Raw genomic sequence first — 530,654 nt, 5'->3', positions numbered from 1 at the left:
AGCAGCAGCAGCAGCAATAGTTTGGAAAAAAGAAAGCAACAAAAATGAATTGCAATTAATTATTAGCACTCAATTTGATTAACTCTCAATATATTACCTTGACAGCAGACATTTGGCTATAGCCCTATAATGAAAACAATATGTAATTTGAGAGGATTCTGAAATGAGCATTGCTATGAATAACAAAAACAAAGTAGGTCGTGGTTTCTTTTTTCTTCCTCTGTGCTTCCAAATGTCAGGTCTTATAGCTCAGAATTATAAGAAACTGTCTTACTCCACATGGTGACTTGTCTTTGTTATGAAATCATGCTGGGTTGGCCAGTTAGATTGAGAAGAGACTCTTTTAGCTTTATTAGGTTATTATACTGTGTGCTTGTTGGATTTTCTGTCTCTTTTTAGTAGGTACAGCTACTTTTAAAATTTCTTGAACCTCTATTTACAGCTGTGTTTAGAGGCAGATGTGTGGCAGGATTGCTACTTGTTTTAGGTACCAGTTTGTCATTTAGATAACCAGTTTCCCAAAGGTCAGGAGATCATTCCTTCAGGGAGGGACCCCCCTAATCAGGCCCATTCAGTTCTTTAGTTTGCTGTATTCCTAATTATGATTTACCATTTGGGTCATATGTCTGTTAGAACTGCTAAATTCTTTAAAAATTCAGCTTTAGAATAAGGCTTATTTTTTTCCTGCAACTTTTTATGGTTCTAGTTATTTGGAAACAGATGTGATAAAGCAAAATGTCTCCCCAAAGTAGCACAACGTACAATGTAGATCCATCACCCCGGTGTGGAAGTGGCTTTGGCAGAGAGGTAATTCTTCAGTTGTCCAGTGTGGAATTTGTGTGTGAGAGAGAATCATCCCGAAGCTCTTGGCTCATTACTGAAAAGCAGACTGAGAGCTGAAGGAAAGTCTGTAGGGGATTTTATCCCGTGCCCTATGCTCTGACTTAATGTCTCTGCATGACTATTTGGGGAACTAAATTCATCCCCCTGACTCCCACTTACTTAGATACAGCTATCTTCTAACTCAACGATTCTCAACCTTCCTAATGCTGTGACCCTTTAATACAGTTCCTCATATTGTAGTGACCCCCCAACCATAAAATCATTTCATTGCTACTTCAAAACTAATTTTGCTACTGTTATGAGTCATAATGTAAATATCTGTGTTTTCCGGTTGTCTGACTCGATCCCTGTGAAAGGGTCATTTGATTTTCAAAGGCATCTCGATCCACATGTTGAGAATCAATCCATGCAAATCAGCCTTTTCCGTAGAGAGGAAAAGGTATTTATAAAATGATCATGTTTTTCGGCACTCATTGTTGCCTTAGAAGACTCTGGATTAGTGACAACTGCATCTTAAATATTCTTTTGATCACATTCAAGTGACATCGCAGGCGCAAAGTGCTATGCTGCTGCTGATCTGCCTTTTACCAGGAAAGTCCTGGATTGGTCATCTCTGAGTTTTAGCAAGTTGACTGTATTAGAGAAAGAGACCTCAGCTCCTGCACCCTTTCCCCAGTAATTGGATGTTACACAGAAATATTCCTTAGTAGAGTCCCAGTAACACAAAGCTGAACTAAAGGGAAATGGTGACACGGAGATGCTACAGTTCACAAGCAGTCATGAATGTCTGGAGATTTACTATGTTAGTCAAACACAATAACAAGTTGTATATGTATATATGCTCTTTCATAATACAGTTGGTTTATAGGGATAGTGTACTAGTTGGAGAAAGAATTTACAAGTGACAGAGATGGGTTTGATTAAAGACCTCAGTTCTTACTAGTTTTGAGGTTTGAGTATCAGAGCAAGAGAGCTAAGTGTTTAGTGGGAGGTAAAAGCATACTTTGTGCAAGATTAGTATATTTGAAAAGCTACTAGAGCATGGGAGATACCCTTGAAATTGGCAGCTTATTGCGATTGTTAATTTGTTTTTAATATATTGCTGTCCTGTTATGAGTAAAAGATGGCAGAAAGTTATTTTGGAAGGATCTCCGAGATTTAACATGTCTGTATCTAGAAGAGATGGTCAAAGTTTGATTGAGGAGACACATAGCAAGTGAATATGACCAATCCCATGCAAAATATAAAACAATGCAATAGCTGTAGAAGGAAGACACTTAGAGGAAATATGTATGCTACCCAGCTGAAAATTCTAGATTGTTTTTGTTCACTAGTCTAATCCCTTCTTAGAGAGCTCCTTCCCAGAAGTGTCCATAATAGGATACCTTCAATGAACTCTGAGATTGTCGCCCTTTCCCCTTCACCTCCTCCAGCAGCAGGATGTGAGCCACTGGCAAGGAGGGATGCCAATAAGGCGTCCGATAAGATAAGTCTTATAAAATATATAGATTTATGATAATTAAGACTGTGCTATCAGATGAGAAATCCTAGTCATTGGCCAAGCAGCATTGTACCTAATACAAGTCTCTCTGTGCATTAATTTGGGCCCTAACTCGGGCGGGTGGCTGGCGTAAAGCGCACACGCTGCGGTGGGACTCTGCGGCTTTTGGCGGAAAGATTTATTGTAACACTAGATGTTCTAGAGAACTTGCACTGGTAACTATGGTATACACAACAACAATAGGTAGGGCTATGCATGTGAATCACAAATTGCTTGAACACAATTCCATACCAAGATCTCACCGATATATACAACAAGCCACTTAACACTACATTTAACTACATCTTTAAGTTAGCTTCTTGTCTAGAAAATACACATATGTTAACATGACCATGGTGGGCCACTCCATGTCAATTTGGTGCCACCATTACTTTCCATTGCACTCAGTGAACACAATATTCATTTTGCAACCCCACAAATCATTATCTCCATTTCAGAATAGCCTGAGAGGAGAGGCACCATTTAGTTATTGACTAGACCAAATTGTCCTGTGGGCATGTCTGTGGGGGATAATTGTCCCGATCATTAATTGATGTAGGAGGGCTTAGTCACTGGTGGACAGTACCATTCTCTAGGCAGGTGGTCTTGGGCTGTGTAAAGAAGCTAACAGGATGAGTTTACAGCTCTTGAAGCAGCATTCCTTCTTGGTTTCTGTTGACTTTCCTTAGCTGTGAGTGAGTTTCTTGGTCAGTGGTAATGCTGTGTAGAACACCAAACCATACTTCCATGTTTGAAGACCAATTATTTCATTTTCACTTGGAAAATGATGCTCATTTTCTCATCTTCATTCTTGAGTTTGAAAAAGTCCATCTTCAGTGTGTAACTGAAGCTACCTTTAGTCCACTGAGTCTATATTTAAGAATCTTAGCCAGCTCCTTTTAGTAATTTTGTATTTTTCTCCTTCTTTCTATATATACCGGAATTCCATAAAATCAACTCTGGCAGCGTGGTGTGGCATACTGACTCACAGATATCGTATCCACCAGAGTGACATGAAAACTTACCAGAAACAAAGATTTCTAGGTCTGTTCTTCCACTTTTGGATTCACAAGGCACCAAACTTTAAGGACAGGCTGAGAATATGTAAGAAAGTAGAACTTCAAGTGCCAGCCATAAACTCAAACTAGGTGACCCCCTGGCATGAATCAAGGAATGCAGAATCACGACAGAAAGGCACTGGAACATCACTTGGGCATTTTGAGTTCAAGTTTTACAGTTCTCAAAATTTCTCTGCAAAATTTTCTGTATAAGAAAGCTGGTATGCAGCCTGATTGAGGAGAAAGGTGGACTTTATCCTGCCTCAACTTGGTATCCCAGATTTTGGTGACATTCCAAAGGAGGCCTTATCGTCTCTGAAGAGTGGATGGGGGATGAGATAGGAGGAGGTGAGGAGGCAGGAGAACTGGGGTTGGAATGTAAAATGAAAATTTATTTAACTTAAATAAAAAATGCATAAGAAAAAGAAAGCTGTTATGCTGTAATTATTTCACCACAACCTAACAATGTACTTCAAAGTTTTAATAAAAATAATCCCTTAGCAAATATTTGTTCCCTTTTTGTCCTTTTTTCCTACTTTTAATAAAAAAGATAGGATATTATCTTTTTTACTCCATTTGGGAAATGGAGCTAGTTTCTCACTCTTTCAAGAACATATATATATATATTATTATGTTATATATATAATATATATATATATATATATATATAATTTTCATAAAATCAAAGTATTTACCCCTATTCTAAAAAGCTTTAGACCTGGAGGAGAAAAAGTAAGTTTGGGAAAGGTGACAAATAGAAGCCCAGCAGATAACTATTAGGGTCAGAAGCCATGTGGCTGGAATGTCTTTCTTTAGAGATAATGCTTAAAAATGATTATGATAATGTCTATAGCACTGAAGACATTGCAAGCAGTATATTATGCAGATATATGTTCCAGTTTTCAATTGAAAATGATGTGCAATTTAACATTTAAATTATAATTAGTTCATTTACATAAATTACTCTGTGGAGTACTTGATACAAACATTTATGTCTATAGCTGAGAAACTCAGAAACAGAAAGCTTAAAGGTATTGCGCAAGGATGATGAAGAAGGTAGCTTAGGTCTGATTTCAGTGCAGAGTCTTGATAAATCATTCATTAAGACCATGTCTTTTCTTGATTGTGCTTCAGTTTATCAGGATAATTTGCTTTTGAATAAGTATTTTTACATGCATATTCTTTAAAGATTGCTGTGGGGGTTTTTTGTGCTTAGGAATCTTAATAAAAACATCCGGGTTTCTCTTTAGAAAATATAATATTAACTATGGCAAAATAGTTCTTAATTATAATGCCATGGTTTTGGACCATATAAATGATAGCTTAGAATTAAGAACAGAATTACTGTGCTTCCCATAGTCTCCTTGACAACAGGCTCAATGTTTTGAATATTGAATCACTTAGAATTTTATACAGATGTAAAGGTCTGGCACCTTGGCAACTCATTCCCATTTTATCCAGCTGGGATTTTTGCAGGCATTTTTCAAAATCCCATTAAACATTATTACAACATATTCTTTGCCATCTGATAATATAATTGTGTTTGGACTGTTTCTCTAGTTTTTGTCATCATCATCGTCATCTTTATCATTATCTTTATCATCTATTTACAATAAGTAAAAATAATTTCAAAGAGAATTTTGATTAATTTACTAAAAGGAAACCTCTTTTGGGAACTTCAGTATTAAAAACTTAGAATAAGAAATTCATAGATGGTTTGTCGTCTGCCTGAGGGATATGTGTCACTTGGGCATTTACCTTTCCCTGAACTGTTGCCCTCACTTTGAAATCAAAAGAAAGTCATGCCAGCATGGAGTATTCTGTACAGATTGCTTTCCTGCCTTTGGCGGAGCTCCTGCTTCTCGGTGAATCACTGCTCGGCACACAGTGTTACCATTGTGCCATCTGAAAGCAAAGCCTGCTGGGTGGTGGTGCAGCTACTCTACTAGGAAGGTCACAAGTTCACATTTGCTCTCTCTTCCAACTCACAAGCAGTGTTCCTACTAAGGAAGAGAGAACTATGTTATGTCTTTGTTTATGCAGGGTCAGCGTTCAATGGAACCTCGGCAGTCATGGCTCAAGGCCCTGAGGAGTCGTGAATTCAAGTCACGGCTTATGTCTGTGGCTGGTCCTTCTGACCGTCTCTTTCATCAGCTCTCCTCAAAGATAATAAAAATGAAATTGCCTGAGTACTTGGTGGAAGCCACTGAGAATGGGCAGATGGTGCTTCATGGGAGCCCAGAGTGAATACTTTTGCAGTTTGACTGTGCTATTTTCTTTATTAAACAGACGTTTATTGAGTATCTACCATATGTCCAGTACTGCTACAGGGATTGGGGTCAATGTGGCAAGTAAAACAGTAAAGATCTCTGTTCTCATAGTATATTTATTCTAGTGGGAGGGGTGCCAGGCAATGGTAAGTCCAGGAGTTTTAGAGAATGTTAGAACAGAGCTGTGACAGTGAGGAGGGGGAGAGGCTGATTCATGTAAGGGGGTTGGGGTGGCCTCTCTGAGGACAAGGCTTGAACAGATTCCTGAAGAAAATATGAAAGGGAATGTTAGAAATATCTAGGAAAATGCTGGCCAGGCAGGTATTGGGGGTGCCATTCGATGGGTAGCATGTATTTATAATGAAGTCTCATTTACTTAAGATGAGAGCCTACTGTAATGATTATGTATACATAAAATATACACAGACAGACAAACACACCATTTGAAAACATCACACTGAGGGGGGGAAAAAAGCCAAGACTTATGTTTAAAGTTATATGTATACAACAAAGGCATAAATTAACAGTTTTTTTCTGTCATAAATATTCTTCTAGCAGAGCCTCACAGGGTTAAAACAATATATCTCAGACATAATGTACTGTAACTGCTTTCTCACAACTGAAAATGTACAGAAAATGGTGTTTTGACTGTCTATCTTTAGTGCTCAGCTGTTGCTGTCACGATTCAGAAATTGGGATCTCTGCCTCAAGTGACACATTTTCTTAGCTGGGAAGAATCTGCTGGAATCTACAACTGTAATCAGAGGCTGTGATCAGGAATATAAATCACTTGTTATAAAGGGGGAGGGACTAATGTTTTTCTTTTTCTCCCTTGAATATACCCTATTCTGGGTTTGTTCACATTTGATAAAGATGACATTTCTTTGGCAGCATTGTGTGGCAGGCCGTGCCCATGTCTTTTAATGGATGCCAAACAAAGAAACCCCCACATGTGCTAGGAAATCTGGAAACTGAACCCAGAAATGGTGGTAGGTGGAAACAGGAAGGAAGAAGTAGAGAGCCCCTGGATATTACTTTGCTGGTTGGTAAGAAGTACCATCTAGCATTCCATTCTAAAAATTCACCCACATTTGAGAACTGAAGAATAAATGTAAAGCAATTAAAGTAGGGAAGGAATATTAATAATTTAGTTCCCCTGGTTCTAAAACAAGAAAAAAAAAGGTTGGTTGTTGTTAATGGAACACACAGACAGGAATTTCCAAACCCAGCTAAAGCTTATAGAGTCATTGTAGATTTTAGACTACAGCACTGTTTGTGGTAACTATGATCAAGACACAGAATTGTCTAACAGAAGTTCTTAGCATCCACATTAATGATGTCTTTAGAAGGTAAAGCAGGCTAGACATAGAATCAAAGAATACTACTGATATATCTAATGTTAAGATAGGAGAGAAAGAAAAAAAGAAAAAAGAAAGGAAAGAGAGAAATACAAAAGAACAATTTTTGTAACAATAACACATGAAGGCCAAGTAAGTTCTGAGTGTGAACAGTCAATGGAGGCAGGCTGAGGCAAGTAATCTCATAGCTTTCTTCCACGCTGACTTGAGACTGATGTAAGTACCCAGACAAAACAGTCTTTTATTTCATGATTAGAGTCAGTTTACTACATGGATAGAACTATACTTTATAGCACTAGGGATTAAACGTAGAGCCTTGCACACCCCAAGCAGGTGCTTCAGCCTAGCTTCAAGCCATGGAAACTAATTTTTGCCACATTCACATTGCTTTGTGTTGTCCTGAAATATGACATTTATGGGTATATTTAGGATTCTAATTTCAGGTTATGAAATGATTAGAATGGATGACTTTTGTACTGTAAGTTAGGTTTTAATGTAGGGCATATCCATGTTTCTTTTTATTTTTTCCTTTGTAATGAAATAATAGTAGATTAAAGGATAAGTTTTTAAATCCTCTGGCTCTATTTTACCAATGGAGTTCCCTTGGGTAATTCATTCATCCTTTCTGTAATTTGGTTTCTTAATCTGTAAGACACACATTATATGCTTCAGAGTTATGAAATGTGATAATGGAAACACAAGCACCTACAGCATATTAAACATTTGACCACATATTTGTTTCTTCAACTGCTTCTGTTTTGGCTTCTGCCCCTCTGTCTCACATTTGGAAAGTGCCTAAATGTATCCTTTCCTCGTGAACTTCAGAAAGAACCAGTCTTGCTGATCCCTTGGTTTTTAGACATCTAGTCTCTGGAACTGTAGGGTAATCAAACTCTTTTCTTTCTGTTGCTCAGTCAATAGTTCTACCAGGGAGCAGTGGGGTGGTGCTGTCACAAGTCCTGTAGATTGTGGAAGTAGCTTTGAAATTTGACTTGATTTGAAGTTCTTGGTGCCCAAAGGTCAGATTGCCATGAAGAGACTGGGGAAGTGTGAAGGCCAATGGCACTTCAGACAAGTTTTCAAATGGAAATGAGAAGCACGTTATTGGAAACCAGAGAAAGGATAATCCTTATTAAAAAGTGGTGAAGAACTTGGCATGGTTATGTTCCAAATTTTCTTCATGTAAAATATAATTTGTGAACGATGAACTAGGTATTTAGCTGGAATTTCTAAACAAAATGTTAGAAGTATATCCAAGTTTCTCCATACTGTTTATAGTGAAATGTGAGAGAGATAAATTACAGAGGAAATTGTTAAATAAAACAGATGCAGAACTTGAAAAATTAGAAACTTCTCAGCCTCTCTGTATTGTGTTATAACAACAACACAGTAAGTCGTGTCCTGTAGAGAAAATCAGAGATGTGACCGGAAGGGTATCTGTACCCTGGATCCGATCGACTACCACAAAAAGCCAGGCATTGAGATGCAGTTATACAAAATCTACCTGTGGGATACCCTCTGCCTGATTGATGGCTTGACCAATGCAAACTGCAAATCAGACAAGACTTGTAAGTTGCATATCAACAGAAACTCTTTCTGCTTGTACTGAGGGGAAAGGATAGCATAAAAAGGAGACTGCCAAACTTCTTATATTCTGTAAGCAGGAGAAAGGAGAATAGAAACATCTGGCAGCAGAGATGCATGATCTTTTAGAAAAGGGAAGAATGACCCAGAAGGTGGCTCACGAATCAGTGACATTACCACTTCCCTCACTTTCCAGAGGGCACAGGCTGGGAAAACAAAGCTGCTTCTTTGGTGTCAGAACTGTGACTGCCTAAAGCCCAAGTGCCTGGTACTATTGCTACAGGATGTTCAGAGAGCTATACATTGAGTTAAAGAAAAATAACAACAAAAATAATAAAGAATACTCATCTTAAAATCTGATGGAATTTGCCCTCTTGGTTTTGAACTAACTTGCAATCTATGAGCCTTTTTTTTTTTCCTTCCAGGATCTCACTTTGGAAAGAGGATTATCATTTTTATGACTGTCTCTATACTATATTCAGAAAACAGATAACTGCTTTTATAATTCATAGATGGAGAACAACTTTCTTCCAAGTTCCCGCACATAACTTATTTGGTTTATTTAAATGAGGCTTGACTTGGGACTTAAGCTGATGCTGGGGTGGTTAGATGTGAAAACGTTGGCATGGGATGATGTAGTTTGTTGTTTGCCAATGAGAAGGATATAAATTGGGGAGATCAAAGAACAGATTGTTACATCTTGAAGCACTTAGTCCTCAAATTCATGGGTTGTAGTCTGTCAAACTGTGGATCTTAAGTATCACCCAAATTCCATATGGTAAAAGTTCGTTCCCAGCATGATGCTGCAGGGAGTTGAGTCTTTGAAAAGACCTTAGAGGTTCCTGGATCAGTGGGGCTGTGTCCTCAAAGGACAATGGGGGACCCATAATTGCTTCATCTGTCTTTTACTATCTAATCACAAAGTGGATTTTTTTTTTGTCACTTACATATTCCTGCTATGCCACATTCCTGCCAGTTCAAAACAATGGGCCTAATCAATTCCTAATGAGTTTCTCTAAAACTCTCAGCACAAATTACTTTTCTATGCTGTTCAAATTACCCGAGCTTTAGTGTTTTTATTTACTATCTACTAACTACTCTATTGTCATTTGTTATAATATGACAAAAGTAAGACCACATCCTAACCCCCAAGATGGCCTACTTTCCAAAAAAGATTTTCACAAAGATTATAAAATTGAAATGACTTCACGATGGTTGGTCTTAATCTAATGTGACTGATGTCCTTATAGAAAGAGTTTATTTGGCAGCAGACATGTATAAAAGGAAGACAACAGGAAGAGACAGATGGAGAATCTGTAAACCAAAGAGAGAGATCTAAATACATCATTTCTTCATAATCTACAGAAGGAACCAACCCGCTAACATCTGCATTTGGACTTCTGACCCCAGAACCATAAAAGAATAAACTTCTGTGGACTAAGTTTACATTAAAGCCTGCAGGAGTAGCATGAATTTGAAGGTGGGGAGGGGTACATGTGAGTGGTTGGAAGGAGGAAAGGGAAAGGAGAAATGCTGCAATTAAATTATAATCTCAAAAATAAAAATAAAAGACCACATGACCATAGGATCTCTTGTTCCCTTTGGAGCTAGTGTTTGGGGTCCTTATGACACCTCACCCAGCAGCAGAGACAGGGGTTTTTGCTTATGAAAGTGGTACAGGCTCTCTTTTGTATTTCTTCCTGGTTGCCCTAGTGAACAATGATGTATTGCTTGACCATTTGTTGGTAGATTCCAGTAGATGTATGTGTGCTTATCATTTAAAAAATTATGTTTGTTATTATTATTATTGTGTTTGTGCTTGCAAGTGTGCATGTCATGATGTACATACAGAGGTCTGAAGATGACTTTCAGGAGTTGGTTCTGTCCTTTTACCTTGTTGAAGCAAGATCTCTCTTGTTTTCTTGCAGTTTTCTCCATTGGAGTGACTCTGGGTATCCAGGGTCAATCCAGGGCAGTTGACACCAAACTATGTGATTTTTTGTTTGTTTGTTTGTTTTTGTTGTTGTTTTGCATTTTGGGGGGATTTCTTTTTGTTTTATTGGCTTTTTTGTTTGTTTTGAGTTTTGAGGTTTTCTTTTCTGTTTTTGCAAGGACATTAAGTGAAATTAGATTGGAAGGGAGGTTGGAAGAATATGGAGGTTGAGAAAAGGGAAAGAATATGATCAGACTATACTGTATAAAAATTTTAAAATAATAATTTAAAAAAGTAAAAAAAGAAACTTTCTTCTTGTTTCTGGACAGAATGCATGTGGCAGTTAAATGATAGCTCTGACAAGACAGCTAGGGACACATTCCAGATTCCAGATCACATTTATAAGGAAAGATTCAAGCTAATTTGGAAGTGAGAAAAGGTCTAGAGCACTTAACAAAAGAGGCCACACAGGTAACATGTAGGCACAAGAGACTGGAGTAAGCAGCAGCTAGTAGAGATATGTAAACCCAGTGCGGTTATCTAGAACAACTACACACCTGCAGGAGTCACTAAATCAAATACACACTGATAGGAAGTGCTGACGAACACATGGAGCAACTGAATGCTCATACAGCGCCCATGGGAATGAAAAGTGATAGCTTAATTCAGAAAACAGGCTGACATTTTGTCATATCAACATACACCTACCATCTGACCAAAGAATACCACTTTGTATATGCTGTGTGTACCACACAACATCAAATGCAAATGTTCACACAGAACTTGTGCATGCATCTTTGTAGAAATTTTACTCATAATTTCCTCAAACAGAAAAAAGAGCCCAAATATCTTTGGTAGACAATGAATAAACAAATTATCGTGCATCAAGACAATAGAATCCTGTTAGGAAATAAAAATGAATGAACTATTAATAAATCTTGGCTCCATTTTGGAGACACTATGCCAAGCATTGGAAGCTTGTCTCAAGGGTTGAATCTGATTGCATTTGTATAACATTGCTGAAGAGAAAAAGCCTCAGTGATGGGGAACAGATCAGAGGAGCCAGGCATTAGAGATGTGAGGGAAACGTGCATGTAAAGCTGTAGGATGAAGCAGTTGGAGAGTGATAGAACTATTTTAGGTCCTGACTATAGCAACCACATGAATGCAGAGCCTCTTGAGATCTTTGCTATAAGGCTCAGCGTGCTCATGTCTAAAAGGCAAAAATCCTTTCATCTTTACATATGCTAATGAGCTGTTATAATCTGAAATTAAATTTGAGTTACTTCTAAATTCTAAGTTTGAATAGTCCTGGTAGCCAAGCTTCCTCTTCTTCATTATCAAATAGCATACCTTATTGTATTTGTAGAGTTTAAAGAAATATTAGCATGAGCAAGTTAAAAATGAACAGTCTCTAGAGATTAAGTTTATGTTGAAATTAAGTGAGGGTGTCTCGGTGTTACTCCCTATTGTTTAGTTTTCTATTTTTGTTTGTGGTGCTGTGGATGTAATGTAGGGCTTTGTGTATTCCAGGCAAGGCCTCTATGACTGAGCCAAAATCCCAGCCCCATAATTCCCCATTTGGTAAGCATTTCAAAGCTCACTAAATATCAATTAGAAAATACTGTTTTATGAAACAGCTTGAAAATATCAACAAATATGGTATGACCCTCTGAATGCTATCCTTTTCCTAAGAGAATTGCAGTGGCTTCAAATTTGTTGCATTTTCATCTGTGCTTTGCTCTTATTTTGATCTTTGGGGTATCACAGTGAGATGGACTTTTTTTTTTTTAAGAGATGTTGACTGGTTTATTATAAGGTCCGGCAGAGTAAGGAGACTAAGAGAAGAGGAACAGGGGTAAATGGCTGACCGCCATGGCTGGTCGCCATAGAGAGGCAGGGAGAGCACGTAGGTGAGAGTAGAGAGGAAGCAGAGTGAGTAAATGGGCAGGGATCTGTCATTTTAAAGGGGTCCTCTGTATCTGTGTGCAGACTTAGTTCCCATGGAACCTTGGGCTGACCAGGGTATTGCCTGTTCCACCAGGTAATACTTAAACTCTTTAACTATGTATACACCGAGCATATTATCACTTTTTCTTACCTAGTCATGAAGATGGCTGACAGGATAGGGCATAAGCAAAAGTTAAAAGCTAATGTTAGAGAAAAAGACCTTCCTACATATGCCTTTGCGTCTCTAAAAGTGAGGTGAGATCACTTTCATAGGCTGTTTGTTGGCAGGCTGGAATGGAATGGTCCTGTTGGCTGGAATGAGCCTAGATTCCTAAGTACTGCTCTAAAATACCTACCCTGGGAACACACTCTTTTTTTTTTTTTTTTTTTTGATATCTGACTCACCCTTGCTAACATAACTTGATGGTATGGTGATGTAGGAAACAAAGAGAAACTTCCTTAGGATTTTTCTTCTGTTATCTACCACCACGGAAAACATCTAGTATTGCAAGAAGACCTTAATTACTCTGTCGGCTCAGAAAGCACAGTGCAGAGAGCATTTGGCAAGTCTATACCACCGGGCACCACACAACCAGCAGAAAATACAACACATTGGGATTCTTCCTTTACACTGAAGTCAAAATGTGATAATAATAATTTAAAAAATTGTAGCAACTGGATAAAAAGGACTATAGGTACCAAAAGACAAAATGCAACTTAGGCAGTAGAAAATAAAATACCTGGGTAATATAGTAACTCCCTCAGATTGCTCATAAATTCTATCCCTACATTTACTATATTAATAATTTCCCAACCCCCAGTAACAAAAAAGCAACTAAAAGGATTCCTAGGTCTAATTTGTTACTGTTAAAATCATATTCTAAACAAGCCATTGCCCAACCACTATCTAAGAAGATGAAGCAAGGCCAACCAGATACCATATGACTAGGCCTGGAAGAAGAGTGTATCTTTGAGACAAGTATCACATGAACAAAAATACAAGAGCCACTTGCCCACAGTTTGAAGTAAAGTGGTCTCATGTAAAGACCAACTTTTAGGTCAGATTTAAGAATTTGGGGAAATGAAGGAGACAAAGTTTGTGGTGTGGTCTCTGGTAGGTTACCCACAATCCAGTGGATGGACCCACACCCATGGGTACATGAGCAGCACAAATTGGACTTGGTGGGTTATAAAACAAAAATGACAGAACAAGCAACTAGGAAGCAGGCTTTGGGAACAGTCGGAGGGGTGAGGAATAAATATGACCAGAATTTGTTGTATCATTGTAGTCAATTTTCAATAATTTAGTAAACAGTTCACACATTTAAACAAAAAAAATCATTACGATGGTAAACATTAGTTCTCTTAAACTTAAGAGAGATAGTTTCTCCCTTTTTAGTTTCACTGCTCCTCCCTCATTTTATTCTGTACTGGAAAGAGAAATCATTTCCTCATCCAATTAGTATTTATGAAATACTTGACATGTGGTAGGCATTCTTCCCAGACTGCGATTATAGGAATGAAAAAATATAGCCATTTCCTTCAAAAAACTTAAATTCTGGGAAGATTAGCAAGCAAATAGTGTGTACTATGTTACATACTGACAAATAGAGGAAAGTGAAGCATGGCAGTCATTGTAGTGTCAAATAAGATGACGGGGGAAGCATTTGGACACATACTATCTGGACAGATGCTAGGAGACAAAGAAGCAAATCATGTAGATATGTCATGGAAAGGGAAGCTAGCATGCCATGTTCAATGAACAAGGAGCCCAATTATCTGGGGCAGAGTGGAGTTGGAGGACAGAGGTGAGGCCAGTGAGGAACTGCCAGTGACAGGGCATAGGTATACATGGGGCCCTTGAGGCTGCTTTGGTTTTTCTTCTGGGTTGTGAGAAGCTATTGGCAGACACTGAACAGACAGTTGTTTCTCAATGATATGTCTCTAAGAATTGATTGTATAATTGTCCAATAATCTGTGATGTAACCTCCCATCTTGTTCCTCAGGATGCCAGTTGCATAAGTAAAAACTGATCTTTCTGAACATCGGTTTACTAATGATGAGTGATTAAATGTGAACCCACAGATAAAAAATGAAACCTTAATGTCATTTTATGAAATTAACATGCTATGGACACTTCAGACATGTAGTACTTGAGAAGATAAAATTCCTGTAATATGACCAGACCCACCTTGATCTGGTTATACATTACATCTTCTATTCTATTGTATCCTCACCAATCTCTTCAGTATCATTGATGCTATAGAGTGTGAAGGCCTAGGTTTACCTATTGGAATAGCTCCTTAATTATGCAATTTTGTGTCTTGATGCTCTGACTTGAAAATGGACAAGATAATGCACATCCAGCGAACAGATAATGTGTACCATCTATGGGATGTTCTAGAAATGAAGGATAATAAGCCACACTACCATATTTGGAGTTCAGTCAGTACATTGTAGTTTTTTCTTGTTTGGTGCTGGTTACCAAACTCAGGGCCATAAGCATGCAAAGCAAGGTCTTTACTCTACAGTGCATGTAAATCTTACATCCTTTCCCCCACTTGCATTATTTCATTTGGAAATGTTTATAATATAGCACAAAGAAACTAAGCTCTAGTGATAATGGATGCCAATGGTTTTGATGTCATCTGCTTATCATGAAAGGGAGGCACAGAGCTGTTCATATGATGGAACTTGAGTGGAACTGGAAGCTTCCTGCGATGCCATTTCAATGGTAGCTTCTTTATATGTATCAGTTAATTGTACTTTACCAAGATGAATAGAAGCTATTTTTGTATTCTGTTGTACATTATGTTTCTTTCAATCATGCTAGGATGATTCTCCAGCTCCATTTCTTAGCATTGAAATTGTAATTTGTACCAATACTGCTGTATAAAAGCATACTGACTGTTTATTGGTTAGAAGAGGCTACAGTCCTTTGTTGGCATTATTCCTTCTCATTACCTTGTCTTGGACTGAAGAAAAGGAATTGATGTGTCTTTAGTTGAATGGAGTCTAGCAGCAGTCCTCAGATGGTGTATTGTTTTGCCAAGGAGTAGCTAGACAGGGAAATAGATAAAGACTTAAAAGAAATTAAGTTTTAATATTGTTAGTTTCAACTCACTCTTTAAAAAGAAAACCGCTGAATATGTTCTTTTCTTTCAGATCTTCAGTTTGTAGTCATAAGTAAATTATAGCAGTGTATTTTGAATTCAGTATTGTGGTAAAATGGAGATACAGAAAGTTCAGTTTGTGTCTTTAAAAATTGGTTAGTTTTACAAAAGTCAGCTGAAAATGATACTCAAAGAAATTGTACTCAATGGTTACTTTTGAATGTCAAATTTTACACTGACATCAATTTAAGGGACGTATAAATTCTTGCTCTTAAAAGGGTGGTGGGTTTTTAAAACATTTAAAAATGTGTTATATTTATATTATACACACTTTTTTGTTGGTAGCAATTACTTGGTTTTCTTTGCAGCTTAGAAAAAACATGTTGTTAATATGTCCTCAATATTTATAAGAAATAATTATTTGTCTGTTAGTGACTAATTACTTTTATTCTTTAATCCATTGCTCTTACTGGATGTTGATACCAGAGATTTATTTATCTAATACTTAAACATACTATAGATGGAATTTTCAGGAGTTCACAAGGATACTGATGAGTTGGGATCACTTGTTTCTCCTTTTGAGGTACAAAGGGCTAAGAATTACATGTGGATGGTAAGGCTTCCATTTATTCATTAGAGCACAGGATGCCAGTGTTTGAAACTTTAACACCCCCCCACACACACACAACACACACACATCAAGGGCTTGTTCTCTAGCTTGTGGTGTTCATGTGGAAATGAAGTTCAAGGGAAGCAAATAAGGCCACTGGGGACATGGTCTTGGGACTCCAGCCACTCCTTTCTCTCCATTTATCTATAAACTCTGTAAACATAAAAACCACAAACCCCCACTAAAGAATTCAGACTTTCAAACAGTCTGATTATCTTTTAAATTTTTGCATTTTAGTGAACCCTCTTGGTGATCCTGGTTTCCTTTGGGGGTAGAGAGAGCTATCAGGTTTGGATATCTTTGAGCCAGTTGACAAGAGTGAAAGCAGGAGTGTAGAACACCATAAAGTGGCCACACAATCAGCACTTTCCTATCACAACCTCGATTTATACTTAACCATATAGGGCTATGAAATTTGCCATTATCTTTTCTGAGAAGAAATTCCAAAAATGTTTATTTATTTTGTTGGCTTTGAAAAATAAACACGAGCCAGACTGTGGTGGCACACGCCTTTTATCCCAGTACTCTTGAGCCAGAGACTGGTGTTTCTCTGTGAGTGTGAGGCCAGCCTGGTCTACAGAGTGAGTTCCAAGACAGCAAAGGCTACACAGAGAAACCCTGTCTTGAAAAAGATAAAAGAAAGAAACATAAATATGAGAAATAGCTTTAATGAGAAATATGATAAATATTAGAAATAGCTTTAAATGAGCTCAACTTGCTATTGTATTTTTTGCTAATAGGTCACTGTGAATCATGATAGAACCATATAATTGCATGTCCCAGTTTTAAGTTATATTATTTTGGGATGAAAGTCTCAGATTTGTTGCATAATTCAGCATATTACCAACAACCTGTCATCTCAAAACACTCAAAATATCTTCAGATACCAAGAAGTGTGCACTCAGGCCTACCTAGACAAAAGCACACTTGAAAATGAACTGAACAGTCCTCACAGTCAGGACACCTGAGCTGGGATTTAGTGGTGACATCAATTACTTGGATGAGTCCTTTCCGTCCCCTGGCTCTGTTTCCTTGTTCGAAGAAAGAGTTGCTAAACAAGGAACATCTGGTACAACCTAAAATTCCATGATTGTGCATTTGTTCACAGTGCATTTTAGTGAGGTGTTGAAATGTTGATGAGTTTTCTGAAATCAGTAGTTTAATCCCTAATCACTGCCTCAAAGCTTACAGTGGGATCCCTTGCTCCTACAACAGGGGCAATGGTCTGCTTTTATTTAGCCTTTCAATCTTTAGCATACTTTTAGTGTGTGACATAGATGAAGGATTTTATAGTCAGAAGACCTTACACATTAGTATATAAAATGAATATTTTTTACTGAAGTCCTGTTCTGCACCTTTCCTTCCTGTCACTTTTGCTGATCAGCCCTAGGCTGCTTTGCCACACTTATTTGAGATCAACCTGGCTCCGGTGACCATCGTTGTCAGTACAGATTGTACAACATTCAGAAACATATATACAATGATCCTCTTTACACTTCAATGTATAGAAGCAGTGCTTCCATTCCAGAAAAATAAATAAATAAATAATGCCAGGTTGAAATGGTCCACTTTCAATCTGCCCCCGGCTACATGACTGAGTTGTGCTCCTCAAAAACAATGTGAAACCTGACTCTCTGGTGCATGCAGCCACCTAAACACACCCATTGTGCACCTGTCTGCACACACACAAACTCATGCACAGTACCTAACGTGGGAGTCCATTAGCCATGGTACATGTGTTACCTGGCTGTTACCTCCACTTCAGATTAGGGGTGCTTTGGCCATCAGAAGAGGCTTGGCATGCAATACAGAGTAGCTTCAATGGGCAGATCCCAAACAATGGGCTTAAACAGAAGAATGAGGGCAATGTTTATTGGAATAAAAATTAGGTTTAAAATTCCTTGCGGGAATGAATCAAAGCCAATATTTCCCTGTTCAGTGACTTTTATTTTTTTTTTAACTGATGCTGTTTTGGATCTTCTAGAGAAGGAAGGGGGATAAAAACAACTTCAGCAAATCGGCTCTTTGATTCAGAAATGGAATCTGAAAAGCTGTTTTATTGAGGCTTTTTGGCAGTCTCTGACTTAATCAGTTTTGACTGTGACAAAGACAGTAGCCTCAAAAATTTGGTGCGAATCTGAGCAGTGGAGGGTGTTTTCAAGGGGGAAGACAGCTCAGTTGTTTAAAGAATCCTGGGCCAATAGCATTTGATAGGCGGAGTCACTGCTGTGTGCATTGCCGAGCAAGATAATTCTGAATGAAGACTTTCAACAGCACACGCTGGATGGACTCTGGTTCCGCCCTTTGTGCAGACAAAAGTGACTGGGTGGCCAGGCTTTGCTTACTGTCTGGGTTAATGCAGCTTCTTTGATAAGGTTTTCTTTTTTAAAAAATGCATGTGAAGGATTTATCAAGAGCTCATGAATATTTCATGGGTTGATATATTCAGCTGAATGAGTTCAGCGAGTCTCAGTGTGTAACTTGCAGACAAACCTCATCCACAAGGAGGCTAGTGACAGAGGAAGCACTTTGGCTCATTTTCAGAGGCAAAGGCAGCCTGATAAAGCTCCTTGTGACAGGCTGACTTGCCATTCTCTCAGTATGCTGCTCTTGTTCTGAACAGCTCCAGGATTGGAACCACCGCTTCCCAAATTATCCTGGGAAGAGTGTTGGGACTCACAAGCCCTTTAACCTGCAGCAGTATCTTTGCTATGTTGGAGGTTGTTGTCTTGGATGGTGAAAGCTAGTGCTCCGTACAAGACATGACAGCGAAAAATTCTTCCAAGGAACTTACTGCTTCTGAATCTGAGGTTTGCATCAAGACTTTCAAGGAGCAGATGCACTTGGAACTTGAGCTTCCAAAGCTACCGGGAAATAGACCTACATCTCCCAAAATTTCTCCACGCAGTTCTCCAAGGAATTCACCGTGCTTTTTCAGAAAGTTGCTGGTGAATAAAAGCATCCGGCAGCGACGTCGATTCACTGTGGCTCATACATGGTAAGAGGGGACTTAAAGGTATCCCCTATGCTCGGCACATTCTTGGGTTCTCAGCAGTGATTTAGAAAGGTTGAAAATGGAACATCTGAGTTTATTCTGAATCCATACCACAAGTGTGAGTTGAAGGGAGACAGGAGGTCAGCTAGGAGTACACAGACGAACAGTGTGCTTTAGAGGCATGGTGCTACCTGCTGTTTCCAGATAAAATAAGCCTCTGACTGTAGAGACCCTTTGAAATTACTGCTTATAAAAACCGTATGTCGGCAAATGGGGAAACAAGGGAGTTTTTAAAAGTAAGCTTTTTGTTCTGTCTCTGTTCTGTGGTAGAATATTTTTAGTAATATATTTTTGGTACAAGAAGAGAGACACTTTCATCTCAATTCTAATCTATTCCTTAAGATGTAAAAGCCTTAACATAATGTGTAATTTTGTCATGACCATGGGGTATAAACTTTACACTTACCAACTTTTATCTGTACACTACTCAAGAGCAGGAAAACTAAGTTCCCACTTACAAAGCTGCACTGATAAGCACTTTTATTTATGAATCCAAATTGTTTAAGCTAATACACACACACACACACACACACACACACACACACACACACACACACACACCATGTCATGTATAAGAATTTAATAACTCTCTGTGAAAATTGAATGGAACCCTTCACCTCTGGCATGTAGTCTTACACAGGCTATAAAAACACTAGGATGACCTCCTTAAACCAGAACAGGGAGGAAATGTCAGGAAAAGCACCCCCAACATCAAGTCACGTTGACCTGTAAAACCCAGGCCACTTCAGGTTTCTTTGAAGGAATGTGTCCTTTCAAATTAAGGTAGCCTTTCAAATTGGTATTTGTGCCTCAGTCTTATTTAATAAGGACCATGGCAATAAAAGCAGGAAGTGGTTTTTAAGGTAATCCCCACAGCGATTTTGTGCCTGCATGCTAGAGTGCCAACTAATGTAATAAGCTGAGGCTTCTGAATGCTTGGAAATTAATATCCACTCTGTTGTTTCCTCCTTGCCTGAGAGTGTGTGTGCTGGCTCTGTGTACAGTGTGTTGATTAATCATAGCCGTAGAAAGCTGTGGCTCACATTGATGAACAGCTAATGTTCGGCCAACATATACTTCACCCAGTTAAATACATTACAGTCATTCTTGCTTCGAACTGTGGGGTGGGATGCTTTATTGCAGAATTGTTTGGTCGTTTTGATGAATCCCATACTGTTATTTCATTGCACTCTGTTACTGGGAGAGCACACATGCTTAAGTTTTCAAAACCTACCCATAGTGCTAACATTTGTGGAACGAGGGTGTTCATGTAAAAGTATGTGCTGGTTTGAAGTCCACTCTCTGTCATTCTTTGCCCCTCCCCCAACACATGTGGCTTCAAAACTAATATTGCTAAGTGGTATAACAAAATACAGGAAGATGAGTATGTGTGTACTTCTCATTAAAAGGACATACGTAGGAAAATATCCAATTAATGAATAGATGCATATGTCTTACTAGTTAAGGGATCGTGAAATCATTGTTTTGATGTGAAAGACCTTTAGTCTTAGGTAGATGATTTTCAAAGACTGGAAACTCTTCTTAAAATTCTGGCAATATTTTCATTAATGTGGAGTTCTGGTTCTTGAGTATAATGATGTGACCTTTCTTTCTTCTTAGAATAGAATCTTGATCTGATAGAAGCATAGAGCTATAAATACTAGAGGTTTTTGTCTTTTCAGAAGAATGAAGTTTTTCAGAATGATTAAAGAGACAGTTTTACTCATGCATTATACAAATTTTCTCCCAGCAAGTTGCAAAAAGAACAATTTAATGATATGTGAGGTTACTTAGGCTAACAAAATGATCTTTTAGAGGAGTTAAAACAAAAATTCTCAAATTGCCATAAAAAACCCCAAGCCATTGGCATAATGTAATGCAATATAGGCACAAATAATTGATTAATCATCAGACCCTGAAACATTTCTAGGTATGACTGTGACTCCCGTTCACCCCCCCCTTTCCTCCCAATTCACATTCTCCTCTTTTTATGTCTCTTAGTGAAGTTGATTTTCAACTTGTTTTCAGCTCCTGACTAAATCTTCACGGATGCTAATTTCTTCTGTTGTATTTGTTGTAAGATGCCTGACATTTTTCAAGTTTGTTGTCATGAAACAGGCAAGGAAAGCCCCTTCTTGAAAAATAGACATGTGTCTTATATATCTGAATGACCTTCCCACAATCTTAAAAGCCCTGTGCTGTTTCATTTCCTCATTATATGAAATAGTTATGTGAGGTTCAAGCATGTGCCCCTTAGCCTTGCCTCTTTATCATGATGAAGTGTAACTAGCCCTTCCTGATCAGTCACTGGAAGTTTCCGGACCAGGTACTTAAGTTAGAAATCTTAAGATACACACTCAGAAGTCTCTAAAAACATGTTATTATCTTACAGCAGACAGTAGGCTTCTTTCAGGAGGGCTGGGTGGTTTTGATTCCAGCAACAAAATTAAAGTAATTTTCATGATGAAGCTAAACAATGCAGCTCACATCCTAACCCTCAGAACATTTGTCTGTTTTAAGTTATTTGGAGATTCCTACTTTGATGGGATGGACATGAAGTTCTGGCTTTGGAGACCTGAGCTGTGAAGTTGGACTAACAACAGATTTACTCCACATTTGTCTAATTCTGACTCTGGATTACTTTTAAAATATCTAAAGAAAAGTAGATATTCAATGTCTTAACATTGTTAATCATCACGTTTACACAATCCCAAATCTGGAAGAAATTTGAATAATTATCTTACTGCTTCCTCTTACCCTTGGGCAGAACCATATTGCTCCATCTTTGACATATGGACATCTGGCCTACTTTTAAGACTGAAAAGAAAAATTCAAATAGCCTCACTTAGTATAGAACTTTATCATTTTGTAGTACAGTTACTGGAAAGATACTTTCTCTGGCTCAATTAATTTAATTTTTATGTAGTGTATATCCTGTTTCCCCCTCATCAGGAATTTAGAAAAGTCTGGTAATAAAGTGCTTGAATGGGAGGATTATCAAGTGTTTCTTTGCATGTCGTTTTTATTTACCCAGCATATAAATGAACATATATAAGTAGCTATGAAGAAAAGCAGTTCTCGTTCAACCTGTATGTCTCTTCTACTGTATTTTAAATTCTTTACTATAATGTTCACATTATCCTATTTAAATTCTTCATTTGCATTCTTTTCAGAGTCACATGTTATACATATAAAGGTTTTTATTTTTCTCTTATTCTAAGTATTTTGTTTCATTATTCTCTACTTGATTCTGATATTCACCCTAAAGTTCCAGTTTTTTGAATTTTGATTCCCTAAATGGATGGATATCAGCATCATTGTTGGATGATTTTGAGTGTGAGTGTGTGTGTGTGTGTGTGTGTGTGTGTGTGTGTGTGTGTGTGTGTGTGTATTAGGGACTGCTCAGTCTTGCTAGGTACAGAATGTGACAGTATCATTCTCAGGTTAGTGCATTATTCATTTGGCCTCAGATCTGAGATAACAGTTTCTGAAGCACAGTGTTCCTGTGTAAAGTAGCTGACTATAAACCCTGCTCACTTTGGCCTGGCACTTGCTGCATACTGTCTAACTTTTCAACCTTCCCTTCTTGGCTGGTGTTTTCGCTCAGTCATCAGTTCTCCTTCAGGAAGAAGGATGCTGGTCTTTCATGAATCCTGGCCACCTCCTAAAATGCCTAGAATAGTAATGTATTGATGGGCCCCACCACCTATCTGCCCTTGCTTACAAGGAAGAGGAGTGTGCTTTTAGTTATTGATACTATGGGAAAATCTTGTGTCCCTCTTCTCTCAATTTAGTTTTCCTATCTATTGAAAGATTTTATCATTATCTTTGAGTTAAGGTTACTATTTCTAAGATGAACATCATGACCCAAATCGTTATATTCACACAATCCCAAATCTGGAAGGAATTTGAATAATTATTTAATCATTCAATAATAAATTTACTTCATCTTTCAACTGTCAGGCATACTTCAGCACTGAAGGAAGCCAAGGCAGGAACCTGGAGGCAGGAGCTGATTCAGAGGCCATGGAATAGTGTTGCTTACTGGCTTGCTCTCTGCAACTTTTTCAGACTGTTGTCTTGTACAACCCAGAACCACATGCTCAGTGTGATACTGCCTACAATGGGTAGGACACTCCCATGTTAATCACTAACTAAAAACATGATCCACAGGTTTGACCATGGGCCAGTCTGGTGGAAATGTTTCTTCAGTTAAAGTTCTCTCTTCCCAAATGACTCCAACTTGTGTCAAGTTGATCAAACAATAGCCAGACCACTTATTTTAACCAATTTTCATGAAATGTGTAATTCATGTCTAATACATAAATATGAAAACATTCAAAGTTAAGGTCTACACCCTAATGATAAAGCTGGAACAAATGGAGAGTAAAAGGGAAACAATATAATATTTGCCTGGGCTTTCTTTGAACTTCTAACATGCTTTCTGAAGAGTGCAGTTTAGCCCTACATTCTAAAATGAATCCATAGAATCTGTATAGAATATTTTTAATTTGGTTATTTCCTAGTAACACTGGAAACATTGAAGAAATATCTAAGTTTGAACATTTTGTTGATTGGAGAGGAATATTCACTAAGTGCCCTAGTCTGGGTATAGAAGACACAAACTTAGAAGGATTCCTTACTTTCAAAGTACTCATGTAGTGGCCAGAACATGAACATATTATACACCAGTAAATAATGAGTGGAGTGTGAGTAATGCCTTGGAAGTGTGCTGCTCATTGTCATGAGAATCCTCAGAAACCATTCTCTGTGTTAGAATTCATGTAGAGAATAGATGCCTTTAAAGTAGGGTCTTAATGAATAGGAGCTCTTTGGGAAAAGAATAAGCCAAAGGAGCCCTATTTTATCAGGCCAAGAAAGCATTAATAAGGAAACAAATAGTGAAGTACTTGTGTGTGTGAGGGCATAGTTAAGAAACTGCTGACATGACCACTCCATGGTATGATTAAGGTTTTTATTGTACATGGAAGAGAGGAAATACCCAGAGATATCTGAATGAGTCCAAAGCAGAGAGAAAGAGAAACACTGCACATGGCCAGGGCTGTTATCTGTGAGAGAAGGGAGAGCAGAAGGAGAGGGAAGGAAGAGAGAGATAGAGAGAGAGAGAGGGGGGTAGAAAATAGTGAGAATAGCAGGAGCATGGACAAAAACCTTGCTGTTGTAAAGAGAACAAACAAGGTATCTGGGAGGAGGCAAGAAGCCTAGGGAAGGAAGGAGGGCCAGGGTAGGCATGCATCAAATAATCCTAGCCAAGATGCATGGGAGGATAGTGTGTCTGGGAAACCCTATTAGCTCTATCCTAGTTCACCAGGAGGCCTTTGTGCTTTATGTACAAACTGCTGTCTTTCCAGAAATTGCCTTTGTCTAGAACTTGAATCAAATGCCAATGGAAAGTAATGTCTCTAAGCTTGAGTCTCTTTCTTTAATCAGAGCAAGCATTTTGTCAGCCAGTCTATAAGTGGAGTCCTCCTGTCCTTTCCCGGTCTCCAAGACTTCAATATATTAGGCTTTTAACGTGCCTATTGTAAAAACAGTATGAGAAGTGGTGAAGGTCCTATTCTAGAAGGGGACTTGGAGAATTGGGCTGTTGCCTGACTGCTGAAGCCTAAGTTGCCTCTGTGAAACCCCATTTGCTTTCTTCTTTCATTAATCTCTCTTGATTATCTCTCAGCTTTTCACACTAGGTTTTGTGGTGTTTCTGTAAGCCCACTGTCAGGCTACAACATTATGCCAAGAGATTTACATGGTTCTTGGGGAAAAACTTGAAAAGACTAAGCATATTTCATTCGGCGTACGCTGCCTGGCCTCCACTAACCATGGCTGCATGTCTTCTCCTCTCACCAGCTGAGCCGCCGTCCTATCTACAGACCAGCCAAGAATGGTTTCCAGCTTAAGTCTCTGCGCTTGGTTTTCTTCTGCCATGTAGATTAGTGCTGCAGCTGTGGACATGATTCTCCCTTATTTCCATTGTGCCATCTCCTTAAGATCTTCTCAAAAAGGCCTTGACACCCCACCCGCCTTCTAAAATTGTCCACTTCCCACTTTCTAGCTCCTCTTGGGCTTTATTTCTCTTCTTGACACTTGTCATTGCTTGAGCACACACAGCAGACTGTTTCTTTGTTATAGTGTTGCTTTTTCTTTTCATTGTCTGTCACCCTTTCTAAAATGAGTGGGGATACAGATTCTAGCATTTTCTGTAGCCCAGGAATTTATAAGGAAGGCAGACATTTTCTTCTTTCTTTTATGAGACAGGGTCTCATGTAGCCCACCTTGGCCTTGAGCTATGGCTGCGTAGCTAAGGATGACCTTAGATTTCTCCTCCTCCAACCTCTACTTCCAGGGTTTTGTATAACCATACTCATTGCATGCAGTCCTGGGATTCAACTTAGGACTTCTTGTGTACCAGGCAAACACTCTATAGCCCAAGAAAGGCTAATTAATTTTTCATGAAAGAATGCATAAGTACGGCCCCTGTTTCCTGCTTTTATTCAAAGATCATGTTTCCTTTAGCCTTGTATTGGGGGAAGGGATATAGGAATTTGGATGATAAGTATCCTACTAGCATCTTTACTCTGTTCACCTCTTAAATAGCTGTGGTCCCTTTCTGCCAACAGCATAACTCTGTCTTGCTTCTTGCTTTGTGCTTCGTGATGCTGAAGCTGCAGTTTTATTGTAGTGCCTCACTGTAGGGTCAATGTTCTACATATGAACCATTTAATAAAGCCAGTGGACACAAGTCACACAACTTAGCCTGTAGTGCTGTAAACCCATGCTTCTCTGTACAGGTGAGCAATCAATACTTATTTACTTAGCTAGTCTTCATGCACCAGACAGTACAATTTGTGCTGTATCTGAGGAATGCTAGAGAACTCAATCATTAGCTATCCTGAAGTGGGAATGGAGCCATCTTCTGTTGCAGAATGGTTCTTCCTGCAAGCCTGATCCCGCAGCTGCATTGCCCCAAATCAACACACAGACGCCATGTTGATTATGAAATTGTTGGCCGACTAGTGCTTCTTATTGGATATCTCTGTCTTAATTATTAACCCATTTCTATTAATCTATGCATTTCCATGTGGCCATGGCTTACTGGAGGATGCCTCACTTGCGTCCTCTCTCCCCCAGTTTCTCATTTTTACCTATACTTCCCAGAATCCTTCATATCTCCTAGACCTATCTATCTTGCTGCCCCATTGGCCGCAGTGTTTTATTCAACTGATAAGAGAAACATATGTACAGAAGGGATCCCCATCAATCTTCTGTGATCTTGTTATCCATGTGTTTACATCTTCTGTAATGAGAATTTTAATTACATACATGTTGCATTTAAGTAACATTCATGGCACTCAAGCAATAGCTACAGCAGTTTGAGTTCTTTGTAGGATCTCCCCAAGGACTGTGGAAATCAGAGCCCATGACTCGAGGGGTGAAGAACTTGCCAGTCCTTGTCCTCTGGAAAACACCTTACGAGGAGTGAGATTTTTGCACATAAATCTCTCTGTGCTTTCCTGACCTGGGGCTTGGGGACCTGTGTCACTTGTAATAATTTGTTTAGCACAGACATGCTTGAATACCACTATGTAAAAATTTAAAGTCATTTGTTGACCTTCTCAGGTAGCCTCTTTTGAGAACATGGTGTCTTCTCTTTGAAGGATGCTAAGAATGCTTTTTAGATCTCGTGAGAAAGGGAATGCCTATGACACTGAGTCCTTTCTTCCCAACTCACTTCTTACAGCTCAAACTTACCACAAATTATACAGACTGGAAACACAGGGAGAGATGATGTGTCTTCAAGAAGAGTTTTTTGCCCACTTTATTTCCTGGAAGGTCAGTGTGTCAGGAGCCATTTGGGGATTTCTTGAGATGGAGAACGAGAATGATCCATTTTATCCTGGTGCTATTTTGAGCAGACAACATAAAAGCATGGGTGGGACAGCCTTGGGGAGATTCTCAACCAGGTGCCATAATCTCCAAATACTTCAACCCCCACCCCGTTCTCAGTTAAAATAATAAGTGAGTGGAAAGAAACAGAAATCTATGTCGCTATGCTTGATAAAGGTATAGAAATGCCTAGATTAATTTGTAACATCAGGACCGTGTGCATCTCATACAAGCAGCAATGACAGTAGGAAAAGTGGAGAGGATGGAAGCATCAGTGGGACAAGGAGAGACCCCTGGGAGGAAAAAGTTTAAATTTCAAAAAATTGAAAGGGTGCATATGATGATCCCTCTACTACTCATTACAAAATAGGGTTAACATTCTAACAAGTTATGGACTCATTTGTGGCTCTAGTTTTGAAAGCTAAAGTATCGAAACAGTTACAGTGGAGGGTTAAATGTATTTGAAATAGTTTAGAACTTTCCCTAGTGATAAAGTTTTGTTTATGGTTTCTAAGAGGATGTTTACAGTATTCAAATTTCTCCCCTCCCTGCAGAAGGTCAGAGACTTTTTGCTAAGACTGTAAAGCTTGTAGGATTAGAATTGACATTATACGATGTCTCACGCTAAATGTGAGCTTTAGCACTGAAGACTTTTGATTTTACTTTTTACAGTGAGTCTTTGCTGCATGCTAATTCAGCTAGAGTCAAAGCAGCTAGTTTGAGTGTCATTATTTGTTCTGAAATTTTTGGCATATAGCCTTATGCTCAGGAAATTTGAGTTTTAATTTTAAGAATGTATCTGTATATTTAACATGATGGAGCATATATTGCATTAAAGCATGTGGCATAGTAGTAATTTGTGTACTATGTCACCCAGATTATGTTTCTGCTTAGTTATCTTACTCAATCTCTTAACATACACAAGCATGTATGTTATAGTGAGACTTGATTGGTAGAAAAGAAAATATTTTTTCCTTTAATTACATTTCTAAAATGAAAATATGATTACATTACTTACACCCTTCCCTGTCCCCTTCAACCCATCCCATGTCCTCTGTCACTACCTCTCAATTTGACAGTCTCTTTATTTGCATCAATATATGAAACTTAAACCTACTGTGTCCATTTTGTGTGGCTCATGCATATATGATTTCAGGGTTGACCAGTTTGCATTGAATAACAAATTAGGGGCTCATCCATAGGACTGGCTAATTCTCTCTTTCTCAGCAGACATTATTGTCTATAGTTCTTTGTCTACGGCAAGGATCTAGGATCTTTTCCCTCCTGCTTTAGCATGTGTATTGATAGTATCAATTTTTAGGACTTGTCTTGTTTAGGTGGCCATATTTTGAGGTCTCATGAGTGTAGCTTTCCAGTCCTTCTAGGAGACACAATTTCACAGCAGATTTTCCAGTCCTCTGTTTCTGACAACCTTTCAGGGCCCTCCCTCTTCAATGATGTTCCCCAATCCTTAGGTCCAGAAATTGTGTTGTAGATCTATCAGGTGCAGCTGGGCTCCATACAATCCATGATCTCTAAAGTATTTCTGAGCAAGGTGTGGTAGCACATGTCTATAATCCAAATCTTGGGAGGCTGAGGCAGGAGGATTACCATTAGTTCTAGGCCAGCCTTGGCTGAATAATGAATTTCAGGCCAGCTTAGGCTACAGAGTAAGACCCTGTTTCAACAAGCAAAAGCAAACAAATAAGTAAATAGCCTTTCCACATGCGGAATGTGTCCATTTGAGAGTTAAAATGCACAGGGGAGTTACAAAGAATTACTTTACAATATCCACACCGTGACCATTCAATATACTGAAAAATAAAATAACATTTATTTATTGTCAAATAATTGTAAAATATTAATGAACCAAACTAAATTACACTAAAATGAACTAATTATCTGAAGACCTAGAGTGAATTGCTTATATCCCAGACAGGAAATTGTATTGCTTTGATTTGCTCTGTCAATATATTTTCTAAAGCCATTCGTATCATTCACTGTGAGGCAGGGAGAGGACCACTTTGAAGTCATCTCATCTACTTCCTCCAGTAAGCTTGAGAGCCAAAAGGAGAAACAAGACCTAGGAAGATGCTTTCTCTATTTCAGGATTCTGCATCTAAAAAGCCAATATAGGACTCTGAACAAATGCTTGGGAAGAATTCCAGTGTCATCAAAAACTCATTTATTTCAAAATGTTTCCTGGCCACCCTTTCTATTCCTCTCCAAAATTAATACACGTAGACAGTTTGTCATAATATAGAGCATCAGAGAGTGCTCTGTGGCTGATTTGTGCCATAATTACCTCAGCACTTTATCCAGGAATCCTCTATTTCATCCCCAGATCTATTTTTGCCTCTTGAAGAGAGGTCAGAGAGGAGAGAAAAATATCCATGAGATCCAACACTTGCTTGCCAACTGTCCAAGACACCCCACTGGGATTTTACCATTGAAACCCACAAGTGCAGTTTAACTTCACGTGGATAAGTTTGGCCTTTGTGTTGCCCACAGCCTACAGATCCTGGGGTAAACTAATTTACGAAGCAGACTTGTTTCTTGAACATGCCCTTGTTTATCAGAATTACATGGAGACCAGCTGGTGAGAGTCACAGGGCATAACATTCATACTTCAACTCATCTTTCAACAAACACTAGGTCTGGGGCATCCCAATCCACCTAGCTTTTTTTTTTCTCTTTCCACGTCTGCAAAACTGGAAAAATGTTCTTTGTAGCTCATTAGGACTCTGAAAATTAAGTGAAGCAATGTGGGTAAAGTATTTGAGTGTTTGATGCAGTCATTTCATTAAGTCAGTTTTAATTAGCAATTTGTAGTGCATCTTAAACCCACTTTTCTTATCACTTAGATATTACTTATTTCCATGTAGTATTGCTTTATTGGAAGAGCCTGTATTGTTTTACCCCCAATAAAATATTTTTAATGTAAAATGTTACTATGTGTTCTGAGGCATAATCATCCTCACTGTTCACACAGATGACTATAAATAATCTCCCAATATTAAAACTCCAGCTGTCCTTTTTTTGAATCTGGTAGTTTTCTCTACTAGTGAACATAGATGTCTGGAAAGCACTGCTTCTTTAGACTGATGGCAGAAATTTCTGCTAAATTTTGAAAATGTTATTTCCAAGGCACAAGACTGTCTCTGAGGTTGTCTCCCCTAGTCTGTAGACTTTAACCTCCTAGTGATCTGTTTATACAAGACCATTTACCCCAAGAGGCCATGGGAAAGCATCAGATTGTGAATCAGAGCTCTAGACCTGCATGTTGGCGCCACCACTCACAAACTGCCTTCTATTTGTTTATGCCTTGAGTGGAGAGAAGTTGGTGAGTAACCTTCAGGAGTTACAACTTCCTAATCAACAAATTATTGAGGCAATTTAATTACTGTTTCCATTCTCAATGTGTTATTTACAATATTGTCGAGCATCATTGAGTAGGAGAAGAAAAGTACATTTACTGGACAGAAGATAATGATGAGCTCACACTAGAGCTTTCCACATGCTTGACTTCAGCATTGCAGGTATATGTGGGTTGTATGTACAGAACATTCAGCTCACAAACATTAGAACCTTAGATATTGCTCCAGGCCTCTTTTTTATAAAGATGGGTAGGGTTGTTTCTGTATGGACCCACCTAAGTGAGAGATGGTGTGGATACAAGGACTAGAATAAATTGTATGTTTGGATGTCATCTACCCTGTGGGTCTTTATATCACTTTCATGCTTCCTGCATAAAGAAAATAACAAGCTCATGTGACTAATAGGTACTGCAGTCAAAGCTGTATTTAACCTTTATCCAGATGACTTTACAACATTTAAATCAAATTGCTCTTTACTTCCTGGTCATTTCCAAGAATACTTAAGGAAGCAGAAATAAAGGTTACTATGTCTTTCTCTCTCTCTCTCTCTCTCAAGACTTCCTTCTCTCATTATCTTTGATCAGGTGAGGTATGTCTCCTACCAATTTAAAGGCAGGTAAAGGTCAGAACAAAGGGTTCATTTAAATGCACTAGTATGTCATTGGAAAGGGGCTGCTCAGATAACTGAAATCTGAGTGACAGTGAAAAATAAAATGGAACAAAAAAAAAACACTTTGGGGGCTTTTCAGAAAGTTGCCAAGCTTCTGATTCTATATCAATTAATAAAAGTATGACTTTTAGGAATCTATCTGGAAATTATGCATTAATTAAGCAACTGTTGCATATATATATATATATATATATATATATATATATATATATATATCAGATCTTAAAAATTTGAAGGTACTCCCTTCATAAGTACGATCCTTGCTTGGGATTTTAAAGGCTTTGAGAATTTGTATATTTCATTTATTATTTCCTTTATTCTTTCAGATTACAATATAATTACATAATTTTCATCTTTTCTTTTGTCCCCCAAAATCCTCCCATATACCTCTCCTTGCTCTCTTTCAAATTCATGGTCTCTATAAATACGCAAAACAAAATAGAAAACAACCTGCTCAGCTTGGATAATGCTACCTATATGTAAGTTTTCAGTGATAACCTTTTGGTATTTGATAACCAATCGGAGTGCTTTTCCCCAAGAGACTATTTCTCCCAGTCTCGGCATTGTTTAGTTGCCTGTAGTTCTTGTGTAGGATGATGCCTTATAGGCTTTTCTCATCCATGTAGGCATGTCTATTGTCCTTGTTTAACTCATGTTTAGGCTCATGGTTGTGAGACATTCTGGGTGTTGCTTCTGAATATTTCTAGGAGATACAGTCTCATAGCAAACTCCCTGATCCACTGGAGTTTACAGTCAGTTCACTCTTCTGGCCTGTTCCCTGAGCTATGGGTGCAGGAGTTGGTTTGCAAAAATATCATAGCCAATAAAAATGTAAAGTTTGTAGAGCCCCGTCCCAACAGATGCATCTAAAAGGCTTTCAGTTTTAAGATGACTAAAACCAGATTACTAATTGTGATCTGGTTTATACTTCTCTGCCACCTTTACCTTAAGTTGGAAGAAATGAATATTAAATATTAGTGTCTGCACAGTGGTCTAGTTTTTTTGTTTTTTTCAAAACATGACAGGTACTCAGGAAATCATAAAGTCTTCCAAAAAGTTTTATATTGACGATTACAAAGTGGATCAGAAATAGGTTAATAACTGATAGTTTATTAGGGAAAATACTAACGAAAGGGAACCAGTGCCCAGGTTTGCACCTGCATAGGATGGACCCAGAAATGCTTCCCAATCAGCTCAGCCTTCTTAAACCCTTGTTATGTAACTGTGACCATGTGGACATCGATACCTACAATCAGGTACTTTCTCCCTAGAGTTTTATGCTCAGTGTATTTTTGAAAATTGTCTCAACTTTAAAATATGTTACCTAAAATGTATTAGTCAATTGTACATTTTATGTCATTTTAAAATTATTTTGGATCTTACATGTATGTGGTGTGTGTGTGTAAGAGTATGTATGTGCACTATCTGTGTGCAGGTGCCTACGGTGACCAAAGAGGGCACTGGATCTCCTAGAGTTAGCATTACAGGCAGTTGTGAGAAGCCCAATGTGGGTAAAGTTGATAGCAACCAAACCACGGTCCTCTGCAATAAGTACTTTCAACTGCTGAAGCATCTCTCCAACCCAGATTTTATGTAATATTTGAAAATGCTTTTGTCAAATATTTAGTGCTTTGGGAGTGTTTCTCTCTATTTTATTTTGAGCATGTGAGTGCTTTTCTTGTCTGTATACCATGCGTGTGTCTGATTCCCGTGAGGTGAGAAGATACCATCAGACCCATTGGAAATAGAATTATGGATGGTTGTGAGCTGCCATAAAGGTGCTGGGAATTGAACCCAGGTCCTTTGCAAGAACAACTCTCCACCAAGACATCTCTCCAGTCCTGTTTCAAAAGTTTAGTGGGATTGCTGAATTTGTGCATATTTGACATTTTAAAGGGGTGTTTCATTTTCATTTCTTTAAGTTTGAGTCTGCTCCTGCTAGGGTAAATATTTTCTTGGGTGATTAATCACTCTGGAATCTGGAACACTAGCAGAGGGCCAGGTATTCTGCTACTGTGAGTAGATAGGAAATCTTTCCCAAGAAAGAGAACAAAAATAACAGTATGAAAACCATCCCACACTCAAAGGGGGGCAAGAGTAGAAGAATTATATCACATGTTTCTCCTATCATTTAGCTGTGTCCTCCATTTATAGACAGGGAAATTAGGCTTTTTGATGCTAGGGAATCAGGATACTAAGCAACAAACAGAGCTAGTCCATGTGTTGCAATTTAGAGTTACACATTTCTAGCAATGACTACTTCACTTTCTTTGTAATTAAACTCTAGCTCCAAACAGAAACATCCAGCATCATCACTTGTCCCTTGTTAAGAGCCTCCTTACAGCCAGGGCCTGGCATATTTGTTTCTATTTAAGCAGAGTAGATGGAAGATACATGGCTGCTGAGGCACAGTGCTGTGTCAGCAAACTCTTAGTCATTCATTCACCTGTGCACTCACTAAGTTAACCACCTACCTGCTCAGTGCCCAGGTTTCCTGGTTTTGCTCCTGTTTCTGAGCTTAGGCTCCTTTGTCAGGAGGAGGCCCACCAGCCACTACCCTCTGCATCTCATCTCCTAACTACACACTATTGTTTTGTTCCCCTGTATTGGAAAGTATCTGCTATGTGTTCACAGTAGCAGCCTACCTGTCTCTTGCTAGTACTCCAGACTCCAGGGTGATTAATTAGTCAAGATTGGAAGTCACCTAACAAGGTTAACCTTTGTCCCTGATGTCCCCATATCTCCAGTGTCCCATCCTGCCATTGGTTTCTCAGATCAGCTACGCCTGTGTTTTGTAAATCACCCTCCGAGACCCCATGTACTCCTCCATCTGTTACCTTCTTTCCCACCCCTCAGAAGTTCCCACCCTGCTCTCTTACTCCCCTCCCCTGCAGTCAGTACTTTAGAAATTTCTAAACATTTTTTCGTTCCTATGGTTACTGCAAGTGCCGATGTTTTTGTCTCTGCCCACTACTCTGGGCTCCACCACAGCTGAGGTATAGGGATCACCCCTTGGCTGAACGCTGCCCTGGCTTGTTTTCCAGGACACCATTATCTACACTAAACAGACTGGCTGCAGTTTCTGTTTTCTCATCTGACTTGCCCTCATCCCAAAGCTCTAAATGTTGGAACACCCTGAAGAATGTAAATCATTTTTTTTTTTAATTTTCTACACCATGACTTAGACACATGACCTAAACAGTATCTATATGCCGATGAACCCCAAAGTCCCGTCTCTTGCTAAGTCATTCCTCTGAATCTAGTACAGTAGATATTTGCACAGCTAGAACTCAGTACTTCTAAACCCATAGCATAGATTTTGCCCCTCATATCTTAACCCTGTTGCAATTTGACCTCAAGTTCCCATGTCAGTGAGTCTGTTTTTTTTTTTTTTTTTTTTTTTTTTTTTTTTTTTTTTTTCTAATTGCTAAGGTTAGGAATCCTGAAATGTCACATGATTCTGTGTTCAGTGTTATTTCACACTGAATATAAATCAATGAATCCCATTAATTCTACCTTTTCAACTTAGAATTTGATCATTTCCTTTTTAAAATGTTTTTCAAGATTTTTAAATTTTATTATGTGTATGTTTTGTTTTTTTCCCCTGCATATCTGTGCATGGCATGAGTGGTGGCCAGAAGAGGGCATTGGATCCCCTGGCACCAGAGTTACAAATGGTTATGAACTGCCCTGTAGGTGATAGGTATCAAACTCAGGTCCTCTGGAAGAGAAGCCAGTCCTCTTAACCTCTAAGCCATCTCCCCAGCCCCTGATCACTTATCACCAACTTCTATTTTGTCCCCATGTTATAAATCTCTTGCTAGTCCTCTGATTTTGAAATGTGCTTTTTGCAATGACTTCTCTATCCAGCGCTATACTACTCCTTCATGTATTGAAGAGTTGTGGCAACCCCCAACTTATTTCAGTGACCTGTGGCACAGTGAGGTTGGGTCTGCTTGTATATACCAGGACTGCATGACCTTGTTGGTCTCAACCTATTTTTCGATACTTTCTCTCTGATCCCCATGATCACTTCCCACCAACTTTCCTGTTACACCACTCACTCACACTTGTTAGCTTACCTCTCTTCAGGCAGTAGCACACAAGTCAAGCCATCTGCCTTGTCTTGTTATTGAGAAGCAGTTTCTCCCAGATACCTACGTGAACCTTTCTGTTCTGCTTTTCCTGATCATATTATGAAACATCTTTCTCACCCTAGTGTTCCAATTGTTCTTAACCCTGGTTTAACTTCTGAATAGCTTTAATCACCACCTAATGTATACAGCCACATATTTATGCGTGCATATTTCTATATTTACATCAATAATTGTATTCACATCCATCTCCACATCACTTATATATGGTGTAAATCGATTTCATTTGTTTCCCTCTCCTATACAACAGACTCCTGAAGATGGAGACTTTATTCGTTTTGTCCATTGTCCAGTGTCCAAAGGTAGAACATGAACTGCCACATGGTAAACACTTAATAGATGTTTGTTGAATGAATAAAGACATAAGTAAATTGCCAACTGTTTGTGTACCTTCGGTTTTTAAGTGCTGGGTTTCCAAGTTGAATGAGAGAAGAAATGAGAATTAAAGATACAGTGTGACAGACAAAATGGCAAATGTAACTATACCATCCCCAAAGTGGAGATTTTATGTATAAAATTATTATGTGTATGTAATGTAAGACACATACATACATACATACATACATACATACATACATACATACATGCATACGAGTGACAAGAAGGCATGGATAGTGAATTTATAGGATAAAGACTTCAGTTCACAGTCTGATCATGCTTCATGTAAGATGTGAGACCTCAGGCAAATGCTAAACCTCTTCCTCCCATGTTCTCACTATGCTCTAAGCATTACCACGCGTTTGTGAAATTCAGATAACTGACACAGAGCACAAAGCAGACATTGATTGGTTTTCTCCACACATCTAGAACTTCACTTACAGGTCAACCTCTGCAATCTACTTACTTCTTTATAATAACTTGACAACCTTCTGGATTCTCATTCATTAGCAGATAGATGTCTTACATATTTTCATTATGGGAATCTTTGCCATTGTGTTATTAAGTGTCCTCACCATCCATTAGAGATCAGCCCTGTCCCTCTCCCTTATTCAATAATACCATGCACTGGAAGAGCCTCAGAGTCCTTTACCTTATTTCTATGAATAGAAAACTGGGCCAGTCTTTTACATTGGAAGGCAGTAGTAAGTGAATATTTATTCTGAAACTGTAACTATGTCTCTTTGACTCACAGTGGAACAGTGTTTCAAGTCATGTACACGGTAGTAAAAACAATATTCACTGAGTAAATGTAAAAAGAAATACTCATTGAGTAAATGTAAAAAGAACTGTCCATTTAAAAACATTAATCAAAACCATGAATATCATTTTGTGGGCTACAGCCAGGTCATTGAAACAATAGCAGCAGCATGGATGTTCCTTACCATGGTGCAGATGTCATCTGAAGGGCATTGTGTGATAATAAATATCAGGTATCATTTCATTAAGTTAACCTCTTTGAAGACAGAAGCTATTTATTTTCCACATCTTGTGACAACTGGCAAGTAGATGCAGAACTGGAGTTCTTAAAGGTCTCAGTACTGGGATAGCTGTGTTTTCATTGCACCTGGGGTATGCTTATTTTGGGCCTGATGCTGCAATTCAGATATTGGCAGTTGGAGAGGGATCTAATAATATAACATCAGAAATTATAGGCTGTGAGGGAACCCACACACATCTATTTGTCAAACAATTGGGATATTTCTAAAATGTGAACAGATGTACAATAGAAATTAGCAAATTAAAAAACAACCTAATTTAAAAACAATTCTGATATTAACATAGTTAATTTAAATGTGATTTTTCCAGCTTATACTAGTTAAAATCTCTAAGATTTTGGTCAAGTCTGAGACTTGGAACTCACCATTGTTTTCTTCTTTGTATTTTAAAACAATGATAAATATCAAGTATTATGTCTTATCAATTTTTGCTTAGCTACTGCCGTCATCTAAACTCTTGTGCCAGAGATTTTTAGCCAAATTGTTACCAGTTGGGAACTCTTAAGGACTGTGTAGTTGTCAATAAAAAGCAATCTCCTGGAGAGCTTATGTGCTAAATATTTTCTGGATTTTTTTTTTTTGCAGTAGCACACATCAGGCATAGTTATTGTGTGTGGATGGGGATTTTCATTTTTAGCATGGTCTCTAGTAGTCTGGGCATTTACTGTTTCCATCTGGTCCTCATAAAAAAAAAAATTCACATTTGTAATTCAGCTCAGGCTCCTGCTCAGAGCAGCATTGTGATTCTATGCATGATTTCAGTTTACAGAGCAGATACTCTTCAACTTTGGACTTGCCTTTGGTTTTGCCTGCCTGCTTTCTTTCTTTCTTTCTTTCTTTCTTTCTTTCTTTCTTTCTTTCTTTCTTTCTTTCTTTCTTTCTTTCTTTCTTTCTTTCTTTCTGCCTGCCTGCCTGCCTGCCTGCCTGCCTTCCTTCCTTCCTTCCTTCCTTCCTTCCTTCCTTCCTTTCTTTCTTTCTTTCTTTCTTTCTTTCTTTCTTTCTTTCTTTCTCCCTTCCTTGCTTTCTTAAATCTAGGAATAAAATTTAATGGAAATGGTGCATTGATCTCCAAAAACAATCATAGCATGCACACCACAACAACAGGCACACTTCCCACTTGCTTCTGTACAGTTTAAAGCTGTAGGAGAAGCAACCACATTTGAGCAGTCATCATAGTTTCTCTGCACTTCACAATTTGTTCTCAGTGATCACACATGGAAGAATATTTTCAAGGATTTGAACATTTTCTTTGAAGTGGCCAAACAAGTGGGATCCTCTCTGCTGAGTTTGGTAGTGCCCCTGGGAGCAGTGCAATCCAAAGTTCATAGGTCCTAGGAAGTTCTTTGCTGTGTCACTAGAAGCGCAGCACATGGTTGTGCTTAGCAAGCATCAGTGAGCTCCTTATTTATGTCAGGTGTGTGTCAACAACTTCACAAATTCAGTTCAATGAGTTTAGATACGATCAGCATCCTAATTTAAGGATGAGGAAATTGAAAGAAGAAGGCAAAAAAACTACAGCTAGCAAACAGTGAACCCAGAATTTAAACCAAGTGTCTAGGCTTAGCTTCAGAATTGTTCAATTCTACAGCAATTTTGAACTGTTCTTTAGAACTGCACATTCTAGAACGCACCGCCCTCCCTGCACTAGGCATCATGTTTCCTTCATAGCTGCCCTTCCTTGAGTATTTGCTTACTTTAGAGTTTAATTAAGGGTGAGTGCAATAACAATGTGCAAATAGGCAGAAACACACTTTATGAATTAGAACAGTAGTCATTGTAAAGGGTGCTCTCTTTTCAGAGGTCTACAATGACCTAGGTTCCAAGGGAAGGGCCAAGTTTCTCTTGAGATGATGGTGTGGAATTTTTTTACTTTCAATCCTGAAAGAGCTGTCTTCATTTAATTTGTTGCTCTTCGGTGAAACAGGTATTTGAAAGACATAGTTAGAGTAAAATACAAACAATATGAATTCACCGCCTTAACAGTATGTAAGTACACAATCCTGTCGAAAAAGACATATACATTTATCTTGTGACTAATGCTGTTATAAAGGTGAATGTTCAAATATTTGGGATTTTTCAATTCTTTGGGGCATGTGTCTGGAAGTAGAATTGCTGGATCATATTACAATTCTACTTTTAATTTTGTGAGAAGTTGACATAACTGTTTTTCATAACAGCTGCACCAATGGACAATTGACAATTGACAATTGCACCAGGGCTCTGATTTCTCCATGTCCTTGACAATATGTGCTATTTCTCTCTCTCTTTCTCTCTCTCCCTCTCTCTCTCTCCCTCTCTCTCTCCTGTAATTGTTTTAATGAATACATGAGGGCATGTGGTTTTGACTTCCATTCCCATAAACATTAATGACATCATATACCTTCTCACATGTCTCTTAACATGTTTTTGTTGTTATTCAGTTGTGAGAGTTCTTTGTATATTGTAGATATTGACTATATTTACATATACAATTTGCAAATACCTTTCCAGTCTATAATTATATTTTATTCTATTAGTTATGTCTTTTGGCACACAGAGGTTTTAAACTTTGATATTGTGTTATTTTTCTATCACTGTGACCAGATTCCTGACAAAAAACCTTAAGGGGGAAGAATTTATTACATCTCACACTTTCAGAAATGTTGTTCACTACAGCTGGAACGGCCTGGCACCGAAGAACAGTTCATGTGATGGTGTCCAGGAAGCAGAGAAAAGAGGAATACAGGAAAGGGCCCAGGCAGGATAGAGATATCAAGAACATATCCTCAGTGGCCCAACTCTTACCTTTCTTCACTGTCAGTAATGTCATTGCTGTATACCTTTTAAGGCACCCGTTTGCTGAGTAAATCAGAGACCTCCAATCCAGCAGCCTGTGGAAACTCCTTAAGAGACACCCAGTGGTGTCCTGTATTAGCCTAGGTATTTGTCAGTCAGGTTGATGATTATGATTAACCGTCAAAGATGTATCCTAATTGATTTGTATTTATCTTTGAAGTCATAATCTACAAATCACTGTCAAGTCCAAAAGTCATGGAGCTGTTCCTCCATGTTTCCTTGTAAAGATTTTATAGTTTTAGCTGGATTTTTAAGCCATTTTGAAATGATTTTTTAAAAATAATAAACCATAAGGAAATTTAAGATAGTTAACTGGTAGATGTATAATTGTACTAAACTTGTAGAATGAAATGGGTATGTTTATTGTTGCATACAAATTACATTTGGGGGATTATTTGCTATGACAGTATATGTAGAAAACCTTCAACGTGCTTCAGACCTGTTTGCTACTTGGGTTTGACAACCCATCAAAGCCTGAATTCTTCTTTGCATAAATTTGTAGAATAAATTCACAGAAGTGTGTTTATGGAAACATCTGATGCCTAGAAACTATGGTTCAAATCCAAACCAAAATTGATTTAACAATTTTTTAATAAAACTCAAGTCAGCAATACAAACAGAAAAATTTAAAAAATGAAGCACCACAATGCAGTGCAATCCAAATCTTCATTTTCTTCCTGTGGATATCCAGCTTTCACAACATAATTTTTTGAACAGTTAGCTACAAGTATAAATGAAATTCAAACTACATGGCCAAAAGTCTGTAGTTCCTCTTTCACTTTGGTACAGACTGTAATAGATTTAAAGAGATCATTTCTAGAGTTCTGAACTTGGAGTGCCTTTGTGCCCCTGGGGACACTTGGCAACACCTGGAGTCAGTCTTGATTGTTTTATGTGGGGAGATGGGCAGAAGTGGTCCTAGATGTTAGTTGCCAGTGGGCTGAGGATGGGGATGCTGATGAAATGTCCACAGTGCACAGGGCAGCTCCTGTGCTGAAGTTTCCTGTGACCTTTGACCCAATAGTGTTAGGGCTGAGGAACAGTGGCCTTAAGGAGGTAGAATCAGAGTGATGCTGGAGGACTGAAATACCAAGAGGGTTGCACTTTTTCTTTAGTGGTTGTTTTAGTTTTGCTTCTTGAAGGCTTGGAAATGGTGGCTGCGCAGATCACTGCCCAAGGACCCAATCATACGCTCAAGTGTTTTTAAAGAGATCCTCAATTCCATTTACGTCTTAACAACAAAATAGTTCTTATCATTTATTTTTTGCTTTTAAGCATGTACTATGTTAGCCTCTTATTTCCCATGTATACTTTCATTTTTCATTTCTAGTCATGAAGCAGAAAAACAATTGTGATGAGCTTGTAGATCACATTGAATTTTATAATTGTCGTGGATGACAATTATGCCCACAGTCTGCTTGTCCCACTCCTATTTCTATTTCTCAGCTATTCAGGATAAAAAAAATCCCCCAACGAACAATATAAACAGGAAGAACATTATTTGACAACAGTGCATGAACTTATTTTTAGCTGGACCTTCATTTTCCAGCTCCTGCGCTGGGCAGGAGCACAGAGTCATTCTATACTGGTTGATCAAGGTCTAGGAAACTTTACTAAGCATATTGTGACTAAGCTGAGACTTGCATGGCTAAAGTTTTTAGCTATTAAAAACATAAACTAAGAAATAACATTTCTGTTTGGGACTGGAGAGGGGGTTCAGCTATTGCAAACATTTGCTTGCTCTTCCATAGGACCCAACATGGGCTTTAATACCCATATCGGGTGATTCATAGCTACCTACACCTCCAGGTCCAAGGATTCTAATGACCTTGTCTCTCCATTGAAGGTATCCCCACAACACACACACACACACACACACACACACACACACACACACACACACACACACACAAATCTTTTTAGATTATTTCCATCTGTAAGGATATTAAATGTAAACCAGAAGGTCTTAAGGTGAGAATAGGTTTGGCTTGCTCTAGAAATGGAAATGAGACCAGCAAGGCTGACCATCTGAGCTAGACTATAACAGCAATGCCTTATAACAGAGACCACAGCAGTGTTTCTTATTTCAGAAGGAAAAAGAGGAGCAGTGAAGAGAATTTCCTCTGGAATAGAGTACCTAAGAGATCACCCAGCCTTGAGATCCCCAGTTGGCAGCTGTGTTAATCTGAATTCTGCTAGTGACACAAGGCTTGGATAATCTGCTTCTAAAGAGGAAGGTTCATCTGGGCTCTCCATTTTAGAGACTTCAGTTCATGATTGACTGACTTCCTTGCTTTGATTCTGTGGTGGCATAGTGCATTATGGCAGGAGGATATGGTGTGGGAATCTATCACTTTTATGAGAAAAAGAAAAAGAGAAAGAAGGAAATAGAGCTCTTGAATTTCCTTCAAAGGCATGTCCCCTTTGACCCAAGACCACCCAGTAGTTACCCCCACAAAGCTTCAACCACATCTCAATACTGAGGAGCAAGCAATTAGTGTACGGCCTTTGGAATAGAGTCCAGATCCAAATTACAACAGTAGGTGTGTAAAGAATTGGCCTTTGTATTCAGGATTTACCCATATTATTATTGCTGACATTTCCATTCATTTATCCCTAATTACCAAGTCTTTTATGTATCCTATGCATCATTCTCAGGGTAGAGAAATCGAGATAATAAGAAAAAAAGTTTCCATCAAGGAGCTCCCAGTGTTTATAGAAGAGTAGTTGTCTGAACTCCTCTAGTTATTGACTGTGTGGCCACTGGTATGTTACTTAACCTCTCTGTATCTACAGAAGACAAGAGCAAGCAGGTAGAGGGAAACAGGACTTGGGGTGGGGCAAGGGGGCTAGAGGATAACTTTCTGGTATTGTAGAATAGATTTGGAGTTCCCATAGCTTACTCAAATGCTCCAGGCAAATTTATAAGGTTATTTTTAAATGAAAAAATGAATTTCAACAGATCCTGACCTCTCCACAGTATAGCAAGCCAGTATATCACAGTTTCTTTGCAACCAAAGAAACAATGGTTTGTATCTCTAATTATATTCTTTTTTGTTAAGCCCTTTATATGATTCTAAAAATGGGAGCCTGCCCAGATTCAGTTTGGGGGACTATGGAAGTAGACCATGCCCTCAGAGAAATTCAGGAGCTTAGTATGTATTTCTGCTTCATTTCCTGGCACTCTTCAAATGTTATGGGTGGATTTTCACTTTAGGCCATCAAGTAGACAGGCATTTATTGAGTGATCACTCATAAAAGACTTATACTTGACTATCAAAGATAAACAAAATGATTACCAGAAGGAAACATTTATTGATACAGAGAGATACAATTTCTCTGACATTTTCAGTAAGTGTGGAGAATATTCTGTGTGTACACTTGAAAATTTCATTTGAAAATTTTGCTCCTGGTCAATAGAGTATCTTGGCCTCTTGCAAGAACAGTAGGATTCATGTTAAGGCAGGTGTCTGGGAAGCATCACAGTGGATGTAAGGGAGATACAATTTCAAGTGCATGGTGTCATTTAAAGAACACTTAGAAAAAAGATGTTATTGAATAGGGTGACCAAGCAGTGGTACACTGAAGAGCTCCAAATGATGTCTGAGTTTGCTATCATTAAAGTCCTACTGGGACATTTGTCTTCCTGGCTTAGGTCTTCATGATGACCTCTACCACTCTGGTGGAAATGGAAAACCATTAGTCTGCCCTCACTAGATTGTGGTATTAGATATCATCCTCATCCTACTGTACTTTTCTGCCTTCATTCTGGATCATGGGTGATGTTTTTGAGTCCTTCAAAGACTCCATGTACGAATGAAGATGCGTAGGCTCATGGAGAGTTCATATCCTGGCATAATCTCTCTTTCTAGGGAAGAAAGAGTTTCTGGCTGAGACAGGAGAAATGTTGCCAAGGATAAGTTGGCATATGCTCAGTTCCAATTAGTATAATTCGTAAAAGTTGACAGGAGGAAGTTGTTACTGAAGGCTTCAGAAATAAAGGTTCAAGTCAATAGCTGGCCCTGTAGAGACCAAAGCAGTAGACAGATAAAGGAGAGGAAAATCCAGGTGGAGAATGGATAGGACCAATGTTCCATTGACTTTAGAGGAAGACAATTATAAGACACTGCTTCTGTCTTTAAATAGCCTGTAATCCACCTAAAGGAGGGAAGAAACATGCAAACACAAGCCAACATTAGACTAATTGCCAGTTATATAGTAATAGGAGTAATGAGGCATAGTATAAACTTGATAATGATACTTAGGAAATGAAGTCTTAGCAATAGTGCATCAGTATTGGATGGGGCTGGTTAGGCACTGTGTGAAGTTTTGCCTTCCAACATGATTTCCTGTATTCTTTTTCTAATTACTTCAAGAACACATTTCACCTATGTTTAACTGAAGACTTGAACTCGAGGGGAAACCCCACAAAAAGGAAAAGTGCTTGGTACAAGAAGACCTCAGTTATACATATTTTGATGGTGAACTATAAGGATTATGTGGGGCTGCGTTTATTTTTAATCTGTTGACCTGCCTATGTACTACTGCTCATGTTCTTGCCTATCTCTTGATTGTTGAATACTGAATAAGATGCTCCTCAAGTATCCTCCATTAACACAGACTATGTATATAGTTGCTTCTGCTCATAAAGAATCTTAGACAATAGAAACATGACCGTGGTTACAAATATAAACATTATTTTCAAAAATACTAATATATCTTTTACTGAAGCATTTTCGGAATGTCTGTACATCTACCAGAACCATACCTTGGAGTTGCACACACTTCAGAGGGACTCTCACTTACACCTCATCTAATCAGGTAGCCACAAAGCTGCATCATAACCTAACACTTGGTCATCAGTCTCTTTGTGACCATTTTCAAAGACAGGAGGCTCACTGCCCCCAAGGAAGCTACTTCACTACTGACTAATTTTTAATACTGGGGAAGTTCTCATATTAAAATAGAACCTGCCTCTGCAACTCCAAATCTGTTGTTCAGTTTCTTTCTAGGGAAGTTATCTCAACTAGGCAAACTCACAAATTTAGTCAACAAAATTTATCTCGCATGTGATTTATATGAGGAATTTTCTAGGTCACACAAAGTATGAATGTATTTGCCCTCTGTGGGAAGACACGTTCTTGATAAATGTTTTTGTATGTGCAGATGCTGGATAGATGAATGAATCACGATTCACCTTTTCGTCATAGTTGTGTGGCTTTTTCTAGGGAGATGTGACAAATGTATATTCAACTCAGGGAGACTACTAACAATAGACCAAAGGAAGTACACTCTGGTGGAGCTATGAATTTACAGGGTTACTTACAGAAACAGTGGTGTGGGGTCACTCACTCACGGCACATGGATGCCTGATAGCCCACTATACCACTCAAGAAGAGTCTCCTACCCAGCAGCTAGAACTGGTTGCATATTTTTAGGGTGGAGTGGGGCTTTGTGCATTTCTCGATCCCCTCATGCATTGCTTCGCTTCATGAACCCATCCCTCCTTCCACAAGGGTATATTAGTGGGCCATTTTGAAAGGTTCTCATGAATATAGTCACAGTTGCTCTGACTTCAAAATGGCAGCTTTCACATCCTGCATGGAAGACAGCATTCCATGGCAACCATTAGTGGGTAAACTTGAATGCAGGTGGATTCCTTAATAACTACAAAATATGAAATGGAGCCATATTTGTATCTTAATAATCTCAAGAATACTAATGTAAGTTAAACCTGAGGCACATCCAGTCCTTACATATTTTTCAAGGTATAAATGTGAATTATTAAACTGAAATTATTGTTTATAGACTAGATACATTTTAACATATTTTGTACATACATTGTAATACCTTACTCTAATATCTTGTGTATTGAATACACATTTTAAAGATCACATACAAGAAAGTGAAACTCATATCTTTCTTAGCTCCCATGGCCTCTCTTGTGAGCCAGCATTTTAATTGTCCGCTGTGACTTAGTTCTATCTGGAGTAAAGTTATTGCAATATGGTAGCATTTAAGATTTGGCTCGGGATCATATTAGAACTTACCAAATTAAAAAAAATAGGCTTTGAAACAACGTTGAGAAACTTCAAGTACTTTTAGGAAGGGCATGATGTAAGTAATGTCTGAAAAACAAGTAATTTAAAAGAAGGCTGTGTACTTTCAAAATAGAAGTACTATATGAAAACTTCCACCATAAAGTGGTAAAGGAGTACATGTTTAAAATAGTGCCACATAAGCCAATTCACTCTGTGGTAATCCTTTCTACTGCAGTTTGATTGAAAATAACTAGTTTCTAAAGAACCCAGTTATATAGAGGGAAATATTAAGCCACAGAAGGAAAAAATACTTTTCTCCCGCTTCTTCCTTACTTGTCTGCTAGGCCAGTCGTGACCACACAGAAATCTGAAATATGCACAGGTTCAAAGTCCACCCACCCAGTCACTCCTCACACTGTTGCTGTGTGAATGGGCTTCCTAGCCCTGTTTATGAAATCACTATCCTCTGAGTCTCCCAGGTCCCCAGCTTTTGACTCAACCATCTTTTCCCCAGGTACAATGAGTTGGTTACAAAGTGTTTTGATCCTCTGTAGAATCTTCCAAACAAATCAACCTGTCTGCTCAGGCACAATAAACTCTTGGGTCTTCTGCCCACTTTACAGGTTTATGCTTCTACCCCACTTCCAAGCTATGAGAAGTTTTATTGTGTAAAACCTCAGGGTTCGGATAGGTTTAATTATTTAATCTTTAATTTTGTTTTGAAGAATCTTATCAGATATTCATGTTTCCGAGTATAATCATTTAAGAAAGTTCTTTTGGGCCTTAATGATGAATAAATTGTTTTCTTTTCACTGCCCTTTTTAGGCTTACAACCCTTAAAGAATTTTAATACAACATCCAGTTACTATTGCCTTATAAACAAAGCATAAACACAGGTCTACTTCATCACTTTTACAAGGCTAGAAAATGACCTTAAAATATCAATGTCAATGCTTCCTCATGGGCCTAATACATTACATCAGGAGAGGCCGGGGTTGGACTTCTGAACACACTCTCTGTTTGATGTAGCCTGGCTTTAGTTGTGGATAAATGATAGCCTCACTCAGAGTACAGTTAGGACTTGATAATGTCCACAAACATTTTTCCGATCTAACATCATGTCTCCAGTCCTCCTCTTTTGTCCTGAAGTCCTAGTTAGCTGAGGTCTACAATCTACAGCAAAAAGTCAAAATTGAGCTCTCAAACTTGGAGTCAGATGACCTGAGCATACGTGCTGTCTCTACTGTGACAAAAGGGAACAGGTATTTGATTTCTTTCTTTTGTTTCTTGATATGTTAAATGGGGGGGGGGGTACTAACAGCACAAAGGATTAATATCACCAGTTTCCACATACAAAGTACCTCAGACCTTGGCGAATATACTACTACTACTACCTTTGCTATTATTGATGCTCATACAAATACTTAGCATATGCCTGGCAGATAATATGTGCTTATTAAGTATTAGCTGTTATTCTTTCTGAAAGGAACTCCATTCCAAATTGTGTAGCCCCTAATACAGACATTGGCTATACAGCAAAACAAATAGGCAAACATCCACTTAACATAATCCCATGTTACTCACTCCAATGAACAAAACAACCAAATAGGTTTGGCAAACAGCCTTTCTGGGAAGCCGGTATGTTCCACCTTGTGAAGCCATTGACATTACTATACAATGCATGGTAGAGAAAACTTACTTTTCCTTTTCACAGCTGCAAATCAAATTTGAATAATCTTTTTACCATGTGCTCAGTGTTACTGTGAAAATGCAGTCAAGTTCTTGGCCCTTACTTTACCTGTTCATTTGAAGGCATTTTGAATTTAGTATTGCAATCCCCCAAATTGAAAAATATGTGATCTGGTAGGAAGGCAGCTATGAATTACTGAATGCAATTGATGGCATGGGGTTTGAGTGACAGCATATTGAGATAAGTACAATTATATTATTAAAATTTACAATAATTAATATTTTTGCAACTATGCATTATTTTTCAAGTATTTTAGTTTTAAGATGTAAAGTTCATTGTTTCTTCTTTCTAGAAGCATGGAAACCCAATATTGACCTAGATGCAATATTCTTAAATTCTGCCTTTTCTTTATAACATGAAATACAAATCGTATATTACTGTCATAAGAGCCAACCTTAATTGGGTTCAATACAACACAATGAAATAAATTCCTTCCATCTAGCCACAGAATCTCAGACTAATTTAAATTCACTTAGGATACCATTAACAGCATATTACGTTAAATCTGTAATGTCCTCTTTCCAGTTCCTCCCCCAAGTGAGTATGATGGCAAGTATCTGCTCAACAAACAAAAACACCGTCAACCAGTTTTGTTTCTATTACTCACCATAAATATTAAGCCCAATTTCAGAAGATTTTTGAGACACTGAGAGACAGAGCCTAACATGCCACAACTGGTTTTCAGATTGGAATTTTAATGCCACAAGCTACATTGGGAGGTATGTAAATAGATAAGGAATTGGAAAATTGTAGGTGAAGGTATAGAATTCTTTATTCTTGGGCTAGTGGAAAGGAATTAATATTCCTTTTGTTTCGTTTTGTTTTTCAAGACAGGGTTTCTCTGTGGCTTTGGAGGCTGTCCTAGAACTAGTCTTGTAGACCAGGCTGGTCTTGAACTCACAGAGATACTCCTGCCTCTGCCTCAGAAGTGCTGGGATTAAAGGTGTGGGCCACCACAGCCTGGCTTAATACTTCTTTTAAAAAATTCCCTGGCAATTTATTTTAGAGCTAGATTGTGTAGTAGGTCAGACAGCAGGGAGATGTGATGAAGGAAGGAAGAAGATTGAATTGATGGACAATTTTTCTGGGAGGGTAATTCTTATTGGTCAGCATTTGGGGCCATACACCCACCACAAAATCAAATTCATATTTTTAAATAAAAACTCAATTAATAAATTAGAAAGAAAATGAAATATTCAAATGACTCATGTTTATTTTTATGAGTATATGGGTAGAATGTTTTCCCCTTCTATTATTACTGAGTTGGGCTGCAGCTTGCAAGTGAGTTAGAGAACAGTTGTTTTCATTTTTAATTATTGATCAGCTGCCTGTAAGGATCATTTTCTATTAATGCAGAGGTAGAATTGTGTGTTTTTTTTTTTCCCTTGCTCTTTAGTTCTTGATGAACCCCATATGGTTCTGGTGCTCAAAGCTCTTGAATAATTCAAGCCTATCATGAAAAAAAAATCATCAAATTTTGAGAACCTAGATGATGTTCTCAAAGGTTCCTCTTTTCTTCCCTTCTAACAGGAGGGGAAGGACCCTAGAGTACAAAATGGGCTACTGATTGAGGAAGACCTGATTTTTTTTCAAATTATAATCTAGACTCAAACTTTAAAATGTTTAGAAGCCAGTTGAATGACTTGTATATAGGAAAGAATGTTTCTCTATCTCTCATTAGACTCTAATAACCCTTGACATGACTCCTTAAAATTCTGTGGCTCAGTGTTGGAGAGATGATGACGCAGTGGTGAAGAACACTTGCTGCTCTTGCAGAAGACCCAGGTTCTGTTCCCAGCACCCACATGGTGTCTTACAACTGTCTGTAACTCCAGTTCCAGAGGATCTGACACACTCTTCTGGCCTCCAAGGCATACACATGGTAAACAGACATACATGCAGGTAAAACACCTATACACATAAAATAAAAGTAAATAAATCTAAAAGAATAATTTTGTGGCTCCCCCAATTGAATCCGGATGTGGGTGCTCAAAGGACCCTAGAGTACAAAATGGGCTACTGATTGAGGAAGACCTGATTTACATATCAGTGCTACCTTCACTGTCATTGGCCCTGTTACCTCTGGGAATAAGCTTATCATATTCCTGATTTTAGTCTCCACCTCAGCAAATATGGGGTTAAGTAGTGCCTACCCCAGAAAGCTGATCTGGGGACTGAAGTAATCCATGAACAGTGAGTGCTTGGCTTTATTGTTGCTGAAATTACTATTTAACAATCTCTTTTGAGCCGTACCTCTTCTAGCCATTGTGATAACGATGATGAGAGTGTTATAGTAGACAGAACACCACCGACAGTATGTGTGATGTTCTTGATGGAAAACCTGAATATTTCCAGTTATAGGGCACAAAGCACAGTCTTTTTTCATTGATAAGATTTTTGTAAAGATAAAGAAAACATCTTATAGTAATAAATTGCAAATGATTCTGTAAGGTGCTGCACGCTGTTGAAAATCCCTAGGATTCTGTACAGTTGTTTGGCAGCCAGCTCAAGAAGTTAAAGTAATTTTACAAATCAGCAAATCTAATATTTGCATGTTGCAAAAAATAAAAATTCTATTTCACTCAGGGCACAGTTTAAAGCAGAGCTTTGTAATGCCATGGCATCATTAATTTAATTCCTAATCAAAAGTTATTTTCTTTCTTTCCACCCTTTTCTTTCCTGCTTCCTTCGCTTTTATTTGTTATCAGCCACTGTGCTTTGTTGGAGATGTAAAAAGTAAACACAGTATCTCAGGCTCTAATGCGCTGGGTGGCCACTGATACCATGCCTTCCATCATGTCAACATTAAAGAGCTGAATTTCTTTTGTTCGACACTGCAGGTAAAAACTGTAAGGAAAGGTAGTAGACAGTGTGAGCAGTTGAGGAAAGGACACACTCTGTCAATAGTGTATCCGCCAAGCCATCTTGCACATCTACCATCTTTCTGGCCTGGTTCTGTTTTACCTTACCACACAGATGTGGGCTTCTTCCCTGTGCACTCCCCTAAGCTCCGAGAGAGTAATGGCTTTGCTGAACTAACTCTTCTGTCTGTTATGTAAGATGCTTCAATTTATTGAATGCATTTAAAGCCTTCTTCTTAAAAAAGGAAAGGAAGAAAGAAAAAGCTATGTGCTTCTGGGAAATAGTATACTTGAAAACACACTCAAGTTCCATTTGAAACTTAGCTTGGATGTGTTAGCAGCCAGCTGAGAGCAAGACTAAATCAGGAAAGAAGCCACAGAGAGGGCAGATGTGTCAGACAGTAGCCAAGAGACCCCAGGGAAACAGGAGAAGCTGTTCTTGCTTTGTCTCACCCTCCTTTCCTCTCCCCACCCATACCCTTTGTCCGCCACCCCCTATCATTTTGTCTCAAGGTTTCCATTCAAATCCTCTTGTTCATCTTGGATTTGCTTTTAGTGTTAGACTTTTGGATAATTAGCATTTCAAAGAGATATAGACAATGGGTGATGATTGTGAGTCACTCACTCAGATGAATGGCAGCTGGATTAACCTAGAGACACAGGTTCCAGCCCCACTCTAGGATCTGAACTTTCTATGAGCTGCTCATCCCAGGTTATGACTCTCCTTTGCCACCTGCCTTCTGTCTCCTAACCATCCCTCCTGTCTCTTTCTGTGTTTGGATGCCGGGTTTCCTCTTTCTTTCTTTCTTTCTTTCTTTCTTTCTTTCTTTCTTTCTTTCTTCCTTCCTTCCTTCCTTCCTTCCTTCCTTCTTTTTTTCCCATTTTTTATTTAATTATAAGCAAAATTGTTTTATATGTCAATCCCAGTTCCTTTTCCCTCCCCTCCTCCCCTGCCCCCCACTAACACCCTACCTATCCCATACCCTTTCTGCTCCCCAGAGAGGATGAGGCCTTCCATAGGGGGATCTTCAGAGTCTGTCATATTCTTTGGAGCAGGGCCTAGGCCCTCCCCCGTGTGTCTAGGCTAAGGGAGTATCCCTCTATGTGAAATGGGCTCCCAAAGTCTATTCCTATGCTAAGGATAAGTACTGATCTACTACAAGAGGCCCCATAGATTTCCAAGGCCTCCTCACTGACACCCACTTTCATAGGGTCTGGATCAGTCCTATGCTTGTTTCCCAGCTCCCCCTTGTTCAGGCCAGCTGTTTCTGTGGGTTTCACCAGCCTGGTCTTGACCCTTTTGCTCATCACTCCTCCTTCTCTGCAACTGGATTCCAGTTCAGTTCAGTGTTTAGCTGTGGGTATCTGCTTCTACTTCCATCAGCTGCTGGATGAAGGCTCTAGGATGGCATATAAGTTAGTCATCAATCTCATTATCAGGGGAGGGCATTTAAGGTAGCCTCTCCACTGTTGCTTAGATTGTTAGCTGGTGGTTTTCCCCTCTTATGTGAAGTAACTTTCTGTCTTATTTTATGTTCTTTAAAGACTTAACCTACATAGGTCATGGATTTTGAATTATGAGCTTAAAATACTAGTTGCAGTTATTTAACAAAGATCTAATATATTAATTTTCTCTTAAGAAAGCTGGAAATGCAATTATTTCGTATTCCAAAAGAGAAAAAGGGGTTTCATTTTTTTGCTACTGTTTCTCTCCATGTGTGCATTGTGTGTATGTGTGTGTGAGAGAGAGAATTTGTGTGTGTGTACATGTGTGTGTGTGCATGTGTGTATGTAAGTGTATGTGTGAACTGAGTATCTGTACATGAGTATAAGTGTGTGTGCATGTGAGTGTGTGTAGGAGTGTCTCTGTGTGTATGCATGTGTCTATGAGTGTGTGTGTGTGTGTGTGTGTGTGTGTGTGTGTGTGTGTGTATGTGTTGGATAAGAAAGGTAAAGGTAACCAGTTCCACCTTTGAACTCTAATTCAGAGCTTGTCAACAGGTGAAGAAGCATCAGCTCTAATCTAAGCTGTTACTTTAATGTTATTAAACAACAAATTGTATTTATACATAATATCATGACATATTGCTGGGTTTGGCTGGCCCTGTGCTGTGTGCCACCAAGTTTTGTGAGCTGATTTAACTGTAGAATCATACACCAAGTACTGAAAGAGCATAAAGGTGAAAAACCATCTAGCCACTTACTCTAAAGTCCTGCTTGAACCTCTCCCATCAATACTCTGAACTGGTTCTTTTTCCCTCTGTGTTCGTTCTTCTGTTCAGAATGTAACATGGCTAGATGCTTGCACTGTGTTGCTAATCCTGGAAAGAGACAGACTTTCCTTTTTATATCTGCCCCTGTTCAGCTCCCTGTGTTCTAGATTTTCCTATCTGTCTGTCAAATTCTGACCATACCATTCATCTTCTCCCAGGAAGTCCTGGACTGGACCAGCTTTGTCTTTTCTGTCAGTGATGTAGTGGGCAGAGGGGTTCTAAAATCTTCCCCTTTTCAGGCTGTCATCTCACCTGCCTTGCATGAGTCTTCTGCCCATAGAGGGTAGCTTTCTGATCTACTTGGGCCCTTTTTTAACATTTGAGCTCCAGTTAACAATTGTCTTTATCATTCGGTAAAAGATGGTGAGTAAGGGGGAAAAAGATGTTGCTGAAAAGGAAACATCTTCCTGTTCCCTTTATTTCATCTAAGTTGTGTGATAAATTGGAAAGATGACATCAACAAATTAAAAGGATTTATAGAACGTCTCTAGAAATTTCAAAAGATATAAAATTCAAATAGAGGATAATTGTGGAATCTCCAAGGATTCTAAAATGACATTAGAAAGGGGCATTGGAGTGGAATATAATCAGGGTATGCTGGCATGACTACAGCAAGATGTGTGCAGTGGGAAGAAGCCATTCACCTATTCAGAAATTACCTTCATTCTGCTTTCTCCCAATCAATGCACTGGGAGTTACAGTGCTGGATCAAAAAGCATGTTCCTAAATAGGCATTAATTGAATAATCACAGAATAATTTAATAATAAGCTGTGCAGTGCAATGCATGTTTTATAGGCAAACAATTAAGCTGTATTTCTGGAGTAAGGAATCAGAGATGGCGGCCAAGATGAAACGATATGACAGCTGCATAAAAGTGTGAGTATAGAGATGTGCTTTTCTTTTGTGTATGCTAAAGGTTGGCAGCCACTGGCATCTTTAAGCAGAAGTGCTCAGTACCCAGAAAGCATTTGAAATAGAGTGGATGGGATGAGCTCTGGGTGACACCAGAGATGGTAGAAAGAAGAAACTAAGTTGGAGGATCTGGGTGCTGCACAGTTTGGTGGTGCATTTCAGAAGAGGGAACAGATAGCTGGGTCTGTTCTATAGGGAGCCTCCTGGGCAGGGAGTAAGTAGGGGAGGTGCTGCTTTGAAAATGGTGGCGGTGTGCTGGGGAAAGACTGCAGTGGGGAAGGGCTAACAACAATGTCAGGTGGAAGACATGTAGGCAGCCATGGAATGAGGATGCCACAAATCTAGGTAGCTCGCTGCTCATATGTATATGTAAAAATGCCCCACTTGTGGTTCTGGTTTGCTACATCTTTTTATTCTTTTCTTTTCTGCCCCTGCCCACCCCTGAATGCTTAATGGAGTGTGTGAGTATCCCAAAAGTAATATCTTGCTCTGTTTTCTTGGGAGAAGTTACTGATGTTCCCCCAGAGTCCCACAGAATCCTATTTCTACTGCTGTTAGAGTGCTCTCTATAAAACGATTAATTATTTATGTGTGTCCTCATTTGCTGGATAAAACTGTTGACTCTCCACGGGCTATGAGAGTTGTTGTTTATTTTGCATAGAGCACCTAAGGCAGACTTTGGGAAACCGCGATATTGTTATTCACTCATTATGTACGTTAATAGATACTTAATTTTAAAATGTTTTTTCTACATGTTATCTTCCATGCTGCTTGGCTTCTTCCTGTGTCTTCAAGTAAAGATTTCATGATATGCAAAAAGCCAGTATGTATTTTGTTGATATCAGTTGCATGTCTCAAGCAAAAAGATCAGTAGCTTTTACATGGTAAGACTGAAGAATAGATTTAGTTTTTCAGTGTGATGCATACAAGACATTTGTTACTATTTCATTCTTAGTTTCAGAAGTTCCTCCAATGCAGGAGTGGCTCTATCTATCTGTCTATCTATCTATCTATCTATCTATCTATCTATCTATCTTCCTCTGTCTCTTTCACCACACATAAACATATGCCTTTGTGCTCTCTAAAGCCCGAGAAGATTGATTTAAATGTTTAGTTCACTTAGGTGTGATTAGAAAGTGTCATAGGTCAATGTCACTGAGCCTTCATTTCTTCATCTGAAAACCTAAAACCATTTTCCTTTTGTACTACTTAGTAGCTTTTTGTTGATGTGCTAAAACACTGACCAGACAAACCCTGAGGAAGAAAGGCTTTATCTCACCCAGCACATTATGGCTCATGATGAAGGGAAGACAGACAGGAACCAGGAGGCAGGAACTGAAGCAGAGACCATGGGAAAGCATAATTTAATGACTTCTCCATGCCTGATCAGCTGCTATTTTATACTCCCCAGAACTACCTGACCATGGCTGGTACTACCTATGGTGAGCTGGGCCCTCTCACATAATTCATTAATCAAGGAACATTGCACAGGCTTGCCTCCAAACCAGTGTGATGGCAGCATTTTCCCTCTCTAGGGCCCCTCTTCCCAGATGGCTCTAGCCTGTGTCAAGTTACCAAAAAGCTAGTAAGCCCACCTTGTCTTACAGTTTATGATAGGCATTGAAATCACAGCTACTAAGTGTTTGCCAATTTATATACAACTCAAAGTGATTATTTTGTGATTTTTAACCTTTGTTATACAGTAGTTAATAGGTATAAATGGTGGATGCTTTCTATGACTGTGTTAATGTTTTCTGAGCAATCAGGTTCTGATTCTGACTCTGCCCTCCTGTGAATGGAGGGTTGTGGGGAAATGGCTGGGATTCTAAAAACTTCTCTCCTTCTCCAAGCATCTAAGCTGGTATTTTTAGAGTAAGCCATGGAGTGAATCCTGCTGATATGGTATAGTGTTAGCAGCACCTTGCCTCAGAGTATTCCTGAGACTGTATGTCCATCCATTTCAGCTAAGCTGACTATTGTGGAGGAAGAGTGCTTTCGATTTCAGTTTGTGTCTAAGACCAATAGCTAATATATAAACCTCTTAGCAGAGGGCATCTAGGGCACTCAATCCCAGACTGTCATTGCCTGAGGATACAGTTTCTTCTTCTTCTTCTTCTTTTTTTTTTAGAGGAACATCAGAGTCTCTTACAATGATAATCAATTCTCTCCCCTTTCTAAGCTCACAGGGTACAGGAGTCTGGAGATACAAATGGATCTTTCTTCCTACTCCCAAAGAGAGGGGCTGGGAGGGGAGTAGGCTGACTGCTACAACTCGTGGCTGCTTTAAGAAATTAAAATGACAGGTGACACTTCTCTTTTATAAGCCAGGCATCAGGAAGAAAGTTCCTTGCTTTCGGTTTCTTTTTAATATTGAGAAATGCTGAGGTACAGAGTGTTGGAAAATAGAGTGGGTAAGAGATTTGATAAAAAGCTGAGAACAAAAGTAGCTGCATTTTTAATACACCACAAAAATACTCCTCTAGTGTTTGAAACATTTTTAGATATAGTTTTAATGGAGCAACTTTACAGGAAGTAACAATTTTGACAATTTTCTTGGGAAAGCCCAAGAAAAGAAGGAAGTTTTGGTGTGGATCTATTTATAGTGAAGCCTCCAGGAGATAATCTGTAGGGTCCATATGGGAAATTAATTCGGAAGCCAAGAGAACAATGACAAAAGAATATTGCAGAAGTCTACTCTTGCTCATTTGGTGATACTGTTTATCCCTTCTTGCTTTAATGTTCCTTTCTTCCTTTAATGCTTCCAACTCACCTTTCCTGAAAGTGGTGAGAATGGACTGAGTGTACCCTCAAATCATCTCTTGTTAGATACACTAACCCCTTCTCTAAAAATGACCCATGTGAGAGTATTGTAAACAGGAGGAATTGAATTGATGGTGGTATTTCCTACATGTACTTGGTGACCAAAATAGCTTAAAGATGAATGCTGGATTACTTCCTTAAAGAGGTTCTGGTTTCATGGTGTATCCTTGAAACAGCGTTTTGCATGAAGCCATGCAGTAGCTGATGCTAAACCCAACAGTCCGATGTTCCTATGGAGTCTCTGCTTGCTTCATCTGTCAAATCCTTCTCTTCAGTTATGTGCCTCCCGTGACATACCATGTATTTTATTTGTTATTTTGTCCCTCAAATCCAGTAAACAAGTCTCTTGTTTGGAAATTTATTTTATAAACATCAGAAAAATTATTGACAATCTGCATAAATTAATGAGCCAGCATATTAATGTATGCTAGACTTCATCATTTCCCTTGTTTAGATAAGTAAACAAATATTTTAATCCTTTAATGTTAAAAATACATTAAATTAAATCACAGTAGTATGACTTTATTATTTTTAGAAAAATATGCATAAGGAAAATATGCTACTGGGTTCTAAAAATGTTGTTATTTAAATTTAGGGGATGAGGAGGTGATTGAGTTTGCAAAGTACTTGCCATTCAAGCTGAGGACCTAAGGTCAGATATCTAGGCATGAAAAATGCTGAGCATGGCTGTTTGCTCAACGTAACTCTACTGCTGGGTTAGGGAGGTGGATAACAGGATTGCTAGACCTTGCTGATCAGTCAGCCTAGTAGAGAAGCACGATGCTTCAGGCTCAATGAGAGACCCTGCTTCAAAACAAAGATGGTGAGTAATTTAGGAAGACACTCAAAGTTAAACTCTAGCCTCCACAATGGCATACATATTCATACATATGTGCACATGTACATGAACTCAGACATTCAGAAATACCTTAGCATAGAGATATAAGTTTTGGTTCTCCAATCATTATAACATGCCTGCAAATAACTTTAGTATCTGTTTGAAGTAAAGATGGGGGGGGGGGGAGAAATCATCACTGGAAATTGATTAGTGACCCAACTTCTACTTATAGCAGTTTATTCTAAATGTTTAATTAATGCTGGGCATGGTGGCACACACCTTTAATCTCAGCACTTGGGAGACCAAAGCAGGTACTTCTCCATGAGTTCTAGGCCAGTCTTGTTTACATAGCGAGTCCCAGGCCAGACTTATCTATGTAGGATTTGCTTTTTTTTTGTTTTTATTAAAAAATACTGATAGTGAAGGTAGATGCACTTGCCTCCAATACAAAATAATTTTTGTCATGCAGTACCTAAAATCAATGACTATCTAATCCCTTTCTAATTTTTCAAATGTGTAAAGTAGGATGGGCTCAGATACAGAGAAGCAAACCAAGCTGTACTCGAACCATGGTTTAGTTCTGTACAGAAACATCGGTTATGAAAACTGTTTTCTTTGTGTGAATTCAGTTCTTACATGGAAGTGTAAAAGGTCTGATGCCATTCAGTGTATAAGGATCTAAATCCAACTTTCAGGAGGTCTCGTGAAGGAAACAGAGGGACAGGTCAATCAGTGTGCCTACTGTGTTGCTCTGTGCCTTCTGGGTGCTTTGGGAACAAAAAGATGAATAGGTTGGGCTTTTTGGAGCCCTCAGAAAAAGGAAAGAAAATGCCTGTGAATTTTTGATCAGTTGTGAAATAAAATAAAGTAGAATGTAGAAGGCAGTGATTGGATTTGTTTCCCTGGCTCCATCAATCTCTGTAGACTCTTTGAGCAAAACTGGTCGAGCGGCTTACATGACAGTTATTCAAGCAAATGGAAAATTTCCCAAGCTCCTGCTGGCTCAGAAACAGAGGGCTCTTTTAAAGCAGTACAGAACTCAGCAGTTTGGGTTTCATTGAACTGGTTTAGTGGTTTCAACTTACATAACTTCCATATGGAGCCTTGAAGGGGAGCATAGAATCCAAGCCTCTATTGTCCCACCTGAGAGCAGCTGACATTTCAAGGGTCTCTGGTGACTTGCCCACAATTTTGAAGATTTTTTTTTTCTTGTGAAAATTTGAAATTCTTACCAAACACCAACAAAACTATGAAAGTCAGATTTGTGAAAACTAATGTAAAATGGGTGTAAGAGCAGGAAATCCGGTTTAATCTCCTACTTAATGTGCAGTGGTATCTGGCACACTTCACCTACATATTAGCACGGAGCCTAGGCAGAATGCATACCAAGCAGGCAATAGAACAGCATTCTGTAGGGAACCATGGATGGCGCAAGAATCTTGTTTTCCTTTTGAAATAAACTCTGAGGCAAATAAGACAATTAGGTTGAGCATCGTAAACTACAGATAGCTAGGGCCAATGATTGCTAGAGACTAAAAGATGAAATTTTAAAAATTTTATTTTGTTTAAATATAATTCCATCATTTATCCCCTCCCTTACTTCCTTCCAGGCCCTCCTATGCCCCATCCCCAATGCTTCTTCTCATATTCATGACTTCTGTTTCTTTTCAATTATATGTGTTTGTGTATGTGTGTGTATGTACATGTGTGTGAAAGAGAGAGAGAATATAAATATGTAAATGAAAACTACTGCATCCACTTAGTATTGCCTGTGTGTATATTTTAGGGATGACCACTAGGTATTGAATAATTAGGAGGCTTGTCCTTGGGGAGACTAATTCTCCTTCTCTCAGCAGTCATTCACTGCCTGTGGCTCTTCATCTATCATAGGGCAATTTTGAAACTAAAAACTAACAGGAAAGTTGCCTCTCACTTTGTTATGAGACTGCATTGAACATCGCTGAGGATCTATCACATATAAACTTCCTGGTGGTCATTTTAAAATTTTCTCTACGCCCCCATGCCTAGTACTTATTCTCTTTAGTTCCTGAAGGTCATATGACTAAGAAGGGGTAGCTCCAAAATCAAAACCAGGTATTTCTTTTTATTTTGTGTTGTTTTGTTTTGAATATAGCACACTACATTTAAGTATCAATTTATCTTTCAGTTGTGTGGATTTACAAATAGCATGAATAGGTGGAACCATCTTCAAAATGTTGGTAGATTGTTTTTCAAAACAAATTATTGCAAAACTCTTTATATGTCTAAATATTTTGATTATTCCTTTGAGTAAGTTTCTACATAACTAGATATCCATCTTGTGATGAAAAAAAAGGTCTTAAAAGAGAAAAATAATCAAGTCTTTGGAGATTTCCCAGTGCTTTCATCTGTTGCCGTAGAACAGGTATGATTTGCTATTTGGATGGCTTTAGAGGGCTGATCACAAACTTAGTTGTTCAATATGCATGTGAAACATTGGCTGTCTTTATTAGATATTATTTCTTGTATTCATAATGAGAAGAGGAATTTTAGAAGACAACATAGTGAAAAGTCCTATGTCCAGCAAAGTTGCATTACATTTCTTTTAGATGTTATGATATGTAAATGAATAATGCATCTAATGAAAAAATGAGGTTTAACACTGAGGGAAAGATTCTATTTTTAGAACATTGAGTAAATACTTCCCTAAAACATTCTCTACTGCCCTGCCTTATTATTTCCTTAGTAAAAAATGTACTGTTTTTGGAATGCAGGAGCATTACCACAAACATGAGTTATTGAGTTATTCTGTTAATTGTTATTGATGTAATTTTATGAAATACATGCTAGGAACTGAATGTTATTAGCCTTGAAAACTAAAACTAACCTACTTAATTTGCTATAGATAATGATAAAATTTAAAAATTTTTATTGCATGTATGTCTGGAGTGTGCACATGTGTGGTGGGTGTGCATGCACATGGAAGCCAGAGGAGGTCACTGGGTATAATCCTCTGTTGTTCTCTGCCTTATTCCCTTGAGACTAGGTATCTCACTAAACCTAGAACTCTTGGTCCTTTGTTTTTGTGGTGTTGTTGCTGTTTTGGTTAGGCTGGCTGGTCAGCAAGCCCCATCAAGTCCAGCTGTTTGGTATCCCAGCCCAGCAGTGGGGGCATGGGTGTGCATGGCCACACCCAGCTTTTGACATGGATGCTGAGGATCTGAATACAGGTCCTCATGCTTAAGGACCATGCATTCTTAACTCAATGAACTTCTTTCTGGCTTCTTAATGACATCATTTTTTAAGTTTCCTATGAAGGTAATAAAGTAACCAGCCAATATGTGTGCACGTGGCCTATGTGTATTCCAGTTTCAGTGGCATGGCATGCCGAATCTTCTGCTAAGATCTTGGTCTTGCAGCAGAGCTTGTCAGGACTCATCATCTATTCAGGCTGATTCTTTTCTCCCTAGATCCTTTTTCTTTGTTGTTAAGTCTCAAAACACTATTAGATGGCTGTATATCATTTGCTACCATTTCATACCTAATCCAAGTCCTCTACCTACCCAGAGGTGACATGAATTTCCTAAAAGAAGTCTCCTTAACTCAGATTTAGAGATGTGGTCAAAGTCTGTAAAACACTCTGAAATGTCTCCTCCTAGTATGCATTACTGAAATTATTCTTAGCACCAGTTTCTCCTGACAATATATTTCCCTGACGTCTATCTCTTATTTTTAGCCCATAATGTAACCAGAAGTTCATGAAGCATTGATGAGGTGCCTACTTTTTTAGTGCTTGGCAGACAGAGATGGCTACAGCACTTGCTCCACCCCCAAGACACTCATATTAATGGAGGGGACAGAGACATGAGGATATAACATGTGTGAATTATTATTGGCGATACACGTGTAAGTCCTGATCAAAGGGACATTCTTGAAAAAACAACCTTTGAAGAGTAAATTAGAATCTGAATGAACATGACCAGCATTAGCATAAAAGAGCAGGGATGGAAACAGATAGTGTGTCTCATGAGTGTGCTTAGTTAGGTAATGTGGACTGTAGATATGAAGGAGATGGGAGGAGAGAGTCTCCATGTGTCTCAGGGGTACGCAGTGTCTGATGTGTGTGCGTACACACAGGCCAAAGAAGACCAGGAATTCTCATCTTCTGGCGCTTCTCTTGAGACAGTGTCTCTCACTGAACCTAGAACGCTTGTTTGTTTGTTTTTTTTCATTTGTTTGTTTGTTTGTTTTATTTTGTTTTTGTTTTGATCCTAAATGAGTTTTTGCCAGTGTCTTAGTTTAATTTCCTGTTGCTGTGAGAAAACATCCCAACAAAAGCAATTCAAGGGAAAGGGAGTTTATTTAGCTTAAAGTTCCTGGCTAGAGTCCATTTATCAGAAAGGTCACAAAGGATCTGCTCTTCTTTTCATTCCATCCAGGCTCAGCTCATGACAAGCAACTACCTGCTTTCCATGTAGATCTTCCCACTCAATTAACACAACTAAGATAATCCCTCACATGGATACTCACTAGCCAGTCTGTTCTAAATGAGTCCATCATTAAGACTCCCTTGACAGCTGATTTCAGTTCCTATAAGGTTGAGAATTGACATTAACTGGGGAACTTGCCTTGATTGGATCCTTGGCAAGACCCCTGGTGTGTCTCACAGGTAAACTGTTATCTCCACTGTAGTACATTTGAAAGGATTGCTCTGGGGACAGAAAGAGCAGTTAGGAGTGACTGTAGATAGTTAGGACTGGATATACTGAACACTTAGAACAGAGTGATGGTGGTGGAGATGGTATAGAACACAGGTCAGAGGAATATTGAATGAATTTTATATAGCATTAGAATCCTCAGTGAACCCCGAAGCGTAGAAAGAATTCCAGATTTTTGTGAGGCTATGAACATGATCTGCTTTTTTTTGTTTGTTTGTTTTTAAGAACAAACTTACCAGTCCAGAATTAGGCATGAGATTCAATATTTATTTGAAGTGAGCAAGGAAATCACCATGTTATAGATTTTTGAGAAGATGGCAAAAGATACAAATCTCATAAAAAATCTAGACAAGCAATCCATCTCAGTAGACACAAACTAAATGTTTTGCCATCTCAATTCCTCTTTGTCACACTTGAGTACCTTGGGTGTCTGTTCTAATGTGTTCTAACATGAAGAAATGTGGTATAGATGAGACAAAATCTGAGTTCAGAGAGATGGATATAGCCCAGATGCTCTTATACTTGATGATCAGTTGAGGAATCATGTCTTGTGGACACCTACTACAAATTCAGCCTTCTTATCTACATGAAATATTTTCATTAAGAAGATTCAAAATGACATGATCTTTGAACCTAAGAATAGGATAACGACTATAACTATTAATAATATGAATGAGGGGATATTTGGAACCTTTCTTTACCCACAAATTCATTGTAAATTTGTAATGTGAAAATGTTTATTATGCTTTCTTTTTTTAAACCTTGCTAAGTAAACTACCCCAACCCCATGCCCTTGTTCAGATGTGGTGAACTCTGAAACAATAAAAATCATGAAGCCAGTAATAAATCCATGCTTCTCTGGAATTTAACTACATTTTTACCTAATTTGAGGTATATATGAGGTAGAACAAAGCTAACAAAACTAAGAGTAGACAGGCTGTTTAAAACTGCTTTAAAGAATAACAGATACTAGCGTTGTGGTATTAATTCCTGTGATCACCCATCATTCCAGGAACAAATGGGACATGATTTAATGAAATAAGCCATTTATGAAACTTTTGTGCCTGGTTAGAGGGACTGAACACATCAACTGAACTCTCGGTAAGACAGTTTGAGAACATTTGAAGAAGCAGATAGAGAACAATAGTTAAATACATTCTACCCCTTGGTTGGCTACCCTGTCCTGCAAAAGGGAAATGTTGCTTGTTTCCTTAGCCATTGTGATCTTGTTAATACTGGTGACGGCCACCTGTGGGCGTAAACATGGCTTACTGGGCAGCTCCGCGACAGATGAGTCATTTTTCCCACAGAGCTCATAAATTCTGTTCTTTGGATCGTGACTGGTGCTGCCTTGGCTTCAAACTTGCTCCCAGTGTCCTCTTTTATTAGCCAAATCCCAGCAACTTGTCCCTCCAGGCAGAAAGCCCAGTGCTCTCTCAGTGTACCTTTTATACCACCCTCTGAACACAATGTGGAGGTGACTGCCACCATCACTTCCATTGGCTTTTGATCAGTAAACTTTCATTATCCAAGCATTGCTTTATTTATGAGTAAACTTGTACTTTCCAGCCACCCCCACACTCCAAGGCTTCTCTGGATGAGCTGTTTCCTGACAGCTAAGGGGCAATCAGCTCCACTCTCCTCCTACATAGCAATGAATAATCTTTGCAGTCAATAGCTCCTACCACTGTATCCTCTTATGACTTGAGGATGATCAAAATGAATCTCGGCCAGATGCTGTTTGATTTGGGAGAGTGGAATAATGTGTATATGATAATCAGTATGCTTTGAAATGATTATCTGGATGGTGGAGACATTACCTTTTGTGTTATTTATGTGACAGTTATAGAGGGAAGAACCCATGAAGTCTGTGGTTGCTGACTAATGAAAAGAGCAACGTGGCTCCCAGTTTCTTGACTTGACTTTATATCTGAGAAGGTGAGCCAGTGAGTAGACTCCATCAACGGTGGACTCAAGGAGCAGCAGTGGGCTGGTGCAAGGTCTTCTCAGTCACACTCTGGTGGGATTTTGTTTGTTTGCTGAAAATCAAATATTTTTGATTGAGAACTCCTTGAGACCACTCCCTTTACCTGCTATGACAAAGGACTTACGAGAAGATCATGTTAGCCCATCAGTGATGAGTTAAGTATAGAGGCTTTCCTTTCTAAGTCATGCCAGTTGTAGACTCCAACAAGTTAACAGTGGGTCTCTTGTTATCTGTGCTGACCAGTACAGTAGATTCTTTATAGTTTACATTTGAAGTGATCTAAAAATGGAGTGTCTGCTACCTATTGAAAGTAGGAGTATCATCCAAGAATCGGGGATTAGGTTCTACATCCAGTTCTACTGTGAACCTGAAGTCTGGCCATACAAAATTCATGTCATCCTTTGCCTCAATTTCCTCATGAGTGGAACTGAGGTGTTCCTCTTAATGACCACATTTGAATTTATTGCTGTTAGTATGAATGAAAAACTACCACTTCTGAGCATAATGACCATCAGTTCATTTGACCTCATGGGTTCTTGGCATTTCCAAAGCCTGATTGCCAGAGAGGCATAAGGGTGTGAGCTGTGAACCTATGTTAGTATAGCCAGCTCACAGCTTCAAAACAGGTAGTATGGCTTCAACGGCAGAATGCCCAACCCCCCACTCCCCCCCCCCCCGCCATACTATACCTCAAAATAAGAAGTGGGTAAAGAGGTTTTTTTTTGAGGAATGCTGGGACATATTTTTGACTGACTTCAATAAAAATCAGTGTGTTAAGAAGCACTTGTAAGATAATCATCAAAGAATATGAATCCTCACAACCCTTCAGTGACCATCTCAGCTCTTAGATTTGTAGGGCTTCCTTGGCACTCACTGCAAGGTGGTGAGAGTCCTTCTGCACAATGAAATCTGGAAGGCAGCAGTGTAGGTTGGGACATTGCTAGTACCAAGAGCTTTTTCCTCTGACATTTCTTGGGCTTAATGGCTATTATGTATCTCATCTAAAGTCTTCCTGCACCTTCGGTTTTATAGAACTAGAAGTCAAATCCTGAGTCACTTATTGCCTTAAAGATGGAACTTAGATCTAAAGTCCCCACATGGATGCTTAGTGTTAAAGAAAAGTCATGTGACCATCCTACATAAAGAAGTGGAATGACTAAGTATGATGGTGGCATACACCTCCATTCGTAGCACTTGGCAGGTGGAGACCAAGAGGTCACAAGTTTAAGGCAAACCTAGGCTGCATAGTAAGACTGTGTCAATAACCAAGGGCTGTGGGACTGACCATTAGTAGTTGAGACCTGGTCAGGCTCTGGGTTTTATCTCCAATACTTCAAGCAATAACAACAACAACTAAGAATATATGTTAGGATATTTTTTGCTGTATAGTCTGAAAAGGTAGTAGGGCTTTGCAGGGTAGGCAACGAAGACCTTGATTCTGTGATTCATTACAAAGACTTATGACACTGACATGGCCTCAAGGAATTAAAGAATGTAGTTTATACAAAGGTGCTTAAGTGAATAAAGTTTCCACATCTGCTATGTTCACTTTACAGCACACATCTAAGTCAGTATTAGAGATCTATTGCTTGTTGTTAAATGTGTCAGTAGCTCCAGTGATCTATTGTATACATGGCCAGTGGCAGGAATAAGGCTCTGCAAAGCACTGTTGGAACCATGACATCATTCAGTAGGAATAGAATTTGGAAAATTTAAAACATGAAATGTGTCTTCTATATTGGCTCTTTGAGTATCTCGTACATATCTAATATTAAGACAGAGTAATGGGCTGTGGTCATTTCTTTATGCATATTTAGGAATCATGCGCACGTGCGCGCGCGCGCGCATGCACACACACACACACACACACACACACACACACACACACACACACACACACACGCACGCGCACACACACACACACACACACACGCACACACACATTTTATTTAAATGTTCTCACCAACGTCCAAGATTCCTAACATCCTCCAGATTCTGGGAAGTGTGCTGATCCTATGAAGCTGTGCTCTTTTTTGAAGTGTTATCTTCAGACAATACAGTATATGCTCTTAACTGGACCAAGAAATATATAACATTGATTCCACTTGAGAGAAAACCCTTTGTTAAAAAAGATTGCTTCATTTTTTTTTCTTTGTCTCAAGTTCCCTGCCTAAAAAAATGATGAAAGCAGGTGGGCTGTACTGCATAGCTATGTCAGTCTGTGATGCTGGAGATCCATGAGGGGAGCATTACTGTTCCTATGGCAACTGATGCTGCTCTAGTCATGACCACACAAAGGACAATCTGAAAATCAAGGCGTGGAAAAGGAACAAGAGAAAGCAGTGTCAAGGAGGAGAATAGGAGATGCTGTGTATCGCTCCTACAATTGAGAGAAAAAGCACGAGATGGACAAGGAGATTCTCCAAGCCCAGAGGAGAGGTGGCCAATAGCACACAATGGGTGGCTACAAAGAAATGACCACTTTTCTGCCTTTGAAAGTTGTGTTTCCTGTAAAGCAGGTGTTCCTATCTTTTTGCCTTAGAGTCAGTTTTAAATCCTGAAGTCTGTCTTCAAAATGAAACTTGAAAAAAGCAAAGCAAGGAAAATGAAGTTTTGTGAGGCTATATCTATGCATTTGGTCTTAGAATTTTGAACAAGTTGCTTAGTCTAACTTTAAAATAGGAGAATGACAGCAATTTCAGTTGCTGGGTTAATGAATGTGAGAGCTGGAATAAAACTCTGCCCTGTGCAGTGAACCTTTCTACTTGGAGGGAAATGTGGATAAAACCATTCATTTTCACATTTGACAATGAGGAGGAAAAGGAAACAACAGATTTTTGTTCTGGCCTCCCCTTCCTGGTTAAGGAGCAAACAATTTGTTTATTTTGTTTGAAGACAGGATTGAGACAGAAAAAAAACTTATCACGTACACACAATTTATATCAATAGATCATAACTTCCAGCGTGAATAAGTAAAATACTATTAAACAATTATGTCTGAGTTTTTAAAAAGACCTTGATAGCTTTGCTATTATTTAGTCATTATCCAGTAAGGATGGGTCCCTAATGTAACATTCTATTTTTATCACCTCTTCATGCCATGCATAGAATATGAAATTCAATGTTTTTATAAAGTTGGACATTTTCTAGATCCATGCACAAACATCTTGGTGTATTCTGACACAGTGAACACTCCTCTTCAAGGACTCACCTCCTCCAGTGCCTGTTCTTTGCCCTAGAGCAGATGCTTTCATGGCTGCCAGAGGTGAGCTACACAAATGAAGGATGCTGAAGTCCTGTGGTGTTGACCTCCTAGGTGCAGATTGGGCTTCCATTGTAGATCTTTTTTCTAACATCAATCTCACTTCCTCCACATGAGCTGAGCCCTAAGCTACTCAACAAACATCGTGCACGCTGGACTTTCATTCAGCATCTGACTTTAGGAGAACACCTGGACATTTTCTTACAAGGACATGCTTATGTGGATGAATCAATTTTTCCTATTTGAAATATCCACAAAGTCAAATTTCCAACATAAGTATGACCTCAACCTACCTACACCACTCCTCAAGAATTTGTAAAGGAAGAAATATTAATCATCATGTTAGTTCACATTCTACACTCAGGGTTTTTGAGATGCTGCCTGTGATTAAAGGCTTATGAAGATGTACCAAATCCCATAAAACATTCATATAATTGCAAAGGTTGGAATTCAGAGCATTAAAAGGACTCAGGCAGGGTTGTGCTAGAGATTAGAACAGAGGAAGGCCTAATATTACTTCTTTGACTTTATGTGACAAAGTTCTTTGACTTTATGGTTCAAGGAGTCACCTCCCTTCTTCTCTCCTCCTTCCTCCCTTGTTCCTTTAACCCAATTTACTTCCTCATCTCTCTCAGCCACAGCTGTTTCCTAGAACTGTGCATTCCTGTCAGAGATGCAATGAGGAGTGTGGTATGCATAGTTCTAGCAATTCTGTCAGTGTGCAACTGTACTTCAAATGTGTCAAATTAGAAGGTACTTTCTAAGTCTCATGACACTAAGCAATTTTCCTGGATGTAGTGAGTATGAGCCAGGCTTTCTCTGAGTGTCCAGGAGGCTCTGGGAGGCAGCATGTTCACCCACAGGGCTACACATTGGTACTTCCCTCCCTAAAAACATAAGGAGTGCATTCAGTATTTCTTAGGCAAGAGATTCAGTGAAGTGCCATTGGGATATGGCAATCTAGAAATTTTTTTTCTATCATTTTTCAGTCCATTTAGCTTCTGCAGTATGAGAGGACAATATATTTCCTGCAAAATATGTCACCCAGTATATGGCCTGGATATTTTCTATTTTCACCTCATCTATTAGCAGATATTTAAATAGTTAAGTCTATTTTTTGTTTCTGTTTTTACAAATATCCTAATATTTTTCTATTGTGAGTTTGTGTAAATGCTCTAATGTAAGCATATTAAATGTTTGTTGGATAAACATCATGTTTCTCTTATCATATACACTAGGAAAGAAAGCAATCGAAGACTCTCTAAGTCTCATGGTGACCCTCCAAAGCAAAACTCATCACCTCTGCTTTCAGATCCTTAAATGTTAGGTTCTACAATATTAAATGTTGCTGGATTTGTCTGCTAAGTCTCAGCCATATTCCAGGATCTGTATGTACCTTAATTAAATAGTTACCAGAATATCCTAGTTGTGGTTTGAGTATTTATTATTGTATCCTTTTAGACATGAGCATCCTGAGGAAGTTATAGAGTAGTCTAACAAAGGTCACATGATAAGTGAATGTTAGACATGAGACTCAGGAACAGGCTGGTCTGAAGGAAATGGTGCTTTCTGCCAAGCCTGACAACCCTTGACTTGACCTTCCAGATGGTGGAAGCATATTCCTGAATTGCCATGGCACACCCCTCACCCCCCACACTAAATATTAACAAGAAACTGAGATTCCATGTAGATAGTGTGGCTTGACCATGTGAATTGACAAAGACAAGGGATTCTAAGGGACATGACATGGGGATTTCAGAGCTGAAGCTAGTAAGAATAGTTGCTCATAATAGACCCATTTTGTTGACTCCTGGGTTTTCATTAGTAAGCACTCAGATCTTCTGTCTTGAAAACAGAGGGTTGTGTTGGGTCCAGGTTTGAACCTTGTGAGCAGACTAAGTCTGCCACTTTCTAGCATCATCGTGTTGCTGATGCTTGTATTTTGATTTAAAAAGCACAAATGTGATCATAGTTTACCAGCTTGTAATGATAGGTCCATACATGCTAAAAGACCCAATGAATTAATTTCAACAGCAATGCAGGTTAATATATCTATTATGATTCTTTTAAATTCAGCTTCATTGACAGATAGTTGGAATATTAAATGAAAGCAGGTATTTGGTGTATCCCATATACACCAAATGTCCCTGTGTTTGGACAGCATGCAGAGAACCACTGCTATTTTCACAATGATGAACATGCGTATGACCTTGGAAAGTGTTCTGGTCTCCTGTGATATTTTAAAATAAGTTGTAAAGATCCATTGTCCAGCATATTCCTATTATTAACACCACCACACTGTGTACTTTAAGGGTTGTTAGGGAAGTATTATGATCTGTGTTTTGAGGCTGATTAGCTTCGCCTGGCTTTTCAATATTCATTTTTTCTCACACTTTGGTTTCTCTCAAAAACTGACTCTTTACTGTTTACATGTGACTGTGATCATGTAACCAGGATTGGTACACCTACCTTTCTCCTGTGGGCTACTACTGAATGATGGCTTTCTCATGCACACTCTCCTCTGACCTCCCCTTCCTATGTGGGTCTGAAAATGTGTGTTGTCAACATACAGTATCCACAGGTACCCCTCAATTGTCCCTTACACCAATATTCTCCCTCCCCTGACATTCCCTCCTAGGCTTCCTCTTTCAGTGTTGCTGTTTCCTTCATCCTAGCCCCTCAAATCTCCTTAGTCATTTTCATCTCTCTGTAGTATGGTGCTGATAAAACTGCCTTGGGATTTGAGACAATAGGAATTGATTTAGACTGGTGTTGTCATAGCTACCTTTGCAGAGATGGTATTAATTGAGCGGAGTTTTAAAGACTGTGAATGATTTAGGTGAGCATCAGTGATATCAGAGGTTTGACTATGCTTATTTAGATTTTGAAAAGAGATTGTAGTCTGGGAAGTAAGACAGTAAATTAAGTTTGTTTAATTGAATGACCTTAACTGCAAGTAGTTTAGCCACTGGCAGACTTGACTAATTTTTCAAATCTCTCTATTTGAAGGTAGTGTTTCATAGACAAGGGGAACCCATGGTGCTTAATTGCAGTGAAGATAGACTTTGTAAAGAGCACATTTCTATAATATGTATCAGGGGAACTACTTTTGGCTAGTACTTGCTCAATTTCTTTGAGTCTCGGTTATCTTTTCATTAGAAATAACTAACACCTGTTGTGAGGATAGCAAATGTAAAGGACTAGTTAAGAGCTAGTTAGGCCTGATAGCAATGATGAGCCTTACCTAAAGAAATATTACTCTGTCTCCCTGAGAAGCCCTGAATCTCTGCTTCTTCTCATACTCTGCTGTAGTGTCACCTGCCCAGGACTGGATCACTAGCTTAATCCTCTGGATGGGAATAAGTTGTTTTTAGCCTTTTCCCAACTCTTCCCTCACTGGCAACACATTCTTTCTCTGAATTGGGATTTGGGTAGGTGCCCCCCCAACCCTCTCAGCACCAGACAATTAGGCAGATAGTTTAACTCTTTAAAAGGTACCTTTTCACAGAAAGTGATGTGTTAGAAATCAGAACATTGACAGTAGATAAAATTTTGAGATATAAAATAAATCCACCCAGCAAACCCCCCAAAAAGTTCTTACTCTATTTATCAACATATCAGAAGCTATGCTGGATGGACAGGGAGTATTGGCTGTGCATTTGGTCCATACAAAGGTAACTATCAGAAACTCCCTTTTCAACATTCCAATTCCAACAATACTGCTGGCGTTGTCAGCATAAATGTGTGTAACTTCTGGTGGCAGCACCACAGGACAAGTAGATAGGGATAAAAGTACTTTGACTTCAACTTTTGCCCGTGATTCATTGGGTTTTAGTATTTGGATGTATTTTACCATTGTCTTTGTGGGTGGTACTTATTGCTGCTACTTTCTTAAATTATCATTGTAGTATACACAGACTGACTTTCGAGCTGGTGGTTCCTCTGATAACAGGAAACAGCTGGGGAAAGCAACATTTTTAAAATTGTAATTATTATTATGCATTTGTATTTTTTTCTCAGAAACTTGGCAGGTTGGGGGGGCTGATGTTACCAGGGGGAGAGAGAGCGAGCATGGTGTGTGTTGATGGAAAAATGGCAGAGAGAATTGCAATGGTCATTGCTTAGAAGATGAAGGAAGATGGTGATTAACTGCCATCTTGACATGGAAAAAGCAAGAGAACTCTTTTTCTCATGATAGAAAGAGTATTAGCTTTCTTTAGAGGAATAGAACTTATAGAATGAATCTATATATAGAGAGAACGTGGATTTATTTGAATGGTTTACAGAATGTGGTCCAACTAGTCCAACAAGGGTGTTTACCAACAGAAGCTCCAAGAATCCAATAGTTGTTCAGTCCACAGACTGGATGTCTCAGCTGTTTTTTAGTATGCAGAATCTTGAATAAGTAGGCTCTAATGCCAGTGAAGGAATGGACTTGCCAACAAAATCCAGAGCAAGCAGGCAAAGAGCGAAAACTTGGTTCTTCCACGTCCTTTATGTAGACTGCCACCTGAAGGTGTGGCCCAGATTAAAGACGGATCCTCCCAACTCAAAAGATCCAGATTAAAAGATCCAGTTGGTCTTCCCACTTCAAATGATTTAATTAAGAAAAAATCCTTCATTTGGGGGTGGGGGTGGTGCATACCTTTAATCCCAGCACTCAGGAGACAGAGGCAGGCAGATCTCTGTAAATTTGAGGACAGTCAGGTTTATAGAGTGAGTTCCAGGACAGCCTGGACTACAAAGAGAAACCCTGTCTTGAAAAATCAAAAGAAAAGAAAAAAATCCCTCACAGGTGTACCCAGCCACTTGGGTTTTAGTTAATTTCAGATGTAGTCAAGTTGATAAACTCGAATAGCCACACACACACACACACACACACACACACACAACACACACACACACAGAGAGAGAGAGAGAGAGAGAGAGAGAGAGAGAGAGAGAGAGAGAGAGAGAGAGAATGAATTGTTGTGGTGTACCTGCCCGGTTCCGAAATAACCTCAGAGCCCCCAAATAACACACGAGACACTATATTAATTATAAACTGTTGGCCAGTGACTAGGAGTTCTTATAGGCTAGCTCTGTCTTAAGTATTAACCCATAACTACTAATATATGTCCACATGGTCTTATCTTACTGAGAATGCCAGACTCATGTGTCCTCTCCTCCAGGGATCACATGGCAACCTCTCTGTTACTACATTTCCTAGAATCCTCCTTGTCTCCTAGTCCTGCCTATGTTGTTTCCTTATTGGCCAACAGTGTTTTATCAATCAAACAATAAGATAAACATATGTACAGACGATTTCCCCCATTAGATAATGACCACCGTGTACACCCTCACCCTTGAAGCCTGTGAATAGGATACTTTACTCTGTAGATGGGATGTAGCATGTGAACCTGGATGTGGGTGGTTTCTCCCGGATTTTCATCATTTGTCTATTTAGCACTTAAATTGTCTGGGGGGAATCAAGGAAACCAATGGTAGGAGGAGGGATAAGAGAAGGAGAGGGCAGCAGGGGAAGGGGGAATATATTTAACTATAGTATGAGCCTGTAAGAATGCTGAAGTTTGAGAAATTTTGAAAAGGTTGTCAGCATCTACACAGAATAAGGGGAAAATCTTTGCTAACTACACATCAGGCAGGGGGTTAGTTTTTAGAGTATGTAAAGAACTGCAAAGAAATATGCACTACCCTCCCTCAATATCACCTAATCAGTAAACATGAAGTATCTAGATATGCAACAAACTGGTAAATATACAAAACAGATAAAGACAGACATAGATTCCCCCCAAGGCTCTAGGAAGAACACAGCTGTTTTGACACTTTAATTTTTGCCCAGTGAAACCTGTATCAGATTTATGACCCTCTGGATCTGTAAGAAAATATTTTCTGTTGTTTTAACCATTACATCTGAGTTGCCCTGTTATAGTAGCATTCAAAACATAAGGAAACAGTGTTCAATTTTGTGAGACATCGAGAATAAGTAGGTTTTTGTTGTTCTGAATTCACATGTGTTCAGCTCTGGAGTAATTGGTAATAATATTTATATTACCCTCCCCTACCCAAGGGTATTCATGTGCGGAGCCCCCAGCTTGCTGTGCCATGAGCTGACCTGGAACTTGGACCCTTATTCAGTGGATGACTGTCTAGTGTATGTGTTTTCCTGGGAAGTTGTTAAATGCTAGAGTAGCTGCAAAGAGTAGGAGACATGTTTCCAACCCTTCTTAAGTTGTCACAGGGTATTCCTGATTCACTCTGCCAGACTCCCCCTTTTAGATGGTATATTTGGTAGGGACAAGGATCCCTTCTTCCATCATTTCTACCCACTCTCACTACAGAATGTCTAAATGTCTATCACAAACAACTTTTCAAAAGCAAAAGCCTTTCTGAAGCTAATACATACTTGAATGTTTTAGCACATATTCCATATATAAAGTGGAATCAGGAGAGGGCTTTTTGTTTTGTTTTGTTTTCTTGCATTGCGTTTGCGATAGTACTTATAGTAGAACCCTGGCGAATTTAAAACATTTTCTGGCCAAAATGGCAGTGAGCAAGGAAAAGAAAAAAAAAAAACCCAAATAGAATTCCAAGTCTAGACACACACTTGGAATCCAATCCTGACTTCAGAAACAGTTTTAAGAAAGTTGTTCTGTGAAAATTAAATCATAAATGACAGATCTGCCAAGATTGATTCTTTCACTACTATAGCATGCTTCCTGAATGTCAACATCGCTTATTTAATTCAGAAGGGACTACAGCCAGCAAATTATATCTGTGGTTTTCAGTCTGGCTTCATTTGTCACAGGGCTTGCAAGCTTTAGCATTAAATATTGCAGGGTTAATGGGCATATTCTTTTTCCAGTGTTTTTTTTTTTCTGACCTTATATGCATTATACAACAGACAAGAAGAAAAACAGGCAGGACTCAAATCTCAAGGAGTATTTACTTTCTATAAAAATGACCCTTCTATTTCAAATATGTAATATAAATATTTTTTAAAGTACATTCAAATGAAGTGGCACTGTCAACATGTCTTCCAGTGTGGTAGCCACCAGACACCTCTGTGATGACTGAGTACTTAGAATGTAGCTAGCTCAAACTGGATGTACAGGAAGAAAAATGCTAGACCCTATAGGTGTACAATAGATGTAGCATATCTGGATTCTCTATTAGTACAGAGGAAGAAATGTCTTAGGTGGGCATGGTGGTGCAGACCTTTATATCTAGACCTCAGGTGGATCTCTGTGAGTTTAATATCAGACTGGTCTACAAAGTGAGTTCCAGGCCAGCCAAGGCAATATAGTGAAACCCTGACACAAAAACAAATTGAAAAAAAGGTCTGAAAAAATGTCTCATGATAAATTTTATATTGCATATTTATTAAAATAAAAATATTTTAGATGTATTTACCACATAAATTATATTCTTAAGATAATTTTCTTCACTACTTTCTATTGTTTTAATAAGACCACTAGAAGATTTACAATTATATAATTGCTTTCATTCCTGGGGCTGAGCAGCTTTCTAGATGATTAAGTTGGCCATTGTGTTGTAGGAGAATACATAAAATTGTGTGAGGTTGCTTAAAAAGCAGATGCAAGTCTGCAAGTTTGGGCCTTTGTGAAGCTGCTCCATCCTGGTCCTTCTTTTCCTGCATTTCTTTTAAGGAGAGAATAATATGAGTAGCAGATATCAAGGAAAAGAGGAGAATAGCACTGTGTGCCAACAAAGGAAGTGAACAAGTTTGACAAAAAGGCACGGGCGGCACATCCTGTCATTGGTAACTAGGTTCTTTGTCCTTTTTATCAGGAGTGTCTAGAACCTATCCTTTGAAAATGAGACAGCATTTTTACCTCCAGATAAAGACGATATTGATCTTTCTTGAGTGAAAAGAATCCTCAAGGATATGAGAATGACAGGATTTAACCTTATCTAAGTGAAGACGGAAAACTGGGTAGGGTGGATCACATATCCCAACTCTGCCCTCCCTGTCTTTGTACTTGACAATGATCAGATTTATTGGGTGTCCTAGAATTTATCATTGTGTTACAGCTCTGTTCATGAAGCACGGAGAAGTGGTTGTGTCAGTGCTGTGTTTCTGGAAGGTGAGTTTGGATTCTATTCTTACTAAGTGTAAGACTCCAGTTTTAGTCCTACAGAGATAGTTCAATGGAAAAAAACAAAAACAAAAACTTGGCACTTTTCAAGAAGACCTAAGTTCCTTCTCAGTCCCCATAAAGGATGGCTCACAACCACGTGTAACTCAGTTCCGTAGGAGTTGGTGCTCACTACGGGCCTGTGCATACACTGCACCCCAACACACACACACACACACACACACACACACACACACACACACACACACACACACACACCAAATTCTCTCTCTCTTAAAATTTCTTCTTAGATTTATTTATTATTTATGCGTTATTTGCTTATATGTATGTGTACTACATGCATGTCTTGTTCCCATGGAAGTTAAAAGAGGGTTTAAGATTCCCCGGGACTAGAGATTTGAATGGTTGTGAACCACTATGTGGGCATTGAGAACTGATTCCAGGTCCCCTGCAAGAATAAAAATGTTCTTAACCACTGAGCAATCTCTTCAGCCCTAAAACAAATCTTTAAAAAGAATGTATAAAGCCTTATTAGTTTCATGCATGTAGACAGAGAGACAGATCACATGAAAGATGGATATGGGTGGAGAGTTGGCTAGTAATTTTCTACCTCTTCACCCAATTATAAGGTTTTTTTGTTTTACTTTGTTCCAAGGCTTAGCCAAAAAGCATGATGACGTAGTGTGGAGCTGGTACAAGCTAATGTTACCATCTGATTGTCTGAGACATGAAAGGAAAGCATGACCTGGGTGTTAGCGAAAAGGGAGAGCTTTGCAATACCCTTTGCTGCTTCTGTCTTAGAAGTTCTTAATTAGCTCCAGCTTGAGAGGGACACAATTAGAGGGTTCATATGGAAGCAATTTAAAAGTGATGATACTTAGTTCCCCCAGTGGGCCTTCACTTGCTTAGAAGCAGAGTGGGGAGGTTGCTTATTCATCTAGTTTTGCAAAATGTTGAATACTTTGGCATTTTAGCATTTGGTAGTTGTTAATATTCTATGCCCCAAGCCATGGGAGAGGGATAATTTTTGTCCAAGTTTAGAAATGTAAGTAAGCACTATAAAGCTTTCGTTAAAATAAACTGGAGATACTCTAGATTTTTTTAAAAACAAAATGCAGCTTTTCTACTTTATGGATAAAATTCTATGTGCTAATCAGGGACACCATAGAAGCTAACATTCTTACCTGAGAGTGTCATTCCATCCATTATCATCTTAGAGAATTTACTAGAATGACTTTAAAATACACTGCAAGAGACAGTTTGGGATTCTAGAGAATTCTCTTCTAAGCGCTGAAACTATTCCCAGATCGCTGAGGGAATTCCACCTGTCCTTCATGACCTGAGTTCGATTAGGAAGAAATAATGTCAGTGAAAGGGGGAATTATTTCAGTTTTCCAACAGAGGCCCCTAAAAGAGATGATGGTGAAATCAATGGCTCTTGGAGATTTTGTTTACCATGACAGGAATGGTTAGGCAGAGAACTGACAATGGTCTATACCGTATATTTAGACTGGACTTTCATCTTATGTAGAAAATAGAGTATTAGACAAACTCACTTTCAGTGCTTAGATTCTATGTGGTCAATAGGCAATTCATTACACGCTTTTTTGTAAACAGGCTGATTCAGTGTCTGTTCAGTTATCCATCACAAGACTGTATGGCATGTACTTGGGTATTTATTTAAAGCTGTTTGTATTATAATTATATATTATAATTTGTGGAGTATACATCATAAATTGTTATCTCTTTGCAACCCTTTCTTGGACATTGAAGAACATAATTTATCAATAGGAGTCTCATAATGTAGAAGAGCTGTTTGCTGAGAAGTGAATATAGAGAAAAGGCTGTCCCCATCCAAGGAGCTGGTAGCCCTGTTGGGGCAGCTCATCTCTATTCTGACCTTATTAAAACACTGATCAGCCAACATCTTGTACTGTTTGCTTGTGCACAGGTGCTTCAAGTAGATACCATTCATTTTGCATCCTAATGGGTTTGTGTGTAATGAGTGTTTAGAAGATAGCAAATTAAAACCGTCACAAAATTGTGAAAAATGAGTCTAGTGTCTTAATGAGAATGACAAAATGTTAGTCCAAGAAGAGAAGGCAGACAGTATCTCTTTAGGTGGTTCTAAATTCTGAGACTCATTTGGAATTTCCTAAAAGATTGGAAATATTTTGTTAGTTTCTGAACTCCATACTTGGGGATTCTGATACAAGTGGTCCAGAGGGGATGAGTGCTGGTATTTCTTTGTAACTCTCCATGAAGCCAGGAAAACACTAGTTTTTCTTTAACGTGTTTCTTAAGATGGTAGCATATTCTCAAAATCTCTAAGTTTCAGTGTTTACAAAGCTGTCTAAGTATTGCACTGATATCCTGGTCCTTGTAAACAGGTTGGCCATGCTTGCACAGACTCACAATCTAAATGTTGCAGGTTTCCAAAATCAGTTTTGTTGTTGTTGTTCTTTGAGACAGGGTGGCTCTATGTAGCCCTGGCTGTCCTGGAACTCACTTTGTAGGTCAGGCTGACTAAAAACTCAAACTCAGAGATCTGCCTTCCTCTGTCTCCTGAGTGCTAGGATTAAAGGCATGCACTGCCACCACCACCAGGCCACTTTTTCTAATAGTACAGTAAGTTGCTCTCTTAGAAACCAACACAATGGGGTTGGAGAAATGGCTCAGAGGTTAAGAGCATTGATTGTTCTTCCAGAGGTCCCAAGTTCAATTCCCAGCAACCTCATGGTGACTCGCAACCATCCATAATGAGATCTGGTGCCCTCTTCTGGCCTGCAGGCATATATGAAGTCAGAGCACTGTATACATAGTTTTTTTTTTTTTTTTAAGATTTTATTTATTTATTATGTATACAGTCTTGTGCCTGTATGCCAGAAGAGGGCACCAGATTTCATTCGAGGTGGTTGTGAGCCACCATGTGGTTGCTGGGAATTGAACTCAGGACCTCTGGAAGAACAGCCAGTGCTCTTAACCACTGAGCCATCTCTCCAGCCCATACATAGTTTTTTTTTAAAACAGCAAAAGTAACCAATGCCATGACTGACCTCCCTACTTTAGCATTCACCTTAACATTCTATGCATTCATTCAGCAGTAGGTGCCACAGTCATTGTTCTCCAAATGACGATTTAAGAAACAATCATTTTGAAGTTATAGAACTGTGACTTTAGTAAATGCAAGGCTAAGAGAAAATGCAAACTTGGGAGTTGACCAAAGCACAGAAGTCTGAATGTTGGATTCTTTATTTGTGGGGAGACCTAAAGTCACAGTCATTCACCACAGATAGGGCAGACAGACTGAAGAAAGGATTCCAGCGAAGTCCTTCTATGTGAACCAATTCATTTACTGGGATGGCTAACAGAAGCCTGGGGGAGGTGCTACTTGTAGGATCATGGGTGACTCAAAGACAGCTGCAGCACTGAAAAACTCTCATCCCGAGCTCAGGCTATGACTCATGAAAGCTTCACCACAGAAGCGTCCCAGTCTCCGATCAACGGTCAACTGTCCCTTCCTCTGTTCTCTAGCACCCACTCTGTGACCACATGCAGATGAACAAGAGGCTATGACATCTCAGAGGAGTTGGTGACCCTCTCCCCACTCCTTCTATGAGGGAACCTAAGCATTATTATTACTGTGACCTTAGAACTAGCAAACACTATTACTCTCTGCTTATTTGTTGGCATGATTGTTGATTACTGAATACCATAGGTCACCATGGCAACTCTGCTTTTTGAGAATATATGGCATGCTGCATCCAAAGAGCATAACTCCACTATACCACTGGGAAAGTCTTCATTTGAAGAGAAGGGTGATCAGGAGGCACCTGAGTCAAGAGTGAAAGGAAAACTATTCCTTACACAGAATGGTCAGGAGTTCCTTATAATGACTTCTGTTCAGCTGACAAAAGATAATTACACAGCTGATCAAAATTTAACTGCATGTGAAGGACTGGGTCATGTACCGAAGGAACCCACTTTGTAATCTAGCAAATATAATGAGTTAAAGTGACCTCTTGCAAACCTTGGAGATTAGCCAGAGAAAACTTGGTCCTTGATTTTGATTAAACTCTTAATTGTTCAGGAGCAATACTTTTATAAAAGATCTTGGAATCAGAATGCTATGAAAACTTTGATGAAAATAAATGGCTTCCAGTGTTTCTGATAGGGACAGTTCTCAAGTCATCTTTAACAGATACCGAGTTATAAAATTCAGTGTTTGGGGTGATTCAAATAATATATTGAGTTTGTTTAATCCAGATCAACCCCATGTCACATCCCATTACTTTGATTTTTTTCTATCAGAAGAAATCACTTTTTTTGTTTGTGAATTCAGAATGATTTATGAGACTGGAGTTCTGCTCAAGAAATGATTATTAAAATAATCAGTTGGGGAGATACATGAGTAAATATGTTTTTTTTTTAAAACAAAAACCTCTTGTTCTCAAAGGGAAGTTGCTACAGGTGAAACAAATGTTAAAACCACTAGTTCTGCCCTGACCTGGTACATACTTAGTACACATATTCAGAATGTACACAATGAATGTCAGAAGAACTCCTCCATGTGCAGTCAAAAATCTAGGATCTTAGGCTCTGGCAACAATGGCTGCACCAGAGAAAGGCATTTAGAGAGAATGAGACTTTCATTTTTAAAGAATTTAGATGATTTAAGCTGAGCTCTGAAAGTGTGGAGTGCAGAGCATATGACCTGTATGACCTGTAACTTTCACCTGATGTTTGCTTGCTTCGTTTTCACTTGTCTGTTTGAAGACAGGTTGTGCTATGTAACCTAGGCATGTGTCCTGGGCATGCAACTTAGGCATGTGTCAGACTGATCACATTCCTCCTGTTTCTACCTCCTCAAATACTGGAATTACAGGCATGTATATCCGACTTCTGGCATTTTTTTTTTTTTTTTTTTGAGAGTGATAGTCTGGGAGCATCTGGAATCTGTTTTCTGTACCATGGCTGTGACCTTGCACTTCCTGGGACACTGAGTTGTCTTTGTACTACTTAGTCTCCTGGTGTCTTCCTGACACAGAAAATGTTGAATCCTTAGGAAAGTTATTTAAGATCTTAACCCAATGGACCAACTCACTCACTTAGCCTTAGGCATAAAGAAAGTAAGGGGTCATCCAGGTGTTCATTTTAAGTTGGCTCAACTCTCCAGTAGTTCTTGGAGGACAGCCTTAATTTCTTTCCTTGTCTTCAGTTTGTTTTTGCCTGGGTGTCATTGCATCAGCTAGGTATTTGGCCCCTGAGATCCCAGAAGCCCTCTAGTTGTAGTTATCTAACCTAAAACACTACTATGGATAAATAATTTTTTTCAAGTCCTTTGGAGACATAGTTTGTATCAAAACTAGAACAATTCCTTACTTAAAAAAAAAACAAAAAAGAAAAAGTGGCACTGAGCAAAACAAACAATGAGGTGGGCTTTTTCCTTTTTGAAATGTTCATTTCTTAAATTTCAAAGTAGGAAATTTCTAAATGTATTTAAATAAATGAACTATAACTCTCCGAATCAGAAACCTTCAGAGAAGATGCTCTTACATTAAAGAAAGAATTCTAGCTGGTTTTATCAGAGTTTTCTGAAACAGGGAGTCTTTTACTCCTTAGTTTGAATAGCATTTGGGAACAATGAGAATTGACAATGGACCTTTGCTTTACTGGAAATTAGTCAGTGTTTTTCTCCTGAGAGTAATGAGCAGCCTGCAGACAAAAACCGAGTTCTAATCAAATGGAGTCAGATTTCCAGTTGTACATTTACTCGAATTTCTGGTTTCACTTAAAATTATTTCCCAGCTTTTTTTTGGTGAGAGACCCAGCTAAAACTGAATTCTCCCCACCTGGTGCTAAGGAAGCAAGGTTAATGAAGAACTACTTACAGGCATGGTTAGTGTGCCAGACAAAGCCATGGTTTGTGGGACACCAGGGGCTGAAGCAACACAAAGCAGAACAGTATCACTGAGAATGATCTGAAGCCAAGGAGATAGGCCACCCCACTGAGCTGTACAAAGGGGAGGTCATGGATGTGCACAAAATAAAGGGAGATGATTATTAGAGCAAGCCCAGAGCCTAGGATTCAAACACCAGGGTTTTGTTCATCCTTTGCACTTCTGTTTATGGTAGGGGGTTAATGTGAGTGAAATCCAAATGGTGGCCACATGCCATCCTCTTAGACAGTTTATTGGCACTGTTCTCACTGGCTCATTTGCTCTTTTTTTTTTTCTCCATTTTTTTATTTGAATTAGAAACAAAATTGTTTTACATGCCAATTCTAGTTTCCTCTCCCTCCCCTCCTCCCCTGCCCCCCCCCAACTAACACCCTACCTATCCCATACCCTTTCTGCTCCCCAGTGAGAGTGAGGCCTTCCATAGGGGGTCTTCAGAGTCTGTCATATCCTTTGGGCTAGGGCCTATGCCCTCCCCCATGTGTTTAGGCTGAGGGAGTATCCCTCTATGTGGAATGGGCTCTCAAAGTCCATTCCTATGCTAGGAATAAGTACTGATGATGTACTACAAGAGGCCCCAAAGATTTCTGAGGCCTCTTCACTGACAGCCACATACATGGGATCTGGATCAGTCCCATGCTGGTTTCCCAGCTATCAGTCTGAGGACCAAGAGTTCCCCCTTGTTCAGGTCAGCTGTTTCTGTGGGTTTTACCAGCCTGGTTTTGACCCCTTTGCTCTTCATGATAAAGGTGTTGGAGAGATTCAGAGATAATAGGAACATACCTAAATATACCTAAATATAATAAAAGCAATATCCAGCAAGCCAACAGCCAACATCAAACTAAATGGAGAAAAACTCAACGTGATTCCCCTAAAATCAGGAACAAGACAAGGCTGCCCACTCTCTCCACACCTCTTCAATATTGTCCTTGAAGTTCTAGCTAGAGCAATAAGACAACAAAAGGAGATCAAGGGGATACAAATTGGAAAGGAAGAAGTCAAACTTCACTACTTGCAGACAATATGGTAGTCTACATAAGTGAAGCGAAAAACTCTACCAGGGAACTCCTACAGCTGATAAATACCTTCAGCAAAGTGGCAGGATACAAGATTAACTAAAAAAAAAATCAGTAGCTCTACTATATACAGATGATAAATGCGCAGAGAAAGAAATCAGAGAAACATCTCCCTATACAATTGCCCATTTGCTCTTGCATTATTGTTTTCTTGCACTCTGGAGTCTACTGTTTTTCTATATATATGTGGGAGTATAAAAACCATATAGTCCCATCATGTTATTGAGTTTTTGGACTATGCCTTCTGCTCACCAATCCTTATTAGAATATCACACCATATATTTAATTAAGTGCATGAGTTGCATTTACTAAAAAAATACTCTGGGACTGTAGGATGGCTCAGCAGGTAGAAGGGATTGCTGCCAAGGCTGAGAACCTGAGTTCTGTTCACAGGACACACATGGAGGAAAAGAGCACTGATTCCTGCAAGCTGTCTTCTGATTGCCACACATAGGAGCAGTGGCACAAGTGTGCCTACACCAGTGCATACATCATACACCTGCCCACACCCTCCCCCTACACAAAATAAGAAATGTAACAGAAAAAAGCCGTTCTCCATGGAGAGATACTCTCTCAGCCTAGATACATGGGGGAGGGCCTAGGCCCTGCCCCCAGTGATATGACAGACCTTGATGATCCTCCATGGAAGGCCTCACCCTCCCTGGGGAGTGGATGGGGATGGGGAATGTGGGAGGATGGGAACGAGAGGGAACTGGGATCAATATGTAAAATAAGATGGTTTCTAAAGTAATTTTTTTTAAAAAATGAAAGAAAAAAAAAAAAAGCTGTTCCCTGAATACACTGCATCTCGTCAGTGTTTCTTGCCAAATCAGCAGTTAAGTATTTTTCCAGAGATTTTTCCAGTCTCTTTTCTAGAAACCCTAAAGTTTTTGTTTCTATTTTACAACTATGCAATGCAAATTTGGGAATAAAGTAAGAATTTTGATTATTTTAATTTTGCACTTTAAAAATGTGTTCTTTGAGAATTTCATGCAGTATATTTATCATATTCTTTTTCATCCCCCAACCCCTCCCAGGGCTTCCCTCCCTGTTCCTACCCACCCAACTCCATGGTATTTTTTCTTGCTCTTGGACACAGAAATAAAGACAAAAGCCACTAAACCCAGGGAGTCTGTTTTGTGTTGGCTAATTATTTCTGAATTAGCCTACCTTAAGTGGTGACCCATACACCCAGTGACTCCAGAGAAGAAAAGTTATTTTCTCTCTCCCAGTCATTTGGTTATTTTAAATAATAAATGTGAAATTACCTGGTAAGTTTATTATTAGTATCTAAAACATTCTTATCGGCTATTTTAAGGTTAAGGTTCAGCATTAGCCAGAAAGTCCATTTACAGACAATAATCTTTATAGACATTAAGGAAATCTTAGGGTCTCATTAATAGAAACAAAAGCAGAGATTTAAAACTATTTGTTCTTATTTACACCAACATTCCTCATACATGGAGCAATAGATTTATATAGGTCAGTGATTCTCAGTCTGTGGGCCATGAACCCTTTGGGGGTCACATATCAGATATCGTGAACATCAGACACATTAAGATCCATAACAGTAGCAAAATTACAATTATGAAGCAGCAACGAAAACAATTTTGTGATTAGGAGTCACCACAACATGAGGAATTGTATTTAAAGGGTTGCAGCTTTAGGAAGTTTTAGAACCACTGATTTAGAGGCTGTTATCATTTATCACTGAATACAAGAGTCCATTTATCTTATCCTGATTCTAAATGCATTATAGTGTGACAAAAATGTATGTCTGTCTTAGAATTGAGAAACTTATGGAGATAGTCATATGGAAATTATGCATGTATTTAGGAAAACATGTGACAGAAAAATGGCTTATCTTCTAAGAGTCGTAATCAAAGAGAAGGAAAACCAAACAAGATTGTCTGGGCTGTTATTACACAGTTTGTACACTGGTCTTCCTTTTTAGATTAGTCTCTTTGTGCCTTGATACCTGGAGCTCCTCTGTACCTCTTTGATAGTCTCTGTAGTGTGCTTCCAGAATTATTTAGTGATCTGATCTAACCTCTTTTACAGGAATAAGAAAAGTGCTAGCATGTCCTGGTCACCTAGTTGGTCAGGAGCAGAGTGACAACTGAATTCCATTCCCAGAATCTTAGTCCTGTGTGTTGTCCATTGTTCAGGCACTGCCTAAGAAAAGATTTTCACTGGGAGGAGTGGAAGGAGGAGAGGCTGCAGTTGGAAGGTATTGTATGAGAGAAGCATAAATACAAAGAAAAAAGAAAAGGTTTTTAAAAATTTTGTGAATACTTTCAAGAGCATCTACAGCTGTATAAAGCACATGTAGTAATTCCAGTACCAATGTCCACTTAGATTTCCCTGTAATTTAGTGCAGAAAGGGCTTCTGGTGTGTTTCTGTGACCTCTGTGTGTCTTTACCTCCTATGATCTTGATGTAAGGAATGCTTCATTCCCTTTCTGATATGTTAAATGGTTTCCTCCTGTGTTCTCTTAGGTTCACTTCTTCTTCCTTCTAGCAACAGAAATTAGTATCAAAAGTAGAAGTCGTTTGTATTATTTGTATGCCTAAGCAAAAAATATGTTTTTATCTGCATTTATTGTCAGTTTCTATGCTGAATGTTTTGAGAACTCATGCTATTCTTGGCGGTGAGATGAATCCCATCCCTTCACCAAGCCTCCATTACCTAACTATACATCAACCAAACATTTCTGAAACATGTAGATATAGTAGGACTGAGAAAGGCGATGTGAATTGGACACTTTTAATTATCTTTCCTTTGGTCCTAATGATCTCTACCTTAATGTGCTTTTAATCTACTCGGTTTCACTGTATAATTGTTTAAATTTACTCTTGTATCACTGGTTATATGAAAAGAAAAGGCTTGCCCTGGAGTGTTGTAAACATGTTGAACAGTAGTTAATGTATGGATTTCCTAAGTGTTCAAAGATAAAAATAAGTTTTCAACATAAGTAGGAAATGATAGGCCATCTTTCTATTGAGGAAACAAAGCTGATTTTGCCTTTGGATTTAACTACTACACGTTGACACTAGCTTCATTGACAAGGCAAAAGATGCAATGCATCAACGTTCAGAAAAATGTAAATCGAAATGGGAAGCTCTGGGCAGATTTGTATATCCTTCCAAAGCGGCAGAATATAACTATTCGTGGAAGTCCATGTGACTTTTTTCATTCTAAAAAGTAACTATTTCGTGCCAGCTTTTGGTTTTCGATGATTTTTGGTTTTCGATGATTTTTGGTTTTGTTTTGTTTTTTTGTTTTTTTTGTTTTTTTGCATTTCTTGTTCACTCTCCCCAGATAACTTACTGAAGGCAGGGTAACACAGGAAGCCCTTATTAGGGGCACATGGAGGTGCATTTCCTCACTAGACTTTCATTTTTTTTATTTTTATGTTCACTTTATTCTCAAGTTTGCATTACATAGTTATAAAATAGAAACAATAAAATGTGGGTTTCTAGAAAAGAAACTGCAAAAACAGTCTCTGGAAAAATATTTAGCCTCTGATTTGGCTAGAAACACTGAAGAGATGCAGTGTATTCAGGGAACAGCTTCTTTTCTGTGACATTTATTTATTTTGTATGGGGAGAGAGTGGGTAAGTGTCTGATGTGTACATTGGTGTAACACACGTGTGCCGCTGCTCCTGTGTGTGTAGGGGGTGGGGAAGTGTATGATGTGTGCACTGCTGTAGACACATGTGCCATTGCTCCTGTTTGGCAGTCAGAAGACAGCTTGCAGGAATGAGTTCTCTTTCCCCCTCGTGTGTCCTGTGGACAGAACTGAGGTCCTCAGCCTTGGCAGCAATACATGTGCTATATGTCTTGGATCAGAATCCTAATTATCTGTTTGCTTTCAGACATAATGTTTGACCTTAGGTCTTAGGTGTGGAATAGAGAGAATAATAAAAACTTCACAAAATTATTCTGAATATTTAGAGGGATTTTTCTTTTTTGGCTCAATATACAATGTGAGATACATTTTTAGCTGCTATTCCAGGTGGTGATATTTACATGGAAAACTTAGATTTCTAGACAGAGTAGGGAACATACGAGGTACAGGAACAAAAGCCAGTGGCTCAGAGGGAGGGCTTTTCTGATTCCCTGAAAAGTTAGGAGTGAAACTGCAACATGGTGGAAGAATAGCACAAAACATGAAAGCAGCTCAACTCTGGGAAAGCTTTCCCTGGGAGGGGCACAGTGCTTGCCACCATGCTGAGAGGCTAAGAGGCTCCATCTAGGAGAGAGGAGACTTCCCTGTATAGTCCTGTGGCAACTATTAAAATTAAACAATAGCTGCCACCAGTAGCCATTGAAGTAGTGATAAAGACGATGAGGTTTGAAATCCTTTTTTATATCATACATACACAGATATATACACACATATTTATATTCTTTTCAGAGACAATAGAGGGTCTCTCTATGTGACTATTCACTATATAGACCAGGCTCATCTTGAGTTCTCAGAATGCCACCTGCCTCTGCTGGAATTACATATAAGCCACCATACCTGGCTAATGACTTCATTTTTGTAGATTTATTTTATGTATATATTTTTCCTATATGTGTATATATGCTTGATATCCACAGAGGCCAGAAGAGGGCATCAGAACCCCAAGAACTGCAATAATGTTTGGCTGTGAACCATCATGTAAGTGCTAGGAATTGAACCCAGATCCTTTGTAAGAGACACAAGTGCTCTCAACTACCAAGCCGTCTCTTCAGCCCTAGACTTCATATTTTTAAATCCAAATCACACTCAACTCTCCCCTTAGAAGTCTAAGCTTTAAAAGTTCTGAATTTGAAATTGATCTTACAATTGAATTAAAGACTCACTTTCCTCTTATTAAATTAAATTGATTTCATATTTTATAACCAACTCAAATATTTGGGCTGAAGAACTATAATATATGCTTTCTTATATTAATAGTTAATGCACTGAGAAAACTCCCTGATGAAAACATAGAAGAATTCTTTTAAGTCTAATTTCTAATATAAAATACAGCTTACATAAAGCTGTTTTAATGTAAACTAAAAGGAGGCGTTGGATGTAAAGGAACACTGCAGTAGACTAATCCATCATCATAGAGAACAAAGATCCAGATAAGATCAGACAAACACATTTCCCACTGTTTTGGTCCATATTCTATTACCAGACACTAAGTAGATCGCTTTGGCTTTGTAGTAGATATGAGTATGTTTGACTGTCTTGTTAGCTATAAGTAAATTCCACCTTAAGGTGTATCTAAATCCCTCGAAATAAAAAAATTGTGTTGCTTTTTTAAAACTCTGAATGAAGCATTTTTTCAAATATATCAGAAATTAATAAAAATTTTGAATTCCATGCATTGGTGGCAGGAAAACCCTCACCCCACTGACAAACACAGGACAAAATGTCAAGCAGTCGGCTTGCTGACTCAGCTGTGGACTTTCTAGAACTAATTTCCAGGCAGAGGGTTTTCTGTGTGATGACTGCTGACTCCCTGCTCTGTTCTTACTTGATTTCTGTTAAATCATAAACTTTATCAGGAGTAAAGTTCTGGTGCCCGGTTCTAGTCACACCCAGCACAATTCTTACTGCTGTGTCTTTGGTATCCAATTAAAATATATTTTCCTCTGGACATCTTTCTGTTTCTTCCTGGTGAAATGATACCACTCATAATGTTTCCTCTATTCTGAAGTACATTTTGGGACTTATTTCTGTATGATAAAATTCTATTCAAACTTCAATGCACAACTCAATTTGTCACCATCTGATTCCATTATTTCCTTTTAAAAGTCTTTTATTTAATTAAAATATAATTCTATCATTCCCCAACCCCACTGATGCCATCCCCTTCCTTTCAAATTCATTCCCGATTATTCTTTAAGTATCCTTATTACACATGCATTTGAATAAACACAATGCTACTTGCTGAGTCCTTTTAGTGTTGTTTGTATGTGTATTTTTTTAGGGCACATCACTGAAGATTAGATAACCATTTAATAGGCACATCTCTGTGGTTAATAATTTTCTTGATTATCTAGTATTAATTCTTGGTATCATTTTGCCCCATTTTTCTTTTGGTATTTGGTATTTGTGCATTGTTCCTAGATGGTGCTTACTATCTATACTTCTTTCTTTTCAGGAGAATTTACACATTTATTGAGTACACATTATAGTTGCACATGAACAGTATGGAAATTTAATGCCTTATATTCCATGCTCTCCAAAAACTCAAGTCTAGGTTGAATGTGGCAGTTTATGCTTGTAATCCCATTACTTAGGATAGAAGCCAGCCTGGGATACACAGTTAAGTTTCAGATTTCTAGGACATCATGGGCTATTTAGCAAAATGTAGTCTCAAAAACAAGTTAAAAAAAAACCTAGAAAGACAAGAATGAAAGTCTAATGAAGAAGCACACCCCCACACACTGCTCTAAAATGGAATGGAATATAGCTTCCTTGAAGTTAATTTATTTTAATAATATTCTCTGAGCTCTAGCTCCTTGCCCATCCCATGGTGCTGGATACTGAGCCTGCCTAGAGTCCACAGTTACATCTCCATATGTGAGTTACCTGGCTTCCATCCCATAAATTGCATGGCTGCTTTGGGGAAAGCAGTGAGCACATAAAGACCAACCGTCTCTATAGGTTAGGCTAAAGCTATAAATAAACCCGCTTTCTATAAATTTCATATCATTTTCTCTCAATATGGGTAAGGCAGCTCTGTTCCTTTGTCTTTGGGCCCTGGTTATGAAAGTATTATCACTGATATAAGGTGGAGTTTCATGGAGTATAGAATGGTGACATCGAAGCACATTGATTATGGGGTAGCTGAAAAACCTGCATCAGAAAAAAAAATTTCTAGGAGGAAGTAAATACATAATTTCCATTGTCAACTTGACTAAATTTAGAGTTGGATCATCCTAGAGACAGGTGAAGCACACTGAGGTTCATCCATAAGGGAGTTTCCAGGAAAGACTAACTGAGGGTGATAGAACATGTAGGTAGATCCCATGGGCTGAGACTGGAAAAAATACAAAGAGGAAAGAATAGTGCCACCCAGACATGGGGAAGTCTCATTCCTGTGCTCCTTGATTTGCTGTGACGAGAGCCGCCATGTACCCTCTGCTGTCAAGAGGGACTGAACAATGAGAAACCGTGAGCCCAAAACAACCTGGCTTCTCTTAGACTGTCGGGAGAGTGGGAATTGGCCACGAGTGAACATTTTCCTCCTTTGGGATATTATTTCCTATATGTGTGATTATTAAGAATCAGACTAAGATAGCCAATATAAAACAAATTTGATGCTAATTTTGGATTTTTTAACCTTATAGGTCTTTTGTTTATAATTATGATTTGATTTTGTTTTATGGGATTTATCTGTGTGTGAATGTGTATACCTCTTCATCTGTGTCTTTCTTGTGCTTTTTCTTTGGTTCTTATCCTGTTCTGTTTGTGTATTTTGCCCTATTCTGGTTTTATTTTATTTTAGATAAATAAAATGAAAAATCTGTTTTCTAATGAGAGAGAGGGGGAGGGGTGGATTTGAGTGAGTGGGGAGGTGCTGAGGATCTGGGGAGTAGTTGGTAATGGGGAAAACTTGATCAGAATATATTGTATGAGAAAAACTATTTTAAAAAAGGAAAAGAATAAGAAGGTCTTATTTGAGTGAGTGGCAGTGGTGGCAGAGGTGGTGGTGCATGCCTTTATCCCCAGCATTCACTCCAGATGTAGAAGTAGGCAGATGTCTATGAGTTCAAGGCCAGCATGGTCAACAGAGTGAGTTCCCAGATATCCAGGCCTCTACAGAGAAACTATGTTTGGAGTTGGGGGCAGAAGAAGACTCATACTTAGGGGCTGGAGAGATTGCTCAGGGGTTAGGGTCACATGTTCCTTTTCCAGAAGTGCTGAGTTTGTTCCCCAGCACCCACACAGGGCAGGTTCTAACCACCTATAACTCCAGCTTCTGAGGATCTCACATCAGATTTATCTGGCAATTGCACAGAATTAAAAATACTTCTTTAAAAACCAGATTTGCCTTCTTTTGACCCTAAAACTATATGATACTTATTCCATACCATCTTACATTTGAGTGTGTGTGTGTGTGTGTGTGTGTGTGTGTGTGTGTGTGTGTACTTGTGTGCACTGTATGTTTTTGTGTTGGTTTGCACAGGGAAATATAAATCTACACATTTCACAAGTACACATTTGTTGCCCTTTATAGTACCACTTCATGTTTCTATATGACTGCCAAAATAAACAAATAAAATGATAAACTTAGAAGTTGAAATACAGTGTTTCTACATACTCATTTTAAATGATCTGTCTCATGTCTGTACAATACAACAAGATTGTTAATTCCTCTAGGGTCAGGTGCTTCCACCTACTCCTAATCAAGTCCACAGGTGTCACTTCAGTGCTGGGAAATGTGAGGGGTGGGGTTCAGCCTATTAGTTGAGATTTGTGAGGACTCTTGTTGCTGTTATTAAAGTCTGTAATTACACAGAGGAAACACTTTGAGGGTGGGAGAAGCAGACCTGCAAGCTGGAGTGGGAAAAAAATGGTTTTATCAGTATTCAAGAGATTGGCAGAGAGACAAATGGAGAGATTAGGAATGTTTGGGTAGTGTAAGGAAGGTGTATGGCAAAATGTGTTAATAAATCATTTGAAAATGCCTCCCCCAGAGTGCTGGGTAATCTCTGTGCATCTTAGCCAAGAAAGCCTAAATTTTTTTCCTACCTCTGAGGATGGTGGATATTTAAGGTGGGGAAAAGATGAACAGATTCACATATCCATAGAAACCATTTTCATAAAGTATAGATCAGCAAATGAATTAGGAGATGGGGAACAAAAAGAGATTGTCGTCACAGAAACATGGACATTCAGAGCCATGCTTCTGAAGAGATACCTTCTTGAATGAAGAATGAAGAAACTTGCCACACCTTACTGTATAATAGTTTCTAATGTCCCTAAAGAGTTAAAACATTTTTTGTAGACAAGTTTAAGTTTTGCTTTTGGTTCTACATCATTTTCTAATAATAAAATTAATTTTTTTAAAAAAAACATCATACAGGTGTGAAAACAACAATATGAAGTCAGTTTGCACACTTCATATCTATTATTTTTTCAAAAGGAGAATTGGAATACAAGACACTCAAATTCCATCACTTATTCAAAATCATTTGCTAAGTCTCTGCAGCTGGGCTTCTTAGGAGATGACAATGGGAGCCGGGCTATGAGCCAGCAAGATCCAGGCTGCATCCTTGAAGTGACCTAAGACATGTGGAATCATAGTTTGGTCCTGGAAGCCCTGAAACTTCTATGGAAGGTGTGAAAAATATAAATAAAGCCATCTCACCCAGAAACACCAGTCTAAATTATATTGCCTAAAAGTTTTGAGACTGAGAGGCAAGCAGGTATCCTTGGACAGGACTGGTCCTTGCAAAATTGGGGCTTATGGGAATCTGGGTGACAGGTACACATTTGGAGCAGTCTGACTGGGGTCAGAGGTCAGGCACAGAAATTTAGGACTGATTGTTCTGGATGAAGTAAAATCGTTTGGGTAACAGGAAAGGATGGACATCAACACCTGCCAGTATGCCTTGGGGCTGGTGGTGCTTGCCTGCTCCTTTTACCCTTAGGGATTAGTGCATAGGTGGAGGCCAATTTGGGCTACATAAAGTGATTTTGTCTACAAATTAAAAAAAAATGGTAGCCATTGTTACCAGAGGCAGGGGTAAACTCAAGGAGGCCTTTAGAGAAGATGGCTTGGGTCAGAGATTGAGGTGAACCCAGACAGCATTGGACAAAATTAGATGATTCCTGGTCAAAACCAAAATTTAACAAAACAACAACAGAAAAAAAATGAAAAGATCAGTCAAGTGGCATGCTTGTAATCCTAGGCTGAAGCAGGAGGATCACAGTTTGTATTTTTTTTAAAATAAATTAAAAAATAACTTGATTGAATTTTTAAGGTTTCATAACATAAGTAATTTTGATTAATTTAAAGCTGTCTAAGAAATGTATTCTGGATGTCTCAGAAGCTGGTTAGAACAAAATTCATGTCCTGATGGTTCTCATAAGAACTCAGCTTCTAAGAGTAAGACTCTTTGGGTTTAAATCTATATCTGTAGCTAACTTCTTAGGCAAAAGGTTCAATTTCTGCATCCTCAATTCTGCCATCCAAGAAAACCATAGAAAAACTCACCATTTAGTACTATGATAAGAAAGAAATGGTTCAATGTAGTGTTTCCCCTTATGTTGGGACTTCAGGAAATGAAAACAGGAACCTCTAGGCTCCTTTGCAAGTGCTCAGTCACCCTCTGTGTTCCAAGGAGGAGCTTAAAGAGGTACATTAGGTGTTGGGCTCCAAATGCCAAAGGGCCTGGCAAACCAAAGGATGCCACCAGTGGAAATCAAGCTTTCAATGGGGGCTGAGATGACAAACCACAATCATGACCTGACCCACTATAGAGATCATAAGACAGCCAAAAGTGGTGTTAATCTCTGTGAGAGTCAGATAGCAATTCAGTTGGTGATGAGACTCTCTGTTGGAGTCAGATGGTAACCACCATCTTTGAACAACCACTTTATAGGAGGAAAATGCAATATCCAGTTGTGAAAAAAAAAAAACGTTTATTGTGGTCAAATGACAAGCTCTATGGGTCAGAATGTCTATAGAGGTCAGATGACAGTACCCAATGTGAAGAAAGCTGAAATCTTCCAATGAGTTCCTTTACTAAATAGATCCAAAATAGAGTGGAACCATTTACACTTCAAGTTCATTTTTGGTCCCAGGACAACCTCCAGGTAGCTTTTCAGTTTCACCTTCATTCCAGGGACAGCATCCACAAGAGAAGTCAGATCTCAAGACCCAGAGCCATGTGTTGCAAACGAAGCCTCACAGGTTGAAACTCTACTTCTGTGCATAGTAAGGTGGTGGGAAATCCTACAGAAAGTCTTAGCACCTCAGAGTCCATAGGAAAAAACACACTGAAGAGAAGTCCTGTGTGTAGAAGACACCTGGATGCACAGGAAGTTCTCCCAATCAGGTGAGCTCACACGCACAATGGGGAATGGTTCCTTCTACATGCAAGTGCAACAACATCTTTGCAAGGTCAGAAAACTGCAAGGTGAATGGCAGACTCCAAGAACAAGATTGAGCTAGCATTGGACCCTGCCTGTCCAAAAGGAATATTTTCCCCACTAAACATATTTCTTCCCATCCAGAACTTTGTTTGTCAACTCCTAGGAAATCCATAAAGCTGTTTGTGAATAATAAAACTAAAATAGTGAATACTCAACATCTACCATAATAGCTAAGTATGGATTATTTTGCATTTTGAAAAGATGATCCCCTTTTTTTCCACTCAAGAACTCACAGATATCCTCCTGTCTCTGATGCTGGAGTGCTAAGATTAAAGGTGTGCTCCACAACACTAAAGTGAATCCTTTAATCTGTCTTTTGTTTAAGATAGTGTAAAGTCATTGATATTAAAATTTGCATACTGCCTGTTCAATTATACTGAATAACAGCAACAATACAAGTATTAAGATAGTGAAGGTATTTTAATAATAGGCCGGATTCTTTTTCAGTGTATGACAGTAATTTGTTGTGGTGTCAGTCAACCTCCTATGATTCAAGGAAGCAGTTCTATTTACTGCAGTTTGGCCGTAGTTGAGAAATAGCCAGAAGTAACCCTGCTTCACATAAATTGTTCCTGGAAATGAATGGTCACATGACCAGCAAAGGAACCAGTGTAACTAAATCCATCAACAGCATTTTCTTTACATTCTGTCGCTAAGACAATTTTGTGAGGTCACTTTGGTCCTTTGTCACTTATTTTATCCATTTGCAAATATTACAGATTCACACCTCTATAGAAAAAAAATACATCAAATATTGATAAGGAAATTAATATGAAAGAAGCAAAAAATGGTTGCCATGGAAACATATAACCAGAACTATTCACCTGAGAGACTCACTCATACAAGTGCTATACCATGGTCATGTTGTAATTTTACCATTCCTAAGAAGTTGAAATAATCTTTTGGAGAGCATGTAAGTTGTATTCATAGGAGTTTGGGGGTTATTCTTTACTCTTGCCTCCAGAAATATATTTAATGACCAAAAATTCAATTTGAAATATAGTATAGATTTGACAATTACAAATATGTGCTATTCCCCCCACCCACCCAAAGGGAGACTGGAATATAGGAAACCAAAGCCACTATATTTCTCATAACTTTTTTCCTGACTATGTGACTGGGCAGCAAGCATGGTGTGTGCCTACAAACACCCCGGGCACTTAGCTTAACAACTTGAACCTGAGAGACTCTGAACTCCCCTGAACAAAGGGCTGCACAGGGCCATGTCACCAAAGGGCTAGAACAATGGCAGTTCCCCAGAAGAAAGGGTGAGAATGACGTAGGTGAAAACATGTAGGACTCAGTGACAAACATGTGTCCTTGGACAGTACTGATATTTTATAGAAACAGGCTCTGTGGAGGTGATGAACAGAGACTAGGAGAAACTGGCATAACTTGGGTCTGTCTGATGACACAAATGTAATTACAAGAGATTCAGTCCTGGGTGGTGGGGGAGGGGAACAATCTAGGAAGAGGGGAAAGAAGTTATCGAAAACTGCCATTCTAGGATAGGAGTAGTTGTCTATGACTGCAATACTGTAGGCTATCAAGAGGCAGAGGCTCTGGGTTAAATATGGTGAAAAACACCATCCATTTTCCAGTCCAGCGCCTTAACCACACTGCCATTGTGACTCTCAACATATGTTATTCTCACCAACAATGACAGTATTTCTAAAACATTGGGAGACATAAGGGCAAGGACTGACTTGAGCTCAGTAGTCCTGAGTAGCTTATGCAACCAACGAGATCCCACGTATATACAAAATTTTAAATTGCAAATACAAAACAAAAGAGAACAAATAAAACACCAGGCTCAGTGAGTCTCAAATATAATCCAAACCTTAGGTAAGAGGTTCCAGATTTGGAACGGAGCCTGAACTAATGTGATACACCATGTATCAAAAAATAGATCAACCAACAACAACCAAACTCTGTTATCAATGCTAGGTGATCACATGGATCCTCAGTTTTTCATACCATAAGTAATATGGTTAAATATGTAGCTGTTCAGGATAGGGATTCTGCATATCTCAACTGTTCATTAGAACCAGAAACTCAAGTGCTCTGGATTGACATCAGATCTCAGAGAACAAAGCCCTTAGGAATAAAATCTGCACCTATAGCTATCTCGCAGGGACAGCTGTCTTCACTTTCTGCATCCTCCTCTCTCGTATGCAGGTCAAGCACAGTAAACTGCACTGAGACTGGGGTAGAGATGGAAACTTCAATGTAGAATCCTACTTCACAGTGGCTTTTTAGGAAATGACAGCATGGAAGTCCTGCATCCTTTTGGCTAGGTGACTCAAACACCCTCTGCTTTCCAAGTATCTATGGGAGGAGTTGAAGTAAATATTCCAGATGCTAGACTCTGCCCAAAAGGCAGATTAAATAAAAGTTGTCAAGGAGATGGAATATGCATTGTGCATCAATCCATTAGACATAAAAATTTACATCCTGGGTGTTTGCACAGAATTCAGTCCCTAAGAGCAAATCCATTGTCTTAAAACCTCAACTTGTAGCTCATTCCTTGGCCCCCATGTGTTGTTCTCTTTCTACACCTTCAACTCTCTCAAGGATGATCAAAGTAAAACTGGGTAATTCTTTACTACTGTGATATGGATGGAAAGATCCAAAGTGCAGCTTCCTCCTGTTGGACTTGATGACATTCCTGGGTCCTTTTCTGGGTTATTCAATCACCTTCTGCATACTAAGAACTTAGAGGAGGAAGAACTTAAACAAGACCTCTGGATTTGAGCTCCAAGGCACAGGGTATGGCCAATCAAAGGCTGGACTCTGAAGCCCTGCCCACTTCGTACTGAGTTTTCTATAAGAAGAAGACTCCAGATTCTAGAGCTGAGGACCTTTCTCCCAGGCCATCTTTGTCACAATCTGTGCAGGTCTGAAGCCTGGCCTCCAGCTCACAATCTGTAGCTGCTTGGGTCTTGCACCTAGTCTCTGTCTGTCTTCATATCTGACTACTCCTAAGGGCTTAAGTCTCAGAACTGAAAATCTATCTCAGCAACATGTTCTCCCAACCTGGAAGAGTTGAGGATACTGAGGAGCCCCCACAGGTTGTTCCAGAACCAAGTAAGGACCTGAGTGAAACTCTGGGGGATTTTCAGCCAGAGCCCTGCACTCTTCAGACTACCCCTGTGGAGACCAGTCAGCTTGAGTCAGTTCAGAGACAAGTGATGTGTATTAGGAATCAAATTGTGATGACATTTGGATTTTGTAGCACCCCAAGAAGAGCCTTCACGCGAAACTCAAGTGCCTACTCCAGAAATGTCATGTATTTCCATTTTAGAGAGCTAAGAGAGACCGTTGCTTTGCACCAGCATGTTGTATCTGCTGGTGAGACTAAATCCCCAGCAGGCTCTCAGCTGATAGAGTTCAACACCCAGGAGCCCTCCACCTCTGATTTCCAGGAGAGAGCAGTCCTTGAGAGCAAGGAGACTGTCTACAAAAAAGGCGGCCAGGTGAAGACCCTGAGTGGGAATGAGACTCTTGTGACTCACAGTACAGCTGTGTGTGGAAGACAGAGTCTCAGCCATGGTGATAATCAAGATGTTCACTCTGGAGCACACCCTGCACCTCTTGAAGGAGGCCATGTAAGACCTGCCATGAGGACCATCTAGTTACTTCTGTGTTTGACCAAACTATCAAGGAGAAGGATCAAGAGATGCCTGTGCCTAGGGACCAGACCTTCAACTGCAGTCAGATAACAACCAGAATGGGTGAGCAGTTTCCCTATGAGGGTCAGATGGCAGTAGATGATAGCCAGGCCTGCCATCCCAGTCAGGTGATGACTTCTTCTTCTGACCACACTTGTGGATATAATAAGAGGATCCTAAATAATCACCTGACCTTTCAGAATCACTTGCAAGCCCCTGGAGCATACCAGATTTTCTATAAACAGCAGAAGATAGACCCCAATAGTGCCCAGATAAACCACTATGGCCAGCTGGTATCCTCCCACAGTCAGAATGTCTACAGAGGTCAAGGGACAGTACCCAGTGTTGAAGAATGCCTCCATCCTCAGGTGATTTCCATTAGTAGTGGGAATTCTTCACTTCATTCAGGTGGTCCTTTGGCCCCAAGACAACCTTCAAAAAGTGTTTCAGTTTCTGTTTTTGTGCAGGGTCATCTTCAGCAAGACAATTCACATTTGGAGACCAAGACTCACATTAGGAAGCCCTATTTCTGTACTTAGGATGATTGTGAGAAATGCTTCTCACAGTCTTATCACCTTACAGACCATTTGAGAATACACACTGGGGAGAAGCCCTATGCATGTAATTGGCAGCAATGCAAGTGGAAATTTACCCAGCTAGATACCCTCCTCAGTCACAGGAGAAAGCACTTTGGTTTACGCCCCTACAGTTGCAAGATTTGCACTCAATCTTTTAGTAGATTTGACAACTTCAAGAAGCATTTGGAAAGGCACTCTGAAGCTTCATCCTGACTGGGAACCAAGAGTCAAACAATACCTTCTCTAATACAATTATATTTCTTGTTACCAGCAATTTTGAGAACCACTACTAGGCACTATTTTTATAAATGTTAAACTAATGAAATTATTAATATGAAGCAATTAACATATGGCCAAAGGATCAATTATTTTTCATATGTGAATCTTTTAAATTTCCATTTATTTAGAAATATATAATCAAAAATTTATTTGGGTTATTATTAGGTTCCACAAAGAACATCTAAAATACTCATATTAAGGTATTGTTGCAAGTGTTATACTACAGTGAAAAAGGTTCATATTTCTTCAAAAATTATTCTTGGGACTTTAGTTTTGTCAGCTATTTTAGGTTTAGGATACTACTTTCCTTGCTTTATTAGTCAACTTCTTATGAGCCAGAAAAAATTGAATTTTGTGCAGTGTGTCTGTGGTTGAAAACGGCTAGAAGAAACTGTGCTTCCCATGGATTGTTTCTGGAGGGTGAGGCTCACATAGTGAGCAAAAGGAAGCACCGCTGACTCCATAAACAGGTTTTTTTTTTCTTTTTGTCGCTCCCATCAGTCATTTCAGGTGAACTCTGCTTCTTATGAGAACCATTTTCATACATTTGTAATAGGTAAATGATATATTTGCTTTGTGTTATTTCCATAACCTCAGCTCTATTCTTTCTAAATTCCTTTTTATATTTACATTTAAGTGTGAGTTTCTGTGTGAGTGTGTGCATGTATTACTCAGTGGGTCTCCACATTTTCCCAACTGGTAAGATCCTTTCACTTTCCTGCAGTCTGTTAACATCCAAAACTACTAGATAGAATTATGAACTTCCCAGATGAGACACACTGTTTCTTTTCCCTTTTAGCTTTCAGTGATTTCTTTCTTGTGTGTATAGCAGGACTAGAGCATGAAGTGTCTGCCTAAGCCTAATCAAGCCCAAGGGAGTTTGTTCCCTTCAGGGCTTCAAGGTCTAGTGAGGGCTTAGACACTGAACCAGACTGGCAAATGATCCACAAATACATTCCTCCCTCTGGAGGAAAGGATTTTGTAAGTTCCAGTGAATATACATGAGTGCTCTTGTTACTACATACAGTTTGTAACTACGGTGGGGTTAGGATTTGTGGGTGCATGAGACAAATCTGAATGCTGCTGGGGTAAAGGGCTGTGTTCTTGGTCGTGGGATTGGTGAAAGGAGAAGTATGAAGTATGGCACAAGCCGTTGGAAGGCAGTCTTGGAGTGCTTACTAATCTACGATCATTTGAGCAGGAGTGTCTAAAGCTGTGCCTTACTGATAAAAAAGATGAAATGACAAAAATTCCAATAGAAGCAATCTCATAACTATCAACAAGAAAATGAGTTAGGACGAGATAATTAGAGATCATTGCCATGTGCATGGGTGTTCAGTGCTTATATCTGATAAATATCTTCAGCAATCCACACAATACACCTGTTGTAATTTCCTCTTACTGTTCCTAATTAGTTAAAATTTATCCTTGAGAGCAGAGTAACTTGCATTCATAGGATTTAGGGTTTATTCCTTACTCTTAATTCAAAAAAAAATTAATGATCACAAATCCACTTAAACCCAGTAAACCTGTAAAAAGTTTATGACAAAGATATTTTTCACAAGTCAAATGTTCTGCTTAAGGAATCCTTGGAATACAGGAATGCAAAGCAAATCAGGTATTTGTGATCATCATCTGAGTCATGTGACTGAATACCTAGAGATTGCAGTGGGAGCCAGGCAATATGCCCACACCCCATCACAAGCATTTAACAACTTGGGCCCGAGAGCCCTGAACCCCATGCAAGCAGGAAATGGGCTGTGCAGGGCCAGGGTACCAAGGGCTACCACAGTGTCAGTTCACCAGAGGAAAGAGCTGAAGTGGTGTTGATGAAAAATACAGGAAGCAATGGTCACTCAGGTGTCTTTAAACAGTGTAGGACTTTTAAACCTGGGCACTGTGGGGGTGGCTATTTTAAAACTGGTCCTTGTGCTGTTGATGAGCACAAATGGTGGGCACATGGCATAGACATGGAGCAACCCTACTTATGTTAGAGATCATACATGCCAATCAAAGAAATTCAGTCCTGGCATGGCCAAGCAGTCTTGGGCAGGGGACAAGGGACTGGATTTTTTTTTTTTAAAAAAAAGAGCCACAGTTTTCTCAGAGTAGTGGTTTATGGAAGGCAGAGGTAGAAAGACTAGAAGTCAGTTTGGGCCACAGAGGGTGACAGCCTCAAAATTCCAGGCATTCTCAGCTGGAATGAAAGTAGCTCTAGGCACAGGGGAGGATAAGGAGGAGGATTGCTTGAGTCCAGGAGCTTTTACCAACCTGGGGAACATCTCAAGTTCCTTTGTCCAAATAAAAAACAAATAAGCCGAAATGCAAATAAGTAAAAAAAGAATTAATAAATTAATGAATTAATAAAACAAAAGACCTGGTGGCTCTCCACTGTGATTCTAGGTTAAAGCAGGAGCATCCAGAATTTTCTTTAAGCCTGTCCTAAAGGAGTCCTTGTATCAAAAATCAGATCAACCAACAAATGAAAAATTATATTGTCAATGCTAATTGTTGAGAAGTTTAAATTATACCTCAATTTAAGGCAAGGGAAAGATATGGATTCTAGGTGAAAAGTGAACAGATTAACATTTACATAGGAAAAATTTACATTAAATATTGATGAGGAAGAAATAGGAAAAACAAAAAAGTTTGTCAGGGAAACACATAACCAGAGCCATGCACCTAAGAGATTCCTTCCTGGAAGTGAAGTATTCAAAACACCACATCATGGTGCACTTTTTATTCTAATGTTTCTAAGAATTTAAAAATTTTTTAGGTTTTTTTTTGACTTCTTGTTTTTTATAGGGGGGGATTTAGAGACAAAAGTTTCTCTTGTAATATCTTTGCCCTTGAACTTGCTCTGTAGACCAGACAGGGTTTGAACCGATAGAGATCTGACTGTGTCTGCCTCCTAATCGCTGACATTAAATGTGTGGACTACCACAGCCCAGCAAAATATATTTATGGAGCACAGGCAAGTTTTATTCATAGACTTTAGGGGTTATTCTTTACACTTGACTCTATAAATATATTTAATGACCAAAATTCAATTTAAAATATGGTATAGATTTGAAAATTTCAAGATGAAGTATGTTTATTCAATTGATATATGCTATTTTTCCCAAAGGGAGATTGGAATACAGGAATCCAAAACCTATAAATTTCTAATAATTGTTTTCTGACTCTGTGGCTGGACAGCATAGAGATTAAGGGGAAGCCATGGAGTATGCCTACACAACACCTCAGGCACTTAGCTTAACAGCTTAGAGTTGAGAGCCTCTGAACATCCATGGACAAAGGGAAAGGGCTGCACAGGGACATGTCACCAAAGGGCTAGCACAGTGTCAGTTACCCAGAGGAAAGGCTGAGGGCTGTATTGGTGAAAACATTTAGGAACCAGTGGACAAGGATGTGTCATTGGAATGTACTGATGTTTCATAGAAACAGGCTCTGTGTGTGGGAGGGTGATTAACAGAGTATTAGCATCAGGCATAACTTAGATCTGTCCGATGACAAACTTTTTCTCAAGACAGTCCTTGATGGGGTCAAACAGTCTTGGAAGATGGAAAAGAAGGCATCAGAAGCTGCCACTATGGGCAACAATATTGTAGGCAATCAAGAGGCAGAGGCAGAAGGTAGTCTGAGTTCAATATGGTAAAAAAAAAAACAGCCATTCTCACCAGCATCGTTAGTATCTCTAAATACAAGTAGGCTGAAGGGCAAGGATTGGTTCAAGCTGAGCAGCTGTGGCCAACCTTCGCAACACAATGAAGATCTCCTGTACAAACACCATTTTAAGCCAAAAATACAAAACCATCATGGGTAAATGAAGAAAATAAAACACCAGACACAATTAGACCCACCTACAAATGAAGACTTGGGCAAGAGGTTCGAGAACTGAAGGTGAGCCTGACCTAGGCAGGCAATCCACATATCAAAAAAACAGGTCTATGAACAACAACAATAAAAACTCTATCATCAATGCTAAAGTGATCATATGGATCCTCAGTTTTTCATATTGTAAGCAATGTGGTTAAACATACAGCTGTCCAGGAGAGGGAATCTGCATCTCAACTGTTCATTAGAACCAGAAAATCAACTATTCTGCTTTTACATCAGGTCTCAGAGAGCAAAGCCCTTTAAGAATAAAATCTGCACCTGTAGCTATCTCTGCAGGGACAGCTGTCTTCACTTTCTACATCCCCCACTCTCACATCCAGGCCAAGCACAGTAAACTGCACTGAGACTGGGGTAGGGATGGAAAGTTCAATGTTTTGTTTTACCTCACAGTGTCTTTTCAGGAAATGACAGCCTGGAAGTCCTGTGTCCTTGGCTAGGTGATTCAGACACACTAGAGGGTGCGGTAGTGTGGTAAAACATTCTTGGGAGGGTGGCCTGGATTTTAAAAATATGGCACTATTTTCTCAGAGTAGTGGTTTATGGGAGGAACACTAAGAGCCATGGGGAGGCAGAGGTAGAAAGACTGGAAGGAAGTTTGGGCCACAGAGGGTGACAGCCTTAAATCTCTGATCATTCTCAGCTGGAATGAAAGTAGCCCTAGGTACAAAGGAGGCTAAGGTGTAAAATTGCTTGAGTCCAGGGACTTTTCCAACCTGGGAAACATAACCAGGTCCTTTGTCTATGTATAATAAAACAAGTAAAAACTAAGTAAATAAGTAAACAAAATACAGTATCTGTTGGTTCTCCATTGTAATCCTAGGCTCAAGCAAGAGCTTCCAGAATTGGCTTTTAGCCAGGCCTAAAGAAAGAGTCCTCTTTGTATCAAAAATCAGATCAATCAACAACCAAAAAATTGTATTATCAATGATAAAGTGATCCAAAGAATTCTCAATATTTCACACCAGAAGTAATTTTGATTAAATTACAACTGCCAAGGAGCTGGGGTCTGTGAGGCTCCGAAGCTGATTAGATCTACAAATTATGTTCTGGGTGTTTACACAGGGACTCGACTCCTGAGAGCAAAATCCTTTGGTGTAATATCTGGATCTGTAGCTAATTCATTTGTCCCAGTGATGTTCAGGATCCCTACCTCACCAAAGAAGAGATCAGTAAATCCCCCCAATGGAGAAGAAGGGATGGAGAGAGTAATGATAAGGGGTTGGTTGGAAAGTATATGTGAGGCATAAAGGGCCAATAAATCCTGTGATGTTAGTCCCAGAGTGCTGACTATTCTACTTTCAGCTCAGGTGAGAAAGTCTACGTTATGCCTCAACATAGGACAAGGTGGGTATGGATTCCAGGGAAAAGGTAAACAGCTACACATTTACACAGGACATTTTTACATTAAATATTGATGAAGATCAGAAAAGGTTGTCATGGAAACAGATAACTAGAGCCATGCTTCTGAGAGACTCCTTCATAGAAGAGAAGAATTCAAAACACTACATTATGTTGTACTTTTTACTTTTATTTTTTTGTGAGAACTTAATAGTTTTTTAAGGTTTTTATTTTTTTTAATTTTTGTCATTTAGAGACAAGAGTTTCTCTGTGTAATAAATTGTCTGCCCTTAAACTTGCTCTGTAGCCCAGAATGGTTTTGAACTGCCAGAGATCTACCTGCCTCTGCCTCCTATGGGGTGGGATTGAAGGTATGTGCTACCACAGCCCAAAAAATACATTTGTGGAGGGGTGAGAGGTTGCATTTATAAGAATTTAGAGGGTATTCCTTAGTAATCATGTGGATCCTCAGTTTTTTGTAAGTAATTTGGCTAAATTTGCAGCACCTGTCAAAGACAGACCCTGCATATCAACTGCTCATTAGAACTAGAAACTCAACTGTTCTGGGTTTACATCAGACCTCAGAGAGGAAAGCTCTTAGGAATAAAATCTGCACCTGTAGCTATCTCTGCAGGGACAGCTGTCTTCACTTTCTGCATTCCCCCACTCTCACACACAGGCCAAGCACAGTAAACTGCACTGAGACTGGGGTAGGGATGGAAAGTTTAATGTTGAGTTTCACCTCACATTGGCATTTCAGGAAATGACAGCATGGAAGTCCATAACCTCGGCTTTTATGGAGTCCATGGGAGGATTTCAAATAAACATTCCAGTTGCTAGGCTCTGCCCAAAAGGCAGATTGAATTAAAGTTATCAAGGAGGTAGAATCTGCATTGTCCACCAACCCATAAGATATTGAAATTTACATCCTGGGTGTTTGCACAGGACCCAGCTCCTAAGAGCAAATCCATTGACTTAAAACCTCAACTTGTAGCTCATTCCTTTGTCTCCATGTCTTCTCTTTCTGCACCTTCAACTCTCTCAAGGATGATCAAAGTAAAACTGGGTAACTCCTTACTACTGTGATATGGATGGAAAAAATCCAAAGTTCAGCTTCCTCCTGTTGGACTTCATGACTTGAGGACATTCCTGAGTCCTTTTCTGGCTTATTCAATCGCCTTCTGCATTCTAAGAATTTGGGAGAAGGAGCTAAAGCAAGTCCTCTGGATTTGAGCTCCAAGACACAGGGCGTGACCAACGAAGGGCTGGACTCTGAAGCCCTGCCCACTTCGTACTGAGCTTTCTATAAGAAGACTCCAGATTCTAAAGCTGAGGACTTTTCTCCCAGGCTGCCTTCATCACGGTCCGTGCAGGTCTGCAGTCTGGCCTCCTGTTCCGTAGCTGCTTGGGTCTTGCACCTAGTCTCTGTCTGTATTCATATCTGCCTACTAGAGGCTTAAACTCTCAGAACTGAAAATCTATCTCAGCAACATGTTCTCCCAACCTGGAAGAGTTGAGAATACTGAGGAGCCCCCGCAGGTTGTTCCAGAACCAAGTAAGGACCTAAGTGAAACTCTGGGGGATTTTCAGCCAGAGCCCTGCACCCTTCAGACTACCCCTGTGGAGACCAGCCAGCTTGAGTCAGCTCGGAGCCAAGCAGTGCCTACCTGTGATGAAACAGCCATGACCTCTGAATCCGGTAGGAGAGCCTCCACCCAGAAGTTAAGGGCACAACCCGGAAAAGACATGGATTTCCAACTTGGAGAGCCAAGTGAGGCTGTTGCTTTGAACCAGCAAGCTGTGTCTGTTGACCAGACTAAAAAATCCCCAGCAGATTCTCAGCAACTGAAACTCAACACCCAGACCTCCCTCCCTGGTTCTCAGAGAGCAGTCCCTGACAGCCAGGAGTCAGTCATCAAAGAATGCAGCCACCTTCAGATCAAGGTTGGGAGGGAGTCTATTGTGATCCAGCATCATAGGACCAGCCATTCTGATAATCGAGATGCTCGGTCTGGTGGACAACGGGCATCTTCTAAAGAGAGCCATGTGAAGTCCCCCAGTGGTGACCAGACCATTAATGAGGAGGGCCAACAGATGCCTGACACTGGAGACCAGACCTTCGACTCCAGTCCGAGGGTTTCTGGAATGGGTGCAACATCTGTGTGCTGCAAGAGAATGATGCCATTTATCATGTATGTCCCGGACCCCACTCTGCATGGGTTGACCTTTGTAGATGACACTACTGGGTGTACGTACAAAATTCCAGATAATGCCTGTTGTATCCAAGGTAATCAGAAGAAAGCCCCTAAAGTAAAAAAGACTGTGTCTAAGCATCATGAGAGAGCCCACAGTAGTTCCCAGGGCAAATCCTCTGGCCAGCTGGTATCATCTGCTCGTGGAAATGTCTGCCCAGGTGAGAAGACCGCACCCAGTGATGATGGCAGCCAAGAAACTCAGGTGGTTTCGGGTGAATCTTCAGTTCTGTCGCCTTCTCCCTCGGCCCCAAGACAACCTCCAGAAGGCATTTCAGATTCCCCTGAATTCCAGAGAGAGGGTCCCCAGGAGAAGACAGACCCAGAGGACCAGAGCACTGTGCCCCAGAAGAAGCCCTGCATTTGAAGCCCTCCCTATTCCTGAACCTACCAAGATTGTGGGACATCATACACAAGCCTTATACCTCAGAGACCATAAGACATACACTGCGGAGCAGCCTTCAAATGAATATATTCCAGATTGGAAGACCTCAAGCAGCATTTGGGACTCCATTCCTAACCATTATCCTGCACAGCAGCATGACTGCCACAAAGAGTACCTTCTGTAACTAAAGTTTATTTCTTTTGCCTACAAAGTTGAGAAGTCTACTAGATGCTACTGTTTTTAAATGCTAATCTAATAAAAACCATTAATGTGAATGATTTGCCTAAGAGGTAAGGATCAATTATTTTGTGTAAGTGAATCTTTTTAACTTTTATATTTCAAGACAAGGATTTGTGTGTACCCCTGGCTGTCCTAGAATGCACATAGATGAGCCTGCTTGTGCCCCTGAATTGCTGGGATTAAGGGTATGAAATACCACTGTCTGTCCACTTCCCTCTTTCTTGGAGCATATAATCCTATTTTACAATGAAACTTGGGTTAGTGTCCTAAGTTAGTTTACCCTAAGGAACTCTGGAAGCACAAATATTAAACTATTGTTGCAAATACTTATTATACTATAGTGAAACAGAATCGATATTTCTCCACTTTTCTTTGGACCTTAATTTTGCCAGCCTTTTTAGGTTTAGGATAGTATATTGCTTGCTCTGGCAGTCAATTTCCTATAAGCGAGGAAACAATTGTATGTGTGCAGTGTGTCTGTGGTTGTAAAACAGGTAGAAAAAACTATGTTTTCCGTGGGTTGTTTCTGGAGGGGAAAACACACATGATGAGCAAAAGCCAGCACCCCTGACTCGATAAACCGCTCTTTCTTTGTTGTTCCCATCAGTCATTTCAGGTGAACTTTGATTTCTTATGGGAACTTGTTTCATACATTTGTAGTAATTAGTGTTACATGTGCTTTGTGTTTTTTCTATAACCTCTGCTTCCTTATAAATTTCCTTTTGTTTTTAAATTTTTATTTAAACTAAACAATCTTATTTCACATACAAATCCCAGTTCCTTCTCTAGTGTGACCACACCTCCCACCATCTCCCATCCCATCCCACATCTACTCCTCAGGGAGGGGAGTCTTCCCATTGGGGATCATCAAAGTCAATCACCTCATATGGGGCAGGGCCTAGGCCCTCCCCCCTTGTAACTAGGCTGAGAGAGGAGTATCCCTCCATGGGGAATGGGCTTCCAAAGCCCATTTACCCACTAGGGATAAATATGGGTTCTACTGTCAGTGGCCCCATAGACTGCCCAAGCCCCCACAGCTGACACCATGTCCAGAGGGCCTGGTTCAATCATAAGCAGGCTCCCCAGCTGTCAGTTTGGAGTCCATTAATTCCTGCTTGATAAGCTCAACTGTTTCTGTGGGTTTCCTCAGCATGGTCTTGACCTCTTTGCTATCACTCCTCCTTCTTTACAACTGGATTCCAGTAGTTTGGCTCAGTGCATAGTTGTGAATCTCTGCTTCTGCTTCCATGAGCTACTGGATGAAGGCTCTATGATAGCATCTAAATGAGTCTTTATATTTACAATTAAGTGTGAGTTTCTGTGTGAGTGTGTGCATGTATTAGTGTACTCGGCAAATCTCCACATTTCCCAACTGGTGGGATCCTTTCACTTTTCTGCAGTCTGTTAACATCAAAAATTATTAGATACAATTGTGAACTTCCAAGATGAGACAGTTTCTTTTCCCTTGTAGCTTTCAGTGACTTATGTGTGCAGCAGGACAAGAGCATGAAGTCTCTGCCTATGCATAATCATGTCCAAGACAGTTAGTTCCCTTCAGGGCTTCATGGTTTAGTGAGGGCTTAGTCACTGAACCAGAATGGTAAAATGTCTACACAAAATTCTCTGCCTTTGAGGAAAGTCTGATGGGATTTTTAGTGAGTATTATACATGAGTGCTCTTGTTACTATTTACACTTTGTAACTACAGGGGGATAGGTTTTGTAGGTTCATGAGACAAATGTGACAGTTGTTGGGGAAAGTGTTGGGTTCTTTATAATGGGGTGCTGGTGGGAAAAGCATGGAATATTCGACAGCCCATTGGATGGTAGGCCCAGAATGTTGGCTACTCAATTCATTAGAGCAGGAGAGTCTTTAATTTTTTTCCTTAAGTGTGCTGAAAGTGGATCTTTTTCTGTTTTTTTTATTTACTACTTACAAAATTAATTTTTTTCTATTTTTTATATATTTGAATTACAAACAAGATTGAATTACATGATCCAGTTCCCTTCTCCCTCCCTTCCTCCTCTACCACCCCCCAACTAAAATCCTACCTATCATATGTCCTTTCTTCTAATCTACACCTGACTCAAAATTTCTGCTTCCTCATGACCTCTACATCCTTCCTTTTCTTCCCTTCTCACTCTTCTAGCTTCCTCCCCCCTCTTCCCATGTTTCAATTTGCTCAGGGGATGGTGGTGACCCTTTCCCCTTCTCCAGGGGACAAAGTTTGTCTCTTTTAGGGTCTTCCTTGTTTACTAGTTTCTCTGGCAGTGTGGATTGTAGGATGGTAATCCCTTACTATATGTCTAAAATCCACATATGAGTGAGTACATATCATGTTTGTCTTTTTTGTGATTGGGTTACCTTGCTCAGAATGGTTTCTTCAAGTTCCATCCATTTTCCTGCAAATTTCATGATTCCACTGTTTTTTCTGCTGAGTAGTACTCCATTGTGTAAATGTACCACATTTTCTCCATCCATTCTTCAGTTGAGGGAATCTAGGCTGCTTCCAATTTCTGGCTATTACAAATAGTGCTGCTATGAACATCATTGAACAGATGTCTTTGTTGTATGAATGTGCTTCTTTTAGGTATATGCCTAGGAGTGGATTGCTGGATCTTGTGGTAGACTCATTCCTATTTTCCTGAGGAATCACCATACTGATTTCCAAAGTGGCTGTACAAGTTGGCACTCCCACCAGCAATAGAGGAGTGTTCCTCTTTTCTCCACATCCTCTCCATTATAAACTGTCATTGGTGTTTTTGATTTTAGCTATTCTGACAGGAGTAAGATGGTATCTCAGAGTTGTTTTGATTTGCATTTCTCTGATGCCTAGGGATGTTGAACACTTTCTTATGTGTCTTTCAGCCATTTTAGATTCCTCTATTGAGAATTGTCTATTTAGTTCTGTACCCCAATTTTTAATTGGATTGTTTGGTGTTTTGGAGACTAGCTTCTTGAGTTCTTTGTATATTTTGGAGATCAGCCCTCTGTCAGATGTGGGGTTGGTGAATATCTTTCCCAGTCTGTAGGCTGTCGTTTTGTCTTGCTGACTGTGTCCTTTGCCTTACAGAAGCTTCTCAGTTTCAGGAGGTCCCATTTATTAATTGTTGATCTCAGTGTCTGTGCTACTTCTTACAAAATTATAATTTCACATGTCAATCCCTTCTCCCTCTCACCAGTCCCTGGCACTGCACAGCCCCACTCCCTGATGCATGGCGTTCAGGGCTCTCAGGACCAAGGTCCCCCCACCCCTCACCAGTCCCTTCCCCCTCTGCTCCATATGGAGGGTAGGGCCCTCCATGGGGGCCCCCGAAATTCCACAACATCATCCTGGGCCAGGCCTAGGCTCTCCCCCATGTGTCCAGGCCAAGAGAGAGCATCCCTTCACGTGGGATGGGCTCTCAAAGTCCCTTGTTACACCAGGAAAAATTCTGATCCACTACCAGAGGCCCCATAGGGTGCTGAAAGTGGATCTTAACGCTAAGAAATTCAAGGACAGCTTTCTGTAGAAGCAATTTTCATAAATGATACCAATCAGCATATCAGTTGGAGGTAGTAAAAAGAAACATCGTTGTCATGTATTCATGGGCATTTGAAGCGTGCTTCCAAGAGATATCTTCAAAAAAACTATGATACTCCCTGTTAAAACTTAATTTTACTAAGTAGTTAAATACATTTTTGAGACCATGGTATGTTGCATGAATAGGGATTTAGCCATTATTCTTGAACGTATAAGAATATTTAATGATCATAAAATGTGTTTAAACCTGGTATAGGTCTAAATAGTCCATCAGGAAGACATTTTTCAAAAGTCAAATGTTCCACTTAAGAAATCCTTGTAATACAGGAAAGCAAAGCAAATTGGGTATTTGTGAACATCATCTGAGCCATGTGACTGGATAACCTAGAGATTGCAGGCGGAGCCAGGCAAGGAGCCTATACCCTATCACAGACGCTTAACACCCTGGTCCTGAGAGCCCTGAACGCCATGCATCAGGGAGTGGGGCTGTGCAGTGCCAGGGAACCAAGGGCTACCACAGTGTCAGTTTGCCAGAGGAAAGGGTTGAAGTGGTGTTGATGAAAAAATACAGTAAGCAATGATCACCTTGGTGTCTTTAAACTGTACAGGTCTTTAAACTTCGGCACTGTGGGGTTGGGTATTTTATGACTTGTCTTTGTTATGTTGATAGACAGACTATGGGCACCTGGCATATACTTGGAGAGGCCCTACATGTGTCAAGAGTTTACACATGTAAATTATAGGCACTTAACAGCTGGGTCTTAAGAGACCCGGTACTGCCATGGACAGGTAAAAGTAGTGTATGGCCAGGCCACCAGGGCTGTCACTATGTCAGTTCATCAGAGGAAAGGATGAGGGCCATGTTGGAGTAAACATTTAGGGACTAGCAGCAATCATTTGTTATGGACAGTACTATTTTATATAAATAGACCCTGTGGGGGTGATGAACAGACACTGAGCATCTGGCATAATATAACTTGGAACTCTCTAAGAAGACACATGTGATTTCAAGAGAATCAGTCCTTGATGGGGTCAAACATTCTTGGAAGACAGAAGGATGACGTCAAATTGTCATTATGGTTTACGGTAGTGTAGGCAATCAAGAAGCAGAGGTGGAAGGACTAGAAGGTAGTCTGGTTTTAATGTGTGGAAATATACCAGCAGTTCTCACCAGCAGGGATAGTGTTTCTAAGACAGAGGAGGCAGAAGGGCTGGGTGTGGCCAGCCTGTGTACACAATGAGATCCCAGGTATGAACAAAACTTTAATACCTAAATTACAAAATAATCAACAAAACAAAACAAAACACCAGGCTCAATAAGTGTTGCCTATAATGTAGGCTTAGATAAGAGGTTCCAGAATCGCAGGTGAGCCGAACCTAAAACAGGAGAACATGTTTAAAAAAATAAAATAAAAAAAAAACAACCAACAAGAAAAACTCATCAATGCTAAAGTCATAGTTATTCATACTATGAGTAACTTGTTTAAAGATGCAGCTATCAAGGACATTAGAAATAGAAACTTATCAGCCAGCGGTGGTACATGCCTTTAATTCAAACACTTTCAAGGCAGAGGTGGGTGTATCTCTGTGCTTTTGAGGTCAGCCTTGAATACAGAGTGAGTCCCTGAGCATCCAAGGTTACAGAGAGAAACCCGGTCTTGAAAAACCAAAGGTGGAAAAAGATTTAAACTTAAGTGCTCTGGATTTATATAAGATTTCAGAGAACAAAGCCCTTAGGAATAAAATCTGCACCTATAGCTATCTCTGCAGGGACAGCTGTCTTCACTTTCTGCATTCCCCCACTCTCCCATAAAGACCAAGCACAGTAAACTGCACTGAGACTGGGGTAGGGATGGAAAGTTCAATGTAGAATTTTACCTCACAGTGGCTTTTTAGGAAATTACAACATGGAAGTCCTTCATCCTTGGCTAGGTGAATCAAACACCCTCTGCTTTCCATGAGTCTGTGTCAGGAGTTGAAGTAAATATTCCACATGTTAGGCTCTGCCCAAAGGGCAGACTAAACAAAAGTTGTCAAGAAGATGGAATCTGCATTGCCCAACCCATGAGACATATAAATTCACATCCCTGTGGTTTTGAGCCCAACCTGGTCTAAAGAGTGATTACCAGGACATCCCATGTTATACAGAGAAATCCTGTCTCAAAAAAAAAAATAAATAAATAAAGCTAAAACTCAGGTGCTCTGTGTTGACATCTGATCTCAGAGAGCAAAGCCCTTAGGAATAAAATCTGCATCTGTAGCCATCTCTGCTGTCTTCACTTTCTGCATCCCCCCACTCTCACATGCAAGCCAAGCACAGTAAACTGCACTGAGACTTGGGTAGGGATGGAAAGTTCAGGGTAGAATTCTGCCTCACAGTGTCTCTTCAGAAAAAATGAAAACATGGAAGTCCTGCATCCTTGGTTCAGTGATTCAAACACCCTCTGCTTTCCATGAGTCTGTGTCAGGAGTTGAAGTAAATATTCCAAATGCTAGGTTCTGCCCAAAAAGCAGATTAAATAAAAGTTGTCGAGGAGGTAGAATATACATTGCCCATCAACCCATGAGACATTGAAATTCACATCCTGGGTGTTTGCACAGGATTCAGCCCTAAGAGCAAATCCATTGACTTAAAACCTCAACCTGTAGCTCATTCCTTGGCCCACATGTGTTGTTCTCTTTCTAAACCTTCAACTGTCTCAAGGATGATCAAAGTAAAACTGGGTAGCTCCTTACTACTGTGATATGGATGGAAAGATCCAAAGTTCAGCTTCTTCCTGTTGGACTTCATGACATTCCTGGGTCCTTTTCTGGGTTATTCAATAACCTTTTGTATTCTAAGAACTTCCAAGGCACAGGTTGTGGTCAACCAAGTGCTGACCTACTTCCTCCTGAGATTTCTATCAGAAGACTCCAAATTCTAGAGCTGAGGATCTTTCTTCCAGGCCACCTTCGTCAGAGTACATGTAGGTCTGAAGCCCTGGCCTCAAGTTCATACTCTAGAGCTTCTTGGGTCTTGTACCTAGCCTCTGTCTTATCTAACTGATCTGACTACTTCTGAGGACTTCAGAACCAAAATCCTGGTTCATGGACATATTATCCATTCCCCCAATGAATTGAGTAACTTCTCAGAACCATGTAAGGATCAGGGAAAAACTACAGGAAATTCTCATTCATGGCCCTGAGGTCCTAGGACTGCCCCTGTGGAGACTTCCCCTGTGTCACCTCAGAACCAAGTGGTGCCTACCAGGAATCAAACAGTTATGATGTCCAGTATTATAGCACCACTGGGATGGCCTCCACCCATAACTTAGCCACACACCCAAGAAAAGACATCCATTTCTAATTTGGAGAGTCAAGTGAGACTGTTGCTTTGAACTAGACTGGTGTGTCTGCTGATCAGACTAAATCCTTAGTAGGTGACCTCCCTCTCTTATTCCCAGAAGAGAACAGTCCCTGACAGTCAGGAGACAGTCCACAAAGAAGGCCCCCAGGTAAAGATTCTGAGTGGGAATGAGACTCTTGTGGTCCATAGTACAGCTGTGTGTAGAAGACAGAGGATTTGACCTGGTTATAATCAAGATGTTCTCTTTCGATGGCAGTTGGCATGTATTGAAGGGGATTACGTGAGGTCCTTCAGTGGTGAACAGATCTGAGATTAGGACCATCTAGTTACTTCTGTGTTTGACCAGACCATCAAGGATGAAGATCATGACATATCTGTGACTGGGGAACAGACCTTTGACTGCAGTCAGATGGTAAACAGAATGAGTGAGCAGTTTTCCTATAAGGGTCAGATCACAGCTCCCTTTTTAGCCAGGCCCACCATCCCACTCAGATGATAACTTCTTTTCCTGATCACACTTCTTGCTGGGATTAGGAAAGAACCCAATTGGTGACATGACCTCCTTTGGTGATTGGGCAAAAGTTCCTAAATAATCCTAGTTGTGTCTGGATCAGATGAGAGACCCCATTAGTACACAGATAAACCACTATAGCCAGCCGGTATCTTCCCATCCTCAGAATGTCTGCACAGGTCAGAGGTCAGCACCCAGTGGTGAAGAAGGATGAGATCCTCAGGTAGTTTTAGGCGGGTCCTCATTCTCCTTTTGCCCCACTACAACCTCCAGTAAGCACTTCAGTTTCCCCTCCAGAGACAGAGACCACAGGAGAAGACAGGCCTCAAGGCCAAGAGCCCTGTGTCCCAGAAGAATCCTCACAGTTTGAAGCCCTACTCCTGTACCTACCAAGATTGTGGGAAACCATACACAAAGTCTTTCCACCTCAGAGACCATATGAAGACACACACTGGGAGAAGTCTTATTGTGCATTAATTCAGGATACCCATGGATAGTGTCAGCAGACACAGGAGGAAGCACAATGGGGAGCTTTGCTTTCCAAGTGGAACAAAAGCTTTTCCAGATATTATTACCTCAAGCACTATGTGAGTATCCATCCTCAAGCTTCATGCAGCACTGGACCCTCACTGTCCACAAACATTATCTTCTCAATAATATTTTATTCTTCCTACCCACAACTTTGAGAACCCCTACTACATGCTATATAATGTGATGAACTAAGAAAAGTTCTAAATATGCAATAATTACCCTATGATCTAAGAATCAATTATTTTGCATAGGTGAGTCTTTTCAACTTACCCTTCCTTAAGAGAAATTACTCAAATTTTTCATAAAGAAATTTGGGTCAGTGTCATTAGTTTGTACTAAGAAAGTGTAAAAACACAAATATTAAGCTATTGTTGCAAGTATTTATTATACTACAATGAAACAGTCTCAATATTTCTCCAAAAACTTTCCTTTGGACTTGAATTTTGTCAGCCTTTTTATGTTTAGGATAGTATTTGCTTGTTTTGGCAGTCAATTTCCTATGAGTCAGGAAACAATTGAATTTTGTGCAGTGTGCTGTGTTTGAAAAATCAGGTAGTAGAAACTGTGTTTCCCATTGGTTGTTTCTGAAGGGGAAGCTCACAAGATGAGCAAAAGCAAGCACCCCTGACTCCATAAACAGCTCTTTCTTTGTTGTTCCCATCAGTCATTTCAGGTGAACTTTGCTTTCTTCTTATGGGAACTTGTTTCATGCATTTGTAATAGTTAAATGTTATATGTTTATTCATATACTCAGCTTAATTCTTTCTATATTCCTTTTTATATTTATATTTAAGTGTGAGTTTCTGTGTGAGTGTGTGCATGGATTAGTTTAGTCAGTGAATCTCCACATTTCTCAACTGGTAGGATCCTTTCACTTTACTGCAGTATGTTGATGCTCAAAACTACTAGATAGAATTATGAACTTCCCAGATGAGACACACTGCTTCTTTTCCCTTGTAGCTTTCAGTGATTTCTTTCTTGTGTGTGCAGCAGGACAAGAGCATGAAGTCTCTGCCTCAGCCTAATCATATCCAAGGGAGTTCATTCCTTTCAGGGAGTCAAGGTCTGGTGAGGGCTTAATCATTGAACCAGACTGGCAAATGGTCCACACATACATTTCTCCTTCTGGAGGAAAGGGTTTTGTAAATTTCAGTGGGTATACATGAGTGCTCTTGTTACTATATACAGTTTGTAACTGTAGGAGGGAAGCTTCTGGGGGTACAGGAGATAGGTCTGCAAGCTGCAGATAAAAAGCCTGTGTTCTTATCTGGAAACAGGGCTGGCAGTTTCTACTACAACAGATCCACCAGAAAGAAATGACATATAACTTCAGGAACTTTGGAGACATTACTTGGACTCCTGAAGAACTTCCACACTGAGTAGAACAGGTGGAAGAAAGAGAACAAGAGACATACTGCCTAGGTCACAGACACACATCACTGTTATCACATTAATTAGAGAGAGAGATCTAGGTATGTTAGTTACTTTTCTGTTGCTGTGATAAGACACCATGTCTTGGAAGGCCTCACCCTCCCTGGGGAGCAGAAGGGGGATGGGATGGGTGGTTGGTGGGGGCATGGGAGGATGAGAGGGAACTTCGATTGATATGTAAAATAAGATTGTTTCTAATTTAAATAAAAAATACAAACAATAAAAACAAACAAACAAACAAACAAAAAAGCCTATGTTCTTGATCGTGGGAATAGTGGAGGCAGAAGTAGGGAGTATGAGAAGGCCCCTGGGAAGGTAGTCCCAGAACTGATCAGGAGATTGTACAATTTTGCCTCACCTGTGCTCAGTGTGGATCTGTAGGGTAGGAAAAAAAGTAGATTTAGATTAGAAGGGTCAACCATAGTGATAAAAAGTGGGATGAATTTCTAAGTCCATAGTTTGTATTTCTCATGCCATGTTTATGTTCTTCAAGAAGTATCAAAAATGAAGATACATGTCTTTTTTCTTTGTATTTTCAGTTTTCCTTTGGTCTTTCCCAACCTATTTAAGATTTTCTTCTCAACTACAGATTATAGATAATGCGACTATTTCTGATTAAAACTGCCATGATTATTCTCAGGATTCAGGGGAGGCTTGTATTGAATGTCTCCAGTGTGGCAAAAAGAAGATCTGCTTGAACCCCAATGAGAACAATGAAATCTCCAACACCAAGTCCAGCCAGCAGATCCAGAGCTGATCAAAGGTGGGCTGATGGTCCAGAAGCCTGTGACTGTCCATTTCTAGGCTGGATGCTAGAAGCCCCCACCCCCGGCCCCTGCCCTTGGCCTGGTGGAAGGGCAGTCATATGTACATAGGCAGAAGGAAGCATGCTGCCAATGTTTGGGTACTGGAGAATGTAACTTAGATGAGGATTGGGATCCCAAGTCAACTTCTCAGGAGATTCTGTAAATCTAAGATTTACATGTAACACAGCCTGAACCTGAAGGTCAGGAAGACTGTGTTCAAAAACAAGAGGACTCTCATGGAACACATCCACAAATTTAAGGCAGCCAAGGCTGGCCAGAAACAGCTGGTTGGCTAAGCTAAGGCTCATAAGCCTAAGACCAAGGAAGCACAGCACAAAGACCTGGAGGAATGCCCCCAGGCCAAGAAGGAGAAGATCACAAAACTTCCAAAGGAAGAAGAAACCAAGACATAAAGTCTCTCTGTGTCTGTACATAGTGGCTTGCTGTGGCCTCACTCGCATCAGTCATTAAAGTAAAATTAGCCTTAAAAGGAAAACCTGCTTGCTAATTGAATCATTGTTGCATAGCTTCCCTTGGTGACTGGAGGGAAACCAGAGGTCTTGACTCTTCATCTTAGTTCACTGCCTGCAGAGGCTACATGGGAAATGTGTCCAATTTACCTATTGGTGTAAATGTCTCCACAGATACTCCACAGAGCACTTAATCAAAAGCATTGTGCACAGTTTTGTAGTATGCCCATAAAGCCCCAAGTAATACCGCTTAACAATTGCTAGTAATGAAAGAAACTTCAGAAAATGTGCCACAAACTGATTAAGGAAATGGAGAGAGTAATTCAGAGAACAGATTAAAGGAGTTAATTATGCACAGCTTGACTGAACAGAAACTAAAAGGAGAGCTAATGGGCTCTTTGATATTATTTGAAGACACTAAATGTCAAGGAGAAAAAAAAAGTTTTGTGTGATACAATGAAGTGCTATTAGAGGAATTAGACTGATTTGAGAATGGGAATGTTTAAATGAAGAATTGTGAATGTTTTAAAATGAATTTTATGAAACTGTGAAGTAGTCTTTCCAATATAAAATGTGATCCCTTCACAGGAGAAAAAAAAACAGAAAAATATACCAATTTTTGATTGTAATACTTGTTGGACAGTGTAAATGATATATTTCTTTATTGTTTTTATTAACTTCCAATTTGAACAGCCTTTGATTTCAACAAGAGCCCATTCTGTTCCCAAATGTTTCTGCAATATATGTCCCAGGAAATCACATGTCACTTTATATAACACAAGGCTAGAGAATGACTCTTTTATTGTTTTTCAAGACAGGGTTTCTCTGTGTAGTCCTGGGTGTCCTGGAACTTGATCTGTAGACCAGGCTGGCCTAAAACTCACAGAGATCCACCTGCCTCTGCCTCCTGAGTGCTGGAATTAAAGGCGTGCACCACCACCGCCCAGCTTTTCTTTAAACTTTTATACAATATAGTCTGATTAGTTTCCCCTCCCTCTTCTCCTCCCAGATTTTCCCTGCCTTTTTGCCCTTTCAACTTCATGCCTTCTTTCTCTCTTTAGGAAACATACAGGCCAATTAAAAACCAAGCAAACAAAAACAGAAGACAAAAAAATGAAATAAAACAGGAAAAAAATGAAGAAAGAACACACGAAACACAATACAATGACAAAAATCCGTAAAAATCCAAATTTGGAAACCAGACTATACAAGCAAAGACCAATAAGATTTTTAAAAAATGCCCAAACAAAGCAAAATAAGACCAAAAACATCTGGCAAAAAAGCCCCCAAATAACCATGATACTAACAATAGACCAAATATTATACTTGGAAAACTCAACAAGTAAGATGAACTTAAATCATTGCTTTGACAAAACCAACCGGTATCAGAACATAGGTACCAGTTCACAATGTAAATGTCAGATTCAGAGGTAAAGAGAAAGCTTAATAAAGCTGAGTGAGACTCAATAATATAACCATAGATCAAAACTGGCAAATATTCAGACACTATTGCTGAGATAGTCTTAAGTTACACTAAAAATGAGAGAAAAGCAAACATAATACTGAAAACAAATTGGAGGGGCTTGTCTCTGTCAAAGTGTCCATAGGTGTTAACGTTGGGATCTTGACTCAGAGACAATACTTACATCATAGCTCTATTGTTTGGGTACTCTGGATTTCTTAGCCAGTATTTGGGTGTTTTAAATTGTCAACATAGTAAGGACCATGTGTTACAGCTGCTGCATAGGATAGAACTTCTGAAACTTCCTTCCCTTCTTTGTGGGCTTCCTGATTCATTGTCATTACAAGTCTGTCCCAGCTGGTTTTATGTCACCTTGACACAAGCTAGAGTCATTTGGGAAGGGGGATTCTCAGTTGAGAAAATGTCTCCATAAAGTCAGGCTGTAGGCAAACCTGTCAGGCATTTTCTTTTTTAAAAATTATACATATATTTCTGCACTTTATTCTTTCAGTAAATGACAGTGGCTACCATCAACCATGCACTTTGACATGTCTTTCAGACATAGCTTTCAAAATTATGTATTATTTTTTAATATAAAGCCAAAATATTTTTCACTTACTCTCAAATTTGGAAGGAGAACTGCCCCTGCACCTCACCTATGGCATCACAGGGGAGAGCAGGTCCTGTGCCTCTCCTGAGCAAAACAGTAGAGTTGGCCCTAGTGGTATGGATGCAGGTGAGCCAACCCCAGGGGCCTGAGAACTGGCCCCACTCCTTGCTGCAGGCTGCAGTGGGTAAGCTAGTTGGGGCAGTGCTTGAGAGCTTGCCCTGTTGCTTTCGATAAGGGAATGTCGGCAGGCTGACCAACTCAGCTACCACCCAGGCCCAGAACCAAGGCTCTGAGTTGGCCCACTCTACCATCCACCTCATCTGTGATCTGCTGGAGCATGTGAAGGGGTCGGACCTGCAGATCAAAAACTTCAGGATCTCCATGACACAGGGAAACAATAGAATATCCAACAGGAGTCCCAGTGATGGCCCAGTATTGAGGGTATAGCCTGGACTGTATGGAGTGAAGGTATACTGTGTGACTAACTCTGTCACAGTACAGCTTCCATGCTGAGGCTTTTTTGTATGTTTGTTAGTTTGTTTTTGTTTTGTTTTGTTTTAAATTTTGTTTTGGGGGGAAAGTTGCAAGGGTAGAGGACAGCTATGAAGGGATAGAGAGATGGGTGGTATCAAGATGCATGATGTGAAACCCACAAAGAATTAATTTAAAAAAAGGAAATGCTGGGGACTCAGAATGTAGCTTAGTGATAGAGAACTTTCCTAAATAGCAACAGCAAGGTTCTGAGTGGTAGGGAAGGAAGAAAAGAAAGAGGGGTAAGAAAGAAAGGGAAGAAGGAAGAAAAGGAAGGAGGGAGGGAGAGAAAAAGAAACTTTCCAGTAAGGCATTTTCTTAGTTAGTGATCAATGTGGGAGTGCCCAGACCATTGTGGGTGATGCCAACCATGGGCAGGTAGTCTGGGTTCTATAAGAAAGCAGGCTGAGGAGGCAGCAGTGGCACATGCCTTTAATCCCAGCACTTGGGAGGCAGAGACAGGTAGATATCTGTGAGTTCAAGGCCAGCCTGGTCTACAGCATGAGTTCTAGGACCGCCAGCACTATACAGAGAAATCCTATTTCAAACAAACAAACAAGAAAGCAGGTTGCACTCTTCCATGGCCTAGGCTTTAGTTCCTGCCTCTAGGTCTCTGCCCTCCTTGAGTTCCTGTCCTGACTGCCTTGAATGAAAAACTGTGATTTGGAAGAGTAATGAAGTGAGCCCTGTCCTCTCCAAGCTGCTCTTGGCCATAGTGTTTATCACAGAAATAGAGATCCCTTAAAGCTTTCAGCAAGATCATTTCCTTCATGTGAGCAAAGCTTTTTAACCTATTAGTTCTTGGTTTTCCTCCACTAAAATTAGCCTTCAAGGGTAAGGAGTCTAATACCAGCACAAACTAACTGTGTAGCCAAATACAAAAACATTATTGCTGAAGACAAAGTGCATAGTCACATAAAATAGGCTGCAACCACATGGAACCACACAGCAAAGGAAGACAGCGTGACAGGGAGGCAAAGCTAAAAGCAAATCCAAATGTCCAAGTTCTCTTAAAATGTTAAAGAAGTGGCCATACAATTGTGAAGCTCTAACAGCCTAAAGAAATCATTAAAACTGTTAAAATGTTTTGGGGAAAAAAGACAAGTATCTCCCAAAGAGCAGATTGAAGTCCCTGCAAAATTTCTCAACAAAAATAGTAGAAATAGAATGCAATGTATTTTTAAAATGACAGAGTAGAATTTCTAATTTCCTGAAAGCAGTCCATCCAAAGGATAAATATAGTATTGTCTGACAAAGAAGAATGAAAGAAAGAAACAAAAGACCAAGAGAAAAAAAAAGAAAAGGAAAAAACCAGGAAACAAATTGCAAAAAGGACGTGGCACATCTTTACCTACTAATCATCACCTTAAATGTAGGTAGATTATATTCCCCAAGAAAAATGTATGGAGGAGATTAATGAAAAATATATCAATATTCAATTATCTGAAAATGAAGTGATGAAAAAATATACTCTATAAAAACAGAAATCAAGAAAGAGAAATGGTAACTATACTTAAATAAGATGAAATATTAGTTGACAAGTTATAAAGGGTTACAAAGAAAGTCAGTACATAATAATAAAGTATGTATCTCAGTGGTTGAACATTAGCCTATCATGTGCAAGTACATGCCTCTTAATTTGACCCTTTGCATCATTAATCCCCCTCTCTCTACATTAAAAACTCATACACAAATTTGGCAAGAAGACGTTCTAAGTACATACGCACCAGAATATCAGAATTCCCAAATTTTGTGTAATAAAGGAGAGACAGAATGTGATACTATAAGAGAAAGTGTGCTCATGGATGCTCATGTTCAACAATGGAAAGATTATCTAGACAGAAAATCAATAAAGAAACATGAATGTGAAATGTACTTTAGACTAAATGGGTCTAACAGCCATATAGAAACCTTCACTAACAACAACCTAATGGGCAGTCTTCTTAAATACACAGGAAACATTCTCCAGGGTATTAGATCAAAAGCAAATACTGGAAAATTTAGGGGGATTAAAGACATACTGAGTCCCTTTTGGAAATCACAATGGAATGAAATAGAAGACAATATATCAGACTGGGTCCAAAGAGAAAAGAGTGGCATATGCTTTTATTGCTCAGAGACATGTTTTTCTCGGGGAGTTTGAGTCCAGTCAAGTTTACCTAGTAGTCTAGGCCAGTCAGGCTACTTAGTGAGACTCCCCTGCCCCTCCCACTGTGTGTGTGTGTGTGTGTGTGTGTGTGTGTGTGTGTGTGTGTAAGCGCGTGCGAGCACATAACCAACATGCTACTCAAAAATCAATAACTAATAAATAAAAATATCTTGTAATGAAGATAGAAATATATGAGAACTTATGTATACTGTGAAGTTAGTCCTAAGAAGGAAGTTTATACTAAAAATTCATATTTCATAAAAAGAAACATATAGCAATATACTTCCAGAAACTAGGGAAAAAAGAAAAACGTAAGTTTCAAATTAATAGAAAGAAGAAAAAGGCAAAGATTGGAGCAGAAGTAAATGAGAAAAAAACAGAAAATTTAGTAATACTAAGCTCTTCTAATAAATAATGAACTTGACTACTGAGAAGAAAGAAAATTTCTGCAAATAAAGGAGGCCCGAAGTTGAAGAGAAGACATTGCAACTGACACTGCTGTGATACAAAGCCTCATAAGTAACTGCCATTTACCAACAAATTGGCTAACCAGACAGAAATGGAAAAACTCCTCAAACACACAAGCTACCAACACTAAATCATGAGGAAATGGAAAATCTGAGCAAATTTGTAACAAGGAAAGAGACAGAATTGGTAATAAAAATCCTCAAATGAAAGGAAAGCCCAGAGCTTCTCAGGAGTAAAGCTGAATTCTGTCAAATACTTAGGAAAGAGCTGTACAAATTCTTCTCAAACTCTTCTAAAGACTGAATTGGGCGGTAGCTTCTAAGCCAATTGTATGAGACTAGCATTACTCTGATACCAGAAGCCTATAAGGATAGAATGGTATAAGAAAAAAACTTATGGACCAATTGTTTTGAAGAATATAGATTCAAAAATCTACAACATCAGGCTCAATAAGTCTCACCTAAAATCCTAGCCTGAGGCAAGATTTTTCAGAGTTCAAGGTGAGCCTGACCTAAAGAGGGAGACCGTGTATCAAAAAATAGATCTAACAGAAAAACAGAAACATATAAAGAGCTATTCCTTAGATCAGTGATATATTCTAGGGATGTAAGGATGGTTCAACACATGCAAATCAATAAATGTGATACACCTCATTAAAAAACCCCAAGAGACTAAGGAAATCATGCTATCATTTCAGTAGACGAAGAAACAAACATTTGGCAGAATATAACAATTCTTTCAAGGTTAACTCCTTATTAGATTAGGTCTAGTGGAATTTACTTCAACAAAAAGAAACACTCACATGACAGTCTCCTAGGTAACATCGTTTTCAGTGGTAAAATCTGACATCATGTTTTTTGGTTTTGTTTTGTTTTGTTTTTTAGATTAAGGATAAGACAAAGATGTCCATCCCTACCATTTCTGTTTATCACAGCTCTGGAAATCCAAGCCTCAGAAGACAAAAGACAGCAAATGAAAATGGGAAAAGTTAAATTGTCTTTATTTGTAGGTAACATGATTGTTTATACACAGATAACCAGAAATGTGTAAAACCAATAGATCCAATAAGTTTCAAGATACTGCATTAACATTCATAGATCAGAAATGTAGTGTGTGTGTATGTGTGTTTTGGAAAGCAATAGAAAGTACTAGGGTAAAATACTTACATACTGAGGACTATAAAATGCCAATTAATGAAAACATGAATAAATGAAAAGCTGCCCCATGTTCAGTGACCATAAGAATAAATGTTAAAATACCTGTGCTATACAAGGGAATCTACACAATTAGCACAATGCATGTCAAAATTTCAATGTTGTTTTCTCACAGAAATGGAGAAAAAGGAGTCTTTAATGAACAGACAACCACAGATGATCTTGAATGAAAGAGCCATGAGCAAAAGAATGAGGCAGGAGGCACCACACTCTCTGATGCACACAAGGTGTTACTCAGTGATTATAACAAAACATATGCTACTGGTGTAAAGATAGAGAACCCACAGATAAACCCACCTATTTAGGGTTAGCTGATAGGTTTTGGCAAAAGTGCTAAGGACACATATAGCGCAGTCGGAAAACTTGGACGTTTACAAATGAATGAGTGTAGTGAGGCCTTTATCTCATGCCATATACAAAACTCAACTAAAAACATGTAGACTTCCAAATAAGAGTGAAAACTGCACCACTGCTGGGAGAAAGCAATGGTGAAAGGCTGTATAGCACTGGACTGAGGGATGATTTATTTTGCATGTGACACAAAAGTACAGGCAGCAAAACAAAACAAAAATGGACAAGTAGACTAGTACAGTGAGGCAGGCCTTTAATCCCAGCACTGAGGAGGTAGGGGTGAGGGCATCACTGTGAGCTCCAGACCAGTCTATTCTACATGAGTTCCAGGCCAGCCAGGCTTGAATAGTGTGCCCTCGTGCCTGTAACATTGGTCAGTGTGTTGTGTTTTCATCGATGCTAATAATACACTACCCATACCCAACTTATATGAGAATGAAATCAATCCACACAGAGAGTCACAAAATGTCAAAAGCACCTTAGGATGCTTTTGTGTCCTTAGCATCAAGGAATATAAGATTGTCTTAATAAGGTTTGAAAATCTCAAGGATGAATCACATGGAATGCAGCCCTGGCCAGATTGGATTTTGAACCTTTTCTCTTTGCTAAGTTTATAACCACAGGAATGTTAACTCCCCCTCCATCCTTTTTAAAAGCAGAGGAAATTATACTGCCAAAGCTACCTGTTCACCTATTACCTTTCATCTTCAATTCTTTCTCTCCTGACACCATCTGTATTGCTTGAAGTGGAGCTTTGTGGATCACACTCCCTTGTTAATTGACTCTCAGGCTTAGTCTAACAATGAGGCAGCAGTGGGGAACTGAAAGATGGGAGGTGGGAGAAGGACCACCTTCCTGGTTTCAGGTCCAAAGGAGGTTGGCAATCCTCCTTTCTGCTCTTTCAGACTCCAGTAGCTGGGCATAGCCCTTGAGGGTTTGGGGCACCAGTCACACATCTTCCTTTTTCCTCGGTTAAATGACTGCCAGCTTTTTTTCCATTCCTTTTCAATACCTGTATTCCTTCACTGTCATTTATTTTCCAACAAATTAGCCTGTATCATAAACTCCTCATACGTAAAACCCCTTGGCTTGAAATATTTAGCATGGACTTGGTATTTGCAACTTGTCCCTAAACAAAATATTCATTTCTAGGGTTTCTTTAGGCATCAAATAAAATAATGACCTTACTCTGGTGTCTGGCATGAAGCAATTGTGTAGAGAATATCGCCTGTCATGATCTGGAGCCCACTTGTGGAATTCAGTGTGTGGTTGTTCCTGTAGCCATGCAGAATTTCCTCAGAAAGGTGATGGGGATGGCTAACCTGAGAGAATGCAGGCAGAGGAACAGAAGATGTGGGGATTGGGTGTATGGCTGCTGGCCAGTTAGTGGTGTACAAATCTGTGCTGTATGACAGGTAAGAAGTTAAATCCCACCAGTGAGAGGTAGAGAGGAAGGATGTGAAAGTGTGTGTGTGTGTGTCTGTCTCTGTGTGTGTGTGTGTGTGTGTGTGTGTGTGTGTGTGTGTGTGTGTGTGTGTGTTTGTATTAAATGAGAAAAGCTCAATGACACATAAGTATGAAAATATCCTAATGAGACCTAAAAAAATAAAAACAAAATCCCATTCTTTCCTTGTCAGTTGATACATTCTATCTGGGAATGAAAACTTTCTGTGTGTAACTACTAATTTGCCATGTTTTCAAAAACATCATTTTGCTTGTTAAAATAACGTTTGCTTATTTCACAGGTCATTCAAAGTATCACGTAATGTCTATGCAGGGGAATTTTGCTAAAATACTCTTAATATGGCCGAATACATTTTATAAAGCCAATTATCAGAGGAGTAGACTTCAAGTGTAAGTGAAGCAACAAGTAAGAAAATAAAACTAAGAATTAGATCAGAGAAGCATAAGAGCATCCATCCCCGCTCCCATCCTGCCATTTGATATCTTCTTGTGTCTTCACAGCACTACACACCTGGGGATGCTCCGCATCTAGCTTTTGCTGTTGATTTTATGCTTTTTTTTTTTTCACATCTACTCTCTTCTGTCATAAGCCTGACTTAAATAACCCAAATCAGCGCCTACCTGTGGAAGTCACATAAAGATTTAGTGTCTGGGGAGTACAAGTTGTAAAAAATTAAGTGGTTTCCACCATTTCTTTTTGTTTGGTAGGGCTCCGCACACCAACCAGGTGCCCGCCCCAGCCCATTTCTATTTCCTTCACATCTGAAAGTGTCGTTCTGAATTTTGTCTTTTCCTGTTTACTTGACCTTGAAGGAATAGCAGGAACTTGCTATACCTCTTTTATCAGATTAAAATGAAAGGCAGTCTGTTGCATAAAATTAGTATTGAAGTAGGATAATTCATGGAAAGTACTCAAACCATCTTCAGTAAATTAACTGTTATCAATAACGCTCAATATTATGTATCCTTTAAATGTGTTTTCTAAGAACAAACTATTTTATTACTGAATAATGAACTTTATGGGAAATATTAGGAGCATTTGCTTTGCTTGAAATACTATACTACACACTGGTGAGTAAGATAGAAATGGAGTCTTTCTATACATCTCAGAATATAGTGGGTGATAAACAGAAGACAGTTATTGATTAATTACTATGATTATGTTTTACTTTTGAATCGTTTGTCATCGTGCATAGCAGTCACAATTTCCTCCCTAAGAAAGACATTATGGCCTTTAAAGTATTTCAGAATCACTCTTTGGCAGTCTTCTGCCACATCCCTCATCCGGTTCTTAGTCACTTAGTGACCACGAAGCACACAGTTTTCTAGATAGTGTCCTTGCCTGTAGTATTTTCTCCTCCACTCTCTTCCTGCACAGCCACATTAATCTTCTTTAAACACTGCTTTCATCTCATCACTGCCCTGTTTAGCAACTCTAAATAGCTCACATAATCCTCCTCTATCAAGTTCCAAAGAACCTGCTAACTTACACGACTACCCACCATTTGTCCCCAGCCTAAGAATTCCAAGGTCACAGCATCTGAGAGGAGGAAATCCATAGATTTTTATCCCCATTTTCATGGAAATGGCTAACTTATGAATGTGTAAAATATGCTAGGCATTATACTAATGTTTTATATAACTCATCTTGATTAAATCAATGTTCTTCTTAGAAATATTCCTATTTACAAATGAGGAGGAAGATTGTGAGTGATTAAGGACGCAAACATCTAAACTCAGTCTGTTTCCCTCCAGTTCCTGTTCCTTTTTAGTAACTCATCATCCTATGCTGTTCATTTGAACTCCAATGTCCTTCTCAGTCTATCAAAGCTGTACACGTTGATTACCCTATGACCTGACTTGATCAAGTCCCACCTCATAGAACTCTGTCTTCATTGATTTCCTTTACCTTTGAACTGATATTTTAGTCACTAATAGCACACTCACACTTGCATTATGGTCATGCATTCTATGCATGCCAGTATTTTCATAGTCATTTCCTAGGTATCTCATTGTATAACTTAATATTCCCTCAGATAAATTTTATCATTAGCAAGCATCAGGTGATTATGTACTAGATGGTTACTAATAGGATTATTTGGTGTCCTTAAGATTTGAGGTATTGATGAACATATCCACGGATGAATCAAGAAGCCTTAATTAAAACATTGCATTGTTTATAAGAGATACGAGAAATAAGACAGGATATTTAAGAAGATTTACTTTCAGTGTCAAGTTCAGAGACTTCTTGTGGATTCTCATTGAGGGGAACTTGGGTAAAAGACTGAATGATATTCTTAGCAGAATCATTACAGAGGTTTCTGTGAAGAGTGTCAGAAGAGTTCTGCATATAATGATGTGCAGTCTAGCCAGTGACATCATTGCAACAAACTTAAATTCAGTAAGAACAATTCTTCATGTGGGGCCAGGGCAGTCATGCTGAATTTGACCCTAGGAAACCTAAAGTGGAAGGGCTCAGAGACTAACACTCAATAGGAGGTTCTGTTCCAAATCACTATTCAAGTCAGGGAGCTGAGTGTGGTGCTAGCCTGAATCCAGGAAATCAGATGTGGGAGGTCTTGGATATTTTATAGTCTTTTTTTTTTTTAGGTATGTGGCCATCTAATTCTATTTAAGACTCTTTCTGGAATTTAGGAGTTTATGTTATGTCTGGGATAAAATGAGAAGGATTTTTTTTTCCTAATGGGAACTAGAGGGAACCCCAGCAAATCAGGCCGGGATTCTGTTCCCAGTTCTTGTTTTGGCTATGAACAGATGGACTAGTCATGAAACAGAAGAAATGAGTGGGTAATTTGCATAAGGTTAGGGGATGGTGGTGTGAGTGTGGGATCAGCTTGGTGGAGTTAGAGGTGTCCTGGGATATACCTCTTCTGAAGACTAGTGAGGGTAGAGTGGGAATATAGCAATGAGCTTTGTTTTTATTGTTTTTATTGGCTTATCAGTTGTCCTCTGTATGTACAACAGAATCTTCTGAGGTTACCTGTTACCAGAGCACCCCAGAAACTACTGAATAGATCCCTGATCTCAGGATCCTGGGCAAGTGCATGTTTAATAAACTCCAAGGGCCATTTTTTCTACAGACTAAATTTGATGAACCTCTGAATTATGGGCTAAATGGGGCCAAACACAAGTTTCAGATTTAAATGTCTGCTCTTAGGTTGACCTGGAGCTGGCATCAGACCCAGAGCAACTTTCATGAGTCTTGGAGGATTAGACACCATTAAATTTTTTATGAAATAGGATGATGAAGTGTCTTGGAACAAGTCATTGAATTTTTAAAACGGATTTTTATGAGAGAATGCAGACAGCTAAATTTGAAGTCCTCTTAATAATGGAAGCAGGTACAAATTTAATGAAGAGGGGGTTTAATATGAGCAAGCAGCATGTCCTGCCTTTTACACTCCTGTGGAGGGCATCTGGGAAGTTTTATTTTGGGGGAATGGAAATCTAATGTCACTGCATGTGGCTAGGGAAATAATACCTTGGCAGGGGAGGAAGGCAGCCAGATTAGGTTGCCATAATGAGGAAAGTGGCTGGATACTCAGACTCTAGAATGTTCTGCTGATTCTGGATACAACTAACCAGCATCCACATAGATAGGTGGTGTGCATTTTCCTTGGTATTGGTGGGATCTATGGCACCAAGGCAAGCTTTGTTTGGTTAGACTGAAAAGCAGGGTTGTTGATGGCAACTTTGTGCAGCTGCCTCTATGAGGAGGACCAGTTCAGCCCACGCTGCTGTTTGTTGTGTGATAGCCTCATTTGTTTATTGTTGTGATTTTAAATAGAGGGAGAAAAGAATTGGGGATAAGGCTTGAACCAAAGCAATCAGGCAACTTCAATAATGAAATGCTACCCAGGCTTTTGCATTAGGAAATCTATGCAATCCTGCTGCTAATGCTCTTCTCGCTATAGGGATTCATCCAGCCTATTTTATCAGCTCAGTGGGGTTTAATGCCTCTCTACTCTGACGGGTAAAAAGTGGAATTATCACCAAGGTAATGAAAACTACCCCTCCCATGCTTTGTGGGGTATTTTATTAAAAGCATGTTGCTTTGGTCTTATATACCAGTTGCGATGTGTGAATATAAAATGCCAGAATAGCTCTCAAGGGAAACATTTTCCTGTGTGCTAATTTAAAATTCCTCAAACAGCACGCAGTCAGGTGTGATGTTAATATTTTGTATCTTTGCTACCTGGGCATTTCATAAAGGCACTAGTTGGTTCAGTAAAGGATCAGCTACATTTCGGGGCTGACAGCCCTAGTCGGGGAATTTGTTCTGGTTTCCTTTCAAACCCTTTCTTTACCTTCCTGTGATTTCACACTTTCGGTAATCTCTTATGCCTTTAGGCCATAGAGAATTCTAATTAGTGCATCTACCATGAATGGGCCGGTAGCCCTTTTCCTGTTAATCACATTTTGCTTTGCACAAATTAACTAGTTGCTTGTGGCGTTTTTTTCACATTTTACTTCTGTTCTCTGAAAACTTTAACCCACTTTGTGGGTATATGGGTATGAACTCTGCCATCACTTCTCCCCATTAGCACTGTAGTCTTCAGTGCATCTCTATCCCAATTCTTCCAAAACTTTGGGGTTTGTGTTAAGCTCTAGGGCAGTTAATTCTCCCCACAGCATGTTGTCTGGTGAAGAAGATAGACTTGTAAAAGAACAATGCTGATTCCATATCACAAGGCTAATGACAGAGATGGTTGAAAAGGGATGTTAACTGATGAAAGTAATGTTCAATTTGGATTCATCAGATCTTGAGGGAAAGGCTCTCATGCCAAGGGAATTGAGCTGTAAACACAGGATTATGAAGTTTGGGAAGAGTTTGCAGAGCTTCAGCAATATGTTGGAGGCAGGCTGGTAGTTTAGTGGCCAGGAAGTAGGCTGAAGGTCAATAGCTCCAACTGATAGTGTGGTGCTTCTGTTGTGATGGATCTCTCATTTGTACAGGTGGACTTGAGTCTTGCCTACTAGCATTGGTTGGCAGGGACGAAGTGTTTACATGACATCTTGGAAAAATTGCTCTTTTTGCCACCCATTGGTGGTCAGGAGATCAGTTAAGAGTTTATGGTAGGAGTCTCCAGTGTGCCTGGGAGGAACTACAACTTGAGCTGACACTGCTATAGTGATTGCCCATTTGAGGCAGAGTAACAGGGAAGGGTCCAGTAAATCTGAGATTCGTAATGTAGGGGTCAGCTGGTGCATGTCTACACTGATAAAGTACATGTAAGAGAAGGTCCTGTTTTAAGGACAAGAAGTGACTTATAGAATGGTACATACCTGTGATATCTAAGCATATATCCAGTTAGACATTATTTAGTTAGTAAGGAGGCCCTTAGTTTGGAGGAAAGTTTAGACAGGAGATGGGGACTTAATATTAAACAGTCTGAATCATAGCATATGATGCTATTAATATACACTACACATGCCAATTTAATACAGAGGTAGCTTATTTAGTGATTGTTCTTGAATGATGTTTAGGTATTTCTATAACTGTCACTTATGTTGTAGATCTACTCTAGTATATCTGCATTGCTGTAATTTTTCAGCCTAAAAGAAATGGAAGCTTACCACAGTATCATTCCTTGGTGTCATCAGATAGAGCATTCAATGAGGTGAACTTAACAAAATCTGAGGCCATAGCATTCACTGAGGCTCTCTTCTCTCTTTTCTGGGACAGTGTAGTTAATATTCCTGCTCTCCTGATCACTTAATTTAGCCATGTGACTAGCTTTTAGTTCTTGAAGTAGTGAGAAAGAAGCTATGCTATGTTGAGGCACAAGGTTTATGATTTACATCAGCCTTGGAGATGTCAGCCCAAGCAGACCAGATTTTCTGAGTAAAGGTAGCAAGTAGAGCTCAGAGTGAGAGAAATAAAATTTGCTGTATTGAGCTACTGTCTTGATTACTTTGTCAACTTGACACAAGCTAGAGTTTTTGAGGAAACCTCAGTTGAGAAAATGCCTCCAACAAATTGGCCTATAGGCAAACCTTGGGGAATATTCTTGACTTATCATTGATATAAAAGGTCCCGCCTAGTGTGGGAGATGCTGGCTCTGGCCAGGTGTTCCCCACAGGTATAAAAAGGCAGCTACACATGAGCCTGGGAAGCAAGCCAGTATCATTCCTCAATGGCTTCTGTGTTAGTTCCTGCCTACAGCTTTCTGTCCTGACTTCCTGTCATGGCAAACTACAACTGTAAGTTGAAATAAACCCTTTCCCCCTCAAGTTGCTTTTGGTTGTGTTGTTTAATCACAGAAAACTAAGACAGTCAATGAGGTTGTGATTGCTTCTCTCAAAGAATGAACTAGTCAATCTAATGGGTACAAAGCTGACCAAACACAAGACATATCACCTAACTGTTACTAGTTAACTTACACAGCTTCTTTGACACCCAGTTTCTTCCTTTTGAGGACAGACATAACTTTATTATGTCTGTCAGGACTTGGTGGCCATTCTTAGAGAAAGTAATCAAAGTACTTTATGAATAACAGCCAATCTTTGCATCACAGCCCCCAGCTATCCTTTCAGACAGTTGGTCATTTTTAATGTATTGATTTTGTGATACCAATGGTGGTGATTCCGCTCATATTTGTATTGTACTTAATCTTCTTGGACACATTGTCTAAATATTTATCTGAGCAGTCACTGAAAGAGAAAAGCAAGCAAGTACCATGGACAGACCTGGGCAACCATGTCAGTACAGACCTCACAGGTAGTCCCTTTTTCAGTACACCATTATTGAGCAGCTGCACAGATAATACCTTATCAAAATCCTAACTCTCGTGTTGTCACTGATAATATAGGACTTTTAAGTGAGTGTCCATATAAAAGGATTGCTTAGTCTGTCACCTTGCTAAGACTGCATTTGAGAAAAATCATATGGTTTCTTGATCATTTGTAACCCATTGGATTGTTGATGCTGCTTTTTCTCTATCATGGAATATTCTGAAGTATGCCCTGTCTCAACCGTTGTTTTTGCTTCCAGTATAATCCTATACCATAGTGTCTATCACTGCTATTTCCACCCTCTATCTCATTTTCTGATTGTCTGCTTAAATCATCTCATTTAAAATTCTCTCAGTGGGGTTTGGAGAAATGACTCAGCAGGTAATAGCACTGGTTGCTCTTCCAGAACACCTGGATTCAATCCCAGGAACCAGCTGTAATTCCAGTTCCAGGGGATCTGATGCCCCCTTCTGGCCTCATTGCCACCAGGAATATATATAATAAAATAATATTAAAAAGTAAGAAGACAAAACTTTCCATTAACTCCACAAGACCATGGCCCATTGGATAAAATATATGGAAAACCTCATCTATTCTAATAGAAACTGAAAAATCCAAATTTACATAAGATAAAGGTTTTAATAAATTCTCAATGGATAGGGATGGAAAATGCAACTCAGAAACTAGAAAAAGGATTTGGTTCCAATAAATTCATGTTGAGAAACACATTTGGTTGGTATTTGGAAATGATGATGACTTGAGAACAATGACACTGGCTACTATAGAAAAGGGAACTAGACTGGGTATGGTAACATACGCTTGTAATCCCAGGGTGTAGGAAGCAGTGTCAGGAGGATTTAGGCAAGTTTGAAACCAACCTGGATTATGTAGAGAATTCCAAGCCATCCATGGCTATCTAGTGAGACCCTGTCTCAAATACATACATCCAGATAGAAGAGGCAGATTATTAATGAAGCAAATGCACATATAGAATAGAAAGGATTGCCTTTAGAATTAGGACAACAAAAGGGGCAAAGGGAAGTTCACATTTGTAAATGTCTGGTCAGGCAAGAAAGTCTATTTTTCTCCAGAAGGGTACATTTTGGAAATATATTTAGGTTCTGAACAGGTTTAAATAGATTTATAAATACACCACAATAGACTATGGACTACAGGGCAGGTCACAGGAAAAAGGCCATGGATGGCATGGCCTTTGAGGGGAGCTTTAGGTGACCCAGTATTCTGAGAGAAACTCATATAAAATGATTCAAGGGCCTGACCAAGTTTAGGCATTCCTTTGTTCTTGTTTTTATAGTGTAGTTTCTCATAGAAACAAATAGCCATGGGTTTGCTGGAATCAGAAACTATGAGACCAAATTCATGTGTATATATTGTGCACAGAGCCATTATGAAACACTAGTTCAGAAGAATTCTGAGATTTTGGGGCATCTCACTTTTTATACTTTTTCTTTTTCCGTGAAGGAACATAGAGACTGTTGGAATGCATTGGTCTAATAATGTTCAGAGTCCTGCCCCTCAGTTGAGGTGACATGTCACCATGTCTTTTCCCCTAGGTAGCCAGATTAATTGGGAAAAGGAAGAATGTGTGCACTGGGGCCGTGGTTCACCTTCTATTCTGGGGCCATCAGCACATCAGCCCCTGTTAGCACCCTATTGTGACCCCCTATACAACCTGTCTGGTGGTCTTTAAAAATGACAAAGTGTACTTGTTATGTGGGTAGATTTAACTGGCAATTAAAGAGGCATCCTAGGATTTTTTTTTCAAGAAAGTAACTGCAACTTCATGATTTTATTTTCCTAACATCTGTTCTATTCAAGCCAAGCCTACTGTGGTGATCTTCATGGAGACAATTCAGCAGTTTCCTAGCAACCAAGTTTCCTGTGGTTTCCTTGGTTATGAGCAATGACATAACTCTTATGGGCAACTTCAAAAGCACAGAAGAAATCCTTCCCAAAGAATGAGATTCCAAAAATTTCAGGTAGCTGCTTGCTGAGTGTCTAAAAAGAATGAAATGTCTCTTTGTGGGCATTAATAATACTAATAAATGGTCATATAGATATTTTAAAATAAAAGTATATGTTTGATTTTTACACACTTCTCCAGGTTTTTGAAATATACCTAGTTTTTTTCTTCCTGAAATGGTATCATTCTCCCTATCTTCTAATGAACTTCTATCTATAGCCAGGTAAAATGTAGACACTTGAAAATTGCAGGACAGATTATTCATGATGACAGAAGAGGTCTAATTGTTCAAGGAAAGGACTCCATAATATAATGATGTCTTTGCTAATCAAACATATTTTAGAAACTTCAATGGTACTGAGGAGGACTGCTGCTTGAGCCCATTAAGTAAGTAATAGAGGGCAGAATGAATGTTTACCAGAACAACTTAGAAAAAAAACATCAATATAGTTGTGACTTGGGGTTTATGGCACAGGTGCATCCCTTATATGAAATGCCGAGCACCAAAAAGATTTTGAAGTTTGGATTATCTAGATTTTGGAATATTTGCACATACATGGTGAGTTGTCTCTGGGATATCTTAATCTAAAGGCTAAATCCACTCATGTTTCTTATATACTTTGTATACATGATCCGTGGGCAATTAGATACACTATTTTTAGTAGACCTGTGCTTTTTCAGCAGCCTGTTATATGAGATTAGATGAGGAATTTTCTATTTATTCTTCATCCCAGAGCTTAAAATATATTAGATATGGGAGCATTTTGGACTTCCTCTGCCTATATTCAATGTACTAAAAATCATCTAAGAACTTGGTTTGAGGTGGCAGTTGTTAGATGGCTGAGAGAGTTGATGGAGAACACAGCTCACAGTGTGAAAGGGGGCATTTGGACAGATCATACTAGTGAAGGTCTAGTCGGCATCTTGGTTGTGTTAATGCACTGATTAAAAAAAAACTGGGGGAGAAACTTCAGCTTTTAGGTTACAAGCAATCATCTAGGGAAGAAGATCAAGGAGGGCAGGAGATCAAGGAGTGATCCTCGAGGCAGGAACCAAAGAGGAACATTGCTCAATTTGCTTTCTTATATAACTCAGACCCAACTGTACAGGGGTAGCACCTCCCACAGGGGGCTGGACCCTCCTACATCAGTCATTAATCGAGACAATGCCCCACAGACATTCCCACACACCAATTTGATGGAGGCACCTACTCAACTAAGATCCTTTCTTCCCAGGTGACTCTAGTCAGTACCAAGTTGACAAAAATTAACCATCAGAGAGGGCAAAGGTTCAACCCAGGGAATACTGATGGCCAAGTAGCAGCATGTGTAATCTAGGCAGAGAGACCAGAAGCCTATGGCCTTTAGCTGGACATAGAGTCTAGTAATGGGGAAGGAGAAGGAAAGAACATTTATTGAAGATGATTTGACAGCAGGCACTTTATAGACAGCCAACTTCACAGCAAGGTGGGTATTATCTTCTCCCTTTTTTATAATACTAAGCGGCTGAGGAAAAGATACTATATATTTAAAGATACTATAAATAAAACACTCTGGATGACATTATACCAACAAGGCAGCAGATTGAGATCTAGGAACTTTCTTTAGCTCTAAGACTGTCTATTTTTTTACGTGTAATACATTATATTTTTACTATTCTGTGAGATAGTTTGGGTCAGGATCTGGCTATCAAGATGGCTCCAGCTATCAAGATGACTGGCCCTTGGCATCTAAGAAGGCAAAGGTTTGTCCTCATCTGCTCATTTTAGGTTTCCAGGGAATAGACAACACTAAATTTAGATTGGCAGAAGTAAACACTTTCTTTCACCATTTGTAATAGAAACACCTGTTTATGCATTTGTTCAACTAACTATTGCCTCATCTTTGAAACTACATGCATAATAATGACTATGAAATTGAGCCGGGCATTGGTGGCACATGCTATTAATCACAGCACTCGGGAGGAAGAGGCAGGTGGATCTCTGTGAGTTCAGTGTCAGCTTGGTCTACAGAGCGAGTTCCAGGACAGGCTCCAAAGCTGCACAGAGAAACCCTGTCTCTAAAAGGAAGGAAGGAAAGAAAGAAGGATGGAAGGAAGGAAGGAAGGAAGGAAGGAAGGAAGGAAGGAAGGAAGGAAGGGAAGGAAGGAATTGAGAGACTTGAATTTTGACATATTTATATCTGCACCCAGTTGAACAGAAACAAAGCAGTTCACACTCATAATATAATGCTAAGTGATAAGAATTGGGAGCCCAGAAATCACTTAGATCTCTGGTGTTCATTTATTTATTCAATAAATTTGCAATTGGAATTCTCCTCTATGCCATGTACAATCCTAATTAGTACAGAAATTCCACTGAATAACACCCTTGACATTGTGGGAAACAGACAGAGCACACCCTATAATGATTTATAATGCTTTCACACCCTGGGAGTGAGAGATGACATGAAGTTAAACAAATGAAAAGGAAGAAGAGGGAGCTAGGGAAAACTTTCTAGGGAGAAAGATCGAAGAGTCAGTGATGGCTAAGAGATGTTTACACAGGGAAGACAGGTCAAGACAGAAGACAGAAAAAGCTAGAAGACTCTGAAACTCATCACAGCCTTGGGAGTTTGGAAGAATGATGTATCCAAGATTTAAGAAAGACAGTGGTTAATGAGATTTCAAGTTAATAAGCAAACTTCCTGTCATTGTTAAAAGAAGAGATGTCCAAAGCTCACTCACTCACCTAACAAGTTCCTGAAGTTGAATCCACATCTGACTTTGTTTAGTTGGACAACTGGATGGGAAGTAACTTCAGTAATAGCATTTGGCCATTAAGTCACTCTCAAGGATTATGTTATAGTTATGTAAGGCTGTCTGAGTGAAGGTGGTTTTCTATTGGTTGCACAATATCTCATAAAATCAGAAGCACTGAACCATGGGATTTGAAGACATCTCTTCACTCCCCTGGAGTTCAGTGGTAACATGAACATTTACAGGCCTGGCTATTACCCGACATGTGTAAGTCACAGCAGCACAGCATTTCCTCATACCCTCAGCCCAAGCTATCATGCTCTCTGTTCTAAGTTGGAAACTGAGGAGCATGGGGACAGGGTTTCCTAAGTCCCCAAAGGTCACAGAGTGTTGGGTAACAAAGTGATGTGGTATCTGAGTGTTTAGCTCAGAATGACAGAACTGAGGCTAAATGGCAAAGCAGGTTTTCCAAAGTCCAGTCTGCCAAAGCAGAGGTATCTAAAGCTTTGTCCAGTATCACTCCAGAATCAGGGTTTGGATTACTGCTCTTTACTCTGTGACATCATTAACTTTCTGGAACATTTAGCGTAAACTCCACAGTGAGAGGGAATGCGGTTCAATGGAATGTTTCTTTTGAACTAGCAGTCTTCTGTGTTTTCTATATTGCAGTCTTTAGCAAGTGACTTATCTAAGAATTAGTTTGCTTACCTGCAAAGTTTGGGTACTCATCCTTGTCAAACTACAGAGTAAAGAAAAGGGAGTGGTCTAGAGTGTCTAACACAGCAAGGAGAGTATACGAAATAATCTTATGGGCAATTTCTCCAGTGCTAGACAGGAAACCAAGTTGAGAGGAATTAGGTCACATGGTTAGTAGTGTCTAGGACACAAATCAGGCTTCCTGGTGAGTCTTTCTTTCATTGAAATGCATAGAAGACTTAGTAATATGAAAACTCACAGAAAATCAGTCAGTCAAATTTGACTGCTGTGTGGTATGTTGGAATAAAAATCCCAGTTGTTCATTTGCTTGGGTAGTTTCAAGGTTTTGAATAGTCTAACTTTATCAGGCTGGTATGAACACGTGGGACCAGACATCAATCTCTCTTGGATCAATACTTGAGAATGGGATTACTGGATGGCTTGGTAAATGTATGCTCAACTTCAGATGAAACTGCCAGATTGTTTTTTAAAGGTGTTTGAAGCATTTCATGCCTCACTCGTGAATGAGAATCTCAGTCACTTTGTGTCTCTATCAGTTTAGGATGGGCCATTTCACATAGTATCAAGTACTCATGCATTCCATTATGGTAGTTGTGTTGTTTTTTTCTTATTGCTAATGATGCTCAGGCAATTCTCATAGCTACCTTTCATATTTCTTCTTTGATTAATTGTTGCCCCAGAGCCCTGCACATTTTTTTTGTGTTTATTTTGTTCACTGAATCAAAAGGGCAGAGCTTTTTGCACTCTGGTGTGTAGTGGACTCTGTCTGGCTCTCTAGTCCCCCTGCAGTGGTACCTGTTAACAATAGAATACCCTGGGGTCTTTTCATTACTTAGACCATAGGCGGTCTCTTGTATTCTATGCCTTTTCTTTTCTCTATTCCTCTTTGCTGCTGCTTTATTGCAGATCAAACAGAATGCAATATTAATGTATTTTAGCTTGTTTTAAAGGCCTTTATCTGCACAATCTATTGGATCCCTTCCTGTTTACATTTTTGGGTTTTCTCTTGCTCTTGGGCTTTATTTTCCTGAATTTTTATTAACTTATTGACATTTTATATTTCAAATTGTTTGCTTCTTCACTTGGTTGTACTTTTAAAACAGTGGTCTTCTAGAATCCATTTGATTCTTCTGATAGTCAGGGGCTCATTAACCTGTGATGGTAACTGTATGATGATTCCTAATGCCTCTTCCTGTAATGACAGCAGCTGGTGGAGACGACTTATGGTTAACCGGAAGTGAGCTTCCAGAGTTGTTGAGAGTGAGATTCAGCCATGGTGGTTTCCTCTCACTGTGTTATGTTGATATTCAGCCAAGTTCAAGGGGATTCCAGGGTTCCCTTACTGTGTTTCTCCCTCATCTCTGGCACCAGGTCTTGCAATCTATACCTCTGTTGTTCTCCCTAAACCCATTAATGTCTCTAGGACATGTCTGGAGTCCTCCTCTCTACACTGTAGCTTAGCAACTGTCTTTAGGCAGTACCCTGATTTTTATCAAATTCACTGTTTCTTTACCTTCTCTAAGGAAGCAGTCAATTATTTCATTGATTTGGTCAAACTTTTTTATGATTTTAGGTGGGAGGGCTAATCTATTTCATCATTTGTTCATGGCTGGAAGCCTTCGCTTTGGAAAGAATTATCTTTAAAACCCACACATTAAGCATACAACCTGATTTTTCTTTCTCATCAGCCGTCCAAAATACCAAAGCTCCTGGTAGCTCTTCGAGAGGTTAATTTTGAAATGTTGCTCTCTAGGTCCTAAGAATAAGAACATTAACTTCGGCATTCAAGAAAAGACTTCCATATACTCTAGTGAGTGTGCCTACTTCTAAATGTTTATCTTAAGCTTTGATTAAGTTTTAAATTACAACATTAAAACATTTTTACTGAAGCATTTCCTTTTAACTTTCCCATCTGTTTTAGTTAGGGGTTCTATTGCTGTGATAAAACACCATGACTAAAAGCAGTTTGGGGAGGATAGTATTTATTTTCTCTTATAACTCAAGTTATACTCATACTGAGGGAAGTTGGGACAGTAACTCAGGATAGGAACCTGGAGACAAGACTTGAAGCAGTGGCTGTTACGATAAATCTTTCTGCCAAAAGCTGCCTGAGCCCCACTGCCACGTGTGAGCTTTATGCCAGCCGCCTGCCTGAGTTAGGCCCAAATGAATATACAGAAACTTGTATTAGGTACAATGCTGCTTGGCCAATGACTAGGATTCTCATCTGTTAGCTGAGCCTTAACTATCATAAACCTATATATTTTATAAGACTTATCTTATCGGATGCCTTATTGGCGTCCTTCCTTGCTGATGGGTCACATTGTGCAGCTGGAGCAGGCGCGGAGGGGAAAAGAAGGACACTTCCTGTTTCCTCGCTTAGATATGAGTCTCCTTGCTATGTCACTTCCTGTCTGGAACATCACTTCTCTACTATATTTCCCAGAATCCTCTTTGACTCCTAGTCCTGCCTAACTTGCCATTTCATTGGGCAAGCAGAACTTAATTAAACAATCAATAAGATAAACATACACAAAAGTACTTCCCCCATCAAGAGGCAATTGAGGGATGCTGCTTACTGGCTTGTTCACTGTGAATTGCTCATCCTGCTTTCTTTACCAACTCAGGACCACCTTTCCATTAATTAATACTTCTCTTGATGCATGGGATGGCCCCACCTATATCAATCATTAATCAAGAAAATGCTCTACAGGTCAATCTGGTGTAAAAATTTCTCAGTTGAGGTTGCCTCTTCCCAGATGACTCGAGCTTGTATAAGCTGATATAGAACAACAAAACTAGCTAGCATTTTAGCTATATTTCCACACTATGTTCTTAGCTTTTATTAAGCCATCCAAAAACATACAATACCTCTTGTTGAAACTCACACACACACACACACACACACACACACACACACACACACACACACACTCGGACACAAGGGATTGGGTCACCGTAGTTCATTTCTTCCAAGTCCCAAAACTAAGTCTATATCCTAGATTAATTTTGCTCTCTGGCTTTTTAAAAGTCTTAAAAGTGAGAAATCTTATTCCATTAGACACATTTTTAGTAGTTTGGACTCACATATATTTTTTCTTACCTTGCTGTCCTAATATCTCTTTCTTTATGCTAACACAATTTTAGAAAGTCAGTCTCATAGACAACAGAAAATAGAAGGATGGTCTCCAGAGACTGGAGGTGTGAGTGTGAGAGAAACACAAGGAAAAGGGAAACTGGGGAACAAATCATGCAAATTCCAGTTAGAGCACTAAAATGCATTTTTCATAGGATTTTAATAGCAAGGGTCTTTTAAAGCTAATATCCAAACACAATTTGTTTTTCTGATTTGACAATATTAGATAAAAAGTTAGTACTCAGAAAATTGATAAATTATACATTCACTTATGATTGCTTTTTCATTTTCTCCAACACTTCAGTGAGCAGAAGGCATATTAAAGCCATAATTCTATTCTTCATTGATGTAGATATCTTTCTCAGCTTCAATGGTCCCTCACCTACAGTGTCCCTCATGCAGACAACCCCCACCCACCCCCCACCCCACCCCCCACCCCCCCCACCCCCACCCCCACCCCCCACGACTCCTTATTTTACTCAAAGCCTTGCTTAAATGCCACCGCCTCTCAGGGGCCTTTGTTAGCCACCTTTCTTCATTAGAGCACCCTGTTTCTATTTTTCTCTTTTGGTTTTTAAAAAAGTTTTATTTCTCTTCTTGCCTGCGTATTGATATTCTGCCTGTGTGTATGTCTGTGTACTACATGCTTAGTACCTTAGAGGCCAAAAGAAGTCACTAGATCCCCGGGACTGGGATTGAGCTACAACGTGGGTACTGAAAACAAAACCTGGCACCTCTAGAAGAGCAACCAGTGTTCTTAACCTCTGAGCCCCTCTACTTTATTCTTTTCATCTGCTTTGGTTTTCTTCATAGCTTTCATTGTTCTGTGTTCATATTTTCATCCCCCCCCCCCCGAAACCTCAGAGTGAGCTGTGTTCTATTTGTCTTGGACTAGAGCCTGTGAATTTATCACAATGTCCATAAGTCCTGGTGCAGAGCTGGTGATGGCCTAAGTTTAACAAATATTTGCTGATGAATTAATAAGTAAATAAAATAGTATGTGACCAATCTGAATGTTAAAGTTAGGCTTGCATTGCTAGTGTCTGGCTAAAACCTCCCTCTGCTATCCAGTTGTGTTGGGGTTTGTCAAGTTCTAAATCTACTGTGATCTATGATCAGAGTAACCTCTGTGTAGAATTCAATTGCCTGTCCCTCCCCCAAAGCTTTATTGCTCAGTCAAGATGCCCAAACCCAATGATTTATTCAAATGTTAAGGTTTTCCCCAGGATTTTAATAATTAATTTAATAAGTATCAGTTGTCTTATATGCAAATACCATTTAGCATTTAGTGTTTGTTTTAAAGAAAATGTGTTTGCCTTGAAATGGCACTCTGACTTAAATGTGGGATTTCTATTCTAATATTTTCAGAGAAATACTATGAAAACATGGCTAGTCCCAAACAGACTCGATGTTGTGAATCAGAAGCTGCCATTCATGGAATGAATTCATGGGAAAAACTAAGACTGATTTTGCCACAAGACCATAAGACAAGCTGGGTTAGTGAGCCATGGTATTGTTGCACTATATGTCCTTGTTGTTTTGGGAATTACCATCAAAGCCTTTTGATCACATACTTTGGACCAAATGAAAATCTCTGGAGATATTGTAAAATTCTAATGGGCAGCTTCTGTTAAAATGGCTTCAAAGCATGTCTCTTTTTGTGCTTTTATAATTGACATCCATATTTATTTCATAAAACAGCACACGTCATTTGTAACTAGAATAAAACTGATACAGAAGGAACCTGTAGAGTTCACTCAGGGATGTTTCCTCAGTTTACAGGTGAGAAAACCCACATGTTTCTTGAAGTCCAAGAGTTTTCATGGTCTGTGGGCCAGAGAATGCAACACAGTTCCCCTTTCAGGAAATTGATTATATACAAGGTAGTATCCCATGGTTCTTTATGAAAATGATATATTCTACAGCTGACAAACCTGTTGGTGATAGAGTAAAACCACTAACCCCACAAAAGTATTTAGCATAGTTTTAGATCTGAAGAGTATTCATGTTTGTAAACTTGACCTTGTTAAGAGCTGTCATCTGCCGTGAAAGCCACCAAGGGCCTTCACCTAAAGATTAGTGTCATCAATATTGTTGAGCTTAAGAAATGCAAAAGAGATACCTTGTTACATAGAAGTATCACATGGCATCATCCCTATTTGCCTAACTTTTGAAAGCCCAAGGATCTGGGGTGTGCCTATGAAAAGGATGTTTCCAGTGTTTTTCCTCTCTTTCTTGAATGAGATAAAAATAGAAAGATTATGAGTTCAAAGTCAGCCTAAGCTATATAGCAAAATCCTGCTCCCAAAAGTGCAACAGAGAGATAGACACTGGCCTAAGAGATTCTCTCAGGGTGAAATGAATGCTTTCCTGATTACTGGCTGTGATACAGTAGACACTGATTCAACTTCGTAAAGTTGGAGAGGAGCCTGGTCATTCAGTGAAAACCAATGCAATGTGCATCTTACATTCAGTTTTTATTATGTAGTTCACAAGAAAACAAGCCAGCCAGTCTAAAGAATATGGTACAATAAAAATCACCTGGCCCAATCTCTCTCTCTCTCTGCCTTAAGTTAGACCTTTGGCCATGTACAAAGTCCCTATTCCTGTGCTATTGACATCATTTCATAATGCTCTGCTATCACTGTCTTGACTGCAGTCTCTATGGTGGGCACTGGATAAAAACTGAATTACTTTAAATAAACAAGATATTTCAATATGCCTTAATAATCATTGTTCCTGATCATTAAAAGATGGGGTAATTAATGCATCATTGTTAGAACACAGTGTCTTAAAAATTGTTTTAGCATGTCCTGGTGGAGATACATCTGAAACAGACCACAGATGTCCTGGGAGCATTTTAGAATGATTTTCATTTTTGAAATGTATCCCCTTACATATGGGAATCATTGTTGAGATAATAGTTCTGTAGGTGAACTTAAAGGCTGCATTAATATTGTAAGTTTGTTTTCTTTTGTTTAGACTCACAAGGGAAAAGCTAACTTTAAGACTTTCTCAGATTTGTCTGGTTGCAAAAGGATCAAGTCATTTCCTGTCAACATTTTTCAGTTGAGTATTAGGCTTAAAGTAAACTCCCAGCAATGCAGCAGGGCCTAATATCATAAAATCCATTGCTCTAGCAAAAGCATTGAAAGCCTTCAGAAATGTATAGCATGGGGAAAGGATGCTGACTTTTCAATCATTACCTAAGCTGTGGTTTTCTTGAAGGGTATAAACTGATAAGAGCTTGAAGGAATAAAAATATGTGTTCTTCTCCATATGGGAGAGTAAGAATGGGGTATTTCTAGGAACTGGATGATTTTTACCACCTCATTATCTATAACCAAGGCAACTTTGACTAGATGGAGAGAGAGCTATTGTGTACACTTCATTCCAGATGTCCACTGTTAGAGAAAGTAGAAGCGGGCAGATGAGGGACAGATGTGTTTGTTTGCTACTAAACAAACCATTGATGTGACTGTGTGATTAGATCCAGGACATGTCTGATGTGGTCCCTATGGTAAAAAGGTGAGAAGTCTCGGTAGTTTAAACCTAGATGCTGAACTCAAATCACTTGTAGTCTCATTTTGCTTACACAATAGTATCTGGATAAATTTGAGAACATTATTTGACTTCTCTGAGGCGTTGAAGATGGCAATCATGTCTACCTCATAAGGTTGTCAGGAAAATAATGAAAAGTATATAGAGTGAAGGAATTTAATAGTGGAAAACACTCAGTTCAGTGATCACCTGCTTCTATTAAAGCATCTAGGAGGAGGGGAGTTACTGCTGTCCTCACACAGCTTTAGCTGTGCTTCTCGCCTCTCTGACAAGAACTGATGGAGACTTCAGAGAAGTGTTTCCGTGGGTTGTGAACTTGAGGGTTGCATATCAGAGATTCTGCATATCTGACATTTACACTATGATTCATAACAGTAGCAAAATTACAGTTATGAAGTAGAAACAAAAATAATGTTATTATTAGGGTTACCACAGCATGAGGAACTGTATTGCAGCATTAACATTGTAGTAGAGGCTTCTGATACATGGATTTGATAGGTCACAAACTGATTGTGACAGCCAGTTTGAACGGACTAAAAGTTACCTTGAAGCAAATAAAAACCATGTAAGTTGTCATGAAGACTAAACCATCTGATAAATACCTTCAGATTATTTGCTTATAACAACATGATGAAATGGTACTTTTCTTTTTATCACAAATGCAAGCCAGAAAAAATTCTTACCATTAGGAAAAGCCATGATGCCTAAGGTTAATAAAAGCTTTTTTATGGAGCTAGTGAGATGGCTTTGCAGTTTAAGGGGCCTGAGTCTAAACCTAACAACATGAGTTCAAATCCCAGAACTCATGTGATGAAAAGAGAGAGCCAACTCCTACAAGCTGTCCTCTGAGTTGTGCTCATGCTTTGTGGCACACAAGCACCACGAGCGCACGCACACACACACACACAAACACACGTATGCACGTGCACATACAACACAAATTAATAAATGATATAAAATTTGAAGTAGATTTTACAATAATTGTCCTGTATATTTTAAAAATAATTGACACCCATTTCTCTTTAATTTTAATAAAATATGTAAACATTACATACCTTTTCATCATATTAAGCATTTTTAAGTATATCATTGACTGGCACAAGTACTTTTGACTTATTCTATAACTATCATCATAACTATCATCACAGCCCATTTTCAGGCTATTTTATTATCCTAACCCAAATTCTTCTTACTTCACTGTGCTTTCTCTCCATTGTTTTCTAAATGGCAACCACCATGCTTTACCATGCTCTGTTTCTAGGTAATTTGACTACTCTAGGTATTTCATAGCCATGCAGTTAATTCAAAATTTTTCCTTGGCATCTTGTTTATTTTGCTTGGTACCATGTTCTCAAAATTAGACTGTATTGTAGCATGAATTACAATGCCATTCCTTTTAAAAATGGAATAATAATCATTGTTTGCTCACCCATTCAGCTATTGATAGGAACTGCCTTGCTCTAGTTTCTGACTTTGGTGAATAATGCTTCTATAAACATGAGTACTTGTAGATACAGAACAGACTATTGTTTACATTCCATAATTTTCATTACAATAAAATGTCTCTCACATAGTTCAAGTTAGTTTGTGAGTTTTATGACATAGTATTTAGCTTTGCTTCATGATACTTAAACACCTGCGGTTACCATCTTTCAAAGAGGAAGAATCTGGTGCAGGGTCCAGTAGTTTCAGCTCATGAGGAAGTCTGTTTGCTTTAGGGCTGTGTTGAAGAATAACAGTATGGTGAGCATGTGGGTCAGAGGAAGATGCTTAGTTCATGGCAGCCATGAAACCAAAGGAGAGAGAAGACCCAGGGTCCCAAGCTCTTTCAAAGTCATACTCCCTCAGGGCTGGAAAGTTGGCTCAGAGAATAAGAGTGCCTCCATAATAATCATGAAGACTGGAATTTAGATCCCAGCACTCAAGTAATAGCTTAGAAATGTCCAACCTTCCAATCAACTGTTCTTGGTTCACTTCATTTTATTCTTTACATTTCAAGTGTTTCTTCACAGTTATGAATTTGAAGAAATTATTCAGTGGTCACCTGCTTCCTCAGACTGTAGTGAGGACAGAAGTGGGTCATTATTTTTCATCAGTATTATAGGGAGCATTGGAAAATGTCTACTGCATTAGTTAAATAAACACATAAAGATAGTTGTAAAAACATGCTATAGGTTAGCAGTTGAAGTGGATAATCAGATTTTCTGTCTGTCTACTACTACTCCATATAGGTTCTCATTTCATTTGCATAGTCAAAATGACAGTCACAGGCAATGAAGTAACATCTGAGTTTAGAGGATTTGCTACCAGGGAGGCTGTGTGCTGTTTATAAGGCATTTTCCCTTTGTCTATTCAATCTCCCACACTTTCTATCCTGTTCCTTTAGGACCATAATATAGCCTTATTATGTTTGACCATTTTTAAGTGTTCTGGAGTTATGATATGCTCCATATTTTTAAGGAACAACCCCCAAGACAGCTCTGTGGAGGAAATAGCATCTTTCCCACTTTACCAAAGAAAACAAACTCAGAGATGTGGTTAGTTGCCCTAAGATACCACTAGGAATAAATAAGAGAACAGGACTTCAAGTCAGGTCTCCCACTTTGCAATGTAGTAGAACTGCAGTTTACCTGTACATTCTGGCAGCTTCTGGAATGGCCACGGATCTTTACTGTCTTTTCTCACTCAATGTGGGGTTTTTGAGACACAATTTGTATTTAGAATTCTCTGGCCCTGAAAGGTGCTTTTCCCTATGGGTTTGAATCCAGTTTGAATCCAATGTGTGAATAGCATCCAAAAAGGTTAATCTGTTTACCCAACCAGAACAGTTTGTTCTGTAGAACAAACTAGGAGTTGCCTTGCTAGCCTGTTCCAGATGTCCTATGCTTTGAGCGGCTTTATTTGCATTTGGTATTTCAAAGCTGGTGATCAATTTACAATTATAATTGCCACCAAGATTTTCCTTTGACTAGCACTTTGTGAAGGAAAACATCAATTTACATTATCCCACAGAGTTGGAAAAATATCTAACGAATTATAAAACAAAAATAGATTTCATCAGGAAAAGTAAATACAAAATTGCTGTTGCTGCCCTGTTTTAATCACTTCCTAATCTGAGATCCTTCACACATATATTTAATATGCACTGCAGTAGTTCCTAATATGTTAATTCTTGGCATTAGATTATCCAGCTGCTCAGTTAAAAATGAAACAGATAACTATGAAATGTCTATCTTAGTGGCACTTGTAACTGGATTAACAGGGATCCCTGTTCCATAAGACAGCTCTTTTTTCTTCTTTAAAACACATAAACATGAGTTCATTTCCATGGGCTGTTATTGGAGCACTAATCAACAAGTTCTAGAGGTTCTTAAAATATCTTAGTTGGTTTTAAAAATAAGAAGAGCAAGACAAGAGAGGTCATAAATTATGCACTGATTATATGAACACTCACGGATAATAAACATTGGTTAAGAACTTGTTTAAAGCTGGATTCTGTGCTAATAGTGTGTGTGTGTGTGTGTGTGTGTGTGTGTGTGTGTGTGTGTGTGTGTGTATAATGCCATATAATATTTACAATGACCATTGAAAAGCAAAGCAAGCACTTCCATTATGGTGAACTGCTGTGATCTGAACACTCACGTCCCTCCAATATCACATCCCTAATCACTAAGGCCGTAGCACTAGGAGGTGGCATCCTTAGGAGGTGAATAAGTCAAGAGGCCAGGACCACCTCAATTTGATCAGTGCTCTTGTAAAGGAGACTCCATAGAGTCTCCCTGACCCTTCTAACATGTGAAAATATAGAAGACACCATTTTTGGTTAGAAAACATGTCCTTGACCTTGGTCTACCAAGCCTCTATGATTGGCATAAAAAATTTCTGTTGTTTGTGGGTTACTCTGTCTGTGTATGGTGTTTTATCATCGCTGCCTGCACAGACTGAGCTCTGCTGTCTTTCTCAAAGATGAAGAAACTGACCTTTAGATAGCTAAGTTGCCTAAGGTTCTACAGAAAGTGGAAGACAAACCTTCAAATAATAGAGTAGATTTCTCAGATAAAATGAAATCCCAGGATAGGCAGAGAGTAGCGATATATGAGTTATAAGTTGTACATTACTGGGCTAATAAAAATAAAATAATTGACCGGGTGTTGGTGACACATGCCATTAATCCCAGCACTCAGGAGGCAGAGGCAGGAGGATCTCTGTGAGTTCAAGGCCAGCCTGGTCTCCAGAGCGAGTGTTAGGATAGGCTCCAAAGCTACACAGAGAAACCCTGTCTTGGAAAAAAAATGATTATAAAGCTTATGTAAGCTTAAAATAAAAAAGAAAATCTTAGATTGAAAACAAAGATCTGCCATTGTGAACATACTGTATTATGTATCATAATTGTGCATGAACTTATTTATGAGCTAAATAAATGAATGGAAAACAAAGAAAATAAAGATCATGTCTTACCCCATTTTGGAAATACTTGTAGAGAGCACCCGATAGACAACACTATATTGAATTTTATCTGGCCTCAGCTTATCCAAAGTAAGCCATTGTTAGTTCAATTTACTCTGGAGAAGATTCTGTATCAAAAAATTCTTTAATCTCTTACATAACCACCTTTCTATCTATAATTTCCCTCCATTGAGTTTGTCTGATCATGGAGAATGAATGCAATAAGTATTAATAGCAAGGTATTAATGTTCAACCTACAAATTTTTTACTGTAAAGAAGTGTTGTCTGGTGTTGCTTAATTTTGGAACAACTAGAAAGTGCTTAAAACATACCCTTGCTCAGATTCTACAACAGATCAAATTTACCCAAATGTCTGAAGTTATTCTAAACATAAAAGTTTTAACAGCTATCAAGGAAATGTAAGTGTCGATTTAATACTGAAAGCCCCTATTGTCAAGAAATAGCATTAAATATAGATTGTTAGGTGATGCAAGGAGCCACCTTGTCACACAAATTAGGTGACACACAGTGACATTATTTTTGTGATTTCCTCCAATACTGAGGTCCAGAATTAGATTTTTTTAACCCTGCTAATCAGATCACAGGAAATCAGTAACATTTTCAAATTAATTATCAAGTTTTATATCAGATATATTAGAATGTCAAGTCTATGGGGACTTCTCATGGGGCAAAGCCACTATCTGAATACCCTTCTGCCTTTTTGACTAGCCAGACAGACAAATGTCATGGAATTTGAAAGGGAAGAGTATGCAGTACTGGTGTGTTTTTCTATTAACCCTGATAAAATAATCTCACCTCAGAAACTGGTCACCGTACTCACCTGAACAAATCCTGATGTTCTGCTTATTCAAGATTCTCTGTGCCAGGCATGGTGGCACACACTTCTAATCCTAGCACTCAGGAGGCAGAGGAAGGTGGAGCTCTGTGAATCTGAGGCCGGCCTGGTCTACAAAGTAAGTTCCAGGAGTTCCAAGACTGTTACACAGAGAAACCCTATCTTGAAAAAAAAAAGTGACTTGACTCTTGTTTTTCTATGACTCTAAACATAACTTTCCAACTTCCATCTCACAGTTTTAGCAGTAGCACCATTTTATTCCCTAGCTTCTACTCCTCTAACATAAGGCCTGCTTCTGCCTTAGCTCATGAACACACTCAAGTGAATTTGGGGTTTAGATAGATATTATGGTCATAATTATATCTCTTCTATGTTCTCTGGAAGTACAAGTTTTATCTTAAGTTTTATACATGTGTCCCCATTATACAAATTTACATATGTCCTTACATTGTCCTATAATGACTTACAGAAATGTCTCCATACTGTGCATTATGCAAATTAGATATCATGTAAAGTACTCCAGTCCACTATATGGAAACCAAAGTTAAGACCATGAGGTCTATAAAGACAGACCAAGGAGTGGTCCTGACTTGGGGTGGTTTATACTCCACCCAGAGGAAAGAAGTTGCTGAATCTTGCAGGTAGCAGGTTCAAGATGAAAGTAATCAGTATGAAGACAGATGTAGACAAAGTTAAGAAGAGAGTCCATAGAATTAGAGTGGACTTCTGACTGTGTCTGTTGGAGAGAGTTTGCAGTGGCAAGGGGCATATTTTAGCTCAGACTTGGAAAAATGAAATGATAGGACTTGCCCAACCATGAAGAAAATGAGCACCTGATGGAGAAGTGTGGGGTGGCTTGAAAAGATAGCAAATAATTCTGGTTGGCTGAACTGAGGGCAAGTATGGGGGCGAACTGGAGAGGGTGGCTAGGAATTAGACAAGAAGGCTGTGCTGAACTTCTCTTCCTAGAAAAGAAAAGCAGATCCTCCCATCTGTATTTAAGAGTTTCAAGGTTGAAAAATCTCTCGTTTTAATTTCCATCATTCTCCTGTCTGTGGCTTGGGGAATTTGGTGGAACACGGCTCTCAAAGGCAGGTCTAACTCTTGCATATAGCATTCTTTATTTTGCTGCAACTTTCCCTGGCATGTGTTAGCATTCTTTATGTTGTTAAAAGTGTCCTGGGGACTTATTGGTCGACTGTTCTGACTGTTTATTGAGAGATCTGCTGTTTCCATGCTTGAGTCAAGCAATTTGCTCATTGTAAAGCCTCACTTTCACCTTCCAGTTTGCCGTCCAATCTCCTACTCATCTTGCTGTCTCCATCACGTTATCACTTTCTTTCCTATCTACCCCTTCCATCCTTCCTTCCTTCTTTCCTTCCTTCCTTCCTTCCTTCCTTTTCCTACCACCTCTTCTACCCTTTTCCCTCTCTGTTTCCTTGCTACCTCTAAAGAAAACCTGACAATTAAGAACAATGTCTTTGGACTTCCGTTGCCTCAGGTATAATCATAGCTCTTCCTCTGACTTGAAGAAACTTCAGAGCTTATTGTTTCACCTTTCTCATCATCACATTGGAATAATAATAATAATAGTAATAATAACACTCCCTCACACGTTATGAGACTATCCATGCATTAATAAATGCAAAACACTTAAAACTGGGCTTGACACATGTTGCATTATTAGTAAATCTAGCTGTCATCATTTCTGTCATCATAACTGCTCCATTCTTTATATATATAAATGTTTTTGAGACAGAGTTTCTCTGTGAAACACTCCTGTATGTCCTGGAACTCACTCTATAGACTAGGTTGGCCTTGAACTCACAGAGATCCTGCCATCCTGCTCTATGTACCTCACATTCGAGCTCATGGGAGGTGGAGTCTTTTAAAGACATGGGAAGTAGAAACTTATGCCTGTTTTGCTAAATTTTAGACATAAAAGGTGTGCTTTCATATTTTAAGCATATTTTTTGTCTTGGAATAACATCAAATATACAACCTTGACACATAATTAACAGAATAAATTATGATGACAGGTGGTTAGCTTTCCACCACCAACATCCCCTTTACAGTGGATACTGTCTGTCCTGCAGCCTTGCCTTTGATCACTGCTATGGAGGAACTTTCATGTGATGAAATATTTTATGTGGATGAGGCCAGTAATTCTTGGGATTCTTTTTTGGGGATGTTTTCAGTTCTTTTTGTTTGTGCCATTCATCTATTTCTCATTCTTTTCCTTATTGGTAATATGCAGCCTACTACACCTCGGCATTTGAAAAGGTCAGTGGTTTCCTAACTCTGGTAAGCAGGCCTTTCTTGAAATTGGCAAAACTGAAATTCTGATACCTTTCTGTGAGCTGATCAGAAGGACAAAATAACATAGCCCTGCTCACATAAGTGGAGAATCAACAGGTTTGACAATTGAAATCCTTAGAGGTTTGAAAGGGAGTGTGAAATGTCACATTTCTGACACCATGATGAAGGGCAGCTCTCTCAGCACTTCTGTCTGTGCAACCTTCTTCCTAAGCAAGCATTTTCATCATGTAGACGTTTGAATTAGTTTTTCATTTGATTTTTTAGATAGATACTGGGACATAGGTGGAATGGCCCTTTCCCTCCCTCTAAATTTTATTCCCTCCTCCTCTCTTGACTATCTTTCTCTTAATCTTTACTTTTCCTTTAGAAAATATTTTTAAAGGAGCTTCTTTTAAAAATGTGACTTTAATGTCACCCTACTTCTGCTAAACTGGTTAAAAAAAAAAGCACTAATTTCTCATCACAGATACCCTTCCCCTTCTCCATCCAAAACCCACAGTCATAAAATAACAATACTGTTGTGTTTATTTGGCATCTAACAAACTATGAGTGTCTTTGAGCCAAGAACAAAATGCCCTTTGGGATATCTAGAAGGACTTACAATACAAGCAGTCATGAGAAATCCCCATAGATTCTCCTAGGTCTGTGTGTTTGCTTGTACAATAAGGGGAAAGACTTGGGCTCTCCCTGGATCCCTCTGAAGGCTGTATATAGCAATAATGATAACAGCAGCACAAAACTTCTATGAAACTCACAAAAGGGCAGCAGATGTCCCCATATACACAGTCATGATTGTGAAAATGCCTCTGAGATGTAAAAGGCAAAGCAAATGCAAGACATAATTTTCATTTGCAAATTAAAAGAAAACTGCCCTGCACCAAAGGAAGTCTGTGTGACACCATTAAGCTTTGGATTTTATCTGTCCAATTATGGTTTTGTCTCAGGAGAGGTGATGTGCTTCATAACTTCAGCTTGATGGAGCAGCATAATGGATAAATGTTGTTCCAGGAACCAAAAAATACGGTGCTTACTTATGTCACCGCTTGAAATAGAAAACGATCATTCAAAAGAACTAACAGATTGACAGTAATAAGAAACAGGATCTAAATTTATTATGATGAAATTTGAATAAAATATAAATGTTCTGCTGCTTGAAAGAATATGTGTACTTGCTTATGAATTTTATCCCATTGGACACCCTGAGAGCAGTGTATAGTCTCATCATTCTGTGATATCCAAATAGATGTGAGCGTGACGGAGCATGCTGTTGGAAGGGGCATTTCAGATCATCTAATCAGTTAATTATATGGAGAAACCAAAATTCAGAAAGGCTAAATGATTTTGGTATAATAATGTGACTTTTTGAATCCCGAACACTCTTTTAATATGTTCTTGCAATATTTTGTCTGTAACACTTTGAGTTCTTCTGAGACCTAACTTATTGAGGGCAAATACTTCTATTCATCAAGGTCTTTATGCATGCCCCAAATCAAATTTTGGTGAGTATTAATTTTTTACTAAGCCTCATGCTTTAGTTTACTTTTGTTACTATAAGAAAATACCTGATGTTGAATAATCGATAAGAAATACGTTTATTTGAGTCACTGCTTAGAGTGGTTTTTTTTTTTTTTTGGTATTGGGGGAAGCGTTGCTGTATCATATAATGGTAGTGGATATCACATGACTAAAGAGAGCAAGTTTTTAGCTTGTGTCTTACTTCCTCTTTTTACATGGCAACTGATGGGATCCTGGCATAGTGGCTTACGCCTGTAATCTTAGCAGTAAGGGAGCTGAGACAGAAAGATTGTCTGGAGTTTGAGGTTAGCTTGAACCACATAGTGAGTTCCAGGTTAGTCTACAGAGCAAAACCATTAACAACATCATAGGGTCTCATTATCATGACCTCATATAAATTTTAATTATCTCCCCCAAAATCTTATCACAAAAATACATGAATTTGAAGACTTTGGAATGGGCTCCCAAAGTCCACACCTATGCTAGGGATAAGTACTGAACTACTACAGGAGGTCCCGTAGATTTCCCAGGTTTCCTCACTGAAACTCATGTTCCTGGGGTCTGGATCAGCCCGATGCTGGTATTCCAGCTATCAGTCTGGGGAGCAAGAGTTCCCCGATGTTCAGGTCAGCTGTTTCTGTGGGTTTCGCCAGCCTGGTCTGGACCCCTTTGTTCTTCACTCATCTGCATCTGGATTCCAGTTCAGTTCAGTGATTAGTTGTGGGTGTCTGCTTCTACTTCCACCAGTCGCTGGATGAGGACTAAAGGATGGAATATAAGTCAGTCATCAATCTCATTATCAGGGGAGGGCATTTAAGGTATCCTCTCCTCTGTTGCTTAGATTGTTAGCTGGTGTCATCTTTGTAGATCTCCAGACATTTCCCTAGTGACTGATTTCTCTGTAAACCTAAAATGTCTCCCTCTATTATGGTATCTCCATTCTTGTTTTCTTCTATTCTCCCCCTGACTCAACCTTTCTGCTCCCTCGTGTCCTCTGCATCCCTCTTCTTCTCCCCTTCTCATTCTCCTAGCTCCCTCCCCCCTCTTCCCGTGCTTCCAATTTGCTCAGGGGATCTTGCTCCTTTCCCCTTCTCCAGGGGACCATGTATCTCTCTCCTTAGGGTCCTCCTAGCTTCTCTGGCAGTGTGAATTGTAGGTTGGTAATCCTTTATTCTACATCTAAAATCCACATATCAGTGAGTACATACCATGTTTGTCTTTTTGTGACTGGGTTACCTCACTCAGAATGGTTTCTTCTAGTTCCATCCATTTTCCTGTAAATTTCAAGATTCCATTTTTTCCCCCACTGAGTAGTACTCCATTGTGTCAATGTACCACATTTTCTCTATCCATTCTTCTGTTGAGGGTCATCTAGGCTGCTCTCAGTTTCTGGCTATTACAAATAATGCTGCTATGAACATCGTTGAACAGATGTCCTTATCTACTACAAGATCCAGTATACTCTTAATGGGTGTATTACTTCTGAGGTCATAAAAAAAAAAAAACAACTGTGTAGTTGTCTAAAGTGTCAAAGCCAAAAAAAAAGAAAGGGAAGGGAATCATCATGGTCTAAAGATTAAGAAGGATCTTTAGGTCCTAAACTCAATCTGAGACACTGTGAGGACATGAACAGGCAAAAACAGTTGACAAACTACAGACAGTTTGGAGCACTGTACCCTGCTAATTTCCTTGTTCTGATTATTGTACAATGAATACACAAAAGGGGAACTGAGAGAAAGGATAAGAGTGTATGCTGAATCTCTATTATTTTACAGATTTCCTAAGTTTAAAATTATTTCAAAATGTAATAATTTACAAAAAAAAGTTGTATTTCTGTGTCAGGACCATTTTTTTCCTGAGTTTAACTCTGAAGACAAGGTATCTTGTTTAAACTAATCTAAATCATTGCACTAAAGAAAATGTGGAATAAAGAGAAAAAATGGATATACTTCTGTAGTGTATTTATTCTAAAATTTCAACAAATTATAGAAATGTAATAAAATACTGAACTTTTGCTTATGGTTAATTTTATCAACTTAATCATTTTGAGTCCAAGATAAGCCTTAACTGATTTCAGAATTAGTCTTAAATGGTCTAGTGTTAGACTTAAATTTAGGTATTTAAATAAAATATATAACACAGAAAAAGAGTGTCCTCCACTATATCTAGAAGGTTGATTTGGGGTTATAGAAGAAAGAAGGATCATATAGCCCTCCCCATGAAGGAAACAGAATGTAGATTTTTAGGTACTATTCTTTGTCTCCAGGGGACTTTATTGGCTTGAGGCAACTGGCATCACAGAATTGAGATTTCATTCTGAACCCTCCTAATAACTAGTATTTTGATTACCCACCTGATAACCTCTCTTGGCTTTGCCTTTATGACATGATTATCATAGTCAGCACCAGATTTTTAGCTGAGGAATTTCTAAGCTTTTCAAGTGTAAGATTTTCAGGTAATGCTATGCCTGTGCTCTGGCATTCTAGCCAGACAGCTAAGCTTTGAAGCCATGGAATAGTTTGTTTGTTTGACCTCAACTGAACTTAATGGGCTTTGGTGCAAACTTATCTCTAATGATATGTGTTTAAAATTCTCACTAGTTTAAAATAAGTAGATTTTAGGCCTAATTATTAAATTCCCTTCACTTAAAATTTTGTGCAACCAAGGTGAAAGGTTTGTTTCCAAGGAAACAAACACACACCATTTTTATCACATAAAATGTTTTCTGCAAGAAAATCCCATAACCAGTCTCCAGGGAGACACTACATTATAAGATAGCTCTCACTGGAGATTTTTCTCAGAACAGTATTTTATTTTTGTTATACCCAAATCATGGTGGCTATATTTACATAATGACTTTGTATTTTAAAAAATTAACATCAGAGCCATGGCCATCACCTGAGTAGAGTTCTCAGATGGACAGTGTAAGACAATGTGATTTTCCTCTGTTAGTTAATTTCTATATTGGAGTCTCAACAGCATTCATTTGGGTTGTTCACTTGAGAGAAGACAACCTGTTCCAAGGACAGTATTTGTCACCCTGAAAGCTGAAAAAGAACTTCACCCTGCATTGGTATTTATCTCAAGTTGGAGGTGATTGCTTCCTGTTAAAAAAACAATTTTAAAGATGCTCAGATGCTCCAGTAGCCTAGCTTTGCGTACTCTTCTGGTTGAATTAAAACCAAAGAAATTGAACCAAATGTATTCTGTTCACAAAACTCTGAGGCTTTATTTTGATCTGTCTGATTATATTCTTGACCTTTCCCACAGGGGTGCTTGAATTCTGAGACACTATGCGATTTGTCTTGCAGCCTTAACCTAGATTCTAAGTGGTATACAAATGTTTCATGCTGTGATGAAAGAGTTAAGTAATTATACATTGAGAAGACACATTTTTGAAAGAAGATTGCAAAGTAACTATGAAATGATAGAGTGCAGTCAAAATAAAATCACAGCTCTGCCACTTACTGACTCGATGACAGCAAAACACTAAAATCTCTTTATAAAATGGGGCATGTCTATCCTATGAGGCAGTTAATAAAGATAGTATGTATTGAAAGCATACTTACTGGGGGCCAGTGAGATGGCTTAGTGGGTATGAGTGCTTGCCGCTAAGCATGTTGATCTGAGTTCAACCACAGAGTCCACAAGGTAGATGGAGAGAACTAGCTACCACAAGTTGTCCTCTGATCTTCATACACTTGCCATTAGTCCACATGCAGGAGTACCCCGCCACACACACACACACACACACACACTAAATATAAAAACTGATAGTATGGTCACTGGAAGGGTTTAGTTTCATGGCTATTTGATGCAGTCTTGCTATATAGCCTTCCTTGAACTCACTATGTAGCTCAGCCTGGCATCAAGCCTTCTGCCTCAACCTCTTGTCTATAGAGATTATCAAACCCTGGAGGGATTTCTTTAAATTATAGGAATCATTCCAGTAAGACTCTTACTATGTAAAAACAGTAACGATGAAATTTGATTTTTCTCTTCATTCAAGAGATGTATTACATTTCATTTGTTTTCACTGACGATTGCATGTATGGGGCCAGCTAATATGAAATGATTTTAAAATATTATCTTGTTAGAGTAACCCTATTGCCTGAAAATCAAAAGTGACTTTTTTTATAAATGCACTTTTCTCAGCCTAATTCTACCTCTAAAGGTCCTTGAATTTTTGTCTTCAGAAGTGAATTATGTAGCTACATAGATGCTCAACTCAACCTGCTTGGCCCATTTTCTGATAATTTTAAATTAAAATATAATCATAGCATTTCACTCACTCAAACTGTTTTCATTAATAACAATTATATATAACATAACAATAACATAAATATATATGTGTGTGTTTGTGCACATATACATACATATATATAGATACACATATATTGCACATATACACATATATGCACATATACAGGCACATAAATGAATAAATGCAACTTGATGAGTCCCTTCCGTGTTGCTTATGCATATGTGATTTCAAAGCTAAACATTTGGGGCTCATCCAAATGATGAGGGAAAACTCTTTCTCCCTCTCTCACCAGTAATTAGTTGCCTGTAGTTTTTTCTAGGGGTGGGCCCTGTGAGATTTCCCCCTCCCATGTAAGCATGTCTACTGGACTGTACTCAGGTCTTGTTTAGACTGCTATTGGGTTGAGGAGGTCATCATTTCTAAGAGACAATCTTGAAACAAAATTTCTGGTACTCTGGTTCTTAAAAATCTTTCTGCCCCCTCTTCTACAGTGTTCCCTGAGCCTTGGGTATGGCAGTTGTATTGTAGATCTTTCAGCTGAGACAAGGCACCCCACAAACAGTTATTCTCTGTAACTGTGACCAGTTGTGGCTTTTTCTAGTGGCTTCTATCTAATGCACAGAGCAGCTTCTTTGATGAGGGGTAAGAGCTACACTTAGCTATGGGTGTAAGTATAAATATTTAAAACATAGTTATGTATTATACTAATTTAGTAAAGTGGCAATAATAGGTTCTCCTCTAAGATCCATGATCCCACCAGCCACAGATAGTTCACAAGGTTTAAAGTAGCAAGCATGACTTCCCTTCTGTTGAGTGGCCCTTAAGTCCACCTAGACAGCTATTAGTTACCACCAAAATGTAAGTGTTGCACCTTTAGGGATATCTTGTCATGCTGGTTGTTGTTATGACATCAAAGCTTGATAGGACTATTGATTAACTTACAAGTATAGGCTGATAGCCAAAGAAGGTGAGAGAATTGATTGATTCGCAAAATAGAAACTGGCCCTATACAGAAGATCTGGAAGATCCTACTTAAAAAGGCAAAAAAGAGACACAAAAAGCATAATAGCATAGAGGACATAGCAAGTACTGATAAGATATGACTCCGTTATAAAAAAAAATCTTCAAGCAATTTTCATTCATTCATTCATTCATTCATATGACAGCTACTCATTGAGTGTTCACTGCTAAGGACAAGGCTAGATAATATCCATATGCATGATCTCATTTGGAAATTAGCTGAAGAACATGATGAACACCATGTGTCATATGCTGAAGGGCATTTTTCAGATCCCTTTAAGGACTGACCTGAACTTACTCTCATAGCTGCTTTCAAATGGCAGCAACTATGGGCTGTTGTCTAGGACCATGCTCCCTCCTCCAAATAGTTGTCGTCCAACCACTAGTTGATGCATCTTATATTTGTCTTAGTTTAGGATATCACTGAAAGATCATGATATCCTCAGTGCCACAGTAAACTCAGTGGAAGCCTCTGTGCTACAGAGTCACAGTTCACCTTTTTCTCTAATTTTCTTACCTCTTAGATGCAATTTCCCTGCTAAATATTATACTCTAAGCCCTTTGTTTACAAATGTTAATGACCTGCTCTATTTTCTAGAAACTCTGTTTTATTTTGTGTGTACATATGCATATGTGAATGTCATCATAAAGGTAAGAGGACAGCCTTAGGTGTTACCACTTAAGCACTGTCCGCATTTATATGAGGCATAATCTCTTCCCTGGACTCATACTCACTAAATAGGCTATGCTAGGTAGTCAGAAAACCCCAAGGATCATATCTCTACCTTCCCAGCACTGGGGTTACAAGTACATGGCCAGCTTTTGTGTGCAGGTTCTAATGACTGAAATCATGGCCTTTTGCTTGCAAGGCAAACAGTGCACTGATGAAGCAATCCCTCTAGGTCCTGAAAATCTATTTTAATAATGAGGACTCTAAAGCTAAAGGCATTTTATTTCATCCAAGCCCAACAAAGGCAATTCTTGGTGGCATCCAGACACTGTCTGTAAATGCCATACATGTTATGACAGTTCAGCAATTCGAAGTAGGGTGCAAGTTTAGATAGGGCCCTACAAGGTCATTTTATCAACTCAGTCCCTGACTGAAAACTTGAGGTTCTCAGCATTTGATGAAATGGTTATAAAGAACTAAATCTGGAGATAGGATAATGGGCCTAATTGTTATCATTAACACAAGATGGGAGGAAGTAGTGAGAAGATGGAGATTGGCATTGTCACCAATTGGAAGCAGACATTTCCACCATTTGTCTTATGGGAACCTTGCTAATGAGTCACTTTCACTGACTTATTTAACCTTATTATTCTCCATATGTAACAGAAACCGGATGAGTAAAATAAGGCATTACCACCCCCCAAAAAGTCACAAAATTACTTATGAAAAAATATGTTTCTATTTTTACAAAGTGACATAAAAAAACAGACAACTGAATCAAGAATTGTGCAGGGCTGAGGAGATAACTCAGTGAGGGTGGTGGGTTTAAGGGTACTTGATGTATGACCATAAAGATCCAAGTTCACTCCCCAGTACTCACTAAGTACAAGCTGAGAATGGATATTCACCAGCCTGTAGCTAACATGTTTTGTAGAAAGCAGAGACAGGAGGATTCCTGCCCAGAAAGCCTTGCTGAACTGAAGAGCCTGCATTTTGTAAGAGATGTTGTCTTGAGGGAATAATGTAGAGTGATGAGAGTATCCAAAGTCCTCTTTTGGCTTCCACAAGCACGTGTGTATATGTACAAAACACAAGTGCATACACACACATGAGCGAGCATGCACACACACACACACACACACACACACACACACACACACACACACAGAGGAGCTATGCATAGAAGAGAAAATTAGCATTTGTGATAAAACTATGTCAAATAATGAGAAACTCAGACAATGCCAATATTAATCTTCAGTATTTTCTGAGTGCTAAATATATTACTAACTAGGGAAGACATAATGAGCATATATTTTGCCTTCCTTCTAGTACAAGTTGCATACCCTTTATCTGAAATGCTTGGGAAAAGAAGTATGGATTTCAGAATCTTACTTGAATATGCACAATGAAATCTTACCTAATTATGGAATGGATCACAATTATACACATAAAACTTACGTGTCATAGATACCTTATTATTTATAGCTTTATACATCTTAAATGATTTTGTATCTGAAAAAAATTATGGTGTGGAATTTTCTACTTGTGCCATCAAGTTTTGTATCTAGACTAGTTTGGTCAGATTCTCATATTAGAATTGTATAATCTGTAATAACAGTTCAGTTCACACAATGTGTTTTTAGGGCCTACTCTTTAGTAAACATTATTGTTAACAATGGAGATACACAGTGAGTGAGAGGCGTGGTCTCTGCTTACTGGTACCTTCCATTGTATCCAGAGTACCAAAAGACTCAATAACTAAACAAAGATGAGCAATACTTCTGTGTCAGCTGACTTCTGAGTGGTGAGGTGAGAAAAGCGTTCCCACAAAAGGCCTGTATAGAGCCCGATGAAGGCATGAGGTGAGCTTTGAAGAGTAGAAAGGAGTTAGGGTAGCTGGAGCAGAGCAAGGGGCAATGACACAGATGACGTGGTCATTTTAGGGCTTTGAAGCAGATCTGGATTTTAGGGCTTTGAAGCAGATCTGTCTGTGAAACAGGGTGGTCTGACTTCTTTCCCTATCTTTATCCCTTTAGTTTCTTTCTCATGTCTTACTGCTCCAGCTGGTGCTTCCAGCACAACATTGGGAAGGAGAGTGAATAGTGGAGATCCCTGTATCATTCCTGGCTTCAGTGGGATTACTTCAAGCTTCTCTCCACTTAGGATGGTGTTAACTGTGGCTTTCTCGTATAGCTTTTATGTTGAGGTACGTTCCCTCCTGCCCTACATTCTCTAGGACTTTTATCATGAAGGCATGTTGGATTTTGTCAAAGGATTTTTTTCTGAGTCTGTTAAGATGATCATGTGACTTTTTATCTTTAAACCTCTTTATTTGGTTTATTGCATTTACTGACTTGCATATTTTTAATTATCCCTACATTTTGGGGATAAAGCTCTCTTGGTCATGGTAAATAACCTTCTCAATGTAAGTCTGTATTCTGTTTGCAATTATTTTATTGAGAATATTCCAATCTATTAGGGACATTGACCTATCATTTCTTTCTTTTCTTTTTTGTGCTGTTTACTGTTGTTTCATTCTTTGTTTCAGACAGGGTATCTCTGTGTAGCCCTGGTCATCCTGGAACTCACTGTGTACACCAGACTGGCCTCAAACTCAGAGGTTCACTGGCCTCTGCCTCCCAAGTACTGGAATTAAAGGTATGAGCAACCACGCCCAGCAAGCCTATAGTTTTCTTTGTATTGTTGTTGTTGTGCCTTTGTCTGGTTTCAATGTTAGAATTATACTGGCTTTGCAGAAGGAGTTTGATAATGTCTTTTCTGTTGTTTTTCTTTTTTTAAATAGTTTAAGATTGGCTGTAGATCATTTTTGAAAGTCTGAAATAATTCTGCTGTGAATCCATCTGGCCCTGGACTTTTCTCAGTTGGAAGGCTTTTTCTTAATATTTCAATCTACTCACTTGTCATGGGTCTATTTAGGTTGTTGACTTCTACTTGGTTTAATTTTGATGGTCTGGCTGAACCTTGAAATTCATTCATTTCTTTTAAGTTTTCCAACTTAATGGAGTACAGGCTTTTAAACTATTCACACCTAGGTCTCTGAATTTCTTTGGTGCCTATTGTAATTTTTCCTCTTCATTTTTTTTATTCTGTTCATTTGGATCCTTTCTTTTTTTTTTTGATTAGTTGAGCCAAGAGTCTCTCAATCATTTTTATCTTCTCAAAGACTCAGCTCTTCAATTCACTGATTCTTTGTATTGTTTTATTTGTTTCTATTACATTGATAGATTTTTGTTTCTTGTCATTGACTACATTTGGATTTGATTTGTTCTTTCTTGTTTTACCAAATTTTTGAATTGCATCATTTTGGGGAACTCATTCTATTTTTTGTGGTATTTTCCTTTTTAAATTGTTTTCAAAGATTGTATTTTTTTAGAACAGGTTTAAGCTCAAATTGAGTTGTTGAGAATAAAGTACAGAGTTTCCACACATTTCTTGCTCCCAGAGGGGTACAGCCTCCTATTATCATCATCCCAGTGGTACAAGTGCTATAATTAGTGAATATGTCTTTACATGTCGTTACAATAACAAATCAATACCTTATATTAGCCTTGCTCTTGTCGTTGTACACACTTTACATTTAAAATTTTTATTTACTTTTAGTTTTCTTATTATTATTTCTTTTATTTTTGAGATTATAATATAATTGCATCATCATCATTTCCCCTTTTCTTTCCTCCCTTCAAGCACACCCATATACCCCTACTTGCTATCTTTCACATTCCTTTTTTATTAATTGTTGTTACATATATACATAAATGTATATACACATATATTCCTAAGTGTGTGTGTGTGTGTGTGTGTGTGTGTGTGTGTGTGTGTGTGTGTGTGTGTATGTTCAACCTTCTCATTTTATTACCTGGATGCATGTATATATGTCAGGGTTTACCATTTAGTATTAGATAACCAGTTGGTGCAGTCTTCCTGGAGAAGGCTGTTTCTCCTACACTTAGTATCCCTTATTACCTATAGATTTTTTGAGTGTAGGACTGAGGCTTGTTGGGCTTTCCCATCTACTTTAGCATGTCTATTTTGTCCTTGTTCAGCTGATGCTTTGTCAGTCATATCAATGAGACTTTATATGTGTAGCTTCTGACATTTCTAGGAGACAGTCACAGCAAACTCCCTTGTCCCCTGGCTCTTGCAATATTTCCACGCCCTCCCTCCCCCTCCGCAATGTTCCCTGAGCCTTGGATCCAAGAGTCATTTTCTAGATGTATCTTTTGGGAATGAGTTTCACAAATCTGTATTTTGATTAGTTGTGGTTTTATGTCAGTATCATCATCTGTCACAGAGAGGTCTTTCTTTGCTGAGGGGTGAGGAATACAGTTATCTGAGGATATAAGGACAAATATTTAAAACACTATTAGGTATGGCACTGGTTTAGTAAAGTGGTAGTTGTAGGTTTCCCTCTAAGATCCATGACTTTACTACCACTGGGCTGTTGGCTAGGTTTTCAGTACCAGTACCTTGTGGAGTAAGCCTTAAGTCCAATTAGAGAGCTCTTGGTTATTACCAAGTGCCACTGTTGAACCCTGAGAATGATCATGCCATGCTTGTGGCTCACAGCCATCACAGCAGGGTAGCACTTTTGGTTGTTTCCCTCATGTGGAAGCTGCCATGATGCCTTCTGGTACCATCATAGCTAATCCTCAAGGAAGAGGCTTTCAAATCAATTCCAGCTTAGGGGTCTCTGGTTCCTGAATCTGAAGTGTATGGCATTTTCAGCAATAGAACTTGTTTTCCACCTTTGGGAACTTATCTTCAACCAGGGGCAATGGCAATAGCCTGTTAGTTTTGGGGAGGGTGATACAAGTGCAGAGGAAAGTACAATAACAGCAAGAAAATCTGAAAAATTCATAAGGAGTCATACTATTAACTATCTACCTGGAAGCACCTATAATGCATGTAACTTGGTATACACTCACACACACACACACACACACACACACACACACACACACACACACACCAAAACCCCAACACCAAGCATGAGAAGCCCTCTTCTGAGTTGTTAGTTAGGGCTGTCTAAGAGATTGTCTGATATTTTTCAGTGTACATACTTAAAGCTATAAATTTCCATTGTAAGGACTATTTTCAGTATTCTCCAGAGGTTTTGCTGTGTTACGTTTGTATGTGGCGAGAATCCTATTGGGTTTTGCTTAAACAATGCAGTGAGTTGATCCTATTTATGTTCTAATAAGATCTGGGTGAACTTCAAGAGGCCCTAGTAATCATGACGTTATTCAGCATCCCTTCAGTGTTAGTTATTGTCCCATGCTGACAAGAAGACTGATAAGGAACAATATAGGAAAGAGTGTAGAACAGAGAAATTTTGGAATCTGAGAGATCTAAGTTCAAACCCAGCTCTTTATAATGGGACATTATTTTCTCAGGTGAAGTTTGTGTATTGATAAATAGTAATGGCAAAATTTAGATTTCAGGGCATTTTTTTTTAGTTTGAAATCTCAGTAGTATTAAATGAAATAATCTCATCCTGTCATATGCAGGATACATCAATATTACTACTATTTGACATATTCAATGACACGTACTGGGACTGTACTCAGAAGATACTCACACCATTGAGAATCATAATTTGAAGTATTTATCTACTCAAGAAAGTCTACAATAGTTATATTATATACCAAAGCAATACCTAGTTACATCGTTTACACAGTCCCATGGAAAAACATAATTTAGTTGATCCTAGTGTGTACAGTTGTTTTACTAAGATAATGCAGAATTTTTCTTGCTAGTTAAAACTAACCAGTCAAGGTCTGTGAAGAATTGTTCTGGGATTTTGATGTGGATTGCATTGAATCTGTAGATTTCTTTTGGTAAGATTGTCATTTTTACTATGTTGATCCTACTTATCCAAAAGCACTGGAGATCTTTCCATTTTCTGGTATCTTCCTTAATTTCTCTCTTTAACAACTCAAAGTTCTTTTGCAGGTTTTCACCTGTTTGGTTAGTGTTACCCCAAGATATTTTATGTTGTTTGTGGCTGTAGTTAAGGATGAGGCTTCTCTGATTTCTTTCTTAGCCACTTTATTGTCTTTATATAGCAGGGCACTGTTTTTTTCTGGGTTTTTTTGGGGGGGTTGTTGTGGTTTTTTTTTTTAGTTAATCTTGTATCCTGCCACTTTGCTGAAGATGTTTATCAGATGTAGAAGTTCTCTGGTAGAATTATTTGGAACACTTATATAAACTATCATATCATCTGCAAATAGTGAAAGTTTTACTTCTTCCCTTCCAATTTGTATCCTGTTGATCTCCTTTTGTTCTTATTACTCTAGGAAAGACTTCAAGTACCATATTGAAGAGATTTGGAGACAGCGGACAGCCTTGTCTTGTTCCTGATTTTAGAGGAATCACATTGAGTTTTTCTCCATTTAGTTTGATATTGGCTGTTAGTTTGCTGTATATTGCCTTTATAATGTTTATTTATGTTACTGTTATCCCTGATCTCTCCAACACCATTATCATGAAGGGGTGTTGAATTTTTTCGAAGACATTTTCAGCATCTAGTGAGATGATCATGTGGTTTTTCTTTTCCAGTTTCTTGATATGGTAGATTACATTGATGGATTTTCCTACCATCCCTGTATCTCTGGGATGAAGCCTACTTGATAATGATAGATGATTTTTCTAATATGTTCTTGGATTCCATTTGCCAGTATTTTATTCAATGTTTCTGCATTGATGTTTATGAGGGAAATTGGTCTGTAGTTCCCTATCTTAGCTGTGTCTTTGTGTGGTTTGGGTGCCAAGGTAGTTGTAACCTCGTAAAAAGAGTTTGGCAATGTCCCTTTTGCTTCTATTATGTGGAACAATTGGAGGAGTCCTGGTTTAGCTCTTCTTTGAATTTCTGGTAGAATTCTGCACTAAAACCATCTGGCCCTAGGCTTTTTTTCCAGGGAAGACTTTTGATGACTGCTTCTATTTGTTAGGGGTTATAGCTGTTTTTAAATTGCTTATCTGTCCTTGATTTAATTTGGTAAGTGATAACGATCTAAAAAAATTGTCCATTTATTTTAAATTTTCCAATTTTGTGGAGTACAGTTTTTCAATCTTTACATGGAAAACCAAAAAAACCAAGGATAGCCAAAACAACCCTGAACAATAAAGGAACTTCTGGAGGAATCATCATCTCTCTACAGTAGAGCTATAGTAATGAAAACAGCTTAGTATTGGCACTAAAACAGACAAGTAGACCAATGGAATCAAATTGAAGACCCTGATATTAACCCACATACCTATGAACACCTGATATTTGTCCTAGAAGCTAAAACTGTAAAATGGAAAAAAATAAAGCATCTTCAACAAATGGTGCTGGCATAACTGGATACAGACATGTAGAAGATTCCAGCTAGATCCATATCTATCGCCATGCACAAAATTTAATTCCAAATAGGTCAAAGACCTCAACTTATATCCAGCTACACTGAACCTCAAAGAAGAGAAAGTGGCAGGTACCTTTGAATGAATTGGCACAGGAGACCACTTCCTGAACAGAACACCAGTAGCACAGACACTGAGATCAACAATTAATAAATCAGACCTCTAGAAACTGAGAAGCTTTTGTAAGGCAAAAGACACAGTCAACAAGACAAAACGGCAACCCACAGAATGGGAAGAGATCTTCAACAACACCACATCTGACAGAGAACTTATTTCCAAAATATACAAAGAACTCAAGAAGCTAGTCTCCAAAACACCAAACAATCCAATTAAAAAGTGGAGTACAGAACTAAATAGACAATTCTCAACAGAGGAATCTAAAGTCACTATAAGACACATAAGAAAGTGCTCAACATCCTTAGCCATCAGGGAAATGCAAATCAAAACAACTCTGAGGTATCATCTTACACCTGTAAGAATGGCTAAAATCAAAAATCCCAACGACAGTTTATGCTGGACAGGATGTAGAGAAAGGGGAACGCTCCTCCATTGCTGGTGGGAGTACAAACTTGGACAGCCACTGTGGAAATCAGTTTGGAGGTTTCTCCAGAAAATGGGAATCAGTCTACCTCATGAGGCAGCAGTTCCACTCTCAGGAATATACCCAAAGGATGCACATTCATACCACAAGGATATCTGTTCAACTATGTTCATAGCAGTATTATTTGTAATAGCCAGAAACTGGAAGCAACCTAGATGCCCCTCAAATGAAGAATGGCTAAAGAAAATGTGGTACATTTGCATAATGGAGTAGTATTCAGCGGGGAAAAACAATGGAATCTTGAAATTCACAGGCAAATGGATGGGACTAAAAGAAACCATCCTAAGTCAGGTAACCCAGTCACAGAAATACAAACATGGTATGTACTCACTCATATACAGATATTAGACACAGAGCAAAGAAAGGATTGCCGGACTACAATCTACACTTCCAGAGAAGCTAGGAAACCAGGAGGACCCTAAGAGACATACATGGTTCCACGGTGAAGGAGAAAGGGACAAGAGCTCCTGAACAAATTGGGTGGAGAGTGGGGAGGGAAGTAGGAGAAAGAGGAGGGGAGAAGAGGAAGGGTGAGAGTACATGAGGGAGCAGGAAGATTGAGTCTGCAGGGAGAATAAGGAGAGCAAGAAAAGAGATACCTTAATGGAGAGAGCCATTATAGGTTTAAAGAGAAATCTGGCACTAGGGAAATGTTCAGAGATCAAGGATGACCCCAACTAAGAATCTAAGCAATAGTGGAGAGGCTACCTTAAATGCCGTTCCCCTATAATGAGATTGGTGACTACCTTATATGCCATTCTAGAGCCTTCATCCAGTAGCTGATGGAAGCAGAAGCAGACACCCACAGCTAAGCACTGAGCCGAACTCCTGGAATCCAGTTGGAGAGAGGGAGGAATGATGAACAAAGGGGTCAAGACAAGACCAGAGAAACAGCTGACCTGATCAAGGGGGAGCTCATGGTCCCCAGACTGACAGCTGTGAAGCTAGAATTGGACAGAACCAAGCCTCTTGAATGTGGGTGTCTAGGAGCACTGGGCAGCCTATGGGACCTCTGGCAGTGGAACCCAGGATGTGTCCCTAGTGCACGAACAGACTTTGGGAGTCCATTTTCTATGGAGGAGTACTCTCTTAGCCTAGATATACGGGGGAGGGCCTAGACCCTGCCCCAAGTAACTTGACAAATTTTTATCATCCCTCATGGAAGGTTTCACCCTCCCTGGGGAGTGGATGGGGGCGGGATGAGGGGGTTGGTAGAGGTCATGGGAGAATGGGAGGGAGAGGGAACTGGGATTGGTATATAAAATAAGATTCTTTCTTATTTAAATAAAATTTAAAAAATTAATCAGTCAATAATTTAAAAAATATTGTCACTACTGTTTGTTGCTGTAGACTAAGTGAACCTCATGAAAAGGTTGGCTGGAATTTGTAACTTTGTGATTTCTAATGCATTTTCCATGGTGCCACAAATAGTCCAGCCCATTAGGGCTATGGGATATTAAAACTGGGTATTCAGAAATGACTATTGCATTCACTCCTGATGACTCATGAATATTCTGACTTGGTGCATGCTCAAGGAGCATGCTGCTTTTGCAGTATGAAATGTCCATGAGGTTTTTATATTCCACAGAGGTTATGTAGCCTTTTCTTCTATGAATAATAAGAGAAGCAGTTTCTTGTGAATTGTAACATTCCTTTTAGCTGTGGCAATGGTGGATCTTATTTTTCCTTAAGTCTATGTCAAGCTGTGTGTGAGTCAAGTTATCTTAGGGTGAACTGCACTGCTGTTTACGTGGTCATTTTGTGCTGGTGCTCAAATTGGTTTTTCGAGACAAAGTTTCTCTGTGTAGCTTTGTAGACCAAGCTGGCCTATAACTCACAGAGATCTGCCTGCCTCTGCCTTCTGAATACTGGGATTAAAGGCATGCACCACCATCCATGGGCTTCAAGGAAGGTTATAATTAAATGATCATGTTGGCATCTACATGACAGAGGCTGGTGGGTCATGTGACAGACATGAGTGGAATACGGGATTGTGATATACCTGTGTGGTTATCCTTGTTCTTATTTGTTGTTCTTGGTGGTGGTGGTGGTTATCTTTAAAAGACATAGACATTAACTGTGGTTTTTTTCTATCCTTAGTCATCTTTATTTTTTATTTTAATTAAAAAGAAAATTATTTAACATGTCAATCCCAAGTCCCTCTCCTTCCCCTCTTCTTCTGCCCCCCCAACTAACACCCTACCTATCCCATACCCTTTCTGCTCCCCAGGGAGGGTGAGGCCTTCCACAGGGGAGTCTTCAAATCTGTCATAGTCTTTGAGATAGGGCATAGGCTAACCCCTTGTGTCTAGGCTCAGGGAGTATCCCTCTATGTGGGATGGGCTCCAAAAGTCCATTCCTATGTTAGGGATAAGTACTGAGCCACTACAAGAGGCCCCATAGATTTCCAAGGTCTCCTCACTGACACCACATTCATGGTATCTAGATCGGTCCCATGCTGGTTTCCCAGTTATCAGTCTGGGGACCAAGAGCTCTCCCTTGTTCAGGTCAGCTGTTTCGTTGGGTTTCACCAGCCTGGTGTGGAGCCCTTTGCTCATCAGTCCTCCTTTTCAGCAATTGGATTTCAGTTCAGTTCAAGGTTTAGCTGTGGGTGTCTGCTTCTACTTCCACCAGCTGCTGGATGAAGGCTATACGATGGCATATGAATTAGTCATCAATCTCATTACAGAAGAGGGCATTTAAGGTAGCCTCTCCTCTGTTGCTTAGATTGTTACTTGGTGTCATGTTTGTAGCTCTCCAGACTTTTCCCTAGTGCCTGATTTCTCTTTAAACCTACAATGTCTCCCTGTATTATGGTACCTCTTATCTTCCTCTCTTCTGCTCTTCCCCCAACTCAACCTCCCTGCCCCATCATGTCTTCCTCACCCCTCCACTTCTCCCCTTCTCATTCTCCTAGCTCCCTCTCCCCTCCCCCATGCCTCCAATTTGCTCAGGAGATCTTGTCCCTTTCCTCTTCTACAGAGGACCATGTATGTCTCTCTTAGGGTCCTCCTTGTTTACTAGCTTCTCTGGCAATGTGTATTATAGACTGGTAATCTTTACTCTATGTCTAAAATCCACATATGAGTGAGTACATGCCATGTTTGTCTTTTTGTGACTGGGTTACCCCCCTCCAAATGGTTTCTTCTAGTTCCATCCATTTGCCTGAGAATTTCAAGATTCCATTGTTTTTTTTTTCCCACTGTGTAGTACTCCATTGTGTAAATGTACCACATTTTCTCTACCCATTCTTCAGTTGAGGGGCATCTAGGTTGTTTCCAGGTTCTGGCTATTACACATAATGCTTCAATGAACATCGTTGAACAGATGTCCTTGTTGTATGAATGTGCTTCTTTTGGGTATATGCCTAAGAGTGGAATTGCTGGATCTTGTGGTAGACTGATTCCCATTTTCCTGAGGAATCACCATATAGATTTCCAAAGTGGCTGTACGAGTTGGCATTCCCACTAGCAGTGGAGGAGGGTTCCCCTTTCTCCACATCTTCTCCAGCATAAACTGTTATTAGTGTTTTTGATTTTAGCCATTCTAACAGGTGCAAGATGGTATCTCAGAGTTGTTTTGATTTGCATTTCCCTGATGGCTAAGGATGTTGAACACTTTCTTATGTGTCTTTCAGCCATTTTAGATTCCTCTGTTGAGAATTGTCTATTTAGTTCTGTACCCCACTTTTAAATTGGATTAGTTGGTGTTTTGGAGACTAGCTTCTTGAGTTCTTTGTAAATTTTGGAGATCAGCCCTCTGTCAGATGTGGGGTTGATGAATATCTTTTTCCAATCCATGGGCTGTCATTTTGTCTTGCTGATTGTCTTTTGCCTTACAGAAGCTTTGCCGTTTCAGGAGATCCCATTTATTAATTATGGATCACAGTGTCTGTGCTACTGGTGTTATGTTCAGGAAGTGGTCTCCTGTACCAGTTCTTTCAAGGGTATTTTCTATTTCTCTTCTAATAAGTTCAGTGTGGCTGGGTTTATGTTGAGGTCTTTTATCCATTTGGACTTAAGTTTTGTGCATGGCGATAGACATGGATCTATCTGCAGTCTTCTACATGCCAGCATCCCGTTATGACAGCACCATTTGTTGAAGATGCTTTCTTTATTCCATTGTATCGCTTTAGCATCTTTGTCAAAAATCAGGTGTTCATAGATGTGCGGGTTAATATCATGGTTTTCAACTCTATCCCATTGGTCTGCCTATCTATTTTTTGTGCCAATATTTTTGTGCCAGTTTTTGGGACTATAACTCTATAATAGAGCTTGAAATCAGGGATGGTGATGCCTCCGGAAGTTATTTTATTGTACAGGGTTGTTTTGGCTATCTTGGGTCTTTTGTTTTTCCATAAAAGTTGAGAATTGTTTTTTCAAGGTCTGTGAAAAATTGTGCTGGGATTGCATTGAATCTGTAGATTGCTTTTGGCAAGTTTGCCATTTTTACTCTGTTCATCCTACCTATTCAAGAACATGGGAGATCCTTCCATTTTCTGGTATCTTCTTTAATTTCTTTCTTTAAAGACTCAAAATTCTTTGTTTTTGTTTTTTTTTTTTGAGGCCTATTTTCTTCAGTACCTTGTTGAGGTTCAGCAAATTTTTATTTAATCTTTTCATGGAAGATCCATTTATTTTTAATTTTGTGGAGGTTTAAAAGGCATCTCATGTGTTCAATAGTACTCCACTACTAAGCTGTGATGTAGCAAAATTGGTAACATAAGGATTTTAAAATGCTTAGAAGATAGTAAGTCTTACAAAGTGGAATTTAGCTGAGGGAGGACTGACTCTAAAACACCCAAAGATAGGTATTTGCTATCCAGGCCTGTTAGAAAATAGGATGGTAGGATACACATTTCTTTTTTATCATTTTTTATTTGAATTAGAAACAAGATTGAATTACATGACAATCCCAGTTCCCTTCTCCCTCCCTTCCTCTCCTATTACCCCCCCCCAACTAAAACCCTATCTATCACATATCCTTTCTTCTAATCTACACCTGACTCAAACTTTCTGCTATGATACAGGTCTTTCATGTTTTTGGTTAGCATTACCCTGAGGTATTTTATGTTGTTTGTGGCAATTGTAAAGGGTGATGATTCTCTGATTTCTTTCTCAGCACATTTATCATCCTTATATAGTAGGGCTCCTGATTTTTTTTTAGTTAATCTTGTATCCTGCCACTTTGCTGAAGGTGTTTATCAGCTGTAGGAGTTCCCTGGTAGAGTTTTTCGGTTCACTTATGTAGACTATCATATCATCTGCAAACAGTGAAAGCTTAACTTCTTCCAATCCAATTTGTATCCCCTTGATCTCCTTTTGTTGACTTATTGATCTAGCTAGAACTTCAAGACAATATTGAAGAGATATGGAAAGAGTGGACAGCCTTGTCTTGTTCCTGATCTTAGAGGAATGGATTTGAGTTTGATGTTGGCTGTTGACTTATTGTATATTGTTTTTATTATGATCAGGTATGTCCCTGTTACTCCTGATCTCTCCACGACCTGTATCATGAAGGCTTGTTAGATTTTGTCAAAGGCTTTTTCAGCATCTAGTGAGATGATCATGAGGTTTTTCTTCCTCATTTAGTTTATATGGTTTTGAATGTTAAACCAACCCTAAATCCCGTGGATGAAGCCTACTTGATCATAGTGGATGATTTTTCTAATATGTTATTGGATTCATTTTTGCCAGTATTTTATTGAGTATTTTTGCATCAATGTTCATGAGGGATATTGGTCTGTAGTTCTCTTTCTTAGTTGTGTCTTTGTGTGGCTTGGGTACCAAGGTAATTGTAGCCTCATAAAAAGAGTTTGGCAATGAACCTTCTGCTTCTATGGTGTAGAACAATTTGAAGAGTATTTGGTATTAGCTTTTCTTTGAATTTCTGGTAGAATTCTGCACTGAAGCCATCTGACACTGGGCTTTTTTGGGGGGGGGGAGTTGGGAGACTTCTGATTAATGTTTCTATTTCCTTAGGGGTTATAGGTCTGCTTAAGTTGCTTATCTGTTCTTGATTCAATTTTGGTAAATGATATCTGTCCAGAAAATTATCCATTTCCTTTAAATTTTTGAATTTTGTGGAGTACAGGTTTTCAAAGTATGACCTGAAGATTCTCTGGATTTCCTCAGTGTCTGTTGTTATGTCCCCCTTTTCATTTCTGATTTTGTTAATTTGCATGTTCTCTCTCCACCTTTCTGTTGGTTTGGATAAAGGTTTGTCTAACTTGTTGATTTTCTCAAAGAACCAACTTTTTGTTACATTGATTCTTTGAATTGTTTTCTTTGTTTCGACTTTATTCATTTCTACCCTCAGTTTGATTATTTCCTGGCGTCTACTCCTCCCTGATGAATTTGCTTCCATTTTTTTTCTAGAGCTTTCAGCTATGATGTCAACTCTCTGGTGTCACTATTCTCTAGTTTCTTCATGTGAGCACTTAGTGCTATGAACTTTCCTCTTAGTACTGCTTTCAAAGTGTCCCATAAGTTTGGGTATATTGTGTCTTCATTTTCACTGAATTCTAGGAAGTCTTTAATTTCTTTCTTTATTTCTTCCTTGACCCAGGAATGGTGCAATTGCGTGTTGTTCAATTTCCATGAGTTGGTAGGTTTTCTGCAATTTGTGTTGTTTTTGAATTCTAACTTTAAAGCATGGTGGTCTGATAAGACACAGGGGGTTATTCCAATTTTTTTGTAGCTGTTGAGATTTGCTGTGTTGCCAAGTATGTGGTCAATTTTAGAGAAGGTTCCATGTGATGCTGAAAAGAAGGTATATTCTTTTATGTTTGGATGGAAAGTTCTGTAGATGTCTGTTAATCCCAATTGGGTCATAACTTCCATTATTTCCTTGTCTCTTTGTTAAGTTTCTATCTGGTGGTCCTGTCCAGTGGTGAGAGTGGGATGTTGAAGTCTCCCACTATAACTGTGTGAGGTCTTATTTGTGATTTGAGTTTTAATAATGTTTCTTTTACAAATGTTGGTGTCTTTGTATTTGGGGCATAGATGTTTAGAATTGAGATTTCTTCCTGATGGATTTTTTCCTGTGATGAATATGAAATGACCGTCTTCATCTCTTTTGATTGATTTTAGTTTGAAGTCTAATTTGTTAGATACTAGGATAGCTGCCCCAGCTCTTGTCTTGGGTCCATTTGATTGGAATATCTTATACTCTGAGGTAATATCTGTCTTTGAATTGGAGGTGTGTTTCTTGTATGCAGCAGAAGTTTGGATCCTGTGTCTGTATCCACTCTGTTAGCCTGTGTCTTTTTATAGGCGAGTTAAGACCATTAATATTGTGGGAAATTAAGGAACATTGAGTGCTTATTCTTGTTTGTTTTTGATTTGTTGTTGGTAGTGGTATTGTATGTGGGTTTACCCTGATTTTTCTTTTGGGTTTTTGTAAAACGGGATCATGTATTGCCTATGTTTTTATGAGTGTAGTTAATTTCCTTAGGTTGGAGTTTTCCTTCCAGTACTTTCTGTAGGGCTGGATTAGTGGTTACATATTGTTAAAATCTGGTTTTGTCTTGGAATAGCTTGTTTTCTCCATTTATAGTGATTGAAAGCTTTTCTGGGTATAGTAGTCTGGGCTGGCATCCGTGTTCTTTTAGATTTTGTAGAATATCTATCCAGGTCCTTCTGGCTTTCAGAGTTTCCATGGAGAAATCTGGTGTAATTCTGATAGGTTTGCCTTTATATGTTACTTGGCCTTTTTCCTTTGCTGCTCATAATATTCTTTCTTTATTCTGTACGTTTGGTGTTTTAAATATTATGTGATGAGGGGACTTTCTTTTGTGGTCCACTCTATTTGGTGTTTTGTAGGCTTCTTGTACTTTCATTGGCATATCTTTCTTTAGGTTGGGAAAGTTTTCTTCTATGATTTTGTTGAATATGTTTTCTGCACCTTTGAGTTGGGTTTCTTCACCTTTTTCTATACCTATTATCCTTAGTTTTGGTCTTTTCAGTGTCCCATATTTCCTGGATATTTTGTGTTAAGGATTTGTTGGACTTAAGATTGTCTTTGCTTGATGAATTTATTACCTTTAGTTTATCTTCAGCATCTGAGATTCTGTCTTCCATCTCTTGTATTCTGTTGGTTATGCTGGCATCTGTGGTTCCTGACTGTTTACTCAGCTTTTTCACTTGCAGCATTCCCCCTCAGTTTGTATTTTCTTTATTGTCTCTATTTAAGTTTTAAGGTCCTGAACTGTTTCCTTCAGCTGTTTAATTGTATTTCCTTGGCTTTCCTTGATTTCTTGCATCTTTTGGTTTGTCTTTTTTTTTTTTTTTCCATTTCTCTGAAGGATTTTCTCATTTCCTCTCTTAGGGTGTTTTTAAGTTGTTTTTAAGGGTGCTCTCTTCTGCTTCATCTGTGTTGGGATGTTCAGGTCTTGCTGGTGTAGAGTCCCTAGACTCTGGTGGTATCATATTGGTTTTCCTGTTGTTGGAAGTATTCTTATATTGTTGTCTTCCCATCTCTTCTTCCAGTGGGTGCAGGTGGTGTGTCTTCCTTTCCTGGTGTGTACGGGTCCAAAGTTCTCTTCCTGGGTGGGTGCAATTGGCTCCAATACTCTGATGGGTCTCAAGGTGAGTGCCTGGGGATCTGAGGCACTGGCTCTCCAGGTGAGTGAGGGCGGGACTACCACACAGATGTCAGCAGACTCTGGGTTGCTTGGTCTTCAGGGGCCAAGCAGGACCCCAGGGCGAGAGTTCCCATAGTGGGCAGGCAGAAGTTGGGCCCAAGGCAGGGGCTGAAGCAGCTTACCTCTGCACTCTGCACTGAGTGGGGGTGGGAGTAGCCCAGCGATCTCAGTAGAGTCAGGGTCATTTGGTCCTCATGGGCCGATTCAATCTGCCTGCAGACCCCAGGGCAGGAGTTCCCAGAGTAACTGACTTTTCTTAAGACAGAAAGAACTGCTTTAGGGGTCTCTTAGCTTCAACTGGGGTTTGAAGTGGAGGGCTAGTAAAGACATGGGCCTGAAATGTTTAATTCACATTATTGTCTTTTCTTCCCTGATTTGACATTGTGCATTTTGAGACTTCAGGTATATTGTTTGTTGTCTCCAGTACACACAGAGCTGAGCAGCCTCAAGTAGCTGCTTGGGAAGACTGGGCTACATTTGTATTGTATATGTTTGCATGGAATGGCAGCTCCTCTGCACCTTAGCGATGATTCAATACAAGGCACATAGATGACCAGCATCTTCTGTCTTGTTTAATGGGCTTTTAGCACAAGGAGATTCAGCTGGCCCAGAAAGTTGTGGAAAGTCAGTTCTGCAGTGGCTAAATACAAGAGATATACAAGCAGGGATATATGCTTGGAGGGCAAGCAACAGACCAGAGACCCAGCAATCTCCTTGCATGGTTTGTTTTTGTGGTTTTGTCTAAAGTGAGCAATGCAGTTTACACCCGGACACCAGGAGAGAAAAGATGCAGATACAGAAATGGACAGGTTGCCTCTGCTCAGCACTGTTCATATTTTCCTTACACTATAGTGCCCTGCAGAGTTCTAAAGTACAGGTGATACTACATGCTTCACACATGCTATGAGCATCTTTGAATATTACTATCAATTATGTATTGGGTGTAATCCCATTATATGTTATTACTATTGCTTAGCCTACAATAAACACCATAGTCTTGAACTTCACTACCATATCTTCAGTCCTGCCTCTGTGTCCTTTGCTAGATGGAAAACTCATCATTAGGTCCTAAGCCCTTAAAGTAACTCACAATTTTTGGATCTTGCTTCCAAGGATGAACATAGACCAGCCACATATGTTCAGCCATTGTCCCTACAGCATGACCTGGCCATGAGAAGAAGCCTCAAGTTCTGACCCTGCTGCCTCCTTAGGCCCTCTCTAGGAGGTTGGTGATGCTTTCCTGCTGTGACAGGTACCAAAAACTTAAGCCAGCTTCCTCTGACCTAATCTGTTTAGCAGCCCCATGGAGCTTTCTCCATTCTAGAGTTCAGTGGAAAACAACTCTCAGGACATTTCTGTCCCCAAGATCCCAGCTAGGGGATAAGAAGAAGCCAGAAGCTGGGTTAACTTCCCACTCTTCTATGCCTCTTTTGTCCCTGTCCTACAATCTTTCTCCCTCCCTACTTTTACCGAGACAAAGACCAGGGCTTGCCTCTTTCTTCAATGGGAGAGAAAAAGAAATGGGAAATGACACACAGGGAGAAAAGTATAGATTGCTTTCTCAAGTATCATCCAGACAAAAGTAGAAAAAAGGATATCTGAGGCTTCCATTAAGAGGATCAGATCTCTTCAGAATGAGATGGTGTTACAGATGAGTGTATGAAAAACCTAAAGAGCAGTTTACCTGTCATGCTGGAACCACGCTAGCTTCCCTGATCCTAAAGAACAGTTTACCTGTCATGTTGGAACCACGCTGGCTTCCTAAGGAAGACAGGCTGGTTCAGCCAGAAAAACAATGGTGTATTCGGTAGGGAATTGCAGAGCTGGCACTGAAGAATTGCTTTGGATAAACCAATGCAATTATAGGTGGTTTATCACACACTCTACTTTATAACAGGATGCACTAAAGTAGACAAGGCACTTAAAATATCTGAGCTTTCGAAGGTACCACAGCCCTCTCTCTCTTCTCAGAAACATCATGGCCCTCTTTTATTTCTCCCTTTGATTTTCCCCTTTTTCATGTTTCAAAGCCTAAGAATATTATCAGATACTCAATTCTTATTGTACATATATATTTAGATCTAATATCTATTGTGGTTTGGTGGGCTAACTATGAATCCTGGTCCACGAATATATATTATGTATCCATGACTCACTTAAATTGTTGTTTTACACAATGTAAGGCTAATTCCACATTTATAAAATGGAAATAGTAAATATCTACTCCATAATTTTGTTTGTGTGGTCAAATGAAATGATGAAAGATGATTTATGCAATATTTGATTCTCTGTATTCCCTTCTTTCTTTTCTTTTTCTTTCTAAAAATAATCTTGTAGTGTGTCCATCACATGCCAAATACTTCCTTTTGGTCTAGGCTTTAAAGCTATATAGATGAATAAAGTAAGTACTCTTACTTCCTTTACTCAATATTGTCTAATGAAAAATGGGCATGAAGGAAGTTGCATTATAATGTAGTATATGCAAAGAAGACAGAATGTCATTATATCCCACATAAGAGAGATAACTATGATGTGTATGAAAGAGGACCAGAGTTGACTTCAGCAGGGTATTCCTAACCTGACTTCCATAGTAAGATGATGTGCTGTTGATAGACAAGAAATCAACAAACCACCAAACCTCTCAATGTGTAATTGTGAAAACAAAGGTATATTAGGCATACAAATATAGCTGGGCCATGCAACTTGAAATAGTAAATACCTAGAGATAAAAATTTTTCATTATAAAAAATTCAGACATAATTGTTATGGTGCTGAAAAATTACCAAAGGATTTAGTAATTTCTGGCTTCTTATTATAGTAGATATACTCAATGAAAGGGCCCCTGTGTCAGGAGTTGATTTGAGATTCAGACCAAAGGCAGAGAAATAAGCTAGTCTAATAGTTCAAGGGAGTAATGGCAAGGACTAAAAGCCAGCACAGTGACAGTAAAGGATGGAGAATAGAGGATAGAGTAATGCTCCGTGCTTGAGTGGGCTCTTGGGAATACTGACCTTAATATAGAAATTAAGGATGGTTGAAGTCAATCACTGAAGAATCCATAGGCAGGGACAAGTTTATGTGAGAAAAAAAGTTACTACGGAGCATGTGTAACTGAATGGGTGTGTGAAACACCCACATGTAGACATCATGGACAGACACCGTGATGATCAGTTTGAAGCTCAGAGAATCATGGTCAGTGATCTGGAAACATTTGTGGCTTACCAAGTACAGCTTGAGAGACAGCCACCAAATACACTCCTGGTTATTTTGAGTTCTCCCAATAATCTCATTTAGATAATTAAAGTATCTGATCATATATAATAGCTGAAATTTCAAATGGGCACTTAGGTCAAAGCTCCTGCCCTTTCACATTTAAGACATGCAAAAGATGGGACATGGGAGGAATGTTAAGGGATCTCTTATTTGGTCTCAGTGTAATCTGATATAGGAATTAATTGATTTTTCTGAGTGTTTCAAAGTGACTCTTCCCCTTGTGGACCCTTTATGGGTTCATTGGAGAACTGTTCATGAGCTAAACAACTTTATTTTCCTTGATGTCAGTGGTTTACAGGTTTTTTATGACTTCTCCTCACCCCTCTGTTAATCTACTAGGTTCATTTTAACAACACTAATCTAAGTTGTCCCATCCATTTCAAGCTCTTCTCAGATCTAGCACTTTAGTCTGAAGTGTAGTTGGCATCCACTCACTTGGCGCTTCAAATGAAATGAATGTAGAATGAACCCCGTTTTCATGTCCTATATTAAACATACAAGAGTAATCCTTTGGAGTTGAATAATTGAGATCATAAAGTCACCCCATGCTCCTCTCTACCAGCAAAAAAATGTTTGTAATGGAAGATAAGTCAAATAAGGACAGATAATTGTAGGAAGCTATCATTTGGAAAGTGAGAAAAGGCAGAAAAAACAATAATCATGGAGGTTTAGTACAACCATGATGGTAAACATCATAGAATTGACAAGGATGGCATTATGAAGAGGACATAATCAGAATATAAGTCACTATGAAGAGGTATGGGTAGGAACTGGTTAGTATTTAGGAAATAAATTTGTATTTAGCAATGAGGGTATTGTTTGATATGCAAATATGTTTAAATCTTGGAGGAACTGGCAAGGGGTTTGGAGAAGTTTTGAGGAAAATAACAAATACTCTTAGACTAAGGAGGTATGAGATCAAAGTGAAGTCACAGGCAAAGGAAGACAGACAAATGTTAATGAGAGCTGATCCAAAGAGTCAGGAAATTGAGTGGATGACTGATGGTGAATAGTGAAAGCTGAGTGTCTGCCCTTTGGGCACTTTCATAGCCTTATCATACTGTGTGGGAAGGAAGGGTATCAATAGCACAGTGATGAGGTCTGGACTGATTAGAAGAAGGACTGTCTCACTGTCCAAAAAAGGAGTGACACAGAAACATATATCTCAAAGTCTCTGCTTGTGGCACAGAAGTTGAAGGTGGCAGAAAGTTGGAAGAGATCACAGTGAATTGCTTGAATTTTCTCAGTGAAGTTGGGGATGGAGCTCTTGAGTGTGGTGAGTCATGGCCTGAGTCACTTATTCTAATCCACTCATTTAGAAACTAGAAAGGCTGAGCTGCATAGTGTGGTATTATGCCTAACATAGAGGTGTAGAAACAGTGATTCAGAAGCATCAAGTGACTTGCTTGAGGTCACCCAGGTGGCTAATGCTATAGTCTGTACTATATCAAGAATCTCCAGATTTATAGGAAATTGACATTTAGTAGTCCTAAGAGTTGTTTGTGTATCATCTTTATCAGTTCATCAAAAAACAAAGGGTAAAAATAGAAAACAACAGAAGTAGTTCAAATTAGATGTGTCTTTCCTCACTTATCCTCTCTCCATGTAATGACCAAGCTTTAGCAAATACTTATTGAACCTCTCAATTCTAGTCATTTCAGAGGCACTCCACTGTGATGTCAAATATATAGCAATATTTAGTGAACACTGACCCTGTGCCAGGAGCTTCTCTAAATGTTTGCATATATAAATGAATGTAATCATCCAAACAATCCAACAAGGGTGGCAAACTGCAATATCTCCCTAGTACAGAGAGAGCAGCCACCAGAGATATTAAGCAATGAGCTGTCCTTGTTCAGCGCCAGTGTTTATAGTTTTGCCACTGGGATGCAGTTTCTGCTCTCAGGAAGCTCATCTTCTTCAAGGAAAACAATGAGAAGAAAGGGTTGGTTCTCACAAATGAAGCAGCCTATAACTGGATGATGAGGCAGTTCAAGGTGAGCAATAGTGGAGGTGATGAATGGAAATTGGCAAGTTCCCCCAAATCAGAAGGATGGGAAGGAGAGACCATTGTGGACTACATTGTCTTAGAGGTAGGATTCAAATGGTTTGATTCCCCCTAATCTGTTAGTGGTAAGGAGCTTGAAAATGGACAGAAGTTGTCTTAGAGTTCATCAAAATGATACCTGTCCTTCATTGTCATGAGGAAATGAACAAAGTAAGAGTTAGATTGCAGGCAAAACTGAAAATTCATATTCACTATTTCCTGTATCATCCATCTGATATAGGGACATTGAGTCTGTGTTCAAGAGTTCAAGAGTGCTGGAGCTGTCAAGATTATTGGTTATCTTGGTATCTCACTGGCATGCTCTTCACCAATCTTCAAGACCAGCAGATGTTTGTTGAATTTAATTGATCAAACTAAAATAGTCCAAGTAGACTTGCTTATGGACTTTTATATAAACTCCGTAGGCTTTGAGAATAAACCCAAATCACAAAGCTAGACTTTTGCTGCTCTCAGGTCAGTAAGTACCTCTCTAAGACTTTTCTTTCCACTAAACCTACACTAGAACATTCCCTGTCATGTGATAGGCTCTAATAAACAAACAAACAAATACACAAGTATCTTGATCCTTTCCCTTGCAAGGAAGCTGTTTGACTTTTGTAAAAAGTTACTGGCTATATTTCTAATTTATGTACATGTCAATATTGTGGGAAGGAGTTTGTGTTGAGATTCAAAGCATCTGGTTGCAATCTCCGGGTTAATATTCTGTCATACTGTCAAAAAGCAAATGACTTATGTATTGTTGCATTTTCTGCAGATCAGAAAGAAGCCCAAAAAGATTATGGATCAGTTGGGTCCACAGATTACAGTTTCCCAAGCTAACACCAATTTTGAGTCTTTCTTTCTGAAGTCTTTAGGATGACCCTGTCTTCATGGTCAGTTTCTTGTATCTGCAGGCTCTCTTTCTTACCAAAACCCAACAGGAGGGTTACTTGGTCCCTCCATGTTGGCCACTTTCCTTGTCATTTTGCTCCTTCTGTCTTCAAACCAACAAAAGTCTATCCTTCTAAAGCTTTGAGTTCCCATGTTTTTCTCTTCTGTCTCTCTTCCCTTTTGCTTGAGTAGAATTTTCTCTCCTGAACACACTTTTGGAATTACATTGGGTCTGCCAGAAAAATCTAAGATCAGATTTCTATCTTAAGGTCTGAAGCCTCAATAATATCTGCCAAACCCTTCTGTTATTTAGTATTATAACTTCATAAATTCAGAGATACAAAACCTGGACATTTTTGGAGATGCTTCTGTCAACAACACTCCTTCAGGGAATGTGGGGCATTACTCAGAACAACCACTGAAGTCATTATTTCTCAAAGAGCACACATCTGCTCCCGGGCTGGATGTCTGCCGTCTCTGCAGTTCTAGTCCCAGAAGAAGTAGACATGATTCAAAAAAATAAAAATTTTCTTCATGGTTCTCATTGTATCATAGAAGGTATTCTGAACCCATTCAAGGTATTTGGAGAAAGGTAATATCTGTGGTGGTGATGAAAGTGGTAGGACTATTAGGACACTATGTCCATTGTTGAGGCAAATAAAGCCAATCAAAACTAGGCTCTTGGAAATGACAGGTATACAGATAAAATGATTAACAAGTCTTGTAGTTACTCTTCTGTTGTCTAGAACACCCTGACCAAGAATAACTTAAAGGAGAACAGGGGTTTATTTTAGCTCACAGCTCCAGAAGGGACAGCAATCCAACTGTGGCAGAGAAGATATGACAGAAAGAGCATGAAGAGGAGCCTGGTGGTTGGGAAGCAAAAAGGTCACATTTCAACCCCACATAGGGATCTCAGAGAGACTTTTTGTTTTTCGAGACAGGGTTTCTCTGTGTAACTCTGGTTTCTCTGGTTGTCACTTGCTTTGTAGACCAGGCTGGCCTCTAACTCAGAGCTCCTCCTGCTTCTGCCTCCTGAATGTTGGGATTAAAGGTGTGCACCACCACCCAGCAAAGAGAAGAGACCTCAAAGTCTGGCCCAGTTACAGACTTCTTCAGAATGACTGTACCTCCCATAGGTTCCATAACCTTCCCAAACAGCAGTGACACCTGGGGACTAAGTGTTTATATCCATGAGTCTATGGGGAGCATTTCTCGTTTAAACTACCACAACAGGTAGAAAAAAAAAAAAAAACAGAGAAAAATCCTCTGGAAGCTGGCACTTTCTTTTCCTTTGATGGATTTTTTCTTAATGCTTCTCTTAATCTATTCTTACTAGATAAAAATGATGCAAAAGGTGGATGCTCATTTTGTTACTTTGTGATTTACTCTGCTCACCAACTGCCCTTCAATACAATAACAATCTTCCAAATCCAGCTAGACCAGCCATTAAAAGACACTGTCTCATAGAGGACCAGGGACTGGGAAAGGTCAGAAAAGCCTCCCAGAGTTAAAAATAGAGAACTAGGAAACAAAGGACATGGTGCAGCTTTTGCAACCATGAATTAAATGCAAAGAATGACACAAGATTGCATAAGCTGCAGGAAATATCATTTAAATGTCAAAAGTGCTGAAGATGGATTTCATCATGGAAGCAAATCTCACAAAATATGTTAAATGCCTTAATTTTTACTGTACAAAAATATAAAAAAACATGGCATTGTTTGATAACATAAAATATAGAAATCAGTTATATTTTAGGACTGCTCATAGGAATCCTTATGTTTATGTAATGCAATTTTAGCTTTTGTAAATTCCCAAGGCTTTCAAAGTCCGAATATATTCAAATCAAAGGACATATAAGTAATCAGAGAATTATTTAACTTAGCAATCATGCAAAAGTACAATCTGTGTGCTGTTAGTTATAGCCCAGTCTCCTATGAAGGCTATATCTTCACTGGGAGGAATCAGTGCAGTGTAGATCCCTCTAATTGTATAGTTTCTAATTGAGTATGATTTCACAGACATTCTTGTCCTCTTGAAAATTAGCTTCGTGGAAGTCAGTTCTGATACTTCTTCCACCCACTTGCATTTTAGAGCTCTGTTTTGAAGCTTGTGAGATATATTTAAAAACATCATATTAACATTTTAGTCTCTGTCTGGATACAGTAGTTTCACATATGCTGTTCTTTGGCAGATGCAGAAATTTACTAGATTTTGGTTGTCAAAGATATCAATCCAAGCAAAGCTAAATATACATGCACATATGTATATGTGCATATGCATGTGCATTTATAGATTTGTGTTTAGAGAATTACTTTTTGTTCATTTATTAAACATTTGTTGAGCTTCTACTGTGTTCTCTAAAATGACCTCAATACCAAGTAAAGATTATTAAAACACAGGTCCTAGGGTCCATAGGGCTCTCAAAATACTTCTTGGGGGAAAAATTAAAACTGTGTATTGTGGTTATTGCTGCATTAACAGCCAAAAGTACACACAAAGAATTTTGTGAATGCAGAAAAAACATTAAGTGAGGCAAAAAAGACTGAGCAAGGCTAGGGATGACTTCATTTTAGTGTAAAGGTCATTAAAAATGCTTTGTCTATTGGATCTGTTGGTGGGGATACTGTGAGCATATCTGGATTGTATGAATCCTACAGTTTAAAAGAAGATGAACTATGATGGGGATGGAGTTATAGTGGAAGAGAAAGAGGTGAGTCCTCTTAGAAGATGCCCATAATTGTTCAGAGCTGTGACTTCCATAAGTCTAAACCTATAGGAGCAAAGAGTAGGGTCCATCTTCCCATGCTAAAGAAAGTCAGGTGAGAATCAGGACTTGAAGGGCATTTAGAATATTCACCTTTAGAGTAATCTTCTACTGGCCAGTCTTGGATAATGCTACATGTCAGGGCATGGACCTCTCTTCTGTGTCAGATACTACTCCAATTAAGGCAGAAACAAATACACTGTGCCCTTGAGGAGGTCTTGACAGCAGCTAGGAAGTAGAGATAGGTAGAAACAAGCACAACAAAGATGGCAAATGTAGAAGGAAACCATCAAAAACAAGTCTCCAGTTTCTTCACACGTTGCTCTGCTCACTCAAAGCACTCCAAAATTAGAAAAGCTCCAAATTTGCCAAGAATTCAGTATGCAAATATTTTCTAATAACGAAGCCATAGGAGAAACTTGGATTTTTCTGTTGCAGTATTCCAACACACTGACAGGATTTTTTTTTTTTGTTGACAGTGCAAGATTAGAAAGCAAGCACAAAGAAGTTCATTTGCAAGAACACCTGCTTTAAAAATAACCCTGCTGTCAGAGGAAACAACTTCTGGATTGGCTTGTGTGTGTGTGTTGAAAAAAATCTATGAGTGAATATGAAATACTGAAACATAGCTGTTGGTTACATATCTAACATCAGCACCAAAGAAAAATATTTATATTTCTTTTCAAGTACCACAGTTGTGTTTTGATTCAGTAATACAATTTTGCTCTTTTACAAAAAAAATAAGTTAATACTTTACTGTAAATTACTTACAAATAAAAAAAGTCACACAGCGAGTTTAGCCAGACCCAAAGTCTATACATCTCAATGAACATCTGTACTGTTAAAATAGCCATTCTAAAGCCCTGGAGCTTTGCTTTGGGTTCTATATTTTCATTATAAATTACATTTTAGTGCACTTATTCACCATAAAAATAAACTAAGAAGGAAAAAATTCCATAGCAAAATGAGGACAGATGAGTGCAGATAAATTAAGACATATGAGTCATGTAAAAGGATATAAAGCTAATTGTTTCTTTGGTACTTCTCTATGGTTGATGTTTCACATCTAGTAATTATTGGTGTGTTATAGCCTTCAGTTCAGAAAGGAGTTAGAAGTCAACAGCATTTGAGAGTTAGCTCCAACACTCAAGTCAGCCACCAGCCAAGTCTTTAAACAAACTTCTTCATCCAACATAAAAAATAATCTTAAGCAAAAAGGAAGAGATATTTATAACAGGCCATTAACACAATTGTGAAGATCTCCACACAGAAGCCAGGAACTGGATTAGAACCAGAAGCTGGGAAGATGCTAGAAAATCAGAAGAGTACCGCATTAGTACAAAAATACTTATAGATGACTGTCCTTTCCCTAGACATATGGCTCAATTAAAAAAAGAAAAAGGCAGAACACAGCTCCTGTCTTCAAGATTTGCTTCCTAATGAAGGAAAAACAGGTCCATTCACAACTAACTACTTGTAAATTCTTTACACAGCAAAAATTGACTCGACAAGCTGGAGGCTTCACTGGGTAAATAACATTTGAAGGGAGCCTTAACAAGTAGGGTTGACATCAACAAGAAGAGGGAATAAAAGTAGTAACTGGTTAAGGTCAGCACCAGGTAAGGTATCCAGGGCAACATTTGACCATGACAGAAGATAAGAAAGGTAGGAGAACATAGTCAACAGGACTGCTGAGCATGACAGGAGCACAGTAATGTCAGAAAGCCCTTGATACTGTGCCTCCCACGGGCATTCTTCTAAGTTGAGGGGTGATGATAGATGGCATACGGCAGATGCTTTTGGGATGCTCTTTGTGATGAGGGTACCAATTCTTGTTTGAGAGAAAAGCATACATGGAAAAAATCACTTACTTAGAGCAGCCTTATAGCCTCAGATGGCTAAGGAATTCAGTTTGGGTCATTGAGCCATGAACAAGTTTTTCGGAAGATATTCTGCAGGGTTTTTGTTGTTGTTTTGGTTTGGTTTTTGTTTTCGATGAAGGAAAGACAGGGCTGTCATCTCCTATTTCACTTCCCTGGTTAATCTTCCTCCTAATCAGTTTGTAAAGGTAGACAGCTGTCTCTCAACTAGGCACACAGGAGGCTTTAGCTAAGGATTCTAGAGAGAAGAATCAGAGCCTGATCAGGCATCTTGCAGATGCAGACTTCTTGCAATGAAGAGAGAGATGCACTTGTTTAAACCACCATGTCCACATTTCTGCTGATGCATCAGACATCAATCCTGATTGACACCAGTGGTTCATGGAGAAAAGTAAAGCAAGTTGAAGAATAAAGCTCTGTCTGGGAGCTATAAGCCCTATAAACTGAGGGGAGAGGGATAGAGCTTTCTAGATCTTCTCAGGTCTGCACTTTGCAAAGCATTCCAGGGTTTTGTTTCTTCTTTCTTTTGCTTTAAAGACTTAAATGTTCATAGGATAACCATCCACAGATAAATCCAATAGGCATTTTCTGTGTCCCCTCTATGTTCAGGATTGTGCTAGATATCAAGGATACAAAAAATAGATGTGGCTGGCTCCCTCTTTATAATAAAATGAAAACAAGCATGCCAAAGGGAGTCACAAGTGGGGCCAGAGATGACTGAGTGGGTAAAGATGTTTGCATGACAAGGCAGATGATCTGAATTCCATCCCCACGACCCATTTAGAGGAGAAGTAGATAACTCAGTACTCTACAGATTTGTCCTCTGACCTTCAGACATGTGCCATGGCAATCACATATAACTTCCTATCACATATACATGGTAATAATGAAGATAAAGTTTTATGACACAAGTCACAAATTGTCTGTTTGGGGAAAAAAAGTACCCTACTTCAGCTGACCCCAAAATTGGAACAGTATTTTGTGGGATAGTTGTATGTTGTGAGATGTGTCTCTGTGATTGGTTTAATAAAGAGATGGATGACCAATAGCAAGAAAGGAAGGGGTTAGGCAGGACTTCCAGGGACAGAAAGAACTCTGGGGAAAAGAAAGGTAGGTTGTCAGCCAGACAGAGAGGAAACAGGAAGTGCAAGATGGGAGAGAGGTAATGTCACATGATAAAAGATAGATTAATATAAATGGGTTAATTTAAGTTATAAGAGCTAGTTAGGAACAAGCCTAATCTATAGGCTGAGCTTTCATAATTAATAAGTCTCTGTATTGTTACCTGTGAACTGTCAGCACAAGCAAAAATCTGACTACATTAGTACTATAGAAGTTTGCGTCATGATAATTTATATCATAGACCTTGAGGCAAAGGTACACAAAAGTCAAACATAAGTATATCAACTAAGTAACTGAAAATGTACTATCTTAAAAGACATGACTGCCATAAGAAGATGGTTGTGGGTGGCTACTCTGTTTTGACAAACTTTCAGAAACTTCCACCTTTCACTTTTACAAACCAATGCACCCATGAATCATTTAACTTCTTAAGGTTGCAGAGTGGATGGATATGTGGAATGTCATCTCTTTGTGCACTGATAGGTACAGTAGAAATCCATAAACTCTACTGCTTACACCTGAATGTTTAATGTGAACATTAATTTATTTCTTTCCAGACATTCATCAAACACACTTGATTACCTATTATAATCAAGAACCCATGGCAGGTGTTGAGATAACAAAACAGAATAGCAAGGTGCTTACCCTCAAGCTTCTGGGAACCTGATTATATAAAATGAAATAGGCATGTAGCAAGCAGGTCACAGAGTAGGCACATAAGCAAGCTGAAGAAAGTGTGGATGGTTAATTTATAGGAAGTCAAGCTGGTCAGATTCTATCAGACTTCAAGAGAATCTTGATAATACAACTTAGACCATGTGGAAAGAAATTCTGCAACACTAGGTTAGGGTACTATTTCTCTGTCTGAATACATACCCCTTACTTCAAAGTAGATGGATAGCATCTCCCTGGTATCCAACTACACCCTCAGGTACTGTAAACCCTTTTGTACCACAAAAGTTAAAATTGGCTTTTAGGGGAGATAAGGGTGTGCTATTGTCTATCTTTGTATGATAATTGCAGTGTTCCTTAAGACCTTGAGTCTCATGAACCTGTAGAAGTCAATTTCATGTAGTTTACCAATTCTGTGATTTTTCAGATTATGGCAAGTGATTTCCACAAAAGCTTTTATGTCTGAATATTACTGTCCTTAAAAACTATGGAATGAGGGGCTAGAGAGATGACTCAGTGGTTAAACATATTGGCTGGTCTTTCAAAGGGCTCAGGTTCAATTACCAGCACCCACATGGCTATTCATAACTGTCTGTAACCCCAGTTCCAGGGGATCTGACACAGACAGACAGACAGACAGACAGACAGACAGACAGACAGACAGACAGACATGCAGGCTAAACACCAACACACACAAAAACTAATTTTAAAATTATGGATAGAGATAAAATAATAAGGGTGTTTTTCTTTGTGGGACTTTGGATCTTGTGTTTGTACTCTTTTCTTAGTATAATAGTGAGCAATGACACCTGCTTTTATTAAGAATTTTTGGGTTTCTGGGAGGTAGCTTAATGTGTAAGAGCAATGTGAGGACCTGAGTCTGGATCCCAAGCACCCCTGAGTGGTGGTATGAATGCCAGCAACCATAGCATTGGGGGACAAAGCCAAGTGTGTCCCAAGAACTTGCTGGTCTAAACTGTTATCTTCCTGTTCAGTGATAGACATTGCCTCGTGGCAAGAAGCTCAATAGCAATAGAGAGAGACACTCTTGATTCCTCCTTTTGGCCTTTTTGTTTGTATTTTCACACTCATGTACATGTACCATGCACACATATTCCACCCCCAAACAAAGAAATTTCATGTGTATGTTGAAAATTATGTGGCATATATATGATAGAAATATTTATTTCGCTTTACAAACGTCAGTAAAACTAGAAAAAGTGTTTGGTAGATCAACTTCTATATTTGTGGTTGTGACAACTACTTCCTCTCCTTCCTGTTCCCTTCTTTCCTTCCTCTTCCCTCCTTCTCTTTCTCCCTCCTCCTCTCCTTCCACCTCCCCACAACGTTCTTCTCCTTTTCCTTCTAGTAGGCTCTCTCTATACAGCTCTATTATCTTTAAACTCAACTCATCCCAAACTAGCCTTAAACTCCTTATCCTCCTGCCTCAGCCTTCTGATTACAGAATTAAAGGCCTGTGTCAGCACACCCAGATTCCCTGGAAGTGAGTTCTAACACCTTCTTTCGGTCAGTACTGCCTTCGTTTTCCTCCCATTGCATCAGGGTAATCCGTCAAGACCATCATGCCAAACAGGAAATAGGGAAGAATTATGCTTGGGCAGCATGGTGTGTATGAACACCTTCAGCCTAGACCTTCACCTACATGAACAGGTCAGTAGATTTAACACTGTAGCACAATTCCCAAGAATAGTGCTTACACCAGACCCTTTGAGCACTGACTCTCACGCTGTGTTGTAAACACCTACAGTCAGCCCACACAGCTCTAAGCTGAGATGTGAGAAATCTGCCTACACATGCCTCACACACCAACACTGCTGGCTAACCTGAAAACTCAAGGCTAGCCATGGACATTTTGCTTGTATCCTAAAGTACATCTCTCTAAATAAATTATATTTAGACTGGTGCTCCAGGAAATTTACCATGTTCCTGTACTTCCAGCACACAATGTGATGTTTGACCCCAAAGAAAAGCTTCTCTGACAGACACAGAGCTGTGTGCCACTGCAGAGCCTGGACATTCATTTTGTTTTCATGTGTGCTTTCAAGTGTTCTACATATGACTACAGTTACAGGATGCAGAAGCCTTGAAATCAGCTAACCACCTGTGATGCTTGACTGAGCCCCCAGTGTGAGGTGGAGCAGTTCAGATGGAGGGGAAACAAATCACACCATGGAACTCATCAGTATAGTCTGAGTTTTTCTTAGAACGCGTTCCACACTGGGCTAGAGCTTCTTCAAGATAGTTCTTTAGAGACACCCCCCTCTCTAAATTTTTAATTAAGTGAATGTATGTGTCTTGAGTTTGGGTTTGTGCACCCAAGTGTAATGACTGCAGAGGTCGGAAGAGGGCAAAACATTTTAGTTAGATACTGTTGTGAACCTCTTGACAGGAGTGCTGGAAGCAGAACTGAAGTCCTCTACAATCGTAGTATGTGCTCCTAACTGTGAAGCCTTTTCTCCAACCCTTCAAAGACCATGTTTTGGGGGGGATCTGTTTTTCTCTTTTAAGTTTTTTCATTTTACATACTAGCCCCAGCTCTCCCTCCCTCCACTTCTCCGTCCTCCCTTCATCTCATTCCAATCCAGTCCTCAAAGTGGGTAAGGCCTTCCTAGAGGATTCAACAAAGTATGGGATACCAAGTTGAGGCAGGACCTAGCCCCTTCCCCTGCATCCATGCTCAACAAGGTTCCCACCATAGGAAATTGCCTCCAAATGCCAGTTTGTGTACCCAGGATAAGTCCTGGTCCCACTGCCAGCCACCACTTCCCAAACAGACCAAGCCACACAACTGTCACCCACATGCAGAGGGCCTAGTTTGGTCCCATGCAGGCTCCCCATCTCTCAGTCCAGAGTCTGTGAGCTCCCACTAGCTCAGGTCAGCTGTGTCTGTGGGTTTCCCCATCAAGATCTTGACCCCCCCTTGTTCATATGATCCCTCCTTCCTCTCTTCAATCGTACTCCAAGAGCTCAGCACAGAGCTTGACTGTGGATCACTGCATCTGCTTCCATCAGTTACTGGATGTAGGCTCTATGATGACAATTAAAGCAGTCACTAATCTGATTAAAGGCACTCGTTTAGGCACCCTCTCCACTATTGCTAATAGTTTTAGTTGGTTGTGGTCATCCTTGTTAATTCCTGGAAGTTTCCCTAGCACCAGGTTTCTCCCTAACCCCATAATGGCTCCCTCTATCAAGATAGCTCTTTCGTTGCTCCTCCTCACTATCCTCCCCCAACTCAGCCATTTAGATCCCTCAAGTTTTCCTCCCCTCTAATCCCCTTGCCAGCTTACCCAGGAGATCTTAACTGTTTCCCTTTTCTGGGGCCTTCCATGTGTGTTGCTATTAAGGTCCTCCTTTCATAGACCATTTTTAAATTACTAAGTCAATTAACATTTATTATATTTGACTCAGTCAGTAGCCTCATAAGTTGAGATAAACTGCCATCTTGCAAGTGGTTCAAAACTGACTTGACCAAAATAACCATGTTAGTTCATTGGAGACCTGGGAGAGGGTCCTGGAGTTCCTGTCGACTGGTGCTACCAGATACTCTGCACATGCCCGCATTCACAGCCTTACCCCAAAGACCACACAAGTTCGGGGAAGAACATTTGTCCACATAGATCCTGTTGCCCTTTCTGGTTCAAATGCCTGGTGCAGGGTAAAAGCTATTTTCTAAATCCAGTAAATCTTGTCAGCTTAGATTGAGTGCGATTCCGTGATGGAATGAGCAAATTGCAGATGGCAGCAATGGTTTGTTTCTGGGCGGAGGGAACAGTTCTCATCTACTTTATTCTGTCCCTTAAAGTATCTGCTTAGAAACTGTCTTAAATGGCTCAGCAAGAGAAGCTAGGGGAAAAAAAGGCCCACTTGAAATGAGACAGTTGTCTTTAATGATATGATATCATCATTGGTTCTGTCTCAAACTAAATCCCACCAAGGCTTGCACAAGACAATAGAAAGAAAAAATAAACATACTTTCTCTTCTTTGGAGGAGTCACATCTCATCTGTATCATTATTGTGATAATTTGCTAGCTTCCTGTAGGATTTCCTGTGATATGGTCCTTTGTTAACCAAATCCTATCTGTTCTTTGGGAAAAGGTCACAGATTTCTTCTGCAATTCTTTTCTTTCTACAGTTCAATTTCCATTAATAACTTCCATGTCTAGCTTTCCACAGCTTAGCAGATGTGTGTTTTTAACATACCTGGTTACAACTTCTGTACCATGAGATGTATCCTTATGAAGTATCAGATCAACTATTTTTAGTTTATTCACAGAATTGTGCAGGCAATACCAGATTCTAAAATTAAACTATTTCTATGTTCTGCAAGGAAACCATGTGTCAGTTCTTACTCTGTACAGAAGTCCCTGGAACCACTGATCTGCGTTTTATCTCCATAAACTTGGCTATTCAGGATGCTTCACAGAAATGAAATCAAGCAATATGTGATTCTTGGTATTTTCTTCCACAAATATCTCTAAGGTCCATTCCTTATAGATGTATAGTAGTATTCCATCATACAGATGTAATGCATTTGGTTCATCCACTTATCAGTTGGCAAACATCTGGGCTGTTTCTGCACTCTGATTATCATGAATGGGTCATGTGGTAACCCTGTTTACTTTTGAGGAATTGTCAAACTTTTTCAAAGTGGAGGTAGAAATTAACCTCACAGAAAACTAATGAATATTTGATACGTTCACATCTTCACCAACAATTCTTTTTGTAGCTTTATTATTTCACTTATTCTTGTCACCCCACTGGGGTGTTATTGTGATTTTAAATGCATTTTTCTTGAATTATACTTGTATCTTTTCCTGTGCTTAATAGCCATTACTATATACTTTTTTTTAAAAAAAAAGCTATAAAATCCCCACTTTTAAATTGTATTGTTTCCTAATTATCAAGTTTGTTATATGTTTAAGACACAATTATATTCAATTATCAGTTATATAAATCATGTGTTTTCTTTCATCCTCTGCATTATTATTTTGTTTTTTGTTTAATATTATTTATGATGCATTATATTGATTTCTTTTGACACTTGTGTTTTGATATTATATGTTAGAAGAAATACCTAACATAACATTTTGAGATTTTACTCCTATGTTTTCTTCTGAAAGTTTAATATTTTGGTCATATGTTTTCATCTATGATACTTTTGGAGATAATTTTTCATATACTTTCAGGTAGGGGTCTAGGTACACTTTTTATGCATAGGTGTCCAATAGTCTCAGCAACCATTAATGAAAGGACCATTGCATCCCCCATTGGATTGTCTTTACACCTTTGTAGAAGATCAGTTGTTCATAGATAATACATGAGTTGATTTCTGGACTTTCAAGTCTGTCATTTATATCTATTTCTATATCTATACATACACCTATGTCTCTGCCTGTGACCACACCTGTACTAGATAAGGCAGTGTCATATTCTAATTCATTATAAGTTGTTTTGAGATTCTTCTTCATCCCTACTCCTCTCTCTTCTGAGAGCCAAACCTATAACCTTACATGTGCTAGGCAAGTGCCCTACCTCTGAACTGTAACTTTAGCCCCTAGATTTTCATAGATGCTTCATCAATCTAGGGAGGTTTTACTTCCTATATTCCTAGTAGGCTAGGTGTTCTTATCATAAAAGCATGTGGAATTTGGCATATGCTTTTTCTGTACCTACTGAGGCAGTTGATATTTTAAATATTTATTAATGTGGCATATTATGTCAATTGATTTTTAAATGTTAAATCTACTTTGTATTCTTTATCAGGGTATATAATGCTTTTTATATTTTATGATATCTTGATATTTGCATCTGTGTTCATATGGGTCTGTATTTTTCTTGTGGATTCAGAATAGTGCTTTATTAAATTAGTTAGAAAGTCTTTCCCTTTTTGTATAATTTTTAGAAGGGTTTGATAAAGATTTGTGTTTATTTTTCTTTAAGTGTTTGGTAAAATTTAACAGTGACAAAATTCAAAAATCCCAGTGGTCCTGGGATTTTTCTCTGTTGAGTGTTTTGTGGATCAAGAACTTAAAAGAAAGAGAACAATACAGTGTAATGGAACGCACTGTTTGGTTCTTAAGCAGCAGTTCAGAAAGCCAAAGTAGCAGGAGCTAAAGCAACTCCTGCTGTCTGCTGTTAAAATCTCCTTTGTCAGAATCATGGCTCTTCCTAATGTGGGGCTTGCTCAATCTCTTGGATTTGTTTATTTCTTGTTACTGTTTCTTTCACACTGTAGGCAAGCACCATCCATGCCAAACTGGTCACATAAATAGGTATTCTTCTCCAGGCACAGTGTTAAGGTTGACAATACAACCCTATTTCCAAATTTCCAGAAATTAAGGTCTCTGTCATTCCACAACTCTGTATAGAGCTCTTGCACCATAATTTCTGGTGCTCTCATGTGTGATTGACAGATGTTGTCTCAAGGTTCAAGGCTCACTCTGGTATCACCTTCACAATAAAGACTTCTTTCATTCCCCCAAAGTAGTAGGAAGGAATATATAACACACCCGGGGTCACTATTGTTTATCTTTCTGCTCCTTTCCTATCATAAATACTATTGGCAAGAACCATGCTTGATTCATCTCTTCATCCCAAAGCTGCCAGAGTGCATGACACACAGTATACACGGTAATAAATAATTTCGTTGAATTAATGGAGAAACCCAGCTTTCTAGAATGAGATTTTCCCCTTCATTTTCGATAGCTGCGATGTTATCATAATTCTCTGTATTTCACACAACACCTGGTACAGTGCTGATAAATGCTCATTGTAGTTAATGCTACTGAATGACAAATTAATATTATAATGTCAGCAACACATTTTGAACCATCATAAAAAGGCACCATAAAAGCCTCAAAGTAGCTACAAAAGTGAAATGATAAAAATCTATTTGGATGACATCTCTTTTTGAAAACACAAAACTAATTCTGCTGTGTTTTGAAATGTAATTATACTTGAAGGTTTTGGATGCAACAGAGCTATGTTTGGGAATTCTGGTGATCATAGCAGCACGGCGTGATACCAGGGAAGGGAAAATCCATTTTGTAAGCTTTCCAGTGACAAGCTTTGTTTTCAGCTTCTGGAAGTAATTCCCAGGGCTGTTGACTAAAATGCCTTCAAATTTAGGAAACTCAAGAGCACTGTGGGATTACCAGTGACAGGAGGAGATCTGCTATTTCTTATCTTCTCCCTTGTCACAAGACAAAGATGGACAGGCAGCACCGAAGCACTGACTGTGGCATTTACAACGCACCAATGCTACCTAAGCAAGATACCTTTTTAACATGATATTAAGGCCCCGTATCACCATAGGTTTTCCATAGAAACAGAAAAAATATGAAACTGTGTGTTCCTATGTGTATTCTGCATGTATGTGTGTGTGTGTGTGTGTGTATGTCTGTGTGTGTGTGTGTGTGTGTGTATGTCTGTGTGTGTGTGTGTGTGTGTGAGAGAGAGAGAGAGAGAGAGAGAGAGAGAGAGAGAGAGAGAGAGAGAGAGCCTGCACACGCATGTTTAAAATGGCATTATCTTAAGAAATTCTCTCATAGAGTCATGGGGTCTGGCAGATCCAAACCTTGCCAGTCTAGTCGGAAGACTAGGAACTTAGGCTAGGGTTGAGTCTGAAGTTTGTAGGTTAGGCCACCAGTTTGGGAGTTGGGACGATGTTGGTGCTACCATTTTGAGGTAGAACTTCCTCTTCCTTGGAAACCTGCCTTGCTTCTTCAGATGACTATATGAGATCCTGTTCAGTGTTCAGGATAATGCTCCTTATATAAATCAGATGGAGAATATCAACCAAACTACATCTACAGCCTCTTCACAACTCAAATGAGTGGCTCTGGGAATACTCTAGACTAGCTAAATTGGTACATAAACCCAACTGTAACAAGGTTCTTCGACACATAATTCCAGCCTCTCTTGACCACATCATGTCTTCAATGCTTTCAAGCCCATACTTAGTTGGTCTTTCTGTACAGAGGCTGACTTTTCTCTGCTTTTTGATGGCTGTGCTGGATCCTTCATCCCTGTTCTGAATTCTCTCCTTCATGCCAGGTATCATATTTTTACTTGTCATTCTGTACAAGTGTCCTTTGCTTTCCTAAACCTGGACAGCTTTCTATTCAGACACCACACCTTGAACTTCCTAACAATTCTTGGATGTGAAGTCTCCTTGCTCTGCTTCATATTATTATTAAATATATTTGTGGCAACTATTTCCATTCCTGTGTCCTGAATTGTTCCAGAACATCATGATTTTTTGTTTGGTTTGGGTTTAATATCTTTGTTCCCCACAGGTAATAGATTCTCATTTGTGTACCCATCTTTATCCTCAGTTGGCCAGGTACTGCGCCAGCCTCCCAGGATACAAAGATCAATTAGACAAGCTTCTCATTCTCTGAAACTGCAGTCTTGTGGGGAAGGCAAATAAGCAAACTGTAGGTATTCATTGGTATTTGTAGACTGAGTTAATTCCTGATGGAGAGGTGTAGTCACTTCCCCTCAGCATCCTCTCACCTAAGCACTCCTGCCAACAGACAGCATTAGCTAGACAGTGGCTTTCAGGGAGCTCAGAGTTCTGTCCTCACAAGACTTGTGGGGGAGCAGTGTGAGTGGTGTGATGTGAAGAGCATGAAGGAGGGCAGTGGATCCAAAAATAGCTCAGTTGCTAAGATGCCTGATGTATGCCAGGCTGGTAATTCATTATTTGGGTTTGGAATTCACCTATCACAAAATGCATCTGGAAGGAATTTTAAATACCAGTGCTGAGGTCTCTTTCAAACTCCCTTCTATTCTTCCTTTCTTTCTCCTTTAAGACTTAGCTGAATTGACTTCCCTGAAGGACTAAAGTGGCAAGGGATTCTCATGGGGGGCCCATAGTACCCTGTGCTAGATACATTGTGTATTGGTCACCCTTCTTTTTCAGTTTCCCACTAGCCTGAAGTCTTACAGAAAATGTATTCTCTTCTCTATTATCTCAACATCAGCCACAGTGCTAAACACTTAGTAAGACGTTCTTTGTCAGTCTGTGGAAAGACCATACAGTTCTGTATGACATATAACTGTCACTGTCTTTCCACTCTAATAGAATGAGCCCTGAGCACATGTAAGGGACAACTTGATGAAAGAGAACTGTTGAGTAGATAGAGAAAGGATACAAGAAAAGGAGCCTCAGAGAAACCATCATGTCCCTGGGGTTGTTCTAGACTCTGCTCTCTGTTGCCATCTACTTGTTTCACTGGTACATAAAATATTTCATGATTAACCATGCTCTTTCATTCATTTTGTTTATACTGCCCAGTCTGCAGTTCCCAGCAACTAGCAGGAGTGTGTCTAGTCTAAAGGCTGCTCCCCACAATTTATTTCTCAAGGCAAAAGTGATTCAGCACTTCTTTCCTCCTGTGTGATGAGAACAGAGACTCCTTCCTCTGCTTCTCCTTCCCATACAGTCCTGCTTCCTCTTAGCCTTAAAGAAGCAAGTAAATGCAGCTAAAAAAAATGCCCCCCTTAGTCCTTTCTGACTGCAAAGAAACACATATTTATAGAAGTTTCCCCCAATTACAGGGCTGGAATTGTGAGATAGATCCTGACCAGGGCTAAAAATCAAGACAGAAGTCAAGGAAACACTGGAGTCCACCATTGTCTGTTTTGTTTCCCTTGCTGATGAGATGTCTTTTGTGAGGCCTCTTCTCCCCACAGAGTTGTTCTGCTTTCTCCTTGCTCTGCCTGTCCTCCTTGTCCCTTCTATTTTTTACACCTATGCTTACTATCTCTGCCTCCTCAGCATTTCACATGACCCATCATGGCCACTCCCAGTTCCCAATACAGATATCTCATGAACAGCTAATTTTAAGACTTCTACAAATATATTTTTAAAACTAATTTAGGACTGAACAACAGATTGATTAATTGACTTTAACCTAACCAACAGCTAGTTACATGTCAGCCTGTCTATTGTCACCAGTGTGTGTGTGTGTGTGTGTGTGTGTGTGTGTGTGTGTGTGTGTGTGTGTGTAAAACTCACAAGAAGCCAGGAACCATGGCACATTCTGGACAGTTCAGCAATTTGTGGCTGCTAATTTATAATATATCTTTGGTAAAGAACATATAACCCATCAATCCACTAGTAATATGAATGGGGATTCATTCATATATCATTCATGAGGATAGAATTCTAATTCCCTCTACAGATTCTACTTGATCTCACCTACTAATATCTTACTATGAGGCTTAAATTTCACCAAGAGTTGTAGAGGGAAACTTTTTATCCTATAAACAATTTACCACCATGAAAAGACAACTAACTCTGCTGATCATTCTCCTCAGTACTGACCTGCCACCAGCTAGTCTCCCTTCTCAAGAGTCATCGTTCCCAAACAGGGATCCAACCATGTTATCCCTTGCTTATTATCATACAAATTGTAGAATTATCCAAATTGTATTGATCATCCAAATTGGTAGAAAAGTGTTTGTTACCAACTTCTCTGCTTTTGTGTGCTGCCCCTGCTCAGTTTCCTGTAACTGGTGTTATTCATGAAATATGCCATTACTTATCTTTGCCTATGGAAGAATCAGGAGAGATGGGAAGTATGGAGTAGAGAGAAGATAAATTTAACAGATAGGTTAATTTAATTCCTTGTTTAGATGACCATGCCTTGGTAGTCTCAAGATCCACCAGTGCCTTCTTTGTAGAAGCATTTGGCACAACCTTACAGCAGCATTCACAAGTAACATCTGCATTTTCATCTGGCTTTCGATTTGATAGGCATGAATGAGTGAAAGGGACTGAAATGGGTGAGCTCACTGGAACACCAACAATTTCTTCACTTTGCAAACTCAATAGCTATTATTGTGGAAGACAATGCAGCTATTATAAGCTGGACACAAATGAGAAGCCATCAGGACAACATTTATGATGTCATCATAAATAGCTGAAATGGGGACATGATGCCATGCTTTGTGAGATGCAGTTTGAGAAAGATTGCAGAGTAAGTGTTCTCTTTAGTTCACATTATCAAACACCTGGTTCTTATAAAGCCTTTGGAATTTGTAACACACATTTATTATAGTGCTCAGACTTTAATTCCTAAGGCATCCCTGGCTTTCTATCTTCAGTGTCCATGTATTTTGTTGATGTTTCAGTTCTCAATATTCTCTCCAGAGACCACATCTTTTATCTGAAGTAAACCTGATGCCTCTTCCCTTATTTACAGCAAAGCCACAAGCAGTCTATGTTCATTGTCTCTACAACCTGATTTTCATGCTCACAACTCTACTGGTGTTGATTTGAACAAGATTGTCATTGGTACCAACCATTTTGTTTATTCACTTGTGCCCCCTGCAAACACTTGTTTTTCTTAGCTTCAGACGGTCAGCCCTACTGATTTCCCAGAATTCTCAGCTGATGCCCCTCTTACAGACACATGGGAGTCCAAAATTCAGTTTCTGTCTGTCTTCTCTCACATTCAAGATGGTCCCAGCTAACTGAATTTCAATGTTGTCTGTCAGCTGATGACTGCCACAATCACATCCTCCACTTCAGTGTTTTCCCTCAGCTCCAAATCTGTGAACACAGCAGCATCTGCCCCCTGTGGATGAGGATCCCAAGCTCACAACCAAAAAGTAGGACTCTGCTGTAATGCAAGCAGTATTCCACTTCTCACACTGTAGGCTATGCTCTTCATGTTATTCCCAACACTGCCTTTCCACAAGCTAGGCATTTCACAATCAGTCAGTTTGCAGGCCTTGCTGTCCACATGCATCTGGGATTTGACTATTGATTTCCACTTCTGCCTCTACTGGTAAAGCCCCGTCAACAGCAGGCTTGTCTTCTGGGATATTCACTGACCAGACTTCACTTTTGCCCTCTCTTCTGAAGTTATTTCTCCAGAATGATTATTTTAAAAGCCAAACCATCCAGTGGGCCTCCCTTCCCACTCTTATGAGAGATCAGTATGTTTTTTCTAGAACCTATTCTTGGAGTTTTATATTTTGGCCTTAGTGAAATTACAAAGATCAGAAGAGAAAACATGAATTTTAATGCTGTTTTGGTCAGTCCTCTCATGAAGTGCCATGGTGACTAGAGATAGTGAGGATTCTGCCTAGTGTCCTAAATCTGAGCACACTTGGATAGTGTCACCTTTGCTGCTTAAAGGTTACTTTAGAGACTCTTACACACTGATACACACTTAAAATTATATCAGAAATTTTGTAGTCAAGTAAGCAGCTGTAGTCTGTTGTGTTCCAACTTGGTGCCTGGCATTTTAGGTCATCATCTTCTTTGATTATGACATTCCTGAATTAGATACTCATAGCAGACATATAGTTCCACAGGTATTATAGTAGGTACTTATAGTACCTATAGTGGTTATCTTGGTCATTAATAACCACCACCCTTCCCTCAGGTAAGAGGTCTGTCTTGCTCATCCACACACTGCAGTTTTTTAATAGGGGCTTTGAAGTTGCCACCTCTTATCTAGAGGAGTTGTCATGCCAACAATGAGCAAATAAAGGCTGTCACATGGGACTTTTATAATAAAGACTAAAGCGGGGAAACATCCTTCCCTCTCACAATGAGGCTAAGGCACAGAGCATGACTGTGTCCCTTGTGTGGAGGAGCTGGACTGATGGCAGACCTTGCTTGACATATAAAGACTAGGGGCAGAGCAGAGATAGGGACCAAGAAGTGGTGAATCTTTCTATTCAGTCTTTCTTGAGGTTGGCACTGCTTCTACCCTTTCATTTATTACAATGGCTTCATTATAGGGCCCAACAGTTCCTCTGTTTTAGTTGTGCCCATTTTAATTAGTTGCTTGGCACTCACAAATTCCAGATCTTTAAATGGTACAGTATATTATATCCTCAATTTACCATTGCAAACCTCAAAGCACAGGAAATTAAATTACCTGTTACCGATTAAGAAACTAAATGAAATTTGAATTCAGGTCTGTGTAGTTCCAGTAACTCCCTCTCTGTGTGCTACACTGAATTGTCATTATTTTATTTAGCACTCAGTAAGTAGAGTTAAACTCATGACACCATCCACTTAGTGTCATTTTTTAATGGGGACAAGCCTCTAACATATCTACAAAACTGCAAAAAAATTCTAGTTGTTCAACAGCCTCACACAAGTCTCTGAGGTAAGTTTCTTTATTTGTAAAATGGTCAGTTTCAAGTCAATAGCCACTGATGGTCTTTTCTTTATGGAAAGTTTCTAATGTCAAACTGATTCTTGGTGCCTCTGAAGATCCAATTACACTGACTGTGCCTCTAGGATTTATTTAAATATGAAAACAGAGCTCATCAGGAGGAGGTGCTTGTATCAGACTTCATGATGAGCCAAGTTGGCTTGTGGCCCTCCAGCGGTACGGAGAGCGGCACTGTTGCATCTTTGAGATGTTATTATTTCCAGATCACAGCCTCATCCTAAAGGAGGCACACACTGTCAGCCAGGAATTAAAAAATATTCTCAAGCAGCCTCTTAGAAGACAAAAAGGCAGCTCTTTCCCTTTTGAAATTACAGTATGTTCCCCAAAGTCTTGGAAACTCATCATTCAGAGAGGTTATTATAAGCATCTTACCCTTGCTTTCACACTGGGTGCAGAACAATTCACACAGCATATCAGAGCCTGTATTGATTATGGGTTAGAACTCGGAACCAGTTAAAACTAGTAAGTATGGCTATGCAAATCTCAAAAGCCACACACAGGGGTAGGATGCATGCATGCTTGTGCATGCACGAGCACACACACACACACACACACACACACACACACACACACACACACACACACACACACAGGAGTATGGCCTTTTTGTTTCCTTTGGAATCGTTCTTAGACTCAGTGCAGGAAACTGTCCCCTGTGGGAGCTTTTGGATATTTGCCCACATCTAAAATATCTGGATACTGTTTCTCTGTATCTGGTTTAGCACTCAGTTCTTTGAATAAGAAATCAATTCATGCTTTTGGAATCCTTTTTCTGCAGAAGTTCTAATTATTTGCAGCTTATCTTTAGAAGATGGTCTTTCACTATTCATGAGGTGTTTTGCTGTAAATTACCCATTTCCCCTCCAAATCTGTAGAGTTAGTGCTGCAAATATTATGCGCGTTTGCTTATCTGCTTGCAACATCACAAGCCTCTGTTATCATTTGCATATAAGGATGAAGACACTGAGGTTCAGTGACCTATCCTAATCACACAGCTGTTCAGCCACAGCCTGGTTCTCAAGATCAGACACTTATCCACTGCTCTTCCGCTCAGACCTCTGGGAGTGTAATGAATCAGTGATTTATGGGTAAACACATCTGGCCTAGGTTCTCAAATGCACTAGCTTTGTGACTGTAAGCACATGACTTAATCTTTTAGATACTTGATTCCATTGTCTTTGAAACAGAGTTATGGCAACAAAGTTCTAAACTTGTTACAGTCAATGGGAATCTGTATAAAAACCCTTGGTATTTACCAGGGCATGGCAAGCACTCATCAAAGGACTGTAGTTTTAATCCAAGTGCTCTTGACTGATGAAAAAGATATGCCCTGTTCATAACTGATGAGTGAACATCTATGGACACTCCAAATAGTTGGTGAAAGTTTTGAGTATGAGGTCATTGCTGAGACGCTTTGAGGACTTTCTGCCTCCCCACTTCAATCATCCCTGTTGGAAAAATAATGCTCAGGGCAAGCTTGTAATTTCACAGGGCTGTTGGGTGCTGAGGGTTGTTCAGCTTGCCTTCTTTGATTTTTGCCATTCTGGTGACCTTTAATCCCTTTTGACTGACACACACACACACACACACACACACACACACACACACACACACACACACACACACCCCACATCATACAGGGAGGTGGCTAACAATGTGGCATGGGGGAGGATGGAGCATCTCTAAACTCAATAGTGCTGTCATCTAGAACTAGTATCTAACAGATCAGTAAACTCTACTAGAGGATACATCAGGCTGTGCAAAAGCCAGCTAACTTCTCACTTTTCCATAGCTACAAATGTCAATTTGCTCACAGTCTGTACTTACTTCTGATCATAGTGTGTGGGTGAGGTGATGAGGGCATTGAATAAATCCAGGAGTTTAGGATTATGAATTGTTAGGATAACAATTCTATCTATTGTGCTTTTGTTTATAATAAACAGAAGATCCAGTCCAGCATCATTGACAGGGCATCATAGACATCATAGTCATCATCACTGACTGCCTCCTGATTGAGCTGCCATTGTCTTCCTTACTGGAAGAGCACCAACCTAGACTGTAAAGAACTGTGTTCAAATCCTTCCCTACCTTCTGTTTGTTACAGTGTGGAACACCTTTAAACCCTCCCCTAGACTCACCTATAGAATGGAAATAGCAATACTCATCTCAAAAGATGCACCAAGTAGTAGATAAGGCATACTGGTAGCTAAGATCACAGGAATCTGTAAAACCTGGCATAATATCTGATACAGTGGTGTTTGTTGAGACTGAGTCTGAATGTCTGTTTCCTCATTCAGTAATTGGTAATAAGTGTACTTTTATCACAAGATTGTGGTGGCAACTAAATGTAATGATACATGAGAAAGTCATTTGGAAACTCTAAAATTGCATATAATAATTCTATCTTTAATTGCATGTTTGTTTGGATAATGTTCTATAATGATCACAATCAGCATTGTTGTTACTTTTATTATTTATAAGTAAAATGGCACAAATCCTGATTTTTTTCATATTAAAGAGATACTAAAGCAGATTGTTTAGAAACAAAATTTTAAATAATCGGGTATTGTTCAGAAACACATTTATTGTAGTGTACATCAGCTAATTAAGCCATGTTTTAATGCTTAGAATTTTTATGATGTCATTTCACAGTGGTGAATTTAAAGGTTGGTGACATAAACAAGTGCTGTCCCTGTTAAGCTATCGCCAGCTGCTCAAAGCCAGGCTGTGGTAGACCCACTGGTTCTGCAAATGATCACCATCAGTGGAACAACTCGTTCAGTAAGGGCTGTTGGCTGCTGAGGGGCAGCCAATTATGAAACCAAGATTCTGTCCATCCACAGAACATGCTGTAAGAAATAAAAATCCAAAGAGAGCCTTTGCAGGCCTAAACTAAAGCTTTCCTGCAGGTAACTTCTCCCAAGCTGTGGCATAGGAAAGGATAAGAACAACTGTTATGGATAGTAAGGTTTGCTGTACAAGAAACAGCAGTCAGTTGCTCAGCACAGCAGCTGACACTGACATCTCCAGGTATCATATGGGCCTCTCAGGCCTGTTCCCTCCCTAGCTCACTTGTGACTTCCTGCAATGATAATTAATTAACATCAGCCATGAAAATGCATGAAATACTTCCTTAGGTTTAGTTCCTATTTTTAAAACAAGTGTAAAATGATCCTTACTTCACAGGATTACTAACAGGTAAATTTGAAAAACATAGTCCCTTCGTAAGTAATACCTGTTATTATTACTATAATTGTGTTAGTATTAATATTGTAACATTTGGTGAGAGGTGCAAACCAGAGCCCACTCATTTTTCCAAGACTGCCATTGAAGAGTCAGTTGGTTTCTCTCAAGAAACTCAAAGAATATTTTCCTTTCTTCAGTTGCAGTAATTGAGCTGAATCAATTTCACTGTCAAATAATTGACATGGAAGATGCCAAGGAATACATGCAACCCCTCCACACATTCCAGAAAACAAATTAAAGTACCAATGAGCTGAGCAAGATTACAAACTAAGACAAATAAATAAAATCAATTATAAGTCTCTCTCCCTCTCTCTCTCTCTCTCTCTCTCTCTCTCTCTCTCTCTCTCTCTCTCTCTCTCAATATATATATATATATATATATATTCTTGAAAATTAAATTATGAAAGTAACACTATTAACAATGGCATCAAGAAGAATAAAATACCTCAAAATAAATTTCCAAGGATGTGCAAGGCTTTCACACTGAAATGTAAAACACTATTAAATAAATTTTAAAGTATCCAAGTGGAAAAGCATCCCATATTCATGGATTGAAAGACAAAGTTTTTGGATAGCATAACTCCCCAAAGTTGATTTGCACAGAACTTGCCAACAACCACTTTTTTATGAAAATTGATAATCTGATTAATAGAGAAGTTAAAGGGACCTAGAACAGCTGGAACAAATCTGGAAATAACATTGTAGGATCCTTGAGTTCTCCAATTAAAACTTACTTTAAAAACAGTATTTTACAGCTAGGCAGTGGTGCTGCACACCTTAATCCTAGCACACAGGAGGAGGTAGGCACTGACTTTGAGGCTGGTCTGGTCTATAGAGTAAGTTCCAGGATAGCCAGAGCTACACAGAAAGACCCTGTCTCAAAAACAAAACAAAACAAAACAGTATTTTACTAATAAAATAAAGACATCAATGTTATAGCATCAAAAGACCATAAATAAACCCATACATGTATGATCAATCTGTATTTTTACCCAAGTGTAGAGACAATTCAAAGGCAGGAGGATTTTTCAAAAATAATGTCAAGATAACTAATTTCATACAGTGCAAAAGAATGGAACTATATTCCTAATCATATCATAAACAAATATCAACTCAAAATAAACCATATATTTAAAAGTTACAAAGCTTTTGCCAAAACTAAAACTATGAAAGTCTAAGACAATATAAAAGCAAATAAATATTCATAGCTAGACAAGATGACACATACCTATAATTCCAGCACTGTGAAAGCTGAAGCATAAAGGTTACCACAAATTTGAGACCACCCAGAGCTACACAATGAGCTCAAAGGTAGCCTGGATTACATTTGGAGACCCAGAATAAATAAATAAATAAATAAATAAATAAATAAATAAATAAATGTACCTTTGATAAATCCAGTTTCTCAGATATGTTGTTAATATATAAGTAATAAATAAAAGAAAGATTAAAATTATACTTTCTTTGCATGTAAGAACATTATTTAATAAGTAAAAACACAAAAAAACATGATTTTAAAAAGTAACTGAAAAGGTAACTCAAAGAATGGGAGAAAATACTTGAAAATATATATCTGTGAAGGGACTTGCTTTCAGAATATAGCAGGAACTATTACAACTCAGCAATAAGGCCCACATACCCTAGTTTATTAAAACAAAATAAATAAGTATTTGTTTTCATTTGGTTTCTGTTTCTTGATCTGTGTTGCAGACCCAGCTAATGATGTTATGCTGATTAGGTTGGACCTCTATCACTTAGCTACCCACAGGCCTTCTGCAGAAAATTTCAATCTTCATTTCTCCAAAGAAGGCATACAAGTGGCCAACATCCAAATAAAAACTATGCTGGATATCACTGGGATATGCAAACCAAAACCACAATGAGATGACCGCTTTGCACCCCCTCAGACATCTACAGCTAAAATGATGGACAATAACAAGTATTAGAGAGGATACAGAGAAATTAGAAATCTTATATGGTGGTTGGGAAAGTTCAGTTCCTCAAAACATTAGATGAATTATGATATAACCTCATGACTTCATTTTTAGATTCTCTCTAGCAAAAAATGAAAACATGCATCCATACAGAAATCTGTATGTGAGTGATCATTAGTAATAGCTAAAAGTTTAAACAACTCCAATGACAGTCAACATAAACAAGATGAAATGTATCCAGATGAAATAGTTTATGATAATAAAACAACAATGGAATGCTTTACATACTACAATATTTTGAGTGAGAGAATGCACATATTGTACATGGGCAATTGTCCTAGTTTAATTTCTGTTGCTGTGAAAAAACATCCCAACAAAAGCAACTCACGGGAGAAAGTGCTTTACTCTGGTTTTCCATTCTAGGTTAGAGTTCATTGTTGTGGGGAAGTCAACCACATAGCATTCACAGTCAGGAGTAGAGGGAAATTAACACATGTGTGCACGTGCTTGCTTGCATGCTTGTCTTCAGCTGACTTTACTCTTACATCATTCAGGACCCCCTGCATAGGAAATGGTTCTATTCACAGTAGGCTGGGTCTTACTACATCAATTCAATCAAGGCAGACAGGCCCACAGGCCAAGGCCAAGTAGAAAATCTTTCATTGAGACTCTCTTTCTAGGCTGTTCTTGACTGGGTCAAGTTGACAATTAAAACTAACCATGACAACAATGTTGTATATAGACAATATGTATGGCATTACAAGTATGATCTATATTATATATTTATATATTCCCCCTTTTTAAATTTAAATTAGAAACAAGTAGAAACAAGCTTGTTTTACATGTCAATCCCAGTTCCCTCTCCCTCCCCTCCTCCCCTGCTCCCCATATTTTGTGATTTAATGTATATGATATGTTCAGGATAGGCAAAGGTGCTAGAGGGGCAATGGATGAAGATTGGCTCTCTTTAGAGATGATGACAATATTCAGAAATTTGATAGTGGTCATCAGTGCACAACTGTGAATATACTGAAATTCAACACTTTAAAAAAGGCATATTGTACAGCAAGTGGGCCATATCTTAAGGTTTTATTGAAAATAAAAGGAGCTAAAGCTTTTTTGTTAATCCCTGTAAACTGCAGAAAAAAATAAGGATTATCTTTTCCTTTTTACCCTCTTTCCAAGAGTAAAATCCTAGTCTGTCACTGTGGCTGCAGGAATGCACTAGTGTGAATGATGCAATGAATTAGCTACATTTCATCTTTAAAAACTTCTTGTCAAAAATTCCCAGGTAGTCTTTGTAAATTCATCTTTCATTTTTCACCCAAAAACAATCCTTTAGTAGCATTCAAGAGTCCACATTGCTAGCTGGCACGTTACCTGGACCTCAGTCACTAGCACACCCTTCCTCCCTGTTGAGTGTTGCTCAATAACTGTACTGACTGGGTCCCTTACCACTAGAAAAAATAAAGCCTTTCCTTCAATAGTTACTGTTGGGCAGGGGAGATGGGTTTGTTGGTAAAATGCCTGCTGCACACTATGAGGACCTGGATTTGGATCCCAGCATCTGTGCAAAATTTACATGCAGCGGCACAGTTTTATAACTCCAGTGCTAGAAGGAAAGAATCAGATAGATCCCTGGAGCTCATTGGCTAGCGATCTTAACAAAATTGATGACTCTGGGTTTATTGAGAGATCTTCTTCTGAAAAATAAAATGAAATACTATTAGGGATGATGCCTGATAGGGACACTGGCCTCCACATGCATTTACATGCATGCATATGCACATTATCCTTGACACGAGTTATCCTGGCCCAAAATATTGCTTCCATGAAAATCACCTATATTAGAAGGGATATGTGATAGGGTTTCAATTGGGGGGTGGTGGTGGTAGGGGAGGATGGGAAGGAGAGGGAACTGGGATTGTCATGTAAAGCAATCTTGTTTCTAATTCAAATAAAAAAGAAAATCACCTATATATAACTACAAATTAAGCCACTGTCTTCTGTTGTGTTACTTGTAAACCTGTGGACTGGCATTCATCTTAACTTATGAATTATTTTTTTAGCAAGCATTTATTGAGCACCTACATTATACTAGGTAGTGAAGTAGACCCTGAAAACTAAGCAGTGAGAGAATTACTCATATTCTCTTTTTCTTGAGGTGACCTTGTGCAATGATACAAATGTGATGTCTACTAAATTGCATATTAGTTTTTTACTGCTGAGTAATACTCCATTGTGTAAATATACCACATTTTCTTTATCTATTCTTTGGTTGAGGGGCATCTAGGTTCTTTCCAGGTTCTGGCTATTAGGAATAATGCTGATATGAACATAGTTGAGCAAGTGTCCTTGTAGTGTGAGTGTGCATCCTTTGGGTATATGCCCAAGAGTGGTATTGCTGGATCTTGAGGTAGATTGATTCCCAATTTTCTGAGAAACCACTGTTCTGATTCCAAAATGGCTATTCAAGTTTGTACTCTCACCAGCAGTGGAGAAGTGTTCTCCTTACTCCATATTCTCTCCAACAGAAGCTGTCATCAGTAGGGGAAGGAGGGAGAACTGTGGTTGGTATGTAAAATGAATAAACAGATACTGTGAGAGGTAATATGGCCAAGTACAGAATGCAGAACTGGGATGGCCATGCTCAGCCTCTATAGGTAGCTGACATTAGAGCAATGACTTGAGAAAATATGAGTGGAAGCTTTGTTTTGTTTGGGGATGGTGCTGATGGTGTTTATGAAGCCAGGTCTCACTTTGTAGTCTAAGCATGCCTTGAACTTACTTCAATCCCCCTGCTTCATACTCACAAGTACTGAGATTATAAATGTATGCCATGGCTCCTAGCTGAGATCATTTTTTTAACTAGAAGAATGGCCACTGAAGTTTTTCTGAGGCAGGAGAATTCCTGGCATAGTTACAGGAATAACAAAAGCTCCTGGTTAAACACGTGAGGAAAAGGGCAGGAACAAAGGACTGAGATGACAAGATCACATCTGGAATTTAAAATTAACATGACTTTGGCTTTGATTTTGAGCATAGTGGAGACAAACTGCAAAGTTCTGACTGGTGGATGACCTGTGATCTGGGTTTCAAAGTAATTTTTGGATGTTATTCTGAAAGCAAACTATAGCAACACAAGGGCACAAGAGCAAAGTCCACTTAGAAAACTAGGTTTCATGTCTAATCTTTGACCTTCTCACATACATGTATGCATGCATGCATACATACATATACATACATACATACATACATACATACATACATATGCTGCCGGTGTTTGCCATCACAGAAAATAAGTTCTTTCCTAAGTCAGCTTCTCTGAGGCATAATGAGGGCTAGAAAGCAAAGAAGTGGAGGAAAACCTGAAATAAACCAGGTAAACCCTTACAGGAGCTTGGATCGAGTTAAGATACTCCATCATTAGAATGTAAAATGTTGATAAATAAGAATAAAGCCCAAAACAAGAGACAGCAAGTAATCCTACCTTTCCATTAGACTGCAGATTGCTGTTGCCAGTAAAAGTGAGGACCATATTCTACCCTGAGGTCCAGACTGCTGGCATCCCTGATCTCCCTGTTGAATGTCTTTGAGGCATATTTTATCACTTTGGTTCCCTGGGGCAATTTGAGGGTCTTTAAATCTCTTACTGCTGTGCTGAGTTAATGGTGATTCTGTGCCTTGAAGAATCATTGCATCTACCGAGAGACCAAGCTTCCCAAGCCAGAGGTAGAAGTTTAAATGCACACCAGCATGCTGAGAGCAGCCGGGAGAGCCCACCAAAGCCTGAAAGTTGAATTCATTATTCCAGTCTCACTGTTATTTCTTTGTGTAACATAGACATTTTCTTTGCTCTGTAATCCTCTGCAATGAAAAGGACTTAAAATCTCTCCAGGGTTTTCCCCTGGCTGTAGTCTAACATATGTCATTCAGGAAATCTGACCCCGTGTGTTAGGTGTTCTCTCATCGTGTACTGAATGGGCTAAACAATGCAGAACGAGTCTGACAGGAGGTTCAATAGCTCAAAATGCAATGCAAAGGGTGGAAAGAGAGAGTTCATTTGATTAATGTGAGCACTGTGAACTTCGGCTAAAAGAAAACCCTGAAACATGCTGACATATCACCGGGCATGGATGAGAAAATGCAGAGCGAGGGACAAAATGAATACTGTTGAAAGGGGGGTTTTCTGCAGTTTCGGATACTCAAATTCTTTGCTTCGCTGAGGTAAACTGCATGCAGTCTACACACCCCACGGGAAGCTCTCATGCTGATTTGGCTGCACGTCAATTTTCTCATCTGATTTCTAAAGGAAGCTACTTGTGATGGTCCTCTGCAACCTTGTATGTCGTTTGCTAAGTCATTCCCTCTCACATTGGAACGATCTCTACTCTGCAATGGAAAGTGGCATGCCTTCAGAAAGAAAAATGAACGGACAAAGAGCTCACTAGAAACTCTGGCAGTGAGAACACAGGGAAATGCATGGAGATGAGCTAAGTTGCTGAGCGGTGGGCTGACAGTGTATCGGCGTTCAGGATGTTGCACGTGAGCGACTTGCCTCCTCCCAGGCGACACTCGTGGATATGGTAGGTGTTGCTGTAGCCACAAACCTGATCTGACACTTCACAAGCAGAACTGGGAGGTGGCTTCATGCTTAAACATGAGTGATGAGAAATTTCAAATAAGCAGATGCTTGGGGGAAATATTCACTTTGTAAAATTATACAATGTTTTGAGCAAAGTGAAAGTTCTTTTACTTTCTTCAGATAGTAAAAGTTCTTTACTTTCTGATCTTTGTTTTAGTTTTAGGAATACAGAATAAATCGAGTGGAGTTTTTCCATAGTGATAAGCAATCTGCTTATTCAAACCAGATGAAGTTTGTGATTTTTAATTTTTCTTGAACTTTAAAGTAAGACTTTATTTGTAAATCTGTCATCTGTTAAGCCCTTATGAAAAAGAAATGGAAGATAATGGCCAGTTATTACAAAGCTGTAAAGACTTTTAAAACATGCCTAAATGCATCTTTTATGTGGTTCATGCATGGATTATGTTTTAAATCTTGTACGTTTTGTTTATTTATTTTGGCAGTACTGGGGATGGAACCTAGGGCCTCACACATGCTAGCTAAGCCACTCTACTATTGCATTATAGTCAAGCTCTATTCTTGTACTTCTGAACTATAGAATAGACTTAAATTAGTTTGCACTGTTTAAAATGTATATGTTGTCTATAAACTGTGACTCCATTTTGAGGGCTAAAGGCTTTAAGAAATATAAAATTACAGGTGGGTTGGGGTCAAAGAATATCACAGACAGAGCCAAGCAGATACTTGTTGGTTTAACAAGAACTGATTTGTGCCATTGAACAATTCCAGATTCATTTATTCCAGAGGAATTCGCACATATATTTTAAAATGGAGCATTACCTACAGTGGTTCTAGGGGACAGAAAGGATGGTTGGCATAATGACTTACACAGGATCTAGCCTCGGACTCCTTATCCCTTCACTTTCAGCAATATTGATGTGTTAATCAGAAAAATCACAGCACTCTGATTCTTCATTTTGAACATAATTAGTCCTCATATGTAGAATTACAATTTTTCCTGATAACAGTTTTTCCTAGAATTTAGGAGGCATGCAAGGAAAAGGAACTTTGAATTCTTATCTTTCTTTTGGAAAAGTTGAATTTTAAAGAGAAAATTGATTAATTGGTTCAAAAAAGAAATTATTTTCTTCCCATTTTAGTGTAAATGTGTCTGCCTGTGGCCTTGAAATGATATATAGAAGTATTTAGCACAGCATCCAGTCCAAAGAACTCAATATATACTGGCAACCCCACTTCCATCTCCTTTATGTTATTTCTTTCCTTTATGTCAGTTTAAGGCAGCTGTATGCTTCCCTGTGCAGAACATTAGTGTTCTGCAAAAAACTGGCAAGGGGCAGGAAACACTTGTTAGATTCCAGAACTATGCTGTGAACAATGGAATTGGACTTTCTAGAAGGTAGACATATTTTAAGAAGAGAAAGGTTGGGTTAAGTTTATTTGATCACAAATCCCCTTTTAGCATGAAATGGCTGTGGAAGCTTAGTGGATGGCTGGGTCATAGTTTGGAGAGTGTGATATTGTTCCATTGAGATAGGACTGCCAACAGTCCGTGAAAAGCCCAGCTTCTTTGAGTTTGGGTGGACAAGGAACTCCATCTTCTTGACTGGAAATGAGCTTCCAGTGCTTGCATGGAAGCATTATTGTAAACATTGGGATCCAATAAGAAGTGTCAGTCCAGGTCCTGGCACAAATAAAGCAACCCAAACCAAGCTCATATCAAAAACAAAATAAAATAATATGGGTATGATGTACTGACTATGGTATTTAAATTAGACATAAAAATACTAGCATAGAATCTGATCCAAAGAATTCAACATATACAAACAATCCCACCTTTGTCACTTTGCCTTATCTGTAAGTTGGTTAACACTGTTGAAAATTCCTATTTTTTAAGCTGTGATGTATTATACAATTCAACTTTTAAAATGTTCACTTATCCCTCGAAATGGTTGATTTACTCGTCTTTCCAATATGCATTTGTTGAGCACTTGTTATTTATCAGCTACGGCGCTGGGTTTCTGGAAATGAAAGTTGTATAACTATCAGATAGGAGGATGAACTCAAAAATAAGTGAACAACTATCAATTGGGTGTTACAGCAGTAATACATGTATGTGTGCATGCTTTGCCCTGGCAACACAGATATGCTTGATCCAATAGGGTCATAAAAGAAGTGATTCTTTACTAGACTTTTGATGGAGAAGTAAACCATAGGTAAACAGAAAATTGAAGACAGACCTTCCAGTAACCATATAGCAGAGCCGGATTCCCCTGGGGATGGAAGGAATACCGATATCTCAAATCACCAGAAGAAAAGTGATGGCTTGAAACAACACCGAAAGGGCAGAGCAAGCTGGTTGAGCCTCAGAACAGAGCCATGAGGAGCCCTCAGTATATTCAAGCAGCAAGGGATGCAGCTCAATGAGACACCAGCCTGGAGGCGGAGGCTAGTTAGGGTGGTTTCTATGGAAGCCGGGGGTACTTCCAAAGAAATAGAGTTGTGTTCTATTTTAACAAGACAAAATTTAGACAAGTTCTGCTAAGCCCACAAGAGTCTGGTTGCCTTTCTTTGCAGTCTTTGAGGTGGAGCAATGGCAAGTTGAAAATGGGATCACAATTATACTGCTGAATTATAAGTGAAAAAATATTTTCAAGTTTTGACAGTGGAAGGTTCAGAAACCTGCATAAGAAACTTTAAACTTTCTACACATAGTGACTGATCTCCTTTTATATACTCCTTAAGAGTTAAAAGTGAATTTCTTCCAGTTTAACCCATTTGACTTACATAGCTTTTAAAGTTAGTTAACCTATATATTTTTCTATTGAACCCCAACTAGCAACAATTCAGATGACAAATAAAACTGCACTTTTCCTTTCTCAGTTATACCCACATCAGTTAATTCTGCGTAAACAATCATTCTAATACTCTACAGGAAGTAAACTTTAAAGGAATCTCAGGAGAAATCCTTCAATAATGGGAGTCATTTACACAGTAAAATGCAGCCCAGTCATTTATCACATAGCCATGTGCTTTGTTTTGTGCTACTCCTTAAGCTGGTTGTACCTACACTTAGTTATCTAGGAGGTCAGATGGTGTGATTAACTGAGTACCATAGCCATTCACACAAGGAACTAAGTTACTGGCTTGTTACCATTACTAGAAATGAGCAAATATTTATTCTCTGAACTAAGAGAAAATCCATCGAGCCTGACAGAATGTATTTGCTGCTGCTCAACCCTAAGCAGAAGCTAATAGTCAAAGCGTGCAAGAGCCATTTCTGACAACCATTAGATTATAATTCTGTGTGTAGTTCTGTTGTGAAGTACAGCTTTTCTGCTGCTCAGAAATAGCCCTTTGCTCTAACAACCTCAACATCAGGGGGGAAAAAACTGCCCCAAACAAGGATTCTGTGATGAGAAGAAAAGTCAGTGAATTCTGAATATTCCTATTATGTGAATGCACTATCTTTTGCTGATATGCATTGGTAGTTACAGACAGAAGGAAAAAAAACATTTCAATCAACAGCTAATTTATTTATAGACACCCAAGCTGATTCTTTTTGGTGCTATAGATAGAATCTCCTCTTGAGATTTTAGCCACACACAAAAAAAGCAGAAAGAAGTGTCTGCAATCCTACTTCCATGAGAAATAAAAATGTACGTAATGCTTGAAAAACTACATTTATGTTTTCTTCCTTTGCAATTTAATGGAGTTTCCCACAGCCTACTTAAGCAGAATGTGCACTTATGTCAATCATCCATCATTCATCACATACTCACTGTGTTCTGCCCAGATCTAAGTGTTGGAAAGGGTTGGGGGCAGGCATGAGAAGGAAGTATGAATGCATTTGCATTGAATTGGGGACAGACAAACAAACCCTATGAGATGATTTCCCTGAAGAGTCCTGCAAAAGACCTTTTTTCTCAGCAGACAAAAGAGCAAGGAGAAATGTGTTCTTATTCAGTCTAAACAGTACCTAGAACTTCTAAGCTGGTTAAAACATATGGCTTAGGCTATCAGTTCAGTAGAAGATCTAAAATTATCCTGAGAGTTGATTGCAGGAAGGGATGTTAGCTTGCTCCTAAGACCTTCCTCCCTGTAGGAGATACAGCTTCCTCTTTATTGCACAGCTGAATCAATAAGGGCAAAGTTCCCCCAAGATGACTGCAACAAAGATTGCAAGACTGGAGGTCAACTGGCAAAGCGTTACTGAATCTGATTGTGATTTGAGAGCTTTACCTATGAAACCACAGGGCTGGCAGGTCTTGCTCTCAGTATTGACTAAAGGTTGTAGGTTTATCCATTGTTGACCACTCCTACCTACCCTGAACTTCAGCTCCCCAGAGAAAGTAGTCTTGTGCTAACACAGTTGGTCTGAGGGCTAACCTTACCCCCTTTTAGGATATCACAGGAATTCAATTTCCTCATGATATTTAGAAGTTTGGAGGAGCTAAAATTTTCACCTATGTTCCTCTATTAATCCAAATATATCATAGATGAAATTAAGCATTTAAAAAGGCAATCAAGCCAGAAAATATATCCATAGATCATTTTGTTGGTATTTCTGACAATTAATGGTGAATTTTTGAATTGCCATGCCTGTCACATCAGTTTTTAGTAAAGCAATACTAAAGTATTTCATGCAAATGAACTCTACTTCAAGAAAACTATTGCTTTAAGTTCACGAATGATTCAGTATAGGTAGTATGCAAAGAAGTATCCTAATCACAGCTACACTCATGATCAATTTCCCTTTTCTTTATGCTAGAATAAAACTGCATTCATTCACTAACCGGCATTGTTGAGATTTTGATGGAACACTTAGTAAGGGTCCGTCCTTGCCACATTCCTGTGCAGAAAGACCTTATACTCTAGTTAGTGAGATAGATGCCTGCTAAGAAGATGATCTGAGAAAGCCCATAAAAGAGTTGTGCATAGAGAGCTAGCACAGGCTTCACAGAGGGGATTGGCATTTTTACTTCACATCTCTGGGGGCTGAGTGTGAGGGAGGCCCTCCAGATAGACACAGACAGAAAAGGGCATGACTGATCTAACCAAGATAAAGCCTACAGAATGGCTTTTATATTTTATGTATGTATGTTCCCACACCTCCTATATCATTCTCTGCAGTGAAATAGAATGTGAGCTCCATTAGAAACAGGATTTCTTTCCAGTCTTGCTAATTGATGTACAGATATACATATATAGGTATAGACAGTATACACAGATATAGATACACATACATATGTGCTTAGATTAACAGCGAGTACTCATCAAATACTTAAACTAATGAATAAGTGTGGGGGGCAGTAATTGTACAACTTGATGCATACTTATATCCAGAAATTTCAGTGACTTTGTATGTATGGCATACGACAATCCTTGGTCTTTTGCTCACTTACTCCTTGAGTGCTTGGCCTGAAGGATAGTTTGTTAGCAAACTAAGATGGTTTGCTTTAAACACAGCAAAGTTTCCAAGCACTGAAACATCTGGTTGGCTTTTAGAAGTCAGAACATGGCAATTCAGAGTTGTGTCTGTCACACATATAGTAAATACTCAGGCTCTGTGTCATTTTAGGAACCTCAGCTCAAGGCCCTTGGTGTTTTTATTGATTCCCAAGTAATCAATCAAAGGCTCCAGCAATGCCCTGGAGTCTGTAATGGTTCATGTGAAGGTAGATGAAGCTTCACATTAGTCAACATGGGCATTAGTTGGAAGCATTTTTCAGAGAAATTTCAGTCACTCCTCAAAAATCACTTTCTAAGATAGAACACATCTTAGAATTGTAATTACAATTCAAATCATAAATACTATAATCTTTTGTTACAAGGGCAATTATTTCTTTTTTTATAAGAGCAGTAAGAGCATGCTTTTTGTGTGTGTTTGTGTGTGTATACACATGTATGTATATATGTCACATTATTTGGAAAAACTCCAGAGTAGGGGACATTACCATTTGATGATTTTTCTTTACTCTACTGAACAAAGTCTAAATAAATTAAAATATATCACAATGTTTAAAAACATAAAATATCTACTTTTGCCAAGGTAGAGTCCCTTATATAAACTGATCTGTTCTTCATGAGGAACTGCTTAATGGGTACTCCTATCTCTGCATTTCAGATAAGGCTTGGATAATGTTAATTTTCCTAGAACACATAGTGAGCAAAATCTGAATGAAAATTCAGTTCTGCATAACTCTAAAATGCTTGCTCTTTCAGCATGTGTGAAATGCAATTTGCATAATTACTGATTTCTTGGTAATGATTTTAACTTTTAAGTTATCGTGCATAAGCATATAAATATTTAAATTTTAGTTAATGAGTATATTTACATTCTTTTGTGACCTTCATAAACAGAAAACATTTATTACCCAGTTTGTTGATGACTAATGATCTTGTCTAAAAATATTTTGATTGCCTACCACAGCAGTTAACAATTTTTAGGGCATTTTTGCTATGGGCAAAGAAGAACTATTTAAGATACACTGTATACATGCATTGTAGTAAATATGTGAGAAATGCAGCTCTTCTTATTAATTTTAGATAATGAATCTTATATGTTCAATATGCACTTGATAGATATCAACCACCTATCAGTAAGGATCTACCTTCATTTTTTATTGCTAATTTCCTTAAAGTCACTGATTCATTAGTGTTCATCAGTCTTACCTTGGAAACTCAACCAGCAAGTTATTTATGCCTAATAAGCTTTGAATGGAAAATGGATAACTCCAGACTAGAGAAAGACCACTGCATATTTAGACAGCAGTGACCCTATGTGTCAGTAGACAGTGGAGAGTGCACAAAATGGCTAGCAATAAAACAAACTGAAGGTCAGAAGCATGATTTACGTGGAAAAGACCCAGGAGTATGACTTAGAAAGGAAACAAGTTTGCCCATCGACAAAAGTACTCCATATGGTCTGATCATTATATCAAAAATGTGTTATAAGGGGGGAAGGATACTAAAATGTACCTAATGAATATAAGTTGTCCTATTGGCTTAACATTGAATCTACAGTGTCTAGGATGGTACAGTTATCAATCAATATTTGCTAAATAAATGACTAAATAAATATTCTAAGACATCCAGCTCACTTGGGTTGGTCTAGCTGTCAGAAAAGGACTAATTGGCTTGATGTGCAGGCTAGGTAGACTCCTACCTGAAGCTGCATTGCATTTCTGGTTTGACAGGGTGCACAATGCATTTCTTACAAGGACAGGGAGCCCTTAGAATCTGTGTACTCTGCTTTCCACTACAGTTTCTACCAGGGAAAACCACCTAACCTCCCATCCGGCCTGAGCTGAGGAAGTCAGAGCTCATTATCCTCCTCAGAGCTTCTTCAGCTTCTTTCTACCTCTGAACTTCATGATGAAAAAATTTGACATTAAAAAAGTATGGGACTTTGAGTCCAATTTTTTTAGCCCAATTCTAGAATTTGTCGTATCCTTTCTCATGACTCTTGAGGCCAACAAATACCGATTTCATCCATGGAAATAATACCCAGTCTATGGGACTTATAGTCAATGAGTCCTCCATACCAGTCTATGTCTTTGTCACCATAAGGTAGTTAAAACTTTCTCAATGAGATAGAGCAAGTGAAATCAGAAATGGTGACATCCATGGATCCATGTAACATGTTTCAACAAGAGCAGGATATTCTGTGCCTAGATGGAACAAAGAAACAAATAACCTACAGTTGTTACTCTACAGAATTCACAGTCAAGTAGGGAGGAAGCAGATGTGAGCAAATATAGCTTGAGTCTGGTCAGTAGCTGCCTTAATAGAAGCTTTTAGTAACAGGAAGCAGCAGGTTGAGATGAGGGAATGGACAAAAGATATATGGAAACATGAAACAGTGCAACAAATTGAAAGACTTGAAAGATGATTTCATGATGAACCCTGACTCACACAAGGAAGAGAAAGTTAGGAAATTAATCAAGCTCCATGTCATGTAAGGTCTATTGAGACATGTTAGGAAACAGGTTTTTTTTTTTTCTTCCCCCATAAAAGCTTTGAGACGTCACAAAGGTCTTGGACAGGAAGCATTGTGGATAGATTGATGATTTACAAGGATGATCAAGTAGACTTAGTTCAAGAAGGAGAACATTAATAAGCTTACAGCCATTCTCCTTAGTGGTGAAACAAACTAGAGGACCTGCAGCCAGAAAGGAGAAACCTAGCTCAAGAAAGGCCAGAAATGAAGAGTCCTGGTAGCTAGGTAATCTGGACATTTAGACCTATTTATAACACTAGCAAGCTTTGGCAGGCCACTGACTCTGAGTTCATTTCCCACAGCTGTGAAATGGCCCTAATTTGATTTTTTTTTTTTTTTGCTACTGATAGTGGTGATTAGCTGCAGGAAGTAAGACTAATTTTCATGTTGCCAGCTGAGTGTGTGTGTGTGTGTGTGTGTGTGTGTGTGTGTGTGTGTGTGTCCATTAGCATATTACTTGGCATTAAAATAGTCATACACTGTTCTACACAAACATCTGAAAACAGCCATGATCTCATTTAGAGTACCTGAGGTGCCTTATTCATGTGTCATTTCAGTCCATTGCATTGTGCCCAAGCAGTTATTCAAGGATATGCACCTAATAGGAGAGAGAACTGGTATACAGGCACATCTATTAGGTCTTGATGCCTGTATGAATACTATTATGCTAGCATAAATGAAGAAATCAGTGGGTGATCGGTTAAGAGGCTCAGATTCGTAAATTCTCCATTTCACAGCTAAATTCATAGAAGGGTATTTAAGACAAAATTTATTTGTTTAAATCCAAATAATAAAGAGCACTTTAGGTCCCTGCCGTAGGTAAACATGACCCATTTGTCAAAGTCTTTGTTATGTAGCTTAAATTCTCAGTGCTGATACATAAGCACATGCTCCCTATGTGTACCTCATTAAAAATCTTCATGCAATGGCCTTTCATATTTTAGGGTCTGTTATTAGGTCTGCTTTTATATCATATGTGATATCAGCTGATCCAATAGTGTAATACTTCAAGGGCAGTAGGTGGCTGCTGAAAACAGTTTCTGCTGTCCTCTGCCAGTTTGACTTTTGCAATTAGTGGCTTTAGATCCAAGTTGTTCTGGCTACATAATCCCAAGACTGACGTTGATGTCTTCCTCTGTATTTCTATGCACAGTCTTTTCTCCATTCCACATCGTTTACATAGTATCACCAGAATCTGCCAACAAGCTTTTCAGCTAAAAGGGCGAGCAAGCCTGCCATGGGCGCTGTACCCATCTCCCTGGTGAGAATGTTCCTTGCCTAGCTATCATAAGGAACATTGAAAATAAACATAAAATAAAAAAGAAACAAAAAATTATTATTAAGACTTGCTGTGAGAGATTTAGACATCTTCAGTAGTTTAAGATGACACTTTTTAAAAATAGAGGAGGAAAAGTAGACACCTCTTTTTAAAATATATATATATCATGTAAGTGCATGTTTTTAGCTTTCAATATGCTATTATATGACCAAACATTGAAGATTATTCCTAAGAAGTGAACTTTAAAATCGTTAAATATGTTGTGCTTAACAAGCAAAAGCAATTGACTTTCTTTTCTTTTTGGATTTTATTTTGAATGATTTTGAAAAAAGTATGTTAACTTACCAAATGCCAGTTGCCTTCCAGTCAGTTGTCACAGAACTTTTGATGCTGCTGACTCCTTAAAGGATGGGCAGACTGCTGTAATGTCACTGGTCTTTTGGTTACTTGACCAAGAAATGAATACATTTCTTGGACATTGCCTTTCATTTGTGATTTTGAGAAAGGTGGTATTTTTAATGCTTGAATTTTTTAATACAAAATACAGAGTACTCTTAAATAATGTGCTAAATGAAACATTAAAGAAAATTGCTTCCATATTTTAATTAAATATTTTAGTAAGCATTCTCCTGTTTAATCCAATTGTAATTGCATTATTAATTGTCATGAAGAAAATATTCCTAGGGAAAAAGCCAAACCAGTGTTCTAATTGCAGCTTTTACTGCTTTGCGTGATAAAATGCCTTTGATTGGTGCTGAGCCAGAAGGGCTTGATTGATAATATCTGTCTCAGATGTCACCCTGGGAGAAAGAATAAAACCTCAGTAGACTTGGTGCATTGCAGCTGTCTCTGCTGCTCCAATTTCTCTGTCCCATTGACGTCATTGAGAGGTTTCAGAGCCGCCCAGGGTGTCTAGTAGAGCAGCAGGTAAATGAAAGGAAGAAACAGAAAAACACTGATTCATAATGCAGCCCTCACTCCAAAGAGGTGGCTGTCCTATTCTGTCAAATAATGAGCAGAATATTTCCTTCCCTGCACACACACACACACACACACACACACACACACACACACACACACACACACACACAAAGAAAGAAAGAAAAAAGAAAGAAAAGAAATATTCATCAGTTATCCAGAAATGTGGGAAAGCTTTCACAAGGAATGTGAATTGCATAAGCCATTTTGAAATCAGATTATACTGCAATGAGCCACGTTTATCCCGAGTTCTCAGATGTCATAACCCACATCCAGTTTGTCTCTAATCAGGTCACTTTTTAATGAAGCAGAAAGTGGCCTAGGAAACAACTTTCTCTGGCAACAGGGCTATTCCAAACAGTGGCTAAGCACCAACACCATTGTCTCCTCTCTTTTCACATGCAGACTTTTGTCAAGAGTACTGAACTCAGGGTCCCTTCCAAAATGATAGGAATACAGAGTGGAGTTGCAGTACTTTATAGTACTTTTGTTTGGAGAATATATTATTGTTTTCCAGCTTAATACAATAAATACATAATAAACTCTAAGCATCAAGACATCTTCCCACAAAGAATCTTTTCTAAATTCTGTCTAAATTTTGTGATGTGGCTGAACATTAATGTTAAAAAAAGTTCAAATGCTAATTTTTCATCTGTTGGGCAATTTGACTACTTGAGAGTAAGCAAATGATCTCCATTCTCCTCTTCTCATTTTCCACCAGAAATATCTGGGAAGTACTCACAATAACCTAGTAGCTTTCATTTCACATATGTGGACAACAAAAATCACGGCATACAATCAGATATAATTGAATCTTCCCAGTTCCTCTAAGTTCATAAAACCCTATGGCTTTCATTTTCTAGATAATGTAATTATCACTTTATCCAATCCTATGCCCCACCTTTGGTGGGTATTAGGCATTGACAAGTGTTGTGTGTTTTAAAATCAGAGATAGGTAGGACGTTGTAAGTTTAGAAAAGTGAGGAAAAACATGGATCCACACCTATATCATGATGAAAATAAGGTTCAAGGTGAAGGTATAACATCTGACAATGAATTTGGATTAAAAGAGCATTTCCAAGAACTCATGAGATTTCCAGAGGTAAAGTCAAAGGATAGTGGAGGGAGGACACATGTAGCAGGCTTTTCTTAGGGCTACCAACCAACACCCCCAAATCATGACATGGGTACTTGTTCTTAATTATGAATGCTCAGTCTTAGCTATTTGTCCCACTAGCTTTTTTGTTTGTTTGTTTGTTTGTTTGTTGAGACAGGGTTTCTGTGTGTAGCTTTGGAGCCTATTCTGGCACTCGCTCTGGAGACCAGGCTGGCCTCGAACTCACAGAGATCTGCCTGCCTCTGCCTCTGCCTCTGCCTCTGCCTCTGCCTCTGCCTCTGCCTCTGCCTCTGCCTCTGCCTCTGCCTCTGCCTCTGCCTCTGCCTCTGCCTCTGCCTCTGCCTCTGCCTCTGCCTCCCGAGAACTGGGATTAAAGGTGTGCACCACCAACACTCAGCCCCACCAGCTCTTACAATTTAAATTAACCTGTTTCTTTTCGTCTACGTTTTGCCTTGGAGATCTTTACCTTTCTTTGATTTTGTATGTCCTATTCTGTATCTAGCTGGCTGGCCCCAGATGTTTCCCTCTCTTTCTCTATTTTCATAGTCCTTCTCGGACTTAATCTCTGTGCCCACCAGCCCCACCTATCTCTCTACTGCCTACTTTTTATTTGACCAATCGGGTGCCTTAGGCAGGGAAGATGAAATAGAAACACAGACACAAAGGTTATTTTGAATCACAAAGCTGGGACCATTGGTGGCTCTTTGTAAATACTAGTGTGAGGGGGTTTGTAGTGATTAGGAAACAGTTACCTGCTTCAGCTGGGAAATGAAACTAGTCTGTGCTTTAGTAAAATTGACTAGGAACAGTGTGTAAAACAGATGACAGAAGGAAAAAAAATCATGGTTCATGGTGGCTGTGGTTTCATAGAAAGCTATGGGGATAAAATCAAGTAAGTGGGGTCGTAGGAGTTCACCCAGTGAACTGTATTATTGAACATGAGCTGTCTGTCAGGTAACTTGTAAGTATGATATTATAGCAATTATATATAAGTTTTCTAAGTCATTCAGTAAAGGTAGAAATGGGATTGGGGGATGGGAGCTGCTACAAGTCATCAAACGCCATGAGGTAGAATGCATACCACTTAACATGGGTGTTTTGAGTAGAAGAAAATTCAGAATAGGACTGGGAGTTTCTGTGCTTGAGAGATCAACTTGGGGACAACACATTTGCTGCACCAGGTCAACCTGCTGTGGATGCTGCAAGAGCTCCTGACATGTGCGTGCTGTGTGCACTTTTCCTGGGGCAATGTGAACTAGCATGTATTTGCCACCAACACACAAAAGAAATTATTCCATCCAAGTCTAGTTTGGTGAAGCAATGAGTCTAATAGAATTAACAACAGGAACATGGGTGAACGGTGGCCTACAAGAACCTGATGAAGGATTAGCCACAGAACCATAGTGAAGCGTTACCTTTAGGACTATGAGCAGCTTACATGTGGCTCATGTGCTGCCTCATTGGCCACTTATGAGCTCCTCATGCTCTGACTCATGTGCCTCAAGCCCTGCTTCCAGGGAATGTTAATGGGTTCAATCATTTGAGGCTCTCCTGTGGGTAAACACAGATATTCTTATTTCAAGACAGTAATGGCACACTATACCTGAAGGACCATGTTCCACAGCAGCATGAGGCCACAGGCAGGGATGAGGAGATACAGGAACAGGATATAGATTGTTTTCATAATCAGTTGAGAATGGTTGTTTTAATAGATTCTTACCACAGTCTACTCATTTTTCAGAAGGTTTAATTTGGTAAATTGTTTCCTAGTTTACTTACCATTTACAAAACTTGGTTGGAATATATTTTTGCATATTGTATGCTTTTGATAATCTCATGAAAGTTATTTTAAAATAAGGCTGTTGGGAGCTTAACTTTCAATATAATCATTGCCTAGTATTGCCACTGGACTTCTTCCCATATAGCATAAAAAATTATTTCATGTATTATATAGAAAGTCTTGATACATGTAACTAGAGTGCCGGTACTAGCATGACACTGACCTAATATTTCAGTTAAAAACAACTGTTTGATGTCCATGACCCTTTGTTCATTTTTGCTTAGAATGTAGACTCAGCCGAGCTGCCCCTCCCTCCTGGTTCGCCCATCCATCTCTTTGCACAGTAGCATCTTAAGTTTATCTGTTTATATGTTACTGTCCACAAATCCTTAGAAAACATGGTTTCTCCTTCATTTCTGTACCCACTGCTCATAGTGGAACCTCTCTTACGTCTTCAGTCCTTAGGCAATAAGGCAAATGCTTATTCACCTGAACTTTCTTTTGGCAATGGAGACATGGTTTCATAGCTATGACTAGAGGTTTTGTTGTCTCCAAAAAAGAGCCTCTTTGTGCTTCATATCAAGGTAAAGGTTGTTTGCTCTTATGATTTCTGAGGTACATGTAATGGTAACAGCCGTAGCTGCTACAGATTAATGAGTTTTTAGTATGTGCCATGCTTGTGTGTCCCCTGTGATAATATGTCACTCTATCTGGTTCACTGTACTAACCATTAATTTGCAGATGAAGAAACAAATGGTTAAGTTACTTGTCCAAAGTCTCTCAAACCATTAAAAAAGACTTGAAGAAGAAGTCAGGTTAATCAAGTATTTTCTGTATCTAAAGCATCCACTCATTATCTATTGGCAATTGATAGTTGACACACTGAATCCATAAGGCAAGATGTGGATTTTATGTGTACTAATAGCTCTAAGGCAGTAGTCTCATAGAAATGGGGTTACTGCTATACACATCTGTCAGTGTGAGGAGCTACCTGATTTATCACCATTGTATTAAGAGTCATTTCTATATGGAATTTCATGGTGCTTTCTCTGGTGTCTTAAACCCCTGGACGTTAAACATATTCTTTTCAAAAGTCTGATTTTGTCTTTCACCATGTGAAACATGTTTCATGAGATGGCCACTGTGCAGGAAGTTGAGGGCCAGGAATTTAATTTCAACTTCGTGGTTCCAAAGCTGGGTGATCCTAATCCTTCACCCTTCTGGGGCCCATTTCTTAGTTATTACCTCAGTGACCGACATGGGAAAATGTCTTCAGTTTTCTATGTCACATCCCTGCTCCGGTCTCTGTTGAGTTTCATTTAGATGCTTCATTCAGTGAGTGAAAGAGTGTGGTTACTATCTCCATAGAATGTTGTTGTTGTTTTACTTTTTTGGCTCTGCTCTTTGGAGGCCTAGCCTTAGCTTGCTTTGTTTCTTGCCAGCTTTTCTTAACTTAAATTGCTATTCTACCTTTTGCCTTGGGGCTTTTATCTTTCTCTATTTTATATACCTTTCTTTACTTCTTTCTCTATGGCTTGCTGTGTAGCTGGGTGGTTGGCCCCGAGAATCCTCCTCTCTTTGTCCCTCTTTTGCTCATCTATCTTCTCCAGGATTTCTCCTCCTATTTATTCTCTCTGACTGCCAGACCTGCCTATCCTTTCTTTTGCTTTGTTACTGGCCATTCAGTTCTTTATTAGACCAACCACGTGTTTTAGACAGACAAAGTAATACAGCCTCACAGAATTAAGTAAATGTAACATAGAAGATCTTTGCATAAATACTCCACAGCATAAACAAATGTAACAGGTCTTAAAATAATATTTTATAATAACAGAATGATCGTAGAAATCACTGTAAAGATGGAAGATGACTCCAGGTACATCTGCAGATGCTTTTAGCACCTGAGCCCATCCTATGGATAGAGTTATGGAACTGGAAAGAAATTGGGTAGCCATCTAGTCCACCTTCATGCCTGGGATCCTGTCCCACTTGAAGCATGAACAGAGATTAAGACTCCCCACCTCCCACAAACAGCTTTTTTTAAAAAGAGATCATACAACTTCCCTGGATATTTGGTTCTAAAACTGACAATCTCACCTGTAGGAAATAATTTTGCATGGATAATCTAAATACTACATTTTGAATTCATTTTCTGCTGTCTTATGAGGTAAAAACCAGCTGGCATGATCTTTTCTGTTTTCATGAAGATGATTATGAAGATATTATTTAATTCTCATCCTAAAGACACTTTCATGAACCTTTCTAATTGCATTTTGTTCAAAAGCTTTAAAAGCCTGTCTTTTGTACACTTGGCACTCTAGAGTCTTCATCTCTACTGTAAGACCCAGAATCCCACAGAATGGCATACTCAGCCATTGTACACTAGGGCATGCAGAGATGACTGTGTAGCCATGATCTCTTAGATTCTATTTCTCTTTAACCATCTGTTATAGTAACCTTTGTTAGTAGGGATGTGAAACATTTTGCTGACATCAGCAGAAGTTAGAGGGTCTATATTTCCTGAAAAATTCCAAGGTGGGGTCTAGGTTGGTTTAAGAGTTAAGAGTCCTTGTTGCTCTTGCAGAGGAACTGGGTTCGCTTTCAAGCACCCACAGAGTGGCCCACTCTCAGCGAATACTTCTGACACCAGTTATTGGCGAACACAATGTGGAGTCAGATGCAAGATTTATAATGGTAGTTTATTTAGGAGAGGTACTTATACAAATCTGCTTAGCCAGGTGGCAGGGAGCAAGAGAAGGGGCCCGAGTGTGTGCCCCTAAACTACTTAAATCTTTCCCACATCACTCTGACCACGACCAAGCTGGTGTGGTCAGCAGTACCACTAATCATGCTTTCTCCCTACAGCCCACAGCATACATAATGTCATTGCCAGGGTTTCTGACCCACCCCTTCTGACTTCCATAGGCACCAGGTACCATATGCAGCTTATATACATACATACACACAGGTAAAATATTCATACACATAAAGTAAAATAAATTAAAATTTTAATGCTAAATTTAATGCTAATTATGTGCTAAAAGCTACTAAACTAATAGAAATAATTAATTACAATATGCCTGTGACTACTTTTCTCTAAATGTTATTCCCATGAAGATCTCCTCTAAATTTCTATGCTTTGCACTCCTAGAGAGAGACAAGGGTAACTTTTGGTATCAAAAATTTCTGGTTCCAGCTCTAGCTGTAATATCTAGCTCAGACATAAATGGACTAAATAGGAAAGTATATTCTAATTTCTGAGTTTTACTTATCTAGTATTTTCCTTAAGAAGATATTATAAATATACTGGGTCCTTTTTTTCTTTAGGACAAAGGATATTGCTAATTACTCTTTTGTATCTCTAGGACATAGCCCAACTAAAAACATAGATTAATATTTATCTGATGTTTGTAATTTACTTTAGGGGTCTTTTGGCATTCACTAAAATTATGTGTATAAAAATATTTCCTCAACTTTTGAGCTCAACATAACTTGAGTGTAATAATTTTTAAGAGTGTAAGTGTTAGTTACAAATTTCAAAATTGTTGAAAGCAGTTTGATTTGCTCTTGTCTCCAGGATCATATATTAACCACTTGTTATCAATATGTCTTATAAAATATTATCTAAAAATGAGTCTTGTAAAATCAATAATCGGTGGTGTGTAGCTTCTATTTGAAGTTCAGTGCATGGCCTTTTCTGTTGAGCAATCTGAGAATGACAAATGAACCTGACTATGATGAAGGCGACCCTTTACAGCCAATCAAAAGTCACCCTAGCATGAAGAGAACAGTTTCTTTAACAATTTGTGTTTTTTCAGGGTGTTCATATCCCATGTACATTTCCCTATGAGGGAGAGAAAATCATGAGTATCTGATAGATCACCCAAAAGTTTAAATTGCACTACTTTATCCATTATCAAATGCCTGAAAGAGTCTTTCAAACATTTGGCCTTCTTCCATGGAGAAAATGGCCAAAGGGCCAGAGAAATAACACAGATTTTTTTAATGTTAGTGACTTTAAAAAAGCAGTGTTTGGGAATAATGTCTATGTCTTTCTAAAGAGCCCTTTCCCTGTATTTTTACTTGGTTTGCAAACATTTACTTCAGGATAATGAGATTTGGGGTCAAAATGGCTCAAATTTTCTTACCTCTGTCATGCAAGTAGATCTTTGGGGAAATTGCTTAGTGTCTCCCACCTCAATATTCTCTTCCGTAAAATAAGAAATATGCTGCCTAGCTCAGAAAATCTCTCATACTGTTGGGTTCTTGGTAACATCATTAATTCCTCTGCCTTGTCCTTCTGCCCAACCTATTGCACAGTTGGCTGCCTAATATAAAGTATATTAGTGAGCACTAATAAATTAATAATAAAATATAGTAATAAACCAGAATATTTAGTGGACTCATAGACCCAGTAAGAAGTAGCAGAGACCCTTTGATAGAACATTTTATTGAATTTCTTTTCAAGGGTGATATTGATTGCTTGGTAATGACACAAAGCTATAAAGTCCTGAGAATGTGTTTTTTTGTTTGTTTGTTTGTTTTTTGCAGAATTAACTTTTTAAAAAAGAATAAAGAACTTTAAAAGTAAAAAAAAAAAGTTGATTACAGCCTGCCAAGGCAAACTAAAAAAGAATTTTAGCAGGCAATCAAGAGCCCTGGGTTCAGGCACAGCCCTTTCATGAACTTTCATCTCTCCTCTGCAGTAAGAGTATAACAAGCTTGCCCTTTGCTGCATCAACAGTCTTCAGTACCCGGATCTCGATGCTGTCACTGTCCAAGGCATCCATGATCTGTGCACATTTCCACATAAGAGAGAGAAAATCAGGGGTGCTGCCTTCTCTGTGTAAAGGGTTCAGTACTGGCTTGTGATGGTACGTAAGTGCAGACATAGAAGTCATGGCCCTCAGGCCACCAGACCTCTAAGGAGAAAAGATTAGTTGCCCCCATGTGAACAAAAGACAATTTGGAAGGCACTTTTGCCTTTCACATTTCTATTGTAGACAGAGATCTTGGGAACTTGTTTGGTGAAAGAGTTTGTCACTAAATAAAAAGGAAAAAGAACAACAATACCACATAGAAATAGAAATTTAAAAAGACAGAAATAAAGAAACTTGTGCAGGAGTTAAAGATTGTTAAAAAAAAATAACAAAAAGCCAATAGAGACCATAACCATTTGAAAGCAAGCTGGTAATTGGTTTTGCTAAATCAAATTTTAAAGATTGAAATCTGGATGTCTTATGTTGCTGCAGTCCCTCTTGAATTTGCCAAACAGGAATATCACTCTTAGTAAGTTAATTTTGATGGAGCTGGGAGGTATAGATATTTGCGAATCTCCCACTTAAGATCTAAATTAGATCTCTTTATTTAGAATAAAAAATGTGTTTGAAAAGCATGTGGGTTTTTTTCCTCCAGGTTTCTGCACTTGAAAAAGGACTGTGTCTAATTATACACTCAGCCTCGAGTCACATTCTTGGCCGCAGACGATGATAAATAAGCTTAATTCTTTCAACTAAAGCAAAATAACCTATAGCTGTTAACTCTATCATTTCAACTAACATTTGTTCTTATTGTGATAGAGAATAAGAAAAAAAATCACCCAGATGATCCCACTATATTTATGTTTATTTATAACAAAACACTTAGGAATGGTGTTTTTCACCATTAAAATGGAGTTGAAATTCTACAGATACACTCCTACCCTGTAAGAACTGTCTTCTCTTGCTTTCCTGCTGATGAGGAGGCATGAATCTCAAAGGAGTCCCAGCCTAAATTTTAGTTTCCTTGTTTGTGTATTCATTTTTCCTTTAAAAATGATCATTAAAAAAATAAACCTTCATTATACTAAAAAGAAACCAAACAAGAGTATGCAGAAGAAACTAAGAAACCCAACAACCTGGGATTTCTCCTGAGATTCACAAATTCATTAGCATTTAATTTGATAACAAAAAGAAAGGTCCAACTATTGCATACTTTGGTTAAATTTTTGCTGTCATTTCACTGAAATAGAAAGAAACATGTGTACTTGAACTAAATGGACAAAGCGAGCCATGGAAATCAGTGCTTTTATTCTGTTTACAAAGAGTTTGGGTTTTGCTGTTGTTTTGTTTTTATTTTTTTAATTTATTTTTTCAACTTTTTTAGTTGAATTAGAAACAGCATTGATTTACATGACAATCCCAGTTCCCTTTTCCCATCTGTCCTCCCCTACCACCACCACCCCAACTAAAACCCTACCTATCACATATCCTTTCTGCTCCCCCTGGATGATGAGGCCTTCCATAGGGTGTCATCAGTGTCTATTGTATCCTTTGGGATAGGCCTAGGCCCACCCCCGTGTGTGTTGGCTCAGGGGGTATTCCTCTGTATGGAATGGGCTCCCAAAGTCCACACCTATGCTAGGTAGGAGTACTGAACTTCTACAGGAGGTCCCGTAGATTTCCGAGGTTTCTTCACAGAAACCCATGTTCCTGGGATCTGGATCAGTCCCATGCTGGTATTCCAGCTATCAGTCTGGGGAGCAAAAGTTCCCTGATGTTCAGTTCAGCTGTTTCTGTGGGTTTCACCAGCCTTGTCTGGACCCCTGTGCTCTTCACTCATCCTTCTCTGAATCTGGGTTTCAGTTCAGTTCAGTGATTAGTTGTGGGTATCTGCTTCTACTTCTACCAGCTATTGGATGAAGGCTATAGGATGGCATATAAGTTAGTCATCAATCTCATTATCAGGGTAGGACATTTAAGGTAGCCTCTCCTCTGTTGCTTAGATTGTTAGTTGGTATCATCTTTGTAGATCTCCAGACATTTCCCTAGTGCCTGATTTCTCTGTAAACCAAAAATGTCTCCCTCTATTATGATATCTCCATTCTTGTTATCATGTATTCATCCCCTGACTCAAGCATTCTGCTCTTTCATGTCCTCTGCATCCCTCCTCTTCTGCCCCTTTCATTCTCCTAGCTCCCTCCCCTCTCTTCCCGTGCTCCCACTTTGCTCAGCATATCTTGACCCTTTCCCCTTCTCCAGGGGACCATGTATTTCTCTTTTAGGGTCCTCCTTGTTTACTAGCTTCTCTGGCAGTGTGGATTGTAGGCTGGTAATCCTTTACTCTATGTCTGAAATCCACTTATGAGTGAGTACATACCATGTTTGTCTTTTTGTGATTGGGTTACCTTGCTCAGAATGGTTTCTTCTAGTTCCATCCATTTTCCTGCAAATTTTAAGATTCCATTGTTTTTTTTTTTCCACTGAGTAGTACTCCATTGTGTAAATGTACCACATTTTCTCTATCCATTCTTCGGTTGAGGGGCATCTAGTGTTGTTTTGTTTTTAAATCAAGCCCACGACTAATACGAGATACAGTGTATGAGTGGAAATCAAGTAATCAGTAGCTTCACATTAATATATAGTTAATATTTCTAATGTTCACTTGGATTTAGAGATTAAGAAACAACCAAGTGACCAATATTCTACAGTGAATCCTATTTCCTTCATTGAGAGTCTTGGGTATGTGTCTTTTGTTTTGAATTGGGATGTATGTGTGTTTAGTTGTGGTTCTCATAAGAAACTGAGTTAAAATTCTATATCTTGTCTGCATGGGCACCAAGTGTGTCAGAGCCTCTGGAAGCTAGAAGAGAGCTCCTGTTGTCCTGGGATTGGAGTTATTATGGCCACGTTATAAAACCTGAAAAATAAATGACCCAGAGACAGATATTGGTGTTCAAATTTCAAGATGAATATCAGAAAAGCAAAGCAGCTGGCCATTAACTTCTTACCTCTGCCTTAGGCTGAATGGGCTTATCCTGTCTTCACAAGCTCTCACCAAGCCTCAGACTGTAACCTCGTCTCAGTGTGGCCCAAGAATACTGAGTCTTCAATGTCTTCCTATCATACTTGATGCTAAGCCTTCCTATGTTCAGTGAGGCTGAAGAATGATTGCCTCTTACTGACTCTGAAGACCCTGCTTCTATCTTTTATACCCCTCTAGTACTGGGATTAAAGGCATGTGATCTGTTACTCTTTTAGACTGATTCAATTTTGTGTATCCCTGGGTGGCCTTGAACTCAGAGACATTTGTCTACCTCTTAATCCTGAATCCTAGGATTAAAGGTGTGTACCATCACCTCCTAGCTTCTGGATGCTGGGATTAAAGGTGTGTGCCTGACTTCTATGGCTTGTGACTGACTATGCTTTCTGAATCCTCGGGCAAGCTTTAATAAATCATAAATAATATATTACTACAAAGTTATGAGCCACTGGATGCTCTCAATGTTGATACTGGCAACTGAACCTGGATCTCAACCCCCAAGGGTATTTTCTTAATTCTGGTGTGAAGTTCTTAATTCTGGTGTGAAGTTCTTAATTCTGGTAAAGTTCTACATTTTTCTAGTCTTTTCCAATGCACATGATAATTTTTGGAATTTTTTTCTGTTTTTAAAAGTACATTTGTACCATAGAAAGCTTATAAAATAACAATGAAGTACAAAGAAAAATCTTCTTTGTGTTTGATTTAAACAAAAACAGAAAACAAATTAAAACAAAACATGTCTGTGCATTTGCTATAGATGTAATGGATCTATTAGAAATTCTACACTAGAATGGGCGGGACTCCAAAGCCACAGGGACATAAGATTTATTTGTGGAATTTGCTCTCCTCTCTACATTCTCTACAGTGTTCTCTGTGGCCTTTGGTATTCTAGACCCTTTAACCATGTGACCTAAAACATGTCCAAAGAGCAGCATAACTTAGGATATATGGCCTGGCCATGCAAAAAGCTTTCTTGTCATAGATTCTTTTTTTCTATATGTGAATTCTTTGGAAAGAACTACATGGATTCACTTTTAGCCAATAGAACACCTTCTGGGTATAACCCAGGCTGGAGTGGAAGGTTCTAGGTTCTGATGAAAGAAAGTAATTGTATCCACAGCACCCAAGGAGACTCAGGGATTGGGACCTTCCAAACCTCTTCATTCTTCCACTGAGAGGTGATTTTTTGGAGGTTACAAAGTATTTTTCTTCTGGTTTCTCATTAAGGGGATGTTGGGAAAATCAAATACAATTTTTAAAAATCTGAAATTTTTATAGTAAATCCATTACAAATGATAGGAAAATTGATTCATGTTACTTGTGCAGGTATAGTCTGGTTTTATGTTAACATGCCCAAGAATTTGTTGAAATTCCAATCAGGAAATTGTTCATCTTGAACCATGCATTAAAACAAATAGGTTAAATATCAAAAAATTCAATCTTGTTTTTTTCCAGTTTATATTTTATTAGTAGTATTTCATTCATAATTTAATTTTACCAGTAACAGCAACAGTGAGTGGCAGGTGAGAAGCCCTGTGTTGTTAAGAACATTGCTCGCCTTCATGGCTAACTAGTGTGCAGGTTGTTATGTGTTAGAAAACAGTTTCACAGCCACCATCCCATGACGTCATCCCAATAATTCTGTAAAGCATAGCAATGCTATTAATTGTCCTACTTTGCATATGAAAAGGGAAACCAAAAGTCATTCAAATGGTAAATAGTCCTTTCTTGTCTGATTTCAAATCCTGTTTCCTGGAGTCCACACCTGCTGCCTCCTTGGTAGTTTTCAGTATTCAGGTAGGCTCACTGCTCATTTCTTCTCTGAAGAACTCAGTTTATGCATGCTGCTTCCATCTGCCAGGGACTTTTTGTCCCTTATAGTGACTACTGTGATAGAAGGGAAGGTTGAGAGAACTGAACCAACAAATGTTCCAGGAATCACGGGTTTATAAACTCCCATCTCCATGGTTCTGGGAGGTGAGTAGTGACAATCTGACTCCCCAATAATCAGTCTGACATAAGCTTTTTCCCCAGATCTGTGCATCCTTCCTCCCATGAAGTACCATCATGCCAGGACAGTTTCTCTCAGGAACACCTTTCTGTTTCTCCACCCATTATTTTCTTCAGAGGAACTCTGAAAATTCCCTACCAGAAGATATGTAATTATGAGCTTGGCACAAATGGACCACCAGAAAAGCTAGCAAAAGGCATTTTTGCATTGAGCACTGATCGCTGTTCTAGACTGAGCCAATAGCCAGAGAATGCAGGTGCTCAGGGGCTCAGGGACCTGTGCAGAAGAGAGGGAAATAGTAGAGTCAGAGTTGGTGGAGGATGCCAAAGAAATGGTATCTGATACACATATGAGGCACATATTGTCTGGTTTGAACCTGTGCAGATCTAGAGTGTGCTGTCTTTATGGGAAAAAAAATCCAAGGCTGAATGCACTCTGTGTTGAAAGGTTAGCAAGGTTTGTACTCAACCGAAATTTAGTAATTCTGTATTTTTCTCTATTGCTGGAAACAGTAATATCACTGGTTAAGTATCCATTATCGAATTAAAAATGTACATGGTCTTAACTCTTTGTGAGACAAAGGGTTAAAATATGATTATTTTGTTTTATTGCCACTCATGCCCAGTCGTGTTGCTTCTTCTTCCTTATCTATGAGCATATTTTTGCACTTTAATTATCACCATTCCCTACTCCTAATGTTCACATACATAATGGGGTTGTTTTCATATTTATTGGTTGAAACTCATGAAATTAAATGTCTTAATGTGATTTAAAGTGTTACTCTCATGAATTTAGAAACCGATTCCCCTATTATTTACACAGATGGCATTTTGCTGTTGTAAGTAACCACAGGTCACTGAGAACACAAATTAATTTTCCATGAAACAAGACAAGGTCTTTCAGGCAAATGAAAAATATTTCAAAACAGAAATTTCTTGTTTATTCATTGTTTATTTAACTCTATCTTGTAACTGGCAATGATCTCCAGAAGTGGGATCGAGCATGGGAACTCTCTGAAAGGTTTTTAAGTTACTAGGAAATAAAATCTTCTTAATTTCCCACATGTGCAAAGGGGAGACAAGAATACCCACTATTTTAGGATGTGATGCAGTCCCGGTTAACATGGTGAGTCACCGCCAGAAGCAGTCCTAATGACAGAGGAATCTGTTTAGTGCCATTCTCTAAGCTTCACACATGAAGCCATGCAGAAATTATATAATTATTCCTCCTGGATGAATCTTCTTATTGGCTTATAATTACTAAATATGCCTTGAGTATTTTCATATCCTAAAATTAAGCCTTCAGAATTGCACAAAGAACTGTAACGTTTGATCTCAGGTTGTTTATCATCTTATACTTTTTCTTTTCTTTTTTTCTTTTTTTTTTACCAATTATTATGTAGCTTCTGAGGTGCTAAAATGTGACCTGTCTATCTTCTGTAAAACTCAATTACTTAGACAAATCTTAAATAAATCTCAAGGGAAACTTCTTATTTTGCTCAATGACAGTGTATTTTCTATTGCATGCAATGGCTTCCTTTGTGACTTAAGCAGCTCCCTTGTTGATGTTCCCTGTTTTCTATGTGTGCTCTTTTTGAACATTTCTTGTCATTTTGGAACAATGCTCATAAATGGCAAGAAATTGTCATAAATTGGTCTTATAGGATAGTTGAAGAGCAAATAAAAGATCTCTTACATAAAACTATTATCTATGCTCTCTGATCTTACTCTCCCCTACCACCCATGCCCCAACTAATGACTTAGTTTAGCGTACATATGTCATAAAATGAGACTGGTTAAGGGAACCCTAGAAGATTGCATGATGTATTGGCTAGAAATATCACTTATTCTAGCTAGCTGATTGAGAGGTAGAGTTCAGTGTACTAATATGTGATTAAGCCTTTCAATGTACTAATATGTGATTAAGCCCTTAAAGAAACTCCTAGGATGCTTATATGGGTACCGTCAAGAGAAGTTACAATACCCCCTTTTAGAAGGTTCTCATTCCTTTGTATCTATCAGTATGGAAGGCCTAGTCTTTGACAGAGAAGATTATTATTGTAATAAACCACACAATAAGCCCTACCACATGCATTTTGGTGAAAAGATACTACTTTATTAGCTATAACATAAGGCCAATCCTAAGTGTTAGATTTATAACATATTATTTAATTTTATAGCAACATTTTGAGGTATGTATATTTTCAGATGAAAAATGGAAATTTAGGGAACAGATTTGCATGTCCCAATTTCTCAATATTAAGTGGCAGGTCAGGATGGTTTTTACTGCAACAAGCATGCTCTAATTCTCTAAAGTTTCAGGATCTCTCACCAGCACCTGGTGATGTTCAATAATAAATGCTGGGAGGTAATCTACTAGTATTCTGCCATAAGGTTTATCTGTATCTTTTCCATTCACTTTTTATTGATAATGGCCTTTGGAACTGATTTATTTTTTCGAGGCAGGGTTTCTCTGTGGCTTTGGAGGCTGCCCTGGAACTAGCTCTTGTAGACCTGGCTGGTCTCGAACTCACAGAGATCCACCTGTCTCTGCCTCCCAAGTGCTGGGATTAAAGGCATGCGCCAACACCACCCAGCCTCTGATGATTTCTTCTTACATAGCAATCTATGTATAAGGAGCCACTAACCCCTGCTTTTCCAAGAAAGAATACTGTATGCAATATTCCTTGTGTTTCTTGTGGCACCATGAATCCAATTCTGTTTTTACTGAAATTATTATTTATTGATCTTCTACTCCAATTGGGGATGTCTCATATGCTATTTCTTTAACTTCATTATACTATGAAGATTCAATATTTAATTACCTGTGCAGTTTGCTCAAGGCTATGGCCCTATATTACAGACTAGAACATGGGTCCCTGTTCATGTATGAAACTCATGTTACTTGTGAGCAGTTTTCTCTTATGTATTTGGTTGTATATTTACAGCTTTTACCATCTTCATTGCAGTATATCCTGCCAGGGGAATTGCAAAGCTCTTTGGGTCAATGTTTTGTTTTTTTTTTTTCCTTTCTTCTGTGAATCAAATCCATCACTGTTTCAGTAAGCCTCTTTAGTTTCAAGCAATAGAAAGGAAACCCAAGTATCTTTGGAAAATGGCCATTTGTGTGCATGATACAGAATGGTTCATACAATCGATAGTACTGTAGAAGGAGTTCTGGCAAACACGTGGTATCAAGGAACATTAGAAACCTGCCAGGACTGTGGCCCACGTCCTATCACACTCCCAGTCTGCCGCTGGCACTGCTGTCCCAGCTGTCACCATGTCTCCTTCTATTCCTGCTCCTGGAGATAAGACTGTAATTAGTTATGCAAGTCTCACTTTCCAGCGCTCAGTGCATTACCCCTTTGTTCTCAGACAGCTGTACCCATGAAATTCCAGTAAGGCCACTGATCTGGGTTGAGCAGAAGTGGCATGTCAGCAGGAAAATATACAGTGTCGGCCTGAAGCTTTTGTCTTCTAGTTGTGCAAAAGGTTTCATGATAACAAAGCACCCTCTGCCATATAGACAAACTTCAAGGATAAGACCTATACAGAGCCTTATCTGAATCACATGTGGTATAAACATGATGTTACATGGTCTTCTAAGACTAAGACGGCAGCCACATCTTCTCAATTGTGCAAAAGTCAAGCCTTCTATAGGTCATTAAATGGAATATTCTCCTAAAACTCCAGATGAGAATTCTCTGTTTAAACACTCATTATATCACCTTATCTTCCACTCTTTTCTTTCTAATGTGTAAATAGGAAGAGGACATCCATGGACTTTCACTTTTTAACATCTGCCTCAAATACTCTTCCTGACTATAGATGAATTTCCTATACTTCTATCAAAGACCAATTGAGTAACAATGGTGTATATTGCAACAGATGATGTAGACTTAATAATAATAAATAAATTAGCACTGTCCTAAGTTTTGTGAATGCAGTATCTCACTTGATCCCTTTAGTAACATTTGCACATCAATACTTCAGTTTGCTTTGATTTTTTTTAAATAAAGTATAGCTTAGGGGAGCCAAGCAAGATGTCTCATGGCCCACAGCACAAATGTGACAGAATAGTAAGTAGATCAGGGTTCATAAGCTTCTAATTTACTCCCACCTTATGGTGTTCTGTGATGTGTCATAGAGCACAGCACTGTTGTTCAGGCATCCCATCATTTCGATTACCTGAGGAAGCTCAGTTGCATTTCAGTTGGTGGACATTTCTATGTAGTGAGAAACCCACGTCATCATTCCTGATACACGTCAAATCCCCAAGATTCCAAATGCATAGCAGTGTCTTGTACCTTCCTTGATTTCCACCACTAAACACGGAGTGACCAAAGGCACTTGGTTTCTCAGATCCCCTCAATATTTTCTTCTGAACCTTTTATACGGCACATCTACTATTCACAGCTAGTCTCTCTTGTTTTTTGTTTGTTTGTTTGTTTAGAAAAGATGATAGTAACGTGTGTCTCATGAGATTCAGCTACTGTGAAAACTTAAAAGTTCTTTTCCTCACTGTCATGGATACCTCTAGGTTACCTCTCTTATTTAAATATCATAGAATCTGTACCAACACTAAAACTTTAACTTCTTTGACAACTTATAACCTAAGCAAAGGCTATATGGGTTTAGATTTCAATTACTTATCTGTCTTCTAATTTACTTCTCCCATTGGGCTACATGGAATTCCTTATAGTTCCAAAAGTGTACTATGTATGTCCATTTCTGCCACGGAGACATTTCTTTACCTGTTTGACATTTTTGTTTGTTTCTTTGTTTGTTTTTCAAGGCAGGGTTTCTCTGTGTTGCCTTGGTTGTCCTGGAACTAGCTCTGTAGACCAGACTGGCCTGGAACTCACAGACATCCACCTGTCTCTGCCTCCCGAGTGTTGGGATTAAAGGTGTATGCCACCACTACCCGTTGATATCTTTTTTTTTAATAGACATTTTAGTTTGGGCACTATAATAATTGTTACTGTAAGGCCATGGGCTACACAAAGTCTTCCAAGCTGACATCATGTCATTTATGCAATTTTCCTTTTAGCATCTCTTCTCTGAAACTTGACTATATGAGCAATTACTAATTGTGTGTATTAAGATTCTTTTTCTTCTCTTGCTTAATAGAGGCCACAGGTATATATCTGGACTTCCCTGAGTTCGTTTAATTTTGGATGCCTTGTGGCTTCTGGTTCAAATGTAGACTTAGAGTATTTCCCCCTTTCTCATTCAATTCTGTATCATGTTACCCTGATGGTTATTTTGGAATTACAAATAGGATTATCTGTTGTCACATTCATTTTCTATTTTTCTTTTTCTAATTTCCGTGTGTGTGTGTGTGTGTGTGTGTGTGTGTGTGTGTGTGTGTGTGTGCGCGCGCACGCGCGCACGCGCGCATTATATGTGTACAGGTGCCCATGGAGGTAAGAAGAGGGTGTCTAGTTCCCTTTGTCTGGAATTACATACAGTTGGAAGCTGTCCAGCATGGGTTTCAGAAATGAATCTCAGATTCTCTGGAAGAGCAGCACATACTTTAAACTGCTGAGCCATTCCTTCAGTCCCTAATTGTCTCATTACTAACACATATACATGATTCCATGATTCTCTGTCTCTCTTGGGAGAAAATTTTTAAGCAGTTATCATGACCAAAATATCTCCTATGATTTACTCTTACTTGTCTTTCTAGACTTTTCTACCAGCTATACAATTGCCTGCATTTTGCTGTATAAAAAATATTTCTGTCAAAAATGAAAATGACAAAAATACCTGTGGTAGAAGACATGCTGTGATCCAGAGAATAAGACAATGAAGCTAGGGCTGGACACAGAGAGCACAGCAGTTAGGAACACTGTCTACTCTTCCAGAGGACCCAGGTTCACTCACAATCATCAGTTCCAGGGGATCTGACTCCTTTTCCTGACCTCTGATGACCTGGGTCACACAAGTGATACACGGACATACATGATAGCAAAAATACCAATATACATAAATAAGCAGATAAATCAATTGATAAAAATCTTAAAAGGTAATGGAAGTTAAGCATCATTTCCTTCTTATTAAGTGGAAATACTTCTTTGACTCTTGGTCTATATAGTTTCCCTTCACTGCAAAGCTTCAGTGTACATTTAGAACTTCCTGTTTTGATCCTGTTAATGAAAAAAACTGCTGATTGTAATAAAAGTTGAATGTATATCCAGATCTTTTATTCACCCCAGCATTCCTTTCTGGAATGTTGTCATAACTTCAAGCAGTTTTTGCAGAGGCAAGAGGCAGTAGATATTAAAAAGTTACAGATATGAGGTGAGGAATTAAAGGTGAATGCTGGGCACATATGGTTAGTTTGAGGTATTGTATAGAGTACTTATACATATATTATTATAGCAATTCCAAGATTCTGTTAAATTTTTATGCCATGGGTATCTTAAAACCCATTGGCTCCTATAGTTGACAAAATCTGCTTCATTTAATCTGAACATCAATATTTTTGTTTTACAAATTAAAAACGTATAGATTGGGGAGATTATTCAGCCAAAAGTTAAGTGGCAGAAGCAGAATTGGAGCATGGTCTGAATAGCCCCAAACATTACACATTATAGACACTGCTTCAGATTTTTAACCAATGCCTACTATTGGGATTCCAAACTGTCTTAACTGACCAGAGAGTCCCATGGGAAGCTAGATGAAACTGAAGATGCTTGTCTCTCACCTGACCAGGTTTGAAAAAGCAAATCCCAACAGGAGGCTCCGGTGAAGCACTGGACACATCTCCAACAGTATGACAATAAGGGGTGGGAGGGAAATAAGGGCTGAAAATGAATAGGTTAATGGGTGACTATAAAAGAATCTAGACTCTAGTGGCTTGAAGAGAAACTTCCCATGACAGGTAAGGGAATGTTTTCAAAGAGGCAATAGGGTATGAGAAACAGACACGCCTAGGAGATGGAAATCTCAGCACAGGAAGCATACAGAGGCAATCAGAAAGCCTTGGACATCTCATAGGCAGCGAGTTCATGGAAAGAGTATAGCATAAACCCATGCCAGAAAATATTCTCTGAGGGCAAATCATTTTGACAGGCAGTGACATACATTACTTTTCAAAGATAATATATTGGTCAAAAGCCTGAAGCTGAGCGATGCTAGGAGATGAGAGAGCTAACAGTAGCAACAATGTGAAGAATCCTGGACTTGATGTTGGAAGTTCTAGTTTCTGGTTATGCTTCTTTAGATAGAGGAAGAATTGGATTTCTGTGGCTCTGTGACCTCCACAACAAAGGTTAACATGGAGGCTTCAAGAGAATGTATGAGATACAAGCTGTCCTCATTACTTGCTGATAAAATTGTACTATATCCACCACAGTACAGACATAGATTTCTGTTAAGGCCCAAGATCACTATGATAGAGTCATTAGACATAATAAAATTACCTAAATCTGAACATGTCACATGCATTCTATCCTCTGTCAAAGCAGATTGTTTACATGAGCCAGAGGGAGACTAGGCAGAACTCCCGAGACCAATGACTGGTCAGTTTCATAGCATGCCTCTGCTTCCTTTAGTCCTCCTAGCATTTCCCTTAGCTCCATGGATATTATATCTTGAAAGGAGAAATGAAAAGGTGTCAAAGTACCAAACTCTGTCCCTATCTCACATGATACTTGGCTAGGACAAGGTGTGAAAGACCAAAGTCAAAATTCCACAAGGGAAGAACTTGGCATTAGATATGTATGACACTGGAGACTTAAAGGGGTATAGTTACAGCCCATGAAACTAGTAATGATTACACAGCTCTGAGCTATGTCTACAATGTTATTAAGGAATTATATCAAAGGGGAATAAATGGAAGAAGGTAAGGAAGGAAGTGCAGACTAAGCATCCTTGAAACTCTGAAAACCTAGCGAGTCTTTGCACCAAATATTCTATGCAAATATTCCCAAAACTGAAAGGCATCAAATTTCATACTCTTCTGGCTCCAAGCATTCCACTTAACTTGTATGTTGGGTAGTTAAATTTATGAGTCTCTTGGCATGGCTCTCTAGGCATGCTATTTGATTAAATGCTGCTTAGGACAGATCTGTGAGGGTGTTTCTGGATGAGATTAACATTTTTCTTGGTTGTTTGAGTGAAACATTTTGTCATCCCCTCTAGTGTAGGCAAGCTTCATTTCCTGTTGGCTCTATTTCTCTTGAGAATCTAGACTAATAGAGCACAATTTTTTTAATTAGAAAAATTATTCTTAGTTTATTCCCAGGAGAGTTGGGATTTTGCAGTAAGTGATTTCAGTAGTGTTATAAAAACAGTATCACTAAACATAGTTATGAATATTAAACTATATTTGTGAATTATCTCTGTAACATCAGTTGAGTACTGCTCCTGTACATTGAGTCAGTTACTCTTTAAATACAATATATTCCTTTTATCAAAAGTGCATCATATCATTAGACATAACAAGCATTTTGGGTATGATCTTACTGTCCTAAAATATATGAAAAAATGTTTCTTAGCATTGATTATTAGTTTTGATAGAACTTGATGCATTCATTTCCAAAGTGACTGGTTCATTGTGAGCAAGAGGAAAAAGGAAAAAGCCTGAATAACCTTCTTTTGACAAAGAAAAGGTAAGTCTATTTGAAGAAGTTGGTGTTGGAGCAATATAGTCACTGATTTGCCCAATTTTTTCTGGGTTCAACCATTATTTCTCTGGGTATCATATGCTCAGTGTCAGACTTACCATCTTGAATAGAACAATGTGTTGAAGAGAGGCCATACCCCTAGGCTCCAGTCACAGCTATAAGTTTCTTTTCTTTGGAGATAAATAAAATATTTGGATTGAATTAGGCCTGTTATACATGACTTTCTACCTCTTTCATAAGCTCCAAATGTATTTTCCCAACCTAAAAATCACAACTGATCACTACGCATGAAAGGAAGATACAAGGGGAAAGGTATTCTTGGCTTCCCTTCTCAGTTTCTGCCTGAATACACCATCATATCCACACTTAGTCCAATATCACTCATTTCAGAAGGATAGGAGAAATGATAACTCCTGTTTGCTCCAAGCTTGTTGCAGTCATAGATCAGGCAGGGACCGTAAAGCACACCCCCACCTAGGATGTAAATGGAATTTGATAAATAGTTATTCACAGGGAAAATATTAGAAATTATAAATACTGAGATGTCCACAAATTACAGGGAAGTGATTACTACTGGCAGTTCTGAGGATCAAGAGATGGGAACAGGGTTAATACAGCAGCTTCCAGACAACAGTGCCAAGAAATCAGGAGCAAGAAAACAATGTACTCACTTATTTTTTTTCCCCTGCCTCACACTCTCTGACTGATGTCTCCATAGCCAACAGTAGAGATAAAGGAAACCATCATTGGTTGCCTAGGCAACAAAGAAGGGTGTGAGGTAGATTGAAGGATGAGGCTAGGGAGTGGCAATGGAGAATAATCAACAGAACTTTTAGGGTTTAAATTGCTTAGTTTGTTAATTTTATCAGTTTCATGTTTATTATTGAAAAATTATTTAATCAAAATCTTCATTTCTCTGTGGAGTCCTAGGTTTTCATCCTACAATTACTATTTATTATCTAATACTATTCCCAATCCTGAAGGTAAATTTAGGATCTTCCAAACAATATATTACTTATTCATTACTATAATATTGTGAATATATTAACTCTACTTTGCAATTGAAAAATAAAAAGAACTGAAGCTGTGAATGGGGTAAGACTTCCTCAGGTTCCTAGAACCAGTGAATATTCCCAATCCATTTGTGTTTCCAGGGATGACAGACACACTTCAGCATGGATGTACTGGGTGGAAGGTCTTAAATATACATCAGGTGTCCATTCACCATCCATCTGTCTTTTCTCTAAATCTTTCTAAAGGGTACTCTGAAACAAGGGAATGGGCATTGAGTTACTTAGTACTCTTCAGTTTTACCTTTTATGTGAGCTTTAACCAGGTACACTAACTCTTTGAGCCTAACAGTAATTTAAAAAAATGATATCTTGATCATAATAATTCCAAAATCAATGGTATTGCAGTTCATGTGCTTCATTGAGCTTTCCTTCCTGATTCTTGATCCTGCCTCCATTTACTTCCAGGGGTGTGTAGAGTTTGGTAACAAACAACTGGATCAATCCTGTTTGAAGATTCATCCCAGTGCTCTGTAGATTTACAAATGGGACGAGCCTTTCTGGTTGTATTTACAGCAGGACTAACGTCAACACACTGTGCAATTTCCAGAATCAGGAAAAGAAGATATTTGAAACTTCTTAAGTTAGTGGATTTGGTCAATTTGTGGAAACAGCAGACTTTTCCAAACCCAAATTTTGACCAGCTCCACCCTCTGTGAGTCTTTTCATTTAATCTCTTGTTTCAAAATCTTGTCTGCACTCTTAAAGTGCAATGGTACATTGTCTTCAAAATACAACCAGTAATAGTGCTATAAAGTCAAAACATAGACAAAAGAACAGGCAGTAATTCCCCTGTCATACCCCAGATAAGAAAAATCATGAGGGAAAAATTTTCATTTCAGCCTTCTGTGTAGCAGGTATCTAGTAGCAACAGCAATTGTATTTGCTGAGTAAACCTATGCCGTTAACTGTTTATTTCACACCCCCATTGTGTGGTGAATCTCTTAGCACAAATTATTTAAATCCTACATTTTAGGTCTAGTAGTATGCACATATTGTCATTTATCAAATGTCGTTTGAGTTAATTCAAGACCATTAAGCGTGTAATTCATAAGTTTTCTGGGTGCAGCATTTGAGAAGAACCTTGGAGGATGGCTAGAATTTGGATTGTAGGAAAGCAAATTCTAAGAGATGGAGTGATGGAAAACACCCACATGCTGAAAACCAAATTATAAAAAAGGAACTGAAAAATTCTATTTAGTTAACTGACTTTTTAATTTTTATTTAAGTTAAAAACAATCTTATTTTACATACCAATCTCAGTTCTGTCTCCCTCCCATCCTCCTACCCCCCACACACCATCTCCCCATCCCACCCTCCATCCACTCCTCAGAGAGGGTAAGACATCATATGGGGGGATCAGCAAAGTCTTTCACATCATTTGAGGCAGGACTGAGGCCCTCTCCCCTGTATCTAGGCTGAGCAAGGTATCCTCCATAGGGAATGGACTATATTGGTTAACTTTGAAGAAAGTGAAATGTACATCTAGAAAAGTAGATAAAAGCTGAGTGGTTGAGACCATCTATTCACTAGTGACAATTTAAATGGATGATGGAAAGACACTGCACAACATTGATGAAGGGACTGACTTATTTATGTTATAGAAAGATTAAGTGGGTGGCACTCTATCAGCTATATGAGAGAGAATAAAAGCAAAGAGAACACTGGAGGACCAGCATGATATTCACCTGGGAATGATCTAAGTGTCTCTGCCAGCCTGTGGGCACAGATGGGGGTTCACTGTCTGGTGCATGTATCATGCAGGAAGAGGCAGTACACATCCAAAGAGCAACACCAATGATCAGACTGATTACATATTCTCTCTCTCTCTTTCTCTCTCTCTCTCTCTCTCTCTCTCTCTCTCTCTCTCTCTCTCTCTCTCTCCCTCCTTCTGCCTCCCTTCTTCCTTTTCTTATTTTAAAAAAGGAGAAACATGCAAGAAGGCTCACTAGCAACACTTTGGGCACAGTAATTATTGATCCCCTTCTTTAATCAGCCCCTGTTTATGAAATGTTATGTTCCTCCTAGATGAGCAATCTTTTTCAGTATCAGTGCTCACCAACCACTCTGGGCCAAGCAAATCTTAATCATTCCATGACCCTTCTAGGAATTCTTCTTGGCCTTTCAGGAAATTTGTTCTTAGCAGACATCTGTTGTCAGAGTTTTGCACATATCCTGCAATGTTCTAAACAGGAAAGATGTTATTTATCTATCTTAGCAAGTTTAACATATTAACAGGGTGAACATTTGATATAACAACTTGAAGTAGACATCTATTTTTTAAGTTGTGTATCAAGTTTTAACTGTGAAAATCAAATCACATTTTTTTTTCTATTTTGAAGTATAAACAGTCACTGTGAACTGGACTGACTCTTTTTTCCCAGGCTGTAGAAAGCTGAAGCAATGGCCATTTTGCTTCACAGTGTTTGGTATTGATGGACGAAATAACAAAGTTTAGAAGGTGTGCAGCTCAGAATTGCTGCATGAGTTTATTTTTAAAATCTCTGAAGTGTATGTCTTGATGAAAGCCAAGTTGCTCTTTCCGGCAGTCCATCTCAGAAGCAGACACATAAGTATTAACGCTTCACAGTCCTAATGTTGTTTGCTAAATAGGCATATAATCCAAAATGCCATCTACATACTTGTTTGTGCCCATAGATTAGTACTGTTCTTGGCCTTGGTTGGAGAGCCTTATTTTTGCAGTGGGTGGCAGTTAATGCAGAGACATGTAACTGATCAAAGTACCTACAGTAAATAACCGTTGGGTGCTCAGCCCATAGAGAGACATCTGTATCAATCCTGGGAAACATTGTGGTAGGGGGGCAGGTTAAAACACATTCGAGGGCCAGAAGATGAAAAGAAATGCTGTGAAATGTTGTCTTCTGGGCCTGACATGATGAGGCTCTTGTAATCATGAACTCTTTGAATCTGCCATTACCTACACAAGATCTGCACAAGACTGGGCCCATCAACTTCCCAGAATTCATAAGGGAGGGACTCATAAGGCTCCCCCTCCCTGAGGTTCTATGGGCAGCTAACTGTTCTAAGGGATGAAGAGAGAGACATCCAGATGCCTGATAAATCAGCATCCTTTCATGGAGCATGAAAGTCAGGGGCTTCTAAAGGAGATATTAGCTGTAAAAACTGACTATCGAAGCTGCAAAGGAGCCCTGTACTTTTAGTGTGTGCTAAGACAGACTGCCACAGTGGAGTCTTCTTCATTATAAAATAGATTGCATGCTCTTCTGGTTGCTGACATTTGTATACATGCTTTATCCTTCTCCTCACAGTGGGAAACGGCCTTTTTCTCTGCTGCTCTTCTTAATGCCACAAGCATGGGTTTATCATAAACAATGTGGCAAATTCAGAGTTTAGAAAGGTGCCTCAAAATTGTCACCAAGAGCTGTTGGGATTTGGTCAGCAGTGGCCATCAGACATGATGTTCCCTTGAAGGAAAAGAAGGTAGAAAATGTTTCCCAGGCTCCAAAGAAAATCATGGTGTTGATATCTTCATGTTTTTCTAAGTAAGCCTTGGGTATTTCTGTCAAGTGTAGCAAGCAGCCATATTAACTTTGTTGCTATTAATAGTAGCATCACCAATATTTGTATGTCTCTTAACATTCCTGGGTCTGTTGTTTGATTTCTTACAGCAGATATTGACTTTGATTCATATGTTCGGGGGAAATTTATTGAAATATTATTGTGTGTCCTAAAAGTCATTGCAAACCCACAAAGCAAGCCTAGACTAGGCAGTAACCAAGATGTGTCTGGAGATGAATCAGGGCTTCACAGTCTCCAGCCAGAACCATCTGAGAAGGGATGACCTCGCTAGGATGAAGAGGGCTCCAGCAGCCTTTCATCCTGTCCTCCTTCTGGCAGACATTTAAATAACAAGCATTGAGTACCTCATTTGGCCTAGATGGAATGACACACAGGCCCCTAGTCTGGTCATACAAGACCTCATTAGTGGTTATGTCAGCTGACTTTAGCAGGGAAAGCAAAATTGCTTAAGAGCAAATTCAGATATCATTAAAGTTGGAAAACAAATGACTGGAAACCAAAAAAATAAACCTTCTGGGCTTTATTTTCCATAAAAATGTGAAATGTATTTTCCAGACTTGTAGCAACATTCTGACACATGCAGGCAATATTACAACTGTTTTATAGGCTAGGTCATTTAAAATTATGTATATCAGATGAACTCTCCCAGATGATATGACAATTAAATGATAATAATATTCAAACCACGTGTCCTTTTACATGATTTACACTTCTTCATTACATCTTCCCCCTTCCTCTTTCTGCCTCTCTCAGCCTCTGTCATCGTCACTCTCTTCTCCATTTTCAGAGTTAGCACAGCAGTGGTCAAACACGGCTGACAAAAACTCTGGTGATGCTGCTCAGGCTCTTCCAGTATCAATGACCGCAAGACTTGGATAAATTACCAGCTGCCCTGTCCCACCGGCAGCAGTTTCATTGCAGGTCAATTCACTCCTGTCTCCAAAACAACTATTTTAGAGCACTCCTCTTCCACTGTCCTCAAATATGTTCACTTGCCAAGCTCTTACTAAAACAATTAGGTTAAATAGGAAGAGAACTGATGTGTAAGTCACAAAATATTTTGGAGTCTCCACTGCACACATTTCTTCTTGCCTCCTAAAGACATTTTTCCTGCATCATCGGTCTCTTCTCTCATTTTAATCAATAGTCTCTCTCTCTCTCTCCTTCTCTCTCTCTCTCTCTCTCTCTCTCTCTCTCTCTCTCTCTCTCTCTCTCTCTCTCTCTCTCTCACACACACACACACACACACATAACCCCCTCTATCAAGCACACAGATGTAACATTAAAGAACTTCAATGAGCTTCACCACCTCTAAGCTACTGCTCCATGTCTATGCTCCATTTCACCACAAAGTTCTTTGAAAGGTTGTATATGTATTTCCCCACCTCCTATTTCTGTGGATGACAAGTTAGGCAAAGTTTTTAGCCTAGTAGCTTTCATTCAAGAGCACACAAACAAGTGGATAAACAGTTATAAACTATGGCTAGTACAATAGCATCAGTAATATGATGTCTTATGGAACATTTGCACAGCAGTGGTGGTATTGATAGGGGAAGACAAGGAGAGCTTTCCTGAGGAGTTGATGTTCACTCTGAGGCTTTAAGATATAAACAAGCCGCTCTGGGAAGAAGCATGGATGGGGACCAAATAGAAGCAACAGCAAGGGCTAAAAGCTCACAGCAGGAACAGTTTGATTTGTTTAAGAAAAGGAAATGTAAACATGAATATGATGGATGGTAGTGTACAATGAGACCATAAAGGCAACAAAGACAATATTATGGAGACTCACATGCTCTAGTAAGAACTTTGGATTTTATTCTAATTGTGCTATAGACATTTTGAAGTATGATCAAATTTAAAAATTTTAAATATGAGGCTAGTCAGCATGACGACATAGTGTATGGGATCAAGAATATACACAAAAGACTGTTAACTCCCATAAAAAGAGAGCCCACAATGGCAATTTTCTTGAAGTTTATATTTATTAATACAATAGAATGTACAATTAGGGACAGATGTTTGACACGGAGCCACTGACATTGCTGATGCATTGGCATTGATGAACCAGGTGAGAGAAAGAGGAATCAAAGGCAACATTTGACTCCAGCAACTAAGCAGATAACAGTGCTGTCTATGTCCTGTGATGGAGAGGGCTGGAGGAATAGATTCCACTGGGAAAATAAAGACTTTGGCTCAGTTACTTGTGTTCAAGGACACCTGTTAGAAATGTTGAGTCGACATTGTCTACATTCCCACAACTGCTAAGGTTCTTCAGTTTCTAAGTTAGGCAGCAGGTGGGGTTAGAGAAATTCATTCACGGGTAAAAAAAAAAATCTTCATTTCAACCCAGTTCTACTATTTAACTGCTCTCTGGAAAATATTAGCAGTTTTCCAACCTCAGAATGATTATATATGTAATGAGCTTGAAATCTTATATACCTCAACCACATGTGGTGGTGAATACTTGTGATCTCAGCTCTCATATTCAAGAGGCTGTTGCAGGTACTAAGAATACAAGGACAGCCTGAACCAAATCCTAACTAGATAAATAGATTGATAGGAGCAGATGGATGGATAGATGGATAGATAGATAGATAGATGTGTCTAAGCCATTTGACTATGAAGATTAAATAAATTAACTCACATAAGCTGCTTAACAAAATGTCAATTATAAGTATATATAGTATATTTATTATAATACAATGTAAGTTATATGTAGAAGGCATTATTTATTGAATACATACCCTGAAGTATGCCTTGTATGTTATTTGACAAGCTTCTCAAGCTGTTTGCTTCAGCATTATCAACTACCTCTTGGGCTATAGGAAACTAAAATATGTTTATGTAAACATGTGTTTACTTTTTACTGTGAAAACCTGTAGAAACTATCCCCACCATATCCATGTAGGCAATATTACAATGGGTCTAAAGTGTGTATCATCAATGAAATCCAGATCTTCTCATTCTGGTGTATACTTGACATCTCTTCTTTGACACCTATCATTTCGAATATAACATGATCTGATCTTTATCTACCAAACCCAAACCTTCTGCTGCTGATGTCTTCTTCGTGTCAGTTAATGGCATCTTGAAACTTGTAATTGCTCAGATGTAACAACTTTGTAGTTATTATCAGTCTTGTCTTCCTTACTCAACACTTTGTTTAGGCTTCCAACCAAATGACTCTGTGTTAACTGCTGGCATTGCCTCTTTGAATCCTCCTAGCTTACTTTGGTATGGTTAGACTAGCCCACTTATATTATTATTCCAATCAAGCAGACATGCCCTGGTGAGTGCCTTGGTGTTTCCTCTATCTGATGTTCAAATGTCCACATTATCCCATATATCTACTTTGCTAACCTGACTTCCATGTTTAAAACTTAAATTATCCTGGGGCTACTTCTCACCTCCCCGCACCACCCCTTCTCCTTCCTTCCTTTTTTCCCCCTTTTCTTCCATCATGCCATGTTCCCTGCAGGGAGAGCATCACATTTTTTTCTATTCAAATGCTTATTATGAGATGTATAACATTGGTTGGAGCCATTTTCTCTGGAGTCAACTTTTCCATCCATTAAAGACCCACTGGTCATCTCCCCGCATTGTCAGCACACTTACTCTACTAGGATTGTTTTGAACTAAAACAGACACTGCCCTGCTGCAGTGACAAGGCAATGCAGGCTGCATTTATTTCATGCAACAGGCATTTCAGGGGTCTAACGGTGACACCAAAGATTAAACATCTTTTCATTTTCTTCTGCCTGTTTGTTGATTGCCTCAATGATGAATTATTGCCAGTGGTGGTCCAGGAATGAAGCTCCTATTCCAGACAGAAAAAAGAAGAAAGGGTAAAAAACAAAGGAATTCTAAGTGTTAAGCTTTGTTTTCTACATGGTGAACCATCCACCATGACTATTTTTTCTTCTTCCTGAGCTTATAAGTACATTATTTTCCCACTCCCTTTCATCTTCCATAAACTTCCCATATACTCCTCCTTGATATTTTTCAAACCCATGTCCTCTTTTTATTAATTGTTGTTACATACATTTTTTGTACACCTTTCCTCAGTTTATACAATGTTACTTATATGTGTGTGTTTTCAGAACTGATCTGATATTTGATGGGGAATGTCCTTCTGTGTATGTGTTTGTCTTTTTGGATGATAAATAAAGTACTGTTTGGCCAATGAGGCAGCAAGTTAGGTGGGACTAGGAGTCAAGGAGGATTCTGGGAAATGTAGTAAAGAAGTGTTGTGATCCAGGCAAGAGTGACATAGCAGAGAGACTCATATATAAGCAAGGACAAGAAGGAAGTCGTCCCTTTTTCTCTTCCTCCAGTTTTCCCAGCAGCATGTTTTAAAATGCTTTCTTTTCTCCTATTTGCTTTTGGTTTCTTTGACAAATATTAAATGGCTGGAGTTACATGTACTTGCTTGAATCTTCAGTTATGCCATCCATCTACATGTCTGTTCTTGTGCTAATACAGTTTTGTTTTATTACTATTTCTCTATAATTTTTTTGAGATCTGGAATAGTAATCTCCAGCATTGTTCTTTTTGCTCAAATTCTTTGGACTGTTTGGAGTCTTTTATGGTTCTAAATGAATTTTAGGATATTTTACCATATTTCTTTGAAGAATGAGATGGGATTGCACTGAATCTGTAAATGACTTTTGGTAACATTAATTCTACCAGCCCACGAACATGGGTGTCTTTTCACTTTCTTATATCTTTCTCTTTCTTCAAAAATTTAAAGTTTTATTATATGGGTCCTTCACCTTGGTTAAGTTTATTCCTCGACATTTTATCTTCTTTGAGGCTACTGAGAAGGGATGTGCATCCATCATCTCTTTCTCTGCATGTTTGTTGTTGGTATATAGAAATGATATTGATTTGTGCAAGTTGATCTGTATACTGCTACACTGCTAAATTTGTTTGTCATTTTTAGAAGTTTCTGGTAGAATTTTGGGGATCTGTTGCGCGTAATATCATGTCATCTGCAAATAGGAAAAAGTTTGACTTCTTTTCGTATTTGGATCACTCTAATGTTCTTCTCTTGCCTTATTTCTCTCGCTGGTGCTTAAAGTACAATATTGAAAAGGAGTGGGGACAGTAGACAGTAGACAGTCCTTTCTCGTTCCTGACTTCAGTGGGATTGCTTCAAGGTTTTCTATAATTCATGATGATGTTAACTGTGGGCTTCTTATATATAGCTTTTCTTATATTGAGGTATGTGCCCTCTAATCCCACATTCTCTGATACTTTTATCACAAAGACATGTTTAATTTTGTCAAAGGCTTTTTCTATGTCTATTGAGATGATCATGTGATTTTTGTTTTTAAGTCTTTTATGCCTTTTATTACATTTATTGACTTGTGTATGTTGAATTTCAGGGATAAAGTCAACTTGGTTATGGTGAATTAACTTTTCAATGTATGTCTCTATTCTGTCTACAAGCATTGTGCTGAATATATTGCAATCCATTCTATCAGGTATAATAATCCTGTAGTTTGGGTTTTGTTGTATCTGGTTTTGGTGCAATTTTTCCCCAAGAGATTATTTTTTATTAGTTCAAATTAGAAACAAACCTCCTTCACATGTCAATCCCTTCCCCCTCTCCCTCCCCTCTCTCCAAGACCCCTGATCCCTGCCTCACCACCCTTTGCTTACCAGGGAGGGTAAGGTTCTCCATGGGGGTTCCCCAAAGTCTGTCATATCATATGGGCAGGGCTTAGGCCCTCCTCCATGTGTCCTGGCTGAAAGATTATCCCTCCATGTGGCATGGGCTCCCAAAGTCCTTCTTATGCCAGAGATAAATACTGATTCACTACAGGGGCCACTTAGAGTGCCAAGGCCTCCTCATTGACATCCACATTCAGGGATCTGGATCAGTCCCATGCTGGTTTCCCAGAAATCAGTCTGAGGTCCATGTGCTCCCCCTTGTTAAGATCAGCTGTTTCTGTGGGTTTCACCAGCCTGATATAGGTTTGAGGAGAGATCTGACACAATATTTTAAAGGAACACCTCTACTACCAAAGACTCATACCTACATCTCATTGACTATAACTGTGTCTCTAAGGTATTCCTAGCTTCCAGGCAGAAGATGAAGACTGTATGCACCTTTAGACCACAGGATCAATGCCTACCACCTATGGTTTAGATGCTCCTGATTAACTAACCTTCCAAAACCTATTTGGCCTTCTGGCTTTAGGCCATCTTCTCTGAAGCCTCTGTCCCCAATTGACTGTCCTTCACAGTCTTATCTTTGTCAATGAACTCTGCTAAATTTCTGCTTCACACTTTAATAGCTTCCCTATGTAAATGAGGGTTTCTGAGCATTCTCTACCTCTCTGCATCTACAGATCTTGGAAAAATGCATGTCCAGAAATGAAACAGAATGGTAGAATATCAATGCCCTCCTCTAAAAAGGCCCAAAGTCATTTGTGCAGTACCATGTTGGTTGTATGCTGTCAAGGCTGGAAAACTACAGTGAATGGCTCCATTACATGTTGTTTAACTTAGTTCCACAATGGTCTTTTAGATTTCTCTTCTGCTGCTACTTCACACTTTGTCTCAGAGAACTGCCATCCATGGCCCTTTATCTGGCAAAGGGTGGAGCCTCTGTTAAACCCCAGGTCATTCTCTGGGCAAAACTCCTAGCTGATCCAGAGCTATGACTTAGCACTTCTTATAGGATCCCCTCAGTCCCTCTGAGTGTTTCCTGATCATTCTGAACAAACAGAGGAGTGGCAGTTTTTAAGTACTTGCTCACACTGAGTCGCTGAGTGGTTTTTCATATACCATCTAGGACTCTACTCACACTTGCATTAGCATCTGTAGAATTACCAAGAAAGATATTCGAAGTGATGGTGACAGAAAAATAGTATAGAGAGCATATTCAAAATCGAGTGAGCCCAACACTTGGAGAGTGTGTGACTCATCTTGGTTAAAATGCAGACCAACAATGGTGGCATACACATATTGGTAAAAGCCAGACCATGCTATTAGGACCTGAATCTCGGTGGTGGTGGTAAGTTAGCGATTAATAATTAGATGAGGAAAGATGAATGTCACTTTCAGTTTTGTTCTATGTTTTCAATTTTTACAAACTTGCTGAATCCTAAGTAAATGTGATAATCCAACTACAAAGACAACAAAGGTTATCTGAAAGTTTGTGTCTTTTTCTTTTATAGTATTGTTTTTCCAAAACAGCAGCAAAATTTGTAGTTTGTACATTACTACAGCTGTTAGTCATTATATGGATAAAATAGAGAATCAATTCGCACACACAATCTCCCATTATTAAGAAAGTCACTTCTGCTACACTTGATAAATATACCTGGATCATCTCCCAATTCTATATTAAAATAGAATAAACCTGTAAAACAGCATAGGAATGGAATGAGTGAGCTTTCTTGTCTGTTGCAGAATAGTCAGGCTTCAGAATAGAATTTTAAAACTGTATATAAAAGAATAGTGAAGAAGTGACTCACAAAATTGAGAAGTAGTATATAATAAATACAGCTATACTGCTGAGGGTGTTTCCCATTTGTCTAGCTAATCCCGTATTATTGAAGTGGCACTGAAAACAAGATGTGCACCTGTGAGTCAGAAATGGGTGGGCTGGAGATGCTGTGTGAAGAGTCCTCTGTCCTTTTGATTATTGAAGGTGATGTTTTAGTTGGACCAAGTAATTTACCAGTCAGTTAAGATAATTGGGTATTAAAGAGAAAATCCATGTTGAGAGAACGGGTTGTAAAAAGCTAAAAACAGGGAAATGGGACTATTGGCAAAGCTGAGAAGTATTTGTAGATGAGTCTGTCAAACAAATCCCTCAAACACTCTGTTTAGCTGCTTATGAGTCAACAGACAGACCTGTAGGAGAAGCAGTTGGAAGAAACGCTTCGCAAATGTGTTTCCTCAGGCTTAGAACTGAAGGTAGTCACACTTTCTGTTATTGGAACGTGACTTTTAAAAGTAACAATGCCCTTTCTGAATGGAAGTCTCAGTAGAGAAGACAGTGGAGTTTCACCCATTTAAGATAAGATGCAGATGGGAAGGTGGTGAAGATGGGAGGAGTTGGGGCAGGGAAAACTGTAATCAGAATACATTATATGAATCAAATTTCAATAAGAAAATAAATAAAATAAGAGCTCTGTGTCCCCTTCAAAACACTGTTCCCCTATCTCACATTGAAAAAGCATTCTCTGGGAAGGAAAGTTGAAGTCTGTAACAATGATTTAGGATTTCTATGATCTGTGTTAGGATCGAGCACAAGGAAAGGATAGACAGGGTTCCCCCAAGGGTTCTCTCAACCTGCTTGGCTCCCTCTCACCTTAGCACTTAGAGAGTTAAGCAGACAGACTTCCCTTGGTGAAGGTTAATTGTGACCAACTCAGGAGATGTTGGTCTAAATCACAGGAAGATTTAATTTATAAAACTAATGACCAATGACGCCAGTATGACAATGACTGGGGACATTGCCTGAGCACTAATGCAATTGCAATGCCATTTATTTTTGAAATGATGACATTTCTGAAAGTCTTCAGATGCAAAATCAATGCTGTGCTGGCTAGTTGTATGTCAATTTGATACAGGCTAGAGTCATTTGAGAGATGGAAATGTCAGCTGAGAAAATGTCTTCATAAGATCAGACTGCAAGCCTATAGGGCTTTTTCTTAATTAATGATTGATGAAGACGGGCCCAGCTTATTGTGGGTGGTACTGCCCCTAGGCTGGTAGTCCTGGGTTCTATAAGAAAGCAGGCTGAGTAAGCCATAAGGAGCAAGACAATAGGCAGCATGCCTTCATGGCCTCTGTATCAGCTCTTGCCTCAAATTTCCTGAACTGTTTAGTTTCCTACCCTGACAGCCCTGAATGTTAAACCATGATATGGGAAGTATAAGCCAAATAAACCATTTGCTCCCCAAGTAGCTTTTGGTTATGGTGTTCCATCACAACAATAGAAACCCTAACTAGGACAGATGAGTCTGCCTGAACTAAGGACAATAGCACACGACAGCATCACCTTGAATCTAGGACTCCTCGGGAATGCAGGCTGGGTGAGCCTGGCAGCCTTCTCTAAACATTGGCCTTTGAACTGTTCTTGTTATTCTCCAGGTTTGTGTCCTGCTGTTGTCATATTCTTTCTCTAGTTCTCATCGTTTCAGTCATACCGGGGAGCCATTGGTGAATAGATGAAAAGATGGCATGGTATGAAATTCTCACAAATATTTTAACTTAAAAATAATAAATGCTGTAAAAATGAAAGTAATAAAATAAAATTGCACACTGAATTTTTTGAGAAATCAGGGGAAAATCTATTTAATGAGCCTCACAGTTATAGTTGTAAATATTAGCATTCAATAAGTCAACATTTTGCTTCCTGTTACTTTTTCATTTGAGTTGTACACACTAGATTATAGATTACCTGCACCTTGAATATTAATTATTAACTTATTAAGAGTTAGGATTGGATAAGACTGACGCAAGTTACCCTTTTATCTTTAACATTTTTCTTATGTTGTGTAATAAGTTGTAATAGGATATATTTCCTGGGCTGGAGAGATGGCTCAGCAGTTAAGAGAACTGGCTGCTCCACAGTTCAATTCCCAGGTACCACATGATGGCTCACAACCATCCATAGTGAGATGGGGTGCCCTCTTCTGGCCTTTGGGAATACATACAGACAAAATACTGTATACATAATAAATACATAAATCTTTTTAAAAAGAGAATATATTTCCTTCTCGAGTTGGAAGCAGCGTGCTAAAGAAACAAAGCATCCACTGTTACACACGAATGTGCCCCTTCCTGCACATCAGCTTCCTGGCACTGGATCATATGCACAATAGCTTAATGACTGTTGCTTACATTGCCATGGGGGGTTATAAATGATTTATTATAGTGAGTGGTATGTTTTAACTTTTTTTTCCTCGGTTGCTCTCCTTATTTTTTTAAATCTTTAATTACTACTCATATTTACATATCCATCCCCCCCATTCCCTCACCCTTCCATCCTCCCATGTTCCCCTCAGCCCATCCCACAACTCCTCCCCAGGGATAGTTAGGCCTTCCACAGGGGACCTTCAAAGTCCATCATATCATTTGGGGGAAGGCCTGGGCCCTTTCTGTATCTGGGCTGCGGTAGTATCCCTCCATAAGGAATGGGCTCCCAAAGTCCATTTGTGCTCTAGGGATAATCACTGACTCCACTGTTAGAGGTCCCATAGACTGTCTTGCCCGCCTAGCTGGCACCCACATTCAGAGGGCTTGGTTTGGTCCAATGTTGGTTCCCCAGCTTTATGACTAGGGTCTCCATGCTCTCAGTAGGTCAGGTCAACTGTTTCTGGTGGTTTCTGCAGCACCGTCTTGGCTCCTTTGTCATCCCTCCTCCCTCTTCACAACTGGATTCCAGGAGTATGGCTCAGTGCTTAGCTGTGGGTGCCTGTTTCTGCTTCAATCAGCTACTGGATGAAGGCTCTAGGAATGGTAACCAAGGTAGACATCAATCTCATTATAGGGGAAGGGCATCAATGGCGTCTTCTCCACCACTTCCTGGATTCTTAGTTGGGGTCATCCCTGTGGATCCCCTAACATTTCCCCTATGCCAGACCCCCCTCCAAACCTGTACTGTCTCCCTCTATCAAAGCATCTCCTTTATTGCTCTCCTCTATTCCTCCCGTCTCAGTCCTCTTGTTCTCCTCCCCCTCCTCTTCTTCCCTTCCACCTCCTTCCTCTCCCCCCACCCAGTACTCCCACTTCTCCTGGGGCCCTTCTTGTTTCCTTAGCTCCTCTGGCAGTGTGGATTATAGACTGGTAATCCTTTACTCCTTGTCTAAAAATCATATATGAGTGAGTACATACCATGTTTATCTTTTTGTGACTGGGTTACCTTGCTCAGGATGGTTTCTTCTAGTTCCATCCATTTCCCTGTGAATTTCAAGATTCCATTGTTTTTCTTTTCTGCTGAGTAGTGCTCCATTGTGCAAATGTACCACATTTTCTCTATCCATTCTTCAGTTGAGGGGCATTTGGTTGCTTCCAGGTTCTGGCTATTACAAATAATGTTGCTATGAACATAGTTGAACATATGCCCTTATTGTATGAATGTGCATTCTTTGGGTATATGCCCAAGAGAGGAATTGCTGGATCTTGAGGTAGACTGATTGCCATTTTCCTGAGAAACCACCATACTGATTTCCATAGTGATTGTACAAGTTTGCACTCCAACCAGCAATGGAGGAGTGTTCCTCTTTCTCCACATCCTCTCATCCTCTCCAGCATAGACTGGTGTTATTTATTTTAGCCATTCTGACAGAAGTAAGATGGTATCTCAGAGTTGTTTTGAGCTGCATTTCCCTGATGGCTAAGGATGTTGAACACTTTCTCAAATGTCTTTCAGCCATTTTAGATTCCTCTGTTGAGAGTTCTCTATTTAGTTCTGTACTCCAGTTTTTAATTGCATTGTTTGGTGTTTTGGTGGCTAGCTTCTTGAATTCATTGTATATTTTGGTGATCAGCCCTCTGTCAGATGTGGTGTTGGTGAATATCTTTTCCCAGTGTGTGGGCTGGCCTTTTATCTTGTTGACTATATCTTTTACCTTACAGAAGCTTCTCAATTTCAAGAGGCCCCATTTATTAATTGTCAATCTCAATGTTTGTCTACTGGTGTTATGCTCAGAAAGTGGTCTCCTGTACCAATTTGTTCGAGAGTACCACCTACCTTCTCTTCTAGGAGGTTCAGTGTGGCTGAATTTCTGTTGAGGTCTTTGATCCATTTGGACTTAAGTTTTGTGCATGGCAATAGATATGGATCTATCTGCAATCTTCTACATGTCCAAATCTAGTTATGCCAACACCGTGTGTTGAAGATGCTTTCTTTCTGCCATTGTATAACTTTGGCTTCTTTGTCAAAAATCAAGTGTTCGTAGGTGTGTGGCTTAATATCAGGGTTTTCAATTCATTTCCATTGGTCAACCCGTCTATTTTTGTGCCAATACCAAACTGTTTTCAGGACTATGGCTCTATAACAGAGCTTGCCTCCAGATGATCCTTTATTGTACAGGGTTGTTTTGGCTATCGTGGGTTTTTTGTTTGTTTTTTGTTTTGTTTTTCTATATGAAGTTGAGCAGTGTTCTTTCAAGGTCTGTGAAGAATTGTGTTGGGATTTTGATGGGAATTGCATTGAATCTGTAGATTGCTTTTGGCAAGATTGTCATTTTTACTATGTTGATGTTTTAACTTTTAAGAAGGCTAATTCTGTGTCTAAATTCTTCACAGTTATTTGCTTATGCCTTGTTTTTCCTCATGTTTTAATTTTTATGTTTTTTGTTTGTTTTATTTTGTTTATTTTTGAGACAGGATTTCTCTGTGTAACAGTCTTGGCTATACTGGAATTGGTTTTGTAGACCAGGATGGCCTTTACCTCACAGAGATCCACCTGTCTTGGCCTCCTGATTGCTGGGTTTAAAGGTATGCCCCACCACCTCTGGGCAAGTATTCGTGTTTTTAATAAACTTTATTGAAGAAAATAAATGATATAAAATTTAAAGAACTTTTAAAAATTGCATAAAGAAAAGGGGGTTAAGCACTGAGCTCAAGAAGTTTCCAACTTTTGGAATGTTGGAAGAGATGAAAGGCCTAGGAAAGCTGAGGAAATAATAAACAGAAAAACTGCAAGTATCTCAAAAGCTAAATGAAGACAAGCATGTGTCAAATGTCCCTGGTATTAGAGAAGGATGATGGCTGAGAATTGCCCACTGCCTGGGAAAAGCTGTCCTCTCCATCATTGCAATCTCCAGACCCAGTGAGGATGAACACTGACTGTGCTGGGTTGAGGTGAACACAGGCAATCAGGAAAAAAGTCAGGGACCCCAATACTTCCTCATGGATCCACATGTGTCAGACCATTGTGTTTAGCTTGTATTGTTCCTTTTTAGGGATCAAATAGTTACTTTCGTTTTTGCATGACTTTTATTCCACATGTTTGAGATTTACATGCAATGTTGTGGGGGTCTAAAAGATAGCAAAGCAGTCACTATAGTCAGGTAGATTAACATACCTGGGATTGCACCTTTTTAGTTTTAAGAGAAGCAAAAATTCTACTCATTTAACAAAAACCTCAAACATAGGAAGACTTTGTTAAATTTAATCCTTGTGTACCTTGGATTATTAGACTTCTTCATCCTACATTATTTTATGTACTTTGCCCTAAATCTCCCAAATTTCTTCTCCCCTCCTCAACTTTCTTTCTTTTTTACTTGAGTACTCTCTTTCTCTCTCTCTCTCTCTCTCTCTCTCTCTCTCTCTCTCTCTCTCTCTCTCTCTCTCTCTCTCTCTCACACACACACACACACACAACATACATACCCACACACACTTGTAAAACAATCACTACATCCCATCTTGGTGACCTCTCCCCTTTCTTCTGTATTAATATCTATGTAACATGTGTTGATAATAAATCCCAGATAAATTAATTTGTAACAATTCTTTGAAAGACATACAATTTTAGCATTTAAAAAGATGAAATAAAATTTACATGCCAATAAGATGGGTGTGCTTGTTTTTTCTTACATAAAGAATGAAATGTTGGTTGAATATTTGGTACTGCAGGACATAGAACGTCTTCAATATTTTTCTGAGTCAATCAATATTGCAATTTTAAATTGTTAGTGCTAACAACACCACTTCACATAGGCAAAAAATGACACAAACACATTTAAAGCCATTTCGGACACTGTTGGAAACTCTTTCCTAATCCAAAGTCAAAGTTCACCGAATGAGATTTTTTGAAACTTAGGTCAGCAAGTTAAGAATTTAAAAAATCAAACATTCCAATACAATATAATGCAAGGACACACGAGTGTGGTGCATGTTGAAAAATGAGAGTAGGGGAATTTCCATAGTGAAGTGATTGTTTCTGTGAGAAAGGAAACTACCTAAACAGTAAAAACACTGCACTTCATACATACATTAGTCTCAAATCTGAGTCTCATTGTGGTTTTTGGTGTTACATGACATTGGCATTGCATGGATAATGGCATGCAACATTGGTGTTGCATGGATAATGGCATGTGGACAGCAAAGTGAATATATTACATGTTCAGAACCAAGGCTGCAGAGAAGTCCCACAATTCGGCAAAGCTGGAAGCTGCCAGGAACAGCTTGAGCCATCATCAATCACATGTTTGATTTTGAATTAATTTTTGGCCACTGTGTTCAGAAATCTTTTACCATTGCCAAATTTTTCTCAGCTCTCACATTCAATTATATGACCAGCACATTGATCATGACCCAAAGCTTAAGAAACTGGGCTATATGTTTTCCAAAGCTCTTGCGCAAATGAATTCTAGAACAGGTACTCTTTTATCTGCCTTCTTCACCATTAATTTACTATTTACCTAGATTGGTGTGGGTATCAGTAGTTCATCCTTTCTTAGTGCCACATGGTGATCCATTAGAAGTTCACATAACAGGTCGCTTATCCATCCACTTGTGTCCTTTCCAGATGTTTACTGTAGAAAAGCTGCAATGACTATTGCACACATATGCATATAAGTATGAATAGGCAATCTTATGTCTTCTCTCCCCATGTTGATGCCTTGTGTGTTTTTCTTCTCCAGCAGCTTCACTTAAACTTTCAGCAAAATACTGAGCACAGATAGTAAGAAGAAACCTTCTTCCTTTTTCATATTTTTAAGGGAAAATAATTCAGTTTTCACTTAAATGTATTATTATTATGTCAAATGTCTTTTATATAACATTTAATTAAAGAATTTCTCCTATTAACTTTTTTTTTAAATCTAGAATGGATGATGGTCTTTTCTGCATCTAGTGAGATAATTATGCTTGTTCAATTTATTTTCTAGGCTTTAATATAACAAAATTGCATTGGTTTTGAGCATTACAGCAACCTTGTATTTCTTCTGTAATCTCTATTTGACAATTGTGAGTAATCTTCATGTATTATTGAAATGCATGTGCTGTCATTTGTTAAGAAATTTTACACCTGTCATATGGGGCCACTGTGTAGCCTTGTTGGGGTGCTTTTTGTCTGACTCACATTAGAAAAGTTTTACCTCGTGCAGTGAATTGTAAAAATGCTCTCTGTTTCAATAAAGGTAGAATCAGTACAGTTTCCTTAAATTTTCGCATGCAATCTTCTTTGTAAGAAAGTTCTAAATCTTAAAATCAATTTTATAATAGATACAGGCCTATTCATGTTATCTCTTTCTTTATGTGTGAACAGTAGTAGCTTGTATAATTTTAAGGAAATTACCCATTTTATCAAAGTTGTAAATGTATTGGCATAATTTAGAATCTACCCCCGCATCCTTCCCTCTCATTCATTATACTGAGAGTTTGTTTCTTTCTGGTTCTCTCTGTCTCACTCTCACACTCTCAATCCAGGTTTGAGATTTTATCATTCAAAGAATTTGAGAGTATTTAGTTTCTTTCTCCTTTTCCAAAATTTACTAAAACCTTAACACAAGGAACTTGAAAGCAAAAACACCATGAAATTAACCAGACCATATATGTATATATAATATATATTGACCAGATTATATACATGTGTATATCTCAATGAAGATATGTACAAACCATTGAGCTTCACATTGGATTTTACACATCTGCTATCAAATATATTTTATACACTCATCTTCCAGCAAAAATGAAAAACTCTTGACAGAGTTAAAATGAGAAAGAACTCACGTGTCTATTATTTACTGTCAGTCCTTCTTCAGAACCTAGTATCTACCCATTCTTGTTTTAGTTGGAGTTTCTATTTAAATACCATGACCAAAAGCTACTTGATGAAGAAAAGGTTTATTTCACTTACTTTTCCATATCATAGTTTATCATTCAAGGCAGTCAGGTAGGAAGTTGAACAGGTCAGGAACCTGGAGGCAGGAGCAAATGAAGAGGCCATGAAGGAGTGCAGCTTACTGGCTTGCTCCTTGTGACTTGCTCAGCCTGCTTTCTTTCTTTCCTTCTTTCTTTCTTTCTTTCTTTCTTTCTTTCTTTCTTCCTCTCTCTCTTCCTTTCTCTCTTTCTCTTCTTTCCTTCCTTTCTTTCTTTCTCTTTCCTCCTTCCTTCCTTTCTTTCTCTTTCTTATTTCCTTACTTTCTTTTCTTGACAACCAGTTTTTAATTTTGTGCCTTTTTTGAAAATAGATTTTTTTCATAGAATACGTTATAATTATGATTTCTCCTCTTCCCTTCTTCTAGATCCTCCCCACCAATATCCAAATCCTGTCATTTTCTCTTTCTCATTAGGAAACAAACAAGAATCTAAAATGATGATGATAACAAAGAAACCAGAATAGGAAAACACAAACAGAAAAGGGGGGCAAAGAAAAAGTAGAAGAAACACATAGAGAAGAGGAGAAACACACATTCTCACACAGAGAAATCCCATAAAAACACAAAATTGGAAACCATTATATATAAGCAAAATGCCCAGACAAAGCATTTTATAAAACCCCAAACCACCACCCCAGGGGTGGCACATCTTGCAATGCACTAGGCCTGCCCACATCAATCGCCAATCAAGAAAATGTTCTCCAGGCTTGCCTACACCTTATAATATAAAATAAAATCTTATTTTACACATCAATCCCAGTTCCCTCTCTCTCCCATCCTCCTGTGTCCCCCACCAACCCCACCATCCACTTCCCAGGGAGAGTGAGTCCTTCCATGGGGGAATCATCGAAGTCTGTCACATCATTTGGGGACAGGGCCTAGGCCTTCCCTCGTGTATCTAGCCTGAGAGAGTAGAACTCCATGGGGAGTAGGAAAGAAGAGTGAGGTGTTTCCAAGGAGCTCCTCCCTGGCTGGGCAGGGCTGCTCCAAGCAGGTGCAAGCCCAGAGAGATCAGGGTGAATGGGGCTTTGGACAGGAGTTGGGCAAGAGCAGAGGGTCGCTCACCTTGGTAGGGGTCAGGTCCTATTTTTATTTTCTAATAAAAACATTTAGTGCCTTGAACTTGTCTATAAATACTGCCTTAGCTGTAGCCAACAAAGCTGGATATCTAGATTTCCATTTTTATTCAGTTCAGAGTACTTGTTATTCCTTCTTTAATTGGTCTTTGGCCCATGAACTATTTAGAATATATTTAATTTCACAACACTTGGACTTACTATTAATTTTTCATCTAAATTTATTCTGTGAAGAGAACAAACTTTGCATGACTTTATTTTTTACATTACCCGGACTTATTTTATTGCCTAGGAGATCATATGTCTTGGTTAATGTTCCACACACTCTTGCAAAGACTGTGTATCTCGATATTGCTAACTGCAGTGTTTCCCAGTGTCAATTAGTCAAAATGGATCATTTTCTGTATCTTCCCTGGGCTACTGTGCCTCTGTTTTATCAATCACTTTAGGCTATAATTCTGATTTTTTTCTTCATCTTGCCTCATGTGTTTTGAAATTGTGGTGAAGTACATAAATACTTAAGATTGCTGTACATCCACACAGATTTCTTCCTTAATCATGATGTGGCCCTCTGCACCGCAGATAGTATCAGGGATGTGAAAACTACTTGTTTGTATAAATTCAGCAATTCTTATTTCATTCTATTATCCTCATCTTGGTACATCTGTTTGTAATCGTTTCCTCTGTACCTATTTCTGCCATCCTATTTAGAGTGGCTTATTTGAAGCTACATTGTACTTGAGATGTGTTGTTTTTTTTAAAAACCATTCTGGAAATGTCTTGTTTTGTTTTTTTAATTGTAGAACTTGGATAATTTTTACCAGAAGATATCACCATGATCATCTTTAAACCTGCTGTTATCTGTTCATCTTATTTATTTGTTCTCTTCTTTGCAAATAAAAAGAATGTAAGTCATCAAGAACAGTTCACGTTTAAGGCAGCTTTCCTTAAAACCAGAGGGGCTTCACTCCATAGCATGGCTGGGTAGCATTTGTGGTCAAAGAATGGAAGTGAGATCAGACCAATAGTCACCTGACTGGTCACAGTTTGGCTTTTGCTTTATTTGCTTTAATCTCTTGGTGGCAGCTGTGGTTGGCTGAGGCTGAGCCTCAGTACCTGGTGAAACTCAACTGTGTGGCTTCCAGTCTGTCCGCTCCTCAGACTGGCGGTTATTGTGTAAAAACTCAGGGAATGAAGTTCAATTGGGCAAAATTTAATTTTAATCCTTGTATTCCTTTTTCCTCTTCTATTTTGAAAAATTGTCTATTTTATGTTTTCATTTTTCTCTATTTCACTACTTTATTAGATATAGCTTTGCGTTTAAAAAATAATGGTGGGTGTAAAAGTTATAGTAAAATAGTTAGCTTACTGGAGTCTAAGTTAAAGCAATATGGTACCATTTCATACATACTGTAAGGATCTTTCATAACTTACTTCCATCTGTCCCTTCTTTGACTTAATACCTTTGTTGTCCTATAATTTACTTGTACATATATACATGAACCTCACAACACATCTTAAAATTTTTAGTTTTAACCCAGTGGTCTTTTGAAGAGATTTTAATAATTAAAAACCTTCATCCTTTTGCGTAAAGCAGATTTTCATCCAGTGTAACTTTCGGCCAGAAGGATTTTCCTCTCGCATTCCTTGCACCTTAGGTTTGTAGGTGATTAAGGCCTTCAGTTTTCACATGTCCATGGACGTCATTTTTTGTTGACAGTAGGCTTGTTTTAGGTCAAGATCTTCGAGTTCAGTTTGCTTGTACACAAAATGGAAATGGCAATACAGGAAAGAGCAAGTATGAACCGAGGTAGAGAGAATAGAGTTCAGAACACAGAGTTAGGCTGGTTTCATATAAAACCATGAAATCTATCTATAGAAGCAAGAAAATGAAGTAGACATTTAAAGATGGCCAGTTTGTTAATGTATGCAATCAGCATGGTTAGTTTGTTAATGTATGCAATCAGGACCTACCATCAAATATCTGAATGCTCATTAGCAAGTTCTGCAGGAACCCTTTGAACTTCAGTTTCCTCATCTCTTAGAAGCCTTAGAGGCCTTCCCGAAGGCCTCATAGACAATTCAGCAGTTAAGAACATTTGCTACTTTTGCTCAATACCTGGGATCTCTTTCTAGCTCTCACACTGCGCAGCTCACAATTATCTGTAACTCTAGTTCCAGCTCTCTCTGGCTTCTATAGGCACCAGGGATACAAGTAGTGCATATAAATATGTTCAGGAAATCCATTTTTAAAAGAAATAGATTCCTTTAAAGGTTCCTTCTGTCCTTACAAAGTATTCAGGGTCATGAAATGGGTGATAGTTATATTGTGTGGCACACTGAGTGTGTGTAGCATCTTCGGAAAAAGAACTACAGTGTTTCTACACAGGCAGCCTAAGAAAGGAGTGACTTTGGAATATCGTTTTTCCACTTTATCTCATGTCTTTTCTCCCCCTTTCTCACTGCTTCTTCCTCCCAAAGCACATATTTCAAATCCAAATGTCAGGCTGTCGGCAGGTGCAGAGCTCAAGACTGATAACATTTGGGGCCAGATGTTAACTGACGTAAACACTATTAACAGCTATGCAGACCGGAGGCTGAGACATTGATTTCCAATTTCATGATTATTATTCGAGTTACTGCGAAAGGCTTCCACTACTTCTACCTCAACTAAAAAGGATATAGGTGCCCTGTTTATCCAAAAGAGTATATGAATTCATTTTAGTATAAAATTCCTTAAATGTTCAGTGATGGCATTTTGCAAGCAGGATTGGGAACACATCTTCTATACAGACTCCCTCATTTTTTCTGGTGCCTCTGGAAGACCAATGGCTTCTGAAGCTTAATATAAAAGCAATCTCATTTTCAAAGTCAGCTCAGAGTAATAGCCACAAAATAGTATTTCAAGTCAGTAACAATCATTTGTCATTTTAAATATGAATTGCTTTAGAACTTTTGTGGAAGCTCACTTAGTTGAGAAATAGGTAAGTCAGCCACTCCCCAAGTGAACAAAAGTCTAAGAAGTTAATAAACTTGGTGTGCTTGGAATAGCTGAGAACATCTCTGGTTTTCAGTTAACCACTGGTTAATCCACTGGACAGGCAGTTGTACAGAATTAGCTCTGTGTCCCAGACAAGTGCCAGGCATTGCTAGTTAACCCATCGGTAAGTGCAGAAAGATGGCCCTACTGGGGTTTAGAGTTGAAAAGAAAGGAAGAGAATTTTGATAAACAAACAAATAAGAATGGCACAGAGCTATGATAGATGCTGTAAGGAAAGAGGAACTATTTAAATAGTAGTTTGAGAAAGAAACTGTCTAGTAGGCAACTTAGTCCAAGGCTTAGAGAATAAGAAAGCAGGCACACAGAGAACAAAAGGCTAAGTAAGCTGAGAGGCCAGAGTCTATTGATTAATCAACAAATCTTTAGTAAACACTTTCCCTGAACTAGCTAGGGTTTGGCCTGGTTCTGAATCAGAGAAGTCTGAGGCTGATTTCTACAGAACAGGGGCAGGCAGGTGGTAGATGTGGGGTCCAAGACCATTTGGAATTTACTCTGAACTATACTGTGATTTTACTTTTTGTGTTAGATGACCCTCCCTCCTCTCTCTCTCTCTCTCTCTCTCTCTCTCTCTCTCTCTCTCTCTGTGTGTGTGTGTGTGTATGTGTGTGTGTGTAAGGTATTCTATTTTCTTGAGGAGCACAGTCCTCTGGGAACAGATGAGTAGGAAACAGACACTATGAACAAATGCAATGACATACACAAATAAATACCTAATACCAATACAGGTATAGCTAGCTGTAAGGGGTGGCAAAGTTCAGAGAACAGGGAAATGCTAACTCAGCAGCTTAGCAATTGTTAAAATCTAAATAAACCTAACCATTATCCAACCCAATTCTTTGGTTAAAGTGGGTGTGGAAATGGGGAGATGTCAGAATCCAATGGCACACTGTCCCTCTCCCTGTCCTATCTCAGCTCAGAGAGTACCACCTGAGGAAAGCAGATGGTGCCTCTGTGGGGAAGCTATAACCATATAGAATAAATCTGCTAGCCACAATATTGAGCTTTATTTTCTTTGTAGCATTTATCATTATCTACAAATATCATGTATGATTATCTATTGCTAATTTTTCCCTCAGGGACCTTTTCCTATATTTCCATAATAGCAGGTCAAGAACCATGTCTTGTCTTAGAGTGGATGCTAATAAGTATTTATTGAATGACCATCACCATTAATACAAACCCACACTTGAAAACCAATCTTTCTTTCTATCACCAAAATGTCCATGAGATGTCTCGTCTTAGAGGCACCTCAGAGATCTTTTCCCTTGAAGATTCATTTCAGGTTGAATTCTGGGATCAGAGTATAGGGAGTCCCTGTTTCAGTCTGTTCCCTACAGAATGGGCTCTAGAAACTAGATCACCAGGGCCATAACCCTTCAGCATTCCAATACTCCCTCTGATAAAGTCTATCTGGGACTGTTGCCAATGAATGTAATTTTCAAACCCCCCGGGAAGAAAAACTCAGTGATGGGAAGCTGCTTCCTACACACAGATGAACTGACCATCATAATTTCCCTCATGGTCTCTGAAAAGCGATTCCTAGAGTTTAGAAGTGGATTATCAAAGCAGAACTGCAAGAGTCTGATGTCACCAAGCCCAGAGAAGGTATGCTTCTGGCTAGGGCATGGACTCATCATCACACTGTCTGTAATTTTGTACAGTTAAGTCTTTCATTTGGAAAGCCACTGGTTTGTTCTTGAAAGATTGGTCACTGTTATTGTGAGTAGAGTGGTGTATCTCTGTCTAGCTTTACCTTCTACAGGACCAGATAACACAGTGAAATACTGGCCAGGAAAAGGGTTAGACAAGTGCTTGAAGATGTTAGTCTTAGTATAAATGGGGGAATTTTTTCTAATAAAACATTATTGAGACAATATTGTCTTGAACAACCTCCCTGTAACATGACAAATAAAAGACCCAGAGACTGATATTGGGGTTCAAGCTTCAAGCTGAAGATCAGAAAAGCAAAGCAGCCAAGCCAGTAGATGTTACCTCTACCCAGCTGAAACGGCAATCCTGTCTCCATGAATCTCAGAGGCAAAAAGGCCCTTGATTTCTGTCTCCTACTCCTTATATTCCTTTCTGCACCCAGATATCTGCCTGTCTCCACCTCCCTAGTCCTGGGATTAAAGGCATGTGATCCCAAGTGCTGAGATTACTTTTGTGTGAGCTGTTTCTTTTAGGGCTGGATCAATTTCATGTAGTGAGTGTTACCTTGAACTAACAGAAACCCATCTACATCTTAATCCTGAGTCCTGGGATTAAAGGTGTGTAGCACCACTCCCTGATCTCTATTGTTTGAGGCTGGCTTTGCTCTCTGAATCCTCAGGCAAGCTTTAATAAATCATAAATAATATATCACCACACCTCCCTACATCTATATAACCTATATAAAGAATGTAGACACTGACACTGGTAAGATGGAGTTCTTAAGATATTGCTGGGAAGATGGAGAGGAAGGTTAATGTTAGATGGTTAGAGCCGCTCCACTCAAGTACTCCACTGTGGTCTCTGACTGCCAAACATTTTCAAATGGATCCGGCTTGTCAAATGAGAGATGTCAACTGTGAAATTCTTGTGTTCATGCAACAACCCTGTATGTATGTTCTCTGACTTGAGAGTCAACTCTGAGCTTTAGGGATACAGAAATGAATTAAGGCATAAGGCTTGCTTCAAGGAGATTGTGGTCTGGAGGAAGAGAGGCTCCTAATCTGAGGAAGACAGTCCAACATGACAGATTCTGAGTCAAGAATGGATTGTGGAGGAGAGGCCCTCGGGCATAGCTTATATAACAGTGTAACCAAAAGAGGTCACGCTTTAAGATTCTTCAAATGAAGTTTTATACTTTAGAGCCTTCATTTTTTCGCTCCTTCAAATAGCTCAAAAAGAATAAGCCTAGCAGAGTGTGGGGATTAGATAGTACAGATGATGCCCAGCAAGTCGTTTTTGAAAAGACAGCAAAAGAACAGGCAGAGCTCGATCCCCAGGGCAGTGCACCGCCCTGCTGACCCAGGAGTTGAAACCTTTTTTTGTGGCGTTTGTCTTTTTAGTGGAGATATTTGTTAGAGTCAGTCAAAGAAACTCAGCTAGAGAAGGGCTGGGTAGACAAAAAAAAAGTTTTTACTGGTTCAGAAACGAGCTATTCCTAGGATGTTGCTTTCTGACTCTTCATTAGAAATCAGGCTTATGCTGGTAATTGGGAGTCAGGAAAGCACCACCCTGGGGACAATTGCAAGGGCATTCTGTGACCTCCCGGTTCAGCTTGAATTCCTGAAGGCAGAGCTGCTCCTGCTTTAATCAAAGGCTTTGGGCACACCTTGCAATTCCATTCTTCATCCCCAATTTTTTCTTCTGGGCTCAGGAAGTAGACTTCTCATCTCCCTTCAAGCCCCACTTAAATCAGAGGCCAGGAAGCCCTGAGAAACACTGGTGCCTTCTGCCACCTGCTGGCTCCTTCCTGTCACCAGCCCAGAGCTGGCTTAGCAAAGATTCCAAGGAATGGAAGGAGCCACAGGCAGAGGTGTGGGGCAGATGACACCCAGGCAGGTCCCTGCTTTCATTGAAAAGCAGAGATGAGCAGGGGATCATTGAAGGTGGTGGCAGAGGGTTATTGAGGCTGGTAGAAGCTGTCCCAGAAGCTGGTGTAGAGATTTCACCACTCCTGACATCTGAGATAGTGGTGTGATTCTCTGCAGACTTGTTTCAGGGAAAACACAACTGAATTTCTTTTAAATTTTACTTTTACATCATTACCTCATAAAGATGATCAAATAAAGTCATATCGCTTATAGGTCCTTTTGAAGGAAATAACTGAAGTTGGTGCTGGTGATGACTGGGGTGAGGATAGGGAGAGAGAAGAGAGAAACTAATAGAAACATAGCATTCTTCCATTGCTTCAGGCAACCTTTTTGTTTTTTAAAGATCTCTTGTTTACAAGATTCAGATCTAAATGTCTGGAACACAAAACCAGATACTATTTTCTATCTTGAATATGGCAAGCTACTAGGAAGCAGCTAAATAAATGGAGAATTAATTCAACAAAGGTGTGCAAGTAGTTTCATGAAGTAGTCAGCCCAAAGTACCAGGGGTTCTGAAGATGCAATCAAGCATAGCTATAAAATAGTTGGGTAAAAATATATCTGTAGCAAACATGTGCAAATTTTATTTTTTTACCATGCATTAAAGAATAGATTGTATCAATTGTGCATCTAAAATTTGCATTGCATTTATATTATAAGTAACCCCAAAATAATTGGAGTTACACAGGAGGAGGCATGGGGATTATATATCAATACAAAGACATTTCCTGTAAGGGCTCTGAGCACCCACATCTGTGAGCTTTGGCATTGGTTGGGCGGTGTCCTGGAATTGATCTCTTGGCAATATGGAGAGCACCTGTACTACAGAGTGAACTGAGGGAATGCAAAGGAGGGATAGGCATTTCCATCAGTTTGGGACTGCAGCGCCAGAGAATATTTACTGGAAGAGGTGATCCAAGATGATTATAGAAGAAAGCCTTGTGCTGGAGACAGGAGTGGGAAATCCTTCCAGGTACAGGGAATTCACTTCTTGTACACAGCCTCTCCTGCCACCACTGCCTGAGGAGCTGAGGTCTCCCGCTACAAAACAGAAAAAGGCATCCGGTATTAGACAATTAGCCAATGGTTAAGTTGAGGGAAGCCAGCAGGACCAGGAAAACCAGACTCAACCAAGTAGAAGGGCTGCACACAAAGTGAGGGAGATGGCTGAGCCATCAGGGTGGGTCTCTTATCCTGGAAGAAAGGTGTGCTTAAAACTACGTCAGTCTACATATTGGATATGGGCAAGCACTTCCATGAGCGCATCTGGCCTACTCACATAGTCAGAAATCTATGATTAGCATCATCTGAATTTACCTGAAGTGTCAACATAACTTCGTGAATAATAGATGTTCAAGTCTCTGCAACCTTAACTACAAGTTAGATTCACAAGTATAGTAACCAAATGTAAGAGAATTGTTCTGAAAATTGTGGTAGAGCTTCTAGAAGAACAATGAAGCAGTACATGGAAAGTGGTAATTCAGGAAACTTCAGTAAATAGTATAACCTTATATAATGAATATTCAAATCAGTATGAAAACTGTTCAGATGGGGGCTGGGAAGACAGCTCAGTTAGTAAATTGCTTGCCAGAGGAGAAGGACCTGGGTTTGGAGCCTTGGAACCCATGTAAGACGTGGACAAAAGAGCATCTACCTGTAACTGACGTGCTAGAGCAGAGGAGGGATGGAGGCAGGGAGAGCCTGGAGCATTGAACCATGTCAATGAGTCCCCAGGTTAGTAAGGAAGGGGTATCTAACACTGATCTCTGCTTCCCACACCCGAGTGCTGAGAGGTACACCTCCCCCGCCCCGACACACACACACACACACACACAAACACACACACACACACACACACACATATCGGGATGGAAAAATACTAAACTGCTAGCAATGACACTTTTCCTTTTGCCCATGTTTTACAGAGCTTTCTTGTACTGTTTATATAATGACTTTTTAATCTAAAGAAGCTTGAAAATGAAATGTGTGTCCTGATCAAGGCAGAGAGAGAAAATGCCCTAAATAAATGATGATCCTGTTTATGTATTTGTTTCTGGCTTTGCAGATTCACTTTTCATCCTGATTGTATTTCAGTTTGTGTGGTATATTCATTTCACTTGGTAAGGCTGCCTTCAGTTTCCCCTCTTGGCCAACGATCTGTGGGACGTATTGTGATGTCTGCCCACTAATTTTGCTGTGACTGGGACCGGTGTCTGGTTAGTGATTCACTTTTGTTCTGAAGCTGTGCATCTGCACTGGTTGCTTTGAAACAGTGCCCCCAGGGAATATGAGAGGCCATTTGTCTCACTGAGACTCCTTCTTTACAACAGAGACCTCCTCCCTGACTTCTTCTGAATTCCAGCAAGCTCTCTTTTGAGTTTAGACAAGGTAAAGAAAACAGAAATAAAAGCCAAAGAGGAAAGAGGGAGGAATCCAGCTGCAGCTCCCCCTAGCAGATGTGCTTAGTGAGCTCAACAGAGCATCCTCAGATCCTCACTTTCATGCTAGTGTTTTGGGGACTTGGCCTCTGCACAGCACAGATGCTGATGGGAGAAAAGAAGATAGATGTGCCCTGATAGAAACCTCGTGGTAAATGTTCCAAGAGTTGATGGGCATACTAGTTGGCAAGATGCTAGTGCAGGGAGAGCAAATAATGAGAGTCATAATAGTGGTCCCACATGAGCACTGACCACAATGCACAAACTAGAAACTGCCTGCATCCCAAACACTAACCCTTTGGTCTTGCCCATGCTGGAGCTTCTAGGGGAGTGGCTAGATATCCACTGTAAAAAAGTATTCAGCTGTTTTGGTATCGAAAGGCTATAAAGATGTACACCAAATGAATAACAATATAACTGCACATGGATTTAAGAGTTCCCTCCACTCTTAGGCTTTGGGCAATCTGCTTCGCCTTCTTAAAATCCCACCCTCTTTGCCATTAAGAAGGGTTCAGAGGGCTGGAGAGATATCTCAGTGGTTAGGAACTCCAGCTACTCTTTCAAAGTTTTCAGCATCCACAGTACAGGTTACAACCATCTGGAGCTTCACTCTCAAGGGATCATACACTCTCTTCTGGCCTCCAAGAGTACTAGGCATAGGCAAACACCCACACATAAAAAATAAGTATTTTTTTCAAAGATTTCAAAGACAGTATCAGGACATACAGGTTCTACAGGATTTGGGGGGGGGGGCAACAAATGATCCTTCTCCACAAAGTAACTGTTTAGTTTCTCAACAGTTAGTAGAGTTGTCACACAAGGCAAGTTTGCAGTGTGCTTCATTATATTTTCACTTGTTACAAAGTATGAGCCAGGCAGGCTGGTAAGAAAGCAAGTACAAGGGACTATGCACCTGCCTGCAGCCTTGGAAAGTTGCCCATCCAAGACCACCTGTGGATTCTCGTAGGCCTGGTACATATTAGTTGCTCTGCCCTTCACCCAGGGATCCTCACCTGCTGCTTCCTCTCAGAGCTTGAGTGGGCTCCGAGAGCAGCCTTGGTCTGCAGTCTCTATGGTGGCATCACACTTCTGCATTCTGTCACTTCTTCTGTCACAAGTAAAGCAACAGCTTCCAGGCAATCTGCTGCCTCCCTTCTGTTTCTTTGGGATGGCACTTCACGTTCCTTGAGGACCATTCAAGAATGGTCATAGACCGACTCTTACATACCAACTACAACTTTGGTTAGAAAAGAAACAGCATGCCATTATCCAGCATGTCATTCTGGAACTGAGGAAGAGAGAAGCCTGGAAAGTCTGAGGCTGCAAAGAAATAGAATAGGGAAATGTGACTTGGAGTGTTCCATCTGGCAGTTAGGGTAGCTGTCCCTCCTCTGAGGTCTTTGTGTGGTTTCAGTCGCCCATCATCAAAAATGGTTCTAAAAGAGGAAATGGAAAAGTCTAGAAATAAACAATTCATCAGTTTGAAATTTCATTACAGTATTTCTTATTTCAAAAAATTCTTGTATGTGGTATCTGTGTGTACATGTTCATGTGAACACATGTGTACACTTGCTTGTGCAGAACAGAGGTCCATACTAGATGTCTTTCATAATAACTCTCCACTGTATGTTTTCAGGCTCTATTAGCAAACCTAAGGCTCACTGGTGTGCACAGACTAGCTGGCCAGAGAGCATTCTGGATTCTACACCTGGACATCCACAGTGCTGGTGTTACAGATGTGCCCATGTACCTGATTTTCCACATGTGTGCTGGGGCTCCAGAATCAGTTCTCTGTGTCTTCACAGAAAGAGTTTTATTAACAGAGCCATGTCTCCATTTCTGCAGTCCAGCTTTAGAATCATCTCCGTGTTAGGCAGTGTGACTCTCTTACCACTGCTGATTTACAAACTTTAACATCAGTCTGTCTGCATAAAAGAAAACACAGTATGTACAGGGATGGACACCATCTGCTCCTTCAGACATCTACAGAAGGTCTCGGGGTGTGTCCCCTCCAGCTGAATGACTACATGGAAACCAGTAATCTAGCACATTTCCTTAAACAAGATACGGATTTTTTCCTTTGTCTTGTTTATCTTCGCTGTAATGAAATTGGATTATATAACTTACATAACTTGCAGGGGTGTTAGGAATAAATGAAATAATATATCAGAGAGCACCTTGTAAATTTAAGAAATAGAAGCAAAAAAAAAAAAAAACCCACAACACAACACACAGTAGATTAGGATTAGTGAGGGGATTGTGGCAGCTGGGTAAACATAATAGAAGCTGACTCTTGGGGTTGAACTGGATGAAAGACAAACTCCAGCCCCACATCCCAGGCCTCTTTGACAATCTCTCTGCAAAGCTTCAACAGGGAGCAGTGAGTGTTTGACTAGAACAGGGGGAGGTGGTTATTGTCCATTTGATGCTGTGTACCCAGAAGAAACACATCTGGAATGGCTAAAGCACCCGTGGGAAGGGCACGTTACTCCAGGGTATTAGCAAGATGGGACAGAAACAAGGTACAAAATCCACCCAGATCCTGTTTGTGTTCAAGATTGGAACTTTGGTAATGACACTGGGCCTGAGGGCACCTTCCTGAGTGAGGGACATTGATCAGAATCTGCCTGGCACTCTTCTGATAGAGTCCATGTATTCTTCTCCAGAGGCCAGGCTTTGCAGCCTGGGACAGTAATTTGGTGTTATCAGATTAATTAAATCATTTATGTGGCTAAATTTACATATGAATATTAAATACCAGGCAGGGCCTCTAATCAGACAGCCAGTGTTTTCAGGATAACATTTTGTTCCCAAAACATTCAGAAATATGCAAATTGTAGCTTTAATGAGCCTGATATTTATGTGAGGGAGAACTCACCCAGCTAGGAAGATTCATCCCCATGATATCTTCGTCTGGCACTTAGAGCTGTGCTGGATGCCCCCCTCTGGAGTAGTGCATCATCAACAAGCTATTTTTATTTTCCTGCTTCTCATTCTGAATCTGTCACAGTTGGTCATGCTGCTGAGAGGTCATGAGCTTTGCCCTTTGGCCCAAATTTTGGGTTACTATTTATTAACAGTGAACCTAGGTAATGAGTTTGTGGAATTTGGCTTCCTCTGGAGGAAATGGGAAGTTCATTGGACTAAAGCTCTCTGTGGAGCTTTCCCTGGTGAGCCTGGCCCGAAGTGCCCACTGCCTGTAAATTCTCTGTAAATTCTCTGTGACTTCTGCAGTTCTCAAGTGACCAGACTTTTCCTGCTTTCTTTTTAAGCTTTGATGTGGAAAATGGCCCTTCCCCAGGTCGGAGCCCTCTGGACCCGCAGGCCAGTTCTTCCTCTGGGCTGGTACTTCATGCGACATTTCCTGGGCACAGCCAACGCAGAGAGTCTTTCCTCTACCGATCTGACAGCGACTATGACTTGTCTCCAAAAGCAATGTCAAGGAACTCATCACTTCCAAGCGAGCAGTAAGTAAAACCCTTGCTGTTCCTCTCTGGGTTCCAGCCTCATCCTTAACCCCACTATAGCCATGGCAGCAACTGTTGCCAACCCGAGGAAGGAAGGAGAGAAAACTGAACAAGGAACAAAGACACCCATCTTCAGGATTTGCAGAATTTTGACTGGGGTCCCCAGGGTATAAAAAGAAAACAAGCCAAAACCCACAAACACAGCATTAAGTTCACATCTGTTATCTGAAAACTTACACTGGGTTTGTTGCCCGAATAGCTGAATCATTTATGGGACAAAAACCTTAACACATTTTCCAAATCATGCTTGAATGTGTGGGTGTATGAGGCCTTGGGTCAGAATAAAAATGGTGATTGGTTACCTGCATTCTCACTCAGTGGCATTTAGCTAAGTGAGCTCAGTGGCATTTAGCTAAGGTGTCATCCAATCACATCTTCTGTGAGACTTTACCATCATACTCACCCACTGCCTGGCTCCTGGGTGAGACACAGAACACAGATGATATTGTTATTTTGCTGATACTGATTTCAGATAACTTGATTTTTATTTAAAGAATGACAGCTGGTTTGTATTGCCTGTTTATTCAGTTTCTGAACCCAAATAAAATAGGTTGGTGAAACCCATGACTTAAAAGGTTTCTGGGCACACACTAATTGTTTTGACCATTGTATGTTATAAAAATATCAGAAACTCCTTGAAATTTCCAGTCTGGAAAAGTTCACTGGGTTCTTGTCCTCTATTAAAAAGGAACCCAAAAAAGATTCAACTGCTTGGAAAGGGAAAAGGGATGTTTTAAAGCTGGCAGCAGGGAAATACCCTGCAGGGTCTCTCTGCCAGCAACCTTCAGTACAAGTGTTCTAGCCTGGAGACTGGAGAATGGACTCAACTGTAAACAGCTGTTCTTACAGAGGACCCAGGTTTGGTTCCCAGTGCACACTTGTGGCTCACAGTGACCTGCAACTCTTGTTCTGGGGGATCCAACACCCTCTCCTGGTCTCTATGGGCACCAGATGCTTGTATGGTTTTCATATATGCATGCAGGCAAACACTCATATGCATACAAGAAAGCAAAAGTAAATAAATCTGTTTTTAAAGTAGTATATGGTCCTAACGCATTCCAATCATGTGTGGGCCAAAGTCCATTCACATTTTTTACTCATTTGGAAATATGTACTGTGCAGTATGATAGGCTGTGGAGACTGTTTTTTAAAAATGAGTGAAGTAGTATGAAGAATCACAGTTGGGTTAAAACAAGATCTCATTCCTCAAGAGTCTGTGTCCTCTCAAGGAGACCACACTAACAGGCAATGATAAGAGGGACACACACAGGCACACTAAACTCCACAGCAAAGGAGGCAGCTCACACTGGATGAGCACGTGCTGAGGCCAGGTTCCTTTACACGTGCTGTCTGGCTGCCTAACGTCCAAACCTTAGACACTGCCAAGCCTACATAGTCTGGATTGTATCATGGGAGAGCAAAGGAAACACAGTGAGCTCAAAGTAAGCACAGATCCATTCCCATGCCGTTTTACAAACAAACGGCTAGCTTTGGAATATATGTATTTCCTCAATTAATTATTACTCTACTAATTCCAAAACTCATTCCAACCCTCCAGGTTACCCGACCTTTACAGAACAGGCTAATTCAACTCCGGGCTAAATTCCACTGCTTCCTTGTGTGGGATAAAAATTATAGATTTTATTTTAATTTTTAGATATAAATTCATTCACACATTTATTCATTTTTAATATAGCAAAATAAAATATAGACTAATAAAGCTATACATATATATACATATACATATACATACACACACACACACACACACACACACACACACACACACACACACACATATATATATATATATATATATATATATATATATATATGACCTAGCGCAGACCTGTGCAGTATCTGTGCATGCTGCATCATTCTCCGTGAATTCATATGAGTTTTGCTCATGTTGATTTAGAAGGCCTTGCTTTCTTTGTGTCATTCTTCCCCTCTGGCTCTTTGACTCTTTCCATCAGCAAAATGTGTGTGTTTTCTTGAGTATCACTCAGGTGTTTATTCTTATCCTCTTTTTTTAATTTCAAATATTTTTCTTTTATTTTAGAAGCACTCTTATTTACATATCAATCCCCCCATTCCCTCGCCTCTGCCCTCCCACCCTCCCATGCTCCCCACCGACCCCCCAACCCACTCCCCACCCCCTCCCCAGGGAGTGAGGCCCTCCCTGGGGGAACCATCAAAGTCCATCACATCATTTTGGGGAGGGCCCAAGCCCTCCTTCCCGTATCTGGGCTGCAATAGTATCCCTCCATAGGGAATGGGCTCCCAAAGTCCATTTGTGCTCTAGGGATAAACGCTGGCTTCACTGTTAGAGGTCCCATAGACTTCCCTGGCCTCCTGGCTGGCACCCACATTCAGAGAGCTTGGTTTGGTCCAGTGCTGGTTCCCCAGCTTTATGACTAGGGTCTACATGCTCTCATTAGGTCAGGTCAGCTGTTTCTGGGGTTTTCTCCAGCACCATCTTGGCTCCTTTGCTCATCCCTCCCCCATCTCTGCAACTGGGTTCCAGGAGTATGGTTCAGTGTTTAGCTGTGGTGCCTGTTTCTGCTTTGATCAGCTACTAGATGAAGGCTCTAGGAATGAGAACCAAGGTACTCATCAATCTTATCATAGGGGAAGGGCATTAAAGGCAGCCTCTCCACCAACTGCCTAGTTGGGGTCATCCCTGTGGATCCCCTAATATTTCCCCTGGTCCAGGCCTCTCTCCAAACCTGTACTATCTCTCTCTATCAAGGCATCTCCTTTCTTGCCCTCCCCTACTTCTCCTCTGTCTCAGTCCTCCTGTTCTCCTCCCTTCTTCTCCCTCTCTCCCCTTCCCACCTTCCTCCTCTCCCCCCATTCTCCCAATTTGCTCAGGGGTTCTTGTCCCCCTCCCCTTCTTCGGGGTCCATGCCTTCTTCTATAGAGAGATTTTAAATTAGAAGATAATTTCAAACTTACAAGCCAGTGCAGTCTCCAGCTGATGAAACTACAGTTCTGGTGTATGCGTGGGGTGTGTATGCATTTGGTTTTTGTGTGATTTGTATGCATGGTATGTGTGTGTGTGTGTGTGTGTGTGTGTGTGTGTGTGTGTGTGTGGTGTGGTGTGTGTGTGTGTGTGGTGTGTGGTTTGTGTGTTATTTATGTGTATGATGTGTGTGTGTGTCTGGTATCATGTGTATGTGGTGTGTGTGTGGTTTGTGTGTGAGTTGTATGTATGTTTGTGTGTGTTGCCTGCACATGAGTCTGTAGATGGCGATGTGGAGGCCAGAGAAGGATGTCAGTACTTTTCCTTCACTGCTCTCTGCCTTTTTGCCCTGAGACAGTGTCCCTCACCAAACTGAAAGGTTACAATTTAGGGCCACACTTGCTGGACAGTGAGCTTTTGGGATCTGCCTGTCTCTACCCACCAAACCCTGGGTCATGGTCACACTCAGCCATGCCTGGTTTTATGTTGATGCTGAGGAGTTAAATCTTTATCCTCCTTTGCAGAGAAAGCACCATTCTCATTGAGCAAACTCCCCTTTTAAAGATAAGGATTTCTGTAAGTAGGGAGAGCATATTCCCAAGATAAAGACAAGCCCTTCCCAGGAAAGTGCAGATGGTAACAGAACCAATAATCCCTCCTTATTCAGAATACTGGTATCAGATACATTAAAATCTTACTGCATGAGGGCAAAAGGCTTTGTTTTGAAAATATTTAAGCATACTGTGAAGTCTTTTGTGTTTGCCAGTTGAGGATTTTATACTTCTCCATATGAGATGCCATGGGATTTAAATGTTCAGTTTAAATGTTCAGTTTCTTCTGGTACTTTATTTTGTGAGAGCCACATTGGAAAATTCCATTTCACACTGGTGTCCACATCTAAACTAAACTGATGCTCTTAAAAAACAAAAAAGTCCCCTGAGATTGACATGTAAAAGAAGCTTGTTTCTAATTTAAATAAAAAAGAAAAAAAGTCCCCTTTTAGGTATCTGTTTTTACAAATACACATTTTCTTTTATCTAATTCCATTATAACCTTTATTTTATTTTTAAACTATTTTTATTTTATGGATATGGGCATTTGCCTGGATGGATATTTGTGCACCATGTGTATTCAATGTCAGCAAAGGCCAGCATCAAGCATTGGATTCCCAGGAATGAGCTGCCATGTGGGTGCTGGGGATCAAACCAGGGTCCTCTGGAAGAGCAGTCAGTGCTCTTAACCACTGAACCATCTCTGCAGCCCCATGAAGTTAGGCTCTTTCGAGCCCTTTCTCCTGGATATCACTGTGCAGTAAGAACTGAACTCAATACACAAACAGTAGGCCCTCCCCATTCCAGTGCTCCTGTCTCTACAGAAGAGACATGGCAACTCAGGCACCTCGATGCACCTCTGGGATGGCTCAGAATCACCTTTTCTCAGGAGCCCCTCCAATCTAGCACAGATCAGTCATGGTGATCAGACAAAGTGAAATGCTTTGCATAATTCTGGTGCATAATCCTAGCACTAGGAAAATGCTGGCTATTGAAATATTGATATATTTCTTACATGAATTGTCCTAGGAAATTGCCTACAGGCTAGGTGAGAGTAGGTGAATGGATTAAAAAATATAAATGGGAAATTTTAAACAGCTTCAACTTTTAGTAACAAAGAATAGATCACAATGAGTCTTTCTAGTAAAAGAAGATAAAGTCCCCTCTGGGTCCCCAAAGACAAGCTCAGCTGTACGCCTGGATGTGGCAATCTCTTGGTCTCTCCTCAGTTCCTGGGCTGCAGTCATTTCTAAACTAATGCCTTCATATACTGTGGTACAGGTTTCTCAATGGGAACCCAAGTTACTGGAAATTAGCAGGAGCAGTTTTCTTTCAAAAAAAAAATCTATGGCAGAAATTGCTGTCCACAAAGAGTTTCAAGAGCCCACCTGTTAAACCTCAGGGGAGGAGGCGCCATATTTTTCTCATTTGGCCATCCCATCTGCAAAACTCCAGAGAGGGGCCTTTCAAAAGCTGACATCTGCAAAGGCCTAAGTGTGTTCTCAAGAGAGTTATCAAGGGAAATGAGACCTAAAAGCCAGATGGAAAGCACAAATAATAGACCACTTAAATTTAAGACCTGTTTATTGATGGACTACCAAAATGTAGTGTGGTACCTAAGACGAAAGTTAGACTCCCAGCTGTTTCATTTGCTTACCAGGGCTGCTAAGACATGGGATCTCTCATGGCCTAAACTATCTGTAAGTAAAAACAGACATCGATGAAGCCCCTTGCCTGTGTGCCATGTGCTAAAGTACTTTACGTATGTCCATTAATTTAGTCTCTGTATCCTCGGTGTGGTAGGAACTACAGTTTTTTCAGTTAAAGACGAAGGCATGGGGCCCAGAATGAAAAGCCAGACTTGCACCCAAGGAGTCCAGATGGCAAGCCTGTGCAAAGTCCAAGATGTAAACTACACAAGGCCCCAAATAAGAGTATTAATCTCCGTTTTGCCTGCCTTTCTAGCTATCAATATGCACCACATTCAATCTTTTCTTTTAGCGAATCTTTACTTGAATGGAAGCACTTTGCTAATAAATAAGGTAGTTTCTGTGTCTCCAAAAATCTAAAGGGTTATAATAAGTCAGTTAGTGGCTTTAATACCTTCAGAGATAAAGGCAAAACTAGAGAGCCCAGTAGGAGACTGGAAAGCCTGGCCAGGCAGGGTGAGTGGTCTCCTGGAGGAGGTCCAGCTGGGCTAGCAGATAGATAGGAGGGCAGAAGGTTGTGCACGGGATAAAGGCTGTGTCTGACCACCTTTCTAGTGCTGGGAAGGACTGAGGAGAGCTGAGACTTGTGAAGCCACAGGCTTCACCCTTGTTGTGAAAGCCCTAGAACATGTTCTTCATGCTGCAGCCAAGCAGTGGGGAGCTCCAAAGGCCTAAAGGGGGGACATCAAGAGGTGTTTGGGTTGAAAACAAGCTCATGAGGAAGGGTGGGCTGAAGAGCAAGCAGAACTAAATAAGCAGGTAGGGGGCAGCTAACCCTCCCATGTGTGTAATGTCAAGGACGGGGGCCTGCAGCAGAGAAGGCTGGGTGGGCAAGTGATAAATATTTGCAAATTGGGTCCGACAGAGCTTAGTGGATGATTATGGGATGAGGCAGAGGGAAGTTCCCTCCTGGCCAACATGATAGATGACTTCATCATTCCCTAAAAACCAGGTGCTTCCTTCTATTACCCACGGTAAGTGTATGATACAATAGAGACACGTTCTCTAGACTGCGGTAGGGACAGGCATACACATCTTAAAGAGGTTGTTACCAGCTGGAAGATAGACAGACAACACCCTACTTACATAATAAAGACCCACTACCGATGCCCATGACTAAATAAATGGAGGCTTTTATCTGCCAAGAAAGATCCCTCCTTTCTCCCATTTGCAAGCCGAGACATGGCTTGCTTAACTCTCACAGCTGATAATAAAGTATCTGAGAAACATGACAATGATGGCTAGGGACAGGATGTGTGTTCCCAGTGACCACAGTTCTAATCTGTAGAAGACAGGCTGAAATCAGCTACCAGCCCAACACAAGACAATTCCACATATAGTGAAAAATAAACACAAAGTAAATTAACAAAACTCACAGTCTAGTGGTGAGAAGCAGCAATTTTGCTGTATCATGGTTAAGATCTGACCTACACACTCAATTCCAAGACCCAATTGCAAGAAGCTGTTCTGAGCTTCAGGCTCAGGTTGGACTTTAAAAGTGTAATGTTTTGATTCTGTCACTAGAGGGCGCTTGTGTAACAGTTCTCAATATTTAACCCTATTCCAGAGAGGGCACACTGCCTTTCTCTAATGACCTGGGGAATTAAATAAATAAATCAGTTTCAATATAGTCAAATATTTTGCTACTGAAATTTCAGGTTATTCTTAATTTGTAAAATAGCATAGATTTTGAAATAGTTCTGTAATATGCAAAGGTTTTGTTTCATTTTATTTGGTTTCTTTCCCAATTCTTGTTCTGAATCTGTTCATTCTCTAGCAGCTATTATAAGACCTATAGCATTAAGTTAGTTGCTCAAATGCTCTTAGGGAGCCAGTGCAGGCAACCCACCAATCCACTCCTGTTTCTGAATATCCTGCTGTCCCAACCTCAAAAGTCCCCTGAGCGAGCCATGTTGACATTGTGCTATGGTGGCCTTCCTCTCTTGAATCGTTAGTTTATATAGCTTTACTCCCTCTCCAGATCACTTGTCCAACATCAACTCTGTGTGGGGTGGTATGTCTGAATCTCACAGTATGATTTGACCCCCAGCTCTATGTGTGGTGGTGTGTCTGTCTTCCTAAACGGTTTGATTTCCATCAAATATTTCAACTCCAGAAATCCAGGAGCCACAGAAGATCTGGTTGACATCAAACCAATTTCCCTGTGCTTCAGCTCACCCTTGCATGTTATGAACCATGCTGGTTTCATCTCAAAAATTGGAGCAGACTGCAAGATCTTTCACCCATCTGGACATTTGCCACATGAAAACACAGGCAGTTGGGGTGCAAGTCACCACATGCCATTTGTAACAACCGTTTCTGACTCTCCTTTTAGAGCCTTTCTGAAAGCCCTGCGCTCCTCCTTTGGCTGCTTAACTACATTTGACGCTGTGAGCGAAGCTATCCCCAACCACTGCTTGTCACTATTCTTACTGCCTAACTCTGCAGTTTCAATCCCCTGTTCACACCACTTCCCTAGTCCACAGCGCCACCTGGGTGTCTCTGAGCACCTTGAACTCCACTCTACCCTGAAGTTCCATGGGTACCATGAAAACTCCCAACTCCTCTGCACATTTCTTGTTTCTACTCATGACTCTTTTCTCAGATGCTCGTTTTTTTTTCTGTTTGTTTTTCTAGTGAAAATACGATTTCCTTATGCAAGTAACTGCTGAATTCTGACAGGATCCCAGTCGTTTCCTGCTCTTGGATGCATCTACTCTTTCTCATTGCCAGGAACCCTCTCGCCACTCCTGGGCTCTCCCTGCCATTCCATCCCTCAGCATCCGCAGCAACTTGCTTTTTTAACCCTTTACCAGTCTGTCTATATCACCTCCCACATCACTGAAAACCCTCTCCTGTTCCTGTTGAGTGAATCCTCAACATCACAGGCCATGTGCCCCATAGCTCGGGTGCGTGGGACCTTCTAACCTTACTCTCTGCATCTGCCATAATTAATATGCTCTAACCAATGAGCATACTCGCCATTTTTCCATTTTGGAACTTCTGCTATTACCATTTCTCTCACAGGTGTCAGCTATCACCTCTGCCTTCTAACAGACTATATCCCTAAAAGTCCATCTCAAACACTACCGACTCGGCCAAGCCCTCCTTACTTCCACTAACTTATAGTAAATTTCTCTTTTGGATCCCATTCAGTATCTATTATTTGTGTTTCTCTTTCTGTGTTTATATGTAGATTGCAACTTTTAAAGTATTTTTGATTTCTCTTATGTTTTGACTTGAGAGATGGTGGTTTCTGCATAATTTGATTTGTCAACGGTGTAGCAAATATTGTAAAATAAGAACTATAGTGTTTAAAGCATTGAGTTGGGGAAGCCAAGAGAAGCTGGGATATTCCACTTACCAGCCATGTACTTGCTTCACAACTGCAATGCCGATATTGCACAAGGGCCAATCACACATAGTGGCTTACTACTTGTCAGTTTGTTTTATTTTTCTTCTCAATGTCCAAACTGGGCCTACAAGAAATTCCAGAGACTTCCTAGCTAAAGAGAAGGTACATTAACAAGGTACCCTGCTGAAGGCTGCATCAGAGGGGAGTAGATACGGATGCATGTGCTCTGCAGCTCTGAAACCTGACTTCACATGGTGCTCGGTACCAGGCAGGTGCTTAATTATTATGGAGTACCCTTTATGGATAAAGCACCACATTTATTGTGGCAATGAAGGACACAGGCCAGACAGGGATGGGAGCTCATTGCCATCAGCTTCCGTGTTGCTGATTCATAGGGTGCCAGCAAATTAACCTAATTTTGTGATGGTGGTCAATGCGGCTTCTCAAATCTGCAGCGGAGAGCTTGCTGAAGGCAGTTGTTAGCAGATTACGAAAGCAGATGCCAAAGCATGGAAAGTACATTGCTGCAAACACGGTTTTCCATGGTCCCAAGCACAGACTGGTAAAACAGGAGGCAGAGCATAATTAGGTCTGGGACCAAATGAATGTCACTGCTATAGCTTTAGTAGGCTCAGTCTGCACATTCCCATTAAATTTTTTTCCTTGGGTACTTTGAGAGGGAAAAAAAAAGGAGTATATTAAAAACAAAAAGTAATGGGATTCCCAGACAGAAATCTGTGTTTAAATGGTATTAAAGCTGTGGTTCAAATCAACAAAAGCCAGGAAATCCAGTGTTACCCTTTATCCAGACTGTTATACCATTTTTTCCAATGCATAGTGTGCCTACGGGCAGCCCTCCCTTAGAGTTTCCTGGCTCTGGCAACTCAAATCCAAAAGTCACTTTGAATTATAGGGCTCTGGGCCTGTCATTTAGTGGAACTACATGCCCTGAGGTCCTATGCTTATTGCCAAAGCTTTTAGCTGGAATCACTGTAAGGTGGGAATCATGAACTGGGTGCTACTTTTTCTCCTGTCATTTCTGCACTCAGAAGGGTTACTGGGACAGTTGAGTTGCTGATACTGACGAACTTTAATGTCACTTTTTTGTCACAGTTGAAATTCATCTGTTCTGCTTCTTTTTCTCTTTTCACCAGGCACGGCGATGACCTGATCGTCACTCCATTTGCCCAGGTATGTACATAGCATGCTCATCCCCACTCTGTGTCTGGTGTGGTTCTTAAATGTAGTCCATTGACCCTAACCAGTTTTGAAACGTTCTCCTTGCAGGTACTTGCCAGCTTGCGAAGTGTAAGAAACAACTTCACCTTACTGACAAACCTCCAAGGAGCTCCCAACAAGTAAGTAGCATTACAGTTCCCTCCCACAGAAGCCCGAAACACTGAAGAACACTGAACACAAGCATTGCCTAGAAATCAGCCCTACACACTAAGAAGTCTCAATACACAGGACGTTTGAAAATATGAAGTCTAAGAGTCACGAATTTCACTTGCGTTTCAAAGACTTACATAGCCTCAGAGGGTCATAGAATCCATGATCTTGGAAGGGGTAAGGAGAGGGCTGCAAGCCCACTCACTCAACCTGTTTTATAGAAGGAAAACTTGAGCCCTCAGAAACATGGCAACTAGCTTATGAATGCACTGTAGGCTGAAGAAACATTGGATTCAAAGTATGATTCTGTTGATTTTTCAGTGGTAGTCACTGCAGCATTATCTATATCCAAAGTCTTTGTGAAGCTATTCATTTGTTGTTTGTTTGGCTTTATCCAGGTTCTGATAAAGTAGATGATGCAAAGTGAAGGTAAAGCCTAATCTGAACAATTGCTTTCCTCTCACTGTCCTTTAGTTTGTATTTGAGCCTCCTTGCAAAAGGAAGTTTTGTACTCGCGTAGAATCTCTCCCATCATGGTCTCTCACAGTCTGTTCTGCAGGTTCCCACCAAAGTGCATTTGCTTCCATGCTATTTGTGTGATCGTGTCACTCTCCTGCCTGGATGTTACAATGGGCCACTTCTTAAGACCAAGTGGAGATGCTTAGGCATTGTATATAAGATGCCTCAAAGTCCAGATTAAGTTTACGAGATAGAAAGTTAGTTGTATTGTATTTAGAACAAGTAAGAGGTCAGCATTCCTAATCTGAAAATCCAAAATTCAGACTCTTTGAACTGATAGGATGCCAAGAATTAAAAGATCAACATCTGGCCACAGCTCATAGGCTGTATAAAGCTTCATTAAAAAAAATTGTGTAAGATTAGCATCTAGTTATTTGTGGAAGGTGCATGCGAAACGAATTCTCTTTTCAGTCTTGATTCTCATCCCTAAGATTTCTCACCATGTGAATGAAGATATTCCAGAATCTGAAACATCAACAGAAAGCAAATCTTAAATCTTCAACACTCAGGGACACACAGACAATACATAGAACCTGAAGACTTGGTTTTGGAGTTTTGCTTCCTGTTATTCATTTATTAATCCATCCCACCAGTTTTTATTTCATACACACTATTCATCCATTCATGCACGTACATAATTACACAAATACTTACTGACCATTTACTTTCTACCAAGCACTGATGATCTCATAGTGGTCCACACAGAAAAGGTCTCTGCCCTATCACGGCTTATGTTCTAACAGGAAGTGGGGGTGATTAATCAGTGAGCAGTCAGATCATGTCTCCAGCCACACCGGTCTGGCAGTTTTCTGTCTATTCCTCTCTACCCTGATCATGGACTCTCTGTCTGGACACTCTCCTTCTACCTGCTAGTGTCTGCTTAGCCATATTCTGACATCTTTTATGATGAGTGTCATCTTTCTCAATATGCTTTATCTGACCCTGCCAAGCCTACCTGAGTGGTCTCCATTTAGCCTAATAGAATGCTAATAACCTGTCACACTGTCTTTATGGATCTTTGCCCATCACTAGGCTGTAGTAGAATGTCTGGCACATGTTTTATGCTTCATAAATACTGTGTGTGTGTGTGTGTGTGTGTGTGTGTGTGTGTGTGTGTGTGTGTGTGTGTATTTCAGAAGGAAAAACTATTAAAAGATAGGTCACTAATTATTTTGAAAATTTCTGGGAAGTTTAGAAATTTTCTTACCCTTGCATATTTTTCACCACATAATTGGTTTCTGGGACTCTACATATTGGCCACATCATATAGTTCTACCACTTGGAAATCATATACATTGGCAAGTTAATTATCTTCTCTGAGTCTCTCTTTCATAAACTATACGATACAGTTATTATGAGGACTAAATGAATTAATATTCATAAAGCACTTAAAGTGGCATATAGCATTGTGGCTGTAAGCTATTATAACTGGGAACTTGTATTGAGCCTAGAAGGGTTTTCACATCAATTATCTCAGCAATGATCTCCACAAGCAGTAATTGTGGCAGATATTATTGCATCCACTTTATGGATAAGGAATCAAGACTGGGTGAGATTAAATGACCTGAACCTGACCAACTGCACAGTTTCTAGTGAGCAGCTGTTGTCCTTGAGCCCAACATCCTGACTCCCAGTACTGTGCTCCTCTTATTCAGGACACCTGTTAAGTCCTCCAGGTGCAGAAAGAAAACCTGGCTAGTTTTAACAGTTATGGAGGAGCAACTTCTGAAACAGGATGATCAGAGAAGCCAAAAGCAAACACTAACTAAGCAGCCTCTTTAGGAATGAAACACCGAGTCAGAATGTTACAGGTGGGGAAGGGGAGGAGGGATGAGTAGGGATGCCTGGGACCAAACCAATACGTTGCACAGATCCCAGCAGATGTGGTATTCTCAATGCTATTTGTTAGCATGAGTGTGGGCGTTCTTTTCTCTGTGGGTAGTACTGGAGACAGCCTAGCCCTGCTGATTAATACACTGAAGATACTTTCTCAAGAATTCGGTCTTCAGATTGCTATGTATGTTCTGGGTCACACAAGTATATTGAGACCCTAAATGTCATATTCAGAATGGACCTGGAGCCATTATCATCCTCAGACTGAGGAGCAGCTCTCAAACCATGACCCATCGTGTCACACAAGACAAATGGGGAAGTATGCTTCCAGCAGTTGGCCATCTGCATTTACTGATCTCCCGCAGACCCACATCTGTATTTCACAGTTAGTCTTGCTATTTATCTCAAGGCTTTTGATGATTTGATTTTGAGATAGGGTGTCCTTCTATGGCCCCGACTGACCTGGAACTCACTACCTTACTATGTGGTTCAGGCTGGCCTCGAACTTGTGACAAACCTCCTTTCTCAGCTTCTGAAGCACTAGGGATACAGGTGTGAACCACTATCCCCAGCTTGATCACTTCAATTATCACTTTACAATCAACATCAAAGGACAAGAATTTAAGGAAAGGCAGATATTCAAAAGCTTCCCCAGGAGGTGCTGAGAGGGCCTCTGTGTAGCACTGGCTAAAACCTGAGTGTTGGGTTTAAGCCACAAATGGAGAAGCATTGTAGTGGTAGGCTGGAGAGCTGAGCGTCCATTGATACACTCCACTCTGTTGCTAGGTAATCAGTATCTATCAACAAACAAAAAGGAAGCGAAGATAAGATTGTCTACCAGGGTGCAGAGAGCATCCCCCATCCCACCCACATGCATTAACTTATGTTAACAATTGAGGCTGTAAGATCCATGGAATTTAGAAGTTGCTTTCTGGGATATTTAACGTGGGTTCCAGGGTACCACTCCCTGTCTTGAATGTATCATTTAAGCAGTAATTATGTCCTTGGAGTGGTTTTCATGAGACATCTGGCTAGTGTGGTTTATTGTGTGAAAAGGAACTCCCACATAGAACTATACTTCTCCTAAGTTACGGTTTCTTTTATCTTTTGGCTCTTTGCTCTGTATAAAGCAGCCCATTGTCTGCCTGGGCTTTGCCACCCAAAGGGTGAAAATCTTAAAGTTTCTGCTGAGGCACTTTCCTTGCACCTTAATGAAATGAGGGATCAGGCCTGTATTTCTTGGCTGAAAATTAAAACCTACACTTCTGCTGTCCCAGGACTTAATTTTGAAAACTGTAGATTTCATTTGGGGCTGTTAATTCAGAAACATTTCCCTGAAGCACTTGATGGCTTCCAAAAGACCAATGGTGCTATTGAGTGTACTCACTACTCAGCAACCAAGATGTCTGCTTCCATCATCCGCCAACCATCACTGATACACGTGGCAACCAGAGGATCATGTCATCTTTGCATTCACAATTCTTCAAAGGCATAATTTAATCAGAATGTACATTTTCTTTGAAAAAAAACTAATAACCATCTTCTTTAGTATCTGGAATGTCTTTCAGAGCTTTATATATTTTGGCATGGGATTTAAATTAGCTGAGAATCATAAAATCTTGAACACTCAGATATGGAAAATACCTAGCCAAATTTCCTCCAAGTAAGTGAGGAAATATATGGGAGCCCCTCACACAGGACCTCACACACTGTAAATCATCAGGAAATAGTAGTTGCTGCCTGCTCTCCCCAAGTAAGAAAGAAACTGAGGTTGGGTGAGCTGCCAGGGACTACATACTTGGAAGGTGCCAGAGTCAAGACTGGGATTAAGATTCCTGGCTTCTATAGCAGCCCAGATCTCTCCACTACACAATTCAGTCTGAAAATCATTAGCTACTGTGGCCGCATCCCATTCCCCATTCTCATAAACATCTTCAGCAGCCAGGTAAGGAACTTCCTCCGATTCTTCCTAAGTTAGAGACCACTGGAAACCAGGCAGCAGATAGTTTGTTTTCCCCAGAGCTCATCAGTTTTCAGTCTGGCAGTCTCATGTCTTACCAACAATAATGTGGTTTCCAGAAGCCATCCATTCATTAAAGTGTACTGAGTTTCCTTTTTGGACCACTCATCAAGCAGTGATAAACTGAATAAGCATGGGCCTTGCTTTTTCTCCTAAACAGGGATGCTTATCTGAACTAACAGCTTCACGTAAAGGGCATACTTTCACAAAATAACTTCCAAGACAAAAGAATCTACATAATGTGTAATTTCCAAGAAATTGTGGAAAGGATTGGATGATATGAGTAGCCATGCTCCTAAGAAAGTAGATATTTCCAACATTTAAGAAGACCTAATTCACAGCCTTCTTTCACAAAAGCCTCCCAGAGAACCCAGTAATATATGCAAAATTCAAGTTCAGTTGTGCTATGAACCCATTGAGTATGCAGTGAAATGTGCATCACTCAAATGCCATGCCAGACTGCAGGGATGCAACTTGGAATGTGATTCAGTCTTCCTTACATTCCTTACAATTGTGCTGAAGAGAGAGTTGGGAAGATGGGGGTTGCATTACAGTATGATAATAAAGTGTAAAGAACTACATAGCACAGGTGAGGGCCACTCATCCCAGAGTATGTACAGGACTGCCTGAGCACAGTCCCCAGTTACACAAAAGAGTTAGCCACTGAGCCAGATGTCTACAAAGTCACAGCAATATGAGAGAGCATGCACAGTGGGCAGAATTAGAACCAAGGCTGCCTATGAATAGATGTGAACTAAAACAGCCAGAAAGTGTGTTAGCAGCATCATACTTTCTTATCAATGACTGGTCCACTCAATAGTTCACCAACAGTTTGGGAATCCCTACTACCTTTAAAAAGAAAAGGAGGTCAGACCGGATCCTACTGTGAGTGAGTTGTGGGGTCAGAGGTAGAGACAATGTATATACATATGAAATGTCACATATGGAAATGAACCTCTGGTCTAGACAGAGCACCATGGCATCATTAGATTAGAGGAAGGGCTGTTTTTAACAAGGAATATAGATTCCATTTGAAGAAGATTTGTAATCTTCAAAGGTAGATAATGTTTAGTGTGGGGAGAGTTTCCCCCACAGAAGAATGGCCTGGGCATCAGCAAGAAAGGAACAGAATGAGTTCAAAGCAAAAGAACAGATTGTTCTTGGCCTGAGCAAAGTGTACATCAATTCATCATGCATCTGTTCATCCAGCATTCCACTCAATAAGTGTTACTGAGACTTTCTCGGGTACCATTCTAGCACCCAGCAGTGAACAAGTCTTCCCTTGCTTGCATAAAATCTACCTTTAATCTAGGGAGTTATATATCAGACCCTAATTAGACAGTTCATATTTTAATTACAATTTTTGAGTTCAACAATGCATGAGTGCACACAGCCAGTCTGTGGTCTGAGATGAACTGTCACACAAAGAGGGTGTCTAGAGATAATCTAGAGAAGTATGATGCAGATGGAATGCAGAAGGCTTTGCATGCAAGGTTGAGGAGTTTGGAATTGAATCCTTCAATTTTCCTAAAAACAAAAACAGCCCTTGGTACTAGTGCAGTAGTGTTCAGCAAACGGTATAGAGAAAGGAGCTAGCACTTCCAGTTCAGAAATACTTGGTTTTGAATCCTGCCCTGCCAGTTAGAAACCTCCATGTGTGTTGTAGTATGTATATTCATCTCCTGATCCCTAAAGTTAAATGGTAACACTCCCAGTAGGAGAAGCTAAGAAGCAACAAACACAGTTTCCAGCAGAGAACAGCAATCACGGCATGAGGATTTCCCACCTAGTCACACATGAAAATTAGATACCAAAGACAAATTACTCAGGATCACCTTGTCCATGTGCTGATACTGCCTGTGGACTGTCCATGGACTTGCAGCTGTAGAAAAAGAGCTACATGGAAGTTCTCTCAGCTCCAGGGGAATGTGATGGCTGTAAGTAAAGTCACTACTGTGGCTGACCAGTAGACAGAGGCTTCCTCAGCAACAACCTTTCATACCTTTCTCTATCACTTAGAGTTTGGCCTCTCCCTCAGACCTGCCTGTGCACAGGAATACAGAGAACTTTAAAATGCAGATCCTTAGGCCCTGCACTGGATATATGAAAATGGACTCTTCCGAGGTGGGGAAAGTATTTATTAAACACATCCCCAAGTGAGTCTGATGTTCATTTGTGTTACCAGAGATTGTTGGCATCAAAGCCTGGGCCCACAGGGAGGGTCATGCTACCTACATAACACACCAATTAAAGAGATGAATGATAGCCAGGCAGTGGTGGCATGCTCCTTTAATCCCAGCACTTGGGAGGCAGAGGCAGGCAGATCTCTGTGAGTTTGAGGCCATCTTGGTCTACAGAGCAAGTTCCAGGACAGGCTCCAATGCCTCAGAGAAACTCTGTCTGGAAAAACCATGAAAAAAGACAGACAAATGATAATAAAAAGCAGAAAAAGGTGATCTATTCAATGTCGCAACACTGGGAAAAGAAATAAGGCAGTTCACTGGCACCCTCCTCCTTCATACATACACAAGCCTATCTTCAGGCTCCCGACAGGAGTAATAGATTTAAATAGAAGGCAAGAGCTGTCCATAACTAACATGTTTGGGTCAAGTTGTGGTCCCACCCAATACTGATCCACCATCATCATCTTGGTTCCCAGTCTGTCTTGTAAGGTGGTCTGACCAGTTCTCAGCACTGTGTGGATCTCTTCAGAGAGGCACACTCACTCTCTGGTTGGCTCAGTCTTCCTCTCTTCCAGCATGAGACCCCTGGGAAAAGTCCAATTTCTTACGGTTCCTTGTCTCAATAAGTCTAACTAAAGGGAGAGGCACAAGTGTCTCTCTTTAAGATATCTTTACTCATGTCAGGACAGTTCCACCCAGAGCTACTTGCCTAAATCTCTTTCTTGATCATCAACAACATCCTGTTGCTTCTTAGTGGGGCAGACTTTTGCTATTAGGGCTTCTGAAGGAGCTTTTGTGTGAGACCATCAGTGTTGGCAGCATCTTGGAGCCTGTCAGATATGCAGACCCATCTGTCCACTGCAGGCCACTGCATGGGACCCCAAAGGCAGAACTGACTGAAGACCATTGCATGGGACCCCAGTAACAGGTTTGACTGAAGACCATTGCATGGGACCCCAGAGGCAGGTTTGACTGAAGACCATTGCATGGGACCCAAGAGGCAGATTTGACTGAAGACCATTGCATGGGACCCCAGAGGCAGAACTGACTTCAGACCATTGCATAGGACCTCAGAGGCAGGACTGACTGCAGGCCACTGCATGGGGCCCCAGAGTCATGGCTGCTTTAGATCTACTAAATCAGAAGATCAGAAGTGGGCTGGAGCAAAATATTCTAATATGCCTTGCAGATTACTCTGCTGCACTCTGAAGTTTGAGGTCACATTCTATCCAGCAATACACTGGGAATCTGGGAGATTCTGAAAGAGAAATTCTGCAAACACAAGAAGGACAGTGGAACCAACAAAGGGCTAGGGAGTGGCAGGAAAGAAAAGAGAGAGAAGCTAGGAAGAAAAGCCTACATGATGGCACGTTCTCACAGCTCTAGCTCTAAGGGACAGAGACTTGCTGGCCAGTCAGCCTTGCCACAAAGACAAGTTCCTGTTTCAGTGAGAGGCCCTGTCTCAAAACCTAGATGGAGAGGTATTTGGTATTTGACTTCATCCTCTGGCCTCCACCCACTCCTACATGGACCAGCACACACACACACACACACACACACACACACACACACACACACACACACACACACACACACACACACACACATACACACACACAGCTGCACACACATAAATATATCCCACACACGTACAAGTAGGAGGAGTTGCACTATTCGTGGAATATGTGTTTGCGTGTGTCATTTGCCTCTTGGTGCAAGGATTTGATGAAGAATGAAACCTCCATTCCTCCATGAGAAACCAGTGTCTCTATTAAGAAACCCAGATCACTGTGGCCAAAGACTTGTCCTCTCAAACACCTCAGTTTCCTGAGGTGGAAAGAATCCGGGTCTTGAACTGATAAATCTCTAAGGGTTCTTCTTGCTATGACTTTCTGCCCTCAAAGAACTGGGATCCATGCTGACATTTGGAATGAGACCTAAGCAACTATATTTTTTCTTTTTCTGAGATACTGCCATGATAGAAAACCTGACATGGAGGGGCTGACAAGGGACCTGAGGTAAACAGCTTCCTTCCTGGTGATTTGCAGCATCCTGGATGCTGCACTGAGGGAAATTCCAGGCCATCTGAATGTGAGAGAATTGCAATCACCTACCCATGTTCTAGGAGCCTGCTTTCCGGAGATAGCCTTATGTCCCTGGATTGTTCATTATGCCCTGGGAATCTCCCAGGGATCAGGGATCATGGAAGGGTCGGGGGGCTTTTCAATGTATACTCAGCCTCCCTTTCTGCTTTTCCGCAGGAGGTCGCCAGCAGCTAGTCAGGCTCCAGTCTCCAGAGTCAACTTGCAAGGTAAGCCAATGCCAGGAGACCCATCTCCATCCTCCAAAGCAATAAATGTGTTTCTTATTCAGAACTGTTATTAGAATAACAGCATTTATATGCATGTTGTAAACCTCAGAAGCATGTCTCTTGGTGACTCTTTTCAAAGTTGTATTGGACCTTCACCCCCAACTGAAGCCAAACAAAAAAATACTTTGGAACAAAGTACTGACTATATGCCTAGGCTTTTACAATCAAATGTGTGGTCCTGCTGTTTCCAGGAGAGAAGGAAGTAGACCTATGTCAAGAGTGCCACTTGACCTCAGTTTGCTGACCCTAGTGATCTCCAAGAGTGCTAACCTCAAGCATTCCCCCACAAGTTACCCACATTATCCCAAGATCCCCAAGGCTCATTAATGGTTTTCCCCCTTACATCAGCTATAGCTACAACTTGGTCTGCATCCTAGGCAGGTGTGAAGCCAAAGGTTCGGTCACAAAGCATTTCTCTTGGAGCTCATCCAGCTTTGCTCCTCTCAACTTTCAATATTATGCATCTGTTCTTCTGAGAAATCTACTGAGAGGAAGGGCTACCATGAAGGAACACCATTAAGCATGTATTTATCACATCACATGCAACCACTTGGGTGACCTCCTTGAAGTCCGTGCTTTCTGCTTCCTTGATCCTGTCTCACTCCTATAGCAAGGGAGTGCAGCAAGACACCATGGAAAACTAAGATGCCCTCACCATGGTCACCTGACATCTAACAGCACTAGTCTTCCCCCCCACCCCACCCAAATACTCAGATTCTTTCCCCTTTGGATGTTGTGTTCTACTGGTATGATGGCCATAAGTTTCTCAGAAGTGTTATAAATGACCAACTTCTGAACGAAGGAACAAAGGCAGTGGATTCCATTTGCTCATTGGCTTCTTCTGAAGTATTTATGGTATATGCTTTTAAAACTTTTAGAAGAAAAAATATGGAGAACAAAAAGAAAAAAATGAAAGAAAGGCATGAAGGAAGATAAGTAGACACTGGAGCCCTGTGATATGAACTAGAAAGAAGTAAACAGTGTTCTGCCCACAGACTTCAAACCCTCAGCATGCTGATGGGCTGCTTCCGTTAGGTATAAAAAGAAACAGAGCAGTGTCTTAGTGTGTAGCTGTGCTGGATCCTAGGAGATCAAAGGAGCTGTTTTGAACTGCCTGTTGTTTCATCTTATTGGCCTACGCATGAGGCATCCTTGGCGGTTTTGTTTGCCAATTCTACCAACATGTTTCTGACATCAATTTGAGTATTTAGAGTACATTTCTTTATTCTTGTCATAAATATAGACATATACCAGGAGGGTATATGGTGCTTGTGGTTCTAGAAATTAACTCATTAGCCAAAACACTATTTGAAAGATGTTTTATGATTATTGGCACATTGGCTCCAGCTTGGCAACGGGAGCTTTCTTAAATGCTTTTAAAACAATGGAGCAAAGAAGTGACAATACCACTTAAGGCAATTTGTTTTTGTCTGTCTTTGTGGCAAACTACAACAATCCTGGGTTTTCTTTGGGAAGAGACTGGTGGTACCAATTATTACATAATTGCTGGTTTCAAAATCTTCTCAACGGTTAACCACAGTTAGAAGAGGAGGGAGGAGACACACATCCCGTGTTTTGTTCTTATTATCAGCTTAAATACGTCGGACAGATTTTTCCTGTTATTTTAATATTTATCAGCATATGACAAAGAGGTGTGTTTAAATAGAAGCTTTAAAGGGTAGTGAAAAATACATGGCTTCAAGCAAGCAGCATGAAGCACTGGAGCGTGCTTTAAAAGCTTAAGTTTTCACAAAAGGAAAATCAGGCATTTATTCAGGAGTACAGAATTTGATAGAAATACAGGCTTAAGAAGTACAAGACCATAGTTTGAACACATTCAGCAAAGACTGCCTGCCTGACTGTATGGAAGCAAGTAGAAGCCAGATTTTAGAAGATAGATCTTTTTCCTCTTCACTGCTCTCCCTTCCTCTTCCTTCTCTTCTCCTCCCCACCCCTTCTTCGACCTCTTTTTCCTCTTCTTTGCACTCCTTCTCTTCTCCTGCTGCTGCTCCTTCATTCACATAGATGAAATGTGATTGTCTGTCAAAGTGAATTCTCCAAATACAGGTGAGATTCCTACACTTACTGTGATTGTTACTGAACAACTGGATCTCTGGCTGAGGAAATGTCTCAGTATGAGCTATCTTTGCTCCTATTGTTGGACCAAGGCTGATTCTCAGCTCTTAGGGCTCAACAGAAAATTTTTCATAATTGCTGTTTTGTGCTATGGCAACAAAGTGATTCTGGGACACACTATGATTCTTCAGTGGTGTTATCTCTCTCACTGGAACCTGGGCTCCTGGAGTCAGAGGCTGTGCCTTTCTCATCTCTTTGAGGTCATAATGTGGTAAATTATTTCTGCATAGTATGAACAGAGTAGATGTCAATCTACCCAAAACTACATAGAACTTAGACTTTATTCGAAGGAAAATTCTCATGAAGGCAATAGTGAACCAGTGTTTGGGGAAAGTATTCACTTCTGGTTTGTTGTTGTTGTTATTTTTGTTTTCATAATCTGTATCATTTGCTGAATTGAAATTAGAAGGCACTGGAACGAATTTGGTAACCTCTTCTATGTCAGTGAGTTCATGTAGGTTTTGAGTAGAAAGAGTAAAGTCTAAAAAGGTGACATTTTGCCAATGAAGTGGGAAAGCCACCCTATAATAATGGAGGGATGAACCCAGAATGAGCCATTCCGAAGCCTGCACAGACAGGTTTGCAAGGTCACAGTAAATCCTCTTGAGTGTGCTGAAAATCCTAAGGCTGAGGTTAATGAGCAGCTCAACTGGCATAACATAATCACTTTCTTTTGAATGCATGAATTCTTGGCTTTTCCTGTATAGAGTTGAAACAGAAAAGAAAAAAATGGAATAAAAGAAAAGTCTAAAATGGACAGAAACTCAAATTCTTTCACCTGGACGTGTTCAAAATGGAAGACTGAAAACAAATCAGACAACTGAAAAAAACAATCAGTTTGTATTCCTAAGTGTAATTATGTGGCAATGGTGCCACTTTCCTCACTCTCTCTGTCCTATGCTCTTCAATGCACCTCACCCGTGCTTTTGACTATGTCATTAAAGAACCTATGTCATTAAAGAACCTACTGAGACGGTAAATTACTAAGTGACCACTGCCTTTACACAATGATTCTTTTCCTACACAGAGGGTTAAAAGAAGTATTGCTTCTAGTAACTCTCACCTCTGCATCACATAAATGACTTGATTTACAACAAGATATATCACATATAGAGTTTTGTAACAGCCAGAGTGACGTGTGAAGTAGGGTGTCCTATGATAATATTTCTTCTAAAATGCACCAGTGGCTGTAAAATTCATGAATATCACCACCTGTAACAGACCTTCTGTATTTGAAGTAACCCACAAGATGATACATCATCTGAAATGGCAACCAACCATGTCTACGTGATAACTGAAGAGCTAACTGCCTGGAGGACTCTGGGCCAAACTGCTGCAGACACAGCGTCTGTCTCAGCTTGAGTGTCTGCAGCATTAACTGTGGTGATTTTCAACAGGAGTCAATTAAAATATATTTCAAGGAAAGAATGTATTTGGAGGAATAGGATGAGGAAGCAGAAGTCTTCCAGTAAAGCGTGAAATATGCTGACCTCTCGTAGCAACAGCCTTAATTAAGGCTATTCCCAGGCTCCAGGGAGCCCATGTCTTCTAATAGGCTTCAGGGCCACACTGAACGAGATGGCGTTACCAGCTGATAAAGTGAAGCAGAGGCCTCCTCTCAGGAAACCTATTTCTCCCCATGACTCCTCATGTGTCTTCACTTGGTTTTGACTATTTCTGAGATCTACATAGATGTGCCAGGTGCACATTTTGTTCAAGAAGTAGAGCAGGGGCTCAGTATACTGTCTCTGATCCTGAACAGCTCAGACAGTCAAGGCTTTGCTATAACCATGGAAGTCTAGGATGGGAGAAGGGCTGGTGTATACAGGCAGAGGTTCCTCTGAGGACCACAGCTACGGCTTCAAAGCTGATCCAGTCCATGTCAAATGACTAGAAAGGAAGGCCAGCACAAGCCGAACCTTTGCTTGGTTTCTGGATTAAGCAAGAAGTGTCAGACAGGATTACAACACGTGAGCAAACAGAAATAAAATCAATCTTCTTATCAAAGATTCTGACCACTCCAGATAAAGGAGATCCTGGAGGAAATTACAAAAAGAAAAGGGGCAAATACAAAATACCAGGCATTTTCTTCATAGCTTGGAATGATATGTGTGACCTGAATTGCTGGGACAATCTGCTTAATTACACAATGCCGAGAATGCATAAAGAGACTGCATACAAAGCAAAATTGTAGAATAAAACAACACCAGAAAAGCTGGGTAATTCTCAGTATAGTTCCCCAAATGGTTTGAAAGACCCTCTTTTGTCTAAAATAGACAATATAGTTTATCCCAGAACACAAACACTGAGCTGTCTGCATTGATTTGCAATTATTTCATACATGTCTAAAATTAAGTATGGTAACTACAAAATCATTAGTATGTCAGCTAAAGTGTGAATGGTTAAAATATTTCCCCCTGAACAAACATAGCCAAAAATAATGCCTTGCTTATAAATGGCTGCTTTGACTTGTTCAGAATTAATTTCTTCATTTAGCCAGAAAACTTTTTCTCGTATTAAATGGGACCTAGGGGACCAGCAGCATCTAGTATCTCAATACTTGCAGAAAAGAGCCAAGTCCATTCCTCATGATTCCACATCGTGTTTTTGTGCCGCTGAGAGACGTCGTCCATCCCCTCCCCCGAAAGCTGGAATCATGCATGTTAGTAAGTATTTCAGTTATGCGATTGACGTCAATGGAGTCATTAAATAGATTGCTGGCCCTCCCAGAGGCAAATCACTGCCAGGGACCTAGATACAGACACTTTTTTTTTTTTTCTCAAAGACAACCATTAGGTTTTGCTATGAGAGAAAACGAAAAGTTTACACTGTAGCCAACTTGTCTCCAAACAGTTTCTTTTTGTTCTTTGCATTTTAGTTCCGGCCTTTCTTTCTCTTTGGATACAGTAGACTCCAAAAGACAGCCAGATAGTTTTGCGTAATGTTTTGTGCACAAAAGTGTCTCCTGTAATTGAGATGGTAGAGGAAGACACTCCGCTTTGGAAAAGGAGTCCTCCTTTTGCTCTTTCACTCCGTTTAGCCCATCTTGATCTTAATTCAGTGGCATATATTGTCTAGGCAAATCACTATTGTCTGCTACTGAGCTTGTATTTGATGTATGGACCTTTAAATAAACAGTCCCCTCCACACACACACACACACACACACACACACTTTGCCCGTTTCTGCTGCCTCTGCAAGGTTCAAAGCTACAGCCCTCACCTATGAACCAGTCTTTCTGCAGCTGGCACCATGCTGTGGCACCAGGCTGTGGCACAGAGGCTCTGTAGCAAAGGGCAGAGGAGGCAGCTGGAAAGACAAACTGTTTCTCATGGCTGCCTCATCTGCCGCAGTGCACTCACAGGAGGCGATCCACGTGCCTGTGTCCTCCCAAACCCCAGCTGCTGCCTGCCTCAAGCCTGGTCATGCGGCTTCCAGGCCTGTCAAGAGAAAAGCCTTCAGGACACTGCTGCTTCTTCCTGGGAATGCCTGAAGGCTCTGTTTACCTGAGCCGGAGTTGGAACAACTGCCAAAGACTCACCCCACACCTGGACTCTTGTACGGTAGAGGCTGAGAGCCAGAACACCACCTTCACCATCTATCTCTTCAGATCTGCCATGCAGGCTGCAGAATCCATTTCTAACTTCAAACCTTGTCCCTCCACTCCAAGGTCTGTCCCCTTCCTTTATTTATTACTAGGGGTGTATAGACATACCAAACACTTGAAACTTTTGGTAACCCCACTTGATTCATCTGGAGACCCAGATTCCATGCCCTTACTGTCCTATCCCTTTTTCCTGTAGTTTGTCACCATCATCCATTTATCTTTCATCACCCAGGACAGCCAGCTTCTTCAGTCATTTCTCTAGTCTTCCCTTCTCTCCTGCAGTAAATGACTTTGTTGTCTGCGCCCAAGACATTGTGGTGACTTTCCAAAGTGATTTGGCTTGTCCAGAGTCTTTGCTCATTTGAACCCAGCCTTCTTTCTGGTTCTACAATGCTTCTTCTAAACCCAGTTACAGGTTGTTTGTTGTTATTTTGTCTTGTTTTGGGGTGGTGGTGCGGTGTGTGTGTGTGTGTGTGTGTGTGTGTGTGTGTGTGTGCATGTGTGTATGTATGTGTATGTGTATGTGTATGTGTGCGTGTGCATGTGTGTATATATGTGTATATGTGCGTGCGGTGCGTGCGTGCGTTGCGTGCGTGCGTGCGCGTGTGTGTGTGTGTGTGTGTGTGTGTGTGTGTGTGTGTGTTCTTCGGCTGTTTCCTGATTTGGGTCTCCTTGGTCTTTATGATCCAGCCTTCTTACCAGACATGTCACCAACCTCATAATTCTGCTCCTAACTCCTCTGTCCTAGCCTTACTCATTGTCCCCCCACCACCTTGCTTGGTTGTGTAAGCAATGCAGCCTCCTGCCTCCTGCCTCTCCACACTGACTCTTCTCCCATGACTGAGTGTGTTTTCTGCTTCTTGGATTCTGGAGTGGTGATCCCAATAAACATGCAGTTTTGATCTAAGGCCTCGAATATAGTATGTGTTTAGAAAGCAACACATCATTTATCCATTGCCATCTGGAACATGCATTTTTGTCCTTTAAGATTCTAAGTGTCTGTCATCTTGAGAATGTGCCCCTTTCCAGTCCTATTCAATTATTGTCTCAAAAACTCTTAATTGGTATCTCAAAATCATGCTTGAAATATCTCGTTTTATCTCCTACTAAACCATGAGCATCACAAATTCATATACAAACCCCCTTGTTTTATGCTCCTAAGAATGTAAAATATAACTTATTAGTGTCTATGGAATGAAAAATACCAGTGAATGATTGCCCAAGCTCAAATCCAAAATATTGGAGGAGCTGCTTCCTCGGCTTTGTTCAGGCTTGCCTAACTCTCTGCTGGCTCTCGGGACATGTGCACAGTGCTGACATCCCTGGCTAACCTAGATTGCATGTGATGTTCAAGGCACATGAAGTGAACTCTGTTCTATCACTTCGGGGAGAAGTAACAAAGTTAAAAGAAATAGAAAGAAACAAAGTGAGTAAATACATGGAGCTTATCATATTAAACCATAACATTCTCTCAGTACCCACCACAGTGCCTGGCACAAAATGCATACTTAAAAACATATTGAGTTGAATTGAGTTAGGAATCTGGATCAGTCTTTCAGACAAAATATTCTCAAATATTTGTTTTCTTATCTGGAAAATGGGCACTTTAATTTTCTATCTCCTACGATTGCTGTTAGAGTAAATAAGAAAGGCTGTGTGGACTGGTGATGAGTTAGTGAGCTAGAATACCCATTCCAAATTCTACCTCTACCACCGTGTGACCTTGTGACAAGTTACTTAATCTCATTGCATTCAGTCGTCTCACCTTTGAATTAAAATACAAAGTGTACAAGCCCTGTTCACTACTTACAAGGGTTAAATGACTGGACACGGGCAAAACAATGAGAAAATGCCAAAATTACAATTGGCCTTCTATAGCAAGCATCATGGGACCTTAGCATGTCTCACGTGGCACCTAGCTCATAGCCGATGGTCTGTGTGTGAGAGCTAAGAACCCAGGACTTGTGGTATCAGTAAGGAACCTGAACAGAAAGCAACCTTGAAAAGTGTTCGTTGACTTCCCACCCACACTAATATAGTAACCCTCTCCCCTTTATCTGCAGTTTCCCTTTTGAAGGTTTCAGTTATCCTTGGTCAACCTGGTACAAAAGGAATAAACAGAAAATTCCATGGAGGGGGAGTTTGTAAGTTTTCAGTACTTCCGAATATCATGATGAAATTGTGTGCAATCCTGATCCATCCTGCCCGGAATGAGTCATCAGTTCACTCAGCAGATCCATGCTGTATAATCTACCTGCCCGTTAGTTCCTCAGTTACCCTCTGGGTTGTGAGATTGGATATGGTGCTATCTATCACAGTGTCTGTCTTCAAGTAATCCCAACTTCACTTACTACAGTAACCGTTCTATTGTTCACTGCTGCTGATCTCTGACTGTGCCTAACTTATAAACGAAACTTCATCACAGGTATATGTGCATAAGAACATACAGCACATGCAGGGTTCATTCGGCACTACCTGTAGTTTTTGGCATATCCAGGGGTCTTGAAATATGTCTCCTGAAAATAATGGGGAATGACCCACTATCATACACTGTATGACCCGAAGGAAAGCTTTCTTAGTTTAAAACACTTTCCTCCTCACTCCATAAAAAATAATCTGGTGATGTAGAAATAGATTTCAAGTGAAGACAGGGTTCTCTAAGACATATTAGAAAGATGAGGGAGGAGGGAGAATGAGCTAGTACGGAAACACGGTGGGATACTGAGTCTGGCTATGACCCTTAAAAGCAAACTGCCAAGAGTACAATGGTTCTGGACTCTGATGAGCCAAACTTTAGTTATCTTAGTGTTCTCTTGCCTCAACCCACAAGGATGTCACTTTGTGAGATAGCCTGAGTATAGTCGAACAGCTCACTGCAGCTGTGTTTAAATCCAGCCTTCAGGGTTGATACACACCTTTCCAGGCACAGGTTTTTCCAGCCTAGGCAGCTGAAAAGAAGTCGAAGTTGAAGCCAGCTCAGAGCTGCCCTTTGTAGACAAGAATAATCCCACTGGCACAGCACAGCGTGGAGGAGGGGGAGTGGCTTCTTCTAGGAAGACAGCAAGCCCCTTCACTTACTGCTGGGGACAAGGAAAGCACCCTCAGGCACACCCTACCTCCCATCCCATCTTGTCTCCTCTCCCCAGGGGCAAGTGGAACTCAGCCTGCAGAAGGATGAAAATGGAAAAATTGCTAGAAGTGAGGGAAGGAAGAGATCTTCTAAGTGTCCCTTTCTGCTCCCACACCCTAGAGACAGCATGCGTCTTGGGACGGAATGAGTTCTGCCTTGCTGCTGATCACTGCACACTGTTTCTAGAGCTGTTCTGAGAAGCCAGGAGCATTTCAGGGAAGTGTCTCACTGGAGAGAAGAGAAACAAAGCAGGGACTGTCCCCCAGAAATAGAGAACAGGCACCAGAGCCCACTGTATCTGAGTTTATTGTCTTGACTTCCTCCAGGTCAGAGCTGTTGACAAGGACCAAGAGTGACAGAGTGCTGTGTACATTTCCTAGTCCCCTCCTTCACTGTATCTATGAAGTGACTCATTTAACCAGCCGAGGCAGCCACAGCAGTCTCTGAACCCTCAATTATACTCTGCTCTTCACATTGCCAGGGGCTGGAGTCGAGCTAACATGAGAAATTCCGAAGCCCCACATGCCTGCCTCGGCCAGCAAGAGAGGAAAGGAGTTAGTAACGGTTATTCCTAGGTGCAGGCACTATGGTGTATCCTCTGGATCTATTATCTACCACCTATTGTTTTTTTCAGGTATTGTTACTCACAGATGGAGAGGAGAGCTTGTGCGAGAGCCTGGGCCTATCCAAGATAGCAGGTTAACAAATGTTAAGTCAGAACTGAAATCTAGATCTCTGTGTCTGGGAAGCCCATGATCCCTGCACTCATACACGAATCCTCACACATTTATACATAATTAAAACATAGTAAAAATAACATCTGTGTTGAAAGGGTGGGGGCTGGCTCAGCAGTGGGAAGCAGCTACTCCTCTTGCAAAGGACCTGTACTCCCAGCTCCAAACGCTCCAAAGTCCTCCCTTGCAGTCCGCAGCACCTGAATTGACATGTACATACCCACAGATAGTCAAGCACATATACACATTGATTTTAGAATGATGAAAACAAAATATTATTTTCAAAGAAAGCCTGTGTTCTTTCCTCTTGAGCCTGGCCACATTGTCCCCGCCTACAGACCCTGCAGTAGACCCTGCCCCGTTGTTTACAGTCCAGCACACACTTCCTGAATACATGCACCACTGCACATTTGATAACTGTAATGAAGAAAGGTACATGATGCTATGACTTTGCTCCAATTTTTTTTCACATGTAAAAGTAGGAACCGTGCTAAAATCTACTAGAGCTGTGGTAACATTGAAATGAGTTTTTATATGTAAGTCATTTATAACTCCACCTGACACCTAGTATTATTTAACACTTTCTCTAATTGTCGTCTGTTACTATGGAGACTGAAGTAGTTTGAGACTTAAGGAAGATTGTTGCCAGTAAGTGTCCTTGAACTTGAGCCCTGAAGACCAAAAAGAAACTAATTGGATGATCACTGGGAGAAAAACCAATACCTCAGAGGTACTTCACCCATAGATGCCTGATTGCTAGAGGCCCAGTGAGGAGCAAGGCATGGAGCTTTCTGGTCATGGAAAATATCTGAAATTTATTGTCAATTTCCTTGGGAACCATGAGTATTTGAGAATGCGACTGGTAGGAGATAATTTGAATTTTAAATATAAAACTTCAATCTGAGCCCCAAGGTAGAATGATTGGCAGGGCCTGTGTGTTCCTGAGAACTGAGTCTCCTCCATCATAATAGCCCAGCCCCTCCCACCCTCCTTGGGATTAAGAAGGCAAGATCTGGAACTAGCCTTCCTGTGCTTCTCTCTCTCTCTCTCTCTCTCTCTCTCTCTCTCTCTCTCTCTCTCTCTGTCTCTCTCTCTCTCTCTCTCTCTCTCTGTGTGTGTGTGTGTGTGTGTGTGTGTGTCCCTCCCTCCCTTCCTTCTTTCTTTCATTTCTCTGTGATTACAGAAGAATGATTCAATGTGTCAATGTGTCTTGGTCTTTGGATGATGGATCATCATAAGACCAGAATTAGTCATTGTATGTAAAGAGTTTAGTGTAGTACCTGGCACACCAAAGGCACTAAATAGATGCTAAACTAGTGGGTTTTTTTTTTTTTTTTATTTTAAAGCGTTTATCACACTTATTTCATTTCAAAACACTTATCACACTTCATTTCAAACCACTTATCGCCTTTGTTTGTGCACATGTGTGTGTGGCCATGTACACACTCATTCATGAAATTGAGATAAGTAGCAGAAGATCTCTCCTTTTGTCTTGTGGAAACCTGGAATTGAATTCAGATTTGTCAGCCTTGGCAGCAAACACCTTTACCAGGTGAACCATCTAGCCAGCCCCAAAGAGGGTTTCTGATAAGGAAGAGTTTTCTGACAGTGACAAGAGAACCTGCAGGACTTGGCAACTGTCCAGCTGTTAGGACTTTATGGAACTTGAAACAATGTCCATGGGATAATATTGGTTTCAAAGCCTTGTGGTGACAGTCCAGTCTGCTATCTACATGAACAGAAACTGACAACATGAAAGAGCCTTTCCACTCTCTTTGACTGTGTAGCTATTTCTCAGGAGCTCAAGACAAGCTCAAACCTCTGAGTTCCCTATTCTCTGTCTCAAGAAGCGCAGGGCCTCGGAAGACCTGACCATCCCAGGAGACTGTAACACAGCTAAGTAAACACCGGAAGGAAGCGTGTGGCTCCACACCGGAAGAGACTCTTCACACATTTGTAAGTGCCAGTCTTCTAGGTATTTGGTGACTGGCTGTCAAGCATGTCTTCACTTCTTCATGCAGCTTCCCAGGGTAGTTGCTTGACAGACAGCAACTTCTCCACGTCTGCTTGCGGCAGCTGGTGCTGTGGGTATGTGCACAGACGTGCCTAAAACTGGCTTGTTCCTTTTTTGTTCCAGGAGAAATTAAGGATTCTACAGAAGAATTTCGTCAGCAGAGTATGTCTCTACTCCCAGTGATCACACATTCCCATTTGCCTTCCCTCTCTCATAGAAAAATTCAGTTGTCTTCTCTCAAGGCCCTCCACTCCTACAACCCCCCACCCACACACCTCGTGGCCCTCTGTCTTCCCAGCTACCTTCCTTATAGTCCTTTTAAAGCAAGCAGTTCAAATTGCTGTCCCTGGAAAGCCTTCTCCCTCTGCCTGCTGTGGGTGGCTGCTCAGTTCATTTGTCTCACATGGGACCAGGCCTGCCCACTCTCCTCCCATCACCCATTTGTTTAGTTCTCTACGTATTCCTTAAACAATATCTTCTAGGAAGGAGGAGGTGATGTTCTCATAAATAAGACTCAGACCCTGACCTTGAGTTTACACAAGAACTGCATAAAGAGGGCCTTTTAAAAAATTCCCATTTCCCAATTTAGATGTCATCCTCATGAATAAAATAGCTGTACAGCCTTTAGCTGCAGCTTCCTGGTTAAGGAACAGGTACCATGCAGCCGAGCCAGGTTGACACCTCAAGCTAGTTGTATCGCAGGCACCCAGGAACCAGCCACTAAAGTATAAAACCTATCTAAAGAGAAGTCAGTCTAGAAGGATGCTTCACTTGCTACAAGTTAGATATTTGAAGTCAAGGAAAATGAAAGTCTCCATGTGCCTGACATCTTGCTTCAATCTCAGCTCCTGGCATTGTTCTAGACATCAGAGAGAGATGTGCAAGTCTGGAAGTCAGAGCTTTGTATTTGCACACCTGGACAATATGTGTATTAGCCATGGTGTCAAGAAAGCCTTGCTCTTCTCACCTTCCACTCTACTTGGGTAGCCTATCGTGACACCCCCGGGCTTCAGTTTTACGAAAACCCACTTCCCGAACCTCAGAACCAATTACTGAAAACTCAGTTGAGATTGGTTATCTTTAAAAAGTACATTTGGCCAGAAAAGTCTTGAGAGAGGGTAGAGGGGCTGAAGGGTCCTATTTATGCACAGTGCTTAGTTTAGCAGGATAGGGTTTGAGGATGAAAAGTATATACCCTCTCTCAGAATTTGGAAATTTGAATTCCAACCTGGCTTACAAAGGTATACTTCAGATTTCTTCCTTTTCAGATCTGAACAAACATTTTTTAGCAGCATGTGTCCTCTGAGTCTTCTGTTCCTGTCACTCAGAATGCCCAAAGCCCCTTGCAGAACACACTACCATCAGGCATCTCTCCCAATCTCATTCCAGACTTGTGTTCACCATAGTTCCCAGGCTGAGATCTCAGAGGTGCACACCACATCACAGGCCAGTGTGTGCCTTTTGGACAAGTGCTGGGAAGAATGGCCTGTAGTGTTCACAGCAGACAGTACAGACTGTCAGACACCTGGACACCACCTTCCTCCCTCTTTACCTCACCTCACTCCTAATCTTTTATTTTTAAGACAGGGTCTGGCTACGTAGCCCAGGCTATTCCAGAACTCATAATCCTTCCATTTTAGCAGTACTAGGATTATAGACATAAGCCCCCATCCCCACCCCACCTCCAGTTGTTTGTTGATGAAGGGCTGCCTCATCGAGTTACTGAGCAAGCACAACTGTGGGAGCTTTCTGTGGCTTAATGAGTCAGCAGCTCACCATGTTCTTTGCCCCTAGGTCTTGCCTTTTCCTCAGGTCTTGAGTGACTTGTTTTGCTCTAGTTCTGAGAACTTTTACCACCACCTCCTCTTCCTCTGCAGCAACAGCACTTCTTCCATCCACTTTGCAAATGTGTTGGTGGATGGCTTATTGCTCTGCTCCTCAGATTTCTGGGTAGCCTCTTTCATGCAGAAGGAAGAACTCCTGTGTTTTGGTTATGTATGAGAACTCTGGCTTGATAAATCCATTTAAATTCTATTCTGCTCTCAGTGTGTGTTCTTTCTTTCCCAAGATTTGGCTTGAGACACAAGGTACGGGCAAAGATGTGTTAGCATGGTGGCATGGCATGTACTAAATATGGTATTTGTTACTAGGAATTATATCTTGTTAACCTCAACAATCACAAGGTCAGTATGTAATCCCATTTGATAACCAATAAAACTGTGCTTCAGCAAAGATGAATACCGAAGACACATTCAGTTAGTAGGTGACATAGCTAGGACCTAACTTCTAGCTTTTTGCTCCAACCCCTACATACTTGGCACTCATCTCCTCTTAGTGAGAGGTGATGTGCCCACTGGCTCCTGTCATAAAGGTGTAAGCTTCCTTATGAGCAAGTTTCCATCTGTTGTTCAATCCTGGCTTTCTTGAATAGCACTCATCAGCACCTGAACTACACTGAATCTGCTTTTGCATTCAGGTTCTAGAAATAGAGAAAATTTGGAGGCACTATCTTTTGTGCTGTTCTCTCATTTTAGAGGAATTACTGAGCCTATGGGGATGACTGTACCTCTCTCTCTCCTAGGTAAATCCCTTCATTGAAGACAGGGGATTCCAGGAAGGCTATTCCAGCAGGAAAAGAGGTGGGGCAGAGTTTTTAGGACCCAGCAGGGTGCAGCTCACTGCTTACGAGGTACCCTTGACATCTGACATCAGAGAGAGAGACTTAGATTTCAGATCTGCACTGAAACCAGGGTGTGCCTTTCAGGGACACAGGGAGGCAACCATCCAATTCGAGACAGGCCCTGGAAAGTCCCATTTTGAATAATTTGTTCTGTCAACTTCCCTACGTCAGATGAAACTGTGTGGCTTAAATGAAAGAGCACTGGGCTGGAATTCTGGAAATTGACATTTTTGTTGCTGATACCAACCACATGTATAACTCAGGTAAATTCTTTAACCCTCCCAAATCTTTAGTCATTTTTATTTGGCACTATTTTGAATCTTTGACTCTAAAATCAAATTTTACAGAGTCTTCACACTGTTAAAATGGCCCTGACCCAGAAACAGTAGTGTGTGGGTGTCCAGATGGGTAATTCTTTGTCAGACAAGAACAGCTCATGGGTTAGTAACTGGGGCTTTCAGAGTTCAAGCCCAAGATGTATTCTCTGCCCCCAAACTTTGGTCCTCTTCCACACTCTCCCATCATAACATTAAGTCACACCAATTTCCCATAACATGTTTGATCTTTAGTATTTTCCCAATCCCAAGTGCAGCCAACTCAATTAAATAGTAGACATACATTGTGTACACATGTGCTGGGCAAGCAACAGGGGAAAGTCTGCATTCCCCTTAAGCTTGAGATGCTGGAACCAGATAGCCTCAGCTTAGATTCCAGGTCTACTTTTCAGGAGCATTACTTCTCATGCCTTCCCCACACCTCAGTCTCTGAATCTTCATTTCCTTCTCTCTTAAACCCTTCACCTCTGAATTATTACAGGAGTGAATGGGTTACTTCATGCAGAACCATTTAAATAGTGTCAGTCATAGAATTATGACTGAGTCATCTTAATATTGTGACTATGTGTGCTTATCAGCCCCCATGTGCCTTGGGTCTTGGGAGGTTTAAACTGAACCTTGATGATTAGCACTTAGTGATTATTAAAAAACTATTCCTCTGCCCGTTTCTCCCGCTCTTCCTCTTGTTCCTTCTCCTTTTCTTCTTGGCTCTTGTGTGAAAAAAGGTAAAGAATGGGAAGGGAAGGGAGCCACATGTAAGTTTACTAATCAACAGACAGATCTTAAAGCGGAGCCCTCAGGACTTGAATAGAAAGAGGAGAAAGTTTCCTACTTTTTGCAAAGTGTTTCAGATTTAACTCCATACATTTACTGGACATGGTGTTGTGTGAAATAAGGATATTTTCATGAAAGCAACCCTGCTGAATACACTCCCTCCCCTCTCCCTTCTTGCCATTCCCCTCCATTACTCCCCTTTGCTCCTCTAGACAAGTTTACTTCTACTTTCAAGCCATATGTACATACATGATTTACATGATACAGACATAATCCGGATCCATGTGTGAGGGGGAAAATATGATGTTCATCTTTCTGAGACAGGCTTAGTTCACTTAATCTGATTTTCTCCAGGTTCATCCATTTTTTTCTACAAATGATGTAATTTCATTGTTTTCCATTCAGAGAAATTCCATTGTGCATATATATACCTCGATTCCCTCATCACTCCTCTATGCCGAACACCTAGAGTGGCTAGGTGTGTGGCTCCAAACCACAGCTGTAGTGAGTGGCGCTGTTGCAAACATTGATATGCATGTGTCTCTGTGATGTGTTGCATGGAGTCCTTTGGATAAATATCCATGAGTAGTATGGCTAGGTCATAAGGCCTATCTACTTTTATAATTTTGAAGACCGTCTATACTTATTTCATTAGTGCTTGGACTAGCTTACTCTTCCATCTTCAGTGTATAAGGGTTCCCTTCTGCTGGCATCCTCATAGGCATTTGTTATTATTTGTATTCTTTATGTCTGTCTTTCTAACTAAGGTGAGATGGAATCTCAATGTCATCTTGATTTGCCATCTCACTAATGGTTACTGAGGCTGAAAACACACACACACACACACACACACACACACACACACACACAATTTAAAGGTCATTTGTGTTTCACTTTTTAAGAATTGTCTATTTCACTAGCTGATCATCATTGGTCCAGTTGATTGATTTATTGTTTGGTTATTTGAGTTCTTTGTATATGCAAGATAGTAAGCCTCCATCAGATGTACAGTTAGCGAAGATTTTTCTCCCATCCTGTAGGCTGTATTTTTACCCAGTTAACTATTTCCTTTGCTATACAGAAGCATTTTAATTTCACAAGGTGCCATTTGTCATTTGTTGGCTTTATTTCCTGAGTGACTAGAATCCTGTTCAGAAAGTCCTTAGTTATCTTGAAGTATTTTCTCTACTTTTTCCTCTGACAATTTCAGATCTTACATTAATGTCCTTGATTCACTTAGAGTTGACTTTGAGCAGTGTAAGAGATAGGAATCTAGGCTTACTCTTCTACATGTGAGTACCCAATTTTGTCCAAACCATTCATTGAAGATGCTGTCTTCTCTTCAGTGTATATTTTCAGCCTTTTTTTCAAAACTCATGTGAATGTAATTATGTGGGTTTACAACCAAATCTATTCAATTCCATTATCTAGATGTCTGTTCTTGTGCCAGCACCATGCTGTTTTTGTTATTATGGCTCTGTAGGAGAACTTAAATTCAGAAATGGTGATACTTTTCCAATTATTCATTTTGCTAAGGATATTCTAGGTCTTTTATGCTTCCATGTTAATGTTAAGATTGCATTTTCTATATAATTGTATTTTTGCATGTGAAGAATCCTGTTGGGATTTTAATGAACATTGCTTTGGATTTATATATTTCTTTTGGTAGGATGATTATTTCCACAATATTAATTCTTCCAATCCATGAACATGGGAAGTCTTTCTTTCCTGTAGTGTCTCCTTCAGTTTTCTTTTTCAGTATTTTAAACTTTCATGTTAGAGTCAAGTCACATTCTTGGTTAGGTTTATTACAGGGGTAGGTGTGGGTGGTTTGTTGCATGGTTGGTTGGTTTAGGAAATTGTGAATGGGTCTGTTTTCCAGAATTCTTTCTTAATGTATTGATTGTTGCTATACAGAAAGGTTACTGATTTTTGTATGTTAATTTTGTATCCTGCTGTTTTCTGGTTGATCAGAACCAAGTATTTCCTAGTGAAGTACTTAGCATTTTGCATAGAATCTTATTATCACATGAGGTTATTTGATCTGTTCATTTCCTATTTATATCTCTTCTATTTGAGAACAGTAGAGGCTTTCATGAGGGTGCTTAAGCCTCTTTTAGAACTCCGAGGTCAAACAAGAGAGTATCACCTAGCTTTGATGTTTCTGTGTCTTACTGAAACGTGAATCAAGCATTGTGTTGCTAAATGCAGGTACAGGATAAGTAAGGCATATTTCTTCCATGGAGGAGCTCCCAATCTAGTGGAGCACACACACATTGGTATATAATGAAATGTGATAAGAATTTGCCATAAACATGAGTAAAGTTCCATGGAAACACAAATGTGGCCAGAAGTTCTGTCCTCATCTAGAATGAATAATAGTCTATACTAGGTTGTTCTAAAGAAGTTGCAAATAGAGCTTTATTGAATTTTAAAAATTAGTACTTCTATTCCTGGGTCATATATTTCTATAGTTGAATTTTTCAGTCATTCCAACCCAAGCCAGCATATTCACTGACCATCTATCATGAGCAACAGGGTTAGGAAAACACAGACAGGTTTTTTACCAGGGCTGTTGGGAGAAGAAACATAGAGGAGATATTCCCTGAATTCTACCATGAGGAACAGGTATGACTGCACAAAGCAGAACTTTAAAAAGAAGATCATGCTGAAATGCACGAACATACAGAAGCCACAGAGTGAGGCTTGTTGTTGGACTTGAAAGCATCTGTGGAGGAAAGAGAAAGTCAGGAAGATGGGCATGGTAGAAGTTAGGGCAGTAAGGATAGGTAAAAAAAAAAATACCAGAGGGCTTTATACACCTAGTAGAGAAATTGGGGTTTTCCTTTGTATGCAGTGAGCCACTTACATTTGTATAGGAGGCAACTGTGCCATTGGAACTGTGTTTTCTCAGGGTAAATACAATGTTGACTACTATGACTAGAAACAGAAACAGATGGAATCAGAAGACATGGCAAAGTTGGATCCCAGTTCTTCAATCAATTACCAGTGTGGTCTTGGGCAAGTCCCTAACAATCTCTGAGCTTTATCCTTCTCATTTACTACAAGCAGGATGAGACCTCCTAAAAGCAACAGCAGCAGGGAGCACTATGAGTTTTAATTGTTGCCCTTGTGTATCACTGTGTAAAGCTACTATTGCATGATGCTTAAGCCTCAAAACAACACTAGACATCCTTAAAATCTTAACATTCAGACCTGGGATATAGCATGGTTGATGGAATGGTTTCCTATCATACATGTAGCACCTGGCTTCAGTCCCTAGAACTGCATGGTGGCACATGCCTGCAATTGTGACACTCAAGGGGTGGACACACACACACACACACACACACACAGAGAGAGAGAGAGAGAGAGAGAGAGAGAGAGAGAGAGACCACTTGTGCATTGTGCATCCATACATACTTTTAGGTCACAGGGCTCACCAATTCTAATCCCAAAGAGCCATATGAGCGAACTTAAGATGTTTGCCTACACAAAGGTGTTATAATAAAAATATGCCACATCCTTTATCAGTAAGAAACAGCCTAGAAATATGTGCTATAAAAAATATGGAGGATTCTAAAACATGTGATGGTCAGGAAAGAAGGCCAGCTATGGGATGTGTGTATTGTATGGCTCTCCTTATTTGAAATATTCTGAAAAGTTAAAGCTATGAAGGAAGACAAATTACTCCTTACCCAGGTCTCAAGTAGAGTATAATAAACATTTATTAAATACCATGAACATATATGAGAGGTAATATTAGGCTAAGAGTTAATCAACATAGTAAAACCGCTTTAAAAGAAACATTGAATTATATACCTGGAAAGGTGACATTACTGATACATAAAATCTGCCTCAACATTATTGTTAAAAACACCAAAAGTAGATCTGGGAAGTAAGCATTATTTGGATTCCCACTTTATAGATGAGGATATTGACTTCCCAAGTATTTCCACTGAAAAGAAATAGAGACAGGATCCAAACTCCTCCTGCATATTCCTGAGCCCATGCTTCTGGTCATTGTTCATAGTGCATTCTTTCTATGAGACAGTAGGGTTATGAAAATTAATTTAAGCATACGGTGTATATTTATCTTATGTGAGATAGAAGGAAAGTGTGTGGTCGGCTACAAAAAGCTCATAGACCATTCAGAATTGGGCAGCAGTTGGCTAGATGGAGTGGAAAGACATGACAAGAACTGAAGTCAAGGCCTGTGCAGGGGCCTGGACAAGAAGTTTTGCCAGATGAGGAGAGAGATGAGAAGAAGTAGAAGATAAAGGCAGCAGGGGCTTTTCAGCTCTCCAAAAAAAAAAAAAAGCCCAGGGTTCTGTTAACGGAAGACAGAGAGCTGGAGTCTTTGCCTTCAACAAACAGCTGACACTCTTTCCCATCATAAACTTTGTGATCCAGGATGTAAAACCAATTCCAACAAACCAGCCCTGCCAGCAGGTTAAATAAATAAATCTTAAATAAATAAAGGTGGTTTGTCTTCCTTCAGCCAGGAGTCTCTGCAGAAGACACCACGTGCTTCTGGTAACTGAAGTCTATTAGTCAATGTTTCTTCTTGTGTAAATACGGGGGAAGGGCCTATTTGGGGTCATGAGCTGAAGTTATAAGAAATTATAACTTTCTGTATTTTTTTTATATTTTCCCATCATGGTTTATGTTGAGATTAATGTTATGAATCACAGGTAAGGGAGCACAGCTAGCATTTCATCCTTAATTATGAAATGCAGTTCAAACTCTGAAGGAAGAAACATAGCCTGTGGCCTTGGCAGATACCAGCCCAGGTGAGTTAATGGGGTTTTCCTGTATTACCTCCTATGACTGACTGATATATTGTGGCCCTGATGTGCCTGCCACATTGTGAGACTTTATTATTAATAAATGCACATTTCTCAAAACAAATATACAGCCTGGCAAACAGGGTGTTAGCCCTGTGTACGACTGCATTTGTTTTCATCATTTCCCACACCAAGAAATTGGTGCTTCCCACTGCATTGGTGGAAAAAAATAATAAGGATTTGCAGCTTGCCTGTTTTAGCAACATAAACATGAGACAATCTGAGGTCACACTCAGGACTCCTTGTTCTAGAAATTTTTGTAACAAATGTATGAGGCTGTGAGTTCTTTAGGGAGGGCAATATTGAATCTGGAAATATATGGGACTTAGCCCACCTGGCAAAGACAATTTCATATACTCTCTGATTTTGATGGCATTTAGTCTTTGAGTCACTGTCCCCAAAGAGGCAGGAAAAGCTATTGTGTGACTGCTATGGTAACTAAATGTTCAAGCTTCAAGTAGCTTACAGAAATCCCCCACATAGCCAAAGTAATACTGCCTGCTTTGTTAGGTGCTGTTAAGAACTCAGCCAGTCACAGTCATTCAAAGGCCCCTTCTTGAATGCTGACAGTGTGTGACAGGATCCTGAGGACTGTGAGCCATACCAAATTAGTCTCAGTTCTCAAAGAGATTACAGCTAACACACATGGGGGTGATACTGAAATGTGACACATTTATCTTTAAATGGCAATAAAAGTGGTAAGTGGTGGTTTTCTTCCTCGGTGAAGGCTTTTACAGTGCCCCACCTCCTCTCCCAGAATGCTGAATTCATATCTGCAACTCAACCATTTGATTGAAGTCTCAGAAGTGATAATAGAGAGGCCATGAGTTCTCATGTCAGGGTCCCCCATCACCATGTATTATTTGAATCATAAAATCCCCGAGGATGATGTCTGGCCAAACACTGCATATCGTTGAAACCAGCACATCTAGTGTTGAATAAGCATGCTATAAATATTTATGAACACATAAATTAGTGGCATAAGCCTAGCAGAGCTAGCCTCCGAGCCTACATTCCTCCTCCCAGAGCAGCAGCAATTAACTCTGCTTCTTAGGAGTTGAAAGATGACTTCCAGCACTGGCTGAGGATAAACAGTCCAGCTTTTTCACCCATGCCTAAATTCTGGTCCATCAGTTTATTAATTCTGTATTTTCATCAAATGACTCATTTTTACCTCAGTTTCCCAAACTATGAAATAATGGTAATAATGCTGCCTAGCTCTTGGGTTTTTTAAGACAATTGAATGAATATTTATATGCTTAGGCAGGTACATGGTATGTTCTATGAACATAGTTATTAAGTAAGATAAATAGAACATTGGTTTGGCAGAAAAATAAATGCACACTAATATTAGAACAGGCATAAAAAGTGTTGAATATGTGTTAAAGAGTTCTATGCCTGCTCCGTTTCCTTACTACTTCCTGGCCTGTAAAAAGGGCATACAATAGAATAAAAGTATGAATTGGTACCAGAGGGTCTCTGAGGGGCAAGAACACTTTGTCAGCTAACATTGTAGAGAGGGATTCATCAAAAACAAATTGTACCTGGTCTAAGGATAAAACACCAGGGGGAAGCAGTTTATAGAGGAGACAGCTACAAAAACTGGTGGGAAGAAGAATCAGGTCATGAGACACTGTCAGCCACAGACCTGGTTTCATGAAGAGCAATTTGTCATGGTCCAGCTTTTTGACGAACTCTGCTTCCATGCTATGGTTTCAATGTCTCAGTTAGATGAACACTGAATAGTTGCCGATTTAGCTGCTCATTTCTTTGTATAGTGTTAACAGAGATCCCAGGCATTTTGTTAGTCGTCGGAAACTGACTAGAAATGGTCTCTATTTGAACCAAAAGGGTCAGCAAGATCACACGATTTTGTCGAGTGCTTTGAAAGCATTCAGAGGGCAAAGCAGGAGAGAGCAGGAGGTGAACAAGTTCAGATGAGGGGACGGAGAAGGGTTTCTGAGGAAGCAGACTTTAACAGATTCCAGGTCACTAATGTCTAGGGCCTCGAGGATGGCATACATGAGAAAGACAACTGGTGTGGAATGGAGTGTGCTGTCTAGTACAAAAGGAGTTGATGGCCAGTGAGCACAGGCACATCCCATAGGGTCGTTAGGTCACCATAAGCAGTTTGGAGTATGTTAAAGCAAATTAGAAGTCAATACACAGAAAACAATGAAAGAACAAGAAAAAGTTACTAATTGTGTTCAAGTTCTTTCCTCCTTTAATGGCTATATTAAGTTTTATTAGGAAGAAACTGAAGACATAAGAGAAACCCATTGGAACAATGGGTCTTCCTGGCAGAGGTGAGAATCCCTTTACAATCGTAAGTAAGGAAAATAAGGAGAATTCAACCCCAAATACAAGTGATTTACTCTGCATTCAGCAATCACACTTCAGTGGATTGACTTAATTGATGCTGTTTGAAGGTGTGGGCTGTTTCCAATGCCAGGAACGACGATAGAGTACACTACCATTCCTGCCTTTAGTGAATGTTCATGGAGCTGCTTTTAGACTTAACCACAGGGAACCTTCTACAGTATACTACATATACACACCGTGAAGCAGGGGAAATGATAACATTCATGAAAGAAATATGCAGTCAGCGACAGAGCCATCCAGAAGATGTTAGCAATGGACTGGCTGCTTTTTTGAGTTTTATTCCCACAGGAGGTCTAGAGTAGACACTATCTGGTCAGCCTCACCATGCTTCTCTCAGGGGCACCGGGTCCTTCTTCCCACCAACTATTTACTACCTTCATTCTGCAATGCCAAGATTTCATGGATGTGGAAGGATGTAGAGTCTGTAGTTGACACAGAATGCTTCTGTATGTTCTGATGTCAGTAGCTAATGTCTCCTGCATATGAGCTTGTGCAAGGAGCTGAGCTGAGTGTTTTCCTGGACAGCATCTCCACTGACCTTCAAGTGGTGAGCTTAGTTTGCTTGGACTCTCCTCTTCACAGACAAGAAGACTGAACTCTAGAGAGATTAAATATTTTCCTACCGATAAAAAGCTGTACACGTGGGGAAGGCAAGAGCAGAAAGCCGACTCCAGGATTCAGGATTTCTGCAAGGAGCATCCTCGCCAGCTCAGGCTGTTCCCCATTTCTTCATGCTATCATATCTTGCTGCCATTCTGCGAAACTTACTCAGAAAAGCTATGATTTTCATTTCCAGCTATATGAAAAACTGGATTCTATTTTCCCATGTTATCCAAATAAGGGATTAATTCATTGGAGGTGGTTTGAGAATTAATGGATTTTTATTCCCATTTCCTTCTTTTGAGAGCCTGGTAAAGTGAAAATCTTGTGGTTTGTTGGTTTTGTGCAAGCCTGGTGACCTGGGTTGGGAAAATATCCCCCTCAAGTCAAATGTGCTGACACATGTGACGTAGCACAAGCTAAGCAACACGGGTTCTGGGGATATGCCACAACCTGATCTTTTCCCACCATGTAATTTCAAATTGAAATTTGACCTTTACACCAAATTCCTGATAATTGAGGTGAACCAGAACATTCAGACTTACTCTCTAGGCATCTGATCCATCTAGGTTACCTGTGGCTACACTGATGCTAGACTTTTGGCAACCAGCCACAGTTGGGTGGTGTGGTCTGTGAGTTAGGTTGTCTGTAAAACAATGCAAATGCTCAGATGGAAGACCTCCATGTCTATACATAATCAGAGCCAAATGGTGTTCACTGGGATTAAACACGAGATTTGAGTTTCTGTGCAAGGACTGGGGACTCTGCACTGAAAGTAATGCTGTTTGATTCATATGTAAACTAGTGTTTAAGAACCACTGAGTAAATGTCTTTTGATCATGGAATGCATTCTCTGTCTTGTCCATCTGAAGATGACCATAATTAAATATTCCAAATAGACTTGGCTGTCCCTACAATACTAATGGAAACCAATAGCTGAATGAATACTTAGCTGTGTCAATGAGCAGCACTTTATGAGTTCACATATAACAAACTCTTAGGCAGGCTATTTCTGGTGCCACTTTTAAGATAAAAGAAATGTGATGGAAGGATTCTAAGCAACTTAGTTGAGGTCACATATACTTAGGAGGGCAAAGTGAGGATCTCAAAGGATTCTGGACCCTTTGGAGGCAAGCCATTATTTGGAGAGAGATGACCATGGATATTAATCACAACTTTGCCATTTACCATCTGAAAATATGGTTATTGTAAAAAAAAATGATAGAGCAAAGAACACAGAGACAGGCTAGGTGGCTGCTGATCATTCCTTGGTATCTATTGTTACTAAATGGAGAGAGCTGAAAAGTTAAAAGAAGTATGCCAGGATTCTGATCACTAGGATCAATAAAAGGACATAATTTAAAAACTTGTGTCATGTATCATGTATCACTTCTCAGTTTTGAGAGTCCCAGGTGCTCACATAATCCTCTCATTTCCTCCTTTCCACTGTTCTGTATGGTTGGTCAGTACTGTAAACCACCTAAAGCACTCTAACTCTCCGTCTTTGGAAAAGGGGCATTAGTATTCCCATTGCTTTTCTATCCCATATTAACTTTGATGAATCTAGGGTACATTCTGAATGGTTTTATGTACTGATGTTTGCAGAAAGCCAGAGGTCCTCTTGAGGGCGAGCTAAAAACAAACTCAGATAGAGCATTCTGGTGACCTAGATGCCCAGACCTGCCGTAACAACTTATTTGAGGATGACGTGGTGATTTGGTCTGTGGCATTTGGCTTAGTGGTTCCTGTTGTGACATACAATGATTCAGGTTTTCTCATTGACACACCAGAGCTTCAGAAAATTACCTTTCTGGGGTTCTTGAGGTCAGATGAGGAAGGAGCTAAGAGCACATGGGATTCTAAACAAATCCACTGTGTTTTCACTTTGCCTGTTGAGACAGACATCCTGCCATGCAGCAGCAGCCTGATCTGGAGGTCTTGGAAGAGCACCTAAAAGGACAGAAAGAGAGGTTGAGGTCCAAAGTAACCCTGGGGAATTCCCACCCCCCCGCAAACACTAGCCAGAAGACTAGCTCAATGGGATCTTTCTTGCCTTTAACTTTTTCTCTCATTCTTTTCCCCCATGACCATTTTAAAGGTGGTTGGATTTAATACTTACTGAGTACTATTATATATTACATATATTAGGTTGTAATATTAGGTTGATGGAGAACATCTTCGGCCAAAACCATTCACCACCTCTGAACTATTCTCCTGGCCTGTGCCATGGGGATTTGAAACAGAACAGTAATTTTCAAGTTCTATAAGTAACTTAATAAAATTTTGATGTGTTTCTTTTAAATTGAAACGTGAAAGAAACCAAAGCAAGTAGAATTTAGCCAAATCCTCTTGGCATGAAAATCTCAACCAAGAAGCCATCTAACTCTTCACAGTGGCCAGGATGCTATTTCCAGTCAACTGCTTGAGAACTCTAAACCAAGTATCCTCTCATATTTTCTATCACTTTCAAAAAGTCTGTGGCTGCGCCCAAAGGAATCATTGTTTATGCCTTACAGAAGAGAGGTGAAGTAATTTTTACAGAAGGTAGACCAGTGGAGTAGAGTGAACCTCTGATGTTTATTTCTAGATGAGTGTGTGTGCTGACCCACTAGACACTACTTTCTGGGGCACCCTCCTGACAGTGGCCACCAAACCTAATTTGTTTAAACCCAAAGTGAAGTTTGTATTCATTTTTGATCAGTCTCTTTCATCTTTATAGCCCAAATTAGTTAGATAATTTCATTTAAAAGTACTCATTTAACCACTTTCATCAATTTTCTCTTTGCTCCTTGTACTTTGTAAATGGGTCAGTAGTATGTATATAAAAACAAATCTTAAGTTCTTTCTTTTCAAAGCCATGTTTTATGCATGTTTCCTTTCTATTTTGCCTATATTTTTATGAATCTGGGATAATCAGACAGAAGAAGAGAAACAGTAAAGGAAAAATCAAAGGATGGAAAACCTGGCAAGAGACAGGCTAAGTTAGGGGAGAAAATAAAAGATAAGTCCAAAAGGAATTTCTAGGGGAACCCCCATAAAGGAACAGAGGACAAAGGTGCTGTGCAGGGTGTGCTCTGTGACTCAGGCTTTGGCTCTGCTCCTGGGTGACTCACTTGCTGGAAAACATCACAGAGCCCGAGAACTTTTTACAGGTTTCAGGCTTTCTTGGAATCACTTGCAACTTCAGTTAGTGTGCCCGTTTTCCTCTCAGTCCTTTACAGTAGAAATACCTGTGGCTTATCAGAACTGTATGCCCCTGATCCTAGGTTGTATCTGCATAGCCACCTGAGAGTTAAAATGTTTGGTGGACTGAAATATGGAAAATGTTTAAGAAAGTAAGACTGGTTTGTTCCTGGCAGCCTCTGTCTCCAGAAGGACTAGATGGATGGTAGGTCCCCCATTGACTCTGCAAGCCCCATACACAGTGTGGAGTAGACTAAAGGTTTTCATTCTTCTTTTTAATCATGATTGACAATGAGAAATACAATTTACATTGTGACTCGGTTCCCACATGTTCTGTGAAACAATACTTAGCTTGCTACATATGTGACATCTGGTATTTCTATTTTGTTCTATTCCTTTATTCTCTTTGTTGTTTTATATAGCTATAGTTTTGAAAGCTCCCTACTGGACTCAGTACATTGTCCAGTGTCTGTCCTGTCCCAAGTCCCTTCTAAGCAGACATGTTGATAAAGCACAGTACACCCAGTTGAGGAACACTTCTCTCACTCTCTCCTTTCTGCTCAAATACTTGCAATTCCTCAAACACCAAGCTGTCTTTCGCTTTCCTGCACGTCATTCTCTCTGCCCAGAGCATGTCAGTACTTTCCCACCCCACTTCCTCTTTCTTCCCTAATTCTAGCTGCTTAAAATTCTACTCAGGAGTCAACATCCCCTCCTCTGGGGCCCTGTAAGTGTTTGTAGCACTCTTCATGGCATCCTGGACTTACCTTTGCTTGCCTTATTATGCTATCATTCGATATAATTCATTTGCATGCTTTTCTTGCCCAGTAGGTTTCTTGAAGACAAATCTGTGTCATATTTTATGTCAATATGAACTATTCTAAGGCTTAATACATGCCTGATTAACAAATTTTGGATAAAAGGGACTCTGCAGTTGGTGGGCACTTGGTATGCAGTGGGTTGAGTTCTTGTACACTGCAGTCTTTTTAGCACAAACAACAGAGCATGCTTCTTCCATTCCGAGTGATTTCAGGGTAGTTGGCATGCTGGCCTCATTAGAATCTGCTGTTGCTATGGCTAACAGGAGGAGGTAGTGTAGCCAAGTAGTTAAGTACTCAAACTTTGGAAATATACAGAATTGGATTCAAATTTTATTTTACCAGTTACTAGTTCTTTGACTTTAGGCAAGTTATTGTATAAAACCCCAGATTCCCCCTTGGGATAATAACCTTCCCTTGCTGTTGTCAGGAGTGTATGAACATTGCTACATGAATTGTATACTCCATAAGGACAAGAGCCCTTGTTGTTTTGATTTGTTTCCATAAAACAAGAGTGGCTGGCACATGCCTGTTGAATCAACGAATGTTTTGTTTTTGCTAGGTCTTATTCATAGCAGTCCTTATTCATGTGAACATCTCACAAACTCTTATGTAGGCATTTTTTGTTATGTGCATTATGTGCAACTTGTGAGAACAGAAGTGAGGCTTCCTGCTGCATGGTGACTCTTGAAACCAACACATCAGATGAGGTAGCAGCATTTGCCTTCCTCAAAGGAGCTTTTCCATCTGTTGGACATTCGGGATTAATTCTGTCCTTTCAGCTGGTCTCTGTGCTTATCATAGGTCCATTAACACATCTTCTTGTACTATACTGAAGAGACACAGAGTTTGGTTCAGCATCTTAGAGAAAATTACTGGATTTGATGGTGTTCCTAGATCTTGTATTAGATCCATTGTTCCCTAGCATCCTTGATTCTTTTCCCATTTTGTTAGTGGATGTTTATATTCCAGGGTTTCTTTCTGGGCCCTTCCCATTTCCAGTAGTTGTTTGGTTTCAGATAACCTGCGGCTCATTAACAAAGGTGCCATTGTTAGCTTTTCCAATTTTGCCAGCTTACAGACATCTCTCCATATTATTTTCTTACCTGAGGTAAAAGAAGTTTGCATTAAATTTGTACTTCATGAACTTCACTGGCAAATTAAGGAAATTCGTTCTATACAATGAGATCTGGGATGCCACTGCCAATTTCTGCACAGAATGGGTTATCTGCAGACTTTGACAGGCTGCCTCCATGGTCTGTGAAGTGGAGAGCCCTGGCTTCTTAGCAGCCACTGCTGAAGAACTTTATTAAAACACTAAGTAAATTTGTTTGCCAAGGGAAAATAAAAGCTCAGCCATATGTATGTTGAGAACATTTGCTACACAACGTAAACTCAGAGAGAATGTTACTCTCTCTATTGTTCTTCCCTCTTTGCCCCTCTTTAGCCCTGGGAGATTTTCAAGGTTGACAAGCTAACCCGGTAAAAAGTAGAGTGGTAGAGAAAGTTAGTGGCTCTCTTAAATGAATTGATTTTCTATAGTATTTCATTCTCTTCCCCACCACCTCCAAGTTTTCTTAAAAGAGACAGTGAGCACCAAAGTGAGAAGTGCCGACTGAGTCCTGGGATCTGCTTAGCAGGCAGTGTGTGTTCTTGCACGTAGCCTAGAGGACCATGCTGACTGGACTCCCTTCTTCTTGCTGGCCAAGGACCTGAAGACTGTGTGGGGAGGGAGAGGAGAGTATAGCACACCATCTCCCCACTCAGAGACAGGCCAGGAGAGCCTATTTCCAGCTTCTCATTTCATCTGCCTGGGAGAGCAGTTTGGAGTGGCTGCCCCGGTGCTCATGCAACTAAAGATAGAGTCTGGGCTGGATTGGCCTGACTGCTGGTTCAGAATGCTTCCCAGTACTGGCCACCCTCTTATTTATGCATCTAGCTAACATTTATAGATAACGGCAGTCTGAGTAGCTGTGATTCCAAAGGCGGACTACATGTATTCAAGGCCTGCATGCTGCACATTAACTGTTTATGATTTTCCATAGGATCTGAGTTAAGGCCAAATGGTGGTTCTACACCAGGGAAGTCTCTCTGCCCTGGCTGGGATAAATAGCCCACTGATGGCCAAGCAGAGTCTACTTCCAGAAGCCAAATGTAGCCTCACAGATGGCCTATCTTCTTGTTCTTTCAACTCTTCTGCCTGAGACCCTCTAACAGAGAATTGTCGACAATCATAATCATGACTGGGTATGCTCTGAATGTGAGGCTATTAAATGCAAAGAGGCTCCACTTTCTCCCTATTTAAAAAGGGGAGATGAAATCATGCATGCATATATGTGTGTACATGTGTCTATATATGGACTGTAGCTATCTGAGATATTCATACATATTTGCACATCTATAGACCACAGTACAAACTAGAAATTTATCCAGATTTCACACAGCTGTGAAATTCACAAGACTACTAATTCAGGATAGGCAGGTTTTTTATTACAGTTGGTAATGTTTAATAATTTAAGGGCACTCTTTTGCTACTATGTTAAAGAGCCCTTCTCTTTTGATGTCTTCCAGCACATAGAAGGCTATGGTCAACTGAGTCACAGATGATAATCTTCAAGCCACTTTCACATTTTTAATGTTGTCATTCCTATTCCATGTGACCTCCAAGGTTTACAAAGATTACAAGGTTTACACTATTTCTCTGCTCCAGAGGAAGAAGCTGAGGCCCAGAGAGGCTAAAAGTCTTGCCAAGACCCTTTTGATATAGTGAACAGGGGGTCAAGTTGAACTCTAATTCCTAATCTTCTTGCTTCAGGGACAGTGTTTGGTTTTCATTTTAATTAAGTAAAAGCTGCCTGACCTTAAATTTTAGAAATAGAAGAGTAAAGTACGAGGATGACTTTTCTTTTTCTCCTTCTCTTTCCCTGTCTTGCTCTCTTCCTTCCTTGATATCCTTCCTTCTCTTTTCCTCTTTTCTGCCTTCCTCTTGCCTGTTTCCTTCCCCTTTCCCCTTTCTCCTTCCTTACTGTTTTTCTTACCTCCTTCCTTTCTGAGATGTCAGGTAATCAGCTTTGAGCCTTCCATATACTAGGCAGATGTCCTTCCATTGCCCTACATCCTCAGCCCAAGAAAAACAAGTTTTTGCAAGTACATATATTTGATATAATAAAGTAATAACATGAGAGCAATTTATGTCATAATTAAACCATAAATCCATCCTCTCGATTTTCTTACCCATGCTATGATTCAACCCTTTTCCAAAATGGAAGGTTTGGGAGTTCCACCCATGTGAGTTATGATGATCTTTTCCCCGAAGGACTGTTACTGGCCTTCTGCTAGTTTGTGATTGATTGGAGTGATGCGTAGAACGTAGTCACTGGGCTTTTACAATGAGAAAAGCTTCTCCAGAAGCTTGAAATTTACTGCTCGGCCAATCCATTGTTAGGAGAGAAGTGATTAGCCCATAAGCCAGAGTTTTGCATTACCCTATAACACTATGGTAGGAGGAGACAGATTAATGGCTTCTAAATTGTGCTATACTGCCATATTGGTTTCTGGAAGGCTTGAAAAAGACCTGAAAGCTTAACTGACCCATTGGATTTAGACATAGTAGCTGTTGGAAATGCATGGTAAGCCCACAACCAGCATTGCTCCCTAGCTGTGTCAGCTCATAAGACCCTCCCTGCACCTGTTTCCCCATTTGCCAAATAAAACAAAACTAGTAAGAGATTTCCCAGTTTGATAAATTTCCCCATTGGTCACCTTACTGTTATCTGTTGCAAAGACATCATGCATAGACTATGCTGTTATGGCCCAGGAGAATCTCAAAACTGGTCTTACAGCTTTTGATCATCTTCTGATTTACTGTCAGCAGATGATATTAAAATTAGCTTGCATTAGCTGAGTAAATCTGGACAGGCAATGGGGAATGGAAATAGGGAGTGCCCTGGGTGGTGGCCGGAATTAGAAAAATAATCCCTTGCACTTAGGAGGTTACAAAGCACTTTCCCACACAGCGTTTCACTGAACCCCTACAAAGCCCTGCTGGTAGATTCTTAGCATTGTTTGACACATGAGAAATGTGATGTTTCAAATGGTGAAGTAACTGGCCAGGGTTTGGCAATACAGAAGGCAGAATAAAAGCCAGAGGTCTTGCTTCCTTGTGCAACATATCAGAGGGTGATTAGAATCTACTAGAAAGCTCTTTGGTAATACCTGGCTTGTCAGCATTAACAGGGCTTCTGGAGTGCTACTCTTTCAAAGCCTTCACACCTGCTCTTCTTGTGGCTCCTGTCCTCCAACTTTGTTAACTGTGCATCCCCTTCAGTTTCTCACTTGGCAATCACTTCCCCTAAGAAGAGCCAAGGCTAAGAGCCAAGGCTTTGTTACAGATGTCATCCTATGGGCTTCCATTCCACCCAGAGATTGCTGCCACTGCTGTCACTACTCTAATTCAGTTGTCTGTGTTAGAAATAACCCCATTAAGGCACTGAGACTGGTTATTGATAAGTCAATCTCAGATTTTTGTTTTCTTCACCTGTGTAACCCCACCACCCTCCACAGTGGGTTATGGATACATTTTTTTAAGTAAGTGCTTATAATCAACTATCGCCAAGGGAGTATTTCCCATTCATGTCACCCTCAAGGGTAGGAGGTGATTTAAAGCTCCTCCCACACCCCACTCCCAGCTTTATTAAGGTGTGATGAACAAATTAAAATTGTATGTATTTTGATATACAACATGTTTTTCTATGTCTATAATAATTAAGCCAATTATCATGTACTTCAAATTCTTACCTATTTTGTATGGTAAGAACATTTAAAAATCTCTCAGTAATTTTGACATTTCCAATTCATTGTTGTTGAGAATAGTTACAGTGCTGTACAGTAGACCTCCAGAGATTGCACCATGATCTAACTAAAATGTTACAATGACCAAACATTACCATAATCCAGAAGGGGGCTGGCTGAACACCAAATGCAAGTCATTCGCCTAAGATGTGAACTCATTCCCAGAAGTAGGCCTTAGAGTGGCAAGAATGGAGGTTACTGTTTGTGTAACTAAATGGGGAAAGGTAAGAGCAGATATTTTTAGAGTCACTGGAGAACATAGCTGTGACACCAGGTCTACTCATGTGTCTGGTGCTATTGCTGGGAACCAAATTTCACATCAGACTACTCACTGTCCGATATCACTTTCAGGAAGACATTTGGACTTGCTAATGTGGTTATTTATAACTGTTTTCCTATTTGGAACCAGTTTAAGGCCATGCAACAGCACCAGTGTATGCTAGCTGAATCTTGTATTAACGGAAAACAGTAAAAATGGCAGATGAGAAACAAGATCTAGGACTCACAAATCATGTGAGAATGGGATCGGTCATTTAATCTCATATTTAAACATGAAAACTTCTCATACATGTTTAGGAATTAATAAGTACAAGATCATAATTATGATATGAATTAGCTCAACTCATATGAAATAACTTAGTCCAATATGTCAGCAAAGTGATTCTGCAATGGCAGAATCTTAAGAAACACAGCCATCCTAGCAAGCAATGCTCAACTTAGAGAAAAAAGCTTCCTGCTAGAGTTATGTACTTCCACAAATGATCTGAGATTGAGTGCCAATAAAACTTTGATTAAAACAAAATCACAGACTGTGTTTGGTATAACATAGTTTCCTGACCCCAGCATAAGCAATAGTGTCAAATTCCTATTTTCACCGTTTTTTCATCTGAAAGTCTTCCCTGTAGTCTGTAGTTTCCATTTTCCCAGGAGCTGAGTCTGTCTCTGTGCTTATATCACCTGAAACCTAGCACTCCTTCTCTTCAATGAGCGCTCTTCTCACTTAGCTCTGTACAGATGACGTCATTTCTTCAGGTTTTCTTCCTTGCCCGATCTCATCCATCCTCTGTAGTGGGTGGTAGAGAGGTCCTAGCAGAATCATCCAAGGAGCATTTTGAATCTAAGCAGCCTTTGCCTCCTCCAACTAACTTCTCAAGACCTGGGAAGAAGAGCTGAGGGAGAAGATCACGTATATCAGAAAATTCTCCTCAGCTTCTTCAGACAATTCAGTTCCTACTCTCTCCAAACCACTCCTTTGTGACATTGGTACAAGCCCACTTCCCCCTGGAAGCCTCTTTGTCCATAGTAACCCACATTCAGTTTCCTTCCTATGGACCTTAGTTCTCAATGGCCCCTATATTCATTTACAGCACTGACCATATTCTTTTGATTATTTAAGTGTTTCCTAGAATAGGCTTTGTTCTGTTTGCAGAGGGTGATACAGCCCTGAATCTGATAAAGCCCTTCACCCTGGAGAAGGAAGAGACACAAAACATGTGCCTAAAAGAATAAGGTATTCTCAAGTGGTGAAGACAATGAGGTAATGGGATACACAGCCTACAGAGGGAGCTTTGGGCGGTAAAGGAAGGTCGAGATTAGAGGAACCTGTCTTGTGCTCCAGTCAGGGCAAAAACTCAGAGGCAAAGTGCAGATGGGTGAGCAGCACTGTTTGCTCTTTCCTTCCCCAAGCCATGTCTGAACACAACATCATACAACAGAGATGGTTGTCTCCTTCAGAGACAGAGTCCTCTCCTTCAGAGTATCCAAATAAAATACAGCACGCTTAAATTTGAATTTCAGATGGACAGACATCTTTTGGTATAAAGGCGCATGCCTTTAATCCCAGCATGTGGGAGGCAAAGGCAGGTGGATCTCTGTGAGATGGAGACCAGCCTGGTCTACAAGAGCCAGTTCCAGAACAGTCTCCAAAACTACACAGGGAAACCCTGTCTGGAAAAACCAAAAAAAAAAGAAAAAGAAAAATTAAAAAGCACAGTTTCATCTGAATTTTAAAGGAGGCTGTTGGACATCCCAGATTTTGTATGTTTGTTTGTTTATTAAATACAACAATGGTATATTTTAGAAGAAAATGACCCATACTGGAACTGAGAATGATGTCACCAGCCTCTGTGGAGCTTCTCTGGAACCAAATCTGACTGGAAAGCAGAAGCCACTAACTAGGCTTGGCTTGGCATGGTGCTTCAGTTGCCACAGATGTTCCCCAGCGTTCTTGCTGGATAATTTGTCTACCTGGCAGTTTCTTAAGGACATGCTTTCTTTACTTATCATTACTGTGTACATGTGTGCAAGATGTATGTATAAAAGTGTGGTCGTGCATGTGCCACAGCACATATGTGGAGATCAGGGGACACAGTCCCAAAGTTGGTTTTGTCCTTTCACCATGGGATCCTGGAACAGAACTCATAATCAAGGCCACAGGGCATGTACTTATAACCATCGGGCACAACTACAGAACTTTAAAACTTCATGTAAGTGCAATACTATGTTCTTAATCCATTCATTTGTTTTCCATCAATTGTACTCTTCTAGTGATGCTCTTCTAGGAACAAAGGTGGCACAATTCCTGCCCTCAGGTAAAACAGAATCGCTTTAAGTCAGTCTACATCATGAAGAAGGGTCCCAGCAGAGGTACACAATGCTCTTGTCTTTTGAGTGGAAAGAGATGGTGTCTAGTCATAGAAATGGAGAAACATTGAGTTTGAATCCAGTCACATCCCTTAAGTATCTGAAAGGATTTCATAAGGAGTCCCAGCATTGTCCAGGAAAAAACTGCTCAAAGAAATGAATGTAATGTTGTACTCGGAACCCAAGCTGTCAATAAGAATATGGAATGCAGGAGAAAGGGGTGGACTGTCAGCAGAGGAGATGACGGTTATCTTCTAAACATGGTATGACAGAATTTTGTAGCCAGAAAAGTCATCACGGTGATTTCCAGTCCTTTGTTTCACGTAGAAAAAAATCCAGAGACTAAATGCTTGCTTGCTTGCTTGCTTGTTTACTTGCTTGCTTGCTTGTTTGCTTGCTTGCTATTAGTGAGCTAGTAGAACAGCTGAGTTTGGAAATTGGTGTCCTGTTTTCTCTGAATGAAACATTTCTGTCCTACAACAATATGTTTTGTCATGAATTTGTAGAATAACTGTGAGGTGAGATGCAGTGCTTGGTTGGAAATATAGATATTTTTGACATTTTGAAAGCAGATAAAGACCACAGGTCTGGGGACATCTAAATGACAATAACATTGCCAGGTAAGAGAGTACAGTAGAGAGATACGTTTCACATATGTTAAACTGGGGGAGGGGGGCAAGTGGAGAAGAGCAAGCTGCAATTGAATATTGAAAACATAAGAAAGTTTATAAATATTTGAATGAGGCTCTAGAAAGGAAGTTCAAACAGAACTTAAAATAGCTTGCCTTACAGAGCCAGTTCCGGGACAGCCATGGCTGTTACACAGAGAAACCCAGTCTCAAAAGCAAACAGACAAAAAAAAGGAGCTTGCCTTGAAGGTGGCAATAAAAGGAGAACAATGGGAATTTATGGAAGCAGGGGCTACAGGAAAACTTTTAGGTTGTGCTGGATGAGAAGAACGCAACTGTGTCTGCAGGTCAAAGAGCCAGACCAAAGAACAATAGGATGAGGGAGGATCCATCAGCAATAGTGTAAGGCAGTGAGTAACCTGGGAGCTGTGAATGAGAAAGGCCATCTCTCAGGCATGAGCAAGAACATAGACAGGGTTCAAAAGGCCCTTTGCCTTCCTGGGGACATCTTCCCTTGGATAAAGTGAGAAGCCTGAAGTGAGGTTGGAAGTTTGTGGACACTGTAAAGGTTTTGATAACAGTTATTGAGAAACCGTGGGCAGATGGAGAAACTGTGTGTCAGGTCCTGCCGAGGTTCAAGGAGTGCATCTGTGAGAGAGCCTGGTCCTGTAGCCCTTGACACTTTCCATTTATGGAAGGAGAAAAGAAAGTGTAGGAAATGGCAGTAGTTCTCCAAATTCTTGGGGTGGGGGAATGGTCTTTGTAGAGATTCTGTGCACTTACGACAAAGCACCTGACACAACTTTTATTGTTAGGTCATAGTTTTGCAGAGTTCATTCTAAGGTTGACTCCACACACTTGACATCATTGACATGAGGAGTAGCGTAGGATGCTATTTACACCCCAGTGGATAGGAATCATAGATACAGGAAAGTCAAGAAGGGACTAAGGCATGAGATTTCTCCCAAGAACATGCTCTCATTGGTTTCTTCCTTTATCCTGGTCCCATCTCCTAAAAATGCCATCCATTGATTGGGTCAGAACCCTCAAGAACACAGACTCATCCTGAGCTGTGCTTCAGTAATCTACCAGGCAGTTCTTCATTAAATCAAGTTAACTATCATAGTTAGCTATCACAAATATCCCTTCCTTTGTCAACTTGATACCAAAACATATACATCAATTCAAGCATCTTGCATGTTTGTTTGTTTTTTAGTTACTAGTAAATACAGTGGAATTCATGCTAAATAATGGCTGGGCAAGTGTGGAGTGAAAGTGTTGAAAGAATGAAGTCATACTAAGGGTCAAGAAGATGTTTATGCCAGACATTCTGTTGGCCTTTGCCCATATTATTTCATTGCAATATAGCCACAGTTTTATAGGTAGATATACTCAAATTGAAATTTAGTGATGTTTACTTGAGCACACACTCATTTTAAATGATAGAGTACCCTCTTTGAACTACACTATTATCTTCAACAGCCAAGAATAACCAATTGACTGATAACATAGTTGAAATTTAGTGGGAAATTTCAAAATTAGAGATAGTATATTCTTCATCAATAAGCTCAAAAACATAACAGCAAGGGCAAGAGGAAAACATCCAAGTGGTAGTAAGAAATGTGAAAGCACAAGGAATCAGAGTCTTTTGTCTTTCCCCATAAACTTTCTATTGAGATGTAACACTGTATCAGTCTGTTTTCCATCGCTATAATAAAATGCCCTCAGCTGGTTAGCAGATATGGGAAGTAGCCTTTTTTATTTAGCTTACACGTTAGGAGGTAGGAAGTTCAGGCAGCATGGTGCCATCTCTGGCAATGGTCTTCCTGTTAACATTATATCAAAACAAAGGTCATCATGGTAGGGAAAATGTCTATTATAACAGTTTTCGAGAGAACTAACCAGGGCACTTAGACACCTGCAGTATCTCCTTCTGAGGATAATACCCTCAGTGAATTAATTACCTCCTTTTAAGCCTCACTCAAACATTTTATATTGGTGAAATGAACTCAAATAATTGTCAACACGTAGTAAACGTGTAGAGAGAAAAATTACACAAATCACAGTTATAGAGATCAATGAGTTATATAAAATAAGCTTCAACAACAGCTGGATCATGGCCTACCCCATAGAAACCTTGACTCCTTTTGTGTTTACCTACATGGCCAAGCTAACCAAGTCAAGCTAGCTTGACTTTTAATGTCACAGCTCAGTTTTTCTGCCTCTTCAGAACTTTCAAAAATTGAATTGTGTTTTTGTTTTGTTTTGTTTTGTTTTGTTTTGCCACTTGCTTTAGAATATGGCTTCTTCTGCCATACATTTATGCTTTGCTTATCCAAGTTATTGCACATGGCAATTATGTTGATTGATGTAGCCACTTTCAAATAGTTACCACTTTCTCAAATGGGGATAAAACCAGTTATGAGGCAGATAGATGAAAGGTTATGTAGACTTTTATTTAATGTGTGCTTTCGTTGGATAGAAAGTAGAAGACACTGATACATTTCTGTCATATATAAAACTTTGTAAGAGTTGCAGGGATGGAGGATCCAAGATGTTGGGTGACTTGCAGGCGTAGTCAGGAAAGCTGGATAACAGTTATCAGATGAGATAGATGGGTGACAACTGAAAAATCTGTCATTTGCAAAGTATGATGGGAAACTGCAGAACAAGGTAAAATGGATTGTGTAAGGATGAGATGGTGTGGGGATCTCCTTCCAGTGAGAAGCATCAGAACCACACTGGAGACTCAGTAACAGACACTTTTAAGAGAACAACAGCAGACAGATGCAGGAGGGAAAATTACACCTGCAGTGGAGGGCGGAGAAGCAATAGCAAGAGCCTGCCCTCTTGGCAGTAAACTGGAACAACAACCAGACGCCACTTTTACAAGTCCCCCCACTGAGTCAGTGGCTCAGGGGGTCACAGACCTCTGTGAATTGTACTATTGGAAACTCAGAGCAAGTGTCATGGGACTATCTGGAATTATCTGGACTGTCATGGAACCTGGCTAGATGGCAAAATGCCTGTAGAGATCAGGGGAAAAACTGAATCAAAACCACAGTGTTCAGAAAGGTGAGACTTGGCCAGAGCCAAAGTCTGCAGGGGAACATAGACTTGGTTTCCAAGTTGTGGACCGGACCAGACAAAGCACTGCACGAGGGTAGGGCCAAATTTTGCAACATCATCTGTGAAGCTGAGACTGACATCTGTGAGCTGCCCTCACAGTATGTAGGGATGAAAACACAGTTTGTGATTGGACCCCTGGAGAATCCAGAGAACTGAGCAGCATGTCTATGACCTGATGATCGAAAGACTGTCCACTGGTGGGACCAGCACTCGTAACTATACTTTGACCTTGTAGAGGACCTCTAGAGGCAAGAACAGCATTTGCAATACAAACCCCAAAGGACTTCCCAAAACTGTGACCAGGTGGCCCCTAAAGGAACATCAAAAGAGAGACTACACTCAGCAATCCGGCAAGACCTCATGAAAATGCTCTACTCCATCCAGCTCTCCCCCTTCATATGCTCCTTTATTTAAGCTACTGTCAGTTAGCAGGCCAGCTCACTTTTGCTCTTGTCTGTCTCTGTCGCTCTTTTCCTCTCCCTTATCTTTTCTTTCTTTTTAAAACTCTATAATTTTTATTTGTTTTTCTTTTTAATGGGCTTTCCCAAAAAGCCTACACCAGTTGGTTTGTGGGATTTCTATGTCTCAATCCCCTGAGGCCTGGGATTTGTGAACTATCTGGTTACATTGCTTCATCTTTCTCTTTCCATTCTGCCTGCCTCTCTTCTCCCCAGCCCCTGGTGTTTCCAACTTCTGTTTACTTTTTCCCCTTGATTTTTTTCTCTCCATCAATACAAATCTCAAGTTTTGCTCCACCTTATTCCTTTTCTCTGCTTTGCTCCTAACTAGTGAGTGGCATCTTGGTGCACACTATATTGTCGCCGTTCCTTTATAGCCTGCAATGATTAGATTTTAATGGGTTACTGTTTGTTATTGATTATTGTATGTTGATAATAAGGCACCTTTTGCTAGAGATTATTAGTTGTAAATGTAGTGTGTGTGTGTGTGTGTGTGTGTGTGTGTGTGTGTGTGTGTGTGTGCACTAGCATGCTGTGGGCCACATGTGGAGGTCAGAGAACAGTGTTTGGAATTCAGTTCTTGACTTCCCTTGTTGAGTCAGGCTCTTTCCTGCTTCTTCCATACATACTCCAGGCTAGGTGACCCATGAACCCATGAAGAATCTGAGTGATTCTTCTATCCCTGACTCCCATCTCACTATAGAGAACTGTAATGACAGAAACACTTGGAATATTTTTCTTTAAATGGGCTCAACACTGATTGCTTTTGTAGTAGTACTCTACAACCAGGGTACAAGGGCACTGACTTGGTGCAACAAACATAAGCCTATAAGAGAAAAATGACATTTCACTGTTATTACAAGCTAGTCTTTATTGGAAATCCAAACACCTTCCCTGAAAGAATAAGAGTGATTAAGGAAAGAAAAAAGAAAACCCAACAAGCAAGTTCAAGTGCGCAAGCCACAGCATGAGTATTCAAGAAACATGAAAAATTAAGGCAGGAAGTTCATCAAAAAATGAACAACCCCACAGTAATGTCTTCCAATAAGAGTGAATTGAATAAAATGCCAAAATTTTAATATTATAGGTATATTCAAAGAAATCAATTAAACTTCCAAATGGAATTTCAAGAGAACACAATACCAAGCAATATACAAAGGCAAGGCCATCAGAATAACTGCAGATTTATTGACAGAAATCTTAAAATCCAGGAGGCTTATAATGATGTATTTCAAACTCGGAAAGATAATAGCTGCTAATTCAAAATTCTCAGCAAATACATCTGAAATGATTTCTAGTATTTTATCTTATCACAATGGAATAAAACTAGAAACTAAAAGCAACATGCATAATTTTGTGGAGGTTGAACAACATATTATTGAGTGACTAATGAAGAAGGAAATAAAAACATTCCTGGAAATTAATTAAGAAACAGATACAGCAGTGATTACTGAACTCAGATTAGTCCTAAGGACACAAACAGCAAAAATATAACAAAATTATATTCTATGAGTCCTCGAGGCACATGCCTTGAAAAAAATTAAACCATGATAAAACAAATAACTTAAATAGATCTGTAATCAGAAATAAGATTGAAACTATTTTTTAATTTCCCAACTCAAAGTCTAGGCCCAAGTGTATTCACCACTGAATACTATTAGACCCTCAAAGGAGAACTGACACCAATACTTCTCATACTATTCCATAAAATAGGGAAGGGAGGAACATGCCCAAATAGTTTTTGAGAACCCAGGATCACCCTAATACCAAAACTAGATAATGGTAATACAAAAGAAAATTATAGACCACAGTGAATACAGGTACCAAAAAATCCAATAAAATAATTGTAAAATGAATGCAAGAGCACATAAAAAATCATTTACCATGATTACCATGATCAAGTTAGCCTCATTCCAGAGATAAAGTAATGGTTCAACACAGGAAAATTAATACATGTAATAAATTACATAATAAATGGACTCAAGGACAGATACCACACTGTCTTCTCAGTAGTATGAAAAAAAAAGTGTTTTGATAAAGCCAACTTGTCTTCATGATAAAAATCCCTGAAGAGACTAAGAATAGGAGGAACATAGCTCAACACAATAAAGGCTATATATGGCAAAACTGTGCTAACATCATATTAAATGGGGGGGGGGGAAACTCATAGTTTTTCCATTAAATTGGGAATAAGAACAGGGAGTCCACTTCCTTCACTCTTGTTCAAATGGTGTTTGAAGTTTTAGCTAGAAATGTCAAACAAGAGAAGAAAATAAAGGACTTACAGAGAGAAAAGAAAGGTCAAAGTTTCTTTATTTCCAGATCATAGGATGCTATACAAGGAGACCCTAAAGACTCCACCAGAAAACTCTTAGGTATGACAAATACTTTCAGTAAAATGGCATGTTATAAAATTACGAATCAAAAATCAGTAGACTTTCCATACATTAATAATAAACATTCTAGGAAAGAAATTGTGAAAATGATCCAAATGGCTCCAAAAATAAATAAAACCTTCAAATGATTTAACCAAGGAAGTGAAAGACCATTACATTGGAAACTTTAAAATGCCGAAGAAAGAAACTGAGGAACACACTAGAAAATGGAAATACATTCTATGCTATGGAGTAGAAGAATTTGTATTGTGAAAATAGTCATCTTATTTAAAACAATGCACAGGTTCAGTGAAATACCCATCAAACACCAGTAACATTCTTCACAGAAATAGAAAACCATCTTAAATTTTATGTCAGAGCATAAGTAATTTGTGACAGAGACTACCAAAGCAATCTTGGGAAAAAAATACTTCTGGGGGTGTCACCATACCTGATTTCACGTTACACTACATATCTACAATAATATAGCATGATACTGACACAAAAATGTGTATATCAATGGAATGAGTGGACCATACACAAAGCCATACAACCACACACACAGCATTTCTGAAAGAGATGCCAAAGATATACTTTGGAGAAAAGATGGCCTCTTTAGATAGAGTTGCCCAAACTGCATATCCTGTAAAAATAATGAAACTGTCACTATCTCGTACCCTGCATAAAAATCAGTTCCAAGTGGATCAACGATCTTAATGCAAGTCCTGAAATTCCAACTGTTAGAATGAAAATAGGGAAAGCACTTCAAGATATAGCATAGCAAGTACATTTCAGATAAGATCCCAGTTGCTCTGGAAATAATTTCAAGAAGTTGATAAATGGGATCTCATCAAATTTAAAAGCTTCTTATGGCAAGGGAATAGTGGAATGAAGAAATAGCCCATGATTGGAGAAAATCTCTGCTAGATATACATCTGACAGAGAATTAATATCTAGAATATACAAAAGATGTAACCATGAAACAGGACATTAAACTACCCAGTCAATAAATGAGCCAAAGATGTAATACAAATGATCAATAAAGACATTTAAAAAAAAAACACCAACCATTGGAGAAATGGAAATTAAGACTGTATTGATGGGGCTTCAGAGAAGCTCAGATATTAAGAGTCCTAGCTGCTTTTCCAGAGTTAGAGTCCCCCAGTCCACATGAAGGCTCACAATTGTCTATAATTACAGTTCCAGGTGATCCAGCACCCTCCTCTGCAGGGCTCCAGGCATGCACCCCAGTCAGAATGGCAGCAATAAGAAAATAAAAAACAATAAATCCTGGCAAGGATTTAGGTACTTTTATAGACTGCTGTTATGAATGTAAACTAGCCCAGGCACTATGGACCTCAGTATGGCAGTTCCTCAAACACTGGAAATGAGATCTGACTTACAGTGTAGTGGGACTGCCCATGGCTGTTTACCCAAAGGACTCCTCCAAGTGAGCATGTCCCAGGAACACTCACCCATCAGTGCTTATTGTAGCACTGTTCACCATAGCTAAGTCATGGAAACAACCTAAGAAGTGAACAGAGAAGTGAATAAAGGAAATCTGCTACAAATATACATTGTGATTTTTTTTTCAGCTTCTTAAAGAACAAAATTATGGTGTTTGCAGGGAAATGGATGTAACTGGAGATCATAGTAAGTGGACTAAGCCAGTCTTAGAAAGTCAAATATTGCATGTTTTCTCTCATATGTGTTTCCTAGATTTCATATAGACACATAAAGTCATGTATGTATTTTTCAACATGAAAGTAGAAGTAAGCCTATCTAAGAATCAAAGATGACTAACAGGAGGGTGATAGTGAAGAAGGGTAAGGGGAAAATATGGCCAAAGTACAGTATGCACTTCCATGAAAATGTCGTTACATTTTCTGTCATTAAAGCCATAGTAGTTATAGTATTAGACGGCTAATATTTAGTGGAAATATTTAATTACATTTACTTCATATAAACACTGTGAGAAAGCTCCGTATTATATACTCTATAATACTATAACTACTATGGCTTTAATGACAGAAAAGATGGTACAAAATTTAGTACAGTTCATGCCCCCAGGAAAGGGTTCAATGTGTACCATCATTTTAGAGGAAGAAAACAATTACTATGAAGACACAGGACCAGGATCCATCACACTCATCTTAGTTGTTTGGAAATCATGTACTCATAGTCCCGGGAGAAATTTTAAGGAAACAACAGCTGCTATTCTGTAATATCTGTCCGGGAAAGGCCCTCTGTTAGCCATCTTGCACTGCAAATATAAATAGCTGAAAGTCTTTAAAGACACAAGACAAAATGTTCAGGAATATGATGTCCCTGGGTGGTTAGAAGTTTAGACAAGTGCGTGATTTGTATAGTGAGGGGGTTTGAAAGCCTCGGAGTTATAGCCTCCCTAGATGCTATCTCTTCTTTGAAACCACGTTCACACTTAGCTTCACTCTCCAGGCTGCTCGAAGAGTCAGATACTGTGGTGTGTGCAATCACTTTGCAAATAAGCGTAGTCTGAGTTAGCCTTGCCTGGCCTTGCATCTTGTCAGATGTTCACCGCAGGTCAACATGCAAGGTAACACCGCAAAGCACCATGGGAACCTAGTAGGTGAAAAAGGACTGTGCCTTTTAGGTCCTACAGGCCTGAATAGGAAAACAGGCTCTTCCATGCTGCTGTGGCTGGATGACTTCAGGAGAGTTAGTTAGCCTCCTGTAGCCACAGGTTCTTTGGAAAAATGAAGATAATTACACTCCTTAGATTTGCCAGGAGGAGTAGGTAATTGTGAGGGGGGAAAGGCCTCCCTCATGGCACACCACCCCATACATAGAATTATCCTAATAAATAGTGTCTGTTCCTGTAACTCATAATGTTAATAACATCACCCCAGCTTCAAGCAGCCATTTAGGGCTGCTGATGTTCAAGCCTCTGACAAAGTCTTCTGGAGAACTGGCCACGCTTCCCCAGATGTTGGACAGTTTCATTATTTAGAGATACCTTTTTCCAGACTAGTGATAGAGTGCAGGCCTGGAAGATGGCAGGACACGCCATGTGATGACTATGCACACGCAGGTTTCAGGGGGTTGAAAGGGCCTCAGGTGGCAGAGGTTTTGATGAGATGAGCTGACCTGACCTCCTCTCTCTGCTATACTCTCCCGTGTTGAGCTGGTTCTTCCTGACATTTCTTAGATGAATGAGAAAATAATGAACCATCAAACCTGGGAGACTTCTATGAATTACCTGGCTAGACATCCAGAATGCAGAGCTGAAAAATAGACCTCAAAGAAGTTATGAGGGTCCTGTGTGAGCAGGCAATAAAGCTGGGAGTGAGGCCCAACTGACCTCTCTCTCCTCTTGAAGGTCTTTTACTGAGACAGAATTCAGCCTCGCCCTCCCAGTGCAGATACAGGACCACTGCCTCCACAAGAGGAGGGCTTGAGTGTTCTTCCTTGTGGCATCCCTGGACAATGCTTTGCATCCAAGTTTTTCAAGAAAGAGACTTAGGAGTAGAATTTCTAAGCCACTCCATTTTTAATATTCAATTTTTAGATCAAAGATCAGTTTCAAAGAACATCTTCATATAACCAGGACATTTCTGTTAGTGGCAGCAGTATTTGCAAATATCCTGCCTTCAAGGGAACACCCTCCTTGTGCTGGTGTAGACCTATATCATAGTGTTTATAGCAAGGTACCACGCTAAGTGTGTGAGATTTAGGATCAAGGGAAAATGAGATCATTGATGATTCACACTGGACACTTAATGAATCAAAAGTTGTCCTGGCTGTTAAAATCAGGAAGACAGCACCTACTTCAGGAGCTATTAGACACTGGGAAGTCTGAAGTTCTTAGGTTTCATGCCTGTCAGAGCAGGCATTCAACCAACTCTAAATCTCAATGTCTCATATTGTACAGATTGTCATGTCTGTCTCCTTTGTTACTAGGATTTTAGATGGTGCTAATTTAGTATGGAGAAGATGGTCAAGTTTCCAGAAATAAGGGAGGAAGAAGTGAGAGGTATGGCTATGAGCTATGCTTCAGTTCCATCCAGAAAAACTGAAGACCTGGGCTCAAGACTCCGTTTTCCCTTGGATGAGCTATACAATTACACCTCTGTGGATTTTTCAGTCTGTGAAATGCATTACTGTTATCAGCAAAATGGGTTTGCAAGGATTCACTTCAGAGCAGTTTCCCAGGATATTTAAGGTCATGTGAGCATACATGTTTGGTAAATTATGAATTTGTCAAATTATCACAGATTTGAGATCCAGCTTCACTGTGACTTGTTTTTATCTAATAGATACTTGGTGACTCTTGCTGACCATCTATCCACGTAGGATAAGGTCCTATGTTAGGTGTTTGGGGGAAATCTTTTAGTCTAGGACCTTTTCATGTGGCCAGGAGATTATAAATCAGTGTCTTGAGAGAAGACATAGCTTGAGAGAAGGTCCAGACAAGGCCATTATTGACCTTAGTGGCCTCCACAATTAGTGCCAGCAGCAGCAGCCTCTGTCTCCAAAGCCATTTCCTAAGAATAGGGATATGCAGGATATTCTTATATCCACCTGCTGCTGTCCTGTCAAACATCAGCAGAATCGGCTTGTCATTTCCCTCCAACACACTCAAAAGCAACAAATGCCATTGCCTGTGAAACAAATGATGTCATGGTGTGGTAGGGTGGGATGGGAGACCCACTGCAGATGGGGTAGAGAGTGAGGGCTGGTTTCTGGTAGCTGGCATCCACACTCTGAGCTTTGTGTAAGGAGTGTGTACTCTGACTTTGCTCTTCACCTTCACACACAGAGCGCGCCGCCCCCTCCCCCCACACACTGCCCTTCCTCGGTATGAATCCTTAGGTCAAGGCTTGGGAAGCTCTATGAGTGTTGCCTGTGGAGTTCTGCATCACAGAGCATCTTAGACTGTGGGACCCAGGGAAGCTTTCATTTGAGGGATGTCTCTCACTCTGAACACCACAGGAAAATGGCCTGCTTTCCCTGTCTCCTGTCGTTAGCCCACTCCGCTCAAAGTGATGGCTGAAGTGGCATAGAAAGGCACCCTTCACTATGGATAGTTAGGGTTCCTTAGAATGCCCAGGGAATGCTGTTCATTTTCTGTCACTGAGGTGACATTACAGAGTGATGGTGACTTAAAACCTCACACACCAAGGTTTCACCAAGGCCTTAATCCTTCATAGAGACTGAAGGAACATTCACGTTCTCATTTGTTTCTGTCTTCAAGAGACTGGACACACTCTAGTCTTAGCCACTTTCTGTCTTCAACGCCAGCAAATCAAACCTTCCCTGTATCACATCACTGAGACCCCCCAACTCTTGTAACTCTTCTGTCTCCCTCCTCACTCTCAAGAGACTTTGATTTCATTGGCCCACTTGTATCATCTCCCAGTGATCTCCCTGTTCTGCCCAAGGTCAGCTCAGGCACCATGTGGACTCTGCTGCCTCTCTTCCTTTGCCTATAACTTTGCATGCTGACAAGCCTTAGGTAAAGAGAGGCTGCAGGCTCAGTATGACAAAGTTTTTGTGAGGCTGAGACCCTGTCTCCCCCAGGCAAGACAGTAACCTTAGGCTTTCAAGACCTCTGAAACACAGTTAGCAAACAGTATCCCACCAGCCAGCCACCTGCTTCTGCAGACAATTTTACGGGACACAGCCACATATTTCTGTGTTGCCTGTGGCTTTCACGCTAACACAGCAGCTGAGAATTTGCAAAAGACCAATAACTAGCCCAAAAACCTGAAAATAAAGATCCCCGTCTCCCCCTATGGCACTCTATATGTCTCTGGTTCTGACATTAACTCTTTCCCACACCACACCATATAAATGGCTTCTTCATGCTTGTTTTCACATCTTCGTAAATTCCAGCAGTGCACCATCTGCATCCTCCATGGTCGTAAGACTACTCAACCCTTGCAGCAACTCTAAGCACCACTGAGTATCAGCTCTCTTAACTTTGTCAGATGTCATTTCCCCTGCTCAGAATGCATTTCCCATTTTCCTCTATCCCTTGCCACACATACTCCTCTTCATCCTACAGAACACTGCCAATGTGCACCTTCCTCCAGGAAACCTCCCTCGAGCACTCCACTCAAGGAAAGCAATCAGTCTCCCTGAAATGGTCTCTAGGGTCCTTCAGGACCTCAGTGGTAGTGACCGCCGTGTTTACTTTTAGTATGCTCAAGCTTGGATGGAGAAACTGTAGACAGAATGGTTGCACTCTTTGTGGATGTTCGTTCTGTGCTCTGGGTCTGAGTATTACCACCTGGGAAGGAAAGAGTTGGGTAAAATATGGTTGGCTTCTGAGAGCCCTTTTGGTTTTCTTTTCCATCAGGGAAGGCTTGGTGTGGTAGCTTACATACTCAGAGGAGAGAGCAACCTCCCACAGTAAGCATGTGCCCCGAAGAATTGGAAATCACCCACACATTGTCACTCATAGCTTTGTTTTTGCTGTGCACAGGTCCCAATGGGGCCTGGTGAAATGTAGAGGGAGCGAGGAGGTGCTGAAGTCATCTGTAAATACACCAATTGGAAGGCAGTGAACGTGTCCAGGCATGTGGCACTCCTCTGTGACACTCCACAACTGATCTCTGTCCATTCTCTGGAGATCCACCCTCACTCCTGTGACTATGTGAGAGTCAGGCCATGTCACATGGTCCAGGCATCTTTTCACTTGCCACCCACTTCCCTTTTATCTCTTGTGTCCCACTCCACAGCTAAAAACGTGGTGAGAGTTAACAGCTTGCACCCCACGTCTTATGAAGATCTATTTTTTTTGTCATTGTAGTTTTAGCTTCCAAAACATGGCTTAGAACCTAACTGTTTTCTTTCATCCCAGCATCAGCACCTTTATTTCCCTGCATGGCTCTCAGCCTAGGTCTCTACAGGAGGCTCCTCTGCAACTGCTAACCGGGGCCACTTCCCAGTGAGAGCCCACTTAAATACACTCACTGTCTTAATTGCCCCAAGCTCCCCTCCTCTCACCTCTCCCCATTCAGGAGATTGCAATCCCTGCTCCAAATCCAGCCAGCTCTGCTCATTTCATACTCTGCCCCTGCCCTGTTCATCCTTGACACTAAATCCCATGTGACATCTTTCTGTTCCCTGCTTTCCTTTCATTTGGGCCCTGCCCTTCTGCCTGTGGGTACCTCTACCTGGCTTGTTATTATGCCCTCATTATTTATGTTCTGTGCTCCTTTCTGTGCCCATCCCAGGCCACATAATTCTTGAGGGCAGCAAGGACTGACTCTTTTGCCTACTAGAGCATTTGCTCTTGCTATCACCAGTGTAATCCACTGCCAGGTCCCCACACTTGGATCCTTCCTGTTCTATTTACCACTTCCTGTCTACCGGCCTGTCATTTGTAAATTAATGATAATAAATATACTTTATTTGGTTTGGTTTTTTCTTCAAATTATTTCATTCAGAATGCACATAAAATCTCAACCGATGATCATGATGGTAAACATCACCCTTTTAATGGTGTTTCCAGTCTCTGGTGTATAGTGGGCTCTTAACAGTTGGAATTAGAGGAAGCAACAAATGAATTTATCACCATTAGACATAGACATTGATTTTGCCCATAAATCTGGAAACTTCTATACTGCAAGTTACACATGGTCAATACATCTTCTCTCATCTGTATATGAGGAAAGCATTTATTAAGTGCCTGCTGTTTAGCCAGCACTCTTCCAGGCTGCCATTAGCAATTTCAGTGGCCTTTATGGATGAATCAGTCATCCATCCTCAACTCAGACCGGTGCTCCCTCCCACAGGAGAAGTGCAGTATGGGAACTGTGGAGTTCACCATGTAAGAAGAGAGCTGCTCTGGAACCCTCCATCTTGACCTTCTGTGATCTTCTCCTGAGACCTGGCTGCTAGGTGTCAACTAGGTCTTTCTGTTTGGCTGGCTGGTTGGCTAGGCTAAGTAGTTCCTAATCTACACTACAACTACTTAGAATTCATTCAGAGTGTAGCCACAACTCACTCATTCAACGAATCCAACCAATGAATAAACTGAATCAAGGGAAAGTTTGCAAAATTGAAGCTGTAACTCAGCAAAGTTGGCTCAAGCTCACAATGTCTGCTCTGTTTCTGCAGTAACACTGTAGCATGAGCTATTTTAAAAATGGTTAGTATTCTAAGTTTACTGCTGTGTCAAGTAACTGATTTGTTCCTAATTCAAGGGAACCTTTTAAACCAGATAGCATGATAGTTTACAAGTGTCTGAAGAAACACTATGGAAAAATAATGAACTCCTAACCTTTGCTAATGACAAAACTATTTTGAACAGTTTAGGATTACATTATCTAGAAAATGTTCTTAATCAGTGTTCACTTGCTATATGTGTGAAGCTGAAAAAAAAAAAAAAGGCCAAAATGGCAGAAGTGGCCTGACAAAACCCAAAATTCCCACTAAAATCCGTGTCTGTCTGTCTGTCTGTCTGTGGTGTGTTCCAGGGAGATTGATTTAAGCCAGTATTTTCTACCTAGCCTGCACATTTACATTGGCCTGATTTTACTGGTAAATATTGGTTTAAAGCAAACACTGAAATCTTTAATCACATTTAAACAGACAGTACATTATTCTGCAGCAGACCCTGCATTAGAGCGGAAGAAACAGAGAAGGAACAGGCAGCGTTGATGACTATAAACTCCAAGAGTAAACCGGGAAAAATCAGAACTAAAATTCTTCGGAGGGAAAAAGGCCAGGAAAACCACTGCTGAAATACAAAATTTTGTTTTCCTAAAGTCTGGAGCTGTATTCAGTGAAGTGACGTCGTTTATAGACCCGGGGAACTCGGGGCAGCAACGGAAGCACTTCTAAATAAGGAGAAGGTGGCCTAAGGAGAGCCAGCTAGCTGTGACATACTCAGCATTGGCCTTCTCTGACTCTCAAACTATTCTTGTTTGCTATTGTGTCAACTTGGGTTGCCATGAAACCTGGGCCCTAATTTTACATCTCCTTGCAAGTTCTGGATCTGTCACAAAGCAACTGTTTGTCTCCTCATGAAGGGTGTATAAGGCCTGTTGTTAACCTTCCCCAACACACACTCCACAAAACTCCTGTTTCTGCTCAGCTTGTGCTGTCTGTCTTCACGTCCAGGAGTCCTACCCGCTCATCTAGAACCCCTCAAACTCTCTGAGAGTCCAAATTTCCTGCTGGGTGTTCCTTCTTCACATCTAACCACTTCTGAGCTCCACCTCCACCCCCCACATAGACACAAACCCCAAAGGCTTAGATGTTAGCTAAGAAAGTCTTCAAGAGGACCGACTGTTTAATCTCTAAAATCTATGATTACCTCTGCCTAATGGAAACATTGCACACCCTGTGCTGGGGCAGATGATGGGATCTGAGGTCAGGGATTTAGTGGAGATGAATGGCCAGCTCTTCCCGAAACTACTTGAGATAAATAACGGGGGTTTTGGTTGATTGGTTGGCTTGGTTTATTTGAGACAGAGTCTTTCTAAGTACTGTTGGGTGGCCTGGAACTCACTGTGTAGACCAGACTAGGACCAACTCAAAGAGATCCACCTGCCTCTGCTCCCCAAGTGCTAGAACTAAAGGCATGATCACCATGCCCAGCTTCTTTCCTGTTATTAAAAAAAAAAACTAAAATTAAATTTAATTAGCTCCCCAAAGAGAATGAGGAAATGGAACTTCAACAAAATGGTACTTAAGAAGGTCAGATTAAATGGGATGCTTAGCACCAAATTTGGGTTCGAATATGACTCTTGAAGTAATTTTGAAAAAGGCATGTTCCCAGGAACCAGTCTGAGAGAAGAGCCACTCACTGAAATTTAGCCTCAGAACGGCCCTAAAGGTGTTCACATATAATTCCTAAACTGATAAAAATGCTAAGCAGCAACTATGATTTCAGGCTGGATATTCTGGGCTCCAACAATAGTTACTGGACAAACCATGTAGCCTTTCTGAGCTTTGGTTTGTTTGTTCAGTATGAAAGATGGTTAATAAATATTTACTGGGGTTGATAAAGATATTAGATGAGTTGATAAACACAATTTCTCAAGCCCTGCTTGATGTTCAATAAGAAAAACAGTGTCTCCTTGGGATTTACTCAGCAGAGTCATGAGAGCCTCCGTGATCGCTCCAGGGCAAACTCAGTAAGTTGAAAGACCAGCTCTTCTCTGTCTGTGACCTTGAGATAGTTACTAGATTTCCCTGTTTCTCATCCATAACATAAAATTATCTGTTACATATATATGATAATATTCAGCTCATCATATTATGATAAAGATTAACTTGGCAGGATTAAAGTGCTTAGTAACAGTGACTGACTGGGTTAGCTACAGTCTTTACCATCATTAGCACTCCTTTGAAAGCACCTATGGCAGGATGAACATAGGCCTTGGAATATTCTGGTTCTAGCTCTGGAACAGCATGGCCTAATAGAAATATAGTGAAAATCAGGCTGGGCATTGGTGGCACATGCTTTTAATCCCAGCACTCGGGAGGCAGAGGCAGGCAGATCTCTGTGAGTTCGAGGCTAGCCTGGTCTCCAGAGTGAGTGCCAGGATAGGCTCCAAAGCTACACAGAGAAACCCTGTCTCGAAAAACATATATATATATATATATAATATAATATATATATATATATATATGTATGTATATATATACATATATATATCATATATGTATATATATATCATATATGTATATATATATTGAAAATCCTATAGGTAATTTAAAAATTTCTAGCAAACACATGGAAAGAAATAAGTACATTTTTTTACAATTTATTTTTACTTTACATGTATGTTTGTGTATCAAATGAATCCCCAGTATCATAAGAAGCCAAAAGAGGGTATTAGACCCACTGGAGCTGGAGTTTCAGACTTGAGTCACCATGTAGGTACAGGTGGCATTTCTCTGTGTCTAAGCGGTCACTTCCCAAATAAACACAAGAGAGTCTTATTATTAATTGTAAGTGCTGGGGAGTTAGCTCAGACTTGTTACTAGCTAACTCTTATATTTTAAATTAACCCATATTCTTATTCACCCTCAGCCTCGTGGTTCATGGCTTGTTACCTCATTTTCTACAAATCCTGCTTCCTCTGTGTCTACTGACGTCTGACTCCTCCCCTTTTCTTGCCATTATTCTCAGTTTGGCCCTCCCACATAACCTTATCCCGTTCAGCTATTAGCCAATCAACTTCTTTATTAAACCAATCACAGCAATATATAGTCATATAATGTAAAGGAAAATTCCATATGTGAGTGCTGGCAACTGAACCCAGGTATTCTGAGAGTCCAATTCTCTTAATCACTGAGTAGTCTCTTAAGATTTCAAGTACAGTTAATTTTGATAATTAGCTGGCTTAAGTTATATCTAAAATACTTTTGTTTCAATCTGTTATGAACTATAACCATGTGTTAAGCTGTTGTCTTTAATTATTTTTGTACAAAACAAAATGTTACATCTGCAGCATGTCTTATGCCAGACTAGCCACATTTCAGGTACCCAGCAGCTACCCCTGGGGGTTAGCTGTCATACTGGATGATACAGGAATCCCAGATCCTAAAGCAGTCTGAGCAGGTTTCTATTCTTACTGGCACATGGACTGTCAAATGCAAAGCCACTCTCAGGTGACCTGAGTTACCTATGTGACCTGAGTCACCCAAGATAGCTCTGTGTAGAGACTCTTTCCTAGAGTCAGATGGAAGAGATTTTAGGCAATAGTGTTTTGTGAGCTCAGAAAACTACTGGTCTCTTCTCCACTAACCACATTTGAACTCAACAGAAGACACAATACTTCTACCTACTGCCTCTTGGTATTCTTTATTCTAAAAATAGAGTCTGGGGTCCGAATAGATGGCTCAGGGGTTAAGAGAATACACTACTCTTGAAAATGACTGGAGTTTAGTTCCCAGCACCCATAATGGGAGACTCACAAACACTTGTAACCCCAACTCCATGGTATCAGATGCCCTTTTCTAGACTCTACTGGTACCTACATTCACACATGGGCGCACACACACACACACACACACACACACACACACACACACACACACACACACACACACACAATTAAAAGTAAAATAAATCTTTTTAAAAACAAGAATAAGGCTAAAATTAAGATTTAAATAACCTTCAATTCCCTATGAAACCTACCTTAATTTGAGACCACATTATTTCTTAAGCACCTTTCTTTTGCTTCAGTTAGCAATCTCTGATGACAATTTACTTCATGTATGTACTTTACCATGCTGTATACTTGCTACCATCGGGGCAACAATTCCTGTTCTTAAAGTTTCGCTACATATAGCAAAAACAAAACAAAATAAAACATAGAGCTTGGAGCCAAAAACACTAGAATCAAGTCTCTGGGTTCTATGTTTACTAGTTATAAGACTTGGGGTGAAACACCAAACCCTCCCAAGCTTCAGTCTCTCTACAACATAGGGACAACCAGCATGCTCTCATAAGGTACGATGAGGATTAAAAAGAATGACACACAAACAGTAATCCATAACTGCAAAGCACTAGACAACTATAAAGTGGATTAAGAGATTTATAAAGCACTTTGCACATACCATTCTTTTGTTGAAGTTTTCAATGGCTCCACATTGCCTGCCAAATAAAGTCAGATCCCTTGGTCTAGCATAAAACATTCTCCCCGGCAAGCTCTGCCTGTGACTACATTACCCCTGCAGCTTTATCCAACTCTACCCATAGCCAAATGTTCTAGGGAGAGAACATTGGCATATCTGCTGCTCCAAATGGGACTGGATGGTGTGGCTGACTTCTGACTTTTTTTCATGTGCTCCCTTACTTGCTTCATTATTTTTGCTGTCAAAATCCCACCCATTCATCACCATCTTCAATTTCTCCCCACACCTTCCTATGCTGATACCCTTAAGTTCTATCTATGCTGCCTCTGATTTTTGCTCATATATATTTTACAACTAATATATAATTTTATAATGAAAATGTCAGTTAGGATTCAAGTAACACTTGATACATAAGAATTTATAAATAATTTGCTGAACATAGCTGTTTGAGGGGGTTAAAATCTCCAAGTGATTTTTGTAAAGGTCCTATTGACAGACAGAATGTCCCACATTTTTAAACTAGCCATTCTAAAAACCTAGGCGAGAATGCAAAAAAAAAAAAAAAAATCCCTCAGAGCTCATTACTTTTTTTTGAACACTGAATAAATTTTGTAACATTGAATAAATCACCAAGGAAGAACATGGCTTATTTGGAAACAAGTGACAAGGGACAAGGAACAAGAATTATTGATGCCTTGTCTTTAGTATATTCATCAGCAAAGGCCCCTCCCCCTTCAATAATGGATATACCAATATTCTGATATTTTGGGCGAGTTAAGAGGTCTACCAATATCTTCTGCTCTTAAGGTTAGCATCTAGTGGGGTGTTTTAAGCTGAAAAAGTTGGGTAAAATATGGCCAGTTGAGAGTAGTGGTCAGCATGAGTTGTGAGACCTTAAAGGAAGAAAATTTAATTTGACATAGAATGCTTATGAACAACCTAGAATGCTCAGGAAATGGGGAAGAGATGGCTTCAAGGCAAATCTTAAAAGACAGACATGCACTGGCCAGGTGGAGAGAGCTGGGAAAGCTAGTGCAGGCTGCAGCCAAGACAACTACAACATGTCTTAGCAGTGTAGCTGAAGGCATCAAGCTGAAAGGAGCTGTTCAAAGCACTTGGCGGACTGCTCTCCAAGTTTTATGCTTACCCAGCAATCTTATGGGTATAATTTGGTGATGAGATGACCAGAAGGCTATAAAAGCCTTTTTCAAAACTATTTCTAGACATATATTAATGCACTAACCTCAGATGTGTCATTAGATTCTTGCACATATGAGCATATGACTAGTTTGGATTGAATTAACTGAGAACATTCTGATAAAAGTCATGTTTCTGAACCAGAAAATCTGAAGGGATGGTGAGTTTTAAACATCAACCATATACTCTGGAGGTCAAGAGGCTTTCCCTTTTAAATGTCTCAAATCCATTTGTCCCTCTCCACAGTGCTGGCTGCCATCATCCCTTGCACAGGCAACTGCAATTGAAGAGGACATTTTAGTTCATACCAGTTGCTAGAACAAGATATTTGAACTGGGTAATAGAATTTTATTTATTGCAATTTGGGAGGGTAAAGTCCAATATGAAAGTCCCATCAGGTTCACTGTTCTCTGCTTTAAGATGACATCTTGTAGCAAAAAAGTCCTCTGCAGGGACAGCAATGTGCCCTCCCTTGTGAGGCAGGGACAGAAAGCCTAGGTCCCTTCAACTCTTTAATAGTGTTGCCAATACCATTCATGAGGGCTCTACACATATTTACCTCTTCAAGGCCCCAACTCTTAGTTCCACTGCACATAGTTAAGATCCATTATATAAACAGATACTATTGTTCTTATTGTGTGGCTAAGAAAAACAAATGGACACACGAAGCCTAAGTAATTTCTGCAAGATTGGTTGACAGTAAGAAATGAGTCTAGACCATAACCCCCAGAGCAGGGTAACTCCAGGGACCAAGTTTAAAACCACTACAAATGATTAAGTTCCTTTAACTTTGGAGGTATACATTTTATTGTTGTTGTTTTGTTTGTTGATGAATGAGCACAGCTTTTTCATTAACAGTCAAATACTCAAGTTAGAGTCACTCTGGAGAGATTTCTCAGTTGGGTAATGGCTGAGGGGGATGGGCGGCAAGAATCAAGGGGAACAGAGCTTCCAATCAGCTGGCACATCAGGGACTTTGCTTTGCTTTGTCTGTAAGCCTCCAAGAAAGACGAACTTCCATGATTACCATCTGTTTATAACATGGCTTGTGGCTTATTTTAAAAAATAATCACAGGATGTGGAGTCATAAAACTTAGGTCCTTTCTCTGTCTCCCATTTCTTTTCCCCCTACCTTTTTCTCTTTCATTTTAAGGCTTGGAGTTAATTGTGGGACCTTCCTAAGCCTCAGTTTTCTCATGGGCATCATGGAAACTACACATCATCATCATTACTCTATTCCTTAGGGTTTATTTTTCAAGGAAAAAATGAGGCACACAAGTGAAAGTGCCTGGTAAACTGTCAAGTTATATACACAAATGCTAGTTGTGATTGGAGATTTGTAACTCGGAGTCTTGAGAAGTTGCTAAAGACAGCAGCATCAAAATGACCTACTTTCCGCTGTTATTTCCCTTGAGGGCTGTGAAACTCTCCAACGAATCCACCCAGAGTGAAGTCCCTGTCATAAGCCATTGCAGTATTCCATATTTGTCAAGACACATGAACAAAGTCCAGCCTAAAGGAAGCCCACCTAGGACTCATAAATTGTGCTTTTGGAAGAAGAGCATGTAAGTGTTGTCTAGTGGCTACACTTTGTTCTAAGAATGCTCTACTTAAGGTTCAAAACACGTTTTCCTGAGATGTTGCATTCCAACATGAGTGTGCTTCATTAATTATTCCTCAAAATTTAATAGACAGCTTTGAGCACCATGGCTTGACAGAAAGAAGGATGCTATTAATTACAAGAGACAAAGTCATAATGAAGATCACCACATAAATAGCCAATGACATTAACCTGTTGAAATAACGAGTCTTATTTCCATGTGGATTAACATACATTTATTCCACTATGGAGAAGAACACAAGAATGAAATAAGCACACTAGTATTGAGGTACTTGGCACCTTTCAAGGCACCTAGTCTAAGGTCATCCACAGAGTTAGAAGCTGGTGCATAAAATTAGGATCATTAGCTGAGTGTAAAGAATCTAACAAATGTATACATCTCACATCCTTGGAAAAACAGAAAGGAAGCCGCTAAGGCCTCTAAGATCATTAACTCATTGTTCAAAGAATGGCAAATGGATTTCTGATTATTCAACACCATGACAGTTTGGATCCTAAGACGACTTACTTGGTGTTATAATTAGCATGGTTCCCAGCAGTAGGCCTGGCACATAGTAGGTGTTCAGTATATTTCTGATGAATGGATGAATTAATGAACTGTTTCCTGTACAGTGGCCAGTACCTGATAGGCCACTGCTCTGCTCTTTCAGTAGGATTTAGCGAAAACCAACAGCCTAATCTAGACAAGTACCAAGAAGGCATAATCTAGCAGAAGGGACATTTATGGCCACTCTTATCTGTGTTTCTTTCCTTGGAGCCCAGGCATATCTCTATATGATTTATCTGTGAAACATGTCTATCTACTCTCAGGAAAGTGAAGACCAAAGACAAGGTGAGAAAACAGAAAAAAAGCTCTCAAGATGTTTCTGGCATGTATTGTTTGCTTAATCCTCCCAGTTGTTGAAGCCCCCAAGCCCTCATATAAAGTGAAGAAATGAAGAAATGTGATGTGGGGAGTAGTTTTTTGTGTGTGTCAGAACACGTGGCTTGCAAGTGACTCAGGCAGGATTCACACACAGCTCAGCCCGACTCCAATGCAGGCTACAAACGTTTGAGTTAATAGGGCATCCTATTTGGTTCTACATCAAAACCCACTGCTTGGCTGACATCCCTCAGCTGTGTACTGAAGCCCCAGTTCAGTTGCTTATTGCCGTAGTTTCATAGAAGGGAAGGAGAAACATTTTAAGAAACCCCACTCTTCCTGGAGCATGTCTTTAATTCCAGCACTACAGAGGCACAACCAAGTGTATCTCTGAGTTCAAGACCAGCCTGGTCTACAGAACAAGTTCCAGACAGCCAGGCTCATAGAGAAACCTTGTCTTAAAACACCAAAAGAAAAAAAGGAAGGAAGGAAGACAGACAGAAGAGAGAGAGAGAGAGAGAGAGAGAGAGAGAGAGAGAGAGAGAGAGAGAGAAAGGAAGAAAGAAAGAAAGAAAGAAAGAAAGAAAGAAAGAAAGAAAGGAAGGAAGGAAGGAAGAAAGAAAGAAAGAAAGAAAGAAAGAAAGAAAGAAAGAAAGAAAGAAAGAAAGAAAGAAAGCCACCCTTGTTTATATTTGGGTAGGTGGTGTGGTGTTTGTTTTAGGGTAGACTTTCCTTAAATGAAACTTTGTTGAAAGAAAACTTACACAGAATGTCAAAAAAAAAAAAAAAAACCAAACAAATCATGAAAGAAGACATAAACTTTCCCAAAATGATGAGATTCATGTAGCCAGCACCCAGACATGTGTGACTTCACCATGGTCAGCCCCATAGAAGTCCTTTCTGGTCACCAACAAGTCTGATCCCCACCCCGCCCCAAGGTGATCATTATTTACCTCTTACATCATAGATTCATTTTGGTCCCTTTAACACATTATATAAATTGGATCATACTTTATTTCAGGTGGGTTTTGGTAACTGTGTTTATTTGTTAGTTTTCTACTAAATGTGCTTAGGAAATTTATATGTGCTTAGGAAATTTACCCTCCATGTTGCATGTGGTAATTGTTCTGATCAATTTGACCCATTATGCAAGCAGTTGCCACCTTCTCATGAAAAAGGTGACATGACGCTCATAAGGGAATAGATCTTTATACTTCTTTTCTATCAGACACTATATATATATATATATATATATATATATATATATATATATCCCAGCATTTAGGTAGTATTCCAATAGCATTTAATTTGAAGGGAAGTTTATATTTAGGGTATGCTGGGATGTTTTCACTTCCTAATCATGTGTATTTGTGGGGGCAGGGCGTTTACCTTTCTGAACTCCAACTTCCTCATTTGTATGGAGTGGTAAGTTTCAATTTAGACAGTATCGAGGTTAGAAGGGAGCTCTGTCCCCCTCCTCCATGAAGTCAGGGGGTAATAAGATCACACTGAGCTCCCTACATTACAGGGCCAGTTTTTAGAGAGCCTCTGTCCCCCTCCGCTATGAAGTCATGGGGTAAATAATCACAGTGAGATTCCCTACACTGTCAGGGCAGCTTTTAGGGACCCTAAGGTCTGTTGCCAACCAGATCACTGACTTTCTAAGTGTTCATATCTATTGCGGTGTTTTCTGCCTGGGAGTAGCTGGCTGCATGTAACTTCTCGGAGGTTTCTAATTGCTCCTTCTCACCATGATCCTTCCTGTGTCTGTCCTTCTATTACACACACACACACACACACACACACACACACACACACACACACACACACACACATGTGCTGCTCCTGGATCAGAATGAAAAGACTGGGAAATAAGACTATGATCCCAAATAATAGATTAGTGGAAAATTTTTAAAAATGGGGGGTGGAGTGGAGGAGAAAGCATTGATGAGTAAAAAGTACTCGTTAGTATACATTGTGATTTTATTTAAGTTATATGCATTTGTATGTAAATACGTGCATATAAATGAAAAGGTTTGTATTACAATGTTAACAATTGGGGTCTACCACTGAGACTTAGATCATGTCAAGGTTTTCTCCTCTGCCATTTCCTAATTTTCTACAATGCACCTGCATCCCATTTGTAATAAAAATGATATGTTTGCATGATATATATATATATATATATATATATATATATTTAAAGGCTATTGACTGTTTTGTATACATTCTCCTGAGAGCAGGATAGTTCTCTTAACCTCACTTTACATGTGAAGAAGCTTAGTTTTGCTGACCTTGGGTAAGTGGCCTGAGGCCAGTCACTGTAGAAGATTAATGTGAGGGTCATACCAGGCTTCTGAGGAAGTGTTGCACAGCCTCCCTCTGCTGAGAGCTCTGCTAGATGGACGGAAAAGGGAAGAGGAGACTCAGGACTGGCAACACTTAGGAAAGCAATTATGCAATTTTAAGTAGAAAAGACATGGTGAGTTGTGACTTTAAATGCAGCATTTTCAGGAACACAGTTCTTCTCGGCTCTGAGCTGAGTCCTCTTTAGCACAGAGCAAATGCAATCCTGCCAGGAATCTGGAGGGTTCTATTGTCTCTGATGATTCAACTGCCAACTTTGTCCTTGGCTTGAGCCTTAATATAAATCAATCATACCCTCTTGGCTGTCTGTCACACAGAGGTGTTGCAAGGATTAATGAACCCTGTGGAGTTCCTTTGAGAAAAGAGCTATTTGAATACAATATATCATTACAAGATTAATATTAATTATAATTTTTCCCACTCACCAAATATGATACCTCCTGCCTTTCTATTGAAGGAAAAGCTTCCCCAGCCACTCTTAGAGGTATGGAAGGGAAGAAGGTTGGCTTTTCCTATGGCTTCTCTTTGAATGCTAGGCTCGATGATACCACCATTCATGGTTGCAGTCCTTGTCCTTATTCCCTTGACACTTGTTTCTGTGGTGACAGCATTAGTCTCTTTCAGGACTGTCTCATGCATGACAGAAGTAGAGACAGCCTTCTTGAAATAGAACCTGTGTACTTGCATAGAGCCCTGTGTGTAGAAGAGCCCATATTGGCTGCCTCAGAGCTCATAGTTTATCTCAGAACTTGTGTCTTGCAAATGAAGTTGGCTACTAGGATAGGTTCTCCAATACTTTTCTTGTTTGGTAGGTGCGTTTGGTTTCCTTTGTTTGCTTGCTCTTTGCAGTGCTGAGGATTAAACAGGGGTCCAAGTCATTAGGCAGGCCACGCTATCACTGAGCTATATCCCTAGCCCGATTTTCTCAACCACTCTCTTCCTCTGATCCCTGGCGTCCCAGAAACCATCCACCCTCCTTCTTCCCCATCGCCACTTGTGACTACTGTTCTCACCATCTCCAGCAAAGGCTGGGCACAGGAGCAAAAAGGATATGAGCTGGGTGAGTGTACTATGCAAAGTCCTAAGGTGGGACATAGTTAAGAGCTGTCTATGCAATCTTATGTATGTACATAGTAAATGCATGTAGACCAAGAAAGATTCAAAATCTGTAGTTTGTCTTTTCTGACAGCCCTAATTTTATAGAAAAGGAGCATCTGTATCTAGAAGTATCCTCATACAATATAAAGTGAAATCCATAATAAACAAAAGCATTAATGAAAAAAAAGCTGTCTATACTCTGAGTGGGCAAGGGTACAATATAGTAAACAGAGCCTGTGTCACCGTGGGACAAATTCCTCATTTATCACTGTTCCAGTAGGTTATTTTTGCTGTCGTGATAAAGGCCATGACAAAAAGCTACTTGGGGAGAAAAGGGTTTATTTGGCTACAATTGATCACAGTCCATCACTGAGGGACTCCAAGGTGGGAACTCAAGTATGACAGGAACCTGGATGCAAGAACTCAAGCAGAGCATGGTGGAATGCAGCTGACTGGCTTGTTCCCCACCACCACCACCACGACTGTCTCAGCTTTCTTTTTATATAATGCAGGACCACCTATATCACCGGCCCAACATCAATCATGAATCAAGAAAATGCCCCCACAGACTTGCCTACAGGCAATCTGATGGACACATCCTCTCAATTAAGGTTCCCTCTTCCCAAATGACTAGTTTTTGTTACCAGCACAACCTCTGACCTAGATACCCATCCAGTCTCAGTGAAGGATTAACAGTACCTTTAGGACTCTACTGGAAAACCAAACAGTTGTGTGCTTATAATGTGAAGTAAGACACTGGAAACCCCCTTGCCCAACACTTGTAACAAGGAAAAACATGTGCCTTGCTTTTCCCAGGCCAGGCAAAGTACAGCAACCTGGCTGCTGCAGGAGGGGTTGCCAGCAGTTGGTGAGCTGTATACACTCCTTCAGTCATGGGAAACAGCCCCTCAAGTTCCCTGGAGGGTCTGTGTCTCTCTTCATAGTATTCCTATGCCTGAAAGAATATGATGTTCAGTGAAACTCACCAAGCTCTTCACTAACTGAGGCAAAGGTACTACAATAATGTAAAACATCAGTTAGCAATGAGGAAAGTAGGATGCCAGAGTATAGGGATTCCATTATCTTTGCAGCTTCTCTGTCTGTCTGAAAGTATTATAGGATAAGAACTTCATGGGGGACAATGACAGAGTATGCAGAAGGAAGGAAAAACTCTTATATTCTAGCTCTTCCACCAGTTCTCTTTCCTGGGGTTTGGCCCAGAAGCCTTGCACTTTAATTTTGTCCCAGGCCCTGCAAAAATGTGCTTCAGATCTTTACTGAAAAAGCCCTCACTGAAAGTTCAGTTCTGCTGTCTTGCTTCCTCCTCACACCCCCATCCTCCCTCGTGCTGGGCCTTTGGGTTTCTTTGATTGCCAGTACTAACTGCTCCTACATACTGCTCACCTACCTACTGAGCACTGGCTTCTTTGCTAAAGGCTATGTACATCCTCTCACCTTTTCTCTTTATAATTTGAATATGCATATCCTCCTTTTACAGTTGTAGGGGATGGGAGTCTAAGATCACACAGTAATTGTTCAAAGCGAAAGCCAGCCTTCCTGGTTCTCCCTGAGGGGCTGGTGCTTTCCCATCACATTGTACAAGAGCTGTTATACCTCACCAGTGCCCAAGGCTCTGCAAGTGCTTGCCCAGGCATTTCATCCCCATCTGGACTGGTATCACCTGGGTGTCTGCTGGGTCCCAAATACTCAGCTATGGTTCCAAGGCTAAAAAGCCGCAAGGTGGAGGTCAGGGCTAAGCTACCCTTGCCATTTTCCTAGCTACAACCCTGAGTAACAAGTGTTAGAGCATCCCTTTCTCCCACTTGTGCCTATGCCCTCTGCCTCATTTGTGATGAGTGGGGCATGAAATCCTGACTGTGGGAACGGGATTTGGAAAATATATGTATGGAGACAATGTGTGAAATTATGAAAGAATTAATAAAATATTTTAATAAATAAGCAGTTATTATGAGAGGAAAAGAATTTGGAAAGTGACCAATCTAACCAAAGTTCAAGATGAAATAGTCTGCTTTAAGAAAGATACAGGAGCAAGATGCTCTAGTGTTTGTCAGGCAGGCATCAGGTTTGCATGATAGTAGGATGCTGTATATGCACCACTTGCAGCAATCAGTACTGGGGGACACCACTGGAAAGGGTCTCCCTTTTCAGTGCTTCTGCTGGCATACTTCTGTACTTCCTATGTGAAGCTGGAGTGGAAATCATATCCCCTTTTCTTCGTGGACAAATTGCTTTGCACTATTTTATCTTACAGTCGTTTTGCATATCTGCTGATTCCAACAACTCGGAGCAAACCCCTCCTCTTCTGGCTGGCCTGCTGAATGTCTGGTCCCAGTTACAGAGGTTGCAGGTGGTGGTGTGGAAGACATCAAGGCAGTGAAGCCCAAGCATCTGGGGAGGGAGGCAGGAAGTGGGGGTGCAAGGGTTCGGTCCCTTCAGGCAAAGCTTTGTTGAAGAAGTGCACCTCTTAGAAAACTGGGGAAAAGGGGTGCTGCCTGCAGGGGTGCTGCCTGCAGGACACTCTAGAGTGAGAGAGAGAGGAGAATCTTGGAGTTGAGGCAGCCTTGTAAAGATGAAGAGGAAGAGAGGCGAGGTATGTGCAAGTCTGATTTGAAATGGGTTTTATTGAAAAACACCTACATTCTTGTCTGCACACTGAGGAGTGTGAAAAAGAAGATGGAGGGAGTCACCTCCGGTGGTTTTGTGGGTTTTCAAGTATGACATACAGGATGTTGAGTTTTAACCCCTCTTTTCCCTGAAGTGTGCGCACACTGCAAGGATAAACAAATGCCCGATTCTGTGAAGTGTGCATTTGTGGACAGGCTCACCCCATTTCCCTAGAATCACACTTCAGTTCTTTCTTTCTGTGCCAGATATTTGATGCAACACACATAAAATTCTTCATGTGATAATGAAAGGCTGTGTGATCTCACCAGGGTTTCTTCATAAACATGTTTCAAGCCACTGTGTAAGCCTTCTAAAGCAGGCAGGAACGTTGTGTCTTATCATTGCCTGTTGTATGCTTGTGCTCTGGAATGTGTGATTAGCTGCTGGTCCTCTCAGCTATGTGGAGAGTCTGCCTGCTTTATGTACCTTAAGCTTCATTAATTCACCTAAAATTATAACATAAATTCGGTGTTTATTAACCTAAGTCTTAAGTCAATAGCCTGAAATATTTATTGAGACCCACAAACTTTTGGCTGCGGAATGCCATGTGCTAGGAAGTGAAAAAGAAGAGCTTTCCAATCATAGCCAGATGTATGATCTTGAACGCACTGTTGGTTTCTTGTTTTGTTTTTTTTTCGTGGGGTTGTTTGTTTGGTTGATTTTTTGGTATGAAACACTTTGAAAAATTTCCAGGCAGCAACAAAGGAGACCCCCTAGCATCAATACAAAGGAAGAGCGCACATCTGGCTCCACCTGAAAGTCCGGTTCAGAGTTTCTCTGTGACCCTGGCACTACCCAAGGGAAGTCTTGGCTTTGTTTATTATAACAAGAGCCACAAGACTCCCAGGCCAATAAACGTGTTCACGTAAAACTCCAGACAGTTTCTCTAGACTGGAGTCTTATCATCGGGGAGACCTCATTTTACCCCTAGATTAGGGAGATAATCCACGAAGAGAAAGGAATAGCCTATGCCTCGGACTTGTCCCTGGTGGGTCAGTGTCGCTGAGTCCAAAGGGACTCAACTGGATCATTTCCCCCAGAATGAATGAGTGCCCTGACTGGGAACAGCACGGTCAAACAGTTGCCCCCACATGGCTATAGCGAGACAGTTTCACCTAGAAGCAAAGCAAAAGGAGGGGAAAGCCTTCCTCATTTCTCCTCCAGACTGCAAACACTCAGAAATGACATCACACACCCCACAGAGCCCCGGGATGACTAAGGCAGAGGCAGCCTGAGAAAACTCTGCTCGGCCCTGAGTTTTAGGGCTCAGTTATGCAGATGAGCGTCTGGGCGCAGGTTCCCGCCTTCTTCCTCTGAGGAAGTTTCTTGGTAGATCACTGACACCTCATCCCGGCGAGGGGGTGAAAACTTGGCACCAGCCACCCCCGGGCAGAGCACCAGAGAGAGCTTGGAAGCAAGGAGTCGGCAAGCAAACAATGAAGGAGCAAGGGGGCACCGTCAGTGGCGCCGGGAGCAGCCGAGGCGGAGGAGACTCGGCTATGGCCAGCCTGCAGCCGCTGCAGCCTAACTACCTGTCTGTGTGTTTGTTTGCAGAAGAATCATATCAGAAACTAGCAATGGAGACACTGGAGGAACTAGACTGGTGCTTAGACCAGCTAGAGACCATCCAGACCTACCGCTCTGTCAGCGAGATGGCTTCAAACAAGGTAAGGACACCCCTTTCTCTAAACTACAACTGAAGTTCCAGGCTGCAGCCTATCTGTTGAGCTGTCCCAGACTTTGTCGAAGTGCTACCCTATCTTTGCTTGTGCCCTGGGACCACAGTAAACTGAAATTTCTTAATCCGCGTTAATGCCCAGAAATAAATCTTTGAACCCGAGCAGTATTGAATCTAAGTGAGAGACACTTGCGTAGCTTCCAGATCATTTTTTACAAATGGTGATGCCTTTTCTTTTTAAACGATTAGTAGAAAACTGAAATCTTCATCAGTTCACCTGGCAGGGTGCTGGTCTCGCCACATTTTAATTAGTGCATCATACACGTGTTTGGCGAGAAAGTAGGTCCACCACTTTTTAAAGAGAAAACAGATTACCTTCCAGGCTGACAAATCCTTGCTGGGAACAAGGGCATTTGGGGATTTGTAACATTTCCTTTGTGATGCTGACGCTGCTTGAGATTAAAAGAGGAGAAAGAAAGAAACAATACATTTTGCTTTCTACCACAGGAAGTTGGGTTTTGTTTTGTTTTTCCTAATTTTAAAGGTGAAATCACTTAAAATTAAAATCCATAGTGGAAAAAAGCCAGATTTTATTTACAATATCCAGAAAAACAAAACTTAGTGTTGAGGAGCTTTCATTATCTGTCATTATCTCATTTGTTTAATTAACATCTGGACACAGAGTGCTAATTTATTGACATTATATAGTGAGGGTTGTTGCTAGTTTTTTCTGCTTGTTTACATGTTTTCATGCAGAATTTTAACTATGTGTGTATGTGTGTGCAAGTGTGTATACACAGGTGTGTGTCTGTGTGTGTGCAAGTGTGTGTGTGTGTATGTGTGTGTGCAGGTGTGTATATGCAGGTGTATGTCTGTGTGTGTGCAGGTGTGTATATGCAGGTGTATGTATGTGTGTGTGCAGGTGTGTGTGAGTGTGTGTGTGTGTGTTAGAAGTTATGAAGTTGTATATGTATCTACATTCATGTAGTTGGAGGGGAATCCTGGACACCGCACCTCATGGAGTTCACCCCTACAACTCTGGCTTGAGCTGTTTGCTATTGTCTTGCTTTTCTGAGGCTGGAAGAAGCTGTGTACCACACCTACCCTTCCAGCCCAAGGTGCATCCCTGATTGCACTTTCCTTCCCTGGGTAAAAAGCACCACTTTGGAGCAGAGCTTGCTGGCTCCTCTTCAGAGCCTCATGGCAGAGGAAGTAGGGTATCCTTAGGAGATGCTGGGGTGTGGTACTGGGGTCCTCCTTACTCTCTTGTGAACCGATCATAACAGACAGAGCAGAAATGAGCTCCCTCTGAAATTTTAGCTCAGAGTTCCACTTGGTGGGGAATAAAGAAACAGGACACATTGGGGTTTTAACTAGTATCTTCTGAGTTCTCTCAAGCTCCCTGTTAAGCAGGGACTTTCCAGGTTGGTGTAAAACCCAACCGCTTCCCCATGCTGGGGGCTTCACTGTGTAACTTCTCCAAATCACTCTGGGATTTACATAGACTTTTTCACACAGGCTTTGCCAGCTTCAGGGCATCCGCAGATGTCCTGTTATCTCCTATTCTTTGACATTTGATGCTACCTGTGGATGCAAAATTCCGGGGTGGTCTTCTCAGTAGTTTTTCATCATCAAGGACATGAGCTTCTGGAGTCACCAAGACAAAGCAGGGGACTAGCCAGAGGGGAAAAAGAACAGTCCTAAAGAATCTTCACATTGTCATGAGTTTCCATGTCTAGTGTGGGTCTAGAGTGCTGGCCTTGTTCACTGTCTTGTAAAGTTATTAACAATGTATCGTTAAATATGAAAGGAGGTGTGTATTGAGACAAGAGAATCCCGGCCCCCCCGGAGGGTGTCCCATGCAGGAAGCAATGAAAGTTGAACAGAGCTAATTCTAAAGAAATGTCACACACAGTTGGTTAGCCAAAACAGAAGCATGCTGCCTGGCCTATTGTCTAGGTTCCTGGTGGGAAGGTGGCAGGGCATCGCAGCAGTCCAGTGAGTGAAGAAGAGAATGCTGTGTTTAAAAGGTCTCTCCCCTCAGCTCATTAATTCACTCCGTTCAGATCATTTTCTTGGGTGAGACTGAGCCCAAGAGCCTGTAGAATAACAACATGAGAATACAGTGTGACCACCAGAAAAAGAGTTCATTGGTGTTATCTGGAAAAGTGAGACAAAGTGATGCACACCAAAGTGAATACTCCACATTAAAATTTAAACCCTGAAATTATCGGAGATTTCTGTATAAGCAGCTATCTGGAAATACCATCTTAGTTATCACGAAGTAGCCAGATTTGACCGTATTTTGCTTGCTCTCACTATACAAAGGAACCACAACAAGAGCTGGAAGGGAGTATACATGTACTTTATTGGAGGTGGGAAAATAGGAAGAGCTCTGGATCTGGAGAAGCATGTTTTAAATCCTGTCTATCTCACTTACTAGCTGTTTTATATGACCCGACTTACTTAACTGTCTGAAGATTCAGTTTTACAATATAAAAGTGGGCCTGGCCTCACCAGAGTTAGTGTACCCAAAGTATTGAGTTATGTGCCCCTGGCACGTCTTAAGACTCCAGTGGGGGATCACTTACTAAGACCTACTACATTGTTGTGAAACCAAATCTGGGTCCTTACTTAAGCTTCAGAGCTGACCCAAAGGCTTTTGTTTACAGAGTTGGGAGCCACTGTCCTGTGAAGGGAGTGTGACTGAGTAACATAGGTGCCAGTCTGTGTCTGTGCCCGGAAAGGTGGAGAGTTGTCTCTTTGGTAGAGAAAAAGCAAGCAGCCTTTAGGAGTTCTTGTATCTGGCCAGGGGGACACTTTCTTGTTTTTATTTATGATTTTCCTTGACCCGTCTGTGGCCTAAAGAGAAGGAGTGATTCAGAGGTGTGACTTTCCCTTTGCTTCTACAGGAGAGTGGATGAACTGCTCCTGTGCCTAACCAGAACAGTTCTCTTAATCCCTAAATACTAGCAACAGGCCCAATGGCATTTCAAAGTTTTATAGAAACCTAGAGCCAGATGAGTTAGTGTTAGAGAACATTTTCTCAAAATTAAAAGGTAATAAAATCCAAATGGCAAGAAGTCAGTGACAGGTAAGCAGGAGCTTGGAGGGTGGACACAGCCCACAGCCGTGGTTTCTGATGTGGGAAGAATGCCTGGACTCCTCAGTGACCAGCCTAAGTTAGGTTAGCTGTGTCCAGCCCTTCCCTTTTAGATTTACTCATTAATTGACATGTTTCAAGTTTTGTCACCTCCTCACCTGGAAGAATTGTCTCACACTTCGGCAAAACTCATCAGAGCGTGAGTTCATCTGCCAAAAAACAGCCTGATGTTTTGAAAACAGGATGCTTGGGCTCTGCCCAAAAAGAGGAACGGAAAGAGAAACAGTATAGAAAGGAAGAAAGCAAACAGCCCCACCGGGATCCCCAGCCTGAGTGCAGCATAAACAGTGACCTCTCTTTCCGACCTTCGTTATGGCTCAATTCCTGACCTCCTGTCACCAAAGCCAACCCACGTCATCAGAGGAGGATAGGAGGAATGGCACAGCTGCTGTGAGGGTGACTAGAATTTCCTGCCGCCTTCCTGACAGACGCAGTCAGAAAAGTACAGGGTTGCAACAACAGTGGCTGAGGAAGGACGGGCCAGAACAATCCTAGGGGGTGGGGCCGGGACTGGGAGGAGTGGGAGGTGTTCCTTCCCCTTTTGGACTGAGAAGCATAGTCTCTGATCTAGGATTCAGGTGAAAAGAATGGCAAGGCTTATTAGTACCTGGCATGGTGAGTGTCAAAAGACAAGCATACAGTATGTGGTATTCAACTACAGCTACATTCAAATTATTAGCCACAGCCCCCAAGCCCCTCTGGGACCTTTTCTTTCTCTAGCAGATTTGCCTGAGACAGATTTGGATCCAGATGATGAAAATGGACATTCTGAAGTTGGGAAGCGCAGTCTGGGATACCAATGCTTCTTTTAGACTGAAGGGTCAGGATATAGCACTTCAGTAACTGTTTGCTAAGGAACCTCAACAGCTGGGAATGGCAGATAAATGGTATTTTCTTGAGGGATTCTAAAATCACATATAGATTCCATCACTGGAGAAGTGAGTCCTTCTAGCTACAAAGGCTTATTTTTCCAGCTCTACAAGAGCCTGTACCAACTACTTGCCTATGCTCTGGGCAGGGAGGGAGGGAGAGAAAGAGGAAGGGAGAGAGGGTGGGAATAAAGTCACTCAATTCTACCAGCCTGGAGCTACTAGGAAACCAGAATGTCTGACACTGGAAAGTGATCATGACCAAGGCAAGCACATTGCTGGAATGTTGAGTGAGTTGCTTTCTGTACCACTCAACAATCAATAACTATAGGAAATGCTGGCCCTAACAGAATTGAAAGGAAATAGATCTTAATGGTCAAAAGATTCATCTAGAACTCTGTCAGTCAGGGAAACAGGTTGTTGAAGGATTAATCAGTGATGATGGTGAGACAGGGACCTTCTACTGACTCCTAGGCTTGAAGGAATCCCTAGTACGTTCCCTTCTGAACAAAAGTGGCTTGATCAGACCCAAGGGATGTGTGCAATGCCCTCCAGATCTTACTGTGCCTCTGGCCAGATTTCTCATTTTTTGTCCAAAGGGCTCTGAACCCTCTTCCCAGGGCCTGTGTGTGCATGCGCTTTTGCAGAGTTACGCAGGCCAAGGCCCCAGGGACAGCCATGAGGCAGCAGCACAGGACTGGAGAGAAAGTGTGTGGGAGCTTGGACATGCTGGCTATGGCAGAGGCCTCACCCAAGGTTGCCTGCAACGTCCCCCATGGTCAGAAAAGCACAGGGCTGGGGTAGTGCTGAGTTCAAAGAGTTTAGGCTCTAGATGCCCTTCCTGACTATGATGAATTGTCAGGTTACGAGTAGGAGATAGCTTAGTTTATATTTGTAAGCATTTAGGCTTGTAGTATTGCCCTGACAAATGTTTGGGATGATCTTGATTTAGAGGTCAGACTACAATGAAAATCCCTTCTGACAGGCAGCAGAGGAAGCATGCATTTTTTGACCCAGATTTCTTCCTTTATAGCCTTATATGAAGTATAGAGACAGCCACATAAAGTGAAAGAATCTGAATATAAGCCATGAGTTTAAATTCTAGCTTGACCTTTACTGGGAATATTTTCCAGAGCAATTAAATCATTTTTAAATCTTTTCATTTCCTTATTATGAAACAAAGTAATTGGAATAGATTGTTTCTGTGGTTTACATCAGGTCTTGAATTTTTGATGGTAGACAGTCACAGTACTCCTATGGATATAGATGCTGCATGCAGACACTTAGCTAAGTCCTTTAACCCATATTGAATATCCAGAGACTCTTTGTAATAGGCAATATCTACAGATGGGTAAAGTGGGATTTAGTAGAAATAACTGATTAGCATACATGTATAAAAGCACCCTGGCTGAGAAAGCAGCTCATTGGTACAGTGCTTGTCACCATGTATGAGCTCTAAGAGCCAACTCTAATTACACACACATGTACATGTGCAAGACACATACACACACACACACATACATACACACACACACATACACACACAGTGCTGAGAATGTGGCTCAGTGGTAGTGTCCTGCCTAACACCACTCATGAGGCTTTGGACTTGGTGAGGCTGGGAGAGCATCAGGGATCAGGGCCAGGATCCCAGTGAGACAAATAAATGGCAGAGAAAGTTGAGAGGTACTTAGCAATTCTTCAATGTGAATTGTGTAGTGTTTGGTGGGAGGGCTTATTCTTCTAACACAGACCTTTATTGGTTAGGTCTGGTTCAAATTTCTAGTGTTCAGTTAGTTAGTTACCTTGTTGGCCTCTAGCCCAGCCATTAATTCCAGACTTAGCCTGGGCTGGAAGGCAGTCCTTGTAACACAGGTAATAGGAAACTGCCATAGTTCTGGGAACTGGTGCATAAGCACTCAAGAAAATGGTAGTAGTAATGTCAGGCATTCTTTACTTCGTGTGAATTAGTGTACAAAATTCCAGCTCTCTTTGCTTTTCCTAACTTAATTTAAGATAAGATAGTAACATTGTCTTTGAAAGCTGTGGTCTACTTACAAATTCCCTTGTTCCCTGCATACCACCACCACCCCTATTTCTCCTCCAATGGAAAGAGAAAGAGGGGTTCTTCTATTCTTTTGATTTTATTGTAATTCAAATGATGGCAGCAGTTTCACCTAGTAGGGTGTCCTTCCCAGTGCTTGTAGCTTGAGCAGAAAATAGAGATTTCATACCTTTGTAGCAGAGCTACTGGGACTGAGGAACTCCCAGGTTCAGACAGAGTTCTTATTTTATTGTCTTCAAAGATTAAAGGGAAGATTTAGCTAATCAGTCTTTATTTATTGTTGTTTAATTACTTTCTTTCCTTATTGTTTGAATTCCTTTCTATTGTTTTTTAAAATTATAGAATAGAGTTGTATTCTTGAGTGTGATTCAGTGTCTGATATTCTAGTATTAGGAAAACTTAGCAAATCAAAGTGTTTGGAGTTAGCTCTCTGAAATAAATGTGACTTGTAGTACTTTTTGCTTAATCTAAATATTTCTACATCTGTATGTCTAGGAACTGGTTCCTTCACTAGTTCTGAATTCAGAGCTAGTTCACCCAGTCTTTTAAATGAACAAACCTCTCAAAAGGAATTAAGTGTGTGACTCTGACCAGCTGATAGAACACTATATAGTCAGTTATGAACTAAAATAGCAGTCTTGAAATATTGCATTGCAGCATGGTCATGGAATAAGCATTCAGTTTCCTTTATTATTATTTTTTTGAACTTCCCTGCCTTTGCATGTTTGATCTTTGAGAATAGGTTCCACACTCACAGCCCCACCAAGTTCCCTGCCATTGTTATCTATGGAAGAAAAGCCAGGGGTGAGGCTTGTTCTTACGCAATTCTTCCAACATATTTAACTTCTAGGTGAAATGGGTTCAGCAGACAAAGATCATTTACTGTTATGAAAACTAAAATACCCTTCCAAGGAGACGCCAGCTCACACTCATGCTGGTCAGTGGGGTTGCATTCTTGGCGGCATCATGCAATCGTTGCTTTCCTGTATAGACTCGCTTCAGCTCTCTTTCGGGGGACCTACCGGCCCCTTTTCTGTCTTGCCCTATGGCATGTGATGTTTCCCTCAGCTGGTGCCAAACTATTTAGTCTCTGGGAGATTTTACTGTAACTTCCTTTGTTTGATTTACTTTAAAGTAGCCAAATGCTTTCACAAAGAAAGAACTGTTAAGTCACTTAGAAAAGACGATAGTGAATCTTCTGTTCTTGTGTGCCTGTTTTGGAAAGCACCTGATGATCTTAGCTTATTTATGGAGTAGAGTTTAAAGCTGGAAGCCATGCACTTCTTTCTGCTCAGCAGTCACAATATCTTCCCTTCCAAAAACAATCGCAATTGGAATGGACTGCTTTGGAAGCCTCAAGCCCTCCCAGATTGAGGTGTAACAAGTTTATCAAGGTGAAACTCACCTTCAGGGTGGAGTCATTTTAATTTTCTAACTTTTAAATTTCAAATATATTAAATTTTAAATTTGCGATTAAAAACCATAGAAGACCACATTGATCTTTCTTTGCTCAGTAGACTACATAATTTTATAGCTTTGAACAATTATGAAAGTGAAATCAGAGTACAGCTACCTAGAATTTAAAAAAAAAAGATCAAACCAATATTTTTAAAAACATAGATTTAGCACAATAATTATTGGATTCTAACACCTTAATAAGAAAATCCATCACTAAGTAAAAATATCTTTCCAATTGACTAGATTGGCTGTGCTACACAGAGGACTAAGTAAACTAACTGTTGACCCACCAACTAATGTCCTTGGTCACTGTAGATGGTGAAATTTGATAAATAACAAAAAATTCTACACATTTTATTTCCAATTATAGCTCCACACAGTTGTTGTAGACATGATCCTGCAACTTTCAGTCCAGAGGGGAACTTAAAAAGTCCTATTTATGTATTTACTGGGCAGGGAGATGCCATGGTCATGGCTGTGTTCCCACAGCAAGGTTTATTTTCTGTGCTCGGAATGTAGAGACCCTTGCAGTTCCCCTCAGTGTGAGAAGCCAGATTTGTGTTCTGTGGTCGTGCATGACTACATTTGTGTGCTCCTGTTACTTTCAGAAAAAAATATTTTAATTAAATGATATTTATTTGAAGTTATTTGAAAGACCAGGAAACATTTTATAAATAAGATCCATTTTCTTATCAATAACAAGTGAAGATTAAATATCTAATATAATCCCAAAACCTTTGAAAATACAAGGTATAATCTCAGTGGAAAGTAATTTTATTTTTCCATGACTTCTCCAGAGTCAGAGGATAACGGGAGGATTTTGGTACTGAGATGGGGGGGTCTCATTTCAAATCCAGTTATAATCCCCCTTATTTCTCCCTTCTGTCTGTTGGGAACTGAAAATGGCCAATTGGAGAGTTTACCGTCTGGTGAAAAAGTCACTGGGCTGTGGATTTTTCCAGCTGCTTGGCAGAGTGGCTAGTCCAGCAAGTTGAGATCAAGGTGGGAATCTCAGGTTACTCTCTTCCTACCCCTGCAGTGTATCTTTCCAATTAATGTCTCAATGGGAAGCTCTCATGACTTCAACTGAGCTCCCCATTCTTGAGTTTTCTTACCTACATTCACAGTGGAGTTAGTTCCATCCTACTGGCCTCTGCCCACTGATAAACAATCAATGTCATTAATGCTTGTAAGCATTTTGAGTCAGGCCACTCTCACTCACAACACAGAGGCTTATTGTTTCTTGTAAACTCCCCACTGTGGCTCAAGATGAGTTTATTATGTATTCAAATTTAGAATTCTGAGGTAAATAAATTCAAATATTTTGTTATAAATGTAAATAAGCAATTATGTACTATTCAAATTTTTAGAATGAAGAAATACCGGGGGAAAATAAATTGACTCAGGGAGAATTCATTGTGTTGATAATAATGTTTATTAAGGGGAGTTATTCCATGTTTAAAGGATTCCTGACTCACTGACTTCAGCTCTTTTGTTATCTACTCATTTCCAGTCATTATTTACATTATATGATGTGACACAGTAAGGTGACAGTCCTTAGCATATAGTGTATAAGAAATGAAGAGAAAAGTTATAAATCCTCAACTGAATAAAGATGTCTAATGTTTAGGCTGTTGGACTAAAAGAAAGAAGATTTGAATTAAAAACTAAAGTTCTTAAAAGGAGATTACACTGGAGGCAACTCGCTGTTAAAGAGCCCAAATACTCATTTTAGTATTGGGAAAAAAATAAGAGAAAAAATTACAAAAGACACACTAAAATTTTACTAAGTCTGATTGGTCAACACAGTTCATTTCCAACTTCCTCTTTACTGTCAGTGTCAGAACATTATTAAAACCATGGTGTAAGAACACCGGAGTTGTATTGTCACTTGCAAATGAGTAAATACAGGCCTTTCAGTTCATGCACACTCAGGCCTGTGCTGTGAGCCTCTCCCAGTGTGCACAGTCTTCCTGGTATTTCTGCAGACCAGCCTCTTACCATCCTGTAGGTTAATATCACAGCTAGCACTGGAGAGATCTGGGATTTTATAGATTTTCAGTATTGCTTCACATATCCACTTGATTACGGGAACCTGGGAACCTTCAGATGGCTCTCTAGCGAAGTGTGTTCTAGCCCCTCTGATGGATATCCCACTCAGCCTGAAACTTAACTGACACTCCCCAAGAGTCCTCTACCCTGCCAGCTACACCCCTCCCCTGCCACTTGTGATGACTGCATCTGGTTCCATTCTGAGTCAGATAATTGAGATACAGCCGTGTTGACTGATGCACTGGGTATATTTTTCTTGGCCAAGTGAGTACATTATTTCTGTTCTTGATGGGATGAGCTACCACTGATTTTTTTCTCTGCTGTGTTTTAACACTCAGGATCGGGTTGCACAAAGTTTATTTGCATGGGAGTGTCCTTGGGACTGTTACAACAAGGACTACCAGTATTATATTCTAAATGTTTGTCAGTATCGTTTAATTGCAGAGAATTTGGTGTCTTGTTGCTGTTATTGAATTTTTAGTAAGTTTTTAATAGATACCTTTGTACTAGTATTTTATAAGATTAAAATACTTTTTATGTGATTAAAATCTTGATAAGGATGTTGTCAAGTGACATTATTATATGACTAACAGAATAACATCTTCAAATTGAAAAAGGTCATATGTTGCTTTTCAAGAAAAAGTTCCTGGGGGTGTTTAGGATGTGTGTACCTGTGTATATCTGTATGTGCTCAATAGTGAGTGTGCATGCGGAGGATGAAGGTCAATATAAATTGGCTTTATTGCTTACACCATATATATGCTTTTACACAGTGTATGTCACTGAGCCAAAACGGCAAGTCATTTTGGCTAGACTGGATAGCCAATAAATCCCAGGATCCATCCTGAGCCTTTCCACTCAACCCATGCTAGAGTTGCAGACATGTACTGTCACACCAACATTTCTGTAGGTACAAGGAATCTAAATTTAGGTTCTTATGTTTGCACAGCAAGTACCCTACCCACTGGGCTATCTTCCCAGCTCAACAAAAGCACTTAACACAGAAAACCCTTAACAAGGTGCTAAAGTAGGGCAACTAGCCAAAGACTATGAAGCCCTGGGTGGGAAGAGATCCTCTTTTTTTAAAGTGTGGTAAATATATTTGGCTAAAATGAATAAAACATGAGTTCTCCACATGTAGACATTTTTGGGGAAGAATTCAGGAAAAAGCCTTTGCTCTTTCCATCACTGCTTCTCATGTCTAATCACATGACCCAAAACTATGATGCCCAGAAAACTCTGAATCTGCCCCAGTGGTGAAGTGTAAGTGCACCTTTCTTATGAGTAGAAATGGGAAGCTTGATGCTGGCTGTTGGAGGCTGGCTGGTTCAGTTTGGCATTATTTGGTTTATCATTCTCTCAAAAACGTCTACATCCAATAGATGTGAATCTAAGCCTTCAAAGCCTTGTTATGGCTGCTGTTTCGTACTCTGTGATGTTGGGTGTGGGTGGGACTTAAGAGCAAGTGTTATGTCTGTCAGTCATCAGCTCTATGTTGCATGGCACCTGACTACTTTATCACTATTGAGCCATAATTTTCATTCTTCCATTGTGCTAATGTTTCTCACACCCCAGTAGCATATTTCAACTAATTCATGTTACCAGATTGACTTCAACTGTGCAAATCTGAGTAAATGTACACATGGTGTAGATATGCTTATATCAGGCAGTCTGTGGTTATTCCTAGCTTTGGAGAATTCTCAAGTCTCCTAATTAGCAGAAATTGGATAAATTAAAGAAGCATTAATCAATAGTGTTACTAACATCCTGACTTCTCCAAACAGGCTTTTGTTGTTGTTGTTGTTTTTGTTGTTGTTATGGTCATGTTGTTATTAAGGCCATTGAAAATTACGGTTTCCATTTGAAATGCTTCATTTATCTTTCCTGCAATTCTAGTTACACTCCTTAGCCTGGTGAACAATCTAAATGTCAATCAGCAAGCCTGCACCTGTATGAGTAACTCATGCATCATGCACATAACCTGCATGACATGGCACCAGATCACACATATTGTGGGAATTTTGCAATTAGTTATGCAAGCTACTGCCAAGCCAACAATGGAAAGAGTTTAGGCTCTAAAGAACCACAAGAAACCTCCATGCAACAGTGAACTCCAAGTAAGGAAGGGCCTGAGCTCAAACTTAAAACTCAGAAATAAAATCTTCAAGCTCAAGTCCAATGTCATAGAGTGCCCACGAGGTCACAGGCATATGTCATTTGTAGTCACCCTCACTTCAAAGGTGGAAATCCTGGTCTCCCAGAGGCTTGACCACTTGCACAGTTTCTCAGACTGGGCTATAGTGTGGAAATTTATTTCCATATTTGAGAGGACATTCAGCTCCTTTTGCATCACGCGTGGTAGAGACTACTGACTTCTCTGGCAGGGCGTCCTTTGTGTCATTGAATTCCAATAGAAGGGCAAGCCTGAAATGAACATTCCCTCTTCTCCACAAAAGAGCTAGGTGTCCATCTCGAAATTGCCTTTATCCCAACAGAACTATACATTTCATGGATATGCTGTGGTGAAAGCGGGCATCCATCTTGTCTAAACTATGGTAGCCATCACCGGAAAGCAATATACAGATATAGCTATCTCCTCTTATAGGGTAAAATAACACGAGACACTTAGTTTCATCTTTTGTAGTTTACAAATGCATTCAAACCTTCCATCTGTGGTGGATTTTTTCTCAATTCAGATGTGTATAGTCCAGTGTGAGGCATACCAAAAGAGACAAGATACATGCTTCCAGGAGAGAAAAGGAATTGCTTGTATAGATCAGGGTTTTATTTTTCTTTATAGGTCCCAGAGTTAACCTTGAAACTTGACAGACTGTTGGGCTGTCCCAGGCCTGAGAAAGTTAATCCAGGAGTGATTCTTAAAGGAGCTTTGAAACCTCCCACTGTCTCATGTATCTCAGGGAGTATGGGAAAGGCACTGGCTGAAAACAATGTAACTAATGTCACAGGCATTATAGACTCTATGGTACCCTTCAGGGCAGTAGAATAGCAGTCTCGAAAAGGAGCTATGCAGATCTGTATAGCTACAGAAATAGTAGACATTTTAAGAAGGTGGGATTTACAATAATTTAAGCAATGTTAGCATCTGAAAGTAGGATTCACTTCTTAAAGGAGATGCACTGCCAGGCGTGGCAGGGCACACAAGGACTGCCCAGGCAACATTGCAAGGTTCTCTCTTAAAAATTAGGGGCTGAAGATGTAGCCCTAGTGGTAGAAGGCTTGCCATGACTGGTATTTTTGGACTAAGAAACAAAGAATGTTTGGGGTGATGCATCCCCTGTGTAGTTGCCTACAGAAGAATTGAAGATCATCAACCTTAGATATTTTTCCCAATGGAGAGGACTCTAGACTTGTCCATACATCTGATTCCATATTTCTATTTTTAAATATTTTAAATTGTACAACTTCTAGATGGGTAATTTTTTTTTAAAGTCTTAGTCATCAGCTTTAGAGTCATATTAAAATCCTGTGACCTTGGGGGGATAAAAGAGTAACTTGAGACTGAGCCTTGATTCCTTAATGCTTTTTCTCAGTTGCTATAATGATTTTGGTCATTTGTTAATTATGGAGGTCAGCTGTATTACACTGTTAGGCCGGTACTCAAACTCTGCCAAAATCCCCTTGCAGATGAGAAGGAAGAAGGCAGTACGTAAAATGGCATTGTAGAGTAGCAAGAATGGTTAATGGTCTTTTATTTCTCACAAGAAGGGAAGATCTCTCTTTGAGAACTAAGGCTTGGAAAACTGTAATGATCTAAAAGTATACAGAGCCTTTCACACAAGTTGTTCTGAGGAGAGTATAGCTTTGAGTCTTTTTGTGAGGTATTTGGATATGGAATATCTGAAATACACATACACTCAAAAAGTTTCATCTGAATTTCAAACCTAACAGAGTATCTTGAATTTTTATCCATCAAACCTAGCATAAATTTAGGAGGGAATGTGGGTCATGAGAACGTTCTGGAAAGACTCATGGGAATTACTACAGGGTTAGGGAGCATTTTTCAGCATTCAGATCATGTGTGTCATTATTTTCTCTGGAAAAAAATTCACAAATTGTAGAAAAAATACATGGACAGGAAGAGAATAAGTAGGGAGAAGCACCTCAAGAGTAGGTAAACCTAGTGTCAATTTGTGGAACAACTGTATACTGCACCCTCCCTTCTCTTTCCATTCTTTGTATGAAAGCATTGGTATTTTGTCCCTAATTTGCCTTTCATTTGTCCTCTGAACAAGTACTCGTCTTCCAGCTGGTAAATAGAACTGGCTTTGTTCATCAGACGTGCCAGCATTTTGTTGCAAAATTGTGATGACAAGATTCATGGCCACTCTTCCTCAGATTCCTACATATCTTGTATCTCTGCATCCTTGGGGAAGTAGAACTTTACTGCAGAAGAGAGTCTCTGATGTGGTCATGGAATGAGGAGCACTACCTGATGCTGTGCCCCCAGTCCAGAGTTTGCTCGCAGCAGAACTTGTTGGCAGGCATGACCTACCTTGGAACTGTGCTCTCTGGCTCAGCTGCTCCAGCAAAAGGGGCATGGCCATGGGTAGAGCTCCTTCTTCCATTCAGTAACTAATGCACTCAGTGCTATTTCACTTGCCTTTCAAATAAGATGAACTTGTCGTTAAAGAAGAAGGGCATGGAGTTTCAAGGGAATGATAGAAAGACAGGAGGAAGGAAGCACAGTCCCAGATAACCCAGGCTGTTAAGAATGGTGAAAATTGTGAGTTTCATGAGGGGTTTTAAAGCTCTACCCTATATCCTTACTCCAGTCTTTTGTTTGTTTGTTTGTTTTATTTTAAAGTCAAATTAAAAAGAAAAATGTAGGGACTTTAGATATCAAATAGCTCACTCAACTAAAGAAACAAAGACCTAAGAAGTCGATTCATTTTGTCCGAGATTACATATTGCTTGAAGTCACTCTCACTAACCTGTGTCACCACCTCATCTCTTTGCCACTGTGGGCATTCTGTGATCACAAGAGGGATTTTCAGCCCCTCTACTTCCCTGATTCTCGGGAATCCTTTTAAAATTATGACTAACAAGAGTATAAAATATGAGTCAAAAGTTAGTCCCTAAAAAAGTCATTGTGACTTTAATGACTTCGGCAGTTGTTTTAAACTGCGAAAACAGGAAGATCCTACACAATAAGGCGCCTGTCTCACAGCTGGGCTCATACGTAGATGTAGATGGCCACCCACAGGAGCGATGACTAGGGCTGCCTTCCTCTGTTTGGCACCTTTTTCCCGTCCTTAAAATTTTCACTTACTGACTTCATCAGGTTATCATTGAGAAAAAGTATGGACTTTTTCTAGTCTTTCACAGTGTAGATATGTAACTAATTATTTTAATAATATTTTTTCATCATCACTAGAAAATCTAGATTAGTTTAAAAGCAGCTCTTTCACATCCTCACTATTAGCTCCTTGTACCATCTGCCTTCTGGTGTTTTTTTCTTCTGATAAACATAATATTACTTATATCCCACCCTTCTATGTGAAGTCACTGAGAGCCTAGAACAGTGCCTACTGACCTTTATACAAACCTTGAGCTCATCTTTTGAGAAGGAATAGAAAATGATGATGTGTTTTCATCGTTTGAGAGGAAAGTGGCTCAGAAGCTGAAGGAAAACTGAAGTGATCTGACAAAATTTAATTTCAAATATTTTCTAAGTAACTTCTCACTATTAAAAGAAGTCTGTGTTGAATTCGGTACAAAGGAAACAATGGACTTGATTATCATTTGTAAAACTGGGAGCATAAAGATTAAATAAATTAAAGGCAGACCATTAATAACAATCACAGATGATTTTTTACAAAGAAAGCACGTTCTAGAAAAATGGTATTAAGTCACTTACTAAAATAATAGCTCTTCTCTTTTCAAAATGTAACTGTAATTTCTTAGCAGTGTTTGTAGATCCAGTGTTGGACAGACACAGCTTTAGGGAGGTGTGGGGAAGTTTGTGTTCTAAGGGTTCATTCACAAACTTTGTTTGTCTGTGTTGAAAAGGGAATTTGGCCATTTCCCCTGGGGACATTATTTCTAGGTAGACTCTAACAGGGCTTTCTTGTGAGGACAGATTATTAAAGAAAAATAGGATCTGTGTGCAGGAGACATGGGAACTCATTTATCTTTGAAATAGCACCCCCTCCCGTTTGTAAATTCTCCACTGCATTTGGTGAAGTAAATAAATTCATTCCCTTTCAATCCTGCAAGTCTTTGGGACATGGTTTCATCCGGAATCCATTTTACCTTCATATTGAAATAGCTAACTGGGAAGTCGACAGGGAGGCTCCAAGAATCTCAGGCTATGGAGCTCTGAGTTACGACAAATACCTCTCTCCTTAGTCATGCTTTATTGTTATAGATAGGAGCATCTCCATTTTTCCCCCAGTTAACTTCAGCAGTATAGAAAGAGTTTTATTTTCTGAGAGGAGCTAGTTGCTAGTAATTACTGTGCCCAAGCTGTAGGAGGCTGCTCTAGAACCTGTCACACAATCTTAAGAGGTTAGGGCAGAAAGGTGGTTTGGAGCCTTACATGTCACTCTCATTTCACAGAAGAGAGATGAAGTGATGTCACAAGACCAGTTGTAAAGACTGAGAATCAAAGTTGAGATTCGATTCCCATGTCATGGGGACCCATTGTTTGTCAGAAGCAACTCCCATATGGAATTCAGACATTAAAAATCTACCTAGCCTGAACTCCCCAACTGTCCAGTCAGCTGTCACCTCAACATAGCAATTCCTTGGTTGGTCCAGTCACCAGGGTCAGCCCTACCCTTACTAATCAGACTTTGCCTTTCTAAAAGGCCACATCTGCCTTTCTTAGTCTTTCCAAGTCCCAAACAAGTGGGCCCTTCATAAGTATTTTTTGATGAAAGCAATGATTGCCTTAGTCAGTGTGGTGAGGCCCTCCCTTGCTGAGGAAAACCAGTGGTGGTTGCTAAGCAACATATAAAGGTCTAGATTGGTTTCTGACCCCGGATGACCTTCATTTGTATACTTCATGATGTGTATTTTATGGTTACCTTAGGATGACTTTGGAAAACTTTGTTTTTGGTATGTATCGCCCTGCCCTTAGGGGGGAAAAAAAACATAGGAGAATCCATTTAGGTATGGGAAAAAGGGAGAAGGTACTCCTCTGTTTACTTGCATGAATACACTGACCCGTTCTGCAAAGACACAGAAGGTGTGTAGTTTATTCAGCCCCGTGGCTGAGAACCACCACCCTCTACCACACAGACTGATGGGACCGTGTATCCCAACAGGATCCTATGACAAAGGGAAGCTACAAGGGCATAGAGCGTAGGGAGAAATGTCTTGCTGTATATGATTTTTTTTTCGACCTGCAGCCAATCACACCACTAAAGAGCCCTCCTCACCCTCTTTAGACTGTTACCTGAGGACTAGCCAATCTGCCCTAATATGTCTGGCCAGTCTACTAGAGTAAAAGGACTTTCTGTTTGTCCATTTGCTTGACCCCTTCCCCACTTTGCCTGACCATTTCACGTATTCCATTAATGTTTGCTGAAACATGACAGAATGGCTTTAATGAAGTGGTATAAGTCTAGTCGACTCCAAAATGTTTAAAAATGTTTCAGAGATACCAAAGGAACCAAAATGAGGATAATTGCTTGACTATTCAGCTGTCTTGTACAGGGAGGGGGGGTGGAATCTACAGAAGAAATCATCTGTCTCTAAGCTTTTCTGTAAGGTATTTTTACTATAGTTTAAGTATGTTTCTTTGCTAAATGCTAGTAGACCTATCAGCGTCTATAAACCTGTCTTTCCTAACCTCCTAGTCTCCAGTAAGGGCTGGTTTCGTGGCTTAGAAGGTGAGAGGTTATTGTGACAGAGTTATATCTTAAAAAAACAAATAACTTGGAATTTATGCAGTTTACTTGTAGTTCAAAATTGCATTGAAGTTCAACATGTCAAGTCTACAAAGCAGAAATGATTGACTCAGAGATGTCTGGTTACTTGTGAAAACACACACATACGTAAGCAGGGTTACCCAGAAAGAGAGAGGTTGTGTCTCAGAGGACAGTGTGTGGTACAGTGAGCCAACAGGCAGAGGCTCGGATTTGGTCTGGCTTCAACTCAAAAGGCAGCTCTCTGGGAGAGGCAGTGGTTTGACCTGAGTCTTAGATGCCTGAAGTGAAGCTATTGTCAGATACAGGATGCTCATTTGGAAGGGGAATGCCTCACAGGAAAAAGAGCCAATTACAAGTTCAGGCTGTTGCCATGGTGCTTTGCTGATCCTTCAACATGCAATACAGGAACTCCCTGGAAGGCTAGGGTTAGGGGGTAGGGGAGTCGGGAGAAGTGGAGCCTGCCTGGGTAGGGCATCTCACTGCCTGTAGTGTAATACTGACAAGAAGGGGCTGGGAAGGGAGCCAGGAAAAGAATGACATTTTCAACATATCCCGGGTTGCTAAAATGAAACTAAAATAATTTAACTATGAAATGTTTCTAACATGACTTGTAAGATGTAACAACACTAAAATATCAAATAAGCATAACTCCAAAAAATTCATTGTTCATTCAGCAAATGCTATCTCATATTTGCTAATGTACTTGGGAATCCTACCTGGAAAGGAAAGGTTAAGTGAATTGAATCCATTTGTTGAATAAGATCTAATAAGCATTTTAATGAACTGAGTGCAGAAAATTGCACATTTCAGATGAAATACTTTTTGAGTCAAATAGATTAATTCCATCCTCATTCTTTCTGCTGTGAAAAGAGGCTAAATGCATCAGTACCCCAGGTGGTGGACAAATAATGTTCCAAAAGCAGGTTAAGAAAAAATTCTTGTATACTGGATGCCGAGTCAGAAAACACCTACTGTTCCAACCCTTTCCAATTAAAAAAAAATGCTCAGAGTCAATTAATCAAATGTACTATCACTTGGAAGCAATTAGAATAGCTGTCAGGCTGCTTTTGCAGACGGCTGTCTGCAGAGGAAGAGGGGGTTAAAGAACACCTAGCTGGAACGGGGGAGGGTAGGACCTCAGATTTACTTAAATATTCATGGGGCTTCCTCCATTTTAATCTTCTCCCTTTTAAAAGATGGCTGTTTCCCAGGCAGACAGCTCCCGGGGGAAAGAGATTCCCTGCTCCCTGGCAGAGTTGGACTAATCTAGGGTGGAAACCCCTCCGGGCACCAGGACTGTTCATAACTGAAACAGTGCTTCAAGCCGGCTAGCTGAATACATTTGGACCGGCTCTTGCGCCTTCGTACAATTCCTGGTTTCATTACTCTCGTCTGCCTGGAAACAAGCAGGGAGCGCATAGACTTCTTGCAAGAACAGAGTGTGAATGAAGATGATGGGTTTGCCGTGGATTAGGAAATACCGCGCATTTGCAAGGCTTTGTCTTTTCTAAGTTTTGATTCTGTAACCACTGGATCTGCAGGGGTTTTCTGATCCTCTGGGGATTGCTCTCCTAGAACTGAATTCTTTCGAAGGGATTTGTGGATTGTGGCAAGAAGAGCCTCCAAAATGCCCGAGGCAAACTATTTGTTATCTGTATCTTGGGGTTATATTAAGGTGGGTCGATTTGATTGTATTATGTGTCTTTGGTAGAATCCAAATGCTTTTACATCCGTCTGGTTTTCTGTGCAGTAGAAGGCATCAGCAGTGATTGAATTTGTGTATACATGTAATCACTGGGGCTTCTTATGAAATAGGACATGTTTCGCTGCATCGTATTTTAATGTGCTGTAATGTGTTTCAATCCTGTTTTTCTTTTTCCTCAGCTGTGTTTTAAAAGGATGCTTCCCTCGCTCTCTTTCATTTCCCCTTAAACTTTTCACTTAATCTGTTCTCACTGAATACGTTACCACCTCAAATGATATTTTAGGGTATAGTTCCAGTTTTAAGAAGTAACAATATTTTCAAATAAAATTATTTTGATCTTTATTAAAATTCCTTTTACTGAATTTGCAAAATTCAGGAAATCAGCAATTTTAAGAAAACTTAAGAACATCCTTTTTCTTTTTCTACAGTGACATTGGAATGATTTCAAGTGGAGGGGACTTTATGATTTGTAGCATAGCTTTCGTTAATCTATTGAAACTGGCTGGAAGTTTCTCGGTTCCTAGAAAGAAAAGTTGGAAATACAGTGATCATTTGCTCTTTGGTAAACACTTATGGCCTTTTCTTTTCTTTATAAACAGTTCAAAAGGATGCTGAACCGGGAGCTGACACACCTCTCAGAGATGAGCAGATCAGGGAACCAGGTGTCTGAATACATTTCAAACACGTTCTTAGGTAAGACACCAATAGGAACCCCACTGTGCTTCTTCAGGATGAATTTCTACAACCTATTAAGGGTATCCCTGTGAATTTGGAGCGAGGTTAAGCACAGAATACAAATCCATCCAAGAAAAGAGTTAAAGCCAATCTCTAAATGAAAACAATAAGCACAGGAAGGTAATATTTTTGAACTGATAATAGCTATGGGTTGGTTACATTTACCTAGCTGCATATTACCACACCCCTCACTATTGGGACCTCCAGAGCAGCCGCAGGTCCAACACCCAACCCCAGCAACTGCTGTATCTCTAAAATCGTATATTTTTTTCAATTCTTCCAGTAACTAGGCTTTGAGACAAAAAGCTTTGCGGGGGGTGGTGGTGGGGTGGTGGTGGTGGTGTTGTGCTAACTCCAAGGAGTCCAGGAAAAGGTGTTCTGGAAATAATTTGACTGTTGCTTTCCTGGGTCATGGAGGCTGTGTGTGGGTAGGGAGGTGTTTCATGCCTAAGAGACCTTGTCTTCTCTAAGCAGCAACATTGTCTTCTCATTCTGATCCTTGACTAGTCTCAACATTGTGTGGATAGGCTTCCAGGGGTGGTCTTCGAATATTCCCTGGGTCTTGTTTTACTCTTAGGAATTGCTGATCTCAGGCTTAAAGGTAATTTTGTATCATGAACCTATTCTTCCTATTTTAATTGAATGGGGCCAGCAGAATGGGGGGGGGGTATGTGTACCTCAAAAAATGCATGGGAAGCCTCTAGATTCTGATTCTATTGGTTCTGAGATATCCTTGCTTATGCTCTATTTTCCAAGGAAATGACCCATTCTTGCAGCTGAACATCCCAGCTTCCTTTTTGGCAGAGCCTCTTATTAAGTGTGCATTTGCCTTATTGCCTTATGGAACACAGTCCGCCTGCAGCTTTGTTTAAAAAGCAGTTCCCTCTGACAGAATATCAGCCAGCTCTCTCGTCAGCATTAGTGCAGCATTAGTGCAGTTCATGCTCATCCGGCAGATCTGCAAACTGCAGATCAGCAGGCAGAGGCCATCCTGACTATTGCCATGCGTATGTGTTCTCCAGCACCTGCTGTCCCTAGCTGCAGCTGCAACAACCTTTGACAGGGAACAAAGGAGAGGAATTTTTACACATACCCTGTTTTCCAGAGGTGCCTGGAATGTAATGTAAGCCAAGAGAAGACATAACCACTAATCCTTTCCTTCCCCAGGCTTTCTCCTTTATCTCTGAAAACAGGAGCCCTCTCAGCATCTCAGCTACATATCTTGGTTCATGAAAGATTCAGTTAGTTTTCATAAGCTGGGGACTGTTTGGGGAACACTTGACAGGTGAGAAGAGTGAAATCGGCGCTTTTATTTCTACACACATTGCATTTATAATCCCTGGGCTTCTGTGGGCTAGAGATTCTCTCAGTGTTAGTGTTAAAGCTCTGTGGAATCTCTGAGCCCCTTGGCCAGGTCAGGATATACGAAGTCTTCCCAGTGTCTTGCTAATGATCAGAAAAATATCTTATTGTCCTAAGTGAATTAAAAAAAAAAAAAAAAAAAAAAAACAGCAATGGCTGTCAAGAAGGACCTGAGGTGGAAAGTTTTTAGTTTCAATACTTTCCATCCTGGGACTAGACAGATATTTAGTGAATATCCTATTTGGTAGCTAGGCACACTCCTTCATGAAAACTTAGCTTCTCATTGTTGTAAAAAAAAAAAAAAAACTAAATTATTCAGAGACAAATTTTGAGGAGAATGATTCAAATCCCATTCCTTAGTAGCAGAAAGGTGGTATAAGTGTATGTTGTGTATATGCGCTTGAATGTGTACACAGCCGAGGAGAGGATTCTTAAAAAAACACAGAGAAAAGATACAAATACAAGAGGCGCCAGCTTCATCATCTGAAATATGGGAACACCAGGAGGAATTCCTTCTTTCACTTCTTCCAACTATGGCATTCTGTGAGTCTGTCACAGGCTGAGTTGCTCAGCAGCTTCCCCGAGATGTACTTGACCCTCTGTAGTGAGCCCCAGACTTGCAATTTGTGCAGTAAACCAAAGCTTACTTCTGAACTGCACATGTAGGGCATGGAACTCTTGGCCCTGACTTAGGGGGAAGAGAGAGTCCCTGGAGACCCATGAGGCCTCCTCATAAACCGTCATATCCACAGTAGACTTTCAGTGCCTCGTGATACAAGTTCCTCATTTTACAGGAAACAGAACTGAAGTTAAGAAGAATGAAGGACTCTAACCCAAAGCCACTTTTTTTTTTTGCTAAGCCAGAACTAACTCTCTAGGCCTTTAGAAGTAGATACCAGATGCCATCCCTAATAGAAATTCTTAAGAGCATAAGGAATAGACTCCCGTTTAAGGGTGTGACAGGGATACTACTTTGGATTTTTTTTTTCTTTAGAAATCAGGATGGCTGGAAATAAAAATGAGGGATTAACAGTTTCTTGTTACACAAAAGGTTTTGTTCTGAACATGGCAATCATCACAGAACAAAATGAGTTGACTGTGTCAGTTGAAGTTAAACTTAAAAACAATATCTCAGGAAGAGTCAGAGGTTATTAAAACCCACTGATCTGAAAGGAAGGAATCACCTGTGAAACCTGTCGGGTTTTCCCATCTGAACGAACAATGTTCAGGTGGGATGCAGAAAGCCAGGCAACAAGCCATGGGCCAATCTTGGCACCTATTAATGCTATTATATGATAATAGGCTTTCATGTTGGTGGGAAAAGTGGAATTTAGAATATCTAATCTCAGGAGAAGCGAATAGCGTATAGGTGGAGACCAAACATTAAAACAAGATTTTTTTTAGTGTTTCATGAAAAACTACTTAATATTTTTACAGATAAAGAACACTTTCTTCTTAAATTTATTTAACATCTCATCGAGAAAGCTAGAACTTTTAAGGTTTGAGAAAAAAAGCATTTCAGAATTTTCATGATCACGGGATGCTGGGATATAGCAAAGAAAATACTTTATATTGTAGCACAAACAGTATTTGGACAAGGCCATTTTTCGTATTTGTTTTTTGTTTGGTTGTTTGCATGCATGTTTTGCAGTAGCCAACAGTGTCCCCATCATATTCTGACCACTAGAAGTGTTAATTCACTGAGGGTTTCTTGCCATTTTTGAGTCTGTGCTTCAGGTTGTTTCCACAGTATGTTGGCTAAATACCCACCAGAGGAAATTCTGAATAGGAAAGCCTGTCACTTGTTCCAGTGCTTTTGTAGGGGACACCCATGAATGTTGCTGGTACCCCTGTGAATAATGCTCTTCTTTATGACTGTGTTCCAAACACAGCAGTTGTTCTGCTCAATTACTCACCGCTACAGGGAGCCTTTAATTAACCAAGACCAGGAAAGTTGCTGGTCCCACTAGAGAGGCTTAAATCTGCAGGGGCACTGGGCAATCTTAAACCCTTTTTCATCAAACATGAAAAATGGTAGTTGGGGAAAAGCAAGAGGTATTGTGACCATTAGTTTTAGCAAATAGTGGTAGTTATTAGCAATGAAGTAATAGAGAGAAAAAGAATTTCAAAATTAAAATAACATATAGTTTCCACACCAGACACTGCGTGGCAGGAGGAAAAAGATTTTTTAACAGGAACCCCAAGGCCTGAGCTCTGAGCTATTAAACCCACTCACTGTGTACAAAGTAATTGCAGAATAAATATCTGTTAACTAGGCTGTCCTTTGAGTTTGGAAATTTGCTGACTTCATCTGAGAAATGGGTGTGGGGTTGTTATTTGTTCCCAAATCTAGGTCTGATCATTGAGGCAGCAGTGGATTATTTTTTTTTAAGTATTGATTTAATAGAGCTGGGTGAGGCCCATAAATCTATATTTTTTTCAAATTTCCTCAGTGTTATGTGATAGTCAATAGTTTAGAAACCTCTAAACTAACAGAAATGACTAAAATTCCTTCTCTAATCAAAAGTTACAGGCTTTTGAGCACCTAGAGGCCTTTAAGGGATGCTGGGGATGGGAAAATGCTAGGCTCCCCAACAGCCAGGTGGTGAGCTGTGGGTGAAGCTGGCCCTATCTTGCCTTGCTATGATGGAGTGTCTCCAGGGCCTGTAAGCAGACAGATGATCCTGACACAGGAGTATGCCATCATCTGCAGGAGTCTAAAAGTAAATTGTCTATGTCCCAGCATGCTATATGGAAGCATGCCATTTTCAAATGAAGATGTTGTTGCCATACTGATGTTCACTGTGACAAACAAAATGTGAGCACTTTTGAGAGCTGAGTTAACTATTGCAACCATGGGCTCCATTTAGTTCATGGAAGAAGTGGACCAGCGATGGAACCAATCATTATCTTTGTGCACACACAGGCATCATCACTGTAGCAGGACAGAGGTGGTGCGTCCTCATAAGCACCCAAGATACATCTCCCTACAAAGGGAGATACAGCATTTGATCGTTAATATCAATATACAGGAAAGATTCTACATGTAGATAAACACCGATTTTACTAATAATAGCTCTACTGTTGCCATGTAAATTAAAAAAAAACTAGTAGATTATTACCAGTAGTTAATAAACATAAACATATTATGAACTAAAGTGCCTATTATGGATGAGAGGCCTTATTATTTATAAACAGAAATAATAGGCAAAAAACATGAAGAAATCAAATCATAATCTTCTCCCAAACCTCAAATGGTAATGAACCAAAGCTTTAAAGTAATTATTTGAAGGTTATGAAACCATTTAATTTTCTAACATATATATCATTATTTAAACTGAGTCTGGTTGAAGACATATGAATTTTTATAGAGGAAAAAAGAATAGAAATATAAAAAAAGAGCAGAACATAGTTTGCTTTAGTTAAACTTGGCCTGTCTCTTACAATGAACTTTTTGTTGTTGTTTTAAGATGGGGTCTCATGTAGCCTAGGCTAGCCTCAAATTTATTAAGTAGGTCTATGAACCCTTGTCCTCCTGCCTTTGCCTCCTCTGTGCTGGGATTACAAGCCCAGGCCACTATAACCATTAATGAACACTATTTGTTTGTTTGTTTGTCTGTTTTTTGGCTTTTTGAGACAGGTTTTCTCTATGTAATAGCTCTGGCTGTCCTGGAACTTGCTTTGTAGACTAGGCTGGCCTTGAACTAACAGAGATCTATCTGCCTCTGCCTCCCGAGTGATGAACATTTTATATACAAAAATAGAATACTCACTTTAATGAAAAATCTGTATATAAGTATTGATGCTCCACTTTGAAAAAATGAGTGTGATTCTGGATTATACTGAAAACAGAACTGGCTAGGGCCTTATCTCTGCCATTTCTTAGATAAGTTCCTTGCTCCCCTAGGCCTCAGTTTACTTCTGCAGGAACATGAAACAACTCATATATTTCCCACCTGCTTCAGAGGACTGTCTGCAGGTCCAGTCAGGTCATGCTATAAGAGTTCTTTATGAAATTGAAACCCCAATACACATGGTTCAGGTTGTTCTGAATTATTACTGTGTGTTCACTGACACATGTGTGCTCAAAAGCATGTTCACCATTCTGTTGCAGACAAGCAGAATGATGTGGAAATCCCATCTCCCACCCAGAAGGACAGGGAGAAGAAGAAGAAGCAGCAGCTCATGACCCAGATAAGTGGAGTGAAGAAACTGATGCACAGCTCAAGTCTGAACAACACAAGCATCTCACGCTTCGGAGTCAACACAGAAAATGAAGATCATCTAGCCAAGGTTTGCATGAGTTGAGCATGTGTGCATTCAGCTGTCCACTGCACATACACACACACACACACACACACACACACACACACACACCACATGCAAACCTGTCCACCATTTAGAAAAGAGGGATCACATGTTTTGCTTTTTGGTTGAGATTTATAATGAGGAAGCAGATATGGCCTCTTTGTCCATTGATGGAGCACCTGATTGAAGTCCTTCCTTACCAAAAGACTGCTCCTTTGTCCTGAGTATAGGCTCAGTAATGCAGAGTTCCTTATGGATGCAGCATTCTGTTGTGGGAGACACAGAAAGTCCCTGGAAAAGCTGGCAGGCTGGGCTGCATTATCCCAGAGAACAGTGGAAGAAAGTATGTCAGGCACCAGTGGGGATGTCTGCCATGGTTGACAGGATTAATGATAACATGAGGAGCCAGTGACAGAGCTGACCTTTATGCCCAAACCTAGTAGCAGAGGAAGGAACAGAAAATGTTCATTCCTCCTGTAGGAGGCTTCACAGATGTTGCTAAGATGCTTGCAGCCTGGTCAAAGGATGACTGAAGCTTCCTTTGAGCAAAACTTCTTCCATGAGGCCTTCTGAAAACTGCCATTAGAGAAAAATTGATTAAACATCAGGTCAATCCTCTGGGCAGTTATTCAAAATGAAAAAAATCACTCTCCCAAGCAGATAACTTTAGGAATAACCCCACAGCAAAGGTATGAACGATGTTCCTTTCAGGTGTGTGTGTGGCCCATCCACCCAAAGATATAACCTATACCAGGCAGTTAATGCTAAGTCAAGGTTGAGTTCTACACACTCTGGCAGCTGAGTCTCCCTGACCTGACTTCATGGATAATGAGAAAAGGGTGAAAGAATTTCCTGAACACAGCTATGCATCGAGGAGCAGGAGGAAGGACAGAGGACCGGGTCCAGCAGCCTGGGCTCATTTGAGCTGCCTTTGAAACAGCATCAGTAGAAGACAGGTGTTTGACAAATGTAGGTCAGCAACTAATTATTAAATACAAAAACACTTGGGTGTTTTGAAAGAGTGTGCAGAAACCTGCAGTTACCGCATAGACGACACCCAGCCTACCATTCTCAGATTCTTATGCAAGCCGACACTCTAGACAGATGCATAAAAGACTCAGCAGCCAATTTCCCCCAAATGGAATCTTCTAAAAATATTTTAAAGCATTAATAAATAAAAATGTTATTCTTAAACTCCTCCAATTTTAATTGTAGGAGCTGGAAGACCTGAACAAATGGGGCCTTAACATTTTCAACGTGGCTGGGTACTCGCACAATCGGCCTCTCACGTGCATCATGTATGCCATATTCCAGGTGAGGAAGCCAAAGCAAATACTGGTTATCCAGGAGCACAGCTCTTTATAGTTTATATCTCTGGCTATTTCTATGACAAGTTTCTTCCCATTTCTGGATATCCACTTATTCATGTCCTCATCCATTTTACTACATAGGAAAGAGACCTACTAAAGACCTTCAAAATCTCATCTGACACCTTTGTAACCTACATGATGACTTTAGAAGACCATTACCATTCTGATGTGGCTTATCACAACAGCCTGCATGCTGCTGACGTGGCCCAGTCAACCCATGTTCTCCTTTCTACACCAGCATTGGATGTGAGTAGCTACTATCTGTTTTGCATACGTATCCATCCTGTTTTTTTAAAAATATCATAAATGTACAGTACATTTATAAAAAGGATGCAGACCCTTAGTACTGGAACTGCTTCTTTGGTGGCCTTGGAATTCACCAGTTTGGGTTGGTTATAAACATTTTTACACATCTTCTTTCCTCATTTTGAAGTATCAGTGTAATGTTCCTTTTTCCACCTTTGCCAACTAAAGATTATTTAATTGTCAGACAAGGAATTGGACCCATGATTTATTTTCATCATATTCCTAAGGGATACAATGCATGGCAAGGTATCTTCTTTAGTGTCTGTCATACAGCACACACACACACACACACACACACACACACACACACACACACACACACGTATTCACTTGTCCGAATTGCTCAACATGTACTCATCCCAGGCCTTAAGGAAGATAAAATGTATATGTAATATGAAATGTTCTATATAGTCTCTGTTAGGGATAAACATGGAAAGACTCCTTTTCCTAGGAATTCAAAGTAGTAACTGAGAATCAGAAGCAGATGGATTAACAAATAGAAGCCAAGAGAAACTGTTCCTATAGCCTCTGTGGAGATGACTATGACTCTTAACCCTTTAGATCGTGCCTTCTCATGAGCTACTATAATTAGTAATATGCCCAGCCATGCCACCTCTGGGCAGATGGCAACAGTGAGTAAGCGGGTACTTCCAAACTGTAATCCCTGCTGCAGGAAAGGGCTGGCCAAGCCTTAGCCAGGCACCTTGGCAGACTCAGTTTGGGAGTTGGAGAAAGACTAAACTCTTTGCTTGACTTCCATGTGATTCAAGAAAATAAAGCTAAGACAGCTTGCCAAAATAAGATGGAGCTAAGGGTGTTTAATCCCCCTAAAGGGAGAAAATATATTGAGTTTACACTCATGAAGTAGGGTAGCACTATTCATCTATTGTTTGGCTGTAAATTAGCTATGAGTGTTGCAGACTTATGGAATGCTTAGTGTGCAGTAGGATTTGTCTTTGGAGGAAAGTTAGACACCGGCTAACGTTTGAATGAACAGAAGACTTATGTCTTTAGAGAGGATTAAGAACCAGCAGCATTGCATGCTGAACAAGAACTAGGTTCAAATCACTGTACATGGGGAAGGAGGAAGACAGAGAGGCCTTCATGACAGTGTGAAGGAGTGAAGTAGTATGGCATTGGGCTTCATTTCTTAGAACTGTTTCCAACTCTTGCCCGTATTAAACATGTAGTGGGTACAGAGATGAAATACTCAATACATGACACCTTGTGACCTCACTATAAAATAAATTTTGATAAATATTTATCACTTGTCCTCCAAAGCTGGACTTTAACCTCTTCCATACCTGGTTGCTTTGTTATCTATGAAGGTTATTATCTGTCACCTTCCCAGAACCAGAGTGACTTCCTTCTTTGACTGTTACATAACCACCATACTGCCATAAATCCAAGACACCGACTACAGGCACACACACACACACACACACACACACACACACACACACACACACACACACACACCATACCATACCATCAAAATTGCCGCTAATGATTTACCAAACCCAGCCTGTATGGGATCAATATGGGATGAGTCCTGGACATCATCCCTCTCACATCAGATGTTATGTGGAGATAAGAGAGTCTTATGCTTAATTAAATCAACATCCTGAGGTACGATATAAGCCAGCAGTGCCTCTCCCAACAAGAGTGAAATGTGGCACTTGAAGCAGGTGAAACTAAAGAGTGAGGCAAGTGTATTGAATAGTGGATAGTTAACCGGTTCTTTTGAACCCACAGGCTGTCTTCACAGACCTGGAAATCCTCGCTGCCATTTTTGCAGCTGCCATCCACGATGTTGATCATCCCGGAGTCTCCAATCAGTTTCTCATCAACACAAGTGAGTTCACCACTGCATAGTCATTCCAGATCATTCTGTGATTCACTTCAGTGTTTTCCTCCTAATGTTTTCACTGTGGGTAATAGCAAAGGCAATAATGAGGTAATCCTTCCATTCCATGAAAATTGCTCAAGCCTTTCCTGGATACTGTGTCTAGCTTGTCAACACAGTGTTGGAGGTGCATGGAGAACTCGGAGAGGGTCAGGAGCAAGCCATTTATAAAGAGCTCAAAAGTTTGGAAAAATACAATATGGAAAGAAAGAATAACAGAGTTGGAGTTGCCAACCAAGACTAGGAAAGCTTGGGAACAGTGACTCTTAATTTTCTTTGAAGTTAACACAAATATAACATAGTAAGCCATAAGTGCCCCTCTATCCTAAAGTCAGGCAGAGATGCTGGGCCTGAGCATGGCAGTCTTCATATACAAATAACAATCCCCGAGGAACACTGGAGTAGGTCTCTACAGTTCATGGGGAAGGGTCATTAAAAGGTCCACACATTCTCTTACATGTGCACTTCTTTGACTACAGACTGGTGTGCAGCCAAGGGTAGAACTTAGTTTGACTAGCCTCGGGATCTGTCGATATCACCAGGGCTTTATCATGTTCAAACCATTTCATTTTTGTGCTATTGAAAATTCATTCATTGTCTCAGCTAATGCTCCATATCTGTGTGATGAAAGCCCAAGTACATTTTCTTTTGATCATACTGGTTATAAAAGTGCTGTCTGAGCTTCCTACTAGAAGAGGTCTTCTGTTATCCATCCTTGTCTTGATGTTCAAAATATCTGAGTATCCCAAGCTTGGGACACATTGGTTTTCTTTTTCATTTTTAACATCCTATTCTTCTATTGAAAAAAAAATCAACAAATAAATTTTGGGTACCTGCTTCTTTGCATGGGTTAGTTTAGTCAATTTAGCATGCTGATGATTTGTTTCACAAGTACCTACAGTACTGACACATAGAAAGCATGTTTGTAAACTTATGCCCATGACTCCAGGGTTAGCAGAACAAGGGCACTTTAATGACTTCAGAGAAAGCTATGGTCTATAAAAGAGAGACCACTAGTGTACAATAGGAATGTGCTACATCACTTGGCTATTATTCTTGGTTAAGATAAAACACAATTTAATGAGTCTCATGGACATATTCCTAGGTACAAAACTGTGTCAGACAAAATATAGAAAGAACAGAGTGGAAGTTGTAGTTTGGATGCCTAGGTATTACAGTTTCTGCTATAGAAACCCAGAAGACAATATCAACCCAGTATCAACATTGTTGAGAAAAATGTTCATGCTTAGTTGTCATATTTATAGAAACATTCAAAAGCTACATTATTGGGGTAAAATAAGATTTTATACCAACACATTATCTTTTCTGGAAATCCAAACTCACAATTGTCAGATGTTGGGAGCTTGTATGAAAATGAGTATAGTTTGGGAATCTTAATGCATTTGATAATGCTCCACAGCATTTTCATCTCATTTCTTTTCAAAACACAAAATTCATGAGGACTTAAAGGAAATTGTAAGCTGAAATGAAAATACAGTTTATCTGATGTCAAATTCTTCATCTCATATTAAAGAGAAAAGGTGCTTTAAGACTGAATTTTAATGAAAGAGAAAACTCATGTAGTAATATGTCTTAGAATTGCTTTTTGCTCTGCTTCCCTGGTATGTAATGACCTACAGATGATAGATAGCTCTTGAAATAATTTAAAAAGAACTAGATCTAATTTCACATTGAAGTAATACCAGTGTTTGGATTATACAATTTATTTTCATCATTTTTCTTTATTAGATTCAGAACTTGCTTTGATGTATAATGATGAATCTGTGCTGGAAAACCACCACCTTGCCGTGGGATTCAAACTGCTACAAGAGGAACACTGCGACATCTTCCAGAATCTTACCAAGAAGCAACGCCAGACACTCAGAAAAATGGTGATTGACATGGTGAGATGTTAGCCTGCATTCATCACTTATGTTTGCCGTTTTTCTCTCAGACTGACTTGACCAAGAGTTTTAATTCTGTCTTTACCCAAGGTGTTAGCAACTGATATGTCTAAACATATGAGCCTGCTGGCAGACCTCAAAACCATGGTAGAAACCAAAAAGGTGACAAGCTCGGGTGTTCTCCTTCTGGACAACTATACAGACCGGATACAGGTACCTGATGTTTAACAAAAAATTGAAACTAAACAAAAGCAAGCAGTATTTAGAAAAAGAAAATGGAAATTTGGTTAGATGCATGACCTAGGATACTGCTATATTTTTGGCATACTTTTTAAAACTAGTTAAAAAATAGAGTTTAACTTTTAATTTATGAAAAAAAACAATGCTATACTCATTGAATTGCTTAGTTCTAAAATTGAGTTGCAATGTCTGTTTGTAAGAGGATATATATGACTATTGGTCCCCAAAGCTCACAGCTGAATATAAATCCCATCAACTGGAAGTTTGTTAGGTCTGTTTTGGCTAAACAAATTGTCATCAGCCGGTCTTTTTCCACACATGGAAAATCTAGAAGCAATTACTTTGGGTCATTCTTTGCATTCTTTCCAAACTGAGGAAAGAAATGTTAACACAATTTGACTTCGAATATGCCTTCCAGTTTTTAAACTCAAAAACTGTCAGTCTAGGAAAATATACATGCTTCCTTTTGGGGCTCTAATGGTAAATATCCAACCGTGGCCAGCACCATTGAAATACTGCTCTTTTGATGGGTGGACCGTAATTATAGTGGACTAAAATGTTCTTGGTACAAAGTGTACTGGAGTGAGAGGGATAAGATGTTCTGGTGGTATTTATGCTTAGTTTTATAGAATTTTCCAAAACTTGATCATTTCAGGTCCTTCGCAACATGGTACACTGTGCAGACCTGAGCAACCCCACGAAGTCCTTGGAATTGTATCGGCAATGGACTGATCGCATCATGGAGGAGTTTTTCCAACAGGGAGACAAAGAACGGGAGAGAGGAATGGAGATTAGCCCCATGTGTGATAAACACACAGCATCAGTGGAAAAATCCCAGGTGTCTATACTGATATTTTTTTTCAATTTTTTTTTTTGAGCTCTACCAATGGTACAACTGGAGAGCTCCTTTCTGTTAGCTTGTGTGTGTGTGTGTGTGTGTGTGTGTGTGTGTGTGTGTGTGTGTGTGTGTCTAATAGTAGGCAATTGCACATTTCATTCCATTATATTCATCATTTGTCTTCTCCATGCATGGTCTCAGTGGTGGGGGATTAAGCAAACTTTACAGTTGTCTGTGATCTTATCAGAGCCAGTGGACACATGAATACCTGTACCCTGCATCCCATTGCCTAGATTTCTCCTAATCCCCTGTCCATCCAGGAATTCAACTCCTCATCTGTGCTCTCCCTTCTGTAGCTCTCTCCTTAGACAGACAGTGTCACCATTACCAAAGAAGATAAAAAGCTCTATCTTTGCAATGAAACTACAAATATCTTTCCAGATAAAGCAAAACAAACAACTGTCCTTTTGGTTCAGTTTGTGAATTTCTTAGTGACCCAGTTGCTCTCTGCATCATGTGGACAGGTCTCCCCAAGTACCATGTCATCGTCCAGAGGCTGCTTCATTCCTGGGCTCTGCTAAATTTTGCTCGATCTGGCAAGAAAACTACTAACTAGAAGTCCTTAGGATTTGGCGAGGCTACTCATCCCAGAACCCAAGGAATAAACAACTAGGGATGACCTTTCATGAAAGTCTGAAGCAAAGCAAACAAAGAAAGGAAATGGCTGCACTGAGCTATGTTATTCCTGTTCATCCATTGCTGTGAGCTTGTTTCTAGTCCCTGGAAAACACTTTGAAAATGGCCTCTAAAATTCATTAAACCATATATGAAGAGATAAGGTAGAAAAAAGGAGTGGGTGGGAGCAAATTAATATCTGAATCATCCAGCCAAATTCTTGTAAGCAAAGCAGATCAGAGGTGCCCTGAGTTTATGAGTCTTGCTCATTATGTTAGGCAAGAACCATTAAAAGGCATACAGTGCATACACACACACACACACACACACACACACACACACACACACACACAAACACATTCATATACATATCCCCAAACACATGTAGATACACACACACATGCACATACACATACCCCTCATACACACACGTGCATACACATACCCACACACACATAAACACACATATACATACCCATGTGTACACATGGGATGGGGCAGAACCTCACATATGACCCAAGTTCTTGTATGTACAATTTGAATATATTAAATGCTGGCCATATACCAGAATATTGACAGAGGAAGCTTTCCAGTAAAGGGAAAAGATAGTAAAGTGATGTCCCAAAAGAGACCCTAGCTCATCTCCCTCTTGATCCCAACTTGACATCTTTCCAGCCCCACACCCACCATGACAGGGGAATTCCATTCCCCTAATTCAATGGTGCCAATTCTCTCTCTACCTGCCCCAATCCCCAATGTTTCCTGTTTGTCTGACAGGGAGGTCAGTGTAAGGCCACTTAGCTAGCTCCTACAGGATGCATAGCTCCTGCATAAACCACGGCAAAGCCATGGCCTTGGATTTATGCTCTTGCATATGGGCAAAAGGAACTGCTTAATTGTTTTTATTTTCCTTCTTTCTACTGATGGAAATGACTGTGTGCACTATGGATCCTAAACAATAGCAGCCATACCCACAGAGGAGATACTTGTTTGTTGAGGGTTTGAATTGTTTTCAAGTTTTTTATTATTACTATTGTTGTTATCTTGTTTTAAATGGTCCTCTACAAAATGAAGGGTTAAGAAGTTCCAGAATAGTGGAGGGCTGGCTTCTGTCATTTTGGTGCAGCAGCATATTTTAGAGTTATCAGGGAGAGAATGTTGAATCAGAACACTTCAGATTTGGGGCTTCCTTCAGAAAATGACTCACAGAATCCAAGTAGTGACAAAGTCATTCCAAGTTACATTCAGACTTAGCTGGCAGACATGAAAGGAAAAACAGTATATCATGGTGAGATGAACACAGGCTTTGGAATCAGACAAAGTGGAGACCAAGTCCCACATCAACCACTTATGAGCTACATGACCTCTGTACCATGTTTAGTCTCTGTGACTCTCAGTTTCCTCCTTTGTAAACAGTGGGAAACAATACTTTGCAGGATTGAGAGGTGTTTGCCTATTTTGTATACAGTACAGAACCTACCATATAGCAAGGGCTTAAATAAATGAATTTTCTTACTATCGGTCCCCTTGGGTTAGTCTTCTTTCTTTACCTAGAAAGTAAGACCATGTGCTTGGTTCTCAAGGGCCAATGCAGTTAACAGATGTGTGGTCCTCTTTTCCTCCAGGTTGGTTTCATTGACTACATTGTCCATCCACTGTGGGAGACCTGGGCAGATCTGGTTCAGCCTGATGCTCAAGACATTCTGGACACACTAGAAGATAACAGGAACTGGTACCAGAGCATGATACCCCAGAGCCCCTCCCCACCCCTGGATGAGAGGAGCAGAGACTGCCAGGGACTTATGGAGAAGTTTCAATTTGAACTGACCCTTGAAGAAGAGGATTCTGAGGGTCCAGAAAAGGAAGGAGAAGGCCACAACTACTTCAGCAGCACAAAGACACTTTGTGTGATCGATCCAGAGAGCAGGGATTCCCTGGAAGACACTGACATAGACATTGCAACAGAAGACAAGTCCCCAATCGACACATAATCTCCTTCTGTGTGGTAATGAACATTCTACCCTTGACAAGCATGCCAGCGAAGTGGTAGGGCCAGCCTACCATGGCCAAGGCCTGCACAGGACAAAGGCCACCTGGCCTTTCCAGTTACTTGAGTTTGGAGCCAGAATGCAAGGCCGTGAAGCAAATAGCCGTTCCGTGCTGCCTTGCCTTGCCAGCCAGCTTGGCGGAGGCCCGCAGCTGTATGTGGTAGTAGAGCCAGTTCCCATCACAGCTCAATGGCTTGAAAACAGAGGATACAAAGCTGAGAGATTGCTCTGCACTAGGTGTTGGGAAGCTGTCCTAACAGGTGACTGAACTCACTAACAACTTCATTTCCAAGTCTCACCCACCCTGTTGTCTGACAACCTGTGTGCCTTTTTTGTAAAACGTTTTCGTGTCTTCGAGATGCCTGTTGACTATCTAGAGTTTAGTACCAACTTCTACACAGACATATGTTGAAATTTGACACAAACATTTTTTGAGTCTTTCTGGAAAAACAAAAACAAAAAGGAAAGAAAACAGCCTCCCTTTTCTTGGGCAATATCTTTGGCTTTACTCCAGTTGACTTTTGCAAGCAGACAGGACAGAAGCCCTTCTAACCACATGCTACTTCCTTCTCTTTGTCCAGTCTGACTCCATAGTGGCCCCTTCAACTTAAATGTTTGCCTTCTTTGAGCAATTTCCCCCCATGAAACTTCTCTGCTTTGCTTTCAACTGATTGAGAAAGCTGAACAAACGAGGGGGTCTGGGGGCAGGGGAAGCCGTGGTGTTTGCCATCAGTCTATGGAGTCACATAAGGCCATGTGTGCCGCTGTATCCCAGCCTCCTTGCCTCTGTGAGTTGCACGCTATCTTTTCTGTCACCTCTCTTCACTCAAGCATATTACTTTCAGCTTAATGCTGCCGTCTTTGTCTTGCACTGCCTTCCTGCACTAACACTTCTCTCTACTCCTGTTTATAACCATGTATTTATTACATAATGTACATATTGTAATGTTTTGTAAGTTATTAATTTATATATCTAACATTGCCTGCCAATGGTGGTGTTACATTTGTGTAGAAAACTCTGCCTAAGAGTTGCAACCTTTTCTTGTAATGTTTTGTATTATGTATTATATAATCCAAATGTTGCTTAAAAGAGACATGAAGCCCCAATAGCAATGAGGACAGGAATGGCCGTTGTTCCAAAGGTCTGCCCTTTCTTATTCTGAGTCCCTCATTCTGCCCAACCCTTTGATGAGCTGGTTTTGAAAACAGGATTCTCATATTAGATACTAAATGGTTTATACTGAGGTTTATTTTGTATCGTTTGATAGGGGCTGGGAGCACTGGGATGTAGTTTATACCCATGTTCTATCCAAGTCTCTATATGCACGAGTTGGGTTGTCACTGGGCCATGCTCTATTTGTGGCTTTGGTTCTAAAAACAACACTACATTTGCTCATAGATGATACTGAGTGTTCCCAAACTACTGACTTGGAAGAGCTAGCCTCCATACTGCTCGAAAGCAGGGGAGTCATGTTCAAATTCATCATGAAAGGAAACAAGACAATGTGAATTTTTATCATAGAATGTGAACTGATGTCATAAATTATACAAATGTGAAGCTTCTGATAACACTTGTTAGGCCTCTTCCTGGTGTCAGTTTCAGTTTGTAAAATATGTGTCATGCTTCAGTTCAGCATTATGACAATAGTTAAAGAAAATGGCACAAATGTGCATGACCAATGGGTTTGTATGTCTGTTAACACTGCGTTGTTCTGGATAGACATCATATTGTTTTCAAAAGTTTCTCACAATGTATGTTATAATATTAATACTATTATATATTGTGCTCAAATGCATTCTTAAGAGACTTTTATATGAGCTGAATAAACAAAAGCATGAATAGATTAGATTGTAGGCCTGTTCTTTCCATGTTCTAAAACATTAAAGCAAGTTTCCTTTTTCTTCTTCTTCTTGGCATCACAAAAAGCAAGCCACTTTGCTCATCCAAATCATGACTGAAGTTTCAGATTCTCTGTATCCAAAAAGTCCTAAGGCTCAAACAGCACTTCCTTCTTAGCCAATGTCCACACAGTTCCTTGACACAGGAAGGAGGGTGGTGGAGGCTAACAAACAAAACCACCTTTTTCATCTTGAACCATTTCCTTCTCCCTCTTTAGAATTCTGAAGAGTTTAACATGTTAAATAGATAAATAATAAAAGGCACACTCAGCTAGGCTGAGTCTGCTAGACCAGTAACTCAGAATCGTAGTACATTAGCTTAATGCAAGGAAACCTGTTGATTCATTTAACACACAAGGAATCTGAGGTGATTCCAAAAGAGTCACCTGAGACCATAACCCTCAGAGCACACAGAGATGCTCGCACACCCCAGTAGTTTGTCTGGTCTTTTGCTGATAGAGTTGTGTTGTTTGTTTTGGAAAGAAGTGTTTAAATGTTATGAAGTCTTAAAGTCATCATCTAAAAATAAGTCAATTGTGAGTGTGTGTGTGTGTGTGTGTGTGTGTGTGTGTGTGTGTGTGTGTATGTACCTTGTGTATGTGTGTACATGTGTATACATGTATGTGCACATGTGTGTGCATGCGTGTGTGTGTGTGTGTGTGTGTGTGTGTGTGTGTGTGTGTGTGTGTGTGTAGAGGTGGCAAATAGTCAGTGAGTGGTTCTTACTAACTTAGTCACAGAGAAGTGGGCTGTGATCCAGTAAAGAATGTGCTCTAGAAGAATTTCTTGAGTAAGAGGAAATGGTCTAATTTCTCTAGAAACTCAAATGCTTGCCTGTTGGTTCTAGCCAGAACTTCTCCACCACCCAGTTTCTGAATGAACATTACCATCTGATACAATGACAAAAGTGAATTCGTTGGAAGAGTTTATATAAAAATTATTACTCATTATTTATTACTATAGTTATAAACATTGTCTATCCTGTTTTCTACTGAGGGAGTCCATAACATGGAAAATGTACATGTTTTTAATACTATCGGAGCCCTGTTCTCCTCAGGACCCTTAACTTGTCTTTACTAGAGATCTACACACCAGACTCTCTTAATTTTCCCCAGGGGATAGTAATGTAGGGATAGTGCAGGGAGCCATTGCTGCAGTCCCCAAACCTTGTTGGGCTAGAGCTATCAATATTCATGTGAACCCTTCATGACCCTAGCATGGTGTGCTCAGTGTGATGACTTTCCAGCATTAATTTTGGTTGTGTCCTACTTTTATTTTCCCACTGACTTCCCACTCAATTACTTTTTGTTTTAAATTTTATTTATTTATATATTATGTGTATTAATGTTTTATCTGCACATATGTTTGTACACTAGATACATATCTGGTGCCCAGAGGCCAGAAGAAGGCAAGCATCAGGTACTCTGGGACTGGAGTTATAGACAGTTGTGGGTCATCATGTTGAGTGTTAAGAACTAGACTCAGGCCTTCTAGAAGAGCAGCCAAGGGTCTTAACAGTAGAGCCATCTCTCTAGCCCCACACATCACTGCTTGGCCAACTGGGACTCCACAGTTTCATTAATTTCCTATACAGACATTTCAAGAACAGACAGACCAGAATTTAGATGTCTAAACCAATGGCAAGTTTAGAGGGCAAGTTTTGAGGTGCTCACTCCTCTGTTCTCATATACCTGGCATCACAAATTTGTTGAGAAAATCTTGATATTGATAACTGTAAGAGACTAGCTAATAGGCAGATGTGGGGAATGTCCATTGTAGACTCTCCAGCTTTCAATTTCTCTCAGTTACAATTACCTTTTCTCAGATCCATTTCCTCACCAAACCCTGAACACTTGGAAAAAGATGGAGTGCTCAGTGACGTTTATCGAACCAATTTCACAATTTCATGATAGAGAAACAGCTTTCATTGAAATAGCTTTTAAAGCATACCCATCTCCTTGGATTTCTTGGGGGTAAAGAATACAATACACTAAGGGTTTGAAAACCTATGTTCACAGCCTTTTCCTTGGCCTCCCTAGCCACGGGCATATGTGTCCTAATATTGCTGACCCTGAATTTTCTCACAATTAAATTAAATTAACATAGACAGATGCAGGTAGGGTCAGATAGAAGATTATATACATTGGGTTATCAACAAAACTTGCATCTGGATACATTATATACTTAGAGATTGAGGGATAAATATTAAAATGTATTTGAAAAAAATCACCTCTGACTTTGACAAGCACAAACCAAAACTATGTTTTGATTAGCTTGGGGAGAGTTCATGAACTCAAATGCCAGTTAATATAACCTTTCTACATGTGTTTCCTGATTCCAAGAGGAAAGATGCTTTAACAGATACTGATAGGCACATGGGATTGGGGCCAGATGTGTAAATCATAATATCTGTCTCTTCCAACACCATTGAATACATCCCAAAACATGCCTGATCAAAAGCATCCAGTGGTAAAGAACTCACCATCATTCTTTTGTTTTTGAGACAGGGTTTCTCTGTGTAGCTTTGAAGCCTATCCTGGCACTCATCTGGAGACTAGGTTGGCCTCGAACTCACAGAGATCCACCTGCCTCTGCCTCCCGAGTGCTGGGATTAAAGGGCGTGCACCACCAACGCCGGCCATCATTCTTTTTTTTTTTAATATCTTACATTTTTAGGTTTCTATGATGGAATCAAGCTGTAGTCCTATAGCACCTTCACTGAATTCTTCCTTTCCATCTGTACCCAAATATTGGCTGTATTCTAATGCTATGATAAAACACTGGACAAAGACAGCCCAAAAGTCCAGGTTATAGTCCATTACCATGGGGAAATCAAGAGAGCAGGAACTTGAAACAGTTAGTTGTATCCATAGTCAAGAGCAAAGAGAAAACAAATATGTATTTGTATTCCATTTACTTCCCTGTTTTCACAAAATCCAGGATCCAAACTAGGGGACTGCTATCACCACTTTTATACTGGGTCTTCCAAAATTAATTAATGTAATAGAGACAATCAGACATACCCACAGGCCAATCTGATCTATACAGACCAACCTGATCTAGACAGGCCAATCTACTCTAGACAATTCCTCATTGAGATGCTTCCCAGGTGACAATTGAAAATAACCATCCCAGCATGTAATTCCTATTCTAATTTTCTGTTCAAGTTGGAAATAAGATTTTCAATGTTTCTCTAAGCCGTTGGAACTGCTATAGGACCTCAGTGCCTCAGTTTCCTCACAAGTAGAACAGAGTTAATGATAACAATGTCTTTGTCATGTGATTATCAAGAGAATCAAATGATAGAATAATGTCTGAGCCACTGTGTGTATGAATGAACGCCAATTTCACATAAGGAGAGGTAGCATGCTTTCCAAGATGTGGCTTCTTCATCCATTTTTCATGTGGCTTACCTCAACAATGCTAATCAATTCATGTTGGGCTTACCCACACTAACAGAATGAGAGTTGCAGAACCAAGAGTATATATTGTTCACTGAAGAGTAGTGTGACTCTTAACTGTCTTTGTTGCTGACACTGTGTCACAGCTGAGATAGTGTTCATTTGGGGGGCCTCAGTGACTCACCTACAGGGTTACAAGGTTCACACAGGCCAGCAAAGCTTTCCACATCTTTTTCAATGGGCTAAACTGTCTCCATCCATCTTCAATTGAGTTTCTGAAACTTGTTGCAAAATTTATACTTCCCTACTACATTTCATTCAAAAGCCCAGCATGAATTCCCACTTTTGTAAACTCATGAAAGGTCCTTGCCTGATGGGTCTTCAGTTTTCTTTTCTATAAATGAAATCCATGCTATCTATAGATTATTTAGAATGACAGGGTATTTAAGTAAAGCTTCTGGCATATTCCAACCATGTAGCCAATAAAGCTTATTTTAATACCCCACTCTCATGGCTAAATAAGATAACAGACACGGGAAAATATCTTTATACTTCCAATCATTATTTGTTTTAGCCTAAAATTATTTTGGATTGTGATTCTGATAATTCAGATGCCATGCCCTCCTTAGCATTTGTGAGCTTCATTTTTGATAATAAAGTACTAAATATTTCCATTTACATTGTGAATAAAAGTGATGATCAGGACAGGACAAGGAATGGAGTTGTTGTTACTTCTATCTTCCAGATCACCACTGATCTCTTAATCAGTGCTCTGTAGGCAAGGGAATTGAGTAAACTGTAAGTTAAGCCAGGTACACCATCATTAGTTAGAACTGGCCAACAGCCTAACAGGAAAAATAAGTTCAAAACTTTACTGAAATGTAATTATAACAACTCTAAAACATCCACTCCTTGGTGCTATCTTCTAACAGTTTGCATGCAAACTTCTGTTCATTACTTCCTTCCCTGGCTACATGTTAATAATCTATTCAGAATTTGGGGTATTAATGATGTTATGTTTGGCAATCTTTAGTGCTTGACTTTGGAGAGTATAAGAGTGTTTGCCTATCACACACTCCTAGGATTATTATTTATATGTGCTCTCTTTCAACTCTCAAAGGTCCCAAATTATAATAATTAAAAAAAACATTGGCAAATCCTTTTCACATCCTGGGAAATTGTGTGTCTAGAGACATGAAACCACTTATATGACAGAGTGGCTCTCCCAACTTTTTGCTCTATTAAGCTCATCTAACAGGTAAACACGGCTGTGCATTCTTAGGTAATGCCTTAGCTCCTTCATGCTAAGGAAACTGTTCTCCTCTATCAAGTATGTAGCTTTATACACAGTACAATAGAGCAGGGAAGGAATACAGAAGAGCCAGTCTACTAATTCTCCCTGGATCTTCAGCACCTATCATTGAATATATCAGCAAACACATACTTAAGTCTACAGAGTTAGAAAGGGAGATGAACTTTTTCACACCCATCATTAAGGGTCATAATCGATACCATCTCTCAAATAGTATGACTCAGTAATAATTGATCAAATGAATCCTTGTCTGTTAGGCTTCTTCTATCAGCTGAAATCAACCAATCTGCAGAATTACTCTTTTCTGAGTCCACATTCCTTTCTGGAGTTGAGTCTTCTGACCTACAATCCAGGAAGAGCGAAAAATGTTTGGTGTTTTTCCACAACATGATAAAGAAAATAAGAGTAGCATATTTTTTATGGCTGACCTTAGGAAAATGTATTCTGGTTTTCATGGCTCACAATGGCAAGAGGAATTCCAGTTTCTAAGGATGCCTGGAACGGGAGGACGTATTTGGAGAAAAAGGTGGTGAATTAAACTCAGGTATGAAGTTCAATTCTCGGGTCCTCACTTTGGAGTATGGTTTTCTGAGCCCAAACAGGCCTCTAATATAGATAATATGGTAACACACATTCCTGTTCTGCATCTCGTGAACTGAAAGATAACGGGAAATAGGTGTGCAAACACAAAAAAATTAGCAACAGTACCAGAAGTGCTATTGTAGAGGGCCACATGAAAGCACCTAACTCTATAGAGGCTAGGGAGGAGTACTCTGAGAGCATTTCTCATAACAAGTCAGATTGTGAGACCCATCTCAGAGAGATGGGTCCGCAGTTTTGCACAATTGTTGCTCTTATAGAGGACCCGCATTCAATTCCCTTATCTAAACCATGGCTCACAACCAACAGTAGCTTCAGTTCTTGAGAACCTAATACCCTCTTCTGAACTCTTCAGGCACCAGACATGTACATGGTACACTTACATGCCAGGCAGAGCGCACACACACACACACACACACACACACACACACACACACACGGAACCTAAAGCCATAGGCTACCCAAATGAAGGAGTGTATGGCTGAAAAAATAGGGTAGGGAATAGGATTGACCATTAAGTTATTCTGTTATTTTGTGATCAAATACATTATTGAAGTTTTCTAATTTCTACCTACAGTAGAACCCTGACCTCCTATGAGAGAGACTCTCCAATTTCCTCTCCCACAAAAAGTTAGGTGTTCCACTAGTGTAGTTCTCGTGTGCTTTCTGTAGCAATTCTCATGTTACCCAGCACCCCAGGGAATATTCTAGGGAAAGATAGTATAGCGAGAAGAGTAGTAGTAAGGGACTTTGAGCTACTCTGGTATGTAATATGTAATACAAAGCCATACTTCTATAAAAGAGAAAGAGAAACCATTCTAATAGGAATTTAACTGGGAGAACTCTGAGTCTGCAGAGGTTGGGTAGCCTGGAACTCACTCTGTAGACCAGGCTGGCCTTGAACTCAGAGATCTGCCTGCCTCCCTAGTCTTGGGATTAAAGGTGTGTGCCATCGCTGAAGGAAGAAATAGTTTAAGAAAGAAATTGTCTGCAATAGCATACCAGACTGCACAACAGAGGATGGGAAATCTCCGCTGGATCCATAAGGACATCTCCTTGAGAACCACTGGTGAAGTTAGAGCCTTTTCAAGTGATGGCCCAGTGGCTAATTCTCGGTGAGCAAAGAGTTAAGTAGACATAAGAGGGAAGAGGCTAACCACATTGAAAAAGAAGCTATGAAGAACTTGAGGTGGAGAGATAACTAGAGGAGGCAGCTTCAAATATAAGAACTACTTAAGCATGTTATTAAAAATAATGGACATTATCCTGCTACTGCTAAGAAAAGAAAACCAAAAATACCAGTAACCCAGTTACTAATAATGTCTGCCCAGAAAGGTGGAAGAGGAGTGGTATAGAGCACTAATGAAGAAAGGATCCTTAGAAGACATTTTATAAGGAACAGAGAGAGTCTTTTTGAGGGCATGGCCACTGATAGGTTAACCACACTCCAGTGGATAGGCCCGTACCAAAGAGTACATGTGGTCAGCATAATTGGATTATGTGGGTGATTCTTTTACAAGGGGGCATAAAGTTGGGAGGGCTGGAAAAGTATATGTGTGTGGGGGGGAAATACTTTAGGGTGAAAAAGACCAAGGAAAAAACACCCAGCTCCTGACTAGACCTAAACCTGAGCCAAGAAAAATCACTCTGATCATGATTTAAGGAACTCACTTAATCTGATCATGATTTAAGCCCCAGGACTGGGGCTTAAATCACACCAATCCCTGAGCTTGCCCCAGAATCATGCCACAAAATTCCACCTCTCTCAAGCCACGTTGGAAAGCTCTGCCCTCCTCCCCAAGAAACTCTATATAAGCTCTATACCCTGTTCAGTTTGCTGCTGCTTCTCACCCTAGAGGCAGGTACCTTCCTGCATTTTTCCTTCCCAATAAATCTCTTGAGTGAGGTTTCTTGTGTGGTGTGACACTTTGGCTAGAGCAGAGCAGAGCAGAGCTGTAACACTTTAGTTGGGGAAATTTTCCCCTAAAGGAGCAGAGTTGCAACACTCTGGAGGACCTGAGCAGAGCTATAACATGTCTCCAGAATAGAGCTATAACAACTTAGCTGGGGAAACCCTCCCCTGCTCGAGCAGAATGGTTTGCATTGGGGAGCAGAGCTGTAAGCTGCTAGGATTACAGTGACTTTGTGGTTTTTCCTTGGCTCTTGCCTGACAGAATATCTTTTCATCTGAGCTGCAATACTTACAAATATAGCATATGAAATTCTCAAAGAATTAATTTAAATGTTATATACATATTTAAAGAGGTCATTTTTTTTTCAACAGAAAAGGAGGGAGACACACAGGTCTGCTCTATAAGACTTTTCCCAAAGAGAAGACAACGCGTGTGCAAGCGCGCGCGCGCGCGCGCACACACACACACACACACACACACACACACACACACACATCTCACCAGCTCAAATAGGGAATGCACCAACACAACAATTTTACTAATGTGCAATTTGACAAACCTGTGAGTTTCTTGGGAGACTTACAAGAGTCTACAACTACATCACAGAAAAGCCCACCCTAGCAGGAAGCTGCAAGCCTGGAGCTCTCTGTGTGACATGCAGGCAGCTCAACAGATTGGCAATCTAGTCTCTAGGCAATTGTTTACTGAGTCTATAACCTTGGTAGAGGACCTTGTGAATCTTGATAGTTAGGACTTGGATTTGTGAGGTATATTTCCTGAGTCTCTTGAGCCTCCTCCTCGCTCCATGGGTGGAATCTTCTATACACCAAGGTCTGAGTGGATTTGTAGGTTCACTAGAGGGGACATGAAGGACATGATAGCTTGTATGGTCCTTTAAAAAAAGAAACATTAGCTTCCTTTTGGCATTTCTTTAAATCAAGAGGAATACTTCCTAAAATCAACTTAAAATATGTTAGAGAATGCTAAGAAGACACATCATTGGTATGTTGAAGGAAAATGAATCACACTGTGGTGTGATAACTCCACTTCCAATTGGTAATGAACTTGTATGTCTGCAGACTATGCATCTGTTTTTGATCACACTACTAGTGGGATACAGGCTAAGAGGAACCACCAATAGACTTGACTGGACTTAGAATGAAAACAGGACATTTCTTGTTGCCCCCAAATAGAGTAAGTTTCTTTGAGATATGGTGACTTCTGAGCCTAAGAAGGAAGCCTTTACGCTTGAGGCAGATGGTAAGGGGGGAATTTCAGCATGATAAGGAGAGCTGGATGTTTGGGAGTTTCTGTTGCTTTGACATGTTTCTCCTTATGAAATCATAATGACATTTACTCTTCACAAAGTTCTTCCTCTCTGATCCACAGAAGAGTTACAGCTAAAGGTTAGTCTGTTAACTGTGTTGCCTCTCAGCTGCTAGCCCAAGTTACAAAACTCCTTTGTTCTTAATTGTGTTTTCGTTTTTTCCCTTTGTATTTGTGGGGGAAGGGTCTAACATGTGGGAGGTAGTATTTAGCTTGGCTATCGTCAAAATATTTGAATATCCTCTCTGGCAGTTTTTAGCTTGCCCAGATCATTCCCATTTGTTATACTTTCTTTTACTATGCTTATCAAAAAGTGACCTTTGACTTTTATTCGAGGGTCCCAAACTTTCATATTTACTATGAGAAAATGATTCTGTCTCTTCTAGTTTCCTATGAGTTTAAAACTCAAACATTTCAGAGACTCTCAACATGGAGTTCCATGACTTATCATCTGTCTTCCAGAAATCCTGGAACACTGGAAGAGTCTATGAAGTATTCATTCACAGGAATCACATGTGTAAATATCAAAGACTCCACAAATGCAAGATATGAGTCCTAACTCCAAGAGCATCACCCATACCATCTCAAATACCATAAGCATCCTACCAGCTCAACTGAAAGAAATGAGGTTCCGCATGATTGTTGAAGTACCTGGGGATTCAGTCCACTGAACTTCTAAGCGATGCTCCTGCCTTCATCTATTGAGCTGCTGTCAGTACCCATCTGGGACAGTAATCCAAATCTGACTGCTATTTCCTCCTCAAACCCCCTCTGTGGCTGTAATTACATGGAATTGCATTTTCCTGAGTTACCGCCAACACTGTTAGGAAAAATGCCTATTGGAATATTGAGTAGACTTTCTCTACCAAGTTCTCCTGAATTGTGCTGTTTAGGTCATCTGAACCAGCTCCACTTGGTCAAAATAGCTTGCATTTTTAAAGATCTGTATGTCTAACCGATCCTTCTCAGAGGCCTACAGATTCCAAGTTTGATAGTGCATCAAACTAGTCTATTGACTAGTCAGTTAAAAATGGTTTACCAAGTATCTGATACCAACCAAGTACCATCTATATCTTCAGTATACAAACATGAGAGAAAGAGAGAACTAACAAAATAAATATCAATAGATAAAGTAGTTGTCTTTTTAAACTCAATGTTAGCTATTTTAATTTTTCTCTTTGGGCAAAGATAGTGGATTCTTTTGTGATAATCTGCTTCAGAACCTTATGTTTAATGCATTGTGACTTTTCCACAATGTCCCATAATCTTAGAGATCTTAATGTGATCCATTTATGGGAGCTTAAGAATTTAGAACTGGGTCGGGCATTGGTGGCACGCTCCTTTAATCCCAGCACTCGGGAGGCAGAGGCAGGCCGATCTCTGTGAGTTCGAGGCCAGCCTGGTCTCCAGAGTGAGTGCCAGGATAGGCTCCAAAGCTACACAGAGAAACCCTGTCTCGAAAAACAAAACAACAAAAAAAGAATTTAGAACTGGAAGAGAACTTTGAATGTAGCCAATGTGGTGTTGCTTAAACCTGAACATGCACACAAACTAACAGAGGATTTTTTTAAAGGGCAGCTTTGGTATTAGCTCATGTGGGAAGACACCCAATATTCTGCACTTCTTCTACTAAGGACAATGCTGTTGCTGCTGCTAGCATACCTCACATTATTTTATAATTGTTATCTTTACTATCAACTTGACTACATTTAGAATTGTCTAGGACAGTGGTTCTCAACCTGTGGGTCACAGCCTCTTTGGGAATTGAATGACCATTTTGAGTTGCATAAGACCATTGGAAAACACAGATGTTTGCATTGCAATTCATAACAATGGCAAAATTACAGTTACTAAGTAGCAGCAAAAATAATTTTATGGTTGGGAGCCACCACAACATGAGGAACTGTATCAAAAGGTCACAGGATTAGGAAGCTTGAAGACCACTGGCCTAGGAGAGGGAGGAGAACTGTGAGGGCCTTTCAGAGAGTATCTGAGCGGCAAATATCTACCCTGAAGGTGGGAGTCATGGGATATAGTACAGAAGGAATGAAAATAGGAAAGGGAAAATACAGCCCAGAACCCAAATGTCCCTTTTTCTGTTTTGGCCCTTCATGATGTTCAGCTCTCATGTTGGCAATACTAATCCAGAATAAATCTTCCTTCCTTCAGTTTCTCTGTCATGTATCTTAGTCACAGTGACACCAAAATAACTAATACAACTTTGAAGAGCAAGGACGGAGCTCTGGTTTGTGACCAAGAGTATACAGTTCTGATTTTGAATAAAATCCTAGCAATGAGTCCAGAACACAGGATGTGTGAACAGCTGCCTTGAACTTCCATTTCTAGTCATTGTAAAATAGTAACCCCTAGACATATTGTTCTGCCTGAAACCAAAGAAATGAAACTTGGCCAATCATGCTGTGTAATGATAGACCTAAGCCAATGAAAGAAGGTGATCCCTGAGACACAGGCATACAAGTAAAGTGGGCTTCATGTTTCTCCCAGTTCACTGTCTCAAGAATTTCAAGACATGGTACAGAAAGAGTGCTAACCCAAGCAGAGCCCAACTGACTTGCTGAGTTGCAGGAGTCAGGGGAGAGTCATGTGGCTAGAGTTCTCGCCTCTGAGGGAGCTGAACACAAAGAGAACTTTAAAGGACCCAACCCTCTGAAGTCCACAACAGACTGCCAGTCATCACATTAAATGTGAAAACACTCCTAATAGCAGAGTGAGAACTGCTAGAGAAGACAGGAACATAGAGCCCACATAGGACTGGTACCAATGCCCACATTTACCAGCCAGAAAGCATCATAATTATGGATCATCCATTAGGGAACTCAAGTAAGTAATAGTCAGTGCTGGACTGCCCACCTATTGCAGGATATTTGATCATGCTATGAACCATGAGATTGTGCTATTTACTGAAAAAAAAAATACTGTTTCTAGTTGTGTGGCTCAGCCCTAAAACATACCTTTAATCCAAGATCCAAGAGCTTCTGCTTATCATAAGCAAGATTAAATAAACCCAACCATAAGTCAAGAAGCAGAGCAAGCAATCAGATGACAGGAAGTGAATAAGAAAAAAAGAAACCATAGAGAGAAAGAGGGAGTCAGGAGGACAGATAGAGAGATGCACAGGAAGTAGAAGGGGGGCACTGAGTTGGAGGGGTTTTTGTTCAAGAGAGATTTACAGGGACATTGGCTGAGGAGGAAGGTCAGCTGTGTGTTTTCTTATTCCTCTCTGAGCTAGCAGGTTTTCACAACAGCATCTGGCTCCCAAAGCTTAATCAGCAAACACTGAATGATTGAGATTTTGCTAAAAACAACTTGTACCACTACAATACTACACGAAAATCTCAAAAGCAAGACTCAGAAAGATGGAACTGTTCTCCAGTAACTCAACTATGTGACAAAAATCAACCCTGGGAACATTTATTGAAACCAAGTTCTTGGTATTAAAGACAGTAAAACTCGTAATACGGACACATGAGAAGTTACCATACTGACAAGAAGAGGGCACATTCCAAAGAAAGGAGAAAACTCAAGCAGAAAAATGAACCCTGAACCCAAAAATGTTAGAAGGAGCATAGAGGAATACAGTACATGCTGCATTCTATGGATTCAGGATGTTAGAGATGAAGATGATGTTCAAAGTATATCAAATAGGATTAGCAGATTAGATGTTATAGTAAAGAAGGTCAGTGATTTACATTGAGTCACTTGTCTCCTTGAGGCAACAGCATGCCTGACAAACTCATCTTGATGAAGGAAGAATTTACTTTGGCTCATAGTTTTAGGATAGTGCCCATCATGATGGGGAAGTCAAGATATTAGGGGCCTGAGGTGACTGGTGACAGTTTCAACTTGCTTTCTTTTTTATATTCACTCATTCTTTAGATGGGTCTCTTCACCTTAAAAAACCTAACCTAGATAATCCCTTACAGGAAAATTCAAAGGCTAACCTAAACTTGATAGTCCCTTACAGGCAGGCCCATAGGCTTGTTTTCCAAGTGATTCTAGATCCTATGAAGTTGACAATCAATATCAGCCATCATATTCCCAACAAAATTCAAGACAGAATACCAGAGAAGAGAATTTTAGAAACAAGCAAAAAGGACTAACCAGTCATTTTGTGACCATAGTGTTCCAAGGGCTCACAAGGCATAGATGGTGACTCTGAAGTTGGCTTTACCTAACAACCTTCCTAAAGTCTAAGGAATAGAACTGTAACAAATCAGTGCATTGCTATTACATAGCTAATACATTAGAAATCTGTAAAAATAATGACAGAAATTTTCTGAATGTGATGAAAACCATAAAACCACAAATTGAAGAGATGTAGTGAAGTCCAACCACAAGACTCTTGAAGAAAAATCCACAAAGTATATCATAATCAAATTGCTTAAAGCTAGCAATAAAGGGGAAAAACACCCAAAGAGCCAGAGGAAGGAAATCCTTGTGTTTACAGAGAGCAGCAAAGATAAATATGTGAACAGATTTCTTGTCCAGAATAATGAATGGAATCAGGAAGACAATGGAACAATGTCTTTATAGTTCTGGGGAGGCAAGGAAGACTGTCAAATAAGAACTGCCAAATAAGTGAAAACTCTTTCCAGAACTCAATGAGCAAAGATGGTTTGAAACTCAGGAAAGGTTAAAAGTGCACATGTCTGAAGGAGCTACATCTTAGGAACTGTTAATGAAACCAAGCAAGATGGAAACATGAACCATCAAGGAATGAAGAGAGCCAAGCATAGCTGGTGACACCATTAAATATGTACTTTTTTTCATTTAATAAATCTCTTTAAATGCTAACCTGCTTTAAATGGGAATAAAAAACAATATGGCATGGAATTGATAGTATATGTTAAAGGAAAATGACGATCCTGTGGGAAGGAAAGCACCCTGTCGTAAGGCTTTCCATTATATGTGTGGAAAGGAAAAATATTCTCAAAACAATGGAAACAGCAGGGTCATCATTTGGGGCAGGAAACTTTCAACATCTTTTCAGCTTGAAGTTAATAGGTTCCTACTCTATTCCATTTCTTCCTCTTTTTCTAGCAGTATATTTAAAAGGGCACAAATGGATAGCCTGTCATTTGGAGTTGTGTAATCAAAGAGCAAAGATAATACCTACTGTTATTTACTGGACCCTTCAAGTAACAGCCCATCTAAGCCTGCCCCACTCTGAGTCCTGTTTTACAGAGTAGAATACTGTGTTACAAGCTAAAATAGAGTCAGGTCACAAAGCCACAGATTTGGGCTCAGAATGCACATGCTTAATTGACTATCACACGGTGCCATCTTTGTATTTTGGGTTTTGTTTAGATTGGTTTTGGTCTTTGGGGAATTTCTGCTTGCTATATTTTTGAAGTTAGAATAGCCAAGCCTGTGGACAACACCTCAAAAATTGGAAGCTCTAGACTGTATTTTTTCAAAATGTCATTTGGGTTCCACTACAAGAAAAGTAGCTTAATTGATTCTTTTGATACATACATGGTACTGGGAAAATTGATTTAGAGACCCTATCTTTGACTTCAAGTAGCTTTAGTTAATCATCCTGGGACAAGCAGAAGGGAATCAAAGCTTGTTTTATAACTCAGTGGATGAAGTACCTGGCTAGGGATAAACTGGGTATTTAGAAGTCATAGGGAAGAGGACTTGCTATGTCTCCTTCAAGAACTAGAAGGGATATGGCTAGTGTTCTGTGTGCATCACGTGCTGCTTATCATGGGTGGAGGGGAGAGCATATAAAAATACTTCATAATAACTGGTAAGTAAACACACACACCAGAAAAAAATCTTGTTTTTCCCCCCTTGGAGCACAGTTTGACATTTTGGAGCACCAAACATTTGTATAACTACCTTCGAGGCTGTAGTAAGTGAATGAAAGCATCCTAACAAGTAAATCAATTGTTTACACCAACAGAAATGTGTTCTGCCTGGTCCTGGAAACCAGAAGCTCAAGCTCCAGGTATTGGTGGACCGTGCCTTCCTCTCCAAGGTTCCAGAAGACATATGCTTCGCTGTCCCTTCTTACTCCTTATCCTTCACATTACTTCCCTTGTGGCTGCACAGCTCTCTGTGTGCCTACTCTTCTGTGTGGGTTCTCCTCTCCACTGTATGTCTGTGATTTTTCCTCTTCTGCCTCTATTGAGGATGCTTGCCACTGTATCTGGGGCTGATTCAGTTATCCAGAGTGATCTAATTTTGTGATCCTTAACCATATCTGCAAAAACTTTTTTATTTTAGTTTATTTAAAATCTGAACAACAGTTTTCTCTCCCTCCTCTCCTCTCATTCCCTCCCCCACTTCCCCTCTGCACCTATTTCAACCCACTACTCCTCTGTTTCTGTTCAGAAAGGAGCCAGCCTCCCATGGGTATCAAAGCATGGCACATCCAGTTGCAGTAAGACTTAAGTACCCCCCATGGTATTTAGGCTGGGCAAAGCAATCCAGTATGCAGAATAGGTTCCCAAGAGCCAGCCAAAGCATTAGAGATAGCCCTTGCTTCCATTGTTAGGAGTCCTACAAATAGACCAGTCTACAAAAGTGTCAGACATATGTAGAGGGCTTAAGTTGGTCCAATGCAGGCTCCCAGGTTGTTGGTTCAGACTCTGTGAGTTCCTATGAGCCTGGTTAGTTGTTTTTGTGGGTTTTCTTGTGATGTTTTTCACCACTCTGGCTCCTACAATCCCTTCTCCCTCTCTTCAGCAAGATTCCCTGAGCTCAGCCCAAAGTTCAGCTGTGGGTTTTTGCATCTGTTTCTATCAGTTACTGGATAAAAGCTCTCTGATGACAATTGGAATAGTCAACAATATGATCACAGGAAATGGCCAGTTGAGGCTATGTATTCACTGTTGCTACGAGTCTTAGCTGAGGTCATCCTTGTAGATTCATGGGAGCAAAGAACTCAACATAAATCAAGTTGCACTGGACCTGATAGAAGAGAAAGTGGAGAATAGCCTTGAACACATTGGCATTGGAGACAACTTTCTCAATAGAACCAGTAGCAGAGACACTAAGATCAACAATTAATAAATAGACCTCATAAAACTGAAAAGATTCTATAAGGAAAAGGACACCATCAATAGGACAAAACAGCAGCCTACAGAATAGGAAAAGATCTTCACCAACCCCACTCTGACTAAGGCTGATCTCAAAAATATATTTTAAAAAAATCAAGAAACTAGACATCAAATACCAAATAACCCAATTGAAAAATGGGATACAGACCTAAACAGAGAATTCTCAATAGAAGAATCTCAAAATCAGAGAAACACTTAAAGAAATGTTCCACATCATTAGTCATCAGGGAAATGCAAATACAAATGACTCTGAGATTCCATCTGAGACCTGTCAGAATGACTACGATCAAAAACACAAATGACAGCTTAATCTGGAGAGGATGTAGAGCAAGGGGAACACTTCTCCATTGTTTGTGGAAAGTGCAAACTGGTACATCCACTTTAGAAAACAATATGATAGTTTCTCAGAAAATTGGGAACCAATCTACCCCAAGACCCAGAAATAACATTCCTGGGCATATTCCCAAAGGATAAGAAATCATATCATAAGGACACTTGCTCAACTATGTTCATAGCAGCTTTATTTGTTATAACCAGAACCTGGAAATAACCTAGATGCCCCTCAACTGAAGAATGGATAAAGAAAATGTGGTACATTTACACAATGGAGTATTAATCAATGTTTAAAAAAGCAATAACATTATGAAATTTGAAGGCAAATAGAGGGAACCAGAAAAATCATTCTGAGTGAGATAACCCAGACCCAGAAAGACAAGCATGGTATGTGCACACTCACAATTGAATATTAACTATAAAGTAAAGGCTAACCATGCTACAATAGACTCAGAGAGGCTAGGTATCAAGGAGGTCCCAAGGGGGATGCATGGATCTCCCTGGGAAGGGGAAATAGAAGAGATCTCTTGGGTGGACTGGGGGTGTGTGGGGAAAAGAACTTAAGGGGTCAGGCTGGGGGGGTTAGTAGAGGGGGTAAGTACTGAAAGAGATTACCAGAAAGGGGGTGCTTTTGGGGGAAAGGTAGAAATCTGATCAAGGGAAAGTCCCAAGACTTTTCTTTAAAAAAAACAGTTAACATTCACAGACTCTAAAGTCTAGGACATGGGTCCATTTTTGGAGCTTGGGGGGAGGGGAGTGCAAAACTCAACCTACTAGGAGGACATTTTCAACAACATCAGGAACACATTGGGAAAAGCAAAATACTTTAGTATCAAATATCAAAGTTAAGAGAACACCCCCTAAATTAGTAATCAAGACAATAGCTTAATACAATGCATCAATTCGAAATTAACACAAGATGATAATAGTAAACAGTCATTTTTTTGATAAAGAAGGAATTCGTATTACTGTCCCCCACCCCCAGCTCCATATTTCATTGAATTCCAGCAAAAGCTGGGTTTCCAGTCCATAGTAGAGATGACCTCATCCCAGTTGCATTTCTCTAGCACCCTTCCAACAGGTTTCTCAGAAATGCTGCTCCAGGGAGCTGTACTCAAGGCTCCTCTGAGCTTGGATTCTCCCTTCCAGTACAGGCTTATGTATCTTATGAATTGTGTAAACGCCTCCTGAGAAGCTAATTAAAATGGAAGTCATGCTGCCAAATTCAGGAAGTCTCCAAATGAGCACTGGAGGCTGCCAGAAAATGTTATTAGCACGCACAGATACAGACACACACACACACACACACACACACACACACACACACACACACAGATACACACACACACACAGACACACACACAACACACACACACACACACACACACACACACACACACACACACACACACACACACACAAGTGTGCACTCCTCACTAGCTTGGAGGAGCTAGAGGACTCTGAGGACAGATTAATTCTAAAAGGCGAACGGAAAGTGAAATTTGCTGAGCCCCTCTGCCTAACACAGCCTGGGGCATAGGATAAGCATGAGACAAGTGTGTGAGTGATACCCGAGGATAGGGTGGGTGACAAGTGGGAAGGAATGCAGTTTGGGAACTTTACCAAGTCCCAAGAAGCAAGAATTGTGATTTACATGGTGTTGTGTGCTAATGTGAGAAACTGAATAAACAAGACAGATCAGTGAAATGAAATTTATAAAATTTGATATGATCTATCAAACTATCACTGATGAGGAATAATAGTTTAGTAAAACACTGGGCCTAGTTTTATTTTAAAAATTCTGAAAGTAGCTAAAGAATTTTTAAAAGAAAAAGTACATAAAAATTCCAGATAATTAAAGATTTTATATGCTTTGGTTTTCAGGAAACAGGTGATATTTTAGGCTATGACACAGGAAATAGAATCAAAAGCTTATAAACTGACCTCCCCATACATAAGATGTTAATATGTGAGCCATTTTTGTAAGCAAGGCTTGATGAGTTTGATCAATCTAGGGCTAATAAATTATTAGAGAAAGTTCTCTGATATATTCTATGTTACTCACACTTGAATTGGCTAAAAAGTCTAAGACAGAAATGAATGATAAAGACATAGGGCAGATCTTTTTCTAAACTTAAAAATAAAGAGAGCAGGAGAGATAGCTCAGCAGGTAAAGAAACCTGGCCGAGTTCAATCCTCAGGGTGGGCATAGAGGAAGGAGTGAATCAGCTCCCAGAAAGTGTGGTCTGTTCTCCATACACATGCTGTAGCAAGTATGCACCCACATACATGAATACACACAGAGAGAACAAATTAATTTTTTAAATAAAGAGACTACAATGGAAAAGATTAATCAATACTTTTCTTCATTAAAGTCTTGTTGTCAAAATTCACCATAAGCAACATTAAAGGACACAATTAATGTAGAAAAAGCAAGCCATGTATATAAAACATAAGCCATTCTCAGACTTGGATAATTGACTTCTCAACAAACTTATAATGGTTCATTTTGATTCATAAAATAAAACAGTATGAAGAAGATGATATGGTCACTAAAATTAATGATGCTAATGAATAGATGGTTTATTTGAAAAGAAATACAAATGCCTAATTATGTATGAAAATTATGAGCCTTATAAAAACAAGCTGTACAAAAATAGAATTCCATTTCTCAAATTAACAAAGCTATTTTTAAAATAGCACCCAGTGCCTTGGGGGATCATGGATGGCCAATTCAAATTTTCCAATACATTGTGAGCAAGCCTCAAGACAGAAAGCACAGGCCAAACCTCTTTTCTGTTGACTGGGAGACCAGCCCTCACCTGCCTAGGCCCTTGAGTGGATTCCAGGCTCCACTGTCTGGGGCTCAACAGGCTTTATGTATATAGTTAAAGGGGAATCAGCAAATTCTCCCTGCCTCATGTCACATATGTGAGCTCTTGGGTACATGCTCAGATCCTCTAACCCCTGAAATATATAGTGGTAGAAAGATTGGGAGTCCTTCAATAAACACAATTCAAATAGCAGCGCCATGGCATGTGGTAGCACTGATCCAGAAGGACAGAAAGTATCTTCTCTCAAGAGGAGGGAAAAGGGGATGCTGAAGGAAAAGTCTCAAAGCTTGGATACAGTGTGATGAAATGACCATGACCAACAGTTTTGGGTGTCAGGAGGTAGGAGATGATGGCTGATCGACCTTGATTGTAAAAGGTCACCAAGTCTGTGACAAGGAGAACCATGGGAGTCAAGTGGAGGGTGGGAACCGGCAGACAAAAAGCAATCATTACCAAAAAGTGTGCAAACTGGCCCAGCAGAGGCACCACTCAGACAGCAGGGTCCCCAGTCCCAAGATAAAACCATGCTAGTAGGGCCAAGCCTGCTAGTTTATGCTTCCTGGCTTTTCTGCACATGCGCTACTTCTGTGACTCAAAGAGGACATCCTGCAGCTCTGTTATTGCAGAGGAAGGGGTGAAGCAGTGGCAAGCCAGGAGAGGAAGTGGTAGGATTTGTTCAGAAAGCATTTTCATCCATTATCAAAACCTCCAGAGATGCTGAAAGCAAGCCTGGTCCACAGCTGTTTAGCTGAGAGTTGCCAGCGCAAGTCATGGACCACAGATAGGGGTGGGTGGCAGTTGAGCATGAAAGACAGAGCCTGTGTTCACATCTTTCCTGCAGTGGTGATAGATAAGTCACTAATTCTTCCTGAGCCTTAGTTTCCTTGCATGGACAAAGTAGAGAGTAGTAGCCTCTGTCTAGTAGGGCTCCTGAGAAGATAAGATGGCATTGTGCACAAGACATGTGTTAATACTGAATTAGTACTGCTAATTTTAGGACATGGTTGCATCCTCTCGGGACCCAGATCCGTTGTTTGTGGGAGGAAAGAACTAAGTGAATGCTCCCTTACTGAGTTCATCTATTTACATGAATAGATGTACTCTCTACTTGCCCCAGCACCCACGGTATCTCTTGGTCACCGAGAAGATACAATAGAGGTGCTCAGGCTCTTGAACAAGGTCTCAGGATGATCTGATGCAGAAAAATAATTCTATTTCCCTCTGAACCCCTTTTGGGTCCTTCCCTGTTCCATGAGCCAGGCTTCCCTGGGCTACTGCCCTCCTCAGCACAGATAGCTACAAGCTGTTCGTGCCACTGCCCCTGCACACCTGCTACCATGGGAACAGGGCTCCCACCCCCTCAGTCACACAGCCCTGGAACACAGTCCTCCTTCAACTGGCCATGCTGACCCAGCCTAGGACATAACTACATGTGCCATGTCTGAGTTCCAGACAGCTATAGGTCACTAGCACCCTTGTGACAGTGATATCTCAGATCCAGACTCACTGACTAGAAAAGAGGGCACTCAGGCTAGAGCATTAAGGACAAGAGTCTGCATGTGCCCTATGAGGAGTTTCCAGCGGGTAATGTGGAGGAAGCTTCTGGGGTCCCTGAAAACCTGCTAGAGTGAGGAAGAAAATGGGGGAGCACCTTTTTTTCAGCACTGGCTTTTAACCCTGGGGCCTCACACTGGGCACTAGGCAAGCACTACCACTATGCTTGCTATATTCCACACCCCTAGGGGGCTTTGTCCTACTACAGATCCTCACGTGATTCCTTTCAGCACATGCAGCAAGGAACAAAGGTTCACAAAGGCTCAGACTTGGTGGATCCAAGAGGTCTCTGTGTGATGGCAATGTGCCTGGGAGTCCCTAGGCACTTGCTTCAGTTCTTACTCTCTCTCAACTTTGTGACTGTGTGGTCTTGTGCACATGGCCCGCTTCCTGGGCTAGTAGGGCCACTACCATCATGACTATCATAAGGAAGGCTACTGAAGGCTGGTCCTCATCCTAGGCATCCTACCTGTGTTATGGTGCTACTGAAGGCTGGTCCTCATTCTAGGCATCCTACCTGTGTTATTATGATGCATATTCTCAATAACACGAAAGAGAGAAGCCATTGTGTCTTTCTAACTAGGACAGAGGCACAGTGTGGCTCGGGCTGGGAGTGCTCAGCCAGCGTCCTGAGGCCAATTTTTCAGAAACTTCTCTTTTCTGAAGTGACTCAGAGGATCCAAAGGACAGTGTTAGAGAAGCTTTTATTTGGAAACTGACACACTCGGTGGTGCCGGGTTGTGGGGTGCAGTGGGAGTTCTTACGTGACATCGAGGAGCCAGGAGCTGTTTGTTCTCCAAGATGGGCTCCCCTTTCAATGAGTAGAGCTGTCCTCCCCCAAGCCAGCTTCTGTTTCTGGAAGCTTATCCCACTCTTGAAGAGCCTCGGGTGTGTTGAAACTCTGTAGAATTCAGGGGAAATCTCGTCTGGGTCAGAGCCTATGCAGCTACCCCTCTGGGAGTTTCCAGGGTTATGTGGGCACAGTATCAATCATTTTTGTTTGAGAAGAACTGGCCAAAAGCCAATGTGCTCTTTCCCCTGCCCAGGCTGTGGATAAGAAAACTCAAAGATTACTTCAATGAAAAGAAGAGAAATTACTTAAGCGTAATTGTCTTGAATAGAGGCTGGCATAAGGAGAGAGGGAAGGACGGGAGTTTTAAATTCTTCACTTCACTTGGCTCTTATCCTGATGGAACATACTGTCCCCATTGTAGAGAAGTGAGAACCAAGTTGGCCAATACCATCCCATGAATGTAGAACTAGAACTTTTTCTCCTTTAAAAGCCGAGGCTCTTTTCACTGCCTGCAATGCCTTGAGAGACAACACTTGGGGAGTCATACACAGCATACTGTGAAGCCATTGCTGGGTGACTTTGGACAGATAACCGAATCTCTCTGAATCTCAGTTTTCTCTAACAACAAAACAAACAAACAACAAAACCAACCGTAATCATACTAGTATTTGCATCATGGAGCACTTGTGAGTGTTAAATGGGTCAAAATGAGGGAATTACTTAGAACAGTATACTGACTGTTCCAGTGTCAGAGACTGATTATAAAACTTGATTCTAGAAACGTACTGTTGGCCTGTTAGCTATGCAGTATGCCCAGAAAGAAGGAAGGGAGGAAGGAAGGAAGGAAGGAAGGAAGGAAGGAAGGAAGGAAGGAAGGAAGGAAGGAAGGAAGGAAGGAAGGGACTTCTCAAACAGTAATTCAGATTCTGTGGTAGATGGCTACTGGAGAGATTGATCACCTCACAAAGCTCTGAAAAGGGCTGAGGCACATTGTGGTTAGGGCTGGGAGTGCTCAGCCAGTGTCCTGAGGTCAACTTAGCAGAAACTTCTCTTTTCTAGGGCAGCTTGATGCTGAGGATCAAAAGGACAACATCAGAGAAGGTTTTCTTCGAGAACTGCCAGTGTTCCTGGGACTGAAGATTTTGAAGACTATATGAGGGCACTGAGCAACAGAGAAGTAAGGTCCAATGATGCTATTGAACCATGATAAAGGACTAGAGCTGGACTGTAAGGCCCAGCTTGATGCTGGGACTGACCCTCTCTCCCCACCATGCTGGAAAAAGAGCGGCAGTGGCAACCCACCCTCAAAACATGTGTGACCTGTGTCCCTGCCCCTGTTCTTGCCTGTAGCAAAGCATCATCAGGGAGAAGGTGACTCCTTTCTCACAGGCACTGCCTCAATTAACAGAAAACGTTATTTGCTGACACAGTCTCCTACTTAAAATGCTTAAAACATAGAGCAGGCAGGTAATTTAATAGACTCCTGTAACATTTTATTTATCAGATAATGGATCTGTGTGTTTGTTCACGCTCTGCCTACTGTGTTCAAGAACTGAGATGAGGAAATTACATGGGAGAACAATGGAATTGGTTAAATAATCAATGAATGCCTGTTCACAAACAATGGAAGTACCATTTAGCAACTTTCCATGCTGTTTAAAGGGGCAGGCGGGGCTCTGATCTTCACAGAAGTTGACCATGTGAAGAAAGGCAGGGTGAATAGTACAAGAACAGCACGTACGAAGACCTGTGGGAGAGGAGACACAGACAATCTGAGGAACTGAAGGGGTTTCCATGTGTTTAGACAAGGGCTTCTTAAATCCCTTACATTTGTAACCCCAACTATATATATAGGTCTATAATATACAATGTCTATCTAGGTACATAGTATGCACACATGTATATACAGGTATATAAGCACACAGATCAAGCATTTAGTAACAATAAATTGTGAAAAACTATTGCCAAACAATTCTTTATTATATATAATGTATTAAAACTGAAAGCAAGTTTATATATTGACATAGATGCACTTATTTGTTTTTACATAAAGAATTAAATCTTGGCAGAATGTTTGACACTGCAGAATACTGAGAATCTCCAAATGCTTTTCACAGTTGATAGATACTCTGATTTTTATAATAAATACTGAGAATACCATGTCGAAGAAAATGGCAGAAGTCTGTTTAGGGTTATTGCAGGAATTATGGCTAATTCTGTCCTAATCCCAACCCCGCCCCAAAAACAAAACAAAAACAAAACAAAACAAAACAAAAATAAAATGATTGAAGCACTTTCCAGGAAACTCAAGCTGACAACTCACAAAGTAATTTTCAAAGCTAAGTGTTCTAAAACAATCAAAGAAATACTAGCTTAGTGCTCCCGTATTGAAGGACGATGGCAGCAGAATATTAAAAGTGTTTGCTTTCCTTAATTACATCATTGAGTTTCTAGAGGAGCAGAGAACTTTGGATCTGGGTTGAAAACAGTACAATTCACATTTGTACAATGGTCTCTGTGTTGAGGAGTTTAAGGCAGCCATCATTAACATCACGTGGTGTGGTCGGAGTAAAGTGCATATGTCTTGTGTACTCAAAATCCTACAATGACGTCACACACTGCAATGTGGTCAGGGGAAGGTGCCAGAAACCACCTCACATTCATTATATGCCTGGTTTTGAGTTAATGTTTGGTCACAGCATGTTTGGAAACATTTTACTATTACCTAAAATTTCAGGAGCCCCACATTCAACTATGTGACCCCAGGAGCTATGGCCAGGAGCACAGAAAAATAACAAAGAGGTGAAGAAGGCAGAATAGTAGTAAATTGTTTTTTCTCCTTAGAGAAGGTGGAGATTTTTTTTTTGAGGTTGTGGGTAATACAATCACACCCATCCTATTTCAGGTTGTATAAATCAGTTCCCCACTTGTCAGCTGAGCCTATGTGACAATGCTGAGGATGTGAGAATGTTGAGGATGCTATGCCATACGTCAACCTGAATCCACAATGATGAGCATTGGTCTTTATCAGTGAGGCAGGCCTCAGCCATGCTACAGCGGGCTGGCTCTCTTGAGCTGTTGAATGCTTTCTGGACATCTGCCTGAGCATTTAAATCACAACTTGGCCACTTGGTATCGGTGGGAATGTGGGCATTTTACCTATTGATTCAGCATCTCAGCTTCCAAAGCTTCATAAGAGACCTACCGTGCCACCTTCATGCATTCAGGCATCTCATAGCAAGTATAGAAGGTTGAACATTTAGCCATCTATCAAATAATAGGCTCCATAGTAAGGTACTTCCTCCATATGTAAAGGAAATATTGGGGGCACACAATCACAGAATATTTAAAATTGGAAAAATCTTAGAATGAGCAGGAAGGAAAAAAGAGAAAGGCCAACTACTTCGCCTTCTCACACAGCTATTTCATTGGTTTTTGTGTACTATAGAAACTCTTAGTACAAGGACCTGCCAGGCAGCACGTAGGCTGTGTTGAATCAGGCTTCCAGGGCTCTGAGCAATGTTTTGGAGAACACAAGTTGGCTGTGGCCCTTGGCTGCTGTGCAACAGACCTTTACTGAAGCAACTAGGAGGGCAGGCTTGGGCTCCACATTCATTTATCAGTTTTGACAAGTGGGCTGTCTGTAGGGATCCCTCACTGCATGAAGTGATGTCAACTACAGCTACAGAAGCAGACTCAGAATTAGACACAAGTGTTGGAGCTGGCCACCTGGGACTCCTGCAAAGGGAAGGAAGAGACCCTCCTTCACAGTGGTGGAGAGAGAAGGGCTTGGATGCTGAGAAGTGAGAGAGGATTGCTTCAGAGAGAGCAAAAAGTGAGCCCTTGGGCCCAACTACCCCCAGGGTTTTATTACATGTTAGAACTTCTTTGGGAGTGGTTTTGGCACAGAGTTTGATATCCATCAAGCATTTATTAAAGAGATGACTGAGTCAATAGTCCACAAATATAAACTGACATAAGTAATGATTTGAGGGGGGCATTAAGCATTAAGAATTAATCAATTCATATTGAATCCCAAATACATGTAAAATACAGATCAAAGGGTGAAAAGAAAAGCTTATATATATGAGGAGCTTTTTAAAGCAAAATATTCTTCATAGAGTATAGAGTAAAATTTGAGAAAACTGAAAAGAGGCAGTTTCTCATTTTCCAAAAATGCTGGGCTTCAGAAATGCTAACCTCATACTATTATGCTGGGCCAAACCCTAGAGAATGCACTTAAGCATTTAGTCATGGAAAGAGTCATTGCTAGGGCTCTCTGTCTGATAGGGTCACTAGACAGCCTTGATCAGGAACAGGATAAAAATAGTGTGTTTAGATTTTTGAGGCACATCTGTCAGCTGTGACTTAGGGAAGTATAGATGAATGATAAGACTTCAGAGTCATCATCTGACTCTGGCAATCTCTTACCTGAATCCATTCATGGTTCATTAGTCAGCCCTAGATCATGGGCTCATGATGTAGCATAGTGATCATCTGTCCTGGCCAGTCGTTAGAATAATCAGGAGAACTCTGAAACACATTCTATCTTGACCCATCCTCAGAGATTCAGCTTTTATTTAGTTACAACATACACCACCCATTTGAGTACTTTGAAAAAACCTCCCATTGTTCTGGGTAGTGGTGGGGCATGCCTTTAATCCCAGAACTTGGGAGGCAGAAGCAGGTGGAACTCTGTGAGTTCTAGACCAGCCTGGTCTACAAAACTACACAGAGAAACCCTGTCTCGACAATCAAAAACAAGCAAGCAAACAAACAAAAAACTCCCATTGTTCTAGTGTACAAAGATTAAGTCTGTCTGTCTTAATGTCATATTCTTAGCCACAACTTTTGCAATACATTTTTAAAGAAAAGATTGGAAACCAAGAAGCCTCTTGTATTGTATTTATAACTGAGCTCAAACTGGGAGCGATGGAGTTAAGTTAAGTGGTTTTTCTGGCCTAAATGGTGCTGAATTGGGTGACATGGGCTTCACCCTGCTTCGTGACTGACTCTGGTGGCTAAGGTCTTATCTATTGTTGCTGGTATTAGTGTTAAGTTTGATTTTACCTTGAAAGAAAAGCTAAAAGTCATTTCAAATATTTTAAGAGATAGAATCTGAGGCCTGGAGATATTGAACAACTTGCCCAAACACATAAATGTTAGAGTGGTAAAACTAGATCTGAGATAGTTTGTTCTTATTTTGTTTTCTGAGATGAGAGCTTGCTACATCTATAGTTCTAGCTGGCTGTGAACTCACAATCCTCATGCTTCAGCCTTCTATCTGGTAAGGGCTTTTGTTGTTGTTGCAATTGTTGTTGTTGTGCTTCAGAGAGGGAAAACACAAAAAAGGAAGAGAGAAGGGGATGGGGAGGGGAACATGAGAGGAAATGAGACAGGAGGAAGGAAAGGAGAGAGGGGAGAAGGGGAAAAGAAAGAAAGGAAGGCAATCCCCGTTTTCAAGGGTCTTTCTAGAGAAAAAAAAAAAAAAAGCCTGGCAGGCCCAGCCTGTCCCACAGAAGGAGAGCATGTCTGGAGGGAAATCCCCAAGGAAGCTTCTGGAAATCCTGAGGAAGAGGTCCACCTCCAGGAGCAATACCGGATTTTTTTTTCTTCAGTAATCCTGAGGCCAACTTAGAGGCATTTGTTGACTGAAAAGATTAATTCAGGAGGTGATTCCCTCAAATCAAGAAAAATGTTAAAGGCCAAGACTGTTTTCTTTGACATGGAGAAACTCTGGCTTACAGACAGAGAAGGCAAGGAAGGTGATTCACAATAAAATGCAAACCTTTACAAGGAGTTAGTTTGGAAGGACACTAATGTGTTCTGGGGTTGATTCTTGTTCACTTCAACATGAAAAGCATTTCCTAGACACTTTTTGAGTACCATCTTCTGTTCTCTCTCTCTCTCTTTCTCTCTCTCTCTCTCTCTCTCTCTCTCTCTCTCTCTCTCTGTGTGGTGTGTGTGTGTATGTGTGTGTGTGTGTGTGTGTGAGTGAGTATGTGTGTGTGTGTGTGTGTGTGTGTGTGTGTGTGTGTGTGTGTGTGTGTGTGTGTGTGTGTGTGTTTGGATAGGAGGTCCTAATGAAGGCTAGGGTGGCCTCAAACTCCAGCCTCTACCCACCAAGTATCAAGGTTACCAGAGTATATCCCCATTCCCCAGTCTGCTTATGCTGTGCTTTTCTTTTACTCTTCTACCATCCCATTCCACAAAAGTCTCATCCCATGTGATGGAGCTGCCTCTCTCATTACTGAGCATGGGGAGCACATGCTCAGTATATGGGACAGCACATGCTACCCATTCAGTGAGCCACAATTTACTGCAATAAAGGCAAACCAAAGAGAGAAACAGGCTCCACTAGTTCCTTCTAGTGTGACCTGGATGCCTCTGGGAAGGAAGGACGCTCATATGAAGTACCTTTTCTATCTGCGATAGTAATTCAGACTTACACACAACGTGGTCCAGTCTGTTCCCAGTAACAACTCCAAGCCTCAGTGGCTTTGTGTTGTAGGGTGCTCAAAACTGCTGGGCTCCTTTATCGTCCTCTCAAGGCCAGTCACCCTGGAGGGGTGCAGAGTGGGGACAAAAAGTGCAGTCACTAGAGGGCATAGTATGCTGAAGGGTGGGCTCTGCATTTGCCATCTCACCAGGTCCTCACAACTGGGGACTTGACAAAGGAGAGAATATAGATTCAAAATCTGAAATACTTCATCCAGGGGAGTCAGTTTTCCTACCAGAAGAAAATTTACCTCTTGAATGCCTTGGGACCCTTAAGAATCTCTTAGAAACATTGTAATACAAAAGGAACCACTCATCTTCAGATTCCCAGCCCACAGCCATGTCGAGGCCTCCCCTGAATCCGGACAACAGTGCCTCCCCCCACACCCTTGAAAGGCAAATTTAGCTTCCTGGCTCTGCACTTTCAGCTGTGAAGCAGACTGCAGATTCATAGGACTTTGTGTGTCTGGGTCCCTAAGGACAGCATGTGCAAACACCCGCTGCAGCTCCTTCTCCCACACTGCATTTTGAAAGGGCTTCAACCCCACTCAGAGGAGCTGAGCACACTTCCCCACTTCTGAAAGGACATCTGGAGTCTTCCTGCAATAGCCAAGACATCTACATCTCTATAGGAAAAGATGGGCTCCCTTCGCCAGACCTGGTATAAAGACACCTGATGTCCTGTCCCAAATGATTTGACAGTTTCCTCTTCCTGGGACAGAAGCAGCAGCCACCCAAGTCTATTTCTCTTGCTGGAGAAAAAAAGAAGCCTCCATAGGCCTTCCCACTGCTGTGTGGGGAAGGAGTCTCTGTGGGCCTGCATATTGCTCTGTAGAGAAGGAGTCTTCATGGGCCTGCATGCTGCTATGTGGGGAAGGAGCCTCCATAGGCCTGAACCTCCAAAGGTCTGACAACTGCTGTGTGGGGAAGGAGCCTCGTGGGCCTTGCACTTGTGTCCTTGAGACAGGATTCCCATCCAGATTGCTAGGTGTACTCCCAAAAGGCATGGAAGACAGGACTGTGTACTGCTTCATGCTCCTTTATCTCCTCAGAACGAGGTATGACATTTGCTTTGTGTCCTTCTAGAAAATATTTCTCTTAATCTACTGTAGTTTCATGGTCCTCACACAAGAATTCTCAGGAGAGGATATGTGAAGGGTGTCACGGGAAGAAATATTTGACCTTTTTTGATTATGGGTGCCAATTCCTTATAATTCAAACCAAATACAGCAAGCCAAACAAATTTTGAGCTCAGAAAGACAAAAATCGAAAGGCTTGCAGAAGCCTTGGTCAAGTTGCCTAGAAACAGACACTGAGAGGAAGACTCGTGCCCAGGGGACTCCTGGCAAGCATACTGGGACAGCTAAAAGAGTAAAAGAAACAGGACGGGCAGAAAGACAGGTAGACAGTAGTGAGACATGTTTCAACTCATCCCCTAGGGACCTCTGGACTTAGGATGGACCTTTAGATTGTCCCCAATTAATCCCTCTGCTCCTTGAATCTATGTGTAGACCTGCCTCCAGGGAGCAGGTATGTATCACCTTGGATAGGCATCTATCTTTGGTTGAGAGAGGGGAATTCTAAAGAGGAATATGGCAATGGGCCATCAGCAGCTAACACTATCAGCCACTGGGACACTGATAGGACTTTGGGTACCACACACCAGGATCTCCAGTTCCAGCAACTCACTCACTTTCCAGGAAAGGGATCCTAAAAGAAAGCAGATAGCCTGGAAGCTGTATAACAAGGGGACAGAATGAAGAGTGCTGTGCTCAGGACAGCAGGCTTCAATGTCTTCCCCCTCTTAGCAATCCACACACCACTTGTTGAGCATCCTTTTGTCTGGCCAATGTGGCAGGCATGTTGCATGTGTATATTTGATTTGTATATTATCGGTTGGAACCCACACCATAAGCATCATCATTTTTCTCTTTTCTGATGAAGACAGTTGAGGTCCCTGATAACTTTAGGAGCCTAGCAAAGTGCTCCAAACATGTTAAATGTGTTTGTCTCTAAGGTCTGCCTAACCTATAGTTTCCCCAGCAGCCTCCTCTCTACTGCTGGAAACCATGCTGCTACCCTGAGGGGAGAACCCTGTTCACTGCCCACTGAGCCCTTACTGTGATACAACTGCCTTTACCTATCACAGTGTAGGATTACTTTCTAGCTCACCTCACTTTTCTTGTTGATTTGATTAAAATAGTGTGCATTTATTCCAGTCAGAGGTCCATAGAATACAACCATTTGAATAACCATGCTTTCAGTCTTTCAATATGTGCATATGGGGGTCCATTATGTGGTGGCCATGTTATTCTCTGGAACTGCCCAAGAGGATGAGTGTTTTTATCCTGGCTTTACGAATGAGGAAAACAGAGGCTTAGACAATTCAATAACTTCCCCTAAGATCAAACAGCTTGGGTTTAAACACAGATCTGCTCTACTTCGACAGAGTTGTGTTCCCTCCCTCCCTGTTATTAAACAAATATGTATTAAAGGCCTACGTGCTGCCAGCACTCTGCAGGAAGGTTCTGGGATGAAGCTGCATTTGAGACACGTGCGTGCCAGCCAGCCTGCTTTGCTGTTGTGTTCTGGAGTAGCAGCCACAAACATGAGGCTCACAGAGACTGAGTGAAGTGGTCCGTGAGGAATGTGGGCCAGCAGAATGTGGTTGCTTCTGGAAACAGCAGCTGCTCAGCTGCAGCCAGATGTTGCTGTGTGAGCACATCAACCCAGATGGCCCTTCCTCACTTCAGGAGTAGCCACAAATCTGTATTTTGTGTGGAAGATTGCAAATACCTTAAAATTGCGGGCTAATCCAACCCTTCCATCATCATCAATGTGGATTTAAAAAGAGGCATGGGTGGAGCATGAGCCACAGAAGCCACAGATGTCATCTGAGCCTGACTCTTGGCATCAGCTCAGCCGAATCCAGATCTGTCTCGTGTAGAAAGATTCGATTGGAGGATCATGCACACTTTCACTGCGTCCAGAGACTGTTCCTATGTTCCAAGAAGTTCCACACATCTCAGTGTTTCAAAGTTTTCTTGTTGAGTGGCCCCACTAGCTTCTGAAGGTTCTTGCTCTTGTTCCTTGAAGCTCCATTCTTTCCTGAAACTAAGCTATTCCCTGACCTTCTGGCAGGAAATGGCTTGATTGTTGGTGTTTGCAAATAGCAACGCAAGGCTACGTGACCAGTGCTCACAACCTCCTTTCCCTTCTCATTCGTACTGCAACCAGATGGTTCTGAGATAATGCCACGTCTTTCCTGCAAAAAAATAACATCCCCTAACCATTCTACTAGTCCCTCTGACCATACTGGGAAGGCAATATGTCAACACCCACCCACTCACCCACCATCATTGCTTCCCCTGTCTTATCTTTTGAGAGTGAGTGAGAGGACATGATCTGGTCACATTCCAAGGAGTCAATCATACACCATGCTGAGAGCTCAGGGGCTCACGTAGACAGCATCAGTGTGTAGACTTATAGTTCCGGCCCACCCAGGGATGTTTTCAAGTTGTTTGGGACTGCCCCATTGCTCCCAAAATGACTTGTGATGCTAATCTCCCTCCTTCTCTCAGATGCTACTATCATATTCTCTAATCAGACACATCCAGTTCTTGTGCCTTACTATTCTCCTGAGAGACAAAACCACTGTGATGACTGTAGCCCACAAACATGGCACCTGGCCAGGCTTCAACCTCTTCTTCCATCCCCTCCATTGGCCTTCAACATGACTCCACTGAGACACCTTTGGCTTTGGTGACAATATAGCAGATATTAATTAGTAGAAATTAGAACAATGCAGGTGACCTGAGATTATTAAGGGTTAGAAGAGGAAGCATGTGTCGTCATTTGAAATAAGTACCTTTGAAAGAGTGAACAGTACTCCAAAATATTAGAAAATGCTGTTGATAATCCAAGTACATTGCTTGACAAGGGAAGAAGTTGGAGTGTAAACCATGTATTTGAATTATTTTCAAATCCCCTCCAAACATATGCTATCAATCTCAGGTTTGCCAAGGAACAAATTTTGATCAAGAATGAGAAGCAAGTTGTTTCTACCCTCATTTCACAGACATGTCCAAGATGATGGGCTATGGTTATCTCACAAGGACAGAGACTCCATCGCATCACTGAAAGTGTCTTATCTGTGTGTCAAGACTCTCTTGAGCCAATAATTTCTTCTCTACCTGACTGTCTATTCAGGGAGAAAACAAGAGTGGGAAAAATTGTAAGCAGCAACTGAGGCCTCTCTGACAGAGATCCAACTAGACTTGTCATCTAGGAAAGCTTTAACCCCAGATTGAATGGCACTTCTCTGGGATTCACACTCACACAGGAACCCCCTCATCCGTGAGTTATGTCTCTAATCTGTTTGGAATATGCCAGAGTCAATCATTATATAGATTTACATAAAAATACAAACAACTAGCTTAGGAACCTGTGGTCTTTACAAAAATCTGTTCATTTGTTAAGCAAAGCAGTGTTGCTTAAAGAGATGTTTCCCATAAGCCAACAGGCAGATACAGATGGTAAAATTATTTCAGGGGTGAGAGGTCTTACAATGGCCTGTTTTGAAAGTAACTTGTCTTACCTAAAGATGGACCAGACGAGCTCTGCCTTGCATCCCATTGGTGCTGCTGACTCTATTGATCAGCAGTGAGGTTCTTTGACCTGGTCATTGGAGCAGCAGTCTTACCACACTGAATGGCCTCTCCTGTATGGCCAGATGCAGAAGCATGGAGCTGTTGACTTCAGATGTAATTTCCGATTCTTGGAATCAAATATCAAAGGAATTCCAGGCAAAGATTACAACCCGCTGTCATTTCTTCATCAATAAACATTTGCTGAGCTCTAGTAACCTAGGCAGTAGGCCAGAATTTGAGGACACAAAGCTGATTAACATGAAACATAGCCATGAGCTGCGTGCCAACTTCCTTCCATGAAGTGAAATAAAAGTCTCACTGATTCCTATTTACAAAAAGAAAATTATCTTTTCCCATGCATGCTCTCATTCATGCTTCATGAAACTCAGAACAGCTGATAGCTTCCCTCAGTATAGGCAGTTGAGGCGCCAGGGGACTCAAGACACTTGGCTGATGTCTAAGAACCTTAAGCATACAGCTGGAATTTGAAGGAGGCCAGCTCTCCATTCACACTGTCCTTCATGTATGCTGTCTGCCCTTGGAATTCAGCGCCTGACTCAAGCATTAGTGTGAAGCACACAGAATGTACATACAGGAATCACACCGGTCCTTCTGTTGTGGTCAGCACCTCCTCCTCCCTCACATCCCACTGCACTGTCCCTAAAGCCTGGGGTAAATCTCCCAATGACAAGGCAAGATTCATCTGCACATCCCAGGGAGGTAGTGTGCACCTGGAGGGAGAGTCATGCACAAACCAGAAGCCGGGGTTTGGGACATTTCCGAAGTTCTTGGAGTTGTTTTCTTTTTTGGACAGTAATTTGGACAGAGGGCTTTCTGGTTCCTACTTGGAACCAGATAGCAATTAGAGTCTCCTCTTCCTTCCCTTCTTCTTCCTTCTCCTCCTTTCCCTCCTCCTTTTCTCCTCCCATCTCTCTTGTTTTCTATGTGTAAAACAAACACAATGAAAACTTGTTAACGTTCTTAATAAATGTTGAAAAATAACTGATCAATGGCTGGAAATACCTCTCCTTCCCCAGGATGCAATGAACTCATTCTCAATAGTGATTGTGTTCCTAGGGTTTGTTTTTTACTCCAGGGAAAATGTGATGTTTCTGGAAGGTATCAGTAGATTTAAGTTAGCAATTTCTATACCTTTAGTGATTCAGATGTTTCTTTCTTCCTTTTTTTGTTTCGTTTTTCGAGACAGGGTTTCTCTGTGTAACAGTCCTGGCTCTCCTGGAACTCACTCTGTAAACCAGGCTGGCCTCAAACTCACAGAGATCCCACATGCCTCTGTCTCCTGAGTCCTGGGGTTAAAGGCATGCATCACCATTGCCTGGCCAAATCTTTCTTTTAAAAGTACATGTCTCATGCTTCTTCAGGCCAAGCCAACTTGGGTTTTTTTCTTTCTTTCTTTTTTAATAACTCTCTGAAACCATAGTATTCCTGACCCCTTTCTTGCCTGTCACTATGAATTCTGCATACTTCATACTCTGAGCTTCCTTATTCTAGGAATCCTCAATGTGTGGTCCGTCTCATGCAGGCTGTTAAGTAGGAGTCTCGACTGCTGTTTTCCTAGTCTCTTGTTCTATATCACTGTCACTGCATCCACAGGGGGTTGTGTGGTTTCTAAATCTGCTTCTATAGAAATGCTGTGAGCTCCCATGGATCCTCAGTAAATTCCCTTTCTTCTTACAGTGATCAAGGCAGATGTAGGTGATTGCAGCCAGCAAGTGGTCTAACCCTATGTTGTATCTGCTCTATTGGTTTCTGATGAGAGGCTTGTACAGGTTGTGGGTACAATAGGGGATGCTGAGGAGATGTGTCATTACTACCTTACAGTAAACCTCTTCTGCTCAGCTTCCCTGATAGCAACTAAAGGGCTCACTCTATTCTCCGCCTCTTTCTCACCATGACCCAACCTAGGACATATCACAGTCTGTGCTTTATTTCTCTCCTTCCAGTTTACATTCATTCAGCCTTCAAGGAACATCTAGGTATTTACCAGACACTGAGGATACAAATATGAAAAGCCATTCAATGTCCCCTTTCAAGAATTTAGTCTCCTTAGACTACTGGCTTGCAGGCAATAACTAAAACCTCCTGGGATACTAGGCATACTAGCAAAGGAGGTTTGTAATGAGACCATACATGCTCTGACTTCACACCAGGTGGCAATTTTGCTAAAGTATTTCATCTCTTCAATTCAATTTCCTCATCTATAAGACAAGATTAATAGTGACTCTTCTGTAAGGTGTCTGTGAAAATTAGATGAAACAATATACATGAGGCACTTGACAGAGTGTCCGATTCTTTGTACCATCCACTCAATTTATTAATGAGAAGTCTTTTTGAGGATGTTTGTCAGGAAACCCTTCACAGAAGGAAGAAAGCCTGCCAGATAATTTAAAGGAAGTTTTCTTAATCTAAGCCGGCAGGTGCACCTGTGCATCTTGTTTCTTAGTCAACAACTATTCATTTAAAAATGTTTCTTATAACATCCTGGGATGTGGAGTATCCTGTTTTTATTCTTCTATTTTGCAAACAGAGAAGAATGTCAGGAGTTAATTAGCCCAGACATTCTGGATTTCTTGTTTACCCAGTCAGGGCTTCTGTGAGTAAAGACTACAGAACACCTGAAGAGAGTTCCTCCTCTGTTTTGAGCCTTGTGGAGAACACAGAAATGCACCACCATGAGTCACCACCAGGTGCCACCTGACGTGAGTGAGGAGACAATGATAAGCACACCATGAAGTCGGAAGAGAGAAATCCACATTGCAGTGCTGGGCTACAGTTGATGGAGTAATAGTCTGCTCAAAGTAAGAAGGCTACTGAAAAAGACTATTATAAAGAAGGTGGCTCAATACCTAGGCTTCAAAAATCAACAGAATTTCCATAGCATGTGCAGGTGGAGAGCAGGAGGGAAGCGTACTGGGAAGAGGACGCTCTAGGAGCAACACGTGTTGTGGTGAAGACCACTACACCGCCCATGGGGCAGAAAGTTGGTGTGGATGACCATGAAAGATAAGAATTTGGGTACTTAATGGGTTGGGTTGGGTTGGGTACTTAATAAATCTCCCAGACAACTAGTAGCCTCCAGTTGGTTGCTTGGGGTTTGAGGATCTTAGGAAGACTATAGATGGATTTTAGTGGGTAGAAATGAAGGACAGAATAATGGAGGACAGACTATAATAGGTGAGAGTGAAGGGTAGAATAATGGAGGAGGTGATTCAAATTAGAAGCCATTGCCATCACCTGCACATAAAGTTGGCCTGGCAAAGAACCATTAGACCAGAGAGAGGTTTTGCCTGCATAACTACCCATTTTTTTATGTGACTGGTTCCCTAGAGAAAAATATCTACATGGCCTGAGTTAGAAGTGCCCTCTGCCCTGCAGTATTTCTGACACCATTGACACAGACCATCCCTGGAAAAATCACTTAGAGTACTCCCTTGAATTCAGATCTTGTGCTCCATGGCTGTGTCAACCACCAAATCAAGATGGCCATGACCATGACTCCTATCAGAACACAGTTAAGCAGGCCCTCCAGATGGTTATCAAGACCAGTTGAAACTTGACGTAGAGATAAGTTGATTGGCTGTATCTGCTTGGAAGGTGTGGAGACTGGGGTTCACAGGGCAACATGACTTTCCCAAGGTCACCTGATACCTAGAACTAGGGTGAGACCTTCCAATTCACAGCTAGGCTGACTGCTATTTTGTGCAAGTTTTACATCTGGTGGATATTTCAAAGAAGGTTCTATTCCATTTACTATCAAGGAGGGGAGGCAGATAGACTCAAGGGCTTTTGGATCCAGATGTGAACACCTTAGAACTTTAGCAGACTAATGTTACCTGCTAAAGCACAGCTGGACCATCTATAGGGAGGCTGATGCCAATACTTGAAACTCTCATCACATCAGGACTCTGAGACCCTTGGCGCATAGCTTTATGGGAATGTCTTCAGTCAAGACAGCAGAACCCTAACATGTGACCACATGGAGGGGTCAATTCATAAAATCTGCCCTGGCTTTTCAAATGCATAGCAATGTATAGAGTGTTTGTGGAACTTATTACCTCAGACACATAGAACCATATTTGGGGGTCCTCAACGACAACTGGTGTCACCCTCTTTGACAATGTTATCCAAAAGTTTGTTTAATGAGGTCAGAGAATGAAGATCTAGGTTCAGATATTTTTCTAGATTTATGATTTGGGATAAGTTCATTATAAAATACCATTGCTATGTGACTAAACTGTTATTTTATAGGTTAAAAAAGAGAAAAAATGGAGTTCAGACAATATAACCCACTTAAAGTCACACAACACCTTAAATCTCTAAATATTTCCTCAAAATGCCTTCCTCACAATGATTGCATGGGGCACAAGCAAGGAAGTAGATTTGGGAATATACCATATAATTTCATGTGGATTTCAGGCAATTTGAATATTCTCTTTCTATATGAGTTATATGGTTGAAATCACATACATGTTCACACGTGCACACACACAACACATGTATAACATAAGACTGTCAGATTTGAGCTAGGAGCTAATCAGACCTTGTTTTCCTGCCAAAGTAGAGATACTAGCAGAGACCCCACTGGGAATGTATGTGTCCATGACTGGCTCCCTGGAGCCTCTGAACAGGAGTAACTCAGAGTAGAAATAAGTTTGTATGCTCATTTCTAGACTTTACTGTAATTCAGCCTGTGCCATATGCTGGGGCCATGCTCCTGCAGTGGTGCTGACCACAGCCTTAATTCAGAAAGCTTGTCAGCAGCTCACTGCCTCTGTGCTGTTCTCCAACTAATTGTTTCTGACAAGCAGAGAGTGGCATCTAGCAGAATTGTTTCCAGTGGGGTTGCTACAAAGCAGGGCAAGCCTGTGGCCTGCATATTCATTCATGGCAAGGGCTTTATACAAATGCTCTGTGTTCATTTAAAGACAAATGGACCAGTGCCTTCGGCCTTCAGAACACATATGAATAAGAGGAGAAGAGTAGAATAAGGGGAGGGCTTTCCTTGCTTGTTTGGGTTTAGGAAATAATTTAAAGCTTTATTTTTAAACTCTGTGTGTTGTGGGTTGGGAGGTATATACCTGATAGTGCCCACAGAGGTCAAGTTGGAGGACCTGGAGACAGAGTTACGATGGTTGTGATTGGCCCAACATGGGTACTGGGAACCAAATGGGTTCTCTGGAAGCATAGCACATGCTCTTAACCATATATATTTGTGTGAGTGCAAATGTATACATGCCACATGTGCATATAGGTGCAGAGGCCAGAAGAGAATGTCTGATCGCCTGAAGCTGGAGTTGTAGGTGGTTGTGAGTCTCCTGGTCTGGTGCTGGGAACTGAACTGGAGTCCTCTGGAAGAGCAGCATGTACCCTTAACTGCGGATCCATCTTTCTAACCCATCAGGAAAAAATTTACGGTATAGACTAACTAAATAGTAGTAGCCCTAAATACATCAGAACTTTTTTTTTTTTTTTTTTTGGTTTTTCGAGACAGGGTTTCCCTGTGTAGCTTTGGAGCCTATCCTGGCACTCGCTCTAGAGACCAGGCTGGCCTCGAACTCACAGAGATCCACCTGCCTCTGCCTCCTGAGTGCTGGGATTAAAGGCGTGCGCCACCAACGCCCAGCAATACATCAGAACTTTTTAATTAAAAAATTCAGAGCTGGAGAGAGTGTTCAACTAGTAAAGGAACCTACAGCCAAGCATGGTGGCCTGAGTTCAATCCCTGGAACTGCATGATGGAAGAAGAGAACCAACCCATACAAACTAGCCCCTGACCTCCATATGCCATTGTTCTCTCTCTCTCTTTCTCTCTCTCTCTCTCTCTCTCTCTCTCTCTCTCTCTCTCTCTCTCTCTCTCTCTCTCTCTCCCTCCCTCCCTCCCTCATACACACACACACACACACACACACACACACACATAAATGTAAAATGGCTGTTTCCTTGAAGCCTTTGGCAATGTTTACATCATAAAACCCAAGCCATGATGTCTTGTTCCTGTTTCAGTGTTTCCTCAAAGAGATAATCCAGGTGCTTATTAAACTCAACCCAGTCAGTGTTCAGATCTAACCAGCTGACTTAGAATTATTTTGCTTAGGTGAGTTCAGCAAGACTGTCAGCAAGACTCCCATGCGACTAGACTTTGGAAATCCCTTGCAAATCCCTTTTAGCTATGAGGTCATCTTTACTTTCCATAGATAATCTGTTATTTCAGACTCACATATTTGTAGTCATTTGGTCTCTATTGCTCCTTCAAGACCACTGAGATTTAGCATACTGCATTGACCTCAGACCAAGCAATTAGATGGCACACAATAGAAATCCCGCCTCATGCTTCCTTTCATAAACCCTTACTCTTCTGTCTTCCTGCTTCCACTCTCTCCACAAATACACAGCAGTAAAATGTGTCTATTTTTACAGTTCCATTCTTACGGACTCAAAGTGTAAGAAACACTGCCCTGCTTAGACTTGGTGCCGTACAAGTCAATGTTCCTGACTAATAGGCGAGGCACATGAGCGATCTGTGATGAGTGCGTCAATGGGAGGAAGGAAGATGGGAAAGGAAAATAAAGGCAAGACATGCAGGCTCCACAGGGGTGTGGTACCAGGAGATACATATACAAGAGTTAGGTCTTGTCCCTAGCTCTGTCTCTAATTTGGTGTGTGACCTGAGGTAAGTCACATCCCTCTCTACGCTGCAGGAAGCTCACCCAGAGCTAGGCAGAGTTTTCTCAGGCGGACCTTCCCATCCTACATAGACTGGAGTACGGCAGATGGCATGGGCACTATGAAGCACTGGGCCCCTTGGCATTTGGAATGTGACACTGCTCGTGGGGATCCTCATCACAGATTTCTTGGGGAGATCATGGGCAGTGTAGGAATTCAAAGGCCACCTTGAAATCCTGGGAGAAGGCACTGGGCAAAGGGCACATTGCACACATTTCTCCAGGACAAGGCTCTGAGTGTCATCAAGAGGCACTCTGCTGTGTCTGTGTGTTATTGGTCAGCTGAAGAATGCTTTGCCAAGCAGCCTAGGTAGTTCTGAAGATCAATGGAACCAATTCAGCCTAGGGCACAGCCAACCAGGGATGAGTGAGTGAAGAAACACGGTGGGGGCTGTAGATCTTCCCATAAGTAAATACAGGTCCAGGATTTCTAGCTTTACTTACACCAGGTGTTCTGTCTATCTGTAGTGATGAGCAAGAAGTCCATTTAGTGGCTAGCTGCTGGGCAAATGACTTTACAAGGCATATGGATATACAATATATACTTTAGAGCCTCATTATGTTAAGATGTGACATGCAGAAGCTTGTATTTCAAAACCTTAATCATTCTCATAAAACTTAACACTGAGAGCTGGAGAGATGGCAGAGTGGTAAAGGGTACTTGCTGCTCTTCTACAGGATACCAGTTCAGTTCCCAGCTTAAGTTCTCCATCAGCTCACAACCATCTACGACTCCAATTCTAGGTTCTTACCCCTTTTGGCTTCTTCTTGTACCTACACACACACACACACACACACACACACACACACACACACACACACACACACACTTAATAAAAATAAGTAAAGAAATGTTGTTTGGGGTAGCCTTAGAAAGGGTTGCTCTATTTGCCTATGCAGCTTCAAATTTTTCTAACGGTTTTATACAATGACTTAATTTTTAAAATTTCGTGCTTGTGTCTGTGAAAGTCCTTGCTGCTCAGTTCCATTAAGGATTTGAGGACATCGTCATCAAAAGTCTTGGCCAGTGTTGTAGATAGCCACGTAAAGCATTGTATTTGTTGGTAAAGACTCCTCAGTAGATGATGACACGTGACATTCTCATTTGAATTTTGAAGTGATTGTATTTAGAACTTTAATATAAATGGGATGTTTACCATATTTTTTTTAAAAATTGCACTTTTATTTTCCCTATAAGTATAATGATTTTTTCCACGAGATTTTTTCCCCTAATACTCTTAAATCCTCTGCAATTTTCTTCCTACCCTTCGTTTTCTGCAGATGCAATATGTTGAGTAGAGTGCAGTGTCCTAGGGCAGTGGCTCTCTCTCTCTCTCTCTCTTCCTTTCCCTCTCTCTAACCCCTATCTCCCCCTTCCGTTCCCCTCTCCCTCCTCTCACTACCCCTCTCTCTTTCCCCCTGCCCCTCTCTCTCTCAGTCTGGGAGCATTTGATGATCTATAGAGACGTTTTGGATACCACCTCAGAGGAGCAGTTTACTACATGCAGCAGGAGGAGACCAGGAATGCTGACAAACTGCCCACACTGCGCACGAAACATTCTCCACATTCTCCCAGAAAGCATCAATGCCCCCAAATGACAGCAGTGGCGACGGGATCCTGTTGTAGTCTCCTTTCCTTCTAATGTTCTGGTTCTGAATTGTGAGTCTTCATGGAGCTCAGAGGAGATGTTGGGCAGTTATGGGCATGACCAGGAATGGATAATTCTCATAGTAGGCAAGCAAAAGGCTGGAAGGACTTCCATTGAGTGTTAGAAACCACACTCCAGTTAGAAGCCTGTCACACAGCACTTGGAAGCTTTAATGACACCTCAGTAACCCTGTGACCTTCTTCTTCTCCCTTGCCACTTGTCTTAATTTTCCATATTCTGAAATGGAGCATAGTGGCACAAGCCTGTGATCTCACCACAGACTACACAATCAGGGCTGCATAGCAGGGTCTTTCTTAAAAGAATAAAAAAGAACTATATTCAACAAATTCCATCTCCCTGCCCCTGACTCAGGATGTTGCAATTTGTGACAAGCTTGACTACTATTAGTCTCTCCCACAACAACTGAACATCTTATCAGCTCATTCACTACTTCCTGCCCAACTATTTCCTTGGATTTCAAAATCGTCCTTCCTTTTGGCATTAATGTCTCACCTCCAACATTAAATAAGCCTTCCCATACTCTCTGATATACCTGACCTCTTCGGTTTGGTTTGTTGGCTTGTTTGTTTGTTTGTTTGTTTGCACTTCATGATGATTCAAGCAGTTGGTGATTAAGCTATTCAGGTAGCCATACTACTTTATCATTATGGCTCCAAACCACTCTAGTAATTTTTACAACGGATTCACACGTTACCTTGTCTCAGCAGCAGCAGTTTCAATGGAGTGTGAGAATTCTCTTGTTTTTTACAGGGGCTTAACCGAGTGCCGTGAATTCTACTGGTAGTAGTGGTTGGAAAGGGGAAAGACCAACATTGCCGACGTTCGCCCTGCTAAGTTTAAGTGAGAAGTTGTATCACCAAGGCTTCACTGTGTTCCAATGTCCCAGAGAAGTAGCAACTAGACGGTTTCTGGAATTCTTTCTAACTCTAAAAGGCAGGAAAAAACCATTGAAACAAATATTTTAGTGCTAAGAAATACACACTTCCATGGCATTGACTCACCATTAATGTGTCACTTCTATTGAAATGAGGAAGCATGTTTTTACAGTTCAAGTCAGGAAATAGTTTACATCCTCTGTAGTGTTTAGAGTCCCTGCAAGATTATGGGCATTGATGTGATCTCTGATAGCACTTTAGTGTTAGCGAAACCAGCTCATTAGTTTATTTAGGGAATATATATTGAGTCTGAATGAGGCTCTTTAGTATAAAATCATTATCTCTGTTTTGCAGATGGGAAACTGAGGCACTAGATGATCATATGGACACGAATATATCAAGACAACCTAGTGATCTGGACCCAGGAAGAAGGCACAGGTCAGAAGTACATAAGAAGAGCAATGTCAGAAAAATCCCCAATTTTCAGTTATACTAGTAAAATTCTGAACAAGTGCTTTGTGGATAAAAATGCAATTGCTTAAGTCAAATACTCATTAGTTATTGCCTTTAAAATTGAAACATTGGTATTATTAGGAAAAAGTTCAATATTTAATTGTGGATGAGAGAGGAGCTGGCAGTCCCACTGAAAAGTAGCCATGTTTCTATAAATAATCCCCCTCTCATGCTCAGACAAGTGACTCTAATGACAGTTTCAGAGGCTTATAGTCCATTATCATCATGGCAGAGAGCATGGAGGCACACTGGTACTGGATAGCAGCTAAGAGCTATGTCCTAATCCCCAGGCAGCAGGCAGCAAGAGAGACTGAGCCTGCCATGGGCTTTAAAACCTCAAAGCCCATCCCAAGTTACATACTACCTCCAATAAGGCCGCATCTCCTAATCCTTCTAATCCTTTTAAGTAGTTCCATTTCCTGGTGACTAAGCATTCAAATATATAGGAGCCATTCTCATTAAAACCACTGCATTATATGCCACTTAAAATGCATTCTGCATTAGAATGGTCTACAACCTAGTTGTTGTGAATACTGTTACAGTAAGCAATTATGTGCAATTATCTCTGTGATGCATTGACTTAGAATCTTTTGGATAAATACCCACAAGCAGTCATATGGTACTTCCATTTTACACTTTTTTTTGAGGAACCAACCTCCATAATGATTTCTGTAGTGGTTAGTCTGCCCATACCCTTTCCAGCATTTGTTACTTTCTGATTGATTACCAACAGATTATCAATGTAGATTTAGTTTGTGTTTCTATAATGGCTAGTGAGGTTAAACGTTGTCTCATGCTTTTTTAGTCATTTGTGTTTTGTCTTTTAAGAACCATCTGCTCCTGTCATGAGTTATTTTCATATTCTAGATATTAAGTGTCTGTCATATATACAGCTATATAAGATTTTTCTCCCATTCTTAGGAACTACATATTTGCCTAATTAGCTGTTTTCTATGCTGTACCAAGCTTTTACATTTGACTTTATAAGGCCCTTTTCTACATTTAAGTTTTATCAGGCCCTGTTTCCTGAGTACTTGTGACTTTTCAAAAAGTTCTTGCCTATGTCTGTATCTTAAAATGTTTAATCCCCCCCCATAGTTTAAGATCATACACTAAATCTTTGATCCATTTGAAATTGACTCTTATTTATTTAAGATTTACTTTATTTTTGTTGTTTTTAATGTGTGGATATCTACGTGTGTACATGTACATCTCCTGGAGGTGGAGTCACAGGCAGTTGTGAGTAATCAACACAAGTTCCGGGAAACAAACTCAGCTACCCAGTAAGAGCAGAGCATTATCTTAACCACTGAGCCAATTCTCCAGCCCCAACAGCTAATTTCATACAAGGAGAGAGATGAGGATCTAGTTGCATTCTTCTGCCTGAACATACCCAGTTTTCCAAACACACTTATTAAAGAGCCTGTCTTTTGTCCAATCTTTGGCAGGTGTAGCTACAGGGCTTTATCTTGTTGCTCTATTCTGTTTCATTAATCTAAATGCTTGTTTTTGTGTAAGTGCCATGCTGTTTTTTATTAATATAGTTCTGTAGAATGACTTGAAAGCAGCCTTGATAATATCTCTAATATTATTCTTTTTGGTTAGGATTGTTTGGGATACATGTTGCCTTTTGAATTCTGATAAGATTTTTGTTGTTGTTGAATCCATATATTGCTTTTGGCAGAATGGCCATTTTCCCATTATTTATTTTCCAATCCCTGAGTATGGGATGTATTTACATTTTATTGTATCTTCTCCAATTTCTTTCTAAGTTTTGAATTTTTCAATATGAAGGTAACTGATTTGTTTATCAAGATTTATTACAAAGTATCTTTAATGATAATTATGAATGGAATTATCTCCCTGCTACCATGGCCATTTTGTTCATGGTCACATTGAACAATGACAGGGATGCCTGGGGAAAAAAGTTGACTATATCCACAGAATGGGCTATTCATTGTATTTACTTGATTATTTAACTCCTGTTTTGTTGAGGTTAGCTTTTGATGAGCATTTACAGGAGATACAACCTTCTTCACATCTACCCATTTGAATACATCCCTCCATATATCCTTTCCACAAATGTCTTTCTCACCAATTTTCCAATCATTCTCTTTCAGAGTTCTTGGCTTCGAAATTCATTGGCTATACTGCCCATGATTGTATGCAGTCAGCATACAATCACACACCTGGCTGATTTTTTTTCTTCAAAACGCATGATCATTCATATTGCTCAGAGTTCTGCTCACTGTGAAGATTTCCTTTCAACATTGTCCTTCAGTGGACTCCACAAGTCCACTTATGGATTGTATCTGTGTATCATGTAGAATCATTAGTAAATTTTACCTTAGTATTCTCTTCTTTAGTCAATTTATAGGGCACATCCAGTGAGGCCATAGGTACATGCTTGTGGGTAGAAGACACTTCAAGAGGAATAGGATACACAGGCACCAGAGAAACGTTTCCATGTAACTTATTTGTGCTGTTCATGTACAGCAGTTCAGGTTAAATAATACTTTGTTGGCCCATCACCAAGCCTCTAGTATCCACTAAGGCCTAATAGACAATAAGGGTCATCTCTGAAATGTAGAATAGTTGTCTGCAGATGACAGCAGGATCTTATCCAAAACACCAAGGGCTTTCACCTTGATTCACATACAGGGCCCTGCCATTGCATCCAAACAGCATCTTTGTCTTCACTAATAGCTCAAGTACCATTGGGTCTGTTGGCTCATGTGACCAGAATGGCAGAGCATTCTGCATGGTATCCTGAGCCTGTTGACAAGCCTTCTCCTGTTCTGAGCATACTGAAAACTAGCAACTTTCCAAGTCATGTAGCCAGAATAACACATCCAAGTGGGGAATGTGCTGCCTCTAAAATCTAAGCAGGCCCATTAAACATTGCTTTTCTTTCTTAGTGGTGGGAGCAGACAATAGTAACAATATATTTTTCACCTCATATACTCATATTACTGGATATCTAGAAATATTAATAAGGTAGAAGGCTCTTGAATTTTGGATGGAATTATATATCACTCTTCAATTAGCAAGCAGTCCAGAGTGGTTGCTAACTCCAATTCATTTGGTCCAGTCAGCATAATGTAAACAGTATAATGGACTACTGTGATACTATGTGGAAAAGAAAAGCTCTCAAGATTTCTGTGAACTGATTTATAACACTGGACTGGGGAATTAATGTCACCTCAAGGTAAAATAATAAAGATGTACTTCTGACTTTGCTAAAAGAAAGAAAATTGCTTGGTGGTCCTTATGGACAGGTGTGGAGAGTGTCCCGATCTGCAGGACGTCAACCTGGGGCAAGAGAGTCAGGGATAGGGAATGGAGACAAAAGACACAGAAAGAACGACCACAAGACAGGATTCTAATCAAGTGGCAAACTTTATTTTTTTCTCAGGCTAGCTTATATAGTCGGCAGAGCAGGATATGAGGAGGGGTAGAATGGGTTGTTTGTGAGCCAGATGTTAGTGTAGGCAGGATATTAAGAAGCCACAAAGAGGATGTTTGGCAGGGTAAAGAGTTTATGAGTAAGAGGTACAGGAAGGGGTGCCTAGTTGACTAAGCCTGTGGATGGAGGACTGGGTCAAGTTGTTTATTTTCTTAAGCTGAGGTTCTAAGGAGATGCTATGTAAAGGTTAATATACAACTATGTGGCCGGCCAAGCATGGCATAGGATCTCATGACAAGCCCTGAGATCTTTGGCTCCCAACAGAGAGAAATGTATTTGAAAGATCAATAGTGGCATCCAAGGTACTAGGAGACATGATAATCTGCTCAAGTAAGGAAACTACATCTGGTACAGCAGCTGCTGTCAGTCATTACCTGATAATCAACTGTCATTCTTCATGATATATTTGTCTTCCACACAGGCCAAACAGGAAAGGTGAAAGGAGGTACAGTGGAAATCACCATCCCTACATGTTTCAAGTGTTTGTTAGTAGCACTAATGTCTGGAATCCCTCTAGGTACGTGATATTGGCTTGGGTTCACTGTCTTTCATGCAAGAGGTAGTTCTAATGGCTTCCATTGACTTTCAATCCTTATTCCACAGGTCAGTGAGCCAATGTTTATCTTCTGCCAATATCTGTCACAAGTATGCATTCTAGACTGGAGAAATAACCACAAGATGAGTCTGGGGACTCGCTGGACCCCCATGACTCAGATTTTGGCTGAAGCTCCATTGAACATCATCTGATCTCTGTAAGTTCTTAACTGGAAGACCACAGTGCTTTTTAGGGTATCCCAGAATCAATGCCAATGCAGACCTCATGTTTAACAGGTTTTATTTAACAGTCTTATTCCTTTTCCACATGTACAGTTATCCTAGAAAAAGGCTGTATGGCTCTTTGGTTTAAAAAGTTAGCAGCAAAACTTATAGCAATTGTAGCAAGGCCCCCTTTCAAGGAGACATGCCCAGCTCTTCATTCAAATGATTCTGAGCCTGTAAACTAACTCAGATCTGGAAATTAGTTGAGGGGCTGTGATTTTCTGTGGGTATAATTCAAGGTAGCATTTGCCATTCTGGAATTTTTCTGTTTATATAGATCAAGCAAGAACTAACTTAAGAGGCTTCCTACCTACTTCATTTCTGGGAACACCATGACTAATTAGTGCCAAAGGTGTACACATGTCAGACCATTATGAACGTGCTTTACCTGTGTTGTCTGTTGCTTTACTTTGCCTTTGTGGTTCTGCACTGCCACTTTACCCTTGCTCATCTAGGCTCCTAATAGCCCCATGGTATTTAAATTATCCAAATAAGCATCTCCAGTCCCCACTAGAAAATCTGGCATATTATAGAAAAGAAATAACTAGCTTTTCAGATATCCTGGTGCTCATCTTATGAGTTTACTTCTTTTTAAAATTTTAACACTGTTCATGTAATAAAATTTTCAATTCCTTTTCTTTTTTATCTCTCTCCCTCATTCCCCCCAGCCCGTGTGTGTGTGTGTGTGTGTGTGTGTGTGTGTGTGTGTGTGTGTGTGTGTGTGTGTGTTTTAACTGTTTTCTGGTTTTCTCCAAGATTGAAACATTCTATCTCTCAGGAAAGCTCTTTAAAGCAAATAACTAAAAATGTCTCAGGAAATTCCTGAAACTGAACAGATTCACTAGGCCCTTCCTTCCAAGAGTAAGCTGCTGAGAGTCCATCTCAGACAAGCCAAGCTGCAAAGAAGACTCAGACCAGAGCAGCTGCCCAGAAGAAGCAGAAACTAGCCAAGCTGCCTGGAAGAGGTTTTGACCAGCTGAATCACTTGGAAAAAATATTCTCCAACAGTTGATCTGCCTGTAGCCTGAGCAGTGTGTTCCAGATTCCCAGCTTTCCTGAGATGCACCCATTCTGGGTAACATCACTAGGCTTTGATGATGCAGCTGTTTTTGAGTCATTTCTGCTCCTGTAAGTAATCCCTCATTCATATTCCTATAAATAGCACCAATAAAATTCATTGGTTAACCAAGTTTAACTTTGGTGGTACCAATACTTTTGTTTGTCATGGGCTGCCTATCTGTGATGAGTAGACATGTATGCTGTGTCTCCCCCAGGAAAAGTTTGACATATAACATGGCATGCACACACACACACACACACACACACACACACACACACACACACACACACACACACACACGTGTATACAAGCTAGATGTCAACCTCATGTGTTATTCCTCCAGTACCATCAAGCTTGTTTTTTAAGAGAAAGTCTCTTGGTCGACCTAGAACTCATTAATTAGAATAGGCTGGTTGGCCAATACACCTTTGCAATCTGTCTGTCTCTGCTTCCCCAATGCTGAGATTAAAAGTGTGCACCATGACATGCTTAAAATAGTTCTGGTGATTAAATACAGCTCTTCATGCTTTAACGGCAAGCGATTTCCCAACTGACCCATCTCCCAGCCCATAAATCTGCTTTCTGTAGTATTATTGAAGAAGCATCTTTTGGACCCTCCTACTGTGGAAGATAAGTTTCACATAGCAAGTCCACTCCACCATTCTAAAGCTTCTGATCTTTTGAATCCCACGAACAACTTTAAGCCAAGAGATATTAGGCATATTCAATTCTTTCAAGTAGGCCATCTTTTGATACAGACTTTAGCCAACCAGTCACATAAACTCTCAGTACCTTTTAAAACTTTGTGAGCTGCCAAAATCTCTGCCTTGTGGACCCGTATAAATAAAGTGATTCAGTTTTGTGTTTCTTCCATCATTCCACGCCCTTAAAATCCACATGCACACATATTCTCCAAATGCCTGTTTCTGTTCATTAGAAAACTCAATTTATTTAGGGGTATAGTGCATCTCTTCATTGCTCACACTCTGTATCTTACTGCTGGGCTCCCAATGAACCTTAAGTCTTGTTATAGAACTAGAGGCAAAGATAAGTTGTGAAAATGGGCTGTTGGTGGGGCATAAGCATTTCTGACAAAATCCAAACAAGAGTTACTGTAGCCCTGGTCCCTGGGTCAGGTTAATACCTCCAGGAAGCCTTTCAAACCAGCTGACATTAGGCTTCTTGGGAATTCTCTTAGCATCTTATCCTGTCTACTCTCAAAGCACCTAGTAGCCCTCCAATTATATACCTTCTCATCTGCTGAGACTTTATTGCAGAGCTCTCTATGTCCCCAGAGTCAGCACACAATGGACTCTCAGAACACACTTGTTACATATTTTCCATCATCACTTCCATCACACTTGCCCTCAACTCCCTTCTCTGTGCATTTTGTTCCTGTCTCTGTGCACAGCCTGCCCTAAGTTGATGCTTTCTCACTTGAGAACCTTGACATTCCGTATCTGCATGCATTCTTCCTCTAGCTCATTATAAGAAGGGAGCTTTTAAAAAATACACAATTACTTTCATTTCCATGTTGTCTCTGGGTCTCTCCAGCCCTTCTCTAGAAGCCCTTTTCTGGTATGGTGACATAATTTGGGTCAGGAAGCCAGAGTTGAGAGTAACAGCAAGAAGACAGTACCAAAAAAATAAAAAAGGAAGGAAGGAAGGAAGGAAGGTAGGAAGGAAAAAAGAGGGGCTCTAGGTAAGCAAGGATCTACAGAGTGCTGATTTCAGGATGGTCTAGAACCCCACAGCTTCATAGTATGCACATGAGTAGACAAGAAAACTAGGAGACCTAGAACTAAGAAAGTAAGTGCTGGAAGGAGCACCAGGATAACTAAACTGTGTAGCTTGTTTAGTTTTCTTCTACTGAGGGGTTACATTCCCAAGAAGAAAACCAGAACAGACACCATGGAGCTGAATTGCTTGAAATAATTGGAAGAGGCAGTCCTGCTTTCACATACAGATCATCCAAACACTAACACACACACACACACACACACACACACACACACACACACACCATGCTCTCATCCCTCGTACACATATACAAACCCATACACATTCAACACTCACACACCGCACACACATACACACATACACCACATACACACATACACATCACACACATCACACTTATACTCACATCCCCCCCATACATACACAATACAATATTCACATATTGTACTCATAAAACACATCTTTATACCCCCACACATACATATGCATACCACAACATAATATATATGTATATATACACATATATATACATACCATAATCACACATCACACCATACTCACACCCAGACATATACACCATATCTGTACATCATACACACCATTCTCCCACACATATACACAATACAATACTCACACACATACACCACACATACACACACACCACCACCACCACCACCATGACCATGACCACCACCAACAACAACAACCACACACCTTGGTGGCTAGAATGGTCTCTGATGATTCCTTGTGTTATTGACAAATAGTAACACAACCAGGTTGAATATTTCTACTCAAGGAAAATCATACAGGGATTTATTAAGAAGGGACCGAAATCTCAGAGTCATTGGTTTCCTTTGTTTCTATTAATTAATCTCTACTGCCACCCCTGATCAAAACATCAAAAGCTTCTACAGAAGCTGCCTTCCTAGTGTCAGAGCTGCAGACACCATCTCAGTGAGGATCTAACTTTAGGAGAGGAGTCGCTGGAATAATCATCACCTTTGAAAATGGATCTAGCTTTTCTCAGAAAAAAAGGAAGCTGTGTAGCACCCAGACGGAGGTGGTTTTTAAGAACTAACAACGTGGTGGAAAGAGTCATCTCCTTAGCAGGCCAGAAAGCAAGGAAGCCATGTTTTTGCATACATGAGTGGTTTTATACCACCATCCTGTGGCCGACAAGCAATATTGCACCTAAATCTAAAAAAAAAAAAAAAGTTCTTGTATACTGTGTTTATTTTTAATCTAACCACTATATGTTTATTTAAGTGCCTTGATAGGCAGTGTAGCAAACATTAATTCTAAAAGCCTGTGTGCTGAATTCATAACGATCTTCTCTGCTCCTCGGGTATTACAAGAAAGTAACACTGTCTTCAAACCAAGAATACAGATCCCTCTCATTCCTTCATCTACAATGCAAAGCGGCCTCATCATCTCAGGGTCTAAAAAACACAGACCTAAATCCTACTTCCCGTGTGGATATTTCTGGGGAGTGAAGGGGCTTTGCAAACTCTTCCTGGATGATAAACACCCAGTTGACAGCAGTCTGAGAATGAAAATCCCCAAGTGCTAGCTCTGGGTCATTTGCATCAACTCTTCACTTTTTTCTTTTCTTTTTGTTTTCCCTTTATCTGGCTTGAATTGAATTTATGTATGGATTGAATTTATGACTTTGAGCATGCTAGGCAAGTACTCTGCCACTGGGCTGCATTCCCAGATTTGGAGTTTTTGAGTCAGGTGTTGGTATGGGGTTCAGGCTGGTGCTGAACTCATGCAACCCAAGATGAACTCCAACTTGCAACCATCCTGCCTTAGCCTCTCAATCCTAGGATTATAGGCATATGCCATTATGTACTGTTGAAGAAAACATCCTGTAATTAAAAGGTACATACTGTGATATCTGAAGAGACATCATATGTCCAAGACTCAAAAAAAAAAAACAAACACTGGATTAATAATTCAATTTTGAGCCGGACGTTGGTGGCACACGCCTTTAGTCCTAGCACTCGGGAGGCTGAGGCGGGTGGATCTCTGTGAGTTCGAGACCAGCCTGGTCTACAAGAGCTAGTTCCAGGGCAAGCCTCCAAAGCCACAGAGAAACACTGTCTCGAAGGAAAAAAAAAAAACTAAAAAAAAGAAAGAAAAAGAAAAAAGAAATAATTCAATTTTGTTGTCTTCCTGTTTATTGTAATTCTACTTTGTAGGTGCCTACCAAACTGGAGATGAATAGGATCACAGTTTGTACCTAAAATATGGAGATGGCACTCTTGCCTGACATCCAAGGTGACATGTACTTGCCAAGAAGCCAGCTGTTAGGTCAGCTTTCTCTTTGCTAGTGCATTTAGATTTGTTTCTCACTCTCATTCAAAACCTAACAGCTAAGACTAAAGAATGTCTTAGCTTCCAGTACAACGTCCTAATCATTTCTTTGTTTTTCAATTGCTAAGTAACATGGAAGAATTATTTTATCCCTCTATCCCTCACTTCTCTTACTGGAAAAGCAGAGTATAGAGAGATGTGGTTACCCTTCTGGAAAATAGAGGTAAAATTCCTTAGAATTCTAGACTACCAAAATTCTTAGCCTTTAGCTTGTCAAAGGAGTATAGATTACAACTTCTTGGAAAATGGTATAGCAGTTACTCTACAGGAACCTCCAGATAAAATACTATCAGATGATTAGCTATGTTGATATAATAGACAGGATTTTAATGCATTGATGCATTTATGGAAATGAAGGAAAATATATGAAATCTATCAACTAAATAGTGAAGGTAACAGACTAATGGCTAAATCAGGAGCAGTAGTAAGGAGTGATCCTGGGAGATCTGGATTGCCTGGAAGGAAATACTAATGCCACTGCAGTTGGCACCCAGCGTGGGTCTTATATCATTACATGTTCCATTCAATAATATAGTTAACAACTTAAAGCAAATAAACAAACACAAGGATAAGTGAGAGAAAAGAAACAAATGAAAAATCTAGACAATTTCCAAAACTACAGATATTAGAATGACCTGATTAAGAATTCAAAAGTAGCTGGGCAGTGGTGGTGCACGCCTTTAATCCTAGAACTTGAGGAGGGCCAAGCGGATCTCTGTGAGTTTAAGGCTAGCCTGATCTACAGTTCAATTTCCTGGACAGTCAAGGCTACACAGAGAAACCCTGTCTTAACATAACAAATAAATAAATAAATAAATAAATAAATAAATAAATAAATAAATAAATAAAAGTCATGTGTAAAAGGCTAAAAGATAGAAAAGAGTAGATACAAACCAGCATGAAAACAAACAAGAGTATACAAAAGCTGCCAAGGCAAATTTTAGAAAGAAGTAAATGAAACTTAGAGATTACAAATACATGCAAATTGTGATAAGTGAGCGAGATGATAAGTGTAACAGAGCTGAAGACACAATTAGAGAATTGGAAACCAGAGCTTGAAGGAACTACCTCCCATGAAGCCCAACTGGTATAGGGATGAGTAAGGCTCTCCCTGGACCCTCCAGAGATGCAATAATAGAGTCTGTAGAATATATTGCCACTAGAGTATGTGAATTATTCATGATAGTATGCAAATTATGAGACTCAAAGAAGGAATGCGCAGCACAACTGAAGTTTTTATAACATCCCTCTGATGGGCAAGATGCTGAAGAGGGGTTTTATTAAGGGCATGCAGCTCCTTCACAGAGAGGTATCTTTGGACAGACCTTTAGAGAGGGCTCCTTCTTCTGATTCAGTGCCCTCTCAGGGAGGGACAGGAAAGTTAGGGGGTCAGAGAGACCTTCATTAGTCTTTACTGAAAGCACTCGTTATGTCAAAGTGCATGCTTTGAAGTTGCATTTCATGCTTTGGGCATTCTGGACCCCAACAATCATACATATGAACATATAATTAAGAGACATAGCTGGTAGGAACAAATGTGAGCATAGCTAGTCACACCCGTAGAAGTTGGTGCATAAGTGCAGAGACCTTATGACATAGAGATTATGGAGGTGACTGCTCAACAATAAGCTGGCATCATGATGGCAATGGCAATGGTGATGGCAATGGTGAGGGCAGTGAAAGTGGAACTCAAGTTTGACAGGTGTTTTTCACGATGGTAAAGCAGATCCCACAAAATGGAGAGCTAAATAAGCAACAGAGGAAGATAAAATGCAAGTGGGATCTTTGGATATGTTTAAAAGGTAGAAGTTGTTAGACTAGCCTTTGGAGAGGGCAAAGGAAATGTAAAAATATACACCCTATAGTGGGGGGGTTAGAATATAGGATTACGAGTTCCTAGTACATTTTAGTCTTTGTTTTCAAAGCTCTACATGAACAGATGATAGTATACATTGTGTAGAATTATGGGCTAATGTAAGCTTCATGTGCCTTTTTAGAATCTTTAGCTGAGTTATGAATTAAATAAACATGAAACAGGTGAAAAGAAGAAATACAAAATTAATTATATGCTCGGGAGTCCCATATTAGCATGAGACTCAGGAGAAGCCAGATTCACTGGGCAGGCCGGCTCTGGAGGTGGTGGGATCAGGTTGGAAGCACACTGGGAGGTGAGATGAGCAAAGACATGGAGAATAAAGGTTGGCCTGTTGGCAGATAAGAGCTCCTAGAGTGAGAAACACTCTCTGAGGAGCAGTGCATTGGCACCTGTAACTGTAAAATCTCCCTTTTAGATGGGGAATCATCTTATAACCACTATGTCTATAATTTCCGAAAATAAACCCCTAATAATATGTCCGTGAGTAATGTTAGGGGCAATAAATCCTGAGCTTCAACAGTTTCTTAAAGGTACTGTAACAGAACACCACAAACTGGATAGTTTCAAATGGTAGAAAGTTAGCAGGGCAGTAGTAGCACACACTTTTAATCCCAGCACTTGGGAGGCAGAGACAAGTAGATCTCTGTGAGTTCAAGGCCAGCCTGGTCTACAAAGTTACACAGAGAAACCCTGTCTCAAAAAAAATGGTAGAAAGTTATGGTATCTCATTGAGGATAGAAGCCCCAAGTGAAGATGTGAGCAGGCCATAGTCTCCCTGTCAGCAATAGGGGAGAACACATTCTGTGTTCTTTCCCTGATTTCTGGTATTACTGGAAATTCCCATCACTCTGACCTCTGCCCCACCAACATGTGGCTTTCTTCCAATGAGTTTGTGTGGTGCTTTGAAAGAAAATGACCCCCAAATGGAGTGCACTAGTGGGAGCTATGGTCTTGTTGGTGGAGGTGTGTCACTGGAGGTGGGCTTTGAGATCTCATATATGCTCAAGCCAGTCCACTTCCTGTTGCCAGCACCTTGTCTGCTTGCATGCTGCCATGTCCCACCATAATAGTAATGGACTGAATTTCTGAATTGTAAGTGAGCCACCCCAATTAAACATTTTCTTTCGTAAGAGTTGCTGTGGTCATGTGCTTCTTCACAGCAATAGAAACCCTAACTAAGACAGCTTGTCTCCTTGCCTAAGCTCCTCTTAAAGTGAAGGAACCATGTTGGCTCTACCTTACTCTATTTTTTTTTTTTTTTTGGTTTTTCGAGACAGGGTTTCTCTGTGTAGCTTTGGAACCTATCCTGGCACTCGCTCTGGAGACCAGGCTGGCCTCGAACTCACAGAGATCCGCCTGCCTCTGCCTCCTGAGTGCTGGGATTAAAGGCATGTGCGTCACCAACGCCTGGCTCTACCTTACTCTATTATAAACACATTTCAACCAATTACATTTGCAACAACTATCTTTACGAACAAGGGCACAGGGAAGTATGGATACTCAGACACTATGCAATCTAGGGCTTTGGGTTTATATCTTGACTCAGCTACTAATTAGCTGTGTAATCTCAAGAAATCTGCTGGCTCTGCCTGAGCAGTTCTTTTCTGTCAATAAGTGAGGGCAAGAATATTAACCCTCCAGGCCTTTTATAAAGATGTGTGAAAGGGCATAGTGTGTGCCTAGTGTAGAGAAATTGTTTCTATAGAAAAAAGAGTAAATGCTAACAAATATAAAGGGAGAGAAAAAGATCATGTAGGTCTAAACCAAAATTTGTCATTTAAACAAAGAATCCAAGGAGCATAGTGTCATTGTTTTGTATCTCAAATTATACTTACTATCTAGTGAAACATCTGACTCAGGGAACACTGGCTTGTAACTACCCATTTCTTAATGATGCAAGTGATAACATTTAAGTCTATTCCAGCCTCATGCTAAAGGTTAAGAAGACATGCACTGTGGTTCCTAAGACTACCCGTCTAATCAAAAAGTATCTGTTGCTGTCTTCTCTATTCCTTTCCCTTCATGTGCAAGCCAGATTTTCTAGAGAATAGTTCTTTTAACTTGACCTCAAATATTCCCACAACTTTCTTTTTAGTAGAAGGGAGATATAAGACCTACTTGGCAGAAAGTAGTTGCATTGTCATCATAACTGAAGTTCCTTTCTTAAGGTTGTGTGGCATGCATTTAGGGATATGTTATCTCCAGAGGCTGTGATTAACTTCCTAGAAGAATTGCTAGTTGGCTTCCTCATTTTTGTGATCAAATACCTGACAAGAAGCAAATTAAGGGAGGGAAGGTATATTTTGACTTACAGTTTAGAGACTACAGTTCATCATGGCAAGGAAGGTGTGGCAACAAGAGGCTGCTTGCTCACATCTCAGTAGATCAGGGAGCAGAAAAGAGGGAATGCCAGCATTCCCCCTTTTCATTCAGTCAGATACCCCTTCCTATGGGGTAGTGTCACCCCTATTCAGAGGGAGTCTTACCACTTCTTTCTGGAAATGCCTTCCCAGACATATCCAAAGGTGGACTTCACTAATATCCTCAACAAAGGTACTAATGCTTGTGGGCATTTCTCAATCCAACTGTGCTGACAATCAAAGTGGGGCACCATAGAAACCATTCACATTTTAGGATGCATTGTAAATTAGAGACTCAGGAGATTAAGATCTTCTGAAAGAGGCTAAGGACAATTACAGAGCCTGGCTCACTGTAGAGTATGATTTTTATCAGGAGAAAGAAGCAAGGGATGAGAACTTTGGAGAGAAAATATTTGTCACCTGAAGAAAAGAAAATCCCAGTGATCCTATAGAAATGCCCATGTGGATTTATGCATGCATATACAGAATGTATAAGCAGGATGTAAACACAGACATCACAAGGACTCACAAGGTCAATGCTCACCATCTCATCTCTCATTGTCTAGCTCTTTCATTTCTTAGCTTTGTGGTTTGGGGACAAGAAACATAGTCTCAGTGTGACTCAGGCAGGGACAATAACAGCCTCTATAGTTGCTTCAAGAATTGAGTTTCTTGCTATACAATTGACACCTAAAAACTGCTTTACCCATAGATGATTTTAAAAAATTATTTCAGCTCATTAATTCATATTTTTAAGTCAAGAAATTATACTGTAGTTATATTGTCTCATCAGAATCACGTTACATATTTTGGTTTGGAACAGTTAACTGTGACCACTCAAGGACTCTGTTTGGAACTGATTCCTAGAAGAATATGTATCTAATAAAAAAAGTACGACATACATTTTATAAAGCAGATTAGTGGGGACTCGATAATACAGCTTCTGTGAGCTTGTCACAAATGTTGGAATAAAAGTTTTAAAGACACAACTTTTGGATTCTTCCTAGGCTCCTAATATTTTTTTCCTGAACAAGTTCCTGTTGAACCAGAGCCTGAATGGAGCAGTATAGTGGGATACCATGAAAGTGAAGTCACAGGGTGACCAGTGGAGCTCTCTCATCTCCCCATGTCTTTTGGGGTGAATGATTGATGTTCCTTTTTCTTGGATTTCACTGAATATCACCTTCCCCTAGACCACTGATGCTTCAAAAAGAGAAGCCAAAGGAATCAGGAGAGTCCTAATGGATGGATGGATGGATGGATGGATGGATGGATGGATGGATGGATGATGAATGAAGACCCTCCATTCTCCAATCTAGAAATGTCTCCTGTCCTCTCCTTTGATCAGGCAGGTCAAGACTTTAGATCTGTAGGTAGACAAGGTCTGCACCTCTATTTAGCAATGAAGGAGTTTTTGTTGGATCTCCAGCCATCATCTACCCTTAACAATTAAGAGACCAAAGTCTAGAGGAAATTTGGGGCAAGAAAGAAAGACAGGAAAAATTAAAGGAATGTGAAAAAGAAAAAGGAGGAAGGAAGCTTCACCTTAGAGTCCATCTGAAGTTTCTCTTTGTCTAAGAATTAACAACAGCACAAGTAACACTTGCTCTGAAGATTGCCTATGTAAAGGCATATTCCTTTCTTATAGAGGTATTTCAAGCAAGAATGTTAAAGTAGTAGTTGCTATGGCTATGACTTACACTTGAGATCCATAAAGTTTAATCTTAGTCCTCACATAACAGTGAAACTGTGGTTTCTTGACAATCTCACAAAGAAGATTGTGAGCTTTGTTTAAAGTTGAAACACACCACTCAAGGGATTGTGATCTAATAGAATGAGGTTTCCTCCAACCCCTGTGACCTGAGGTTTCATCTTATCAGCCTGTATCCGTATCCAGGGCAGCTCATGATCCACCCCATGGTATCACTTACAAGAATATATATATAATATGTGTGTGTGTGTGTGTGTGTGTGTGTGTGTGTGTGTGTGTGTGTGTGTGTATGTTGATCTTTACTGTTAGAAGCTATAGTCATTTAGAAACCCCTCTTCACCCTAACCCCAAACCACACAAGCCAAAGGCAGTGCCTGGAACAAGAGCAATAGGCATGCCAAAAGAATAACATGTGTCTCCCTGGGTGAGGTGTTGACACAGTTTTGAACTAGTGTCAAAGTAAAGGAAGAATTATTTTAGCACATATTCTGTCTTGCTCCTGTCTGCCCCTCCCACTGTTTACTAAAACTTTGAACATTCTCAAATTCACAACGCTACGGGTTCTTTGCACAGGTTTATCATTCCGAGGAAAGATCAATTAGAGTGGAGTACCACAGGGGAGCAGGAAAGTACCAGCTGTGATGACACAGAGTACTGAGTCTTTGAAAGGGGAACAGAATGAGCAAGAGCAGAGTCGGACACTTCTGACCAGAGGGGCTCTTACTTCACTGAGACTGTCCTTTCTCACAGAGTTTATCCAAACAGAAAGACATTCTGTTCTCAAACAATTGCCCTCTTAAGTCTCAGAAATATAGATATATATCTCCAGTACTCAAAGTGGCCAGATGTACCACACTGGACTATTAACACCTGCAGGGACTAGTTAGTTACATCTTGAGGCATTAACATTTCCTTAATTGCTGTTTTTAATTCAGAAAGCAAACAGCATAGACAGAAGTGTATCCTTTGGGAAGGATGTCTGGTCAAATACTTCATCCCCTTGCTCCAATCTGTTAGCAAATAACTGAGTTCCTAAGACAATATCCTTCATCTAAATCTAGCAGTAACAGCAGATAAGACTCATTGCGTCTGACTGTAAGGGGAGCTTGTTTTGACACTCACCTTGTTCTTGGCAGCAGGCTATACAAGACAGAGATGAAGAAACAATGTCATAGTTTAGACTGGTGGGGACCAGCACTGAGAGGGAAACAGAGGTGGACGCCTCTGAGAACCCTGGCTCTCTGGACTTTCCTTCCCAAGTGTGCTATTCTCATAACGATCACAGCAATTAATGGTAATTGACACAATGTCTCTACTCTTCAATATGTCTGAACAATTTTGAATCTTAGTAATGATTTCCTATAAAAGTACAAAGGATCTAATTTGGGTTTGAATATTAATACATTATGTTCATATCAAGCTCAAACTGTGTCAAAAATCTGCTCTAAATACCAACAATAGGTAGCAGTCAGTCTTAATCTTTACTGCAACCTGTGAAGTTCAATCCCTACACTCCCTGGGTTCCACTCCAAAGTGATGGGTGAGAGTAATTACACACTTTAAAAAAAAAAAATGGGCCTTTGGAATGATAGAGGCCTCTTCTAGGCTTTTTGTTTGTACTGGACAAGCAAGTGCCCATGTGATTTCCCACACCCTTGTGGTTACAAGGGTAGAGAGGAGATGCTGCAGGAGGCTTTTGAGGAATACAAATGCAACCAGAGATGGGTTATTAACTGGTAATTTATTGGGAGTATACTCACACGAGGGAATCAGTGACCAGATTGGTACTCCAAGCTGTTCTGACCCAAAATGCTTCCCAGTACTGGCTCAACCCAGAGAGAGAGAGCACTTGCTGGCTCCCCTCACTCTTATCTACATCCTTCTATATGTACCCTTTAATCAGGATCTCTCCCTACAAGAGGCTCCCAGGAGAGCAAGGTGACCCCAATGACAGTAGAATTAGGAGTGTCTGGGGACTATGACATGTTCACAATTATGTCATTATCATGAGGTGTTAAGGGCTTCCCAGAAACTGAAATGCTATATCAGATAAAGAAAAGCTTGGGTGGGAAGTGTAAAGTGTTTACCATTATCACCTAAGAAACCCTCTTAGGACAAAGTTAACTAAATTGGCAGAATTGAGCCCTTTATTACAGGAATGTAAGCCTAAGAAAGAAATTATATTTTGTTCTTGGGGAAAAGAAACTAATATTTTCTATACCTACTCACATAGATTAAATATATATTGAATATATATGCCATAAGGAATAACTTTAATTTGTAGGAATTATATATTGGGGAATTGTAATTTATATGTAATAAGAGTATAAAATTTTCTTTAATTTGCAGACTTGCCTGACAATTTGTTAATTTGTTAGCGGGGTGTGGATCAAGGGTTATCAGAATAAAAATGGCTGCTATCCTGGAAATCAGACTCTGGAATAAACTCTTCTAATTTGAAGGTGTGTCCATTTTTCACTGCACATTAAGGGGTTGGGGTGCTGGCTCATTCTTGTTGGAGTAGACACACTAAAATCTTAAAGGCACTGCCCTCAGAAGCTTTGTCCTCCCTTTCATAAATGTATGAACTGTAGAAATTAGAAGGTTGGGGGTGTCAATGATATACAAACCATGAAAATACAGATATCTGAGGAAGTATTATAAGATAAACTAAATAAAATGAATGGCACAGATAGTACGTATGCAGGAAGAGTGAATGTCATGCCATGGGAAAAACATGAAGATTGCAAAGAATTCGGGAGTATTTTCTGAGATTGCTGAGTGACCCTGGGCCTGCCTAAGAATGGAAAGTTATATCTACAAGATGATGTTTCATTCAAAATAAAGATCTGGGAGCTGGAGAGATGGATCAGCATTTAAAGGCATTTGTTGCTCTTGCAGATGACATAGATCTGATTCTTAGAACCACATGGTAGCTCACAACTGTCTGGAACCCAAGTCCCAGGGGATCTGACACCCTCTTCTGATCTCTGCAGGCACCAGTTAGCCAAGCAGTACACATATATGCATGTAGGCATAAAAACTCATACACATGCAATAATAAAATTGGAAACTTTTTAAAGTAGGAATGTTCAGCTATTAAACATAGTGTGTTACATGGTATAACCTGATTTCTTAATTTTGAATAGTTAATTTTCTATGAGCCCACACAAGGCTTCATCAAGTCTACTGTGACGAGGTGTAAATGAGGCTTAGCCATTCTTTTCAGTCATTCCCTTCTGGGAGTCTGAGCTTTGCTTAACACAAACAGTAGCATCTGACCATGAATCAGACCCATAAGGGCTAAGTTGCACACACTTGTTAGCACATCTTTGTCTTGTGGTCTTTGCTTCAAAATAGAAGCCTCCTTGGAAGGCGCTCAGGAGTGGGCATTCCAACCAAAAGGGATGTGTGACTGACTTTGGTTTCTGAGTTTTCTTCTTCTCATTAAAATTTCTTACATTCAGTAATTTAAAAACTATTTTGATTAAAAATAATAGGACAGGCAGTGGTGGCGCACACCTTTAATCCAAGCACTCAGGAGTCAGAGGCAAGTGGATCTCTGAGTTTGAGGCTAGCCTCATCTATAGAGAGAGTTCCAGGACAGACAAAGCTGCACAGAGAAACCCTATCTCAAAAAACCCAAAATTAACAATAATATATTTAAACTCTATTATTCCTACTTTTTAGTCTCCAGTAGTTCTAATAAGAATGTGCTTTATCTACTCCAGGGGAAAGTTCAACATTCCACATTGCATAAAATTATTATGTCTGCAGAGCCTCTTCCTATATCCAATAAAATGATTTTAGTAAATGTTTTGATATCTAATGTATTTTTATAACTTAATTACAGAAAAAGTACAAAGGTTAGATATGATGATTACATGTGTCGAAGATGACTGAAAAACAGTCACACCAGCTTAAAATGCAGAAGGTAATAAGCACCAAAATAATCAGCCTTTGCAGTGTATAGTCCTATGAGTTTTGACAAACACACACAGGAGTGTATAGCTATTATAATCAAGATGTGGATTAAACCAAGACATAGAATAGTTCATCTCCTACAAAACATCCTTTATTTCGTCACTTTGTCGTTACTCATCCAAACATTTGCCTGAAACAACCGGCTTGCGTAAAGTACATTGTTGATAGTCATTTGCTCACATCTCCCCTCATCATCTAATCTAACATCTGTGTAAGATACAGAGATGATGCCAGCATCATTCATGCGTGGCTTCCTTGTTATATGCCTAAGTAATTAGGAGTCATCTCTGTCAACCAGCTTTCCACCCCACAGTTTCCTCTATTAACTTGTCTGTGATTCACTGCTTCTCACCCCATGTGTTTTATTTCTTTCTATTGTCTTTGGATTCTGTGTGCTCTTCTCTTCTTAGGAGTTTTGGAATCTTAGGTGATTGACCAAAGACTTTTCCAGCCATGTATATACATTTAATAGCTCAAATTTCCCCTCTAGTATTATTTTAGCTGTACTACATAAATCTAAATATGTTATCTGTATTTTCATTCACATTTCAGCATTTTGCATCTGCATTGTTTCTTGCTCCTTGAGCCACAGATTGCTTAAAACTGTGACATTTAATTTCCATTTTTCCAGGTTATAGAAATATTTTCCTATTGATTTCTACGTCAATTTCAACATAATGGGAAAATGGCCATTTCTATGGTTTTAATTAATTTGAATTTGTTGATGTGTTTTGCATGTTCTGCTCCCAAAAGTTCCATATTGGCTGGCTTATAGCTGCATTTGAAAATAATGCACATTCTGAGGTTACTGAGTAGAGTAATCTGATAAGGTCAGTCTTGTAGATTATGTTGCTGATATCTTCTCTATGGCAACTGGCATCCAAAATCTATTTGTGCTATCACTACTGGGAGAGGAGTATAGAGTTCTCCAATTTCAACTAGTGAATTTCACCAGACAATTTCAAAAGTGAAATTGTCACTTTTGCATATTGTTCTTATTAGCCTTCGGCCTGACTCTTCCTTCTCTTGGGCAAGACCCACATACATGAATGCGATTCTTTCACTTCCTACATTACTTGTCATTCCTTGTTGATTTCTCTTTGTGTTTCAGATGGGATATTTTCCTCAGGTCCACTGATTGTTTCCTCCAGTGTATCAACTATCCTGGGAAATTCACTACAATCTTTAACCATCTCTGTCACCATGATTTTAATTTAGTATTTTGAATTGTGTAATTTTTTCCTTCAAATTTTCTACCCAGTCATTCCAAACTGTTTATATCTGGTGTCCATATTTTCTTCATAGGATTTATGATAATATATTAGCTAACTGATTTTTATCTGTTAGTTTCCAATGTCTATGAATTTCATTCTATTTATTACTTTGTCTCTTGCAGGTGAGGAGGTGGTTTAGATCTTTATATTACAGATATTTTAGAGGCAGTTGATTTTTTAAAATAATGTTTTTGAAATTGTAACATAGTTTACATCATTTTTCCCTTCCCTTTCCTCTCTCCAACTCCTCCCACAGATCCACCTTACTCTTTCTCTCAAATTCATGACCTCTTTTTAAAATTGCTATTACATATGCATATATTTTATATATTATAGATAATATACAACTAAATTTACATATTAATAACTACATAAATAACACTTGCTCAGACTATATACTGTTACTTGTATCTGTGTTTACTGGGTCTCTTTCCTGGGTGAGAACATTTCTCCCCATCTCAGCATCCTCCAGTTGCCTGTGGTTCTTTGTCTAGAACTGAGGCCTCGTGAGATTTCCCCCTTCTATGTTAGCATGACTATCAGTGTTGTCCTTGTTCAAGATATTTTAGGCAGACATGTTGATGAGACTTCTTGGATGTAGCTTTTCTGAAATTCTTAGGAGTTACAATCTCACAGCAAACTTCCTCTTCATCGGGCTCTTGTAATCTTTCCATGTCCTCTTCTTCAATGATCAGTTTTTTTTTTTTTGAGACTAAAGTTCTGTTTTTACCTCAGTGACCACCAGTTTAATTCATCTAACATTATCATCCATGAAAAATGTTTAAATGTTTTGTTCCTTGGGATTTAGAGTTAAACAAGAGTTTGTGTTTAAAAAAAAATCAGTAGCCTTCCCATATACAAATGACAAACAGACTGAGGAAGAAATCATGGAAGCAATACTTTTCAAAATATCCTCAAAATAATAACTTGGGATTATGCTAACCAAGCAAGTTAAACTTGTACAATAAAAACCTTAAGGCACTGATGACAAAATTGAAAAAGACATCAGAAGATAGAAAGAGGTACCAGATCTCCCATACTCATGGATTGGTGGAATTAATATAGCGAAAATGGCCATCCTACCAAAAGCATTATACAGCTTCAAAGAAAAATCCCATCATAATTCCAATGCAATTCCTCTTTGAAAGGAAAATGTTCAGCTTCATACACACACACACACACACACACACACACACACACACACACACACACAAATAAAAACCACCAAGGTAATCCTCAATAGTAAAAGAATGGCTGGATGTATTACCATCACCAATTTCAAGTTGCACTACAGAGTTATAGTAATAACAACATCATGTTACTGTCATAAAAACAGAAATGTTGATCAATGGAAATGAATTGAAGACCTAGATATAAAGTCCAACACCTATTGATAACTGATTTTTTTGGCAAAGAAGCCAGAAACACACACTGGGAAAAAGAAAGCATCTTCAACAAATGGTGCTGGTCAGATTGGACAGCTACATGTAGAATTCAAATAGATTAATATTTGTCACCCTACATAAAACTCAAATCCAAATAGATCAAGAACCTCAACAAGGCTTGATATCCTGGATCTGATAGAAGAGAAAGTGGGGAATAGCCTTGAACTCAGAAGCATGGGGAAAGACTTTCTAAACAGTACTCCAATAGCATAGGAACTATGACCAATGATTAATAAATGGAACTGCATGAATCTGAAAAGTTTCTATATGGCAAAGGACACCATCATTTGACAAAGTGGCAGCCTACAGAATGGGAAAGCATGTTTGCCAATTACACATCCAATAGAGTGTTAATACCTAAAATATAAAAAAGAACTCAAAATATTGAACAATAAGAAAACAATACAATTCTGAAAGTGGGGTAAAGAACTAAACAAAGAGTTCTCAAATATGAAACACAAATGACTGAGATACACTTAAAGAAATACTTAACATCCTTAGTCATCAGGGAAATGCAAATCAAAACAACTTTGAGATTTCATCTTACAATAGTCAGAATGGCTAAGATAAATAAAACAAATGACAGTTAATGCATGGTAGGATGTGTAGAAAAGGGAACACTTATTCACTGCTGTTGGGAGTGCAAACTTGTACAACCACTATGGAAATCAGTGTGATGTTTCCTCGGATAGCAGGGAGTAGATTTACCTAAAATCAAGTTATACCACTCTTGGGCATATATTCAAAGAACTCTAAATCCTACTTCAGAGACATTTGCTCATCCATGTTCATTGCTGCCCTATTCATAAGTGCCAGAAATTGGAAACAACCTAGATGTCCATCAACAGATGAATAAATAAGGAAAATGTGGTACATTTACATAACAGAATATTATTCAGGTGTTATAAAATAGAATTGTGATAGTCACCGGTAAATGGATAGAGCTAGGAAAAAGTCATTTTGAGTGAGGTAACTCAGACCCCAAAGACAAATATGATATGCATTTGTTTTATGTGGATATCAGCTTTTAATCCTTCAATAGGCATGTTATGATCTATATAACTCCATAGGTTAGATATAGAGCAAAATACTAAGGGAAGTGGAGGATCTTCCAAGGAAAGGGAATAGACACTGGGGGTAGGAGGCCTGGAGTGAGTGGATTAAATGGAGAGGAGCAGAAAAGAGAGGGACAAGAGATGGAATATGAGGAGGGAAAACACTAAGGGCCATTTGTAAATCCATTTGGAAACCTACTACAGTGGAAAATTCCCCCAAAATAATATTTTATTAATTATTTGGATTTCATACAGTGCACCCCAATCATACCAGCTTCCCATTCCTCCCAGGTTCATCCTTCCACCCTTGCACCAACCCCAAAATATGAAAAGAGAAGAAACCACCAAATCCAATTTGTGTGGCCATATATTCATTGCAGCATGGTCAAACTCCCAATGGCCAGCTCCTTAAAGAAGACTGGAAGCCATCAACTGTGAAGAGCTACATTTCAGCATCACAATTTTTAAGGACTTTCTTTAATAGCTTTCTCTCTGGACTGTTTCTTTTCTATTTCCTTTTTTAAGTGAAGGTTGGGAGAGGTTGTCATGGAAGTCTTCTAAGTCCCCCATTCTCAGTTGTGAGTCTATAGTCTATACCACTTTAGAAGAAGCTTCTACATGGTAGCACAGATCATGAACTTCCACAATGTTTCCAGCAGAAGCACAGATTGTGGACATCAGCATCGTTTCCAGACACAGCACAGAACATGGACACAATCTCTGTGGGCATCCTAGACCACAGACCTCAACATAGCTTCCAACAACAGCACAGATCATGTGCATCAACACAGTCTCTGGCTCTGGTGGCTGCACAGACCATGGAAATCTTTGAAGGAGACTTAACCCAGAAAATGAACCATTTTTCACCTCATATATCTTGTTGCTCAGAGTCAGGATGACAATGATTGGGCAGTGTGTCTGGGGCCAGGACCTGCTGGAGCTTCATTTAGACTGCTATCCACTACTCCAGCCTCTGCACCAGGCACCCTGCTAGTACCCTCCCTCCTCCCAATAAAGCAAGTGGGAGTAGTGCAGGTGACCTGAGCCTCCCAACAGCTGGGAACTGGCCCCACTTGGCAACAATATGCTCCTTTGTCCATCATGGCTGTGACCCGAAGGCTGTCACCACTGAGCATTTCTGGATCCACTTCTCAACCACATACATTCCATTCTGTTTCACCATCTGTTTTCAAATTCCATGAAACCAATTTTTTTGATTTTTCGAGACAGGGTTTCTCTGTGTGGCTTTGGAGCCTCTCTTGGCACTCTCTCAGGAGACCAGGCTGGCCTCGAACTCACAGAGATCCACCTGCCTATGCCTCCTGAGTGCTGGGATTAAAGGTGTGTGCCACCAACACCCTGCAGCCTTGAAACCACTTTTTAAAAGCATCTTCCCATAAGTTCTGACCTTTTCAGTTGTTCCAGAGATACTGTGCACTTTGCCAGCTCATCCTCTGTCATTGTGTCTCCCCTCCAAACCAGGATGAGAGCTATTGAGTTCCATAGTGTTTCTCCACATCTGTACATAGTAATCTTTCATATCCACCCTTGCATCTAGAATGGTGCCCTATATATATATATATATATATATATATATATATATATATCACTCTTGCTTTCTGAAGAACTAGATAACGAGACATCTCCTGCATTGCTTGTGTTGATCCTCAGGAAAATGTTGGACTTTTGATGATGACATTGAGTGGGAGTTTGGTCCTTTAGGCAGAATAGTTGTACCAAGTCACATCTCATTAATTAAAAAGGCAGTGCAAGTTACACTTCTTAAATACAACTCACACTGCTGTGCAAGCTTTATCTTCATTGTATTATCACACTTGGTTATATCACTACAAAAAAAGATGCAAAGTTATATTTGGTAATGGAGGCATGAATAAAGTTCAGTCTTCAAACAACTTAGTATTTGCTTTTATTCAGTCTGTCTTAGGCTCTGTGTAACATGGGCACAGGAAGTGTTAACATAAAAGAGCAGGAAGAGATGGGCAGAATTTGATGGAGGAAAAAAAACCTTATTCTCTAATAGATCTGAGGCTTTATTGAAAGGAAGGCGACAAGATTTAGAGAACATCTCATACCCACTATAGAAGGTTCTTCTATGTAACAATTTAGTGTGGAAAAAACACACATTAATCTACCAGAATTTCACTTTTTCTGTGGTTAGTCTATCTCATGTAATCTGAAATATTATCTAGCAACTTCTGTTTCAGTCTAAATTGCTTTTCACAGTGGGGGAAATGCCACTTTATATGCTGCCACCTTACCCTACTATCACAATTGGACTTCGTTGCCCTGGCAACTTCACAAGATAAGATGTGTTGCTTTATCCACCTGTAATGTCATGGCAGATGGCACTGTCTCTCCGGAGTTGTTTGGATTGCCCCAGCAATCCTGTGCAATGAAGAAAATCATGTATCTATTTTGAGTGTGGTACTCTTTTAAGCACTCTATTGTTCCAGAGTATATTTCTCCCCACTCATAGCAATCAGTCGTCCTAGAACACAGAACTGAAATATAAGGTGTCCTCAGCTCACCACTGGTTCTGTTTATTGCTTATGCAGTATCCATTAAATTTTCCCTCTTTCCTAAGTATGCTACATCCTTACCATTCTCCAATAGTTATGACTCAGAATAACTGGCCCCATCTATATTCTATAAGTGTATTTTAAATCCATAGTCAATCATAGTAATCCTTATCCAGTGCTTTGGTCAGATACCCAGGTTTAAACCAGTCAGTATTCACATGTACTTTCCCGGTAATTTGTTTGATCCCTGATTGAACATAGAGGTGATGTGGTTGAATGTTATGGCAAAGAATATAACTTCTAGTCCATAATTGAAGGAAATAATATTAATTTGCAATAAAACACTAAGAAATCATTTTGTCAGCATCATCATCATCACCATTATTCCACAGCTTCAGTGGCCAGGCATATGTACAGCATTGAAGATGAAGCCCAAGTCTAAAGTTGACATTTGGCAATTGAATAAAACAAGAGTTGCTCTTGGCTGTGCCTGGCCTGGCCCAGCTCTGGAATTGCTGTTGTATGAGACAATGCATTCTGTTATTTTGGGATATGCTTTAGAATAAGTGTTTCCTGTTTCTTCTAACTGGATGCATCTTCACTGATACAGTTCTAGTACCCAGTATCAAGTATGTGACCTTGGAAAAAACCCTTCATATCTTTTTATCCCAACTAAGCTACTAAACAATGAAGGAATTCAGTCAGAGCCTCCGGACTGTCTTCAGCATTGCTGACTTCTAAAAGGCACAGTGGTAGTTTTAAACATCGTGGATTTTCAAAACAGTCTAAGAACCTAAGCAAACAGTTAAGAGTTGAAACTTAGACTGGAAGGATAATGAATGCTTCAGAAGATTCCTGATTTCAAGAGCCTGGGCCTCTGGAAGCTTCCCTGAATTCTTGGCAATGGGCACCGGACTGACAAATCTCAAGTCAGTAGAAATGGAAGGTGCTCGGATGTGGGGAGAAATAGCCTGCAAGAGGGGACTGTTAGCTTCCTCATGGCCACTTGTGGTGAAGAAGTGGTTGGTTGCCTTATTCCCCCCTCAACAGGGGCATCCTAGAGAATCAAATCAGAATGATTGGGGTGGCCACAATGAGGGACAATTTTGTTTTTTGTTTTTGTTTTTTTCATAAGAAACTAGCTTAGAGGATTGGTTGGTGAGATGGCTCAGTGGGTAGAGGTAAGTTCTGTTCCATGGATCCATATGATGAAACAAGGGAACTGAAACAGAGGACGATGGTAGTGGCCTGCATACCTCCTATACACATAAGAAGGAAGGAAGGAAAGGGAGTGAGAAAGAAAGAAAAGAAAAAAATTGTTTGGTTAGTCTTGGTTTATTAGTCTTCCATTTTACCAGCCTGGCTAAGGGAAGACACAATTAGAAAACAGACATTCTCAGAAACAGAGATGAGGCAGCCGGTCTTGCCTACGGGAGGTTCCTATAAATGGGACCATGTGATCTTACCTGGGCTACCTGCCCAATCAGACAGACTAAGCAGGATTATCTTTACAGGAAAGTAGGCAACAGTTGTGTTCAGCAGAGTCTGGATCACATTCTTGCAGATGAGAGGTGCCCTGCACACTCAAGAGAAGCTCTGAATGTTGAACCTAACACAAGATGTGCCCTAAGGCAGGTTCACAGCTCATATTGATGGAAGGAAATCACTGAGAAAGTGATGTTTGCCTAGTCCCCCATGTGACTACAAACCCCATGCATGTTTTTAGGAAATGGAAAAAAAGAAAGGCAATATGCTTAGACACTCTTTCCTTAGACTCACATTCAACCTCAAAGTCTGATCCTCTCCTACTTCTCTAATTTCATGCCCCACCCTGCTTCACCAACACCTGGAACTCCCAGCACACTGAACACTTGATCCCTAAGTGTTGTACACACACACACACGCACACACACACGCACACACACACACACACGCACGCACACGCACACACGCACTCGCGTGACTGAATTCCTTTCCCCATGGTCTGTCTGCACTCTCTTATACCTGTGCTTCTCTTTTCAGTCTCCCTTTTTAAATTCCTGACACATACGTGGCCAAAACTGTTGATGTAACCCAGGTTTGTCCCCACCTGCAGGACGTCAACCTGGGGCAAGAGAGTCAGGAATAGGGAATGGAGACAAGAGACACAGAAAGAACGACCACAAGATAGGATTCTGATCAAGTGGCAAACTTTACTTTTCTCAGGCTAGCTTATATAGTCAGGATATGGGGAGGGGCAGAATGGGTTGTTTGTGAGGCAGGTGTTAGTATAGGCAGGATATTAGGAAGTCACAAATAGGATGTTTGGCAGGGTAAAGTGTTCATAAGTAAGAGGTCCAGGAAGGGGTTGCCTAGGTGACTGAGCCTGAGGGTGGAGGACTGGGTCAAGTTGTTTCTTTTCTTGATCTGAGGTTCTAAGGAGCTGCTATGTAAAGGTTAATTATGTGGCATGCCAAGCATGGCCTAGGATCTCATGCCAAGCCCTGAGATTTGGCTCCCAACACAGGTTTGGAATTTTTCTACCTTTAGTTAATAATATTTATTTTCCCATATTAGTTCCCAATGTGTGTGTTCCATTGCTGTATTCCCACAGCTCTGAAACAAAACAAACAAAAAAAAAGCTCTTTAGAATTAAATTTGAAGTATTTGTTCTTTATTCTGGGAAAGTAGTGGTGGCAATGTTTATAACCCTGTTAACTTTAAGATAGGAAGGGCTTTTAAAGATTGCCTAATTAGCATTTATTTCTTTTTCAATGATAAGAAATCTAAGACCTTGAGAGGAGAATCTAAGTATAAACGAAGTGCCTAAGGCAAGTTCAGCCCTACTGCAGGTTTGCAGTTCATACATGCAGAAGGAAGTTAGGAATGCAGTAAGCTAATTGGTTCACTCTTCTTGCAGAATTGTGCATAGGCCCTATGTAAAACTTTGTAGCAAAGCCAAAACGTAAACCCAAATACCCAAGTAGACAGTGTAGTGTTATTGCATTTCCAGTACTGAAGACAAAGCAAATCTGATCATTTTCAATTGAGCTCATTTATGACACCATAGTGAAAATATTAAGCATTACCTGAGTTTTCTTCACATTGACTTCAGAACTTCTGGTCACATCTTTGAATATAGAACACTCAAGGCAATACGTGGTGTGTTTGGCAGGAGGATAGCATGCATAAGAACTATCACCAGACTACCAAAGAAGACTATTCTCTATACCACTCCCAGAATTTAAATGAACTCATAAAATCAGAAGGGATTATTATTAAGATGAGTGCTTTCTATATGTTCAGCATTGTAAAAGCCTGATGACATACAAAGTCTTGCTTACTCATCCAAAAGTTCACAATAAGAAAAGTATTATTTCTGTTTTTAAAGTGATAGGACTATGTTTAGACAAAATAGTGTATTCCTTAAATTTACTGACTGGAGTTTATAGCAGTGGTTTACATAGTCAGCTGTGACCTTGTTAATCCTCTGTTCATAAAGCAGGTTGATTTCCCGGAGTGACAGAACTCATGTCAGCAAATGGTCTGAAATGGCATCCTAAGTTAATCTGGACTGTCTCAGTCTGTAGGAAATAGTGTTTTGTAGGAATGCTCATTTGACATACGAAGAATTCTTCGTTTATTTTCCAATATCAGATCGCTCATGAGGCTCCCAGAATTTCTGTGGTCTTTATTCAGCCTTTAGAAGTAAAACCAGGAGTTGGTTCTTTGTGACACCTCTGCCTTCAAGTTCTCCATGTTTCCCAAGCCTGAACCTTCATTTCTTCGGAGAAACTTGCAACATTCTCCCAGTTGTAAAACTTTCTATCCAGGTTCACTTGGTGTGTACCCTATTTGCAGTGCTTCTGTTGACAATATATCACAAAGAAAATGACACAGTAACTCCACTGGACATTTGCTTTCAGTTGAATAGCATATTTCAATGAATGCAACTCAAGTTGTTTAGCTTTTTCATCCGGGTTCCCAGCACAGTAAAGACAGATTTTCTAAGCACCATTCTACAGTGGTCCAGAATGCTCAGGAAACTCTCATAGTTTAACCAGCAATACTTGGGATTCTTAATAAAAAAGGAACACTGCTAACATTAGTATAATGCAGTTGACTGAATCTCAGTTACAACACCACAGGCTTCCACAGGAAATCACAAAAGCCACCCAGATCTGTAATACTTCTGTTGAATGTGTTGTGGAACCCTTGCATACTAGAGGGACACTGCCATCATCTGTACTGAGATACCCGTCGCCTTTTCATCTGATGCCATTTCTAGGATCATCTCAGTTAGTGGAATGGATGAGTAACAGAATTGCAACTTCAAAACTAGGGCACACACTAAAAAATTTAGTTAATCCCATTTATTACAAGTTGCAAGAATGTTTTTATGGCAATAGGTTCCCCATGCAACAGTTGAGCCTTTCTTTCCCACACAAGGGAAAAATCAGCAACAGCCTGGAAAATGTTTCTCAAAGGTCCTTAATCATCAGAAGAGAAGAAGTTCTCAACCCACGCCGAGTAAGAGAGGGCTCAGACTGCCAGCGCAGAAGCAGTGTGAGATAAAGCTCTCTTGTTTGCATATCATTGCATAGTCTATTTGCATATCTGTGACAAATGAAAGATCCCCTAGATTGTAATCAGCCTGAGAACACTTCCTCTTTGCCATCATATTTCACACATGCCGCATAATACTGAATACATCTGGATGGATAACTAAATGAATGCAATGGAATCAAACCTTCCAAGGTAGATATTGTCTTGAATCAGTAGGTTTGAGCATCTTCTGCTGGTAACTAGATCCTCTTTCAATGAGACAGTCTGGATTTTTTTTTTTTTTTTGCTTTTGTTTTCCATTAAAAGTCCTCCAGACCCAGTTTCTCTAGATAAAGTCAGATACCCCTTAATAATTTGGTTGGATGAACTAGGTGAACCAAATTTCTCCATCACACAATTGTTTTCTTCTCTTTTCAGGAAGATGGTATAACCAAGAGTCTTTTTCATCACCAAGAATGGTGGTCAGAGGGTATAAAATTCCAGTCATAAGATGAATTAAGTTCTGGCTAGTTAATATAGACATGGTGATTATTCTGAATAATAGCGTATTTTATACATGAAGTTTGCTAGAAGAGTAAATTTTACATGTTCTATCATGTAAAAGGTAATGTGTTTATTAACTCAACTCTGGTCACTTCTCAATGTATATGTACATCACATCATCACATTGCACACTTAGTACATACTTTTAAAAATTATATGTTGTATATGTGTGTGTATGTTATGCTCTCTCTCTCTCTCTCTCTCTCTCTCTCTCTCTCTCTCTCTCTCTCTCTCTTTCTCTCTCTCTGTGTGTCAATGTAGATGGAGACCAGAGGGTGTCATATGTTTTCCTTGTTGGTCACCTCCTTATTGAACTTGGAGCTCACAGACTGGGTAAGACTAACTAGGCAGCAAGTGGCTGGAATCCTCCTGTCTCCTCATCCCCAGGGATTGTATTCCAGGTGCCCACCTTTAATGTGGGAGCCAGGGATAGAAACTCGGGCCCTCATCCTTAAGGAGCAAGCACTTTATAGTCTGAGCTATTTCCACAGCCCTAGTATACACACTTGTATTTGTCAACCAAACTTCATAAACAGGGTTAGAGGAGTAGATCAAATGTTTCTCTGTGATACTCTGCCAGCATGTTTATTTTATAGAAAGTCAAAAGTATATTTTCTTAGTAAATGAAAAACCAAGACAGAACTGATGAGCAGAATTTGGGAAATCAGCCCAACCCACTTTTCCTTTTGGAACCTGTCACTCATTATCTGTGATACCATCATGCTGTCCCACACACCCCTCCCCATAACTTTTCCAAACCTGATAATTAGGCCTCCTCCAATTTCACCTACCCCAGATGAGGCAAGAACTAGTAAGAACAAGTGAAACTTTATGATGTGACTATACAATAAAGGGAAATAAACACGGATCATCAAGAAACTAGATCAGTGATCTTGATGACATGATGCTTTGTTTATTTGTTTTGGAAGGTGTAGAAATAAACTATCTGATGAAAGAAGATCCAATAAGTTAGCATCTATTTCTAAACAAAACATTAAAATAAGGTTGTAATGTATCACCAATGCATGTCCTAATGATTAATGTGGGCCAAGTTTCTAGAAGTTTAGATTAGACAAAAATGCAAAGGAAATGCCAACATTATAAAGTCTAGGGACAAACATAAAACTACAACATAAACTTTTGATACCAGCCTGTTTCTTTGGTTACCCTCGTAAATGTTTATCACTGACTGCTTGCCTCTTCAGCTTTCTATAGACCTTAATCTCTGACATAGAAGTTAGATTATAAACCAAGTTAATTCCATTTGTGGTATTTTATTAAAATACAGGGTTTGTTTAGTACTTTGTGACCTTGTCTTAGTCACTATCCTATTACTATGAAGAGACACTATGACCATGGCTTATTAAAGGAATGGATTTAATTAGAGGCTTGCTTACAGTTTCAGAGGTTTAGTTCATTATCATCATGGTAGAAAGCATGGCATTTGGGAATATGGCAGCATGCAGGCAGGCATGCTGCTGAAGAAGTAGCTGAGAGATATGTCCTGATCTGCAGGCAAAAAGTGAGACTCTAAGCTTGGCTTAGGTTTTGGAAACCTCAAAGCCCACTCCCAGTGATACATTTTCTCCAACAAAGCCACACCTCATAATCCTTCTAATCTTTTCAAACTCCCTGATGACTAAGCATTCAAACATATGTAGCTGTGGGGGACCATTCTTATTCAAACCATCACAGACTTTAAAGAAATTTTGTTACTAATCAATGTCTTTGCAAGCAATAAAACAAAAGGAGAAAGGTTAGCTGCTTGTTTAGAAAATGGTAATACCAGAAGACAATTGCTACTGCTCTTTCACTTTGTCAGATGGAGTTGTTTGGATAAGAGATGTTCAGGCAATGGTCAGTCATGTGGAGCAAGGAGGGGGCAGACAAAAACAGAGAAACAGAAGGAGAGAGACTAAGCTCTCTTAAGCATGGGTCTACTAGAATAAATCATTAAGACAGGACCAACATGACTATACAAAGAAAATATTGAGTAGATTTACCTGGGTGAGCAAGTATGAGCAGAAAAGGTAAAGGTCAAAAGAGGTAGTTGACTGGAATGTTTGCATGATAGCTACCCAGTTCTATCAGATAGTCAGCAGAACTCTGTTGGTTTATTTGTGTGGAATTAGAGATTGAACCACCTGACACAGCTGCTATCTTTAAGTGTGCTGCAATCAGCAGCAGCTGTTCTGCTCAGTTCTTAAGTGAACAATTGTTAATAAGACTCACCAAAACATCATAAGAGAGAAATAAATTTAAGATACAGGAGGAAAACCTCTGCTGCCACAAGTCTCAGAGATAAATTACAGAAAGTTGCTGCTATTTCTCAAGCATGTTAGGGCAGAGGATATGTTGGGAACTTAGTAGGAGAGGGTCATAAACAGACATTAATAGGGAACTAAGGAACCCTGGGTTATCAACAGAACTTGAAAAAGGAACTAATGTGCAGGAAGAAAATTCAAATAAAATTCCAGCCCACAGGAGAATTGACAAAGTTCTGATTAGTGGGTTGAACAAGATCCCAGGATACATCATCAGAGAGAAAGAGGTAACCAATCTGAAGTGCATACTGGGACTATCCTGCTGGCTGTTCTTAGGAATAACTGGAGAGTTCAGCAGAGAAGTATAGGAGAAGCCACAGTCACATGGAGAGGGGCAGCTACATAACTCAGGCAAAACTTTGGAAGACCCAGCATGTGTCAGGCTAACTAACCACACAGGTCTGAGTTTACAGCAGCCAAGGGCCACTCTGTGGTAGGCAGACAATAACAGTGATTTGAAGTTTAAAAGTACCTGTTCTACATCGTGGCTTTGGTGCTTACCAAATGTGAGATTTGGGGGGTTATGTTAGTTATCCCTTTGAGACTCAGTTTTTCTATTTATAAAATAGTATAATGTCAACCTCATTGGCTGAATCAAGAGCATTTTAAAATACCAAAACTGTTCAGTTTAGAATTGAGTACATGGCACACAGCAAAATTTCAAAGGTGGCTATTATGTTTATAGTAAAAGATGTTTCTTTTAAAAGCATAAGAATAAAATACAGTTAAATAATAAATACATGTGGATCAGCTATCAAGTTTTCAAAGTATTCTTGAGTATGACTAACTTAGGACTTGGGTAAATTTATCTGGTAGTCACTGTATACACTCAAACCAAGTAAAACCAAGAGCCTGAAACCCAACCATCAAAGGACTTTTGAAAGGTATCTACTTTGAGGACTGACAGGGTGGCTCAGTGAATAAAAGCATTGCTATACAAGCCTGATGATTTGAGTTTGATATCCAGAATCTACATGGTGGAAGGAAAGAGAAAGGGGGGAGAGGGAGAAGGGAAAGAATGGTGAGAAGAGAAGAAAGGAGGAGGGAAGCAAGTGAAGAAGTAAGGCAGAAGAGGAGGAGGAATAAGAGGAAGGAAGAGAAAGAAGGAGGAAGAAAGCAGAAGGCACAGGAGAAAATGACTGAGTTTGAACAGTTCCTGGGTAGAGATCAATGCAGAACTCTTTTATCTTACAGGATCCTATAAAAGACAATTTATGTTCCATACAACACATACCACACACACACACACACACACACACACCACACACACACACACAGAGAGAGAGAGAGAGAGAGAGAGAGATACACGTGTGTGTGTGTGTGTGTGTGTGTGTGTGTGTGTGTGTGTGTGTGTGTGTACATGCAGGCACACATGGCTACACACACCAAAATATCCTAGCAGAGCTCTAACTGCCCAGACAACCCTTCACTGCCTCTGAAAGCCCTTGGAACAGGGCCCTTTGGGAACAAATGGGAAACTTTCATTCTCTCAAAGTACACATTTAAAAGACTTATTCTGTGTCCATTCTTAAATGTTGCCCAGTACAAGGAACTGTCCCATGCACTAGGAACAACAATGTGGAAGATGGAAAAACATACGAAACCGTGTGTTGATCTCATCATGGGTGAGAAAAGTCATAACAGAGGCGACCATGAGGCTTGGAGCATGTGGCTGCACAAGGTCCACTTAGCTGTCCATCTTAGCTAAATGAAGCCCCTGTAGTACTTCGCCTCCCTCCAGTATAAGCAGAGATGTGTTGACTGTCCTTCTGTAAATGTTTGGTCCCTGGTGAAACACAGTCCTCCTCTTTTTTGGAGTGAACAGTGAAGACAGCTCAATGAGAACCCTCCAGAAGCAGGAATTAAGAGCCACATGCTCAACCCAGGGCCAGGAAGCAAAACAGAGTGACCCGAAGGAAACAGTCTCACAATCCCCCTCAAAAGCTGACCTCAGTGACCTCAATGGATTCTCATCTCCAACACCCACCTCCTGTGGCTCAGTCTTTAAGTAGCATATGGGCTTTTGGGAGATTTTTAACACCCACACTAGATGAAAGAGGCAGTGAGGGAGAGGACAATGCCCAAGGAGGAGAATGGACCGCTCTGGCTTTCTGTTCTCCATTCTGGTCAGTGCCTTCCTAGCTCATAGTAACAATTGTCCCGTTGTGTCACCTACTTTGCCTTTCACACTAATTTGTCCAGAGTCTCATTAAGAACCACACCACAGATAGAAAACAGAGAGAAAGGCAAAGGTGAGTTTTAATTAGATGGTACTTAGGTTTCAGAATTTTCAAGAGTGTAGGAGCAAGCACAAAAGGAAATAAGCCATCAAGGCCCAGATTTCTCACATATTCACTCTTGACTTATACATTCTCTTCCAGCCTTGAGGACTTTCAATAACAACACTAATTAACAGTTATAGTTTATAGATAATGTAATGACCAAGGTAATGCACCACATTAAAAAAAATCACTTCTCTGGTCCCTTCTGATTTCCAGACACAGACATCATAATGACCAGAATGAATGGAGTGGAGTCTGGAGGCCAGGGTCTCCACATTTGCTTGCTTTGACGTTAGCTGCCATTTGCTGACTATGAAACTCAATTTCCTTTACCAGTTCCAGTGCTATGATCAGAGCATCAGGCTTGGGAAAGGTGGGGTGGGGCTCATTTTCAGGGTCAAGGAGGACCAAATCTTCTCATGGCCCAAGGATAAGATAGAAACAAAACTCAGAAGGGTCAGGGCCACTCTGGCATCAAGTTTGTCTACCATAAGAATGTAATAGAGTGAAATAAACACTAGGATTAATAACCTTGTATGTGTGTTATTTACTCAAACAAACAAACAAACAAACCAGTAGAGACATAGCAGCCTTAAAAAGGTAAACAAACAAACAAAAACAAAACAAAACCAAAGCAAATCCTATCCAGTGTAATTGTGTTTTCTAGACACTCACAATCTCAGCTAGCCATTCACTCAAGGACAGCAATTAATAAGCCCCCAAGGGTATATTCTTGTCTTCAGGGTAACCCAATACCTTGTTCCTCTGTTGCTTTCAATCCAGAGCCTTCACCTCTCCAACCTTACTTTCTTTCTCTCCATGAAGCTGCTTCCACTGCTGGGTCCAGCTTCTCCAGGATCTGTCTTTGACATAGGTTATTCTTGCTTCCAAATTGCCCATTGCCACTACTGTTCATGTTTCCATGCAGAGATTAGATATCATGTCCCCTGGTAACCTGGTTATTTTCAATCATACCCTTCTCATAGCCAAATACAATGAAGACCAGATAAAATTGCTTGACTCCTAAGGGGTCTCTGAGGGCCTGTGAAGGCAGGAACTGGAGCTGGCTCATCATTACATCCACATCCTTATTGCTTTCCATGTCTTGAGTGGTGAGGATGGCATTGTGAGAGAATGGGCAAACATCCTCCATCATATATGAAGGTGATACTTGGTAGCTGCTCTGATCGATGGTTTCCTTTCAGCAGAAATAATGGGACAGACTGTAGTTGTAGAGTCACTCAGAACTTGTCAGAGCCCTGATCACTGTGTCACCATGAACACGTTACTTAATCTCTTTGGAAATGAGTTCTTTCGTGTAGACCAGTGGTTCTCAACCTTCCTAATGCTGCAACCCTTTAATACACGTTGTGGTGACCCCCCCAAAACATAAAATTACTATTGCTGCTACTTCATAACTGTAATTCTGATACTATTATGATCATATTGTAAATAGTTTTGTAGATAGAGGGCTGCCAAAGGGGTCACAACTCATAGGTTGAGAACCACGGATGTAGAAGATGATAACAATAAAACTATGTTTCACATAAAATATGTATAATGAAAAAACATGTAATTTGTATAAATCATTTGCTCTATGTATAATATAAAAGAAAACAAAATTCAACTAGAAAGTAAACAACTTAAACATCAAAAGGGAGAAAGAGAATGAGAGCACTTTCAAGTGGTTTCTATAAGCAATAAACAGGAGTGGCTAAGACAAAAGTTGGAAAAGAAACTTTAAAAAGCTTCTCAATGTCAGGCAGTGGTGACATACACTTATCTCAGAACTCAGGAGGCAGAGGCAGGTGGATCTCTGAGTTCTAGGCCAGCCTGGTCTACAGAGCAAGTTCCAGGACAGCAAGGGCTGCACAGAGAAACCCTGTCTTGAAAAGCCAAAATAAAATAAAATAAAACTACTTTCAGAAAAGAATCAATGTCTTCCTTGTGAATGAATTGAACATCCTGCATTACTGTTTCACATACATCTTAATATAAAAGTCTAATAAAATCTTTGTTACTATGAGGTTGCAAAGCACAAGTTCATATTTGAAATTCAGTGTAGAATTTTCAAAGCCTCATCCCTCTCGTATCTCATATCTCCTTCACCATCACAGCAAACCTTCAGAGCCACCTCTCCTCTCCAGTCTATTTCTCCCTGTCAGTCTTTCATTGGGTTAACATTGCCATAGCAAACTCACTGATGTTTATAGCTCTCTAACAAGTACTAGATAAAAATGGTAGTCAGAATGTGGCAAGAAAACAAACTACTTGCCTTGTATCCAAGGAGCAAATAAAAAAGATCCCACAAATCCTTCAAAGGCTTATTTCCGATCACCTAAAATTCTCCCCCAGAGGGTCTCCCAACAGTGTCACTCAGGGAACTGAGCCCAGGACATATGGACCTAGAAGGACACAAGGTCTCAAAACTATAGCAGAGGACCCTTCCTCAGAGCAGATATTAGAGCCAGCTACCATGTAGGTGGCAGAGGGGGACAGCACCGCCAAGCACAGCCTTTTACATCCTTTTAAGAGTGCCTCTGCTTTCTACTAATTGCAAATGCAGCTGTATTCTCTCTAAATAAATAGGGAAATGACTTGATTGTTTGAGGCAGATCTGCTGTTTGGAAAGCAGCTCAGAAGATGGGCGTGTGAGAAAGAAGGCGGAAGTCCTAAAAGCAGAGACATGGTTGCTGCTGAATGGTTGCCACACATTTTGCTTGGGCTGCCAGATTCACATGATTGGGAGGTGGTGGAAGTTTTGAAAGGTAAGGGCTTGTGGGAGGTCCTGAGGTCCTTACAGCCATCAGGCCAATGTGACTGCAATGCCCAGCACTTCCCTTTTGCCTCTGGTGCTTCCTGCTCATGACGTAAATAGTTTGCTTCATCGGCGTTTCTAGTCAATGCTTTGTGGTACCTCCATCCACACCAGGGACTTAAAAGCAAGTTTCACCCAGACTGGGAGCTCAAATTGTTGCCTCAAACAAAGTTTTTATCTTGTAAATGAATTATCTGATATGTATTTTACCAGAACAGATATCAAACATTCCCCATTCCCAGCAAGCAACTAGCAATTAATGCAGTTTATCTAGAATACGGTCATTCTGTTGCCTTCACCAAGGATCAGTTATTCGTGGTATGTTATGCAATTCTGGCCAATGGACTGAGCAACAGTTTGCTTCTCCACTTCCTGATTTGATGAGGAAGAGTCTTTGTTCCCTTTGTTTCTCTGTGTGACTATGTGAAACTTAAGACTGCTTCAGACAGGAGGAAGGATGCCTAAGGAAGAAGATTCCTGAACTCTTTAGTAGGGCGGGATCTCACTGGCTGCCAAGCCAGGCAAGTCCCTACTTTCACGTGCCTGGCTAAATAATGGATCCATTATTGTTTAAGCTACATCTAACTGTTATTTTTCTTCCATACTGAAACATTTTGGGAACCACAGTGATCTGTTAATTAATGGAGTTACCTGAAGAACCAAGAACCTTCAAAACCATCTCTTCCACTTTGTCTTGAAAGAATACTGGCAATGCCATTCCAAATTTTCATTGAAAACAAATCTGAGACAGAGATTTACTAGTGCTGGCTGGTCCTGAACACACATGGATCTACATGCCTTTGCCTTCTGAGTGCTTAGATTAAAGGTGCCTGCCACCATGCCAGGAACCAGTAACATTTTGATAAACACAAGAATAGGTGCATACTTTTAATATTATAAGGAGCCATCAGACTCCCCAAAGAATTTCTAAAATATAGACAAGACCTTAAAATATAAAAGATGATATGAATGCCTTTAGGAAAATCTATTGACACCAAATACAAGATTTTATAGACTTAGTCATGAAAAATGTAAACTCCTAAACATGAAAAACAATTCCATAATCAAATAAAATAACTAATTTAAAAATTAAGCATAATGAATATATAATTATATATATACACACATATATATAGTGTTATATTAAAGTTTATTTAATACAAGACAATATCTTATGAGCTGGTAAGAAAAACATGTTAAAAATGACTGAGGGCAAGAGATTCCTGTCTTAGTATGTCAATTTGTCAAGATTTCTAACGTTTATGGAAGAGTAGAGATTGTCTTCTAAACAAATAGAATGGTGTAACTAAACTTTGGCAAACAATACCACAACTCAGAATTATTACTACCCTCTAACTCTATTATCTTGGTTTGAAGGATTTGTCTTTTAAAAGGTATTAGAATTGTGTACAACAACATATCCATAAAAGCACTCATGTCTGTTTGTACATGCTCACACAGTCTTTCACCACACAGTGTCATTTTGGTCAATAAAAGCCTGCATGTGATTCTAGTCCCTTAAGACTACAATGGAGCTGGGAAATACACATCACCTAATGACACTGTAGTCATGGCAACACCATTGCCCAACATCTTACTCATATACTTATGATGATGTTGCTGTAAACAAACCTCCTGCACTGCCCTTCAGATAAAACCATAGCGCACACACCAGTGTGTAACACATAGTGCTTGATAATGCTAATAATTGACTAAATTCTTGTCTTTTGTATTCATTATGCTATAATTTTGTTGTAATAGCATTTACTTTTATTTATGAAATATGTTTATTATACTTGATGTCAGTCAAAAGGCAGACAAGTAATGAATAATGTTTAGCATAAAGATAGAAATCTGTGTTGATTGGGCAGCAGCATCTCCTATCTCATCCCTTGATTATATCAAATGACACCACATAGCTGATGAATCACATTTCAGTCTGGGATGATCATACAACCATGAAATCTAGGTTTATGTAAACATGCTTTATGATGTTCACACAATGAAAAGTCACCAAAGCATTCACTTCTCATGTTGTGTTCTGACCATAAAAATGTGTGCATAGGTAAGCACAAACTAAGAAATTACTTAAAAACTAGTACTTCCACAGAAAAACTCTCTCAGCAACAATTTAAAACCCTTTTCCATAAATAACATGGAAAATCTTATGAGCTGAAAACACCTGAAAGGTCTGTTTCTATATTCTATAGGTGTAATATGATCTCAACATTCAAATGTTCTTAACACACCTTTTACCCAAGTCATTGCAAAAGGAAGTTTCTCTGATGAAGTCTCTGAATGGCAATAATTGGGTAAAGTGAGCATATTTTAGATGTTCATAAGCCTTATTTTTTTAAAAAAAAACTGGCAAATAAAAAAATCTTGTGGTAATTTAGTTCTTAGTTTTGATAAACCTCCACACTGATTTCCATAGTAGCTGTACCAGTTTACACTCCCACCAGTAGTGAATAAGTGTGTCCATGTTTCCCCACATCCTCTCCAAAGTCATTGGTTTTCTTCACAATAGCCATCTGACTGAGGTGAGATAGGATCTCCAAGTTTTAATTTGCATTACCCTGATGACTAAGGATTTTGAACACTTTAAAAAATATTTATCATCTACTTGTCTTTCTTAAGGACACTATTCAATTCTCTAGCCCATAATTGAGTATTAGATTTAATAAAAGATATTTGATCACTGAAGAAGCAAAACAAGTTAATAACCATCCAAAAGAAAATGAATTCTTTATATATATTTATGTATCAATAGATATTGGCCCTCAGTAACTAAATATTCATGTAAAAAATTAAGAACATTTCAAAGTGACACTTGAAGGGGAAAACTAAGACATAAGCACATTTTTATTTTTAATTCATTCTTAGTTAACCTTAAGAGATGATGTTAGTTATTGACATCATCACAGAATAATAACTATACAATCATACTTTGAAGATACTGTTTCACTGGTCTCATCAGTGGCCCAGTGATCTATCACAGTGGAAACAAGGTGATGAGAGAAGCATGGGAGGGACTGGACTAGGGAAGGAGACAGGAAGCCTACGCCCTTAGAGCAGTAGTCGCCCAACTCAGTCACACAAGTCTAGCCCATTTTTAAAATTGAGTTGTTTGTTTTCTTGTTGCTTAGTTCTGCTGTTGTTTGTTGTATTTTAGTTCTTTGAGTGTTCTGGATATTAATTCTTGGTCAGATGTAAAGCTAGCGAACGTTTTCTCCTGTTCTGTAAGCCAAATAGTATTTGTTTGTTTTAGGCTCTGCCTTCAAACACCTCCCTCTTCAGACTCCAGAACAGGAGTTATAGACATAGCGAATGAACCCAGTTTTAACAGAATTTCTTTTAGTTAAATAAACATATGTAGACATTTGTATTTTATCAATACTTGCTTCTGGAAAGGTTGTAGAGTTTTATTTCTTTTTCTTGTATGTCCTATTTAAAATATTTCTACAATAAGTATAAAAAATTTAAAGTAACCAAAAGCTTTGTATGGTGTCTCACATATACCTTTAGGTCCCAGCAAAGGCTGGTGCAATCTCTGTGGGCTCAAGTCCAACTTGGTCTACATAGGGAGTTCCAGGCCAGACAAGGCTATATAGTGATGTGTGTGTGTGTGTGTGTGTGTGTGTGTGTGTGTGTGTGTGTGTGTGTGTGTGTGTGTGGTAACCAAGATGTTTTTGTAATGATCTCCTCCTCATCCTCCTCATCCTCCTCCTCCTTCCTCTTCCTCTTCTTCTTGGTTTTTGGTTTTCTAGATACTAGGATTAAAGGCAGGTGCCACCATGCCTGGGTTCTAGTAATTTTCAACTCTTACATTTAAAAGGTTGAATCACAAATATAACTGAATATTTCATGAGTTAGAATCAATTGTTGCATATGTTGCAGTCATGATCAGTAGGAAAAGTTAACTTTTTATTACAAAATACTGGAAATATAAAGGAGATTGATTTTTAGATAATATCAAAGACTAGAAACTACTCCCTTGGGACCTGGGCTAAGAAAATAGTATAAGAGATATTAGAATACTCCAAATAGAAAAGGAGAAAGAGTTTCAGGAACTCGTGAGGGCTGTGAGAGAACACCTGCAAAGTGGCAACACTGGAAAACCATGGCTGAGCACAGCTCCAGCTTCTCAGCTCCCTCAGAAGTCAAGTAAAAGCCCTTTGCAAAACATAAGCTCATAAGCTGTGTAGCCCAGTATCAGCCAATCATCAGCATAAATCATAGGACAGACAAGGGCCTTTAGACTAGCAGACACTTCCTCCCTGCATATAACTGGCAGTTTCCAAGGTTTATGAACCTGAAAAAACTGTTCCAGTACCTCACCTTTTCTTCCATGTGTATGTGGGGAGGGGGGATATATGTGTGTGAGTGTGTGTCTGCATGTGTCTCTGTGTGTGTACACATGGACATATGCACATGATACCTACAGGTATGTATGCACTTGTGTATGAATATGTGCTAAGGCCAGAAGCCAATACATATAACTAAAAGTAAAATAGATCTACAATATATAATGAAACAAAACATGTTATAATATATTCAGAGGAGGATATTGTAAAATTGGATTACAAGACAGGAAATGAGTAGTCCAATAATGGTTGTCTGCAAGCAAGACATCCAACAACTCAGTAATTATCCAATCCGAGAAGCTGGATAGCTGGATGCCTCAGAGGTATTGGCTTTCATGAGGGCGATTAGCATTGGGACCACGTTGAAAGACCATGGAAGCTGGCATTAAGCACTGGAGTTGGGTGTCTAAGAACAATGGCGACAATAATGGGTACACTTGCTCAGAAAATAAAAGGGACTTCCTTTTAGTGAGTCCTTCGTCCTCTTTCAATCTCTTTCTACCCCAGCTCCCGGCCTCTTGGATGATACCTCACCTTCTAAGGTCAGATGTTCCATATGCCAATCTTCTCAGGGAGATCATCAACTGTTTTCACCAGTCCTAGGCATCTGTTAATCCAGTCGAGTGGACACCATGACCAGTCAATCATCATCCTTAGTGACCATGGGTACATCACTAAAACTGAGGCTAAAATTCTTCACTATGAAGTAGATATGCCTGCCTAGTGATGTTATTATGGAAATTAAAGGTAATTTATGTAAATAATTATAAGATATTTGTACATATTCATGACTCCAGTATCAAACATGTCCCCACTTTAAACTCTAATATTAAATATTAAAGCAGATATTTAACATTGGACAAGTGATTTAATTTGTTTGTACTTTAGTTTTCTTATCTGTAAGAAAAATATTACTTACTTCCAATTTTTCTCTGCAGAGAGAAGTTTTTGTCACCATTATCATCATCTACATTAAATACTTTACCTTCTTATGCTGTCAAGCCTACTTCCTGGTTTGGGTGGGTAAAAGGCTGTTAAGTGTGACTGTCATTTGGCACTTCCTTGTGGATTCATGTAATCCAGGAAGGCCCCTTTGAGTCCCCTGCAAGTACTGTCAATCATTTCTGAGAACCTAATGGACTCACTGACAATCTGGGTCCAGGGATTCTATGAGATCCTTTTTCTGAGTCTTGGATTCTCTGGCAATTGCTCAAGTCATTTCATTGCTGATACTCCTGAACACTTATGACCTAAACCATTAAATTCCATCTACGCAAATGTGTGAAGGAGGGGATGGCAGTGTTCCCTCATGAATAGTTGATATGATGCTGTCAGGGCTCAGTTTAGACAAGGTTCAAGTAGCTCTCCAGGTAACAGTATTGGGATGTCCAAATTGTGCATCTTAACACTCAGCCCTTCAGCCCACTAGCCTGACTCAACAGCTATCTAATCATTCTATAGTTATTTTCTCTCTCCCCATGAGAAGATTTCTAAATTGCTTTCTTAAGGAAGGAAGTAAATATAACAGAGAAATGCCCTCTGACAACTATATAAAATGACAGTGACACATTTTAAGGGAAGAATGAGCAAGCAGGGTGGTAATTCAAAAGTAAATTAGGAGTCAGGGAATGATACAACAAAGGAGAATAATAAAAAGAGTGACCCAATTCTAATTCAGTGGGGAGTAAAAATCAATACCCCACCCCGTCGAATTGTTGGCTCCAAAAGCTTTATTTAAGACTTGCAATTGTACATAATTGTTTTAATCAAAGGTTCAAGTCAGGTCACAATAGGTGGTATGTAAAAACAGCTGCTTAATGAAATGAGCCATAAAAATGAGATAAATGCTTCTAACATCTACTCTAAAAGCAGCTGCTTCCTTGTTTTGCCTTTTTATACAGCAATGAGAAATGGAGAGCATGTGATAAATACAAAAAATAGGAATGTAGCTAGGGCAAAGTCTATCACTTAACTATAGACCATGTAAGGGCAACCACATCATATGAGTGTACAATTCATGGGCATGACAAGATGCACAGTGTGAAGCCCACTTTCTTATTTCATATATGAATACAGAGGATCTTAGCTTAAAGTGTATATATGTTCTAATTTTTAAATTATTGAGGATTTGTTTTCTTTTTGCTTAGATAGAATATAGAAAATGTAAAGAAAAATCCATTAAACAGCAACAGCAATCTAAGAACACAGTATTAACTATCACCAATTCTTTGTGAATTTAATTCTAAGGGTTTTGTTCTCTATACGTACAGCTATGGTATCTATTGTGAAATATAATCACTTGGTCTTTACTGTTATTTTAAACATAGTTAACAACCTTGCTTGTCTAAAATACTCATGGCATTTTCCTAACAGAAAACTGGAAGAGAGACTTGAGGTCTGTTAAAGGAAAATAAGCTCTCAACTATAAGATGAATATCTAAGTATAGTCAACTAAAAAAGATAGCTGGGCAAGGAAAATTAAAAAGCTGCAGTAGAGCAACGGTCCTCAACCATCCTAATGCTGCCACCCTTTAATACAATTACTCATGTTTCGGTGTCTCTCCAACCATAAAATTATTTTTGTTACTATTAACTGTAATTTTGCTACTGTAATGAATCATAAAGTAAATATTTTGGGAGATAGAGGTCTGCCAAAGAGTCCATGACCCACTGACTAAGAACCACTGGAGTAGAGGAAAAGTCAACAACAACAACAGTGCAATTTAACCTTTGTATAAAGTATTAAATCATCCCTAAGGGATTAAAATAATCCCTTAAAGGCATATCCAGCGAAGTCCTTTCTATTTTCAAGTGTGTTTATATTTGTCAGGACAGCCAGTGTCTGTAACAGACAATCTAGCTATGGAATGAATGTAAAATGTCCCACATAGGCTCAGGTGTTCTAAAACCTGGTCCCCAGCTCAGAACAGTGTTTGGGAAAGTTCTAGAAGCATTAGGATGTAAAGCTTCATTGGAAAAAAATGGGTCGTGGGTGCAGGCCTGGTGGGTTTATAGCTTGCCTTCATTTCCTGCTTACTCTCTACTTCCTTGTTGCAAATGCAGCCCATGATCAGCAGGCCTTCTGTTCCTTCTGCCTTGCCAACCCCACCAGGATGGAATGTATGTATCAAGTTCTAAGCCAGAAGAAAACTCGTTTTTCCTTTGGAACTGGTTCCCAGGAGGAATGTAGAAACACTGGCATTGTATGGTTTCTTTGGCTCTCAGCTGCAAATTTTTCCACATTCCTCTAAAAAACCAGTTCTGGAGGCCTATGAATGGTGGAGGTGGGTCACTGAGGGCTCAGCCCCATTTCCTGCTTCCTGACTATGGATGCAACGTGACCAGCCATCCCCCTTCTCCTCCCATGCCTTGCCTGCCATGATGGGATGAATCCCCTTGAGCAAAGCAGAGTAAACTCTTCCTTCCTTAGATGGCTTCTTGTTTGATATTTTGCCAGAGAAATGAGAAAAGCAACTGATATACTATCAAATAAATCTAGTTAGGTAAATAAATCTAGTCTCTGCTAAGCACTGAACCAGGATGTAAGCTCCTTCTATGCTTGGCAGGTAGCTTCCAACGCTACTGTTACCATCAGTACAATAAGGAGAGAAAGGACTACAAATAAAATGGCCCAAGCCTGAAAGCAATAAATATTATAGTCCTTTAGTTGGAACTCAATCAGCCAGACTGCCTGGGAAAGGAAGCAATATATTAAACCATGTATCACTAATAAGGAGCCATGAGCCTGGTAAATGGCAAACTGGTCTCTGGCACACTTCTACCCATCAGAGAGCTCATAATGAACTGGATCCTACAGAGATGGCTTCTGATCTGCTCCCAGCACAAAATAAGCTTCACCCTTCCTCTCAAGAAAACACTTCAAATGTATAAAAAGATCTCATTTTCCCCAAATGGCATATGTTCTTTAATATCAATATCCAATTTTCTTTCATTCCTTCTTGTGATGTCATTGAAATGCAGTCATTTGGAACCATTTGCCACTGAAATAAGCAAATCCACATATTTCACTCTTCTCAAAAGCATTAATTCATTTGGTATACCATATCTGATAAGCATAATAAAACTCTCAATGCATCTATAAGCTATTTTAGCTAGGAACAATGAACTTAATATATATTTAAAATGCATGTCATACATGGTATGGTAGTTTGAATGTAATTGCCCCCCCCCATAATCTTACAGGAAGTGGAACTATTAGTAGGTGTGGCTTTGTTGGAGTGGGTGTGGCTTTATTGGAGTAAGTGTGCCACTGTGGGGATGGGCTTTGAGGTTTCCTATGCTCAGGATACTGCCCAGAGTCGACTTTCTGTTGCCTGTAAGTTGTAGAACTCTCAGCTACTACTCCAGCACTATGCCTGCCTGCATTTTGCCATGCTCCCCATCATGATAACGGACTGAATCTCTGAAACTGCAAGCAAGCCACCCCATTTAAATGTGCTCTTTATAAGGGTTTTCACAGCAGTTAAAACCCCTAATGCAGACAAATGGGATATAAAAATGGGGATTGCTTGCCTTAACTTGTATCCACTAAAATATACATACATCAGGATGCCAAACTGAGCCTGAGACAGCTTGACATCTTCTGGGGCTCCTACTATACCAATTTAATTTTTTAACAAATGACCCCCGAGAAACTAGTACAGACATCTTAAACCCTCAACCGGATTAATGACTAAAAACAAAATCAAGTAGAAAAGTGGAGCAGGAGAGAAATTTAGGGATGCATTGTCTCGGCACCCACACCTAGTGTTGGAGCAAAGAAGAGTTACAATCTTCTCACTTCAGGTCTCTTGAGAAGATCTTCAAAAGCAGCTCTCAGAGCACAGTTACGTATGCTCTGAAGTAGGGTGTTGTCACACAGGTTAGCGTCTATGGAAGTAAACAAGAAATGAGAGCTGAAGTCTCAGAACAGGGACAGAAAGAAGTCAGCTAATTAGAGGCCCAGAACCAGAAGAGTACCAGAGCATTGGGGTAGACCTCCATTCTAGAGAAACAAATGGTAGGAGATCTTTCCTACAGGCCATCTGTGGACCACATCAGAAGGCATCAGTGTGGAGTTTTCTGAGTCCTATATAAAAAAAAAACTACCTGGGGGAACAAGAGAATATCTGGAAGCTTAAAAAAATTACAAATCTTACCACAATGAAAAAGATGCATCCTCATTGGTCAGAATAAATGGAAGAGAGTAAAGTCAGTACCTTTGGAGAGTCTACAAAAGCATGCCAAGAGAGCATTAGCTCTGATTATTTATTAGGTTCATCTAGCTGTGGCAATTACATCACTGGCTGTATGCCCACAAGGCATAAAGCAACATAGACAAATAAACATTGCCACCCCATTTCTCTGCCCCCCCATACACACATACCTTCATGCAAACCAGTGGTAGACTGCAAAGACTGAATGAGCAGGGATGGATGAAAACTGGTTAAAGCAGGATCCAGGCCTCCTTCCCAACACCGCTACCAGCACAAAGCATAGGAAACTAGAAGAGAGAATGAGCTGACTTCAAAACTTTGGTTAACGTCTTAGAGCAGGTAATCCGTATGCTGACGAGAGATGTGTTTTCAAATTAGTCACACTCTTCTGCATTTCCAAGGCTGAGCAAACATTTCACAGGACCTTCCCAAAGGCCATCAGATTATAATGGAGGGGTGACCACAGGGGTGTTTGTTCAAAGGGGAAATTGAAAATTCACTAGTGTGTGGTTCCTCCTTTCCAGATGACTCAAGAAAAAAGGGAACTTTGTGTGGCCACAGGCTATACACTAAATAGAATGGCCAAATAGAAACAGCCAGTATTAGAATGTGACTGGCTATGTTTTTGCAATGAATAGCCCAGAAATCTTACAAATATAAATTTATTTCTCATCCACTGAATCTCCTATGAGTTAAACAGCTGTCCCTTTTCTACTATGGACTGAACATTTCTCCTGAATCCCCATGTTGACAGTCTACCCTCCTATGCAGGCATTGAGAAGTAGAATTGTGAGATAGGTGATGAAGTTAAGGCTCTCATGAATGAGATTACAAAAGATATGAAAATACAAGCAGTCGAAAGTCTGCAGCCTTGAAGATGGTCTTCACTAGAGCTTGACTCTGGTATTGCTTAAGTCTTGAACTGTGAACCCCAGAACTATGAAACACAAAAGTCTGTCATGAGCCACCAGTTTATTAGTTAACTATAGTGGCCTTACTGAACTAAGACTCCTCCCAAGTGAGGATCCAGGTTCCTTCTACTTGAGGGCTGTGCTCCAAGCCGATAGTTCCCAAATTCACTAAAGAAGGATCCTGCAGAACTCACACCTACCCTCAATGCTGCTGCTATGTTGAAATAGCCAGTGTTCTGTTTGCTAGCCACTCACCAAACCTAAGTATGTGGGTTCACCAGATTTAGGGGCCTGGGATGTACCCAGGACTGAAAGGAGAAATAAATGTGTCAATCAAAACCTCCTCAGATGTAACATGTGGAAGAGAAGGACTTGGGCCTCACAGCCCAGGAAGCTGGTAATGTTCATGTCTTTCCCCAACTGCGCATCCAAAACTCAGCTGACCATCCCTAGACCAGGAGTCCCAAAAACCAAGTTGCTACCACTTTTTGTAACCTTACTCTAGGCACAGGGCCACACTCTTCTTGCAGGCCATTATTGGATTCTGTATCTATGCAAGCAATGTTTCCCCTGGACTAGGAGGCTATGGAGCTACCATAGCCTCATTACATAGAGCTCAAAGAGGTCTTGACTTCACCTAACTGTAGCCAAGGCTTTGAGGGTCACTCTTCTTGCCAAACATCCTTCCTGCAACTGAAAATAATTCCATAGATGGAGTTATCCATTGTAAAAGGAGGCAAGTCTCTCATTCCCTTAATCTGATTTTGGTGGCACCCATACACTTCTCTAGAAAGATTAAAAAAGTTTGTGAGTCTCCATAGTCTGAGTTGCCTGAAAATATCAAGGATCTGAATATTGCGGAGGATTAGGAAAGACACCAAGATAGGATTGTTAGGACCTAAGACTTCTAGTGCCTGTGTTTTGTTTTCTCAGCTTTGCATGTGACAGGGTAGGTAATTTATTTAAATTGTGCTTTGCATGTTATCACTTAAACACGGCCTGTCTTTCTGACTTTTTTCACCTTTGAGCTTATAAAGCGGTGTTCAGTTTGCAGCCAAAGGTAAAGTTTATAGAGTAATAGTGCAGGCACCCTATTTTCAATGATACTGAAAAAAAAGGAGAACCTCATGTTTACCAGATAATTCCACGTTTGTTGACATGAGGAAAATATTATACATAAAGAACTTGGACATCAGAAAGACAGGGAAGACCACCAAGAGATAATAGAATCTACAGGAAAACGTTGATTGAGTTCACTGTGTGTGGTCCTGCATTGGACACTCAGAGGAGAAGCTCGAGACTTAAGTCCTATTTTTGAAAATCTCTAACTCATAGGAACTACCAGCAAAACACCGGTGAAGCTAAATACTGAAAGTACATAATGAATACCAGCGTACAACTCCAAAAGAGAAGATGGTATCACTAGCCAGTTAAAGTATAGAAGAAATGAACTGTAAACAAGTAAGTACAAAAGGGGGGTGGTCAGAGGCTGATTTCATTTGAGGTTCCAGAAATCAGACAGATATAACTTTGAAAGGATATGGTGCTCACAAAGAGCATGGTCTCAATATTTGCCACAGCCCAGTTTACCACAATGATTTGTGTATAGGAGATGATTTATTTTACCTCTTTCCAAAATGTATACAACTCTAACAAATAACAAATTCATCATGTCTTGACAGTTTGCGTTTGAGTGGAGATTACCGCAGATCTAAAAAAGAACAATCAATAACAAAAAACCCAAAACCTCTTGGTGTAATTTCTCATATGTCACATTAAGATTTACACCATGTAACAACATTGAGGTCAATGCCAGTGACTCAGAGATATTTTATCACCTGGCCATCTCAGTTTACATAAGCAGACTCTATGATGTTCTCATGACAAGTCACTTAAGGACATGTTTCTCAGAATGCATCCTGTTACTAAACAATATGTGACTGTATCTTCTATCCATCCTTCCCTGTGGTTCTTTACATACAGGGCCTAGTATCTGAGTGAATCTAAATCACCAAGGAGACAGTAAGTACTCAGTGATAAGCTGTGGTCCAGAGTCTCCACAACAGTTAGAAACTCTTCCCCACCTTGCTTCCTTTTGTGGTCCATACTTACTCTGCTGAGTTTCTTTAGCCTCCAGTGCCAATTCCTCCATTTTATGTTCTGTCTACTGAGCTTTCTCTTCTCCAACTAAATACCTTCCCCAAACTTGAAGTGAAAAAACCACTGCTTTATTGAGTTTTCAGTGATTCCTCATTTTATATTGCATATAGCAACAGTCTTGAAAGTATATGCATCCCTGTATGTACATAACAAAAATATTCTGAGGAAGCTGGGTGGTGATGGTGCACATTTTTAATCCCAGCACTAGGGAGGCAAAGGCAGGTGGATCTCTGTGAGTTCACAATCAACCTGGTCTACAGATGGAGTTCCAGGATAGACAGGGCTGTTATACAGAGAAACCCTGTCTTGCAAAACAAAACAAAATTCCGAGGAGAACTCAAGCAATGGCCACTTTAAAATGAACTGATTTCCAGATACCCTACCTCTGTTGGCACTTGTTCCTAAAGTCAGTGTCCTGAGAGGTCACATGTGCTCAAAGAAATTCCTGTAATTGCTATTTGTCTGTTAAACAAGCAAGCAAGCAAAAAGTAAGTATCACATTATTTCAGATGGCCGTGGGAAATTCTCTATGCTATAGATGGCCCTGGGATGCCTTAGAAGTCATTGTATCACTGTAGGTGTGACGAAAAGGAACACTTCCCACAAGAACATGCTACAAGAGTGATGGAGTCTGTGTGTCGTGTTTGCACAGATTGAAGCAGACATTAAGGAGCCTCTAGTGGTGGGTGTCATATCAGTTACTTTTCCTGTGACTGAGTAGCTAACAAAAGCAATATAAGGAATGGTTTACTTTAGCTGACAGTTTGAGGGTGCAGTCCAACAGCATGTTGGAAGAAATGTGAGGCAGCTGGTCACATTGTGTCTGCAGTCAGGAAGCAGAAAAAGAGGTTGGTGCTTGCTTTCCCCTTTCTGTGCAATCCGGACACCAGCCTATGGAAAAAGTACCACCCACATTAGGGCGGGTCTTCCTGTCTCAATTAACTACACCTAGAAAGTCTCTTACAGGCTTATCCAGAGGCTTCTCCACTAGGTGATTCTAGGTCTGCTCAAGCTAGTGATCAATATAAACCATCACAGTCACTAAACAGTTTGATAATAGACCACACATCATCTAGGCTACAACTCACACACACAAGAACCACTAGATACTGGTACAACAGGATTCCTCCCGAGTCCATCTAATTATTTACATGAAAGGCTTCTTAGAACCTTATGGTGGTTTGGGTGGGAATGTCCCCTCTCTCCCCCATGTTTGAATGATAGGCTCCAAGTTGTGAAACTGTTTAGGAATGATTAGGAGGTGTGGCCTTGGAGGAGGAGTGTCACTGGGAGCAGGCTTTGAGGCTTCAAAAGCCCATGCTATCTGCCTCACAGTGGTTGTTGTCTCAAGATATAAGCCCTCCACCAAGCGGTGGTGGTGTGGGCCTTTAATCCCAGCACTAGGGAGGCAGAGACAGGTGGATCTCTGTGAGTTCAAGGCCAACCTGGTCTATAGACTGAGTTTCAGGACACCCAGGGCCACACAACAAAACTAGTCTTAAAAAAAAAAAAGAGGCTGGCGTTGGTGGTACGTGCATACATTTAATCCCAGCACTCGGTAGGCAGAGGCAGGCAGATCTCTGTGAGTTAGAGGCCAGGCTGGTCTCCAGAGCGAGTGCCAGGATAGGCTCCAAGCTGCACAGAGGAACCCTGTCTCGGAAAAAAAAATAACGAGAGAGAGAGAGAGAGAGAGAGAGAGAGAGAGAGAGAGAGAGAGAGAGAGAGAGAGAAGCTCCCAGCTACTGCTCCAGCACAATGCCTCCCCACCTGATTTCTGCCATTCTGGTCATGAACTCTAACCCTCTGGAACCATGAGCCTCACATTAAATGTTTTCTTTTATAAGTTGGCTTCATCATGGTGTTTTGTCATAGCGATAGAAAAATAACTAAGACAAACCTAAAGCTTCACAAATTTAAAAATGGCTGCAGGGGTTGGGGGAGACTAGAGAGATGGCTCATTTGTTAAAGAGGACCTAGGTTTAAGTCCCAGCACCTATACGGTAGTTCTCGAACATCTCTAATTCCAGTTCTGGGGGAGCCATCGCCCTCTTCTGGACTTCCCAAGAACTGCATTCATTTGATGCACCTATAAAACAATTACACACATCAAATACAATTTAATTTTAGACAGGCTCACCTGAGTGAGTAGGTGCCTCTGTGGTGGAGAAATGGGAGAAAAGGAGAAGCAGAGTGGTTTGTGCACTGAGGAGAGAAATTGAGGTGAAGGTGCAAAAGTCTTGAGGAACAGGCTTTTCTGAGTGCTCTGCCCTGCCTCCTGGGCTGTGTGATATCCAGGCCTGTGCTGCCACAGGGGGCCATGTCTGGGTCAGTGGACCTACTGCAGCTGGGGGCTGTGTTGATGTCAGTGGCTCAAGTTACCACCTTAAGCTGTTAAGGATGCCCAGGGTCTAGGCCACCACCTGAGTCCATGTTAGTGTCCCCGGGCCACACTGCCATTGGGGCCATTCCAATCTGAGTGGCCTGTGCTGATACCTAGGGCCATGGTGACCTCCAGGCCCAAGATGTGGCTGAGGACCATGTCTAGGTCTGTGGTTCTATTGCAGCCAGGGTCTGTGTTAATGTCCATGACATGGGGGAGGGGGTGGAGAGGGTAGGAGAGCTGGCCCCAGTGGCCTGGGCACCAGACAACTGATCAGACCCCCTACCTGGCCACCTCAGCAGGAAAACCATCCCACCCTTACTCCGGGAAAATTGGCCCCAATGGCATTGGCATGGGAGAGCTAACCTTGACTTTCAATGGCCTTGGGAGAACTACCCTACCCACTGGCTACAGCAAAGGGAGAACTGGCCCTGCACTCGGGAGAGTTGGTCCCACCCATCACCATGTATATATGAGAGCTGGTCTCCATAGGTTGGGCTCTGGAGAGCTGGTCCCACCCATCACTATGTGCATAGGAGAGCTGGCCATAATGGCTTAGGCTTGAGAGATCTGGCCCTGATTCTTGCCTGAGGGGTCACTCCTTGTGGAGGTCCAGACTGATCAACTTAGCAACTGCCCAGGCCCACATCCAGGCCTTTGAGTTGGCCCACCCCAACATCTATCCTATTTATGACCTGATGGAGCTTATGAAGGGACCGGCCCTGCAGAACCATAGCCACAGAACCATGATTCAGGGCAACAGTAGGATATTGGAGAGAAGTTTCGGTGGCTGTCCATGTTGATGATGTACCAGGAGTCAAAAGTCTCAAACCAGACCAACAACACATAACACAATGAACACTTGCCAGTAAAACTGTTTGGACCAAAGGGTTTACTGCATGGCACCAAAGCTCCCAAGACCACTACAACAAATGAATATGTAATGGAGAGGTAGAAAAAATGGAGAAGCAAAATGTTCTTCTTTTTCTTTTTTTAAAATTTTCTTTTTGTGGGGAGGCTACAAGGGTGGAAAGTAAATGGAAGGGCTGAGAAATGAATGCAACAGGGGTGCATGGTGGGAAATTTCCAAAGAATCAATAAAAATTATGTTAAAATAATTTTTAAAATTAAAAATTTAACATGTAATAGAATTGATACAGATACTTGAATCATTTTAATGGAATTTAATACTCATCTGTGGATTTTTATATTAGCTTTTAAAAATAGCCTTTATTCTATGAGATTCACTGCCAATCCAATGTTAGTGTTTATATTTAACATTTATCAAGATGTATAACGTATTTATGAGTTTTTCAGACTAGATGTGTTTTATATCAATTTGGACAGGTTTACAAGCCAACTATGTTTATAAACAATTCAGAAAACTGCTTTCATCTTTCAAGGTTTCACATTTATTATTCAGTTTTAGGTATATTGACAAGGACCTAAAAAATAACTCTGTGCTGCTAATAAAATAACTATAAACATAATGTCATCAAGAATACAATTAAGGAAAGACGAGTTTCCAGAAAATACTTTGAGTGGAAGATCAGAGGGTGGGGAGAGGTGAGGGATGAGAGTGGTAGGAACTGAAAGATAAAACGCACACCAACAAAATAGATCATGTATGAAAATGCCATAGGGACATCCATTGCTGTGTATACTTCTAGAAAAATTGTGTTTGGGTAAGTAAAAGTAATTATAAATGTAAAATTCTGTGTGTGAGAGTAGCTGCCTGTTTCTAGAATGTTTGGTGGCAAGGAAGAGGGTAACAGTTTTAGAATGTTTTAGAGAACATCTTTGTCTTGATGACTGAGATCCTTTCTCAGTCTGACTGGCAGCTGCCTGGGAAAAGTTGAAGATAATTAGGGTATTTCTACTAGTTCTGAGATTGCCAGAGAGGACAAAACCATTTCTTGCCAGCAAGGAGCAAATGTGGAACTGAGCAGGGATGCATCATAGAAAGAGAGCCCACATTCAGATGTGTGACTGTTATCTGGAAGAGTAGCTATAGTGAGTGGCAAACATTGCTCTCCACTGTCATTCCTGCCAGCATCCGTAGGCCGATTAGTATGTGTGACCTTGTGAAATAAGAGTTCAATGTCAAATAAGCAGATGGCCAGAGAACCAGTAAGAAGACAAGAGGTGTCATACAGCGGCCATATTTGTTTCAAAATATCCATTCAATGGTCTTAACACCTGCTCACTGCACAGACCAGAAAAGCCTCCCCCAGATTCTAGTTCCTTCCAATGTAAAAACACACTTGTAATTGCTTAAGTCTTCGTAAAGAAAATGGTATCAGATATCCTAGAGAAGCAACTTCACTCCTTCCTGGGAGATGTGTCTTTTGGACTTTTATGTCTTCAGATGCAAAGCACAAATAGTAGTATCTCTTTCATGGGGCTGTTGGTGGGAACTGAAAGGAGAAAAAATGTGTAAAATACTGAAAACAATGCCCAGAGTCCTAGAATATTGTGAATATTCACTAGTCACTGAAATCCCCATTTACTGTCAGATCAATGCCTCACCACTCACAGACTCCTGGCAGGAATCCTTTATGAGCAGCTCCTCAGACCTCACGTGAGGAAGTGTGGAGTCTTGCTAGAACATTGTTTCAGATGTGGCAAGCATGACTTAGAGAGCTGCAGGCTGCACGAGCTCCCTGAGCCACAATCATTTGCCTCTTGCTTTGATACGGCTATCATCCAGAGATAATTTTTATAGAGAATTGTATATATTCCAAGATTTATGATTGCTTGTGAATGAAAAAGTCCACTTCACAAACTGAATCAATAAATTTATGCATTGGGTTTAGAAGACAGCGCAAGTATTTTAAATGTGCACTTCAGAAGGGGAAGCAACTGAGGTGTTAGCTCAGACACCTAAAATTACACTGAGATTTTTATAGCTGCACAGGGTGAGATGCTTACCCTGAGATGGGGAAAAATATACAGGTTCAGGAGTAGAGTGTATTGCACGCCTGCACACATATAGAGTGTACTTCACGCCCGCACACATACATGAATACATACATACATACATACATACATACATACATACATACATACACACATTAAATTATGCATAAATGAGAAATATATATGCATGTAGTTTAAAGTATTATTTGCATATAGACACATTCAAATCAACAATCTAAAAATAAATCTATCAAAATACGTGCAAGATTTTCATGAGAAAATATGGACTTTCAGTTGAGAGGCTTTAAAGATCTAAGTAAATGTTCACAGATTTCAAGGCAGGATTGCAGATCCCTTTCAACTCCTCTACTCAAATAAGATGAATAGTAAAATCCCACCCAAGGTTTCCATATAACCTGATGGGCTATGTCCTACCTAGGGTTATCATTGCTGTGAGGAAACACCAGGACCAAAGCAACTTGTGAGGGGAAAGGGTTTGTTTGGCTTATGCTTCCATAGCACTTTTCCTCACTGTTGGAAGTCAGGACAGAAACTCAAACAGGGCAGGAATCTGAAGACAGGAGCTGATGCAGAGGCCATGGAGGGGTGCTGCCTACTGGCTTGCTTATTATGGCTTGCTTAGCCTGCTTTCATATGTAACACAGGACCACCTGCTCAAGGATAGTACCACCCACAGTGGGCTGAGCCCTCCCCCCATCAATCACTAATTAAGAGAATGCCTTATAGGCATGCCTATAACCTGATTTATAGAAACATTTTCTTGATTGAGCTTCCCTCTTCTCAGATGGCTTGTGCTGGTGTCCACTTGACACAAAACACTCCAGCACATGCTGTATTAGGCTATATGGTATTCTGCTCAAGATTCTACATTGAATTCTAACATCTGCACCTCAGAATGCTAGTGCTTTTGGAGAAAGGGTCAGTGGAGAGGTAAAATGAGATCATTTGTGCAGCGACCTGATCCAACATGACGAGTGTTTCTAGTAAGTGTGGATCAATGTCTGAAATACCTCTACAGAAATAGCCAGGTTCTTGTATCCTGGAACAATGAATTGGACCAGGGACACATGGATGGTGATAGAAATAGGGGTGGTTTATTTTGAGAGGGGAGCAGCACTCTCAAGGGTAGAACTGAGCTGATGAGCAGGGGACACAGACTCAAGAGCTCCAGATCACTTGGGTTCTGGTCTATGTTTACATAGACCCACCTTCTCAAGGAGATCTCTTCTTGTGCTTGCTGCTTGCTGCCTGTAGTCTTGGTGGAGAGGGAAGTCTCGTCTTTCTGTCACCTCGATCCATCCATAATGTAATCATGATGCCTCTATTCTCCATGCCACTACTCAACTGCCAATGCACCTTCATAAGAAAGGACAGTTTGAAATTAAGGATAAACAATGACATGAAGACACTTTGGGGAGAAGATGGTCATTTTTAAAACAAGAGCACCTGAAGCAGATAGGTTCCTCATGACATCAAAGGGGAACAAGCCTGCCAAATGCTTCATGCCGGACTTCCAGCCTCTAGAGCTGTGTGAACATAAATTTCTGTCGCTTGAGCCACTGAATACATAGTGCTTGTTATGAACACACAAGACAACTTTTAAAAAAGAAATAGTCTAAGAGGAGTATTAGTCTATTATTTTAAGTTACGTTGACTGAAACAGGATAGTTTGTGAGAAGATTGTGTTGTTTAGCTTTGCACTGCTGATGCAAAATACCTGAAATAATTAATCTGCATCAGTAAAGGTTTTGAGAGTCTAGTCTAGGACTGAGTGATTCCATGGTTTGGGGCCTCTGCCATGGGGCGTTGGATGTCAATAGTGGATCATGTGACAGAGAAAAATGGCTGACATTGCAACCAGAAACCAGGGTCTCACAACCCCCTTTGATGGCATACCCTGTAACCTCAGGACCTCTCCTTAGGACTCTCCTCCTAAAGATTCCAATAGCTCCAAAGAGTAGCACCCAAGCCAAGAAGTTAGCTCAAGGACTTTTGAGAACATTTCTCCAAACCATAGCAGCGATGTAGACTACTAGAATCAAATAGAAAGGACAGAGATAATGCCTTGTTTCAGTAAAGTTGAAAGAAGACAGACAGAAAATGACATTGTGAAAGTGTTGGGACAAGGTGAATTGCCTGGGAAAATTGAAATGCAATTCTTACTTACCTCTTATGAACATAAAACAGTCACTGCCAGTAGATGGCGCTTAATGCAGATTCCCCCAGCCTGTTTAACTGCAGACTAAGAGACCATGAAATGAGCAGTGTAAATGGGATTTCTGTAGCACACATCCTCCCTTTAAAGTTCAGGGACCACTGGGAAAGATGGGACCGGAAGATTATAAGAGCCAGAGATTGATGGGGACTGCTGGAAGACAGTGCTTTCTGGACATGATAGTCCCATTGCATACATGAACTCACAGTGACTGTGGCTACATGTACAAGACCTACATTATATCAAGCCAGTAAAAACTCCAACATGGATTAGAGAGGGCTTCCCGAAGCTCCACTCCTAGCTGAGGAGCTATTGGCAGTTGATGGCTGACTAGGAAGGAGTGTTGATTTCCTTCTGGGATGCAGCTGGGTACTTGCCCAACATACAGGGAATGGTCTTATACCCAAGACACATACTCACAGCACGGATTGGACTTGGTGGTTGAAAAGAGAACATACACAAAGTTGGGAGGGAAGTTGGGAGGGGGATATGGGAGCAGCTGGAGGAGAGGGACTGATGGTGAATTAAATCAAATCACATTGTAAAAATGAATGGCATTCTCAAAGAATTAATTGTAATATTTTAATTGTAAATATATCTCTACCAAATAGAACAAAGCCTGAACTCTAGCAAGATCACATTTAGCCTCTAGAATATAGGATACTACCATGTGCTGGGGCAGTAGAGAGCCAATAAATGAGACACACAAAAAGATCAGCAAAAAGGAAGGCATGGGAATAATTCAACTACAGTAAATCTGAACATGTATGTTCACAAAAGTGATGGGGGAGTTCCACATGGCAGCGGGGCTCAGGCAGCTGGAGTGAAGACTTATTGTTACACAAAAGACAACAGGAAACGGAGGGGAAAGACACATTTACACAAGGGCAAATATTTACAGCAAGTATAACTGAAAAATGCAGCAATGAATATTACAGTTCAGTAAGGAAAACAAAATAACTGTAAGGACAAAATGTATGCACATTCCTTTGCAAAGTGAGCGCACAAAGAGAGGCTCAATGCAAATTACATAGGCAAATGTTAAAAAAAAAATCTAGTGCTAATGAATGCTAGGAAGGGTGTGGGCATGGAAGAGCATATATGTGCCTCTTGTGGGAGAGTAAATGAATGGGACAGTTTCTGAGAACTAGTTAGCAATAGTTAATAAATTTTAAAATAAACATGCACTTAATAATTCACCAATTCAGCCTCTCTCTCTCTCTCTCTCTCTCTCTCTCTCTCTCTCTCTCTCTCGTGTGTCTGTATGTGTGTGTATCTGGATGAGTGTGTGTGTGTGTGTGTGTGTGTGTGTGTGTGTGTGTGTGTGTGCATAAAGAACATATATGTGTTTACAAATGTTCTTTCAATAGAAAATTATTGAAGAAGCCTTCTACAGGTAAATGAGCCCATAATTGCTTTGTAGAAGTGAAAGTAAATGAACATGAACACCACAATAAATATGCTTGATTCTCACAACCTAAATAATTACTTTTAAATGGAAGATGAACATTAATATACATCAATGACTAATCTGCCTCTATATAACTATAAAGCTCTATAAACTTATCGATTGATATACCATTAATATCAAGACTAAAATAAAACCATTGTTAATAGTACCATATACCTAGTGTTAAAAATATATTTCCTATGTATTCCAATTTCTAAAAGAATTGAGTTTTCTGACCAGGGAGATGATTTAATCAGTAAAGTGCCCACCAACCAAACAATCATGAGAATCTGAGTTCAAATCTCAGAACCCACATAAAAATTGGACTTGACTGGACATCTCTGCAACCCTAGCACAGAGTCGCTGCTGAGTTTTGGTTTCAATGAGAGGTCCTGTCTCAAAAGCTAAGGAGGAGAGTGATGAAAGAAAACAGCTGATGTCAACCTCTGGCCTACACACACACACACACACACACACACACACACACACACACACACACACACACAGGAGGGGGATGGAGAGAGAGAATTGGAACCAGTAGTTCAAATTTGAGACATCCTTTTAATTAGGTAATAACAGTATAGCACTGGGCACACTGCACAGATGTCACCTATTTTAGTAAGGATTTATTTCTTATATTTATTATACCAAATTTATGCCTGTTACAAGGATTAAAGCTTTAATATAGAAAAGGATAATATAATTTTATTGTAGGTTCTGTTACAACTCGGTTATTCCAAGTAACATTCATTAGCAGTCATTATTTCCTCCTCAAACCATGATTTATCTTTTCCCATAATTACTATTATTATTTCTTAGAAGTATGATTTTCATTGACTGACAAGAAAACCAGAAACCACCATAATCCATTAGCCAATCAAGACACATTTGATGCTGGGCATGGTGGCAGACGCTTAGAATCCCAGCACTTGGGCTCAAGTAGTTCAATTGTGAGCTTTAGGCTAGCTTGGACTAGGTAGTGAAATCCTGTCTCAAACAAAACAAAAACAATAAACCCACATTTAAAAGACAGAGAAACAGCAAATAAAATGAAATCACAATGGCAAGCAATTGAGTGTGGAAGCTGATGCCTGAAGAGCAACTTCTCTGGACAGCCTACATTTAGTTGCTCATCTAACTGAACAGTATCCATGATTCTGTCACTCGGGTGAGCTTTCTTCTTAACACTCAGAAACCCTTGAATTTTTTTTAAAAAAGCATTATGTGCCCAGGTGACAGTTATCCTTCAGAAGAGTTGCTTCTCACATGACAGACATGTTGAGTAGCACAGGGGACATCACCTAAAATATAGAACCAAAAATGGCTTGATAAAAGTGTTTGTGAGGTAACTGAATTTGAGCAAAATAAGCCATGAGAGAAGAGGGTGTGGTTTCGATCCCAGCAAGCAAGAGAAGCCCAATAGCTCTTGATTAGAATGTGGGAGGTCTTTGGCTCTTCATCCTTCACCTGGAAGACCAGAGGCCATTCTTAAAATGTGACTATAGAGGTATCTGGAAATGACCTTTCAGATTTGGAATCCCAGACATACATCTGTAGGGGACGCAAGTACCCTATAGAGGAAGAAATAGAGGAATTTGCCTCCTCAAAATTGACCATGAGTGGAAATATCAAAAGAGAACAGATCTCAGAGCATTCTGAAACACAAGCCCAAGGTCACATGGCATAGGACAAGAAGTCACCCATTTAGCCAGTGAGCACAGACACTGAAAGCAACAATCAACAAATGGGACCTCCTGAAACTGAAAAGCTTCTGTAAGGCAAAGGACACTGTCAATAAGACAAAGCAACAGCCTACAGAATGGTAAAAGATCTTCACCAACCCCACATCTGACAGAGGGCTGATCTCCAAAATATATAAAGAACTCAAGAAGCTAGCCATCAATATACAAAATCACCCAATTGAAAAATGGGGTACAGAGCTAAACAGAATTCTCAACAGAAGAATCTGAAATGGCCAAAAGACATTTAAGGAAGTTCTCAACATCCTTAATCATCAAGGAAATACAAATCAAAATGACCCTGAGATACCATCTTATACCTGTCAGAATGTGTAAGACGAAAAATACTGAGGACAGCTTATGTTGGAGAGAATGTGGAGTCAGAGGTAACACTCCTCCACTGCTGGTGGAAGTGAAAACTTGTACAGCCACTTTGGAAATTAGTATGATGGTTTCTAAGGAACTTGGGACCTCAAGACCCAGTGATAGCACTTTTGGACTTGTACCTAAAGAACTCTCAATCACACCTCAAGGACAATTGCTCAACAATGTTCATAGCATTATTTGTGATAGCCAGAATCTGGAAACAAACCAGATGTCCCTCAACTAAAGAATGGATATGGAAAATGTGGTACATTTAAACTATGGAGTACTACTCAGCCATTAAAAAATGATGACCTCGTGAAATTTGCAGGCAAATGGATGGTTACCTGAGTGAGAACCCAGACTCAGAAAGACACAATATGTATTCATTCATAAGTGGATATTAGATGTAAGCAAAGGATAACCAGCCTACCAGTTCACAGCTCCAGAGAAGCTAGGTAACAAGGAGGACTGAAAGAGGACACCTGTATCCCCCTGGGAATGGAAATTATACGAGATCTACTGGATAAATTGGGGATGGAGAGTGGTAAGGAACAGGGGAGGGGGATGAGAACATGAGGGACTAGGATGGTCGAGGGGGGTAGGGATGCAGTGGAAGAGCGATGAAAGAGATATCTTAATAGAGAGAGCCACTATGAGGTTAGGGAGAAACCTGGTGCGAGGGTAATTCCCAGGAATCCACAAGGATGACCCCAGCTAAGACTCCTAGCAATAGTGGAGAGGATGCCCGAACTGGCCTTCCCCTGTAACCAGATTGGTGAATACCCCAACTATAATTATAGAGCCTTCATCCAGTAAGTGATGGAACCAGAGATCCACAGCCAAGATCCAAGCCAGGTCTGGGAATTCAGTAGAAGAGGGGGATGAGGGACTATGTGAGCAAGGGCAGTCAAGATTATGACGGAGAAATGTACAGAGCCAGCTAAACCAAGCTCGTGGAAACTCATGGACTCTAGACAGGAAGTTGTGGAGACTCCAGGGGACAGAATTAGACCCTCCTTATGTGGGAGACAGTTGTGAAGTTTGGACTATCTGAGGGGACCCTGGCAGTAGGACCATGATGCAAACCTCATACAGGAGCTAGTTCATTTGAGCCCATTCTCAATGGTGGGATGCCTTTCTCAGTCTTAATGCAGCGGGGAGGGACCTGGCCCTGCCCCAAGCTATTGTGCCAGACATGTTGACTTCTCATGGGAGCCCTTACCAGTGAGGAGGAGTGGACTTGGGGTGGCCTGTTGGGGGAAATGTGTGGGGGGAGGAGGAGAGGTTGGAGGGAGAACTGTGGTTGGAATCCAGTTTAAATTAAAATGAAATTTAAAAGAATAAATTATAAAAAGATACAAATGTAGCTCCATATTGGTAGTTTGACAGACATAGAGAGAACAAATAGACCCCTTATGGGAGAAAACATGTTAGAGTCAGTTTCCTAAAATACACATACGTTTCCAGCCAAATGGATTCACAGTCAGAAATCCTCAAGATCAAAACTGAGCAGAAATAATAATCTTCAGAGTTAAGTAGAAATTAGTTTGTAGGTTTAAGTTAAATATATATATTAAATTTAATTAATATGCATACATTAATTACAATACAATAATATATACATAAATTAAATTTAATATATATTAAAATGATGTTTAGTATGCTTAAAAATCCTATAAGAGCCCAGGATGAACTGGGCAGTGGTGGCACATGCCTTTAGTCCCACTTTTGGGAAGTAGAGGCAGGTGGATCTCTGTGAGTTCGAGCCTGTCAGCCTGGTCTAGGATGTAGTACAGACCTATGGTCCCTAAAAAGTGTTTTCTGAATGGATGTCAGATTTCATAGGCTGCATTTTATACCAATGATAAACATTTAACTCTTCTACCAACAGTTGGATATACGTGGGTACTTCAGAGGCATGTGTGACTTGACACTCTCGAAATGCTGTCAGTGAAGTTATTTGCTTGTGATTCAGGTTGGAATATATCAGTTTAAATGTATATCTCCCTTTCAGGGGGACTGTGTTTCTAAAATCCCAAAGTCAAAGCTCATTTGCATGAAATATGAAATGCAAAAGAAAACTTGAAAAGAAACTGGGACAGCATGCTAGAAATCTAGATGCTTCTGGAAAACTTGAGATGCTTGTTTATTGGAAATGGATAGCAACATGGGCATCTTGCATCTGCTTGGTACCTATGAGTTCAGACCTGCAATGTCTTCCTTGTGTCAGTGGAGAGACATGACTTAGCACATGGACAGATGCTTAAAATTCATTTTTACACAGTTGTTTTTGCACTGCTTTCTCTAGAACTTTTCTCTTAGATTCCAGACAAACTCCCATATGTGGTCTCTGAAGACAAACACAATTGAGTTCAAATTCTATTTCACCCTCTTAGCAGTTGTTTTCCCTTATAATTAAGCTTTAAGGTTCTCAGTTTGCCTATAAAATGGGGATGACCCATGTCTGTGGTTAGGTGTTTCATCAGCAAAAGAAATTCTGATGCTCTCTCCTTAGCAGAGCACCTGGTAGTATTTTTATGTCCATTTTCTTTTTGAAATAGCTAGCCTATAAAACCCTACTTTTTATCTCTGTATTGAGAAATAAAAGCGAGATGCCTACATACAATATTTGGATTGAGTATTAAAAGCAGACAAGGGCCCCTCTGAGGGCAAAGAGTGTTTGACAGCCATTGTCTACTAAGGCTGCCACCTAGAGGCCAGAACCAGCTGCATGGCTGGCAAGAGAAGAGCAGAATTAAGATGCATGCCCTTGTTTAGAAGTTCGGCACATGCATGCAAAGAATTTAACCAACCATGGGGGCACATGAGCTATGTAACTTACTGTGACTGCAGGATCCCAGCACACAAAGCTAGTCCTACATAGAAGCACTTCTCTCCATTTTTACTCTTAGGAAAACAAGATTCAGTTCTTGTTTCTTGGTGAAACAATTATCTTGACTCCATACATCTTAGTTTCAATGTGGGCATCCATTAGAAAGGATCCATTTAGGACACTTTTCTTTCTTCCCCAGGCAATGGGGTCTGCAAATGAACTTCTTTTGCATTTAACTTTTAACATTAAAGGTCCACAAATTTTAATAAGAACTAAAACTCACAGAAAAATGCAATTGTTTCAGAATTCATTTCCTTTTAGACAGACTCCTACAGAAGTTCTTGAAAAAAAAATACCAATTTGTCAAGATAATTATCCCTAAGGAAGAAAGGAGTGGTGAAACTGGAGAGCATTCTTGGAGGAGGCATTTCAACTCTATAATATTTCATTTTCATATCTAAATATATACTTAAAGTCAACATAACACATCAACATATTAAACTCTCCAAGCTTCTCTATTTAAAATGTTTCCTAACAAAAATACTTTGAAAGGTTTTAAACTAAGGCAACCATGGTCTTTAAATTAGGGCTTGTTAGTAATTTGGATCCCAGGCCAGGAGGTGGTGGTGTACACCTTTAATCCCAGCACTCAGGAGGAAGAGGCAAGAGGATCTCTGAGTATGAGGCCAGCCTGACATAAAAAGTGAGTTCAAAGACAGCCAGCGATACACAGATAAACCCTGTCTCAAACCTCCTCACCTCCAAAAAAAAAAAAAAAAAAAAAACAAATTTAAAAAAATTGATGTTGAACACACACCTTTAGGGGTTTGCTCAGTGGTAAAACATTTGCCTAGCAAGCCCAAGGCCCTGGGTTCGGTCCTCAGCTTGGGGGAGAGGGTGGGGTGGACTGTACACCAGAATAACAAAAAAGAATTTGGGTTCCAGCTCAGCTCTTCTGCAGTACTCCTGTGACCTCAGGGCTAGCTCACGCTAGCTCTGTACCTCTTCTATTACAAACTGGGAGAGTGAATGTATGTTCGCCAAGGTCCTTCAGGGCCAGTGTTCCACTTTTGCAAAATAATGCATTTAGAATATAATTTGAGGTACATTAGCTACAGAATACTAATTCAGCATGTCTAACATTGGATAAAAATTTGCAGAAATGGGGCACAATGCCAATTATACTAAAGGACACCTAAGAAGATGTGCGGGTATGTCTTCAGACTTCACATGTTAGAAAAACGAGCTGCAAAGCAGAACAAACAAGCCCAGAGTGCACACCTGCAGTCCCAGCTCTCCACAAGCTAAATGTTGAGCTCAAGGTTGGCATGATCCAGCCCTTGACACATGTGACACTTCCCAAAACCAAACCAAAAGAAAACAAAACAACCCAAATCCCCTAAATCACCTTTAGACCTTTTTGGGTGGAGGGTTCGAGACAGGGGTTCTCTGTGTAGCTTTGGAGCCTATCCTGGCACTCTCTCTGGAGACCAGACTGGCCTGGAACTCACAGAGATCCGCCTGCCTCTGCCTCCCGAGTGCTGGGATAAAAGGCATGCGCCACCAACGCCCGGCACCTTTAGACCTTACTAATTGCAGCCCAGCTATAATTACCTTAAATGTTAGTTTCATTTTGAGTTCTTCATTGCTTTTGACCCACGGCACCTACAATCAGTGAGTCTCTTCTGCCTTTTCACTACTTATGCTACTCAGGGTTTCTACTGATGTGATGAGAGCTCCATGCCTAAAAACAGCTTGGGAAGGGTTTACTTTACCTTACACTTCCACATCATAGCTCACCAGCAAAGGAAGTCGGGGCAGAAACTGAAGCAGGAAGCAGGGCAGGAACCTGGAGGCTGGAGCTAAAGCAGAAGCTATAGAAGAGTGCTGCTTACTGGCTTGCTCCTCATGGCTTGCTCAACCTGTTTTCTTATAGAACCCAGAACCACCAGGCCAGGGGTGGCCCCACCCACAATGGAATGAGCTCTCCACCCATCATTTCTTAATTAGGAAAATGCCTTGCCTCCAGTCAATCTTATGGAGATGTTTTCTCAATTGAGGTTCCCTCCTCTCAGATGACTCTAGATTGTGTCAAGCTGACATAAAATTAGCTGATACAACTACCCCTCCATGCTACAATATCTTTTCTTATGTCTTTGCTGCTTAAAAATCACAGTATTTATTTATAGTCTCTTGCTTGTACATACTTAATTCCTTGCCCACCTTTTTCTCTCCCTGTTTAAACTCATACACTCAGTATTCCATCTCAACGAAGGACATTACCTTAAATTCTTGAACAAGAACTCTCGACAGGAGCTGGAGAGACAGCCCAATGGCTAAGAGCTCAGGCTACTCTTTCGGAGGACCTGGATTCTGTTCCCAGCACCCACACGGTAGTTTAACACCTTTTGTAACTCCAGGCACAGGAGATCCGATGCCCTCTTCTGGCCTTCATGAGCACCGATTGCTCATGGGGCACAGATATGCATGCAAACAAAATATCCATAAAATAAAAATGAATGAATGAATGAGTGAGTGAGTGAAAACAAAAGAACTTCAAACATCTCTTTAGGGCCCCCAGATGACCATGCTGTTTCCCTGGTTGCCCAAGGCAGCACATGCATCTAAAAGTAAAAGATGACTGTGCAGTGTGAAAAGAGATCAGGCTAGACATCAGCCAGTGATGAGAGGACTGTGAACACTGCAAATGATTCTGGGGTGGGGGTTGGGGGCTAAATTATGTCATACATAAGTGCATTGCCTCAGCCAGATATGAAGACATGGATGAAGAAAATAGATAAGCTTCTGTGTATGTAGACAGCAACAATATAATCAAAACCACAGTGAACTATCATCCCATCCTGATTAGAAATGATGTGACCAAAAAGGCAAAACAATAAAGCATAAGTACCCAGAGAGAAGGCAACTCTTATATATTGTTGATAGGAATATAAACTAGTATAGCCAATATTGAAAACATTACAGAAATTCAACAAGAAAAGCTACAGACTACCACCGACTACCTGCAATTCTGCTACAAGAGATGTATCCAAGGGAAATGAAATCACTGGATCAAGAGGATGCTTCACCTCCACATTTATTATAGCAGTGTTCCTAGCTAAAATATGTAATCATCTAAGATGTCTTTCCAGGAATGCATGGATAGAGAGAATGGGTATATTTATACAATGGAACATTGCTCAACCACAGAAAGAATGAAAATTTGCCATTTGCAGCCACATGGGTGGAAATGGGAGTCATTATGTTATGTGAAATAAGCCAGGCACACGAAGACAAATGCCATATGCTTTTACTCATGTGTGGAAATAAGACGGTCTTATAAAAGAATGGAGTGGAATGCTGCTCACTCAAGACTAGGAAGGGTGGAGCTGAGGGATGTTAAGTTTAATAAGGGTACCAATGAATAATGGGAGTAATTACCTCCAGTTCTTCTGAAGAACAATAGGATAATTGCTGTGGGATGTCTTTCTGTAAGCTCTTAATATGTGTTGCTCTCATTGGTTGATAAATAAAGCTGCTTTGGCCTATGGCAAGGCAAGATTGAGCCAGGCAGGAAATACAAGCATAGAGAGATACAGGAGAAGAAGGGTGGAGTCTTCGAGATGCCATTCAGCCACCTGAGGAACAACATGCCAGCAGACCAGTAATGCCATGACCACATGGCAATACATAGATTAATTGAAATGGGCTAATTTAAATGTAAGAGATAGTTAATAACAAGCCTGAGCTATTGGCCAAGCATTTATAAGCAATATTAAGCTCTGAGTGATTATTTGGAAACAGCTGCTGGATGGGGCAGGACAGAAAAGCCTCCATTTACATATAATTATTAGGTAAAATTGTCTATGATGTGTTTCAAGACATCTAAAAATTTCCAACATGCAAATATAAATAATAGTTAAGGAGATGGTAATGCTTACTGTTCTGACTCAATTGTCACACATGTGTAACACGAAAAATGTAAACCCAGAGACTGATATTGGAGTTCAAGTTTCAAGATGAAGATCAGAAAAGCAAAGCAGCCAGCCACTAGCTCTTACCTCCACCTCAGACTGAAAAGGATGTCCTTTTCTTGGAGTGGCTGGAGAGTAAATCTCTAATGAGACCCTTTGGTTCTTCCTGTTATACCTCCCTAGTGCTGGGATTAAAGGTGTGTGATCCCAAGTGCTGAGATTACCTTTGTGTGAGATGTTTCTCTTTAGGAACAGATCAATTTCATGTAGCTCAGTGTGGCCTTGAACTAACAGAGATTCATCTGCTTGTCTCTTGTGTGCCACCACTGCCTGGATCTATGGCTAGCTAGCAGGGCTTCTGGGATTAAAGGTATGTATCATCACTGCCTGGCTCTATGGATTGTGGCTAGCTTTGTTTCCTGTATCTTCAGGCAAGCTTTAATAAGTCATAAGCAATATATCACCACACTTGTGTGTGTTTTGAATGACCATAATGGATTCCAAAACATGTACAAACATCACATTTATACACAAGATAGAAAAAAACTAAAATGCACCATTGATAGTAGTATTACATGGCATTGCTAGAACCTTGGGTACATATCAGAAAATACCCTAAAATATACATATTTTGTAAATCATAGAAATTTTTAAAAGCTTTTCCTTAAAATATTTTCCAGTTCATGTGTGCGAGTTGGAAAATGGGGTTAAGAGTGTTTTGCGGAGGGTTGTTTTGTTTTGTTTTTAGGTACGTGAGTTGTTTAGTTAAACTGAAAACATATCCAATATGTTTTCAATATGTTTTGAAAAACATTTTCAATATATCCAATGCTATAAAAATGTTGAGAGTTGTATTCAGTGCTTTCAAGATGGAACACTCTCCCCACCCCCTACTCTTGAACTTAAAAACCTTTTAAAGAAATAACAAGAAAGATGCCCAGTGTCATTAACACCCCTGTCACACACTGTGAACTGGTTATGCCTCTGTGTGCCTACTGGATGAATAGCTTTCCTTTAATGAATGATCCTGTTTTATAATTTATCATTTACCCTTTTCTCAGGACCTAGGTAAGATAAACCAAGGATCTACCCAGAACAGTGAAGCAGGTGCTTCAACTTCATGAGCTTCAGCCTCCCTCTCCTCTCTCTCTCTCTCTCTCTCTCTCTCTCTCTCTCTCTCTCTCGCACGCACGCACGCACGCACGCACACACACACACACACACACACACACACTTTTCATATTGTCTCAGATTCTTCATTTTAAATTCAGATCGGTTTATTCTATCACTAGAGTTTCAAATTTACAAAGATAATCTAGTTTTATTCCTCAAGTAATCCTATAGGGAAATTATTTTCACTCTTGTTTTGTAGAAGAGGCATATGAAACTGACAGAGGTTATTTTATCAAGATCAAGTAACCAGCAAGCACAAACTCAGGAATAAAAATATAACTCTGTGTACAGAGTTTCTAAACAGAGGCCTTTGCCACCATAATAGCTTGGAGGAAAAATGGAGGCATGAATGGAGGTAAAATGGAGGCCAGGTCCTGAGACTGGCCACATGCATAAAACAATGGAGACTTTGCTAACCTTGAATTCAAAGAAGAATTCCTGAATCGCCCTATTTACTTTAATTGCTATTGCTTAGAGAAAAATGCCAGTCACCGAAGTTAAAACCAAATGTACAATATTTGACCACACAGAGAAATTATACTAAGAACCTTGATGGGCTTTCTCTGTGGTACAATTGTTTCATTATCTAGTAAGGCAGACGTTCAGATGGCCTGTTGGTGGTCATCTAGTAGGACAGTCTCTGAAGTGGCACTGGAACAGAGCTGTCCTGCTGGTGTGTGTCATGCTTTCCTGTGTATCCCGCTCTCTGCTTTGCAAGCTCTGGTATGATGCTATCAAGTGACACCTGCATCAAATATTTACTGCGCACCTATTGCGTGTCAGGTACTGTGATGTAATGATAAGCAAAAGGATGCAGGGATAAACAAACAAAACCAGCAGTCTCTCCTGAGACTTACAGCCTAGTAGGATTCTTTCAGAGACATGAAAGAATTAAGTAAATAGCAGGCAGTATCAAAGCTGCACAGTGCTGTTCTGAGAACACAGTCAATCTAACTCAGTAGTGGATAGGCATTCCCCGTTTCTTTTGCCCTCACTGGTATTCATTCTCATTTGTTTTCTTAATGATAGCTGTCCCATTTGAGGGGAAATAGAATAACAAATTAGTTTTAATTTGCGTTTTTCTGAAGGCTTAGAATGTTGAACACATTTATTATTGTTTACTATTTATGTCAATGTGTGAATACTTACTGGCCACTTTTATGTCTTATGTCTTTTGAAAACTCTATTCTGTCCTTTGCCTAAATTTTCTTTCCATTTTGTTTATTTACTTATTTATTCATTCATTCATTCTCTCATAGATAACATCCTGACCACAGTTTCCCCCTCCCTCCTCTCCTGTCTGCTCTCCCCCAAATCTACTCCTCCTCCATTTTACTTTAGTAAATAGCATGCCTCCTAGGGATGTCAAGCAAACATGGCACAACAAGTTACAGTATGTAGAGGAACATACTCTCATATCAGGGCTGAATGAGGCAACCAAGTGGGAGGAAAGGGTCCCAAAAGCAGACAAAAGTTTCGGAGACAGCCCCAGCTCCCACTGTTAAGAGTCCCAGAAAAACACCAACCTGCACAACCATAACATATACAGTGAGATCAGACCCAATTGGGTTTCCTGATTGTTTGGTTCAGTCTCTGGTGAGGCCTTATGAGCCCTGCTTAGTTGATTCTGTGGGCAGTGTTCTTGTGGTATCCTTGACCCCTCTGGCTCTTAGCATTTAGTTTTTGAAGTTCCTTGTATATTCCAGATATTGATCATTTGCCAAATGTAGTTTGGCAAAGGTTTTCTACATTATCATATATCTCTTCAGCTAACTAATTGCTTCATTTGCTGTGTAGAGATTTTAGTTTCACAATGTCCCATTTGTCACTTGTTGGCACTGTTTCTGAGCAAGTGAAGTCCTGTTCAGGACATCCTTACCAGAGGCCTTATCAAGAAGTGATTTCCAGAATTTTCTCCTAACAGTTTAATAACTTCAGGTCTTGTGTTGAGATCTTCAATCCACTTGAAGTTGTATTTTGCACACAGGGAGGGATATGTTTTTATTTTTCTACACATAAACATCCAGTGTTTGTACCAGCTTTGTTGTAGAAGCAGTCTTCTCCAGTATCTATTTTTGTTTTTTTTTAAAGGGGGGGTGAGTATAGATGTGGAGGCTTATATCTCAGTCCTCTATTCTATTCATTTGATCTATGTGCTTGTCTTTATACCAGTGCCGTGCTCTTTTATTACTATGTCTCTGTAGTATAACTTGAAATCAGGCATAGTGGTCCCTCCAATGTTACTCATCTTGCTCAAGACTGATGGAGCTACCTAGGATCTTTTGTGTTTCCACATGAATTTGGGGATTATTTTTTCCCTAGTGAACAATTACATTGGAAATTTGAATGAGATTGCATTGAGTCTTTTGGTAGAATGGTCATTTTCACAATATTAATACCTTCAGTCCAAGAGCAAGGGTTGTCTTGTCATATTCTGGCATCTTTCTTTCTTACTTTCGTGTTTTAAAGCATTTATTGTATAAGTCTTTCACTTACTCTGTTGGGTTTATTCCAAGATACTTTTTTGAGGCTACTGTGAACAGAATTGTACCCGTGATTTATTTCTTGGGGTATTCATCGCTATCATATAAGACAGCTTCTGAATTATGTGTATCATTTTAGCATCTTGCCACTGTGCTGAAATTACCAATTCTAGTTTTCTGATGCAGTTGTTAGGCTTGTTTACATATAGGTAAAATATCATCATCTACAAATAAGGATACTTTTAGCTTCTTCCCTTCCTGTTTGTATCCCCCTTTCCTCTTTCTATTGGTCTAAATAAGACTTCAAGTGCTATATTAAATAGAAGTAGAGAGAATGGATAGTTATTTTATCATTGTTGTTTTTGATCTTGTGGAAATGTTTTATATTTTTCTCCATTTATCAAGTGTTGTTGCCTATAGGTTTGTAGTAGATAGTCTTTGCTATGTTAAAAGATCTTCCTTTCATTCCTGGTCTCTCTGGGAATTTTATCATGAAGTTATGCTGGAGTTGTCAAAAGCCTTTTCTGCATCTATTGAAACAATAATGTAATTACTGTCCTGGAATCCATTTATGTGATTATTATATTTCTTGACTCATCTGTGTCAATTATTATATTTATGGATTTATCTGTGTGAAATCACCCTAAATATCAAAAATGAAGCCAACATGATAATAATCATGGCAAATAATCTTTTTGGTGTGTCTGAAATGTGATTTGCAAGCTTTTTATTGAGAATTTTGATGTCTATGTGCATCAAAGTAATAGGCTGATCATTTTCCATGTTGTTGTTACTTTACCTGGTTTTGATAGCAGAGAAGTACTAGATAGAATTTTGAAGCATTCATTTATTTTCCTTTATATAGAATAATTTGAGGAGAATTTGATGTTAATTCCTCTTTTGAAAGTCTTATAGAATTCTTCAGTGAATCTGTCTGGGCCTGGACTTTTGTTTTTCCTTTCTTTCTCTCTTTCTTTCTTTGTTCCTCCTCCTCCTCCTCCTCCTCCTCCTCCTCCTCCTCCTCCTCCTCCTCCTCCTTCTTTTGGTCACATTTTATTGAAGGGAGCAAGAATGCCTTGAGTGAGGGAAGTCCTGGAGAATGTGCATTGTTTGACATGGGTGTGGCTATGTCAGGGACTGAGACTCACCAGGCTCAGCGGATGACAAAGCTTTCCTGGGATGTGTGTGTCCAAGCTGATGTGTGTAAAGGTGCAGAGAAAATGGACGAAAGCAAAGATGAATACTTACTTTTCCAGTATTAGCAGTTTCCCAGGGAAGACCAGCCAGCTATTTTGAGGCGGAGGGGGGAGCATAATTTGTTCTTACTGGAACGACCACTTATGTATATGCATATAAATTTTCTTTCTTACTTGAGTGGTTCTGCTAGAGCCATCATCTGCGGAGTCACAGAACTCCTTGTTCTCAGTGTGATCGTTCCACACAGATATTGTCTTTAGTCAAGAAAACAAATTTACCATGCATCAATGTCATACCCTCAGAGTTCACTTGGCCTGCCATATTTCCCATCATCCTTAAGCAGCTGCCCTGCTATCACCTTGCACAACCTTTAGATAACACAAGGCTTACAGAAACTATCAACATCAGGATGACACATGTTCTCTGAATCATCAATTAGTCTATTGTTATTGAGACATTATTTCACCCATATACAGATGCACAGATTTGGGGACCTCAGTGTGAAAACAAAATAGCTAAGAATCCATTAAAATGAAACAAGTAAGAATCCATTTAAAAAATTATACTGGGAGAAGCAGCCTTCTCCAGGGAAGAGCCCCGCAATAGACTACACAATCCCAAGTAATCAGTCATAAGCACATATACATATGAGCAATACAAAATGGATTCAGCAGGCTGTACTTATAAATATGTGTGTGATAATTGAGAATAAGAAGTCATGAGCTTGAGGAGTTGGAGGACATGGGAGGAACTGTAAGGGGAGAGGAGAGATGGAAGTGATGTAAATACAGTACCCATGTATGACAAAAAATAAGAGAAATACTTTTTTCAAAATGTCATTCTCATTCTTACTGCTTTTTGTTTGTTTGCTGGCTGATGGATGGCTAAGCTTCTGGTTGTCTGACTATCTGTCTTTCTTGCTTGAAACAGAATCTTGCTGTCTTTGAGACCAGCCTCAAAGTTTTAGTTTCCTGCCTCCCAACTAGTGTGATTACACTCATGTGCCACAAAGCCTCTTCACTCCATGAATATAACAGGAATTACTATGAATAAAATACTACATTGCCAACTGACTACTATGGGCAGCTCATGCCACCAAATCAACTGTAAAATAAGGAGAGTCATTATGATTGTAGAAGGAAATTAGTTTCCTACTGAAAATGGGAGTTAAAGAGTTTGGACTAGAACTTTAAATATTTGATTGAATAACTTTTAATTTTCTGTCTAGCAAAAGATGAGGGAAAGCTACAGAAATCTAATACAGGCAGGACTTCTGAGGACCAGGGCCCTCCAGAAAGGATATTTTCTAGGCAAAGAGCTCAGGCACCTGAACCACTTTCTGACAACAAGCAAGCAAGAACAGTGTAAGAAAGATAAAAAAATCTATAACCAAATCACCAGGTGTCAAAATAATACTGTGCTCATTTTCTTTATTGTTTTGGTTTATTTTTCCATACATTAGTGGACTATTTTTTCTTTTTCCTATCTCCCATTTCACATCATCTAATACATTATAATTATGTTACTCATATTTGATATTTGTATCAAAAGATTTCACAGATATAAAGTATAACATAGATTAAAAAGGATAGAAATTATCTAGACACATTTAAAACAATGTGTGGGACTTAGAGTCCCTTCCCTGGGAAAAGGATGTTTAAATCTGTTAAAAGTCGGCTGTACTGTGTGAAGGAAAAGCATGATGTTATTTCCTTAATTGTTATTCCTGAGTTAAATATTATCAAAAAGAAATGGAGTAAAGGCCAAAATTCCAAAGAGAGCTGGATTGCTGTTAATTTGACAGCAGCGTGGTATTCCCCCTTGGACCAGAGAAATGTGTTCCTAGAAACTCTCTTCCTGCATGGCCCTAGGTTAGAGTTGTCCATTATGAATTTCTCAAGTGAGGTTTGGAAGACAGGAGTTAAATAAATGAGATTTTGGAATGCCATTGCTGTCTCCTATGCTAAGTGACACCATACTGTTTTACAAGCTCTTACCTAGCAACTACATTGGTTTGAAAACTTTCACCTAAATGCATTCCTTCTTTCCTTGGCCCTGGGTTTCCTCACTGCAACTGTTTCCTAATTCTCTGGTCTCAGACATCCAAGTTATCATTCTCCAGCTCTCTCCATATTTGCCTGAGCTCCATTTTCTTTATAAAACCAAGACATACCCTGTAATGTATGTGGAAGTTCTGTTATCTTGAGCCAGTTCAGACTAATACAGTGAGTGGTCATTTGCTGCTGCTTTATTTGCCATCCCCACAGCCTCTGTGCAAGTTATGGTCAGTGATGCAAACCTATACACAGAAAATGGATATGGGAAACTGGTAAAAACAACAACAACAACAACAAAGTGTCTGGAAAGCAGGCTATATGAAGATGTCAGTGAGACTACCAATGGTAGATCAAGTATAGAGAAATGGAAGGCGAAGCTCTGGAATCCAGAAGCTCCCCTTCTGGTGCTTACTACAAATTTAATATCCACAGCTTTACCTGCTGTTTGGAATGAACACAATTCCTAACATTCTTTACAGCATTCCTCAAGTGAGGTTCACTATTGGCATAGCTGAGGCTTAGTTGCAGATGAAAGAGATCACAATGGTGGATTTAAGTGGAGATAGAAAATACACTCCCGTCTACTGTACTCCAGAACTACAATGAGGGCAAAACTTATCACCAATATGAAACTAATACCCTGAATCATAATCAGCAAATGCTGTAATGAAATGAGCACTCACTGTGTTACTTTAGATCACCAAAAGAAATATTCATTCCCAGGCCATTCCTCCAGTTCAGTGTGCACATCCAATTAGAAGTGCCAAATTTCCCATTTCATAGGATTTACATCCCTGTCACTATTTTTCCAGCAACCTTGAAAGGGAATTGATTTATTCAGCAAGACTCTTCTCTTACTCCTATTTACAGATGCAATAATTCCTTTTGATTGTCAACTACACAAGCGGCAAGATTAGAGAGCTTTGTGTTGTGTCTGTTTTGTGGTAAATCATTTAACTCTTTTTGTGTCCCTTGAGCCCTCCCAAACTTTTAACTTTCAGTGGCTAGGTTGCATGATTACTATTATTACATCATGGCCATACATTGATCCATTTCATGAACAACTCTCGAAAACTATGATTCACATATTAATGATGGTAGGTTCTGCTGTGATTTGGACTGGATATCCCTGTTCTTCTGAGCCACAATTACACAATTTCTGAGAAGCAGTTTCAGGGTTAATTTTTTGTTTGTTTGTTTGTTTGTTACTGCACTCTGTTGTATGCAAGGCTGCTCAGTTTCAGCTGATCAATGCATCTGCATGTATGTACGTCATCCACATACTGTACTTGAGCAAGTGCATATGTGTGTCAGACTTAATTATAGCACACACTCTCAAGGCTCTTCTCATCTCTCTGCTCCCAGCAGTGTCCCCTCTAATGGGATCTGTCCACAAGACCCCTTCTGGCTGCTGGCTGACAGGGACAAGGAGCTTATGGCTTTTAAATGGAAAGGATTTACTAACTAAAGCTCCAACCCCAAGCTTTCACCCCTCCTTTCCAGAGGTCAGAGCACTAACGTCCTTGGTAGCTATGGTGATCACAAGGTGAACTGATGAAATATTGACATTCTAGAGCTGACTGCCTGACACTGATCTGCTTAAACCCAGTTTGGAAATTAAGCTTATGAAATTATGTTTTCAAAATGAAAATGCAGAGTGAGAATGCTTTTTTTTGTTTGTTTTGTTTCACAGCTAAGTAATTAGATATGGTGTGTGCCTCCTAGGTCTATCATCACAGACTGATTATCTCCTAACATAAACCCCAGCACATCATCCCAGTGACACTAAATTTGTCAAGAGCCATGGAACTTTTTCTTCTGGGGTTACTTCTGTGCAGCCTAAGTTCCTCAGCCAATATGACTGGCTGCGGAACTGTCTTTAATTATCCTTTTGAAATTTTTATTTTTTGGATCTAGAATATAATTTAGGTTTTAATGGTCATTATTTTTAAAAAGCAGAGACTACTTGTGAAAAATACTATTTTAAGGTGGGGTGGACCTTTTAAGACCTGATTCCAAGAGGAATGCTTTTGTCTAATGAAATCCTGACTGCTGTGATTTCACTCATATCTATATTTTTAGGGGAGTGTTATTGACGATTGGTGTGTTTGTTTGTTTGTTTGTTTCTTGGATTTTGTTTTGCATTGCTACTGAGCAGACTCAGAGTCTTTGAAGACATGCTAAGAACTGTCTACCTCTGAGCTACACCATCAACTCCCACCAGTGTCACTGAACTAAAATGACCCTGGATTCTCATCTTTGTTAGCAACCTTTAACAAATAACAAAAATAAGTGATCTGGAGTGGCTTCTGTCCCATTCTCACCCCCTGACCCACCTCTGGTTCTGTCTGACTCATGTCTTCCTGTTTTTGTCTTTGTCTCAGGTTCTGTATTTCATTTGTTTCTTGAGTGTGTCTATAGGTCCCAGTGTTACTGAGTTTTAGATTCCAGCACTTCCAGGGGTGGGCTGATTTATTTAGTATTCCTTTGAAAGTGACAGATAAACAGCCTAAGTTTATTTTAGCAACATTTGGGAACATATTGTCAATCGGTACAGTTTCAATGTATATATGCCTTGGAAAATCCATGTTGAGATTTAATTTTCTAGAGCAATAGTATTGAGAAAGATTATATCTTACGACTCCTCCCTCATAATAAGGTTAAGCTCTTTAAAAGGGCTTCACAAAGAATTTGAACCATTTACCCTTCATTCTCTTCCATCCTATAATGGCCCCTTCTAAAGGAAACAGCAATATGAGGTCATCTTAGAAACATAGCAGCCCTTGGCAGACACCAAGCCTACCATTGGTCCTGGACTCCTCAGACTCCAACTGTGAGAAATAGATTTCTGTTGTTATAAATTATACTTGTGGTATTTCATTACAATTGCACAAGTGGACTTCAGTCCTCTAACCAAGAGCAATAGAAAAAAACAGGCACCTGTCAGTAAAGCTGGCTGCTTCTCTCCATGACAGTTTCATTATCTCCTGCACACAGGCTTTTCCAAGCAGAGGACATTTAAGGAAGCATAAAGACTTCTGCTCAATTTCCCCAAAAAAGGCTGGGGGAAAATCCCAGTAGGAATATAAATAATCCCACAAAATTACCCCTTTCACTGAATCTCAAAAGCCAGACCCAAATGGGTGGGGCTGTTGTTGGGGAAAACAAGAACAAAATTCATAGAGTACCATGATAAACATGATTTAAAAAAGAAACTTTTACTGTATTTATATAACAAAATAAAGCACAGCCTATCTGTTTATAAATAATTACTGAACATATAAATATATGTAATATCTAATATTATGTTGTTTGTATAGGAAATAACTAAAAAATGGAATGTATGGTCCTTTCTTATAGATTTTTGTAGGGTAAAAAGGGCCAGAGGAGAAAAACACCCTGCACCCTGTCTTGATCCCAGGACCAGGGCTTGAGTACAAAATCCCACCAATCCCTGAGCTTGCCCCAGAATCATGCCACAAAATTCCACCAATCTCAAGCCACCCTGGAAAGCTCTGCCCTCCTCTCCCAAGAAACTCTATATAAGCTTTGTACCATGTTCAGTTTGCTGCTGCTTTCCACCCTAGAGGCAGCCACCCTTCTGGATTCTTCCTTCCCAACAAATTTCTTGAGTGAGGTTTGTTGTGTGGTGTGACACTTTCATCAGAGCAGAGCCTAACTGTGATAACTTTTGCAGAAGCCAAAGCATAGCAGAGCTGTAACACTTTCACTGGAGAAACTTTCCCCTAGCAGAGCAGAGCTGTAATGCTTCTCTGGAGCAGAGCAGAGTTGTAACTTCCCTGGGGAAACCCTTCCCTACCTGAGTAGAGGTGTAACACTTTCACTGAGGGAAACTTTCCCCTGAAGCAGAGCTGTTACATTCACAATAACTCTGTGGTATTCCTTGGTTCCCAACTGCCAGGATATCTTTCCATCAGAGTTGCAAAGCTTACAAATTTCTTTTTCATTACTTACCTTCATGGAGAAAAGGTTTCTGTCATAAAACAGGCCCCTAGACCTTAGCACAACTGATGCCATGATGGAGTTACCATTCAGGCCTTGGAACCCAGATGTAGGCAGCAGCACCTGCCAAAAACGAGAACAAAGACTCAATCTGCCAAAGTCATAGTTCTGATGAAGTCTCTAGTTGTATTAAGCTTCTGTTTTGGTTTCTGTAGTTCCACTTTTGGACAAGTGTTCTTGCTAACTGGGGTGTGTCAACTCAGGATGTGGTTTTCATGCTTAAAAGCTCATCCTGAGAAAGACTCTGGACTGCACATGGATTCTGAACACCCAGTGGCGTCACTGGCCTAATAATAAAGACTTTCTATTGTCTTGAGGCATGTTTGAGTGGCCTTCTCTGGTAAACACTTCACAACATTGCTCTACCAATGCTGACTGTACCTCTTTAGTCACAGTGACTAACCAAGAGAAAGTCTCTCCTAACCCTGGTTGAATCAGTAATCCTTTGTATAATACGCCATGACCCGACCTGGCCAAAAAAAAAAAAAAAAAAAAAAAATTCTTCTCTGACAATCAAGAAATTCAAGCTGGGTATAAGGATCCTTTTCCCTCAGGTAGTCAAGTAAACAATGACTAATGGGCATGGAATAATCAAGAGATGACTTAGGCTGTGTAATGGTTAATTTTCTGGGTCAACTTAACTAGGTTAAATTACACTCAGACAGTTGGTAAAACATTATTTCTGGGTATGTTAATGGTAGGAATCTTTCTAGAGGACACTGGCATTTGAATCAGAGTAAAAACAGACACTTCCTCACACTGTGGGAAGGTGGTATTAAAATCCCTTGAGGGCCTAAATACAACTAAAAGGCAGAAAGAGGGTTCATTTTTCTCTCTTTACTCAAGTGGGACTTCAATGTTCTGCTGCCATTGGATACTGACCTTCTTGTCTTTTGGCCTTAGGGCTTATATCAAAACTATACCACCAGCTTTTGGGGCCTCTAGATTACAGGTTGTAGGTCATTGGACTTCTCTACCTGCAGAGTTATGCCTCATGCTCCATCTCTCTATCTACATCTGTGTAGATCTTTGTGCCTATATCTTAGCATATTTGGTTCTTTTTCTCTGGAGGTCACCGATAAAGGGTGTATATTAAAAAAAAAAAAAACTGATACAGTTAATCCAATAAGACCTAAGAGAAGAAAGGGTGCATGTGCTTCCAACCAGGTTAGGTAAATGTTATAAGAAAACAACTAGCAAGAAGTCTATTGAGCTCTTGAAGGAAAGGTTAGAGATAATTACATAAGAGGGAAATGCTGCTCCCTCTTACCTCACCTTTGTAAGGATCAGCTTCTAAGACTTGGAGAGGCGACTATAGGGAAGAACCTGTGAGATACAAAGAAAATGACTCAAGATCAAAATCTGAAGAAAAAAAAACTTCTAAAATATGTTAGCACTAAAACATGGTTTGTGTGGACCAGAGAAGGGTTGGTAAACAAACTAGGAAATGCATGGTGTGAAATATTGAATACAAACAAAGACAAGGTTCAAACAGTGTTTATCTATTTGATAGCTAAGACATGTAAGGTCATTGGCACTGAGAAAGCCAAGGAGCTGTAAGGTAGATGTCCTGATTACAGAAGAGATTCTTAAGTCACTGGAGAAAGGGGAGGTAGGGCAGTGGAGAGGACTATGAGCTAGCTGCTGAGGTCACAGAGGAAAGTCTGAGTGGACGTGGTGAAAGGCAGGGGGGGAAATACCAGCATGACGAAAGCAGACGGGCGGGCCTCAGGAATACTTTTGATTGGCAGAGAATGAATGGCATGGAAGCTAAGGTGGGAAATAAAATGGCATCTGTCCCTTTATTTGGCCAGCTGAGGGTGGATCAAAAGGGAGAGTTCAGAAATGACAAGTGATTACCCATAGGCTGGTTTTAGGGGAAGGGAGAAAATCAAAGGGAAATCAGCATTGACATTAGGCAAGTGTGTGGCGATGGGTGTTTCTTCTACTTTCCACTGCACAGGTGCTCAAATGGGGTTATTAGAGGAGAAGTTAAAATTGGAGAGAGAAATGAGAATGAGAACGGGAGTAGAGCTGAATAAGGACAGACCTAAAAGAGTTGAGCACAGTGGAATGCTCCTGCAATCCCAGACTCTGGAGGCTGAGGCAGTGGGAGGACTGCAAGTTGCAGGTCAATTTAGGCAACAGTTATTCTGTTTCCAAAAATAAAAATAAAATAAAAATAAACCACTGTAAGAATATTTAAAGAGTATCTACATCCCTTGTGCTAAAAAGGGCGGCTCAAGCTTTAATTCTGCTGGAAAGGCTGCTGTGTGTCCCTCCTTCATCCACTGAGATGCCGTAACTTGGAACATCTGCAGTCAGTCCACCCTGCCAGTTTACTTGCTCATTTACCTCCTATGCTGCAAGCTTCCTGAAGGGCTCGGCTTTTTCCATCCTTGTGTTCACAAAACTTTATGCCACAGGCTTGCAGAGGTCATTCTTGTTTGCTTTCATTATTGCCACAATTTTATATCTATACTATAGTTCCTGGCATTTTACTGTATTTTCTCCCTGTCTTTACATATCATTCAACTAGTGTTGCTTATCCTACAGTTTTAAGTGTCTATTCACTATACAAAGCAATGGGTTTCATAATGGCATATTTGTTCAAATGTATTGTGTACGTTGATCGTACTCACTACCCTCACCCTCTCCTGACCCATTTCCCCACTCTCACACATGTGTACACATAATAATAATAATAATAATAATAATAATAATAATAATAAATAGTAATAATAAATTTTAAAATAAATTAATATACTTACTTTACCAAATGTAGGGAAACATTGCTATTTCTACATATGATAAGCATAAAGTAATAAGACATTTTATATCCTCTTGGCTTTGTACTCTCACCAAACCCAGAGTGTATTTTATATTTTCATCTCTTTTCAGATTAGGCACTTTCCACGCAGCCTACAGACTGCCATATTGTACAGGGAACTTCTAGATCTAGAATGAAGTTAGTCCTTGCTTGTCAGTGGCTTCTCACGTGAAGGCCCTAGTTCGCAACACGCTCCTCTAGCTCTGCTTAGAACATACACTGAATTAATTAATTTGCAAAGAGTATGCTCATACCTTGCAATAAAGAACTCATGAAAAGGACTAGGACCTCAGCCCCTCCACATTGTGAAGACATGTGAAATGGCACTCTGTATTTACTCATCCCTTCCACAATTTGAGGACACGTGGAATGGCACTATCTATGAGCAAAACAGAAAGCTCTCTCCAGGCACACTCCTGGCACTTTGATTTTGAAATTTCAGCCTTTCAAGCTGTAAGAAGTCAGTTTGTAAACTACTCAGCATGTGGCATTTGGCAACAGCAATGACATGGACTGTACATCAGGTGTACATGTAACATGGTGCCTACAGGCAGTCACAGTGAACTCTTAAGCTTGCTCGTGCTTGTAGCCTAATGAAGACCAGACAGGCCTCTGTCCAAAGGCAAAATAAGAAGAGCTATGTGTTAACTTCCTGTGATCAAGAGCAGGTCTCCTTTGCAAGTGGGAAGAAAATATGGAGGTTCTGCAGGATATTTGTGACAGCCATGTCTGGAAAATTCTGTTGTCTGTGACTCAGTCACATTTCTCCATATGCAGGCAGATACAGCCTTCCTAGGCACCCAGACAGAGAAAACAGTGTGAGGAGCAAATGCTGTCTCTAACAGCATTTTATTTCTTTTTCTTTTCGGTTTTGGGGCTGGTATCCATAGAAGAGTATCACATTTTAATTAATAATGAGAAAGGATATTTAAGTCTTATTCATAACTTCTGTTATTGACAGTGAAAAATAAATTATTTTGTCTCCACTTGACAGAATGTAAGATTTTTTTGTTAGAGACGTGTGTATCCTACCATCCTCAGAAAAATTTTAAAATGTTTTTTGTTGTTGTTATAATGTTAACATATCTAATAAGTGCCATAGTAAAAACTTAGGAAATACTTTTGCAAAATCTGTGGAGATAATAGCATATGACTTTCTTTTTGGTAGCATGATGGTCAGTTTTGTCAACTTGACACAGCCTAGAATCACATGGGAAAGTAGTATATTGATTTGGCCTGTGGGTGTGTCTGTGGGGATTGTATTGACTGTTATCTGATATAGAAATACCCAGTCCACTATGAGTTACACTATTCTTCAGGGTGTGTCTCTGTGTGTGTATGTGTCTGCTTGTGTGTGTCTCTGTGTCTATGTGTGTGCCTGTATGCATGTGTGGATGTGTGTGTTTGTGTGTGCGTTCCTGTGTGCAAGTGTGGATGTGTGTGTTTGTGTGTGTGGTGTGTGCATGTGTAGATGTGTCTGCTTGTGTGTGTCTGTGTGTGTATATGTGTTCCTGCGTGCATGTGTGGATGTGTGTGTGTGGATGTGTGCATTTGTGTGTGTGTGTGTGTGTGTGTGTGTGTGTGTGTGTGTGTGGTGAACAGTATAAGAGAAGAAAAGGATTCTGGGAGCAAACAAGAAAGGGTCTGTGGGTTTATCCTTGCTCTGCTTTGGACCATGGCTGTGAGACTTAAAGCCCCTGTTGATGTCCCCACAATAATGGACCATCACCTTAAACTGAAAGCCCAATAAGCAGTTTCTTCCCTAAGTCGCATTTCATAGGATGTTTTACAACAGCAGCAGTAATGAAGCCAGAACAAGTGGTTTAATATTGTTAATTGCACTAGTAGATAATGCTGAGTTAGTTTTACTACTCATAGAATAGAATAGAATACCTTGTGATACATTATGCCATGTTTTATGTATTATGTTAACTGATAACTTATTTAAAATTTTTGCATCAGTATTCATAAGCAAGTAAAGTTATGATCTACTTTTATCAATTTTGTCACTGTTCATAATTTACAAAGTAAGGTTTTAAGATTTTTCTGTCTTCTAAATTCTTGAACTGATAAAGTCACATCCGAGTCCATCATTCAGAGCAGTGGCAACCCTGAGTGTCATAGCAACCATGCTGTTGCAGGGGCTCTATGCTCTAAGTACACTGGCACTACTGGTGTTCAATCCTGGCAGGATATGTCAAATCACTGCTTATAGCTACAGTATTTAAGTGTTTAACAAGTATGGTGAACTACTTACATCAGTTCTTTTTGGATCTTGTTATGCTTATTGCAGCAGTCTACTTTTGCTGTTTGTTTGGGTTTTTACTGTTTTAAATACATTTTTTACTCAATACATTCTGATCACGGATCCCTCAGCTCCTCCCAGATCCTTCCCTCCTCCCCACATCTCCATATATCCAAATTCATGTCTCTCTCTAGAGGACAGACAAGCCAAAATTTTAAAAGGAAAATCACAAGAAACATACAAAGACAGAAAAACACAAAATCAGAAACCATAAAAACGATATATATATATATATAGATACATATATATATATATATATATATATATATGTATCTATATATATATCATTGTAAATCACAGGGTTTCTATATGCCCAAACAAAGCAATATGAGACACACACAAAACAAACAAACAAAAAAACCTGTCATCTACCTGCTGAGCATGGAATCTGCCCTTAAGTAAAATTTGTTACTCAGGGAGTAACATTGGAAAAAAAAAAAACTAATTTTCCTTTACAAGCAGTTTTCAATTATAGATAGCTTTTTGTTTAGGGATAAGAGCTCAAGTCCACTTCCCCCTCTCAGCATTGGGATAATATCTGACTTGGACCTATGCAGGCTTTGTGTATGCTGCCACAGTTCATATGTGCAATAGCCCTGTTGTGTCTCTGTTTCTTTGGTTGCATCTGTCCCCTTTGGCTCTTCTTTCTGTCATCTCTTCCTCAGTTTTCTGAGACCCAAGGGAAGGAGTTTCATGAAAAAAAATTCCATTTAGTACTGAGTGTCCCAAAGTCCCTTACTCTCTGCACATTGTCCAGTGGTGGGTCTCTGTATTACTTCCCAGATACTGCAGGTAGAACCTAATTCTCAGATCTACCAGGATAGAAGAATGTCATTAGGAGTCATTTTATTGCTGTGTTCCTTTAACATAACAATAGTATTTGGTTTTCCCCTATTCCCATGACCTATCTAGTCTCAGATTCTTGGCCACCCTAGCAGTGTCAGGCATGGGTTGCATCTCATGGGATGGCCTTAAGTCCAATCAGATAGTGGTTGTTTACTCATACGTTTGTGCCACCATTGCACTGGTCTATCATGGAGGCCAGTCACCATTGTAAATCACAGGGTTTCTAGCTAGCTTATGGCTACTTCCTTCCTCTGGTAGCATGCAAAGTACTTTGCATGTACCATGCAGACTAGTACCATGAAGACTAGTTAGTAGAGGTGAAGACACAGTTTGACTTCTCCATGTTTAGTGAGATATGTGTTTCTTCAGCAATAGGGACTTACCATCAGTGGAAAGCAATAAAAAGCCTTGGAAATCCTGAAAGGAGTTTCCATGGGTCCCCTTTGGCCAACAACTCAATTAGATATAATCCATTTCTGGCACCGGAAGTCACTTGATAGTGAAAGATATCTAGTTGCTGCTTTGTCTCCCCTCTTATTTGGTGACTCCATTTAGATTTCTTTCATATATGTATGTATTTTTAAGAATTTTCTACTGTAGTAGGTTTCTAAATGACCCCTCAAATGTCTATTATTGTTAGCTGTCTCTTGCTCTGTTCCCTCATTTATCCTCTTTTCCCTCCCTCTCCATTCTCTCTGCATCTCCGTAACTACATTCTGTTTCCTCTTCCTTGATGCCCCTCCCTTCTTCCCTAGTCCCTAACTCTGCATTTAATCTCTGTTGTTATACAGATTGTAATGCCTATTAAAGGCTTAAAAGCTAACATTCACATATAAGGTAATACATACTATATTTGTCTTTTTGGGGTCTGGGTTACCTTACGCAGGATTATTTTTTTCTAGCTTCATCCATTTACCTATGAATTTTATGATTTCATTTTTAACAGCCAAATAATATTCCATGGTGCAAATGTGTAACATTTTCCTTATCCAATCACCTGCTAATGGACATTTAAGTTCTTTCCAATTTCTGGCTATTGTGAATACAGCAGTTGCTGTATCCTTGGAACTATATCAAAAGTGAAAAATTGATTTTTATGAATTACGTTTCCAGTTTCCTTTGTTGTCAGGTCATTTCCTCTACTTTGGTGTACCATAGTTGTTTACTTTCCTCCCTCGAAACTGCTCATACTCCACATATATGCATGTCTTTTCTAATACAAGTCTTTATTAAGCAGTACAAGTAGTTAGTATAAATTTATTGAGCACTCACATAGGTATATATTCCTGGTCTCTGGACAGGGATGTTCCATTGAGCATGCCATGTCTTTAGACGAGGTGGCCAGCAAGTAGGAAGTGTACCTCCATGGAAAAGTTCAGCTTTCTCTCTGCCTGCTGAGTGTGACTGTGCATATCATTTCTGTGTGGCTCTGTGCCTGAGTCCTTTTGTATTTGATACACTGGGCAACGCCTGTGGGACAGATTGCTTTGTTACATAGATGTTCCTTCACATCTCTTTTGGAAATAATGCCCATCCTTCCTTTGACACCTTATTTGACACTCCTGTAATATAAGGGTTTCATGTTGTTCAGGATTGTTTGTTATCTAAACTTGCCTTACTCCACCTTCCCCAAGTTTAGTCTCAATATTGGATGTGTGAATAAGCTAAAGGTAGTGGTTGTCTTCCATAAATTCACCATGAAGTTTCACCAATTCACATGACCTCAAGGGTTGGTCCAGATAGTGAATAATGATTCAAGCCAAGTCAATGAGAGCCCTTCCCTGGATGGAGATATTGGGGAGTCAATAGATAATAGTTAGACCCTGATCACATGGAGAAAAAGTACTATGAACAGAGGATATACTGGAAAGAGAGAGGAGTGAGAGAGGGAGAGAGAGATCTGAGTCATTCCTTTACTGCTTCTGTAGTCTGAAAACTCTATAAAATTTTAAAAATAGATACTTTTTAAAGATAAATTTGGTCCTTTAGCACTTAATTCTAGTAGCAGTCATGACATGTCCTGATTCCACCTTCCCCTCAGCTGTTCTTCCTGCAGTTTGTAAGCTAGGCAGAGAAATTCCTTTTGTCTATTTCATTAATATTTCAAGTTGTTAATTGTTTCATTTTCAACCAAGTATAGTATATGCATACATGTATGTACACATACGCACAGAGGTGTTTTACGTATTTGTATATGGATATGGATCTGTTAAACAAAACCCAGCAGGATCTCCACAAAAACTCACCCACTTTCACCCCAATGTAGACAGTAAGAATCTCTCACTCTCACTGTCGTGACTTATAGAACTCAGACTCTTCAGGCGAGACTGAGGACCCTAGTGCTTGGGCAACATTTCCCTTTTACCATCATTGACAGGCTCCAAGGAAAATGTAAGATGGAAAGAGCCAAATGTCCTGCCATGATGGCTGCCTTGGACATATGTACATGTAGACAGATACACAATTTAAAACTTTCTCCTCCTTCTTCCTGACTCAATTCTCATTCTTTTTTTTCCTTTTCCTTCTTAAAATACTTTTTAAAAATATTTTATTTCATTGATCTTTTGCCTCTGTGTTTGTCTGTCTGAGGGTGTTGGATCCCAAAGCTACAGAAAGTTGTGAGCTGTCATGTGGGTGTTGGGAATTGAACCTGGGTCCTCTGGAAGAGCAGTCATTGCTCCTAACACAGAGCTATCTCTCCAATCCTCTTTCTTCCTTCCTTCCTTTCTTTCTTTCCTCTTTCTTTCTTTCTTTCTTTCTTTCTTTCTTTCTTTAAGTAGGAACAGATAATCTCCTAAAACACTAAAAAAGGAATAAAGAAGCCCAACTTGTGAGAACATGATAGGCATCTGACTTCTCTTCATTTATTCATTCATTCATTCATTCATTCATTCATTCATTCATTTTGAGACAGGATCTTACTGTGTACCCCTGACTGGCCTTGAACTTGCTATGTAGCCCAGGCTGGCCATGAACTCACAGCTCCACTTTCTCTGCCTCTGGAGTACTAGAATCAAAGACATGGCTATCACACCCAGCTAAAATCTGATTCTAAATCACAGATAACTAACGAAGCATCACCTCAATACAAACCATATTTCGGAAACATAATGCGATGCTAGTGACATCAGCACCTAGGTTTTTGGTCTTTGATTAGCTCAAAACATATTCTATGACCCTAGTGTGTGTGACATGGGTCTGTCTTTATCATCCTGGACAGGGCTCCTAGACAATATTTGCGATGTTTGTGCTCTGATGCTAGTCAGAAATTGAGCCTGTCTTTTCCAAGATCTTTTGGCTGCAATTTCAGCCTTGTAAGAAACATCCCATTATTTCAGCAACAAGAAATTCTTCTTTAGGTCTTGTCATCAAGGAGAGCTCTCCCCCAAAGTGAGAAAATTTGGGTATAATCTAAGATGCTGCTTATGTTCTTGAGCAAAACCATGCTTCTCTAAAAAATATATGGAGAAATAAAATCAAGATATTTGATCTTTTCTGCAATGTATTTGAGTACATTTTTAATGTGAAGTGAAATGCTTTTCCTTGGATGTTCCTATAGTTGATACTAGGATTATTTTTTTAAAGGGCAAAATGCAAGCAGCTGAGAAAGCTGTGGAGAGATGTATCTGGCCTCGGGTCTTAACTGACCTCTTTTTGTTGGTCCTTCTAGGGCCATTGTAGCTAAAATTTTGTTTTTCCTATGAACTTAACAACTATTGGTCAAAAGTTCTAAATCAACATCTATTAAAAGATGCTGTATAAATAACCAGAAAATATATGAAAGATGCCCAATGCCAGTAATTACCACTTAAAACTGTCTATTAACAATGAGACAAAAACATAACAGATGCTGATGAAGTGCAGAGGAAGAACTCTTGCGCAATGTTAGTAGAAATGCAATTATAAAAACAATAGAAAGCTTTCACAACTTGATAGAGGGCTACCGTATGACCTGGTAGTTGTGCTTCTGGGTATTCATCCAAAAAGAAGGAAAGTAGTATGTTAAAGAGACATGTGGAATCAGCCTAAGAGTCCATCAACAAAATGAACAGATGAGGAAAATGTCATACATATACAGACAGTGCATCATTCAGCTACTCAGTGCAACATACATGAGCTTGTAGGACATTAGGTTAAGTGACATAAGCCAGGCATGTACAGAAAGATAAATAATCACATATTCTCATAAAATGTGGAAGCTAAACGTTTAGTTTGACTGATATAGAGAGTAGGGCAGTATTGTTGGCAGCTGGTAACTGTAAGGGAATGAATGGGTGAAGGGAAGATGGTTAACAGGTGTGTGGGGAAGCAGCTGGATAACAGTAACTTTTAACAGTCTATGGTGCAGTGGAGCCACTATGTTTGATCATAATCATTTACTTCTAAACAGCTAGTAGGAAAGATTTTTAATGTCACACTCACACACAGATTTCTGGAGGTGGGAGATGTGTGAATTACCTTGATCTAATCATTAAACATGCTACATAGGCACTTATCTATGACATTGTGCCCCATAAATATTTACAATGTTTCTATGTGCGTTAAAACTTTCAAATATATTCCAATCAAGAATCTATGAGCTTGATTTCTAGATATTAGGCTTGCTGCAATCCTAAAACCAAACTGGCGTGAACTGCAGCGAATGTGAGAGGTCCGCTCAGTTCACTAGAG

At 40.0% G+C, this 530,654-nt stretch overlaps 1 protein-coding gene across 7 annotated transcripts; it reads left to right on the top strand.

The window, feature by feature from the left end:
• Nucleotides 1-60,978: 60,978 nt before the first annotated feature.
• On the top strand, nucleotides 60,979-398,149 carry Pde4b (phosphodiesterase 4B). 7 transcript variants are annotated; one of them, XM_035439768.1, is made up of 19 exons: nucleotides 60,979-61,129; nucleotides 62,954-63,042; nucleotides 63,785-63,879; nucleotides 122,861-122,981; nucleotides 133,601-133,761; nucleotides 276,842-277,036; nucleotides 286,831-286,867; nucleotides 286,964-287,034; nucleotides 295,882-295,931; nucleotides 361,283-361,395; nucleotides 381,210-381,303; nucleotides 386,822-387,000; nucleotides 388,231-388,329; nucleotides 388,467-388,631; nucleotides 390,447-390,546; nucleotides 392,347-392,501; nucleotides 392,592-392,714; nucleotides 393,397-393,579; nucleotides 395,880-396,245. In XM_035439768.1, the coding sequence occupies exons 6-19, from the start codon at nucleotides 277,005-277,007 to the stop codon at nucleotides 396,243-396,245; spliced, it is 1,767 nt and encodes a 588-aa protein (XP_035295659.1). In that variant the 5' UTR covers nucleotides 60,979-61,129; nucleotides 62,954-63,042; nucleotides 63,785-63,879; nucleotides 122,861-122,981; nucleotides 133,601-133,761; nucleotides 276,842-277,004. The 7 variants fall into 7 exon arrangements, with proteins under 7 accessions (XP_035295659.1, XP_035295660.1, XP_035295661.1 ...); XM_035439769.1 differs by lacking the exons at nucleotides 122,861-122,981; nucleotides 133,601-133,761; XM_035439770.1 differs by lacking the exons at nucleotides 60,979-61,129; nucleotides 62,954-63,042; nucleotides 63,785-63,879 and adding an exon at nucleotides 116,122-116,243.
• Nucleotides 398,150-530,654: the final 132,505 nt, after the last annotated feature.

Source organism: Cricetulus griseus, chromosome 2 (assembly GCF_003668045.3).
Source record: "Cricetulus griseus strain 17A/GY chromosome 2, alternate assembly CriGri-PICRH-1.0, whole genome shotgun sequence".
In the NCBI taxonomy this organism is placed as follows: Eukaryota; Metazoa; Chordata; class Mammalia; order Rodentia; family Cricetidae; genus Cricetulus; species Cricetulus griseus.
Note: the sequence above shows the minus strand (reverse complement) of the source record. Positions and strands in the feature narration are given on the sequence as shown.

Bases quoted from the DNA above. Each gene is read 5' to 3' on its own strand.
- Pde4b (XM_027402289.2), top strand. From the start codon at position 176,885: ATGCTTTCCTGCTGTGACAG. The intron at 392,715-393,396 runs GTACCTGATGTT...TGATCATTTCAG, and splicing joins ACTATACAGACCGGATACAG to GTCCTTCGCAACATGGTACA. The intron at 393,580-395,879 runs GTGTCTATACTG...CTTTTCCTCCAG, and splicing joins CATCAGTGGAAAAATCCCAG to GTTGGTTTCATTGACTACAT.